The sequence below is a fragment of the Sorex araneus genome, chromosome X (genome assembly GCF_027595985.1).
Source record: "Sorex araneus isolate mSorAra2 chromosome X, mSorAra2.pri, whole genome shotgun sequence".
NCBI lineage: Eukaryota > Metazoa > Chordata > Mammalia > Eulipotyphla > Soricidae > Sorex > Sorex araneus.
In genome coordinates, this window is record NC_073313.1 from 117,720,976 (window position 1) to 118,223,564 (window position 502,589).

The 502,589-nt window shown below is 41.7% G+C and overlaps 3 protein-coding genes and 2 non-coding genes across 7 annotated transcripts; 4 read left to right on the forward strand and 1 right to left on the reverse strand.

The window, feature by feature from the left end:
* Positions 1–17,376: 17,376 nt before the first annotated feature.
* On the forward strand, positions 17,377–282,413 carry DOCK11 (dedicator of cytokinesis 11). 2 transcript variants are annotated; one of them, XM_055120824.1, is made up of 54 exons: positions 17,377–17,563; positions 84,664–84,780; positions 84,882–84,971; positions 85,346–85,428; positions 87,614–87,683; positions 89,356–89,451; positions 107,002–107,136; positions 111,817–111,994; positions 112,392–112,471; positions 114,720–114,803; positions 120,680–120,820; positions 122,014–122,226; positions 131,442–131,564; positions 132,731–132,813; positions 135,891–136,013; positions 136,604–136,680; positions 138,949–139,133; positions 139,228–139,293; positions 141,931–142,023; positions 147,867–147,990; positions 153,140–153,261; positions 154,710–154,796; positions 155,693–155,782; positions 160,798–160,916; positions 163,260–163,329; positions 163,417–163,542; positions 164,579–164,650; positions 166,882–167,028; positions 171,371–171,454; positions 172,819–172,930; positions 173,416–173,454; positions 174,937–175,115; positions 184,969–185,085; positions 189,291–189,366; positions 189,995–190,104; positions 195,108–195,219; positions 200,668–200,734; positions 202,141–202,188; positions 203,808–203,950; positions 208,645–208,760; positions 212,151–212,288; positions 221,520–221,702; positions 225,244–225,357; positions 228,097–228,312; positions 228,407–228,464; positions 242,455–242,561; positions 253,067–253,189; positions 260,591–260,704; positions 261,670–261,816; positions 271,930–272,140; positions 272,480–272,670; positions 273,110–273,210; positions 274,815–274,953; positions 280,671–282,413. In XM_055120824.1, the coding sequence occupies exons 1-54, from the start codon at positions 17,462–17,464 to the stop codon at positions 280,791–280,793; spliced, it is 6,264 nt and encodes a 2,087-aa protein (XP_054976799.1). In that variant the 5' UTR covers positions 17,377–17,461; the 3' UTR covers positions 280,794–282,413. The 2 variants fall into 2 exon arrangements, with proteins under 2 accessions (XP_054976799.1, XP_054976800.1); XM_055120825.1 differs by lacking the exon at positions 173,416–173,454.
* Positions 88,425–88,687, forward strand: LOC129400645 (small Cajal body-specific RNA 13). Its single transcript, XR_008627838.1, has one exon. It is a non-coding gene; the product is annotated as a small Cajal body-specific RNA 13 (non-coding RNA).
* Positions 282,414–344,559: 62,146 nt separating the features above from the next.
* Positions 344,560–454,461, forward strand: IL13RA1 (interleukin 13 receptor subunit alpha 1). The gene is made up of 11 exons (XM_012934045.2): positions 344,560–344,853; positions 353,173–353,312; positions 357,198–357,336; positions 363,718–363,838; positions 390,484–390,671; positions 398,722–398,873; positions 411,386–411,433; positions 411,663–411,795; positions 414,414–414,510; positions 417,215–417,299; positions 451,560–454,461. Exons 1-11 carry the CDS (start codon positions 344,781–344,783, stop codon positions 451,650–451,652), a joined length of 1,269 nt encoding a protein of 422 aa, XP_012789499.1. The 5' UTR covers positions 344,560–344,780; the 3' UTR covers positions 451,653–454,461.
* Positions 347,491–347,597, reverse strand: LOC129400417 (U6 spliceosomal RNA). Its single transcript, XR_008627660.1, has one exon. It is a non-coding gene; the product is annotated as a U6 spliceosomal RNA (small nuclear RNA).
* Positions 454,462–497,498: 43,037 nt separating the features above from the next.
* On the forward strand, positions 497,499–500,819 carry ZCCHC12 (zinc finger CCHC-type containing 12). 2 transcript variants are annotated; one of them, XM_004614493.2, is made up of 4 exons: positions 497,499–497,733; positions 498,089–498,140; positions 498,417–498,543; positions 498,990–500,819. In XM_004614493.2, the coding sequence occupies exon 4, from the start codon at positions 499,109–499,111 to the stop codon at positions 500,330–500,332; it is 1,224 nt and encodes a 407-aa protein (XP_004614550.2). In that variant the 5' UTR covers positions 497,499–497,733; positions 498,089–498,140; positions 498,417–498,543; positions 498,990–499,108; the 3' UTR covers positions 500,333–500,819. The 2 variants fall into 2 exon arrangements, with proteins under 2 accessions (XP_004614550.2, XP_054977350.1); XM_055121375.1 differs by having other exon boundaries at positions 498,437–498,543.
* Positions 500,820–502,589: the final 1,770 nt, after the last annotated feature.

The following is a 502,589-nucleotide window of genomic DNA, read 5'->3' on the forward strand; positions in this document are numbered from 1 at the left end:
CATCTTTTCATTCTTATGTGTCAGTTAAGGCCTGAGTGCCAGCATTCTCACAGGTATCTATACCTTTTGACCCTGAGTGCTATGTTTCCTTTCTTTAATGCTAGTGGTCCACTCATCGATTGCTACCAAAACCATAGCAACCTAGACAAACAACACTTTCTTTACTATCTTGCATCATTTTGGTGGGTCAGGACTTCAGAAAGAGGTCAGCTGGTTGTCTTTGGCTCAGAAATTGATTGACAGACACAGAATGATCTCACTCACATTTGGGTATAAAGAAACACAGGTGGGAAATAACTAAAACTCCCAAACAATGGAAACAAAGAGTAAGAGAACTGGTTCTTAGTAGGAAGCTTGTCATGGCTGGGGGGAGAGCTGGGAGATACACAAGTTAGGAACGTACCACTAAGACAATGACAGGGGGAAGTGGTCACTCTGGACTAGGGCTAGGTGTTGAAAGGAGGGAAAGTGACATGCATAATACCTTATCAAGAACAGCATTCTAAACAAAAGTGCCCAAAAAAGAAAAACAGAAGAAAAAGAAAATAGCTGCCAAGAGGCAGGCCAGCAGGTGGAAGGGAAACTCATGACATTGTTGGAGGGAAATGGACACTGGTGAAGGGATTGGTGTTGGAACATTGTATGCCTGAGTCTAAATCATGAATAAATCTGTACTCTGTAATTCATGGGGATTCAATTAAAAAATTAAGAAGAATGAGGGGGCTGGAGCACAGAGGGTAGGGTATTTGCCTTGCATGCAGCCAACCCGGGTTTGATTCCCAGCATCCTATATGGTCCCCTGAGCACCGCCAGGACTGATTCCTGTGTGCAAAGCCAGGAGTAACCCCTGAACATTGCTGGGTGTGACCCCAAAAGCAAAAAGAAAATTAAGAAGAATGAAAGAAGGGAAGGGAAGGGGAGCAGAGGGAAGGGGAGGGGAGAAAGAAAGAAAGAAAGAAAGAAAGAAAGAAAGAAAGAAAGAAAGAAAGAAAGAAAGAAAGAAAGAAAGAAAGAAAGAAGAGAGAGAAAGAGAGAGAGAAAGAAAGAGAGAGAAAGAGAAAAAAAGAGAGAAAGAAAGAAAGAGAGAGAAAGAAAGAAAGAAAAAAGAAAGAAAGAAAGGAAGAAAGAAAGAAAGAAAGAGAAGAAAGAGAGAGAGAAAAAGAAAGAAAGAAAGAAAGAAAGAAAGAAAGAGAGAAAGAAAGAAAGAAAGAGAGAAAGAGAGAAAGAAAGAAAGAAAGAGAGAACGAGAGAGAAAGAAAGAGAGATAGAAAGAAAGGAAGGAAGAAAGAGAGAAGGAAAGGAAGAAAGAAAGAGAGAGAAAGAAAGAAAGAGAGAGAAAGAAAGAGAGAGAGAAAGAAAGAAAGGAAGAAAGAGAAAGAGAGAAAGAAAGAGAGAGAAAGAAAGAAAGAAATAGAGAAAGAATGAAAGAGAGAGAAAAAGAAAGAAAGAAAGAGAGAAAGAGAGAGAAAGAAAGAAAGGAAGAAGGAAAGAAAGAGAGAGAAAGAGAGAAAGAAAGAGAGAAAGAACGAAAGAGAGAGAAAAAGAAAGAAAGAAAGAGAGAGAAAGAGAGAGAGAAAGAAAGAAATGAAGAAAGATATAAAGAATGAAAGAGAGAAAGAAAGAAAGAGAGAGAGAAAAAAAGAAAGAGAGAGAGAGAAAGGAAGAAAGAGAGAGAAAGAAAGAACGAAAGAAAGAATGAAAGATAAAGAGAGAGAGAAAGAAAGAAAGAAAGAGAGAGAGAGAGAAAGGAAGAAAGAAAGAAAGAAAGAAAGAAAGAAAGAAAGAGAAAGAAAGAAAGAAAGAAAGAAAGAAAGAAAGAAAGAAAGAAAGAAAGGAAGGAAGGAAGGAAGGAAGGAAGGAAGGAAGGAAAGAAAGAAAGAAAGAAAGAAAGAAAGAAAGAAAGAAAGAAAGAAAGAAAGAAAGAAAGAAAGAAGAAAGAAGAGAGAGAAAGAAGAGAGAGAAAGAAAGAGAAGAAAGAAAGAAAGAAAGAAAGAAAGAAAGAAAGAAAGAAAGAAAGAAAGAAAGAAAGAAAGAAAGAAAGAAAGAAAGAAAGGAAGGAAGGAAGGAAGGAAGAAAGAAAGAAAGAAAGAAAAGAAGAATATGTTTGACCAGGTGATTAGAGCTGTAATTGTATGCGTGCTGAGGTGGTGAAGTGTGTGTGGGGAGGGTGGCATGGGAAGGAGCTAGCTAGGATTTTGGTTGGGGTTGAATCATACCCAGTGGTGCCCAGGGGCTATTCATGGCTCTACTCTCAGGCATCACTCCTGGCAGTGTTCAGGACACCATATGTGGTGCCAGGAACCAAACCAGAGGCTGCAACTAAGATAAACATGCAAGGTGAGCGCCTTGACTCCTGTACTATCTCTCTACACCGTAGTCAGATTTTATTCCCCTTTCATAAAGACTTGGGAATCTTGCATGGCTCCTTTGGGTTTCCTCATTGCATAGGATCCTCAGGACATAGGTGCTTAGAGACCAGTTCAGGGCTGCAAACAGATATTCAAAGCTACCAGATAGAGGCCAGAAAGATTAGTAAAGGGACTACCTGTGTGCTTTGAATGCGGGAGGCCTGGCTTCCATCCTCAGCACCATATGGTTCCCAGAGCACCATTCTTTGTGATCCCTGCCCCCAATCCCCACACACAAACCCTCATAGATCCTAAACCCAAAAGAACAAGGTAGAAACTGCATGGCTTCTTATGCCTGCTGAAATTACATTTTGTTACTGAAACTCATCATAAGCCCTTCCAGATTTTAGGAGAGGCAATATAAAATCTTCACCTCATGAGCATGAAACTGGTCTGACCTCACAGATCTCTGCCTTTCAAGCCCCCGCCCCCCACCCCCACCCCATGTAGATTGGATGCTCTCCTGCTGATACGGCAGGAGCAGAAGAGTGGAGCGCCAGGTGAATTTAGTCTGTCACTTTAAATCTCGCCCTAGGAACAGGTAGCCAATCAGAATACATAATAGGATGACTGGGAGGTATGATATGGCTAGAGGTATGATATGGCAAGAAGGCCCCCAGCCACATCGCTCCTTCTTCTCACTCTCTCTCTCTTCATCCCACTCTCTTCCTGGACCAACATCTCCCTCTCTTCACAGATTACAGGAACAGGTAGAGCTGAGTGCCTGGACAGATGGCTGACCCGGTATAGGTAGACATCTTAGGCCCAAATAGGGGCAGAATTCAGGCAGGGCTCTGATGCCCACAAAAGCTCAGATTCAGGGCTAAGATGTCCAGGTAGTGACAAAGTGCTGAGCACAGGAGTCTCACCCACGTGCATGTGGCTGTAGCCGGAGAATAGAAAAGTGTACACGGGATAGAACAGCGATGCAAGAACAGAGCCTGGCACTCCTTCATGGGAGGTGAGTAGACTGTGTGGACAAGATAGGGAGTTCAGGGGCTGGAGCGATAGCACAGTGGGTAGGGCCTTGCATGCGGCCGACCCAGGTTCAATTCCCAGCATCCCATATGGTCCCCTGAGCACCACCAGGGGTAATTCCTGAGTGCAGAGCAGGAATAACCCCTGTGCATCACCGGGTGTGACCTAAAAAGCAAAAAAAAAAAAAAAAAGACAGGGACTTCATTCACCAGTCGGGGCAATGTCAGGAACAGGATTGGTGACGTTGTTCACGGGTAAAGGAAAGGCCTGGTCATCTGGAGAGGGACCTGGACCCATCTACTTTATTTTTTTAAAATTTATTTTATTGAATCACCATGTGGAAAGTTACAAATTTCTCAGGCTTATGTCTCAGTTATACAATGCTCAAACACCCATCCTTTCACCAGTGCCCATATTCCACCACCAAAAAACCCCAGTATACCTCCCACCCCCCACCCCCGCCTGCATAACTGATAAATTTCACTTCATTTTCTCTTTACCTTGATTACATTCCATATTTCAACACAAAACTCACTATTGTTGTTGGAGTTTCAACACACAACTCACTATTGTTGTTGGAGTTTACCCCCAAAAAATATGGCCCTACTGACAAGGAAGCATTTGATAATTAGTTCTCCATTGATGAGAATGAAGAGATATGAAGTCGGTTTAGGATTTCTGTATTTTAGTAATTAAGTCCAGGGAGATTTATGTTGGAAATTGCATCATTTCCCTTCCTGGGGCAGCATAGGGCAGAGATTTAGTTCACAGTCTAGAGACATGGCTGCAAGCACTTGCTGGGACCAGAATTAGTGTAGCTGACCTCTGGATCTTGGTCGTTCAGCAGCAAAGCGGCTGTGCAAAAGCATGGCCACCCAGGTGGAATCTCGACGGAGCGTGAGCTGGTATCGGCCCAGGCCCGAGACTGCCCAAGCGTCCCGCTGTTTCAAGTTCAAAACACATTATTTTTTCCCTCCTTCCCGCGCCACCTGCTTAAGAGTCCCATAATATGGCGGACGCCACACCTCTTCTTCTCACAAAGGGAAGAAAAACCGAGGAAGAAGGATATTTCCCCTCCTCAGCCAGTGTGAACCCATCTATTATTGTATTAATTATTGTATTAACTGTACAATAAACTCTAACTTTTAATCTTCCAAGGTGTGCATGCAAGTCTTTCATGGAATTATTAAGTACACACCAGTGCAGGAAAATCCACTTTTACACAACACTGCTATGTTTTTTTTTTTTTTTATTTGGGAGGCACATCTGGCTGTGCTCACAGTTGACTCCTGGCTCAAGGATAAGTACTGGTGGTGACTGGGGGGACCATATTGGGAGCCGGAGATTGAGCCCTGGTCAGGTACAGACATTGCAAACACCCTACCCACTGTACTATCTCTCCAGATCCTCCTACTATGGTTTTAAAATTACTTGGATGAGAGGAAAGCTACCTGTATTTGTGAGATTTTTAAAAATTATGTTTTTATTTACTTTTTATTGAGTCACCGTGAGATACACAGTTACAAAGCTGTTCATGATCAGGTTTTAGTCATACAATGTTCCACCATCCATCCCTCCACAAGTGTATATTTCCCACCACAAATGACCCCAGTGTGCCACCTGCCATGCCCCCCCGCAACCCCAGCCTGCCCTGCTTCTATGGCAGGGACTTTTCTCCCCCTCCCCACACACTCTCTCTCTGTGTCTCTCCTTTTGGGCATTATGGTTTGCAATACAGATATTGAGAGGTTAACATGTTTGTTCCTTTACCTACTTCCAGCACGCAGTTCCTTTATTTTTCTTTTTTTATTTACTTTTATTTACTTTTTTAATTGAATCACCATGAGATAAGAGTTACAAAGCTTTTATGTTTGAGTTTCAGTCATACAATGATCGAACACCCATTCCTCCATCAGTGCACTTTCTCCATCACCAATGTCCCCAGTATATCCCCCTTTCCAACCCTCCCCCTGCCTCTATGGCAATTTCCTCCATACTCTAGAACTGGAGCAATAGCACAGCGGGTAGGACGTTTGCCTTGCATGTGGCCGACCCGGGGTTCGATTCCTCCATCCCTCTCGGAGAACCTGGAAAGCTACGGAGAGTATCCCGCCCACACAACAAAGCCTGGCAAGCTACCCGTGGCGTATTCGATATGACAAAAACAGTAACAAGTCTCACAATGGAGACATTATTGCTGCCCGCTCAAGCAAATCGATGAACAACGGACGACAGTGCTACAGTGCTACTCTCTATTTTGGGGCATTATGGTTTGCAATATAGCTACTGAGAGACTATCACGTTTGGTCTTTTAAATACTTTGAGGACACATGTCCCATTCCAAACGATCCCTCCAACCATCATTGACTTAATGATCCTAGTGATCCCTTCTTTATTCCAGCTTCCTTCTCCCCCAGCTCATGAGGCAGGCTTCCAACTATGGAGCAATATTCCTGGCCCTTGTGTCCACTGTCCTTGGGTGTTAGTCTCATATTATGTGATTTTATATTCCACAAATGAGTGCAGTCATTCTATGTCTGTCCCTCTCTTTCTGACTTATTTCACTTAGCATGATACTCTCCATAACCATCCACTTACAAGCAAATTTCATGACTTCATCTTTCCTAACAGCTGTATAGTATTCCATTGTGTAGATGTATCAAAGTTTCTTTAACCAGTTGTCTATTGTCAGGCACTCGGGTTGTTTCCAGATTCTGGCTATTGTGAACAGTGCAACAATGAACGTACAGGTGCAGATGTCATTTGTACTGTGCTTTTTTGCATCTCCAGGATATATTCCCAGAAGTGGTATTGTGGGGTCATATTGTGGAAGCTCAATTTCTAGTTGTTCTTTTTTCTTTTTGGGTCACACCTGGTGATACACAGGGGTTACTTCTGGCTCTGCACTCAGGAATTACCCCTGGCGGTGCTCAGGGGACCATATGGGATGCTGGGAATCGAACTCTGATCGGCCGTGTGCAAGGCAAATGCCCTACCCGCTGTGCTATTGCTCCTGCCCTTCAATTTCTAGTTTTTGAAGGAATGCCCAAATTTTTTTTCCAAAAAAGGCTGGACCAGTCGTCATTCCAACCAACAGTGAAGGAGCATTCCTTTCTCCCCACATCCACGCCAACACTGGTTGCTTTTCTTCTTTTGAATGTGTGCCAGTCCCTGTGGTAGCACACAGTTCTTATCCAGAGTGATCATTTCCTACTATGTTTGTCATAGTTTGATTTTTTAAACCACTTCTTTGGACCAAAGGAATAGCACAAAGGCTTGCAATCCCGGTCTTGCAATCTTCTGGTCATGAGTTCGATCCCATTGTGGCCACATGTGCAGAAGAAAATCATAGCAGCGGGGCTGGAACAATAGCACAGCGGGTAGGGCCTTTGCCTTGCACGTGGCCGATCCGGGTTCGAATCCCAGCATCCCATATGGTCCCCCAAGCACTGCCAAAAGTAATTCCTGAGTGCATGAGTCAGGAGTAACCCCTGTGCATCGCCGGGTGTGACCCAAAAAGCAAAAAAAAAAAAAAAAGAAAAGAAAATCATAGCAGCTCTTTTCTCTGGTGCAGCAAGAGCTTTCCTGACGCACTGCAGCCAGACCTGTGTCAGCAGCACAAGATTGCTTTGGCTAAAAAGTGCAATCTCCACAAACATGGCTGCAAAAACTGTCTCTTCATAGTGGAAGGCAAATCTCAGTAAGCACCTTCACGAAGTGTTCCAGCATCACAACTGGATGAGCAATGCCCTTCTGCAGCCCCGACCACAGCCCTCCCCCCCAACAGCACTACCGCCAGGCATCATAGTAACAACAGCAATAACAAAGGAAAGGGAGAGGAGAGTGGAGGGAAAGGACACCTGCAATTTCCAGAGAAAATGCCAAAAAAGAAACAATGATTTTCAGATGCGTAAACAGTGCCAAATGGAAGCATTCCTAGTAACACTGTTACAGAAGCAGCAGGCCAACTCCCATCCGTGCTCCTTAATACAGTTTTCTTTTGCTCCCACTGGGACGTTTCCAGGTACAAGTCACAGCTCTTGCACCTATCTTCACCTCCACATATCTGCCGCACTCATTCCACTTCCTGCCTGCCTCTGAGTCCCACATGCTTCCCATCTTGAAATTTCATTTTGGGGTCATACCCACTGGTGTTGGGATCTGCTCCTTTTTAATGGTCACTCCCATCGTGTCGTGTCAAGATCAAACCAGGATCATGCATGAAGGTAAAGGTCCTTAACCCCTAACCTATCTCTCCAGCTCTCTCCTGCACAATAAAGCTACTTAAACTAGAATCTAGTCACTAGGTAACTGGTTTTCAATTCGGGGCCACATCTGGTGGCACTTAGGATTTATTCCTGGCCCTGTACTTTGGGATTACTTCAGATGGTGCCAAGGATCAAACCCAGGTTGGCAGTGTGCAAGCCAAGCACCTTACCTGCTGTAGTATTTCTCAGGCCCACTAGGTGATTTCTAAGATCTGCTTTAGTTCCGTGCCCACGGTCATGCTTTCTGTTTCTGCAATCTGGATACAACCTTTCCACTCCTAAAGGCTCCTAAGAATGATCCTTTGCTTTGGTCAGTCCTCTACAGTGCCTGGGATAGATCCCAAAAGCTCAGGACTTAACACATGTGCTCTGCTGAATCACATTCCCTAGGCACCCTTTGCTCTTTGAAAAACAAGCAAGAAAAATCTTTGCCCCAGAGATGGGCTTCCACTCCCCTTGCCCAACACTGAATTTTCAGCCATTCCGTCTCTCTCTGAGTTTCCCATTCAGGGATACACAGTTATAGCACAAAACAACACTAAATACTGCATACCAATCACCATAGACCTCCCATGTTTGCATTCTTGCTTTCTCTAGGGTCCAGCTTTTTAAACTGTGGGCCTTTGTGACCCCATATGAGTCTTATTAGTGAATGTGGGGTCATGAAAAAAATTGGCAACAATAAAAGCTTTCTGAATCTGCAATGTCCAAAAATTAATTTAAAAATCAGCCAAATAATGAATATGAAGTATTTCTGGCAGTGCTCAACAGTGTTGCATTTCTCAGATGCAAAAGTGTTGCAAGCAAGAAAGAAAAATTAAGAAACACTAATCTAGAGGAAAAGGTCATTTTTAAATCTAGTGAACACTTTACTCATTCAAATATTCTTAAATCAAATGAATAAACACTTTATGGGAAAAGAACCTTTTGGGGGAGAAGGCGTGTTGAGCCATATCTGGTAGTGTTTGGGGGCTACTACTATATGTGTGCTCAGGAGTGACTTTTAGCAGTGCTCAGGGTACCACGTGGTATCCTGGATGGAACTAGAATTGGCTGTATGCAAGGTGAGAAATTTAACCCTTGTGCTATCTCTCAAGACTGGGTAGAGTATTTTTATTACACACTTTGAAGGAGATAATTTTTTAAAAGATAAGGAGAAACATCAATGGTGAAGCTGGAGAGGAACAAACCTCCCAATGGGGCCTGAGTCTTAGTACAGCAGGTAGGTTTGCCTTGCACATGGTCTAATAGAGTTCAATTCCCAGCATACCACATGGTTCCCCGAGCACCATCAGGAGTGATTCCTGAATGCAGAGTCAAGAATGAGCCCTTGAATTGACTTGAGCATCACTGGGTATGGCCCAAAAACAGAAAGAAAGGAAGAAAGAAAGAAAGAAAGAAAGAAAGAAAGAAAGGAAGGAAGGAAGGAAGGAAGGAAGGAAGGAAGGAAGGAAGGAAGGAAGGAAGGAAGGAAGGAAGGAAGGAAGGAAGGAAGGAAGGAAGGGCTGGAGTCCAAAAACAGAAAGAAAGAAAGAAAGAAAGAAAGAAAGAAAGAAAGAAAGAAAGAAAGAAAGAAAGAAAGAAAGAAAGAAAGAAAGAAAGAAAGAAAGAAAGAAAGAAAGAAAGAATGAAAGGAAGGAAGGAAGGAAGGAAGGAAGGAAGGAAGGAAGGAAGGAAGGAAGGAAGGAAGGAAGGAAGGAAGGAAGGAAGGAAGGAAGGGCTGGAGCGATAGCACAGTGGGTAGGGTATTTGCCTTGCATGTGGGCGACCAGGGTTCGATTCCCAGCACCCCATATGGTCCCCCAAGCACCACCAGGAGTGATTCCTGAGTGCATGAGCCAGGAGTAACCCCTGTGCAACGCCGGGTGTGACCCAAAAAGCAAAAAAAATAAAGCAAGCAAGCAAGCAAGCAAGAAAGCAAGAAAGAAAGAAAGAAAGAAAGAACGAAGGAAAGAAAGCAAGCAAGCAAGCAAGCAAGAAAGAACCTGCCGATATTCTCTATGCTGCAATAGGATGTTAATGTATATTTAATTTAAAATATATTATGTTGGGGTTATGGTGCCGCCAGCAGATCAACCTGTACCGTAGGGCAGCTTGATGGTGCCTTCAGCCTTCCTGATACCCCCAAATTGCTACTGTGCCTTTGGCCAGACCCCAACAACTTGGGGCCAAGTTTACAAAGAAATTAAATGGACAAAAGTTAGGTATGTGGGAGACATACCTACAAATCACCTCCAGCTCAGTTATTTAAATAAATAAGCTCATTTATTGGTCTTATTTCAGAGACCCATAAATCTCAAAAGAGATCAGAAGACCTAGTTAGGGCCGGTAGCGCGGAGGTAAGTGGGAATCCGTGACTGAGATCTCCAAGCCCACTTGGCTTGAGACTGGGCTTCCTCCCTCCAGGTCCCCAGTTTTCCAGTAGCTCAGCAGTCACACCCACAAACTGACCCCGGCACCATGTAAACTTATCAACGGCCAAGACCCAGAGACTATAAACTAAAGCTCCAGGAAGAGAGTGATGCAGAATGTCCCGGACATTGTATTCTATCCATAACAAGCAATACAAAACAAATTGTCTAGCATTGCAATTTCAGCAGGTTTGAGTGGTGGTGGGACTGATGTCAAAATATCGAATGTAACCGAAGTAGAGAGAGAGGATGGGGTAAATTGTCTGCCACAGAGGCAGGGGAAAGGTTGGAACGGGGGTGGGGTGGGGGGAGTACTGGGGATTTTAGTGGTGGAAAATGTGCACTGGTGAAGGGATAAGTGTTTTATGATTGTATGAGCGATTATATGACCACATGTGGTGCCGGAAATTGAAGCATTGTTGTGGCATCAGCTGCATGCAAGGCAAGTGTTTTAACCTCTGTATGATCTCTCCTGCCCTCAATAGCATCTATACTGTTTAAAATGTCAGCACTAGGAAGGTAGTTCAAAGCGCTAGCATACATGCATTGCACGCAGAAACCTCATACTGCTAGGAGTGACCCTGGAGTGTTACTGAATGTGGCCTCCAAACAAAAAGAAGATTAAAAGATCTTGCAATGTCTTTTGATTTTTTTCAAACTCTCATTTATTATTGTTTTCCATCTGATACCACCACTATAAACTCATGGATGATGAAGTGTAATGAGTACAATGCGATGAAGTAGGATGATGTTTCTCTCAGAGCCATTAAAATATTTTACAGTATATGGTGGATCAAATTGGAAACCCAAAGATCTGGCTGCTATTTCTTAATCTATCAATGACTACATAAATCAATGAACGTTAGACAGAGCGGCATCTTGAACACTCGCAAAACCTCAACGACTATTTAATCATTTTTAAATTTTTTTGTAAAATGGAAAAATTGGGGCTAGAGGGTTAGTAAGGGGGTGAGTCACTTGCCTTGCACACAGCCAATCTTGGTTCAATACTTGGTACCATATGTGGCCCTCTAAGTACTGCCAGGAGTGATCCCTGAGCACAAAGTCAGGAGTAATCCTTGGGCACTGCAAGTGTGCCCAGCCCCAAAATAATTTTGTCTCTACCTCCTTCTCAGGGTTGTTGAATTAAAAATTTTGAGAGCAGGACACATATGCCCTGGGTGGTTTTCAGGAACTTCTCCTGGTTCTGTGCTTAGGACACTGCTTCTGGCTATGGGGTACCAGGGATAGAACCTGGGCTTCTTGCATGCAAGACCTGTGCTCAGCCATTTGACTCATCTCTCTGGTCTCTTGAGATCATTTTTCAGAATGAAAGATATAATGAATGTGAATGTGCTTGGGAGATGATAATGCATCCTCCAATTATAGTCCACTTTCAAAGGCCTCAATGACACAGAGAAGTGCATATTATGCTTGATTTTTGGGATATATATCTTACTCAAATAGTCAAATGTGTGTGTGCATACACACACACACACACACACACACATATATATATATATAAAATCATTAGAAAAGTCTCACAATAAATTCATCCATATTAACTAGTCATTGAGTGACTCTTATATGCCAAACATTACACTAGGTCTTCCCTGTCCAATGTAGAAACCGCTAGCTACATACATTGAGCACATAAAATGTGATTCATGTAACTGAGGAACTTAGTAGTTTTATTCATTAATATTTAAATATAAAAACAATATGCAGAAGCAGAGATATGGCTCAACTGCCTGGAGTGAATACTTTGCATATAGGAGATCTAGGTTCCACCCAGCAGATCAATGGTCCCGTGACCACTACCAGAAGTACCCCCTGAGCACTGAGTCTGGAGTAGTTCCTGAGTGTGCTGGGTATATTCTCTAAAACTAAAGCCCCTGCAATATAAAATACCGCTACTAAAAACATTATTTTTTTGTTTTGTTTTTGGGCCATACTCATCAGTGCCTTCCTTCCAGGATCAGGAACATGAAGTTCCAGAGAGTGAACTCAGGTCAGCAAGGCAAGCACCCTACCTGCTTGCTATACTGTCGCTTTGACCCCTTAAAAAACTTTCAAGTACGTTTGAAACCGGCAGGAGGTGGCTTATGGGTGACACTGCCAGATAATCTCCTCATCGGCCACCCTCCAGAACTAATGGCTGCCTCTCCCGGAAGGGAGCATAAAATGAGGCCCCCATAATCATGCCACTGGATTCCGCACCAGGAGAGCCCCAGAAGGGGGTGGGTGAGAGCCCTCCCCGCCCCAAGGGACCCAGTCCTGGCAGCCGACCTCCACTACCCAACCACTGCCATGCTCCAGGCCGATTTCCAAATGATTGGGCCAAGCCTCATGCATGAATGAATATATTCCTGGACCGCGCAGCCACAAAGCAGGAAAATCTGTGGCAAAGCGGCCGTGCCACACATCAACATAAAGGGATATATATATATATATATATATATATATATATATATATCTTGGAGAGCCCGGCAAGCTACAGAGAGTATCCCACCCATACAGAAGAAACTGGCAAGCTCCCCGTGGCATATTCTATATGCCAAATACAGTAACAATAACAGGATCATTACCCTGACCCTGAAAGAGTCTCCAATCATTGGTAAAGATGAGTAAGGAGAGGTTGCTAAAATCTCAGGGCTGAGAAGAATGGAGACGTTACTGGCGCCTGCTCGAGTAAATCAACGAAAAACGGAATAACAGTGATACAGTGATGTTCAAAACAACTTGGTTTGTTGTTTACTCTCCCAACTACAATTTTATAAAGTCATAGTACAGATTGCGGGTTTGTGTGAAAATTTAGCATCTAACCAGTGAATGGATGAAATATACTCTGGGTTTCAAAGACTTACAATTAAAGTAAAAAATGGGACAAGAGTGATATTAAAGAAGGTAGGGTATTTGCCTTGCATGTGGCTGACCCAGATTTGATCCCTGGCACCTCATTTGGTTCCCTGAGCCTGTCAGCAGTGATACCTGAGTGCAGAGTCAGGAGTAAGCCCTGAGCACTGCTGGGTGTGGCCCAACCTTGCCCCAGAAGTAAAAAGTTCTTAAAAAAAACTTTTTTTTGGCTTTTTTTTGAGTCACACCCAGCGATACTCAGGGGTTACTCCTGGCTCTGCACTCAGGAATCACTCCTAGCGGTGCTTGGGGGAGCATGTGGGATGCTGGGAATCGAACCCGGGTTGGTCACATGCAAGGCAAATGCCCTACCCACTGTGCTATCCCTCCAGCCCCCTTAAAAAACTTTTTTTGATTTTTTTGGGGGGTGACCAAACTATTGATGCTCAGGGGTAATACCTGGTGGTGCTCAGGAGTCCATGTGGTGCTGGGTCTCCAACAAGGGTGGGCCACATGAAGAGCTGGCACCTAACTCTTTGGCCCCTAGAGTAAAAATAAATTTACCTTTTTGTATGGGTTACATGTCAAAATGGTGCTATGTGGGATATATGGTTCAATGTGCTTTTGTAGTGAGAACTTTGAAGACATCTTAGCAACTTTCAAAATGCAATATAGCATATTGAACTATAGTCTGTACTTAGTGACATTTTTAATACTTGAACCTCAAGTTCAATGGGGGGGGACAGTATTAACATGGCAGATACATTTCTAATAAAGTCTAAGCTATTTTAAAAAATGAAATCATACTGTCAAATGCTCCATTGGAAGCTGTACATTTCCCTCCACCAATTTCCCTTTACTCTGTGAGTATAGTCATATCAAAACCCTAATCATCCTTGAGGTCCTGCTCAGAGACCGCACTCTTCCCCCGTCACAGCCTCCTTCAGAAAGCTTTCCATATCTTCGAATTGGCTCTGGTCTCACTTGCTTCTTAACCTCAAGTTAATCTGCTTTTTCTTATAAACATTCTCTACAAGGATTTCCTTTCTTTCTCCACGGGGAATGGACAGTGCCTTAAAACTCCTCCTGCATCCTCCCTCAGCGCATAGCAAGATGCTCAATGTTTATGTAATTGAACAGAAGCCCTGAAATGAAATCTACAATCTCAGGAATGAGCATAGAGCCTGCACAATGAGCAGCTGGTGTTTGCACACCATCAGTATGACATATGCTTCCGATGGCTCACAAGGCTCGTAAGAAACTGCCTACTTTCCTGACTCCATCTTATAGCGCTCCTTTGACTTCTATTCTTCAGCCACTCTGGATTTCTGGCTTTGAAGCTATTAAGGTGAATGCCTTCTCCAGATGCTTGTACCTGCCATCCCTGCTGTATGGAGTGATCTCATTCCTTCTCTTTCCTAACTTCTGCTGACTGCTTTATTTCCTTCAAGACTGTTCAATTTTCACCTCCTCAAAGAGGCCTCTCTGGACCATCTAGTCTAAGTTAGGTCACCAACTCTAGTTTCTATGATGAGACTATGATTCAATTCTCTGCCTACCATTTACCTCTTTTGAATTGAACACATTAATTTGCTCATGCTACAATGTCAGCTCCACCTTGCTTATCTTATTCTATCCTGTGTACTTGCAGGGGTTAAAATAGAATCCATACTAAGGATGTTTTTGACTGAATCTATCAGAAAGAAACCTAGTTGCATAAACCATAAAAGAGGGCTTATCTTTATCGGATAAAAGGTGTCTGAATTCTGGAATGATTCTTCTGTGAGTATATCACCTTCCACCTTTGCCTTTGGTTGCAAAATGGTTGTCAAGGACCAAAGCATCACAAGAAAACATCTCTTTCAACCAGAAAGATATAAAGAGCAGAGTTCTTCACCTACTTTTCCTTCTGTGTTGTGGAGGCAACAGTTGGGTTATACCTGGTGATGCTTGGGGGTTACCCCAAGTTCTGTGTTCAGGGGTTACCCCCTGTGATGCTCAGAGGACCTTGTGGTGTGGGGGTGATATTGGGCTCCCCCCATATGAAAAGCATGTACTCCAGCGCCCTGAGTCTTATGCCCCACCCTGCCTGCCTCTCCATTTCTGTTTTGCTTTTTCTTTTTGTTTGCTTTGGGGTCATATCTGGAGGTGCTCAGGAGCAACTCCAGGTTCTATGCTTGGGGTTGCTCCTGGTGGTACTGTGAATCAAACCCAGGCCTCCTACACACACGGCAGTGCTCAGCCCTGTGAGCAACCTCTCTGGTCTCATTCCCCATTTCTTTTTTGTCAAGGTGGAAAACCTTTTCCAGAAGGCTTCCTCCCACACTTTTCTTTTTATATTCCTTTGACCTAGTCTGAGTGGGTGTCAAGACCATCCCACTGGTAAAGGAGAAATATTATCATTTTTTTTTCAAACCAGTCATCACCTGGAGCTGAGCCTGCCGAAGTCCCATGGCTCAGCCCAATATATGAAGACATTTTTGGAATCTCTTGGGCAAGTACTGTATTTGTTGTGAAGGTGGCCAATAATGTGGGCATTCATGAAGTGCAAGGGAGGACTTCATGTTGATTCACTAACACTCTGCAAGGAACATGTTTTATGTACTCAAACACAGTGCAAACCAAGATTGGTGCTATAAGTGTCTACTTTAAATTATTTAAATTTGTTGTTTGGGCCACACCTGGCAGTGCCCAGGGCTTACTCCTGGCTCTGTATTCAGGGATCACTCCTGGTGGTGCTCAGGGACCATTTGGAGTGACAGAGATTGAACCCAGGTTGACTGCATACTAGGCAAAAGCCCTACCCTCTAAACTATCACTCTGGCCCCTAGGTGTCTACTTTTGAGGACTTTCAGACCCCAAACTTGTCTAGAACTTCCACATATGCTGTATCTGGATTTAAGGGATGGTTGCAATATAGATTTGCCCTATGAAATTTGGCCTTTTGGAAGGTTCCCAGAAACTGTCCACCACTTGTTTCCATAGCAAAGTCCATCTTTAGATGTGCGTGTTAGAATGCTTGGTCTTTAAAGTTAGGACAAGTGTGAAAGTGCCCTAGGGTGCTAGTAGAAAATTTACAGGGTTGCATGGTTTCCCACGGAAGTGCTCAATAAATGAAGTGCAGTTTGTTCCTATTTAGGAAGGGTCAGTGAAACATTTATTTATTTATTTTACTTTACGCTGGTGCAAAAGCTAGACAAGCTAGCCCCTATACTTCAAATCACTTTTTTAAAAATTGAGCTCCCAGGTAGTCCGCACTGATTGTAAAATAGGCTTTGTCTTAGATGATTTTGCTTAACTGCCAGAGAATGGACACATCGAGTTCTGAGCACTATTGGGAGGAAAGTCCGTTGCAACAGAAAATGGTTCTGTTGGTGGGCCCCCATTTTTCACTTGGCAAAGTTATGGGGCCAGGAGTTCTTCACAATTCATCCTTATTTCTGTCTCAAGCATGTTCGTTTTACATTAAGTTAGAAGACATGCTTTGCATTGGAAATTCATTTCTTGAAAGGTTAAAGGAAAAGGCCTAGAAAACGGAGAGGTGATAGAGCATGTGCCAAGGCCTTGCCAAGACCCCCTCCTCCCCTTGGCACCATCACTGAGAACTGTCCAACCCGCTGAGCTCTGGCGCGCCCCCACACCAGCTCCCTTCCAGGGGTGAAAGTAGGGGGTTCAGCCACCGCCAGTTCTCACTTCTCAAGCCTGCTCCCCGCCGCCAGGAAGGTGTCTGTCCTCCTCCCCGCCCAGGATAGAAAAAAAGCGTGGGCGAGGAAAGGACCCCTGGGAGCCGCTGGGGCTGGAAATCACTTCTCCCTCCCTGCACTGCCCCAAAGCCCTCCTGGGCGAGCACACAATAGGCGGCTGCCGAGGCGTTGCTCCCGAGCCCCTGGAGGAGGTGGAGGGGGGGGGTGGCTTGCAAGGTGGGGAACAGTGAAGAGTTCTCTAGCTCTCCAGAGGGCATCACAAGCTTCTGGGGTGGGAAAGGTGCGGTGTGGCCGCGCACGACCCACACCCCGGGCCATTTCGCCGCCCTCGTGCAAAGCACACACACGCGCGCGCGCGCACACACACACACACACACACACACACTGCACACGCACGAGAGAAACACGCAGCGGGCACATCTCCCCTCCCGGATGCGGCTGTAGCAGCAGCATCGGGCTGCGGGCGGAGCCCCAAAGCGGTAGCCACTTCCCCCCTCTTCCCTCGTGACCCCCACCCCCCTCCCCAGTGCTCCCTCCCCCTCCCCCCGCTCCCCGCCCCCCCCACCCGGCACACACCCTTCCTCGTGGACACACCCTCCGGGTCGGGCCCGCCTGGGGCTGAGCTCCGGCCCTGTCCGGGTGGGAGCGGCGGGCGGGGCCGCAGCGGGCGCCCGCGAAGGAGCGAAGGAGGAGGAGGAGGAGGAGGAGGAGCCGCGGGAGCGAGGGAGGAGCCGCGGAGTCGCGCCGCCGAGCGGCGAGGTGGCCCGCCGGCGTGTAAACAGAGGCTGCGGGGCCGCGGGGCGCGGGGCACGGGGCACGGTCGCCCGCGCGCTGCCATGGCCGAGGTGCGCAAATTCACCAAGCGGCTCAGCAAGCCGGGCACGGCGGCCGAGCTGCGGCAGAGCGTGTCGGAGGCCGTGCGGGGCTCGGTGGTGCTGGTGAGTGGGCGCGCGCCGGTCCCGGGACGGCCGGGGGCTGGGGGTGGGGGGCGCGCGCCGGGCGCCGGGGCCAGCGGGTGGCCGTCGGGGCGCGGCGACAGGCGAGGCCGGCCACGGGGACGGCGCTCGGGGCGGCTGCGGGGTGCGCCACGCGCGCGCTTTCTCCGCTTCAGTAAGTTTCTGTGCCCCGACTGCCGCGGCCGGGGGTCCGAACCGTTCCCCGCGCCCCCGCTGACAGCCCGGCGGGCCGCACCCGCTGCCGGGCGATCGGAGCGGGGGGGTGGGGGGTGGAGGGTCGCATCGTGGCTCCCGAGGCGGGGAATCGGGAGCCGGGCCAGGGGTGTGAGGCGGAGAGCGAACCCCGCGCGGGGCTAGACTCGGCACAAAGAGCCAGGGACCGGGCCGGTGCGAGACCCACATTCCCTCCTCTGGGCACCTGAGGCGGCCGAGGCGGAAGGATGCGAGAGCGTTTTTGCACATTACACACTGGCGCGCGCGCACACGCGCACACACACACACACACACGCCTCGAGTACACACAAAAAAAGAACCCCACCCAAAAAGCCCGGGGCGCCCAAGCTCCAGCGGGCGGTGAGAACAGAGGAAGCCGAGCGACTTCCTCCTGCTGCAGGGGAGAGGGTGCTGATGGGTGTTGGAGGGGTGCGGCGGCGGCGGCGACGGAGGGAGGGGGGGGAGACTGGAAACAACGGGGGTTCCGGGGCGTGTGTGCCAGGGGTCGTCCGCCACGGGGAGCGGGTGTCCCCGGGGACTTGACAGCTCTTCAGAGGGAAGGCGATTCTGGTGCCAGGAGCGTGGGGAGACGGGAGAGGTGGGGAGAGAGGGATGGGGGATTGGGGGTAGATCCGTATCAGGGACTGGGGAGGGGGTTATCTCGCAACCGGCTGGACTGGTTGTGGGGTGGGAATTTGAAAGAGCGTTGACCCCTTGGGAACCTTCCCTTCGTTCTCAGCCTCACCCGATTGACTCTGGAGGGAAGCCGACCGGTACTAATGGGCTCTTGCCGCTTAGACGGTTTTTGAGACACTCGTCGTCAATTTCGTGGACTCAGGAACTAACCCCTTTCTAAGCCTTCAGGATGTTTAATTAGTGTTTGGTTTACTGCTTTGGCGTTGACAAATTGTTTTCCTTTTTCTTGAGGGCGGGGGGGGGTCGTTTCTGACTCTCGCTTCTCTCGCTCAGAGCGTGTTGTCTGCTGTGTTTAAATTTCGCTGGCAAAGAGCAGGCTCTTTTTGTTAAAACAACTTATCATCAGAAGGGAACTTCACAGCTTTTCCTTGTAATTTTTCTGTTGATCTTGTAGATTGTCGGATCTCCGATAAAACCAACATTAAAGGCAGGCCAGAGCCCTGATCCCAACAGTGGAGAAAGTTGACATTAGTGGGAGTTCTGGAGGACGATCAAAGATGAAAGATGTACCTTTGAGATAAAGATCTGATCCCTAATAGCTACAACTGTGCAAAGCCGAGTGACTTGAAGGAAATCTCTCTATCATGACAGGACCCTTGAAAGTTTAATCCTGCTGTTTAGCTGAGCTAAACCGAGACCTTTAATGTTGTTCTAATGGACTTGGCTTATTGTGTATTTCACGGATTTTAGAATGAGGTCCTGTTGAGGTCAGATTGAAGCGGGATCGTCATCACAGCCAGTTAAGAGAGGCCAGCAAGCTGCGTGCAGGGCATTTATAGGAGAGCTGTCCTCTTCGGTGATTGTTAACAAGTGATTCAGTCTGCCCAGCATAGGAAAAGGTTACCAGAATTCTGGGAAAAAGAAAGCCCTACTGAAGCAGGGGTGACTGGCCTTCCACCACATCATGTAAAGTGGACAGATGGTCTCAGGAGAATAAATGGGACTTTGCAAACCTCCGCTGGGATTTGACCAGCATTTGACCTGCCACCCTCACCAGCAGAAAGTTTAACATTAGAATTCTTGGGGCCTGGAGAAGATAGCTCAGGGGTCGGGGCACATACTTTGCATGTACAAAGCTCCCAGTTTGAAACCCAGTACTGCATATCCCCCACCCCAGCACCATTGTGTGGTCCCACATGACTGCATGAGGGGCTCCTCCCCACAAAATGGACTCTTGCCCATATTTTAATATGTTCATTTTACTTTGGCTATATATATATATATACACACATATATATATACACACACATATATATATGTGTATATCACTGTATCACCATAGCTCCCGTTGCTCATCGATTTGCTCGAGCGGGCACCAGTAACGTCTCCATTGTGAGAATTGTTGTTACAGTGTTTGGCAAATCGAATACACCACGGGTAGCTTTCCAGGCTCTGCCATGCGGGCAGGATACTCTTGGTAGCTTTCTGGGCTCTCTGAGAGGGACAGAGGAATTGAACCTGGGTTGGCCACGTGTAAGGCAAATGCCCTACCCGATGTGCTATCGCTCCAGCCTATATATATATATATCCACACACATATAGGGATAAAACCTGGGGCTTTTTGCTTCTTTCTTTAGGGGGGGTCACACCCGGCGATGCACAGGGGTTACTCCTGACTCTGCACTCAGGAATTACTCTTGGCGGTGCTCAGGTGCTCAGTAGACCATATGGGATGCTGGGAATCGAACCCGGGTAGGCCACGTGCAAGGCAAACGCCCTACCCACTGTGCTATCGCTCCAGCCCCACTTTTTTGCTTCTTAAGCATGTTCTCTAGCCCTTAGAGAGCCAGTCTCTCCAGGATATTAGGTTTTCAGAGGGATTTTGTGTTTCTCAGGTGAGCTACTGGGCTGTAATCACTGACTCCATGGCCAACTAAAAAAAAAAACAACTCTGAGGGAACTCACCAAGGAAACTCTGCTAGGGGTAGTGCTTCTCTATTCAGCCTGGTTTACTTGGGTAGAAGGCATAGATGTTCTTTCGTTGTTTTGTAGTTCCAGGGTGGAACCTAGGGACTCACACATGGGAGGCATGTGCCCTACTGCTGAGCTTCATCCCTGGCCTTTGGATGCCTTTTTCTTCCTTTGTTTTCATTACTTTCAATCTAGAATGTGTCTCTGCGTATGTGTTTGTTAATAGGACATGCAGTCCCAGGATGCGGCTCAGCAATTGAGAGCACTTTTTCTTCATGTGTGTCCATGCAAAAAAAAAAAAAACACTTTCATATTACATACAGAAATCAATTTTAGAGGTTTTTTTTGGGGGGAGGGCACAGAGCTTACTTGCTGGTTCTCTGCCGAGGGATCACTTTTGGTGGGACTCTGGGATCTGACCAGGGTCAGCACGTGGAAGGCAAGAGCCTGAACACTGGTCCTAGCTCTCTGGTCTTCAGTTAGAGATTGTTCATGGCACCTCATGATGATGAGACAATTAAAAACCAAGGAAACCCATGTAGGAGATGGCTCAAAGCGCTGGAACAAATGCTTTGCATGCAGGAGTTTTGGTTCCTGACACTGCGTGGACGCCTGAGCACTGAACCAGGGTCAGTGTGGGCCCCCTCAAAAAAAATGGTGAAGAAGCAGTTTCAAGTGAATTATAGTCTCCTATAATGGCTCTCTGGACCCCTGCTTTTTCGGATACTAAGCTGTTAATCAAAGTTAACAAAACCTTCACGGAGGGGGAGGGGCGGGGGTGGTGGAGTGTGTGTGCAGGCCCCGGAGAGTGAGGGGACTGGATTGCAGCTGCCACGATAATTTCTGGTCCGCTCCTGATTGAAGCGCCCAATGTGCTGATTTGGAACAGCTGAGGGAGGATTTTCCCGTGCTCAAGGCACAGATCATGGCTCCAGTGTGGAGTGTCCACAGCACACGCTTTCCCTGCTGACCTCTCTAGACTTGGAAAACCCACCGAGTTAAACCAGTAGACAGTAGTTCCCGCTTAGGTGGTTATTTTTTTTTTTCGTTTTTATTTCATTTTTCAGTTAGCCCCTTGTTGGCATGTTGCTAACATCATGTTTGCTGTTTGAAAAATTCACAAGGCCTACCCTATATATAGCTTTTCGTGATAGTAGTCAAGCCTTCATTCAGTTTCCAGTACTTTCACAAAATCCATTAACTCCAAAACAAAGCAAAGAGACTGTTTTGCGGCTGTAATTTTCTGTATCTTGAGCATTTTTTTTTCTGTGGAAGTCAGTTTTAAAGCCAGGGAAAGGGATAATTTTAAAAAAATCAACCATAGGCAGATATTTCTCAAGAGGGACTTGGGGATGAATATCTTACCTGAGAGGGGAGTGAGGAGAGTGAGTAACGGCGTGCCAAGTGTTTACATGTATTCTTGTTTACCATGTGGAGTTTTGGACTACGATATGGCTCAGTGGGCTGGAGTCTAGTCTAGGGTTTGATCCCTGCCCCCAGCACCCCCAAAACAAACAAAAAGAAGAGTTTTAAGGCTGTTTTTGTTTGTATTCTGGATATAGCTCTTGGTGCCTGAGGGGGAACAAAGGTCTTTGCTAGACTTGCATTCTGGCTGCTCTTAAGAGCAATCATGTGGGCCTGGGAAGGTCTCCTGGTGGGGGTTTAAATACAGTATTTTAAATTATATTTTCTCCTGCTGCACTTATCCTCAGTATGCTCCAAAGTATCAAGTGTTTTCATGAAGCTGACTGACCCCCTATTCTTGGCAATGCTGAATGTGGCCCAACATCTCTCTATCTGGAAAAAAATTGTATCTAATTGGGAGAGTCTCTTTTCTGCACCAAATAGAATTTGTTTCTGAGACTAACATGTTGAATCCTTGGGATGAATTCTCCTTTCTACTCATGGGTAAGAATTGTCTTTAAGAACTTCTGTTATACCAAGTGTATATTTCTTGTTGAAAAAGTTAGAAAAACAAAATCATCAGCATCCCGTTAAACAGAAGGGCCTGTGTGTACATTCTAATGTCTATATGGTTCAACTCTTCCTTGTCTTGGTGTGTGTATCTACACAGATTTGTAAACATATTTAAAATAGATAATTTATTTGGGGGGCCTATCTAGTGGGGCTCAAGGCATGAAGCGGTGCTGGGGATTGAACACTGACCAGGTACATGGAAAATCTGTGCTCTAGCCCCGTGTATATAATTAAAACATACTTTCACTTATTGCAATCTTATAAACTTTATGGCAACAAATATAAGTCTTAATAATTATGCATTATCTATTATGGTTTTGGGGCTACACTCACCTGTGCTTACTCTTGGTCACTCCTGGAGGACTCAAGAGACAATACGAAGTGCTGGGGTCAGCCATGTGCAAGGCAAGCACCCTCCCTGCTGTACTATTGCTTCAGCCCCTACATAATATGTAATAATGCTCCAAAGTCTAATATGAGCTTACTGTCAGTAAGCATCCTTTATTCTTTGCCATACTGATAATTTCTAGTTTGGTAGTATTATCTGAGTAGTCTAGTCCAGTGGATGCTACCTGTGTGTGACTGCTTACATTTAAATTTAAAATAATTAAAAATTGGGGGGCGCTGGAGCGATAGTACAGCGGGTAGGGCATTTGCCTTGCACGCGGCCAACCCGGGTTCGATTCCCAGCATCCCATATGGTCCCCTGAGCAGGGCCAGGAGTGATTCCTAAGTGCAGAGCCAGGAGTAACCCCTGAGCATCGCTGGGTGTGACCCATAAAGCCCCCAAAAATAAATAAAATAATTAAAAATTGGGGGTAAGGAGATAGTTTGAGTGATAGAGCTCATACTAAAGATGTTTGAAGGCGTGTGTTTATGCATATCTGTGATTTGTGTTAGTTATATTCATTTGGCTCTCTGAGAGGGGCGGAGGAATCGAACCCGGGTCAGCCACGTGCAAGGCAAATGCCCTGCCGCTGTGCTATCGCTCCAGCCCGAGAAGTCATGTGTTGATCCCTGGCACCACATCGCCTCCTGTGCACTGTGGAGCTGGCCCCGGTGGTCCTGAATCTGAGTAGGAGTGGCCCCTATAAAAATGTACTATAAAAACAAGCTAAAAATAAGTCAGTTCCTAGTTGTGTTTACCACAGTCCCAGAGCTCAACCACCAGTGTGACTAGTGACTACCACACAGGGCAACACAGATGCAATATTCCCATCATGGCAAAAAGTGCCTTTAGACAGGGGCCGAAGCGATAGCACAGCGGGTAGGACATTCGCCTTGCACGCGGCCGACCTGGCTTCGATCCCCGGCATCCCATATGGTCCCTCAAGCACTGCCAGGAGTAATTCCTGAGTGCAAAGCCAGGAGTAACCCCTGAACATCGCTGGGTGTGACCCAAAAAGCGAAAAAAGTGCCTTTAGACAATATTGGTGGAAACATTAATTGGATTAATATCTTTAATATTTTGGGGGAGCATACCTGGCAGTGCTCAAAGGCCAAGCCTGGCTGTGCCCAGAGGACTATATATTATGTCAGGATTTGACCAGGGTAACAGCTGCAACTGCTTTGTTTCTTTTTCTTTTTTTGACATTTTTTATTGTTTGTTTTCTGGGCCACACAAGGTGATACTCAGGTGTTATTCCTGGCTCTGCACTCAGGAATTACCCCTGGCAGTGCTCAGGGGACCTTATAGGATGGCGGGATTGGCATAAAATAGGCTGTGTACTAGGATAGTACTAGCCACTGTATTATTGCTCTGTCCCCACAAGTGCCTTAACCTTTGTACTATCTCTCTCTAGCCTCTGAATCTTTGAGCGGCATTTTCAAACTGATCACATTGCCTCCTTATGATGCATTTCTACCAAAAGAATTGTTTACTCTAACATCATATGCATTTTTATCATTAACAGTTTATCTTGGGGGCCAGGAAGATGGCTAAAGGGGCAGAGTGCATGCTTTGCATGTGGGAGCTCTGGGTTTGATACCTAACACTGCATGATACTTTGAGCACTGATGGGTGTGGTCCACAAAACAAAAGTGCTCTCAAGCGCCCAACAGTGAGTAAGGCATGTGCCTTGCATGTGGCCAAGTCTGTTTTAATTCCCGGCACCCTATATGGTCCTCTGAGCCAAAAATGATCCCTGAGCACAGAACCAGGAATAAGCCCAGAGCACTGCTGGGTGTGGCCAAAAAAGAAAAAAAAATGCTCTCAAACATACAAATTGCTCAGAAAATTGCCATTTACTCATTGATCAGCAGACTGTCACAGTATTCATGACTTCTCCCCACCAACTTTGGTTATTAATATATTTTAATCTTTGCAATCTGGTAGGAGATAAATGGGTATATCACTGTTCAAATTTGCATTCTCTTGCTTAATCTTGAATTGGAACAGATTTTCATATGTCGTTAGCCATTTGTATTTCTTTTGAGGATTCAAGTGAACTTTCTTACAGATTGATTTCCTTGTTTGCAATTCTTGTGATAATGATATCCACCCCTAAGATTCTGTTTTGATAAGTCTGGGGTGGGGGTGGGAATCTATATATTGAAAAACTACCGGAGGTTCTTTAGATGTGCATATGCCCTAGACCTAGACTGCTTAGTCGCTTGCTCACTGAGGTAGGAATGTTCCTTCCACGTTGCCCTGAGAAATGATTCAGCTTCTTAAACCTGCCCTGCCTCTTAGAGGCTCTGTTAGAAAAGGGTCTTGAGCTGCAGCTTACTGTCATTCCCCCCACTGGCCAGACCTAAGTCTGCCTGGCTTACACTTCTGGAGCCACCCTGTGCATGGCTATTTTCCTCTTTGATTTGACAACCCTTCAAATATGTGGGCATTGCTACCCCGGAACTTTTTTCTTGTTTGTTTTTTTGGGTCACACCCGGCAAAGCTCAGGGTTTATTCCTGGCTCTGCATTCAGGAATCATTCCTGGTGGTGCTCAGTGGACCTTATGAGATGTCGGGATTGAACTTGGGTTTGATACCTACCCTCTGCTATTGCTCTGACCCCCTAGCCACCCCAGAACTTTTAAATTCACCCTTCTCAGAGCCAAAGGCCTTTCCTTTCTTGTTTTCATGCCTTCCATGATTTGCTTCCAAGATTCTTTACCATCTTGGTCATCCTGTTTGGGATCTTTTCCAATGTTTCAATGTCTCACTTAAATAAGGGAGCCAGAACACAGGCTCCAGAGTCAGATGGGCTTGATTCTGCCCTCTGTCACCCACTTGCCCTGTGAAAAGAGGCAGATGACCAGCTGCATATCTCCTCGTCTGTGAGAGGAGGGGATAAATAGGCTTACCTATCTGGTGGCATTCTTGTAAGAATATAATATCTAGAAAGTGTCTTTAAAAACTTTTTTGTTGGGGCTGGAGTGATGGCACAGCGGGTAGGGCATTTGCCTTGCACGCAGGCAACCCGGGTTCGGTATCCAGCATCCCATATGGTCTCCAAGCACCACCAGGAGTAATTCCTGAGGGCAGAGCCAGGAGTATCCCCTGTGCATTGTTGGGTGTGACCCAAAAAGACAAAAATGAAAAAAAAACATTTTTGTTTATGTAGGCCTCATTTTTTTTTCATTAACAGTAATGTTTCAGGTATATGAAGTTGCTATACTGCACCACCATCCAAGTGTCAGTGTCTCTTCATCACTATTTCTAGACTCCCTGTTGCCCACTTCTGTGCAAAGTCAGTTCTGGAAAGTATCTTGATGTACAAGTGATTCATAAACAGAGCCCTGGGGTGTGTGTATGTGTGTGGAGTGGGAAAGAATTCTAGAAGGGTTTATCAAAGAGTAGGAGGGGCAATATTGCTTCCAGGTCTGGCTATGAACCTTAAAGTTAGGGGCTGTGTATCTCGACTCCCACTGCCTCACAGAGCACCTGGGGCACAGCGGTTACATGGCAGGGAATACTCTGGCAACAGTATGGCCAATGGACAAGGTATTGGGTGATGAGAGACCAGGGCACTAGTTAAAATGCAGTGATTCCCGGAAGCAGTGAGAATGGAGTTAAGAGGGAGGATGTAAGAGATGGTTCAGTGATCAAATGAACATGATTTGGTGATTAAAAAAAACAGTGGTGATACTTAAAGGAGAGGGGATGAGAGGCAGAAGAAGTGGGAGGAAGAGAGAAATGAAGCGCCTCAAAATGACTGAGGGTTTTTAGCTGGGGTACTCAGGAGGGAACAAAACCTCATTTGTGGGGCTGGAGCGAAAGTAAAGGGGGTAAGGTGTTTGCCTTGCATAGGGTTCGATCCCTTACATCCTATATGGTCTCCCAAGCACCACCAGAAGGAATTCTTGAGTGGAGAGCTAGGAGTAGCCCCTCAGCATCTCCGGGCGTGGCCAAAATCCCAAAAAATAAATTATTGTGAATATTTGTGAAAAAATAAAATAAAATATTTGTGAATAGCGGAAAGGGGAAGAAAGCTAGTCCCCACCCACCAGAGAGTTGTCAGCATGAAGTCAGGTTTCAATTAAAGCAAGGCAAGGGAGAAAATATTCTAGGGAAACATTGAGTGTGCATGGTTCTGTTTTGGCAAAAGACAAAGAGATAGAGGAAAATGTTCCAAGTGGGATCAGGAAGGGAAGGAGCAGCCAGGGCTGAGCAGACAGGAGATTGGAGACTAGAGTAGCTAAGAAATAGGTTTGTACCTTTGGGGGTGATTAGGGGAATGGGAAAAAGTGGGGGAGAAGAAATGGTCTGGAGGCCAGCCCCAGACTTCCAATTAGAGGGTGACTGGAAGTTAGTGTACCTTGCCAAGGTTTGCATGTGAGGATGAAGAGCTGACAGGCCTTCCCCAAGAATTTGAAGAGGTCAACTGCTGCCCATAGGGCACTGTCAACTTAAATGACAGGGGGCTGGAGTGATAGCACAGCAGGTAGGGCGTTTACCTTGCACGCGGCCGACCTGGGTTTGATTCTCAGCATCCCATATGGTCCCCTGAGCACCGCCAGGGGTAATTCCTGAGTGCATGATCCAGGAGTAACCCCTGTGCATTGCCGGGTGTGACCCAAAAAGCAAAAAAAAAAAAGAAAAGAAAAGAAAAGAAAAAACCTGTAAATGACAGATTATCTGCATGTTTATAGTGGAAATAGAGAATATGGAAGCCAAGGGGCCCTGATTCTGTTTTGTATGGTTTTCATTTTTACCTGCACCGGGTCATGCTTGAAGGATCATGTGGTTTGGAGGACGAACCTGGGCTTCCTGCAGGCAAACTTTGTGCTGAACTCTTTGAGCCATTTCCTTGGTTATGATTCTGCTTTTCATCTCCTTCACTGCTTTCCCCCCACGCACTCTTTTGTGATCTTTAATATTGTTCAAGGAGTTGGTCCTTTCTGTGCTGAACAGTATACATAGGCCTTTGCTAATAAACAGTCTTCAATTCTATGGTATTTTCCACAATCGATCCCAGAAGTCACCCCCCATTTTTCCTGTAGTTCTGAGGATCGAACCTCAGGTCTCATTCATGTGAGCTGTGAGATCTACCCCTGAGCCATAGCTCTTGACCCAGAGACTTTTTAAAGAGTAAGACCAAGGATCCAGAGAGAAAGAACATGGTTTAAGCAGCTAGCCTTGCATGCAGCTGACTTTCATTCCATCCCTGTCACCTCATGGTCCCCCAGAAACTACTGGGAACTGCATCCCTCCACATAGGAGTAGCCCACAGCATCACTGGGTGGTGATTCCCTCAAAAGGGAAAGCACATGGTCACTTCTATCATGGAGAAATGTGTGGATAGTGTACATATGTAAGTCAGCAACTTGACATTTTCCTTTATTTCATAGATTGCAGAAAGTGTTTGCTACCTTCCCAAATCTCCAGTGTTCCACTTGTGAAAACACCTTTATTGAGAGACTCTTCAATGAAGTCTTTTGTCTACTTGATTGTCCTTTCTTCTGAGCTGTTGAAATCATTAGTAGGCATGTTGAAAATTATTTTTAAACGTAGAAGGGAAGACCAGAAACCCCAGGAGGGAAAAGGAGTAAAAGCTACTTCTCCTTTTCTGTAAATTATAACGGTAATTGTGTGTTACATATCTTGTTGGGGTATAAATCTCTTGGGTTCCTTTAGTTTTTGCCAGGAAGACAAAATTCATGGATACCACTGACTTGTCACTTTGATTCACTCAGAGCCGGGTGCCTTTCTGGTTCTTTTTTTTGTTTTGTTTTGGAGCCACACCTGGTCATGTTCAAGGTTTACTCCGGGCTCTCTGCTCATGGGTCACTTGTGGCAGTGTTTGTGGGACCATATGGGATGCTGCATATCATATCCAGGTTGGTTTTGTGCAAGGCAAGCACCTAACCTGCTGTACTATTTCCCTAGTCTTGCCTTTTTGGTTCTTGAAGGCGCCCATCCAAACATCTTCATGCCATCCCCATTACAAACCTCTTAATGGTCAATGGGCAAAGAACAGGACATTCTCATTTTGCACTGCAACTTAGAATTTGTGCTGGTTAGATGAGTGGAGCATTGCAACAACAAGAGCAGGGGTCTGGAAGCACAAGCCTGGGCTCAAAGTTCAGCTTAGTGACTTACTTGCTGGGTGACATTGGCCCAGTTATTTAACATCCTGTAACCTCCTATGTTGGACTGGAGCAATAGCACAGCGGGTAGGGCATTTGCCTTGCACACTGCTGACCCAGGTTCGATTCTTCTGCCCCTCTCGGAGAGCCCGGTAAGCTACTGAGAGTATCCTGCCCGCAAGGCAGAGCCTGGGCAGCTACCCGTGGCATATTTGATATGCCAAAAAAAGTAACAACAAGTCTCACAATGGAGACATTACTGGTGCCTGGTCGAGCAAATCGATGAACAACGGGACGACAGTGCTACAGTGCTACAACATTCTGTGCATTGATAGTCATCTTCTGGATTTCTTGAAATGCTTCAACAAGTTTGTTGCACGTGAAGCCTGCAGAACAGGGCTTGGCATTTAGACTCCCAGACATTCTCACGGGCAAAGCAGTCTAGTGTGTGTGTGTGTGTGTGTGTGTGTGTGTGTGTGTGTGTGTGTGTGTGTGCGCGCGTAAATGTGTGTATATGTGTGTGTGTATCTGTGTGTTGCAAGTGAACTGAGGGAAAATAGAAGAAGGAAATCTGGTACCCTTGCCTTTAAAATTGTATTCTTTTGGGGAATTTGTTTTGGGGCCATACCTGTAATTGCTGTTGGCTTTGTGCTCATGGATCACTCCTGTGGTGCTCAGGAGAACATATTCTTGCTGAGGTTCAAACTGGGGATCAATCAGGGTTGGCCACATGCAAGGCTAGTGCTTTAACCCCCCATACTATCTCTATGGACTCTTGTTTGTCTATGGTGTTGTTGGGAATCCAACCCAGGGCCTCACACATACAAGGCAAGTGCTCTCCTATTGAGCTAGATCCTCAGCCTTATTGCATTTCCGCCACCGTTCCCTTTATTGATGTTGTTGTTACAGTAGTTGTGGTGCTCAAAAGCTTGACTGTGATGCTTGCTTGTGGTTGACCAGCATCATAGCACTTGAACACTTGGCCACAGTGCTTCCCATGGTTGCAAACTTTCTTTTGTGCTTGTGTCTGTGATTGCTAGGGGATCACGCCCCTTTAGTGGTGTTGCTTGTGGGGGAATTGATGCAGTGCTCAAACACATGCTTATTGGCGATTGAATTCCTGACTGTGGTGCTCATATATATTTTAGTCATAGTGCTCACTGGGGATTGTACCTTTTTTGTTGTTGCTTTGTTTCCAGGCCATTATCTGGTGATCCTCGGGAGTTACTCCTGGCCATTATCTGGTGATCCTCGGGAGTTACTCCTGGCTCTGTGCTCAGCATTTACTCCTGGTGGTGTTTGAAGATGCTGAGGATTGAACCTGGGTTGGCAAGGCAAATGCCCTACCTGTTATACTAACTATCTGGCCCCTAGGGATCGTACCTTTTTCTTGTGGTGCGCATGCCTGGCTGGAGTGGACTTGAGTTTGCACACCGTTGTGGTGCTGGATATCCCAGATAGTAGTAGAATTGCCAAGGATGCACTCTCAATATATAGGCAGCACCACCAGGGATCCAACTCATGGCCTTGTGCTTGCCAGGCAAATGCTTTTGCCACTGAGCCATTCTTTGAGCACCCCCCTCTTTTTATTGATTTTTGGATCATGCCCAGTGTTGTGCAGGGGTTACTCCTGTCTCTGCACTCAGGAATTAACTCCTGATGGTGCTCAGGGACCCATATGGGATGCCAGATATCAAACCTGGGTTGGCTACTTGCAAGGCAGACACTCTACCTTCTGTACTATATTCTGGCCCTCTAAGCCCTTTTGCTTTCCTTTCTTGCCCCAAATCATGTCCCCAAAAGTTAAGCTATACAACTGGGCCAATGGTCAACTCGTTTCTGAAAGAATCAGCTGACAGACCACTAGGGTTTTGGTAATTTCCACATTAGTTGAATTTGACACTTGAAGAGCTGAATGGTTGTGAGGAGGGCTCTGGGTCTGGTGATTTTCACCTTCAGGGTAGCCTTATGAACGTCTAATCCTTTAGTGACAAGGTGTACCACATTCTATGCCCTATGCTTGGGAAGAAGGTGCTCCAGTCTGGAAATCTTGTATGTGTGGCTTTTGGCAATAGTAGTTCAGAGTGGTTTATATGGAGGGCTGGGGAGTGGAGGTTTGGACCCTGGATAAAGAGACAGTCTCAGTGTGTCTCTCTTTCCGTCTCAAAACTTTGGTGGTTGGAGCAATAGTACGGTGGGTAGGGCTCTTGCCTTCCACACAGGCCAACCTGGGTTCGATCCCTGGCAGCATAGATTGTCCACTGAGCCCGCCAGGAATGATCCATGAGTACAGAGCAAGGAGAAATCCCTGAGCAATGGTGAGTGTGGCTCCAAACCAAAAACCTAAAAAAAATCCCTTTATTCACATCCCTCTCACTAATCTTCGTCTACTGAAGTCAGATGAGGACCCACGAGATACCTCAAGGGACTGGAGTGGAAGCCCCGATTCCATTTGTGGCACCACGTGTTTTCCCCTCCCATCACTGCCAGGAGTGACCTCCCCCTCCAAAATCTAAAAATAAAGGTTAAATCAATGCTAAAATTCAAATGTCTTTTAAAGATAGAATTTGTAAATACCTATTTTAGTAGGAAAATTCAAAGCTTAAAGGTCTTCTGAGAAATGGACATTTGTGTGATTTTTTTAAAAAAATGTTGACTATTCTGGCTTAGTGGCAGCAGGAGAAAATGGCAGATAGATTTCCATCAGAGCCAGTACCATGGAAAACGTGCCAACTCTTTTGGTGACGCGTGGCTTACCTATTGTCTGTGCATAACGCGCACAGTCACGCCTAAACTTGCTGTTAATGATTTCCTGGCATTCTTCTCTATCTTCTTTTATTGCCCAGTGAATTTATTGTTCACAGGATGTTATATTTTTACCTTTCCTGAATGCCTAGGTTGGATTGTCTGTATTTCAGGCTGCTGAGAAATGTCTGCTACTTTAGTTTTCCCTTCATGTTGCTTTCCCAGAACAACTTAAATATTTTGCTGGGTGAGATTTCACTAACAAGTCAAATGTTCTTCCAAGATTTTGATATGGGACATCCTTATCTGCAGCATTTCTATGAAGTATGTCAGGAGTGTCTTTGTGTGGAATATTTTTGCTTCTCTTCTTTTTTTGGGGGGTTTGTGTTTGTTTCTTGGACCATACCCAACAGTATTCTGGTGACGCTGTGGTGCAGGGATGGAGCTCCAGACTCCTGCATTCAGAGCGTGCACTCAGCCCTTTGAGCCATCTCACTGTGTTTTTTTTCAGTTCTCACAAGACTTTGTCCTTTTTTAGAGCCTCAGTGTTATGACAAGTTCAAAATACTGTTATGTCCACTGTCTCACATGTTCCCATAGGCATATACCACATTGTGGTCATGTCTCCTGTTTGTCAGTGGGGAAACAGAGGCAGGGGTTCAAAGGGCTCCTTGTTACTAAATGAAAGAACAAGTAATGAGGGGCTGGTGTCTCATTCCTTTGACTTAGTCATGTAAAGAATCATTAGCTCTTACCCAGATTTCACCATAAATCAGGTGTAGAAAGCTCTTTCTGTGTGGTTTTGGTAATGATCTCCTTTTGGTTGGGAAACACTGTTTATTTCTGTCCAGGCTTAATTCTCTTTAGTGGGGAAGTAAGAGGTGAAGACAAAAAAAAGTAAAGGGGTGGGGTTGTTAATGAAAAATGTGGGCAAGAGTGGGATAGCTTTTTTCCCTGCCAAAGTCAGCCTGAAGATTGTGAGATCTGTTAGCAATTGGCCATTCTCCCTTTTGCTATTTGAATAACTCTATGGAAAAAAGAAATCTCCAGAACACTGGCTCTGTGGAGCTACCTGGGATCATTTTCAGGAAACTGTTTCAGAATTTTTTTTCCTAATGGAATAGTGCTGTTTAAAAGCTAAACATCATGGAGTCAGAACCATATTACAATAGGCGGGGCAAGTGGCTGAGTTGTGTTCAGTCCCCAGCACCCCATATGGTTCCTTGATCCCTGAAACAGAGCCAGGAGTAAGTCCTGAGCACTGCTGAGTATGACCTCCAAACCAAAATTAAATCAGTAAGTAAAAATAATATGTGTTTTTCACCATGATATTTTAGGTAGTAGTTGAGTATTCCCACATAAGATATGAACAACTTCAAGACAGGCCAGTCCTGTTGATAGTGTTTGTGGTGTGAATGCAAGAGCACTATTGGTCTTGGTGCACTCCGAGACCTTAAGAGGGCAGTGTTACCAGCTAAGGCCCCAAATTTATCACAAAGATAAATCAGTGTAGGAGGGCTCTGAGTCAACTGCTGCAAAAATGGAACTGGTTCATGAGAGACACTGGAAAGAAAGCTCCCAGAGGGCATGATCTCTCCTACTGGTCAGGAGAGTGTTTCCATCGTGCTCTGTTGTTTGGGTAGCAATGAAATTCCATGAGTTCAATGGTGGGTGGGATGGGAATTAGGCTTCCATATGACAACTGCCATGATGGTGTGGAGAGTCTTCTGTCTACACCTTCCAAATGGGGGAAGAACCTAAACAAAATCGTCTGGTGGAATTCTCATCAGGAGAGCCTGAAGAGAATTTCAGAAGGCATGTGGCTTCTCTTCTGTAACAGAAGCCCAGCTCCCGCTCCTGGTTCTCTCTCCGTTTCTGCATGATGCTTGCACTGCTCTGCTTGCCACTGTCACTTAGCAGCACCCTGAGCTCAGTGAGGTGGCCTGGGCTTAAGCAAGAGACATATTCTGAATTCAGTATCTGGATCATGAGTACTGGAGGCTGCTAGTTCTGCCTTGTTTTTATTTTTTAATTTTGTTATTGATTGAGATCCTGTGGTTTCCAATACCATCAATTACGTTTTATCCTGCACATAATTCCACCACCATAACCCAGTGTGATGTCTTTACATCATACTATATACATAGTGTATATATATCTATGTACACTAGTATATCTCCCTCCCTCGCCTGTGGATCCCTGCCTTTTTTTTTAACATGCATTTCCAGGGCCAGACAGGTAATACAGTAGGTAAGGCACTCACTGGCCTTGCACATTGGGCCAGCCGACCCTGGTTTGAATTTCAGCATCACGTGGTTCCCCGAGCACCGCCAGGAGTAAGTCTTGTGTACCACCAGCTGTGGCCCAACCTCACCCTTAGCCCAAATTCATTTCAAGTTCCTGAGTTGTATCATCTTTCTTGACCTTTTGTGTGTCATCATCTCAGTCACTGTCCTTGTGTTGATCCCTTATCCTGCATCTGATCCTTGCCTTGGTTTTCTGAGCATGGAATCCTCTCTTCAGCAGTGATCACGTAATAGAGTTCAGCCCCATGAAATTGTACACTGACCCAAGAAGGGCTGAGTATTTCCCTAGAGAATTCATAGGGGGTAAAACGTTTGAGATGAGAAGGCTCAGCCAGTGCCCTTGATAAGGTCTATTACTTTCCTATGGCTGTTACCATAAAGTGCCCCTAACTTAGTGTTTCAGAACAATACACATTGATTGTTTCACAGGTTTTGGAGGTCAGAAAGCTGAAATGGGTTTCAGTGAGCTAATGCCAAGCTGTTGGCAAGGCCGCACTCTCTCCAGAGACTGAAGGGGAAAATCCATTACCTTGTTCTTTTTAGCTTCTGGATGCTGCCTTCATTCCTTGGCTCTGGGCCCCTTCTTCCATCTTCAAGCCAGCAGTGGTGGCTTGAGTCTTTCTTATAGTGCATCACTCTGATACCTTTCCTGTCACATCTTCTCTGACTCCATTGCTTCCCTCCTCAACTAGAGGAATCCTTATGATGGAATTGGTCCCACGTGGATCATGGGGGACAGTCCCTCTTCTTAAGTGCCTCAGGCACATTTTCCACAAAAAGTAGCATAGTCACAGGTTCCAGGGATTGAGACACGGACATTTTGAGGAACAGTTTTCTGCCCATTGAACAGGCCTCGATGGGGGGGTGAGGGAGGGTGCGCTTCTGCGATCATATGGGTTTCCCACAGGGACACGGATCTGTGGTGGAGGAGGAACAGGAATCTGATAGACTAAGCAAATTAGCTCACCAGGTGCAGAAGTCTTCACAAAATCAGAAGAAGGATGCACAGCTCCTTTTTGAGAATTTTGGCTAAAAGAAAGCACTACAGGTTTGCCATCTGCGATTTCAGTTTGGATGTTTTCTTAAATTCTTCATAATTAAAAATTTTTCTCCCACACAAGACTCCCTCAGTCTGGAGTTCCAGTAAGTGGGCACTGCTTTCAGACTTGAGGTGATTCAGGATACAAGCTGGCCAGACACTTAGCAGGCACAAAGCCAGCTCAGGCCTATGGAATTTTCCACCCTCAGCTAAAGAAAAGAGTAGGGAGGTAAGGGTGTGTGTGGGGGAGTTTAAAAGAGAAAGGGGTGATTTCACCTCAGAGAGAAAAGCTCTTTGGCTTTCGCACCTTCAAGATTGCCCTCTCATGTATTTTGTGTGAGAGACAACCCATCCATCCTGAAGGTCAAGTTAGACTGGGCATAGAGCCCAACTGGCATCTTCAGAGTAACTCAGGACCACTTCTTCACAATGGCTTTCAAAACAACTGGAGCTGGGAGGAGAGCTGAGGAATCTCTATGGTTCCTTCTGGCTTACTGATTGTTTCAATGAAGAAATAAATGGAAACTTCCTCGTTTCCCCAAATCTTGCCACTGCCAGCTTAGACATACACACTGCCAGAGCATCCTGCCTAAGCACATTCACACCAGCATGGCTCATGCCGGCCAATATTCTGCTCATGAAGAGCTAAGGCAGAGAGCTTTGCTGCTCTGAGGAAGCGCTTATGGATAGATTGAGATGTATTTTTATTTTTGTTCATTTGGCTCTAGCTGTATTGTAGAGCCCGGCCTCTTTTCTCCTTTAGACCTTTCAATAACAGACCTGGCTGTGAAATGTTAAAAATCTGTAGACAAAAGCTGGTGAGATGGATGATACAGGGGTCATGGTGCTTGCCTTGCCATGTGACTGACTCTAGTTCAATCCAACACTACCAGGAGTGACCCATGAGTGCAGAGCCAAGAGTAGCCCCTGGACACTACACAGTGTGACCCCTCCCCACATAATTTATAGAGACAAAAGACATCTTTATTTCCCCCATCTGTTCTTTATTTTTCACCTCCATAGTTATGATTTTCCATATCTCAGTATTTTCAGTGCAATGATCTTAAATTTGTTTCTGATTTGTTTGCATTTTACTAATTGCTATTAATCTCGACAATATTGATCAGCAGCAACTATAGACTTACTGAGCTCTTCTTTAGAAAATTGTGTTTGTTTTTTTCCCACTTGTAGTCACTTTCGACCTGACTCATATGATTTCCTCTCAGTTTTAGTTTGCTGATTTACTTGCTACTTTCTGTTTGTTGCTTCTCCCTTTTCCCTGGCCCTCATTTGCATGTATAGCTTATGTGTAATATAGTGACCATTATGAGGTCAATGAGTATCATAAGAAATAATGCGTCAGAACTGTAGAATATGTGAGATTACAGGATAGACCTGAAGGGACTAAAAGGCATGTGTATTGTTGGAGAGTGAGCTAGAGAGAGTGAAAGCCAAGCCGGAGCAGAGGGAAAAGAGGTTTTACTTCTAGTGATGCAGAACTCTAAGGGAAATGCTTTTAGAACTATTGCTTGAATGGAAGGGAAGCAGAGAATCTTTCCACTGATTTCTTTTTAATGGAGTAAATCAATTTAGCGAGATGATTGGGGGGGGAGATCAATAAGGGGGAGTGGCCAGACAAGGACTTAATCTAAGGAAATTGAAGGATTAAAAAGCTAAGGAAGATTTAAAAATTATAATAGACAAAAAGAGAGAGATGAAAATATTAGCAATATTTAATGAGGACTGGAATTTATTTTTAGACTTACACAGGAAGAAATGAAATCTTTTAGAAATTATAGAAGACAAATGGAGCAATTTTTTCTGGGACCAAAGAGATTAGTCGACATTTATTCAGAGGATGGAGGCATGACTCCAAATCAGTTAGCTACAAAATTTAGAGAAAACAGTTCTGTTAAGTCCCCATCTGACTTTCTTCATAGGTTCTGTGAAACTTTCATTGTAAAGTGTATGAAGATATTAGTTTATTGTTATTCAGTATAATACAAGAGTGTCATTACTGGTGGGGGAGATGGCTCAAAGGGCTGGAGCAACATGATTTGTGCGTGGTCCTGGGTTTGCAGCCTGGTCCCCTATGGTTTCTTTTTTTTTCTTTTTGGGTCACACCCAGCGATGCTCGGGGGTTACTCCTGGCTTTGCACTCAGGAATTACTCCTGGCAGTGCTTGGGGGACCATATGGGATGCCGGGGATCGAACCCGGGTCGGCCGCGTGCAAGGCAAACGCCCTACCCGCTGTGCTATCGCTCTGGCCCCGGTTTCTTGAACACTATATGAACTCTGAACACTGCTGGGAGTGCCCCCTGAATGCTCCCCCAAAGAATAAAGTTACTATATTTGTTTATAAAACACCACCAAATTTCTTTTGAGGGGAGAGTTTGGGTCACACCCAGAAGTGCTCCATTTCTGACTGTGCTCAGGGATCACTCCTAGCAGTATTGGTAGTGAACTGGATTGCTCACACTCAAGGCAAGGACCTTAACCCCTAGACTCTTTCTCCAGGGCAAAGAGTATCAAGTTTCTAAACACCTTGAACCATTGGTAACTAATCAGTCCTGTATTTTTCCAACCTGCTAAATCCATTTCAAAGCCCAGGTTGGTAATTCAAAGCCCAGGATAGGAACTCATCCTCCACTGGCTGCCCATCTATTGCAGTGTGCACCAGCCACCTGGCCACACCCACTCGGCCTTGGGCAGTAAGACTTGCCAGTGGCTATCACATGCGCATCGGTCCGATGTGTGAGGACACTGGGTCACCCAGAGTTAACTCCCACAAAGGGGAATCCAAGCTGCACAATGACAGTGGCCCCACTGGGAATCGCTACAGTCTAGCATTGTTGGAACTGAATTCTCCAAATGAGGTAGGGGTGAAAGACCTAAGTGGCCACTAGATTCTGGGAAGGGGCCAGATATCTTTTAGTCAAGGGGGTGTGACCCTTTTGTCATGTAGCAGGTGGGTCTTCCCTCTTGCTCATAATGCGGTGCAGAAGAAGAGCAAAGGGGCCAGAGAGAGTACGGAGAGTAGAGCATTTGCCTTGATCTGGGTTAGATTCCCCGCATCCCATAGGGTTCCCCAAGTTCCTCCAGGAGTGATCCCTGAATGCAGAGGCAAGAGGAAGTACGGAGCATCATCAGCTGTGGCCCCCAAAGCAGACCAAAACACAAATTCAGGGGGCGTGACTGGAATTTTTTCACCAGCCCGGGTGGCGGTTCAACACAGAGGTCAGAGTATGTGAAGCTGCTTAGGCCTTGTGGTGCTGGACTTCCCTTATGGTGCTGGGTCCGCCAGGGCTCCACCCAGCTATGCTTGCAACACCATGTGGTATTGGCATTTGAATCTGGGTCTTCTGCGTGCTAGGCGTGTGCCCTAACTGCTGAGCTGTATCCTTGCCTCCAGACTGGACTTTTCAAAACAGCAACCCTTGCTGGACAGGAATGGTAGCAATAGAGGCTCCCTTCTGAGCCCTTGGGACTTTCTCCAGGAATACATCCCACTTCCTCTTCATGACTGCATCTTCTTAGTCTCTCTACCAGCTTGATTTCTTCATCCATCTACTGCTGCTAATTGCTCCGTTCATTCTGATGTTCTTTCACCATTGCTGCGGGAGGTCACCTCTCTGCACTTCTAGGAGTGTCTCTATCTGGCTCCCTCATCCAGCCCCACCAGCAGATCTCGCTCACAACCTTTGCTCCTTTGCTTCTCCCTTTCTCCCAGATTGTGGGGAGCTTTAACTGTGGGTATCCTTGCCCTGAACCCTGTCTCTGCCGCTGTGCCCTAGTATCCATCCCTTTTCCTTTCACAACGTGTCTTATCGCTTCCTTCCCACTTCCTCAGTGTTGGGTTTAAAACAAGAGGAAAAGTGTTCTTCATATGATGGAACATCACTGTTTTTTTTTGTTTTGTTTTGTAAAACCTTTTCTTTAGCCAGGGATGGAAAATTCCAGAGGCCTGAGCTAGTGATGGCCTAGTGCCTTTTCTGGAAATCCAGTGGTCCGGATGCCAAGAAAGTGTCCTGGTGTTACACATCTGGCAAGATTGGCAGTGAAGATGTCCTAACTTTTGGAGCTAGTTCCAAGTGAAAAAAGTAGAGGCCCTATCTGTGGAATTAAGGAATAAAGAGGAAGAATTTCAGAAATGATATCATCGCAATTACCAGAGCCCAGTTTACATCACTTTGTTTTGTTCTATGGGGCTTCATTGGGAAAGAGTGGCCTTTAGCTTAGTAGACCTTTCAAAACCTTCCCCATGAGAGACCAAGTTCCTGCAGTCAGTTTAATTGAGGATTTTGCTTTGTTGGGGTAAAATTTTGGCAGTGGTCACACATACTTTAGGACAATTAGCTCCATTTCAGAGCAGTTCTCCTAGGGAGCTGGCACAGCCGCTCACTTGACACCTGGCAGGATTAAGTCTACTCCACCTTCACATTTCTTGTCCCCCTCTGTTAAGAAATCATTTAGGCATAGTTTGGTTCATATCTTCTTAGGAGAGGAATGACAGAGTCAGAGTCGACCCTCAGAGTTTAAGGTACTAAGCTGCTGACCCTGGTTCCATTTTTTGGCATCAAATATCTTCTACGTACTGCCAGGAGTTGATCCCTGAGCACAGAATCAGGAGTAATCTCTGAGCACCATTAACTGCCTCACCCCCCCCCCAAAAGCAGAAATAGTCTTAAAAGAGCTCAAAGTTTACCACCATTCTACTCCCTATCAGGAGTGCATAAGAGAAACATAAAATTCCTGAGTCCAGGCCAAGGGTGCTTGCATGGTATGCAGCCAATTTGGGTTTCAATCCCTGGCACCGCATATGGTCCCCTGAGCTCAAGAGGACTGGTGCTTGAGTGCAGAGCAAGGAGTAAATCCTGAACACTGTGAGGTGTGTTCCCCACCCCCCCGCCAAAAAAAATAATAAATCACCCAAAACAAGAAAATTCCCAAATACATAAAAACACCACTTCTGTGTTTCAGTCCACATTACTATAGATGAGCACCCGAGCTCCCTAATTTGGTGTCTACCATGAAGACCCATCTCATGTTTGGATTTTCTTCTCCAACACATACTTTCCTGTGGTCTATACTTTGGCCATGCCAGGACCATTGCTGTTCCCCACATCCTCTGTACTTTCTTACTACCATGCCTCTGCGTGGACCAACTGTTTGAAATGCATTTCTATCTCCATCTATGCTAAAGTGAATCCTATCTGGCAGGTCTTCAATCAAACACCATTTTCCCTGCTCCATGTGGAATATATTGCTCCTGACAAAAACTTTAGCCTCCTCTGAGTAGTGCTTTCCTATGACAGCCATCACAAATGACCACTCACTGGGTGGCATAAAACAACTTTAGAACCAGAGTGAACTCAGCAGCAGACTGCTTACCTTGCATGTGGAAGACCCAAGCTTAATCTCTGGTACCGCAAAGAACCAAAACCAATAGTCAGTTTATTCTTCTGTAGTTCTGGAGACAAGGAATTGGAAATCAGTCCTACCAATCTAAGCTTGCACTGGAGAATTTAGAGAAGGATCTTTTCCTTTCCCACTGCTGGCAGCTAACAGCACTCCGGTTTGTGGGTGTATCCCTTGGCGTGCTCCCTGTTTGGTCACAGTGCTGTCTCTTCAGTGTGTCAGATTTGACATTTTTGTAGAAGGACATTTGTTATTGCACTCAGGAGCCCACCTTGATGATCCAGGACCATCTAGTCTCAAGACCCTGAACTCAATCCAAAAAAACCCTTTGCCCTGAGGTAACATTTTCGAGTTTCAGAGGATGGGTAGGGGATTGTATTTGGGGGATCTTTTATTTAGCTGACGACACTAGTTCTTGGGTTTTACTGAAGATTGATTTCAGTATGCAAATTCAATATACTTGTTAACAATTTCTCCAGACTTCACCTAGATGCTCAAAAGTAAAAGTATCGGGCAAATAGACATCAGTGCTGCCAATAAAATGACACCTCTACTTTTTAATTTTGCTTTTTGGGTCACACCCGGCAATGCACAGGGGTTACTCCTGGCTCTGCACTCAGGACTCACTCCTGGCAGTGCTCAGGGGACCATATGGGATGCTGGGATTCAAACCAGGGTTGGCCGCATTCAAGGCAAACGCCCTACCCGCTGTGATAATCACTCCAGCCCCCTGATACCTCTATTTATACTGACATGGGAAAAAAGTTTGAGCTGTGAGATAGCCTGCAATATCAGGTTGTCATTTTATTAAATAATGTGCTTCTAATATATGTGAATTGAGTTACTCTATTCCTCAGTTTCCTCACCTGTAAAATGGAGATAATGATAGTCCTGAGCTCACACAGTCATAAGATTGAGTGAAATAACATGGTAAAGCACTTATAATAATGCCAGGAAGCCAGGAAGCACTGAGTAAATGTTAATGACTTACTATCAATACTCCATGTAAGCATTCTCCAAAAGGTTGTGCAGGTATTTATAATGTGTGTGTGTGTGTGTGTGTGTGTGTGTGTGTGTGTGTGTGTGTGTAGTATTAAAGGTGCATATCTCTGGTTGGTGGGATTATGAGTAAATTTTATTCTTGCTTTATGTTCTCTTTTTATTTTCATTTTTTTGCTTTTTGGGTCACATCGGCGATGCACAGGGGTTACTCCCGGCTCTGCACTCAGGAATTACTCCTGGCGGTGCTCAGAGGACCATATGGGACACTGGGAATCGAACCCGGGTCGGCCACGTGCAAGGCAAACTACCTACCCGCTCCAGACCCTGTTCTCTATTTTAAATTGCTCATTTTGGACCTGGAGAGATAGCTCAGTGGACTGAGCACAGGCTTTGCATGCGGGGATCCAGGTTCGATCACTGATGTCATATGGTCCCCTGAGCACTGCTGGGAATAACCCACACCGAGCACAGAATAGCCAAAAATAGTCTCAAGCACTATTGGTGTGGCCCCCAAACACCTCCCTTGCAAAAAGACAAAAACCAAAGATAAATTCTATTACATTACATATTTTTTTTCTTTGGGCCACACTATTTTTTCCTTTTTTCATCTTTGGGATTACTCCCACCTCTGCCTCCTTGGAGTGCTTGAGGGAACCATGAAGTACAGCGAGCTTGCTGCAGCCTATTGAGCTGTCTCCTCAGCCCCATTGTGGATTACTTTATAATTAGAAAAAGAGTTGATAGAATTTATATATTTCAGGCTTTCTATGCTTCTATGGCATATATAAACATTTCTGTGACATTCTATCTGTGTAGTAAAAAAGCATGGTGCTCTTATATTTTGGGTGGGGCTACACTGGAATCACTGGATACTTAGGAGTCTCATTCTTGGCAGTGCTCATGGGACCCTATGGGGTACCAGGAATTGAACCCAGGGTGGCTGTATACAAGGCAAATGCCTTATCCACTGTACTATTTCTCTGGCTCCATAGAATAAGTCTTTTTTTAAAATTTTATTGAATCACTGTGAGAGAGTTAAGTCTTTCTTACTGACTTAAAAATGAGTAGATGGGAGATGAATTAGAAGTTTTGAAATTTAGGGCTTTGAGGCTTGACTTTTAAGCTTATTGTATTATGTACAGATCTCAGTGAGTGCTCTTTCCTTCGGTACTATTTGCCTTGTGGATTTTTTTCCACTTTTTGGGGGGGGCTTGGGGGGCACTCCTGGCTGTACTCAGAGCTTACTCCTGACTTGTGTTCAGCAATCACTCCTAGTGGGACAAAGGGGACCATATGTAGTGCCAGGGATTGAACCCAGGTAGGCCATGTGCAAGGCTAGTACCTTCCCCGCTGATCCCATCCCATCTCTCTGATCCCACTTTTTTTCTTGGCCACACCTTGTGGTGATCAAACGTGGGACCTCTCACATGCAAAACATGTGCGCCAACCCTTTGAAATGTCTCCCTAGCCCCAAATCCATATTTTTGTTGCTTCTGTCTGTTTCTTGCATTTCTCCTCCTCTTTTCAATCTTTATTGTAATCATACTATGGATTTGTCATATGTGAGCTTTGAATATTTTCTCTTCATAGTTTAAAAGGCAGGGGCGACACTCTCACCACTCCTCTTCAATATAGTACTGGAAGTACTTGCGATAGCTATTAGACAAGAAAAAGAGATTAAGGGCATCCAGATAGGAAGGGAAGAAATCAAACTCTCACTATTTGCAGACGACATGATACTATATCTAGAGAAGCCTAAAACCTCTACTAAGAAACTCTTAGAAACAATAGACTTATACAGTAAAGTTGCAGGCTACAAAATCAATACCCAAAAATCCATGGCCTTCATATATGCAAACAATGAGGCAGAGGAAAGGGACATGAAAAAAGCAATCCCATTCACAATCGTGCCCCAGAAAATCAGGTACCTCGGAATCAGCTTAACCAAGGAAGTAAAAGACCTTTACAAAGAAAACTACATAACGCTACTCCATGAACTCAAAGAGGACATGAGGAAATGGAAACATATACCCTGCTCGTGGATAGGGAGAATCAATGTTGTCAAAATGGCAATACTCCCTAAAGCATTATATAGATTCAATGCGATCCCTATAAATATACCCATGACATTCTTCAAAGAAATGGATCAAGCAATCCTAAAATTCATATGGAATAACAAACGTCCAAGGATAGCTAAAACAATTCTTGGGAAAAAGATGATGGGAGGCATCACCATCCCCAACCTCAAACTTTACTACAAAGCAGTAACAATTAAAACAGCATGGTACTGGAACAAAGGCAGAGCCATAGACCAATGGAACAGGGTGGAATATCCCTACACACAACCCCAAATGTATGACCATCTAATCTTTGATAAGGGAGCAAGAGAAGTGAAGTGGAGCAAGGAAAGCCTCTTTAACAAATGGTGCTGGCACAACTGGACAACCACATGCAAAAAAATGGGTTTAGACCTTGACCTGACACCATGCACAAAAGTCAGATCAAAATGGATTAAAGACCTCAACATTAGACCACAAACCATAAGGTACATTGAAGACAAGGTCGGCGAAACCCTCCACGATATTGAAGATAAGGGTATCTTCAAAGGTGACACGGAACTAAGCAATCTAGTAAAAACAGAGATCAACAAATGGGACTACATTAAACTAAAAAGCTTCTGCACCGCAAGAGATACAGTGACCAGAATACAAAGACTATCCACAGAATGGGAAAGGATATTTACACAATACCCATTAGATAAGGGGTTGATATCAATGGTATATAAAGCACTGGTTGAGCTCTACAAGAAGAAAACATCCAACCCCATCAAAAAATGGGGCAAAGAAATGAACAGAAACTTTACCAAGGAAGAAATACGAATGGCCAAAAGGCACATGAAAAAGTGTTCTACATCACTAATCATCAGAGAGATGCAGATCAAAACAACCATGAGATACCACCTCACACCACAGAGACTAGCACACATCCAAAAGAACAAAAGCAACCGCTGTTGGAGAGGATGTGGGGAGAAAGGGACCCTTCTTCACTGCTGGTGGGAATGCCGACTGGTTCAGCCCTTCTGGAAAACAATTTGGACGACTCTCAAAAAATTAGATATTGAATTCCCATTTGACCCAGCAATACCACTGCTGGGAATATATCCCAGAGAGGCAAAAAAGTACAATCGAAACAACATCTGCACATGTATGTTCATCGCAGCACTGTTTACAATAGCCAGAATCTGGAAAAAACCCGAATGCCCCAGAACGGATGACTGGTTGAGGAAACTTTGGTACATCTATACAATGGAATACTATGCAGCTGTTAGAAAAAAGGAGGTCAAGAATTTTGTAGTTAAGTGGATGGGCATGAAAAGTTTCATGCTGAGTGAAATGAGTCAGATAGAGAGAGACAGACATAGAAAGATTGCACTCATCTATGGTATATAGAATAACAGAGTGGGAGACTAACACCCAAGAACTGTAGAAATAAGTACCAGGAGGTTGACTCCATGGCTTCGAGGCTGGCCTCACGTTCCGGGGAAAGGTCAACTCAGAGAAGCGATTACCAACTACATTGTAGTCGAAGACCATGTGGGGGAAGAGAGTTGCGGGCTGAATGAGGGCTAGAGACTGAGCACAGCGGCCACTCAACACCTTTATTGCAAACCACAACAGCTAATTAGAGAGAGAAAACAGAAGGGAATGCCTTGCCACAGTGGCAGGGTGGGGTGGGGGGGAGATGGGATTGGGGAGGGTGGGAGGGACACTGGGTTTACGGGTGGTGGAAAATGGGCACTGGTGAAGGGATGGGTTCCCGAACTTTGTATGAGGGAAATATAAACACAAAAGTGTATAAATCTGTAACTGTACCCTCACGGTGATTCTCTAATTAAAAATAAATAAATTTAAAAAAAAAAAAAAAAGGCAGGGGTGAAGGAAACATGAGTTGGCAGAATGCAGAGAATTTTTAGGGCACCGAAATGACAGCTCAGGAGACTCTACTGACTGATGTACATCCTCATGCCTCTCCAACCTTATAGAAAGGGCCAACTGTAAGAGGGAATCCTTAGTTTGGGGCCACTCCTTGCAGTTCTTAGGGGACCATAAGCAGCTCTGGGCATTGAACCGGGATTGGCCACGTGCAAAGTGCCTTAGCCGTGTGTGAGCTCTCTAGCCCCAGGAAGGTAAATCCTAAAGGGGTGATTAGGATCTCTCACTTCTGCTCCTGTACTGTGTAGCATAGTCACACTCTGGTGGAAATGTTGGTACTGAGCTAGACTGGATGAGGCATCTGTAGAAGCAAACTCTGATCTTTCTACTCTAGTTTTGTTCTGAACTCAAAAATGCTAGAAGAAAAAACGGTGGTTTTTGGATTTTGATGACAGGGATTGAACTGAAAAATATTTTTTTGGCGTTTTGGGTCACATCTGGCGATGCTCAGGGCTGAATCCTGGCTCTAAACTCATGAATCACTCCTGGTGGTGCTCGGGGGACCATGTGGGATGCTGGGAATTGAACCCGGGTTGGCTGTGTGCAAGGCAAATGCCTACCCGCTGTACTATCGCTCCAGCCCCAAACTGAAATATATATATATATATATATATATATATATTTTGCTTTTGGGTCACACCCGGCAATGCACAGGGGTTACTCCTGGCTCTGCACTCAGGAATTACCCCTGGCAGTGCTCAGGGGACCATATGGGATGCTGGGAATCGAACCCGGCTCGGCCGCGTGCAAGGCAAATGCCTTACCCGCTGTGCTATAGCTCCAGCCCCTGAAAAATATTTTTAAATAAGTTGAAGAAGAGAAACAAAGCAAAGGACCAGACATGTCCAGTAAAAACAAACCCTTAAGAGTCTGACTACAATATTGAGGTTATGGCAGGGCTGGGGGAGTAGAAGGGAAGGATCCTTTGAACAGTGGCACTTTGACGGGTAATAATGGCATTGTACCCCCAAACAAACATTCGTACTCCTGTTGATGATTATTACCTCAATAATAATGAGGACATGTGATTCTTTTTCTTTTGGTAAAACAAAGCAAAACACTGATGCATAAGAACCAAATTACAACAAACACAATAAAAACATGCTTTCTGAAAGGGAACTGGAGTGATTGTACAGCAGGTGGGGTGTGTACCTTGCATATAGCTGACCCAGGTTTAATCCTTGGCATTCTGTATGGTCTCCCTGAGCACCTCTAGAATTGATTTCTGAGCACAGAGCTAGGAGTAACTCCTGAGCACTCCAAGTTGTACCCTCATACTCTCCGAAAAAATGTTCCTGTCAAGGAGGCAGCTGAAAGATGGGAAGGAACCTGGAGAAAACTCAGCTGTGTGCAACTTTGTAAATCACTGTGCATTAATAAAAAATTTTTTTAAAGCCCTTAGTTCTGGGCCAGAGAGAAAGTATAGAGATTAAACACTTGCCTTGCACGAGCCTCACCTTGGTTCTAACACTGATGCTGCATATTATCTCCCCAGCACTGCCGGGAGTGATCCCTGAACAAAGGTATCCCCTGAGCACAGCCAGTTGTGGCCCAAATAACCAATAAATATAGTTCTTTTGTGCTTGTGTGGCCCTGGTCCTTTGGAAGATTTCATTCCTAGCTCTCTCAGCATCCTCTTTGGAATAGTTCTGAAACCCAGCAAGTGTGGATTGAACACTTTGAAGACTTGGGTTGAAAAGAGCTGTAAAATGAATCTTTTGGTTAGAGTTGGACATTATGAATCAGCTGGGAGGTGGTGTATTAGGCCCACTGGATTGTGTGGGACTGGAAAGATAGTGCATGGGATAAAGATCTTGCCTTGCACATGATTGACCCTGGTTCAATTTCTGGCATCACACAGGTCCCCTGAGAAACATTAGGAGTAATCCCCGATCACAGAGCCAGGAGGAAGCACCAAACACAGTTGGGTGTGGCCTCCCCTAAAGCAACAGCAGCAAAAAAGAAGTATTAGTGAATTTAGAAATCTGACTGAGAGGTACCTGTTCATCAAATTCAGGCTTTGGCACATCTGCATTTGCTCCACAAACCCGTTTGCATATCCAGTAATTTAGCATGCTTAGGGGGAATCTGAGTTTTAAAGCAACTTTATTGAAATCTTTGGCTAAGCAAGGAATCCTTTTGTAATGCAAATGACCACCACTAATTTTTGTGTCTTTTATAAGGTAGGATTTGATGCTTTAAGCTTTTGTCACTTTGATGCCATTTAAAATCAAATTGTTCTGTGTCTGGGAGTGAAGAATCACAGTGTGAAGTGTCTTTAACCCCTTCAGCCCCAGGGAAGTCATTTAGTCAACTCTTGCTTCAGAGAACTAAATAATACCCTTGTCACCTGGAATTCCGATTTAAAACAGCCTTTGTAAGTGGCTCCTTGTTGCTGAAAGACCATGACTCATTCCCTCATGGTGATCTGAAAGAAATTCTGTCAGAAGACAACGGTGGGGATTGGACTTAAGTTGTACTTATAACTTGATACTAAAGGTTGTAAATATTAGCTGGTTAATACTAGATGCATGAAAGAATTGGCTGGAGGACCAGGGAGATGGCTCAAAGGGCTGGAGTGCATGCTTTGCACCCAAGAGCCTTGGGTTCCCTCCATAGCACTGCATGATCCCTTGAGCATCACTGGCTGTGGCCCTAAACCAAAAACTAAAACAAAAAGTTGATGTTGGAGCCACCATATTATGATGTGCCTGCAAAGACAAGTAGTGGATTGGCAGCTTCTTCTAGAATATTTGTTGGGGAGGATTCTTGCTGGTAGCATTATGGGTCTTGTGCTCTGGCTATCTCTTTTTGAGGATGGAGCACACTGTGTGATGCTTAGAGTCAAATCCGGGCTCTGTGCCCAATAGTCACCCCTGGCCATGCTCAGGGGGACCATATGTGGTGCTGCGAATTCAAACGAGGGCCACTTTGTCCTGTCTCTCCAGGCCAGGTTGTCTTTTTTTTTGTTCTAAAATAAAACCTTCCCCCATTGTCCACTGTCCCATATATGTACATGATGGCCCCACCATGTTTACTTATGATGGCATCTGACTCCAACAACTTTTTTTTTTTAATTGTAGGAGTACTGCTATTTATTCGGCCATTGACTAAGCTGATTGAATTGGGCATGAACTCCACATAACTTCCTTTTTAAATTTTTCAATTGAGTATCCATGAGATAGACCATTACAGAGGAGGACATAATTGGGTTTCAGTCATACAATGATCCAGCACCATCCCCTCCACCAGTGTACATTTCCTACCACCATTATACCCTGTATCCCTTCCACAATCCCCCAACACCTCACCCCAATCCCAGCCTACCTCTGTGGGAGGCACTTTCCTTCTTGCTTTCTCTCTCCTTTTCCTTTTGTGCATTACTCCAACAACTTTTGGGTCCATGTTCTGCCCATGTCAGTGTAAGGAAACTGTGTTAAAGCAAATGTACATTACTATTGGAAACAGACTGCATTCTTCTACCTCGTAAAACCCATGTTTTACAAAATATCTCATTGATCTTTGTGAGTACTTTATGTATCCTGGATATCAACCCTTTATCTGATGTGTTGGATGAGGATATATTTTCCCATTCAGTTCGCTGTCTTTTATTTTTAGCCCATGTTTCTTTAGCCAGGCAGAAACTTCATGACACCAATGATGTAGGAGAGTACTCTAGATATCAATCCAAAGCACAGACTCAACAACACTGAAAACATGAGATCTGAACTATAACCACAGAACTTGGAAATGTGCTGGTCAAGATGGCAGGTGAGAGTCACGGACTAGGAGGGAACATGGGGACACACATGGGTACATGGAGGGAATTTGACACTGATGTTGAAGTATTGTATGTCTAAAACCCAGCCATCAGTGCATTTGAAAAATCATGGTTATTTAAATTAACAAAAATATTATAGCTTAGCCACCATTGTTATAGTAGTGTTAACATTTATGGCATCCATGTAGAGAGTTATTGCAGGCTCCCTTAACAAAGCGCCCAAGACCCTCTACCATTGTCCCTATGCCACCTCCAGTCTGATCCTCATTCCCCTGTCCCCCAGTTAAAATCCATGTTCTTAGAATAGAAAATGGGGCCAAGGAGAGTGAGGCCTGAGTCTCTTGGTTGGCCTTTGCCTTTCTTTGACCTCAGTGGATGGCAATGGAAAACTATGATCAGGGTTCACCCTATGGAATCATTGCTTAATACTGTAGATGACTCATTGGAAATCAGTGTGTTAGAAAATCACTTCCAGATGTGCAAGCAGACACTTTTCCAAATGAGAAGAAATAAACTTTGGAAGACTGGGTTTTTTTTGTTTCTTTTTCTGAGCCGAGGGCCAGAAGCAACGAACATCGCTTCTATAGTTTATTGTTTTATGTTAGGAATTTTAAATACTCAGCTCTTGTCTCCTGTTGACTGGCACCTACATAAGTGGGTGGCTTTGCCTATAGCAACCTTAGCCTTCTCCATGTCTTCCATATTTTGTGGATGATGATGGATGGCCTGGAAGCCTTCCCAGTCATTGCACCACTGGCCTCATGCTTTGTCCTTATCTGTGTAGGTTGCTCCAGCAAGCATTCGTTTAGAGACAGTGCCGTGCTGGGCCCTGTGAAGGATGGCTGAAAGAGTGGGTGGGAGAGTAGAAGTGTAGGAGGCCACAGCCACGTGACTGAGAATGTGAGCTTTGCTGTTCCCAGCCAGGTAGAAAGACTGTCAGGCACTGGTGGCTTCGCAGGTCTGTAACCTTTCAAAGTCTCCTTTTTTCGTTTTTCAGCCACATTGGAAGTTTTTTGGACTTACTGCTGGCTATGTGCTCAGGAATCACTCCTGGCAGTACTCAAAGGATCATATGTGATGCTGGGGACCTATCCCTGGTTGGCCATCATCCGGGCCCTCAAAGTCTCAATTTGGAAGCTGGAGAGACAATATTGAGGGCAGGGCATTTCCCTTGCATGTGGCCAACCTGGGTTTGATCCTGACATTAGAAATAGTCCCTCGAGCCCTACCAAGAGTGATCCCTGAGCCCAGAGCCAGCAGTAAGCCCTGAACACTGCTGAGTGTGCCCCCCGAAACAGAAAGAAATCTCAATTTTTTTTTCTTTTTGGGTCACACCCGGCGATGCACAGGGCTCACTCCTGGGTCATGCACTTAGAAATCACCCCTGGCGGTGCTCAGGGAACCCTATGGGATGCTGGGATTCGAACCCGGGTCGGCCGCGTGCAAGGCAAACGCCCTACCCGCTGTGCTATCACTCCAGCTCCAAAAAATCTCAATTTTGATAAAGTGGGAGTGATGGTGATACAAATCCTCACTTAATAGGGCAAAGTGAGACTTGGATGTCACAGTCCAGCAGATTCCCTCAATATTGGCGAAGTGTTTGCTGTTATCATTCCTCTCATTTGTTTCTTACTTCCCTAAAAGTGTGTGTGCAAGGAAAAAAGGAGAGGCCAGATATTGACTGATTCTCTCTAAGATGTGACCTCTATGTTTCCTTTTTTTCTGCACAGGGGGATCCATTTTCACTGAAGTGAAAGAATTATTTCATTTGTTGATACAGTGCACGCCCACGCCTGAATCCAGTACCCCACATATGAGCACAAGTATATGCTCTGCCACTGAGATACATTCTGGGCCTGGGTGCTCCTTTTATTTAGGTTTGGATGGCATACCTGGCTGTGCCTGGGGGTGCTCCTGGCAATGCTCAAAAGACTATGTGGGGCCGGGGATTGAACCTGGGCCTCCTGCATGCAAAGTATGCCCTTTGAGCCATCCCTACTCCATCCTTTTAAATTGATTTCACTCCAGCAGAGAGTTCATTGGCTTCTCCTAGTTAGTGAATCCTTAGTGGGGCCCTGTTGAAAGAGGTAAAGTGTTGTCTTCTCCTTGGAGCTGCAGGCCTTAGCTATCATGCACTAAGTCACCAGGAAAGTATTTGTAGTTAGCACAGCCTGGAGCCTTTACAGTAGCCAAGCCTGTTGTACCAAGATGTCTCTGGTAAATAAAAATCGTAGGTTTTCTGCCTTGCTTATTTCTGTACACCTTACCCAGTATCATAACTGTGTGTGAGTGGCAGTTTTTTATTGACTGTGAGTCCTACCCCCAACCTGGTCGACATGTTTCTTGACACAAATGTGACATTTTCCCCCTAAGATATAACAACTGCTTCATCACTATCACTCGTCCATAGATATTTATGTCTCAGTTTGTTATTGTTTCATAGATACGTGTCTATTCTTTATGAAGATGTTAAAATGCTTAGAAGTTTGTGCAATGAAACAGAACCTGCTCCTGTGGTCACAAGCATGCTTGCCAGGGTTAGATCGCTCTGGCTTTTGACTGACTGTATTCCATTGTCTGTTGCTGCATTGCCAACGACCACACATTTGGCAACTTGAATTACGCACACTTCTTACTTCTCAGTTTCTCTGGGCCAGAAGTATGGGCAAGCTCAGCTGGAGTCTTACTAGGACTTCTCAGGTGTTGGCAGAACTGTACTTTCATCTCAAGGCTCATTCAAGTTATGTTGCTGAGTTTCTTTGCTTGTAGGGCTGACTAGCCCTGTTTTCTTGCTGTCTGTGGGGGGTGGCCATCAGCTTCTAAAGGACACTCTGAAATCATGTCTATGTGGCTCTCTTATAACATGGCTGTCTTCAGAGCCAGCAGGAGAAATTATCCAGGAAGAGCCCATTTTCTCTTCCACAAATCACCTGCTTAGTTAGGCCAGGCCCACCTCAACTGTCTCCCTTTTTTCAAATTTTTATTTTTAATGAATCATCATGAGGTACAGTTACAGACTTATAAACTTTTGTGCTCATGTTTCAGTCATACAATGACCAAGTACCTATCCCTCCACCAGTGCCCAGTGCCCATTCTCTACCACCAATGTTCCCTCCTATCACTCCAAACCCATCCCCCCTGCCTTTGTGGCAGACACAGTCCCTTTTACTCTCTCTCTTCTTCAGGGTGTTGTGGTTTGCAATGCAGGTATTAAGTGGCCATCATGTTCTGTCTATAGTCTACTTTCAGCATGCATCTCCCATCCCAAGTGGGCCCTCCAAGTATCCTTTACTTAACTGTCTACCTTTTGATGGCCTCTAAGTCAAATGGTTACTAACCTTGTCTTTCCCTTCATTTCATTCCTTTTTCTTGCTTTGTTTTGTTTTGGGACCACACCTTAAGGTGCGCTGGGGGTACTTACAGCTCTGTACTTAGGGGTCACTCTCAGCAGTGCTTGTGACCATATGATGCTGGAAGTGGAACCCAGGCTTCCTGAAAGCAAAGCATGTGCTCAGTCATTGAACTGCCTGGCCCTGATTCAAAATCTTAAATAGAGGGTTGACATCTTGTAATATTCATTGGTTGCACTTACATTCAAGGGGAGGCATTTCTACAGGACATGTAGACCAGTGGCAGGAATCTTTTGAGGGCTAATGAGATTTCTGAAGACCCTACCAGCAATATTACTCACTTAGGCAAGTGCCTAACCACTTGGCCTCAGCTTTCATGCTGATAAAAATGTGAGTGATGCTAATGTGATAGTATTTTCTACTTTCTAGGATTTATTATAGTATCTTATACTTCCTAGGCTTATTATAAGAATTTAATGAGATAGCAAATGGAATGCATTTAGCACATCACCTAATGTGTTGCAAGTTTTCAGTAAATGTTAGAATTATGGTGAAGACCTTCTTTCTCCCTTTCTTAGGTAATGCTTAGGATTTTTCCTAATGTTTTTCAACGCCCACCTCCTGAAAATGTCTCCCAGAATAAAGGTTATTTAGGCCAGGGAGGTAGCTCAAGGGATGCAGTGTATGCATATGCAAGGCCTCCAGTTTCAGCCCCTGATACAGCATGACTTCCTCCTCCAGCACCGAATATGGCCCAAATTCCTCCAGCAATTGAGGCCACAAACTCTGAAGCGCTGATCAGTCAAACCTACAAGGACAGGCTAAATATCTTTAGGAGTGAACCAGGGCCACCAAGCACTGCTAGGGATTGCTTAATCCCTGCTTGGAAGAATAATGATTATTTAACACTGACTATTTTAGAGGCGGGCAATCCAGGCAGTGCTCAGGGCATCCTCCTGGCTCTCTGCTCAGGAATCACTGCGGGAGGTGCATGCACCCATGCATGTGGGGTACCATATGGGGTACCAGAGATTGAATCCAGGTCAGCTGAGTGCAAGGCAAACATCCTACCTGCTGTACTATATCTCTGGTCTTCAGGGATCACTTGGTGATACTCAGGGGACCATATGAGGTGCCAGAAATAGAACCCAGGTCAGCCATGTGCATGGTAAGTATCTTACCTTTTGTGCTTTCTCTCCAGCCCTACACGTAAATTTCTAAGCCAGTTATTTTACAGTATCCAGGTGAAGATTTTCCACCAGATAGCCTTCTAATTTGATTCTCTGTTGAAAAAATGCATGTGTTGCATGTGTAGTAGTATTAATTTTATGTCCTCCTTTGCCCTGGGATTTGAGGTGTGTTTCTTAGTTTAAAAAAAAGTGTCAGATATTAGTCTAATCATGAAAAATTGCTTGGTTGAGCAGTGATCTATGTTTTGTAGGACAGGAAATACTGATCCAATCTACAAGAACATTCACATAAATTACTGAGGGGAAATTTGGGGGGTTAAATATGGTTCCTGGACCATCCCTAGAAGCAAGTGATTGTGCACAGTTGTTTCCTATTGTTTTTAAAATTTATAACACTTCAGTAGTACTTGGAAACGGTCACAGGGAAGAATGTTTGGGAAGAAAAGGGAGGGAAAATCGAAAGGACTGGGGCTGGAGAGGTGGTGCTTGCCTTGCATGCTTCAGATCAGGATTTGATCACTGGTACTGCAAAAGGTCCCTCGGGCCTTGTCAGTAGTGATTCCCTGAGCACAGAGCCAAAAATAAGCCTTTAGCAAGCCAGTCGTGACCCAAAGAATTGAAGAAAGAGAAAAGGAGGACAGAGGTTGGAGAGCTAGTTCAGGTGTTAAGGTCCTACCTTGCATGTAACCAACCGTGGTTTGATCCCTGGACCACATGATTCCCTAAGCACTGCTGGGACCAGCCCCCGGCACCTAGCACACAGCTGGTAGTGTCCTCCCCAGAATCCCTGGGTATGGTCCCTAGATCAAGACAGGGACACAGAGTAACTATTCCATTTTCAGCTTGCTCAGTGGCTTATGATTGAAAGATGCTCTACAAGTTGGTCTCTATCCCCACAACTAACTGATCTCCCTCCCTCCCTCCCTCCCTCCCTCCCTCCCTCCCTCCCTCCCTCCCTCCCTCCCTCCCTCCCTCCCTCCCTCCCTCCCTCTCTCTCTTCTTTCTTTCTCTCTTTCTTTCTTTCTTTCTTTCTTTCTTTCTTTCTTTCTTTCTTTCTTTCTTTCTTTCTTTCTTTCTTTCTTTCTTTCTTTCTTTCTTTCTTTCTTTCTTTCTTTCTTTCTTTCTTTCTTTCTTCCCTCCCCAGCTGTGCTCAGGACTTACTCCTGGCTCTGGACTTAGGGATCACCTTGAGGGGCTCCGTGAAACATATGGGATGCTGGAGATTGAACCCGGGTCAGCTGTGTACAAAGCAAGTGCCCTACCTACTTTACTATCACTCCAGCCCTCTCCAGAACTTCTCAGCTTCGCAGTGTCTAGAAAAAAAGACCATGCCTAAAGTTTATGAATAGAGGGAATCTCCTTTACAGCACATGATTCTTCCTGATAGAATATAATTTGGGTGTCACATGTCACAATAATGACCTCAACTTTCCACTCTACTCTGTCATAGCCAGTTGCATGTTTATCTTCCATGTGAGAAGTGGGGAAGTTTGAATGTGTGTAGCCAGACAAGCAGAGGAAATGTAGTTTATGAAATGTCTGCCTGGTGTTGCTAGGAAACCCAAATAGTCAACAGGATTTGGGTTGGAAGCAGGGTCAGTGGCTACTGCACCTGCCTTCTAACTGGGAAGTCACGAGTTTGAGCTCCTGCACTGCCTGGTGAGCGTGCACAGTCCTGGCAGCGCTGTTGACTGCGAGCCCGGGCACTGCAAGTCATTTCTGGCAGCACTGCAGTCGAGTGTGTGTGAGTGCTGCAACGAAAGGAGCGTGAGCCCAGCCTGGCAAGCTGCGGAGTTAACGTGTGGGCCACACGTGCGCGTGCACGTGACTCGGGCATCACAACACCACGGAGAGAGGCACAGAGAGGAAGGGGGAAGGTCTGTAGGACTCCATGTCCCAGGCACCCCGCCTGCCTTCACTTTTGCTCTCGGGCCGCACCCAGTCCGAGTTCCTCTCTGTGACTCTTGCTGGCACACAAACCTCCCATGGCCTTTATTGCCTAATTGGGAACCATGTTGGGGGAGGAGGCATGAATTTGTTGCCTCACTAAGCCTTCGGCCCTTGTTTCTTTATCTGAGGAAGTAAGTCCGAAAAGAGATGGAAGACTCCCTCCACCCGCCGTCCCAGGCAGCTGTGCTGTAGGCTGTCCGCCTCGTCCCGAGAAATGACCCAAATCTATGCCTTCTGTTTCGGTTTGCTTGGGAACCACACCCGAGTGGTGCTGAGGGGTGACTCCTGGGTCAGTTCCTCGGGGTCGCTCCCCTGGGGTGTTCGGGGGACCATGTGGTGCTGGGGCTCAAACAGCCTTCATGCTTGTAACGCAGGCACTCAGCCCTTGAGCGGTGACCTCTGCCTTGTTGATAAAATAACGTTGAGGGCCAGGGAGATGGCTCTGTTTCGTATGCAGGAGGCCCGGGTTTGATTCCCCCTTCCTCTCCTGGCACTGCAGACCTCCCCTCCAAGCACAGCCTGGTGTGACCCCCCAACAAAATGATGACCGTTACCCCTAAAGCATAGAAACATTTGTAAACCAGTGTGACCTCAATGCAAAACCAAACCGTTGGTTTTTTTTTTTTTTTTTTTTTTTTACTAGTGCCTAAAATGTTACGACTGGGACTGGAATACCTTTTCTACTCCAAGCTTTTATAAGGCAATAATCCACTAGAGTTGAAATATATAAAAGGGACACCTTATGATAACCATCTGTAAATCAGGAATTGTAGATAACAGTGCACTCTTAAACAGCCGTGGGGTAGAAAGGTAATTAAAAGCTCCCCTGGTCTGGAGAGATAGCACCGGGGTTAAAGCCCTTGCTTTGTACATGGCTGACCCTGGTTTGACCCCAGCACCACATAGGGTCCTCCAGGTACTATTCAGAGTGATTCCTGAGCACAGAGCCAGGAGTATGCCCTAAGCACCAACAGGTGTGGTCCACCTCACCCCCACTCAAAAAAAAATGACAAAGAAACTTAAAAAGGTGTGTATCTGAAGACCCAGTGAAGAGAATGAAAAGGCAACCCACAGAATGGCAGAACAGATCTACAAGGCCTGTATTTGATAAAAAGATTAAAATCTCGACAAGATGAGAATGACTACTCAGCAACACAAATACAGTCTTATTTTAACAGGGGCCATGGACTTGAACAGATATTTTTCTCAAGCAGGTACATGGCTGAGAGGTGCATGAAAAGATACTCCATGTAACTAGTCATTAGGAAAATGCAAATTACAAAGCCCAGTGTGATACCTCTTCACACCCACTAGGATTGATGTGTTTTATTTCCACAGGAAATGCTGGAGACCTTGTGGAATAACTGGAAGTTGCTGGTAAAGATATAAAATGGTGTAGTCATGTGGAATACAGATAGACAAGTTATGAAAAGCTAAATGGGGGCTGGAGAGACAGCTCAAGGGACTGGTGCATATGCTTGTATTCAGGAGGCCCAGATTTGATCCCTGACACCCATGGTCCCCTGAAAAGCCCCAGGAGTGATATGATCCCTGAACACTAAACCCTGAGTATTGCCTGTGCACTGCCGGGTGTGGCCTTCAAAATCAAAACCAAAAACAGATTAGTCATTGCCATATGGCATGGGGGATGTGGCTCTAGAGTGAGAGCTCTTGCCTTGTTTTGGAGACCCCAGGTTTCATCCCTTGCACTCACAGGCATATCCCCTCACCAGTATCTTGGGATGGCTTCCACAACAAGAGCAACCATAGCAGAAGAATTACCAAATGCTCAACCAGTTCCAACGCTAGATATGTACAGACAGGAACTGAAATCAGGACTCATACAGAGAGTTGCATTGTGGTGCTTGTATTGATATTATTCATCATAGCCCAAGGTGGACATGACTCAAATGGCTGTCAGAGCAACACCAAATATGGCCTGCATATGCAATGGAATATTACTTGACATTTCAAAGGAATGGAATCCTAATTCACATACTACAATCATGGATGAACCTTGAAAATATACTAAGTGACATGAAGCAAATAGAGTTGACTTCCAACAAAGCAATAGTTATTTCACTAGTAAATGGGGTTTTTCCTGTCAACAGTGACAATTTGGAAAGTGAGATCTAGTGGGGAATGGTGCATGCAATTCCTAGAACCAAAGGAACAGAATTCTTCTATAGCTCTTTCAGGGGCTATTGTAAAGGAGGAGTTCATTGGAAGAAACTGATTTATGAGTATGGGAGATTTTCACTTGCTGGGTCATGGCATTCTCTTGTAGATTAAGCTGTTGCTTGTAAGGAGGCTCCTTCCTCTTGCTGGGGCAACAAAGTTATATCAATTTTGGTTAGACTTCTCTCTTCTAGTTGGATTCTGTAGTGTATACTTGTGTGAGACCTCTTCTAGCTTCCAAAATCATTTAAGAAGGATTTTGTATAGGGCCAAAGTGATGCAGGAGGTAAGGCATTTGCTTTGCATAAGAGAGTGACCATGATGACCGTGGTTCAAGCACCTCTGGGGGGTCACTTCTGAGCACAGAGCTAGGAATAGCCCTTCAGCATCCCTGGGTATGACCCTCACCCAATATAAAAGTTTTAAAAAAGGGTTTTGTAAATGACTGTTCACAGCACAGTAGACAAATTTGTAGAATTTAGGTAGAGATTGACTAGAAGTTGGGATTAGTGGTTTTGTTTTGGATTAAAATATTGGAAATGGACAGTGATGATGGCTGTAGAACAGTGTAATGTGCTTACAGCTACTGAAGTGCAAACTTGAAAAAAAATTAAAACTAGGGATGAGGAAATTACTTTATGATTGAGCACATAACCTTGCGAATATAAGGCAAGTATAAGTTCAATTCCCGGTGACTACCAAAAAATTAAAAAGTGTTTAAAATGGTAAATTTTCTTTTTGATATGTGTTAGCATAGCAAAAGAAGTAAACTGGATTTTATGTTTATGGATTTTTATAGTTATCTACAACTTGTTTGTGCAAGAAAAATGGGGGAAGGAAAGTAAAAAGAAGTCGAGTCATTTCTCTTTACACCACTTAGTACATATATCTTTAATATTTTCATTTGGCCAGTACTTCTTTCTTTTTTTCATTAGTGAATCACCATGAGGTACAGTTACATACTTGCAGATTTTCGTGTTCGCGTTTCAGTCATACACTGATTGAGTACCCGTCCCTCCACCAGTGCCCATTCTCCACCACCCATGATCCCAGTATCCCTCCGGCCACCCCCGCCCCATCCCCCATGCCCCCACCTCACCTCTGTGACAGGGCATTCCCTTTTGTTCTCTCTCTCCTTTGAGGTGTTGTGGTTGGCAATAGAGGCATAGAGTGGCCGTTGTGTTCAATCTATAGATCTATAGACTACATTCAGCACAACCCAAGCACCCTTTACTTGGTGTTCCCTTCTCTATCTGAACTGTCTTTTCCCCTAGCTTGTGAGGCCGGCTTCCAAGCCAGGGGGCAATCCTCCTTGATCAGTACTTCTTTCAACTCCTTTCCTCTTGTCAGTCCAAATGAGGCTCATCCTCCACTACTTACAGTAGCCATGATAAAACTGTTTACTGTTCCCTGTTGAAATTTTGGTGTCTTAAATCTACGGAGAGACAGCAAGAAGATAGAAATGATGTTTTGCATAGTGCAAAATATGGCTGCCGGCATGAGCCACCTGTGGCTGTGCTTTTTCTCAGCAATGCAGTAGTTCTCAGGTCTTGAACATATTGTGGGAGCCCCTGCTGAGAAGAGCATGGGGTCCAAGGTCAGCAGGTCTGGCTTCCAGATACAGTTTAAAAAAGATAATTTCAATTGATTTTTATGTAGACACTTTGACTTACAAAGCTCTTAATACAGAGTTTTGTGGATTCCAATGTCAAACCCACCACCAATTTCAGCGTCCCTTCACCCAAGACCCAAGGTTTCCTCTCTCTCCCCAACCCTGCCTCCTTCACAAACTCATTAAAAAATTGTGCTTCTTATAGTTTTGGATACATGTTTATAATAGTGTTAATTTATATTCTACTAGCCTGCCTCCTCGTTCCTTTTCCCCATCATCCATGCGTCTGTCTTGTCACTCTGTAGATCACAGATAAGTGAGAACACCAAACCAGGGTTATTTTTTTGTGGAATACATATGAAAGGACTTTAAAGGCTTTTGATCATTTTCCTGGTGCTCACTGATCCCTGGCACAATGCACATTGGACTTTATATTCGAGTCTTAATTACACCAAATGCAGAGCATGATGTCTGACTCTTGCTTGAAGAGGTCTGTGTGTTCTTATTGCTTGCTTCCCTTCTCAATGGTTCTGGTCACTGACTGCCCCCAGGGTCTTCTGAAAGCCAGTCTGACCAGAAGTCCCGGACAGAGATGCAGGGGTTTGCAGATGGACTGCCTCTGCACGTTCGCATGCTCGTAGCCTGGAAGTGGCTCCTCTCAGGTTGTGAGTATGAGAAAGCAGGGCCAAACCTAGGAGCTGGCTCGAGGCCCTGGCTGCCACAGTCCAAATCAGTCAGTCCCTTCTGAGTTCCAGGAAACTCTTACTTGGCTGGGCCTGGATTGCTCCGTAGAGAAACCTCCCAGGGTGGGGAGGAAGGAGGAAAAGGCTCCATGGTTCAGCAAGGGATGTTATGACCGATACAGAAAACTCTTAAGCATTTCAGTGGGTGCTGTTATGAATTCTGGCAAGCGATTTATTTGCTTTCCTGTTTTGCCAGGGGGCAATTATTTAAATGTGAGGTCAAAATTGCATTGGAGAGGGCGGGCTTAAATGGGAAGAAAGCTTTCAGTTGACCCAACTTCTGCCTCTGTATATTTAAAGCAGCCGGGCATTAATCCTGTTGAGTCAGAATTTTCTCGATGGTGAAATTGTTAAGCAGTGGTGGTGAAATTATTCATACCCATCTTCCTCCTTCAGCAGAGTGGAATTTGACTTGATAATAAGTGCTGTCCTGTGAAGAGTCGCCACCACAGGAGGCCACTCAGTCACTCCCTACCATCACTCCAGGGAATGTTCCCTCAGAATTGAGTCATGTGACTTGGCCAGGCCGTTATGCTGCAGACCCATCTCCTAGGCCGTCTTCATTTTTGTCATCATATGAGAGTCACGTTTTGGTAATAAAGGAAAATTATCATGAGGAAAATGGGCTTCTAATGGTTTAATAATGTTTCTCAAAGGCTCTAATCATATTATTCTTGCTTTCTGCTTCCTTCTGCCCCATTGATAGAGGTCCAGTAGTTTTTTGTTTTGTTTTGGGGGCACACCTGGCAATGCTCAGGGGTTACTTCTAGTTTTGCCCTCAGGAATCATTCCTGGTAGTGCTGGGGGACGATATGGGATGCCTGAGATCAAGCATGGGTTAGCTGCCTGCAAGGCACGCACCCTACCTGCTTTACTGACTCCCTAGCACAGTTCAGAAGTTTTAAGCTGTAAGATTCTTCCTACTTAGGCAGGAACATGCCTAAAAATTTAAAAACCTTGTGTCAGGACTTGGATAAGGATTGGCTTTTGCAGTACTATGGTGTGCACATAAGTAGATGCTCCCTAAATATATTTTGGTGGATGTTGCTTGGAAATGAGAGATTTTTTTTTCTCAGTATTTCTAAGGTAGTCTTCATTTTTATTATGTTAAGTATCATAAATAATAAAACATCCAAGAGAATCTACATCTAAACATAAGCCTATCTCTTTTTATACCCATATAGTGCTCAGGGGTCAATCATGGCTCTACAATAAGAATCACTCCCAGCAGTGCCTGAGATACCACACGGATGCTGGGGATTGAACCTGCGTCAGCGTGTGCCAGGCAAGCCCCTACCCTTTGTGCTATCACTGCAGCCCTTAAACCTACATCTTATGTACAAATACAATATAGAAAATCCTTACTCCACCTTTTTCATGGTGTAAGCTTAAAATAATATGGTCACTACAATGATAGACTAAGAAAATATCTTGTCATCATAGTCAGCATTGCATGATCCCCTAAAGGTGTTGTTCAGAGAAACTGAACTTTTGCCCTTAGGGCTTAAAATCTATTTTCATAGATGAATAAAAGACAAAATTGACTACATTAAAAGTTGATTCTAAGCCAAATGAAAGGTTTGAGGGATATTTTTACAAATATTAGTTAATTCCTAATTTTGACAGCACTACAATATATTATCTTGGTATTTGGTTAGACTTAGGTTATAAGACACACTGAGGGATTTCTACTACCTAATTGCAAGATGAGTTATTTGTGACTCTCTACACGCAAAAGGGTCTCTAACTCTGGCACAGCTCTTTCCAACTTTGCTCTCCAGCTTTACAGACACAATGTTAATTATCTAGGTAGTGTCATCATTCACATATAAGTATGGGGGAAAGGTTTGTGGATTTACTGCAGCAGAGATAATAAGGCAAAGCGTTATGAATAAATTCTTGGATGTGGAAATGAGAGATTTTTGAATTCTTCTTCCAAAATTCTTTATATTCTCTAGTTTTTCTTGTATTGGAACCTGTGTGGATCAGAAAGTATATACACACCCAGTTTGGGAAGAGGGAAAAAACAGGTGATGGAGAGATATCAAAATGATGGATGGCAGAGAGTCTAAACGCCTTTAATTTTAGATTAAAATTCTACAGTGAATGTCTGTTGCAATTTTGTGGGTTTTTTTTGGGGGGGGGTTTACACCAACAGTGCTCAGGGCTTACTCCTGACTCTGTGCTCAGGTATCACTCCTGGTGTACTTCAAGGATCACATGGGGTAGTCCAGATTGGACCCCAATTGGATCCCTACCCACTGTATTCTTGTTCTGTCTCCCACGTTGCTTTCTCTATAATTACATAGCCAACACCAGCAAGTCTCATCTACAAATTACAAAATATTTTATACCAAGGCAGACAATATTTACTTTTCTGGGATTCTGGAAAACTTTGAATCCTTTTCTTGGACGGTCTACACACAGAATTTCGTATAGAATTTCAGTTGCACATCCCAAGTAGTCCATGCAAGGATCACTTAAAAAGCGGGTAGGGTGTTTGCCTTGCACGCGGCCAACCCGGGTTCTAATCCTAGCATCCCATATGGTCCCCTGAGCACTGCCAGGGGACTGAGTGCAGAGCCAGAAGTAACCCCTGTGCATCACTGGGTGTGACCCAAAAACCAAAAAAAAATTCCAGATTCGGAAGCACTTTCAAAAGGAAGAAATTGGCACCCCAAAAGGGGCTGGCTGCAAATGAAGGTATGGAAGGATCGATCATGAGTTTTGTGCATTGGCATCATGGTGGATCTAGCTATGGATTGAGTGGCACAGCCACTTGCACCAGACCGTGCAAATCAATCAGGATGCTGTTGTAAAAGGGGAGGTTTTTTTCATTGCTTATGAAATCCCCAGTGATCTGGTTTTCAACTGTCATATTCCTTTATAGACCAAGACCCAAGGCACAGAGAAACAGTGGGGATGGGGAGTGAGGAAAGCCATGAGGGAGAAACTGAGTCAGTAGAAAAGGAGTTTAGGTTTGTATCTGTGTAAATGAACCCCCCACAACCCCTAGTTTGTCAGCAACAAAGACAAACCAGCAGGAGGTTTGATCCAGGGCCTGGAAGCAGCTGGATATTGGTTCAGAATCACAAGAGATTAGTGAGAAAGCTATCGACCCAGGGGTTCAGCTTGAGTGGAAAATGTGCTTCCACATTGAGAGATTGGATTCTCTTAGTCTGAGCTGGATAATGTACTGGAGAGGAGATGTACTTTTTTTTTCCTCTAGAAAATGGGTTTTATTGTGGGGCTGGAGAGATAGTACAGCAGGTAAGGCATTTGCCTTGCACGCGGCCGCTCCAGGTTCCATCACCAGCCGTCCATATGGTTCCCTTAGCCCATCAGGAGTGATTCCTGAGTATGGAGCCCCAGAATAATCCTTGAGCATTGCTCGCTGTAGTCCCCAAACCAAAAAATATATAAATAAATCCACCAAAAAGCCCCAAATCCAAAACTCACACCATGTTTTATTGTATGATAGTGCTCTAGCTCTCCTGTGTGCAGTTTCTTCCAGAGGCATTTGCAGATGATGAGAGATAACATTGGAAAACGGGAATATTATATGAAGATTTGAGGGAGTCCTTGCTCACACTCATGGGGTGATGCACATGCACTTTGAATTGAGTACCTTTAGGGAGTTCTTGAGAAAATATCTGTGGACACATTTAGTGGGGAGATTAGTTGGGGCTCAAGGAAAGAAGGGATGGAGAGAGATTGCCTTGCTTTGGAGAAAGTCTGGAACAGGAAACAGTTGCCAGTGCCAGTGAATTTTGCTTGACTTAACTTTCTTGCAGGTTTAATTTGAATGCCCGAGCAACACAATTTTCTACTCCTACGCTTGACATTTCTTCATGTAGGTGTTTCTGGTCCTCCGAACATTTCATTATTTGTGTGAATTTCCCAGAAGATCCGTTAATGAATGATGATTCTTGTTATTAGAGTGAGTGTTCGTTCAATAGTAGGACTCCTACTGTGTGCATTTCAGCAAGCATTTTTCCACCTGTGGTCGTCTTGCACAATTGGAAGAGGCAAGAAATATCCATGCTGAGAATGAGAACTAGAAGGACAGTGGAGTTTTAGCTTGCTCATTTGATTGGGCTAAATATCATTGCAGGAGTTGAGGCCAAAGTAGTGTAAAAGACAGATTTCAGTTACCAGTCTTTTTTCCAGTGGGGTGGGGTGGAAAGAAGGAAATGGACTAGCAAAGGCCTTGGGTGGGTGGGTGGGTGGATTGGGTGCTAGGATGGGGAAGGAAGGACAAGTTCTGGGTTTGAGGGGAAAGGTAGCAACAGAGTAGGAGGGAGTGGCCATTTGTATTATATGGGCAGCTTGGTGAAGTCTGGGGTGGGGCTGGGGGAAGAACTAGCCAGAAGGTTTAGGATCAACAAGGTGGGATAATATGGCTCATTAGGACACCTGCCAAATGTGGTTGGAGGCCAGGGTCTGGAGAATGGAGGTGGAGACCAGATCATAAGGGGTTTTATAAGCCATGCAAAAACAGCTTGAGCTCCCTCCTCCCTGCAGACCAAAGAGAGGTAAACAAAGGAATACTGTGATCCAATTTATGTTTCATCAAAACGTAACCATTTGGGATCAAATTAACCATTGAAAAGGTGTCAGAACTAAATTAAGTGCAGATCGCCTGGCAGGGAAACATCCAGGCTAATTTAATCTTGGTCACACCAGGCTAGATTCAAGTATTTGCTTTCCCCCAGCCCTCTTTGAAAGAAAACCTCTCGGGCTAAACAAGAACTCTAAATTTATTTGCCTCAGTAGTTTTGTACGTAACTCTAATGAGTAGTTTTCCATAATTCATCCAGCATATTGCTTCTGGAAAATGTAGACAATGGGGCAAATTTTCAGCCTATGCTGTCATTTTATGGATTAATTTCCATTAGCACTGACCTTCTGGCTTGCAGCGCATAAATAGGAGTAAAACATCTGTTCGTGTCATTCCCCCTACTTAAAAACCTCTGCTTGTTTCTCTTCCCCTGCACTAGGAAACAGTCCAAACTCATTGCCTTGGCATATGGGACTCTCCATAAACATGCCTTTCCAGCTCATCCCAGCCTCTTCTACATATTCAGTATAGCCACACACCTGCTGAGCATGGACTTTGGTTCCTCCATGTCATTGCTGATACCTTCTTTCCCCGTAATGCCTTTATTGATGTCACCTGCAGTGTCACTTAATCCCTTAAAAGGACAGCTCAAATTCTACCTCCTTTCAGCATCTCCTTCAGTGGAATGAATCTCTCTCACTTCATCCCCATGTTCTTTCCCATGCTCTAATAGCTAGAAGTAGCTCTGTTTAGAGTCTTTCTTAACTCTTAGACCTGTGGGTTTGCAAAGAACTTTGTTCCTGGCACATGATTACATGCCCAATATTGTTAGCACTGATATTTGTGTTTGGATGTTTGTTTGTTTTTGGGAACCATACCTGGCCATTATCTGGGATTACTTGCTATGCTGAGGAATAGCTCCTGCAGAGCTTTGGGAACCCTGTGTGGCTCCTGGGATCAAACCCAGGTTGGCTGTGTACAAGGCATGCATCTTCTTTCTCCAGTCCTGTACTTTTGTTCCTAAGATCTCCAGAAGCATCCTTAGGAGATGACCAGGTAACAAACTTTACTTTTGCACAGGGCTGGTGTGTTGAAGCAATGAACACACAGTGAAGGATACTCAACCAGGGACTTCCAGAATTCCAGGAAAAATAGCAGGGTTTAGCATGGGAATTTGTCTCTTAGGAAGTATTGTAGGGGTTTTTTTTTGGATGAAATTGAAACTGGGTGAGGTTTCTTCTTCTCTAATTATCTTTGTTGAAATTGTAGAAATAGTTGTCTTTGTTTTTTTGGTTGAAACCATTGGTAGTATGCTCACATATATGTGCAGCTATCGCTACAATCAATTTTAGAGCATTTCAGCACATTTAAGTCAGTCAACCAACTTTTTATAAGAGTCAACAGCTAAGAGTATTCTTTCCAATATAATCCCTGGTGATTGCTCTCTTGACATAGGGAGGGAATTGACTTAAAGAAACACTATATAGGTGAGTGTTTTGGTGTCAGGTATTAACCTAGGAACTTACACATTGAATGAGCTCCTATGACTGAGCTATAGTCTCTGTTCCACCAAGTACTTTTTGTTTCAGAGGAAGATGTATAGATGAATGACTAGTGGATAACCCAAGGGAGACTGGTCTAATTAAACATCCTTCCCTAAGAGTAGAACTCCTCATTGGGTCCCACAAAGCCTGAGTGACATGGACAGGATATGGAGAGATGAATTTCTGAATGAATGGGAGATAATGAAATAATTCAAATATGAAGAGAAGAGTAGCTCCTGAACTTGACTACCTTGGACTAGAGCAACGTAAGGGTAATTAGACACTGCACAAGATGTACTAGGGTTAATAGGACAGTAAAATGCAAGCATGATCAAGAAGGGCTTTGGAAGCCATCTATAGGTTCCTACCATATCTCACTACAAAATTCTGAAATCTAACTAAAGACATACAGGTAGTTAACCATGAGTGGATACATAGGGTTAACAACCATAACTTCACTATCTACAGTTACAACAAGAGGTGGGGAATCTGACATTTAATTTTTTTAATATTATTATTTTTGTATTCAAATTTGCCATGTTTTCTTTATTTAAACATGATTGGTTACAAAGTTGTTCATAATACAGTTATTATGGGCATTCAGTGTTCCAACTCCAATCCTACCACCAGAGTGACCTTACCTCCATTGTCCCCCACTTTCCCAGCCACCCCCAAGCCTGCCCCTTTAGCAGGCACACAATAATTTATTTTACATTGTTTATTACAACTAAATGGCTCATGGAATTAGAAAAAATACTTCAGTAGAAAATGATTTGTGAAAATTGTCACATTTCACCACTGGGTCCTTAAGTTCTTGCCTGTGGATTTACTGAGCTGATTGTGGCTAGTTAAGCCTTCTTTGTTTTCCTTTGTTGAGTTTAGTTGGCTTCTATGTTACTTTCCCATCTAACTTGGTGGGCTCCTACTAGGCTGTAAGTATTGTAAGAATTGGAGGTGTTGAGTGACTTGAAGCCGCAGGATCTGTAGAACTGGGGCAGTGGGTGAGTCAACATGGTTGTGAGATATCGGCATGGCTGCTTGGATTTCTGGAGGTACAGGGGTATTCGGGGTAGGCTGTCCATCCCCACTCTGAGAAGACTCTACAGTTTTCAGCCTGAAAACCAATGTATCTGGAGTTTTCGCTCTTAGGTGTCTATAGTTGAGATTAAGTGTGAGGCAGTGGGATTGGGCCATTGGTGTGGTGGCAGCTGTGGGTGTGAGTGCAGTTGCCTGGCTTCAGCAGGGCAGAGAACCAGCCTGCCAAAGTCCCTAGGGTGCCCCAGAGCTTGCAGCAGGAGACTGTTTTATCCATGAAGTTCAGTAGCTTGTCTTACTGGTGGGTTAGTCAACATAGTGGCAGTGGTGGATTGTGGGCTGCATCTGACATTCTAAAGAGGTAAAATCAAGTAAAGGAAAGGGGCTATTTATTTACATTATTTGTGGCTTTACACCTATGAGACATGTGCTATACCTACCACTGAGCCACATTCCCCGTCCTGTTTACTTAAAAAGAATATATTATCCCCCAAAATGGTAGAGATGGAAAATTCTAGAAGGTTTAAAAAAGGCAGCATGGAAAGTAAACTAGAGACTAAACATGATGGCCACTCAATACCTGTATTGCAAACCACAACATCCAAAAGGAGAGAGAGAGAGAACAAATTGGAATGCCCTGCCACAGAGGTGGAGTGGGGTGGGGGGATGGGATGTGGGGTGGGAGAGATACTGGGTTCATAAGTGGTGGAGAATGGACACTGGTGGCGGGATGGGCTCTCGAACATTGCATGGGGGAAAAACAAGCATGAAAATGTGTGAATCTGTAACTGTACCCTCACTGTGACTCACTAATTAAAAAATAAATAAATTATTAAAAAAATAAAAAAGGCAGCATGACCAGTAATAGACCCTATATAACTGATGATGGAAAAGAAAAACATATGTAGAAAGGTATACTTTTGACCCCCTTGTGGTTGGTTTCTAAAATGAGCTCACCAGTTTTATTTCCTCTGTTATCAGGAGAAAATTGATGGGCTAGTAAGAGATGATTGAGTCCAGTATGGAAAGTAATGTGTGTAGATTTGAAGGTTAACACACTTCTGTACCTGAGTAGGCTTCTTTTGTTGTGTTCAAATGCTGTACAGAAACAAACTTTTATGTTTTCATGAAAAGTTAGTGATTTCACTTACTAAAGCCACATGCCTATATAGAATGTTCATGCACATTACATTTTTTTTAGGTTGGGGCTGGAGAGGTAGTACAGGGGTTAAGGCTCTTGCCTTGTATATGAATGACCCCAGTTCAATCCCTGATACCACATATGATCCCCAAGCACTGTAAGGAGTGATTCCTAAGTGCAGATCTAGAACTAAGCCCTAAGCACTGCTGACTTTGGCCCACAAACCACTCCCCCACCATGTAGGGTGAAGGAAGTGGCTCTGCAGTAGGGCACCTGCCTTGCAATTGTGAGTCCTTAGGTTCCATCCATGGGAGTGCCAAAAAAGCTGTGTATGTATGTAATGGTTATGTTATAGAACTCAAAAAATGTCAGAGATTTTTTACAGTGTTACAAGTGTACTGTGGACATCAAGATGCCGGTTATAAATTTGTTAATAGACAGAAAATGAGTTCAGTTTAATTTCTCCTTGCATGAATGAATGATCTACAAGAAGATTGGGTATCAATGTAACTTGTTAAATTTCTCTGATTTGTTAGAATGCCTTTATTATAACTAATGTGTATTTTTTGTCAATAATGAATAATGTGGTGAATAGAAAGTGTTCTTGTCGTGGTAGAAGGGTCCTTTTTGCCATTATCTCAATGTCTTCAAGCTTTTTCACCTTTACCTCACATTGTCTTACCTTTGAGTCATTTTAATGACTATCAGCACAAAGTGAACATGAAAAGGAAAACTTGAATGCAAACTAATTTTGCTATTTGTCAGCGAGCATATTAAGAAAAAAATAATTACTGACTGTTTAAAATGAAGTTTAGGTGTTGTAGAGTTTATTCAGTTCTATTCATTTGTAGATTATGTAGATCCGGAGGTTTGGAGCCCCACTCTTGGCTGTATCTTGGAGACTATGTGGTGTCAGGGATCAATCCTGGATTTCCCACATGCAGGGCATGTGCTCTAACCCATTGAGTGCTCTCACTAGCCCTTCACTGTCACTGTCACTGTCATCCCGTTGCTCATCGATTTGCTCGAGCTGGCATCAGTAACGTGACCCCAGGTGAGACCACAAATAGTGTGGTCTCTATTGTGAGACTTGTTATTGTTTTTGGCATATCGAATACGCCACAGGTAGCTTTCCAGGCTCTGCCGAGAGGGGCGAAGTAATGGATCCCTGGTTGGCCATGTGCAAGGCAAACGTCCTGCCTGCTGTGCTATCACTCCAGCCTCACCAGCCCTTATCTATCTAAATCAGTTAACTATAATGTTAAAAAAAACTCCTTTTAAAAAATTCTCCTTTCTCTCGCTCTGTCATTTTTCTTTTTGCTCTTTGGGCCACGTCCAGCAATCATCAGAGGTTACTCCTAGCTCTGCACACAGGAATCAGTCCTATTGGTGATCATGGGACCATATGGGATGCCGGGGATCAAACCCATGTATACAAACTCCAGTCACTGCAACGCAGCTGCATGCAAGGCAAATGTCCAACCACTGCTCTGGCCCCTCTTGTTTTTGTTGCTGCAGTGACAGGGGTTTGTACACACGTGGTTGTGGTGCTCACTAAAGGTCACACTATTTGTGGTCTCACCTGGGGTCACGTATTTCAGTTTGGATGCTCACACACATTTGGTTGCGGTGTGCCAGAATTAGCATACTTTTTTGTTGTGGACTTAGGGATCCTAAATGACAGTGCCATCAGGAGCATGATCTGTGTATGTGCAGAGGTACTGGGCATTCAACTCATAGTCTTAACACTTGTGAAGCAGCTGCTCTGCCAATGAGCTAATCCCATGCTCTGGTTGTTGGCCAATTTTGAGCTACCAGTAGGCTTAATTTTGTGATTAAACATGTAAATTCTCCGTGGGGCCTTTTTTGTGGGGCATACCTGGCAATGCTCAGAGAGAACCATGTGGCGCTAGGTGTCAAACCTGGGGCTCCTGTGTGCAAAGCATGTGCTCTATGCCTCTGAGCCGTCTACCCAGCTCTCTGAGGCATTCTAAAAATAGAATAAATATAATGTAAATTGATTTGATATAACTAGCTAAGTCAACTTGGTAAAGGGGCATCATTTGGCATTTAAAAATATTTGGGGATTGATGCAAACCTGGAACATTGGTGGAGGGAAGGTAACATTGACGGTGCGATTGGGGTTGGGTTATTGTATGCCTGAAACTGTTATGGGTAACATAACAAATAATTGTGCTTTAATTTAAAAACTATAGATAAAAACTGTATCACTGTATCACTGTCACTGTCATCCCATTGCTCATCTATTTGCTCGAGCAGGCACCAGTAATGTCTCCATTGTAAGACTCGTTGTTACTGTTTTTGACACATTGAATACGCCACAGGTAGCTTGCCAGGCTCTGCCGTGCGGGTGAGATACTCTCAGTAGCTTGCTGGGTTCTCTGAGAGGGACGACGTAATCGAACCCAGGTTGTCCGCTGCAAGGCAAACGCCCTATCCGCTGTTCTATTGATCCAGTCCACAAATGACATAAAGGAAAGAAAAAAGCAACATAGGATTATTAGTGCTTGATGGAATGGTGTGTGCCCCAGGGGTCCTGTTGTCTTGCATGTTTGTCGACCCGGGTTTGATCCCCAACATCTCATATGACCCCCGAAGTACTTCCTGAGTAATTCCTGAGTGCAGAGCCAGGAGTAACCCTGAGCATTACCGGGTATGGGCCCTCATCCTCCCCCCTCCCCCCCCAAAAAAAAGACTTTAAAATCTGTGTTGAGCCAGGGAGTTAAGTATAGGAGTTAATGTGCTTGCCTTAACATAGCAATCCCGGCTGGATTCTCTCCCCTGCACTACATGGAGAAACCCCCCAGTATAGAGCCAGGAATAGCTTCCAAGCACTGGCAGGTGTGACCCATTTCTCCCCCCAAAATCTGTGTCACAGGTACGGTAAAACTATAAAAATAATAAAAAATAAAAAGTATAAAAATAACTTAAAAACATGGGCATGTGGTACTGGGGATTTGAACCCATGCCTGCAGTCCTTGAAGCTTTCTACCCAGCCCTGAAAATTCATTCAGAAAACCATGTAATAACAAAGACCTGCCCATCCGTCTCCTGTGTGCTTCCATTTTAGCTTGGAAGGCACACCTAGGAGTCAGCCTGAGTGCTTTATCCCTCATGAAGCACAAGTTTCTGGCTGTATAGTTCTCACGGCTCTCTTCTAGGTTCTATGAAGAATCCTGAGATGAATTAGACACGGTCCTTTGACAATACCTTACTATTGTTTTTTTTGGTAATCTGATTCTTACCTTCTTGAAGCTGAATCTGCCAACTCCTTTTCCTAAAGTAAAAGGCCTAAGGTGCTTAGAAATGCAAAACTTCTTATCCAGTTACATTGCATACTCACTTAGCCTGTCATGCTCAGCATCATCCATCCCGGTGCACTGCAAAGGCTCTGACGTTGGTCAAAATGAAAATCAGGTGGCTGGGACAATAATACAGCAGGTAGGGCACTTGCTTTGTATATGACTGACCTGGGCTTGATCCCGGACACCTGATATGATCCCCTGAGTACTATCAGAAATGATCCCTGAGTACAGCACCAAACACTGTTGGTTAGTCCCCCCCAAAAAATATATTTAGGATTTGCTAAAACTTACTCAAAATTCACTCAGGGAAATCAAATATAGCCGGTTTGATGATGTAGAAACATTCTAAGTTACTTCAGTTTATGTGTATCATGCTTAAGAGAGTTGGCTCTGGAGTCAAGAGATATAGGCTTTAGTTGCAGCTTCAGGGACTGAGGAGAGCCTATAAATGACTGGTGCTCTTCCTTTATCTGTGGGACCCTAGATTCGATCCAGGATTCCATGTGCCCCTCCTAGCAATACCAGGAGCATCCCCTAAGCAACAAGTCAGAGTAACCTCGGCATGCGGCCAAAAAAAAAAAATGTGCAGCTCTACCAGTGTTTGACATAGAACCTACCTGCAGCTCGTCTGTACAATGGGTATAATAAAAACTCTTCCCTTGGGTTCTTGACGTCATTAAATGAGATCATAGGCACCAAATGATTAACTTGGCAGATAAGAATCCTCAAATGTAAGTGGTGGAGAAAGCAGAGTAGGTCCTCAGATAATACTGTTTTCATTTAACCTGAATGAGAAGTCATGCAATTCAACTAGGGTGGAATGAAAGATCTTCAAGACAAGAACAAATACCGGATGTTTTGTTTAATCTGTGGTTTATAGAATAACACGTCTAGGGAATGGAAGGTATGGGTGGGCAAAACATTGGCCCTAGATTACAGAAACAGAAAGGCCACGGAAGGAGAGAAATGGAGAGAAATGGAGGGCACAAGAAGAAGAGGCCTGGAAGTAACTTAGGGGCAAAGGCCAGGGACCTTGGACTGTGGTATAGAGGTGAGGGTTCTGTATAAAGCTAAACCACTAGAACCAGCAGGTAAAGAATGTGACCCAAATTACTAGGGTGAAGCTTAAAAATATATCTGCCAAGGAGTCAGGGTGGAAGGTGAGAGGGAATTGTTCCTTGTACAGAGAGGGTCACAGTATACCTGAAACTCGATTTTAAACAACATTGTAAATCATGGTGTCTAAATAAAAATGTTTCAAAGTACCTGAATGAGAGCAAAGACTGATTCTGGTCAGGGCCACGATAGGGGGCATCTCCCTAAGTGTATGGGGGTTTCCTCCAGCATTTCATTTATCGCCATGTCTCAGCGGTCCCCAGAGGCTTTTGTGTATGCTTGGTCTATGATGGAAGGGTGTCCTGTACCCTGGGCTGTGAACATGGCTTCAGCCATCTGAACTTGTTCTTCATGAACTGGAATAAGTGAGTTGGAAAGGGCATGAATGATCAGTTACACTTGGAACATTTGTGCCATTTTGAACCACCCTTACAGTCTGGATCTGGCTCTTCTTTTCCATCTGTGCTTGACCAGGCACTAGCATAGGTCCTGCACTTTATAGCAACTTGGGCTTTCAGAAAAATTTAGTCATGTTTTTGTGACTTGTAGCCTGTTGTAGAAACTTGACTTTTTGTAGGGGCAGGGGCAGGGTTGGGGGCCATTCCTGGTAATGCTCCTTGGCTACTCCAAGCTCTCTGTTCAGAGTTAATGCTGAGAGTGGGGGGCATGCAAGGTTGGGGATCACAGCAGAACCTCCCATAATTCCCCTCCACCACACACACAACTTTTGTTTATAGCAATTAGCATAGGGAAAAATTGGTTTTTTTAGACCATATCATTTTGCTTAAAGTCATGGTTTCCTGTTGGCAATGAGGACTTACTATGCAAGACACTGTTTCCTCTCGTTTTTTATGACCTGTCAAGGAGATTTAATATATAAGCCACCCATAAAGCAGTAAGGTGTTTGTACAAATAGATTCACGGTGATAGTAAAGACAATAAAAGCTGTAGCTGATAAAGTTTGCGGCTGTGAAAGGAGGAAGCAAATCCAAACAGGTCGTATATTGGGAATGATCACCAGCCAAGCAAGATCCAAGAGTCTTATGAAAAGTAAGCTTTACTCTTTTGGTTGTTTGCTTTCAGAAAGCCCATTGCCTTGAATGCGATTTGTAGGTAAATTCCTATCTCAAGATATTTTCCGAAATAGAACTTTGACTAAAATATGTGTATGACTCTCTTGCCAAGTTTGTTTGTCCTGAGAAGATGGCCTCCCCTTCCCCTAGAACGATCCTCAGATTATAGTAATTTGTCTCCAGTTTTTGAAATTCCTACTGAGAAAGAGAACACATAGGCTGGAATGATAGTATAGCAGGTACAATACTTGTCTTGCATGTGGCCGACCAGGTTTGGTCCTCTGAGCACTTCCAGAAGTAATTTCTGAGTGCAGAGCCAGGAATAACTCCTGAGCACCATTGGATGTGGCACAAAAACCAATAAAAATAGAGAACAAAATGAGTTAGTAAAGTAAGTAATCCTATGGTTTAGAGAATATAGGGCCATAATGGGGGCTGGAGCGATAGCACAACGGTTGAGTGTTTGCCTTTCACGTGGCCGACCCGAGTTCGATTCCTCCGCCCCTCTCAGAGAGCCCGGCAAGCTACCGAGAGTATCGAGCTCGTGCGGCGGAGCCTGGCAAGTTACCCGTGCGTATTGGATATGCCAAAAACAGTAACACTAAGTCTCTCAATGAGAGATGTTACTGGTGCCCGCTCGAGCAAATCTATGAGCTATGGGATAACAGTGACAGTGACCAGGGTCATAATAAAGTAATCTAATCATAAATATTCTCTTTCTGGTGGGGGTCTCCTGGTTGTGCTGAGGGCCTTGTGGTACTAGGGATGCAATCCAGGGCTCTGGTATGTAAAGCCTGTACTTCCTGCCTATTGAACCAGTCTCATCTTACAGTCTGGATATGACTATTTTTTTTTAATCTCTGAAGGACCAGGCACTAATGTAGGACCTGCACTTCAGTGGCAACTTGACAAATAATGCTATAAAGCCAATTTGCTTTATGTTCTATGCTGCGGGAAATTGCCTGCCCCCCGTGGCCACTTTGAGTGAAAAATATTATTTTAAGGTATGCTCTGGGGAGAAAGCACTCCGAACCCAGTTAGAAATCTCTGAAACAAAGGGGGAGCCAAATGTTTCCTCCCCACAGGGGGAGGCTTGGAGTAAATCCCCAAGGAACAGAGGTAGGGGAATGATGGGAAGGAGAGACTCATTGAGTCAACCCCTCTTTTAAATATGTTTCGGCTTTCTTGAGACTTGTTCTGTTCTTTTCCATAAGGAGATGTTCCAGAGGCCCCTAGGTCCAGTAACTGGCACCACATGGACCCCCCCAACCTGGGGGGCACTGAACTGAGAATAGCCTTCCACTAACAAAGCAGATAAAAGGTTTGGATGCCATAACAACTGTGGTTTGATTGGAGTGCTGTAAAACTGAACAGCTTACTCTGGAACTGAATCATTCTCTTGCTTCGGTTGCTGGCAACTGTCTCTGGCACTGAAATTTACTTGGGAGAAGGGCATAATTGTGGTGGGAGTGGAGGGAGATTTTTGAGTTGACCCTGTAACCCCTCTGCTAAGCTTTGCCTGCCTGGTTTCCCTCCATGTGATACAGGAGGGGTTCTGTGGAGCCAGGATTCCTTTTCAACTTGCTAAAGAGACATTCTTAGAATTCTTAAGGATAGCAGAGTTTCTAAAGTCAAAGATTTACCAGCGAACCAACGACCTTTGGTGTAGTATCTAAGATTGATACCAGCTTTTTTTGGGGGGGTTGTGGGTTACACCTGCTGGTGCTCAGGGATTCTGGCAGGGCTCAGGGGGATCATATGGGGTACTGAGGATTGAATCCAGATTAGCAGCATGCAAGACAATTGCATGTAATATTGTACACTTGCAGTACTATGTCTTAGGTCCCTATTAGTGTTCTTAAGTGAAATGGAAGTAAATAGGTTTCTAATAGCAGAAAGAGGTAGACTACTAAAATTGCACTTTAGTTTAAGGTATATAACAATAATGAGATATTTCTATACACAGGAGATAGAAGATTACAATAAGTCTAGTTGTCTTCCATCATTATACAAAAATGGTGTTTTTTGTTTTGGTGATGTTTAAGGGCTTTTCCCATCTAGTTGGTTTTGGAGTTGCTACCTGTGGTATTTGGGGGGACCCTGTGGTTTCGGGGGTGGAACCCAGGGATACTGCCTGCAAAGCACCTGTTCAGCCATTTGAGCCATTCCCCCAGCCCCCATACATTTTTTCCCTCTTCATTTTGCCACTGATGCTGCTGCTGTTGTTGAGATGATCAAGTATTTACACACACTTGGATGTGGTGCTCGCCACGGTCACACACTTAACTTGTCAAGTCCCCCTGATTTTTGCCTCATTAAAGTTCATGAGAACTTTTAATATTTACTCATTTGGCAGATTTAAAAATACACACTGCAGTATTATTATAATGTGTGCTTTTTTACATCAATGTTTAGGTGATTGAAAGATACATGCATGTACCTATTTACTATTTTAAGATTATATGCATGATACTGTATATTTTAGGTTTTTTGAGTCAGACCCATTGGTGCTCAGATTTTATTCCTGGCTCTCTGCTCAGGTATCACACCTGGAGGTGCTTGGGGTACCATATATGGTGTTGGCAATTGAATTGGGTCAGCTATATGCAAGGCAAGTATCTTAACCACAGTACTGTGTCTCTGGTCCATATATCTATTATTTAAGATAGCAATTTATATTGATACATAAGCTATATATGGAGTATATATATCACTGTATCACTGTATCACTGTCATTCCGTTGTCATCGATTTACTCGAGCTGGTGCCAGTAATGGCTCCATTCGTCCCAGCCCTGAGATTCTAGCAGCCTCTCCTTACTTGTCTTTGAATATAAATACATATATATATGTATATATATGTACTATGTAGAGAGTATATAGGAACCAAAACCATAAAATTTAAGTGTGTTTTTGTTTGGGGGCTATATCTAGTGGTGCTTGGGGGTTTATGCAATACGTGAGATCAAATCTGAGGCTCCCATATGCAAAACATTTGATCAGCTTTCTCTCAGACATCTCTTTGATCCTAAACCTAAGTTTTGGATGTAAGTTACTCCCAGTTAGAGTTCACTGTTTCTTCTCTTTGACCCTCTCAGCAGACTGTAATTGAATCTGTGCTGCTGAGTTTGCTCTTTTAACCACTGCCCTTTCTGATAGAAAGAAAAAGGTTATCTCAGTTTGAGGAATCCTGCATTTCTTCGCAGTTTTGAGCTTACAATATGGGGATTTCATTTAGATTCCTTCCTCAGTAATATGAGTAAGCCTGCAAGTGCCCCGAACTGAGCCACAAAGACCGACATTTTAATTTTATTTTACTAGGATTAGGGAATAACTGATTAGTTTTCCATGATAGAGATGATAGAAAGCTTACTGTCTTTGAATTGAATGTATTTTAATGAGGAAGAAATACAATTTGAAGAAAAGGGGGAATTAGATGATACTACAGAAGGCATGGGGAAGATCAGGAAGATTGTATGTGAACAGGATATGTTTGACAAACAGCTAAGAAAAAATAAAAGTATCAGGACTTGGAAGAGCTGGCTTTATCTGCTCTGTTCCCAAGTATAGACAGTTGCACTGAAACCTCTCACAACCTTTCTTTTTGTGTAAAGTTGAATGCCATAATTTCCTTCCTTGAACCAGTTTTGGTAAGAAACAGGTAAGAAATGTTTTTTGTTCATGCTGGTATTGATGGTGGTGGTGCTGGGAACTGAATCCAGGGCCTCATATGTGCAAGTCATGTCCTGTCATTGAGCCCTGTTCTTGGATAAGAAAGTATTGTGTTTTGGTTTATTTGGGGACCATACCCTGGACATGCTTAGTGACTTTTCCTGACTCTGTGCTCAAAAGTGACCCCTGGTGGGGCCTGAGGGACCATATATGATATCAGCAATGGAACTGAGGTCAGTTGCATGTATGTAAGACAAGTGCCTTATCACCTATGGTATTTCTCTAGTTCCAAAAAGTTATTTTGTTAAGATTGCTAATTGATGGCCTGAGCACATGCTTAGTATATGGGAGAGCCAGGTATAGACTCTGATACTACATATTCCCACAGGCCCTTTTGGGAGAAACCCCTGAATAGAGCCAGGAATAACCTTGGACCACCTGTGGGTGTGGCTCAGAAAAAAAAAGTCGGTAAAAACCCAAGTGATCTTCCAGTAAACAAGCACCAAAAAGCCAATAATATTGGCAAGTTATTTCAAGAGACTGTAGGCATCCATGAATGAGCATTTTCAAAGGCAAATTGTTTGTTTGTTCTTCACAGTGAAAACGGAGTTGATTCCAAATTTAGGTTGATGGTTTTCCTGTCACCGCTCAGGAAGAGTGAAACATATGCTTGCTTCTCCTAAGATAGTGTAAAAGCCATGTCTTTTACTTAACACTGCTACCAAGCTGTTTGGAAGCATATAGTGTGACCTTGCGATTATTTGCATAATGCTAAAGTACAGTTTATTGAACCCAGGTTTCTTGTTAGGAAAAATGCACAATTTCTGGCCAGTAAGTGTACAAATGGGTGTGACAGCTATACAATAACCCTGAAAGAGTCTCTTTTCCCCCCCTCTGTTTGACAGAAACTTACTTCAAGGCCATCTTGCAAATCTAATAACAAGATGATAAAGCTGAATGGGAAAGTTAAACTTGGGACTGTATTCTAGACCCAGGGCAGAGCCCCCCCCCAAATCATGATTATTCTAAAGAAAGTCAAAGGTTTTCCTTGTCCTTAAATGCCAACTGAGTGACCACAGAATTGCCTGAAAAGGAAATGGAGGGTGTGTTCTTTGGGGCAGTCCTGCTACTGCCTCTCTGTTCCACTTCCTGTTTGTTTTCTGCCGGGTAGAGAAGGGAGACTCAGACCTTGCTCTTTTTACCTTCTGACAGAAATGAAGCTTGATTACTAGAACTAGATCTTCTACTAGGGGAAGCTTTGTGGGATCTCTACCTTTTCCTGCCATCCAACCTCTCTTGAATGAAGTTGAAGGGAAGGTCTAAAGTGAAACCGCGTTCTGTAGAACACGAATGTATGGCATTCAAAACACGAGGGGCAAAGCTTAATGTTTAGAAGGCATGTGTTGTCCATTCAAAGAAGTAATGTGGGGGCAAATAAGGGAGTTGGGCCACATTCAGTGGTGCTCAGGGGCTATTCCTACCTCTGCGCTCAGAGATAACTCCTGATGGTGCTTGGGGGACCATGTGTGGTGTTTTTGACTGAGCTTAATTTTGTTGCATGTCAGGCAAGTGCCTTAACCCCTCACTATCTCTCACCTGCGAGAGAAGTGATTCATTTTGGCATGCACTTTGTCATAGGGAATGGGAAGCTGTAAGCAAGGTTTCGTTTTTTAAGTCACTTGAAGCAGGTGGTTGTGAAATGATTGTACAGAGAGATGAACAGATGCTAATTCAACAGGTTAAACATTGAAACTTGAGTGCTGTTTTTGCAATCTGTAGTGGGTGGAGAGTTGGCAGCAAAAAATGAGACTGACGTTACTTTCAGTGCACAAGGGCTGCCTTCCTAGATGGGGCCTTTGTTCATTTACTTTCTCTGAGACATTGCTAACAGGTTCCAAGTGGTAAATCCAGTCAGTTTCCTTTCATTTGGATACATAAAAACACAGTAAAATTTTCTATCAGAAAACCTGATTTTCCCAGATAGGAAGAAGAAATTCCTATTTGGGAAAATCAGGTTTTCTGATAGAATATTTTTATTCATTATTTATTCATGTGTTATTTAAAGGATTAGTCTTCTATTTCAGTTTATTTTGTACTAGTATTCACCATGGACTAGTGATAGCGCAGCGGGTAGGGCATTTGCCTTGCATGCGGCTGACCCGGGTTTGATTCCTTCGTCCCTTTCAGAGAGCCCAGCAAGCTACCGAGAGTATCTTGCCCACACGGCAGAGCCTGGCAAGCTACCCGTGGCATATTCGATATGCTAAAAACAGTAACAAGTCTCACAATGGAAACATTACTGGTGCCCACTCCAGCAAATCGATGAACAAAGGGATGACAGTGACAGTGACAGTAGTAGTCACCAATCTGATAGGGGGTGATCACCTTCATTTTATTTCATGAGTATAAAACCCCAAATTTTAGGGTTCTTTCTTTGGGGGCCACACCCTGCAGTGGTCAAGGGCTTATTCCTGGCTCTGTGCTCAGGGATCACTCTTGGCAGGCTTAGGGCACCGAATAGGATGTCAGGGATCAAATCAGGTTGGCTCTTGCAAGGCAAATGTCCTGTCTGCTGTACTATCTCTCCAACCCCTGTATCTAAATTTTTTCATTAAAAAAATTCCCCTTCCTTTTGTTGTTGATATTATTGACAGGATGGTGGGTGAGGACTGTCATGCCCATGCTTGGTTATTGTGTTTCCATGCTGCTTAACTATTTATCAAGTGATGGTGCTTTGTTACAATTAAAGGAGACCCCTGTGTGTTTCAGGGTTGAATTCTTTATTTCCTGTGCTTCTCATCCACATTATGGTTGTAGTCTCACTGGGGGTCATGGTGATGCTCACACATGGGCTTACTAGGAATCATGATTCCTGGCTGTGGTGTTCACACATCTTTTTAGTTGTATTATTCACATATAGCTAACTGCAGTGTGACTGAAAATAATTTACAGTGCCAAGGATCACAACAGAGCTTCCTGAATCACACACAGCTTATGTGGGGGAACTAGGACTTGAACTCATAACCTCATGCTTGCAAGACTAGGGTCTCTAAATCACAGCTAGTCCTCTAGGCTCTCAAAATACATTTTTAAACTTGAGAGCCAGGCATGTGCCTGAGAGATAGAATCCCATGCTTTGCATGTGTGGAACACTGTGTTCCATCACCTGGGACACCCCTTGAAGAAAACAAGTAAATTCCAGATGGAAAATGACCTATATCTTTTTCATACTATTGCCTCCTACCCAGCTTTATTTTAACTTCCTAAAAATGGTATATATTTAAAGTATAACATACGATGGGTAACTATATTTACATATTTTGAAATGATTACCAGAGTTACATTAATTAACACATCAATGTCTCACGTTCATTGTTTCTTTGGTGACAATGCTTAAACTCTAGCACTGGACTGTAGCACTGTTGTCCTATTGTTCATCGATTTGCTCGAGCGGGCACCAGTAACGTCTCCATTGTGAGACTTGTTGTTACTATTTTTGGCATATCGAATACACCATGGGGAGTTTGCCAGGCTCTGCTGTGCGGGTGGTATACTCTCGGGTGGTATACTCTTGGTAGCTTGCCGGGCTCTCTGAGAGGGACAGAGGAATCAAACCCGGGTCAGCAGCATGCAAGGCAAACGCCCTACCCACTGTACTATCGCTCCAGTCCAAATTTTATAAATTTTATTTTTATTTTATAATTTGGAGTCCATGCCCACTGGTGCTCAGGAACTAATAGTAGGGGTTCTTGGCATGCAGATGATGAAACATAGGACTCATGCATACAAAGCATACTCTGTGCAAACTCAAAATGTTTCCTCTCCTTTTCTTCCCTTTGTTTTTATTTTTATTACCCGCCGAATGTCTTTTTTTACAGTTATGAAGCTTTTATGTTTGAATTTCGGTCATACAGTGATCAAACACCCATCCTTTCACTAGTGCACATTTTCTGCCACCAAAATCCCCAGTATCTCTCTCCATCCCAGGCCTTCCCCTGCCTGTGTGGCAGACAATTTCCATAATACTCTCTACTTTGATTACATTCAATATTTTGACACCCGTACCACCATTATTATTTGGAATTTTCCCACCACCACTCAAACTTGCCGAAAAGGCCATGCTAGAAAATTTATTTTGTATTGCTTGTTGTGAATAGCATCTGGAATTCTAAAATTTTAGATAATTAGGACCTGGAGAGATCTCTGCAGCAAGCTGCTCAGTTCCAAGATTCTTTTGTGTGTCTCTAAAGCACAGCCATTAAAGAGCTTAAGTAGTAGGTGGAAGCAGTTCGTGGGAGGCATCTTAGGGTCCCATAGGGGTGGAGGGATGAGAGGGACCAGCTCCTCCCCTGTCCTGTGAGGCCTGGTGTTTGCTGCTACTGCTTCCCCATACCTGGGCTTCTCATTGGGTTCTGGAAGATGGCGGCCGCCGGGATTCCTAGGGCAGGTAGAGAGACAGCACCTGCTCCTCTCTGGAGTAGCCTGGTAAAATTGACGAAGTGCAAAATCCGGAGGCATCTCTTGCAGCGAGCTGCTCGGTTCTGAGATTCTTTTGTGTCTCTTTCTTTCCCTTTGTTGTCATTGCCATGCTTCGGGGTGGCACACACTTGTTATACTCATACACTTGGTTGTGGTACTTTAATATATATATGTCTTTAGTTGGGGAGCTTCCCAGAGGTTGCACATTTTAGTTGCAGTGCTCACTTGGCTGAGAGTTGGATACCATATGCTCTGTTGCCTTGCTGGGGAATCCCCAACAGCAGAGCCACAGGGAGCATACTTAACACAGGTGTGTGGCACTAGGGATTGAATTTGTGATTTCATGCTTGCACGTAGGCACTTTTGCTGCCGAGTCATATTTGGCTGAACGTCTATTGCCCAGAACATTTGGGGACCTCCCAGGCATTGCTTGGGTGCCTGGGAGCCACTGCTATCTTCACTCTGCCTGGGTACTCTGATGGTCTGCTGCTCTGGCCTGGTGGTGCTGTGGTGGGAGCAGGGCACGCTAGGGCTAGGGCTTTATCCAGCAGTGTCTGGCAGGACATGCAATGTCATGGAGCAAAGTCAGGGCCTCATGCAGGCAAGGAATGCATTCAGACCTTCGAGCCAGCTCCCTTGTCTCCTGCATTCCAGATTTTTTCAACTAATTTATTTAAAATTTATCTTTTTAAATTCTTGACACTTAAAATGTTTTAAGAAAAAGTATTTTATTGAATTTCAATAAGATAGGCTTGGAATCATGAACACATATGAATAGCGTTGCTTAAGAAAGCATATTGAGCCATGACTCCAATTGAACTTGGATACATCAGAGTCATCCATTAGAAGCTCACCATGTTCCAGGTAATGTTTGACTCACTGAGAATAACATCAAGTACAATCCCAGCTCTCAAATAAGCAGTGAGATCAATAGATAGTAGGTCAGTTGTGGTAAGTTCAGTGATGGAAAAGATGATAGGAGGAGACCAGGTAGAGTGCTTACTTACAAGTGTGAGGCCCTGAGTTTGATCCCCTGTGCCAGAAGAGGGTAGTAATGAGATCAAGTTTCAAGTTAATAACTTGCATGTTAGCATGTTTCCTTATGTCTGAGGAGAGGAGAGACTGCAGCAGGTAGAGAAAAGAGCCTTTGGAGATAAAGACCTGAATTTGAATTCCAGCACTGAAGGCTGACAAGTCCCTTACAAGTTGAGTGTAAGGGTTCCTCACCTGTAAAAATAGGGATACAGACTAAGCCTATCGTTATATGGTTGTTAGGAGTATGGGCAGGACAAATGCAGATAACGCATTTGGCATGGTCCAGGGCATATAGAAATGGTTCAGGATTTGGTATTATTAATAGATTATGGTTCAGGTAACTCAGATGCTTGTAACCTTAGACTAGGGACCTACCAAGGGCCAGCAGGGCTTTTATTGTCTCTGCTATCTGGAGTCTCATTCTTCAGTGCCCTGCTTAGTCGATCTAGCATGTACTATGGATCAAGTACTATGCTTGCCCCAGCTATCCTAGAACTTACTATATTCCTTGGACAGTGTACCTGGTACAGACTGGGTACATGAGCACAGATGCTTTCTTTCCCCTTGATACCCAGCTAGTAGCTCATAGTCAGTAAATAGAAATTATCAGTAGGACCAGAGAGAGTACAGGGATTAAGGAACTTGCCTTGCATGCAGCCAAATCTGGTTTTATCCCACCACTGCCTCTGGTTCCCCAACAACCAGTAGAAGTGACCCCTAAGCATAGAGTAAGGCTCTGAGTATCACCAGGTGCGTCCCCACCCTCCCTGCACAAAATAAACAGACCTGCAAATACCAGTTTTTGTTTTGTTTTGCGGGAGATTGAACCCAGGGCCTCACACATGCAAGGACCTTGCATTTCCAGCCCTATACCACATTATTTTTCATGGAATCGGTTTGTTTGTTCAATATTCTATTGACAATATTTGTGTTGAGACTTTTTGGTTTGAGGGTTTTTTTCAGTTTTGTTTTGGGGGTCAAGCCTCGTGGTCCTCAGGTTTTACTTCTGGCTTGGGGGTTTCTCCTGGTGGTGGTCAGGGGACTGTTTGGTGCCAAGGATGGAAGGTGGGTGCCCTGTATGCGAAGCTTTATTCTAACCCTTTGAGCCTTCTCCCTTTCCCAAACATTGGATTGTTTCTGATCTTTTGCTATTACCCAAATATTCTAATAAATTACCTAATATAGTTGTGGCTTGTATATAAAGGGATGTCTAGGGTATATTTCTTGAAAGGGGTATTGTGAATCAAAGAGAAATATTTGTGTACTTTTATTCCTACAAGATAGCTCTGTTGAGCTCTTGTCTTTAGCTGTGAGGGCTGAGTGTGTGTAGTGATGGAGAATATTTTTCCTCATAAATTGTCTCACTTAGGGGCTTCTGATCCATAATCCCCTCGCGAAATGTATCTATCTTTGACACAGGAATTTTTCTCTTGTGAGTTGACCATTTAACATTTTTGTTTCTGATTAAAGGAAAAAACCAAAGTCGTAGAGCCTTTGGATTATGAGAATGTCATCACACAAAGAAAGACTCAGATTTATAGCGACCCCCTCAGAGACCTGCTTATGTTTCCGATGGAAGACATATCTGTGAGTTCTTTAGCACTTCTTTAAAGCAAAAACATCCATCTGCCCTTATTTTCTTTAAATCCAGGCCAGTGGTTACAATCAGAATATTCTTTGTCTTCTAGATCTCAGTAATAAGTCGTCATCGTAGAACTGTGCCATCCACTGTACCAGAAGAGGGGGAGAAAAAGGCTCAAAGTTTGTTTGTCAAAGAGGTAAGAGGCTCAAAGTCCATCTAAAGGCATTCGCACACAGTCAACTGGAAAATGGAAAAATTTACCAGTAGATGTCTGTGTGATGTGATAGAGGATCCAGTTGATGTATTTTGACAAGTGGCATGTTCTGAGTTAATTTTGGGGGGGGCGGTTGACATAATATTGTTTTAAAGCTTCACATATTCAAAAGAACATACAAATTGAGATTTCTTGCCTTCAGTGTACTTTGGGAGACAGTTAATCCCCAGAGGAAACTTGATAGCACCAACATTTCCCAAATCAATTTTGAAAATCTGTCAGCTAAAATTTGCAATCTTTATATAAGTTATTGGTATGCTTTGCCTATATCAGTAAAGAGTTCTATTTTCTTGCAGTGCATTAAAACGTATAGCACCGATTGGCATGTGGTAAATTACAAATATGAAGACTTTTCTGGGGACTTCCGAATGTTGCCATGGTAAGTTTAAAATTCAAGGCAAAACATCCAAGGGAGAATTATTAAACATTTTGCCTCTTGAAAAACAATTTGTGAAACTTGTTGGTTATGCCTTCTAAGAAAGCAAAACCTCAAATCACCAGTCTGTTTGGTAAATACAGTATTTGTGGATCATTGAATATGCTTCAACCTTGCTCATTTGAAATTCTTTTCGACTGTGTACGTTCACTTTTTGGCTTGGGTACCACAGGCACCATAAGATCATTTTTATTTGATTCTGGATTCCCAAGTAAGCATTTTTTCAGTGGTGTCAATGAAAAAACTAAAAGATATTTGGCAGAATTTGATGAACCTAGACATCCCTTGACATAAGTACATTGCATTTTTTAAGATGAATCAGAAAAGATTAATTTGGGTTTTCTCAATGATCCTAAGAGTGCTGGGAGGTGTGGGGAGAGGCATGTGGTTCTGGGGATCAAACTCAGGACTTAGCATATGCTGAGTATATACACTTGAGCTATCTTTCTGGCTCCAGAGGACGTCTCTCTGAATTAAGCTGGAGCCAGATTTTAAAATTTTCTGCCAATTACTAGCTGGGTGACTTGTGCCAGTCATCGTCTACCAATCTCAGAGGATGTCATATGGGAAATATTTGAGGAAAGTCAGACATTGTGTAGCATTTTTGAGTTTTCTGAACACTCTTTAAGAGGAGAAAATAGGGCCAGAGTGATAGTACAGAGGGTAGGGCATTTGCCTTGCACGCGGCCAACCCTGGTTCGATCCCTGGCATCTCATATGGTCCCCCGAGCACTGCCAAGGAGTAATTTCTGAGTGCAGAGCCAGGGTGTGAGCATCACTGGATGTGACCCCCAAAAGAAAAAAATCTAAAAGAGTCGTGATTTGAAAGATTTTTAAATTATTTAAATTATTTAAAAGATTTTAAAATCTAAATTATTTAAATTATTAAATTATTATTTAATAATTATTAAATATAATAATTATTATTTAATAATTATTATATTTAATAATTATTAAATTGTTATTTAATAATTTAAATTATTTAAAAGATTTTTAAATCTAAAAATCTAAAATCTAAATAAAGTCGTAAAGATGTCCTTTAAAACTAAAACTGAGGGGCTGGAAAAATGATAGGGGAGAGGGTAAGACTCTTGCACATGATTGGCTAGGTTTAATCCTGGTACCACATCTCATCCCCCTGAGCACCACTAGGAATAAGCCCCGAGCACAGCGCTGTGAGTAAGCCCTGAACACTGCGAGTGTGGCCCCAAACTCAAAATAAATTCAAACTGAGGGTAGGACAGATAGGACAGGAAGTCAGGCCCTTGAATATTCTGACCCTGGTTCTAATCCTGAACACCACATACAACCCCTGAACACAGAGCAAGGAGTAGCCCCTAAGTATCATTGAGTGTGGCTAACTGCCTCCAGCCCCCCAAAAATCCCAAGCTTCAAATTGAATGCCTGAATGATACATCTCAAAAGGCTGGAATGCAAGTGCAGGGCCTGAGTTCAATCCCTGTCACTGCATAGTTCCCTGAGAACCACAAGGAGTGACCCACATGACTGAGTTGGGAATAGCTCCTAAGCACTGCTTGGTTCAGCTTCAAAATCCCAAATGAAAATGAGCCTAAAACTCATTCCTAAGACAATCCAATAGTATATAACAAACAGAAGAGACAGATTGATACTATGGATTGGTTTCTATCTTGGGCCACACGTAGAAGTGCTCAGGGACTTCTGGCTCTATTCTAGGATCATTCCCAGCGAAGGTTTGGGAGGGGGACCTGGATGGTGCTCAGGGGGCCGTGGGGGTCCTGGGTATCAAACCCTGACTTCCCACATGCACAACATTGGCTCAGCCCTTTGCGCCATCTCCCTTGCCATGTGGTTGCTTTTTGGTATGGGGAAAAGTCAGGTTCTCTAATCACTCATGGCTAAGGTATGTGTTCTATGGCAACTGTCATCTTCTGGAAATGTTTCCTCTTAGTTAAGTCTTTCTTGTTAGCTGAGTAAGATGAGTAAGCCCTGATAGACATTGGTTTAATCTGGGCAGGATCAGTATTTGGAAAGTCTGTTCTCTTGCTTGCATAGTCCTGGTTGTACACGAACAACCCCTACTTGTCCTGCTTTGGGTATTTTCGATCTCTTCTCTCCAGTGACTGAAACAGTTTTCTTGCATTTGCAGCAAATCTCTGAGACCAGAGAAGATTCCTAGTCATGTATTTGAGATTGATGAAGACTGTGAGAAAGATGAGGTAAGGAAGGGAACAACTGCAATCATCTATTTTTGGTGTGGGGGACACACTTGGTGATGCGCAGGGGTTACTCCTGACTCTACACTCAGAAATGGCTCCTAGCAGCCTTGGGGGACCATGTGGGTTGCTAGAGATTGAACCCAGGTCAGCTATTGTGCAAGGCAAGTGCCTTACCTGCTGTGCTGTCTCTCTGGCCCCTGCACTGGTTTCTTTATTGCCCACTTTGGCCGAGAGATTTCTTTAATTGGTAGCACTACAAAGAGGAGAGAAAGAAATGGGCACTTTGGTGGTGAGGCTTGGAGTGCAGTAACTTTGGACATTAATAGAGCACAAACTTTAACAATCTTGTAACCACATTACCTCAACTATAATAAATTGGGAAGAAGAGAAATAGTTCTGAGGGCCAGAGAAATGTTTCAAAGAGCCAAAGTTCATGCATTGCATATGGGAGCCCTTGGTTTGCTCCTCGGCACCTCCACCTGGGACAACTCAAGTGCATCTGGAAACAGCTCTCTGCTGAGCACCGTTGTGGTTGTCCCAAAACAAACAGAGAAAACAAAACAGTTTGCCAGTTTTCTGTGGCCAATTTTCAAATGAAGTGTTTGTTTTGTTTTGAATCCATACTCGGCCGAGCTCAGGGCTTACACAGACATGCATGCAAGGCAGTCAGCCTACCTGCTGTACTATTACTTCAGCCCCATCAAAACGAATGATTTTAAATGAAAATGAAAAGAGCTCTGTAACGTGCAAGCCACACAGAATTGGTGGTACCGTAGAGCATACCAGACTTGCGCAAAAGCATCCTTTGGAAGAAGCTGAGGCATGAGTGCCCGATCTCCAGCAATTTATGTGCAATTTTCTTCTGACAGTTTCTGGGCATAGTTGCCATGGCAATAATGACTCGGCAGTGTCATTATCGATCTCTAACAGTAAGAGATGCTCTGCAGTTGGGATATTGTTTAACAAACAGTGGTTTCTGTTGGACACTAAGTAGTGCTACAAATTAAAAAAAATTTTTTAAAGTAAATGAAAGGAAAGCTGCAGTTCCAAATGGGCTTAGGAAATGTCAAGTGAAATGGGCTGTGATTTTTTGGTAAGCGTGTTTTCCTGCCTGTGGCAATTTTTATGGGCTCTCCTGCTCACTACTCCTTCTGGAGATCAGATCCACTTGGTTGTGAGGTGGCATTTCACTGTTAACACAATGCAAAAGGCTTGCCCAAAGATAGCACCTATGATTGAGTAATAATTAGGGGGCTGTTGTGTGCGAAGTGTCAAAGTCTTCCCTTCTGTATTTGCTATTTTTTCTCTTTTCTTTATTTAAAAGTTTTTTTTCCCCAAAATTTTATTAAAGCACCCTCATTTACAAAGTTATTTATAGTTGGATTTTTGAATCAAGCCCCTTTGTGGGGAAAGGTAAAACTTTATGGGGGGAGTTCATTCTTGAAAGTGCTCAGAGCGTTGATGCCTAGAGGATCCTGTCGTGCCAGGGATCATACCGGTGCTCCTGCCTGCAAGGAATATGTATTAACCCTTTGAGCTTTCTCTCCCATCGGAAGAGGGGAACTTTATGCTTTCATTAGAAAATGGGGCAGAAGCTCCTATATACCCCCTAAATGTTTGGTTAGCTGTCTTTTAGGCTCCTGTTTCTCTCATGGTTTTTGCTCTGTTTCAGGATTCTTCCTCTTTATGTTCTCAGAAGGGAGGTGTGATAAAACAAGGCTGGTTGCATAAGGCCAATGTCAATAGCACCATCACAGTTACCATGAAGGTAAGCACTTAGATCACTTCATCATTTGGAATGTGATTATCCTAAGTAGCCTGTCTGAAGGAGTATTTTTTCACAGGCCCTGGCAAAAAAAATGATGAACAAGAGAATTCTTAGAGATGTGCAGAATTTAAAATGTGAAATCTCAGGATAAATTTAGAAATGTAACCTTTCCCCCTTTCTCATTGATTTCTCTTCGTGTTATAATATGAGGGAATTTCAGGAGTTTAGTTTAACTTCTCTTTGTGTGGTGTCACCACTTCTTCCATCAAAGTTCCAGGGTCATTCAATCTCCCCAAAGACCTTTCTACTCATGCTCCTATCCCCGTCCCCTTTCATCTGATAACCACCGATTTTCCCTAGTGTAAGTCTAGAAGTTCCTTGTCAGTCTATTTTCTTAAGGCATATACCACTAGTAGCTCACACTTGGATGTCACATTGAACTGACCAGACCACCAAATATGTACAATAGAGTGTTAAATTGATTTGGTAAATAGAAAAAAAAGTCATATAATTGAAAATTACCTATTGATATTTCAAGAAATTGTATTTCTTGAAAGAAAGCAAGATTTATGTAATGAAGCCACCAGGTGACGAAAAACACAGATTGCAATGGTGGGGCATCAATGTGTTCAATAATTTATATCCTATATTTGAATGAAAGTGTTCAATAATTTCCTCTTCCTTTCTTATTTCACTTAGCATACTCACTTCAAGTTCCAGCTATTGTTTTCCTTTCTTTGTTTTGGGGAGTCATACCTGGTAGAACTCAGAGATAACTTCTGGCTCTGAGCTGTGGGATCACTCCTGGCAGAGCCGGGGGCATCATATGTGGTACGATCATTGAACTGCGTGCAACGCAGGGATCTACCCACTGAACTATTGCTTCAGCCCCGAGTTCTAGCTACTTTTGTCCCAAAAGATTTCTTCTTTTTCAATGGCACAAAAGTTATTCTACTGTGAATATGCCACAACTTCTTTGCTTGGCCACACAGCATTTAAGTTGAATCCATGTTTTGGCTATTTTGTGTAATGATGCTATGAATATAGGGATGCAAATGTCATTTCAATTAGTGTTTCCATATCCTTTTAATAAATACTTAGGACTACTATCACTGGACATGCATGGTGATAGCACAGCGGCAGGGCGTTTGTCTTGCACGTGGCTGACCCGGGTTTGATTCCTCTGCCCCTCTCGGAGAGCCCGGCAAACTACCGAGAGTATCTCGCCCCCACGGCAGAGCCTGGAAGGCTACCCGTGGTGTATTCAATATTCCAAAAACAGTAACAACAAGTCTCAAAATGGGGATATTACTGGTGCCCGCTCGAGCAAATCGATGAGCAACAGGATGACAGTGACAGTAACAGTGACTATCACTGGATCATATGGTGAGAAATGCATCTTTTTGTAGGGTGGGTGGGTGTTTGGAGCCACACCAGACCAATTCCTGACTTTGCTCAGGCTTGACCTCTGGCAATACTTGAGTGACCATGCAGTGCTGGGAAGCCAATGGGGGTCAGCCACATATAAGACAAGTGTCTAACCCATGTATTAGCTCTCTAAACCCATATACTAAAAATAAATGTAATTTTTAGCTTGTGAATCACTAAGTTTTAAAAGGAGGCTGTTAGTTGAATGAAGATAATAGTCATGAAACAAAATGGTGTGAAAATTCATATGTGGAAGTAAATGTTTGGGTAGGCAGGTAGGATAACCCTTTTATTTAGCAATATTTGATTAGGTATTTATTACATGTGGGTCACTTGGCGAATATGTGGATATCTAAGATGGAGCCTCTGGCCTTTAATAAATAGCCTTGAGACTAAACAAGAAACTTCTCATTGGTCTGGAGAAAGAGTACAGAGGTTATGGCACTTGCCTTATATGGAGCAAGTCCCTGGTACTGCACAGGCCCCTAAAAACCACCAGGAGTGACTCCAGAACACAGAGCCAGAAATAGTCTTCAGTTGCCATGTGTGGCTCAAATCCTCACCAGCCCCCCCCCCCAAAAAAAGGAGACACGATATTAACTGATATTCAATGTAATATCTTAGGACAAAACGAGAAAATTTTATAATTTGGCCAGTTTGTGTGCACTAAATGTGTAAATAGAATAACGTTTTACAGGGCCTTCAAAACTGGTTCTTTTCAGAAACTTTGGTACATCTATACAATGGAATACTATGCAGTTGTTAGAAAAGATGAAGTCATGAACTTTGCATTAAGTGGATCAACATGGAAAGTATCATGCTAAGTGAAATGAGCCAGAAAGAGAGGGACAGACATAGAAAGATTGCACTCATCTGAGGAATATAAAATAACAGAGTAGGAGACTAATACCCAAGCATAGTAGTATTTTTATAATACCAGGATGTTGGTTTCCATAGGTTGGAGGCTGGCCTCACACGCTGGGGGAAAGTCATCCCAGATAGAGAAGGGAACACCAAGTAAAATGTGATTGGAGATCCCACGCGGGGAGGGAGATGCGTGCTGAAAGTAGACTAGAGACTGAACATGATGGCCACTCAATACCCCTACTGCAAACCACAACACCCAAAAGGAGAGAGAGAGAACAAACTGGAATGCCCTGCCACAGAGGCGGGGTGGGGTGGGGGGATGGGATTGGAGGGTGGGAGGGATACTAGATTCATTGGTGGTGGAGAATGGACACTGGTGGGGGGATGGACTCTCGAACACTGCATGAGGGAAAAACAAGCACGAAAATGTGTGAATCTGTAACTGTACCCTCACTGTGACTCACTAATTAAAAAAATAAAAAAATTAAAAAATGGTTCTTTTCAGGAGATTGTCAAGAACCATTCAAATCCAAATGAAGCAGCCAGAGAGATAGCTCAGCAGGCTGAAAACAGGCTTTACATGCAGGAGGCTTGGGTTTGATCCTCTCAGTACCACTTGGTCCCCTGAGTACTGTCAGAGTGACCATAAGCACAGAGCCAGGAGTGGCCCCTGAGCACTGCCAAGTGGGACCCCAAAACCAGAAAAAAATTATTTCAAAGGAAAATTAATTTGAAAATTGTGAACAGAATAAGAAATCTTTCTCTGATACCGAGCATAGCTATTCTTTTCGCTATTCAACATAAGGTCCTGTGGTTTGTTAAGGATGATTCACACTTGTATTAAGCAGTGAAGGTCATTCTATCTTCCACAGAGTCTGCAAGCAGAAACTCTGGGTGTCTACTCAGGGAAGAGTCAAATTTTATCTTAATTTAATATTGTGCCTGCTGCTTTCCATTTAGCGGTTGTGTTCTGTTCTCACTTTCATTTTCGAACTCTGAAAAGCCTGAATTCAAGTTGGAGAATGCCAGCATCCTAAAGGGCCCCCCCCCAAGCCGTAAAGAGAAAACTCTTGAGGGTCCAGGGCTGTGAGTCAGCTGCAGAGCAGTTGCCTTGCATGTAGGGTTGGTTCCGTCACTGAAGCATCTCAAAATCTGGGATCAGCCTCAACACAGAGAGAGAAAGAGGGAAAGAGGGGGAAGGAGAGGAAGAAGGAAAGGGAGAGAGGGAAGGGGGATGGGTGAGGGGTAGGAGGCAGGGGACGGAGGGGAAGGGAGGGAGGGAGGGGAGGAGAGAGTTAGTTAAGGTCCTTGCTTTGTATGTGGCCAATTTGGGTTTCATTCCCAGCACAAATAGGGTCCCTCAAGCTCAGAGCTGGGCTTCGGTCCCAGGTCCCAAGCACTGCCATGTGTGACCCATACCTGCCCCCTCTCCAAAAACAGAAAAAAAGCAGAATCTTTTTTTTCATTTTGCTTTTTGGGTCACACCCAGCTATGCACAGGGGTTACTCCTGGCTCTGCACTCAAGAATTACCTCTGGCGGTGCTTGGGAGACCATATGGGATGCTGGGAATTGAACCCAGGTTAGCCACGTGCAAGACAAATGCCCTCCCCGCTGTGCTATTGCTCTAGCCCCCTCCCCCCAAAAAAGCAGAATCTTTTTATTGAGGACTTAATATGCACTTGGCACTAAGCAGTGTATTCTCTTGATGCCTTGTTTAATCCTCAGGGTCACCGTAGGCTGTCAGACTCCCGAGGGTCCTTTAAGGCGGAAGAGGAGATTCATGTCAGAGAGACATGAGGACAGAAGCAGGGTCAGAGAGTAGCATGCTTTCTGGGTTGGCAGACGGTGAAAAGGGCCACAAGACAAGAAATTCTTGTAGTCTTGGGAAGGTGGGCAAAGTCGAGTAATGGGTTCCCACCAAGAATGTCTAGGAACAGCCACAGTGCTTCCTTGACTTTAGCCCAGTGAGAGCTACGTGAGGCCTCTCGCCATCAGACCTACGGGAGAGACTGGTCATACTGCTTTCAGCCACTAATCTAAGCACTTCATCCAAGCTTGGTGTTTCAGCTTGCATCCTTTTTTGCAGGGGGTCGGGGTTATTCCCAGGAATGCCCAAAGCTTACTCTGTCTCTGTAGTCAGAAATCACTCCTGGCGGTGCTCAGGGGTACATATGGGATGGCAGCGATCAAACCCAGATCGACCACACGGAGGCAAGTGCCCCCTCCCTGCTGTACTATCCCTCTGACCCTGATTCTTATATATATATATTTTTGCTTTTTGGGTCACACCTGGCTCTGCACAGGGGTTACTCCTGGCTCTGCACTCAGGAATCACTCCTGGCGGTGCTCAGGGGACCATATGGGATGCTGGGCATCGAACCCGGGTTCTGCCGCGTGCAAGGCAAACGCCCTACCCGCTGTGCTATCACTCCAGCCCCGATTCTTATTTTTTAAATGAGATACAACTCACAGATCATTAATTGTTTTTACTTTTTGAAATCTCTACCGAAGAGTGGAGCAAGGAAAGCAAAGAGGCTTGAACCCAGTGATCATCTCTATGAAGTGAATAGAGGCTGGACAACAAATAAGTGGAAATATAAAGGCCATGATGAGGTTAGAAATAGCCTGTGGTCATGGATCTTTATCCTTGGTATTACTCATCACAGATTATGTATCTGCATTTTGAATTTCTGGGAGCTGAAAAAAAGGTCTCTGTTCTTCTGGTTTCACCTTGTAAGCCAGAGTTGAAGGATTATGTTTCAGGATTTATCTGAGCAGGAGTGGACGTGTGAGGAAGCCTGAAGTCAGATTCAGTTAAAAGGATCTGAAGAATGTGATCAAGGATTTTTTTCACTGTTACAGCTCTTTATTTACAGCTCACAGGATGTCAACAGCAAACTGTCTAGGACAGGAGCCTTAGTTTTCAGTAGCAGCTTTTCTCCAGCTGTTTTACTGCAGTAACTCTTCTTTCCAGTATCACCTTTCTCTTCCCCGGAACACCTCAAGGACTTTTTTCCCCTACAGGAGTTGTGCTTGGGGCTGGAGTGATAGCACAGTGGGTAGGGCGTTTGCCTTGCATGCAGCCAATCCGGGTTCAATTTCCAGCATCCCATATGGTCCCCCGAGCACTGTCAGGAGTAATTCCTGAGTGCATGAGCCAGGAGTAACCCTTGTACAATGCCGGGTGTGACCCCAAAAAGCAAAAAAAAAAAAGAGTTGTGCTTGGGGCCAGAAATACAGTACAAGGAATAAGGTAATGCCCTATATGCCCCACCCTGTTGGACCCGACCTGTGAGTGAGGGTTATGCAGCCAACCACTATTCTATCCATTGAGCACCACCAAGAGTGGCCCCTGAGTTCAAAACCAGCAGTAGCTCTTAAGCACCACCAGGTGTGGCCCAAGACTCCCTCCCTGATTGTGTGTGTGAGAGAGCTCTTATATAGTTCAGCAGCGGTGAAATGGGGGAAGGTTGGGCTTGGGTTCGGTGTTGTAAACTGGACCAGAATTTGGAGGGAAGGCCAGAACCAAAAACCATAGGGCACCCAGGACCTATGGTTCCCTGAGGACTGAAGGCTTGGACCCACAGGTGCGCTATCACAATTGATGTATGGCAGGGGAGGTTATACAGCTGGCTCTTGCATCAGACCTGGACTGGCTCAAGTGTAGGCTAGACACTAGACTAAAAGGCAGAGGTAAAAGAAGAGAAACTAAGGGTTGACTTCCGAGAAATTCTGAAGAGAAAATGTCGATGAACTTGTTTTTCCTGTTTTCATTCTTTATTTTGTTTTTTTTTTTTTTGGAGCCACAATTGGTGGTGCTCAGGGCTTACTCCTATCTCTGTGCTCAGGGATCACTCCTGGAAGGACTCAGGGGAGCACCTGGGATGCCAGGGATTAAATTCAGGTTTGTAGAGTACAAGGCAAGCCCTCTGCTCACTGTACTCCAGCCCCGTGCTTTCACTCTTTAAGGAATATTGGTGAGTTTCATAAGCTAACAGGAAGATGATTCCATTAGGCCTTTTTCTGAGTCATAATTTTCCTATACTGCTGGTACTTGTGCACTTGGGGTATGTGGAGTCCTCTGCCTGCTAGGACCTCTGAACATGCTGGTGTCAAGCTCTGGGAGCTTGAACAACCAGAACTGCAGGGTGTCCCCACTCACAGAGTTGAGAGCAAAGAGCCTTTTTCATGATAAATCCCAAGTATTGCTAGCCCTCGCAGCGGCCCATGCTAGCCAGGAAGCTACAGCAGAGGCTCTAGGTATGTATCGTGACTCATTGGCAAATAATTACCTGCCGATGCCACGTCTCTTCCCTCTTATTTTATCTGCACCTCCCTGGTGTGCTGTAGCTTGACATTGACCTGCAGATTCCTCTGTAGTTGCCAGGAGTTAACTAAAACAGGGAAGCTCTGTGTCTTTTTGAATGTGGTATATGTTTAAGGGTCTGCATTTAAAACTGACTTAATATATATTTTTTGGAGGGGGGAAATGCCACACCTTGTGGTGCTCAGAGCTAACTCCTGGCTCTGAACTCAGGGATCACTCCTCACAGGGCTCAGGTGGCCATATGGGATGCTGGGGATCAAACCTGAGTTGCCTGCATGCAAGGCAAATGCCCTACCAGCTGTACTTATACTCTGGCCCCCAAACTGTCTGGCTTTAAAAATATCCTTGTAGAATCAGTCCTTTGAAAAGTTTGTGATTATGCACGAAAGTTCTTTGGGCAATAAATAATTTTTATCAAAGTAATGTTATGTAAGTTAGATATTATTATAAACCAACCTGTGTATATGCTGTGATGAATATCATTAAAAGCCCATCTCTGGGGCTGGAGTGATCGTATAGAATGTAGGGTGCTTGCCTTGCACACCACCGGTCCGGGTTTGCTCACTGGCATTCCATATGGTCCCTTGAGCAAAGCTAGGAGTAATTCCTAAGTACAGAGCAAAAATTAACCCCTAACCATAGCTGGGTGTGAGCTCCAACTATATATACATATATATATATATATATATATATATTTCTATCTTTTACCATACAACTGGCCCCTTTGATCTGATTTACCAATTCGTTCCTAGTAACTACTAATATGCAAGATTTTACCTTTTTTGGGTGGGACTCTTGGGCCACACCCAGCAGTTCTCTGGGACTGTTCCTGGCTCTGTGCTCAGGTGTGAGCCCTGTCAGTGCTCAGGGACCATACTCGATGCTGTGGATCAGATTAGAGTCAACCTCATGCAAAGCAAGTGCTTACCTCCTGTAGTATCACTCTGGCCTCTTGACTTTTTATAAACAATTTCTTTTACTAGACATTATGACTGTTACAAAATAAGGGACCCTGTGAGTCAGGAAGTGAAACATTGCAAAACCAGAGGAGTTGGGAAGTACAACATGAAGGAATAACACCGAGCAACTTCTGGTTGATAAAGGAAATTAGAAAGCCTCTACTTTATAAGTCTTCAGAAAGCAGCCACGTGACCTATAATGTAATTTGAATAAAGTTGCCAAGTAATTCATATGTGGGCTGTTTTACAAAGTTACCCTGCCATAGTCTGCTGCCAGAGAGTTTTGCAAGAGTTCTCATGTCCTTGGTATGATGGGTTCCAGGAGAAAAGGGTGGCTGCTGAAGGAAATAAATGAAGTTCTTTTGAATGGGGGAGGGTTGGGCCATACCTGGCAGTGTTCAGGGTCTACTCCTGGCTCTTGCTCAGGAGTGACTCTGATGGTGTCCAGGGTATGAGTTGTACAGGCTATCAAACTGGGGTCATATGCGATCAAGGCAAGAATCCTAACCCATGTACTCATTCTCTGACCTTTGAAGTCCATATCTATATACTGATAAAACATTTTCCTCAGAAAATGTTTTTTTTTTATCAGCTCTGGTCAATGTTTAAGGTATAGTGGCTGTTGTTGTAGGGATTTGGTTTTAATTTTCTGGAAGTGTCTTTCTGTTACTTGCTGAGAAAAATAGCCCCATGGGTCTCAGGTGAAGGGAGTCTCCCAAATTCCAGTTCTGGGCCGAGGAAGAGGCTGGAACTCTGCAGCTCTTGCAAAATCCCTGTTGGGTGTTTGGGCGCAGCAACCATTTCACCTCAAGCTTGTAATTTGCTTTGTTCTTGATGTTCATGTTAAAACAAGACAAGCCTTGTCATAGGTAATTAATTTCCTAAATTTGTATTTTCTACTTAATGAGACCGCATGTCTTTGCACTCTCCAGTTCTTGGAAAAGTTGCAGAAAAAAATGGCGGATTTAGAGAATAAATGGTTCCTTAGACAGAAACCGCCAATCCTACCAGAAACACATTTATTTACAGTCTCTCTCAAATAACAGCTAGAGACATCTGCTTTTTCCCACTCCTTTCCATGTCAGAGGAGGAATTAATACGAACAGGATAGTTATGATCTTGGCCGTGACCTTCCCCTGGTATTTAGAATGCTCTTTTCCTCAGGGAGAAGATGATATATAGACTAAGAAAGAATACGATCTTGAGGTGATTTTTCATTTAGAAAGCATCTAGAAGATTGATGGCCAACCCCTGGGACCCCTAAATGTATGCACCTCCTTGGCTCACTTAGATCTTATCTTTACAACTCCTTCCTTCTCATTTTCTGTAGCTTAATGTTGATGTGCTTTGGGTCATTATTAGGACTGTAAGTTTGTCTGCTTGATGTAATACTCATTTGCAGTTGTTCCTTCATTCTTTTCTTTCTTTCACTCATTCCTTTCCTCCCTTCTTCCCTCCCTTTCTTTCTTCTCTTTCCTTCTCTTACTCCCTCTCCCCTTCTCTCCTTTTCATTTCTTCCTTTCCTCTTCTCTCCCTCCCTCCCTCCCTCCCTCCCTCCCTCCCTCCCTCCCTCCCTCCCTCCCTCCCTCCCTCCCTCCCTCCCTCCCTCCCTCCCCTCTGTCTTCATTTTCCCCTACAAAACAGAACAGTTTGTTGTGTCCAGATCTAAGTCCTCATTGGGCAGGGGGCAAAACTGGGGATGCTCAGGAGTTACTGCTGGCTTTGCACTCAGTGATTAATCCTGACAGTGCTTGGGTGACCATATGGGATGCCAGGCATTGAACCCAGGTTGGCTGTGTGCAAGGCAAGTCCCCTACATACTGTACTACTGCCCAGTCCTCCAAATCATCATTTAACTCTTTAATTCCTTTTCTTCAGTGAGATAGTAGCAAATAAATATTGGTAGCAAAATAATATAAATAATTGGGACTGGAGACATAGCTAAATGGGCTGAGTGCAGGCTTCGCATCTAGGAGCCTTAAGGTTAGATCCCTAGCACCCATGTGGTCCCTGAGCACTGCCAAGGGTGGCCCCCAAATCCCAAAACAAACAAGAAAAAGGGAAAATAGTAGGTAAGATAGAGAAGAGACCGGTATGACAATAATAGCTGGGAATGATCATGCTGGATAAGATCTGCGGGTTAAAAGTAGGTAAGGGATATTCTTAATAACCTTTCAGTATCAATACTGCAACCACAATGCCCAAAAGGAAAGAGAGAGAGGGAGGGAGGGAGGGAAAGAGAGAAGAAGAGAGGGGGAGAGAGAGGGAGAGGGAGGAGAGAGAGGAAAAACATCTGCCATATAGGCAAGCAGGGGTGGGTTGTGACGGGAGAAAACCTGGGGACACTGGTGGTGGGAAATGTACACTGGTGGAGGGATGAATGTTGGAATATTGTAGCACTGTAGCACTGTCGTTCAGTGGTTTGCTCGAGCGGGCACCAGTAACGGCTCCATTGTGAGACTTGTTGTTACTGTTTTTGGCATATTGAATATACCACAGGTAGCTTGCTGGGCTCTGCCGTGTGGGTGGGATACTCTAGGTAGCTTGCCAGGCTCTCCGAGAGGGGCGGAGGAATCGAACCCAGGTTGGCCGCATGCAAGGCAAACGCTCTACCCGCTGTGCTATCGCTCTGCGTTGGAATATTATATGACTGAAATCCAATCATGAACAGCTTTGCAATGGTCCATCTCAGTGATTCAATAAGAAAAAGTTTAAAAAGGAAAATAGAGCTGCTGCTCATGTTTCATGTGTTTCATTTTCCTTCATCTATTACTATTTGAAGTGATTAACAAGGGACTTGGAATGTGCTAGACACTATTTGGGATGAATGAGTTCATCAATAAATATCTACTAAATACCTTAATACAAGATGTTAGCATTGTTCAGGATACAGGAATGTGTTATATGTAGACTTTAAAAACTGGGGAGCTTAGACACAATCAAAGAAATGATTGCTGCAAGGTGGACAGAGAATGAATGCTCTATGAGTATGTATCCCTGAGGGCTTGGGAGTTAGGGAGAGTTCCTGGAGAAAGCAGGGCCGCTCAGGACAAGAGCGCTACAAAGGAGGTGAGTGTGGCTGGCACTATGGAAGGGGATGGAAGGTGGAGGAGTCACTAGAGAGAAAGTAGGTCTGGTCCTTTGGTGTGTCTTATGCTTCCATATCTCTGCTCTAACATGATGATGATCATCACCAGCACTTTGGCAGAGAAGGTGAGTTTGGAAGCGCACAGATGTTAGCCAAGGTTATTCCCTAGCATCAGATGGATGCTGGGAGGGAACACATCAAATTGGCCATTCAGGCATCTGAATAATTGAGGACTGTTGACACTTTGAGTAAGGCTATGGTATACGAACACTGACATTAAGCCAAGAAAATGTTTTGTCATGAGAAGGGTGGATTAGAAACCCTTCCTCAACTTGAGTCTCAACTAGTTCATTCTCTAAGGCCCAGATGGGGGCAAGGCCTTCCAAAAGCAAAACTGTTGGACTGGTAACCAGTTTCCCAGAGGGAAAAACCTATGCCATATATTGAAACTTGGGGGGTGGGGGGGATGAGGGAAAATGATATGATGGACAGAGATGGTTGCTAACCTGCCAGTAGGGGTTCTTTGGCAGATTCAAATTCCTGGCATTCTAGGGCCAAAGAGATAGTACAGGGGTTTAGGTGCCTGCCATGCATGTGGTTTGTTCCCCAGGACCACTGCATAGAGTCCCCCAAGCACCACAGAGGGACTCCTGAGCATCGAGCCAGGATTAAGACCAGAGCACCACCACATGTGGGCCAACCCACTCAGAGTTCTTGACATTCTGTCCTAATTAACTGCCTTGATTTTCTAATGGGTAGTGGGGATACACTCCCTTTTTTTCTTTTTTAAATTTATTTTATTTTATTTATTTACTTTTTTTATTGGTGAATCACCATGAGTTACAGTTACAAACTTATGAGCTTTCATGTTTGCATTTTTGTTTACATCCCTCCACCAGTGCCCAGTCCCCTCCACCAGTGTTCTCAGTATCCCTCCCACCCTCTCACTCCATCCCCCCACCCCACCCCACCTCTGTGGCAGGGCATTCCCTTCTGATCTCTCTCTCCTTTTGGGTGCTGTGGTTTGCACCAGAGGCACTGGGTGGCCATCGTGTTTGGTCTATATTCTATTTTCAGAGTGCATCTCCTATCCCGTGCGGGTCCTCAAACCACACTTTACCTGGTGTTCCCTTCTCTATGCGAGCTGTCCCTTCCTCCAGCGTGTGGGGCCAGCTTCCAAGCCTTGGTCCCCTTGTTTCTTTCACCTTTGCTGAGAAGAGTTCAGAGACTCAAAATGTTCCGGACTGTGTAGCTTGCACCTTTCCCTCGCTGTCTCTGCTCTTAGGATCTGAGACCGCAGTAAGCTCATCCTGCCCCCTTGCTATGCAGCATCAGGCCCACTTTCTGGAGGCTTCTGGTTCATATAATTTAGCCATAAGTAATTACCCTCTAGGTAACACACAGAGGTAAACTCTCTTGAGATTTGTTGTATGCCATGATAAAAGACTCTCCTAATTTGAGGATCCTAGGTGCTCAACCTTTCCTGCCTGCCTGCTATCTTTGATTCATCAGAGTGACAAAAGGCCTTTGTTCCTGCTCCAGAAAGGGTCATGTGGTAACTGTTCAAAAGGTTGTCATCCAGACAGCTTGGGGCCTTCAGGGGGACTTGGCAGGACTGATTCCAGGGAATTATCTCCTTTGGCTTCCTCTTTGTTTTAGTCTTCTGGGTGGTCTGAATGGACCACTCGTCACAATCTGTGCCTTTCACAGTAGAAGGTGGGGGATTTTCAGCCACGTTTACCATCTAGGGAAAAGAATTACGGTGAAAAGAGGAGGAAGAATATGGACATTACAGAGAAGCATTAGTATTTTAATTTTTTGTTGTTATTGGGGGGTCCTCACTTGGCAGTTCTTAGGAGTTACTCTTGACTCAGTGCTTGGGGAAGGCAGGGTCACCCCAGGTGGTGCTCAGAGGACATGCAGTATAAGAGACTAAACCTGGCCCCTGCATTTTAGTAAAACCTACCCTCAGCCCAGTGAAGTGTCTCTGTGGACCAAGAAGCCCCATAGAACAGTTTGCACTAGTGAGTGAAGGATTTATTTCTCATGAATTTATGGAAGCTTTTTTTTAAAAAAATTTTTTATTAGTGAATCACCGTGAGGTACAGTTACAGACTTACAGACTTTCGTGTTTGCATTTCAGTTATACAGTAGTCGAGTGCCCATCCCTCCACCAGTACCCATTCTCCTCCACCAATGGTCCCAACATCCCTTCTACCACTCCCACCCCGTCCTCCTCCCACCCCACCCTGCACCTATATGTTCATTGCAGCACTTTGTGTTTTTGGAAGCTTGGTTTTTTTGGGAAGCTTTAATAGAACCCAGATGCTGTTCTGGGTACCGGAGGATACAACGCTAGATGAGCCGTGAACCCTAACAGTCTAGAAGAGAAAAATAGATAGATAGATGGTGAAGTTATGTTTGGCTAGTGACCATTCTAGGTAAAAGATAAAGCAGCATCCTCTGATGGTAGCCTGTGGTCCCAGAAGGTATCTCAGGGGAGGGGAGAATGAAGCAAAGACCTGGAAACAGAGAGTTTTCAGATCACTGTATAGCATCTGGTGGGTGAGGGGAGGATTTTAGGTCAAAGGAACAGAAAGGACAGGAGCCTGAAAGAACTTGCCTGTTGCCCTCTTTAAGAGCAGGTGAGCCAGGATAGCTGTCAAGAGCATAGTTGGAAATAAAGTTCAAGAAGTAATGCGAGGCCAGTTTCCCAGGCTATGATGGTAAGAATTTGGGGTTGTTGCAGGTGACTTTATATGAAGAAGAGGTAGTCGTCTTGAGGGACTAGTTTGCTGCCTTTCTCTACCCACCTCAGTCATCTCAGAAGTGCCTGGGAGGCTTAGGGCTGAAGATTTTCTACCACAAGCACACACTACAGCATGAACATTTGTGTCCCACTGACCCCACCAGGCAGTCATCAGACTGTGCCCGAATTCCATTTGATCTCCACAGCATGGGAATTCTCAACACTGTTTCTTGAGGAAGCTGAGGAACTCGGGCCGAAAGACGAATTTGCTTTTCACAGGATAGGAAAAGTCCGACCTGACCTCTACTGAGATCCTTTTCGGGCTTCTTGCCCTTGTAGACAAGAATTTAGAAGGAGACAGTGAAGCAGTGAAGTAAGTTCAATTTATTTGGGAAATATGAGGGGAGAGAGGAAGAGAGAGAGAGAGAGAGAGAGAGAGAGAGAGAGAGAGAGAGAGAGAGAGAGAGAACAGAGACAGAGAGACAGAGATACAGAGAGACAGAGAGAGAGAGGAACAACACATGTATGAGTGGCTCTCTCCATAGGACTGAGAGCTGAGTACACATCCAAGCTGAGATGCCTAAGCTGAGATGCAAATTTGTACATCCCCAAGATGGAGAATGTACTCCATAAAGTCAAAGAAATGTATCACATTTCAGTCAGAAGAGGGAGACAGTCCAGAATGATGAAATGCACACCTTTGTCTCTGACAAGTTGGTTTTTATTAGGTTTTTCCCCAGCTGGACCCCAAAGTCTATTGCTAGGCTGTTGCATGGGGGAGGGGCTATACTGTGGATGGTCTTTGATATTCTTATCCCGGCCTTTGTTCTCCCGTGGAGCCTCTCCTCTCAGGGGATCCAGCCTTAAGCCTGGCTCTTCTGCATCTTAGAGGGTTTATGGTCTTCCCAATGGGTATATCTCCATCAAAGGCCTCCATGCCTTTGGGCTGGTTTGGCTTGGACACGCAATGATGTTTTCTAACCCAAATTTCCAGGAACCCCCTGCTTGCCTGCCTGCAGTTCTTAGTTCTGTCCTTAGTGGGAAGCCAGTGAAAGGCAAGATTCTTTTTGCTACTGCCATTTGATTCTGATTCCAACTGTATTGTTGATTTCCTTGTTTTGTTTTTGAGCTCCTCTTGGTCTCTTAGTTGCCTGCTAGGTAAGATGTGGAAAATCTATTCACCTCCATATGACATTAGAAGAATTAGCTATTGATTACAAAGGGCTTGAGGCCTTCAAATGAAAAGTATGCTGTGGCGTAATTACCACTGTTCTCTATGCTCAGTGTTTTGACAGCTGTCTTCTTTTTGAAATGGAAAAAAATACTTAGACTGTTCCCTAAATGGCAACATCTTAGAAATTTAAATAATAGCAGGGAAGTCATGCCTCTGATTTTCCTTTTCATTCTGTTTAAGTGATTTAGGAAATCCCCTTTTGCTTTCAAAGGCAACTTCAAAGCTTCCTGGAAGTTGAATATTAGAATGCCAAGTGATCTTAGATAGCTTAGAGATCTGTTGTTGGGGCAGGCAGTTTGTTATATCTATAGAGATGACTTCAAAAAACATTTCTGGTGTCAGGTCTAGGTATGGGCTTTACATCCAGGAGACCAGGGTTAGATCCCTGATACTACACAGGTCCCCTGAGCACCACCAGGATCAACTCCTGAGTACCAAGTGGGAGTAGCCCCTGAGCACCACCTGTTGTGGCCTAACAAATGATGCCTTGTTGTGTAAACTGTGTGTTTCTTGCCCCATAGGAAATTGCTTGGGGAGGATAGATCCCCGAGATAGTCATAGGAAGGCTGCTATGGTACTTGTTCAGTGGGAATACAATTAGTTGTAGATTATGAATCAAATGATCTCATATCATCTGGTCTGATGTCACCATTTGACAAGTGAAGAAACTAAGAAGCAGCGTCGGGGATCAAGTTAGCGTGAGAGGTCAGATGAGTAGCAAGATCGTATGCCTTTCAGAACATCTGTTCTCTCCCCAGATTCATGAGCTCCCTACTTCACTGTCGCATTTAGACATGATGGCAATGTTATAGGAAGTGATTTACAGGGATTCCAGATCCCTTTCCTTCTCTATGCATGTAGCTAATATTGCAAGTGACAGCTGCCACAAAGCATCTTTGGTTGGTGAGACAGCTGTGTGTGAAAATATCTCACAGACTCTAATTTGACTCCATGCCATAAATGTCTTGCTTTGTGTTCTCCCTTCCTTGACCCCTGTCATTGCTGGCTGCAGCTCTGCAAGTGAATTCTACAGATATTTCACTTCATCATAATTCATATTCTAATCTGGTTTTAATTTTTTCATGACTTTGGGCCTCCCAAGCAGTGCTCATGAGGCTCGGGGGTGGGAGCCCTCCTGGAAATTCTTGGCCAACTGGAGGTTCAGTGTGAGGATGCAGAGTTGCTTGATCCCTGCGGTGCTGAAGACCACCAGGGCTACACATAGCAGGTTTTGGAGGCCTTGTGCTGGGGATCAAATCTGAGTTGGGCACAGACAAAGCATGTACCCTAACCATTGCATTATCTCCTGGCCTCTTCATGAATTTTTGGTTGGACAGTTTTTCAATTTTTCCCATAAAAAGTTATTCAATAATTTTAAAAAGTGATATTTTTCACAGTTAAAGAAAAAAGTAATATTTTTCAGTTATTTAATAACTTTAAAAAGTAATGTTTTCACAAATACACAAAGTATTCTGTAACTGTTTATTAAAAAGGGACTCAGTGTATGATTTTTAGAACAGATGTAGACCATGATGATAAATATAAACATATAATAACAGTTATGATGGATAATTTCCTTGTATATGCACCTAGATTTAATCAATTATAGCTTCAGTAAATTTAATTATGGGGAGTCAAATATGAGAATATATGCACATATATATGCACATATATGAGATTATGTGATTCTTACACACTTTCTTTTCCTTTGTGTCCTAGTAGAGTAAAAATTACTTGCCTGGCATTGGAAAAGAAACTGATGTTTTCTGCCTGGACTCCTTTGTGTTGGTTATATATAACCCACATGGCCACTCCTTGAAATAGAAGCTGTACCATTTACCAGTCTAACCTGTTAGGGTGTTCCTCAAGCTGGTATATTTTTGTCATTCATTCAAAATCAATGATATTTAAACACATCTAGAGTAACTGCAAGTGTTTAATGTCATTTTACTGTTTTTTTTTAAAAAAAGCTATTTGGCATGTTTTTGTATTTTGTTTGCTTGTTCTGTAGAGAAATAAATTAATGATATCCAGGTACTTTGTCAGAAGTGAAGTAGTTTTCAAGAATGATCTTGCAAAATAAGATTCTTTACATAATTAAAGTTATTCAGGTAGGCAGAGGGCAGGCTGGATAATCAGATGGGTAATCGTAGTATGGTGTATATATGTGATAGAGGTGCATGTTTATGTATGAATATTTTTATAGTTATAAGTCGGTCATTGCACAATGTGGGACTGGCGTCTATGGATGCAACCAACTGATATCCAAGAATTGGTTCAATCCATGTCTGTGAAATCTGACCATATGGAGGGCAAAATATTTGTTATAAAATGAATGAATGAATGAATAAACCAGTGTTGCTCAAGGTTCATTTTGAACCTTTCTGTTGCTATAAAAGAAACTAAGAACTCAGTCCTGCTTTGCAGTGAAATGGGAAATGGAAGGTATAGGTGAATGAACAGTGATTACAGTGTACAAATGCTTGGTAATCATTACAGAGTTAAAAATTCTTGACCTCCTCTAAATATTTGATTACCTGGGAGTAAATCACTTGACTTCAAACTTTACATGTCAGGGCTGGAAATATAGTTCCACAGGCTAACCACTTGGGATTCTATCTTGGAGTACCACCAGGTGTGTGACCCCTGAGCAGCAATTGAGGGAATATCCCCCAAGCATCATGGGGTGTGGTTCAACCCCTCCAAACCAAAAAAAGACCCCCCAAGTTTCCATTAAAAACCCTGAATCTAATTGTAATTCTCGTTGTTTCTTGAGATTGTTTGAAGATGACTCAAATACTGTGCCTATGACTGGCCCTTTAAGGTTTGTATGTAGTTCAAAGAAGCTGTTTACATAAGATGTATACGTAACCAATGCATCCTTATCCCCCCCATAGGTATTCAAGAGACGGTATTTTTACTTAACTCAGCTTCCTGATGGTTCCTATATTCTCAATTCCTATAAAGATGAGAAGAATTCAAAAGAATCTAAAGGTTGCATCTACTTGGACGCCTGCATTGATGTGGTTCAGGTAGGACTCTCGAGGTACTCTGCTCTCATTCTCAAAGAGGATCACTGAGAAGCTTACTAAAAACCTCCAGTCATTTCTGTCGCAGTTGATGGTATCTTCACCTGCCCAAATACTGAAAGGTAGACACCTCAAAATTCTCTTCACTGTTACCCTGCACTGCCAGCCCCCACCCCGTCTGTACCTGTGGTCAAGTATTTACAAAGATCATTTGAGGGCAACTTTGATACCTCATGTGAATCTCTCACTTTCCTCCCTGTCCCACTGCTTCGTCATTTCGTTCTTTGTAACCCGGAGTCTTGTCTGTGGGTGTGTTGTCCTGCTCTCATCCATCTTCCCAATAAAAAGACGGCACCCTTCAGATGGGACTCAAAGCCTTTTGACTTCTGATCAGTCTTATTTGTATCCTGGAAGCTCTTGCCATGACATTGCAGGCACATAGTGATGTGATCTTTCTCAGCTCATTGCCCTGCCTCCACTTATCCATGCCATGCTTGTGTCACACTTCCCAACGTGATACAAAATTGTCCCCATGGGTAACTTCCTTGTGTTTGCATCTTGTCATCTTTTCCCCCTTTCTGTTTGTGTTCACCATGTCATTTAAGACTTTTCTCAGGGGCTAGAGACATAGTAGAATGGGTAGGATACTTGCCTTGCATGCGGCTGACCCAGGTTTGATGTCCAGTATCCTGTATGGTTCCCCCAAGCACTGCAGGAGTAATTCCCGAGTACAGAGCTAGGAATGATCCCTGAGCATTGTTAGTTGTGGCCCCAACTCCCCCCTCCCCCAACAAAAGACTCAGCCCAAATGACACTTCCACTAGGAAATGTTTTCTTACTCTCGTGCCACTGAGTGGAATTAAGGGCCATCTCCCCTGTGCTACTACTTTGCTTTTATTCCTCTGTTGTATAACTGAATCATACTCTATTATGTGGCTAATTCCACATTACTGTTTTGGCATTTGTTTTGACTTGAGGGCCACACAAAGTGGTGCTCAGGGGCTGCTCTGTGCTCAGGGCATGCTTGGAAGACCACACATGCTGTCACGGTTCCAGATTGGGCTCTTCTGCATGCAGGGCATGCACTCAGTCCATGTAGCCATCTCTCCAGCTGCAATATTCCTTTTTTGGCTTGTTTTTGAGTCACACTAAGAGGTGCTTAGAGTTATTCCTGGCTATACACTCAGGGATCACTTATAGTGGTACTCGAGGGACCATGTGGGGTGCCACGTATCGGATCTGGGTTGGCAGCATGCAAGGCATACACCCTTTCACCCTTTCCTCTGTATTATCTCTCTGCCTTCCCACATTCTTTTTTATTTTTTACAAAAACGTTTGCTGGTTTTAGGAACTGGACTGAGGGCTTCATATATGTGTTTTTTGTACTGCTGAATCATAGTTTATTGCCTGACTTTCTTTTTTGCGGGGGGTACCCTCCCCAGTGGTGCTGGGAGCCACCACGACTATGCCTGGCATGCTAGCGGCAACATGGGGTGTCAGGGATCAGATGCTCTGGCGTTCTGCATGACAGGCAGGCATTCCAGTCCTTTGAGCTGATCTTTGGGCTAAGGCCTCTGATTGTACTTTTGCTGTTACAGGGAGGGAGCATGACTGTGTCTTCTTTATGTTCATGTTTCCTATGATAATGGTGTTGTGCACACAGGAGGGGCCGTTTTCTGATCTAAATTCCAGTGGGGGGCCATGGGCAAAAAGCAGGTGGGGAACACAGAGTAGAGGGTTTCCCTAAATAGGAAGTCAATTAATCAAGAGATAAAAACTGTTTCTAAGGAACTAGGATGGCAGGGTTATCTAGAAAGGACAGGAGATGGATTAGATTAGCACAACACACTTAGTCTAACTTAATCTTACTTTACTGAACTAGTTATTATGATTGACAGTGTCTGTTTACTCCATCAACAGAGATTCTCATTAGGATCAGTGGGGAAAAGAGAACATTTGTGAGGCTTCCTTAGCTCAGGGGCCCATCCTATTGATCCTCAGCATGAGGGTATAATCCAGTGTTTTGACCTGGGCATGCTGGAGTCCACCAGGGTTACACCCAGTGATTTGGTGTGTGGAGCATACTGGTGTCAGGGATCAAACTTTGGGCCTTGCTGAATGTGCTCATGTGCTTTGAATTCTCTCTCCAGTCCCCAAAGGAAAAAAAATGTTTCAGAGGTTTATTTGTTGTTGTCAGTTAATTTCTCAGTGTGATAATAGACATAACCCAGGGCTTCACCACCTTCATGACAAGTGTTCAACCACTCAGCTTCGTCCCCTAAAATGTTAGAATGAAATGTGTATTCCTAACTCCAGTGTAAACCCAGCACTCTTAGCACTAAGCAGCAGGGGCTAGGGAGAAGAGCTGAAAATACATTTAAAATATAGATCAAGGGGGGTGGGGTGAACAGAGTTGGGGGGTTGGAGGGATCCTGGGGCCATCGGTGGAGGAGAATGGGCACTGGTGGAGGGATGGGTACTTGAGTATTGTATGACTGTAACACAAGCACAAAACTCTGTAACTGTACCCTCCCGGTGACTCATTAAAATATATATATATATTAAGGGCTGGAGAGATAATGTGATGCGCTGAGTGCAGACTTTGCATACTGGTAGCCTGGGTTCTGTCCCTGGAACCACATGGTCTCCTAAGCACTTGCTGGTGACTCCCCACCTCCCCTCCTCAATTGCAGACTTGGGAGTAGACCCTTAGCCCCTCTGGTGGTAGTCCCTAAGCTAAAAACTACATGGTAAAATAAATATCTGTGTGAGTAGAGGATGACTGTTTTTATTGTTGGTTTAGGGGTCATAGCAAGGTATTTGGGAGACTAAGTGGTGCCAGGGCTTGAACCTGGGCCTCCTACACGCCAACCATGCACTCCAGCCCTTTGAGCCATCTCCTTGTTCCTGAAGATGACTTACCATTTTAATATATTTAGCAGCTGGCTTATCTTACTAGAAGAAGGTACACACAATTCCCCGATTTTCTTAGTTAGCTTTAGTCTGGACCTTTCTTGTTAGTACTCCCCGGGTTGGTTCCCTCCATCAATTTATGATCCCTCCTCCCAGTTATTTTCAAATACATAAATCTCGATAACTTTTTCCAGCAGTTTGGCTTCATCTGCAACTGTGCTTTGAAGTTGAGAAGGAGGAACTTTTTGGTTTCTTCTTGAAATATGACCATGCAGTATTGAATAGGATTGTTTCATGAGTGTCCTTGAGATGAATGTTGAGATTTGGGGAGAGGGGAGGAATAGGTCTCTTCTTTGGTGATGGCAGACAGAATGAATGGTAGGGGAAAAATGTGTCATTACATTTGAAAAAAGTAGGAGGCTCTTTATTTTAATTTGAGCAGGGGGCTCCCACATGGTGCTCTGAAGGCCTGGGGACCTCACTGATGTTCTTGGCCAGTCAGGCAGGTGCTTCCGTGCAAGGCCCTGAAGATTCCATTGTGCTTGGACACTGTGATACTGGGAATACCCTGGCCATGCCAGTGGTGTCAGAGGTCTACAAAGACATTGCTGCTGGTGTTCAAGGGCCTCTAGAACAACTCTTGCAATGTTCCACGGGGACCATGTGGTACCAAGAATTGAAGCAGGGTTGGGCACATGCTAGGCATGCACCATGACTGTTGTACACCTCCCAGCCCTCTCTTTTTCCCTTTGAGCTGGATTTTAGCCTAAGCAATCTCCATATTCGAGGTGGCAGTAATAATTTCATGGAAGCCAACTCTGTTTTTCTTTGATGTGACTATGATGCATTTCAGAGTATGCCTGGGAAGATGAATTAGATATCAGAATGACACTTCATGGTGTGATATAAAGCAAATAGCAATTGAACGCCTAAAGCATAAATGATAACACTATTATAAAGCATATTGCTTCATTTTTAGGAAAAGGAACACAAGTACCAGAATTAATCAGGTTACAATGAAATGTGTTTTTATTTGTTTTATTTTAATGTTTTTGGTGGGGGCAGTATACCTGATGGTGCTTAGGGTTTATTTCTGGCTCATTGCTCAGGGATCACTCCTGACAGTGCTCTAGGGACTGAATGTTGGGGATTGAACCCGTGTCAGCCACATGCAAGGCAAGCACCATACCCAATGAATTCTCTCTCAGGTTGTAGAAATTGATTTTAAAAATACATAAATATGCAAGAGAAACTTTAATCAGGTACTAGTAAAACATTAGCCTCTGGGAGGGAGAGGATTTGGGTCACATGGGGGTGTTCAGGGGTTATTCTGGCCTCTGTGCTCAGGAGTGACCCCTGATGGTTCACAGGGGGATCATATTTATGGTACTGTTCAAACTAGGTTGGTCAAGTAGAAGGCAAGCAAGCTCCTTACCCCCATGTTACCTTCTTTGGCCCATCATTTGCTTGTTTTCATGGTAGTAGTTTGAGTATATAAGTGTGAAGGCTGTTGAAAGGTCTTAAATGAGAATACACACCAAAGAGCATTTTGAAACTGCTTTGCTCCTCTACTACTGTGCTGAGTACATTTGACAGGGTCATTTGATGTCTTGGAGTTTCTCTTTCTTGTTGGAAGAAGCCATTCTTTGAGAAAAGTATTGGCGCCATATGTGCCATGCTGAAGTAAAAATAAATAAATGACATCTCATATTAAAGAGCCACTAAACTAACTGGATGCATTTCCACCCCTGATCTGTCTCTTTCCTTTAGTGCCCCAAGATGCGCCGTCATGCCTTTGAACTCAAGATGCTTGATAAGTATAGTCATTATCTGGCTGCTGAAAATGAGCAGGAAATGGAAGAATGGTTGATAACTTTGAAAAAGATTATTCAGATCAATACCGACAGTTTGGTGCAAGAGAAAAAGGAGACAGTAGAAACAGCACAAGGTCAGACTTTTAAAATGATGCAGTATTGAGGTAATACCCTTCATCCACAGTAATGTCCTTGGAGCAAAGTGAATATAGAACTCTTTATCTGGACAGTTGGCCTACCTTCTTCATTAAAAGGGAAGATGGAGGTTGATAGATTTTGAGGGGGGTGTGTTTTTAAAGAGTTGACGCTGTATGGGCTGACACATGAAATATAACCAGTCTAAAATACATGGGGACTTCATGGCAGATTTTCAAAAGTCCATTAAAATTTTCCCTTTGCTTTCATAATCAGAATTCTTTGCAGTAAATCTTGTAGGAGAGGCTGGGGTAGGAGAGTGAGTTAGGATCTTCCTCTTCGGTGATTAGTAATGGTCTTCATGCTTTGGAACATCTGCTTTTAATAAATTTACAGATGATGAAACTAGCAGCCAAGGAAAAAGTGAGAACATCATGGCCAGTTTGGAAAGGAGCATGCATCCGGAACTGATGAAGGTACATTTTTCTTATGGCAATTTGCCTTCAATGGAGACAATGCTGAATTCCATTTAGCAGTGCTGTTTCTAAGTTACAAACCACAGTAAATTTGTGAGCAGGTAGCAATGGCGAAAGATAAGTTAAATATTTCTAAAGTGGGGATTTGTCAGTCCCAGCTAACAGATTGGAAAGTCTTAATTATTTTCCTTGATTAATATTATCTGCTGTTTATTATTTGGTTTACATACTGTGTGTCATTCACAGAATATTCTTCATTCAAGGGGCTACTGATGGAGATTGAACATGATATTCAAGCTAATGATTTGAGTATATTAGTCTCAAATGAAGGTCATATCTTTGCTCCATATGTAAATACCTAGATGTAATGTATAGAACTAGTTTCATCAGTTAAAGTTTTTTTTTTCTTTTTGGGTCACACCCAGTGATGCTCAGGGGTTACTCCTGGCTCTGCACTCAGGAATTACTCCTGGCGGTGCTTGGGAGACCTTATGGGATGCTGAGGATTGAACCCAGGTTGGACACGTGCAATGCAAACGCCCTACCCACTGTACTATCACTCCAGCCCCGTCAGTTAAAGTTTTTGATAAACAGACATCATTTGTGCTAATTACTCTGCTCTTTGTAGTTTGAATTGAGCACTTTTGAAAGTATAGAGGTGATTAGCATGCTCGTACTATTATGGATAAGAAAATTATCTATTCATTTGTCAAATCTCTTTATATTGAGACTTTTCCCTGACTACCAAGTTAATGCAAATTTAGAAGTTTTTTCATTTTATCTGTATTTTATTTTTAAGCCATTTTTATTGAGGGACCAAGATTTACAATACCGTTAATTATACTTTTTTGTGTACATCATTCCAACATTGTACCCATCATGGGAGAGCCCGCTTCCCTCTACCATTTTCTGAATGTCCCAAAGAATCATCCCCACATTGCCTTCCATGTAAACTCAGTTCTATAGATGAAATCTCCTGTTCCAATAACTTTTGACCATTTGTTTTTTTCCTTAACATGTTCCTTTTTTTTGGTTTTGTCTTTGGGCTACTCCTGGTGGTACTCAGGGCTTATTCCTTCTTGGCTCTGTGTTCACAGATCACTCCTGGCAGACTGAAGGGACCATATGGGGTTCCTGGGATCAAACCCAGGTCAGCCACTTGCAAGGCAAACACCCTATCTGCTGTACTATCACTCCAGCCCCTATTTCTTTTTTAAATCCCATTTATGGTAGAGATCCTTTTATTATTATTATTACCATGTAGGTGGTGACACCTACACACATATAAATGAATAGACTAAACTTTTGAAATTCCGCAAAGTTGGTAATGATAAGTTGGTAATGTATTTTAAAGCTATATATCTTTCTTTTTTACAGATATATAATTACAATTTGTGAATAATTCTGTGCTAACGTATTTTAAAATTTACATGAGATATAAATCCTTCAAATGAAAAAATTTAGTGAGAATTAAGAAAACTCGACAATGGGAAAATCTGAGTAGGCCTATAAAAGTGTGTTTTATCCCAGGAAAGGGAATATTGGCTTATGTTAGAAAATACTATATTATAGATACTGCTTAAGTATCTGCATTCATAAGTAAAAGAGTGTAATGAAAACTTTCCATGTCTGTAAGGAATATAAAACCTGATCAGATATAGGACCTTCAGTATAAGTGAAACATTGGTTATTAAAAATGTATAAAAATTCCATTTAAAAGCACCCTTCAAAGCCTTTCTCCAGAATTGTGGGCTATACTGCTGATCCTCCAGTCTAGGGTTTCTGTAATTTAGTATAGTTCGATGTATATGTTTTCTGAGGCATTGTCAGTACAGACTATGCATTCCATTATGTATTTCTTAAAGTAATTAAAATTGTAATACTCCATAGTATTATAGTATTATATTGTAATACTCCATGGAATACGGTTTCTCTCTCATTGATGTTTTTCTTTTGCACCCAAAGTCTTTCGGATTACTTTGCTGTGTTGAAGTAGATTGATTAGTAGTCTTGATGTTATTGTTAGCAAGTATAAGAATGTGGTCCCTAGTTTAACATGGGTCACTGTTGACAGTCCACACTAGGGAGCTGTTCTTTGTCTGTGGTGTATAGGGGTGGAGAATAGTATGTTTTTAAAAGCTGTGTCAGATTGCTAGTTTCACATAAGTGAGGTTCTTGCATGCCATTTAATACTGTTTTTATAAAAGACATGTTTGCTATATGTCTCTATTTCTTTTTTAAATTGTAGTACGGAAGAGAAACCGAACAGTTAAACAAACTCAGCAGAGGAGATGGAAGACAGAATCTCTTTTCATTTGATTCAGAAGTTCAGGTATAAACGGTTGATGCCTTTAATTCTAGGATTGTTGCTCATTCAGATAATCAAGTTCTGTAAAATGTTGAAGTCACTGCTTCACTCCTCAAAGTGGATAAAGAACTTCTGAGATGGATTCGGTGCTCTTCTAACCAATTGCCATATTTCACTGAATAATCATCACCACCACATAATTCTCACACCGTTTTTAAGTAATAGCACAATTTTTTAATTAATGAATTACTGTGAGGGTACAGATACAGATTTACATATTCTCCTGCTTGTGTTTCAGTCATACACAGCTTGAGTACCCATCCCTCCACTAGTGCCCATTCTCCACTGATGATCCCATCATCCCTCCCACCCCCCCCCCCCCACCTCTGTGGCAGGGCATTCCCTTTTGTTCTCTCTCTTCTCCTGGGTGTTGTGGTAAGCAATGGAGTTATTGGGTGGCCATCATGTTCGGACTATACTCTGCTTTGAGCATGCCTCTTCCATCCCGAGCGGGTCCTCCCACCACATTTTACTTGGTGTTCCCTTCTCTATCTGAACTGCCTTTTCCCCCAGCATGTGAGGCCAGCTTCCAAGCCATGGAGCAAATCTGGTACTTATTTCTGCTATTCTTGGGTGTTAGTCTTCCATTCTGTTGTTTTATATTCCACAGATGAGTGCAATTCTTCTCCATCTGTCTCTCTCTGGGTCATTTCACTTAGCATGATACTTTCCATGTTGATCCATTTATATGCAAAATTCACGACTTCATCTTTTCTGACAGCTGCATAGTATTCCATTGTGTAGATGTACCAATGTTTCTTTAACCAGTCATCTGTTCTTGGTCACTCGGGTTTTTTCCAGATTTTGGCTATTGTAAACTGAATAGCACATTTTTTAAAAAAAGCATTATATAATGATCACACCTCACATTTCTGTAAAAAAATATTGGCATCAAATCTGTGATAATTTTGCAGTGAAATTCAGTAAACACAATTATGATTTAGTAGCCATGACTATCAGAGATAGAAAAACTCTCACATTTTCTGAACTGTGATTAATTTTCCAGTTTTGAGGTAGGCCTATAGCCTGGGTTTTTTTTTGACCGTGTATCAACATTATTATTACTTCATTTTTTCATTCCAGAGGTTTTGTGCCTTCCCCCAGCTCTATCTCATTGGCCAGAATCCTTTCTGTTCACTGTGGCTGGCTGTGCGGCCTTGAACATACCCCTCTGACATTCTCTGCTGGCGGGGGTGTGGCTGAAGCCTGGGTCCTTGGCTGGGCAGTTGCTTCTTCTGTGACCTTTTCTCCTAGCACAATCTTCTGTGGCTGCTCCTGTGATGGGAGGCCTGGGATATTTTACATGTCCAGCTTAATCCCACTTACATTAAATAGTGCTGCAGGGAACTTCAACTTTAGGCACTTTTGCTAAGATATATATATATATATAGATAGATAGATAGATAGATAGATATAGATATACACACATATGTATATCTATATCTATATCTATATATAGAGAGAGCTAATATTTTATTCTGTCATCCCGTTGCTCATCGATATTTTTCGAGCAGGCACCAGTAACATCTCCATTGTGAGACTTGTTGTTACTATTTTTGGCATATCGAATACGCCACGGGGAACTTGCCAGGCTCTGCCGTGCGGGCGAGATACTCTCGATAGCTTGCCAGGCTCTCCAAGAGGGGTGGAGGAATAGAACCCAGGGTGGCAAAAGCCCTACCTGCTGTGCTATTGCTCCAGCCCATTATTCCATGTATTTTAAGTTTTTTTTTTTTTAATATGAAGAGGCACAGCTAGCTATGCTTAGGGGACTATGTGGTGCCATGGATCAAACTCAGGACAGCTCCTGAGTGAAAAACATGTACTCCACCCCTTTGAGCTATCTTCCTGCCCATAATTCCGTGATTTTTTTTTCTTTTTGGGTCACACCTGGCGATGCACCAGGGTTACTCCTGGCTCTTCACTCAGGAATTACACCTGATGGTGCTCAGGGGACCATATGGGATGCTGGGAATCGAACCCAGGTCGGTCGAGTGCAAGGCTGGGTTATTGCTCCAGCCCCTATGATATTTTAATGAAATTAAATTTTTTTGGTGTGAAGGATTAGACTAGAACTTCACACATAAAAGGCTAGTTCTCTACAGAGCCACATCCTTGGCTCCACGTCCACCAATATTAAAATTTTTGAACTAAATTCTTCCATGATATTTGAAATGAAATTGCTGGTTTGTTTAAATGGAAACTTTTTGCGTATGAGAGTATCACAAATACTTTTAATAGTAGAAAATAAGTTAAAAGAAAATAAAATTATTAAATGGAATATAAATTTTTTTCTTTTTACTTTTTCTACGTGAGATTTCTTGTGATAGTCTCTGGGACTCCTGAAATAGAGAAGTATGCGTTATATAAGCATGCAGTTTTTTTTTTAAATCAATGAAAATATATCTTGAAAATACAAAATAATTTGAGAAAGACTGATTTTTCCCCCTTTTTTCTTTTTGCTTCATTTGATCTCTTGAGTTATTTTTTCAGTTTGAAATGAAAAAATATATATGTATTTGGTCTATAAACAATGTAAACATTTTTCCTTAATAAAAATATAACAAAATGAAATAGAGAAACTTTTGAAAATGTTTTCTTAATGTTATCCAGAGCAGTATTACACTGCTGGTATAAAATCGGTGACTTAAAAAAATAAGAATATAACAGGCCCTGGGAGTGCTCTAAGATATTTATTTAGAAATGTACTTGTTCTCAGCATCTCAGGGCTTAGGATTTCCTCACCCGCCACCCCCCCCCTCCTCCCAAATGATTAGGCTCTAATTGGACGTGTCAGGCTCTTTCATTGTATACAAAGAAGCCAATTGAATGTGGTTGAAACTAAGTCCAGTATCTTTAAAAACCTTGTGGTGTGGTGTTTTTGTGGTCATGGAACTGTACTGCCTTTATACTTGAGTTGCTTATTAGAGTGAGTTTGTCAAGAAATTGAAAGCACCCCCAGTTTTTCCTTGTCTAAGTAAAATGTTACAGTATCTACCTTTCATTTCAGTTTAGTGTCTTTATTTCTATTTATTTATTTATTTATTTATTTATTTATTTATTTTTTGGTTTTTGGTTCACACCCGGCAATGCACAGGGGTCATTCCTGGCTCACGCACTCAGGAATTACCCCTGGCGATGCTGGGATTCGAACCTGGGTCGGCCGAGTGCAAGGCAAACGCCCTACCCGCTGTGCTATCACTCCAGCCCCACAGTTTAGTGTTTTTAAAAAAATTCCGTTGGGTTGTCTTTGGGCCATACCTATCGGTGCTCGGGAGCTACTGCTCTTCAGCTTTGTGCGTGGGCATCACTCCTGGAGGTGACCTTGAGGCCAGGTGTTGCTGGGATAGGACCTCGGCCCCCTGTTTGCAAAGCCTGTGCTTAACTATTGAGCTTTCTGGCCTCCACAGTTCAGCATTTAGAAGCACGTTTTTTTTGGTTGTTTTCTGGCCACACCCGGTGATACTCTGGGGCTACTTCTGGCTATGCACTCAGGAATTGCTCCTGGTGGTGCTTGGGGAAACATATGGTGCCAGGGATAGGACCTGAGTTGGCTTTTGGCCCTGTGCAAGGCGAGTACCTTCCCCACTGTACTCATGCTCCAGTCTCTAAAGGCACATTTCCTACCCTTGACCTTAGAGAATAAAGAGACACTGGCTGGGGGAAAGGGACGACTCCAACTTTGAACTGCCAAGGCCATACATATGCACAGGTCTCAGAAAGCATTTGACCTTACAGGCCTCAGAAAGGAACGGATTTGGGGGCTGGAGTGGGTAGTTCAGTTTTCCTCCACATTCCACTGTCTGTGTAAGAAAGGAAAGCAGATAAATGGGCGGAAATTAGAATTGATCTCCATGGCAATGCCTTGCCTGCTTTGGCTCCACAGATAGATAAGTGTTCAAGAGGGAGCTGTCTAGTACCACACATTTGTATTTCCTTTGTAGATAAATAGACTCAGAGTGCGGAAAACCAGGATGCCAGGTACACATATGAAACTTCCAGCTACTCTGAGGAGGATTTATTAGGCCCGAACTTTCCAGGCCTAATACCTGTTTTGGCTGACCTTCTTAGGCAATTTTGCAAGCCTCCTTTCTTGGCTTGCCTTTCCCATTTTGGCAGTATGTTCTGCTCAGGTTCACACAGTCATTTCCTGTCTACCATTCCTCTGGGTTTAATGAAAGTATCGGAGATTGTCTTACTCCTCCTCCTGTAAATAGAATGTGAGTCTGGTCAGACAGGCCGAATGCACAGATAAACTTAGATCGCCTAAACTATGTGAGCTGAGGAGGAGCCTGGGTTTCTTTGAGGAAGAACAGATGCCTCCTTGCCAAGAGGAATTCCTTGACTCCCAACCCCTTTTTTTTTAAAAAAAACTTTTTTTAAACCTTTCGAATACCGATGATTTTTAAAAATAGATCTGCGGCAACCAGCGTACCACTCCCCCGGCTCTGTTAGGAGCTAAGCTCAGTGTTTATCAGTTTCCCAAGCAGACGCCTCTCCCTCTGTTCATCATCTAAACGTAGGTGGTCCCCAGGGCACTAGTCTTGTCCTCCTCCTCCTCACCCTAGATGCCAGTGACTCCTAAATCCAGATCTGCACCCGAGCTCTCTCCTGTTTTTTTTTCTCTCCTCTCCTCTCCTAGCAACATAGCATCAGGTTCTCCACGTGCTAAACTAAAATCTTTCTACTCACTATTCCCCCCAAAATCTACTATTCAAGTTTAGTAGATTAAGTTAGCAACATCACTCTCTACCAAGTCTTCCAATTAGTGCTGGTGGTATTCTTCTAGTTATTCTAGTTTTGTTTGATTTTTTTTTGAACCACACCCATCAGTGCTGGAGGAGGTGGATATTGCTGCTGGCAGCACTTATGGGACCATGCAGTGCCAGGGATCAAACTCATTTGTCCGACATACAAAGCGTGAGCCTTTGAGCTACCTGCAGGGCCCCTGGAGCTATTATGTCTCCAATACCCTTGCTTGCCATTTTGAGTCCTGAAGAGTTCATCAAGGAAATGAAACTCTTAGCATCCTGGAACAAACAATTTCGTGGGAAATAAAAAAAAAAACTCAATAGGGGGCAGGAGAGATAGCACAGCGAGTAGGGCGTTTGCCTTGCATGCGGCCGACCCAGGTTCAAATCCCAGCATCCCATATGGTCCCCTGAGCACAGCCAGGGGTAATTCCTGAGTGAAAAGCCAGGAGTAACCCCTGTGCATCGCCAGGTGTGACCCAAAAAGCAAAAAAAAAAAAAAACTCAATAAATATACAGAAATAATGAAAAACTAAATGAGGGAAAGTGAGACTATTAGTGTACAATTTTATATTGGGAACTAGGAAAGATTTCTGTGGAAACACCAATTGATTGGACGTTTGATTTAAGCGAGGGAGTAAGTAATGAATCTATCTGTGAGTGGAGTGATTGATAAGACAGCAAGTGCAAAGGCCCTGAGATGGATGTGTACTTGGTATAATGGAGAAATAGCTAAGGGGACTTGTGTGTCTGAAACAGGGTGGGAGTGGAAAGACAAGAATGGTTAAAAGATGAGGACTAAGGAGTTTGGGAGGGAGGTAGGGATTGATGACCTGGAGGGTTTTGTAGAACTTTCCCATTGCCAACTGGAATTTTTCTCTTATTGTAGGAGCTTGTAGATTTTTCTCTTATTATAAGGCTTGTAGATTGAAAAGGGAGAAAGGCATTTTCCTTAGTGTAAGGCTTGTAGATTGAAAAATGAGAAAGGGTTCAAATGAAAAATGGACAGAGAAGATTGGATTCTGTAACTTTTTTGTTTACATCTTACCACTTTTCTTTTAGAAATGACCTGTATTATCTGTTTTGTAGAGGTTGGACTTCTCAGGAATTGAACCTGATATAAAACCATTTGAAGAAAAATGTAATAAGCGATTCCTAGTCAGTTGCCATGATTTAACATTCAATATCTTGGGTCAAGTTGGAGACAATGCAAAAGGACCACCCACAAATGTATGTATGATTTTCCCTTCAATCAGAAAGAAAATGTATTTGAATGAAAAGTTTTTTGCTACATATTATGATTAATTTGATGTAGAAAAGTTTCATACCTATCTTCCTTTAGTCAAAATATGTTTTAATGTGAGAGGATTCATGGGTATCTTACCTATTCAAAACAGCAGATAGTATATATAGCCTCTTGACATTTAAGAGAAGAGCATGTGCCCAAAACCTAGAGTTTGTGTAATCTTCCAAATAATAATTTATTCTGTAACATTGGCTTATTTGCAGTCCATAAGGAATAGTCAAGCCAGGCAGAGATAGCTACAGACGCTTTTTTTCAGCCCGCCTTAATATTCTAGAGTTAATTTATTCTTTTCTGAACAGAAAATTCTAATATTAACTGTCATGGGTCACTTGAGTTGCTCTGTAATTCTTAAAACTATAAATGTAAAATTTCCAGAGACGGCATTTCCTGTTCAGATTTACTTTTCGATTGTAGTTTGGATGTTGAAAATAGCCACTGTGGTGATTTCTCTGCTTACAAAGTAACTGAAATGTACTAGCAGACTTCCTGTGTGCAACGGGTTAATCTTTATGCCATCTGGCATGAAATTTCTCTTTGTGACCAGCTTTCAAATGCCATCTGTAGGAATCATGTCTTCCAGAACCGCTGATAGGACAAAGCTTTTGTCAAGTAATTTGATGTTGACTGATATTAGCTCTTATGAAATGTATAATCTGGAAAGCTGTAACGTAGACACAGAGAAGATTTATTTTGACTCTATAACATTGGCATTATGTTTAAATAATTTACATAAAACCACAGAGAATAGAATTTTATTCATAGAGTAATTGACATATTTAAATGTGGCTTTTGATTTTTCTGCATCACTTAAAGAATGTTAAAGTTGTGAAATTATTTACCACTGACCATAGTGAAAATTTGATAGTCTATTATTTTAGAATGTGCTATTGTATGCAAATAAGCTACGATGTAACTTCAGCTAAATGTTGAAGTCAGGAATGCTGATTGGGGGTAAATGAGGAATGTAAAGACTTATTTTCTGATTTGTATACCTTTGCCACCGAGAATCTTTGTTGTACTTTTTAGCATGTGTGCTGCCAAAGTGAGCATAACATAATGTGAATCTTAGTTTTAATTATATATTAAGGTAGATAACTATAATTGTTTTCATTTGCAGGTTGAACCGTTCTTTATCAATCTTGCCTTATTTGATATCAAGAACAATTGTAAGATTTCAGCTGACTTCCATATAGACCTGAATCCTCCATCTGTTCGTGAAATGCTGTGGGGTGCTTCAACCCAACTGGCAAGTGATGGAAACCCTAGAAGCTCTTCACCTGAATCTTTGATTCATGGAATTGCTGAATCTCAGTTACGCTACATAAAGCAGGTAAAGAGTGATTGTCTAGACTTGATAGCACATTCAGAATAAGAAAATCAACAACCTGGGTTATTTATTAGTTTGAGGTCAGTGTTTTCATGGTGATGACCCCTCTCTTAAGGTCTGTATGAAGGTATTTTTGGAGATATTAAGTTGGAGAGGGAAAGTGGAAACTTGGGAACATGTTAGTAATAATTGGCAGGTAAAATTAGCAACATAACATTTTCAGTAGGACCTCAAGGTGAGTCTCAAAGTCTTGTGATCTGGAATGCAAAACATGTAGAGATGAGAAATAAAGTATAGAATAAGTGAGCAGTGGAGTGCAGAGTGAAGCTATCAGTGAGATGTCAGGTCATTCTTTGAGCTACCTGCATCTAGAAAGGAGCTAAACTAGAGCCATATTTGGTTGACTTCTATATCCCCAGTGTTTAGCACAGAGTTTTCCAAACATACTGGCCTACCTCCCTCTTTTTAGAAAAATAATGTACTCTGTGTTCCATCCTCCAATCTAGTTTACTTCATTGAACAAATAGAAAGTGTTTCTGGGTGGCACAGAGATTACTTCCACCTCCTGGATCAGTTCATTGACCTCCAGGGGTGGTATCACCCACTTTGGGAAGTAGGGGTAGAGCCCAATACTTTTCTTTTTCCCTTCCCTTCCCTTCCCTTCCCTTCCCTTCCCTTCCCTTCCCTTCCCTTCCCTCCCCTTCCCTTCCCTTCCCTCCCCTCCCCTCCCCTCCCCTCCCCTCCCCTCCCCTCCCCTCCCCTCCCCTCCCCTCCCCTCCCCTCCCCTCCCCTCCCCTCCCCTCCCCTCCCTTCCTTTTCCTTTCCTTTTCTTTCCTTCTATTTCTTTTCTTTTCTTTTCTTTTCTTTTCTTTTCTTTTCTTTTCTTTTCTTTTCTTTTCTTTTTTATTGAGTCACCATGAGTTAGTCACAAATCTTTCATATTTCAGTTTCAGTCATACAATGATCGAACACCCATCCCTCCATCAGTGCACATTCTCCACCACCGATGTTCCCAGTATCCTTCTCCCCCATCCCACCCTACCCCTGTCTCTATGGTAGACAATTTTCCTCATACTCTCTCTTTCTCTCTCCTTTTGGGCATTATGGTTTGCAATACAGATACCGAGAGGCCATCATGTTTGGTCCTTTATCTACTTTCAGCACAAATCTCCCATCCCGAGCGATCCTTCCAACCATCATTTTCTTAGTGATCCCTTCTCTATCCCAGCTTTCTTCTCCCCTAGCTCATGAGGCAGGCTTCTAACCGTGGAGCAATCTTCCTGGGCTTTGTCTCTACTGTGCTTGGGTGTTAGTCTCATATTATGTGTTTTTATATTCCACAAATGAGTGCAGTCATTCTATGTCTGTCCCTCTCTCTGACTTATTTCACTTAGCATGATACTCTCCATAACCATCCACTTACAAGCAAATTTCATGACTTCATCTTTCCTAACAGCTGCATAGTATTCCATTGTGTAGATGTACCAAAGTTTCTTTAACCAGTCATCTGTTCTCAGGCACTCGGGTTGTTTCCAGATTCTGGCTATTGCAAACAGTGCTGCAACAAACATACAGGTGCAGATGTCATTTCTACTGTGCTTTTTTGCACCCCTGGATATATTCCCAGATGTGGTATTGCTGGGTCTTATGGAAGCTTAATTTCTAGTTTTTTTTAAGGAATTCCCATATTGTTTTCCAGAATGACTGGACCAGTTGCATTCCCACCAACAATGAAAGAGAGTCTCTTTCTCTCCACATCCATGCTAGCAGTGGTTGTTCTTGTTCTTTTTGATGTTTGCCAGTTTCTGTGGTGTGAGATGATATCTCATTGTTATTTTGATTTTCATTTCCCTGATGATTAGTGATGTATAGCATTTTTTCATGTGCCTTTTGGCCATTTGTATTTCTTTTTTGAGGAAGTTTCTGTTCATTTCTTGGCCCTATTTTTTGATGGGGTTGGAGGTTTTTCTTCTTGTAAAGTTCTACTAATGTCTGGTATATCCTGGATGTTAATCCCTTATCTGTTGGGTATTAGGTGAATAATTTTTCCCATTCCATGGGTAGATCCTAATACTTGACACAAGACAACACCAGACACATGCATGGTAACATAAGGGCTTCTGTGTTTTGAGGGGAAAAATTGACCCTACTCTAACTTTCCCAGATCTCATTCCCATTTCCATTATGAGTAGGTAGTTTCACTGGAGCATAAAGACCCTTTATACAGGATTCTGATTGCAAAGCAAGGGGAGGGAACTGCTGTGTCATAGCTGTAATGCTGTTCTCTTCTGTCCTCTCTGGTGTAAAGAGGCCCCTTTAAAAAGAGTCTAACAAGTTTCCTGGCATTTTGACCTCTCACCAGATTGGGGGCCATTAGAGGTTAGGCAGAGCAGAATTGATGGTCTGTCTTTCGGGCTTTTGTTGCTGAGAGGACACAAGAACATGGCAGAGAATGAAAGTGGAAAGAGGCGTAAGACAAAGCAGCTCACATCATAAGGAGGTTTCCATCCCCTTGTTAAATGCATCATCCCTTTTTTGTATGATAAGGATAGGGACATTATTAAATAGAACACTCAAACATTGCAGAAGTATAAAAAGAAGAAAAAACTTCCACTCTTAGATGCTATTAACGTATTGTCCTTTTATTTCCAGACATCTCTGAAACACAAACATGTTTCATATGCTCTTTTAGTGGAGCAAGATAGTTTTTATTGAATGAAACTTAGAAAGATGTGAGGGCGAAAGAAATAAGGGAATGCATATTCATGAGACAATATGAGCTTGACAGAGCAAGCCAGCAAAAATGCAGAGGCATACCAGGGCTGGAGCGATAGCACAGCGGGTAGGGCATTTGCCTTGCACGCGGCTGACCCAGGTTTTATTCCCAGCATCCCATATGGTCCCCAAGCACCGCCAGGAGTAATTCCTGAATGCAGAGCCAGGAGTCAGCCCTGAGCATTGCCGGGTGTGACCCATAAAGCCAAAAAAAAAAATTAAAAATTGGGGGTAAGGAGATAGTTTGAGTGATAGAGCCTATACTTCAGATGTTTGAAGGCGTGTGTTTATGCATATCTATGATTTGTGTTAGGTATATTCATTTGGCTCTCCAAGAGGGGCGGAGGAATCAAACCCGGGTCAGCCACGTGCAAGGCAAATGCCCTGCCGCTGTGCTATCGCTCTTGAGCCAGGAGTAACCCCTGTGTATGGCCGGGTGTGACCCAAAAAGCCCCACAGAAAAATGCAGAGACATAGAAAGATATGTGTTTAAGAGAGAATATGGACTTTAAAGAGGAAGCTTATTCTGTATATTCTTGTACCACTGGTGTCCTAGTCATGCTGTTTCATACTCACTGCATTTATTTAACATTATGTTTATCATCCTATGTCAGTATCTATGAATTGGTCACACTAGGCAGTGCTCAGGGATTACTCTTGGCAGTGCTTAAGAGACCATATGAGGTGCTGGGCATCAAAACAGGGCTGGATGTGGCAAGACAAACATCTTTCCCACTGTATTTTCTGGCTTATCAGTCGCATTCTTTTTGTTTAAGGAGGTCTCCCCAGCAGTGCTCAAGAGGTCCAGGAACTCCATTGGAAATTCTTGGCCAACGTGGTCATTAGCTCGTGCAAGGGGCCAAGGATACGATGCTACTCAGACCCTGCGGTGCCAGGAATACCTAGGTCGTGCCGTGGCCTTCCAAGGCTCTAGCGGTGCTCAGGGAACCATGTTACCCGGGGAGTTAGACCTGGAATGGGTGCATGCTAGTCCTGTTCCCTAGCCACTGTACTATCTCCCAGTCCCCACATTTCGAATAAATGTTAATATCGAATTCCACTGATTAAGATTTAGCTGATTAAAATACTTCTTCACCTCCCTCCTTCTCTCCTTCCCTTCTTCCTTCTTTCCCTCCCTCCCTGTGCCCTCTCTCCATGCATAGCTTAGCGCAAGGGAGATAGCTCAAGTGATAGAGTACATGCTTAGCATATATGAGGCCCTGAGTTGGATCCCTGGTCACACAGGAACCCTGAGCATCACTGGATGTTGCCCTGCTGGCCCTGGTTCAAGAAGAAAAAGAACATCTCTGGGCCTTATCTTCCTTATCTGAAGTTGATGGTCATAGCAGCATCTAGAGGCTGTTGTGAGGCTCAAATCAGGTGTGCTAGGTCCTGGAAAACACTTAAGCGTTGTCTGGGTCCATCGTGTTTGCTCAGTACGTGTGGTTTCCAGGAGGAGCAGCAGTAAAACCGATCACAGATCAACAGGCAAGAGCAGCTTGAACTTACGATTATCAGAACCTTTGAAACAACTGGTGATGAGTGTGGTATTACGTGCTTGAGAAGCCATCATTAATAGTATTGTAAATAGCATAACCCATTCTATTAAAAAATAAACAGGAATGAGTGAGGCAGAAGAGAGACCCACAGTGGGTAGGGTGCTTGCCTTGCATGTAATCAACCCAGGTTTGATCCCCAGCACCACAGGGTCCCCCAAGCCCTGTCAGGAGTGATCCCTGAGTCCAGAACCAGGAGTAAGCAAACAAAATGAACCCCACTCCCCAAAACCCAGGCAATGGGAGCATTTGGGCAGTGTTTGAAACACTGTGATCTGACCCTGATGATGGGACAGACATGGATGTATCTCATGGACTTTCCACAGCCTGTCTACCTATATTGTGTCTGGCCCAGAAATGATGTAAATATCGAAATGGTTCTCGGAAGAAAGATGGTTACTCATCACTACTTTAAAATGACATTAATTGGGCTTCAGTTATACTGGTGATATGGATGAGTGGTATAGCCATGTATCCAAAACACGGACTCAACAGAACTGAAAACATGAGATCAAGACTGCAATCACTGAAACTTTATAATGTGCCTAATATGTTGGCAGGTGGGGATGGCATGGGTGTTGGGGTAGTGAGGGAATAGGGGAATACCGGTGGAGGGAAGTTGACACCAGTGGTGGAATTGGTGTTGAAATATGCATAAGATTCAACTATCAATAACTGTAAATCACAGTTCTTTAATAAGAATACCTCAGTCTTGCCAGGAATTGGCTATCTGAGCTTACAAGTTCAATCGAAAGAAGTTCTAGAATTTATGTAACTCCCAACTTTTGAGTTCGAGAATTAGAGTTCTCAGATTTCATTTGTTTTTAAAAAATGTGTTCACTTCTATTGAAGAAGGAAAATATTTCTGCTTCCCTAAAAACGACATTAGTTGGGCTGGAGAGATAATACAGAAGTTGAAGTGTTTTCTTGCATCCTGCTGACCCTGGTTTGAATCCCTGGTACTACATAGAGTCCTCTGAATATCGTGAAGAGTCACTCCTGAGCACGGAGCCAGGAATAGCCTCTGAGCACAGCTGGGTGTGTCCCCCGGACAAATAAAGACGCTAGTAGCTACTAGTGGCAGTGTGGGCAATGTCCAGAGCACTAAAAACAGGTCGCAGCACTCAATGAATGTTAGCTGTTGCAGTGGTCAGTAGTACTCTCTACACACAGCCTAGTAGGGGAGACGTTAGGGGCATGGACTTCAAGGTTCGAATGCAGTTAGGCTTTGCATTTTCTGGAAGTTCTCACTATAATATAAGCTTCTTTACCCATCAAGTTGGAGCAAAAACTGGTCTAAGCTAGTGCTTCTCAGTTGGGTACCAAGATATTCCAAGGGGGCCACAGGTGAAAATTGCCATTAGGCAATCCATGGTATAAGGCTAGGGGGAGCCACAGGACGAAAGGCCTGACAGTGCTACTCTAATCCTTTCTTTGGAGGGGGAGAGTGCTGTGCTTTGGGGGCCATCACGGCCACTCGCAGTAGTGCTAAGAGGGCTAAGCAATGTCAGGGATCGAACGAAGACATGCTTCTGCCACTTAAGCCACAACCTGGGCCCAAGCCTCTTGTGTCTTTTAATCTGTGGATATTGTGGTGCCTACACTTCCGGGTTTGTGTGCAGGCAGAGGGAGTCACAATGCAAAACTCTTGCGCAACTCTGTGGCTTGGGGCAAATGTGAGTTGGTGTCTAGGGTGTATCTCTCAGCCTCCATTCTGCAGGGTACCTGAGGTTCTTTGCCAGTCCCGTTGCCCAGCAGTTCCCAGCGCCACCCCTCTGCTCTCAAGATGCTTGGGGTCCACTTTAGTACTGACCAGATAGCTCACATGTGCTACTTTACTCAATCCCTATGTGTGGAGGAAACAGCTCTGCCTCTCATCTTGCCCACTTCATAGTTTAGAAACTGAGATGAGAGGACACAAATGGCCTGAACTCCAAAATGATGAAGCCTGAGTTAAAACCCAGACCATTTGACTACCTTAGTGCAAGCTTGATGCTTGGGGATTATAAGCAGTACCAGATAGTATCCAGATCCTTGTGACGTGGAGACAGTTACTTTGGATCTCCCACTCAGTTTACTCTTCCCTGTTCCCTATTGTAGAGGTATGTATCTAAAACAAATGATATGACATGTCTGAAATGCTTTGAAAACTGGAAAGTGCTATGTGAACACAGCTGGTGAGATTACTGTCACTGTCACTGTCATCCCATTGCTCATCGATTTGCTCGAGCTAGCACCAGAAACGTCTCCATTGTGAGACTTGTTGTTACTGTTTGGGTACATTGAATAAGCCACGGGTAGCTTGCCAGGCTCTGCTGTGTGGGCGAGATACTCTTGGTGCTTGCCGGGCTCTCCGAGAGGGGCAGAGGAATCGAACCCGGGTCGGCCACATGCAAGGAGAACGACCTACTGCTGTGCTCCACCCCAGTTGTTGGATAGCGAGTAAAACAAGAAAACTCAATAAGGTCCGAGCAGTGGGTCCTTTCATTTGAGTTCTTTGGTGTTCTTTTAAGCCAGCATTTTCTTTTTTAAAGCTGGGGGCGATATGGCCCTCTGTGGGTCTCCAGAATATTCCATGGGGGCCACTGGTAAAAATTGCTTCCCTGAGGCCAATGACCCAAGACTAGGGTGCCGACCTCCAGGTCATGGAGATCACTGGAAGGAAACCTGATTGGCAAGGGGCCATAGTCAGAAAAAGGTTGAGAAACACTGGTCTAAGAACAGGGTCAGGCAAACCACAGGCAAAGTCGAAGCTATTTTGTTTGGAAAGAGCTGAACCAAACAGGGCCAAGACAGTCGTTCCACAGACCTTCAGAAGGCGTCTTACATAATTTTGGTTTTGTCTGCATAAGTATCCTTCAAAAAAAGCATACAGGAGTAAAACCAGTTTCAGATCCCCTGATTTTTCCCTCCACCTTGAAAGCACCAAAGCTCTTTCACTTCAACAAAGGAATGAACAAAGGGGTGTTTTCTATAGGCAATTTGGATTCTTTTTGAAAAGTCCATTTTTGGGGCTGGAGCGATAGCACAGCGGGTAGGGCGTTTGCCTTGTACGCGGCCGACCCGGGTTCTAATCCCAGCATCCCATATGGTCCCCTGAGAACAACCAGGGGTAATTCCTGAGTGAAGAGGCAGGAGTAACCCCTGTGCATCGCCGGGTGTGACCCAAAAACCAAAAAAAAAAAGAAAGAAAAGTCCATTTTTATGAAGATAACACTGGCACATCCCCTTATGAAAGTTTCTCAGGTATGCATTGTTGTATTTCACTATCAACCCAGTGTCTTGAGCACTACCAAAAGTATGGCCTCCTTTCACCTCCATATAAAGGACCCCTTGACCTATTTCAAGCCCTCATCCTTTCTCCTAGCCACCGGTCTGTGCTTTGTGTCTAAGAGTGGGCTTTATTTTCTGCATTCATTGGGTTTATTTCTTTATGTTGCGTCTGTATTCCAATTTGCCTTCCTGACTCTGACTTGCTTCACTGAACATAATACCCTCAAGTTTTTTCTGTGTTGCAAATGAGAGAATTTGGTCTTTTATTTTATTTTCCTTTTTAAAAAATTGAATCACCGTGAGCTACAGTTACAAAACTTTGATGGCTGAGTTTCAGTCATGCAATGATCAAACACCCATCCCTCCACCAGTGTATATTTTCCACCACAATAGAATCTGGAAATAACCTGAGTGCCCGAGAACAGACTGGTTAAAGAAACTTTGGTACATCTGCACAATGGGATATTATGCAGCTGTTAGGAAAATGTTGTCTTTCTAATAGCTGAGTGGTCCATTGTGTATGCGAGCACCTCATCTTCTTTTTCCTTGGGAGTATTTCATTTTGAATAGGGGTCCCAACCAGTGGTGCTCTTGGAGCCCCTAGTGCATACTTGATGATGTTTAGTCTGGAGGTATAAGAATTATGGCACAGTGCTTGAGCCTGAAGGTGTGGTGTTCAGGCTGTGAGGCCATGTGGTACCAGGGATTGAACTAAGGATCTCACAAGATACTAAGCATTTGAGCTATCTTTCCAACCTCTGCTTTAGTTTGTATGTTACTGAGAGCAGTAAAATATTTTCTTCCTTTTATCATTAATTCAAGGTAAGCAAATTGTTCTGAAGTTACATGCAGCTACATTTAAAACTGTATATCTCATTCTACTTGGGAAAATGCACGCAATTTTAGCACATGTTAAGCCAAACAAACACTGTCTTAATTAGGTCTAAGAATGTGTATTACAGGGAACTGGAGAGATAGCACAGAGGGTAGGGCATGTTTGCCTTGCATGCGGCTGACCCAGGTTGGATTCCCAGCATCCCATATGGTACCCTGAGCAACGCCAGGAGTAATTCCTGAGTGCAAAGCCAGGAATAACCCCTGTGCATCGCCAGGTGTGACCCAAAAAGCTAAAAAAAAATGTGTATTACAGACATAGTCAAACACAGGAGTCTAAGCAGTAATGGTGACACCTACATGCCTTGGGGTGGGGGGGAAGGACTAACAACATATGTGAAGTTGGTGACAAATTATAAAATTCATTTTGAGGACCAGGGAGGTGTCTTAAGTGGCAGGCGGGCATGCATTCCATGTGGAAGGCCTGGGTTTGACCTGTAGCACTACAGAGTCCCCCGAGTAACGCCAAGAGTACCCCCCAGTTCCCTCCCCCCAATTTCATTTTGAAAAGCATATTAACTATTTTTAAAAATTTACAAAAGGGAACATTGTGTTTTTCCAGAGTCCTGGTTGTGATTCTTTGTTGAATATCAACATACTGAAGACAGTGCCATTAGGTCATGTAGCGTCTTGTGGAATTGGGCCAGGGGGATAGTTCAAAGGGCTGGAGCATGTGGTCCCCCAAACACTGCAAGTATCTAATGGAAGTATTTTCTCCAGGGAATTTTCTCAGTGACAAATCCACATCCTGAAATTTTCCTGGTTGCAAGAATTGAAAAGGTGTTGCAGGGAAACATCACACACTGCGCAGAACCCTACATCAAAAATTCAGACCCTGCAAAGGTATGCACAAAGTGTATTTATGAGCATTTCATCCTCATGTAGAATATGTCGTCTGCTTGTTTTCCATGGTGTTGTCACTGGCTCCTCTTGGAGATCAAGTACCCTGCTCAGTTCTCTCAGTATTCTGCACATTGTAAAATATTGTATACAATGATGGGTCTGCATGATAAAGCTTCTATTTGGCTTATTTAGTTTTGTTTTCATGGAAATCAGATTTCTGATCACTTATCAAAATAAGACTGAAACCATGGAGTGACATCTGTTTCTTGACACCTTATCCTTGATAATAGCCCCACTTTCTTTACTCCTTATCCTAAGTATAGTCCTTCAGCATCTTAGTTGTGAAACTCAAGATGGCTCCCACATGCTCTTCATACTTAGATTTACTCCTGTGATGAACTGAAAAATGAAAAGCTTTTCAGTCGTTCATGATACTAAGTGAATTTCATTTAGAGTGCTGAATTTTATTCTCAGATCTCACCCCTTCCTGCTTATATAAAATTGTATGCCTTTCTTGCATGAAATGCTGGCATATTAATACACGGTGGGGTGGTTTGTGTTGTTTAACATCTTTAAACGGAGACGTGACTAATTTGTGAAGTAGAGGAAAATCTCAGCAATTTAGATTGAAGCTTCTTCCATTCTCCCTGTAGGGATAAGCTTTCAACCAGATTTTCACAGCCTGAGACTTTGTAGGTTGTTAATCTCTTTTGTCTTCTCCCAGAGCCTCTACAAACAGCCACTCCTGCTTCCCCACTAAACTAATTGCCTTGACTCCTGGTCACCTAGCTCTTATCTGAGGGATTAAAAGGTCAGCTCTACCTAAAAGAAACTTTCTCCAAGAATGAGGAGTAGCTCATGTATGACGGAACATTTACTTGCAAATTGCTTAAGAATTTCCCAGTGGAGATCTTTGACACAAAATGTGGCTTACATCCATCTGTATTTTTTTTGTCCATCTCTATTTAATGAGAAAAAACAAAACCATAATACTTTGGTCTAGAAAAATGAATAGCTTATGTGCCTTGTGCATTATATTTTATATTTTTACGCTGTTTCCCCTAGATATTGATGCTTGATACCTATGAGGTGACGAAGTACTTTTCTAGGTGAGTCCCTGGTAGTTGGAACAGATTTTAGCCTCTCTCTCTTTTTTTTTACCGTAGACGGCCCAGAAGGTTCACAGGACAGCTAAGCAAGTGTGTAGCCGCCTTGGACAATACAGAATGCCCTTTGCTTGGGCTACCAGGTTTGTGCATGTAAAAATTTGTCTTTCTAATCACTTGCCTATGTGAGGTCCAGTGCTGTTGTCCTTGGTGGCAACATTCAGCAACTGTTTCTGACAGTCTGGGTGTTGTAACACTTCAGATGTGTATTCATCTGCACCTTCTATTTTAAAAATTGATCATAGACCATGCTTAACCATCATGGGTGCCTGAAACAGCAAAATTCTTTCTCTGCTGTCTGGAGGCTGGAAGACCAAGGTCAGGGTGCCAGCACGATGGGGTTCTGTTGAGAACTCTTTCAGGTCATAAGCAGCCAACGTCTTACGTTCTTACATGGTCTAAAAGAGGGTGGTCCAGCTCTCTGGCCTCTTTATAAAGGCTCCATCCTCATGAACTGACTGACCCCCAATGTCCCCACCTCCAGTGCTCACTTGAGCAGCACACATAGCCATGTCCCTGCCTCCAAATGCCATCACCACAGGTAATGCATTTGAAAATATGAAGTTTGGGGAGGGTTCACATTAAGTTCATGACAGGGATGTAAGTATTCTTTCTGTTAGAATTTCCTCTGTATCAGAGACCCATTGCGTCTCTTAACTTCAGAGAAATTTTCTTTGGCTTACATTACTGATCTAGCTGATGCCACTTAATTTTTTTTAACGAACTGATATTTGCTAAAGTGATGAATTCTTTTGGACAGAAAACCAGAAATAGTAGGGAAATATACACAGTGTGCCCACTACTTCAGAACTGGCTGGGTTCGTGCTTGGAAAGACAGTCATACATTTTGGTAATTAGAAGGTCAAGAACACAGTCGTTAAGTGTGAGTGGTGTGTAATGAGTAATCTGGTTTCCGGGTCACATGCTCAGCAAACTTCATGGGAAGTGTATTTGGAAGCACATCCACTTATACCACATTTCTTAAAGTAGGATGCATGATTTCCCCCAAATTTGCATATCCCAATTTGCATGTGAAAACTTAACACAGTTTTCTTGTAGAGCATCCATTTGAAGCACAGGTTCGATGACTTGCTGGTGGCATAGCTTGTACAGCTCACTGGAAATTCAGGAGAGAGGGCACTGTGTTCTAGATAATTTAATCAGTGGGTGGTGGGGTTAGGTAGGAGATTCTAATTTAATGAACTCTTTTATTTATAATCATTGCCTTTGTGGGGGAAAGTTCCAGAATACCTGGTATGCTGATAAATGGAAAGGCTTATTGTCCTTGCTCAGGGCACTGATAAAAAATGATCACCAAGGGTAGGTGACTGGGCAAAGGGGAGTGAAGGTTGGTCTACATAAACAATAGAGAAAGTAAAATGAGGCTTGCAAGTAAGTATAAATACTCTGTGTGGATGCTCCAGCCAAAAAAAAAATCTGCTGCTGTTATTTATTCTCTACAGTTACATAGTACTAGTGATTCAGTGCAAGTCAGTGTAGTCTAAGTGCTAACATGTACCATCTTAAAAGGTGGGTACTGCGATTCCATCTTGGAGACAGGAGATTGATACATGGGAGTAAAAACAAAGGCCTGAGCTGGAATGATAGTACAGCACGTAGACCATTTGCCTTATATGTGGCCGACTCAGTCTCGGTCCCTAGCATCCCATATGGTCCCTTCAGCTCTGTCAGAAGTCATTCCTGAGTGCAGAACCGGGAGTTAACCCCTGAGCATTGCTGGGTGTGACTCAGAAATAAAAAAATAAAGGGCCTTGCTAAAAGTCACACAGCATGGAATAGAGCAGGGGGCAGAAGGAACTCCTGGCGCCTGGCTACAGAGTGTAATCTCAACCAGTGTTTCTCAAGGGGCCATATGGACCCTTGTAGGCCCCCAGAATATTCTAGTGGGACCATGGGGGAAAATCGAATGAGCCATGGCATTGAGACTAGGGGGTCAAAGGGTAGGACAGGGGAGCTATAGGAAGAAAACAGGTGGGGAGGGGACCATGGTCAGCAGGAGGTTGAGAAACACTGTTTAGACCTCTGTGGCAGAACACCTCCCCTTTCAAGGCGTGACATAACGGCTTGATCCTTGACCCTGTTTGCCAGTAGAATAATGCATTTTCCAAGTTTCGTGTTAGAAGCTTTGATATCCAGTTCTGAGGGGGAATTACGCTTTTGTTTTTCTTTCTGAATTATGGTGATTGTCTGCAGTGGCAGGAACTTGCTCTTGAAGGCTTGGTTGGGATATTGAAAAGATGTGTGACAAAACCCTATTCTGAAAATAAGGGAGGTATGCATAGAAGTAAACCTTGTCCATAAAGACATCTTCAGAGACACTGTTGGACGGAAGTAGGGTTCGGACTAGGGCCACCTTTGGCGAGGAGGGTATTGTACATCTCATTTTTAGCAGTAAACTGGCTGCTTAAAATGCGAGACATATCGGGAGGGGAATAGTACAAATTCCTCTTGGAGACTACACATATATTGATCTTAAAGAGCTCATTTAATTTTATTGACTTGATTGAGATGGATTGTACTTTTGACTAAAGTGCATCCATTGTTTTTAGGAACAATTTGCTACATTTTTATACATGTCTAAGTCATGCAATTTCAGGACCAATGTAGAGAACATATCCATGACTCCAGAAGATTTCCTGCTGCCCTTACCCATTCAGCCATTCCACCCAGACAGTTATTGATTTGTTATTATCACCGAAATAACTTCGATCTGTTCTGGAATGTCTTATAACTTACATCTTGCTATATGTACTCTTGCATGTTGTATCTTATGTTCACTCTGTATTTGGAATGCAGCTATGTTGTTTTATATATCCGTTGCTCATTTTGAGTCGCATTTCATTGTAGAAATGGATAAACTTGTTTATCCATTCACTTCTTGAAGACTCTCTGGGTTGTTTCCAGCTTAGCCCTGTAACTAATACATCTGTTATGAATGTTCATGTACCACATGGAAATAGGCATAGGAGTGTAATTGTGGGGTCATGGAGGATGTATATGTGTAATTTCATGAGAAACTGCCAAACTCATTTCTAGAATATTTTTACCACATTATACTTCCATCAATACTAACAGTATCTTAGTTCATCAAATTTTAGTAAATCATAAACCCTCCTGTTAACTGTTTTAACTGTTTTAGACCCATTTTCAAAGATGTCCAAGGCTCTCTGGATCTGGATGGGAGATTTTCTCCTTTGTATAAACAAGACAGCAGTAAGCTTTCAAATGAAGACATTCTCAAGTTGCTCTCAGAATACAAGAAGTAAGTGTATAGAGTTGTGCAGTCAATAATAATGTTATAACTTAAAATAACATAAAACATAAAGAATATGGTATTATATCAACATAATGGATTGAGTAGAATATTTTAAATAATTAAGTCAGGTGGGAGGAACTGAATGCTTAAAATTTATGTTTGGCGTGGGCAAGAGATAGTACAGTGGGTAAGGTTCTTCTTGCCTTACATATGGCCAACTGGCATTCTATTCCCAGCACCACGTATGATCCACCAAGCCCTGCCAGGAGTATGTTATGAGCACCACAGGTTTGTATGAGATCAATACAAGAATAAAAGTTTTGTTTTTAAATGTATGTTTGGAAAAAGGGTGAGAGTATGTCCAGCAATTATTATTATTACTTTTTTTTTGCTTTTTGGGTCACACCTGGCGATGCACAGGGGTTACTCCTGGCTCTTTACTCAGGAGTTAGCCCCTGGCGGTGCTCAGGGGACCATATGGGATGCTGGGATTCGAACCCGGGTCGACCGCGTGCAAGGCAAATGCCCTACCCGCTGTGCTATCGCTCCAGCCCAGCAATTATTATTTTTAAGTAAAAAAAATTTTAACCCTCTAGGCCAGAGAAGACCAAATTGCAGATTATTCCTGGACAGCTCAACATCACAGTAGAATGCGTCCCTGTGGACTTATCAAGTAAGTACTCACATGTTGCAGATAAACCTTTGGGACTGTGTTTGAATCTCAAGTTTTTATCATATCAGTGTTTTCCTTCAGGCTTACATGGTGTATTAGTTCCCTAGGGCTGCTGTATAGAAGCATTACAGACAAGGTAGCTTAAGTCCACATAATGGTGTTCTCCTGTGCTACTTTAAGCTAAATACTAGAGTAAGGTGTGAGCTGGGCTGTAGCCCCCTCTGGATGCTCTAAGGGAGAATTGTTCCTTGCTTCTCAGTAGCACTGGTAGCTCCCAACTACCCTTGACCACCTTTGGCTTATTGACTTGTTTCTCCCGATGATATTCTATGGCCCTTTTCCTTTGTGTCCCCAAACAACCTTCTACAAATCCCAGTAATTGGAATTCAAGCCCATCCTAACCTTACATCTCCAAATACATTATTTTCAAGTGAGACCACTTAATGAGGTTCCAGTATGCATGAACTTGAATTTAAGAGAATATTGTTCAACTCAGTACTCAAGGTTAATAGTTACAAGTGAAGCAAATGAAGTTGCTTTTATCAGACATTTTTTCATGATAACCTCTGACCTGGTAAATGTGCCCTTATTGGGATTCTGTTATGTTTTGCTTTGAATAAGTTTTATCAACTAAGGGATCAAAAGGATAACTTCTTGTGGAAGGACGGAAATATAAGAGTCCAGGAGAAATATGAGCATAAGATACAAAAAGAGAAGTTGCAGGAAATAAAATGTAGTGGCTCTAGACATTTGAAAAGTGGCCTTTCTATAACAATGCCACAGAGACAGATGAGAACAAGCTGCCTGTGCTCATCTGTCAAATGTGCAAAGAATATTTAAAGTGAAACTATATTGCAGAATAGGTTCTGGCATGGGATCTTCATCCACCATGAGTGGAATTCAATTTGGAGTAGGTATCCAGAGAGCCATAGCTAAATCATTCAAAGTCTGATATTCTGGGGCCTTGGGTGGTGGGGAAGAGGGTTGGGACCATTCCTGGCTCTGCTCAGGGCTCTGGATGTGCTTAGGGATCACTCCTGGTGATACTTAGGGAACTGTATGTGGTGTCAGAAATCAAACCAGGGTTAGCCTCATGCAAGGCTAGCACCTGTCCCACTGTTCTGCCTCTCCTGCCTTGTGTTTTATAATTTTCAGCATCTAAGAGTGCAATGGGTCTTTGTTTCCTGAAGGAAAGTTTGTAGTAGATGGCATTCATGTTTGAAGTCGTTCTTTGTGGTGTTGTGTCTATTAAGGGCATATGGAAAATAAAGTGACACTCAATGATAGTACAGCAACACCATGAAACTTAATGCCACTATGACCTATAATTATATAGAGAGCATTCATCAGACAAAATACCTTCACCATGAAATATAGTTCTGCATATATGATAGGATTTTGTATAATATAAAATGTGCACAGAAAGAAGACAAGAAGAAAATATGCCCAAACTTTTAAAGTAGTTATCTCTGGGTAGTAAGTGATCACTTATTTCAGAGCATCTTGACTGTATACTTCAGGACTTTCTATTGTTACCATTGCCGAAATTAGCAGAGAAAACTAGCAAAATATGCCTTATTCTCAGATTCGACTTTCTCTGGGCCATCTTTCACTGTCATTTTCACTATGCAGCAGGGACAGGTTGTCTGAGAGAGCCCTTTAACTCTGTGAATAACCTTTTCTGCAGAGACTACTTCAACATTAGCCTGCTGTACTTTTCAGAGGCCTTGACATTTTCACATTTGGGAGTATCGAATTTATTATTGGTAGCACATCTTAAGATCTGTAGTTTCAAAGGCTGCCATTATTTCTTGGGTGAAAATGTGCACCTGTTCCAAGTTAACCTTTTGAAATTGACTAGCCATGAGCTAATTGACATCATACATTTACTGTTATATCCCTGATACCAATAAAAATATGCAGGGAAAGCTAAATTGCACCCACAGGAGAAGAATGTAATGGATTTCTTCACAAAGCTTAAATTTGTCAAAATTATGATGTGTTATATTTGGCAAATCACCTCCAATTGAGAACGAAAGAATAATTTACATCTGGTTTGAAGGGTTCTACTAAAATCAACATTAAGCTCTTGCATCTTGTCCTTTTTGGCTCTAAAAGTGGTTGTATGACTTTTTGTCAACAAACAAGAATTCTTTTTGTAAAAAAAATCACTCCTTGGGAACATAAGTGATGTGTATTTTTATAAACATAGGATTGTGTTAATGACTCTTAAATTATATTATTTTTGCCTATTTTTTTTCTCTGTAGACTGTATTACTTCTTCCTACGTGCCCCTGAAACCTTTTGAAAAGAACTGTCAAAATATTACTGTGGAAGTTGAAGAGTTTGTTCCAGAAATGATAAAATATTGTTATCCATTTACTGTTTACAAAAACCATCTGTATATATACCCCTTGCAATTAAAATATGATAGCCAGAAAACATTTGCCAAGGTAAATAGTGTAAACTATATTTTGGTGGGGGGGGTCTAAAGTGTTATTTTCTAATCTCACTTTGTGACTCATTTTGAATGATTAATGATTTTAGGCGCGGAACATTGCAATATGTGTGGAATTCCGGGACTCCGATGACAGTGAGGCCAGTGCGCTAAAGGTTTGTTTGTGCTGCTGATTACCATGTGTTTTTAGAGATGGAAATTTTGGTACCTGGTATCTAAATAAACTTATTATGTTCCAATATCAAAAAGAAAATGCACGAAAGTGCCAAAAGCCATATTGTCCTTTCTACTTTTACACATTTAATCACATTAGAGTTAAATAATGCTAATTAACAAAATGGATAGGAGCACAGAGCTTTGAAATGTTTGTGGGAGGGGCGTGGGGGGAGAGGTAACGCAGGGTACTTCCTTGCCTTGCATGTGGCTGACTTGGATTTGCTCCCTGCAACCACATAGGGTCCTTTGAGCATTGTTAGGAATAAGTCCTGAACACAGCTGAGTGAGACCCCCCACAAAATCTATATAAATAAAAGTTTGATAGTAGTGGGGCAATACTAGCTAAGGGCCTGGAGCATGTGCCTTGCATGTGTGAAGCCCTGATTTCAGTTTTCCAAGCATTATCTGCTTCCTTCTAAGTACCACCAGCTAGAGCCTTGCGGCCCTTGAGCACCCACTGGAATGACCTCTGTGAAAAGATAAATATATCAAAATGGGTGAGCATTATATATTTATTTGGATTTGGGGGACACATGCAATGAAACTCTGGGGCTACTCCTGCCCATTTTTGTTCAGCAGCGAACCCTGGAAGTGCTCAAGGGAACCATATGAGGTGCCAGGGATGGAACTGGGGTCAGCTGCAAGCAGGACAAGCACTTGAACCTACCCCTGTAATTATCTTTCTGGCCCCCAATAGCTGAGCTCTATATAGTAAATATTTTGCCTTGCCTCCACTTTGATTTTTCTGGGCACTCAACACCAGTCTCCAAGCCATTTTCTCTCATGACATGACTGTTTCTCAAGGGGATCACCTTGGACCATAACCGCTCCTTCCCCCTTGCAGCCTGAGCACATTGTGTGCCATCTGTTTTAATCTCAGGTGCTTCGCTGAGGGCCCAATCGGAGAGTCAAGACTTGGCTAAAGGAGCTCTGAACAGTGGGCTTTCAGAATTTCTCTGAGCCAGCCATCCTTCTGTACTAGTTTCTGCTCACTGCCTCTCTGGTTTTTCCTTTTTTGGCTCCTGAGCCCGTTAATCTGAGGACCTGAAAGGGAAGTCAGAACAGCTCAGCACCAAGTGACTGGTCTTCCCCTCCAAACACCTAGGGGAATGCCCTGCCCTCTTCAGCTAATTATTGAAGGTTTTGTAGTCGAATGCCTTGGAGACAAGTCTTTTTTCCCTACAGAGAAAAAGGAGTGTTTGATTTATTTCTTTGAAAAATATCACGGGTGTCCTAATATGGACTGCATTGAATCTATACAATGCTTTGGGGAGAGTATTGCCATTTTGATGATATTAATCCTCCCAATTCATGAGCAGGGGATATATTTCCATTTCTCTTTGTCCTATTTTATTTCTAAGCAACAGTACTGTAAATCACAGTGCAGAATTACACACACACACACACACACACACACCTAAAGGACCTCTTGTAGAAGCAGACTGGTGATGGGAGGCAAATGTGGTGTGAGTGGGGGGGACATTGGTGGTGGGAAGAGGACACTGGTGAAGGGATTGGTGTTGAACATTATATGCCTGAAACCCAATATGAATAATTTTATAATTCCAGGGTGACTAAATTTTAAAAAAACAGAAAACAATGGATTAGCTTGCTCAAATGAGGTCTGTTATGGATGGTTCTCCCCTTAGTGGACATGAGAATAGAATAACCTTTCCTTTCCCTCCTCGCCACTCCCTTTGTATACTTAAAAATTCTTCGGTTACCCCTCACCAGCTCCTGCAAATTGCCTTCATAACCATGTTTAAGGAGAGTTGGCTGTGTCTTCTCACACAGGGAATCTCAGTTTCATGGCTGAACTTCCCTGGAGGCTGGCTTGGAAATAACAGTGAGATGCTCAACTTGGCATATTGCGTCCATAATTCATCCCTGAGTTATACTTGTGCTAGTGGAAGTGAAAAACTCACCTGAGCAATGAAATCGGCTTTTTCCAAGGAACCAGCTTCCTATATTTCTTTCTGCTGTCCCAGAAAGCCACTGACTTGGAAAATGGACCTTATACAGTGAGACGAGCAGTCAGCTTATCTGAAGCTAACTGCCCATTTAAATTCGAATTCCTTTAGGCTAGGAATGCATTTGCTGTTTATTTATCTTTTGAACCCTTCTTGTCCACGGCCCAAACAGAGCTTCCAGCAGAGGCTACTGACGGACCAAGGAGGCGCCTCTCTTAGGAATGATTCCATGGGTTTGGCTTCTTGCTGCCACCGGCTTGGGAATTGGATTTCTTTGATGGCAGGAAATTCAAAAGCATCTGTGCAGCCAAGTTAGACCCTGGTGGGGCTGGTGTCTGGAGTGGCTAGAAATGTTTGCGAAGTGACAGGCTGCTGGTGAGAGCCGAGTGAGCTTAGCCAGGCCTCTGCTCGCAGATGCCTCTAGCTGTATGGGATTCTGTGGCATCATGTACAGAGACCTTCAGCAGGGGCCTGCACTGTGACTCAGTGGGAACACAGTTGACCTTGCATGTGTGAGGCCCCCTCTTTCATCCCTGGCACTATGGGGAGTGAAAAATGACTTACAACAAGAGCATGACTCTGTTTCCCTTTCTTTTTTTCTTGCAGTGCATTTATGGGAAACCTGCAGGGCCCGTGTTCACCACAAACGCTTACGCTGTTGTCTCGCACCACAATCAGAATCCAGAGTTTTATGATGAGGTAAGAGCCTGTTCTGTTTAGCACACGCAGTGGTTTCTGTTCAGTATCTCCTGTTGTGTCATTTTCAACGTTTTATCCGCACGCTCAATCCCTGAGTGTTTGGTTTCATGAAAACACAGAATGTCACCTTCCTCCCAAGGGCCACTGCCTGCTTGGTGCCCCTTGATGACCATGTAAAGGGGCCGTGGTGTGCGATAACCACAGAGGGAACAAACGCCCAGACTAGAGCTAGTGCCTTGGCTTTCCTCACAACTGGCTCTGTGACCTTGAGCGAGTCACTTTCCCTCGCAGAGTCTCCGTTTCCTCAACTTCAAACACCAGAATCCAGGGGAGATTTTCAGACCTTCTAGCTTTTTCCTCCTTCGGGTCCACATGGGAGAGCACGGTCAATAACAAAGGAAGTGAATTGCTTTGAGGAACATGGAAGTGCTCCCGGGGCCCCAGCGCCACAGCCTTGCTGCCGAGAGAGGACAGTTTCTGCTCCATCCTCAGGCTGCCTTTCTCACCCAAGTCTGTATCTCGCCTATTTGCCTCTGTCTCTCTGCATCTACATCCTCCCCAGCGTGGCTCTCTGCCTCTGTAATAGTCTCTTGTAGGAGCCAGAGCAATAGTACAGGGGCAGGGCATTTTCTTTGCACTCAGCCGACCTGGGTTCAATCTCCGGCATCCCATATGGTCCTCCAAGCACCACCAGTAGTAATTCCTGAGCACAGAGCCAGGAGTAACCCCTGAATATCATTGGGTGTGACTCAAAAAGAAAAAAAAACAGCCTTTTGTAGTCCCCTTCCAAAATTGCCTATTGCATTTGTTGCCCCATGTCCCCTTGGAACCTGCTGCACCTCCCCAGCCAGAAGCTCCGCTGTTTTGCCTTTTCAGGCCTGATGTCCTTATGACTGGCTTTGGCTAAGACAAAACCATTGCTGTCCTGGTGTCCATAGGCCCACCTACTGGTTGATAGAGGCTTCATACCCTGGCCTTAGGACCTTGCTCATTCCTTTTCAGTCTTCACTTCCTGCTTTCCCAGTGAACCAGAGGAGCGCAGTGGTACCTTAGCCTTTGACCTTCCAGGAAGGCAGTCTGCCCATATTTCTGTGCAGCAGTATATTAGAAATCCAGGTGGTCTGGTTGCTGTGAGTAGGCATGGTGTTCTGTGGTGAAATATACCTACAACAAAAATCTTCTAACTCCACAACCAGGCCTTGTACAGAAAAATAATTCAACCAGATGTCTGTCACTATGTTGGTTACTATTCCCTCTCTCTCACTAATGCCAACCACTCCAAAAAATGTGACCATACTAAATAGTCCTCATTAGAGTGCCAAAACATTTTTTCCAGACATCTGCTATTTATTGTAACTCTCTATTATGTTAAGGATAATTTATTATAAATATGACTGCATACAGGACTATATGTATATCAAACAGGTACTAAATATAGGGGTGTGCACCTGTGTGCTCCTGTGCAGGTACGTCTGTGTATGTTAAATCAGTTTTATCCATCCTTTGCCTTATATCCTTCAAGGACGCATTATTAATCTATATTTGCCTCTCGCATAGTCTGAGGAGGTATAATATTCAGTTGGGTTCTGCTTAAAAACTGAAGTGAGCGGCCTAGATTAAGGCCTTAGATTTAAGATGAACTTTATGGTCGTGGGTAACAGTTTTTTTCTTTATTCTAGAGGGCGTTTTGGATTTTTCCAAGTAAATCCACAGACGCAACAGTTTGTGGATTCCATACTGTAATGATTGTTGCACTACTTTAGAAAGCATTGGTTTCTTAAAATAAATTATTATTATTATTATTTTTTGCATTTTTTTGGTCACTCCCGGCGATGCAAGGGGGTTACTCATGGCTTTACACTCAGGAATTACTCCTGTCGGTTGTCAGGTGACCATATGGGATGCTGGGAATCGAACCCGGGTCGGCCGCGTGTAAGGCGAACTCCCTACCTGCTGTGCTATCGCTCTAGGCCCTCTTTCAAAAGAATTTTTAAGGGGCCATGATTTACAGAGGTACTGATAGTTGCACTTTAGGTATACAATAATTCAGCACCAATTTCTCCAACAGTGTCAACTTTCCTCCACCAATGTTCCCAAATTTCCTCCCCATGCCAACCCCCACTCCATCCTCCACTCCATCCCTGCCTGTCAACTTGACAGACACATTACAAAGTTTCAGTGGTTGCCAATTAGATCTTATGTTTTCCTCAGATCAGTTGAATCAGTGTTTTGGATATCTGGCTCTATCCCTCACTCATATCACTGGTATAACTGAAGCCTTGATACTTGTTAACCCATTACTACTTGTTCGTTTCTTCCACCTTGATTTCTTTCCTTCTGTCTCTGCCCTAAACACTGGGGTCCAGATTGATCCAAACATCCCCCCTTTACTACAATACATTTTCTCATATAGTATTCTATATTCCACAGATAAGTGAGATCATCTTTTGTTTACTTAACATACCATCCATCTCTTACCATGTTACAGCAAATTGCATGGTTTCATCATTGCTTGCAACTGCATAGTATTCCATTTTGTATATATACCACATCTTTATAATTCATTCATCTGTCATTGGACACCTTGGCTATTGTGCTGAATGGGACATGAATAATGGTGTGCACATGTCCTTTTAAAAGGATATTTTTATGTCCTGGGGATAGATGCCCCAAAGTGGAATTGCTGGGTCATATGGAAGTTCAATTCTAACTTTACTGAGAACTCTCCATACTGCTTTCCACTGGGGTTGTGGATGAGAGTTCCTTTTCACCACATCCCCGCTAACACAGATTAGCCCTACTATTGTTGACATGAGCATTTCTCGCTGGAGTGAGGTGTTATCTCATTGTCATCTTGATTTGGATTTTTCTGATGATGAATGATGCTGAGCATTTTTTCATATGCCTGCTGGCCATCCACTTGTCTTTCTCTGAGAAGTGTCTATTCATTTCCTCTTCCCATTTGTTGATAGGGTTCTAGAATTTCTTTTTGTTCATCTTTGTAAGTATTTTATATATTCTGAATATCAAGCCTTTATCTGATGTGTTAACTGCAAATATTTCTTCTCATTCAGTTAGCTGTCTTTTAGTTTATGCATTTTTTTCCATGTAGAAGTTCTTTATGTAGTCCCATTTGCTTATTTTTGATTTTGTTACACGGCAGAGCCTGGCAAGCTCCCCATGTTGTATTTGATATGACAAAAACAGTAACAACAAGTCTCACACTGTAGACATTATTGCTGCCTGCTTGAGGAAATTGATGAGCAATGGGATGACAGTGACAGTGACAGTTCAATGATATCAGATCACTGAAGGCACCTTTGAGGTCCAAATATTGAAGTGTTCTGCCTATATTTTCCTCAGTGTACTTTATAGTTTCTGGTCAGATTTCAAGGGCTTTCATCCACTTTGAATTGGATTTTGAGTGAAACGTAAGATATGGATCCACTTTTAGTTTCTTACATGTAGTAATCCAGTTTTCCCAGCACCATTTGTTGAAGAGGCTTTCTTTACTCCATTTCATGGTCTCAGCTCCTTTATTGAAAATTAACTGTCTCTATATATGGGGTTTTGTCATAGGGTATTTGATTCTAAGCCATTGATTAGATGGTCTGTTATTAATCCGGCACCATGTAGTTTTGATCACAATAACTTTCTAATACAGTTCCAAATTAGTTAATGAAATACCTCCCAATTTCTTATTTAGTATGTTGCTGGCTACTCATGGTCTTTTCTGTTACCATACAAACTTTATTATTCATTTTTCTAGACCCTGGAAGGATGTCATCTGAATTTGAATTGGGATTACGTTAAATCTATATAATAGCTTAGGTAGAATAGTCATTTTAATAATATTGATTCTTCCAGTCCATGAGCATGGGATATTTTCCACTTTCTAAGGTCTTCCTCTATCTCTTTCTTTTTAAAATTAAAAAATTTTATTTTCAGGGGCTGGAGCAATAGCACAGCGGGTAGGGCGTTTGCCTTGCATGCGGCCAACCCAGGTTCGATTCCCAGCATCCCATATGGTCCCCTGAGCACTGCCAGGAGTAACTCCTGAGTGCAAAGCCAGGAGGTAACCCTTGTGCATTGCGAAGTGTGACCCAAAAAGCAAAAAAAAATATATTTTCATAAAGTTGTTCACAGTAATTTAGTACATTCAATATTTTAACACCAGTGCTGTCACCATTACACCTTCTCACCACCATTATTTTGAAGATTTCCACCACCACTCAAGCCTGACACACAGACAGATGCTAGATAATTTATTCTCTATTGCTTATTAGGAATAGTATGTCTTTAAGGGTCTCTCTCACAGTAATTCAACAAAATAGTAAAATAAAAAAGTCTGAGTGTCTATTCCTGGCGTCATAAAAATTTAAATAATTGAGGTCTGGAGCCGTCCCTGCTGTGAGCTGCTAGGTTCCAAGAGTCATTTGTGAGTCTCCCTCTGTCTCTTTCTTAAGTGAATTTAAAGTTATCATAGCATAACTCTCCCATGTCTTTTGTTAAGCTGACTCCTAGATATTTGATGCTTTTGTGTACTAATTTAAATGGGTAGACTCCTTGATTGCTTTCTCCTCTGCTTCATTCTTTGTTTATAAGAATGCAACTGATTTTTGCCTATTGACTATGTAGCCACCCAATTTGCTGTATTGTTTTATTGTTTCTAGGAGCTTTTTTGTGGACTCTTTAGGGTCTTCTGTGTATATTATCATGTCATATACAAATAGTGATAGTTGAAGTCTTCTTTTCAATTTGGATCCTTTTGATGTTTTTGGTTGTTGTTTTGCCTGATTGCTATAGCCAGGAGTTCTTATACTATATTGAATATAAATAGAGAATGTAGAATTCTTTCAGTCTTTTAACCATTAACTATGATAATGGCTGTAGGCATATTATAGATGGCCATTATTTTCTTGGGGAAGGCTCCTTCCGCCCCTATTTTGTTAAAGATTTTTATCATGAATGGATGTTGGATCTTGTCAAAGGCTTTCTCTGAATCAGTTGATATGATCATATGAGTTTTATTTTTTATTAATGTTGTATGTTAATTGACTTGTGTGTGTTGTATCTTGAAGCATCCTTCCATCCCGGGGATGATTCCCACTTGATCAGGGGTTATGAATTTTTGTGATATGTTACTGGATTCAGTTAGTTAAGATTTTGTTAAGGATTTTTACATAGAAATTCATCAGGGAGATTAGTCTGAAACTTTCTTTTCTCGAAGTGTCTCAATCTGCTTTGGGTATTAATATAATGTTTGCTTCATAGAAGGGGTTAGGAAGAATTCCTATGTCTTTGATATTTTGTAAGAGCTTAAGGAGATACGCAGTAAATTTTCTTTGAAGGTTTGATAGAGCTCACCAGTGAACTCATCTGGACCAGGATTCTTGTTACTGGGGAGATTCTTAATTACTGTTTCAATTTAGAATTATTTTTTCAAATATGCAAGCCCAAAACTTAGATAATAAAAGCACAGTTTATCCAGACAGATTGCATTTCCTGACTCAGATTAAGTTACCAAGTACCCCTGTACTGTGAGGCCATGTTGTGTTCCAGTGTTTTGGAAAATCCTGTTGCAGAAATCCAGGAGAAATCACTGCAGTGTCCAGCAGAAGTCATTCATCTTCCCTCCCAGCTCAGGAGAATATTGTTGTCAGCCTGAACCTGACTAGAAAAACATTTGGAAGATAGATTGCTAAATGATATTATTTGAACACTTGGTCTACCATGTAAAAAAGTGCGTCACTGGGAAAGAATGACAGATCTGAACAAAGTGTCCAACCACCCAGATGGACAATGGAAACAAAATTTAATGCGTGATTCTGTTGTCATTCCAGATTAAAATTGAACTTCCTATTCACCTGCATCAGAAACATCACTTGCTTTTCACTTTTTACCACGTAAGCTGTGAAATTAACACAAAGGGAAGTACCAAAAAGCAAGACACAGTTGAAACTCCAGGTATGTGAACTCTTGAAGTATCTTTCTCCAAGTTGTTGAAATTGGTAAGGATCTAACTTTTTTCCATCTAACTCTGAATTCACATTTCCCCTCATCAGAAAAGTACATTTTTAGTTAAAATCTACCCCGGTAGAGAGAAATGAAATACTCCTTTTGTCATTTCTACCAAATGTTATCATCCAGTGCTTGCCAGTGTGCTTTGGCTATGGTAAGCAACATACAGTAATATTTCTCTTCTCATATTGCTGTTCAGAATTTGTGTACTTCCCCTTATCTCTGCCCCAGCAGTCAGGACCTTCACGTTCTGCTTCTGGAGGGCAAGGGCAATGTACCTGGAGTTTGGGGACATTTTTCAACCTGAAGGAACATGGGGGCCATTTGGTTCTGAGATGAGATGAGAACAGATAGAGAGAACTACAGTGAGCTTTAATAGTGACACCCCTGTCTTGGTCACATTAAGCAAGGCTATATAGGTCAACAGTGGGAAGTATCCTTGTAAGAGAACATGGGATATGGTCTTGCATTACACCCATGCTATGAAAGATGTGAACATACCTTGGGATTCTCATCCATCCTAGCCTAGATAAAACCTCTCTTTATTTGTTCAAATATTTTACATTTGTTATGTGCAAGAGACTTGTAGTGGGAACTATGGAAACAACAGTTGGAGATGCACAAAGAGCTCATGTGAAGCGAGCATGTAACTTATTAGTAGAAATCAGGCCTAAGCCAATGATTTTGATACAAGATAGAAAGTTGGAGTTCCCCAGAGAGTTATTCCTTTGGCTGGTGGAGAGGTAGGTCACTGGGAATCAGCAAAAACTTCCAGGAGCTAATGTTCTGATGAGACCTTACAGGTTGGCTATATATATATTTTTTGCATCACTCCTGGCAATGTTTGACCCCAATTGTGTTAAGGGGCATCTAGGGTTGTACCTCTGCATTCAGTGTTAGGGGTTGAATTTATGGTCTCACACATGAGAGGCATATGCTAGTTCCCCAATCCTTACTGCCTCCTTGACTGAGAGGGGCAGGCTAGTTTGTGATGATACAATGGTGGAAGAATGTTGAGGAGTCTAAGATAAAGGTGGAACTTGTAGAGAGGTGAGCTTGAGAGGTATGGCAAGAGACTCACCAGTAGTTTTAGAGGAGCAAGGAAGGTACCCATAGAATTTCAGGTGAAAACGGTGCTAGAATTGTGGAAAGCTTTGATGCCAGACTCTGGATTTGAGTGTATGCTCTCCCATAGTGAAAATACTGATGATTCTAAACAGTAAGAGGTGTTTTTCAGGAAATACAGTCAGGCAGCAGTCTGTTGAGGGAGGTGAATTAGATCAGGAAAAAGGAAAGAAGGAAGGAGGAAATTCCAGGTAGGGGGGCTTATATTCAAGGTCTATGAAAGCTAAGGTCACAGCATGGGCATAGCAGGGGGACAGAGAAAATGGGAAATGCAGAAAAATAATATATGGCGAAGAACTGACTCTTGGAGAGACGAATCCAAGTTAGCACTGATGTCTCAAAACTGTACAGCAGGTATTTCCAAGTGGCAGAATGTCAAAGGAGGTGAGGGGTGATTTGGGGTGGATGGTGCATTGGAAATGCTAGAGAGATGTTTTAGTGATGGATGGTAGGCAGAAGAACCAGATATTAGCAATTCCTTGTTTGGGGAGAGCAGTTCTATTCTGAATCCCATTGACATTGTGTACTTGATTCAGAGGAGGGTTTGAAGGGTGGAGGTGAAATCTAGCAGATCCGTGAGAACCCAGGACCAAGAACTTCCTGAACCTCAGAGGCCTCTTTCTATATTATCTGCCCCAGACAGAAGTGGACAAGCTGCTCAAGGGGAACCTGAAAGACTACTAGTTGTGGGAGCACAATCATTTCTTGGAATGCTGGTTCTTTAAGTGGCTTCTTACCTTTGAGCCAGATAGCGTGAACTTATATTGGCTTGTAAATAGGTCCAAGAGATAGTACATAGGTTAAATTCTTTGCCTTCCATGTGGCTGACTCTAGTTCTGTGTAGTACATGAGTCCCTGAGCACCACCGGGTTTGTCCAACCCCTCCTCCCACCTACCTCCACCTCTGAAACTTAGAGAGACCAAGGACTCTCTGAGAGTTTGGACTGAGGACCACCTTGACTGTAATCTGATAAATTTCCAGTGCAGTAATCTTGCTTAAGCAATTACATAGAGGCACAGTCGCTAAGTGGTTGCTGAGGAGTGAGGGAAGAGGGAAACAGTGATTTCTGAGGGGTATGGAATTTCTTTTTGGTGTGATAAAAGAGTTTTGTATGAATAGCAAATGATACATAGCTTTGTGAATCAAACAACAGTGATCTGATTGTGTGCTTTAAATAGATGGCTTATATGGTATCTGAGTTATATCTCAATACATATATATATGATGCAAAATTGTTACCTAAACACCAGAAATATATTTTCCTTTCATTTTTATTATTTTTCTGGGCTGAAAACTTTTGAATATTTGTCTCATTTTCAGTTCAACTATATTGGCAGAATCCTTTCAAGGAATTTTTCTGCTCATGTTACTTGTCTCTGCTTTTTGATGGGAGTAGAGCATTTGCTAAACTATTCCTGAAGTTGTGTTAATAAAGATGCCCTTCAGGTGTGTTTTAGAGTCTGAGAAAGCCATTTAGTCTTAGAAAAAGCAACAGATTCATTCCTTTTATTGTTGGTGGGTGTGTCTTCTGGTCAGCCTTTATGGAAAACAGTATGGGGGATTTTTCATTAAAACAATAATAGAACTAGCAGTTCCGCCTCTTCCCCCAATACCAAAATATTAATTTGAAATTATACTTGCACATGTGTGTTCATGGCAGCATTTATAATAGCCAAGACCTAGAAAGTATCCAGTTGCCCAATGACAGCTGAGTTGATGAAAAGGTTGTGGTGTGTATGTAAATAAATTGTAGTAGACATGCACATATAGAGAGTATTTCACTGTATAGACATAGCTACAAGAAAAGGTGAAATCCTGCCTTTTACAACAATGTGGATAGAACTAGAGAAAGTTATGTTGAGTGAAGTAAGATGAAAAAGGACAAATACCGAATCATCTGATATGTGGGATATAGAGAAACAAAGCAAAGGGTCCAATGGAAACAAATCTCTGACAGCAAAACTCTGGTTAACAAGGGACAGTAATGGAGATGGGGTGGATTGAAAGGAACCTAGAGAAGGTGATAAAAGATATTGACACTTTGGTGGCAGATATTGTGCAGTAGTCTTGTACACCAAAAGCATGGGATTGATAGTATGTAAAGCATATTATGTCAATAATATACAAAACATTTTTAAAAAAGGAAATGAAAGGAAAAAAATTCAACGGGGAGGCAACTCGATGGTAGAACACATGCTTACCATGTGTGAGACCCTGGATATGATCCCCAGCACCCAAACAAACAAGAATTACAGCATTTGCCAAATTAAATACAAATAAGAACATTGTAATCAGATTGTTGATTTTGGGATTTGCAGTATACATATGTGCATACACATATACCATCTCCCTCACTCACACACAAGAGAATTTTAATACATTAGAAAGCAGCAACTTTAAAAGGTGCTTTCCAGCCAGCTGCCCTCTCTCAGTGCCAAAACTCAGTCCAGAGCAATCTCTTTTTTATAGCTTAGTTATAAAACACTTGAACCCAGAATAATATCTCTCATGGAAATACTGACACCACTCCACTTGAGCAACACAGATGGCTCTGGCTTCTTTACCGAGAATATGATGAGCTTGCTAAAAGAAAGCCAAAAGACTCTTCAGGGGAGAAGTTTCAAGAAATACCAAGATTGAGGGAAATGTCTCAGTGGGTTTCAGTTGTAAACAAAAGGCCCTGGCTGCCTTTTCTGTCTACACCTCTTCTTTCTGCAATTAGGACAACTGACCCACTCCATGGTTTACTGCTTTGGACAAACAGGGAATGTAATCTTGTCTTGTGACCTCCTTGATTTTCTGTCTTCCCATAACACCTCAGATTGCCACAAGGAAATTGGAATATGATGGTCACTGTGTAAGGTAAAGACAGGAGACTTGACACTAGTAGTATAAGGATGAACTTCTTTCATAACAAGCATCAAAGCATTGCTCTCCTAAGTGACAATAATGGTACTGGTGCACTTGTAAGGTCTTAAAGTGATTGTATAAGGGCTGTAGTACAGGAGGCAAGGCTGTACTTCAGCTGACTCCAGTTTGATCCCTGACACTGCATATGGTCCTCTGAGCACCATCAGTGGACACTCTTGAGCAGAGCATGGAAATAGTCATCTTGCACTGCCAGGTGTGACCCAAACCTTTCCCCTCCCAAAGTGTGATTTCAATGATCATCTTATCTTGGTCTTCAAGAATAACTCTGTTAGAAAGAGAGAGACAGACATAGAAAGATTGAACTCATCTGTGGAATACAGAATAACAGAGTAGGAGACTAACACCCAAGAATTGTAGAAATAAGTACCAGGAGGTTGACTCCATGACTTGGAAGCTGGCCTCACATGCTGGGGAGAGGGCAACTCACATAGAGAAGGGACCATCAAGTCAAATGTGGTTGGAGGCCACGCGGGGGAAGGGTGATGCGGGCTGAATGTAGACTAGAGACTGAACACAATGGCCACTCAACACCTTTATTGCAAACCACAACACCTAATTAGAGAGAGAGAACAAAAGGGAATGCCCTGCCACAGTGGCAGGGTGGGGTGGGGGGAGATGGGATTGGACGGTTGGGAGGGATGCTGGGTTTATTTGTGGTGGAGAATGGGCACTGGTGAAGGGATGGGTTCTCGAACTTTTTATGAGGGAAACATGAGCACAAAAATGTATAAATCTGTAACTGTACCCTCACGGTGATTCACTAATTAAAAATAAATTAATTAAAAAATAAATGAAAAAAAAAGAATAACTCTGTTGGATGGAAGACTGTGTGTTGTTATTTCCATTTGGGTAGTCAAGAAACTAAAGGATGTCGCCCGTTAGTTGCCAGGCTGGGCTTAGGAGACGAGCCAAACTCATTCCCAGTACTCAGATGTCTAACACTGAACCCCTCATACACAGTTCCTCCAGCAGGAAGACATTGATGTAGCTAATGGTACGTGTGCACTCATTTCTCTTGGTGGATTCTTGTCTTGGCAGTCGGGTTTGCCTGGGTCCCTTTGCTGAAGGATGGCCGAATCATCACGTTTGAGCAACAACTGCCAGTGTCAGCCAATCTCCCACCGGGCTACTTGAATCTGAATGATGCTGAATCAAGAAGGGTAGGAAGAGACTTGAATTTGCTGAAGTCATCATGATGGATTTTTGAAGGCCGGTTCCTTTGGTTTGTGGGAACTGAGGCCTCTTTTCTTTTCTTTTTTTTTTTGGTTTTTGTTTTGTGGGCCACACCTGTTGGTGTTTAGGGACCACTCCCAATTGGGTGCTTTGGGGCCCATGAGGTGGCAGGAATCGAACGGGGTGGGGGGTCTCCCAAGCCAAGCATGTACACGAGCCCTTTGAGCTATCTCCCTGGCTCTGAAGAACCTTTTAAAAACAGTTTAATGAAGTAACCTCATGTATACTGATTCTAATAACAGTTTCAAAAACTGGGGCTTGGCTACCCTTGTCCCTTGCACAAACCCTGCCCCCAGTTATAAAACAGAAACTAGAGCTTGAGTTTTGTGCACCATTTAAAAGATCATTCATCTGTTTATTTTTTTTTGGTGGTTGGGTGACACCAAGCAGTGCTTGTGGGCTACTCCAGACTCTGGGCTGTGGGGTTGCACTTAGTTGTGCTTGGGGGATCATGTGGTGTTGGTGAATAAACCGGGGGTTAAGTGCATGCAAAGCAAAGTGCTTTACCTCCTCTACTGTCTCTCTGGCCCCACATTGATATGTTTTTATTTTTATGTGTATAGGGTGCTTATTTTGGGAGGGGAGTGGGGGGGGTAGAAGATTACAGCCAATAGTGTTCCAGATCTGCTTCCAGTTCAGTGCTCCGGAGTTTCTCCCAGCATTACTGGAGGGGGGCCAGTATTTGCAGTGCAAGAGATGTAATTTAGGGCTTCTGCAATGCAAAGCCTGTGCTTCCAGCCCTTTGATCCATCTCCCCAACCCCATTTTTATTATAATTTCTGAAAGTATCAGTCCACAAGGAATGAGAATTTCTAAACTATTGAGATATGCTCAGTCTGAAGACAGGTTCTCTTCACTGGTGTTGGGAAATGTACACTGGTGGAGGGATGGGTGTTGGAATACTGTCACTGTCACTGTCATCCCATTGCTCATTGGTTTGTTCGAGCGGGCACCAGTAACATCTCTCATTGAGAGACTTATTGTTACTGTTTTTGGCCTATCCAATACGCACGGGTAGCTTGCCAGGCTCTGCCGTGCGGGTAGCTTGCCGGGCTCTCCGAGAGGGGCAGAGGAATCGAACTCGGGTCAGCCACGTGAAAGGCAAACGCCCAACCGCTGTACTGTCGCTCCAGCCCGTTGGAATACTGTATGACTGAAATCCAATCATGAACAGCTTTGTAAGGGTCTATCTCACAGTGATTCGATAAAAAATTTAAAAACAATAAAGACAGGTTCTCTTCTTCAGTGGTTCCCTTTGTGAGAGTAACATTTTCTTCTTGAAAGCAAGTATTGCAATGCAGAAACGTTGCAAATGTTGCTTATCTAGCCCTTGCTTAGTTTAGAAAAAACTTAGGCCTTTCTTCTCTGTTCACAGCAACCTAATGTGGATATTAAGTGGGTAGATGGTGCAAAACCTTTGTTGAAGATTAAAAGCCACTTGGAGTCTACCATTTATACTCAAGTAAGTTATGCCATCTGAATTGTGTCAGTGTCAATGCTTGAACATATGAAAATGGACCATCTTGTTTCAGTCATGACATCGCTCACAATAATAGTTCGCATCTTCCACTCGTTTTCAAATGACAGTCATTTTATTTCTGTTCATTGAGTCCAACACCCCAGGATTCTGAAAGGAATGGGCAGGCTAGTATCACCATTTTTTAGATGAAAAACCAGGCTTGCTCAGTGAGGCTCTGTTAACTGCTATTGGTATGATGCAAGCAGTCCGTGTGTTAAACAGGCCTAAGTTTTTCTGGGATTGACAGGATGTTTCTATTGACCAGAACCAGTTCCTAGAACAATTGTCAACGCGCCCCCACCCCCCCCCAAAAAAGCACCACTGGCTCTGGCACAAGAAATTATAGCGGGTATGGCTTACTCAGGTTTGATCCCTAACAGCCCAAACAGAACAAAAAAATCCCACTACCACCACCAACAAATCCACTGGTTCTGGTGCCTCTCTGCTTCTCCCCTTTTCTTCACCTGTCACCTCAGACTGCCCTTTCTGCTTGTTTTATTAATATATAGAAGTCACCCCCCCCTCAGGTACTCTAGAAGTCTGAACAGGAATTACATGAATGTTTGGCAGGTTGGGCATGAATTGTGATTTCCCCACTGTGTTTAGCTAGGTGCTGAATTTACCTCACTTTGCTGTCTTCCTTACCTTTTTTTTTTTTCGCTGCTGGGTTTTGAGGAGGCTTCTGGTACATGCCAACACCGGGAGCTGCAGCTACCGGGGCTGGGCAATAGAATGCTACGATAAATAGGTTTGCAAGCTGTGGGAGGAGGGAAAGGGAGAGAGCCAGCATTTGAAGGAATGAATCAAATTTCACATGACCGTGCCCATCTGCTTTCCAGGATCTACACGTGCACAAATTCTTCCATCATTGCCAGCTGATTCAGTCAGGCTCAAAGGAAGTTCCGGGGGAGCTCATTAAATATTTAAAGGTAAATGAACAGCTGCACTCTGCCAAAGGTTTGTTTTTCATGTATTTCCGTTGCCACATTTTGATGGGGTGGGGAAGGGGGTGGGGGCAAACTGACTTTTAGGCTCCGCATCCTCGAGAGAACATTTTTTCGTTCAGTTCCTTTATAGCAAATGGCTGTTTCCAAGCAGAGAGTTAAGTTGCTATATTAGCCAGAAAATGTTCAGGTTGGAGTTCAGTGGTGCGGCTCGGAAAACCACATGGAAACCGAGATTTCACTTTCACACCTGGATTTTTCAGGTTTTTTATTTTCTTCCTGCTAAGTGGCCAGTAAAGGTGGGGACTCGGTTGGGGTGGGGGGAAACGGACAAGGAGAAATGAAGTCATGGCTGTTTGGAATAAGTTAATGAAATAATGTCTGTGTTCATGGCTCAGACTCAAAAGGGTCAGAGAAAGAGAGAACCAAATCTAGTTTCTGTATGGGGCCAAGGCGTGTCGTAAGAAGCACCATATTTGCTCAAGTGTCTCAAAACCCCAAGATTGCAAGTATTTCCTAAGTGTTAGGATTGATATGCATGCCTTAACCTTAGTTGAGGGTGATGCTAGCTCTGTGAGTGACCTTGGTCACATTTCTTAACCTCTCCCAGCCTTTGTTTCTTTGTCATGCAGGGCATCTTGTAGGGTGGTTGCAGTGAGACAGAGTCATTCATTCATGCTTACTCTTTGAGTGCTTCCTAAGGGCCAGCAAACCTTCTAAGCACTAGGACCACAGTGAAGCATACACTGTCCCTGTTGTCAAGAAGATGACTTTCTTGTGGAGACAGTTGGACACTGAACACATTTGCCTAGGAGACGTGACATCATGGCATATGAATTGTGGCAGGTGGTGTTAAGTGCTCTAAGGAAAATCAAAACATGACAGAAGGGAGTCAGCAGTGCTTAAGGGAGTTATTTTTAGATGCAAGTGGACAGAGGCGAACCTGCTGGCAAAGTGACATTTGACTGCGAATGAGGGTACTTGCTATGTGGCCTCATGAGGAGTGCTGGGGTAACAAGTCCAAAGACCCTGAGGAACTGAGACTTGTTTGTTCAAGAAGAAGCAGGGACGCCAATGTGGCTGCTTTGTGGAGCTGAAGGACATCATGTGGGGAAAAAGGGAGCTCTGGTACCGGCTGGGGCGGGCCTGGTGAGCCATGCCGTGGATTTGGACTAGATTCTGGGCCAGATGGGAAACCTTGCAGGACTTTGGACAGGGGGCTGATTTGTGATGACATTGGTTAGTAGCATTCAGCCTGTCATACTGCCAGTATGCTGTTGGAAAGGCAGAAGCAGCGAGATTGTCATACATGGTGACTATATGTTCATACGAATGATCATTAAACAGTAAAATAAGCCTCGACCTTTCAAATCTTCCTCTGGATAACGTTATCCTTCCGTTGGGTGTAGAACTCCAGCTGTGTACATGAATGCTTTGTTTGATAACGTCCTAGGCCACTTCTTCCAGTGGGCAGCTATGCTTTAACAGACTTCAGTGGGACAGAACACTTCCATGTGCTGGCATCCTAAAAGAGGGAGTGGGAGGAAGTACGCATTTGTGTCTTTAAAGGGGTGGATGCTGATATTTTCGCGACCTCTGCTCGCCATCTAGTGGCAGGAAGTGAAACGTCATCTAGTTACAGCAATGGCCACACTTTTGTGCTGAAAAGGATTCTAGAGATTTTTCTTCATAGTTGAGGAAACTGAAACCCCAGGAGAGCTCACTGGTCTGAGACCATTCAGTTGTTAGTAGCAGAGCTCAGCTGAGCCTGGGACATGTCTCTCAACCTCTAATCCCATGTTCTTTCTACCAAAACCTGCCATCTGTACACCTTTAACCTTGTAAATGATGTCAGTTTGCCAATTTGTTTCATGCCTTCTTGTTGAGCTCTCATTCTGCATATACTACTTTCCTAGAGAGTTGGGTTTGCAGAGAATAATAATGGAGGGTCATTTCTCAGCTAGGATCTTATAACCAGTTTGAGATATAGAACACATGTAAATCAAACCAATAGTCAATATTACAGAGATATCCCAGAGCCAAGCTGGATTAAATGTCAAGTGCAGGGTGCAGGTTCAAAGTAACAAAAGTCTAGTGAACCTAACAATTAGGGCTTCCATCTGTATCTTATCTCTTAGTTCCTTGTTCATTCATTTATTTCACCAGTCACCAAATTTTTATTAAACACCTATTATGAGTCAGAGATGATGCTTGGTACTGGGAATAGAATGGAAAAAGCTTCAACCAACATGCTTGTTGTGCTTGGGGTAGGGACATTATGACTAAATAGCATTTGGTAGAGAAGAGTACTGCTAGGCACATGGAACAGGCTAAGAGGATTAGCATGACCAGGAGTACATTCTAGATCTGTTGTGGAGGACATGTCTGAGGAGGTGGCATTTTAAGTCATAAACAAACAGATGAGAGGAAGGAAGATGGTCATGGAGGCAGATCCACAGAATAAGGGAACCTCTCACCTGCTCATGCCAGTGAGTTCACAAGGGGTGTGGCCCATTTAGGAGGGGGGAATAGAGCAACAAGCTTGGCCAGGGAAAGAAATGGGAGTTTAGCAGGATTTCCCTAAGGATGCATTCAAAACTGATCTCACACGGCCTAGTGCAGAGGGAGAAGGCTGTGTAACTGTGTCGCACTTGCCAGACCACCAGGATTTCCGGTTTTTAGGGAGATGAGTGATTAGGCAAGAAACATCCTTCTCTTGAGAACTTCTGCCTCTTCATTTCTCTCCATTAAAAAGAGCCAGCATGCCCTGGACACAGATGCCCAGGGCAGCACGGCTTTCACCCCGACTCCAAGGCTTTTAGCTAAAAGAGTAGCAGGTATCAGCACCTCAGGCTGACATGCTGGAACGCCTGGAAGGAAACAAAGCATGCATGGTGGAGTGGGGTGGGGGATTGCCGTAAGCAGCAGAATACACCAGGCCTGGAAAGCCCTTGACAGCTTTGTGCTCCTACTGGCATGTTTGTTTTTGTAATGAGGTAGAGGGAAATGGCATGATCTAATTTGCCTTTCCAGAGGAAGATTCTTGCTGCTGTGTTTTAGAAGAAATGAGAAGCTCTACTGGCATGGGGAATGCCTTTGCTCCCCACATTTCTTTCACCTTTCTCCTCTGAACCCTGAGCTGCCAGGCCATGCTCACTTGCAGACTCAGTTGCTTCTTGGTTTGTGCATATGGCGGATCCCATGCATACTAGTTGCCATTTGTATTGCAGTGATTGTATTCTCTTGCCTCTTCCAGACAGGAGAGTGCTGTGTGACAGGAGTGATAGTTTGATTTCTTTTGGTCTTTTGTTGATGTCCTTGGCACTGGAAAGTTCATTCCATGTACCTTTGTTGAATGGCTGAATTACTAGCTTCATTTAAGTTGACTTTTGAACTTGATGTGAAAGCAGGAATGGATTTGCCTAAACTATGAACAATGGCCTGAATGTATGCGATATAGTCAAGGAGCAGTGAAGACTTTTCCTTTAAGTTTGTGAAGAAGGGTGAGTGTTACAGCTAAAAATGTAGTTAGAGTCTTAAACCACTTGGATTTAACATCCTAGGTTATAGTTTCTTAATCTCAGCCCTATTGGCATTTGATGGGCAAGAACTTTCTTCGTTGTTAGGGCCTAACCTTTCCACAGAGGATATTTGCAGCATTCCTGGCCTCAACCAACTAGATGTCAGCAGCACCAACAACCCAGATGTCTCTAGACATGGACAAATGTACTCTGTGGCAAAGTGACCCCTGGCTGAGAAGCCTTGGATAATGGGCAGGCACTCACAAGATCTGGGGAGGCAATGGCCTGATGTGTGACCAGTACTGGTGGAAGATAAATTTGGAAATGAAACCTGGGCAAGTTGGGAGAAAGAGAAACTGTACAGAGGCCTAGTAGAAATGTGTCGAAGCATTTTGGCTATAGATTAGAGCATTCCGAGAGGGAGTAAAGGTATGGACAGAAGAGAACATAACTGAAGGGTGAAGACACCTGCAGGATAGACCAACATTGCATTCCTTGAGCTCAGTCTCTTCTGTAGCTGATTAAAGAGACATGGTCAGAACTGTAAGGGGCTGCTGTCGCCATATTTCAAGTAGAGAGGAGTCCTTAAAAGAGATGGTGAACGTAAGGATGAAAAAATGGAGCTCAAATAAGGGCAGTTGTGCTGGGTATGTGGCTCAGTGGTCAGGCTCAACACACCTAACTTGTTGTGACCTTGGGATCAAGCCCTGGCACCACGGGGTGTTAGGGTGAGGAAAAGGGAATCTCTGAAAGGTAAGTACTAAGATCCTAAACTTTCAAGTCTTGTTTTATCTGTGTCCCATAACGTTAAATATTCAATTCATGGCGAAGGTACTCAGTGGTGCTGTTTCTTATTTTGGTAGGCTCATTGATTCGATGAGTAAGTGAATGGAGATGAAAGCAGAGATGAGGAAAGTAAATAGAAAGAAATTTTTCTATGTATATCGTTCCTGTATCTATAGAGGAGCATATTACTTCTTTTACCTAACTAGAGATGGGGTGTTAGAACTTTGAAGAAATGTCTTATTGAGGATGTTAGAATGTAGAACCATTTTTGTTGTATAGACCATGCTGGTATAAGGCTGATCATATAGAGAAGCATGCTTTATTGACCTCCACTTAACTCTGGCCAGTTAGATTGATGGTCCCTATTCCCCTGCAGACCTTTCTCTGAGCTGGAGCCTAAAAGGCCAGTCTCAGACTTCAAAATACCAGTTAACCATTGGTCTGCCAAAAGTCAGTTGTCTTTATGCCAGAAGCTTTGTTAGCTTCAACACAGTATTTAATATGAAACTAGTAGGGTGCTCAGAGATGCAAATGAAGTTCTTAAGCAAGGCCCCTTTTCCATGCAACTCACCTTTAAGTGAGCAGATAATTCTAGTGGTGATTTTTCTCATTATTTGATTTTTTGGTTGTTTCACCTTTGCAAATTATATCATATTTCTGTTTGTTTTCATAACTAATATTGACTTATTTTAGTGTTTGCATGCCATGGAGATCCAAGTCATGATACAGTTTCTTCCTGTAATTCTTATGCAACTCTTCCGAGTTCTCACAAATATGACCCATGAAGATGATGTTCCTATCAACTGCACCATGTGAGTTTCGGTGTTATACTATAAAGAAGCAACTTTTTGTTTCCCTGTGCATTTCTTCATTTGAAATAGAAATTTCTCTTCCAAATGGAAATCCAGTCATCAAAAATCTAATATCAGTTTTCTCTAGTTTCATGATTCTCTGGAGACTTGTATCCCCAATGCTAGATGGCATGAGAAGCCATAGGATAAGCTTAACATCTTTTCCTCCACAAGAGATTCTGAGAAGCTGCTACATGTCAGAATTACCTGGGTAGCTTTGAAAATGGCTCTTCTAAGGGCCAGAGACATATTATAGTGGGTAGAGTGCTTGTTTGCACGTGGATAATTCTAGTTCTGTCCCCTGCACCATTTATGGTCCCTGAGCACCATCATGAGTAAGCCCTCAGCATGACTAGGTATGGCCTGAAGCTTCCCGAAATGTCTTTTCCAAGACCACAATTCATAGAGGTTAAATCCAAATCCCCAAGGGTGGAACTCAGCCTGATGATTTTAAAGTTTCTTGGGTATTTGTAAAGCAGTGTAGTTTGACAACTATTGTCCTAGAGCAGTGCTGTCCAACGGAGTCTGCAGTGATGTGCATGTTCTATACTTGTGCCAACCGATATGGTATCCCTTAGCCGTCTTTAGCTATGAAGTACTGGAATGTGGCTGGTGCAAATGAGAAATCCAGTCTCTTTCCATTTTTGTTTCGTGAGCACACCCAGAAATCCTCAGCTCCAACACCCAGCTCGGTGCTGGTGAACTATGTAGTTCTGGACCTTGAACCTGGGCTTCCCACATGCAAAGCATGAGCTCCAGCCATTGAGCTGAACTGTTCTTCAGCTTTTGGCCCTGGCACTGAAATATATTTGTAGTTGATTTTAATATAAATAAATAGAGTTATGGCCCTGAGCATCAGGTTTTTTTTTTTAAAAAAAAGTGCTTTTTTAAAACTTATTGAGGTTCTCTGAATTTCAGTACTGGTTTTTTGTTTGGGGACCACACCTGGCAGTGCTTAGGCCTTACTCCTGGCTTTGCCTCAGAGATCACTCCTGGTGGGTCTTGGAGGACACAAAAAGTGCTGGGGATTGAAACTGGGTCAACTGTGTGCAAAGTAAGCACCTTTCCCACTGTGCTGTTTCCGGTGCCCCCAGTACTGTTAGTGATGATTTCCCATGCAGTAAGCTGTTTTGACTGAGTCTTACTCTGATAGGAAAGCAAGAATAGATAGATAGTAGAGTAGCTGACAAAGAGGCCTGAATTTGGAAATTAAAGCAGCAGACGTCAGAAAATTGTGTGAACTCCATGCTGGTAGTTTCTGACTATACTGCTTCTGTTGGTGTGGAAATCTTTCCCTATCAGGGATCAAGGGACATGCACTACACATTTGCTGTCTCTGTTTTTGGGGAGAGTAACAGTTACAAAGTATTATTAGAATCTAGTAGTTCTCACATGGTGGATCCCAGACCAGCAGCATTAATACCGCCATAGTGCTCATCAAAAATACTAATCAGTGGGGCGTGGGAGATAGTGCAACGGTACTGGGTGCTTACCTTGCATGCAGATGACCCTTATTCTCCCCCCAGCACTGTAGCTGCCCCCACCCCAGCACTGCACTGCCCGGAGTGACCCCTGAGCACCAGTCAAGAGTTTCCCTTAAGCACTTGTGGGCATGGCCTCAAAGCCCTCTGAAATGCTAATCACTGACTGAGGTTCAGGTTGTGACTTAGCCTAACAGCACTTGTCCCGGGTTTGAAATCTGACACTGCCAAAAAGAAACTGCTGGTTGTGGAACTTCAACCCAGACCTAAAAGATCTGGGAGAAGGGTCCAGCAGCCAGCTCTCTAGTGAGCTGAAGTTAGGAAACCACTACCATCTCTCTACTTGAAAACCTGTCATGAAATTTACATTTCCTTCCAGTCTGAATTCCTTCATTAGACCTGTCTTGTCTCTGCCTTCCCTTTTCCCTATCTGTTCACATGCTTTTCATTTGCTCTTTGATTATTTTTTCTTTTATTCTCACTAAAGGGGATTTCAATATCAGCCTTTATCCCAGATCTTTTACTATGTTGTAGCTAATGGCCATATTTTAGATGTATCTAGAGATTCAGAAGGGAAATAAAATATCTGGGTTTCTTCCAGAAAATGTCCTGCTTTTGAAATGGGAGATTCTTTTTATGAGGCCCTGAACATGTTAGATACCGAAATCTTTGTTAGACCCAAACACCCAGGCCCTCTTATGCCACCCTCAGTTTTTAATTCAGGCAGTGTTGGAGACAGACCATAATGATGAGCCTGTTGGATAATCAAAGCATAATAATCCTTGCTAGCCTGACATGCTGTCTTCTGTGAATATTGTTTCAGGGTTCTTCTGCATATTGTGTCAAAGTGCCACGAAGAAGGCTTGGATAATTATTTAAGATCCTTCTTAAAGGTTTGTGAAATGTAACTTCTTTCTGGAGAGTGGATTTCATGGGAGGATTTTGTCTGACTTCACTTTTTACTTCTGATTGGTTTGTAGTATAGCTTCCATCCTGAAAAACCAAGCCCTCCTCAGGCGGCGCTGATCCATGAAACCCTGGCTACTACCATGATAGCAATATTGAAACAGTCAGCAGACTTCTTAGCAATCAACAAACTCCTAAAGGTAAGGATATGCAGGACCCACCCAGCAGGACCCCAAAGTAGCCAGACACATGCTGTTTGAGGCCCTCCCATGTCAGCTCTAGCTCCATGTGCCCTTTCCTTCAGTTCTCCATAGAACAGTCTTCCACTGTCCTTAGCCTCCCTTCCCATCTCCTGTCCTCAGTGGAATATGTAATAAAGAATTTGCATCAGGGACACCTGGATTTGCATCCTGTATCCACCCCATAATGCTTCAGTGGCTGGGTGCGACATCCTATACCAGATTCAGGCAGCAGTGACATTCATTGTCCAGAGAGAATTTTAAAGCAGTAATATGATAAAAAAATGCTCTTATCATCTCATGTGGGCAGTTGAGCAAATATCAGGGCTAAACTACCACTGCTCCCTGAGATTCACATTCCCACCAAACGTCCTTTTCAGCAACCTGTCAGTTCTGAGGATTTGGGCATATGGCATGACCTTTGTTTTTTTTTTTTTTTTTTTTTTATTGTGGAAAGTTACAAAGTTACAAAGTTTTCAGGTTTAAATCTCAGTTATACAATGCTCGAATACCCATCCCTTCACCAGTGCTCATATTCCACCACCAAGAATCCCAGTATAGCTCCACCCCGCCCCCTCACACCCCAAACACCCCCACGCCCCTAGCCCCCCCACCCTAAGCCCCCCCCGCCTGTGTAACTAATAAATTTCACTTTACTTTCACTTTGATTGCATACAATATTTCAACAAAACTCACTATTATTGTTTGGAGAGTCTCTCCCCTAAAGTCAGACCTGCTGAAAAGGAAGCATTAGGTAATTTGTTTTCCATTGCTGAGGATGAAGAAGTGTGAGGTCGAGTGACCACACTTAGCGGCCTCTCAGTTTTGGCATGACCTTTGTGCCAAGACATTTTGAAAGTTGTTTTAGCACTTTTGATGGTGAGTTGCTATCACTGAAAAATGTAAGCGATAGCATTCATATACATTTGTTACCCTATGCTAAGCTTCAAAGATTGGGGTCCCCATTAAGGATTGATTTTTTATTTATCTCTTTTAGTACTCATGGTTTTTCTTTGAAACTATTGCAAAGTCTATGGCCACATACTTGTTGGAAGAGAATAAAATTAAGGTAAGTAGAATCAAAACTACTATCTGATCCTGGGGCTGGGGAGATGGCTTAAAAGACTGGGGTGCATGTTTTGCTAAGGGAGCCTTTAGGCTGGAAAACATGCTTTGCATGGGGGAGCCCGAGGTTTGATCTCTGATACCACATGGTCCCTCAACCACCCCTTAGTTTGACCACAAATCAAAAAGAATAGTTAAGAAGGAAGATTAATCATTCAGATAGTCATGGCATATAATTCCTGTTATATTCTGCTTTTAAAAGTAGCAAAATGGGTGGGAGATATAACTTAGTAATAGAGCACATACTTTATTTTTTTATTTTAATGAATCACTACAAGATACATTTACATACTAACAAACTTTCATGATTGTGTTTCAGTCAAACAATGTTCAAGTACCCATCCCTCCATCAGTGCCCATTTTCTACCACCAATGTTACAGTATTCCTCCCCCACCCCACCCCTTCCCACCCCCTGCCTCTGTGGCAGGCACATTCTCTCTTACTCTCTCTGGCCTTTTGGGTGTTACGGTTTGAAATACAGGTATGAAGTGGACATCATGTTTGGTCTAGAGTCTACTTTCAGCATGCATCTACTATCCTGAGTGATCCCTCCAATCATCATTTACTTAGTGCTCCTCTCTCCATCCCAACTACTTTTTCCTCCAGCATATGAGATCGAATTTGAAGCCGTGGGGCAGTACTCCTGACCCTTATTTCAACTGTCCTTAGGTGTTAGTCTCCTATTATGTTACTTTATATTCTACAAATGAGTACAGTTTTACAGTTTGACTACCAACTATGACAATGGTAGTTGGAAATGACCACTCTGGACAAGAACTGAGTGCTGAAAGTAGGTAAAGGGATATGCATGATAACCTTTCAATACCTTTGTTACAAACCATAGTGCCCAAAGAATGGGGGAGAGGGACAGAGGGTGAGAGGGAGAGAGGGTGGCAGGTTTGCCATGCGGGAGACAAGAGGGTAACTGGGAACATTGGTGGTGGGAAAGGTACACTGGTGAAATGTACACTGGTTAAAGAATGGATGTTGGGACATTGTATGATCAGTGCATGTTCAACCCAGTCATGAACAACTTTGTAACTGAGTTTCCCATGTTGATTTAATTTAAAAAATAAACAAAAATTGTTTGAATGGCAACAGACTAGCATGTTAGAAGACAGTGAATTCATGTATTCTAAATATTCATCCTGTCCTCATTATTATTGCAAGAAGAGGTTTTTGTAGAAAAAGAGAATAGTGAAGTATATTCTTAGGAAGAATTGTGGGTCACCACCAGAGTGATTAAAATATTCTTAGTGGGCTGATTTTTTGAGGTATACCCCTAAAAATTTGTATGTCAAAACACTCCTTTTGGGGAATAAATACCAAACCAAAAGTGCCTTGCTCTTAGGAAGGCCTCAGGCAGGTGGCAAAGTTAAAATACTTTATGTAATAGATGTATTCCTGAAACATGGTGTATTCATTTAGGTGCGCTTTAAAACTGCTTTAAGAGTACAGAGAATTCTTTTTAGTTATGGGGATTGTAGAGACAAGTCTTGTAAAGTAAAAAAATGCTCACCTTATATTTATCATTTTTACCAAAAGTTTTACTGATCATCTGATTGAAATCGAGATGCATAAATGCATGTATGCTTTGTTTGTCCAAGAAAAAGGGAATAAAAACAAAGATATGTCTGAATTTCAGGAACATGAGTCTAAAGTTGGTTCAGAATGACCCAATGACCCACTCTTTTTCTCTTGTTCTCAAGATGGAGATGGATTCCAGGATCTCACATATGCAAGAAAGAGTGCTCTGCTACAGAGCTACATCCCCAACCCCAGAATGACCCACTCTTATTCATGATATTACTCAGTTCTATTACTAGAGACCCAGATAGCTTCTATAATGTTCCAACAGCACAAATTAATTTGCGAGAAAAGTTAGATTCCCATTAAAATGGCCTTGAATATAAAATCTGTTTAAAAGGGAAGATAGCTGATGGGAAAGATAGAATAGTGGTTAAAGTGCTGGTCTTCCAGGGCGCTGATAATGGTTTGGTCTCCATCACCATATATGATGTCCAGAGCACTGCTCGGAGTGACCTCTAAGTGCAGAGATAGGAGTAACCCCTAAATACTACCAGGTGTGACCCCCTCAAATGGGAAAAAAACAATGGCAATGGACTTATACACATTGTACCTGCTTTTTAAAAAACATGCCTATTTAATTTAAGCTTCCCAGAGGCCAGAGATTTCCTGAGGCATATCATCATGTATTGCATTCATTGCTCCTGGCAATCATTCCCCATGTGACTATTCGTTTTGGAGAGATTCCTGAAGAGTCCAGAAATGTCAATTACAGTTTGGCTAGCTTTCTTAAGGTAAGTTAAAAGCAACTGGGATGAGGTAAGGAACTTTTTTCCAACCAATGCAGTATTAAAAAAATCAAAGGAAAAATTATTTAACTCCTTGCAATTCCTGTAGGTCTCTATAAAGATGCTGGAGGAGTCCATCAGTGGAGTGAAGTTAGTCAAGTTTGAAGCCCCTCTACCCATAAAGTGCCTTATTAATTAAATTAAATCAGATGTTTCACACCTGTAGCATGTATGTTTGGCTTGTTTTGCATGATGTCATTTCAATTATATTAATTCTAATGTCTTTAGATGGCCATGTTCCTTCTAGGTTACCACAGTCCTCACCACACCTTAATCTATCCTCAGACCTTATACATTTAGATGCACTCTCTGACTCCTGTTGGTCTTAGAGTCTACAGCTCTTAAATGAAAGCAATATATTTGTGAATTGTCTTGACAACATGTGTAAGTGAAAAGTGTTAAGTTTATCCAAAAAGATTATTTTGTTGGAGACATACCAGAAACCCCTGTGTTTAGAAAAGAAACACATTATTGTGATATTTTGGTTTAAATATTTTTATGGGGCTAGAGAGATAGTACAGTGGGTAAAGTACTTGCCTTGCACATGGCTGACCTAGGTTCTATCCCTTCCCCCCCATATGGTACCCTGAACCCTACCAGGAGTGCAGAGTCAACAGTAAGCCATGAGCAAAGCAAAGTGAGTCCCCAAACCCCAAAACCATTATATTGCATTTTATTTTGTCACTGTTGTTGTGAGAGGGTCATACTTGGGACACTTGTATGGGGGAAGTATGGTGCCATGGGTTAAAGCCAGGCCTTGAACATGCAAGGCATGTGCTTTACCCAGCAAGCCACAACCCTAGACTTCCACTTTGTTTCTATCAGTATGTAAGTTATATAAGGAAGGTACAGTACTACAATGCAACCATTCTGTAAAGTAGGCAGCAAAAGTACTTGTGTGGTTATAGGTGACAGTCATGATCTTGTAATATACTTGGTAAAAACCATCCCTCCTCCTCTCTTGGTGCCTCATTACTTATCAATCATATAGTACAACCCTTGTTCAAACTTCAGTTCATTTCAGTGCTTAGTATAATAGCCAGGATATGGAAAAAACCGAAAATATCCAAATACAGATGAATGGAGTAAGAACAGCTGGCATATGTACATAATAAATACTGTGCTGCTATAAGAAAAGATGAAATCATGCAGTTTGCTGCAACATGAATGGAGTTAGAAGTTATCATGTTAAATGAAATAAGGCATAGGGAGAAGAACAAATGCTGGATAATTTCACTAATCTGTGGAATCAAAATAAGATCATAGACAGAACTAAACAATGACAAACCCTTGATATTGGAATGCAGATCAATTATAAACAATGGGAGTATCAGAGGACAGAAAGACAGATCAAATTAGAGGTTGTGGGCACTTTGAAGCAGGGGTGTGTAGTAAATTTGTATATCAATACCATAAATTTTAACACTATTATAACTTCTTAGTCTACAATAAGTAAGTCTTCTGCTCTATCCAACCAGTTTTAATGTCTAATATACTCTTTATTTGAAAATGAAATACAGCCAACTAATTTTTAAGTTTCAAGAGAATAATTTTCTGATACAAGGCCTCTCTTGCTTGTAGCAACTATATTTATACTTTACAACTGTGTTTTAAAACTTAATTACAGTTGTAACATTTTTTAAAAAGTCTTAGAACTTTTAATGTGTTAAAACCTCCACACCTCATTTTAAAGCAAAAAGAATGCCAGCAGTGTAAAATTGCAGCTACCTCTGGAATTTATGTTTGAAGTTTAAGAGGACTGAAACAGAACTGATTGAATAGCAGTACTAATTGACTGCAAAAACATTTATATTCTAATGTGAAGCTTCACAGAACTGAGAGGATAGAAATATTTTCACATTCAAATGCACACACCAGAGAAAGTGTGAGTGTTGTTAGCGTAAAAACAAAATACAGGAAACAGGAAAGGAAGTGACCAGGCAGTATGAACAGAGTCTAGAAGAATCACTGAGCCTGGGGATAGCTTCCTTGGTAGATTTGAATTCAACATGAGGCCATTAGAAATATGACACTACCCCCACATGTGTTATCATAGCAGAATCCCAGTACAAGTGTTTGATCCCCTCCTACCCCATCTCAGTCATCACAACATTAACAATAGTGAAGAGAGGGAAGAGATGGAAATAAATGAATGAATTCATACATACATATATGCATACATACATGCATCTGTACATAGCCTAAGGAAATGAAGTTCATCAAGACAAGGCTAAGGGTATTTTAAGTAAAACATCCATGAGTAAAGGGAAAAATATGACTCAGGAGTAGTTTAGAGATGAACACATCATTGTACAGGGTTCAGAATGTGTGGGAGTGGAGCTGGAAAGGCTATCCGGTGCCAGACAATGGAAGGTCTTGGATCACCTAAGGAATCACTGTATCACTATATCACTGTCATCCCATTGCTCATCAATTTGCTCGAGTGGGCACCAGCACCAAAATTTTTTTTTTGGTAAAGTTTATTAATTGAAGTAGCTGGTAGTTTCAGTTGTACATAGAGCATTACAAGTCAGCCTCTGTATACATGACTTTATGTTCAACACCTCAAAGCTCTGTTCCATCCTGCATTATCTATTTGATCCCTTTTCCCTGATTATTCCACTATCTTTGCCTAAATTTTGTTCTTAGAGCCTTGATTTTGGGTTCGTTTTATTCACTTTAGTTTTTTCTCTGTGTACCACAACTGAAGGAAATCATTTGGGAAAAATCCCAAAGCTTTTTTTGGGATGTGTGTGGAACTCACAAGCAATGCTCAGGATGCCAGCAGGGCCACCAGTGCCATGTTGTGCAGTTCCAGCATTCCGTGGACCTGCAGGGCTACCCCAGTGATGCTTGTGGGAATTTGCAGTGCAGGGGATCCAACTCAGAGCCCTGAACATGCAAGATACTAACTGCAACCTCTTAGGCTACCTGCCCAGCTTTAAAGACTTAAGATATTTGTGTTTGGTGCTAGAGTTCCAACCCAGATCCTGTCTCTGCAAGGCATATACCTTCCCACTGAGCCACATCCCCAGCCCCCAAACCCTGAACATTTATATTTAATTTTTTTGTTGTTCTTTTGGGGCCACACCTGGTTGTGCTCAGGACTTATTCCAGACTCTGAGCACAGGGATCACTCTTGGCAGGGCTTGCGGGCACTATATGTTGGGGATTGAACTTGGGTCAACCGTGTGCAAGGAAAGCTTCCTGTCCACTGTACATTCTCTCAAGTCCACAAAACCCTAAAAATTTTTAATGAAGACTCTAACTATAGAAGTAGAGTTATTAGGCCTATTATGGAGGAAGAAAGTTTTTATAGAACAGGATTTCATAGAACACACCAGAAATTCTTTCATTTTTTTCTGAAATGTTTACAGGGGCAAGGCACACTCAGAAACTATACTTTGAGATTTGAAAATAGTTGACTGAAATGAAGCAGTGCAACTGGCTATATTTTATATATTTATATGAATATATATATGAATTTATATATATGAATATGAGTATGCATATATCTATTAATGCTTATATATGTATATATATTTTTGGAAAATTATACAGCTGAGGAGTGGAGATAGTACAGAGGTTAAAACACTTGCTTTGCATGCAGCTGACACTGGTTCAATTCCTGGCACTACATGGTTCTTGGAGTACCTCTAGGAGTAGGAATAGCCCCTGAGCGCTTTTGGTGCCCACCCAAAGAAAATTAAAGTCACGCAGTTGAGTTTGAGTTACAGCAATAAGTCTCTTGTTCTTTATCTTTTGCTTCAAGATCACCCAAATTGGGACCAGAAAGGTAGTACGATGGGTTTTCCTTGCATGTGAATGATCTCTTCAGTTCACGTCATCACAGATGTCCCCAAATCACTTCCATAAATGATCCATGAGCACAGACTCAGGAGTAAGCCCTGAACACTGCTAGCTGTGATCCAAAACAAACAAAATAACCTAAGGGTCTGAAGGCCATTCTTATTATTATTATTTGGTTTTTTGTTTGAACCCCATCTGGTAACGGTTAGGGGTTATTCCTGGCTTTGCACTTAGGAATTATTCCTGGTGCTGCTCAGGGTATCATATGGGATGTTAAGGATAGAACCCAGGTTGGATGTGTGCAGGGCAAGCACCCTACCCACTGTACTATTGCTCCAGCCTCTGAAGGCTATTATTCTTCTATCTGTAAAAGTGACAATGTCATCCCCTGATTGTTGAACAAATTTTTAAAAAATATTTTAACTTGATAGACTTTTGGCACTAGGTAACTAATTGCTTTTTGATTCGGTTTCTATAGCGCTGTTTGACACTAATGGATAGAGGATTTGTTTTTAATCTGATAAATGACTACATATCGGGATTCAGTCCCAAAGATCCTAAGGTAAGTTCTCAAAGTATTCCTGTAGCAGGGGTGGGACTATCTGACCCACAGACTGGTTAAGGCCTGAAAAATCCTGGGGTCTGACTCTGGTGCATGAGGAGGCAGACATGAATGCTTCTCATTGGTTGCTGCTGCCTACCTGCCTTTATTGTAGTACCCAAGAATGATGTTACATTTATGCAGATTGGTGGCCAGGGAGATAATACAGGGGTTTAGGTCCTTGCCGTGCATGCAGTTGCCCCCTTGTCCCCACAGTTTGAATCTCTGGTTCACCAAGTTCTGCCAGGAGTCACTGCTGAGCACAAAGCCAAGAATATTTCCTGCACACTGTTGCATACCACCCAACACTCTTCCTCCCTCCCCCAATATCCAAATGGCTCTTGAAGAAATAAGGTTCCTTGCCCCTGTAAGTTCTAGGATAACATTACTTTCTCATGGGAAGATTTGGAACTGCTGTGTTCATCTAAGTATGCTGAGAAAGTAGAAAGAATTTGGCTATTATTTGGGGAGTCCTCCAGAGTACCCACATGTTAACAAGAATGACTCCAGCACTTAACATCCTGCTCAGGGATAATGTTAATTACAGCAGCCCAGGATAGATGCTCAACTGGATCAGTAAGGGAAGGAGACAGCAAAGGGGGTCCATGGTGACCCATCTGCAGGCTTCTTGGCAGCTTCCTCCATTTTGCGAAGAGTCACAGTGTACCCCTCCCTCTCTCCAGCAGTGAAGATGGAGCCACAGATGAAGAATATTTCTTTTTTTCAATACCCCTTAGATGTAGAGATTACGTAAGTCATTAGCTACCATGGATTGGTGGCTGGTAAGAATCCCAGTCTCAAAAAGACAAGCAAGGAGGCCGGACTCATAGTACAGCGGGCAGGGCACTTGACTTGCACGCCGCTAACCTGGGTTAAATTATAGCATCCCATATGGTTCCCTGAGCACCACAAGGAGTGATTCCTGAGCACAGAGCCAGGAGTAATTCCTGAGCAGCACTGGGTATGGCCCCAAAGCAGATAAACAATAAAAGACAAGCAAGTGTTTGGAGATAAATCAGTTTTTATGAATAGTCAGAGGAATTACAACTTGATTATATTTAGGGAATATTTTACAATCAAGTTTCCCAAGTGTCTATCAACAACCACCAACCCTTGCAAGCAGTTATTTTTATGGGTAGCAATCTGGGGTCTTCCGTGTTTTAAGTTTTTTCTGTACACAGACCCCCATCTCAAGCTAAGGCTTCAGAGCTTCGGCACTTCTGGCTCCCAACCCTTCCAGCATGAACATGAAGGTTGTGTATTTCATTATTCACAAAATTACTGCCTACAAAATATGAATGGATGTGTTATTTCTTTGCATTTAGGTTCTGGCGGAATACAAGTTTGAATTTCTGCAAACCATTTGCAACCATGAACATTATATTCCTCTGAACTTGCCAATGGCCTTTGCCAAACCTAAACTTCAGCGAGTTCAAGGTCTGTGTTTGTTTTCTTTTTCTTAGAATTTGAGCTAGTGCTAGTGTAGCAAGATGTTTTCTAGTTCATTAGGCAACTTAAAGCTCTGGTCAGACGTTATTCTTTGCGTAGAGACAATGGTTTTCTACATTTCCTGCAGAGTATCTTATCCTTGGTAATATTTGTAGTTAGGAGAAATTTCTCATTTAATAGATTACTGCTTAAATACAGATACCAGACTGTTTTCAAGTTGCTCTTTATAGTAGTGTTTGTATTGTGATGAGACTAAAGTAAGAAAGACACAAATGTATATTTTCTACCTGAACAAATAGACCATCACAAGAGAAATGTAAGGGCAGAGTAAGATAGAGTAATGTATGCATGCAATTAAGTCCATAAACTTAAGTTATCTCCAATGCAAGTTTTATTGAATGCTTTGCTGTGTAGCACTATTCTTATGTTACTATGTTTTTTATTTGTCCCTTTTCTTTTCATATATTAATTAGATTTTTTTTCATTTGCGGTGGACCGTTTGACTTCAGTAGGTAGGTTTAACTCGGTTCACTCTCAAGAAGTTTGCTTTGAAAACGATTGATTTGATGAATTGCTCAGAGGGATGGGGGCTTTGTTTGCTTTGCACTTCTTCCCTAACCCAAAGGGGACTGTGGTTAATGGACCCAGAAAACCTAGGAGCCGGTGTGTTTGTTTGGAAAATAAATCTGAGCATTGCTTGAGGAGCCAACTTCCAAACCCTGCCTGCAGAAAACAAGTTTCTGCTCAAGCCAGCCCCAGTGGTGGGAGGGGGGTGGGAGAGGGGAGAAGGAGGAGGACTCTGTTCTCCAAATGTACGTCATTTCTCCCACGTTTGTCACCCAGTGAAGCCTCGAAGGTTTAGTCAGGACCATCCCTTCTACATAGAAAGTGATAAGGATCCACAAGGAAGCTTGTCTCCTGGCAGAAAGAAACTTCACTGTGTTGACTTCTAGGGGGTGTAGGTAGTGGGCAGTGGTTTCAGTGATAGAATTAGAGCTGGTAAAAATGAGGGAGCATTTAAAAATTCAAGCACCCCTACCCACATTACCTCCCCCTCTGTATTATGTATTTATGTAATGTTTGCATTTATGTATCTCAAATGCTTACCCTCCTTTCAAAAACAGTGAGGAAGTTGGGGAAAGGGGTAGGCAGCTCATCAGGACTTTAGGACTAAATATGACTACTCATAGTATTTAAGTCCCAGCTGAATACTTCTGTTAAGCGCTAAAGAGACCATAGAAGTAGCAAACTTGTTCTTCAGGTTTCTTGCCCAAGTGAAAAGGTAGGCAAGAGGATTAGAGAGTAGAAATGTACTTTGGAAATTACTAAACTTGATTACAATCCCATCTGAGTAGTATCCCAACCAGGATATTGACTGCCAGGGTTTAAACAGGACTAGGGATTTAAAAGGGAATGAAAGGCATAGTTTGGAGCGGTAATTGTATGAAATGCACTGTATGTATTTATGCGATGCTAAATTGGCATAAAATGAAACTGTTTTTCCTATTCTTATATCCCCTTGTATTCTGGTCAGTAGGTAATATTTGCTAAGTAGTTCATAGTTAATACTATTAGAAGGATTCAGCTGTTTTTTCTTCCTTTACTTACTTGACAAATATAAAGAGATAAGTAATTCAACTATATAATTACAGCTAAATCTCTGTAGAAAGAAATGTGTTAGGCCATTGTCAAATATATAGATCTTTGATTGTTAAGTGGCATCTTTAGATTTCTAGGAGTTAAAAATTATCTAGGGGAAAACAATCTAGACAATGTTGCAAATGAAAATTGTCATTAAAGCTCTCTGCTATCCCCGAGTGGTCCTTTCTTGTAGATGGTTGCATGCTCATTCTAGATGATAAATGAATTGTTCAGCTCTATTAATACTTTAGCACCTGATGGCATGATCATATATTACTAATTAATGCTGACTTTTCATTCTAAATTAATGTTTGAATATTTTCTAAGTGGGCCTTAATTTCATTGTACTGCAGATTCAAACCTTGAATACAGTTTATCAGATGAGTATTGCAAACATCACTTCTTGGTTGGTCTACTTCTGAGGGAAACTTCCATTGCTCTTCAAGATAGTTATGAGATCAGATATACAGCTATCTCAGTCATCAAGAATCTCTTGATAAAGCATGCATTTGACACTAGATACCAGCACAAGGTAAGAATGCCAATACAATCATAATATTATTGTATTAATAAAAGTCTCCTCTGCTTGTCACTAAAGATAAAGTTTGTGGTAAGGAACACAATGCACATACATTAATGGAAATATATTTTCACAAATAGCATTTGCTTGTTTCAAATGATGACATTTCGAAAGTACTGTTTGTTTAATTGTTGAAGAAAATGCTGGTCTTTGAAAGAATGTCTAATGAACAATAACCATTCTGTAATTTATATATATATGTATATATATATATATGTATGACTTTTAGGGCCAAGAGATAGTACAGGGATTAAAATGCTTTCTTTGTACAGTGGACCATGGTTTGATCCTCAGCATAACTTCTGGTACTCCAAGCACTTCTAGGAGTGACCCTTATTAGGAGTGAATATCTAGCCTAGAGTCACTTAGACTACCACTGGGTATAACAAAAAATCCCCCCGAAATTAAAAAAGATCATATAGGGGCCTAGAGATGTTGTTCAGTGGAAGAGTACTTGGTTTACATGTTGGAGCCTGGGTTTGTTCCCTGGCAGTATTTGACCACCCAAGCACCAATCCAAGAGTAGATCTTTTGCACTGCTGGATATGACCCAAAACAAACCAAGAAAAAAGATCAGATAGGGTTGTAACCATGCAACTATCACACATATATTTTAGTATATTCCCTTAAATATGTACCCTTAAATTAATATACTAGTTTTGGTTCATTGGTTAATCAGATATCCTAAGTATAGATAGATATATGTGTAAGGTATTGAAAATATGTAATTGGAATTTTTTCTTAGAATAAAATGTAAGTGTGGCTGTAACCATTCAGACTTTTTACATTATCCATTGTGAAGGCCACAACTGTAGTTGCTGTTTGTTCTGCCTTTAATGTTTAGGGTCTTGATAGTTGGAAATAATCACTTTGGACAAGAACTGAGTGCTGAAAGTAGGTAAAGGGGCAAACATGATAAACTTTCAGTACCTCTATTGCAAACCATAATGCCTAAATGGAAAGAGAAACAGAAAAGAGAGAGAAAAAAGAAGGAAAGTGCCTGCCATAGAGGCAGGCTGGGAAGTGGGATAGCAGTAGGGAATCTGGGTACAATGATGAAGGGACAGGTGTTGGAACATTGTATAACTGAAACCCAATCATGAACTTTGTGATTGTGTTATCTCATGGTGATTCAGGTTTTTTTTTTCTTTGCTTTTGTTTGTTTTTTGCTTTTTGGGTCAAAACTGGCGATGCACAGGGGTTACTCCTGGCTCTGCACTCAGGAATTACTCCTGGCAGTGCTTGGGGGACCATATGGGATGCTGGGAATTGAATCTGGGTCAGCTATGTGCAAGGCAAAGGCCCTACCCACTGTACTATCACTCCAGCCCTTCATGGTGATTCAGTTTTAAAAAATAAAATAAAAAACAAAAAACAGCCCCTCCCTTGCAAAAAAATATAAGACCTATGGCCCATTAGATAGCTCAACAATCTGTCATGCATTCTTGTGTGCATGAACTCCAGTTTAATCCTTCGCACCACATAGTCCTCTGAGCACTGCCAGAGTGACCTTTGAGCAGTCGGGGGTCAAAAGACCCCAAAACTGGTAGTGTGACAGAAAAGCTCAGGTAGAGCATTTGCCTTACATGTGTGAGGTTCTAACTTCCATCTCTGTTATCACCAAAGAAATCAACCATATATGTACATATTCATATGCATATGTAGTCATATATTGTTAACATGAAATCCTCTGGCATTAAGAAATTAGACTAAAAACAATGAATAAAGAGTAACCTAAGTTCCTGCAATTGAAGGAGGAACCAGAGAGAGTACAGAGGTTAAGGTTCAAGCTGTGTATGTGGCCAACCCTAGTTGAATCTCTGGTACCACATTCCCCTAAGCACCATCTGATGTGACTGTGGACTAATGCCCCCCAATGCCTTATGAAACATCATTATCTCTCATAATGAATAATTCATCTCTTTGTTTTTAAATTCAAATATAAATAAAATTCTGGTCACATTTTTTTTCACTCTAACACCGTGATTTACCAAGTTGTTCACAATACACTTGTTTCCAACATTAAATATTTCAACACCAATCCCACACCTCTGTGACCTTCCCTCTACCAATGTGTCAGGTTTCTCACCCACCACCCCAGACTGCCCCCTTGCAGGCACAGACATAAATTTACTTCGTATTGTTTGGTACAACACAAAGCTAAATGGAATTATCACAAATTAGATCAGTAAAAGTTCATTTGTAGTAACTGTTATATCTCTTAATGGTGATACTAATGTATTACCTCAGTCATTGTCTGAGGACTGGGCTGATTGGTGCTACTTGAGCCTTCTGTGTTATTGTTAGGTTTATTGAGCTCAATGGTCTTCAATGCGACTTTTCCATCAGATTTGCTGTGTGATCCTGCTGGCCTGACATTACTAAGAATTGGAGGTGTCCAAATCTCATGGCTCCATCTAGGAGCTATGATGGCTTCGTAGTTTGATGAGGTTCAGTTGTCAAGTTGAGCCATTTCTGTGTTGGAGGGTATTTGCTGTGGCTTCTGGTTTCTATGCCTTCAGGCAGAAAGGGGAATCATCCCACCCCCAGTCAAGAATACCCCAGAGTTGGTAGCCCGGACCAGTCTACCTGGGAAGATTCAGTGGCACCATATTCTTTTCTCAATTAGTTGTGGAACTGGCCATTTTTTTTTTACCAGCAAGGTGGCTTGATCATACTTTTATCACATTTTTATTGTAATCACTTTCGAGAGTTGAATTGAAAATGGATTTTATTCATTTTCTGAACTAAATAGAAAATCTGGCAGCTTTATCCAGACATATTTCTTTTGTTACGAAGATATTTTTTTTAGAAATCTTGCTATTATTCTTAATATAATTCTATGATAAAATAGTTTTCAGTTCCTCAGTTTGTACATGTTATTTTTTCCTGCAGTTTGGGTGGTTTTGGTTCTAATATCACTGTAACAATCACCTCCACTTCAGGTAATTTGATCCATCATGTATTATTTTCTATTGAGTGAGTCAATGTTGTCACTGTCTTTGTACACGATACAATATGTGTAAATAATGGGACCAGAGATAAAGTACAGAAATAAGGTGCTTATCTGACATTCCACCAATCCTGGTTTGAATTCCTGGTACTACTGGCACCACATATGCTCCCCCAAGCAACGCCAGGAGTCACTCCTGAGGACAAAGCCAAGAATATTCTTGAACACCATTGAGTATGGAACACTGCCGGCTCCATCACCCACCCAATGCCAGTTACTGCTGGTTCCCATTAACACTGTTAGTGGTAGTGAGGTACAGGATCTCACACAATGTGGCTTACAAAGGCTTCAACTGCAATGTCAAAGGATTTACAGGAAAGGGACAAAGTGAATTTACCCTCCTTGAGGTAGGAAGTTATGTTTTCCCTTTCCATATCTTCATATGCAAATGAAGACAAGTGAGATTTCACTAGTGTCTTACCTAGAGGAGGAGCTTTAAATGTTTTATTCCCATATTAGTATGTTATTTACTTTTTCCCACAATTCCCAGAGCAGTGGGTGTACACATGCACAGGTGCGTGTACACAACACTCTGGTTCAATAACTTGAACACAGTGCCTATTTGGATGTTTAGACTGTGGAGAAGATTGAAATATCAAATCTTTCAAACTCATTGCCCTTTCTAAAGTGATTTCTGTTTTGTTCCAAAGCTTCAGCTGGATGTTCAATGAGTAGAGGAATCTTTTCAGTAGAACTTGGGGGTCTGTCACTATTCCAGCTTCCGGTCTGGCTTTTGGGACAAGAAAATAGTGTCCTTTCCTCTCTTTGGTGCAGAGAGGACATATGACATGAGGACTTAGTCATTCATCACATTTGAATGTTTTATGTCAAATGAAATATTCACTACTAATGATGATGCTAGTGGGATAATTGAGAAGAGTTTCAAGCCCCTATAAATTCTGCTGGGGCCTCTAAAATGGCCCTGGAGAAATCTACCATCATTGGGAAAAAAGAACTTCCTGTTAAAGGCTCCTTTGAGAGTAGATTCCCTCAGTGACTAGCCCTTCCTGTCATTCCAGTCACATTGCCTCTTTTCAGCCTCTTAATGAAATTCTAGAAATGCCCTTGGTCCCTTGCCTGTACTATTTACAAATTGTGTTTTGGGAAACGTCCCAAGTTGTTACAATTACCATGAGACAGCTTTTTCCTATTCAGCACAATATTCTTTTTGGTGTAAGGAGCGAGGTGGGGGACTGGGGCCACACCCACTGTTACTCAAGGCTTACTCCTGGCTCTGTGTTTAGGAATCATTCCTGGCAGTGCTCAGAGACCATATGCAATATTGGAAATCAGAAGCACTTTAGCCTCAGTACTCTTTGACCCCCATTCATCATAATAGTGTCCATTATCTGGATGATACTTGTCCTGGAGAGGTGTGTCTCAGTTCCTTTACCCACTTTCAATCTTGTTGATACTTAAGAGAATCTCACTTTCACATTAACTGAGAAAAAATCTTATTTCCTTACCCCTGGAGGGCACACACAGTGATGCTCAGTGGACTACTCCTGTGTCACTCATGATAGTGCTTGGGGGACATGTGGTGTTGGAGATAGGATTTGGGGCCCTGCCAGCCACGCCTATACTCTAACCTATCGAGATATCTCTCTGACCCCTCTTTTTTTTAAAAAAAAGTAGTTCCCACAAATGAGTGCAGTAATTCTAAGTCTGTCACTCTCCTTTTAACTCATTTCACTCAGCGTGATACTTTCCATGTCTTTCACTTATAAGCAGATTTGATGACTTCATGACATTCCTAATAGCTGCATAGTATTCCATTGTGTAGATGTACCAAAGATCACTCTGGGTAAGAATTGCATCCTGAAAGTGGGTAAAAGAACAGACATGATAACCTATCAGTATCTGTTGCAAACCATAATGGCTAAAAGGGGGGGTAAGAGAGAGAGAAAGAGAAAGGGGGAAGGGGGAGAGAGAAACTGGGGACATTGGTTATGGGAAATGTACACTGGTGGAGGGATGGTTGTTGGAATATTGTATGACTGAAATGTGATCATGTACATCTCATAGAGATTCAATAAAAAAAATTTAAAATGTAGTTCACATAAATGGTAAGGAAAAAACTAATATTAAAATTCTTACCCTGGAAGACTATCACCCAAGAACTGTAGAAATAAGTACCAGGAGGTTGACTCCATGGCTTCGAGGCTGGCCTCACGTTCCGGGGAAAGGTCAACTCAGAGAAGCGATCACCAACTACATTGTAGTCGAAGGCCACGTGGGGGAAGGGAGTTGCGGGCTGAATGAGGGCTAGAGACTGAGCACAGCGGCCACTCAACACCTTTATTGCAAACCACAACAGCTAATTAGAGAGAGAGAACAGAAGGGAATGCCTTGCCACAGTGGCAGGGTGGGGTGGGGGGGAGATGGGATTGGGGAGGGTGGGAGGGACGCTGGGTTTACGGGTGGTGGAGAATGGGCACTGGTGAAGGGATGGGTTCCCGAACTTTGTATGAGGGAAGTATAAGCACAAAAGTGTATAAATCTGTAACTGTACCCTCACAGTGATTCTCTAATTAAAAATAAATAAAATTTAAAAAAAAAAAAAGATCTCTAAAAAAAAAAAAAAATTCTTACCCTGGAGGGGCTGGAGCAATAGCACAGCAGGTAGGGCGTTTGCCTTTCATGCGGCGACCCGGGTTCGATTCCCAGCATCCCATATGGTCCCCTGAGCACCACCAGGAGTAATTCCTGAGTGCATGAGCCAGGAGTAACAACCCCTGTGCATTGCCGGGTGTGACCCAAAAAGCAAAAAATTTCTTGCCCTGGGGCTAGATATATAGTACAGCTGGTGAGATGTGTGCCTTGCACTGAGTCAACCTGGGCTCGATCCCCTACACCATATATGGTCCTCTGAGCCCTTCCAGGAGTGATCTATGAGCACAGAACCAGGAATAAGTCCTGAGTACAGCTGAGTATGGCTCCCCGAAAAAAAATTACTTATTTCCCATTTCTTATCTCTATTTTCTATGAAACCATGTGAATATTTTTACAGAATACATCCTGAATATTTCTTCTACTGCGTTAAAAAATCTGGGATACTGATGGTGGGAAATGTACACTGGTGGAGGGACAGGTTTTGGAACATTGTATAACTGAAACCCAGTCATGAACAGCTTTGTAACTGTGTATCTCATGGTGATTTAATATAAATTTTATAATAAAAAGAAATTTATTGAGAAGAAAAAAATCTACATTTCATCCCACCATATAGATATGCATTACTTACTTAACCACTTATCTATTATTAGACTCCTATGTGGCTTTTTTCAGGCGGCCAAACTTTTTTTGCTTTTTGTGTTTTAGGTTTTGGTTTTTGGATCACACCTGGCAATGCTCAGGGTTTACCCCAGGTTCTCTGCTCAGAGATCATTCCTGACAGTACTCGATGCGGGGGGACCATATGGGTTGCCAGAGATTGAATCTGGGTTGGCCAGGAGGGATGCAAGCCCCCTACCTGCTGTAATATCGCTTAAGTCCATGTGCATTCAAAACTCTTTTTTTTTAATTGTATCACCATGAAAAAAGTTACGAAGCTTTCAGGTTTAAGCCTCAGTCATACAATGATCAAACCCCCATCCATTCACCAGTGCACATGTTCCACCACCAAGAACCCCAGTATACCTCCCATCCCACCAACCCCACATCTGTGTGGATAATGATCTTCACTTTACTCTCTCTATACTTTGATTACATTCACTATTTCAACAGAAAACTCACTATTATTATTTGGAATTTTCCCCCAACAATCAAACCTGCTGAAAAGGCATCATTTGATAATTTGTTTTCCATTGCTGAGAATGAAGAGTATATGAGGTTTTGGATTTCTGGTATTTTAGTAATTAAGTCCAGAGAAATTTCTGCGAGAAGTTGCATCACTGCAAGCTTGTACCTCTGGTTAGTGGGCTCTATAAGATGGTGGTCACCACACAGCCACCGCCACCGCTGCTGCTGCCGCATCGCCACTGTGGAAAGGAAAGGCCCAAAGAGAAAAACCTTTCCCCTCCCAGGGCAGCATGGGGTCGTAGCTCAGTTCACAGTCTAGAGGCATTTCTGTAAGAAGCTGCTGGGTGCTGAAAATAGTGAGTAGGCCTCCGGGATCATGGTCTTTTAGGAGCAGAGGAGCTGTTTGTGTCCGGCCGCTCCGGGTCTCATCTGGGCAGAGAATGCCTGCATTCAAAACTCTTAATGAATTTTCTGTTGACTGTTTTCCTGTCCACCTGTGATAGAGTAGAAGAGTATCTCTTTCCTTAGTGGTTGTATCTATCAGAACTAAAATGTTCTCCCATCTGAAAGCTATAATAATAGTAGTAGCTAAAGTTTATTGAGCACTCTGTATATTCTAGACACCAAATTAAGCACATTTCATGAATTGATACCATTATTATTTACTCATTTTGCCAAAGAGAAAATTATGATAGAGATAATCAAAATCAAGTAGCTAATAATGGAAGAGCAATAATTTACGTATGTCCAAATTCCCAAATCTGTGATCTTGACCCACAGTACTATACAATCTCTTAAATCTTAATTGAGATATTGGGAAATTAGCTCTGCCTTCAGAAGAGTGCTAAGGATGGTGAAAAATTGTGAAATCAAAGAAGCGTGAAGAACAGAGGAGATTGGTGAGGGTTGTGAAGAGTGAATTAAGTTGATGATAACTGTCTCTAAATATTTAAAGGCCTGAGGTATAAAAATGGAATAGACTTACTCTTTTTGATTCCAAAGGGCAGAGCAATACTTAACAGGTAGGACTTACAGGGAGTCAATAAAGAACCTTGGTATCTAACAGAACTTGTGAAAGGCTGTGAAGAGTTTCAGAAATTTAAAAACGTAGCATATGTCAGAAATGCAGCTAAGAACTGTTCCTGCCTTGGATAGGAAATTGAACTAGTCCCTAGCATATTGTACTAGCTTTTCTCTTTGTACTATCTCTCTGGCCCTGTCAAGAATTATTCTTAAGGGGTCAGAGAGATAGGATAGCAGGGAGAGTGCTGGGCTTCCACACAACTGACCCAGGCTTGATCCCCAGCATCCCATAGGATCCCTCAAGCATGAGCAGGAGTGGTCCCTGAGCACTGAGCCAGGAGTAACACCTAGGCATCGCTGGGTGTGGCCCTCCCCCACAAAACAATAAGCAAAAAGAATGATTGTTAAAAAGAAGAAAAGTGTCTGCCATAGAGGCAGGCAGTGGGGCTGGAGGCAAACTGGGGACATTGGTGGTGGGAAACATACACTGGTGAAGGGATGCATGTTGGAACATTGACTGAAACTCAGTCATGAACAGCTTTGTAACTATGTATCTCATAGTGATTCAAAAAAAGAGAATAAAATAATTATTTTCAAAACTCACAAAAGACTTCGGAGAAACTATTGACTCACCCCAAGAATAAAGCACAAGTGAGCTACCATCCATCTTTCTTTATTGTGGGGACATGTTTGGGGTGTATCAGCTGTGTGTAGGGCTTATTGCTCGCTCTGTGCTTGGGGATCATTCCTGGCAGTGCTTAGGGGATCATAACTGGTGCCAGGGATCAAACTGTGGCTCACTGCATGCAAAGCCAGCACCGTAACCTCTGTACTGTGTCTCTGCACCCACCATTGATCCTCTGTGTATTCTATGGATTGACTGTTGTGACTTAAAGGTCTTATATAAGTCCCCAAACAAACTTTCCAAAATCCTAAACGTGGAAGACACCACCACTGCTGTTTTTGCTAACTTAAGTATCTGCACATACCTGGTGAGACACATCTGTAACTGAAAAAAGCAGCACATTTAGGTAAGCTATACTGCATTAACACTACTGCTGGCCAGTTTTGCTTACATATTTATAAACATATTTATATCTCTTATCTTAAAATTGATATAGATGGCCATGGTAACATTAGTCTCTTCTGTTTTTTTCCTTCTGTGCTGGGGATTGAACTCAAGGCCTCAAACAGTCAAAGCAGGTGCTTCCTCACAGGCCCAAGATCACATGGTTTTCATTGCAGCTTTAATCAAAGCCAAAACATGTTTCTTGAGTCACTGTCACTGTCACTGTCATCCCGTTGCTTATTGATTTGCTTGAGCGGGTACCAGTAACTTCTCCATTGTGAGACTTGTTACTGTTTTTGGCATATCAGATACACTAGGGGTAGCTTGCTAGGCTCTGCCATGCCAGCGGGATACTCTCGGTAACTTGCCGGGCTCTCTGAGAGGGGGTCTCTAGACCCACATAATTTTTTTTAAAGCCCCAGTTTTCCCTTTCAAAATGTCTTTTGGAAAGGGATGAAAGTATGTACAGTGCTAAAATTTCATCAGTCTTGAGTGAATAGGGTAATTCACTGGGGTTTTGCTTCTTTTATTCTTTCAGTAGCTGTGTATTGACCATCTGCTGTGTGCCCAGGCACTGGGGATGAAGCAGTTAAGACAGACGCAATTCCTGATCTTGTGAACATCAACCCAGACTGGAAGTTAAATAGGATGAATAGCATCTGCCTTATGGATCAGCTGCTATTTGTTAAAGCCATTTGTTGGTCTTTTGCTTCATTTCGCTCTGAGGGCTATGATTCCATTCTGTATCATCTAGAAATCCAAATGCCCACAAAATATTATGACATTTAGTTTTTAGAATATGCAATGACTCATGCCTCAAAAATTCATTGTAACTATTTGCCTGCTTTTAGTCTTTACACCAATGGAGGGGGATATTTTATTTGTTGTATATTTGTATTATGTATGAATATTTTATACACTACTCTAGAAAAGTTACAATTTTAATCATTATTTTTCAGAACCAACAAGCCAAAATAGCACAACTGTACCTCCCATTTGTTGGCCTGCTTTTGGAAAATATACAACGATTAGCCGGTCGAGATACCCTGTATTCTTGTGCAGCCATGCCTAATTCTGTAAGTAGTCACATGTTTCTTCTGGCGTCTTTATCTTGTTTTATCAAATACATTTCAGATTTGGAGTGGTCATATACTCTGTGGTCTCAATTTGATTAGCTCACTTTTGGGTCCATTTTTACATTTATACCTTTTCTGAGAGCAGTGATCACCTAGGAACTCGGTTAATCCACAGCTTATGATTCAGTGAGCCTTGGTTGGAATATAAGATTTGCTTTTCTTTTTTCTTTTTTGTTCCTTTAAAGTACTGGAGCGATAGCACAGCGGGTAGGGCATTTGCCTTGCACATGGCCGACCCGGTTCGTTTCCTCCATCCCTCTCAGAGCCCGGCAAGCTACCAAGAGTATCCCGCCCACATGGCAGAGCCTGGCAAGCTACCCATGGCATATTGGATATGCCGTAAACAGTAATAACAAGTCTCACAATGGAGATGTTACCGGTGCCCACTCGAGCAAATCTATGAACAATGGGACGACAGTGCTACAGTGCTACGGTTCCTTTAAAATTTTGTGTTTGGGGTCACATCCAGCAGTGCTGAGAGCTTAATCTTGGCTCTGTGCTCAGGGATGACTCCTGTTGGTAAGCACTGATCCCAGGTTGGCTGCGTGCAAGGCAGGCATGCTGCCTGGAGATTTTTTCTAGTAAGCTTTTGGTTGCTTGTTGTTCAGGGACCTCTTTGAGGATCAAGAGAACATCAAGAATCTCTTGTATACAGAGCTTTTAAAAGCTTTATTGTTGTTATGTGCCTTATTTGTTCTGTTTAAACACCAAAAGATTTTTAAGTTCCAAAATGTGAGGCATCAGAGATTAAGCTATTCTTTTGTTTCTCCTCAACAGCCTCCCATATGCACTTGGTGAGTCACTGTTTGCCCATCTCCATTGGCCACTGATTTATTTTCCCTTTAGAATCTTTGAGTTGAAAGGAACTTTAGAAACCAGCCGCTTCCTATTTGGCAAAAAAATAGTTTCTTTTGCCTTTATATTCATTAAGGGTTTCCCTTTGTGGGGGGGCATACCTATTGGTGCACAGGGCTTATTCCTGACTCTCTGCTCAGAGATCAGTCTTGGAGGGACTCTGGACTCTATGCCAGAGATTATACCTGCATTGGCTGCATGAAAGGCGAGCACCTTTCCCACTGACCTCTCTCTCCAGCCCTCCTTCTCACTTTTGCCCTAAAAGACATTCTGCCTACTTACCCTAGTTTCGCCTTTTAGAGATACATAGAGCACATTTCTTAAACACTGCCATGTAATACCCCTTCCATACATACCTTTTACATTTTTCTTTAGATTAAAAAATATCTCCACTTCATTATTTTGTCTTTCCAAAGCCTTTAGTTTCTTAGTTACACTTTTTTGGTTATACTCTGTGTTACCAATAACCCTAATAACATGTGGTACTATTCCTTAACAACTTGCTATGTCACACTATTAACATAAACTCATTATTACCTTGCATGGTAATCTGTCCTTCATAACTTTCTTTGGAGGGTCCCCCTATTAAATGATTGGTCAAGACTGTCCTATGTTCCCCAGAAATCTTTCTTTTAAACTTGATGTCTTGATTGCCTGTAGTTCCCCAAATGTAAGTCAGCTAAATGTGCCACCATTTCACCTGTGTGTCAGACTGGAGTTTTTCCCTACAAGCATACCAGCCTTGTGTTTATTGCCCCTCACATTTGATAGCGATACTTGGAAATATTTGACTTGTTCCTCTTTTGATGCTTAAGTTTCCCTTGAACTTCTTTTTTATTAAAAAATTATTATAGGGGGTATGGTGCTGGCAGCAGGTCAACCTATACCTGCAGAGCGAGTGCATCAGGAGCTTGATGGTGCCTTCAGACTTCCTTACATCCCAAAATTGATGCTGTGCTTTTGGCCAGACCCCAGCAACTTGGGGCCAAGTTTACCAAGAAATTAAGCGGCCTAAAGGTTTGTGGGAGCCACACCCACAAGCCACCTCCAGCTCAGTTATACAAGCTCATTTATTGGCTTTATTTCAGAGACCCATACATCTCAAAAGAGATCAAAAGCTGCAGTCAGTGGGGCTGGAGCGATAACACAGCGGGAAGGGCGTTTGCCTTGCACGCGGCCGACCTGGGTTCGATATTCAGCATCCCATATGGTCCCCTGAGCACCACCAGGTGTAATTCCTGAGTGAAGAGCCGGGAGTAAACCCTGTGCATCGCCGAGTGTGACCAAAAAGCAAAAATAAATAAATAAACAAACAAACAAACAAATAAATAAATAAATAAAAGCTGCAGTCAGGGCCAGTGGCATGCTACAGGCTACTGGGTATGCCCTGCAGCCTGTATGCCAATAGTTTATTTCTCTGGAAGATATGGAAACAAGGGTCATGATCCAGAGACACACAAAAGAATCTCAGAATTGACTTTAAGTTAGGGCGACTTCACCAGGGTGCCTCAGACAGGGTTAGGCGTCATTCTTCCAACTGCCCCCTAAAAGCCCCGGTGGCTGCCAGCTTCCAGAACCCAATGAGAAGTATAGATACATGGGTTTAGTGACAGCCAACTCCAAGCCTCAAGGGATAGGGCATGGGCCGGTCCTTTTCATCCCCTCAACCCCATCCCCATGGGACACTGGAAGTCACACCCATAAACTGCCCCAACTACTACTTAAGCTTCTTGATGGCCGTGATCCAGAGACACAGAAAAGAATCTCCAAACCAAGCAGCTTGCTGCAGAGATTTCTCTAGACCCTCCCTAATTACCTAAAATGTTAGAATTCCAGGAGCACGCACCCACTATTGCAGCCACATGACACCTTACACTACTCATAGTAAGCAATGCAAAAGAGAGTATGGGGGATTGCCTGCCATAGAGATAGGGGAAAGAGTGGGATGGCGGGAATAATGGAGACATTCGTGGTGAAAGATGTGCACTGTTGGAGGGTTGCGTGTTTGATCATTGTATGACTGAACCTCAAACAGAAAAGCTTTGTAATTATCTCATGGTATTTCAATAAGAAATTAAATAAAATAAAACTAACTTTCTGAATAAAAAATGTAATTTGGAGTTCATGCCCAACTCAATCAGCTTAATTAATGACTAAATATATAGCAGTACTCCTACATTAAAAATTTTTTAGGCACTGGTTTACAATACAACTAATGATAGGGTCTTATGCATAACACATTCCTGTATCACACCCACAGCCAATGCCCACTTCCCTCTACCATTGTCCCAGTGTTTTCTCTTCCCCATCTTCTATTTCCCATCTTCCCTTCCCTTTGGTAAGAGTCATGCTAAAGACTCTCTGTCTCCCTTATGAGAGAGATCATTCTGTGTCTGTTATCCTGTGTCTGTTATCATATCCTTCTAAGTTCACTGAACAGGATACTCTCCATATCCATACATGTTGGAGCAAATTTCATTATTTCATCTTTTCTTAATGCCATACATCAAATTTCTTTTTTTTTTTTTTTTTTTGCTTTTTGGGTCACACCCAGCGATGCTCAGGGGTTACTCCTGGCTTTGCACTCAGGAACTACTCCTGGCGGTGCTTGGGGGACCATATGGGATGCCGGGGATCGAACCCGGGTCGGCCGCGTGCAAGGCAAACGCCCTACCCGCTGTGCTATCGCTCCGGCCCGCCATACATCAAATTTCTAATTATACTCCTCCTAGCATCTCTCTGGCTCCATTGACAAAAGTGAACCCTGTTTGGGCTCCATTAGCTGTCTAGAATTATATCCTTTGGTCAGAGGTCATTTGTATAACAGTATGTGAATACTCCTTTTTTTTTTAAAAAAAAGAAATGTCACCTAAAAACCATTATTGATACTTGATTAAGAATTTTACCAACGTTAGTGAGAAATCCCCATAACTGGTAGGGATTATGTGATAGCGCTGGGACATTTATTGCCCCAAATCAAGAATAGAACCTATGTCATAGCTGGAACCTACATCTTGATCAAGGGAACTATAAAGATCTGTGGCTGGACCTTGCTTCTCAGGAATCAACGGCAGCTGTACTTTTGTAGGCTGAGCTCCTCCATTCAAATATTCCCTCTTAGCTGGGAAAATGAAGAGATCAGCAATCATGAGGGTTTCCTACCAACACTGTAAGCTTTGTTTAAAATTAGGGTACCTTTCCATTCCATTAACTCCATAACTTCTTTATATACTATCCTAGTATCGAAAATGTGTTTAAATAAATGACAGTGGTATCACTTTGTGTTACAGACATCCAGAGATGACTTTGCATGTGACTTTACTTCACCTACAAATAGAGGGAGTCTGAGCACTGACAAAGATGCTGGTAATTAATCCCTTTAAATTGCCTCTGTTGTGTAAAGGTTTATTTTTTATTTTTTATTTATTTTGTGGGTAGAGGTTTAGAAATGTACCCCATAACTCTCCGTAGTTTTGAAATACTTTATAATTAAATTGTACATAGCATGATATAATTAAAGTTTATTTAAGTTCTGACTCATAATTGGCAGCCTAATTTCTGTATAGGTGTCCTTGTTGAAGCCTATTCCAAATGTAGTGTGGCATACTGAGCAATAGAGGGTAATGTGAAACTAGTTTATAATCTTATCTATCTCCATCTTGAATAGGACATTTCCATTTTCCATTTTCTGAATCCAAATTCTCATCTCTCTAAAGTTATCTATCAGATTATGGGCCTTTATTTTGAGAGCTTAAAAAATGTCTTGTAGTTTCATGCATAGTACAGTGTTTTAAAAGGTAAGGAAAACTCATTTTACCTTTGCTTGGTTTCTTGTAGTATTTTGAAATAATATTTAAACTTCTAGCGTTAGATAACCAAGATCTATTCCGTAAAATGTATCTTTATATAAATCTACCAAGTACTTATTTTAAAAAATCCTTTTGCCTCTCTCCTGTTTCTAACAAGCATTTAGGTTTTCATTCTTTTTTTCCAGTTTATGGATCTTTTCAAAATGGACATGGAATTAAGAGGGAAGATTCAAGAGGTTCCCTCGTACCAGAAGGAGCAACAGGATTTTCAGATCAGGGTAGCACTGGTGAACATGTAAGAACTTAAATGTATAGAATTATCCAAGTGATGTGTTAAGCTACGAAAGTTGTTTTTATTACATAGACTCTACCTTCCTGTAGTTCATTCTGTATATGAAGATGCATTCCATAGTCGTGAATGTTTCAGCAGTTTCTTCATATTCTAACAACTGCATGTTGGATATCTTAAATCATTCATAGGGAATAAGCATTAACTTTTAAGAGTTCTAACTCTGAATATACAACTTAACCCTAGAATACTGTGAGCTGTCTTAGAGAGGAGGCTTGAGTTTAAAATATTCAGTACTTTTTTCATTTAGGAATCATTTATTGTTTATTTTTATATTTAATGAGGTTTCCTTGAAAAAAATAGGTACCCAAATTGATTCTATCATTGCTTAATCAGAGTATATTTTCCAACTGTTTCAATCAGATTGCTTTAAGCTTAATACCAAAGTTTGGAATATATCTTCTGGGGGAAGAGAAAACTCATTTGGGGCCAGTAATGTACGGTCATACTGCTGGTTTCATAAAAATAATGAGTTCCAACTTTCAATTTGCAAAGGAAAACTGAGACTATGATTTAGGATAACCGAACAACTAAAGCAGGACCAAGCCTGAACCCTGGTTTTCTAATTCTAGCACTTCATCTCCTGTATCATGGTACTTGTAAGTTAACATCAGTACCTGGGGGCTTTATAAAAAGATATGATTAGGCTTCCCTCAGGGTTTCTGATTTAGTTGGTCTGGAATGTGGTCTGCTAACTGAGTTTTTAAGTTTCCAAGCAATGCTAATGCTGCTGATTGGGAACTACCTGCCCCTTGAGAGCTACTGAGTTATATACTTTATTGAACCTTCAGATACAAAATCACTTATTTTAGAAAGTTTCTATTTCACACAGTTATGAATTAACACAGACAAACATAACATAAAATAATGAACCCAGGTAAAGCAAACAAGCCCATTTACCAGATTCAATGACTTGTTAGTCATGCAGCTAGCAACCATTTAAAATCTACATATTTGGCGTCAGAGAGATAGTACAATGAGTACTGTCTACATGGAGAGTACAATGCTGAGTGAAATGAGTCAGAGGAAGAGGGATAGACATAGACAGATTGCACTCATCTGTGGGATATAAAAACATATTATGGAATCAGTACCCCAGGACAGTATAAATGAGGGCCAGGAGGACTGGTCCATGGTTTGAAGCTTGTCACAAGTGGCTGGGGGTGGAGAAAGGCAGTTAGGAAAGAGAAGAGACCACCATAGCAATAATAGTTGGAAATTATCATTCTAGACAAGAACTGAGTACTGGAAAGTGGTAAAGGGAGATATATGATAACCTTTTGTTTCCTTTATTGCAAACTATAATGCCCAAAAGGAAAGAGAGCGCAATCAAGTGTCTATCATAGAGGGAGACTGGGGTGGTGGTGGCTGGAGGGAAATTGGGGACACTGATGATAGAAAATGTACAATAGTGAAGGCATGGGTGTTAGAACATTATATGACTGAAACCCACTCATGCACAACTTTGTAACTGTGTATCTCATGGCGATTCTAGAAAACATTTTCTTAAAAGGTAAGTAGAAAAAAATTTAAAATTTATTTCCTAAAAAATAGAATAAAATCTACATGTTTGGGATTGGAGAGATAATATAGTGGGTAAGGTGCTTTCTTTGTATGCGGCCACTCTGGTTTGATCTCTGGCACCAGGTATGTTCCCAAGTCCCACCTGGATTGACCCCAGAACACAAGGGTGCATAGGAGTCATAGGAATAAGCCCTGTGCACTTCCTGGTATGGTTCAGAACCCCTTAAACATCAAGTCAAATCTAATCAATAACAGCTACATGTTAATGGCATGGAGATGTGGATCAGTGGCCTTATAAGCATAGACTGCAAGTTTGAGCTTGCAGCTCAACACATGCATGTTGGCCTTGCACTAGTGATATGTAATACTCCATACATAGTATTATACCTAGGTATTTTACCAATTGATAGCTGGTGACACAGAACTGCAAGCTTGAGTGCTGATACTAGTCACTGCCAAGTGTTATTCTTGGCTCTGCTGGTGTGATCCTGGGCTCCATAACCAAGTGTATGAGCACCTCAACCAAATATGACTCTTAGTACACAATAACACCCACAAAAAACTGAAGGGTGGGGAAGAGAAAAACCCTACATGTTTTCTTCCAAGGCTAATTTCTTTTTTTAATTAATTTATTTTTTTATTGAATCACCATGAAAAAAGATACAAAGCTTTCAGGTTTAAGTCTCAGTCATATAATGATCAAACCCCCATCCCTTCACCAGTGCACATGTTCCACCACCAAGAACCCCAGTATACCTCCCATCCCACCCCTCCCACCTGTGTGGCTAATGATCTTCACTTTACTCTCTCTATACCTTGATTGCATTCACTATTTCAACAGAAAACTCACTATTATTATTTGGAATTTTCCCCCAACAATCAAACCTGCTGAAAAGGCATCATTTGATAATTTGTTTTCCATTGCTGAGAATGAAGAGTATATGAGGTTTTGGATTTCTGGTATTTTAGTAATTAAGTCCAGAGAAATTTCTGCGAGAAGTTGCATCACTGCAAGCTTGTACCTCTGGTTAGTGGGCTCTATAAGATGGCCGCCGCCACCAGGGAAAGGAAAGGCTGAGAGAGAAAAACCTTTCCCCTCCTGGGACGGTATGGGATTGCAGCTCAGTTCATAGTCTAGAGGCATTTCTGTAAGAAGCCTCTCGGTGCTGGAAGTAGTTAGTAGGCCTCCGGGATCATGGTCTTTTAGGAGCAGAGGAGCCATTCGTATGCGGCCACTCCGGGTCTTGTCTGGGCGGAGAGCCCCAAGTCTAATTTCTGAGTAAATATTTTTAAAACAGTATTCACTCACCAGAAGTGATACCTGAGCACAGAACCAGGAGTAAGCCCTGAGCACCACCAGGTGTGGCCCACACCACACCCAAGATATAAATAAAAAACAAAGCAGTATTATTTGTTCTTAGTTTGGGGGCCACACTTGGTGGTGCTTTAGAAACTATCTGGTGCCTGGAATTGGACCAAGCCCTCCCACATACAAAGTTTCTGTTCCAGTCCTTTGAGCCATATCCCTGACTTCTTTCATAACAAATCTTACTAGAGTAAGTATATATCCCCAGTTCAGTTAAACTCAATAGAAAATCTTTGCCTTCACGAGAGTAAATTATTTTTATAAGCCAATTTATCATTGGTTGACAATATTTAAGAATCTCAGGGGTACAACTTTATACTTCTATATGTGTATAGGACTCACTGCATCTACCATTAAAATTTCAGTATCATCCCACTCTCTCAAAGACTTCTTTAACTGTTCCTCTTTACTAGCCCCCATATACCCAGTATTCCTATGACAACTGGCCTATCAGAGGGTGGAATCTACTTGTTAGTTAACAAAGGTAAAATCTTTAGGATATGATTATTTATATAACCCCCTCAAGTCAGTCAGATTTTGTAATGGTTAATAACTGATATTTTCCCTCTGGGGTGCTGAGAATCAAACCTAGTGTCTCATATGTATAAAGTATCATTGTATCACTGTATCCTGTTGTTTGTCGATTTACTCGAGTGGGCACCAGTAACGTCTCTATTACACTCAGCCCTGAGATTTTAGTAGCCTCTCCTTACTTGTCTTTCCCAACGATTGGAAGTTCTATCAGGGTCAGGGGAATAAAACCTATCGTTACTGTTTTTGGCACATCAAATATGCCACGGGTAGCTTGCCAGGCTCTGCTCGTGCGGGCGGTAGCTTGGTAGCTCTTGGTAGCTTGCCAGGCTCTCTGAGAGGTATATATACATATATATATTACTCTCTATGATTTGTTGCCTACTGTCTGAACTCCATCAAATATGGTGTGGTAATTATGGAAAATGGATAGGGAGTGTCTTATAATGTTCACATGGTCCAGAAAGTGGCCTGGAGCATGGATGCGGTTAGGTAGTGGAGGGCTGGGTCCCTTGGGATGGGGAGGATTCTCACCCGCCCCCCTCTGGAGAGCCCCAAGTGAAAAGAGCCTGACGCGGAGTGTATAAAGTATATACTCTTAATATTTTTAAGCAGCTCTGGCCCTCAAAATTGATTTTTTAAGTCATTGAATAGAACATCAGTACTTTGTAAGACTCTACTTTTTAACTATTACGTATTGGATTTTCCTTAGTGTAATCATCTTATAATACCTTTAGTCCTTTCTTCAGCTCTGTGTTTTTTCCATTATTTTGGTCACTTCCAGTGGTGCTTAGTTCTGGGTCTCTGCCCAGGGATCAATCCTGGCAATGCTCAGGGACCTATATGCAGATATGCAGTATCAGCAGTCAAATCTGGGTTGGCCTCTTGCAGGGTAAACACCTTACCCCTGTAGTATTTCTCTTTTCCTCAGATGACCTATATTTAGAGACTTGATTTTAATGAACTAAAGAGAGTTTCAGATGAAAGGTTTAAAATGCTAAAAAGACATGCTTCCCCCACATCTTTATAAAGTTTCTCTTCCAAGTGAAAGCTATTTTTCCTTCACTGACCACATAGAATTAAAATGTTTTATTATTAAAACATAGACCAGTGGGACTGAAACATACAGTATTCATGACAGTTGTCTTGATGAACACCTCAAGGTAAATTACAGTGATGTTACTTGTTACCAACAGTAGCTTAAAAAGCTCTACACTGTACTTACATTCCAGCTGTAATATTAAATTTGAATTGTCACTGTATGCTTAGAAATTATGATAAAGAATGGTTAAAAGGATCTGGGAGCTGGAAAGATTGTACAAAGGGCATGCCACTTGCCTTGAACATAGCTGATCCAAATTCAATCCCTGGCACCCAATATGGCCTCCCAATTCTTCCAGGAGTTATCCCTGAGCAAAGCCAGGAGTAAGTTCTGAGCACCACCAGGTATGACCCAAAAACAAAAAAGGGAGATTAAGAAAACCGTAATATCAACTATTATTTCAGCAGTCCTTTCTTTATATTATAGACCCGACAGAGTTCAACAAGAAGTAGTATTTCCCAGTATAACAGATTGGATCAGTATGAAATTAGAAGCCTCTTGATGTGCTACCTGTATATAGTGAAAATGATTTCTGAAGGTGAGTTACCATTAAGCATGGAATCTACTAGATCTCTACACTCCTAAGTTCATGCCTAGGTTTGTGAAACAGATATTTGTCTATAACCTATGTATAGAATACTGGTGCATTAGAGGTAGACATTGTAAAGAGTTCTGACCTTCCAGTGGACTATATATGACTTAAAACAGGTTCCTTTTAGTTACACCACATTCAACAACTTTAAAAAAATAGTTTCTATAATGATACCAGATTGAGAAATGCTAAATATTTTTTTTCCACATGTATCACATATTATGCATTGAACAACCAATGTAAATAGAAAGGGATGTCAATATCAGGAGAAATATGTAACACTTTATTTTTTAGTTAACCCAGGATTTAGAAAAACAGAGGCAAACAAAATCAGAAGTATTGTGAGGGGAAACAATGCGTAGTTTTCCCAGCAGTGTCACTGTACAGGTGTCACATTTTCATGCTCTGGTTCTTTCCTTCATTGATAACGGTATCATTTGCTAGTGGTCCCACCAATTCCTCTTTACATTATGCGACAGAATATAACTAAAAGATTTTCATAAACTGCATGTCCTCTGAAAGTAAAACCACAAGGTTATCTTATTCTTAAATACACTTCTTCATACACAATTCCTTCCCTTTGCTTTGTTATGTCTTTACAGAAAAAATGAATTAGGTAGTAATTTACAACAGAAAAGTACCTGGGTTCTGAATGTAGTCATTACATTTTTCTCATTTTTATTTATTTTTTATTTTATTTTTTTTTTCTTTTTGGGTCACACCTGGCGATGCACAGGGGTTACTCCTGGCTTTGCACTCAGGAATTACCCCTGGCCGTGCTCAGGGGACCATATGGGATGCTGGGATTTGAACCCGGGTCGGCCGCGTGCAAGGCAAACGCCCTACCCGCTGTGCTATCTCTCCAGCCCCAGATTTTTCTCATTTTTATAGCTAATCAGCTAGCAAACATTAAAGTAACTCACTAGTGCTATATGCATAAATAGTTCTAAAGTATATTAGAGAAACCTTACAATAAATCAGTAGCTATATATAACTAGTACTGAAGTACATTACAGAAATCTTAAATCAGCAACTATATATGAATAAATTGTTCTAAAGTACATTAATAAAATATTTTAGGAATGTATTTATAACTCAATTAATCTAATTATACTTTATTCTTATTTGTAAACAAGTATAAATTTAGTTTATAATTATTTAAATAATTTGGTTATTAATTTAATAATTAAAATATTTAAGTTCTAATGGTATATGTTTTAGAATAAAAGCCAAAGATAGTATTACAATATGATAGTTTCATCTCCATGCTTGAGGGTGGGGGGAAACACCAGTAAATAAGGATCATTTTCAATCCTGCTGGTATTTCATTCCAGGGGATGATGAGTGAACAATTTTAGCTACAGCTCAAGATTTTTGTCTTACCACAAAATGAAAAGTGGGGCAACGTGTTAAGTGATTGCTAATGTGTATGGATTTCCTTTTTTAGAGTGATAAAACCTCTAAGCCTGTGGTGCTGGTTAGCTTATTACCAAATACATTTCTTCATACACAATTTGTTCCCTTAGCTTCGTTTTCTAAAAAAGAAAAAATGAGTTAGAAGGAAGACGAGAATTAATTGCTGAAGGATTACCCCTCCTCCATTCGGGTACTCACATTCACGCTTTCTATCATACTCACACATACCTACGCACATACCATATACTGTGATTACTCTTCAACAGTTTTTGTAATGTGATGAGGAAAGCTGTCTTGTTTCTTGCGAACTTCAGAATTCTTTCCTCCTCTTGTAAATGATGACTTCTTGCTTAATACTTAAGTCTTTGTTAGTTAGCTTTGCCTTTCTTCTGCTCTTGCCATTTGATCTTTGAAAGCACATTTTAAGTAACTAAAGTACAGTCTGAGTTGCATGTCCTATTTTTGTACATAGAAAGTCATGCTGTATGATTTTCAGTTTATTCAGAAGTGCTTGCTTCTGGATCTTAAGATGTCTGGAAGTAGAGGAGTTCTGAAGAACTTTTTCTATTTGTAGTAGCATATTATGTAGCAATAATTCAAAGTTTTAAGTCATTTTCCAAAGTAATTTTAAGTCTTTACTTATAACCTACTTTATACTTATAATCTACTTTACTTATAACCTACTTTATACTTATAATCTACTTTACTTATAACCTACTTTATACTTATAATCTACTTTACTAATATTCTACGAAATATAATTAGAGTCAAGAGTTGTAAGTCACACAGTGTAAAGCAACACACTGTCCTCTTGTAAAAATAGCATTTTTCCTTAAGTGAGAGGAGTACTCTTTCCCATTCCTTCCTTTTTGCATCTTTGCTTTTCTCTTGGCTGGAGACTAACAATAACCTGGGTGTCAGTCTTAAACTCTTCCTTTGTAGATTCAGTAGTAGTCTTCATCAAAATTGACTGATTGCAAAGTTTCTAGTTAGTATTTTGTCCGGCACAAACAACACCCATAGATCTTTTTCTTTTACATCTTGAAGTGTAGTCTAAAGGAAATACACGCATTCCAAGCCTTTGCCTTGTCTGTGAAAAGGAATATTGGCCTGAATTTGCATCGGACATATTCTCATCTGTAGTTTCCACTGCTCCTTGAGTTGGCTCATTTTCTCCTGTAGAAATATTAGGAAAGATCCAAGACAAGCCACTCTGAGATTCATACATTGGTGAGGAGACATTTTGTACGTTAAGGGTTCCCAGTTTTGGTTGGGGAGACTTGTCTTCAGGAGGCAGTGAAGCACCTTGCAACCCATGTCCCTTTTGAGAAGCAAGTGTAGATGTTGCTAGAAAATTTGAAGAAGGCTTCTTATTGCCTCTGCCTTCTTTAATAACATCACCAAAACTGAAGGAAGTCTTCACTGAGGAAGATCCTGACACTTCTGAGTTAGCCTTACTATGACATGAGGTTGGAGGTTTTGGCTGGAAAGCCTTTTTCCCTTCACCTTTTTTACGTCCAGAATAGGTCTTTAAATTTTCTCTAGGAAAATACCCATAAGAGCCCTGTGACCGCTCCCTCGCTGAACTCTGAGGAAAGATATTACTACACAAAACAGATGAGCTGAGCTGTTGTTGCTCTGACTTTAGATTTTCAAGAAGCCTTTTATTTTCTTCTCGTAATTGGTTCCTCTCTGCAACTATCTTAGACATATACTTAAGATTACGTTGTTGGATATCATAAAATTCTCGCTGAAGGTTTTCGTTCAAAGTCTCGTTAATTGAACAGCGTTGGCATGTTTTTGATCTTAACTGATGTTGTAACTCATGGATGGTGTCATTGAGGGCTTTCTTTTGGTTGATCAATTCTTTAATTTTGCGTAAGGAGCCAGGTTGCCTTCCATCTGACCGCCGTTTTTTCAACGTGGCGGTTAATCTCTCCTGTAAATGGCGGACCTGTTCGTCATGGTGCTCTTTCAGCATTAGCCAGGTTCTTTGAAAGCCACTCGATGACACATCACAGACATTAAGGGGCACTCTCTGTTCTCCCAAGGGTTTCATACCACGTCTTCCACCCACTCGCCTGCTCTCTGTCGTGCCAGCGGCTGCGGCTGCCATCAGTAAAATGGTGGATCGTCCCGCGGCAGTGATGTGCTCTTACACCCCTTTACAGACCTGATACGATGTCTCGGCACACACGGCAGGCACTGAAGTCCATGGACAGACAAAAGGGCTCTGGTTCAGGGATGAGGGAGAAGGCACCACTCTTAAAGTTGGAAGTGCCGGGAAGCAGGCGCCAGAGGAGCTCCTGAGGCACCGAGCTCCTGTGACGAAAGGCCGACAAAGCGATGCATGCTGGGAAATCCCGGTTTATAACCAGGAAGAAGCAGTGCATGATGGGAAATCCCAGCCCTGTCCAGGAAGAAGCGGTGCATGCTGGGAAATCCTGACCTCTGACCAGGAAAAAGCGGTGCATGCTGGGAAATTCCAGTCCCTAACCAAGAAAATGGTGTATGCTGGGAAATCCCAATCGCTGACCGAAAAAACTGGTGTATGCTGGGAAACCCCGATTTATAACCAGGAAAAATCAGTGCATGCTGGGAAGTCCCAGCCCCTGACTAGGAAATAGCAGTGCATACTGTGAAGTCCCAGCCCCTGATCAGAAAAAAACAGTGCATGCTGGGAAATTCCAACCTCTTATGAGGAAAAAGTGGTACATACTGGGAAATCCCAGTCACTGACCAGGATAAAGCAGTGCATGCTGCGAAATCCTACCCTCCGCCCTAGAAAAAGCAATGTATGCTGGGAAATCACAACCTTTGACCAGAAAGTACCAGAAGGTGTTTTAACAAAACTAGTTGAGCCCCATTGTGGCATTTTTAGTGTTGATCAGTATTTTCTCAATTATTAAAAACAGTACACACCGGCTGAGTAATAGTAGAAAGTAGTCAAATCAACCCCCGCCATACACACGTGTACACACACACACATGTACACACACCCACATTTTACAGTCATCCAGCGTCTTAACTGACTTCCTGGTCTGCTATTTTTCTACAGAGTCTTGCTTGGTTGGCAGTTTGGTGGTGTGGCCACTACTTTTGTCATACCTATAAGCATTATACATTGGTTGGATAACACCATTAATTATGGTCACATAGATTACAAAAGGTATAGAATGTTGGCGACACAATTTTTAAAAACTCTCATGTGGGGAAATAAAATATAGGTAAAAAGTGAGGTTTGTATGTATGCTAGCTTTGAGGAACTTATATATCAAATAGTTTTGTTTATGTTTGTGTACAAATTTATATCACAGATATGCAGGACATCTATAGAGAGGAAGTCAGCAAGCTAGAGAAGAACTTCACTTTACAACTCTCAGGGTTAGAGAGAAAGTAATGTGGGTTAGACACTTTTCTTGCATGCAGCTAGCCCAGGATCAAGCCCTCTAGGAGTGAGCCTTAGCACTGCCAGGTCACAACTCCTAAAAACCAAACCAAAAAAAAAACTGCAATAACAACAAGTTTATAATCCAAAGGCAAACTCGCAGCTGAAAAATTATTTCTTCAAAACGTTTAAACCAAAACGTTTTGGTTTACAAAGCTCTTTATTTAACAGACAGAGGTAAATTAACCCTCCTTGGGAAAGTAGACTTAAACACACTGTCTTGCAAAAAATTTTAGAGATCTCATTAGAACCCAGGTCTCCTCTTTTTGTATCTACAGTTATGATGTTAAGGTTGAAATAAGCCTTCCAAAGGAATATCTATAACATAAAAATAAATAATATGGAATAATACAGACAATGATATATAGGGAGCAAAGTTTAAAGAATTCAATGTGTATATTGAGCATTAGGCTGGGAGAAGAAAAAAGATGAAACAGTTGATCATAAGTTGATGGTTGTTGGCCTAGGATTTTGGAACTTTACTTGCTTTAATTTTTAAAGCTCTAACAATATTCATATTCCATTTTCAGATACTCTTTTAACTTACTGGAATAAAGTATCACCTCAGGAACTCATAAATGTTCTTATACTTCTCGAGTAAGTTACATTAAATTATTTTCATAAACTTTTACCTTACTTGAGGCATGCTTGATATTTATGAATAATGAAATCTTACATATTTTTGTTGAAGCAGCTTATAATTTCATGAACTATGATAATTAGCATTATTATCATGCTAATAATAATGCACAAAAAAGCTATTTTCATGTATAGAGACTGGCATAAGGTTCTTTACACATAGAAGAAAATCATGAATATATGTGCTAGTACCGTAAATTTTCACTAAAAACAGACCAACAACAGTATTTCTGTGATTGGGAGAGCTAGAAGTGGCATCAGTTGTCCCAAATCATTCATTTGGAGCAGATGGAATAGATGAAATGATTGGAGTGTGTCGTCTTTATAGAGATTAGTAATTCTATCCCTTTCAGAAAGTATGTGCTTACATATGGATACAGATATATTCATTCTAAGGCACATAGGAAAAACTAGTCTAGGTGAAGGTGGAAAGTTCTTCTATAGTGTATTCTGCATTACTCTTTCATCATTATTGAAAGGTGAATGGTTAACCAGAATGGAGTATTAAAAAAATTAAGTAGGGAGACAGAGAACATATCTCAACAGGTTGGAGCCCAGGCATGCAGGAGGCTTGAATTTGATCCCTGGCACCCCATGGTCAACCACAAATAGCTCCTGAGTGCCACTGTATATGGTTCCAGAATAAGAACAAAAAGGGTTTTTTGGGGGGAGTAAAAATTTATGATATTTTGTATATGTACTAAAACAAAATGGAATATCAATGCATAAATATATTTTCTTGATATCTTTAAAATTTTTCAGCAAACAAAACATCAGTTAGAATGAAAAAAACAAGCTACTCATTATATTGAGATATTTAGTAGCAAAAATCATATGATGTTGGGGATTTGCTTCAAAAACTAGGAGAGAGGGTGAGAGGGTAGAGCAAGGCAGCTGTGTAGGTAGAGGTAAACAAAAATATAATGGCCATGAATTGATCATTTTTGAAGCTTGTGGGAGTAGTATATGCTAGCCTCACTACTTCTGCATAGGTTTAAGATTTTTCAATTGGTAGTTTTTTAATGCCATTATGAAAAAATGGCAACTGCTTCATTTTTAAAGATTAAGGACTTTTAAAAAAGGTTTTAATGAGTATACTTCTAGAATTTTCTATGGTGCTCATAGCTTTATAGTATTCAAAGAATGATTTGCATTGATAGGGTTTTAAAATATGGCACTAGCATTATATATGAAGACATGAGGATTTTTCATGCTGAGTTGTCTCATGTAGAAAAATATTTCTACATACTTATATTATGGTTTAGATAGGATATACTTTGTAATGCATGGCTTTTCAGATTAGTACTTGTTAAATTGCATATTATGGTAATTTGTTGTTAACATGCTATTATTTTTCTTTCTAGAGTATGTTTGTTTCACTTTAGATATATGGGGAAAAGAAACATAGCAAGGTAATTCCCTAACTTTGCCATTTTTCCTTTTCTTCCAACAGAGGGCAGTCTTAATCTTCCTATGTAAAACAGATTATGAATTTTGAGTTGCCAATAAGAAAATCTTGATTTATTAAACATGTCTCGGCATTTAAATCATAATGTGAACTGATTCAAGTTTTCCAAAGGGTGATGAGATTGATGTGCATATTTTATGTACTAATTCTAAAACAGATGCTTGTCTTTTCTGAAAGATGTGAGGAAGAGTAGATCCAGGAGAAGGCAAAAATTATAAAGGAAAAATAACTAAGGCCTGCGCTTTCAGACAATCTGTTAGAATATTGATGCAATTGATTGACATGTGCCTCCATTACGAAGGTATATAGAAATTCCTAGCAACAGTTAGGAACCTACAATGTATATCAACTATTTCTTCTTTTTGCTTTTTAAGTCTCTGTGAGATGAGTACCTTAGGAAATGTTTGAGGAGGGTTTGGGATTGTGTCTCAAGTGGTAGAGCATCTACCTTGGTATGTGTGATCTTGGTTTGATCCCCATTATATCGCTGCTGAGCACTACAGACTATTTTTCCCTCATGACAACAGATCAAAAAATAGAAAATGAAAAGATTATTTATTGTATATATTTTATGGTCTTTAATATGGTTATAATAATGCTAACAAAATATACCATACCTTTACCAACACCAAATGCCATGACCCTTCACTATTGTCCTTATGTCACTTCTAGTTTATGCCTTCCTTATTTTAATAAAATAGACATTTAAATGAATTTCAATAGTTACTTTTTTTTTTTGGGCCCACACTCGGATGTGCCCAGGGATCTTTTTTGGTGCTGCTCAGGGAACCGTATGCTATGTCTTGAACTCAGGTCTGCTGCAAGCACCTTATCTCCTGTGCAATATCTCTGGCCTCATTTTTTTAAATTACATTCTAAGGCACAAGAGGTTGTTTTGATGGGTTTATTATTGAATCTCTGGAATATCATTATCATAATGATAGATAATTCAGGTGGTGATTTTCATTGTCTTTCCCTGACTTGGAGCTAGTATAATAACTGCTACCTTGAGCCTTTGTTCCTGGGTTCTTACTGTCCTCTGTTTACCAAACAGCAGGAAAATAGTGTTTCTTTTCTAGTTCTTTATACTCCTTAGTTAAAAGTTTTTAAGGGATCCTTAAACTGAATGGGAAACAAAGAAAAATATGAAAATCCTAACAGACCTGTTTGGAATAGAAATTTCTGACTCCAGTTTAATTTATGTCTAGAAATGAACTATATTGGCACTCATTCTTAAATACCTAGCTCCAGGACACTCTTCTCCCACTCCCTTTCAGCTCAACTTGGAGTATCCCTCTGTGTTATGATACCCTTCCTCAACTGCTGAGAGCACATGGGATGTTTTCAAGGAGAAAAAAAAGAATGTTTTTCTAAATTGCTTAGTTATATTCTTATAGTAGAATCTATTTTAAATGTACACGAAAATATCATACCATTTCCAGTGGTACATCATTTAAGACTAGAAACAATAAACTATTGATTGAGCATAAGTTATGTTCTGAAAATAGAACATTGATAGAGTTTATTAGAGTCCTCAAATTCTTAACCTTACATTTATTTTAGGGTGCATGATGCCTGGCTGTCAAAACACTTTGGTATTGACCGAAAATCGCAAACCATGCCAGCTCTAAGGAACAGATCAGGAGTAATGCAGGCCCGGCTTCAGCATCTTAGTAGTCTGGAAAGTTCATTTACACTTAATCACAGTAAGTAAAATGTGTGTAAGTTTCATCCCATTTCAAACAGGCATGCAATTCTTTTTGTTTGTTTGATTTTAGTTTGGGGACCACACGTGGTGGTGCTTAGGGCTTAGACATGGGGGATCATCTGAGGTGCCAGGGATCAAACCCAGGTTGGCTGCATGCAAGACAAGCACCCTCCTTGCTTTACTATCACTCTGGCCCAGGGACATGTTATTCTTTAACCTTAGAGGAGCCCTTGTCCTTTCTTGCAATGGGTTTAATGCCAGAACACAGGTGTCATGAAAACCACAGTCAAACTCAAACCAAAATGGGAAAGGGAAAGACTCAGTACCATTATCATCATTGTATGCATAGATTACAGCAAGACTACCAATATTGGCCTCCTGATCTGTAAATGTTGTAGGATTGACAAAAGAACCACTGAGAACTCAGAGGAGACTGCTGATAGGAAAAGACTTCCTCAAGTATGCCTGGGTCTTACATAAACTGAAAGCTGAATGTGAATGTGGTATCATTGTTGGTATCTTCCTATGGAAGTCTGAGCCCCTCAGATACTATGTGACCATCAATGATGCTCCAAGAGATAAAGACATCATAATATAATAATTTGATAATATTTTGATAATAAAATTACTTGATGATAATATCAAGTGATTTTATGATTTTATTATAATATAATCTCCAGCGACCCAGGGATCACGCTGGTGCCAGATAATCTCCTCATCGGCCACCATCCATAAATCACAGCTGCTTCTCCCGGAAGGCAGCATAAAATGAGACCCCCATAAGCATGCCACCTTACTTCGCGCCAGGCTGTTTTCACTCCGGGCGCCCCAGATGGGGCGGGGGGGATGAGAGCCCTCTCTGTTCTAAGAGACCCAGCCCTGGTAGCTGACTTCCACAACCCAACCCCTGACACACTCCAGGCCACTTCCCACACGCTTGGCCGTGCTTCACATATGAGTGAACATATTCCTGGACATCATAAGATGTCACATCATAAGACACTCTCTACTAATTTTTCATACCTCTCAGAGAGCCTGGCAAACTACCAAGGATGTCCCACCTGCACAGCAGAGCCTGGCAAGCTACATGTGACATATTCAATATGCCAAAAACAGTAACAATAATGTGCTCTTCATGTTCCTGAAACGAGTAGACACCGTTGGCTACACTAGCATGAAAAGGGATGAATGGAGACATTACCGGCGCCCGCTCGAGCAATTGATGAGCAACGGGATGACAGTGATACTATAATGTTAATAATATTACTACTATATTAATATCATTATTAATTTGGTTTTGGGGCCACACCTGGCAATTGATGCTCAGGAATGCATCTAGCTCTGCACTCTGAAATCACTCTTGGGTGTTCTCAGGGATGCTGGTGATCGAACCAGTTTGGCTGCTTGCAAGGCAAGTGCCTTACCTGCTGTTCTGTCTCTCCATCCCTGTCCAAATAATTATTACAGACACATCTCAGGCTAACTGCCCTGACCTGATTGTTGTTGTCATTATGGGTGAATTTTAAGCCAGTACCTCTAAGAATGGGCAGACCTGAAAGGAGGCACTGCTGACTTATGTACTGGGAGTAAAACAACTACTTATTGGTGTTAACAAAATGGATTCCATTGAGCCACCTTACAGCCAGAAGAGAAATGAGCAAATTATTAAGGAAGTCAGCACCTACATTAAGGAAACTGTCTATTATCCTGATACAATAGCATTTGTGCTAATTTCTAGTGAGAATGGCAACAATATGCTGGAGCCAAGTGCTAACAGGCCATGGTTCTAGGGATGGAAAGTCAGCCGTAAAGATGGGAGTACCAGCGCACCCATGCTGCCGGAAGCTCTGAATTGCATCCCTTTACCCACTTGTTCGACTGTACCTGTGTCTCCAAGATGCTCACAGAGTTGCAAGTCTTGGTACTATCTCTGGGGGCCAAGTTGAGACTGATATTTGCAAAACCTGCCATGGAGGTCACATTTCCTCCAGTCCTAGTTGCAACTGAGCTCTTTTTGGGCACAACATGGACTTCAGCGACAAGAATGTATCTGTCAAAGATGTTGGTCATGCAGTTGAACTGGTGAGAGCAAAAATACCCACCATAATGGAAGAAGCTGGCTTCACAGGTCAGGTGATTATTTCACTTTTCTGAATCATCCAGGTCAGATCAGTGCTGGATGTGCACCTTTGTGGACTGTCACACCATTCAGAATGCTTGCAAATTCACCGAGCTGAAGAAGATGAATTGTTCCAGGGAAAAGCTGAAATATGGCCCCACATTCTTGAAATCGGGGGATGCTCTCATTGTTGATAATGTTCCTGCCAAGCCCATGGGTGTCAACAGCTTCTCTGTCTACCCTCCTCTGGGTTATTTTGCTTATCATGGCATGAGGCAGACTATTGTGAGTGGCATCAAAGCAGTGGACAAGAAGGCAGCTGGAGCGGGCAAGGTTACCACATCTTCCCAGAGGGCTAATAAGTACCTGCCAGCCCAGCCTTAATCAGTAGAATGGTCTCATAACTGTTCTTCTTGACCATCTAAATATACAGTGAAAGACTGACTAATGATAACAACAGTTCAGTGTAAAACCATCAGAAGGAGAAGAAAATGTTTTGTGGACAGTGTACTGTGAGTATGGCAGTTTTAAGTTAGCAGTTTTTTAAATCATTACTTTTTTTTTAAGGCCTTGAATAGCTTTATTGAAATCTGTATAAATAAACATGCACATTTCAAATGTAAGCTCAAGTGAACTCAAGTGCAGACAAAATTTTAACCTCTGTCATGCGGGAGGTTAGTTTACATTTAAAAAAAAAGAGAGAGAAAAGAAAGAAAGGAAAAAAAAACCTCAAAGCAGCTTTTAAAATGCCAGGATGAAAAACCAGCTTTAATATCAAGGTATAAAGCAAAGCCATGATCAACATACCTCATTTATCCTGGTCAAATGCATATTTTTTAAACTTTTAAATGCTAACATAAATAAATATTTACCAAAATGTGCACTCACAGAGTGAACTTTTATTTACAATACACAATTTATAATCTATTGTATTTAATTAGTTCAAGTGAAGAACATTATACTTTTTGCTTTAATAACAGTGGGACACAAAACAATTTCTCAGGTAGTCAATATGTGAAATGTGTCCCAGTATTTATATTTTCTATTAAAGGCAGTACTGTATGCCAATTGACAATACATTCTTTTAACTAGATCAAAGAGAAAAAAGCAGCAAATGAAAAATGTTTCAAATGTTCACACATATTTTTGGCATCCTGGATCCTTGAACGTGGTGAACTAAAATCAAATTCCAGGTTTTTAAAATCATTACTTTTTTAATGGAAACAGATTCACCAAAAATCTGTCACAGAATTTTGAGACCCCTTAAATTTTAAGGAGAAAAAGTAAAAAGCCCTGGCTTCAGTCTAAAATATTTCACTGATACAAAGGTATTTACTTTAATATATTTAATCATGTATGAATATAGTTTACATGATTTTTTAAATTAATGTATTTTTTTCCTTATTTCAGTATTAAAGAAATTCATTTTTTTCTACTAAAACACTATTCTCATTGTACTATTTTTCTTTGGATAACCTTCTCTAACTTTAGGACAAATAATGTCATCTTAAGACAATATTTGTTCAGAGTTACTAGGCAGTGATTTTAAAGAGTTACACTGTCAGCTAAAGAACTTGTGAATACTATTTTGGCACAGGTATATTTCACACTGGTTTAAGTACTGACGAGTTGAATAGGATGAAGTGAGACATCTTGCCCATTTGGGGGAGCTCAAGAGTTATATAAACAGAAGCTGTCCTCTGAAAAGCAAATAATAACACAAAATGAGAAGATGTTCATTTCCATACAGCTGGATGAAGAAAAGGAAACCAGCAAAACTGGCCTTCTGCTATAGGAATTAAAAATGCCTGGAGTAGATGGGCACTGAGCTAATAAATTTAAGATTTCTTTTTAAAAAATGTAAGCCTCATATAGGTGCTTTGCTTTTTGTCACTTATAAAAAGTATAATAAACCTACTTGCTTGATATATCCCAGATGATTTGTTTTTCTTCTGCTCTAGAAACATATATCCTACCCTTGGCATCAGATCATTGAAACAATATCAGGCAGAAGGGTGTTACCATGTGTAATGTAGCTGAGTTGCTGCATGTTTCTCATCTTTGTACAGATAATCAGTGTCATATTCTAAAATGCCTCCCAAATTATTTTCTAGTTGTGAAATCAAATCTTGTCTTCAAAGAAATGCACTCATTGTTATGTGATGAGAAAATGTGGACACAGAGTTGGGGAACATATTAGTAGAATTGATTAACCAAGGCCATCTTGGAGAATAAATGCAGTGAAATTAATTTAGGCTTGCAGATATTAAGACCCCCCTTTTGGGAGGGTGCTTTTTGCCACACAAAGTGATGCTTAGAGCTCACACCTGACTGCATTCAAGGATCACTTCTGGTGGTGCTCCAGAGGATGCTCTGGTGTGTAGGGGATGGAACTTGGGTCAGTTGCATGCAAGTTTAGTGCCTTACCTATAGCATTATCTCTCTCCAGCCCAAGCACCTATTTCTTACTTGTCTCTCTGAGTCTTGGTTTAGGGCACAGGATGGATCCATAAAACCTTTCATGTGTATCTCTGTTGGATAGTGTTCATTTCCTTTTTTTTTTTAAATCCTAGGTTCTGCAACAACAGAAGCCGACATTTTTCATCAGGCACTTCTTGAAGGCAATACCGCTACTGAAGTTTCTTTAACAGTATTGGACACCATATCATTTTTCACCCAGTGCTTCAAGGTAAAAAAGGAAGAAAATGTTTTATCAAAATTAGAGGAATCGTTGCGTTAGTACAGTGGGTAGGGCATTTGCCTTGCACGTGACTGGCATGGATTTGATCCACAGCATCTAATATGATCCCCTGTATACCGCCAGGAGTCATTCCTAAGTGCAGAGCCAGGAATAATCTCTGAACATCACAGTGTGTTGCCCAAATACAGACAAACAAAAAGCCAAATAAACTAGTAAGAGGTCACATAATAGTATAACGTAAAGACAAAAACCAGTTGGACAATGAAAAACTTGGATGGCAGACCTAGTTTGATGACTGCATGATCTAGAATTGACCATGATGCACCTGCACATCCAAACAATGAGAAGAAGAGACTCATTTGCCTTTCAGTACCCTTCTTGACTCTTAAACCCTATTGTTTCATGTTTAATTTTTCTTTGTTTGTTTGTTTTTGGGCCATACCTAGTGGGCTCAGGGCTTACTCCTAACTCTGTGCTCAGTGATCACTCAAGTAGTGCTGAAGAAAACCATACGTGATACCAGATATTAAACGCAAGTCAGCTGCATGCGAGGCGAAGCACCTTACCTATTGTGTTGTCTCTCTTGCCACCAAAAAACGTTTCCTTTCATATTTTCATTAAAATACCCAGTGATTGTTTTGGGTGTGTTTTGGGGTCACTACTATCAGAGAAGGGGCTGTGCAGTTCCAGGGATCAAACCTGGGGTTCCTATAGCAAAGCATGTACTCCAGGCCTTGAGCCACCTCTCTCACTATTATCCAAGCATTTTTTACCTCAATTGTGATCAACTCAGTTTGCCAAAATACCCTTTGTGCTCAGAGGTACTGTATCAAACTAGATGTGCCCAAATAAACAAGCTGGCTTCTTTAGTAAGGCACTTTGTGTTTTTCTCAAATGCTTGCCTCTTAGTCCAGGTCACCAGTCTGGTAATTAAATGGAAAAAGGAGACAGAAAGTAAAAGCAATTATCTTGCAAGGTTGTTGAAGGAAAAAAATGAGTGTGTTGGGGGGGATAATGGATATCAGAGTGCTTTGGAAAGCAAACATTATATAACTACAGCGTAAGGTGACATTAGAAGAAAATCTCCAATATGAAAAATTTTGCTTTAATTTGACTTCAGGTCATTTTAAATGAAAAAACTCTGACTTCAAGCTCTCCAGATTTTACTATGGAAACCTGGCTTGTGCTTTTCAAAGAGGAAAAACCCAATTATATACTAATAAGTAATAGAGTGCAGAAACACTTCATGACATATTAACTTTGTTCTGATTAAAATGGAACAGAAATTCATTTTCCCCCAGTACCAATAAATCAGAAGGACATTTGGTCCCAGGCTTGTGTTGTACTCCGTCCTCTTATTCAGATATTTATTTAACGAGAATATCTCTTAGTACATGCCAGGCATCATCCTAAGTGCTTTACAAACATTAACTTGTTTATTCTGGGACTGGTAACAGGAACAAGGAGTGATTGCAGATGGGCATCAGAGATGTTTATGAGGTGATGGAAAGATTCTGAAATTGAATTTAAAATTGAATTTTGTTGGCTGCATAACTTTGTCAATTTTCTAGAATTAATTGAATCATCTGCTTAAAATCAGAAAATTGGATGGTATAAAAATTATACTTCAACAAACTTAAAAATACAAATATGAATGTACTTTTTATCTGCCAAGTAGCTCTATGCATATCATATTAATATATTTAATATCAATATATTAATAATCATAATATATCCATTATTAATATATTACTTGTTGTGACATATTATTCTGTTTAATATATAATTCCATTCTATCAATAGCTACTGCTATTATTGTCTTTGTAGAATGAGGATATTGAGGCTTCCAGGGAAGTTAATGTCACATGGCTGGTCAGTGGTAGAATCTGGATTCAGATCTAGAGCAGCTTTCTCAAGAGTTCTTCCTTCTAAGGCCAGCTAGACGACTTTTGGTCCCAGCAACTGCTTGCACCCATGTCTCTAGACTGTAAACTAAGCCATTGCTCCATGCTGCCCCAGGGAGGGAAATGATGCAATTTCTAACATAAATCTCCCTGGACTTAATTACTAAAATACTAAAATATAGAAATCCTAAACCACGTGGCCGCGATAGCTTCATATCTCATCATTCTCAGCAATGGAAAACTAATTATCAAATGCTTCCTTGTCAGTAGGGCTGTTTATTTTTGGGGGGGGAACTCCAACAACAATAGTGAGTTTTGTGTTGAAATATGGAATGTAATCAAGCTAAAGAGAAAATGAAGTGAAATTTATCAGCTACGCAGGTGGGGGTGGGGGGCTGGGGGGTGGGAGGTATACTGGGGTTTTTGGTGGTGGAATATGGGCACCAGTGAAGGGACGGGTGTTCGAGCATTGTATAACTGAGACATAAGTCTGAGAACTTTGTAACTTTCCACATGGTGATTCAATAAAATAAATAATTTTAAAAAAAGAGAGTTCTTTCTTCTAACCACTATATCATAGTTGGAGGTAGATGAGGAGAGTCTGTTTTGGGTTTCTGTCTGGTGATATTTATTAGCATTAGATCTGTTGTCACAACTTTGTATATTACTTTGTCTTTGTTGTAGTTTGGAATAAGTTGTAACCTGTTTGTTAGTTTCTTGAGGGATTGGTGAGTAGGGCTGTAGAAGGCATCCCCTCACTTTTTAAAAGTCACCCCCAGTGTTGCTCACTGACTCCTCTGCCCCAGGCTTGGTACTTGGGAATCCATGTGGTTGCCAAGGATCAATCCTTGGTCTCCTGCATGCAGAGCATATGCTTTATTTTGTTGAGCTCTTTTTCTGGCTCCCAAATTTTAAGAAGGTACTTGTAAACCAGAGCGTGTTTATCTGTAATTTGTTGTTTCTTTTATGTCTCTTTGCAAGGAAAACTTAGTATACATAGCTTTTTTAATTGTGATATCTGTTATTATCTCTGCTCATAGCAGACTTTATGTGTCACAGTGGATAACGATAAGATGTAAATTAAATAATGCAATTTAAAAATGAATGTTGCTCCCACAGAGAAACAAAAATGCCGGTATCCATTCTGAATTTACTGATATCTTAATTGACAAGCAGTATGACTAGATTAATAAAAATCTAGTCATAGATTTACATACTAGGTGTCTGTTGTGTTCCAGTGGAAAGTAATTTTATCTGTTAAAAATGATAGGATTGTGGTATCAGTTTCTGTGTTGCTTTGAGATTTCCTTGTAGAAAGATAGGTCAAGTGTTTTGAAATTATGTGAAAGATACTTTTCTCCCTGATGCTTTCAAGTAGTGATTTGCTAAGCAGGAATTGGTAACGTTTGTTCTCAAAATCTGGGCAAGACATGCCAACTGTGCCTGCAAACTTTCTCTTTTTCATATTTTATAGAGCCAGCTTTTAAATAATGATGGCCACAACCCACTGATGAAAAAAGTTTTTGATATTCACCTTGCCTTCCTTAAAAATGGCCAATCTGAAGTGTCACTGAAGCATGTATTTGCCTCCCTGCGAGCTTTCATTAGTAAGGTAAGGAGAAGAACTTCGCACTGCTTGTGGATAGAAAAGCCATCTGGAAATGTCAGCTGTTGAAACCATTAAGTACTGCTTTCATAAATAAAAATATAAAACAGAATGCACACCGAGGGCTTAACCAAGAATCACCTAAAATCAGAACATGCATTTTTGTTTTGGTTTGATTTGGGGAGCACATTTGATAGTGTTCAATGGCTGCTCTGTTTGGGAGATTGGGGGTTTCTTTTGGCAGTTCACCTAGAAGTGGTACAAGGGCCTCCTGTATGCAAAACAGGTTCTTAACCTACTGTGCCATTTCCCTGGTCACCAAAACATGCCTTTTAAGGGGGGTGTGACAATGGTTCACAACTGATATGAATAGGATTTTATATATACTCCTCATCATACCCTCTAGCCAGGTCTTTGCTTCCTTCCACCATTGTCCCTCACTCACCTTCGTACTCTCTGTGATAAGGTTCCCACTGAAAGTTCTCAGTTTTTGTTGCTTTGGGTATTTGTTGTTTCCCTGTTCTTTTTTTTCATGTCCCACATTTAAGAGAGATGATTATGGGGGCTAGACCATACAGTGGGTAGGGCTCTTGCTTGCACGTGGCTGACAAAGATTCTATCCCACATACTCTATATAGTCTCCTGAGCCAAGCAGGAGTGCTCCCTGAGCACAGAGCCAAGAGTAAGCCCTGAGCACAGAGCCAAGAGTAAGCCCTGAGCACCACGGGTGTGGCCACAAAACAAAGCAAAATAAGGATAATTCTATGTCTTTCCCTCTCCTTCTGACTAACTTCACTTAGTTTGATCATCTCCAGTTCCACCCACGTGGGAGCAAATTTCATGATTTCATTTTTTCTTGTAGCTGAATGTAATATACACATTGTGCATTTGTACCATCATTTCTTTATCCACTCATCTCATCTTGGACATTTGGGTTATTTCCAGATTTGAGCTATTGTAAATAGTGCTGTGATGAACCTAGGAATCCAGTGCCTTTTCTAAATTGAGCTTTGGGACCCTTGGGATAGGATGCCCAGAAATAGAATTGCTGGGTCATATGGAAGCTCAATACCTAACTTTAAAAAAATTTAATTTTATAAAGTTGTTCACAATAATTGATTACATTCAATATTTCCACACCAATCCCACCACCATTATTTCAAAATGTCCCACCACCACTCAAGCCTGACCCACTGGCAGATGCAAGATAATTTATTTTGTGTTGCTTGTTTTGAATAGTGCTGTATTAGAGGCTCTTTCAGGGTCAGGAGAATGAGACCCATCATTGTTACTGTATTTGTCATATGAATACACGGCACTATTGGGAAGGATGAGTAAAGAGAGGCTACTAAAATCTCAGGGCTATGACAAATGGAGACGTTACTGGGCCCGTTCGAGCAAATCGATGATCAATGGGATGATAGTGATAGTGATAGTTATGAATAGTATAAGATGTCTGTAAGGGTCTCTCTCACAAGATTTTTAAAAAAGCAAAAAAAAAAAGAATACTATGAGATACTGCACGGCTGCATTTGCGGCAGTGCATTCCTGGGATTCTAAAAATTAAAATAATTGGGGTCCAGAGCCACCTCTGCAGTAAGCTGCTCAGTTCTGAAATTCATTTGAGAGTCTCTGGATCATGGCCCTTAACGGCCTTAAGTGGCACCCAGAGGCAGTTCTGCACATGACAGCCAGGGCCCTAGAGGGGTGGGGAGAGGATGGCCCAGTCCTGACCCCTTGAGGCCTGGTGTTTTCAGTCACTGGTCCCACATACCTGGGTTTTTCAGCGGATTTATTCTCTTGTTGGGGGGTGGGGCAGGAGGGGCCTATGAAGATTGGCCATGAGGGTGGTGGTGATTGGTTTCTGGAGATTTGGAGCTGCCAGGGTTCATCTGGTGTAGGCAGAGAGAGAGACGACGCCTGCTCCCGTCCAAGGTGCCCCAATGAAATCATTCTGGTGCACAGTCTGGAGCCATACCTGCAGCGAGCTGCTCGGTTCCGAGATTCATTTGTGAGTCTCTCAATCCCTAACTTTTGAGAAGTTTCCATATTGTTTTCCAAAGTGTTTGAACCAGTCTGTGTTCTTACTAGCAGTGAGTGGGTGTCCCATTTTCCCCACATCCACGCCAACATTGATTTGTTTTGTTCTTTATGATGTGTGCCAGTCTCACTGGTGTGAGATGATATCTAATTGTTTTGATTTGCATTTCCCTGATAATCAGTGATGCAGAGATTATTTCATGTATCTTTTGGCCATCTATATGTCGTCTTTGTGCAGGTTTCTATTCATCTCTTCCCACATTTTTGGAGATTTTCTTGTTTTGTTTTGTTTGTCTTCAGTAGGTTTTCACTAATGCTTTATATATCTTGGATAGCAACCCTTTATCTTATATGTGGTGGGTAAATATCCTCTCCCAGTCTGTGGAGTGTCTTTTTATTTTGCCTGTGTTTTATTTGTGGTATATAAGCTTCTTAGTTTGATATAGCCCCATTTGTTGACCTTTTTTCCCTTTCAGTTTGCTTGGCCAATGGTTTTGGATCATTGCAGATACCTCCAAACATGCTTTGTAGTGGACCTTGTCATACTTCCATTTCCATTTTTCAAAAGATTCATGTGAAGAATGTCATTTGCAAATGACCTGTCTGACCAAATTTTGTTTTTCTGTAAGAGATGTAAAATCTCTTAAGTTCTTTCATTGAAAAGGCACTTTAAGAACAATGTGGTTCCTTCTCCCTCTCAGCACATTACTTTGTTTGATATTTATAGTTGGCCAAATGATTGAAAGCCTGGAATTTAAAGGCTAGATTCAACCTGAAAGAGAATGGTTACTTTTTTCTTCAAGGTAACTGATATCTCTCATTTTTCATATTTGATTGAAGCAATATTGGTTTTTATGTATGCATTGTCATATATTGACATTTATTATACTACATTCTGTTCACGACTGAAAATCTAAGACTTTATTTATCCTTTACTATACAATGAACCTCTTGTAACTATATTGACCACTTTCCTTCTCCTTTCCTGCTGATAACTATTATTTTTGTCTTATAGTCTGAAAGTTTATGTTTCCTTTAGCTTATCTCTTTGTTTTATCTATGATTCTTCATATGAGTGATATTAAGCGGTATTTGGCTTTCTCAGTCTGGCTAATTTCATTAAGCACAAAACCTTTGAGATATGCCTATGTTGCTACAAGTATTTAATCATTTTTAATAGCTGAACAACAATTCATTATGTGTGTATATACATTGTATTCCTTCATCCATCAGTGAGTATTTAAGTTGCTTCCAGTTCTTGGCTATTATAAATAATGCTGCAATAAACATGTAGGTACATTTATCTTTTGAATTAGTGGTTTACTTTTTTGTTAATGCTCAGAAGTAGGATAACTGGATTCTATGTCATTTACCTTATTAAATTTTTCAAGAATCCAAAAAAAAGAGAAAAGGCACTTTGAAAACAGAGGCCAAGTTTTTGTAACCCCAAGGTGATGTTTGATATTTAGCTAAAAGTAGGCACTCATTTCACACTCAAAAAATCCTTCCTTTCACTGCCCATTGTGTTTTGGTACCCTACATTTCCAGGCCACTTGCCTCATCTAAAAAATTCAACTAGGCTTTAGAAATAAATGAAAAGAGCAATGGTTTATTTATTTAATTTAATTTATTTTTATTTTGAAGGGGGTTTTCTAAGTGGTGCCCAGGAACCTGGCAGCCCATCCTGGTGATTCCCAGCTATCCAGGCCAGCTGTTTAATGCAAGGCCCTAAGTATCTGATGCTGCTTTGGCTCTGTAGTGCTGGAGGTTCCCCAGCTCACCCTGACAGAACGTGGGGACCTCAACCAGGCCCTGGGGTGTTGGGCAGCTCTAGTGCTCCAGCAGCGGATGCTCAGGGCACCTTGTGGTGCTGGGAATTTAACCATGGTCATCCATATGCAGAACATGCATCCTAATACTTGAATTTGCTCCCTGGCCATGAGTTATTTTTGCTTTGATTTTGGTAGCTTTTAAACTTATTTAATAGCATAAACTAAGATGGATTTAAAATTATGGAAAATTATGGAAAGGCACAGGCTGAGTGTGTGACTAAGTGTGTGACTCAGCACCAAGACAAATAACAATCAATTAACTTCGGTAATAGCTAACTAAGCATAGAAAACTTTTCTGTTATTCTCACACACATATACATATACATACATCATATATATGCATGTATACATATATATGAGTGTATTGTATTTAATAAGAGAAATTGGGTGATTTTGAAACTTACGGTTTACCTGCCCCTCCCCACATTGCTTTGTTTCTTTTGTTTTAAGTTTGGGGGTCACACCCAGTAGGTGTTCAGGAGCTATTCCTCTCTCTGTGCCTACAGGAGACCCCTGGCATAGTTGGAGGACGTATATGGAGCTAGGGATCCAAATGGCATTATTGGCTAAACTGTGAGACATGTGCTTTAACTCCTGTACTATCTCTTCAACCTTCTCCCCATTCTGTTTTTTCTTCTTTGGGTTTTTGGGCCACACCAGCCAAGGGCTTAATCCTAGCTCTGGATTATTCCTGGCAGGGTTTGAGGACCCTAGGTGTATAGTGCTGGGGATTGAACCAGGATTGGCCACATGCAAGGTGAGCACCCTGCCTATTATACTGCATCTCTCTCCCCCCCCCCCATTTTATGCAGTTTGTCTAGAAAGAGATACATTCTTTATTTAATTTTTAGTTAGGCACCATAACTTGCAAAGCCGACTATTGAGTTTCAGGCAGTGTTCCAACTTGAATCCTACCACCGCTGTCTACAATCCTCTACCAAAATTACCCCAGCTTTGTTTCAACTCAGTGGTAATCTCAAACATAGTCAAATGATACAGTGTTAACCTTAAAACGTTTTGAGAGAAAAGCATGGAAATTATCCAGAGGTAGCTCTTATCTCTCTGGAAAAGATCTCTGAGAAACCTCCTTTATATAAGCAAAGAACCTACATGGAACAGTCCTTTTCCCATGCTTCCAGAGAATAAAATCCTACCTATTAAAACAGAAGTATTTGGAAAACTGAGTTCCATATGAGCAGTTTCAAGAAACAGGAAGAGAGTCAAAAATCACTTAGCAGTTACTGGTTTGTGAAGCCCTTGGGCTGGAGCGATAGCACAGCAGGTAGGGTGTTTGCCTTGCACGCAGCCGACCCGGGTTCAATTCCTCCACCCCCTTGAAGAGCCTGGCAAGCTACCGAGAGTATCTCGCCCGCACGGCAGAGCCTGGCAAGCTCCCCGTGGCGTATTCAGTATGTCAAAAACGGTAACAAGTCTCTCAGTGGGGACGTTACTGATACCCGCTCAAGCAAATCCATGAGCAAGAGGATGATAGTGATAGTTTGTGAAGCCCTTACTGGTTTCCTGTACACAGTTTCCCTGAGAAAACACTAGAGGGCACTGTGCACACACTTAGACACACACAACCAGACAAAGATGGAAATTAAAAACACTAAATAGCAGTGGAGCCAGGATTTAGTATGGACTCGGCGAGAGATAAGACTAAAGAATTAAATGAGGACCAGATGATTTAGTAGTCAGGAGTCAGAATTCATATTTTAGGCATCCAGAAACATAGAAGTCAAACAATTATATAGTTTTAAATGTAATTTGTAGGTGCAGGGCTCTCCCAAGGAACCCCTAGGCTCAGAGGGCCTGGAGCCACTACTCTGGTCCTGAGATCATGAGGCACCAGAACCACCCTCACAGTGCCTAGGGCTATGCCCAGGCAATGCTTAAGCACATGAAGATGTATTTCCCTGACCCCTGAACGATCTCCACAGCCCCACAATTAGTTTTTTTTTTTTTAAAAATAAAAAGTGAATGGCAGTGTAGAAGGTGGGTTGGTGGTTACATTAAAGGCAATAAGATTTGTTATAATAGGCTAGATAAGTGATTAGGGCCTAATATAAGGTAATGACCATGGAGATGAGGAGTCAAAGCCAGGTGTGAGGGGCAGGAGAGATAGTAAAGAGGTTTTGGTACCTGCTTGGACACAGAGAATCCCTGTTCACTCCCATAGGGCCCCGAAGCATGGTCTGGAGTGATTCCTGAGCACAGAGCTAGGACTTGTCCCTAAGGACTGCCAGGTGTGGCCCAAACCGCCCTCCCCCACCCCTGCAAATATGAGACATGCTAAGACAGTAATGGGAAATACAGGGCACAGACTGTGTTTAAGGTGAAAATCAATGAGTTCTGTTTTGTGTATCTGTTGGCTTTGTGGTGCCTAAAGCACTTCCAGTTTAGAGCCATTAGGGGCAGTTGGATATAGAGATCTTTGTTATGAAAAGAGAACAAGGTTAGAGACCGAAACATGCAGTTATCTATCCATGATGCATTTATTAAATCCCATCTCTCTCCGAGTGCTTCTCTCTCAGCACTTTGCAGCATACAAAAGGAAGAATAAGCCTAATCTCTGGGCTGTATAGAAGAAGAAAGGAAATTAGCAATAATCAGTAACTCCATTAGGTTCTAGGAAGGAACTAAAGTGCAGAGATGGAGAATAACAGTTTGGGGGATATGATCTTTCTCCAGGTTGATTTTCCACTTTCACAGTGGGGCCCAAAGTATTTGAAAATTGTCTAGCTGTTGGTAAAGCTCAAGAGAGAATACTCTAGGCAGAAGGGCACACACAGACCAAGACCCTGAGCCGGGAAAGAGCTTAAAATTCTGGGAACACTGTGAGATTGGATAGCCTAATAAATTCCCTCCCAAAATAAATAAATAAATAAATAAAATTCTGGGAACACAAAGTCCCATTTTAGCAGGAGCATGGTGAAGTGGAGAGATCATCAGCATGTAAGTGATAATAGAGGGGATGGGATTGATTTCATTTCCCTTGGAGAGAACATAGAACAAAATGGTATGGAGAGCATGGGAGTACAGAGAATATGGAGAACAAAGGGAAGGTTGTGAGCACAGCAATGGAGAAAAATACTGGAGAGGGAAGAGGAATCTGTAGAGAGGAAGCAGTCATGCAAGTAGAAAGAAAGGAAAGAAAGAAAAATACCATGGAAACCAGAAGAGAAGAATTTCCAATTTTTTTCTGATGTATACAGAGCAGTTTAATAGAGTATCAGGGAAAGTCTATTGAAATCGGCAGTTTAGAGGTCATTGGAACTGAAGCAATATTTCAGAGGATAGGGTACCTCCTTGCAAGCAGGCTGACCCAGGTTCGATTTCTGGCACCAATATGGTCCAGTGAGCCCCTCCAGGAGTTGTCCCTGAGTACAGCTGGGTGTGGGTCCAAAACAAAAAATAACAAAGAGGGCATTGATGATTTTAGTTATTGTTGGCTCAGAGTAGTGATATAAGTAGACTTGGAAACAGTTAAACTTAGAATGAGCTAGACTTTAGCAGCGGTCTCCTTTAAGCCTTTGTTTTTTGTACCAGAGCATTTTGCCTAGGAAGAGTTGGTTTATCCAGTGGAATTATTAGTGAGGCTTCGCAGTGGCAATGAGAGAACATTTATTGGACATTCATTATCTGCATTTTTTACTTGGTATTAACTTGATAAAGAAGATAGATTCCTATGACCTGGGTTGAAATTCAAGATTCCCAAGAAATAAATTTGTATTTTTCAGTGAAGCAGGACAGTTGCTTTATTTTTCAGTTGCAGATTTTATTTTAATTTTTGTTTTATAATACTATTAATAATGGTTTCTCATGGGCACGAGAAATAATTTTGAAAACTTCATGTGCCCTGAAAACTTCATCTGCCCTGAACAGCATCCATTATTATGTATCCTGAAGCAGATTACTACTTGCTTTTTTAGAAGGGAAATATAGGAGGTTATAGCAGCTTTATATTAAATGTGTAGTTTATTGTCCACAAAGCAGACTGAGCGCATTCTCAAAATAAAAGCCACTTGGCTGTTTTTAATGTTAGTCACTTTGGTTCTACTCTTTATATGCCGCTACGTATTTTAATCAATGCTGTTTGTAAGTAGAAGATGCACATATGCAAGCTTCGTCTGTTCCCTATTTTGTTGAATGAGCAACTTGCAGAGTAGATTCCCGCTGTAATATTCTCGGCATCTATATATTCATAATAATAGTAAATAATGCTTTAAATAAAAATCAGAGAAGGGGCCAGAGAGATAGTGTAGGAGGTAAGGCACTTGCCTTGCATGCAGTCAGCCCAGTTTCTGTAGCTGGCACCATGTAATCGTTCCCCAAACACAAAGCTAAGAGTGAGCCCTGAGCTCTAAAGGGCAAAAAGTAAGTAAAGAAGATTATTCTTCCCATTTTAAAACCCAAATTAAGCTCATCAGTCATGCATTTCAGTTATTTTCTTTATTTTTGTGTGGGGCCTCCCACAATTGCCAACCAGCGATTCCATGCAAAGAGCCTAAGGATGCCATTCTGCTAAAGCCTCGCTGTGCAGGAGTTACCCAGGCCAGCCCAGTTGTGCTAGGTGGTGGCAGTGGTGGAGGGAGTTGTTCCAGGCTGCACTCAGCAATACTCAGGAAACCATGTGCCAGGGATTGAACCCACGTTGGGCATCACCCCTATATTATCTCACAGCATACCATTCATTTCATAATATATCCTTTTTTTCAGATCATCTTTCCACTTACCACCTTTTTCTGATTATCATCATCGTATGATCTGTATCATTCACTTCACATTTTGGGGAGTTGGTTGGGAGCTCAGGGGCTGTTCTCAGCAATATGGGTACTTGATAAGTTTAATGATCAGGTACTTGCGGTGCTGGGGGCCTCTAGGGCTACACCCAGAAACTCTTGGTGTTGTGGTGGTGCCAAAGTTTAAACCTGGTTCTGAGTCCATGCCATGCATGTACCCCTGACTGCTGAGCTATCTTCCTGGTCCTCCCATTTTGTTTTCAATACTTTTTGTTGTGGAGACCACGCCTGATGATGCTAGAGAGTGGAGGCATGTGGTGCCGGGGACAACACCCAGGACCTTGCACATGCAAGGCCTCCCCTGCATCACTTGAATCACTTCTCTGGCCCCCTCAGTTTTTGGAGTCATGTGTACCTTGATTGGAATTGTTCTATCACTGGCAGATGCTGGCCTTTACGTCATTAACTAGCTCAGATTCACTTGCAAGAGCCTTCCATTGATTTCATTTCTTCAAAGCACCCAGAAGGGTTCAGGTACAGATTCAGTAGGCACCTAAAACCAACTGTGTTGGTTGGTTTTACGATCGAGTCTTCCGATACTTATTTCTGTTTCTTGTCTTCAGTTTCCCTCCGCCTTTTTCAAAGGCAGGGTAAACATGTGTGCTGCCTTTTGTTATGAAGTTCTCAAGTGCTGTACCTCGAAGATCAGCTCAACCAGAAATGAAGCCTCTGCACTTTTGTATCTCCTGATGAGAAACAACTTCGAGTACACGAAAAGGAAAACCTTCCTGAGGACACATCTTCAGGTCAGTGTGAATCAAAGCTCCTCTTCTTTCCTGTCTTCATTCTTTATCTTGGTGATCAGTATTTCCCCAAATGGATAAGAATTGCCACAGGGCATTTGCAGGGAATGGTAGTAGACCTGGGTGCAGCAGCAGGAAGAAGTGGCTCTTCCTTTTTATTTGCCTAAAGGAAGTAGATTTATAGGACGTGGTTGTTTTTTGTTTCCTTTTATTTTTTTTCCTGAAAAGTGGGTGGTAGGTCAAATAAATTTGGAAACTGTTTGGTTTTGTACTGTACCCAGTGGACTGGAGCGGTAGCACAGCAGGTAGGGCGTTTGCCTTGCACGAGGCCGACCCGGGTTCAATTCCTCCATCCCTCTCAAAGAGCCTGGCAAGCTACCAAGAGTAGCTCGCCCACATGGCAGGATACTGGCAAGCTACCCGTGGCGTATTCGATAGGCCAAAAAACAGTAACAACAAGTCTCCCTGCATCACAGAGGGTTTCCTAAATCCCACCAGGATTGATTCCTAAGCACATAACCATAAGTAAATTCTGAGCCTCATTAGATGTGCCCCACTCTCCAAAAATGTGGTAAATACACCTATGTTCTTAGCTTCTGAGGCGTCAGTGGATGCTTGGCATGGAAATATTTGCTAGATACTCTGTAATAGGTAATGTAGTTTATGATTTTTATGGGTCAAGCATACCCAGTTAATTTAAAACATGAGAGAAGGCTCAAGGTTCAGTGGAAAGCATAGACTTTGGACATAGACCTACTGAGTCTTAATTTATAGCTCGATTTCTTATTTACTCCGTGTCCCTAGACAAATTACTCAGCCTGTCCTGACAATTTTCGTGCTTTGTGAAGTGAAGCCAATAATCATTTCATCTTGTAAGGATTATCATAAGGATTAAGATAATTTGTGTATAGAATGTAGCAGAGTTTATAGCAATTATGGATACTTAGTACATGATAACTGTTATTCAGCATCTCCATGATGATGTATTAATTTGAAGAACTAGCTCTGAACTAAACTACAGTTGGAACTTCTTGGCTGAGTAGGCCTCTTTGTAATATGGGAAATTCTTGGTCATATTTTTATTTTCTCTGCCATGGTCTGTCCCATTGGAGTTGGTCATTGGAGACTGGGTTATAAATGGGGAAATATCCATAAACAGTCATTTTTAAAAACATGTCATCAGGAATGTGAAAATCTGATAGAAAATATGCTTCCCATAATATTCTTCAGTGAAATAACTTTTGGATAAAAAGGCCAGCACTAAATGCATGTTAGGCACCAAGGACGATAGAAACAAGGGTCAGAGGGTTGGTCCATGGTTGGAAGCCTTCCTCAAGTGCTGGGGGAAAAGGCAGTTGGGATAGAGAAGGAAACACTATGACAATGATGGTTGGAGAGATTGCTCTGGATAGGAGATGTGTGCTAAAAGTGGATAAAGGACCAAACATGATAGCCTCTCAGTGTCTGTATTGCAAACCATAATGCCCCAATGTAGAGAGAGAAAGAAGAAAAGTGCAGGCTAGGCAGTGGGGTAGCACTAGGGAATCTGAGGACATTGGTGGTGGGAAATGTACGCTGTTGGAGAGATGGGTGTTGGGACATTGTATGACTGAAACCCAATTAGGAAAGCTTTGTAACTGTGTATCTCATGGTAATTCAATAAAAAAGTTAATTTAATTTGAAAAAAAATAAATGCATGTTAGGGCTTTTACCATTTCCATCCCATCAGTGCTCAGAAGGCTGCCAGCAATTCTTGTCCAACCTGGCTGGTGGTTCAGTACTCAGGCCTGAGGATGCATTGCTGCTTTGAGCCCTGCAGTGTGTGGGATTACTTGGGGCTACCTCTGTGGTGTTCATGAGCCTTCAGAGATGCATCGAGCGATACTCAGAGGATCATGTAGTGACAGTAATCGAACTGGTGTTGGGTACATGCAAGACATGTGCCTTAATCCCTGTTTCCCCAGCCCCTTACCATTTCCATTCAGGTGTCGCTGGAATACCTAACCTTCACCCCAAGAAGTATTTTGGGGTGTTCTAACATGTTAGTAATTCTCTATTGAAAATAAAAATATTAGAATCATTCTTCTGAGTCAAAGCTTCATTTCATTAATTTCATTTCATTCAAATCCTTTCTTCAGATATAAATGAATTAATAAACTTGAAGACTTAGAACCCTGTAAAACTTAGAATCCACATAGTAAGTGTTCAATAAAAGGCTATATAAATTTTTTTAAAATTTTATTGAATCACCGTGAGATAGTTATAAGCTTTCATGTTTGGGTTACAATCACACAGTGATAAAACACCCATCCCTCCACCAGTGCACATTCCCCACCACCAATATCTCCGTTGTACCCCCCCTTTCCCACCCTCCTCCTGCCTCCATAGCAAACAATTTTCCCCATACTCTCTCTCTACTTTTGGGCATTATGGCTTGCAACAGACACTGAGAAGTCATCATGTTTGGTCCATTATCTACTTTCAGCACACATCTCCCATCCTGACTGATTCCTCCAAGTTATTATAGCTATATTTCTTAAATTCCCATAATAGCTCTGTAAAGCTGGTATTGTTATCTTTACATATTGTAAACAAGGAAAGTGAGGCACAGAAGGGTTGCATAGATTTCTCAAAGGCCTCCAGTGAATCATTGATAAAGTGACTATTAGAATCTTAGAGTTTGCCTTTGGACCTCCTTGGTTATAGTTTCTACAGTACTCTGATTGGAAGAGTCGAGGTAAAGTGTGTAATCATTGGATTGTTTGTATTGAGTGGTTAACATATGAACCATCTGGACATTAAGACAAGGGTGAGATTACAAAGCACCATCAGAGATTATTACAGAAACTACTCTGTAATAATCAGAAACCAATACTGTGGAGCTGGGGGCAGACAGAGGGGAGGGCGTGCAGCCCAGCACACTGAAATAGACTAGTGTAAAGGAATGAGAAGCCATTAAATTTATTTGACTTTTGGTTTACACTTGGCACTTGGCAGTGCTCAGGGTTTACTCCTCACTCTGTGTTCACAGGTCACTCCTGTTCATGCCTGGGGATCCTGTGTGATTGTAGGGATTCACCTCAGTGAATTGCATTCATCCTAGTGTTGGCTGAATGCAAGATACCACTTTAACTCCTGTACTCTCTCCAGCTCCCAAGAAGCAATTTTTAAATATTGTCAGCCCCCAGTTTTCATGAGCCACTGCCTAGCAAGTATACTCAGAATGGAGACTACACCATTGTGCCATATTAGTAGTAGAAAAATCAGATTATATCTAGCTGTACCATGATTTTTTAAAAAAATTTATCTCACTTGTAGCCCAGAAAAGTCAGAACTACTTTTGAGACTGGAACCTTGGAAGTTGCTACTCTAGTAGAGGAATGAAAACTTTTGCCTCATGTCTGAAGAAAACCAGTTCTGATAAGATGGTGTAGATTCTTTAAAGGGAACCTTTAGTATGAATGCATACAGTCTTATACAATGATGAAAAGAAGCCACATTTGTTCAAAGGCATTTCTAAAACCATGTTTGCTTTTTCTTACAGATAATTATTGCTGTAAGCCAGCTGATAGCTGATGTAGCACTCAGCGGAGGATCAAGATTTCAGGAGTCTTTATTCATTATCAATAATTTTGCAAATAGTGACAGACCTATGAAGGTATGTTCTCACTTCACTGTTGGGGAGGCTTAGAAACTCCCTTCACTGTTGGGGAGGCTTAGACTCCTAAGTGAGACTAGCATTGGGTTTATAGCTCTTGATAGTGTGGAACATGTAGACTGTGAGCTTTTTGAGTTAAGATTTTGTCTTGTACCCCACTGTTATCCTAGCCCACGAGATACCGCCTATACATAGCAGACATTCAGGATCAGCTGGATGGATTAATGAATGACTAAACTGTGCAATACAATACTTAGACCAGTGGAATTTGACTTCTTTTCTGGACATAATTTCCAAATGTACTGAGGGAGTAAACATATCCTTCTGTCTGAACAGTTGTTGCCATTTATAATATTGGTTAGTTAAGCACTGAATTGGAAAGTTTACAAAAAACCTCACTTCTTTGAGTAGTTAATCGTTGTCTGATCTGTTTCCAAGAGATGAGGGATACCACAGAGGGGATTTATTATCTGATTATATTTGGTGTTTCACGAACCATCTGGGTGCTGGAGCGATAGTACAATAGGTGGGGCATTTGCCTTGCACGCGGCGGACCTGGGTTCGATACCCAACATCCCATATGGTCCCCTGAGCAACGCCAGCAGCAATTCCTGAGTGCAGAACCAGAAATAGCCCCTGAGCATCGGGGGGGGGGGGGTGTGACCCAAAAAGCCAAAAACAATCATCTCTGAAGTACTTATGATGTTCTATTAATACTGGAAAATCCAGGCCAAGACTATTGTTCTTAAGCATTAATTGACTGCAGCGAAGCCTAATCTCTTTACCACTCTTTCATTTTGTGCTTAAAACTGAAACGATTGTCAAAATATATTTGTGATGTTGTTGCCTGAGGAGCAAGTTGTCATCTTCAGCCTGTTGTGGACTTTTCCTCCCAGAGGAATTATCCCCATTCTTGGGAAAGGTCATCTTCTGGCATAAATTAACAATATTGTGTAAAATCTAGAAAAAGACAAAATACCTAAAAGCTTGCAGTCAGCATACTTGATGTTTGGGACGTGTAGAATCTATGTTCTAAAAAAGATTCCCATAGGAACTGTTCTGAGACTAAAGAAAACAGAATTGAATGAGCCATTCTCAGGCTGGGAAAGTGCTTTGCAGCCAGTTTGACTGGTTCCCTGGGGAACCAGTGTATGTGACCAACTAAACTCATGAGCACAGTAGCAAGTTATGTCATGTAGGACCTTCTAGTCAGGAAATTTCTTTTCCCAGTTATTAGCATTCTTAAGATCGTCACATATGAAAGTCAGATTAGCAATGCTTTTCCAAGTAAATGGGGTTAGTTTGGACTCTTTTGATTGGAAATCTTATGACTGACTCATTTATGAAATAACTTCGGATTCTATTCTGCTAGAGCAATGTTTGCCAATAAACCATTTTATAATAAGGTGTGTCGTGCCCCAGTAAATGAACTCTATTACGGTATAAGCAGGAACTTGCATACATTATTTTTTAAGGATCAAGAAATCATTTCCTCAACATTTGGTTATTTTCACATTAACTCTCTCTCCCCCAACACACACCTGACACCTATTCCTTAAACGCCATCTATAAATCTTAGATACTTATACTTATTCCAGAAGAGTTAAAAAAGTAATAGGATTTTTCCTTTCTTTGTTTTGTGTGACATTCACTGCTAGTGGTTCTTGGGAGCTGCTCCTGTTGAAGTGTTCAGGGGTCACTCCCAGTGGTGCTCAAGGATCTTTGTGGTGTCGAGATGTAATCCTGGGGGCTTCCACGTGCACAACATGCTCTCCAGGCCCTTGAGCCATCTCCTCAGACCTGTGGTTGGACTTTCTTAATAGTAGGCAAGATAGAGAAAAAACTCTTAACTTCTGTAACTTAATATTTTAGGGAGCAAACCAACACATTGAAAAAGTTTGAGGAGTTCCTTAAACTCGTTTAAATGTTCTGTGATTCATAACCTCTCATTTGTATTAAGTGAGAACTTTGCCAGTATGGTTTTCACTCAAGTGTCTGGTCTGACCTGTGAGTGGAAGGACTAGATATGCTTGTGAGTAGGGAAGAGTGGCTGGTAACATTAGCTCTGAAGCCAGACTGCCCACTGCAAAGTCCTGAATCTGCCACTTATCGAGGGCAAGACTTTCTCTGAGCTACTTGACTAATCCCCATCTCAGGTTTTTTGCTTGTAAAACAACAACTCATAATAGTACTTCAATTACAAATAGGGCTGGTGTAAAAATCAACACATCTGAAACACTAGTTCACTGTTCACTGCCTGGTACATTGTCAGCTGTCAATTTTTTTTAGTGACCATTGCAACTAAAAATCATCATTATGGTCAAATTCACAATGGAGGAGCAAGGGATCAAAGCCAGGTAGTCTGCCTTCAGAATCCAGTCTTTTTTTTTTTGTGTATGGAGGGGCTGCTCTCGTGGTTCTCAGGAGGTCACTCCTGATAATTCTGCTGGTTTAAATGCTTGGGCCTGGCAATATGGAGTTTCATATGTAGTCCTGGTGGTGTTATGAGCCATACTTACGTGTTTTATCAATATACTTCTCTCATGTCTTAAATGTAGGTAGTTGGATATAGTTTACAAGAATGAATTTGATATGTCAGATATGTTCCCACATCAGAAACCACAAGGCAAAAATTGTCACCAATAAAAACTGTATGTTGTTCTCAAGATTGGGTGACAAATGTTTGAAGGGCATTTACCATGTTGATCGACTTGTCTTTTCTGTTTGTTTTCAAATTAGGCAACTGCTTTTCCTACAGAAGTCAAAGATTTGACCAAGAGAATCCGCACTGTTCTTATGGCCACAGCTCAAATGAAGGAGCACGAGAAAGACCCGGAAATGCTAATTGACCTCCAGTATAGCTTAGCCAAATCCTATGCCAGCACTCCAGAGCTCAGAAAAACCTGGCTTGATAGCATGGCCAAGATTCATATCAAAAATGGAGATTTTTCAGAGGTGACTACTTAAGGTTTCATTGTAAGCATCCCCTGGCCAAGGAAGAAATGCTGAAGCTCACTGTAACCCTCTTGTTTTTATCATCCCTTTCCAGGCAGCCATGTGTTATGTCCATGTAGCAGCTTTGGTGGCAGAATTTCTTCATCGGAAAAGTAAGCCATTCCTTGTTTTCAATTCAGTTTCCACCATCTTTTTAAAAAATCTTTTCCACTTTCAATAATGAATGTGATTTAATTGAGCTCTGAAAAAATAGTCACTTTTCACTTCATGGTTTTTAACAGATGTCACTTAGAAAATAACCATGCAGTTGTTCATTTTGCCTTGTTTTCATTGAGAGTAAGTGTAAGAACAGGTTAACTAGTGTAGGTCCAGATCTGGTACCAAATGATTATTTTCTGTTTCCCTGAAAGACTGCCATAGATTAAATTCTTTGTAGAAATCATGAGAAACTCAAGATGATAAAAATCACTTACGTCTCCTCATTTGTCTCAACTGTCTAATCACCTGCCAACTGCCCCAAACTATGGCTTTGTAGCCACAAAAAGTGATGCCAATGTATTAGCAAGATGGCCCATGAGACACATCCCTTATTTGTGTACCCTCTTCAATCACAATTTTGCAGATGTCCATAGACATAAATGCCTTTCTGGGGAGCTCTGGGATCTAGCATCCTACGCTAGGAAACCTGGGAGGAATTTTACCCACCTCTATGTTAGGCAATGGGTATGCTGACCTCAGTCCTAGTTGTGGAGTATTCAGGGGCTCCTGCCTCTGTTGCTAGTGGCTCATGGGTAACCTGGAGAACTCTGTCTTAGACAGTCACCACGCACCAGAGATCTCTGGTGGAAGACCAGGAGTTCAGTGGAGAAGTTCTGGCCTGATGTTGGAACATAAAAGTTAAAATTTGGATAAGTGTTTAAGAGGGGAAGATCAATGCTTCCCTTTCTAGTCCAGCACTAAGAAAGTGTTTCACTTTGCTTATAAGTGGATCAACATGGAAAGTATCATGCTAAGTAAAATGAGTCAGAAAGAGAGAGACAGACATAGAAAGATTGCACTCATCTGTGGGATATAAAATAACAGAATATGAGACTAGCACCCAAGAATAATAGAAATAAGTACCATGAGGTTGGCTCTATGACTTGGATGCTGGCCTCACATGCTGGGGGAAAAGGCAGCTCAGACAGAGAAGGGAACACCAAGTAAAGTGTGGTTGGAGGACCCGCTTGGGATAGGGGTCATGCCAAAAGTAGACTATAGATTGAACTTGATGGCCACTCAATACCTCTATTGCAAACCACAATACCCAAAAGGAGAGAGAGAGAGAACCAAAGGGAATGCCCTGCCACAGAGGCGGGGTGGGGTGGGGGGATGGGATTGGGGGTGGGAGGGATACTGGGATCATCGTGGTGGAGAATGGGCACTGGTGGAGGGATGAGTTCTCGAGCATTGTATGATTGAAACACAAGCACAAAAATATGTAAATCTGTAACTGTACCTTCACAGTTATTCACTAATAAAAAATAAAAAAAGAAAGTGTTCCTTGGCCCAGGAGTTTCCTCCTTGGGAGGACTGCAAGTAAATGAGAATCTGACTTCCTTAGAGTTACAGGACTCCACAAAATCCCACTCCTTTCATAAACCATCCAGAATACTGAGTCCTGCGTTGCATGACCAGAGGGGCAAAGGCTGGGAAGCTTCAGATAGGACTCTTGGAGGCCAGTAGAGGAACAGATGTCCTCTTACCCATGTTGCATGTTCCATCAGGAAGCCTACATTAGGGCCAGAGAGATAGAAAAAGGGGTTAAGGAGCATGCCTTGCATGCAGTTAACCCTTGCTCTCTTCCCGGCATCACATTACCCCCATGCATCAGCTCCTGCAGCCCTGGAGACCCCAGCACTGATGGAGTGGTCTGAATATCCCTAGTACTGCAGGACTGGGCAGCACCGTCTCCTCAGAGCCTCACAGTGAACCACTGGTCTGGCTGCTTAAGAATCACCAGGATGCTCCTCTGAGCCTTTGAGAGCTCTCCAAATGAAGCCTCCCTGAAACTACTGGGAAGCATGTTGGTGTGCCCCACACAACTCTCAGCAGGTTCTACAACCAGATCAGAATGTGCTTGAGCACCACAATTTAAGGATGAACCCTGAGGAGTACATGTGCTAGCACCAAAATCAAGCATGTGTGTGCGATCCCCAAGTCAGTACGCTGACAAAAACAATGAAAGTGAGGGAAGGGATGAGAAAAGAGTCAAACAATTCTGGAGCTGAAGAATAAAAGCAAAAGCAAAACAAGTTAAGAATGCACCAGAATCATTACAAGCAGAATGGGATCTAGCAAAGGCAATAATCTGTGCATTAGAAGGCAGGACCACTGCAATTATCCAGTCATAAGAGAACGGAGAAATGAGAGGAGTGAAGAAAGCCTGCAAGACCTATGCAACACCATCAAAAGAAACAATCTGTAGGGGTTGGGGGGCAGGTTCTGGGAGATGGCTCAAAGAGCTAGAGCTCATAATCTGCGTGCAGGAGCCCTGGGCTGGATCCCCAGCACCTTGGTTAGAGGAGCATTATTGCGTATACACCCACACATACCAAAAAAATGGGAAAAGCAAATATCACTTGTATTATTGGAGTTGTGGGGGAGAGGAAGAGAGAAAAAGAAAGCATACTTTAAGAAATTGACTGAGATTTTCCCAAATCTGCAGGGAGAACAGAACGTACAAATTTATAAAACTTGTGGATCTCTAAATAGTGTATAAAGTTTTAATGACACATAGTTCAATGGTCAAAAATAAAAGACAGGAGAGATGGGAACTATATTGTGATCAATTTACCATTCGTACAAATACCAAATCACTGTAATATAAACCTGAAACCATTATCACTTCATAGGTCATTTTTTCCCAATTTTTAAAATCAATGGAGAATAACAATTTGAATTTCTTTGTCCTGTACATAAATTTTAAATGGAAAGAAGTGCTGAGCCAGAGTGACAGTACTATGGGTAGAGCACTTGCCTTGCATATGTCTAACCTGGGTTTAATCCTCAGCCTGGCAGGAGTAATCCCTGCGCACAGAATTGGGAGTAAGCCCTGAGCATTGCTGGGTGTGGCCCAACAACCAAAAGAAAAAAATAATGGAAAGAAAGGTTAAGAAAAGTCAGTCCTAGGGCTGGAGCAATAGCACAGCGGGTAGGGCATTTGCCTTGCACGTGGCCAACCCAGGTTCGATTTCCAGCATCCCATATGGTCCCCCGAGCACTGCCAGGGGTAATTCCTAAGTGCAGAGCCAGGGTGTGGCCCAAAAAGCAAAAAAAAAGGAAAAGTCGGTCTTGTTTGAGGTAGTTTTCTCTATATTTTTTGTCTGCCTGTGTAATAAGGATATAAATTAAAATTGAAGTTGCTCCCCTCCATTTCTGAATAAAGTAGCAAATAAAGGACCCTTACACATGGTGCTAATTAAATTTCCAGGTGTATCTCGCAAACAAAGGCATTTAATATTAACTCATCTTTTCAGTGAGTAGAATCAGAAAGTTTTGTATTCACCATGTGCAAAACTAGACTTAGGAGTGGTAAATGTATGTCCTGGGGGGCTGCTAAGGTCTGTGAGATTCTGTGATCTGCCACTGTTGGGTGACAGGACAGAATTAGGCTTTACATCAACTGTGCATGGCCTGTCTGCCTCTATTGTAAGGCCTGTGGGTGCTGTTATAAATGTCCAATGGCCCTTGACAGTAAAAGGTTCCCTTTCTGTACAGTTTAGATATTGAAAATGGTTAAATATACAAAATATTCTCTTGAATTGTTTTCACAAGTGCAAAGACATTAAGATACAGAAATCAAAATTCTTTATCTACACTATCTGAAGTTTCGAAAGCATAACTATAGGATTGGATATAAAAGCAACTAAAGTAGGACATAAGTTTTGTTGTGGGTTTGAGTCATTAGCATGAGGTAGCTGACCTGAACACCAAACAATGTGGCGTGTTTCAACAAGTGGAAATAATTCCTCTAATTAATCATTTTAGTATTATTTCATAGTACTCTTGGGGACTTACTTAGATTTTTTCCTTTATTGAAATAAAAAAAAACTCTGAGTAAGAAAAAAATAATGTTTTGCATTTGAAGAAAAAATGTTAAACTTAGATGTTTACATATTTATAGGTGCCATCTATTTCTATTTATATAGAAAATTGAACTTGCTTACACCTTAAAAACTTTAATCGAAAATTGTGGTGGTAGTAAAATCCTTGGGCTGGAGTGATGGCACAGCTGGTAGGGCATTTGCCTTGCACCCAGCCAATCCTGGTTCGATTCTTCCCCCCCTCTCGGAGAACTGGCAAGCTACCGAGAGTATCTCGCTCGCACGGTAAAGCCTGGCAAGCTCCCCTTGGCGTATTCGATATGCCAAAAACAGTAACAACAAGTCTCACAATGGAGACGTTACTGGTTCCTGCTTGAGCAAATTGATGAGCAACGGTATGACAGTGATACAGTGATACAGTAAAATGCTTGGGGTATTTTTCGACTGATCTTCAGCCACTCAGGTGATCCATATCACCTTCTTTTGTCAGTGATTCAACTATGATGACTATAGAAAGAAGACTGCTAATTTATTTATTTTTATTTTTTTGCTCTTTTTTGGGGGGTCACACCCAGCGATGCTTAGGGGTTACTCCTGGCTTTGCACTCAGGAATTGTTCCTGGCAGTGCTTGGGGGACCATATGGGATGCCGGGGATCGAACCCGGGTCAGCCGTGTGCTAGAAGACTGCTAATTTAAAATATACCTTACTCTGATCTGTTAACCTGTCATCAAACCAAATTATTTAGCTATACCTGCCAACTTAAGAGTAAATAAGAAAAAAAAAGAGTAAATAAGAATACATTGAAATGCATAACTGAGAACCATGATTTATTTCAACTGAAGAGGAACATAACAAAAATCATTAAACAATTCTAGAACCTGGGTATTCTATCAGTAATTATTGATTATGGAGTCTACCAGTATCTATTGATAATGACAACAAAAGGGAAAGTAAATTAAAATTTTGAGTTTCTGTTTTTTTTTTAAAGTTTGAATTTATGACATATCAATTGCCAGAATATTTCTTTTCTCCAAGTCCTGTGTCTTTTCTCTTGAAGTCCACTGTGAAACAGTTTTTAGAAGGTAAGAGGGAATGAAATACTTAACAATGGACATATTGGAGACAGATAGTCTCCTGTTTTAGGTGGAGGAAATGCTTTGTAAACAAAAAAAATTGTGTCATACTAGTGCATAAACTGAAATGACTAGAGACCACCAGTGAACAACCATCTCTAGATCCCTGACAGTAAGAGAAAGAGACCCTACCCTCTCCCTCAAACTTCTTTCACAACCTATCAAAGAGCAAAAGGATTGTTATTCTTTTCCCTTTACCTCTGTCAACTTTTAAGTGGTGATAATGGATGTTACTTGCTCCCCCGTCGTCCCCTCCAAAAAAGGTAAAATAAAATAGAAATTTCCTTTTTGGTTTTATCTGAGAACCCCACAGTCTTCAAGTATCATTCTCTGGAGGCTGAACATAATGTATCTCTCCCTCCTCCTGGGAGAGGGCACCACTGTTTTCCCCTAGGAAGGACATGAGTCCTGTCTGTACATTCTTCCACCATAATATATGTGGTTCAACAAAGCTTCAGGCCTTTAGGGATTATCCAGAAACCCAGAAAAAGGAATTTCCTTTCCTATAGTATCTGTTCTTTTCATTCCTTATAGGGTCATACTGCTTCCTTTCCCAAGCCTTTGCACCCAGGATCTGTTCGCTTAAATTAACTCCAGTTCTTGCTAATCCCTTAGATTTTCCCCTTTTGTCCTCCTCTCAGAATTCAGACCTCTTAGACTTCTTATAACAGTACTACTAATGGGGGTTGGAGCACAGTGGGTAGGGCATCTACCTTGCACGCAGCCAACCCAGGTTCAATTCCCAGCATCCCATATGGTCCCCCAAGCATCGCCAGGAGTAATTCCTGAGTGCAGAGCCAGGAGTAACCCCTGAGCACCGCTGGGTGTGACCCAAAAAGCAAAAATAAAATAAAATTTAACATTTTTTTATTTAAAAAATTTTTTTTTAATTTTTAAAGTATTGCCAAGGGTTGCATTGCTTCTTTGCCCTCCAAATCTCAGCCCCCTCTTTGTATGAGCTCATTTGTGCTCCAGGTTGTAGCATCTACTCGGATAGTTTGATTCTTGCTTTCTCTAGGACAGCAGTCAGTAGTACAGAAGCTACAACACTGAAGGGCAAGGCCTGGAATCAAGGCCCGTACCAGAAATATTGATATCAATGCTCTCCAGCACACCATCTACATGACTACTTAGGGCTGTGTGAGACCCCTCATCTACATCCCATGTTCTATTGCAATACATACACTAATAGATTTGGAAATTGTCTTTTGTCTGAAAATTATTCCAGGACGAGGAAGAATCAGAATTTTCCCCAAGAATTTTCTAAAGACCCTAACTAACAAAAGGGGTCCTCGTATCTTGTTGTAGTTTGGTGGGTATTGAGAACTTAAGTAACCAGGGTTGTATAATCTCTTCCAAGTTGAGAGTTCTTGGTCATAGGAATCAGGATGACTCAGCAAGCATAGTGGACCCTGAATCTAAAAGGCTGGAGTAGTGGTCTTGATGCAAGATGATGTAGACCACACCCTCCAAAAGTTGAGTTTGACCTGTTTATTTTTGCAATTAAATATGATTGTCATTCTTTTCATAAGATACATACCAGAAGACTTTCTTCCAAGATGTTTTCACCTCATCTGATATCAGACATAGGAGTATGCCTTTCTTTGTCTCCCCTAAATCATGGGATTCTAGAAACCCCCTAGAATTGGGAATCACTTTAGAAAGAATCATCGCTTTGGAGCAGATAGGAGTCACCAACTACCTACCCTGTCATGGACCTAGCTGTCTGAAGACGTCAAAATTGTCCCTCTTCTCTGTAAGGACTCTGTCTTCATTTCTTCAGCCCAGTTTGGGGATGGGGCTCTTGCTTAGAGCTAGCTCTTTACATCTTAGAAGTGATTTCCTGAAACATTTTTTCCTAAACTGTAAGAAGTTCTCGGACTGGAATACTACAAAAGTGTCCCATGGACTGGTTCCAGGTCTAAGAACTCTTGGTTACTGGCCCATGAGATAAGTAGTGTCATCTTGAGTGTAAATCAGTCTCTGCCACTGAACATGAGCTTTCATCCAGCCAACTTTAATATTCATAGAAATACTTTGTTGGGAGCAAAGCCATAGTACAACGGGTAGGGTGCTTGCCTGCATGCAACCACTCAGGCTTCAGAATCCCTCTCAGAGTCATGTGAGATATTTCTTAAATATCAGTCAGTAAATATGGTGATAGGTGGCTCCTGCTCTAAATGCAAGAACAGCAGTTCCACACCGTCAGAACAGGGGGAAAGGAAGTAACATGACACCACCAACAGATCAGTTACCTTCTAGTAGTCAACCTTATAGACATGGAAATATTGAGAGTATCTAATAATTCTAAAGAACTGGTGAGGGGTGTAGAAAGTACTCCCAGCTTGGTGCTCAGAGGTCCATGCTGGAGATCAAACCCAGTGCTCCTATATGCAAAACATGTGCATCTCCCTGGCCCCTGAAATGGCTGTTTCAAGGAAGTTCAATAAGCTTATTGCAGAGCCAGGACTTAAGTCACTGCCGGATGTGACCCAAACGCCAAGGAAAAAAAGAAAGGCTTTGTTGAAGAAGGAAATAATGCATTGGTTTACATTTTGCTGCCACTTCTTTATTATGTGGTGCAACACTCTGAATAGAACTTTTCTAGAGGTCTGTCAGACCATTTTAGGCCTTCATATTGTCAGAAGTGAAAGGTGAAAGGCCCCGTAAACAGTGTCTCTTATTGATTAATTGTTTGAAACAAAAGTGGTCTGGGCCCACAGGATTAAAGTAAATCTCATTTTCATTTTTGCCTCTCCTGTATCCTTTTTTTAAAAAAAAGATCACGATTTTTATTTATTTTATTTTACTTTGTTTGCTTTTTGGGTCACACCCAATGATGCTAAGGGGTTACTCCTGGCTTTGCACTCAGGAATTACTCCTGGCAGTGCTCGAGGGACCATATGGGATGCTGAGAATCCAACCCAGGTCGTCCACGAGCAAGGCAAATGTCCTGCCCACTGTGCTATCGCTCCAGCCCCTCTCCTGTATTCCTTTTTTTTTAAAAAATTATTTTTTAAATTTTTAAATTTTTTTTTATTTTTTACTTTATTTTTTATTGAATCACCATGTGGAAAGTTACAAAGCTTTCAGGCTTATGTCTCAGTTACACAATGCTCAAACTCACCAGTGCACATATTCCACCACCAAAAACCACAGTAAACCTCCCCCCCACCCCCCCACCCCTAGCCCCCCACCCCACCCGTGTAGCTGATAATTTTCACTTTACTTTCTCTTTACTTTGATTACATTCAATATTTCAACAAAAAACTCACTATTATTGTCTGAAGTTTCCCTCCCAAAGTCAGACCTGCTGGAAAGGAAGCATTTGATAATTTGTTTACCATCGCTGAGAATGAAGAGATATGAGGTTGTGTGGCCACACTAGCGGCCACGAGGTTTTGGATTTCTGTATTTTAGTAACTAAGTCCAGATAAATTTCTGCCAGAAGTTGCATCATTGCTAGCTCATACCTCTCTGCTACATTATATTCCACATATGAGTGCAATCTTTTTTATGTCTGTCTCTTTCTTTCTGACTCATTTCACTCAACATGATAGTTTCCATATTGAATCACTTATATGCAAATCTCATGACTTCATCTTTTCTAACAGCTGCATAGTATTTCATTGTGTAAATGTACCAAAGTTTCTTTAACCAGTCATCTGTTTTTGGGCACTCCAGTTTTTTCCAGATTGTGGCCATTGTAAACAGTGCTGCAATGAACATAGAGATGCAAATGTCATTTCTACTATACCTTTTTGCCTCTCCGGGATATATTCCCAGGAGTGGTATTGCTGGGTCAATTGGGAGCTCAATTTCTAATTTTTTGAGAATCGTCCATATTGTTTTCCAAAAGGGCTGAACAAGTCGGCATTCCCACCAGCAGTTAAGAAGAGTCCCTTACTCCCCACATCCGCGCCAACACTGGTTGCTTTTGGTTTTTTGGATGTGGGCCAGTCTCTGAGGTGTGAGATGGTACCTCATTATTGTTTTGATCTGCATCTCCCTGATAATTAGTGATTTCGAGCATTTCCTCATGTGCCTCTTAGCCATTCGGATTTCTTCTTTGGGGAAGTTTCTGTTCATTTCATCACCCCATTTTTTGATCGGTTCGGCAGTTTTCTTCTTCTAGAGTTCAACCAGTGCCTTGTATATCCTTGATATCAACCCTTTATCGGGTGGGTATTGAGTAAATATCCTTTCCCATTCTGTAGACTGTCTTTGTACTTTGGTCACTGTATATTTTGAGGTGCAGAATATTATTAGTTTAAGGTAGTCCCATTTATTTATCTATGTTTTCACTTGCTTGGCCAGTTCTCCTGTATTCTTAACATGTGACACTGGCACTGTAACTTGTCATTGAAGTCACACCCAAGTGTGAACCACTGTGGGCATGACTAAGGTGTTAAGAAAAGCCTCTGACACCGCTTTCTGTGTTTCTCCCCTTCTTGAAAACAAAAGTGCTTCAGATGAACCCAGTCTTGTTGGTGGGTGTGGTGTGGCTACATTGTATGCCTAAAATGTAAACACTTCTACTCTTGTAAACCATTGTTGCCGCAATTAAAAAGAGTGAGCACCCGGCCCCTCAGCCAGAGAGACAGAGAGACAGTACCGAGCGGTAAGGCATTTGCCTTGCACATGGATGACCCAAGTTTGATCTCCAACACACCATATGGTCTCACCATATGATCTCCCAAACCCACCAACAGTGATTCCCGAAAGCCTACCTCAAGTGCTGGGGGAGGAGGCAGTTGGGATAGAGAAGGGACCACTATGACAAAGATAGTTGGAAATGATCACACCGAATTAGGAAATAAGAACTGAGTGCTGAAAATAGATAACCTCTCAGTATCTGTTTGGTAAACTATAATGCCCTAAAGGGAGGAGAGAGACAGAGACAGAGATGGGGGGTGGGGGTGAGAAGAGAGAGGAGAGAAAGAGAGAGAGGAAAGAGAAAGAGAGAAGCAAAGTGCCTGCCATAGAGACAGTCTGGAGAGAGGGAAATGGGACACTGGTACTGGGAAATGTACACTGGCAGAGGGTTGAGTGTTGGAATACTGTATGACTGAAACCCATCCATGAACAGTTTTGTAACTTTGTATCTCATGGTGATTTAAAAGAAAAAAAAAGTAACTCCTGAATGCAGAGCCAGGAGTAACACTGAACATTGCTGGGTGTGGCCCCAAAACCAGAACAAAGGAGAAATCCCCCAAGTAAAACCCCACCCTCTGTTTTCTCACCAGACTGCCATCGCTACATCACCACAGTGCAGTGCTTCCTCTATAATACATACTCTCTCAAGCATCTTGTCACAGAATATTTTTTTTTGTCTGTTGAGCTTTCATTTCGACAAGAATGGGCAAATCTAATTAATCCATGATGCGTGACCTTTTCCTCTTAACAGAATTCTGAGAAATCTCCACATGAGGCCTGACTCTCAAACCTTCCTTCCCCAATTTCTAATTCCAGGAAGCTTGCCAGCAGATGTTTCATTGTGAGTAGGTTGTTTCTAAATGCCATTATTAGAGAGGTTACAGAACAGAAGCTATTGCAACAGCTATTTGTTCGTGGCCACCGCTTTTCAATGCCTAGTGGATTCTGTGATTCAGAGGCTCAGTTTGTCTTCAGTCAAAAATGATTAGCTGCTTTGATGCAGGTCAAGGTGACCCTGGCAGTAGTGTTTGGCTCTGCTTCCCCCACCCCCACCCCGTTCTGTCATGCCACTTTGTGACCTTCTGTACCTAGTCTCTTGCTTAACGATTTGTTCTAAAATTCTCCAGCAGCTGTTCTCAGCTTGTGCTGGCTCTCTGCTTCCCAGGGGTCCAGCTATAGCCACTGTACCAGCTGGTAGCAATTAGTGTTCTCTGTCTTGGGAATGCTAGTTTATTCTTTGGTAAGTTTCTTTGGTAATACTTGATTAACAGCATCATGTAGGTGCCGGTTCTGCTTATTCTAAATACTTTAAGTTTACTTCATTCTTAAAAAAATGACTCGAATTAGCTGCTATTTTACAGAGGAGGGAGCATTTCAGTTGTAGAAAGCTCAGTTTATCTCACATCACCCAGGGAAGGATAGAAGTGGCTGGGCCGGACTGCGAGAGCTCCAGCTCTTCCAGTGCCTCCTTTCGTTTCCCCCGTGGAGGCTTTGTCCCTGGCAATTGTTTTGTTTCCTGCCCCTCCTGAAAACGCTAGGCTAGTCCACACCTTCCAAGAGCCCGCCTCCTTTCCCTAGTGTCCAGTGAAATGAGGAACTGGGGGTGGTTCATAAAATCATAACGGCCCTTGTGTTTACGTGACAAACCAAACATACAAAGGATCACCACTTACTGACGTTTTTACTCCACAGTCAAAAAACATCAAATAACCATGGAATATGGTGCCTGGTATGAATGAGTCTTTGGGGTTTTTGTTTTGGAACACCCCAAGAGTACTCAGCACGTACTCCTGGCTCTGTGCTGAGGGACCACTCTTGACTCAGGGGACCATATGAGGTGTTCGGGGTTGAACCTGGGTCAGCTGTGTGCAACGCAAATGCTCTCCCCACTGTACTATCCTTCCAGCCTCTGAAGGAGTCTTATTTTTAATATTTTTAAATATTACTTGTAAATAAAATAATATTTATTTGTAAATTACCCAAGCTCAGTTTGAGAGTAAAAGACTGATCGAATGTGTAGTTGATTATAGCTAATTGATCAAATTGTCTTTTTTGCTCCCTTCCATTTCCCTTGTCAGTATTGCCATGACCAGGGGTTCTGCACAAACTTGGCTGCGGTGATCATTAAGTGTCATGCATATGATCACTGTCGGTGGAACTCCTTTAGCTGTGGTGCTCATGAGCATTCTGATGGTAGTGCTTACCAGGGCATGATTGTGGTGCTTACCAGGTACTCACCAGGGTTTGCATTCCTGGCTATAGAATTTACACATCTTTATTTTTTAATTTTTCACTTATTTATTTTATTTTTTTAATTAGCGAATCACCGTGAGGTACATTTACAGACTTACAAACTTCCGTGCTTGCATTTCAGTCATACAATGGTCGAGTACCCATCCCTCCACACCAGTGCCCATTTTCCACCACCAGTGGTCCCAGCATCCCTCCCACCACCCCCACCCCATCCCCCTAACCCCACCCTGCTTCTGTGGCAGGAAATTCCCTTTTGCTCTCTCTCTCCTTTTGGGTGTTGTGGTTTGCAATAGAGGTATTAAGTGGCCATAATGTTCAGTCTATAATATACTTTCAACATGCATCTCCCATCCTGAGTGGATGCTCCTAGCACCCTATACTTGGTGATCCCTTCTTTATATATATATATATATGTATGTATATATACATATAATTTTTTATATGAATACTTGGTGATCCCTTCTCTAACTGAACTGCCTTTTCCCCCAGTATGTGAGGCCGGCTTCTAAGCTGTGGAGTAATCCTCCTGGTACTTATCTCTACTATTCTTGGATGTTAGTCTCCCATTCTGTAACTTTATATTCCACAAATGAGTGCAATCTTTCTATGTATGTCCCTCTCTTTCTGACTCATTTCACTTAACATGACACTTTCCATGTTGATCTACCTATATGCAAATTTTGTGGTTTTATCTTTTCTAACAGCTGCATAGTACTCCATTGTGTAGATGTACCAAAGTTTCTTTAGCCAGTCCTCTGTTCTTGGGCACTCGGGTTTTTTCCAGATTCTGGCTATTGTAAACAGTGCTCCAATGAACATACAAGTGCAGATATCATTTCTACTATACTTTTTTGCATCTGTGGGATATTTTCCCAGGAGTGGATGGCTGCATCAAATGGGAACTCAATTTCTAATTTTTTGAGAATCATCCATATTGTTTTCCAAAAGGGCTGAACCAGTTGGCATTCTCACCAGCAGTGAAGAAGAGTCCCCTTCTCCCCACATCCACGCCAACACCGGTTGCTTTTGTTCTTGTGAATGTGGGCCAGTCTCTGTAGTGTGAGATGGTATCTCATTGTTGTTTTGATCTGCATCTCCCTAATTATTAGTGATGAAGAGCATTTTTACATGTGTCTTTTGGCCATTTGGATTTTTTCTTTAGGAAAGTTTCTGTTCATTTCATCACCCCATTTTTTGAAGGGGTTTGATGTTTTCTTTTTGTAGAGTTCAACCAGTGCCATATAAATCCTTAATATAAATTCCTTATCAGATGGGTATTGGGTGAATATCCTTTCCCATTCTGTAGATTGTCTTTGAATTCTGTTCATTGTGTCTTTTGAGGTGCAGAAGCTTCTCAGTTTAAGGTAGTCCCATCTGTTTATCTCTGTTTAGACTTGCTTGGCCAGTGGAGTGTCCTCTTTAAAGATACCTTTAGCTTCAATGCCATGGAGGGTTTTTCCCACCATGTCTTCAATGTACCTGATGGACTCTGGTCTGCTGTTGAGGTCTTTAACCCATTTTGACCTGACTTTTGTGCATGGTCTTATGTAGAGGTCTGAGCCCATTTTTTTGCATGTAGCTGTCCAGTTTTGCCAGTACCATTTGCTAAAGAGGCTTTCCTTGCTCCACTTCACATTTCTTGGTCCCTTTTCCAAAATATTTGAGGGTGAAAATTTACACATGTAGTGCTTACCAAGGGTGCCAGTGTTATAACTGATAGAGGCAGAGTTTACACACACCCTATGGAGGTTGCACACTGTTTAGGGTACCTGGAATCCCAAATGGTAGAGCTGTTGACACTGTGTTTTATGTATGTGGGTGGCACTAGGGATTTATCTCATGGCCTCATGCTTGAAAAGGCAAGTGCTTGGCTGCTGAGCCAGCCCCAAGTCCCTTAAAATGTTCTTCTTGTAACTGGAAGTGCTTTGGTCTGTATTTTAAAAGTAACCAATACCTACAGTGTTATTTACAAAACACTTTTTAAAGAGATCTCATACTTTTTATTTACGCAGAATTATTTCCCAATGGATGTTCAGCCTTCAAGAAAATTACACCCAATATCGATGAAGAAGGAGCAATGAAAGAAGATGCTGGAATGATGGATGTCCACTATAGTGAAGTAAGATCTCAGGGCCTGTGTTGTTGTATGATTTTAACTTCTTAAAATTTATTTTGATTAAAATTACTGTGGCTTACTTAATTTGAAATGTGATAAGCATTAAAACAGTTCAGGTAAGAGGTGTGCCATAGATGCAGGCCTGTCTCTGAACTGTTCATATCCTCTGGTTTTAGAAATGCAGCATTTATCTTCTTCAGATTACTGTACTTATAACAGCAGGGTTGGGAAAAATCACTGATACTTTAGAAAAACCACTCTTAAAATGCAATAGTTAAGGATACAGGGAGTTAATTCAAGGACTGGAACATGTGCCTGATGTGCATGTTGCCCTGGGTTTGGTCCCTGACATCACATGGTCACTTAAGCATTGCTGTGTATAGCATTAGTGGCTCCCAACACTACTTGGGAGACTCCCTTCAAGTAGAAGTAAATCCATGATAGTTAGCGACATAATCATGTATGCTTGGAAGGCGGAGAGAGGTTTTCCTTAATGGTATAGGCGATCCAGGACCACTGCCAGTGGATACTCAGCCTAACAGTGCAGACCTGACGGTTCAGTGCACTGGCCCAGTAATGTGGTGCTGCTTAGGGCATTCAGTACCGGGGACCACCAGGATCACACCCAGCAGTGCTCAGGGGTCATGTGATACTAGATATTGTACTTGGGACCTGTGTTCCACTCCCTTGATGTATTTCCCTGGCCACAGCAGAATATACTCAGTTTTTTAATGATTGAAATGCTGTGGTTTACTATCAATAATGGTTTCTCTTGCATGTAATTTCAACAACATACTCACCTCCTTCTCTCTCTCAAGTACTCCAACACCCCTCTCTCTCATTTTTCCCAGACTCAATTTTGTGGACCAGTTCTCCCATTATGTTGCCTTTGGCCCTTTGTTGTTGCTACCTTGCTTTGTGTCTTTAAGTTTGTTCCATAGATGTATATATACATATCTACATATGTGTGTATATACATATATATACATATATATGTATATATATATATATCACTGTCACTGTCATCTCATTGCTCATGGATTTGCTCAAGCTGGCACCAGTAACGTCTCCATTGTGAGACTTGTTACTGTTTTGGGCATATCGAATATGCCACAGATAACTTGCCAGGCTCTGCCATGTGGGTGACATACTCTCGGTAGCTCGCCGGGCTCTCCGAGAGGGACAGAGGAACCGAACCCAGGTCAGCTGTGTGTAAGGCAAATGCCTTACCCGCTGTGCTATTGCTCCAGCCCCTTAAAAATAAATATATCTTTTAAAAAGAGAAAGATGTGGGGGGAGAGGGAGACTGAGACTAAAGATACTGACAGGAACCTGATCCTTAAGGGCTTTGTCATCCTGAGACATTTGAGCTTTACCTCAGAAGGAGCCACAGAAAGCTAATGGAGAACTTTAAGGAAAGGAGAAAAAATAGGACTCACAAATGGGCAAGTAAAACTACAAAATGTCAAATGAGAATGATTTTTGTCAGAAAACAAATCCCTCCCAGAATGAAACACACAGTCTCAGTGGGGTCTGGTGTTACCTACTGTGCTCCCACAAGTACTCTTTCGAACAGGGGAAGAAAGTAAATGTGAAAAAATCCTGTGTAATTTGGGACATTTTTATTCAAACTTCACGGTGATGTTTGCTTTCCCATTTGTGCGACAGCTATGTTTGAATACCTCTGACCTATGTTTTAGCAAGGCATCAGGCAAGATGGACATTCTGTGGCTAAAACACCATGGCTATGTTAAAGGTTTGAGAGACCTGGACATAACCCTCCACACCCCATTCTCTCAGAAGCAATTTTAATGAACAGAAAAGCAGACAAGGCAATAGGGAAATCAAGCTGCCTTTGCTGGATCTCCTACATCCCCACCCTGAAATCTCACTGATAAAATATCCCCATTCCTCAGAACTCACTTCCCCAGAGGCCAGACTGAGATATCCACCCCCTAGCAGTAAAGGCACATCCTTGATAACAGGCTCCCCTGCCAGTACCCCAATCTCCACCCCAGCTTCTCAAGAAGAGTCCATCTCTATTTCTGCAGACCTTCCTCATCCTTAATTTTTGTGGAGAAGGGCACACCCAGAAGTTTTTAGGGCCGACTCCCAGTTCTGTATTTGGGGGTCACTCTGGGAAGTACTATAAAGCAAAGCACAAGAAACAAGGTACAGCTACATTTTTATACTGGCATACCTCATTTTAGGTACCTCACTCCATTGCATTTTGCAAATAGTGCCTCTTTTGTTTTAACATACTTTATTGATTGAAACCATCTTATTTACAATAGTGTCATTAGTGGGTTGGTATGCACATTATTGCAATATCCCATCCATTACCAGTGCAACCACCTCCTCGCACCAAAACTCTGATCAGTCCTTCTTTCAGCTCTCAAATCCACCACCAACTCAAATGTGTGGATATGTTCTTCCATTGTGTTAGTTTGGCCATTTGTCTCTATCTTACTGTATATCTTTAGGTCCAATATATGTGTAAGATAATTCTCTATCTGTATTGCAACTTGAATCAAGCAAATCTATTGACACCAACATCATGTGCTCAATTGGCGTCTTTGGGCCACATTTCTGCAGTATGTACACTTTGTTAAACATACATTATCTTGCATTTTATAGGCTACATTATAGTGTCGACCTCACTTTTAGATGTACTGGGCAACCAAACATTAATGCTACTCATCTTACTGCTATACTCTCTTCTTAAAATATGTTCTGCAAGCAAATTTACTATACTCCCATGGTAGGTCTGAATAGATAATTGTGCCAGTTACTGTTTTAAGCTTTAGGAATGAAGGAACTTGTTTCTTTTATGTTGTACATTCAGTACTTTCACATCAATTAGTGCTAAATAAAATTAATTTAATTTAACAGAGTAACCTGATCTCTCACTTTACTCTGCTGCTAATAATTCTAAACTCCAAAGGAAAGGGAATTATAAAGGAAAGATAAATTTTACAATTTAATAAATTTTTACTACATTGACACAAATATCAAATATGAGACAAAAAAATAATTGAAGATCCAGCAGAGGATGCTCCCAAAAGTTCAACAGCATCCAGGGATATCTACATTTCTCTTCATGGTAACATCTCACATAACTAGAGTGCAGTATCAGAACCAGAAATTTGGCATCAGAGTAGTCCACTAACTTTATTCACATTTCATTAGTGTTCTGTGCTGTTGTGTGTGTGCATGTGTGTTTGTCAGTAGGTAGGTAGAATAGATCGGTTACTTCAAGGATCCCTTGAATTACCCCTTTATAATCATACTCATCTCCCTCTTCCACCCTTACCCTGCTCTCTCTCTTCTAAGTTTCTAACTCTTGGTAGCCACAAATATATTCTCCATTATCTTTTTATAATTTTTGTAATGCTACTTGAAGTGTAACATATTGCATAGAATATAACTTTGAGGTAAACTAAACTACTGTTTATATTTTGGTATTTTGGAATTTTTTAATTGATCAAGGTTCTGTGGTTTGCAAGACTGTTAATGATGGTTTCTTGTGCACATTATTCGAACACCACACCCATCACTGGTGTACCCACCTACCTCTCACAAGGACCTCAGTGCCCTTTTCTTTGAATTCTCCCCACCAAGTCAATTATGGGGATCAGTTCTCTGAGGAAGATTTATTTTTGTTTCTTTTGTCCACACCCAGCAACCCAATAATGCTTAGTGGATACTCTATGCCCAGTGTTCAGGATTTGCTCTTGGCAGTGCTTGGGGAACCATGCTGTCTGGGCATGTAACTTGGGGCTCCTGTACATGTGCTCCAACCCATTGTGTGGTCTCTCCAGCCCTTAGTCAAGCTCTGCATAATACCCTTGAGATCTGTTCAAGTGTTTCAGTGTCGTGTGTATTACTATTTCATTAAATTTATTGCTAAGTAGTATTTTGTAATATGGATGCTTCAGTTGTTTTATGAGCTACTTACTGAATCATATCTTACTGGTTTTCAATTTTTTGCAATATTGGGTACCTAATCCAGAAGTTCAAACATGCAAGACAAGTGTTCTACTGCTAAACTATAGCCCTGGCCCATTTTTCAATTTATTAGTATTATGACCAAAGTTGATACAAAAATCCATGCTCAGGTTGCTTTATTTGGGGGTTGGGTTTCAGCTATACCAGATGATGCTCAGGGTGTACTCCCAACTCTGTGCTAAGAGAGTGATTGTTAGTGACTCTCCTAACAGTGATTGGACAGCCATATGCCAGCCATATGCCAGGGATTGCATTGGGTTTGGCTCCATATAAAGCAAGCACTCTACCCTCTGTACTATCTCTCAGGTCTATTCTCAGGTTATGTAAAGATTGCTTTTCATTTCTCTGGGATAAATAATCAAGCATAATTGCTGAGTCATATGTCCATTGCATATTATTTTTTTAATTCCAAACTATTTTGCAGAATGTCTGCATCATTTTGTATTCCCACCAGCAGTGTGTGAATATTTGGAGTCTACTTCTAAAAAGATTTAAAATGTCATTTAGTGATGAGGTTAGTATCCAAACAGCAAAAGCCTATAATAACTGTATTATGAACAACTTTGAAAGCCACATTGTTTAAATAAAGCATCTTATTTATAAGAAAATTGAAAAAAATTGGGGACTGGAGAGAAAGTACAAATGGTAAGGTGGTTGTGTTGCATGTGGCTGGCTCAGGTTTGATTCCTGGCGCCACATAAAATCCCCTGAGCACTGCCAGGAATAAGCCCCAGATAAAGGGCCTGGAGTAAGCCCTGAGCACTGCAGAGTGTGAACCACTGCCAATAAAAAACACAAAAAAGCGAAAAAGAGATTTTATTAAACTACTCATAAATATATATACGTATATATGAGATCATTTTGCATCTCTTCCTTCATTATGACTGACTTCACTCAGCACGATATCCTCAAGCTCCATCCATTTTGCTCTAAATTGCATGATTTTGTTATTTCTTAGAGCTGCATAGTATAACATTGTGTATATTTACCACAACTTCTTGATCCATTCATCTGTAGTTGGGTATTTTTGCTGTTTCCATATCTTGGTATGATGCCTGAGAATATACTTTTTTATTTGTTTTTGAAAATGAAAAATTTCTGAACCAGAGAGATAGTACAGGATTGTCTTGTGCAGGGTTAACTTGAATGCAGTTATCAGTTTGATCCCTGACGTCACATCAACACTGGTAGTGATCCTGAGCACAGAGCCTAAGAGCAGCTCCTTAAGCGTTGCTGAATGTGGCCCAAAATCCTCCAAAATAAGGAAAATAAAATATAAATGGAAAATTTCTGGGGCTGGGGATATAGTTCAATGGGCTACAGAGCATGCTTTGCAAGTAGAAGATCATGGTTCCACCCCTGACATTGCAGAGTTCCCTGAGCACCACATGGGGAATAGTCCCCAGGTACCTTCATTGTGTCCCCAAAACCAAGGTGAATGAAAAATTTCTACCCTGAACTTGATATAAAATACCTATAGTTGCCGATCAATGTATATTCATAGAGCATCGACTTATCAGATAAGACTCTGGACTTGGCGACATAGGAGCAAATAAAACAGACAGGACTGGTCCTTGATCTCTAGTGTCTACCTGAAAACCTACACAAAATAAAAAAGGTATTAAAACAAGACAAGCATTTAAAAATATAGACATTTCCTCCAAGTGTGTGAGTCACAGAAGTTAAAAGATACAGAGAGATCCTAGACAAATAAATTAATCCTAGACATACATCTCTGACTAGAGTATGTTCCCTGCAGAGTGAGAGGTGAGCAATGTCTTGAAGTTGAGGTATAGAACAGAGATGGTACTATTAGAGCCTATTGAGTAAGTATGCTATGAAAGTATTCTAACAGTGGAGAAGAGCAGGGACAAAGGCAAAACTTGGGGGAAGTGTAAGGTATGTTGAGTAGCTCCTTTTGACTAATGAATGTAGTGGTTTCACATAGAAAAGAGTAATTGTTGGGTTCAGATTTTGAGTTGCTTTGAACAGTGGGGCTTTATTCCTTAGAAAAGTTGCTATCAAAATATTTTGAGCATATTAGTGACAAAGTGAAGGCAAAAAGGAGAGATTCATTTGGTGGTAATGGGAGAAATATACTAGAAGCTGATGAGGGCGGACTGAAGAACAGGTTGTTCCCAGAATCCAGGCATGCATGAGGCATTCAGGTCGTAAAACTGGGGAGTGACAGATTCTGGGAATAGAGTGAAGAAGGGAGGAAGACTTAGTGATCTATGAAAGGTGAAGAGTCAGAGATAGGTACGAGGGTCAGGGAGATGGTGCAGTGGACTGAATTTCATGCTTTGTATGTGGGAGACCTGGATTTGATCTCCAGCATGACACTGGGGTTAGTAGCCCCTGCGTACCGCTGAATGTGTCCCAGTCATCCTCCCCCTCAATTTAAAGGAAGCTTTGATGTATTTGGGGTTTGGGTATTGCCGAAAATGATGGATGGATCAGATCACTTCATAGGGAGAATGATGAATATAATTATGATGTTTGTGGCATTTGATGTCTGTGGAATTTGAAGTTAAAGGTTATGGAAATAGAAATATCCAGCTAGCCACTGGAAAATTGGAACTGAAAAAGGATCGGGGTTGGAAATTCATATCTGGAAGTCATAACTGTGTGAGAACCATAGCAGAGTGTGGGTAAGATGGCAAGAATGGAGACATATGCACTGTACCATATCGGAGTTCACAAGTCAAAAATGGAAGAAAAAAATCATGGGGTAAGGAGCAGGAATAGGAAGAAAGGAGGAAGGTTTAGTTGTACCCACCTCCCTCCCCCAAGAAACTATCCCTCCCTTTCAAGTCTCCCCCTCCCACCAACTCAGTTGCATGGATCAGTTCTCCCATTGTGTTGCCTTTGGCCCTTTGCTGCTACCTTTCTGTGTATTTCAAGTCCCACATATGAGAGAGAGCATTCTATGTATATCCCTTTCATTCTGACTTCACTCAGCTTGATTTCCTCTAATTCCATCCATGTTGCAGTAAAGTACATGATTTTTTTTCCTGTCTTAGAGTTGCATAGTTTTGCATTGTGTATCGTAACTTCTTGATCTGTAGTTGAGCATTTGGGTTGTTTCCATATTGTAGTTATTGTACTTCATGCAGCAATGGACAGAGGTGTACATATAACATTTCAAATTAATGATTTTGTATTTTGGGGAGAATAGATGCCAAGAAGTGGTATTGCTGGGTTGTATGGGGTTCTATTCCTATTTTTTGACCAATATACATACTGCTTTCCATAAGGGCTAAACCAAACAGCATTCCTAACAACAGTGTGTGAGGGTTCCTTTCTATCCACAACCTCATCAACACTGGCTCTCCCGTTGTGTGGACATATGTGTGTGTTTATGTGTGCAAACGCACTTTAATTTTCTTGGGTAAATACCTAGGAAAAATGCTGGATTCAACAGAAATTACAGATTTCAATTAATGGAAAATTGCCTGCTGGCAATAAATGTGCTTGTATAGCTGAGCAGAGGTGGTTTGTGGGCATGGCTCCCACATACATAACTTTTGGCTGTTTAATTTCTTGATAAACTTGGTCCCAAGTTGTTGGGGTCTGGTCAAAGGCACAGTGGCAATTTGGGGGTGTCAGGAAGCCTGAAGACACCATCATCCTGCTGATGCACTTGCCCTACAGGTACAAGTTGACCTGTTTGCGATACCATAAACTCATGTCTTACTATTCTTGATCAGAATTATTCTGGAAGATACCTGAACTGTTTTATAGGAGTTAACCAAGTGAAAAAGTTAAAGGGCAAAGGATACAGCATAAACAAAGGCACAGATGAAGCAACAGTATGGGTACTTCAGGAGAACTACTAGTAGTTCATTGTTACTGAAACATAAAATACAGGACTGAGCATGATGAGCCATGATAGATACATAGGCCAGATCATCTCATAGCTTTCATTATGTGCTAAGTGAAACAGCTTGTCCTCTGCTCTGTGATTAATGGGGAGCAGTCACGGATTTTATTTTTATAAAAGCTACTCCCAGTGGTGCTTGGGAAGCCTGGAGTCATTTCAGGCAGTCGACTGCTATAAGACAGTTTGTGCCCAACGGTTCAGCATTCAGGTCCAGCAGTGCTTGGGGACTATCAGGGCTAAATCTGCTTGTGCTCAGGAATCATATGGTGGCCAGGATCAGTCCCAGGGCCTCGCACAAGGTAGACAAATACTCCACCAACTGAACTATCTCCTCAGCCTCCTCGTGAGATTTTAAGAAGAGGAGCACATAGGGTCTTGTTTCTGTTTTAGTCACAACCTATGCCAGATTCATGGGCATTATATTTGAGGTTATATTTGAGCATGCCAACGATGGAGACAGGAATGTAAGTTAGGGAATAAAAAGAAGAGCTCTTGAGCTGGATAGATAGTATGGGGATAAGGTGTTTACCTTGCATCCTTCAGATTCTCATTCAAATATTCAACACAATTTATGGTCCGCTGAGTGCTACCAGGGTTCACTCCTCAGTAGAGTATGGAATAGCCCCTGAATACTGCTGGATATATCCAGCTGTTCTCCATTCCCTAAAAATAATTTTTTCAAAAAGCTCTTGAACCTTTGCATGAGAATAACAATAGAGAGGAAGAGTCTGACTTGAGGAAAAACCTAGGATGTAAAACTAGTAAAACTTGGTTACATACTTGGTAATGGAAGAGTCAGGATGGATGCTGCGTTTATTTTTTAGATCTGTCACAACTTACTAGAGCAAATTTATGCACTGGTTGGCATGAATGGTTTGTTCTCTCACAGTTGTAGAGTCTAGGAATCTGAAATCAAGGGGCCATTGAGGCTGTGCTCCCTCTGGCATGCCCTCGCCTCTTCTAGCTCCTGATGGTGGCCATCTCTTCCTGGTATTCCATGGCTTGTAGCTGCTTTACCTCAGTCTCTGGTCTATAGCCACCATGTTCTCCAGAATTTTCTTTCTTCTTATGTGGACACCAATTGTATTGAATGAAAGGGCCAGCCTCATCCAGTATTATATCTTGGAGTGACCCTATTTGCCACTAAGTCCCATTCTGAGTTACTTGGAGTTGGGACTTCAACTTGTCTTTTGAGGGAACCAGTTCAGCCCATAACAAAGGAAAAAGTTAAAACTTCCCTTAGTTTTCTAGTAGAGAGTTTAAGGTTTTTGTCACTGAATAGAGATAGGAAACATTAAATAAAGAGCTAACTGGGCTGGAGAGGGCGTACAGCAGTAAGATGCTTGCCTTGCGTGCCACCAACCTTGGTTTGAATTCCCAGCACAGTACAGTGTCCTCTTAGTTCCACCTGCACTAATACCTCAGAACAGAGCTAGGAATAATCTTTGAGCATCACTAAGAATGGCCCCAACGCCAAAAATAGAATAATATTTAAAAAGTGTTAACAGGCTGGAGAACCCAAAATTTTCTTAAAGACATACTGGAAGAGCCATTTCATCAGTGAATGGTTCTGTAAGTCTGAATGCATCTCTAAATCATGGAGGAATTCATGATGGATTTTATCTTTTTATTGTTGAGAACATGAGAGGGTGGTTGATAAAATGATTTTTTAGTTTGGTTTTCGGCCATACCTGGCAATGCTCAGGGGTTCCTTCTGGCCACGCATTACTTCTGGTGGTGCTTGGTGGACTGTATGGTGGTGCCAGGGATCGAACTCAGATTGGCTGCATGCAAGGCAAATGCCATATATGCTGTACTATGGCTATAGCCCCTAAAATAATTCTTTTGGTAGCAACTGGCAGCGTTCTGACAAGGTAGAGAGATTTGAGTAATGAGTCTGTCATTCTCACTAGTTGGTGGGTGCTTTTTGGGTTACACAGGGTGATGCTCAGGAGTTACTCCTGACTCTACATCCGGGAACTACTTACTCCTGACGGTGCTCAGGGCATATTTGATGCCAAGGCTCGACCCTGGGTCAGCCGCATGCAAGGCAAATACCATACCCACTGTACTTTCACTCTGGCACTCATTAATTTTTTAATCAACAGTCAAGAAGGGAGTGTTCTTGGCCAAATTCACATCATTTCAATAAAATACCTACACACAAACACAACAGTTCAAAGCTGTCAGATTTACCTAAGATGTAGTTGTATATAATATCATTTCAATGAAAGTGAAAAAAATGGCTAACTCGGATTTACTATGTTATGTTTTTATTCAGATAATCTGTGTTGGGGACAGGAAATATATCCTTTTTAAAGATATTCCTATTCATTGTGTTACTACTTGCAAATACAGTTAATGTCTTCATTTTGTGATAGACAAAATGTTTATATTGGTACAATCAGTAATTTTGTATTTTTAAGAATGATTGCAATTTCAAATACTTCAAGTATTTTATTTGCAAAATATATCTGTGCAAATCTATTCCTTGAGTGTATTTAATGAAATTTATTGCATTCTTTTTGTACTTCATTAGCTTGAAATGTTTCATTTTTGTTTTCTCAGATCTCTGTGGTTATTTCTAACCCCTGTCAACATTTCTATCTTAATGCAGGAAATTTTGCTGGAATTGCTAGAACAGTGTGTGGATGGCTTATGGAAGGCAGAACGTTATGAAGTTATTTCTGAGATTTCCAAGTTGATCATTCCAATTTATGAGAAACGTCGTGAATTTGAGGTACTTGATTTAGCTATTTATACATTGGTCGATATATTTTATTTCTGTCTTGGATAAACAATAGTATAGTTTATTCTTACTATAACTCTGTGTGCTCTACAGAGCAGAAGATTAATGATAACATTTGAAGTTTGTCATTGAATAAGGATTTTTAGTGCTTCATTTTGAAATATTTGCACAATTAGAAGGTTACAGTTCTTCATGCTGTAAAATCTCAAAATTAGAATTCCACCACTTTATATTTATTTAAAATTTCCAAGTGAGGTGCCAGAGCTTTAATACAGCAAGTAAGGAGCTTGCCTTGCATGTGGCTGTCCTGGGTTCAATTTCCAGTATCCCAATGGTCCCCTGAGAATCACCAGGAGTGACCCCTCAGCATTGCCAGATGTGGCCCTAAAAAACAATAAATAAAATTTCCAAATGAAAATAAGAACAAAATGCCTAAAATATAAATTGAAATTTAGATGGTCACCAGCGGTTCTCTCTTTTTTTAAATTTATGTCTCTGTACTTCTTCTCAGGGAATGGAACAAGTCTGAGGTAAACAAGGCAGAAATGTCTTTATTACACTTTCAGTTAAAAATGCTATTGACGAGAGAAGACTGTGTTCTCTCTTGAACACATATCTCTCTCTTCACCACCCCACACTTTTAATTTCTTTGAATAAATAAAACTGTCTTGCTAAACTAAAAACTACTGTTGACTTTCCATGTTGTCTCAGAAGAGGCAATTTCTATCCTTTGTTATTGGATTGGAAAATTAGACTTAGTGGCAGATGAGAATAGGGAGAGTAATAAGAAATTGGTGATAGCCCTATCATGAGTTTCTAAAGTTTAGTCTGCCAGCTAACACTGTTGATAAAGGTTAGCTAATAAAGAATAGTAGTATAAGGAATTTTTTAATACTAGGATCTCCAAATCTGTATCATTATTTCTGTCCCCCTAATTGCTGATTGAGGATTCACGGCAATTTTCTTAAAAAGCAAATTGATTTTACTCTTTTTTAAAAAAGTAATTCTTAAATATAACATATATTTATACAAAAATAGAGCATTGTTGATGAAATTGAGTAGTATTTCAGCCTCTGCTCCAAATTGACCAAACTCACTATTTCTTTTTGCTTGTTTGTTTTCGGGTTACATCCACCTATGCTCAGAGCTTATGCCTTGCTCTACACTCAGGGATCACTCCTGGCAGGCTCAGGAGACCATTTGGGGTGCCAGGGATTGAACTCAGGTTTGCCATAGAGTTAAAGAAAATTTCTCTCAAACTGGACTCCAGGAAATACTGAAGAGAGAACGTGTGTGCAAGAGGCTCTTCTCTGCTTTCTGTTTTTTTTTATTGAGGTGAAATTCACATAACATCCAGTTAACCGGTTTGAAATCTACAGTGGCATTTACAGCATCCCTGATACTGTCCACCTGCTGCCTTTCTGTTCCTATATGTTTTTATCATCTCAGAAAAACATCCAGGCCCATTAAGTAATAATTTCCCACCTCACTCACCAATTCCTGGTAACCACTAACCTGCTCTCTGTTTGATGAAGTTGCCTATTTGGGATATATCATAAACAAAAATGCAAGATATAATCTTTACTTTCACTTTGCATACTATTTCATGGCGTGTTCATGTTGTAGCAAAGTAGCCAAACTTATGTTCATTTTTATGGCTAAATGGTTATGCTACAGGTTGTTTCATCCATTTATCCGTTGATAGACATTCAGGTTGTTTCTATCTTTGGGCTGATATGAATAGTGCTGTTACCGTCTGATTTGGGGGAAATAACGTGTTTTCATTTATCTTTGGAATATTGCTGAGATTTGTGGCAATTATACTTTTAGCATTTTTGCATCATTAGTAGGTTTTCCTTCTGACTGTCAATACAGAGCAGTAGAGACACATTCCGTATCATGGCCAACAATTTTCTTTGCTTATTTGTGAGGCAGAGTATGGAATCCAGGGCCTTACACATGCGAGGCAGGCAATATGCCACTAACCCATGTTCCTATACCTTCAGTTTTTTACTAAATTCAGCCAGCCAAGAGATTTGAAATTGAATCACATTGTGCTTGTGTATTAAAAAAATAAAATACTAAAGGCTTGGCAGCTCTCTCTCGCCACCTGCATTCGGTTGTCTTGTGCCGTTTCCCCCACTCCATGGAGGCTGATGGCATTGGGCAGATGAAGGAGGGAACAAGGGCCAGGCTGGTTGGTGTCAGTTTCAGTTTATTCCATTCTCATCTCCATTCTTTTCCTCGTCCCGATCCCCCTTCCTCAGTTCCCCTCATCCTCCTCTTGGATCCTGCTCCTTCATACTTCTTCCTGCTTCTGCCTCCCCCTGCCCCCTCTTAACAGCCTTAGTATATCCCAAAGCATCAGGGGTTTGGGTAATAATTACATGTAGGTGTGGTATACAATCAACAGAGGTAAAGTCCTTCCCTTAGGGCATGCTTCTTCTAGGACAAATTCTCATTCAGCAGGATGACCCACCCAAGAGTGGAATTCCATCTATGGGTGTGTTTCCCCTTTCCTTAGTCCAACAAACATATAAACATTCATAGATTAGTCATATTGTATGGACACAGTAAGAGATACATTAAGCTTATAGAATTGCTTTCCTGGGGGGCATCTGGCTATAGATCTCAGACTACAGTGCTCAGGCCAGATTAGTCTTTCCTAACCCTAGCAGGATCCTAGTCAGTCGTTACTTTTTGGATCATGACAGAATTTGTCCATGATCATTCTCTTAACTTATAGTTAAGTATTGTGGCACTTTGGCCTGACCCATTTCGATGCCAGGGTAGCTCACAGCTTGCCCTGGGTCCATACATCCAGTCCCTCGTCGGGACCCTGCTTTTGGGGTGCAAGGAACTAAGGGCAAATGAGGCTTAAGTCAAGAAAGCAGATGCCTAGGAGTGAATATTATTTGGAGTCAATTAACTCCCAAGTTACAAAAGCATAATATTAACTGTCTTCCTGGGTCTATACAAAAAGGACATTGCTTTAAAGTAAACTATGCAAAAGGACATAAGAGAAGGAGAAAATCAATATTTCACTTATGAATACAAGTTCAATGTCCTTAGAAGGATCTTACCTTACAAGATAACAGAAGTCTAATTAGGGGGAGAGGTGGTAGACTGGTTGGAGAAGCAGAGCACAAAGAAAGATAAGCAAAGGAATTGGAGAGACTCGGGAGCACTATAATCAATGTAACCCGATAAACCTAAGCTCTCTGTGGCAAGGGAGAAAAGACAAACCAGTGTTATCCTACAGTGCTTTTGCTTTCATTTTTGATCTTTTACTTACTGGGAATTCTGAGGTCATTGGGGGATTCTTGGGACATACTATGGTACCAGGAATTAAGCTCTTAGCCTCACAATTACTCTGAGCATTTTATTTCAGGAATCTCAATGTGCAGAACTATAAGGGTGATCTCAGTGCACTTAAAAGGCACTGGGTTTTAAGCTTATGGTCTTATATTTGCCAGGCCAACATTTTAAGCCACCTTTCCATCTTTTGACTCCCCTTCTACACACAAAAACACAATATGTTTTTTCTTATTGTATCACTATGTGATAGTTACAAAACTTTCATGTTTGAGTTTCAGTCATACAATGATCAAATACCCATCCCTCCACCAGTGTGCGTTTTCCACCACCAATGTCCCCAGTATACCTCTCCCCATCCTACCCCTCCCCCTGCCTCTATGGCAGATAATTTTCTTCTTACTTTCTCTCTACTTATGGACATTATAGTTTGTAATACAGATAATGAGAGTCCATCATTTTTGGTCCTTTATCTAACTTCAGAACACATCTCCCATCCTGAGAAATCCCTCCAACCATCATAGATTTAGTGATCCCTTCTCTATCCCACCTGCCTTCACCCCAGCTCATGAGGCAGGCTTTCAACCATGGTGCAATATTCCTGGCTCTTGTTTCTACTGTCCTTAGGTATTAGTCTTATGTTATTTTATATTCCACAAATGAGTGCACTGGTGGAGGGATGGGTGTTTGATCATTGTGTGATTATAACCCAAACATGAAAGCTTGTAACTATCTCACAGTGATTCAATAAAATTTTTAAAAAATAAGTGCAGTTATTCTGTGTCTGTCCTTCTCTTTCTGACTCATTTCACTTAGCATGATAGTCTCATGTCCATCCACTTATAAGCAAATTTCATGACTTCATCTTTCCTAACTGCTGCATAGCACTCCATTGTGTTGGCCATGTGCTTATCTTCTTTGGAAAAATACCTATTGAAGTCTTTTGCCTATTTGGGGATTTTTTATGTGTGTTTTGTTTTTCTGGGTGACATCCAGAAGTGCTGAGGGGTGACTTTCATCTTCAAGGACCCCTCCTAGTAGTGCTTGGAAGGAAATGCATTTCTAGCCTTCAACACAGGCCTTCCAATACAAAGAATGCTCTTCAGTTCCTTGAATAGTGTCTCCAGCCCCTTTGGCCATTTTTTTTAAATTGTAGATTTATTTATTTTAATTGTATTTATTTATTTTTATTGAATCACCATGAGATACAGAGTTACAAAGCTGTTCATGATTGGATTTCAGTCAGAGTTCCAACACCCAACTCACTACCAGTGTACATTTCCCACCCCTAATGTCCTCAGTTTCCGTTCTGTCACCTTCCCCCAAGCTTGTCTCAATGGAAGCATCTTCTCTCTCTCTCTCTCTCTCTTTCTCTCTTCTCCTTTTGGGTATTATGGTTTGTAATACAGATACTGAGAGGTTATTATGTTTGTTCATTTACCTATTTTCAGCACACAGTTCTTATTTTCTTATCCAGAGTGATCATTTCCAGCTATCTTTGTTATAGTGATCCCATCTCTATCACAACTAACTTCTCTCTCAACACATGAGTCAGACTTGCAACCATGAACCAATCCTCCTGGCCCTTGTTTCTACTGTTCTTGGGTATTAGTCTCATATTCACTGTCACTGTCACTGTCATCCCGTTGCTCATTGATTTGTTTGAGCAGGCACCAGTGTGTGTGTATATATATATATATATATATATATATATATCCCACAAAAGAGTGCAATCTTTCTATGTCTGTCCCTCTCCTCCTGACTCATTTCATTCAGCGTGATACTCTCCATATCCATCCATTTATAAGCAAATTTCATAACCTCATTTCCATAACAGCTGCATAGTATTCCATTGTGTAGATTATCATAGTTTCTTTAACCAGATATCTGCTCTCGGGCACTCAGGTTGTTTCCAGATCCTCCCTATTGTTAATAATGAAGCAATGAACATAGAAGTGTAGATAGGATTTCTGCTGTGTGTTTTTGGGGTCCTGTGGTATATTCCCAGAAGTAGTATTGCTGGATCATATTGAGGCTCAATTTCTAGCTTTTGGAGGAATGCCCATATTGTTTTCCAAAATCGCTGTACCAGTCAACATTCCCACCAGCAATGAAGAAGAGTCCCTTTCTCCCTGCATCCAAGCCAGCACTCGTTTCTCTTGTTCTTTTTGACATGTGCCAGTCTCTGTGGTGTGTGATGATATCTCATTGTTGTTTTGATTTGCATCTCCCTGATGGTTAGCCATGTAGAGCAATTCTTTCCTGTATCTATTGGATATTTGCATTTCTTCTATGAGGAAGTTTCTGTTCAGTTCTTCACCCCATTTTTGTTGGGGTTGGAGTTTTTCTTTCTTATAAAGTTCTACCAGTGCCTTATATATCTTGGATACTAACCCTTCCTTTATTCAACAGGTATTGCATAAATAATTTTTCCCTATCTACGGACTGTGTTTGTATCTTGGTCACCCTTTCTTTTGAGGTCCAGAAGCTTCTTAGTTTGATGTAGCGCCGTTTATTTTTGTTTCTACTTGCTTGGTCAGTTGTGTTTCATCCTTGAAGATTTCTTTAGCATCAATATCATGGAGTTCTTCCAACATTTTTCTCTATGTATCTTAAGGGTTTGTGTCTGATATTGAGGTCTTTAATCCATTTTGATATGACTTTCATGCCTGGCGTTAGAAAGAGATCATCATCATCATCATGCCATTGATCATCGATTTTCTCTTTTTTCTGCTTTGTAGTATAGTTTGATATTGTGATGCCATCCATCTTCTTTTTCCCAAGAATTGCTTTAGCTAATCGTGGTGGTTTATTGTCCCATATAAATTCAAGAGTGTTTGATCTATTTCTTAGAAAAATGTCATAGGTATCTTCATAGGGACCTGTATAGTGCTTTGGGGAGTATTGCCATTTTGACAATGCTAATCTTCCCAACCCATGAGCAGGGCATGTGTTTCCATTTCTTAGTGTCCTCTTTTATTTCTTGAAGTAGTATTTTGTGGTTTTCTTTGTATAGGTCCTTCATGTCTTAAGCTAAACTAATTCTGAGGTACTTGATTTTCTGAGGCATGATTCTGAACAGGATTGTTTTTCTACTGTCTTTCTTCTCTTTCATTATTTGTATATAGAAAGCCATGGAATTTTTGGTATCGATTTTTGTAAGCTGCTGCTTTAATATACAAATCTATTTTTTCCAGAAGTTGTTTTGTAGATTCTTTAGAATTTTCTAAGATAGTATATAAATGAAATTCTTTTTGTTATTGAATCATAAAGTTCTTTTTTATATGAAATTTATTATCTAGCCTGTGATTTGTAAATATTTTACCCATTGTGTAGGTTGTCATTTAACATTCTTGATATTTTTTTTGCAGAATGTACCCCCTTCTTATTGGTGTGAAGAGGTTATATTCTTGAAAACACCTATGAACTTGTATAAAAGCAGTTTTCACTGTGGATACCAACAGTTATTTTTATATCTGCATTTTCTAATTGCACTGAATGTTTTTGCAGACATTGTTTATTTTCATCTCTACCTAAAGGCACAAGCAAAGCTTTTGTACTTTCACTTCAAAGAATGAATACTTATTGAAAATGGCTGATAATACACTATTTGGGAATATACATATATATATACACTCATATGTAAGATAATTAAGAGATGAATGAAATGAAGCATCATATTTAGAATTATTTGACTATTTTAAGCTCATTTCGCAGGCTTAAACTTGTTGAGGACTTCTGTCTAGTTATTACAGTGAGAGATGGGAGTGTGAATGAAACCAGTGAACCTCTTTGGTTTTTTTGTTGGTTTGTTTTTGGTGGGGAGCCATACCTTGTGGCCCTAAGATCAGTGCTGGAATATTAACTCCTAGTGATGATTGAAGGTACATAAGGGGCCAGGGATCAAATTTGGGGCTCCCACATGAGAATCCTAAAATTGGGCCCTCTAAGCTCTCTCTCAGCCTCCATCACCAAATTATTTTTAATAGGAAATAATGTTGCTTTTTTCCCTGGGCACTACCCTTAAACATTGAGTATCCCAAATCCAAAACTAATTTACATGTTCTCGCTTTTCAGAAACTGACTCAAGTTTACAGAACTCTTCATGGAGCATACACAAAAATTCTAGAGGTTATGCACACAAAGAAAAGGCTGCTAGGCACTTTCTTCAGAGTTGCCTTTTATGGCCAAGTAAGTATGCTATAGTCCATAAAATTGTGCCTTTGAAACACTCACTTTGAATTATAAGGCTACCATAGCAGAAATCACTGGTTCCCCAAGTTGATTGTTAGTGTTCTGATAGCATAGCAGAAAAGCACTCTCTTCCCTAGTAAGGTCGCAACAGGTAAAGGAAGGTGGGTAAAGGTCCCCTGGTGCCCAGATCTAAATCCATTAGTTCACAGTGCAGCACAGATGATTTGAATATCCTCTTGAGTTTCCTTTTCTGTGGAGTTTCTTCAGGTGTCTATTTAATCTCTGGCTCTCAAAGCTTTTGAGTGAGAAACTAGTTAAGTCCACATGGAATGAGAAAAATCCACCATGGAAATCTTTAGGCCAGCAAAATGTTGGCCTGACCAAATTTCTTATAAGATCAAAATGAAAAGGGGGAATGACTGCACATGGCTCATAGTACTATTATTTCAAATGTATTTCAACACCCAGCACCAACCAGCATGGCTGAGGTATTCCTGGCACTGCAAGTCCCAAGCAGCATCACATCCTCAGTCCCTTGCATCGAACCAATGTCCTGTTTAGCCAAGAATCACCCATGGAGTCCCAGTGCTTCCTGAGCCCCCACATGTATTTCAAGTATATTACTGCTTATTATTTAGATTTCAATTTTTTTAATTGAATCACCATGAAATAGATCATTGCAAAGCTGTTCATCATTGGATTTTAGTCATACTTCCAACACCCATCCCTCCACCAGCATTCCAACACCCATCCCTCCACCAGCATACATCGCCCAGCACCAATGTCCCCAGTTTTCCTCCCCGCCCAGTCAGCCTCTATGGCAGGCACTTCCCCATGCTTTTGGGCATTGTGGTTCGCAAATACAGAAACTGAAAGTTTATCATGTATTTAGATTTTTTAATGATGTGCTTCTTTCAATGCTTTAATAGTGATATTGATTATTATCTTTGCCTTTATAACAGTCCTTTTTTGAAGAAGAAGATGGCAAGGAGTACATCTATAAGGAGCCGAAGCTTACTGGCCTCTCAGAGATCTCCCTGAGACTTGTTAAACTTTATGGTGAAAAATTTGGTACAGACAATGTCAAAATAATTCAGGATTCAGACAAGGTAATATACCCTATGCACTTTGACCTCTGAATTTGTGAGTTCCAAACAAGGTACATAACTCTTGAATTCCCCCACCGCTTCACCACCCTTTTTAGCCAGTAGAGGAGAATCATGGAAATTGATCCTCTCCAGAAAAAGAAAGCAGGACAAAGGCTTTGGAATCAGATTCAGCAGGAATCATATCACCATTCTCTGCCACTTGCTAGCTGTGTGAGCATGGGAGAATTACTTAGCCTCTCTGTGCCCCATTTCTTCACATTATTAAAATGGAGATAAGAGCAGTGTCCTCCGCATGGAGTTTTTATATGAATTAATTTAGTTAATATATGGAAAGTGACTAGTTGCTCACATATTTAAAGGACTCACGATGATAGTGGATATTTATATAACATCTGTTGTTGATATGTTTTCTTGTTGTTTTGGGGTTACACTTGGAAATGCTCAGGTCTTACTCCTGGCACTGTGCACAGGGATAACTCCTGGGGGTGCTCAGGGGACCATATGGGGTGCTGGGGATCAAACCTGTGTCAGCTGCATGCAAGGCCAAGTGCCTTACCCACTACTATCTCTCCAGATTCATTTTTGGTTTATTTTTAGCTCTTTATTTTTCTGGCGCATTTAGCTATGCACAGTGGATGACTGCTGAATCAGTGCCCAGGGGTTACTCTTGTTGGGGCTCAAGGGACCATGCAGTATTGGGATCAAACATGGATTTCCCACATGCAAAGGCTGTGCTCAGCCCTTTGAGCCATCTCTCTGGCTTCTGGTTGTTGTTGAGAATGCTATTGTGCACCAGGATTCTCCTTTCTAATATGTGGTTAAGACCGCGTGGGGGACACAAGTTTGTTCCGCAGGGCCCTTGGCTCAGAGACTCCATTACTGCAAGATGGGTCTTGGGCCTTGCTTTGCAGGTGCTGTGTCCCTCCAGGACCTGTAACACAAGAGTAATAAAGGTCCCAGCAAGAGATGCTCTTTCCAGTTAGTACCTGGTTCTCTATATATAGATTTTCAGGAAAGCACCATAGGAATGGAATGCCTGACAGACAACCTTAGTCCCCATGGTAGAGCCAGGATGAAAATGGTTTTTTTAATGAAGATTACATCTGCAGTGCTCAGAAACTACCAGGACTACACCCAGTGATGCTCAGGGTAGACATTGCCAGGGATCAAGTTCAGGGTTTTGCACTGCTAAGCACATGCTCTTCCAGCTATTCCTGGTAGTGGCTAGGGACCATGTGGTGCCAGGGATTAAACCATACTCTCCCATAGGCTAGTCATATGCTCCGGCCTTCAGAGCTTATTTCTAAGGTAGGCAGGACAGACTCAGCTTAGGATCTATAGGCCCATGGCAATATGGGCCCATGGCAATATTTCAGGAGTGACTGGTTGTGATGTGCATGGCAGTATACGAAGCATCCAGCAGCTAGTAGAGCACACGAGGGGGTGCAAAGCCCTTGGCAATGGAGGATTCTTCAGGACTTGTCATGAAATTCTTTCCTTTTTCACTTTGTAGGCTTCCCTGTATCTCTGGGAGATGGTTTATATTTTGAACATGCATCTTAAACATTATAGTATAGATGGGCTGGTGGATTCAAAATGCATTCATACTTGGCAAAACCACTATCCTCCTTTTGCGTCAGTTTTACTGCCTTTTTCTTTTGTGAAATTGAAAGAACAGAAGACGCTTTCATCTTTTCCAATCCATCTGTCGTTAGATGTCTGGGTTGTTTCCGTGTCCTTGCTGTTGTACTTCAGTACTGCAGAGAGCATAGGTATAAGGAGATCTTTTGAAATGAATGTTTTCATGTTTGGGGGGATCTTCCCATGAAGTGGTGGGGTGAGAGTGGGGGAAGGTGAGAATGTGGGAGGTGATTTGGGATGGGGGCTGCTGACACTGGTGGTGAGAGGGGGGTTGGAACATTGAATGCGTGAAACTCTCTTAGTCACAGTATTGTAAATCATGGTGCCTCAGTAAAACTCAAGAAAAAAGAGAAGAAGACACACAATGTTGTTGGCTGACACTCACATAGATGGTCTTAGCTTTGCTGCCTCACTCACTGTTGACGTATGTGGGAAGTTAAAGGGAGTGCCAGCTTTGTCAAACAATGGACAATTCCCTGATCTCTTCTAACCTGTGGAGTTTGACAGTTCCTATGCACAGTGTAGCCTACGGGAAATAGCCATTCCCCGTAGGCAGCAGGCAGCAGAGGCAGTGGCTACTTTTCAAGCACTTATTTCTTTCCTAATGTGTGATAGTGAAAATTAAAAACACCCTTTACCTTGCCAGGGAACAAGATGTGCTTTAGGGCGCAGTCTGAAGAGGGGTTTGGCAATAATTTTCAATATTAATCTTTTGTGTTTGGGATGAGGATTTCAGATGGAATAGTTTTATCTTGTAGATGTGCACACACGGAAACATATGTGTAAAGATAATTTGGTGAGGGGGCCAAAAGGTACTTTGGTGAGGGGCCAGAGAGGTAGCTCATGTAGTAGAATATATTTTGTGTGTGAGGCCCTGAGCTGGCTCCCCTGTACCACATGACTTATCTGAACACCACTGGGTGTGGTCACGGTGGCCTGAACACTGTCTGTCCCACATTGCCAGGCCAGGCATTGCTGGTAGTGCCCCTGCCCTGCACCACTGGTGGTCACTGTCACTGTCATCCTGTTGCTCATCAATTTGTTCGAGCAGGCACCAGTAATGTCTCTCATTGTGAGACTTGTTTTTACTGTTTTTGGCATATCGAATACGCCACAGGTAGCTTGCCAGGCTCTGCTGCGCGGGCGCGATACTCTCTGTAGGTTGCCGGGCTCCCCGAGAGGGGCGGAGGAATCGAACACAGGTCGGCTGCATGAAAGGCGAATGCCCTACCGCTGTGCTATCGCTCCAGCCCACCACTGGTGATAACCCCTAAGAAACGCAAGTGCTTTGGGCAAGGATGTAGATTGGTTTCCCACACAGGGATATATTTATATTCATGCCTCACATGTAAAAGACTCTGGGCTCAACATTTGGCACCAAGAATAAAAGGTGCAAAGTTAATATAACATAAATTGGAGAACATCATTTCCTCTGTGGCTGCAGAAATGGTGGGATTATTCACATAACAGAGAACAGTAACCACAGTACTGAAAAGAGAGAGAGAGAGAAAGAGATTGGTAACAGTTTATCTGAGCATAACCAGATAGGTTTTTCTTTTGCTTTTTGGCTACACCCTGAGATGCTTGCAGGGTGACTTCTGGCTCTGTATTCAGGAATCATTCCCACCATTGCTCAGGGGACCATAGACATACCAGGGATCAATCCTGGGTTGGCTGTATGCAAGGCAAGTGCCCAAAATATATTACCAACCCAAGATTGATTGGTGAAAGAAAAGGTGAGATCTACCAAAGTATGGACGATATGATTACGTTTCTACAAACATTGATATTCATATAAGTAAGAATATCAGAAGTAGGGGCTGGAGTGATAGCACAGCAGGTAGGGCGTTTGCCTTCCACGCGGCCGACCCGGGTTCGAATTCCAGCATCCCATATGGTCACCTGAGCACCGCCAGGGGTGATTCCTGAGTGCATGAGCCAGGAGTGACCCCTGTGCATCGCCGGGCATGACCCAAAAAGAAAAAAGAAAAAAAAAGAATATCAGAAGTATAAGCATTGATGTGTGCTTAAGCACTTCCTGGAATCACATGTATAACATTGTTAAACATGGGGCTGGAGTGACAGCACAGTGGGTAGGGCGTTTGCCTTGCACACAGTTGACCCGGGTTCGAATTCCAGCACCCATATGGTCCCCCGAGCACCGCCAGGAGTAATTCCTGAGTGCATGAGCCAGGACTGACCCCTGTGCATCGCCGGGTGTGACCCAAAAAGCAAAAAAAAAAAAAATTGTTAAACATGGTTATCCCCAAGTGGAAAAACTAAAGTCTTAACACAGGGACACTTTGTTTCACTTTTCGTATCTACTTTATATATTGTTTGAGTGATTTACTATATGCATGATTAACTTTTGTAAATTAGATAACAAACTTGATCCCTCCACTTTTTTAAATTTTTGGCCTACACCTGCTGGTGCTCAGTGGCTACTCCTTGCTTGGTTCTAACGCCTTGTCCTGGCAGTGCTTGGGGGAACCATGTGGTGGCAGGGATCAAACCCAGAGCTCTTGAGTACAAAGCCTGCATTTAGTGCAGCAAACTATCTCTCCAGTCTTTTAACTTCATCTCTTTATTTTTTTCTAGATCTTAACCTCACCTTTCTCCTGGATTCTCTCTGGAGAAATCTAGCTTATGATTATTGTTATATTTGGTTTAATTTTTACTGCTCCTTTCCTCTCACTGTTGTTTAATTGTTATGATTACTGGGGGCCTCACACTGACCTGCCTGTGGGGCTTTTACGTTTTTAGCCATGTTGCTTGCTGGATATTACACATCAGACTGTGGTGTTTGCACACTGGTTATGTCATTAAAAGTTGTACACCTCTAGTTGTGATGCTTGTACACATGTTCGTCAGGGGTTGTACTCCTTTGCTTTTTTGCTTTTTGGGTCACACCTGGCAATGCACAGGGGTTACTCCTGGCTCTGCACTCAGGAATTACTCCTGGCAGTGTTCAGGGGACCATATGGGATGCTGGGAATCAAACCCAGGTCAGCCGCGTGCAAGGCAAAGGCCCTACCTGCTGTGCTATCGCTCCAGCTCCAGGGGTTGTACTCCTTTAATTGTGGCTCTCATGATGCTCACCATGGGGTCACTTTGGTGTTTGTCATGGATTGTACCCTTCGTTTGTGCTCAGACACCTGGCTGTGATGCAGCTGGAAATTGCTTGTGGCACCAGGGATCACAGACAGCAGAATGGCCAAAATTATGGTTGACACATGTGGTAGCACCTGGGATTCAACTCTAAACCATATCTTTTGAGGCAAATATTCTTCAAATATTCTTCTTCTGACCCAGAAGCCTACCATTTTATTGAGAGGGGAAAGAAAGCGAAGGTGTCTCCAGATGTATTTTTAGATTTTTCACTTTTTATTAAAGTGGAATAGATTTGGAGAATTAAAAGATGCTAAGGACAGGGAAGTGACTCGGTGATAGAGCACATGCTTTGGATGTATCAGGCCCTGGATTTAATTTCTAGACCCCCCATCCACACTCACATGCTAAGAAATATTCTTGCCCCTGTGTGACCTCATATACAGGAACTATTTCTTGGATTTATTTGTTTCTCTACATTAAGTACAAAGAAGGATTACCTATCATGAATTGCAAAGGTACATTTTTGTTTGGGGGCCACTCCCAGCAGTACTCAGGTCTTACTTTGGTTCTTGACTCAGGCATCACTCCTGAGTTCACAGGACCATATGGAGTGTCAGGGCTCGAACCTGGTATTATACACACTCCAGGTACAAGTCAAATTATATTGATTAACGAAGCTACCAACACTTTGGGTGCAAATGAAATTTAGTTGGATGACTATTGAAAGGGGACACTGGATTTTGTTTGGAGTTCATATGACTGCTGTAGGAAAGAGGAGAAGAGCCGCAAAGATGGAGTTTCCAAAAGGGACAGCTCTGAAGTTTGAGTTCTGTAGTTTAACTTCTTTTTAAAATTTTTTTTTGTTTTATAAAGTAGTTCACTATATTTTATTACATTTAATATTGGAATGCCAATCCCACCACCATTACACCTTCCCACCACCATATTTTTAGATGTTTCTATCCTGAACCACAACCCCTGCCTCAAGACGGAACCAAAATAATTTATTTTGTATTGTTTGTTATGAAAAACTGCTTCAAATGTTGCAAAAAAGTTTCCTTAGAGGAAAGAGTGTGAAAATTATTGTATTTCACCCAGGGATAATTAAGCCCTTCTATAAGAGATCACTATCATGTTGTTAAAGGTTGAAACTTGTGTGCATATATATATCCACATACATATGTATGTATATATATATATGTATATATCTGTAAAAATATTTCCCTCTAAGATTGGTTGCCTCTTACTTTAAACCCCATCATATGTGGTGCGGTACTCTTGGAGTATGGGTGGTGTGAGGTATGAGATGTCATGGCCATGCAGTCCAGAAATAGGTTCACTCGTGGGTGAGGTTCAGCCCGAGCATGTGGAGAGTGGCCATGAGCATGGTGGAGGTTGAGTTCTGGAGGTTTTAGGCTGCCAGCGCTGGGTCCCTTGGGGCAGGGAGGGGTCTCACCTGCATCCCTCTGGGGTGCCTCAAATGAAACAGCCTGGCATGTGGTCCTGTGGCATGGTTATGGCATGTGTCGTGTTATGCTCCCTTCTGGGAGAGAAGGGTGTGCAGCTCTGGATGGTGGCCAATGACAAGATTATCTGGAGCCAGCCAGAGGTGGCCTATGGGCGTGACTGCTGAGTTGCCAGAAGCACAGGGACATGGATGGAGAATCCCTGGTTCCGTTGAACCCAGAATTCTCTGTCACAAATTCCCGCATACCTGGATTTTCTGTAGATTCACTCATAGGCGGGGCTCTGCCTGAGCATGTGGAGAGTGGCCGTGAGCATGATGGAGTTTGAGTTCTGGAGCTTTTCAGCTGCCAGGGCTGGGTCCCTTGGGGAGGGGAGGGGTCTCACTCATGCCCCTCCGGGGTGTAATTTAACTTCTTAACATGGAATTTAGACTTTTCAGGACTTATTTCATGACTATTATGATTTTATATCTCTGGAATAGAAGATTTGTGCTTTCGGGGCTGGAGCGATAGCACAGCAGGTAGGGTGTTTGCCTTGCACGTGGCCGACCCGGGTTTGATTCCCAGCATTCCATATGGTCCCCTGAGCACCGCCAGGGGTAATTCCTGAGTGCAGAGCCAAGATTAACCCCTGTGCATCGCCAGGTGTGACCCAAAAAGCAAAAAAAAAAAAGAAGAAGAAGAAGATTTGTGCTTTCCCATGATCCATTTTTCCATACAAGATTAATGAAGTCATTAATTAACCCATTAATTAATGGGCTGGAGAAAACAGCTCAGAGTTGAGCAAGTGCTTTGCATTCAAGACTCCAGGTTCAATTCCAACTGCTAATGTTTCCTCCAAACACTGCCACAAATGACCCCTGAGCACAGTACTGAGAGTAGCTCTTAAACGCTGTCAGGTATGTCGACCCCAAAATATGGAAAAAAGAAAACCCACCATTACAGTGTCAAATACTGCAAGTGGAAATGCAAGTAGGGTAGTTTGGTAAAATACATCAAAACCCTTTAAAACCATGTAAATATTTTGAGTGAGCTCTCTTCTAGGACTCTATTATAAAGAATACATTGGAATAACTTCATATGATTTTACTGAGTTATTTTTTAGTTTTTAAATTGAATCACTATGAGATAGTTACAAAGTTATTCGTGATTGGTTTTCAGTCATAAAATGTTCCAACACCGATCCCTCCACCAGTGTATATTTCCAATGACCAATGCCTCCGTTTTGCTTCCTTCCACCCTGTCACCTGCCTCTGTGGCTGCCACTTTCCTTCTTTCTCTCTCTCTTTCCTTTTGGGCATTAAGTTTTGCAATACAGGTACTGAAAGGTTATCACATATATCTTTTTACCTAATTTCAGCACTCGGTTCTTGTCCAGAGTGATCATTTCCAACTATTATTGTCATAGTTGCCCCTTCTCTATCCTAACTGCCCCCCCACACTTGTGACAAGCTTCCAACTGTGGAAAAATTCTTCTGGACCTTGGTTTACTGTTCTTGTGTATTAATCTCTTAGTAAGTTTTTCTATATCCCAAAAATGAGTGCAGTCATTCTATGTGGATAACTTTATATGGTTTTAAGTATAAGCATGGTCCTCTGAGCTTTATTTGCAATGGCTAAATTGTTGGGCACCAGCCTGAAAGTCTATTAATGAGGGATTGGACAAAGACATCATACCATGTTTCATCCATTGAAAGCCAACTTAATGATGATAATTTAGAGCGATAGTTTTTAATTGTGGTATAGAACACATAAAATTTATTGGTTACCTACTTTCAGGTGCGTGGTTCAGTGGTATTGGATTCATATTACACTCCTCTCCCCAAGTCCATATTCAGACCTCTTTTCCTTCCTTTCCTGTCTTTTTCTTTGTTGGTTTTGTTGTTACAATGACTAGTGTCACACATGCTTGGTTGTGCTCACTTGCTTGCTCTCTAGGGATCTCACTCATTGGGTTGCTGTGTTTTCCAGGAGTTGCATTCCTACCTACAGTTCTCACCTATCTTTTTAGTTTTAAGGGTCACACACCTTTAATTAGTGATGCTTACACATAAACCTGACTGTGTGCCAAAGATAGCATGTTCTTTTGGGGTGCTAGGGGTCCCAGAAAGTCAAGCCACCAGGATCCCATTCAGTGCATGTGGGCTGCGCCAGGGATGGCACCCATGGCTTCATGTTTGCAAGGCAGGCACTCTTACTAATGATCCACCCTTTTAAATCATAAACTATGATGCCTCAACTTAAAAAATTCAAAGATAAACTGGCTGTTTTAACATAATAATGTAGTCACTCAGGAAATCAGTTTCTCCCCCTTTCCTAGGACTTTCTGGGGCTGAGGATTGGTTTTTTATCTGTTATTGGGATTTTGTGGTTCTGTTTTTTTGACATTGTCATATATTGTTTCTGTGTCAAGGATAAGCTGAAGGCTTAAACTTAAGGTTGTATCTGGTCTCTTCTAAGACTGTCTTTCCCTGGGAATACAGGGTATTTTCCTAAGTCCTTTCATGTATACAGTTACTCTTAAATATTCTGTTATTTTCTCTCTAGCTTCTAAGAAGAGAAAGAAAGAGAAAAGGATATGTAGAAAGGTACCAATCCTTTAAATACAGTGGAAGTCTCTTCAGCCAGAGGATTATATATCTGCAATCATGGGTGTGTTGGGATGGTGCTCATATGCCACAACAAGGACCACGGCTCCCTTGTCTGCACCTTTCTGATTAGAAATAGTGGTCTCTAATTTTTTAATTTGATGAGTCAATCTACCTTGACCTAATCTGATGTCCTCTGGTTCAAACTATTTTAGTGATCAGGAATATTTTCAATCATTTATAGACTAGGGCTCCAGTCTAAGGTCCTAAAAGGAAACCACAAGATTCTGGACTCATTTGGTTCCCTGTTTTACAAAATATTCATCTTGCTGTAGTTCTTCTCGCCTCAATTTCCCATGTGTCTTGATTAACTCTATTAAAGAGACCTATGTGTGTTTTGGCTTTATGCAGTTATTTCACAGTAATGGTGGAAAATGCCCCACCTTGTTATGGAATAATATTTTAACCAATACATTCTTTACCTCTGTATCTTTTCTCTGTGCTTTATCTGTACACACTTTATTCCTAGATCTCCTTCCACTTGTGTTCTGGCAGTCAGTTGCATACCATCTATAGGATTGTGGGGCAGTATTCCTCTACATTGAATGTTTGTCTCCCTTTCTCCATATTCTTTGTGGGACAGAAGAATTATTACTATTTTTAATATTTGAGCCACACCCTGTGATGCTCAGGAGTTACTCCTGGCTCTACACTCAGGAATCACTTCTATTGGTGCTTAGGGGACCAGATGGGATGCCAGGGATCAAACCTGGGTTGGCTGCATGCAAGGCAAGCCCCCTACCCACTGTACTATCACTCCACTCCCAAGAATGAACCTTTCTGATATATGTATTATTAAGGGGTAATTTCATAAAAGATCACTGGATCCTGAGGCATGCAGGAAACTCAGATTTGAACCCTACAACCACCTGGTCTCCTTACCCCCATGTTAATATATTTTTAATGAATCAGATTATAAAACTGTTGATTGTGACCTCCACTGAGTCATTTTTTGTGCAAATAACATACGTAAAACTGTGAATAATGATCATGCTGAGTGGTGTCCTACTGCTTTTATGTTTCTCCTATTTAAGATCTCTAAATAGGTCTCTAAGTAGCTTATTTATAATCAGAAAAAAATTGTCCTTGAAAATAGAGTTGGGTACAGATATTTTCCAGGTATTTATTCAATTGGAAACACTACCAAAATGGTGGTCTTCCACAGCTGATCTCAAAGGAGTCCATAGCATATCTGTATCCTCTTTACCTCTTGATTAAATCATTCACAAGACTTCCATCTTTCACAGGTAAATGCCAAAGAGCTTGACCCCAAATATGCTCATATCCAAGTGACATATGTGAAGCCCTACTTTGATGATAAAGAACTTACAGAAAGAAAAACCGAGTTTGAAAGAAACCACAATATCAACAGATTCGTGTTTGAGGCTCCTTATACATTATCAGGCAAAAAGCAAGGCTGCATAGAAGAGCAGTGCAAACGTCGTACAATCTTGACTAGTAAGTAGTACTCTGAATAAGTTGTTTGGCATGGCTCTTTGAGATACACACAAGTAGCAGCTGGCCAGCAGTAGAGTGTAACTGAAATTGCAATCATTTATTCATTCTGCTGCTCAGCCATTGGTTTGCACAAATATGGTTCTGTTATCAACCACATTTCTCCCATATGTAACTCATGACTGCTCAGAGGTGTCCCAGCAATAGTTTTTCCCTCAATCCTGAAGCAAGAAGGTGCCATATGGTACCTAAAGACAGCCTGCAGAGGATTAAATACAAAGGATTTAAAGGACTCAATAAATGGTTTTTAAAGACAGTAAATTAATCTTAATATTTCCCTAGCTTCAAATTCCTTTCCTTATGTGAAGAAGAGGATCCCTATAAGCTATGAACAGCAGATTAATTTGAAGCCAATTGATGTTGCTACTGATGAAATCAAAGACCGAACAGCAGAACTGCAAAAGCTTTGCTCTTCAGCTGACGTGGACATGATTCAGCTCCAACTGAAATTGCAGGGCTGTGTTTCAGTACAGGTACAATAGCTGCCAAACATGTATTAAATTATTGTTGATGTTCCTCTTGCTTTCACATGGGGTACAAAGCAGGACACATTGTCCTATGCTCTATGCTTACTACATACAAAACCCTCTGCTTTATTTTTTTATTAAATAAAGAAATGATGTTCCATTTCTGTAAAGTTTGCGTTTTGTCAGAGGACCTCAGCAAAAACCCTGCTATCTGTAGCCAAGCCCTCTATTTACATACCAGAAATCATTAACGAATATACTAGAATATCACCTTGATTATTTGCCTTTAGTTAATCATTTTCATGTTGAGCTTTGCGTAAGAATCATAAATATGTTCCTCAGATAAGATTTTTTATGTATTTGTAGTTTTTAGAAAAAGAGAGAAATGCAAGCATTGCTTTTTTATTACATCCTGATAGCTCCATTTTCCTTCTCTTCATTTAAGGTCAATGCTGGACCATTGGCATATGCGAGGGCTTTTTTAAATGATAGTCAAGCCAGCAAGTATCCACCTAAAAAAGTAAATGAGTTGAAAGACATGTTCAGGTAAGTGTTTTTCAGTTTTCACAGCAGAGCGCCACTGTCTTCTTCCATTTTCACCTTAAAATAAATCAAAATATCCACCAAATAGTATCCCTCAAAAAAGTATCTTCTCTGTTCTCTTTTATAGCATTTAAATTATTATTTACATAATAACCATTTGTTCCCCTTCGTGATAGATATCAACAATATCCTAGTAACCCATGAAATACAACATAACAACTTTCTTTGGATATTATTATACAAACACAAGCCTACATTCATCATGTCATTTCCTCCTGTGCCCGATTGACCCTGTGTTTATAGCATTTCAGACCAATTAGGGAAGGAATAAAAGTGGAGCTGGAAGGGTTAGCTAGAATTGCTCCTATTCTGTGTCCTTCCACTTGGATTTTTCTTATCTAGAACATACCGTACCTGGTGTATAGTGGGCATCCCTGTATACTAAGGTATGTCTGAATGGTTTTGTGTTAGGAATAATCTGTTTAGTAGATACAAAGAGTTTCCAACAAGGGGCTGGAGAGATAGTAGATGGCTAAGGCACTTGCCTTGCACACAGCAAACTGGGTTTAATCCCCAGAACCCCATATGATCCCCCCCATCCACCAGAAGTGATCCCTGACCAAGAGTAAACCCTGAGCACAATTGGGTGTGGCCCTAAAACAAAAAAGTAAGAATTTTCATTTAAAACCAGAGAGATAGCTGTGTAAAATCAACTCAGGAGAAAGGTGGTAACTTATATACTGCATCGTTTCCTGTTTATTTTCTTTCATTTTCCTGTTTGCATGCTATCAGTTGTTCCAGGTTACAGACCAGCCAGGAGTCATTCATTTGGCAGCATGTATTAATTCTGAAATGCACTAAAGAACCTGTTGCTATAACAAGTTTATAGCACAAATGAGCAGTGAGGTACTTTGTCTCCTGAGACTCTAATTATAGATTTTAAATCTAAACCCATGAGAGGGCGGAACAATGCTGTTATCAACTCGAATAGCTCATCAGCTCTTCCCCCACTATTACCCTGCAAAAAACATGCCCAGGACCCAGTACTATTCTAAATACATAATAAGACCCTAATCAATTACTTTTAATAAATGACTATTTACAGATGTAAGTTAATATTAGCACAACTTTAGTCACTAATCTCAAGTAACTGTGAAAATGGGTTTTTGAAATGGTGTATGTTTGGGGACTAGGGGGGCTTTATTTTTTTTTTTTTTTGCTTTTGGGGACACACATGTTGGTGCTCAGAGGATACTCCCAGCTTGGTGCTCAGGAGACCATGTGGTGCCAGGGATTCAACCAGGCCTCCTGCATGCAGAGCATGCGTTCAGCTCAATAAGCTCTCTCCCTTTAGTGCCACCCCCCTCCGCCCACACCAATATGGTATATGTTTTGAGCCAGGTTTTGAAGGGAAGGGACTGGAGGGGAAAGACGGAAAAGGAAGGCATACCTATTTCAGATTTCAAAGGTGGCATAAGCAAAGGCTCACTAAGAAAATAGAGGACTTTAACCTTTCTTCTTCTTGGCAAGCCAGACTTCATGTAAATATCAAATCGCTAGCAAAACCTCTGGCAACTTAGTAACAAACCTTTGCTCTTCATCCACAGAAAGTTCATACAAGCATGTAGTATTGCCCTGGAACTAAATGAGCGGTTAATCAAAGAGGATCAAATTGAGTATCATGAAGGACTGAAGTCAAATTTCAGAGATATGGTGAAAGAATTATCTGACATTATCCATGAGCAGGTAAGTAGGTTGAAAGGGAGTTGAAAAGGAAAACATGATCTCAGGTCCTTATATTAGCAAACTGTATACATTGGAAATAACAGTACTTTACAATTACTGTCGGTATTTGAAAGTTTGCTTATATTATCTTTAGTCTTTTAAATGACTTAATGCAAATTGAATTTGAAGCAATTATCCAAAGCAATTGCCAAAGCAGTTATTGGTATGAAGCCATTTTGTTATTTTGGCCATAGTGCTGTTATAAGTGATTAGAAAGTGTCAAAGACCTGCTGTAAACATGGGTAGAGTCTCTCCAAAAGGCTTCTAGAGAAATCAGTAGTTGACCCTAGTAGTAGTCAGGCCCCTAAATCAATCTCCCTAGCTTAACTATAAGAACCTGGAAACAGTCTTTCAGGTGAATTTCCAAAGTATAGGAATTATCTTAATATCCAGACAACCCACAAAACTATTCTCACAAAACTGCTTAGTGTTTTTATCTGCCATCTAATATTTCTGACAATTACAACTAATTTAGTATAACGTAGACAGAGAAATAAAATGACCAAGGGCCTGTTCACCACTTACATATCAGATTATGGAATAATGAAAGAGTTTGGACTATTATATACCTACTTACCTTTAGAAAATGAGATTAGCACTATAGCACTGTTGTCCCTGTTGTTCATCGATTTGCTCAAGCAGGCACCAGTAACGTCTCCATTGTGCGACTCGTTGTTACTGTTTTTGGCATATCAAATACCCCACGGATAGCTTGCCAGGCTCTGCCATGCAGGCAGGATACTCTTGTAGCTTGCCGGGCTCTCCGAGAGGGGCGGAAGAATCGAACCCAGGTCAGCCACGTACAAGGCAATCTCCCTACCCGCTGTACTATCACTCCAGTTCAGAAAAGATTACTCCTGGATTATCCTGGTAAACTCCATTCCTCTGTTGGGGATTCTGTAATATGGATTTATAACTACATGCCTCAACTACATGCTTGTCAAGCTTGTCACTTAGGTATTTTAACATCTTAATCCCTTTGTGAAAGGAGAGGAGGAGATTCTTGAACATAGGCCAAACTGGTCTGAGCTGTGGAGCAATAAAAGAATTTACCAAGAGAGAGACACTGTAAGCAAGAAAAGAGCAAGTTTATTAAAGGGAAATAGTACACTGTTCAAAATGAAACGGTGAAGGCCTCCAAAGAAAGAGCATTTTTAAAAGTTGGCTTTTAGGCCACACTTGGCTGTGCTCAGGGCTTTCTTCGGGCTCTGCACTCAGGATCAGTTCTAGCAGGACTCAAGGGACAATATATAGGGTCCCAGGGATCAAACCTGGGGGTCCCAGGGATGTAAGGCAAGCACCCTGCCTGCTGTACAATCTCTCCTGCCCCTATCTAGCATTAATAAGGTTTGCTTTAATCAGAAAGCTTCTGCTTTCTAGGAGGGGGAGAGCAGAGAGATATAGTCAATTCTGGGGAGAGAGTAAATTATATATTAAGTATTGTAAGCCAATCACAAAAGATTAGAAATATACAAAATAATTTAGATAAATCAAATTTTAAGCCAATCATGTAATGGTTTTAAAAGGTACATATAATAAATTAAATTTATCCCAGGAAGGGAGTAAGGGGGCCAATTGGTGAGGCAGAGGTGTCTAGGCCAGTTCTAGAACTGAGGGGCAGAAGGGCTTTTGAAATGGGAATTTAGATGAGGCATCTTTTCAAGGGGCTTCTACTAGAGCCTTTCACATTGGGAAAAGTGAAAAGTTACAGCATGAAGGCCTGGTTCCTCATGTGACTGGATTTGTTAAGTTTATTGTAAAAGTATCCTTCATTTTCTTACTGATGAAAATACCCGAGGAAAAAAATATTTGCTTCAGAAACTCTTCAAATTCCCAGTCGATAAGAAATTAAAATTCTTGAAAAGAAACATAGAAAACCTGCATGCCTTTAGAGAATACATTCTTCATACAGGTTCTAGACAGAGAACCTCATTTCTCCTAATCTCAGCATTTCTGGGAATGCTCAAAGGCACAGGCTGGTCAGACCGACATACAAAGGGTGTACTTACAAATAAGTCAATCACAATTCGGATAGAAAAGGAACCAGTATAACAATAATAGTTGGAAATTATCATTCTGGACAAGAACTGAGTGCTGAAAGGAGGTAACGGGATATGCAGGTTAACCTTTTAGTATCCGAATTGCAAACCATAATGCACCAAAGGAAGGCAAGAGAAAAGAAAGAGAAAGAGAAAAGGAAAGTGCCTGTCTTAGAGTCAGGCTGAGTGGGGCAGTGGCAGGGGAGGAAACTGGGGACATTGGTGGTGGGAAATGTATAGTGGTGTTGGAACATTGTAGGACTGAAACCTAATCATGAACTTGTAACTTCATATTGTGTATTTCATGGTGGTTCAATTTAAAAAATAGGCCAACCATAATTACACATAATGATGGAAAGAAGAAAATAATCTTAGAAAAACAGACACTCATTGATAATAAATGAGTCCTGCCTCCCTCTGGATTGATTTTGTATGCTAAAAAGAACTATGAAAATAAACATACATTTAGCTCACTTTTCCATTGAGTGAGCAAGAGTCTAATTTTCCCACTATTTGTCATCTTCTCAATATGAAGACTTCTTGGTTAGCCAGAATTCAATCATCTGTTCGCTCTCTTTTTTTTTTTCACTTTTTGGGTCACACCTGGCGATGTACAGGGGTTACTCCTGGCTCATACACTCAGGAATTACTCCTGGCGGTGCTCAGGGGACCATATGGGATTCTGGGAATCGAACCCGGGTCGGCCGCGTGCAAGGCAAACGCCCTACCTGCTGTTCTATCGCTCCAGCCCCCTCCCCCCCCCCCCCCCGTTCACTCTCTTTACATAGCCGATCTCCAATTCAAGGTTGTTGGGTTGAAATGCCTGGAGCCAGGCTTTTTTCTTTTTAGCCATCTTTACTCAAGTTAGCCCTCTGAGAAGTGAGTGCCAACAATTCTGAGACATCCCTTCTTCATGTCTCTACGTCCAGAGGCCCTTTTTTGGGTCTCCTTCCCTGAGCAGCAGGATGATTAGGAACCGGGAGGTAGAGAACCATCCCATATCTATTCATGCCTGTATTTCACATTCACCCCATGAGTACAGGAGAGAGCAGGGCACCTTTTTTCCCCCACTCGGCTAAGGTCAACTTGTTTCCCAAATGGTGTGCACAGTTTGTTACTAGACTGCCTGGTTTATGGATTTCTGTTCCTCATGAACTGTTAAAAAGAAAACAAACCCAGGGGGAAGAAAAAGTCTTCCTTCCTAAGAGACATAAAACAATTATACACATTGTTTTAAGCCAATGTTTACAATATTACAGTTATTTAATTTGCATGACCTAGCCTTGAACTCTTAAATTATTCAAATAGAAAGCAAATTATTCAATGTACTGCTATTGCTATGATCAGGATGTTGAGAGAAGTCATTGTATAAGACTCTTGTTCTCCCTGAAACATGAATTTTATAAGTCAGCTGTCCTGCTTCCCATAGGTCTCTCTATTAAACTGCCCTGAATGGTGGCTATTGTGTTTACTTGTAGAGACCCATATTTTAGACCCTTATTTTTGCATATCCATAGCTAACCATGTTATCTCAAGTTGTTTTACATCTCAGTGCACCTTCCTTAAGGCAACTGTCAACCTTATAGGGAGTTTTTATTAACTGATACTTCCTATTAGACTCACAGAACCACTATTTTTTAGTAATAACACTTTGAGATCCTTCATTTTCCCAAGCAGAATAGAAAAATACAAAAGATAACAAAATGGGCTGGAGAGATAGTACAGTAAGTAAAGCACTTGCCTTGCACACAGCCAAGGTTCTATTCCCAGAATTCCACATGGTCACCTGAGCCTGCCAGGAGTGAATCCTCAGCACAGAGCAAGGAGGATGCTCTGAGCACTGCCAGGTGTGCCCTTCCCACTCCCCCCCAAAAAAAAGATGGCATGTAACTTCATGCTGAAGTAGGAATTATTATGTGGGGTATATTAAATGATTACTTGACAAAAAAAGCTGTGGTCTTGATATCTGTCAGTCCTTTGCAGTGTTCTCTGTTACAGTATGTCAAAATATGCAGTCCCTCTGTAAAAGTTTGGTTTTTACCTTCTGAGTTTATTTTACTATATTTGGATTTGGAAGAGGCAATACTCCCAGTGGTACTTCGGGATACCAGAGCTATGTGCAGATGTGCAAGGGTGCAGGATGTGGGATCGGAGATGGAACTTAGGGTCTTGCATATGCTTGGCACACGCTCTATTACTAAGGCCCTGTTCCTGGTACCAAGCATTTGACTTTTGAGAAGGATATTTTTAGTATCTTCAATCTATTCATTGCAGATGTTTTTGTTAGAACGAGTTGATGGTGGCCATGGGACCATCTGTCTTTTTCACAATGATAACCTGGTCATGTGTCCTTTTTATTCTTCTTTTTATTTTTTCTTGTGAACCATCAAGTGATTCACAAGGGTTATTCCTGGCTCTATGCTCAAGAACAACTCCCAGCTGTGCTCAAGGGAACCATAGTGATGCTGGAGATTCAAAGTGGGGGTAACTACATGCAAGGCAAGCACCATAGAGGTATCCGTGTACTATTTCTTCAGCCCACAATGAGTCATCTCTTAAACTTCAACTTTGTTTTCAGATTAGTAACATGATATTGATTTATGTAAGAGGAAATCTGTCCTTTGGAATTTATGTAGGATTTTTTATAGCAACATCAATGATACAACTGTTAGTGCCACACTAGACCAATCTGCAGGCTTACTATATAAGTTGGATGCTTTGAGGACTAAATCGGAACTTGTAGTAGTGTTTGGTGTACGAAAGTTTACATCCCATCCTATGTAAACATAAGGTCTCCTTTCCTGGAGCTAGAGAGATTGATAGTACATTGCATAGGGTGCTTGCCTTGCTTTGCATGTGGAAAACCAGGTTCGATCACCAGCACCACAGATGGTCCCCTGAACCCTGCCAGGAGTGATTCCTTGACTGCCGAGCTAGGCGTAAGCCCTGAGCATTGCAAGGTATGGCCCAAAATCCAAAAAAGAAGAAAGAAAATATCTTGTTTTAAATCATACAAAATGGATAGTAAAAGTTTTGTACAGAATAAATATGTACATTTATATACTTCTGGGATATAAAATTATATTTATATTTTACATTTATACAATTCTTTATTTCCAGGGAGTTCTATAGGATCAGCTACTTATGCAATTATAAATTACAGGATAGCTTTCAAAAATCCAGTCATAAAGACATTTAACTTTGTGTAGTATTAGTTCCCAGTGTCTCAAGGGAAAGGAGAGTGGGCACTACATGTTTGAAAAAACCCGTGAGTGATCCTGAAAATCACTGTTGAAGATGATCCATAAACATATAACCAGAGGCCTTTTGAGAGCGCTTATTATATATTTTAAAATGCTTCATTACCTCTCACTTTTTGCTGAACTGTGCATTTTACAATCTTTTCTTTATCTTCATGAGTAACCCGATCTTTTTTGCTTTTTTGCTATGCCGCCCTTGTAACACAGCTTTGAAGACTTAAGTAGGTAATGTTTATCTTTGCTCTTTCTGCTTTGTGTCATTTTTGAATAGCTAAATGTCAGTGATAAATTGAAAAGTGCCTGTGATTCATATACACATACTTTGGGGGGCAATGGTACTTTAACTTCATGGTAAATATGCATATTTCTCTCTTTTTAGATATTGCAGGAAGATACAATGCATTCCCCCTGGACAAGCAACACATTACATGTATTTTGTGCAATTAGTGGCACATCAAGTGACAGAGGATATGGTTCCCCAAGATATGCGACTGAAGTATGAGGATGTGCAGGTGTGAAGGGATGCCAAGACTGACCTTTCTCAGGAATATCCAGAGACGTGTAAATGCTGCGATTTGGAGACTTGCTATACATAGAGTGTTTCTTCCTGACACCAAAATGTTCATGCTTTCAAACAGGGTGCTTATGTTTGTGTAAATATTTAAGCAACTTGAAAGTGCCTGGAAAATAGCACCACTGTGCTTGGTTTATACTTTTTAAGGTAAATCTACAATACTGAGAAGTAGAGATCAAATCATTGATTCCACTTGCTTTGTTATTGCTTAAAATAACCATGGTACTCTGTGAAATTGTATAATGGAATACAATAAAGGGTAAAAGTTATTTGCAATTATGAGTGAAGGAAATAATACTTTGAACTAAGCCTTTTTATTGATGAGTAGCTCAGTATGTTATCCTACTAAACCTTGGAGACTGAGATTTGATGGCACTTCCATTGGACCAGAGAAACTTCAAATGGGGGGCAATAACGTCAAATCTGGCCTACCAGTCATTAAGGCTAGGCTAGCAGAAACAAAAGCATTATTTTACAAGAAAAATTTCACAAGGAAATAATAGACATGGAAATCAATACCAGGCTTACTATTCTTTCAAGCTTTGATCTGCTGATCCTACTTGGTTTCTCTCTGACACATAAGATGAGTGATTCATTGTGGTGTGGGTTTCATTAGCTAGCAACTTTGGTTGCCAGAGTTCAAATCACTTAGGTGTTCTCTCTGTAATTCTTAACAAATCCTTTTCTGAGAATTTTTAGTCAGTACATCCCATGCTGCTTCAGCATTTGCGCCTCAAACTCAGAGGTAGGCATTCTATGAAGATAATTTTCTTCAGGTTGAAAGAAAGGTGTACAAGCATTTTGATCTAATTTGATGGTCGCAGCATTTCTGGGGTCAATAGACATACTCACCATGGCTAGCTGAGGATTATATATCTAATGCTAAGGAAATCTAGGACTATATAAATAATTGTGAAAGAAAACAAAATGTGAAGAACTCTTTAAACTTGAATTATATGTATCATTTTGGCTGCCTTTCATGTACATTTTATGTTCTAGATTTTCTTAGGAAGTTAAGCCTATTTTATAGACCAAAACAAATAAACACACACTGAAATATAAGTGAGTTACTTGGCTTAACTTTTACTCATACTTGGTGATTGAAGTAAACTTTATAGAGCTTCTAGTTCTTGGGCATTTTTCTTTACATGTACTTTTTAAGTTCTCAGGAGAGAATGAAATGATTCACTGAAGGTGACTTTTATATTCTAATAAGGAATATGGAAGGAATAACCTTTAGAGCTATTTTCATCTTCAAAGTGATGACTTGTAATCAGTATGTCTAAGGAGCCTTTGCCAGAGCGAGTGTTGCCATTTGAGAATAAGACCTCTTGGGAAATTGTTCTGTTGTCAAGAATGAATCCCTCTCATACCCACAGCACAATGTCAGGCACACTGTAGATCTTTTTAGGGTTTTTTAGAGGGTTTTTTTTTTATTCACTATGACATAAAGTTACAAAGCTTTTGTGATCAGGTTTCTGTCATACAATGTTGCAACACCCATCCTTCCACCTGTGTATATTTCTCATTACCAGTATCTCTTATATCCTCCAACCTCTCCACCTCCAGCCTGCATCTGTGGCAGGCAACTTTTCTTCTCTCAGTCTCGCTCTCTCTCTCTCTCCCCCTCTCCCTCTCTTCCTTCCTCCTCCCTCTCTCCCTCTCCCTCCCTCTCTCCCTCTCTCTCCCTCTTTCCCTCTATCTCCCTCTCTCCTCCCCCCACGCTTTTGAGCATTATGATTTGCAATACAGATACTGAGAGGCCATCATGTATTGTCCTTTGCCCACCTTCAACATACATCTCCCATCCAGAGTGATCCCTTCCAGCCATCATCATCATAACAGTCCCTTCTCTACCCCAGCTGCCTTTTCCCCAGAACCTTGAGGCAGATTTCCAACCATGGACTATTCATCCTGGCCCTTGTTTCTGCTGTATTTGGGTGTTAGTCTCATACATGTTTCTTTTATATCCCCATAAATGAGTGCAGTCATTCTACATATGTCCTTCTTCTCACTTCACTCAGCATGATATTCTCCATGTCCCACCATTTATAAACGCATTTCATGAATTCATTTTTAATAACAGGTGTATAGTATTCCATTTTGTAGGCGTATCATAGTTTCTTTAACCAGTTCTTTTCTTCTGTGCACTTGGGTTGTTTCCAATTCTGGCTATTGTGAACAGTGCTGCAATGAACATACAAGTGCAGATGTTATTTCTGCTGTGTGTTTTTGCACCCTGGGGGTATATTCCCAGAAGTGGTATTGCTAGATCATGTGGAAGCTTAATTTCTCGTTTTTTAAGGAATGCCCATATTGTTTTCCAAGAAGGCTGGACCAGTCAGCATTCCCACAAACAATGGAGAGTCCTTTTCTCCCCCAGCATCAACGCTAGCATTGGTCTTATTCTTGTTGATGTGTGCCAGTGTCTGTGGTGTGAGATGGTATCTCATTGTTGTTTTGATTTGCATCTCCCCGATGATTGGCAGTGTAGAGCATTTTCATGTGCCTTTTGGCCATTTGTATTTCTTTGAGGAAGTTTCTATTTCTTCTTCCTATTTTTTGATGGGTTTGGAGGGTTTTTCTCATAAATTTCTACCAGTGCCTTATATGTCTTTGATATTAACCCCTTTTCTGATGGGTATTGGTTAAATAATTTTCCCATTCCATGGGCTGTCTCTGTGAATTAATGGTTCCCACCCTCAACAAGCTTCCAGTCACATTGGGGATTCAATATATAGACAAGATTAAAAGTAGACCGGAAGAGTTGAATATTACGATTGACAAATGAATGGCACACTTCACTGCACTAACTAAAGTCAGGATAGGAAACATCACTGTCAGTTGTCACGTGCAAGAATGCTTTCAAGAGCAAAATTTAACCCTGAAGATATTTTTCAAGATGAGAAGATGTTCTAGCAGGAGGAACGTTATTATCAAAGATGCAGAAGAATTACCAAAAGTATGATGAGGAAACCAGTTTTATTCAGAGGGTGGTAAATAAGTCTAGAAAGAACATTTGGACCTAAGTTTTGGAAGACTTTGAATGCCTGGCTTGTAGTATTTGTACTTCACTCAGCAAACATGGGGGAACTAGTTAAGATTTTTAAAGAGACATTACTTGATTAGAGTTTTTTTAAAAAAAGAAATTTAGTCCTTCCTGCTGCTGTTAGGTATGTTTGAGGCACAAAGTGATGGAAGTATGGCAGATACTCAGCCATTGCAGTAATCTAGGCTTAAGTTCATAAGAGCCTACATATGAACCAGAAGAGACTATTATAAGAGATATCATGTGGAAAGACTCAGCATGACTTATTGATAGCCAAGTTAAAGAAAATGTTATAAGATATATTTTGTGTTCTGTGATCTGTGAGTTCTCCAGGTCATGGCACAATTTCACTAGATTGATTCCACCATTTCTGGGCTAAAGGCAGTAAGGTGGAGAACAAGGTAGATCAGACTGGTGAGATTTAGTTACATGTGCTTTTTAAATCTTGTGTTATAATTTATATAATTATTTAGGTATTAGCTACTGTTTATATAGTTTTTTTGTTTCTTAAAATAATTTGGCCTCTACAGATTAAGCCACATCAAAACAACTTCTGTTTTGGTAGGTTTTGAACACATTGTGTAAAATGTCAATCACATTTACTGTTTATTTCTCGCTACAGTGATAATCCATAGAGAAAATAAGTAGTTCTATGCAAATGTCCAGCCACCAGTAGCATCATATCTATAGATGAGACTTTTGATGTTATCAAATTTATATAATTTCATTCCTCTTATAAATATTGTAAATGTCTTTTTATAAAAAGTGAAATTGAAAGCAGCTATGGTAGTAACAGCCTTGGAACTTTGACCAACACATAATCTTAAAACTAGAATTGACTCATTGGTTAATGAATAAACTGAAGTGTTTATCATAATTACAATCCAAGCTGTGTGTGTGTATGTGTGTGTAAGTGTACATGTGGTACTGAGAATGGAACACAGGTTCTCACATAAGTGAGGTATGCCCCTCTTACCACTGTAGGCTACATTCCCAGCTGGCCCAAACTTTCTTTTACAAATACTAATTTTATTTGAAGTGCAAAACCTATGAAATTTATTATAATTCTATAAATTCCCAAATACCTAATCAGTTACAGTGCAGGCTTCTGGTTCTACAAAATGTTGAGCTACTGTAAATCTCAGTCTCTTTTTACTACACCAGTACTACTCCAACAACTGAAGGACAATGGGAAATTAATAGAATAAAAGTTGGTTGGGGGTGGGAATGGGTTTAAGAGGATGTTCCCCTATCTTGGGAGTTTGCCAGTAATAGTTATTTTTTTTCTGACTCCCATTACAATAAATGATTTTTTCTAGTCCATGACTAAATAATGGTCATAATCTAACAAAAAGTATGTCTGTGTTTCTTTGACTCTAGATTGAAGTTGTGACTAAATTCTTGAGAGTTTTGTTTCTGTGTATGGAATTTAAGTTTTTTCCTGGGGCCATGGATATAGCTAGCAGTAAAATCATTTGGCTTGCATTTGCGAGGGTCTGCAAGAAAAGCTTCTAGCATACATTTTTCTCTTCAGTGACCTTTGTTCTTTTCAGTGATACACATACCAAATAATTCACCCATGTAAAATGCATGATTCAGTGGTTTCTTTGTACAATTCATTGTAACATTTGTGTCACTCCTAGTCCAACATTGTGTCACTACTAGTCCAAGATAACCAATCCAAGTCCAAGATAACTTTACATCTCTATGAATTTTCCTGCTATGGACATTCCATATAAACAGAATCTTATAACACATGCCATTTTGTTGCAAAGCAAATATGAAATGTCTATTCAGATTCTTGATTTAAAAATTTGGTTGTCTTTATTATTACAAAAGTTCATTATATATTCTGGATATAAGTCCATTTTTCAAGTAGGTGATTTCCTTATGTTTTTTTCTGTTCGTTGGATTGCCTTTTCATTCTAGTGATACCATTCTTTGAAGCACGATCATGATCACGAAATCCCATTAATCACCAATTTCTCAGGCGGGCTCAGTAACCTCTCATTTAGTCCTTTCCCTGAGTCTTAGAAGTCTATCCCAACGATGTCGCACTGGGGGCTCTTTCAGAGTCGGGAATGAGATCCAGTTTGTTACTGGCTTTAGCATATGAATACACCATGGGAATCTTGCAAGGCTGTCCCATGTGGGCAGGAAACTCTCAGAAAATTGCCAGTTTCTCCCATAGGGAGAAGTAGGCTACAAGATATCTTCTGAGAGCTTGCTTTTAAGTGGTCTCCCTGGATGTTGGCCATTGATGGGATTACACACACCTGGGTTCCTCTGCCGGTACCTTCATGCGTGAGGCCTGTCCAAACATGTGGAGAGGGGCCTCGAGCATGGCTGTAGCTAGGTTCCGGTGGTCTTTGGCTGCCGGGAGGTCTGCTCGGGGTGGGGAGGGAAGCTGGAGCCCATCCCCTCCGAGGGGCCACGGGGAAGACAGCCAGGTGTACGGGCAAGAGACTCTCTGCACATTTTTTTTATTTTGATGAAGCCCAGATTATATTTTCTTTTGTAATTCACACTTTGATGTTGTCTTTAAGAAGACTTTGCCTCACCTAAGTTTATGGAGCTCTGCACTTACATTGTCTTTATTTGAGTTTTATAGTTTTAACTCTTTTAGATATCTGATTCATCCATGCTTATTTTAGTATGTGGTGTAAGGTAGCACTGTAGCACTGTTGTCCTGATGTTCATCGATTTGCTTGAGTGGTATAAAGTAGGAGTTAAAATTTCTGTTTTTGTGTGTGGCTATCCTGTCCCATTTGTTGAAAAGCTATTTTTTTCTCCCATGGAATTATCTTGGCACCCTTATAAAAATTAATTGACCATAAATATTTTAGTTTATAATAGAATCTTAGTTATATTCCAGTGATCCTTATGTCTGTCCTTTAATCACTACCACATAGTCTTGTTTACTGTGGTTTTGTGATAAGCTTTTCCTTTAGGAAGTGCAGATTCTACAAGTTAGTTCTTTTTCAAGATTGGATATTCTGGATTCCCTGCATTTCCACAGGAACTTTAGAATCAGCTTTTGAATTTCTGCAAACCAAAAAAATAGCTGTAATTTTAGTAAGATTTGCTCAATTGAGAAAATATTGCCAGTTTAAGTGTTCTAATCCATAAACAAGGTGTTTTTTTCATCAATTTGGGTCTTCTTTTTCTTTGAACAATGTTTTGTAATTTTTGTTGTAAAGACATGCACATTTGTTAAATTTATTGTCCTGTATTTTATTATTTTTAATATAGTTTTTTTAATTTAACTTTTAGAGTGTTCATTGATAGTTTATAGAGATTCACATGGTTTTGTACCTAGTTAGAACTGCTAATAGAATAATGAATAGAATCACATAAGCAGACATCCTTGTGTTGCTATTGATCTTTGGGAGAAAGTCTTCAGTATGACACCTTTAAATATGGAAGTGTGTGTTTTTCATAGATATTTTTATTAGATTGAAAGTCCGTCTAACATGATTTTGATCTGTTTTCTGATTCTCCCAGTAGCTATAAACCTTCTATGGCACATAGGGAAATAGATGACACCAAATCAAAGGAAAAACTATCCGGATTCAGTCTTCAGGGGTTTCATTTCTTTTATGCTATTCTATTACAACTGGTCTGCTGCAAAGTCTGAAACTTTCTGAGAAACTAAAAAAGGGCCATCTGGCACATTTGTACTAAAAAGTTAAGCTCCGTGAGAATAGTTTGATTTCCCACCTGTTTCTCCAGAACCAAAAAGTTCCTGGCACAGAATCAATGATCAGTGTCAAGGTAAAAAAAAAAGCCAGTTTAGACAAGCAGCTATTTCTAGAGCCTTTATTTGTGCAAGGCAATGTGGACAGATGTATCATCCCTAGAGGAACAGTGGTTGAAGGGGATAAGACAGAGTCACACCAAAAAAAATCATCTGAAGATTTGTACTAATAGCAAGTCAGAGGGAATGAAATTTGCTTTTATACAAACAAAACCTTACCAGTCTGGAATAGAACTTTTGTGAAGGACATGATGTGAAGAGTCATGGACGGTGGGTAGGAACTAGCAATTGTGTGTTAAGGAAGTCTATTGGTTGCATTTTAAACAGGAGTTTTCAAAACTGATATTGTCAGGGCCAGAAAGAGCGTATGGCAGGAGAAGCACATGCCTTCATGTGCCTGACCTGGGTTCAGTCCCCAGTTCCATATATGTTCCCCTGAGCCCTGCCAGGAGTGAACAGAGTGGTGTGAACAGAGCCAGGAATAAACCCTGAGCACTGACAGATGTGGCCCCAACAGAAACAAAAAATTATCATCTTCATTTCAATCAGTATATGAACTTCAACCATTATAGTCAATCACTACATATAGATAAAGTTAAAACATACAAAGTCAGGCTAACATTCTTGTTTTTAAATTAACATTCTGTGGTTTACAATACTAAAAATAATGGTTACTTGTATACATAATTCCAACCCAGAACCAATTGACCTACTTCCCCTCTCAAGACCACCCTCCTCCAGCTCAATTGTATGAATCAGTTCTCCTATTATGTTGCTTTTGGACCTTTGTTAACACCTTGTGTGTGTCTCTTAGTGCCGCATATATGAGTGAGATCTTTTGTATAGCTTGATTCATACTCTCTTATCCTTTTGTGTTAGACTCAGAATGAATTTATTTTTGGCTTAAAGGCCACACCCAGTAGTGTTTGGGTGCTGTTCCTAGTGTCATGCTTGGGGGTTACTCATGGTGTCGCTTGGATGATCCTGAATCGCAGGGGATAAAACCTGGGCCTCCTGCTTGTGAAGCATGTGCTCACCTGTTGAGCTATCTCCCCAGCTCCTCAAATGGACTTCTTTGGTCCAGAAAACTTTTGCTCAGGATCCTTCATTCTCCTTATAGTAAACACTTCCAGCCAAGTTTCCCTGTCAGCTGTTTTATTTTTTTTAATTCTTCTTTGATCCTACCCCCCATTCACTGTCTGTTGTTTCTTGTTGCTCTAATGACTGGCTGTGATACTGGATGGCATTAGCACATCATGTTCCAGTGCAGACACTTTCAGCCGCAGTGCTCAACAAATGTTTGCATTCTCATTAAATACACCAAGAGGTTGTGGTGTGGTTATGGTTGAGGTGCTCACCTGAGGTTGTACCTCCCCCTGTACTGTTTACACAGACCTGATAATGGTGTGGCCAGAGCATGCCTTTAGCACTGGGGATCTCAGCAGAACTGCCAGAATTGCACTTGGCACTGGGGATTTGAACTCACTACAATATGCTTGTGATACATGCTCTAAGTCACTGCAGAGACACAAATCCTGACCCTGAGCCGATTTCTGACTACATGGCTCATTCCATGTCCAGTGTTGAGTGAAAGAAAATAGAATGATGGCCTAATATATATATATATATATATATATATATATATATACAAAGAGGGGTTGTTTATTTCTCACTATTGAATCTTTTGACTTCTGTGTTTGCTTTAGGGGTCACACTAAACAGAGATATAGGAGCTACTTTTGGTGCAGTGCTTCAAGGTTGTTCCCCAGCATTACTTGGGATCATGTGGTGCTAAGGATGGAACCCGGGTCTCCCACATGCAAAACATATGCTCCAGCCCTTTAAGCCATTCCCTGATTCCTCAAGTGTGTATCTGTGAAGAGATACAGGGACCTGAGAAGGAGTACACAGAGTTGGGAGCTTGCCTTGCATGCAGCCAACCCCAGTTCAATCCCTGGCACCACATATGGCCCCCTGAACCCAGTCAGGAGTGATCCCTGAGCACTATAAGATGAGTCCCCCAAACAAAAAAGAAACATTTATGTTTCTATCATCCTTAATGGTGAAAAGAATAAAAGCATTTATTCTGAGATCAGGTATGAGTCAAGGATATCCACTCTTCCCCAGTTTTATTCAACATAGTATTAGAAGTTCTGAGTACAACAATCAGGCAAGAAAAACAAATCAAAGGGATTAATATTGGAAAAGAAAAACGCAAATTATCACTGTTTGCAGATGACATGATGATATACATAGAAGACATTAAAGACTCCACAAAAAGGTTCTTGAAATAATAAATCAATACAGTAAAGTGGCTGGCTACAAAATCAGTATACAAAAATCAAAAGTATTCTTATATACAAAGAATGAATCAGAGGAGAATATGATCAGGAAGTCTATCTCATTTTAAATAGTGTCCAAAATCATGAAGGGATCAGCTTAACAAAAGATGGGGGGATCTATACCATGATAACTTTCTTTTTTTATTTTTTTATTGAATCACCGTGAGATAGTTACAAGCTTTCATGTTTGGGTTACAATCACACAATGATCAAACACCCATTCCTCCACCAGTGCACATTCCCCACCACCAATATCCCTAGAATACCCCCCTCTTTCCCACCCTCACACTGCCTCCATGGCAGACAATATTCCCCATACTCTCTCTGCTTTGGGGCAATATGGTTTGCAATACAGATACTGAGAGTTTACCATGATAAATTTAAATTAAGAGAGAGATATAAGCAAACCTTAAATGAAAAAATATCCCATGCTTGTGGATTGAACAAATCAGAATTAAAATGGCTTTACTACCTATGCTACTATACAAGTTCAATGCAATCTCTATCCAAATTCAGACAACATTCTTCCAGAATCTGGAAGATTCAATAATAGAAAATAGAAAAGAAAGGAAATAGAAAAGACCATGAATAACCAAGGCCATACTGAAAAATAAAAAATAGGCATTTCATTACCTAATTTGTAACTATTATAAAGCAACAGTGATCAAAACTGCATGATTCTGGAATAAAGTAAGGTCCTCTGATCAATGGTCAGAATCGAATACCCAATGACAAACCCCCATATGTAGGAACAGTTAATTTTCTATAAGGGAGGTGAGAACATGAAATGGACTGAAGATAGCATGTTCAGCATGTTCAACAAATAATGCTGGGAAAACTGTATAACAACATGTGAGAAATTAAAGTTTGACCCATACCTTCCACCTTATAAAAATGTGAATGCAAAGTGGATCAAAGACCTTGGCATCCAACCAAACACTATAAAGTACATTGAGGAAAACATAGGAACAGTGCTTGGAGATTTTCATCTCAAAGGCATCTTACTGATACCACTGGCAAAAGCAACAAAATAAAAAATAAACAAATGGGACTACATAAAACTAAAGAGCTGCTGCATGGCAAAAGAAACAGGATAAAACTAAAAGCTAACTGAATGGGATAATATTTGCATTCAACACATCAGATAAAGGTTTGCTATCCAGGATATATAGAGTACTCACAAAGATCAACAAAAAAATTCAAAAACCTTGTCAAAAAATGGGAAGAGGAAATGAATAGACACTTCTCAGAGGAAGACAGGCAGGTGGCCAGTAAGCACATGGAAAAATGCTCAGCATCACTACCATCAGATAAATCCAAATCAAGACATCAATAAGATACCATGTCACACAAGTGAGAATGGCACATAACAAAAATAATAGCAACCATCTGTGTTGCCGGGGATGTGGTGAAAAAGAACGCTCATCCACTGCTGATGGGGATGTTATCTGGTAAAATCCCTGTGGGAAACAGTATGGAGAGTCCTCAGTAATGTTAGAATTGAACTGCAATATTACCCTACAATTCCACTTTGTTGTGTTTTTTTGTTTTTTTAATTTTATTGGATCACTGTGAGATAGTTACAAGCTTTCATGTTTGGGTTACAATTACACAATGATCAAACACCCATCCCTCTACCAGTGCACATTCCCCACCACCAATATCCCGGGTATACCCCCCTTTTCCCACTCTCCCCCTGCCTCCATGGCAGACAATATTCCCCATACTCTTTCTCTCTACTGTTGGGCATTATGGCTTGCACTTTGGGGCATCTACCTCCAGGACATGAAAACACTTTCTCAAAAGGACCTATTCACACCAATATTCACTATTCCATTCATTACTATAGCTAATATATGGACTCAAAGACAGATGAACAGATTATTAAAATATGTTACCTATAAACCATGGATAATATGCCACTCCAAAGAACAATGAAATCATGTGATTTGCTGCAATATGGTTGGAAGTAGAAGATAACATGTTGAGTGAAGTAAGCCAGAAGAAGAAAAACACAAGATGAGCTCACTTATCTGTGGTATATAGAATACTGGGTCATAAAATGTAGTTAAGGGGGAATGCCTAGATCACCTTAATTCCAGTGTTTAGAGAGGACAGAGAAGGGAAGAAATTAAGGGAGATTAATAGAACAGGATGTAATGGGTGAACAGGCATCAGGGCTTCAGATATACTGGTGATATGAATGAGTGTTATAGCCATATATCCAAAACACAACTCTACAAAACTGAAAACATGATATCTAAGCTGCAACCACTGGAACATTTTAATGTGCCTGTCAAGTTCACAAGTGGTGATGGGGTGGGGGTTGGAATAGGGAGAGTTATATGGGAACAAGTTGATAATGGTGGTGGGATTAGTGTTGAAATATTCTATGCCTAAAACTCAACTATCAAATTATTTTGTAAATCACAGTTTTTTAGATAAAAATGGAATGTAAAACCATCCAAAACACCCCCTACACACATACACACTGACACACACTGACACACACAATTGAAATGACAGTGGGGAAGGGAGGAGTAAGAGATGGGAGAAGAAGCACAGAAAGATAAAGGGGGGGCTGGAGCGATAGCACAGCGGGTAGGGCGTTTGCCTTGCACGCGGCCAACCCGGGTTCGATCCCCAGCATCTCATATGGTCCCCTGAGCACCGCCAGGAGTAATTCCTGAGTACAGAGCCAGGAGTAACCCCTGTGCATCGCCGGGTGTGACCCAAAAAGAAAAAATAAAAAGAAAGATAAAGGGGTGAGAGTCTTTGTATATTATATATATTAACACTTATTAATAGTACTATAAATCATGGTGCCCAAATTAAATACAGAAATAAATATGGCTGGAGAGATAGTAAAGCATATAAGGTGCCTTTCTCATGGCCTATCTGGTTGTTAAATCCCTTGTACTCCATATGGTTCCCTGAGCCGTGCTAGGAGTGGTCCCTGAGCACAGACCCATGAGTACTGCTAGATATGACCCCCAAACCAAAAAATAAAAGCATCAGCCATTAAAGGGAAATTATTTTTGTTTGCTTATTTTGTTTAGGGGTCACACCTGGCAGTGCTCAAGTCTTACTCCTGGCTCTGTGTTCAGGGATCACTCTTTATAAGACTCATGGCACCTGACAGTTAGTGATTGAACCTGGGTTGACCACATGCAAGTCAAGCACTCTATCTACTCTACTATCTTCTGCATTGAAAGTTGGGTCTTCATTAGAAGAAAATCCTAATGTTGTCCACAGTGGTTGTTGCTTTTTTATTGAATCACCTAAACGACAAAATTATAAATTTATTCATGAATAAGTTTAAGGCATACAGTGTTCCAACATCAATCCTTTCACCAGTGTCCACTGCTCTAAAAATCATCATTCTTTATATCCTTCCCTCTTTTTTTAATTTTTAAAATTTGTTTTAAATTTTTAAGATTTCATTAAATCACCGTGAGATAGTTACAAGCTTTCATGTTTGAGTTACAATCTCGCAATGATCAAACACCCATCCCTCCACCAGTGCACATTTCCCACCACCAATATCCCCAGTATACCCTCCTTTCCCACCCTCCTCCTGCCTCTATGGCAGACAATATTCCCCATACTCTCTCTCTACTTTTGGGCATTATGGCTTGCAACAGACACTCAGAGGTCATCTTGTTTGGTCCATTATCTACTTTCGGCATACATCTCCCTTCCCAACTGGTTCCTCCAGCCATCATTTTCTTAGTGATCCCTTCTCTATTCCATCTACCTTCTCCCCTTTGCTCATGAAGCGGTCTTCCAGCTATGAGGCAATCCCTCTGGCCCTTGTATATACTGTCCTTCGGTGCCAGCCTCATGTGATGTTATTTTATACTCCACAAATGAGTGCAGTCCTTCTATGTCTGTCCCTCTCTTTCTGACTCATTTCAGTTAGCATGATACCCTCCATGTTTATCCATTTATAAGCAAATTTCATGACTTCATCTCTCCTAAGAACTGCATAGTATTCCACTGTGTAGATGTACCAAAGTTTCTTTAACCAGTCATCTGTTTTAGGGTACTCAGGTTGTTTCCATATTTTGGCTACTGTGAACAGTGCTGCAATGAATATATCGGTACAGATGTCATTTCGACTGTGCTTTTTTGCATCCTCTGGATATATTCCCAGAAGTGGAATTGCGGGGTCATATGGAAGCTCAATTTCTAATTTTTGAAGGACTATCCATATTGTTTTCCAGAAAGGCTGGACCAGTCAGCATTCCCACCAACAGTGAAAAAGCATCCCATTTTCCCCACGTCCACGCCAGCACTGGTTGCTTTTGTTCTTTTGTATATCCCTCCCTCTTTTATTCATTACTAGTGTGGTTGTGTTGTTCAGGGAGTTCCATGCACACCTGTCTGTGGTGGTTACACATTTTCAGCTGTGGTAATCCCCAGGGGTCACGCATTAGGTTGTTATGTTTGAGCACTCATAGTCATAGTGCTCACTGATGTTTGCACTCCTCTGGTTGCAATGGTATACCTGCTTTCTCTGGGTTGCACTCTTGGTAGAGGCACACACGTTATAGTCTTTATGCTCAAAAGGGGTCACTGTAGTATTCACTCACGTGCTTACTGATAATCACACTTACTGATCATGATGTTCACATCTTTTAAGGGTATTTGATCAAGATTGAACCCCTTTAGTTGTAGTTCTCACGCACACCTGACTGAGGTTCAGCTATAAATCCCATGCAGCACCAGAAATCACAGCAGAACCACTAAAGTTAAATAGCTGAGCTGTCAGAAGTATGCTTAGTACATTTGAAGCAGCAGGGATTTAAAACTGTGACCATACACTTATTTGCAAGGCACGCAGGTTCTAAGGCCATGTGCTGTGCTATCCTCCTCCCACTGATTTGGTCATGTTGTGTTTTTCCTTCTTTCTCATATTTTTTCACACTGCGACCACTAAGACCACTATGATGACACCACAGGTGTTCATGAAAACAATGCTTCTAGATGAGTCTTCGTGGGCACGGTTGGGGTGGTCTTGTTAGTGGTTAGGTATAAAACTCTGAAACCTGACTGGCTGCATGAGAATCCCCATTCTGTCATTTCCCAAGCACATAACTCTGTGCCTTCATTTTCTCTCTGTAAAGTGGATGTGGCAGTGAGTTTCCAAGAGAAAAACCGTCAGAACATGTGGGACTCAAGCGTTCGGTGGCCGAGAGCCGCCTCCCCAGGCTAGATAACGGACAAATGATGGACAAAGCACTGGGTGAACAGAGAAACTTGGTCCGCGCTCCAGGCTGGTCCATAAACAGTTTATTTCTCTCTTTCCTAGTATACTCTAATTTTTCCCCTAAAGGCGCAGTCGTGGTCATAGTTTTGGTCATAGACCCATCATCGTAGTTTCATCATTCTAGTCTCCTCATAGACTTCAAAGTCCTCTACTTCATTCTATTCTTCCTCGTCTAATAACAGTTTCATAGTCCCCTCTTACCCCTAACAACATAGTTATATAGAAATCATGAAGGCTGGGGGATACACAAAGATGAGGTTGAACATTATTATAACAACAAACAGATGCAAAGCCACTCCTTCAGGAGATTAACTCAAGGACAAAAATCTCGTCTGAGGGGTCAGCACTCCAGATTACTAGGAGATCTGATCAAGGGTGGGATTCCATTTAGAATGTATTGCTTTATCCTTTCCTCAGCTAGTAATCCATTTAAACAATTGTAGTAAATTTCACTGTATCACTGTATTACTGTCATCCAGTTGCTCATCAGATTTTTTCGAGCGTGCACCAGTAACATCTCTCATTGAGAGACTTATTGTTACTGTTTTTGGCATATCCAATACACACAGGTAGCTTGCCAGGCTCTGCCACGCGGGCTCAATACTCTCGGTAGCTTGCCAGGCTCTCCGAGAGGGGTGGAGGAATCGAACTCGGGTCAGCCTCGTGAAAGGTGAACGCCCAACCGCTGTGCTATCACTCCAGCCTTATTTCTAGTCATTTTCTATGAAGAAATTAAAAGATATATTAAGTTTAAGCTTGGCTCTTCCTGGGGACATCTCGCCATATAATCCAGACCACAGTCCTTATGTCAGGTTAGTCTTTCCTAACCCTAGTAGGTTCCTTATTCAGTTACTTCTTTTGGGGTCATGACAGAATTTGTCCATGACCATTTTCTTAACTTACAGTTAAGTATTATGGCACTTGGTCTGGCCCATTTCAGTGCAAGGGTAGCTCACAGCTTGCCCTGTGTCCATCCACTCCCTCATCGGGACCCTGCTTTTGGGGTGCTAGGAACTAAGGACAACTGAGGCTTAAGTCAAGTAAATATGGATGCCCAGGAGTAAATATTATTTTGGAGTCAATTAACTCCTATGTTACAAAACATAGCATGCAAGAGAAGAGAACAGTTTTAGTCTGAAAGTCCTACCTAATACAGTTACACATTAGTCTTGAGCCATGAACAGACTATATCTCCATTTGGGGAGGGTCAAATTTGATGAAATTTAGTGAATTAAACGTGTTGTATTTTCATAACATAGTGAAAAAGAAATAACAGCTATAATTTAATTGTACCAGATGTACTGATCTGCCACAATCAATTGATAGTTCAAGGTCAGAGTTTCCCTTCTTGGCTCAGTAAAATGATAATGGAGATTTCTTCCAGGGCAGTTAAGGCATCAGCGGTTTTTAACCCAAATATGTTGCTGCTCTCAGTAGATGTTAACTATCAGTAAACAAGTGTAGCCCTCTTTTTCCTCCTCGAGTCTAGGTTAACATGGGTGGAGAGAATTCATACCTAACACAGCAAATATATGCACGCACGTGCACGTGTGTGTGCAATTCAATTCACATAATACAATACCTTGGGATCTCACCTTGTATCTGCACATACCACATACAAAGTGAAAATGCTGTATTATGAGTAAAATGCTAAAAAGCAAAAAAAAAAAACATAGCATGAACTGACTTCCTGTGTCTATACAAAAAGGACATTGCTAAATAAAACATACAAATGACATAAACAAAAGAGAAAAGCAATATAGGATTATTAGTGCTTGATGCAATTGAGTGTGCCTCAGGGGCACTGTTGTGGGAGTGGCTCAATAAACCTTAATCTCCCTAGGGTCGGAGGAAGGACAACCCAGATGTTTGGAAACTACTAGCCTGGCATATATGAGACATGGGTTTGATCTCTGGCACCATAAAAATTACATTAAAAAAGTATTTTTAGTACCTACTTACTGACATTATTGTGAAATTCAGTGAGGATTGTAAAGCATAGAGAATAATGTTTGACACATATTTTTAAACATTTTTTTTTGCATTTTGGGTTACACCTGGTGATGCACAGGGGTTACTCCTGGCTCTGCACTCAGGAATTACTCCTGGCAGTGCTCAAGGGACCACATGGGATGCTGGGAATCAGCTATGCTATTGCTCCAGCTCCCAACATTTTGTTTTTAATTAAAGAACATTAATGAACCAGGCTAGAGTGATAGCACAGTGGGTAGGGCGTTTGCCTTGCACGTGGCCAACCCGGGTTTGATTACTTTGTTCCTCTCGGAGAGCCCGGAAAGCTACTGAGAGTATCGCGCCCCCATGGCAGAGCCTAGTAAGGTCCCTGTGGCGTATTCAATATGCCAAAAACAGTAACAACAAGTCTCACAATAGAGACGTTACTGGTGCCTGCTGGAGCAAATCAATGAGCAATGGGATGACAGTGATACAGTGATACAGTAGATTAAAGAACCATGATTTACAAAGTCTTAGGCATGTAATATTCTAATATTATAATATTCCGATATCAATCCCACCACCAGTTTCTACTTATCTCCACCAGTGTTCCCATGCTCCTCCCCACCCAACCACCCACCCCCGACCCCACACCAGTATGCCACCTTGCCAGGCACATTTCAAAGTTTGGTGCTTGTAGTTTAGATTTTATTTTTTCCATGTTGTTGAGTCTGTACTTCAGTATATAGCTTTACCACTATTCCACATCGCCAGTATAACCAGAGCCCTGACCCTTGTTTCCCCATTACTTCCCTTTAACATGTTCGTTTCTCCTTGATTTCTTTCCTTCTCTGTTCTTCTCCTTGCCAGACTCTTGAATCAAGTGTTATCTAGGCATCTCCCCTTTCTTACAGAACATTTTCTTATCTGGTTATTATATACCATAGATAAGTGAGATTATCCTGTGCTTGTCTTTATTCTTCTGGCTTATTTTGTTCAACATATCTTCTAGTTCCAACCAGGTCACAGCAAATTGCATGATTTCATCATTTCTTGCAGGTGCATACTATTCCATCGTGTACAGATACCACATCTTCGTAATCCATTCGTCTGTCTACGGACATCTAGGCTGATTCCATATCTTAGCCATTTTACCCAGTGCTTCAAGGAATAATGGTGTGCATAATAATGGCCTCTCTGAATGAATATTTTGGGTGTTTTTTTTTGTCTTGGGGTAGATGTTCAAGAGTGGAATTGCTGCATCATATGACAGCTCAATTCTAGGTTGACTGAGAACTCTTCATACTGTTTTGCACAAGAATTGAACCAGAAATCACTCCCACTAGTAGTAGAGGAGAGTTCCTTTTTACCTCATGCCCAACAACACAGATTATTCCCACTATTTTTGTTGTGCCATCCTCACAGGTATGAGATGATAACTCATTGTCATCTTGATTTGGATTTCCCTAATTATAAGTGATGCTGAGTACATTTTTCATATTGGTACATCTTTGTAAGACCATTATTAAGCATGGCTGTAATTAATCTAACTTTTTCAATTTTTAAAATTTATTTTATTTTTATTGAGATTCTGTGTTTATCAATATTGTTAATGATGGTTCCTCACGCATGTAATTCCAAATCCCTTCATTGCTGTGATGTCATGCACATTTGGCTGTGGTGCTGAATAGATTCACAAATATTGACACTTTAATCGTTTGAATTACATAGATGTTAGCTATAACTACAATATGTGTGCATGTATGCATGTATATAGACCAGCTCTGTGATCATACAATCATGTACATGGGCATAGAAACTAAGGTCTCACACCTGCAAGGCAAGTAGTCCCCAAATGCAAACCAGAATCTTGCCAACCATCATTCCTGTGTCTCCGAACCCAGCCCTCTATTCCAGATGGAAGTGGTGCAAGGTAAGTAGAAGACCAAAAAAAGGTCCAAATTTTCCTCTAGCCTTATTAACTCTGACCCTGTAATGGGGATCTGTTCCCCCAGGCAGACACGTCACTTCCTGTGTGGCATGGAACACCTACAGACATGCACAGATGCTGGCTGTTAACCATTTGGTACAGCCATACTAATGCCTACTGACTGAATCTCAGTTTCCCAAAACTGAATCTGTTTTCCTGAAAACAAACTGTTTTAAGATTGAGTTGCAGGGAAAAAAAGATTTGGGCTGGACAATAGCACAGTGGGTAGGGCATTTGCCTTGCACGCGGCTGGCCTGGGTTCGAGTCCCAGCATGCCATATGGTCCCCCGAGCACCGCCAGAAGTAATTTCTAAGTGCATTAGCCAGGAGTAACCCCTTACATTGCTGGGTGTGACCCAAAAAGCAAAAAAAAAAAAAAAAAAGATTCAGTTGCCTATGCCTCAACTTTCACAGCCGATTAACCTTACCTTTTTTTTTTTTTTTTGCCTCTTCAGTTGCTCATGGTCCCTTAGATCTTACAACAGGTCAATGTTTCCTGATCAGGAATAGTTTTATTTCCATGCATGTAACATTGGCCAAATATCTGGAAACAAATTCTGGTTATCCCAACTGGGAAATGGAGCAGCTACTGGGATCTAGGGGGTAGAGACAAAGGATTTTGCTAAATAACCTACTAGACACAAGCAAAATCCCATAACAACTATCTCCCCTGCCCTTCATATTGGTAGTTCAGAGACTGAAAAATGCGAAGAAGGATGACAAGTCTCACTGGAATCTCCCATGGCAACTTCACCCTCTGGTTTATCCTCAAATCCATGAATGATGCCATGGGGGAAATCATTCTTTGCTATTCATGGATGATTTCAACCTCCACTGCAACTCTGTCTCCCTGCATGGCTGGACAGTGGTGTGCTGCCAGACCTTCATGTCCAAGTCTCACTTATTTTGCAGTTTGATCATCCTCAATTTCTAGGCCACAGGTCTACACTTGCTGTATGGCATTGCATAACTGCAGCTTTCCGGTTTGGAAATAAGACCTATGGTAATGATTCATGGGAGTTTACACCAAGGCAGTCACCATGACTTTTTTGTGAAGGGGTTTCTATTTTCTTTTTTGTTTTGAGGGGCCATTCCCAACTTTGTTCAGGGCTTACTCCTAGCTCTGTACTCAGTGATAAATGCTGGTAGGGTCAAGGGGACCCTATGGAGTCCAGGAACCAGGGTTTGCCATGTGCAAGGCAAGTACTTAAACTCGTGTACTATCTCTCAAGCTTCTGATAAGGTGGTCTCTTAAGCAGTGCACTTGATGGCCCTGGGACCACTTGGAATAGTACTGCTTGGGTCCAGCAGATCTGGGAGCTATCTGTGCTATGTTCATGGTACTTGGAGTATCATGAAGTGTCAGAAATCAAAGTTGGGACCTCTGTATGTCAAGCAAGCACTCTAGCCTTTTGAAACATTTTGCCAGTCCTGGTGACCAAGTTTTTTGGGGGCAAGAGACCTTAGGGAATCAGTTTTTGCTGTCACTTCTCCAATGAAAATAAAGGGGAAAGCTGATCTAGATATATCCAGATATATACTGTTTGTTTGCCTTGGGTTTGTGCTCATGTGCTCAGGGCTTAATTCTGGTTTTGCATTCAGGGATCACTCGTGGTCAAGCTATGTGGTGCTAGGGATGGAACCCAGATGAGCTGTGTGCAACACACTTTACCTATTGTGCTATATCTGAAGATTGAAGTGCTATAATATATACCATATATGTATATATACATATATAATATATATACACATATTGGCCACAACCAGCAATTCTGCAGATCCCACCAGGGCCACAGCCACTTGTGCTGGGGATTTAACTCAGGGTGTCACATATGCCAGTCCACCACTTGAACCATATCTCTGCTCCCACATTTTTTTATGGTTTCTTTTCTCTATTTTGTCTTTAATTCTCTGTGTTTTTTGGGGGGTGCTCCCAGTGATACCTGGCCAGCTGAGCTGGCTGGTTGAATGCTCGTGCCAGTTATGTGATACTGCTCGAGCTTTATGGTGCCCAGACTCACCAGGGCGACCTTTCACAGTGCTCTGCTGGAGGCCCATGGAGTGCTAGGATCAAACTCAGGACCTGAAACAGGACAGGCATGTGCTCCAACCCTTTGAGCTATTTTCCTGACTTCTTAATCAGTTTCTTAGTAAAGCATCTTTTTGTTTAATTTAGATGCCACGATTGTAAGTATCTACATATATTTTCATTAAAAACAACCTTTCCAATGGAATACTGCTCAATCTTTTTTTTTTTTGGCTTTTTGGGTCACACCTGACAATGCACAGGGGTTACTCCTGGTTCTGCACTCAGGAATTACCCCTGGTGGTGCTCAGGGGACCATATGGGATGCTGGGAATTGAACCCCGGGTCGACCGTGTGCAAGGCAAACGCCCTACCCGCTGTGCTATCGCTCCAGCCCCAATACTGCTCAATCTTAAGAAAAGATAGTCATACAATTTACTGCAATATGGATGGATCTACAGAGTATCATGTTGATTAAAATCAGCCAGAGAGGAACAGACTCAGAATGATTTCACTCATTTGTGGGATATAATGAAACATCATGGGGCTGGAGCGATAGCACAGCGGGTAGGGCGTTCGCCTTGCACGTGGCTGACCCAGGTTCGATTCCTCTGCCCCTTTTGGAGAGCCCGGCAAGCTACCGAGTGTATGCTGCCCGCATGGCAGAGTCTGGCATGCTACCCGTGGTGTATTCAATATGCAAAAAACAGTAACAACAAGTCTCACAATGGAGACATTACTGGTGCCCACTCGAGCAAATCAATGAGCAACGGGATGACAGTGACAGTGACAATGAACCATCATAGGGTAATATCACATGCCCAGTGGGAATAGAAATGAAGCACAGGAGAACTGGTCTTCAGTAGGAAGCCTGCTACTGGGGTAGAGATGAGCAGGATAAATTAGGCAAGGGAACACTGGATAATGGGTGAAGGAAAAGTGCTTGCCACAGAGGCAGACTGGGGGGTAGAGACAGGAGAGAAACTGGAGGCATTGGTGGAGGTAGTGGGAACTGGTGAAGGGATTTGTTTTGGTACAATATACGCCTAAAATCATAAATATCTCAGTAACTTTGTAATTCACGATGATTCAATTTTAAAAAGGCAAAAGACGACTTTTCTAGGCTGGAGAGACAATACATAGATAGATAGGTGTGTCTTGTATGCAGCTTACCTGGATTCAATACCCAGCAGCTTATATGTTTCCCTGAACATCACCAGGAATGATCCCTGAACACAGAGATAGGTGTAATCCCTGATCACAGCTGAGAATGGCCACAAAACAAGAAAAAACGAACTTTTTCATTATGAAAGTGACCGGAAGGGCCAGAGAGATAGCACAGGGGCACTCTCCATGTGTTTGATCCCCAGCACCATACATACGGTCTCCCAAGCCCTACCAGAAGTGACCTCTGAGGACAGAGCCAAGTGGAAGCCCTGAGCACCAATAGGTGTGTCCCAAAGCTAAAAAGATAAAACTTAAACATTTTACCATCACATTTCTCCCATGCCCTCACCCCCACATTTCTGCTCAATTGTATACTGTCCTCTTCCCTTGCAGATCTCAAATTAAGCCTGGTCAAAATAGGAGTCGTGATGTTCTTCCTGCAAATATGTTCTTCCACTTTGCAGTAAATGCCATTACCAGTCAATGAGGTACTCGGGCCAGAAACTAAGTTGGCAATCAATTTCTTCTTTTTCTCTCATACTTTCCACCTAATAATTCAACAAACACTTGTTTTTTTTCCCTTCAAAATATGCCTCCTTTCTTACTCTTTCTGTTACTACTATGATGGTCAAAATATTTATCCTCTCAGTCTACTGGGGAGACAGCACAAAGGGATGGAGTACATGCCTTGTGTGTGTGAGGTCCTCAGTCTGATTCCCAGAACTGTATGGACATACGCCAGAACCTCCTGATTGGGGATTGTTCCTCCGAACAAATCTCAGCTACAACCTGGCCAACTGTTCTTGCCTCTTGATTGATTTCCTCCCTGATTCTATCCTTTATGAACTTGGCATGTATTCTCTGGCCAGTAGCCAGAATGCTCCTTTCAAGGCCGAGCCTGGAGGACCAGCACAGTGGCTAAAGACATCGTCTGTAAAGTTTCAAGTTCAATTTCTGGTGCTATCACACATACGATCTGCGATCTGGGAAGCAATACTGTCTCTAATCCTTGATACCATAAGCAGTTTTTGGTTGCACCCAAACCCTAGTGTCTGAGGACCATAAAAAGAGGTGTTACCCCTCATGGAGCAGACCAAATAGAAGATGTGTGAGCACTGTGGCCAGAAAGCTTGTTCCCTGGAAGGCACCTGTGTGAACATTGCAACAATATTCCCCCCCCAAAAAAAGAGTACTACAACCATAACTTGTGTACCTCATCTCAACCATGTGACCCTGGGGAGCATGTGTGCATGCAACACAACTAAAGGATTTTACACAAACACCAATTTTTCAGCAAGGACCAAGTCCATCTGTGCAAGCACCTCATTACTTCAACCACAATACTTTTGATATACTTATATCACTTTACTGTGATCCTTTCTTTCTATCTCCATGACTATCCTTTTAGCTCACATAACCTTCATTTCTACAGGCCAGGGGGTAGGTCAGTGGGACTAAAGGAGCACATGTCGTGCATGCTTGGGGTCCTGATTTCTATGCATGGCATGGCATGACCTCCACAATACTTCTACACTGCTGGAGATGTTCCCTCAAAATAATATTCATCTCTTGTGTGATTTACCCTTCCACATTAATATGATCTTAGAGAGTCTATTCTCAGCACAATAGCTAGATTATTCCTATAAAACATAAGGTAAATTATACCATCCTTATTCATTCATACCCTTTTGCAGCAGCTTATCTTCTCACTCTAATGAAACTGGAAACCTTTGAAGTTCCGACTGCTCTGGTGCTTGACCCCAGCTGGAGCACCACTGCAATCCCTCTCCATATCTCCACTCAGCTCCAGTCAAACAGGTCTCCATGCTGTCACACCTTGTCCACCACAGGGCATTTGCACATACTCGTACCTCTGCCTGGAATTCTCTTGTCTATAATAATGCCATGGTTTCTTCTTGCGTCTAAATAGGATAGCTTCTTAAATGTCACCTTACCACAGAGGTCTTTCCTAAAATGACTACTCACTTTACTCCCAGCACTCCCTGTACCTGGAAGGTAAGCTTCATGAGAGAAATACCTTTGTCTTGTTCACTTCTGTATGCCCAACTTCTATCCCTTACTTAATAATATGTTCAATATGTATTGATTTAGTGGCTGAAAAATCACAGTAGGGAATACAAGAAAATACAATGCTAAAAAGGATGAGAGAATCATAAACTACTGGGGCTGGAGTAATAGCACAGCGGGTAGGGCGTTTGCCTTGCACGCGGCCAACCCGGGTTCGAATCCCAGCATCCCATATGGTCCCCTGAGCACCGCCAGGGGTAATTCCTGAGTGCAGAGCCAGGGGTAACCCCTGTGCATCGCCAGGTGTGACCCAAAAAGCAAAAAAAAAAAAAGAATCATAAACTACTACTGAGTATCAGGTAACTTTGGTCTAGTGACAGTAGTTGACTGCTAGGGTCAATAAAGTTATTCTTTAATATACAGACTTCTCTACGGTGAAAGTAACAGAACTAACATTTATCCAGACACATGGCCGTGCAAAAAAAAGTTTACTGTAACTAAATTTTGACCCATAAGGTATAAAAGTATATGTCATATGAAAACTACTGAGAATCTTAAAACACTTCCGATGATTCATAGGCCTCTCTTTCCTGTGGGCTGGACTATAATGTTTTGAAATAGAGCTGCTCTCTTGGACTATGAGGTGACTTGAGAGTTGGAAGCCACAAAGACAGGAAAAAATAGAGTCTGGAGACAACTCCTTCATACCAACAGAGATGCCCTTTCTATGCACTTTTAGGTGATACAATCTTTTTCTCCCATTTATCAAACTATCATTCTGGAACTCCGCTGAAGCTGACACTTGACACTATACAATGCAAATACAGAGAATGAAAACATGCTCTAAGTCTTGAACCTCTCTTTAGCTAATTTCCCATTAAAAAGGCAAATTGGGAAAAATCCTGTCCACTGCTAAAGGAAATTAAATGAATGGTTGCCTAGCTAGATCTGGGTTCTGAGTAGAAAAATAGAATTCTTTCTGAGAATTTATAAACATTAATAGAGAAGCATTTCAAAGAAGAGGTTTGGGCCACACCTAGCAGGGTCAGGGACTTCCTGGAACTGTGTTCCAGAATGACCTCCACAGTGTTCAGGTGATCATATGTGTTGTCAGAATTGAACCAGAGTAGGAGCAGTTTGACAACTGGAGCAGCTACATACAAGGTGAGTGCCTTATCTCCTAAGCTATCTCTCCTGCCCCAAGGAAAGATTATTTTTTAATTTTATTGAATCACTGTGAGATAGTTACAAGTTTTCATGTTTGGGTTACGATCTCATAATGATCAAACACCCATCCCTCCACCAGTGCACATTCCCCACCACCAATATCCCCAGTATACCCCCCTATTCCATCCTCCTCCTGCCTCCATGGCAGACAATATTCCCTATAATCTTCCTCTACTTTTGAGCATATGGCTTGCAACACAGGAGGGATTTTATAAAATTAATTTTTAAAGAGCATAATTCAGACTGTGAAGGTACTCAACGGCTTGGAGCACCTGTTTTGCATACTGGAACTCCAGATTTGATCTCCAGCACAGCATGGTTACCCCCAAGCACTGGGCAAGAAGTGGTCCCCAAGCCCCAAGTACTACTGGACCTAGTTCCCAAACTAAATAAAATCAATTAAATTAGAAAGCAACACACAAAAGAAATGATAAATCAGTAATTTACAAATTCTCTCTCATAGGTGGAATATAAAGAAACACCAAGCAATGACAAATCATCAAAGGCAATAAAAACAAAGAGCATGAGAACCAGTTTCCAGTAGAAAGCTTGTGGGGGGAGGGACAGATAGGTCAGATGGGGGAAGGGTATATGACATTATGACATTAGTGATGGTGGTCACTCTGGAGAAGAATGAAGTGCTGAAATGAGGTAAACAATGCCTGCCATAGAGGCAGGCTGGGAGGAAGGAGAAAGAGAGAAGTTGGGGATATTCCTGGAGGGAGGTGGACACTGGTGAAGGGACATTGTATACTGGAAACTCAATCATGAATAACTTTGTAATTCTGTTATGACAATGACAATCTAATAAAAAAGGGAAAAATAAAAATAAATGAAAAGTTTTGGAAGACTAGAGATACCATAAATGAAGTTAAAGTCATACAACACACTATATACACATTACATGAACAACAAAGGATAAGTGCAAGGAAGTGTAAACAATCCAATACAGCCAATAAGAAGAAGATGAGGGATAGCACAGAGAGATAGCACTGTAGATGATTCTTTAGAGGATGAGAAGCCATGGAAATAGTACAGGACTTAAGGTCTTGCATGTGGATGGTCCATCTTTGATCCCCAGCACTGCCTAGGAGTCCCTCCAGAACCTCTAGGAGTGATCTTTATGCACAGAGCCAGGAGTAAAACCTGAGGACTTCTTTTTATGGTCTAAATATCAAAAAGAAAAGGAAAAATGGTGTAGTAAATAGCAATGTGGAAAAGACATGGGGATGGTCTCGCAGACTAGGAAACTGCAAGGACCAGCTAGCAAATAAAGTGTTCAACAGGCATATTAATGAACAAAATGTTAACTAAAATAATAACTCTGAGCCAGGGAGCTAGCTCAAAGTGCTGGAGTGTGTGAAGGTATGTGAAGGCCCTGTTGCTATTCCTGGCTCCACATGGTCCATGAAATACCTCCACGGTGGCCCTAGCAGCACTCCGCACCACTTAGAACAAGCACCACTGGGTAACACCATGAGTGCCCCCCTGTTTCACTGAGCTTGGGAGACCTCTCCTAAATAGTAACTCATCTTCATTGAGACTTTATTGTATAGTAGGTAACATGCTAATTGCTTTACATAAGATACTGCTTCACACCCAGTCAGTTGGCAAACCTTTCAGAAGCGCAACACTTAACAAGTTTGAACATGGATATGAAGCAATGGAAACTTCCAGGCACTCTGGTGAGAGTGTAGTCACTATTCAGGGCAATTCTGCAACACCTGGTACAGCTGAAGCTGCAAATATCACTTCTAGACAGACACTTAGAGAAATTTGTACATGTGTGCCCAACAATGTTTTTTTTTCTTTTACACATAGCAGCCTTATGTGTAAGAGCAAAACCGTGGAAGCATATAAATGACTTTCGTGAGGATATATTTAAGTCAACGTATGTACTCTGGAATACTATACAAGAAAAAATGAATAACTAATAGCAGTGTTTCTCAGCTGGGCGTTCTGTACCCCGACTGTGGTCTCCCTGGATATTCCAAGGTAAAAATTACATCAGTGGGGTGTGGAGTGGGGGTGCAGCACAGCACAAAACTAGGAAGTCAACCAGAAGGATGGGCCAGGAGTGTCTTGGAAGGAAATGATTTAAAATAGTGCCATGGTCAGAAAAAGTTTTAAAAACACTTTTTTAAAAGCCCATAGGTCAACATGAGTGAATTTTACAAACAAAACTTAATTAAAAATATACAGGTTTGAGGATGAATCATACACATTGCCTGTTTAGTATTGTCTATGTACTAGTAAACTATGTTTTAAAGATATACAAACAACTTTATGTTTTTATAGATTCCCTCACTCTAGTACTAGTAGGATAAAAATATGAAGATAATGGCACCTCTAGAAGATATGGTTATCTCTTCTAGAGATGTCTAGGAAAGATACTGGGAAAGATGTATATGGGGCATTAATTCTGTCAAAAGTATTTTAATTCTATATTTGGAGATGCCTCCCAAGCAGTGTTTGGGGCTTTCCAGGGTAACTACCAGTGACATATGACCTGGTATAACTCAGGCCCAATAGTGCTGTGGGCCACCAGAACCACCCACGTGGTAGTCAGGGGATCATACAATGTAGGAATGGAGCCTGAGATCTCTGCATGCCAGGCATGTGATGTCGCCCTTTGAGATAGCTCCTGATTCTTTTCTGTTTTTAAAACTTGGGTTTGGGGAACACACCCAGGAGTTCTCATGTCTTGCTCTTGTTTCTGTGATCAGGGATCACTCTTGGTAGAACTGGGGGTAACTTATGAGGCGCTGGGGATTGAACCAAGGTCTGCTGCATGCAAGGCAAGTGCCTTACCTGCTGCACTCTCTAACCTAGTGTTTAATTTCTTAAAAATAAAAAAAATTGAAAAAGAAAAAAATTTCAATCTGATAGTGTTAACGGAACCAGAATTTTGGTGGTGGGTGCAGTGAGGATTACACACATATACACAGGTGTAAGGCAGTAATACTGAAATTAGTATATATTATGAATCCGAGGAGAGAAGAGGATATGGAAAGCAGAGGAGGAGAGATGAGGGGAAGGAGGGAGGAGAGGAGAAGGGAGGGAAGGATAGGAAAGAGGAGGAAAGGAGGGAAGGAGAGGACAAGAGCGGATAGGAGGGGAGGGGCAGAGAGGAGAAGGGAGGGAAGGAGAAGGGAGAGGACGAGGGGAGTGGAGGAGTGAAGGGGAGACACAGTAGTATAGTTTCCTAAAACTAAGTGGGTATATATATGTTTATTCTGTTGGTCTCATGCATGTGTGTGTGGCTAAAATAGAAACAATAAAATATTTTAAATTCTAATAAAAATGGTCTACAGTCATTTGATAAAAAAAAAGAAAGTAGTAAAAAATATTGCACAATCTAATCACTGAAAAGAAATAGCTCAATACATGTCGGGGGCCCAAGTTTGATTAGGGGTACTTTGATTGAGCACCACCAAGAGGTGCCCCTGAGCACAATGTAAGGACTAGACCTACAGTACTGCTGGTGGGCTCCTCACACACACAAAAAGCACAATCGAAACACCCACAAATGTTAATATTTTGATACTTTTAAAATTTACTTCTATTAAGGACTGCACTCATTTGTGGAGTATAGAATAACATCACATGAGGCTGACACCCAAGGACAGTAGATACAAGGGCCAGGAGGATTGCCCCATAGCTGGAAGCCTCCTTCCTGAGCAGAGGGGAGAAGGCAGATGAAATAGAGAAGGGATCACTAAGAAAATGATGGCTGGAGGAATCAGTCGGAATGGGAGATGTGTGCCGAAAGTAGATAATGGACCAAACATGATGACCTCTCAGTGTCTGTGTTGCAAGCCATAATGCCCAAAAGTAGAGAGAGAGTATGGGGAATATTGTCTGCCATGGAGGCAGGGGGAGGGTGGGAAAAGGGGGGTATACCCGGGATATTGGTGGGGAGGAATGTGCACTGGAGGAGGGATGGGTGTTTGATCATTGTGTGATTGTAACCCAAACATGAAAGCTTGTAACTATCTCACAGTGATTCAATAAAATTTGAAAAAATATTAAAAGAAAAATTAAAATACTTCTATTAATGAACTCCTACTTTGTGCCTAATCAGGATACTTAGCTACCTAAATGCCTTCAGTCATGTGCAACTGGAATCTGACTGCAGGTCACAGTTTTGTTATAAGGTATCTTTGAGCATTGGTGGAAGAAAGTCGACACTGATGGGATTGTTGTTGAAATATATGCTTAAAACTCCACTAACAATAATTTTTTTAATTCTTTAATAAAAGAAAATAATTATTGTGTTATTAGGGCCAGCTGTAAGGTGCTTTTTTGCCTTGCCACAGTTGACTACAGTTCTAACCCCCCAAATAAATAAAATGTATATTAAGGTTTTCAGACTGGAGCGATAGCACAGCGGGTAGGGCGTTTGCCTTGCACGTGGCTGACCCGGGTTCAATTCCTCCATCCCTCTCAGAGAACCCGGCAAACTACTGAGAGTATCCCGCCCACACGGCAGAGCCTGGCAAGCTACCCATGGCGTATTCGATATGCCAAAAACAGTAACAACAAGTCTCACAATGGAGATGTTACTGGTACCTGCTCAAGCAAATCGATGAACAATGGGACAACAGTGCTACAGTGCTTGTCTGCTGCTGCTTGATTAAGGTTTTCACTGGACAAATAGTCACTATTCATCTAATTAATCACCCATTACTTGGGGGGTGGATAAGAGTAATTATTCCTTGTACTGAGCATTTGCTATGTTCCAGGAAGTGTTGTAAGTAGTGTACATGTACTATAGCACTGTCATCTCATCGTTCATCAATTTGTTCGAGCAGGCATCAGTAACGTCTCCATTGTGAGACTTTCTATTACTGTTTTTGGCATATCGAATACGCCACGCCACGGGTAGCTTACTAGGCTCTGCCATGCAGGCAAGATACTCTCGGTAGCTTGCCAGGCTCTCCAAGAGAGACAGAGGAATTGAACCCGGGTCGGCCGTGTGCAAGGCAAACACCCTACCCACTGTGCTATTGCTCCAGTGCATGTACTAATATAGCTACTTCTCACAAGTGCCATCCAAAGTAGGTGCCCTTGTTAACATAACCATCACCACTTTCAAAAGGAAAAAGCAGAAGTATAGAAAAGTTCACAAACTTGCAAATGGCCACACAGCTAGAAAGACAGAGCCAGGACTCATACCAGGCAATCCAGTTCAGACCCTAGCTATTATATACTATGAAACCTTACTTTCAGTATCACTGATTTTCAGGTAGAATACTCACAGTTGTTTGTATGTAATAAATGGGATTATTAACAGGAGTTGCTTATTAAATGTCAATGTGACATTGCCTTAATTGCATTTTATGTGTGCCTGGTTTGTCTCCTTAATTATCTTTTTTGTTTGTTTGATTTTGGGGTCATACACAGCTGTGTTCAGGGCTTACTCTTAACTCTGTGCTCAGGAATTTCTCCTGGCAGGACTCAGGGATCACATGGGGTACTGAGGATCAAACCCAGGTCAGCAGTGTACAAGGCAAGCACCCTACCCATTGTACTATCCTTCTAGTCCCTTAATTACAGAATTTCTGATGGACAGACACCATGCTTTAAGTTACTTGTAAATTCACAAAGTAATCCTCAGGGGCCACTGCTGCTGCTGGACACCTGTGTGCGTTCCGTGACCCTCAGCCACATCCCCACCTCCCCACCTCCCCAGGGCCCCCCAAAGGAGACACAGAGAGATGGGAATATGGGGAGGATGGGGAACACTGTCTGATGATGAAAATGGTCCACTTAATGCAGAGTTGCTAGCATACTTAAAGAACATCTGAAGGGGGGTTGAGGTAAGGACAGGTATGATTGGTTATATAAACATTTGGCAGAGGAAATTCTTTTAGGAAGATCAGCTCAAGAAGACATTCTGTCTCCCAGGGACAACTACATTGCTTTTATGTTTCCCCCTATTTATATAAGTTATCAATACTTGCAGTTGTTTGGATAAACACAATAAGAGACAAAGATCCCAGCACTTAGTTCTATTGGCTGAGAGCAAGAAGGCTTTTATTTATTTATTTTTTAAATTTTATTGAATCAGCGTGAGATAGTTACAATCTTTCATGTTTGTGTTACAATCTCACAATGATCAAACGCCCATCCCTCCACCAGTGCACGGGTGGGCAAGCAAGGCTTTTAACACTTAGTTGTCTGGGCTCTGAGAGCAAACAAGGCTTTTACCGTAAATCCCAGACTAAGTCCTCAGGCCGGTTCAGCTAGTCCTTCCCCATGGGGGTCCTGTCTCTTAGGTTGTAACAGTTTTGCATCAAGACCATGCTATCTAGAATGTTCCATTTAGATGCCAGGTAGTTTTGCCACTCGCCCCGGGTCCAACCCAGTCCCATGGCAGGACCTCCCTTTTGGGGTGTTAGGAACTGAAGCCTGAGTCTAGTAGTTATGATCAAGTAATTATGCCCATGAGTAGATACATTTCATTGTCAATCAACTCCCAAATATTAGGAGCATAGCATTAATGGTCTTTCTCTGTTTAACCAAAGAACATTGCTCTGTAGTAAAATGTAAAAACGATATAGGGGAAATAGAAAAGCAGGTACAAACATACAAAACTTCAAATACAAAGCAGTACAAATACAATTTCAGAATTACCAGAAAGTTTTGGCTTACAAGTAATCAAGACTGAATTGGGGAACTGTGACAATGAGAGGTAAAATACAAAGGAAAGGTTAAAGATAAACTTTAACTAAGTTAGGGATGCTAGCAAGGGCATGTTAAACTTCTCAGGGAGGAAGAAAGGGGGCAATTCACTGATGAAGCCTAAAGCACTTAGGGTCAATATCCAACACAAAGGTTGAAGATAGACTTTAACCAAATTAGGGATGTTACCAAGGGCATGGTAAGCTTCTCTGGGAGGAGAAAAGGGGCAATTCACCCGTGAAGCCTAAGACACTTAGGGTTGATATCCAACACTCACGAATGGTGTTTTGTTGGTTTATTTGTAGGTTTCTATGTACTTTTAATAGCGGGTTTTGTTCCCCACAGAAAGTTCTCAATACATACTTAATGAATGATTCAAGGGAAATTCAAGAAGACCCAAAGAAAGACCTTTCTACACTCAAGAATGACGGCGCAGGGGCTGGAGCAAAAGCAGGTAGGGCGTTTGCCTTGCACGCGGCCGACCTGGGTTCAATCCCAGCATCCCATATGGTCTCCTGAGCACCGCCAGGAGTGATTCCTGAGGGAAGAGCCAGGAGTAACCCCAGTGCATCGCCAGGTGTGACCCAAAAAGGAAAAAAATGATGGCTCAATTCCTTATCAGTCACAAAAGATAGTTTTAGTTGACCTGCTTGCTACTCTACCATCCAAGGTGAGACTTGCCTTCAGCTGACATCACTGGGGCTGTTCCGGAATAGGAGGCAGAGTCCCTCCCTACTGGATGGGCCCCAGTAGTCTCTACACCTGACCTTGAACATATTAGAGCCCACAGCACAGCTAATAAAGGGTACGGCTGCACAACAGATTCTCAAGAAATTCATCTTGCTAAATTATTCTCCCTGTTATTCTGTGAGGATGGGTAGAGAAGGCAGAGAGCAACCTCTAGCTGAATCCCTCAAGTTAACTACAAACTCTCACCCTCAGCCCCGTTCAAATACTAGAAAAACAATGGGGAAGACACGTGGGAGCCCACCAAACTCAATGAGCAAAAACAACTAACTGATGACATAAACAACACTAGGAAATCCTCACAGCACAGTATCTTTAGTGACACTATGAAAAGCATATTGAACGCATTCAAATTAATGATAGCACCAGGTAATCAGCAATGCACAAGAAAGAATGAGAGTTAAAATGAAAAAAATACTACAATCAAAATGACAGAAATGAAAAAAATGGCAGGTGATATAAAAATGTCAATAGAAGCTCTGAATAGCAGAATAACAGAAGCTGAACAAAAGATCAAGTTGCTCCAAGATGAGGAGGACAAAACTACTAGGAAACAGCAGAAGGTGGAAAATGTCTGAAAATAAATGAACAGCAAACCAGAGAACAGATGAATTCAATAGGAATGATATAAAAATATGGAAGGCAAATGTGATGAATAAAAAATAGTTAAACAAATCATTGACAAGAACTTCCTAGAGTTGAGGATCATAAGCACCAAGAGCCAAGAAGCCTGAAGGGTCCCTGTGAAAATAGAGCCAATTAGGAAAACTTCAAGACAAATTATAGTAAAAAATGATAAAATTCAAAGAGACAGAATATTGAAAGCAGCAAGATAAAATATGGAACTTACATACAGAGGAAAGCCCATAAGATGTACAGTAGGTCTATCAAGTGAGACTCCGAAATACAGAAAAATATGGAAGAATATACTACAAAAACTCAGTGAAATGAACACGTCACCAAAAATACTCTATCCAGGTAAATTATTATTCAAATTTGAAAGACCTATGCAGAGCTTCATGGGCAGGCGACACCTTAGAGAATTAATAGCCTTGAAACCAGTTTTGCAAGAAACTTTAAAAGAGCTCCTTTAGAGATACGAATGGCCAAAAGGCACATGAAAAAGTGTTCTACATCACTAATCGTCAGAGAGATGCAGATCAAAACAACCATGAGATACCACCTCACACCACAGAGACTAGCACACATCCAAAAGAACAAAAGCAACCGCTGTTGGAGAGGATGTGGGGAGAAAGGGACCCTTCTACACTGCTGGTGGGAATGCAGGCTAGTTCAGCCCTTTTGGAAAACAGTATGGACGATTCTCAAAAAACTAGAGGTTGAGCTCCCATTTGACCCAGCAATACCACTGCTGGGAATATATCCCAGAAAAGCCAAAAAGTATAGTCGAAGTGACATATGCACTTATATGTTCACCGCAGCACTGTTTACAATAGCCAGAATCTGGAAAAAACCCGAGTGCCCTAGAACAGATGACTGGTTGAAGAAACTCTGGTACATCTATACAATGGAATACTATGCAGCTGTTAGAAAAAATGAGGTCATGACGTTTGCATATAAGTGGATCAACATGGAAAGTATCATGCTAAGTGAAATGAGTCAGAAAGAGAGAGACAGACATAGAAAGATTGCACTCATCTGTGGAATATAGAATAATAGACTATAAGACTAACACCCAAGAATAGTAGAAATAAGTACCAGGAGATTGTTTCCATGGCTTGGAGGCTGGTCTCTCATTCTGGGTAACTCAGGGAAGGGACCACCAAGTAAAATGTGGTTGGAGGTCATGTTTGTATGGGGGAAACATGAGCACAAAGATGTATGGATCTGTAACTATACCCTCACGATGACTCTCTAATTAAAAATAAACTAATAAAAAAATAAAAAAAAGAGCTCCTTTATTTTATTTTTATTTATTTTTTATTGAATCACCATGTGGAAAGTTACAAAGCTTTCAGGCTTCAGTCTCAGTTACACAATGCTCAAATACCCATTCCTTCACGAGTGCACATATTCCACCACCAAGAACCACAGTAACCCCCCCCCCACCTCCCCAGCTCCTTTAAAGGACAGGAGAACCTTCCCATTGTGTGGCATTTAGTAAGACACTCACTAATGGTGCATGTGGTTGTCTGTTAGTGTATTAAGAAAGGTTAAAAACATGAGACTGGAAGAAACTTTGGTACATCTATACAATGGAATACTATGCAGCTGTTAGAAAAAATGAGGTCATGAACTTTGCGTATAAGTGTATCGGCATGGAAAGTATCATGCTAAGTGAAATGAGTCAGAAAGAGAGACAGACATAGAAAGATTGCACTCATCTGTGGAATATAGAATAGCAGAGTAGGAGACTAACACCCAAGAATAGTAAAAATAAGTGCCAGGAGGTTGACTCCATGGCTCGGAAGCTGTCTCACATTCTGGGAAAAAGGCAGCTCAGATAGAGAAGGGACCACCAAGTAAAATGTGATTGGAGGCCACGTGGGAGAAGGGTGAAGCATGCTGAATGTAGACTAGAGACTGAACACAATGGCCACTCAACACCTTTATTGCAAACCACAACACCTAATTAGAGAGAGAGTACAAAAGGGAATACCCTGCCACAGTGGCGGGGGTGGGGGGTGGGGAGATGGGATTGGGGGGGTGGGAGGGATGCTGGGTTTATTGGTGGTGGAGAATGGGCACTGGTGAAGGGATGGGCTCTCGAACTTTGTATGAGGGAAATATGAGCACGAAAATGTATAAATCTGTAACTGTACCCTCACTGTGACTCACTAATAAATAAATTTAAAATAAAATAAAATAAAAAATAAAGTAGGAAAAATACATGAGACTGGAGCAACAGTACAATGGTATAGCACTTATTGCACAGGGCCAAACCAGTTTTGATCCACAGCATCCAATACGGTCTCCTGAGCACCACCAGGAGTAATTTCTGAGTACAGATCCTGGACTAACCCCTGAATAGCACCAGATGCAGCCCCAAAACAAAAAGGTTAAAAACATACAGTAATTAATCTTCACAAATAAACTTTTGTTGATTTATTTTCTGATAATTCTATTTGTCATTTCTCTAGGTTTTATTGGACCAAGTAATATGAATTAAATTTGCTATGCCTGCCAAGGGAGCAGGTGGGCAGCGGGAAATAAGCTTGGAGTATTGGTAGAGAGAAGAGGACATTGGTGGTGTGATTCGTGTTGGAACACTGTATGCTTGAAACAACTCTATTGTGAACAACTTTTCAAATCATGATGTTTTAATAAGCATTCCTTTTAAAAGGGGAAAAAAGATATTTCTCAAGGGAGTCCAGTAATTTTGTTTCTCACTAAACTTTTTTAAAGAGGGGCTAATCCTGGCACAGAGTTATAGTGCTTAGGTTGGGTAGCATGTGGGGGACCACCAGAGTCACACTTGTTGGTGCTGGGGTATGGTGGGAGAATGAACTGCCAGGGATAAAACGCAGGGTCTCATACTTTCTAGGCACATGTTATGCACTTAAGGATTTTTTGATGCATTAAGTTTTTAAATTAAGAGATTTAATTGAGGTATTTCAGTCCCTTAAAGTGAATTTAGAGTTGGAGACAGCACTCCATTTATTGAGCACAGAGGAAAACTGGACAAAAAATGACATGTAAAAAATGAACTCAGACATTTTTCTAACTCCACCACAAAAGTCAGATCAAAATGGATTAATGACCTCAATAGCAGACCTGAATCCATAAGACACATAGAGGAAAACGTGGGCAGAACCCTCCTTGACATTGGAGCTAAAGTCATCTTCAAAGACAAAACACCACTGACCAACAAGTGGAAGCAAAGATAAAGAAATAGGACCACATTAAACTAAGAAGCACCTCAAAATAATAGTGACCAGATACAAAGATAGCCCACAGATTGGGAAAATATTTACCGAGCATATATCTGATAAGGGGTTAATATCCAAGATATACAAGGCATTGGTAGAACTTTATAATAAAAAACATGCAACCCCATCAAAGAATGGGGAGAAGGGATGAATAGAAATGTCCTCAAAGAAGAAATATAAATGGCCAAAAGGTACATGAAAATATGCTCTACATCACTAATCATCAGGGAGACACAAATCAAAACAACAATGAGCTATCATATCATACCCAGAGACTGGCACACGTCAAAAAGAACAAGAAAGAACAAGCAGTATTGGTGCAGATGCAGAAATAAAGGGATTCTCCTTCATCGTTGGCAGAAACGCTGACTGGTCCAGCGTTTTTGAAAAATATGGACATTCCTCTAAACACTAGAAATTTGACCCAGCAATACCACTTCTGGGAATATACCGCAGGTACTCCAAAATACTCTACGGAAATGCCATCTGCACTAAGTTTATTGCACTAAGTTTATTTATTCTAAGTTTATTTATTTTTTTAAATTTATTTATTTTTAATTAGAGAATCACCGTGAGGGTACAGTTACAGATTTATACACTTTTGTGCTTATACTTCCCTCATACAAAGTTTGGGAACCCATCCCTTCACCAGTGCCCATTCTCCACCACCCGTAAACCCAGTGTCCCTCCCACCCTCCCCAATCCCATCTCCCCCCCACCCCACCCTGCCACTGTGGCAAGGCATTCCTTTCTGTTTTCTCTCTCTAATTAGCTGTTGTGGTTTGCAATAAAGGTGTTGAGTGGCCGCTGTGCTCAGTCTCTAGCCCTCATTCAGCCCGCAACTCCCTTCCCCCACATGGCCTTCGACTGCAATGTAGTTGGTGATCGCTTCTCTGAGTTGACCTTTCCCCGGAACGTGAGGCCAGCCTCGAAGCCATGGAGTCAACCTCCTGGTACTTATTTCTACAGTTCTTGGGTGTTAGTCTCCCACTCTGTTATTCTATATACCATAGATGAGTGCAATCTTTCTATGTCTGTCTCTCTCTTTCTGACTCATTTCACTCAGCATGAAACTTTTCATGCCCATCCACTTAACTACAAAATTCTTGACCTCCTTTTTTCTAACAGCTGCATAGTATTCCATTGTATAGATGTACCAAAGTTTCCTCAACCAGTCATCCGTTCTGGGGCATTCGGGTTTTTTCCAGATTCTGGCTATTGTAAACAGTGCTGCGATGAACATACATGTGCAGATGTTGTTTCGATTGTACTTTTTTGCCTCTCTGGGATATATTCCCAGCAGTGGTATTGCTGGGTCAAATGGGAATTCAATATCTAATTTTTTGAGAGTCGTCCAATATTATAAGTTTATTGCAGCACTGTTCAGAATAGCCAGAATCTGGAAATATCCCATGTGTCCAAGAACAGATGACTGGCTAAAGATACTGTGGTACATCTACACAATGAAATACTATGCAGCTATTAGGAAAAATTAAGTCATTAAATTCACTTATAAACGAATAGAAATGGAGAGTATCATGTTGAGTGAAATGAGTCAGAAAAAGAGGGACAGACATAGAATGATTGCACTCATTTGTAAGTAAATAGTGTAAATAAACATTACATGTAAATAAACATAATATGACACTAACAACCAACTACAGTAGAAACAAGGGCGGAGGATTGATCCACAGTTGGAAGCCTGCTTCAAGTGCTCGGGAAACGGGCAGTTGGGATAGAGAAGGGACCACTGCTACAAAGATAGTTAGAAATGATCATTCTGCATAAGAAATAATGCTGAAAATAGGTAAAGGAACAAACGTGATAACCCCCTCAGTATCTGTATGCAAACCATAATGCCCAGTAGGGGAGACAAAGAGAGAAGAATAGAGGCAGCCTGGGGTGGGGGTGGTGTTGGGGAAAACTGGGGTCATTGTTGGTGGGAAATGTACACTTGTGGAGAGATAGGTGTTGGGACATTTATGACTCAAACCTTTTCATGAACAGCTTTGTAATTGCATATCACAGTGACTCAGTAAAACTAAATAAAAAAGAAGAGAAAAAAATTACTGAGCACAGGTTTTGCATATAGCAGTCCAGATTTGATACTGGCACCACATTGTCTCCTAAGAACTAGGCCAGGGTAGCTCCTGAGTTCCCCAATATGTGACTTCCAAACAAAACTAAAGTGGGCTCAGTGATGTTATTAGCTGCATCAAATTGGATGACCATCACAAATTTCGGATATGTCCATCACCACCTAAAATTCCTGTGCACACTTTTTCAATGAACCCTAGGTCACCATCCAACTAGTTTCTATCTATCCGTCTGTTTATTACAGATATCTCTGGATGTGGAATCAGATTAATGTAATTTCCCTGACTAACTTCTTCCAGTTAATGTGCTTTTATGGTAGTATATTCATGCAGTGAACTCTTATTTGGTCATGAAAAGGAATGTTTCGTGAACCTTTCCACACACTCCGTTTACTTCTACATTACGGGACTGCAGGGGCAGTCTTATTTGATTTAAAAATGTTGTACGATATTTTTTTTTTTTTTGCTTTTTGGGTCACACCCAGCGATGCTCAGGGATTACTCCTGGCTTTGCACTCAGGAATTGCTCCTGGCAGTGCTTGGGAGACCATATGGGATGCCGGGGATCGAACCCAGGTCGGCCGTGTGCAAGGCAAACGTCCTACCCGCTGTGCTATGGCTCCGGCCCCCTGTACGATATTTTTAATCTGGTAAAATATGCAAAACTCAGAGCCATTGGATTAAACCTCTTCCAGGCTACATCTCAATGGCATTAAGTAATTCACATTGTGCAAACACCAACACAGTGCTCTCCAGAATGTTGACACTATCCCAATGTGAAATATTGTATGCATTAAGCAATAATTCCTATTTCCCCTTCTCTCCAGCCTCAGGCTACCACCCTTTTACTCTTTATCTCTAAAAATCTGCGTATTTTAGAGTCCTTATATAATACAAGTCAGGCATTATTTGTCTTTGGGGGATGGCATATTTTCTCAGCATAATGTCTGCAGCGTCAATTTACATTGTAGCATGGGATCTTATTTCTTTCCTTTTTCAGACAATAATATTCCATTGTGTGCTACAACCATTGTTTGCATGGGTCTATTCTAGTGGGCTATTCACCGATGAATGGCTTTTAGACTTACTTCCCTGCTTTAACTAGTGTGAATAATGTGGATAAATAAAACTGATGGACAGAGCCTGAAGAGACAATACAGTAGGTTGGTAATTTACTTTGCTTGTGACTGACCTGAGTTTGATAACGAGCACTGTTGGGGCTGGACTGAGCTCAGGGTGGGCTCATGTAGACTGTACCATAAACGGGCCCATGAAAATGGACAAGATTTCTCGTGTGTCCTGACTGGTTTGGGTGAGGCTGAACATCTCTTTTCTTTAAGCTGTCTTCAGTAAATAATTTCATAAATTTCAGTTTATTGAAAGAGTCAGTTTTTCCTTTTCTCACAGAAGCCCAGCCTGATCTTTGACATGTAGATTCCGGGCTCTGGACCAGCCTAGTCTTTGGGATGAATATTTCAGATTCCAGCCGAAGTTTGTCTTTGGAATGTAGATTTCAGATGGTGGCCCAGCCTTATCTTTGGGATGCAAATCCAAGTGCTTGTAGCCCAAGAAAGGTTTCAGTTTTGTTTTTGTGTCTACTTTCCAGAGGCCAAAATTACTGGCCTGCAGATGCAAGGAAACAATACATGCCATGCCTGCCTCAACGTTCTTTCTGTAACTTCTTTAATGACGGCACTGTATTGCGCCCTTTAAAGGTACCATGATTGATAAAAGGAGATTTCAGGACTCTCTACCTTTGTCACAGCGTCTGAGAGAACCTGGACCCTCCATGACATAAATTTCTTTCGCATTCCTTGTCTCAGCACCTCTGACTTAACGAATGTTCACGAAACACAGCACTTCATATAGTCCCAAGTCCTGCCAGAGGTGACCTCATAGCAGGAAAGAATTATATGATCTAGTGATTTTCCTATGTGTGCATAGATCCAAAAGAATGGAAATTAGTGACCTGAACTAATAGTTGTACTCCCTCCCTCTCCTCCTTTCTTTCCTCCCTCCCTTCCTCTACTTCCTCCCTCCCTCCTACCCTCCCTCCCTCCCTCCCTCCCTCCCTCCCTCCCTCCCTCCCTCCCTTCCTTCCTTCCTTCCTTCCTTCCTTCCTTCCTTCCTTCCTTCCTTCCTTCCTTCCTTCCTTCCTTCCTTCCTTCCTTCCTTCCATCCTCTCTGTTTCTCTTTTGGCTGTATCAGGGCTAATTATTGTTGAATCATCTTTCTGTTCCTGTTTTTCATATTGGCTGCACCACTTCATATTCCCACCAGAGATGCACAATGCTCCCACTTCAAATCTGCAGCAAGTTTTGTTATTTTCATATGTTTTTAGTATTACACTTTGGTTTTTATTTTCTGCTTTTGAGGATCAAACACAAGACCTCATACAATCAAAGAAATGTTTGCTCTACTACTGAGCCACATCCCTACTCTCTCTCTCCCTCTCTCTCTCTAATCACTTGTATCACTTGTCATCCTGTTGATCCTCGATTTGCTCGAGCGGGTGCCAGTAATGTCTCCATTTGTCCCCGTCACGTGCTAGTGTAGCCCAATGATATCTGTTCGCTCCACGAATAGGAAGAGCCTTAAATTATTCATTCAGGGTTTTAACGAAGAAGTCTGACCATCTCTTTGGTGGGCGGCCACACGGTCTTTTGATGTCCCATGGAATCCAATTGGTAACAGCTCTAGTCCAGTGGTCATCTCTGAATCATATTACATGTCTGGCTCATCTGATTTTCGACACCTTGGCAAACGAGACAGCGTCCCTGATTCTTGACCACTAATAGCCATTCTAATGGGAGTAGGGTGGTTATTTCCATAAATTCTTGACCCTATTTTTTGGCCATTATGCATGATTTTCTTTTATTCTGGGGCCACATATGTCAGTGCTTAAAGCTCCTGACTCCTGACTGCTTCTATTCTCAGGGATCACTTCTGGCAGTGCTTGGGGGACCATCTACAATGCTTGAAGTATCAAACTGGGATTACCTATGTGCAAGGTAAAAGCCTTATGCTATCTCTCTGACCCCTGTAACCTATTTTCAATAAATCCTATTATATGTTTATACCTTACAAGTTGTAAAGAGTCCACTAACAAAATGAATACTTACTGTATGTGTGTAGAAGTTACTGATTTGTTTATTCAATGTCAAATCTACTGGGGCTAGGGCACCTCAGAGGTCGAGTGCAGGCATGAAGTATTTTAATCCCTAGAACCACTCCACAAAAAAATTGTGGTCCTAGTAGCATCCACACAGTCCCAACTGAGTGTGCATCTCCAGGGCATAGCAAAAAAGTATGTAAGCATCAATCATTGCAGCAACAATAAGATGTGAACTGAAGTGAGGTAGAGTCAAATATACCTACAACAGGAAAATGAATTGCATAATGTGGCAGACACTGTGTTAGACATTCCTCAAAGGTCAGGTTCCTTGGGAAATGAGTGTTTAGAGTTTTATGTGCAGACTGCTAAGCAAGGAGGACCCTGGGGATGACAGAAAACGCAGTAAAGTAGCACCTAAGGCCTGAGAGGTAGTACAGTGTGAAAGGTACTTGCTCTGCATGAGGTTGATCCCAGTTTTATTTCTTGCACCACCTCGGGTCCCTCAAGCACCTCCAGAATTGACCCATGTGCACAGAATCAGGAGTGAGCCCTGAGCACTGCAATGTGTGGTTCCCAACTTTCCCCCTTCAAATAAGTGAAGCAAGATCCATAATACAAGATACAAGACACAAGTACACTCTTGTGTCTCCATCTCCAGCTTGTGCTTATCTCACCTCCTACTCCTTTCCATGAACTTCACAAGCTAATTTTCTCCTGGTCCAAAGCTGCCAGTTAACATTCTCTTTGACAAAGACGAACACAGTACATTATATCAAGTTTTTTTTTTTAATTTCTAGATCAGAGAGAAAGCATTTTGTGACTGTATATGGAAGTAGTCAGGAATGCCATGCACTTCCTCACTGACTATAAGTTGAAGTTACAGCTGAGAAATTTCGAGAACAACAGCATCTCTTTAAAATTTATGCTATCAATAACTTTGTAAGTCACAGTTCTTTAATTAAAAATGAAAAATAGGGAAATAATTTAGCATAATTACAACCAAATAAACAGGATGTGAAAATTGTACTTCTATATAGGTAATATCTCAATATACCAAAAAAGTATTGAAAAGAATGAAAATATACACTTAATTGCTGCCCAAAGACTAGATTCTGATATTCAAGTGAAACCACTTGAAATATGAAAGTTTAGCACCTTTGTTTATTATAATCCACGTACGGAAAGCCCTGAGAACTGATAAACACCCAAAACTCCACCAAGTGCCAATGCATCTCCAGTGACATAATCTATCTTAAATGAAAGTCAGGTACAAAGGGCACAGAAAAAAAACAGAGTTGAGAGTAAAAAATTTCCTTGGACAATTAGAAGAGGGCTTCTTATTTTGGTATTTTGGCTTCTTATTTTGGTTTTAGTAGTTTGGTTCTTTTGTAGATATACTGTTTCTTGAGTGGCTGCTCACGAACGGCCCCTCTGGCTACTGATTTAGCTGCTTAATGGCCATGATCCCAGAGACACAAGAATGAATGATGGAACCCAGCGGCTTTTGGCAGAAATCCCTCCAGATTTAATTACTAAAATTTCAGAATTCCAATAGAGGCTGTGCAACATCATAAGCTATTCATAATCAGCAATAGAAAACAAATGGTCTAATGTTGCCTTTTCAGCAGGTCTGAGAGTTGGGAGAAAATCCCAAATAATAATGGTGGGTCTGGCATCGAAATATTGAATGTAATCAAAGTAGAGAGAGAGTAATGTGGAAATCATCTGCCACACAGGTAGGGGGAGGGTGTGGGATGGGGGATATACTGGGGCTTTTTGGTGGTGGAAAATGTACACTGGTGAAGGGACAGGTGTTTCATGATTGTATGACCGAGACTTAAACCTGAAAGCTTTGTAACTGTTCTCACGGTTATTCAATAAATAAATTTATAAAAAATATTTAATATGTTGCTTTACCTAAGCATCCTTCTGTCTCTTTGTTGCTCTTTCTCTCTCTTACACACACAAACAGCTAGCTAAATTTAACTACAAATTTTCCACAACAATGATGAAAAATTTTTCCCTCTGACCACAAATGCATTTGAGCATGAAAGGTTCCTCTTTTCAGGCACTAGCTTGTACATATACAAATTCCTGGCATAATAACATACAGTCTCCCATAGTGAGAATCCTTCGGTGTACCTTGAGCTATTGTTTCATGCACAAACACACAGGAACCGAACTGGATCTGAGTTGGCAAATTGCTAAGGCACAGCACCATTTCAGAAACCTATGATACCACTGACTATGTTCTCACCAGGATGGGCCAAGGTGACAGTTTGAGTTTCTTGTGTGTGTTGAGTTGTTCCTTCGTTACCTTGTGGACCCAAATTCAATGCAAAAGGCACCTTGAAGTTTCCTCCTGCATATTTTGTGCCACTAAGTCCCTCCATCCTCTGCTCCCCACCAGGTTTCACCACTGCCTCATGGACAGATGTGCCTCGCTTGGAGATGCAAAAGTGAGGGGAAACAGGAAATTTAATGGCAGGAAAGGAGAAATGAAAAAAGGACTAGAAGAAATGAGATCACATCAGCAGAAAGGAGAACAACAGAAGAGGAACCACAAGAGACAAAGGAATCCTAAACATGAAAGAGGACTAGAGCTTCTAAGAAGGCACAATTTAAGAGCACTTCCTAAAAAAGGAAACCTGACACAGACCCTCAAATATCTGGATATTTAATATTTGATAAGGGAGCAAGAAGTATGAAGTACAGCAAGGAAAGCCTCTTCAACAAGTGGTCGGGGCTGGAGCAATAGCACAGTGGGTAGGGCGTTTGCCTTGCATGCGGCCAACCTGGGTTCGATTCCCAACATCCCATATGGTCCCCTGAGCATCGCCAGGGGTAATTCCTGAGTTCAGAGCCGGAGTAACCCCTGTGTATCGCCGGGTGTGACTCAAAAAGAAAAAAATAGTGGTGATAAAAAATGGGAAACTACATGTAAAAAATTAACTCAGACCTTTTTCTAACACGTTGCACAAAAGGGAGAGCAATATGGATTAAAGACCTCAGTATCAGCCCTGAATTTATAAAGTATATGAAAAAATGTAGGCAAAACCCTCTGTGATATTGAAGCTCAAGACATCTTCAAACCAAGCTAAGTGGAAGCAAAGATAAATAAATGGGATTACATGAAATCAAGAAGCTTCTGCACCTCAACATAAATGGTGTTTAAGGTACAAAGACAGCCCAAAAATAAAAATTATTTACCCAATATTCATATAACAAAGAGTTAATATCAAAGTTACATAGGACACTGGTAGAACTTCATGAGAAAAAAATCCAACTCCATCAAAAATGGGGAGAGGAATTGAACAGAAACTTCCTCAAAGAAGAAATTCGAATGGCCAAAAGGTACATGAAAAAATGTTCTACACCGCTAATCATCAGGGAGATGCAAATCAAAACAATGAGATCTCATCTTACACTACAAAGACTGGCACACATCCAAAAGAACAAAAGCAACTAGTGCTGGCAAGGATGCAGGGAAAAAGGGATTATTCTTCATTGTTGGTGGGAACACTGACTTGTCCAGGAAAACAATATGGACATTGCTCAAAAAACTAGAAATTGAGCTCCCATTCAACCCAGCAATACCACTTCTGAGAATGTAGCCTGGGGGCCCAAAAACACACACCAGAAAAATCATCTGCACTTCGCTGTTTATCCCAGCATTATTCACCATAGCCAGAATCTGGAAATAAGCTAGAACAGATGATTGGATAAATAAACTATGGTACATCCTCACAATGGAATACTACGCAGCTGTTAGGAAGAATGAAGTCATGAAATTTCCTTATAAATGGATTGACATAGAGAGTATCATGCTGAGTGAAGTGAGTCAAAAGGACAGGTATAGAGTGACTGCATTCATTTGTGGGATACACATATATACATATGATATGTCACTGTCACTGTCATCCCATTGCCCATCGATTTGTTCGAGCGTACACCAGTAACGTCTCTCATTGTGAGACTTATTGTTACTGTTTTTAGCATATCCAATATGCCACGGGTAGCTTGCCAGGCTCTGCTGTGCAGGTAGGATACTCTCGGTAGCTTGCCGGGCTCTCCGAAAGGGGCGGAGGAATTGAACACGGGTTGGCCGCTTGAAAGGCGAACGCCCTACCGCTGTGCTATCGCTCCAACCCATATAATGTTATATATATATATATATACATATATATATATACATTATAAGATCAATATCCAGGGTGAGGGTAAACAGGGACCAGGAGTACATTTCAATGTTTGGAAGCTTGCCAGGAGAATGTGCGGTGGTGAAGGGTACAGGTAAATGGATATATTGATTATCTGTATTGCAAACCATAAGTCCCATAAGGAAAGAGAGAGAGAGAGGAACAATGAGAGAGGGAGAGAGATAAAGAGAGAGAGCAAAAGTGACTGTGGCAGACAGTGGGACACGGTGGGGGAGGCAGCGGGCGGGAAACTGGTGGTGGAAAAACTACACTGCTGAAGAGACAGGATTTTAGAACATTATATGAGTGAAATCCAATGACAAACAACTTTGTAAATGTGTATATTTCTGTGATTCAATTATAAAAATGAATCACTGTCACTGTCACTGTCATCCCACTGCTGATCCATTTGCTCGGGGGGATACCAGTAATGTGTCCATTGTGAGACTTGTTACTGTTTTTGGCATATCGAATATGCCACAGGTAGCTTACCAGGCTTTGCCGTGTAGGCAAGATGCTCTTGGTAGATTGCCAGGCTCTCCGAGAGGGATGGAGAAATCAAACCCGGGTCGGCCCCATGCAAGGCAAAGATGCCTGCTGTGCTATCGCTCTAGCCCAAGATCCAATAAGCACTGGAAAAATATGTCACTAGGTTCCATCTTGTTCACTGATAATCTCTCTCTCTCTGTCTTACCTTTGGTTCCTCTTCCGCCTCCCAATCTTCAGAGGTGGTTTTCGTGCTTTGTGTGCTTGATGATGGTTATGTGTAAAGTGAAGACAGAAAAAAACTGGATCCTCTGTGAACTCTCCTTGGGTTTATCCTACCCAAGGACTCCTTGCTGCCATGAAAAGAGTCAACACAGGCCCTCTCATAGAACTCTTTGAGGTTACCATGCAGACCCTGGGAAAGAATGGTTGTCTAACCATATCATCTACAACAGACTCTTTGCCCCAAAGATCAATGAACCACCATTACCTGCACAAATGGCCTAAAGACAGAATGCCCCTGATGGTTTGGTTTTGTTTTCTTCAGGGGCCACACCCAGTGGTACTCAGGGTTGATTCCTGACCCCCATGATCAAGGATCACTCCAGGCAATGCTCGAGAAACCATATGGTGTGTCTGAGATTAAACCAGAGTTGATCACAGACAAGTGTCCTAATTGTTGCACTATCTCTCTGCCCCCCAACCCCTGCTTTAACATTTCCTGTAGCATCATCTGAGGGTAATGTAGGTTTCTCGGGGGACATGAGTCTGTCATCTTCTGAGGTTACTACCCCCTGAATAAACCATTAGAATTTCACATCAACTCTCCTTTCTTGACTATTGGTCTTCAATCAGTGAGCACCTGAACTTGGGTTCTGTAACAAGCACATATAAAATACCAGAATACTGAAGGGAATGGAAGGAATCCAGAAGAATCGCACAGGGGTTAAGGCACTTGATTATCATACAGCCAATCCCAGTTTGATCCCCAGCACCACATATTGTTCCCTGAGCACCACCAGGAGTAATCTCTGAGCACAGCATGAGAAGCAGCCCCCAAGTACTTCCGAGTGTGGTCTATACACCCAAGCCAAGCAAGCAATCAAAGTTATAATACAATTGGTTAAGATTGACTCTGAGTACAAACGCACTGCTAAATGAATGAAAGTGACATTACAATGATAAGTGGCTTGGTTCACTATGAAGCTGTGACAAATCCAAATGTCTATCCATCTGATCAAGTAACCTCAAAAGTATATATTAAAAGCAAGGGACTGGAGAGATAATGCAGAAGCTAAGGCACTTGCCCGGCACCCCATTTGGTCCCATGAGCACTCCACGTGGTTGCCTGAACATTGACAGGAGTGATTCCTAAGGACAGAGCCAAGAGTAAGCCCTGAGTGCCACTGGGGCATTACCCAAAAGTATATATAGAGAAAATCATCGTATTCATGAGGTGAATCTGATGATAAATCTGCCTTCATAATTTTATTTTATTTTATTTTTTATTTTACTGAATCACCATGAGCTAGTTACAAGCTTTCATGTTTGGTTACAATCAAACAGTGATCAAACACCCATCCCTCCACCAGTGCACATTCCCCACCACCGATATCCCCAGTATGCCCCCCTTTCCCACCCTCCCTGGATTAGTATTCTTGGTCATCTTTGAATAAGACTTTCGGATTCTTCTGTTGGATACTGACATATGTGAGGTTCTACAAATCACATTTGTTTTTTATTTTCTGCCAAGTGTTTCCTGTAGCATCTCTTTGCCCACCATTAGCATCCTGGGAACTGGAGAACATCTAAGCAATCACTGTTGCCATCATAATTTTATAGTGGGAGCTTTTCTTCCTTTTTTAAATGTGAAAAAAAGATGAAAAGCATCAGGGGCTAGGTCAGGTATAAAGGTGGTGTTAAGGAATGATAGAGTCAAATATCCAAACCTCAGTGTCAACAACACTGAAATCAAGAGCCTCAAACATTAACAACTGAACTTAGAAAGGTTCCTCTCAAGAGGGCATGGGTGCTGGGAGGAAGCTGGGAACACTGGTGGAGGGAAGTTCACACTACTGGAGGGATCAGTGGTGCAGGATCTTATGTCTAAAACTCAACTATGAATAACTTTTAAAATCAGGTTGCATAAATAAAGTTCAAAAAATTTCATTACCCTCCCGTTCATGTTGTTGCAATGACTGTGGATTGGACTTATTTGGTTGTGATGCTCACATATTCTAGCTGTGTGTTTCCATACGGTCTGGTGCACCAAGCATTACACACTTTTTTGTGGCACCAGTGATTGCTGGACTGTACTTGGCATATGGGTTGGTGCTGGGGCTCAAATTCTCAGCCTCATTTCTGCAAGGCAGATGCTTTACCACTTGAGCTATCCCCAGTCTTCTGAATCTTAACATTTATTTTTATTGAAAACACCAGTCTAAAAAAGTGTAAGTAGCATACTTTTATCATACTACCCCTTTCACCAAAGTGCCAATATTCTGCTACTTGTACTGGCAGGTTTTAATATCTCTCTCTGATCGGTTCAAAAGACAAAAATAAAATCAGAGTGCAGAGTGATAGCTAATCAGGTAGGGTGTGTGCCTTGCACATAGCCAATCCAAGATTTCATCCCCGGCACACTATATGGTCTCCCAAGTCCCACCATGAGTGATCCCTGAACACAAAACCAATATTTTATTTTTTGAATAAGGCTAGGGAGATAATTCAAGCAATATGTAGATAGTTCAAGTCTACCATCTTCTTGGTCTTGGTCTCTAGTTTGGATTCAGCACAGCATGGTCCCTTGACAGGTCCTACAAGCACCACTGTGGGTAACATCTATTAAAACTAATAGAATGTGTGCCAGAGAGATAGTATAGTGGATAGGGTACTTGCCTTGCATATGGCCAACCTGAGTTTAGTCCCTAGCACCCCATATGGTCCCCAATGCCCCGCCAGGAGCTATCCCTTAGTGCAGAGCTAGGAGTAAGCCCTGAAAACATGCTGGGTGGGCCCAAAAGCCAAAACAATACTAATATTTAGGAACAGGGAGATGCTTAATGCACTGGAGCATATACTTTGCATGCAAGTGTCCGGGTTCAAACCCTCGCACTGCTAGAAGCAACCCATGAGCACTGAGTCAGAAGTAACTCCTGAGCCAGTCTGATGTGGCCTCAAAATTGAAAAATAGCATCAGTGAGTAGAATTTTTTCCTAGGGACTGTAGTACCCTGGGAAGTGAGTGAGCAGAGGAGTGGAATGATGGGCTATGTCTTCTGAGGCTTAGAAGCCCCTAAGCTGGCCCTGCTTCTTAGTCCCAGCACAACCACAGCACCAGCTCAGGAATGAGACCAGTCAGCAGTGGGCTGGGCGCAGACATCTTGATGCTTATTACCCAGAGTCATGAAAGGCGATCTAGGGGAATGGTGAAGGGGGAGGTGAGGGTGATTCAGAGTCTGCATCAGGATGGGTTTTGCTGCTTCCCCAAATTGCCTAAGCTACTGGCTCTTTTCCAAGTGAAAGTGATTCCTCCGTTCCTTGTTTGCACTGGGCAATATCCAACAGGCAGATAAGCAAAGTGACCTTTGGGGATGCAAATGAAACTGCTGATTCTCCCTGGGCATAGTCATCACTATGCAAAGAGGGCAGCCATCGCATGTGGGGGCGGGGAGCTTTGTTGATTTGAGGGAACAAATAAGAGGCCAGAGGTTTTATTGGTTTCTAGGTTCTAATGTAAATAAAGTCAAAGACAAACAATGAGAAATTTTCAAGCAAATAATGCACCAGAATCTTTGAAAGGAGGATGAAAAAAAGGAGATGGGGGAAAGGGATGAGGGAGGAGGAGTAAGAAGGAGGGGAGAGAAGAGGGGAAAGGGAGGAGGGCGATCTTATAATACTAAGGATTTGAGACAGAGCAATAATATAGCAGGTAGGGCACTTGCATTGCGTGCGACTGCCCCACATTTGTTCTCCAGCACCCCATATGGTCTTCTGAGACCACCAGGAGTGATCCCTGAATGCAAAGCCAGGTGTAAACCCTGAGCACCATTTGGTGTGGCCAAAAAATCCCTAAGGATTTGAGCATTAAAGGCCCTGCTATTAACAATGTGCAAAGATGCAGTACTCCTACATTTAAAAAAATTCAATGTGCAAAGATGGGGCCAGAGAGATAGTGGAGGGGTTAAGGCTCTTGCGTTGCATGCAGCTGACCCTTGTTTGATCCCCAGCATGACATAGTGTCCTGTGAAAATGTCCAGGAGTAATCCCTGAGCACAGAGCCAGGAGTAAGCCTTGAGCATCATCCAGGGTAACCCAACCTCCCCACCACAAACAATAACAACAACAAAGTGGACAAAGGTCATACCCATCCTACCTGGGGCTTGGGGTAGGATCTTGGGCCTGTAATGGGTATTTTGTTTTTCTTTTGTTTTTTTCTGGTGCTGAAGATCAAGAAGGCCTCTCATACACAAGGCAAGTGCTCGATCACTGAGCTAACATTATTTTTATTGGGCAGGGGCATACTGAATGTTTTTCAGGAGACCAATTGGAAGGAACTCAGTTGTATGATATGTAAATCATGTGCTGCAGCCCTCTGAACAATCTCCTACACCTTTGAAGAAGATCTTTTTGACCCAGTGGGAAGAGAGTACAGTGAGAAGGATGCTAGTGATCCTGGCTTTCAGGCTGCGGGTGTTCTAGCCACAGGAGCCACACAGTTAGAAGCCAAAGGAAGGATCCTGGAGCTGCCGCCCAAGGTCCTTCCTCTTTCAGAAACCAAAACATTGGCAAGCAAAACAGGACCCATTCTAGAGGTGTTTGCAGACTAAAAAGTATGAAACTAGGAAGCAGCTAACGCTTTCAAAAAAGGGTAGGGGCTTCATAGAAGTGTCCGACGTTAAATGCACGCTCTTTCCTAGAGCAACATTCCAAGTCATGCAGCCCAGGGAAGACTGGTGAGCCGACAGTTTGCAGGAAGTCTTGCTATTTCTTCTAAGAAAGTCAGATCTCCCAGCAGTCCTTTTTCTCATGACTCTGTGTTTGAAGTTCACTCCCAGAGGTGCTCAGGGACCGTGCAATGCCTAGAATAGAACTCGTTGCTACTGCATGGAAGCATGTTCTGCAGTCTGTCGAGCTTACTCTCCAGCCCCAAATAACCTTTTTAATGTTGTTGTTGTTTTTATTTTGAAGCCTCATCCAGGGTTTGCATCTGACTCTGTGCTCAGCAATTAGTCCAGGCAGTGCTCAGGGGACTCTCTGTTGCTGGGGATGAAATCTAGGTCAGCTGCTTTGCAAGGCAAGCAAGCGCCTTACCCAAACAACTATTAGTTTGCTGTGTAAACATATTCTTCTCGGCTTCTTATTGCTTAGAAGATGGAACCATGAGTGGAATGCTGCTTACTGATCTCACTGATTCCCTTTTCCCTCTCCTCTTCTCACTCTCTCTGCCCGGGCTGTCTCTGTCTCTGTCTCTGTCTTTCTCTGACACTGTCCCTGCCTGTCTCTCAGCAGTTCATCAGCCTTTGAGGTCTAATTAATTTCTCTTCCATTTCTGCCAAGAAATCTCCAGAAGAAATTCCAGCCCCAGTTCTGGCTCCCTATCTCTGAAACCCATGCCATGAATTTCTGCTGCTTTATTTTTGTCGGCGTAATTATTAGTATTTCTTTTGCTGGGGCTTATGCTAAGGAAATTCTGCTTGATGTTTTTCTTTGTTGCACTTTCTTTCATTGTTCTGTAGACCTCTGCACAACTGAGTTTTCAGGTTTCTCAAGAATAACAAAAGCCTTAATCTTCTGTTGGTTGAGCGGTATCTCTTACGGCACCTGGAAGAGTACAGTTTATTTTTTTAAAGCATATTTCTTCTTTTTTTACAGCGGGTCTCCCAAGCAGCAGTCATGCAACCTATGGGTAATTTCTGGGTGATTATTGACTAACCAGCCTGTTATTCCAGAACAAGGGACTGAAAATGTGATGCTGCTCAGGTCCTGCAGTGCCAGGGATGACTGGGGCCAGCCTGGTAGTGCTTGGATTCCTCCAGGGCTGCATGCAGCAACGTTCATGTAATCAAACCTGGGTGGTACACATGAAAGACAAGGACCTTAATGCCTGTACTATCACTCTGGTCTCTAATTTTCCTTACTTTTCCTTCCCTCCCCCACCCCTTCCTTTCTTCTTTCATTTTCTTTGTTTTGTCTTGGGGTCACATCTCTCCAGTGCCCAGGGATTACTTCTGACTCTGTGCTCAGGGACTATTCCTAGCACTTCTCAAGGGGGACCATCTGGAGTGCTGGATATCAAATCCAGGTCGACTGAATGCAAGACAAGAGCCCTAACCCCTGTACTATCACTCCAATCCATAAATGTATTTCTTCAGGATATCCTAATAGTTTGGTACAGTTTGAATTATTGGGGATACAACTAGGAATAAATCAGAACAGACTCAGTATTAGGCATGTGCTGAGAGCTCTGATGCAAAAGACCATAAAGAATCCTCTCAATTTGTGTAGCACACATTCTAGTTAAGAAAAAGAAGGACTCAGTGAGAGGAAACAAAGATTTTGTTAGGGCAACTTTTGCTGGTGTGCCAACGGCAGGCCTCATTGAGCAATGAGAAAGAGATGGGGGATTGAGACTCACAGTTGAGTCAGGAGTTGGAGGTGAAAAGCAAAGCAAAAGGGGGCATAGTGCCACCCAGCAGGTCAACCTGTACCTGTGGGGTGAGTGCATCAGCAGTCTGATGGTGCCTTTAGTCTTCCTGATACCCCAAAATTTCCACTCTGCCTCTGGGACCAACTTGGGACCCAACAATTGGGACAAATTTTCCTGAGAAAGTAAACAGCCAAAAGTCAGGTATGTGGGAATCACACCCACAAACCACCTCCGGCTCAGCTACACAAGCTCATTTATCAACTCTGCTTGAGGGACCCATAAATAAAGCTTAAAGGAGATCAAAGAAGGCCATTTCAGAACATTAATGGCTATGATTCAGAGACTCACAAATGAATCTCAGAGGAGAGCAACACACTGCAGAGGTATCTCCCCACCCCACGCCAGGATGATTTCACCAGGGTACTTTGGACTATAGTGATAGCACAGCGGGTAGGGCATTTACCTTGCATGTGGTGGACCCCGATACCATTCCTCTGTCCCTTTCGGAGAGCCTGCAAGCTACCAAGAGTATCCCGCCTTCACAGAAGAGCCTGACAAGCTACCTGTGGTGTATTCGATATGCCAAAAATTAATAACAGGGGCTGGGGCAATAGCACAGTGGGTAGGGCATTTGTCTTGCACTCGGCCAACCCAGGTTCGAATCCCAGCATCCCATATGGTCCCCTGAGCACTGCCGGGGTAATTCCTGAGTGCGGAGCCAGGAGTAATCCCTGTGCACTGCCGGGTGTGACCCAAAAAACAAAACAAAAAAATCTCACAGTGGAGACGTTACTGGTGCCCGCTTGAGCAAATCGATGAACAATGGGATGACAGTGCTATGACAGTGCTACAGTTCTACCTTGGAGGGGGAAGGTGTGTCCTTCTGCTTTCCCCAAATAAACCCAAGCAGCTATAAACTTCTAAAATCCAATCACCATCACACTCACAGCAGATGTTCTCAGGCTCATCCTAAGTCTTCCACCCATGAGAATGAATCAAATGAAAAACCCAGTATGAGGGATCAGTGACTGAGAACTCCAGGCTTCACAAAATCGGCGATGAGCAACCTTTACCCATCTCCTTGCCCTTCCAGTTTCCTGGAAGTCACAACGAAGAACTGCCTCTGGGTGCCACTTAAGCGCATTAATGGCCATGATTATGGGAGACTCACAAATGAATCTCGGAAGAGAGCAGCATGCCACAAAGATGCCTCTGGACCCCAGATATTAAAAAATTTTAGAATTCCAGGAGCTCACGGCTGCTTTCACAGCATGTGACACCTCATACTATTCAAGGCAAGCAATACAAAATAAATAATTTAGCATCTGCCTACGGGGCAGCCTGAGGTGGTGGTGGAAAGATTCAAAGTCATGGTGGTGGGAAGGAGCAATGATGGTGGGTTTGGTGCTGAAATACTGAATGTAAACAATTATTGTGAACAACTTTATGAAAAATAGAAAATTTTAAAAAATTTAAGTAATGCGGAGTTCATGCCTGCTTCAATCAGCCAATCAGTGGCTGAATAAATAGCAGCACTCTTACATTAAAGTAAAGAAAAGAAAAGCAGAGCAAAGAGCAGGGCAAGGTATTGAGTCTGGAGGGAAGAATAGTAGGAGAGCTATGTGGCTGGGGGAAGGTGCTCAGGGAGCAGCAGGGCAGTTAGTGTGAGAGGCATCTTCGGGATGTGTTTTGGGAATGTGACAGGTGCTGCCTGGTAGACTGGTCTGGAGTAACCGGGAAAAAGGGCCAAGGGTCATGGGCTTGTGTTTGGTAAAGAGGTGAGGTATCTGTGCATAACTACGCCACTAGAGTAAACACAACTGAAAGCCTGAGACACAAACTACAATTATCAAAATTTTTAAATGTGTCTGTCAGGGGGCTGGAGTGATAGCACAGCGGGTAGGGTGTTTGCCTTGCACGCGGCTGACCCGGATTTGATTCCCAGCATCCCATATGGTCCCCTGAGCACCGCCAGGAGTAATTCCTGAGTGCATGAGCCAGGAGTAACCCCTGTGGATCGCTGGGTGTAAGCCAAAAAATGTGTTTGTCAAAGAGATTAAGGGTGGGAGGGAATCGAGGGTCACTGGTCCAGGGATGGGGTAAGGGGTGGTGGAGTTAGATGTGGGAACAATACATGCCTGAAACCTATTATCAACTTTTTTTTTTTGCTTTTTGGGTCATACCCAGCGATGCTCAGGGGTTACTTGTGGATTTGCACTCAGGAATTACTCCTGGCAGTGCTTGGGGGACCATATGGGATGCTGGGGATCGAACCCAGGTTGGCCGCGTCCAAGGCAAATGTCCTACCTGCTATGCTATCGCTCCAGCCCCTATTATCAACATTTTTAACATATCGTTGTTTCTTTATAATTTATTTTTATTTATGTAAATCACTATAAATCACTGTAATCCTGTTGCTTATCGATTTGCTCAAGTGGGCACCAGTAACGTCTTCATTGTGAGACTTGTTACTGTTTTTGGCATATCAAATACGCCATGGGTAGCTTGCAGCGCTCTGCCGTGTGGCTGGATACTCTTGGTAGCTTGCTGGTCTCTCTGAGAGGGGCCGAGGAATCAAACCAAGGTCGGTCAGCGTGCAAGGCAAATGCCCTACTCGCTGTGCTAGTGCTCCAGTCCCATCTTTATTTATATATTTTTAATTAAATCATCAAGAGGTACACAGTTACAAGGTTTTTCATGATTGGGTTTCAGTCATACAATGTCCCAACATCCATCCCTTTATCAGTGTATATTTCCCACCACCAATGTCCCCAGTTTCTCTACCACCACACTCCCCACTTGCCCTCCCTCCTTTGCTGCCTCCTCTATTGCAGGCACTTTCTCCTCTCTCTCTCTTTCTCTCTCTTACTAGTTTGCTCTCTCTCTTTCCTTTTGAACATTATGATTTATAATACAGGTACTGAGAGTTGATCATGTATATCCCTTTACTGGAGAGCTGAGTGACCATAGGACCCTCAGTGAAGAAAAAACTGAGAAGTATGGAGAGATTGGAAGGTGCCAGTCAGCAGGTGAAAATCTGGGGGACTTGATTTTGTGGCCTTGGAAGAGGGTAGGTGCCACCTCAGAAGTTTACACTGGGAGGCAAAGTACCAGAATTGCTCACTGGGAAACTCTGAGGGGGGGCGGGAATCTTCCTGTGGAGAATTAAAACAGGCCAGCAGGATGTAGAGAGACAGGCGAATATGAAAAGGGAGAGATATGAGAGCTACTTGATAATAGAAGAAATGATTAGATGGCAGCCGGCATGGTCTCCAGAGCATCACTTGCAGTGTCCAACAGCACTGTGGTAGGAGTGTTTGGGTGGCATCCTGCACAAGACCCCAAACCAAAACAAATGAACAAAAGTTATCTCATGACTAGACTCGAGGAAACTACCAACACAGGAAAAGGTTCAGGGAATGAAAATCCAGAAGCTCCATCAGTGATTCTCTGCCAAACAGTACAAGGGAAGAGCTGGAGGGTATGGAACTGGCAGCCCTTGCATGCAATTGAGGGATGATCAGGTCATCATGCCAATGTGTGTGTGTGTGTGTGTGTGTGTGTGTGTGTGTGTGTGTGTGAGTGGAGGGAGGCTGCAGGGCCATTCCCAGTGATGATTGAGTTCTGAGAGGTAAGGGAGAGGGAAGGGGGAGGTCCCAATGTCACTTTCACTGCTGTAGTATCTCCCAGCCTCAAGGCTATATTGTATTTTAATGAGACAATGCATGGGAAGGAGAGAAGTATCCACAAGTACTAGGTCAAGATCTCTCAATTGGGGCACTGTTGGCACTTGAGCCTGATCATTCTTTATTGTAGGGGCTTGTCCTATACATGGCAGAATCTCTACAGCCGGCTGCCCTCTCTGCCTTGTCAAGGCCAAGAGCATACCCACCCCTCAGTAGGGAAAATTCCCCAGATATCCCCAGTCTAAGCCCTCTCTCTCTAGGAGAGGCCAGATTGCCTCAATTTGAGAACCATTGAGTCAGAAGGAGGGAAATTCCTTGTTTCCTTTTTTATTTCCCTTTTCTTTCTTTTTTATTTGCTTTAGCATTTTGGGGTTGAGGGCTATATCTGGCAGTGCTTAAGGATTACTCCTGGAGTAGCTTGGGAACTATATGCATTCCTGGAGATTGAACCTCCATCAGCTGGGTGCAAAACAAGCACATTACCTTTAGACTATCTGGGCCTTACTTCTCTTTTCTCTTTCCATTGCAGCTGTGTTGAGGACCGGTTCCATTTTTCTCCCAATAAAAAATAGTGCAAACCGCAGTGCCTAAAAGTAAAATAAGAGCCATAGAGAAAGAAGAAAAGTGTCTGCCATAGAGACGGGCTGCATGGGGCAGGGAAGAGGGTGGGTAGGAAGTAAACTGGAGACATTGGTGGCTGGAAATATGCACTGGTGAAGAGATGGGTGCTGGAATATTGTATAACTGAAACTCAATCATGTACAACTTCGTAACATATATCTCACAGTGATTCAATAAAAATTAAATTAAAAAGTAGAAAATCCTTTATGAGATTTTTGCCAGAAAACAGAATTCCTAGACTTGATATCTGCTAGTGTCATTGATCTTTATGAAACTGGAAGGTATCTTATTAATTTAAAAAATTTAATTTTGGTTCCATACTTTTTATTATTGGTGTTATGATTTCAGTTTACAATACACGTTTACAGTAGCATTACGGTTTATGGCTTGATGTACAGTTACCCTACCTCATGACCACCAATGACCATCAATGCCCAGGACATGCCATGTAGTCCACTCCTTCCTTTCCCCCATTCCCCTCCTTCTTGGTCATCTCATTTTTGTAATGCAATGTCAAGGGTTTGTCAATGTCAGCACTGCCTAGGTCACTGTTTCTAGGTCACTGTCATCCCGTTGCTCATCGATTTGTTCGAGCGGGCACCAGTAACGTCTCTCATTGAGAGACTTGTTGTTACTGTTTTTGGCATATCCAATATGCACGGGTAGCTTGCCAGGCTCTGCCGCGCGGGCTCAATACTCTCGGTAGCTTGCCGGGCTCTCTGAGAGGGGCAGAGGAATCGAACTTGGGTAGGCCGCGTGAAAGGCGGAAGCCCAACCGCTCTTGCTCTTTATACCACAGATGAGTGAGGTGATCTGGTATTTGTCCTTCTTCTTTTGACTTATTTCACCCAGGAGTAATTTTAAATTGACTTTTAAATTGACTGGAAGGACACCTGAATTTGGATATATCTTTTTCTCCAGATACGTACATATATTTATTGATCTATTTTGGTTTGGGGGCCACACCAATCAGTACTCAGGACTTACTTCTGGCTCTATGCTCATTGATCAGTCCTGGCAGTGCTCAGGAACTCATATGCAGTGCTGGAAACCAAATGTGGTGCAGGGGATAGGATCATTGTCAGCTGTGAGCAAGGCAAGTGTCTTAACCCCTGTACTACTTGTCATATATATATATATATATATATGTATACATATTTAAATTGTATAGCTTGTCTGGCAACTGAAGTGTTAAGGTATACCCATTAGCATGACACTCCCATCACCAATTGGAATACAAGAGAAAGGCAATTGATTGGCTGTCTGACACTCAAGCATTAGGCTAAGTGAATTAAGGATTAAAGATAAACTTGATTTGGACTCACGACTTTGATCACAGAAAGACAAAAGGAGAGATCTTTGCTCATTGTAGTGATTAGAACACCTTCGATCCATCTTCATATCCCTGCAGACTAGAGCAGTGGCCTAATTTAAGATGTTCTTTGTACACAGAGATTACAAATAAAAGTTTGACGTTGAAGAGATAACATAAGTGACCCTCCACATTCCTTTCCTTCAACAAACATTCCAAAAGTATGTTGTTTGATGTTTTGGGGTTGAGAGGAAGTGATGCATTCTCTGATAGCTTTTTGCCTTTTTCTGCTTCAAGCGCAGATTCTCAGAGCCATTGCTGAAGGCTAATGACCAGTCCTGACCCTTATTTTTCTAACCATTTGCTATCATTACTGATCATTAAGCATCGTTCATGCCAGACAGTGCAGACAGTGCTAGCAATGGCATTCAGCCAGTCCATGAAGGCTCCTGCTCCAACTAGAGACGCCATAAAAGGCAGATAACATAATCACTTTGGAAGCATTATTATAAACTTATTCTGTAATGTTTATAGCTAATGTCAACAAGTGTGTATGTGTGTGATGATGCAGGGAGGCATTAGGTTAGAGGCTGGAGTATTTGCAGGTTTTTTTTTAAAGAAATTGTTTTTGTTTTATTTTTGGGGTCACAACCAGCAATGGCCAGGAGTTACTCCTGGATCTGCACTCAGGAATTTCTCCTGGTGGTGCTTGAGTGACCATATGGGAAGCTGGAGATTGAACTTAGGTCAGCTATGTGCAAGTCAAGCACCCTACCCATTGCACAATCTCTCCAGCCCCAGGTGGGGGATTTGAAAACAATGATGAGTATCTCTCGGTTCTACAGACTTTGAGAGTTTATAGTGCTTCATAAATATTTTATAGAGGGATATATGCCGACATTATTCTGAACATTTTTTTCCTTTTGGTTGGGGGCCACATCTTGCAGTACTCAGGGCTTATTTCCAGCTCCTTGCTCAGAGATTACTGCTGGTGGGGCTCAATGGATTGAAAATTTTCAGTACTGGGAATTAAATCTGGGTCAACTGTGTGCAAGGCAAGCACCTTTCCTGCTCCAACCCCAGAATTTTTTTTCTCTTTTCTTTTCTTTCCTTTACTTTTTTGATTTATGTGCCATATCTGCTGTTGCTCAGGAGCTACCTTTGATTCAGTGAATGAGAGTTGTTCTTGGCACTGCTTGTGGGACCATGTGGTGTCAGGATCAAACCCAAGCTTCCTGCAAGGAAAGCATATACTAAACCCATTGAGTTCTCTCTGTGTCTTCTTTTCTGAACTTGCATCTCTAAGATTCACTAGTTCCACATTCAGTACAGACAAACCAGCCTTCCAGAAATTTCTTTTCCACCTCTTCCCATAAGGTACTCATTCTTTGAATCCCACAAGTCTCTCATGGTGGCCTCTCACATGAACCACATCCATTTATCGGCAGGATCTGATTTATTTTCTAAATTTTATTAAGTAATTGTTATTTTCAAAGTTATTTATAGTTATATTTTAGATATATAATGGTCTAGCACCAATCCCATAACCAGTTTCCCCAAAATAAGAAAATGGGAGGTATCTCATTACTTAGTTACTTGAAACTCTATTATAAAGCAACAGTGCTCAAAACAGCACGAAATAAAGATAGATTCTCTGAAAAACACATAAGAATTGAATATTAAAGGAGAGATTCCCAGATCAATGGAGAGCTAATTTTGGACAAAGGAGATGAGAACATGAAATAGAGTAAGGATAGCCTCTTCACCAAATGGTGCTGAGAAAACTGGATAAGCACATGTAAAACATAAAGCTGGGTCCATAGCTCGCACTACACAGAAGTCAATTCAAAGTTCATCAGAGACTTTGAGACCTGACTGGATACTTTAAAGTACACTGCAGAAAATAAAGGCAGAACCCTCCAATATTTTGACCTCAAAGGGGTCTTCAATTATATGATGCCACTGGCAAAGGCAATAGGATAAAAACTAAGGACTACATCAATTTAAAGAGTTTCTATGTGGTCAAAGAAACACAGGCCAAAACGAAAAGACAGCTAACTAAGGCCATTCTTAGTGATAATCTGTCCAGCAGTGTGGTTCTGATGGCTCAGTGCTTGGAGGAACACCAGGGACACACTCTGTAGTGCTGGGGGTGCAAATGATATGATGCTGTTTGGAAATTAGGGTCATCATCATGCTAGGCCTGTGCTCTATCACTAGACCTGTTTCCTATCCCCGGACCTGCTTTAAATGAGTGTCTTCCACAGTTCCTGGAAAGACAACAAATAGTTATTGAATGTAACAGCCTTATTTCCAAATGTAGAGTCTTTGTTTTGAATGGTTAAACATCCCCATGCCCTTGACTCTAGATAAGGGTATAATCAACATTCTAATAGCTCTGTTTTTTGCATCTGATTTTAATTGTGTAGCATGTTGGCTTACTTGAATCAAAATACACTGGGCAAAAAAACCCCTACACTTCAGTGAGTAGGTATTCTCATCCATCCAAACAGGACTATTTTTGAGTTATGACAGGGTCGTGTCCTCTTTCAATGATGTTCATGACCTAATTCTAGACATCTGTTATCACTGTATTACTGTATCACCATCATCTCGTTGCTCATCTATTTGCTCGAGCAGGCACCAGGAACGTCTCCATTGGGACACTTATTGCTACTGTTTTGGGCATATCAAACATGCCATGGGTACCTTGCCAGGCTCTGCCGTGTGGGTGAGATACTCTCAGTAGCTTGCCGGGTTCTGCAAGAGGGGCGGAGGAATCGAACCCTGGTTGGCCATGTGCAAGGCAAATGCCCTACCCGCTGTGCTATTGCTCCAGCCCATATCTGTTATATGTGACATTATTTAGCAAAAAGGCCTTTAAAGAAAACAAGAGATGGCTCAAAGTGCTAGTGAACAGGTTTTGATTGTGGGAGACCTTTGATCCCTGAACCTTATGGCTCCCTGAGTATTGCTGAGAGCTACCCCACAAGTCCCCTAGTCACAAGGAGTCCCTGAACATGAAGAAACAAATTGAAAATGTGACTTTGCAGATATGAGAAAATAAAAATGTTGAGCTTGCGAGATTGTCATGGTTTATCTATTAAGTCCAATTTCATCCCAAGGGTCTTTACAAGTTAAAAAAGGGAGACACGAGGGGACAAAGTCACAGAAGGTGATGTGACAAAGAAAGCAGAGATCTAAGTGGTGCACTCACAAACCAAGGCATATAAGCAGGTTCTAGAAGCTGGAAAAAGCAAGGAAATCTGCAGGGACACAGCTCTGCCCACTTCCCAATTTTAGGTCAGTGAGACTTTGGACCTGTTTAAACGTAATAAAATCCTTGTTCTTTTTAGTTACTAGATTTATAAGAATTGTTTCCAGCAGCCAAAACAATAGGTTCCCTTTATTCCCCACTTCCAGCCTTATTGTTCCTCAGAGTAATCCACTTTTCTGGATCCAGTGTGTCCCCTTTAGACTCATCCTCTGTCCTCTCTACAAAGAAAATGGACAGTGAGCTCCCATTTGACCCAGCAATACCACTTTGGGGAATATACCCTGGGGGCCCCGAAACACAGTATAAATACCATCTGCACTCATATGTTCATTACAGCACTATTCACAATAGCCATAATCTGGAAATAACCTGAATGTCCGAGAACAGATGCATGGATAAAGAAGCTATGGCACATCTACACAATGGAATAATGTACAACTGTTAGGAAAAATGAAGTCATGAAATTTGTCTATAAATGGATGGGTATGGGAGAGTACCATTCTGAGTGAAATGAGTCAGAGAGGTACAGATACAGAATGACTGCATTCAGTTTTGGTATATATATATATTTTTTGGTATATATATCCATATATATATAGCATTTGAGGCTGAGGTCGCGCAACCTCTTATAGCCTAGTTCTCCCTTTCAGAGAATTTGGCAAGGTACCGAGAGCATCCTGCCCACAGCACAGCAGAGCCTGGCAAGCTCTCTGTGGCGTATTCGATATGCCAAATAGAGTAACGATGATGGGTCTCATTCCCTTTACCCTGAAAGAGCCTCTAATGCGGCACCACTGGACTATTGGGAAGAACGAGTAAAGAGAGGCTGCTAAAAACTCAGTGCTAGGACGAATGGAGACGTTACTGGTGCCCGCTAGAGAAAATTGATGATCAATGGGATGACAGTGACAGTGATACAGTGATATATATATATATATATATAGATATATATATATATATATGAAGACAATCCATGGCCAGGAAAAACAAGGCCTAGGAGGACTGCTCAATGATTGGAACTAACCACAAGTGTGTGTCGGGCAGAGGGTAGGTAAGAGAAGGGACCAGGATGACAATAATGGCTAGAAATGATCATGCTGGACAAGAACTGAGTGTTAAAAGTAGGTAAATGGATATATCTGACAACCTTTCAGTATCTGTATGGCAAATCACAATGGCCAAAAGGAGATTGAGAGAGAGAGAGAGAGAGAGAGAGAGAGAGAGGGAGAGAGAGGAGAGAGAGAAGAAAAGTACCTGCCAGAGAGGCAGGCTGGGGGGTGTTAGGAGGGAAACTGGGGACACTGGTGCTGGGAAATGTACACTGGTGGAGAGATGGGTGTTGGAAAACTGTATGACTGAAACCTAATCAAATATGAACAGTTTTGTAATTTCACAGTCATTCAATAACAAAATCTTTTTTAAAAAAAGAAATAGAAAATTAAATATATAGGAAATCGGTCATCTATGTTTGGGGTATTGCTGCGGTTTTCGGCGGTGTTGGGAGTCAAACCCAGGTCTCATGCAAGTCATGCCCTTGCTTCTGAGTGATGCCCCACCCTGCACGTGTGCTTTTGAAAACTCAAGTATGTTGTATGGAACTTTCCCTCTTCATTTTGGAGGTGCGGTGCCGCTCAAATGTGAGGTTCAGGGTTTAACCCTGGCATGAGAAAAAAAATGTCCTCCACTTGCTGCTTAATCCCAGGCTCAACATTACCTCCTCGCTCTCACAGTTATGTGTACACAAAAGCGAATCCCTTCAAGCCCGCTGCCTTTCCAAGTCTCCCCAGCGAGTTAGGGTTGGAATTTCTAAGCCTGTAGTCAGAGTTTCGGAAACAAGGACTCATAGGAAGTCGCGGTTCCAGATCCCAGGCCAAGGTTCTTTCCGCTGATGGCCCTGTCCCGATGCCCAGTAGGGCACAGCCCTTGGCACTTTCGAGGCCCCTCAACTCAGGGCCCAGCTGCGTCGCGGACCAGGCGGGCAGCACCGTGCCAAGCAAGGGCGGGCAGCAGGCGGCTGGCGATAGGGCAGGGCAAGGAAGTTCGGTTTGGCAGGAGCCTTGGCTGGGGAGGGGCCGGGATGGCACAGTGGCTAGGGCAGGTGTCGCGGGGCGGGCGCAGGGAGGCGGCGGGGCAGGGGAGAGCCGCGGGCTCCCCGCCCGTTGGCCCGAGCGCGGCAGCCGGCTAGGGTTACCTGCGGCCGGTGGGCGGGGCGCGGGGCCCTTCCCGTCTGCGCCGGCCCCCGGCCTCCAGGGCGGCGGAGCCGGGAAGTGGGAGTCGGAGTTGGAGGAGGCGGAGACTGCCGAGGCTCGAGCCCGGCCAGCCTCCGCGGCGAGGGGCTGCATGGAGCGGCCTGGGCAACTTTGCGGGCTGTGGGCGCTGCTGCTCTGCGCTGCTGCTGCTGCCGCGCACCCCGGTGAGTACGACCCCTCGGGCGCAACGGGACGGTACATCGAGGGGTCGCGGAGGGCGCGGTCGGGAGGCCAGCCCTGGCGCCGCTGAGTCTCGGGCCGGCCGCCGCGGGGATGGGTGCTGGGAGCGCTTCTTCTCACGGACTCCCCGGACTCCCCCGCCCTGGCCATCTCAAGTCCCCTGGCGGGTTCGAGGTGGAGGGAACCTGGGAGTGGCGGGACTTTCCTGGATCCCGGACGGCGGGGGCGACGGCAGACCAGCGGGACGATGACTAGCTGCCTCACTTCCTTTGCGCCGTCGGGAAGAGTCCAGGACTAGGGAACAAACGTACCCGCGGCGGCGGCGTCGGAGGGTGGAGGGTGTGGATCCCAGTGCCGCCTGGGAATCCAGGAAAAGCCAGAGGATTAGAGACAAGTGAGGATAGCCACAGAAGTCCGGGCGAGTACGCAATGAGCGAGGACTCTGCTTGGAACAGTACTTAGTTATGTGGGGAGGGGTGTTGTGCAAATATGAAGGGAAACTAAAGATTGAAGCAAAAGGACGCGATGGTCAAGGCCTGAGGCCATCTGGAAACCCATGGGGAACCCCGGAACACCTGATGGGGTTTTATATATATATATATATACATATATGTATATATGTGTGTATATATAAGTATATATAATCCCTCAGCAGCAGTGGTAGGGGTTTGCCTTGCACGCGGCCGACCTGGGTTCGATTCCGCCATCCCTCTCCGAGAGCCCGGCAAGCTACCAAGGGTATCCCTATGGCTCGGCAGAGCCTGGCAAACAAGTCTCACAATAGAGATGTTACTGGTGCCCGCTCGAGCAAATCTATGAAGAGCCAGTCGACAGTGCTACAGTTCACCTTTAGAGTTCCACCTCATTTTTTGATTTGCAAAAAAAAAAAGTGGGCAAAATATTGGAAAGAGCTAGAATTTGTCTTCATGTAGGGTAGTGGGAACTTAGAATTAGTCAGCTAGAGTCACAATGAATAGTTTAGGGTTTCCTCACTGACAGCGCCCACCCTGCACAGCTTTCTGGATATTTCAGAGTGTGGTGGGGGTAGGGGGGAAGATAGTGGCACCAGAGATTTTGGGTTTGGGGGGTCACCTTGACACAAACACCGAAGTTTTGCTTGAAGGCCCCAAATACTGTGCTTCAAACCCCATCTTGAAATGTGGACTGGGGAACCTTGACTGCCTCTCGCTATTGATTCAGTCAGTGTCTACTATGGGCCAGACTGAGGATGCAGCGCTGATTGAGGATGCAGCGCTGAGCAAAACAGATGTGTCCCTCCTTGTGGCACTTTCATGCCAGTCGCTGTGTGTGCTGGAGAGCAGTAACATATATGTCGGATGGCACTGAGTACCATTGCGAATCAGGAAGGCAGGGAAGGGGATAAATACTGTGGCGTGGGAAAAGGTGGCATTTGAATTGATCTGCGTGAGGTTGGACGTTTTCCATCAGTGATTTCTCAAGTGCCTGCCGTTTTTAGTACTTGCTTCCACCCTCAGCCTGTACATCATCTGTCTCCACGGTAAGGTGCCTGCTATTCTCTGGGGAAGAGCCTCTGGGGAAATAGCCGTCCAGAGAAGGGACTTGTGTCTTGTGTCTTCAGCTGTGGGTCACGACCCCATGTGGAGTTGCATAACTGGTCGTAGGGGCGAGGAGGGGGGGTTGAAATGAGGGAGTTCCAAAAAAATTCGCAACAGTAACAGGCTTCTGCAGGAAACAACCCAAAACATTTCAAAATCCACTCCAAAATGAATCTGAGATGTTTCTGGCAATGCTTGCCCGTGTTTCGTGTTCCATTTTCACATAAAGAAGTTCCGAGTAGAAAAAAAAAGATTAAGAATCCTGCTTCTAGGGTCACACACTCGTCCATGGCTTCTGATTGACATCTGGTACTCTAGCCCCCTCTCCCCTACACACGCTTTCCCCCTGCCCCGAGTCCCTCACGTACCTGAACCAACCTTGCAGACAGTAAAGACGACCCTGAGTGAATCATATTTGTCACAGCAGTTCTTGGTAGCTTAGTTACTTGTTTACTTACCCACCCATCCATGGCTTCTGATTGGCAGATGGCACTCCAGCCCCCTCTCTCCCACGTAGCCTCTCCCCCCTACCGTCCTGCACCTGAACCAACAGCTACCTTGCAGACAGTAACAACAACCCTGGGTGAATCATTTTTGTCACAGTGGTTCTCAGTAGCTCAGTTACTTGCTTATTTAGACTACAGGAACATTTTCCCCCTCCACCCTATCCCCCCTTAGAAATATCGATAGAGAAATGGAGAGATAATACAGTCTTGCATGCCACTAACCCGGGTTCGATTCTCGGCACTCATGGGGTTCCCTGAGCATTGAGGAGTAATTTTTGAGCACAGAACCAGTAGTAAGCCATCTGTTAGGTGTGGCCGTAAAATCAAGGAAAAACAGAGAGAGCAATATTAGTAGAAATGCACTGGTGTATGGTTAAGGGTAAAAGAAAAAGTTAAGGCACTGGAGTTTTAGGGGTCCCACCCTTTCCAACTGTGGGAAATCCGGACCCTGTGATGTTTCCCTCTTGTGTGTGGCGGTTTCCTCACCTGTCAAAAGAGGAGGTTAGACTCACACCCTTTAGTTCTTAGGGTTTTTTTTTTTAATATGGAACGCTTCACAAATTTGCCTGTCATCCTTGTGCAGGGGCCATGCTAATCTTCTCTGTATCGTTCCAATTTTAGTATATGTGCTGCCAAAGCGAGCACTAGTTCTTAGTTTTTGATAACCACCATAGCCTAGTCTATGTAGGTTGCTAACCACACAGTGGCATGTCTTAATAACAATCTACATGTTTACCCATTGCCGGCAGTATCCAAATGCTTATTTATGGCAGTGCGCCAAGTGTGTACTTGTGTGTGTGGGGAGAGGTTGCTCTCAGCCCTGCACTGGGAGGGAGGTTGCTCCCAGAAGTGTCTGGGGAGTCAGCCAATGCTGGGATCCAGCCCAGGGCTCCTGCGTATGCATTGTAGCCCTCTGAGCCATTTCTCCAGCTCCTCTTTTTTCACATGTGCTATTTTATTTAATCTTTATATACCCTTTACCCTGTAGATATTGTTATTACTTCACAGGTAATGATCTTATTTTGTGGAAACAAATCTTTATGTTCTTGTTGATTCAGGTCCAGGACAATGGATTGAAATAAGGGTCTGCTTTTGTTTTTAGGTTATTTTTTCTGTGTTTGTTTTGGGGGTGACACCTGGCTCTGTACTCAGGGGTTGCCTCCTGGCAGTGCTTGGGAGACCATATGTGGTGCTGGGATTTGAATCCCAGACTGGCAACAGACACATGCTAGCCAAGTGCCTTAACCTTTGTACTATCTAGCTGGTACAGGACCCTTTTTACACAGAGATTACCTGGGCGTTCCAGGGCAATGAATTGAAGCAAATATCACCAATAAAAAAATGTCACATGAAATTTTTGCTTTCCCAGTGTAAGAAGTTTGGTTTCACTTGTAGAAGTTACATTTACATTAGGCTGTAATCTATTATGTGCAATCACATTATATCTGAAAAAAGCAATGCAGAGGCTAGAGAGATAGCACAGAATTTAAGGCATTTGTCTTGCATGCAGCTGACTCTGGTTTGAACCTTTGGTACAAAATAGGGTCTCCCATACACTACCAAGGATCACTTCTGTGCACAGAGCCAAAAGTAACCCAAGATCGCTATTGGGCGTGGCCCAACCAGTGCCTTCCACACCCCTGCAAATCAAACAACAATGTATAGCTCTTAATTAAAGGCAACACAGAGACACCAAATAAGTGCCTTCTGTTGCAAAAACGCTTCTGGGGCCGATGAGATGTACAGCAGGTTAGGTGCTTGACTTGCACGTGTCAAACCTGGATTTGATCCCAGAGCACCTCATATAGCCCTGCAAGTTTCCCCTCTCCCAAGGAGTGATCCCTAAGTGCAGAACCAGGAGTAAGCTCTGAACACACACACACACACACACACACACACACACACACACACACACACACACTTCTACCAAAAACTGAAACAGTGATTCTGTTGGGATTGCTCAACTCCAGGTTGCCACAAGCATGAAATTTGCAAAGTCATAATATTTGCAGAGCGAAGCCAAGTGAAGTGCACTCAAAGGAGGCATGCACATACGAGGAAGCAGAGGTACAGGAAGGCTAAGAGCCCTGTGGTAGTCTCATGGCTGGTAGAGTAGAAAATCCAGGCTTTGACTGGAGAAGGAGATGGGCATTTCACGGGGAAGGTCCAGCTGGAGTATGTGAAAGCATGTATAGACCATTTGTTAGACAAGGGAAGATAATGTGGTGGACTGTGTGGTCGAAATGATAGCTACTGTAGGTGTGTGGGCAAGAGGAGAATATCAGGGGTTGGTAGCATGGTGGAAAAGGTCAAACTCATCAATTTGCATAGGTAAAGGAGTACTTTCTAGTAGTTTGTGTGTGTATGAGAGAGAGAGAATTGCAGTAGTAGACACCCAGGCTTGAGCATGAGACTGCTCCTCTGTCGTCAGTAAGGAGCCCCGCTTGGTGGCAGGGTGCTCTTGGCAAAGTTAGTTGGGGTAGAAATATTTCACTTGCTCTTGAAGGAACTGAGGGGGCTTCATGAGGCGGTAAATTGACCCAGAGGAGAAAGAAGCTGGGTGACTTAAGCCATCACCAGTGGGAGGAAGGCAGAATGTGAACATTACAGAAATCTAGGCATGATGCTCTTAAGTGGGAACTCTGGTGGGATAGCTGTGTTGTGAACCCTTCTTTATCCAGATCCATAGTTTACCAGGTCTCAATCTGCTCTGTGGACCACACAGAGTATCTGAGTGTAGTGGGGGTGATGATGAGGATGTTGTAAATCAAAATGGAGACGAAAGTGAATGGCTGATGAAGAGATGGAAGGAAAGCAGATGGCTGACTCATCTATGACTCTTGCGGTTTCCTTAACTTTTCCAAAAATCTCTGTGTGTCTGCCAGATCCTGTGGTTGAAGGGGAGCGATGCAAGACTATTACCTAAGCTAAGCAAAATGCCTTATTTTTAGCAGAGCACTGATGCTGTTAATTAGAAGAGGATGTGGTGCTAGATCAGGTCTTTTTTTCCAGTTGCCACTCCTTTTTTCCTGAAATTTTAATGTCACTCTCTCGATATATAAAATAGACAAATCCAACATGTGCTGATAATAAACCATGAAGAAATTTATTGTGAAACAAGTTTTCTTGTTTGGGTTTTTGGGCCATACCCAACAGAGCTCAGGGGCTGTTGCCAGCTTGATGCTCATGGGTCATTCCTGGTGATACCTAGGGGACCATGTAGTTCTAGGGTTAGAAGCTGAGGCTCCCAAGTACTAATCAAGAAAACAAACCTGTTGTGCTATCTCCTCTGCCCTTAAAACAAATTGTAAGAAATTTATATGACCCCCCCACATAGGGTAACAACTCACAATTTAAGAAGCTAGCTGCTAGGCTTATTCAAGGTGGATTAAAAAAAATTTTTTTATTAGTGAATCACCGTGAGGTACAGTTACAAACTTATGAACTTTCGTGTTTGCATTTCAGTCATACAGTAATCGTTTATCCATCCCTCCACCAGTGCCCATTCTCCTCCACCAATGTTCCCAGTATTCCTACCACCACCACCACCCCATCCCCCACCACTCCACCTTGCCTCTGTGGCAGGGCATTCCATTTTGTTCTCTCTCTCTCAAGGTGGATTTTTTTCTGTTTTTTTTCTTTGTTATTTGAGCCGCACCTAGCTATGCTCAGAGCTTACACCTGGCTCTGTGCTCAGGAATCAGTCATGATATACATTGTGGAACTGTATGGGGTGCTAGGGATCCAGCCAGGTGTGCTGCATGCAAAGCAAGAATCTATACCAGCTGTCTGGTCCCTTATTCACTGTTTTAAGTCTAGTTAGGGGAATTACTGAGCATTTTTCCCCTTTCTGAAATGAGATAGTGTTTATATTTGGGGAACAAATGGAATGCATTTTGTTTGTGGGCCATATATGGAGATATTCAGGAGCTACTTCTGACTAGGTGCTTGGAGTTGTCTGGGCATTGGTGGGGGGTCCTGTGGTGTCAGGGATTGAACCAAGGAGTCAAACCAGGAGCTTCCATTTCCAAAACATGCGCTCATCCTGTGCAGCTACCATTCCAAGCGGAATTTGTGGGCTCAGTTAAAAAAGACTGGTGGGTAGGGTGGCAGGAGGGAAACTGGGGACATTGGTGGTGTGAAATATACACTGGTGGAGGAAACCAGTTGGAACATTGTATGACTGAAACTCAACCACGAACAGCTTTGTAACTGTATATCTCACAATGATTCAACAAAAATAAACAAAATTTTAAAAAGGAAAATAAAATTAAAATGAAAAGGATAATTTCACATATATATTATATATATAGCAGATTATGTAAGAGGTCTGGTACATTCCAAATTATTGGTAGAGAATATAAAATAAAACTCAATCTAACTGTGGTATTTGAAGTAATGAATAATAATTAAGTTAATAAACCACTTAATAAAATTTGAGGGACTTGGCTTTAAAAATTCTCTTAATAACGTTCTCTTATTTGTTTTGGGGGCCACACCTATTGAATATTGGGGGATACTCTCAGCTCAGTGTTCTGGGATCACTCCTGGCAGTGTTTGGGGACCATGGCTGAGGGGGTCAAACATGTTATTCCAGAATGCAAAGAATAAGCTCCAGCCCCTTAAACTATCTTATTGCCCTCTTAGAATTATTTTGAAGTACATAAACATATTATACATATACATGTATAATATGTAATATATATTTTTGAGAGGCCTCCCAGGTAGTCTTTAAGGGACTTGGGGTCCACTTCCAGTGATACTCAGCTAACTGGACTAATCAATGCTCAGGCCCAGTGATGTGGTACTGCTCATGTGCTGCCACACCAGGTGGTACTTGGGGGTCTCTAGGGAATTCAACTGGTAGTTATTGGGGGTTCATGTGATGCCAGGAGTTGAACTGAGCTTCTTGTGTGTATAAGCCATGCTTTCTCGACCTTGAAGCAATCTCTGCATATTCACATTTTTTAATGCAATACTGAGGGTTGAACCCAGAACCTCACACATGCAAGGTATGAGTTCTACCACTAAGTCACATGGAAAATATGTTAATGCATATACAAGTTGCAAGGATAGGCTATATTAGGGTTTCTTCAGCCTTTTCTACTTTCATCATCTTTTTTCCCAAGAAATAAAAACTAATTTCTTGGGTGAAATTAAAATGGGTGGATGCTGCCAGAAACAACTCATATCTATTATGAGGTTGATTTTGGAGTAATTTTTCACCTTTCAGAAACGTTTTATGGTGGCCACTTATTTCTGGAGCCCCACAATCAGTTATACAACTGATGTGGGGTCATGACCACAATTTAAGAAGCTAAGGGCTGGATGATTCTTACATAGCCCTTACCATTGTTTCTGGGTTATGGTTTTCTTAGCTCTGTCTTCAGTAGTTCTCCATACAGTTTGAAATGAGGGTTTCTCCCTGCACACATTTATGTATTTCTCTGTATTTGGCAGAAATACAACTCTTTTCCCTGATCTTAGAAATGGGTCCAAAATAATAGTCAGTACATATTTGGCAGAGAATGGTGGGGTTTCTTCAGATGAAACACATTTTTAAGACACTGGTTCACTGGTTTCTCATCTTTTTCTTTTCCTTCTGATTAGTCAGAGCTACAGTTCCAGCCGTTTAGTGTAAGGCCTCAAGGGAACCTCAGGGCTGTCGAATCTGTCTCCATACTTCTTTGGAAAAGTTATAAAGACAATGCCTTGGTTTTATTACGAAGCCCAATTAAAGATGAGCTGATACAACTCACTCAGAGAATTGCTCAGACAGAAGTGTTCATTGTATTGAGGGAGAGGTATATTACAAGTGTAAGAACCCCAGATTCCTTCATGAAGAAAACATAGGTATTGAAGATTCCACTCCTCTCTAGGTTCCTAGTGGAGGAAGGAGTTAAGAGTGTGGCTGTGGAGTTTGGGAATAAGAGTTCAAAACACTGGAGGGCATGTTTTGTATGTTGGAGGTTGGGTTCCATCCCTAGCATTGCATGGTTTCATCAAGCCAGAAACAATACCCCAAAGAAAGGAATGTGATTGTGGAGCCACTCTTTCTGGGTTTGTAGCCAGCTCTGTGTTTTCCCAGCTACGGGCTATGGAGCAAGTGACTCAGCATCCCCAGACCTCATCAATAAATTAATAAATTATTGGCAGATGAAATGAGCTATGAAACACTGGATGATGCTGGTAAAATTATTTCTTTGCTTGATTGGAACAGAAACTCAGCCCCCTGTGACAAATTTGAGTGTTTCTGTGGAAAATCTCTGCACAGTCATTTGGACATGGAATCCTCCGGAGGGAGCCAGCCCGAATTGTAGTCTGCGATATATTACTCATTTTAGCAACAAACAGGATAAGGTAAGTTTCTCGAAGATACTGGTTTGATGGGGTCAGGGTACCACAAGGAGTTGGAAACAAGAATAACTCTCATCTAACTTTAAAGTGGGACTGGTATGGGTTGTGCCACCATTGAGTTGGGAAAATTGCGGAGGTACAGTAAAAAAAATAGAATTTTTGAAAAAAATTGCTGGTTTTTTGAGACACAAATGCAATTGAGATAGATGGGGAATAACTGACCATATTTATTATTAAAATTAGTTCCTGTGTTCTTGCTTATCATCTTGTACCTCTATGATGCTTTCAGTTTCTCAGGGAATTTTCATTTACCATGTTGCTAACAATGGAAAAGCCATATGATGACAAAGTAAGTGGCTAGTTGGAAAATGAAGAGTAAATTGCTGGTGGCACATGACAGGTGGGGTTGACTAGAAAGCTTTCTAATGCCTGGGAAAAAATAAGGGGACTTCTCAACCTCTCCATTCAGATCTCGTCTCTCTCTCTCTCTTCAATGAAACAATTGATGGAAGACAAAATTTTGCTAGTAGAATTGGGTACTTTGTGGTTTCTTTTATAATAATACTACTCAAAAGTATTTTCTCTTGGGTCTTCATGGTTTGTGACCCCTCCTAATCGGCAAGATCTTCAAAACCTCTGGCAAACAATTTATATCTTAATATAAAAATATTTAGTATATATCTATGTATAATATAGATATATATACTGGATATATTATACTAGATATATATCTAGTGTATATATCTATCTATAATATATATTTATATATAAGTGTGTATATGGGATGGGGCAATGTTTGTGATTCACTTTATGTAGGATTTGAGGAGACAGAATGAGAAGTAGTTATCAGTGATAATCCTGGGAACAGTGAATTGTGAAACAAACATGTTGAAGCTACTTCGATGTCAGGGAGAGTCTCAGGAATTAGATTCTAGTTGATAAGTAACTCTTTGTGTTATTTATTTTGTTAATGTTTGGGGACTGCTGAGTTACATCACTGGCTCTTGGCAACCCAGTTTCTTTACTGTAGAAGGAAGCTTTCTAATATAACTACCTACCTAGCTATTTTCCTACAGAGGTTTCTTATTTATTTAGGTGTTACTTGATAAGGAGCTGAGGCTTAGAACAGAGGATTCTAAATGCAGAAGCTTTCTATACCTCTAGCCATGAAGCCAGTTCCTCTTTTCATAGGGTTGGCTTCCTCTCTTCCTAAGGAGGGGCCTTACGCATTTGGAGTCTTAGTGGTTGCTTTTCTGAATTCACTCTGTCTTGAAATTCCGGGAAGTATTTTGATTAAATATGTCTAGCCTGCATAGTCATAGTTCCTTCTGGAAGTTTCTGTCAAGATGTAAAGTGTACTTACAGGTGGTCTCAGCAGGTGATGCCATATAAAATCTAAGTATGCAGCAAGCCTTTGGGGTTTGTGAGATTACACTATGATGTTGACATAGCAGTGAATTTCTTAACACATATCTTTGTTTGTTAAGCAACCCAAAACTTGTCTCTTATTGAAACCCTGAGAACATGTCACCTTTTTTTCTATTAAGTCCCATTCCATTTGTTTGTCAACCACATTCAAGGATGAGGCTGGTAGACATGTCAGTATTCAAGATGTGGGGCTAATTCCTCAGTTCCTTTCCCATGGGAACTCGTAATGGTGGAACATTCTAGAAAATCCACAGTCAGCACAACTGATGTGTTGTATCAGTGGTAACTTTATGGAAAGCCCAAGCTTGTGGGGGTGGCTTGGCAAGGAGTCAGGGATAGCTGAGGAAACTGCTCAATTGAAACAGGCCTGCAGCCTCTCTGCAGGTCAGCCCAGCTTATGTTCATTGTCTGGGAAGTGAAATCACCTCTTTCTTTCATCCCACTAGAATTTTACTCCTCTTACTTCTAATTTGCTTCCAGGAATGACTTTTACTTTTCAGAATGCTGTCTTGCCTGGTTGTACTCTCTTGAAAAAAGATGTTTTTCTGTGATGTCATGCTATGGCCCATTAATTGCTGCTTGGTTAGCTACCCTTAATGGGGCAATCTTAGATACAGCAATCTGTTCTGGTTTGGGCTGTATCTCCCAGTGGACCCTCATGTTCAGCTGGCAGTAGACATGTGAAATGATGAAATAGTCTCTTAGCATAGAAGACAGAGGGGACCAGTGCAAGTACTTCCTTTGTGGCCATTGACACGTATTTAAAAGGAAGTGCTCTATTCAACTTGAGACAGGAACTATTTATTACAAAACAGAAAACTTGGATCTCTGAAGATTTTTTTCCTATTTACATATATATATATTTAAAATTTTATTGAATCACTGTGAGGTAGTTACAAGGTTTCATGCTTGGGTTACAGTCACACAATGATCAAACACCCATCCCTCCACTAGTGCACATTCCCCACCTCCAATATCCCCAGTATAACCCCCCTCCCATCCTCCCCCTGCCTCTATGGCAGACAATATTCCCCATACTCTCTCTGTACTTTGGGACATTATGGCTTGCAACACAGACACTGAGAGGTCATCATGTTTGGTCCATTATCTACTTTTGGCACACATCTCCCATTCCGACTGATTCCTCCAGCCATCATTTTCTTAGTGATCCCTTCTCTATTCCATCTGCCTTCTCCCCTCCGCTCATGAAACAGTCTTCCAGCTATGGGGCAATCCTCCTGGCCCTTGTATCTACTGTCCTTGAGTGTCAGCTTCATGAGATGTTATTCTATACTCTACAAATGAGTTCAGTCCTTCTATATCTGTCTCTCTCTTTCTGACTCATTTCACTTAGCATGATTCTCTCCATGTCTATCTATTTATAAGCAAATTTCATGACTTCATCTCTCATAACAGCTGCGTAGTATTCCATTGTGTAGATGTACCAAAGTTTCTTTAACCAGTGATCTGTTTTAGGGCACTCGGGTTATTTCCAGATTTTGGCTATTGTGAAAAGTGCTGCGATGAATGGAACTGAATTTTCATAATATTGTTTTGCTTAAAATTGCTATTCGAGGAACTGAAATGATGGTATGGGGTAAGGAACTTGCTTTGCATGTAAACAATCTTGGGTCCATTCCTGTTATCACATGTGGTTCCCCCGAGTGCTATTAGGAGTGACCCCCGAACAAAGAGCCAGGAGTAATCCCTGAACACTGCTTTATACCTCAAAACCCCCCAACTGCTTCCAAACAGCTTTTGGAAGGCTGAGAAGATGGCCCATGGCTTGATTCCCAGCACCGCATAGTCCCCCAAGCACTGTGCCAGGAGTAGCTCTGAGCCCCATTGGGTGTGCCCCTATACAAGAGAGCCTTTTGAAAGTTGATGTGCTAGTACGATAGGTTTTTAGGAAAATGCCATGATTTTTTTTCTTCCAGGGAACATGGTCTCAGTGCTCTAGGCCTACTCTCAGTGTGGTGCCAGGGGACACTCCCTGTACAATGTTTGGGGACCATGTAGTACTGGAATGGAACTAGGGCTCTTGCATGCAAACCAGGCACTCCAACCCTTTTAGCCATCTTCCATATATACTTCAAGTACAGGAATGGTCTTTTACCTATACCAGGGTGCCTCACCAGTGGCACTACTGAAATCTGATGTACAATTCCTTGTGGTAGGAAGGAAAGTCTGTCTAGTGCATCACTGGACATTTAACAGCAGTATCCATGGCCTCTACCAGTTTGATTCCATTAGCAGCCCTTATCACACTATGACAGTTGAAATTACCCAGTGTGCTTGGAGGTGATGCAGAAGGATCACCTCAAGGTGAGAATTACCAATCTGCATCAGCAAAGAACTTGCCTTTCTTTTTTATATGTTTAGGTCTCCTCCTGACTTATTACTTAAATGTGTATCTGTGTGTTTGCTATAGCCTTGGCTTTTCCCATTTCTTAACCTTAGAAAATTGCTCCTGAAACTCATCGTTCAATGGAAGTACCCCTGAATGAGAAAATATGTCTGCAGGTGGGATCACAGTGTGATAGCAATGAAAGTGAAAAACCAAGCATTTTAGTGGAAAAGTGCACCTTACCCCCTAGAGGTAAGTTACTCCTGAAATTTCTGTCTCTTGGTATATGGAATCTATGCCTTAATTGTTTGTGTGCTTTTATGATAAGTGCGTATTCAATTCTCAAACATGCCTTGCCTTGAGTTGAATAAGTTTCAGACTCTTGAAGAAAGTTCTGGCCACATGCTGACATGTGGCAAGCACCTAAGGGGTACTCAGATGTCTTGAGTAACAATGCTAATAGTCACAGGGTCATGTGTTACATAGTAATGGCAGATGTTGCTGAGAAATGCATCATTTTGCAGTTAGGTTCTCTCAGGGCTGGAGATACAGTACCACAGGAGTAAGGTGCTTGCCTTGCATGTGGCCCACCTAAACTTGTTTTCTGGCACTCTGTAGGATATGCTGAGTACTATTAGGAGTGACACCTGAGCACAGAGCCAGGATTAAGCCCTTAATACTGCTGGATATTACACAAAACCAAAAACCAAAAATCCTCCGCCCCCAACATATAACCAAAAACCAAAGCCAAATAATGACTCAAAAATACAGCTAAAGTGTGAGGTGTGGACCTCACAGAGTGAAATGACAGCAACCTAGATGATCTCACTGCTATAAACTCAGGTTATATGGTGTAGCTCATTGGGTCTGCCATTGATCACAGGGTCCATTTTCTACCCAGATGTCATGAAGTGACATGTGACTATATAGCACCTAATAATTCAGAAAATGATATGTGCACATACTCTTTCCCCAGGTGAAGCCTCACAAACTTATCCTGTGCTGTCAAGAAGCCTTGTCTTTTCATCCTGATTAATTTGATGGGCAAGAGGGGAACTGAATGAGCTGCATAAGTCTTAAGAGTTTAGGTCCAGTGTCTTGAAAACGTTAAAGTAAGGGGCAGAGTGATAGCAAAACATGTAGGGTACTTACTTTGTTTATAGCCCACCTAAGTTTGATTCCTGGTACCATATAGTGTCCGCTAAACCCTGCCAGGAGAGATACCTGACAGAAGATGCAGTAGTAAGCTCTGAGTGCTTCCAGGTGTCACCCCCCCCCAAAGCAAAAATGGCACTAAAATATCTTGGACACTGGATTACAGATTTAAGAGTGCTAGATTGAAGTGGAGCGAGTAAGCTGACTTGAAGTAATACTGGAACATAGGTGGAGCATCTGGATCACATAGGAGGTCACTAAGGGAGGTAATAGTATGCACTGGACCATAACTGTCAATTAACAAATTTTAGGGAGATGAGTGTCAGGGCAGGAATGTCAGACCAGAGGTGACGGGGACAGAGTTGGGAGGTGATGGGCACTTTGGTGATTGGGAGTTGCAGTAACTTTGTGCATCATTACATAAACTTAAGCACTGTTGTAATCCTATTAGATAAACTATAATAAAAATAAAAAGATTCGTTTAAAATGCTAAAATATTGTGAACTTTGGGTACCAAGGCTGCAAGTGTTTACATTGAATTTTGCCTTTTTACCTGAAAGCCAGTGGTTATTGCACCTTTTTTCTATTTATGGGAAGTATGGGTCTGAGCTGGAGAGATAGCACAGCGGGTAGGGCTATCTCTCCAGCACGCGGCCGACCCGGGTTCGATTCCTCCATCCTCTCGGAGAGCTCGGCAAGCTACCGAGAGTATCCCACCTGCACGGAGAGCCTGGCAAGCTACCCATGGTGTATTTGATATGCCAAAAACAGTAACAACAAGTCTCACTATGAGACATTACTGGTGCCCGCTTGATCAAATCGATGAACAACAGGATGACTGTGCTATTCCTCTAGAGAGATTAGTTTGAGATATAAAATCTATTTAGTAGAGATGCTAAGAATGTGGACCTGCTGGTATAGCTCCAATTCAAGACTAGATCAATAAACAACTGCCCTTGGGTCAATTTATTTTGGTATCAAATCCTTCCCTACCCATTCCTCAGTGTACTTCTTTTTTTGTCAAGTGTTCTTCTGGCTTTAATGTTATAGTTAGGGAGGAGAATGTGCTGAAAAAGAGGAAGGCTACTGGAGCCCAGGTATCCAAGTTTTGACCTCAGCATTGCAAGATGTGTGGCCATAGACTCTTTTCTTTTCAGTTTTCTCATCTTTAAAATGAGGATGAGGGCCAGGGATTAAGGCACTGGCCTTACATGCGGCCAGTCACAGTTCCATTCTCAACACTGTTTAAGGTCTCCCAAACACTACACTACTATTGAATATGTAAATTGGAGTATCCCTCAACCATCATAGGGTATGGTAGAACTCCCCCTCAAAAAGTCACTGAGGATCAGAAAGATAGCTCAATGGACTTAGCACATGTAGAAGGCCCAGGTTCATTCCCTGATACCATGTGATTCCCTGAGCATTGCTTAGTCCCGAGCCCAGAGCCAGAAGTAATCATCTAACACTGCTTGGTGTTACCCCTCCCCAACACACATATAATGAACCTTCCTTCCAGATAGGGATGATAATAACTTCTTTCTTTGTGTGAGGAGTGACCATACCTGGCAGTACTCAGACTTACTCCTGGCTCTGTACTGAGGGATCACCCCTACTGGGGTTTGAGGGAGAATATGGAGTGCCAGGGATAGAAGCCAGGCAAGCTCCATGCAAGGCAATAGCCCTACTTGTTGTACTATTGCTGCAGACTGATAATTTTCTTTCCAGGAGTGTTGAATGGTTATTTTAGTCAGTGTATGAAAGGTACTTAGAATGATGTATGGCGAAGAGGAAATGTAGGAATTGTATTCTTTGTTAGTATTCTTTTTTTGCTTTCATTTGGTCAGTGCATATTGAGACCCTGTTGGCCAGGCAGTGAGCAAACTAGAACACCCCTCTTGTAGAGCTGGTTTTGGTTTTGTTTTTTTCTGCTTTTTGGGTCACACCTGGTGATGCACAGGAGATGCTCCAGGCTTTGCACTAAGGATTTAACTCCTGGCGGTGCTCAGGGGACCATATGGGATGCTGGAATCAAACCCGGGTTGGCCGCATGCAAGGCAAATGCCCTACCCGCTGTACTATCGCCCCAGTCCTGTGGAGCTGGTTTTGGCTATTTTCTATGTATTTCCTTTTCCTTTTTACCCAAAGGGTAAAAATGAGGCCCCCATAACCATGCCACTGGACTCTGCACCAGGGGTGCCCCAGAGGGGGGTGGGTGAGAGTCCTCCCCACCCCAAAGGACCCAACCCCGGCAGCCGACCTCCACTACACCACCGCTGCCACGCTCCAAGCTGCTCGTGCCGAGCCTCACGCATGAGCAGACATATTCCTGGACCGCGTGGCTGCTTCATCATAATAAAGGGAAATATATATATCTATACATATATATGTATATACATGCATATGTATATGTATGTATAATCATATGTATATGTATATACATATGTATGTGTATATACATATACATATGTATATATGTATATGTATGTATGTACATATGTATATGTATGTATACATACATATGTATATGTATATACATATACACACATACACACATACACATATATATGTATGTATATATACATATATACATGTATATATATGTATATGTGTATATATGTATATACATATATATGTATATATATATATGCGCTACTAAGAATATCCTGCCTGCATGGAAGAGCCTGTCAAGCTCCCCGTGGCATATTCAGTATGACAAATACAGTAACAATAACAGGCCTCATTTCCCTGACCCTGAAAAGAGCCTCCAATCGTTGGGAAAAACGAGTAAGGAGAGGCTACTAAAATCTCAGGGCCGGGACAAATGGAGACGTTACTGGTGCCCGCTCGAGTAAATCAATGAACAACGGGATGACAATGATGACAGTGATTCTGCTGCTCATCTCCTACCTCTAAATCTTAGTACTGTATGATTGGTTTTTCCAGACTGTTTTCTCTTGCACTGAACAAATTGTTAAAAGTCATATTTGTACAGTTGGGGAAGTTGTACACAGAGGAGGTGCTTGCTTTGCATACAGCAAAGTTGGGGGTCAATTCCCATACCACATAAAGTCCCTTAAGCCCCACCAGCAGTGTTCCCTAGTGCAGAGCCAGGAGTAAACCCTGAACACAGCTAGATATGGCCTAAAAACAAAACAAAAATCCTATCTCCTCTGTCCTCATGTCTTAAGGGGGTTAATAATTAATGTGGAAAAACCCCAAATTGAATTATGTCAATGAATGGTTCATAAGGGCTCAGTCCTACCCTTTTGATGCTGCCAAGGGATTTTGGGTTTGCATTTTATTTAAGTTTTCCATTTCCAGTTTGAAATCTCAGTGCTAACTAGTCACTACTTTTTTAAAAAACTTATTGAATCACTGTGAGACAGACTTACAACCTTCCACCCCCAGCCTGCCTCTATGGCAGATGCTTTTCCTCCTCCTCCTCCTCCTCCTTTCTGTTCCTCCTCCTCCTCTTCCTCCTCCTCCTCTTCCTCCTCCTCCTCCTCCTTCTTCCTCTTCCTCCTCCTCCTCCTCCTCCTCCTCCTCCTCCTCCTCCTTCTTCTTCTTCTTCTTCTTCTTCTTCTTCTTCTTCTTCTTCTTCTTCTTCTTCTTCTTCTTCTTCTTCTTCTCCTTCTCCTTCTCCTTCTCCTTCTCCTTCTCCTTCTCCTTCTCCTTCTCCTTCTCCTTCTCCTTCTCCTTCTCCTTCTTCTTCTTCTTCTTCTCCTTCTCCTTCTTCTTCTTCTCCTCCTCCTCCTTCTTTATTGTCATTATCTTCTTCTTTCTTCCTCATCCTCCTCTTCCTCTTCCTCTTCTCCTTCTCCTTTTCCTCCTCCTCCTCCTCCTCCTTCTTCTTCTTTGTTGTCTTTGTCTTCTTCTTTCTTCCTCCTCCTCCTCTTCCTCTTCCTCTTCTTCTTCTCCTTCTCCTTTTCCTCCTCCTCCTCCTCCTCCTCCTCCTCCTCCTCCTCCTTCTCCTCCTCCTCCTCCTTCTTCTCACTCTCTCCTCCCCTCTCTTGGGCATTGTGGTTTGCAATACAGATACTGAAAGGTGATTACATATATACTTTTACCTACATTTAACACTAAGTTCTTGTCCAATGTGATCATCTCTAGCTATTATCATCATGCTGGTCCCTTCTCTCCCTTCCCTATTTTACCTACTCTCTGCTCCCCACACACCTGTGGTTGATTGCAAAGGTTTGCGTTTTAAACAGAGGTAGATCATTTAGAAAGATTGACTTAACGCCAAGGGCGAGAGAAATAGTACAATGGGTTGGGTGTTTGTTTCGCATGCTGCCGACTCAAGTTCGATTCCCAGCACCTTAGCCCACATATCGTCCCCTGAGCACTGCTAGGAGTGTTTCCTGAGCACAGAGTCAGGAATAATCCCTGCGCACCACCAGTTGTACTGCCCTCCACAAAAGGAAGACATTGGGTCACAACACGTAGTAGACAACTCAATGAGAGTGAAGCCACACTTAACTTCCTAGGGATGGATGTTGGCTTAATTTAGGAAATGCTTGTCAGTATTGATTGATCAAAAAGCAGGAACATGGAGGTAAATTATAATTTAGTAATCTTATACGAGGAGGGAAGGAGGTCCACACCCAACAGTTCCAAGGGATTACTCCTGGTTTTGTGCACACTACTGGAAGTACCAGAAGTCAAAACCTGGGTCACTTGAATGAAAGACACGTGCCTCAACCCCTTATCTATCTCTTAGATACCTAACATCTTTTTAAACACACTTATATACAGGACTGTCAGTATTTTTACATCTATTTAAGAAATTTGGGACCAGAGTTATAGCACTGGTCTTAAGATTTTGTCTGACATGTAGCTGATATTGGTTTGATCCTGGCTCTACATATGGGTACTTGGAACACTGACAAAGGTCAATCCTGAGCAACAGAGTAATACCTGAGAACCTCCCCAAAACTATAAACAGTGGGGTCAGAGCAATAATATAGTGAGTAGGGTGTGTTCCTTGCACGTGACCGACCTGGCTTTGAACCCTAGCACCCCATATGGTCTCCTGAGCACCAACAGGAATGATTTCTGAGCACAGAGCCAGGAATAAGCTCTGAGAACTACCAGAATTAGAACCAGAAGTGAGTCCTGAGCATTGAGTGTGGCCCCAACAACAACAACAACAACAAAACAATTCCCCACAAGATAGAAAATGAATTCTGTAGTCATTGCCTCCTATGGAATATTATTTGACCTTTGACATCTCTTTCCAGTTTTGGAGATGAGAGTTTGCAATCTCTAGGTGAGAGTATATCTGTTTTTTTAGTTTTAAGAGGAGGGATGGTTGGAAATAAATGACATTCAAACTTTTGCCATGTAAAGTGCCTTCTGGGTGAAGGGGGGTGAGAGGGGACAGGATAGCAGGTGGAACATTCTAGATACTAGATTGATAGCTTGCTTTGCCTTGCAAGGTAGAAAGAATCCTGAACTTTGCACTGGCTGTTCCAGGTGATCCTGAGTCGGCTGTGACTGAAATAGAATGCATTTGGCACAATTTGAACTATGTGAAGTGTACTTGGCTGCCAGGAAGAAACACAAGTTCTGATACAAACTATACTCTCTACTATTGGTGAGTATCACACAGAGCCTTCTAGGAAAAGGACTGATTGCGACTGAGTTGTTACCCTTTGTATCAAACACAGTTTAAAGAAAACAGAACCAGAAAAAAATGGTTTCTTCTTTTTCTGTAAACCCAAAAGATGGGCAGTTTGCTTCGGTGGCAAATAAATCTGCTTTTGCTGACTGTTTTTTTCTTTTTGGCTATACCTGGCTGTGCTCAGTGCTTCCTCCTGACTCTATGCTCAGAAATCAGTCTTGGAAATACCTGGAGGACCCAGTGGGGTGTCTGGGATCTACCTCAGGTCTGCCATATGCAAGACAAGTTCTCTATCTGCTGTACCATCTCTCCAGCTCCTACTTTTTATTTTATGATCTGTTTTGTTGGGTAAAGTGGCTCCCATGTAGTGTTCAGGAGGTTAGGGGACTCCACTGATGATTATCACTGGCCACTTGGGCCACAGTACAAGGGCCCCAGGATGCTATCCTGCTTTGTAAAAAACACGCCGAGGGGCGCGTGCACACCCGGGCTCTCCAGGCGGCTCTGAGTCACCTCCCGCATTCAGTGCTCTGGAACCTCTGTGTATGGGCTGGATCGGGACGGCCGTTGACCAAGGACAGGCAAAGGAAGAACGAGGACCAAGCTGGTTGCTGATTAGTTACCGTTTATTCAATCTTCCATCTTTCTCATCTCCCGCACTCCCAGCTCCGGCCTCTCTGCATCAACTCCAGCGTCCCTCACTTCTCTCTCCTCCATTTTTCCTTGCTCGCTCGCCCTTGCCCCTAGGTTACACACTGCCAGGTAGCAAAATCAACATAATAAAGCCCTTCCTGAGGGCTGTCAGGTTTAAAGGGAGCATAACCTAGGGGCATTTCAAAGCCCTTCCTGACTGCCAGTAGGCAGAATACCTCTTAAGGGTTTTTTCTCCTCTCCCCATTCCAAACACTCATTAACATCTTAATACTAGTTATTTTTGCATGGACATAGCAAGAGATACATTGAGGCTTGCAAGGCAGCACTCCTGGCAACATCTTGCCACAGGCTCAGACCACAGCACTCAGGCCAGATTAATCACTCTGAACCCTAGCAGGGTCCAAATCTAGTTATCACTGTTTGGATCATGACAGCATTTGTCCATGATCAAGCTCTTAACTTACAGTTAAGCATTAGGCACTTTGGCCAGGCCCATCTCGATGCCAGGGTAGCACACAACTCACCGCTTGCCCTGGGTCTGTCTCATCCCTCATCGGGACCCTGCTTTTGGGGGTGCTAGGAAGTAAGGGCAGCTGAGGCTTAGGTCAAGAGAACAGATGCCCAGGAGGAAAATATGATGTAAAGTCAAATGACTCCCAGGTTACAAAAGCATAACATATGCTAAGTCTTCCTGTGTCCATACAAAAAGGACATTGGTCTGAATAAACTATGCAAAGAACTCAAGGAGAAGAGAAAAACATTATTTACAAGTCACCAGAACACTAAGAAAGAAACTACAAATAAACAAAGAGGAATAGGAGCACTGTGACGGGAGTAACCCAATAAACCTAAACTACCGGAGACTATGTTATCCTACACTGCTTGGGCCTTGCAGTTTGGGGATATTGGAACCACCCTGGTGGTTTTGGGGCGCCTCCAAGACCACACTCAATGATCCTGGGGATTTGGTACTGGGAATTGGAGTTGGTCAAGCACCCTATCTCCTGACTGCACTACTTAAAAAGTTATTTTAGGGGCTGGAGTGATAACCTAGCAGGTAGGGAGTTTGCCTTGGACGCAGCTGACCCAGGTTCAATTCCCAGCATCCCATATGGTCCCCTGAGCACCACCAGGAGTAATTCCTGAGTGCAGAGCCAGGAGAAACCCCTGTGTATCGCCAAGTGTGACCGAAAAAGCAAAAAAAAATTTAATTTAGTAAAGAGCTATGATTTACAGTGTTCATATTTGGGTTTTATACATACTATGTTCTGGCACGAATCCCACCACCAGGAAATATTCTCCCAATTAAGGTTCCCAGATTCCCTCTTATCCCAACTTCATCCCCAGAATGCCACCTTGACAGACACATTTTTTTTGCCTCACACCCAGTGATGCTCAGGGGTTACTCCTGGCTTTGCACTCAGGAATTACTTCTGGTGGTGCTTGGGGGACCACATGGGATGCTGGGAATCGAACCCGGGACGACTGTGTACAAGGCAAACACCCTACCCACTGTGCTATTACTCCAGCTTCAACAGACACACTTTTCTGGTGTATTTTTTATTTGTTTAAATTTTTTTCCAAAAATTTATTTTATTAAAGCACCATGAATCACAAAGTTATTCATAGTTGGGTTTTTGACATATAGTGTTCCATCACCAATCCTGCCATCAGTGTCAACTTCCCTTCACCAGTGACAGGTACATTTTTATGTTTGGCTGTTGATGTTTGGATCTCGTGCTTTCAGTGTTGTGGACTCTGTGGTTTGAATATTTAGCTTTATCAATCCTCAATATCACCCATGCACTCAGATCGCCTTGACCCCTATTCCTCATTGTTTTCCATCTATTTCTTCCTTCCCCCACCTTGATATTTTTCCTTCTCTACCCTTCTACTCCTTATACTCTGGGGTTAAGGTGATTTAGGTATCTACCCTTTTAAACATTGTATTCCCTCATTCAATTATTCTAAATGCCATATATAAGTGAGATCATCCTGTGTTTCTTTTCTCTTCTGTTTTACTTCATTTAACATGATATCTTCCAGTTCCATCCACATTGCTGAAAATTGAATGATTTTATCATTTCTTATAGTGTAGTATAGTGTAGTATTCCATTGTATATATATACCACATCTTCATGATCCACTTATCTGTGGTTGGACATCTTGGTTAATTCCATATCTTAGCTATTTTACTAAGTGATGCAATGAATAGTAGCACGCGTATGTCTTTTTGAATGCATGTTTTTGTGTTCTGGGGGATAGACAAATACTGACTGTTTTTTAGAAAAAATTCTTAATTCTATTAAGAAATAGGGAGATATATCAAAGGGCTGGAACATATGATTTGCATGCAGGAACCCCAGGTTCCATCCCCAGCACCACATGGTACCATGACTATGCCAGGAGTGACCCCTCATGAAAATTGAACTAGATGCATCCCTTTAGCACCATAAGCTATGATCCCCAAAGCAAAATAAATTATGGAAGGCTGAGGAGTTAAAGAGCTGGAGCACATTCCTGTCATATGCAAGTCTTCAAGTTTAATCCCCAGCAATGCATGCTTCCTACTGGCACTGTTATGCCTATGTACCACAGCGTGGCCAGGCCTGAACACCGAATACTGTATCTTGGGGTCAGGTGTGGCTGGAAGTAGTCTAAGCACTCTTGAACACCAGAAGGAAGGCTCAGAAAAAAAGTAGGGACAGAGAGATAGCTCAAAGGGATGGGGCACAGACTTTACATGTAGGAGGCCTGAGTTTGAATCCAGCCACTGCATTGCCCTTTCATGACCACTCAACAAAAAGCCTGAAGTAGCTCCCAAGCATCACTGGGTATGATCTCCAAACTCACCCCCCAAAAGAATAATTGAAGATCCACCAGAGGATGCTCTCAAAAGTTCAACAGCATCCAGGGATATCTACATTTCTCTTGATGGTAACATCTCACATAACCGGAGTACTGATACTTCAGAACCAGAAATTTGGCATCAGAATAGTTCACTAACCTCATTCACATTTCATTAGTGTTCTGTGCTCTTGGGGGTGTGTGTATGTGTGTTTGTTGGTAGATAGGTAGAATAGATCAGTTATACAAGGATCTCTTGAATTACCCCCTTTACAATCATACTCATCTCCCTCTTCCACCCTTACCCTGCTCTCTCTCTTCTAAGTTTCTAACTCTTGGTAGCCACAAATATATTCTCCATTTCTCTTTTTGTAATTTTTGTAATGCTACTTAAAGAGAAATATATTCCATAGTATATAGCTCTGAAGTAAAATAAACTGCTGTTTATTTTGGTATTTTGGAAGTTTTAATTGATCAAGGTTCTGTAGTTTACAAGACTGTTAACGATGGTTTCTCATGCACACTATTCTAACACCACACCCATCACCGGTGTACCCACCTACCTCTCACAAGGACCTCAGTGCCCTTTTCTTTGAATTCTCCCCACCAAGTCAATTATGGGGATCAGTTCTCTGAGGAAGATTTATTTTTGTTTCTTTTGTCCACACTCAGCAACCCAATAATGCTTAGTGGATACTCTATGCCCAGTGTTCAGGGTTTACTCTTGGCAGTGCTTGGGGAACCATGCTGTCTGGGCATGTAACTTGGGGCTCCTGCATATAGAACATGTGCTCCAACCCATTGTGTGGTCTCTCCAGCCCTTAGTCAAGCTCTGCATAATCTTGAGATCTGTCCAAGTGTTTCAGTGTCGTGTGTATTACTATTTCATTTAATAATTTATTGCTAAGTAGTATTTTGTAATATGGATGCTTCAGTTGTTTTATGAGCTACTTACTGAATCATATCTTACTGGTTTTCAAGTTTTTGCAATATTGGGTACCTAATCCAGAAGTTCAAACATGCAAGACAAGTGTTCTACTGCTAAACTATAGCCCTGGCCCATTTTTCAATTTATTAGTATTATGAACAAAGTTGATACAAAAATCCATGCTCAGGTTGCTTTATTTGGGGGTGGGGGTGGGTTTGAGCTATACCAGGTGATGCTTAGGCTGTACTCCTGACTCTGTGCTAAGAGGTCTCTCCTAACAGTGATTGGACAACCATATGCCAGGGATTGAATTGGGTTTGGCTCCATATAAAGCAAGCACCCTTGCTTACTATCTTTAGTAGACCCTCCGTACTATCTTTCAGGTCAGGTCCATTCTCAGGTTATGTAAAGATTGCTTTTCATTTCTCTGGGATGAATAATCAAGCATAATTGCTGAATCATATGTCCATTGCATATTATTTTTTTAATTCCAAACTATTTTGCAGAAATTCTGCATCATTTTGTATTCCCACCAGCAGTGTGTGAATATTTGGGGTCTACTTCTAAAAAGATTTAAAATGTCATTTAGTGATGAGGTTAGTATCCAAACATCAAAAGCCTATAATAACTGTATTATGAACAACTTTGAAAACCACATTGTTTAAATAAAGCATCTTATTTACAAGAAAATTGAAAAAAATTGGGGGCCTGGAAAGAAAGTACAAATGGTAAGGTGGTTGTGTTGCATGTGGCTGACTCAGGTTTGATTCTTGGCACCACATAAAATTCCCTGAGCACTGCCAGGAATAAGCCCCAGGTAAAGAGCCAGGAGTAAGCCCTGAGCACTGCAGAGTGTGAACCACCTCCCCCCAATAAAAAAACACAAAAAAGCGAAAAATAGAGATTAAATTAAACTACCCATAAAATGTCTCATATTTCACATTTGTGTCAATGTAGCCAAAATTTATTAAATTGTGAATTTTATCTTTAATTATTTCTTTTCCTTGGAGTTTAGAATTATTAGCAGCAGAGTAATGTGAGAGGATCAGGTTACTCTGTTTAATTAAATTATTTTATTTAGCACTAATTGATGTGAAAATACTGAATGTACAACGTAAAAGAAACAAGTTCTTTCATTCCTAAAGCTTAAAACAGTAACTGGAAAAATTATCTATTCAGACCTACCATGGAGTGTAGTGAATTTGCTTGCAGACCATATTTTAAGGAAGGAGTATAGCAGTAAGATGAGTAGCATTAATGTTTGGTTGCCCAGTACATCTAAGAGTAAGTTGACACTATAATGTAGTGTATAAAATGTACAAATAACATACGTTTAACAAAGTGTACATACAGCAGTAATGTGGCCCAAAGATGCCAATTGAGCACATGATGTTGGTGTCAATAGATTTGCTTGATTCAAGTTGCAATACAGATAGAGAATTATCTTACACATATATTGGACCTAAAGATATACAGTAAGATAGTGACAAAGGGCCAACCACAACACAATGGAAGAATATATGCACACACTTGAGTTGGTGGTGGATTTGAGAGTTAAAAGGAGGACTGTTGGGGCTCTTGGTGAGAGGAGGTGGTTGCACTGGTAATGGATAGGATATTGCAATAATGTGCATACCAACCCACTAATGACACTATTGTAAATAACATGGTTTCAATCAATAAAGCATGTTAAAACAAAAGAGGCACTATTTGCAAAATGCAATAGAGTGAGGTACCTAAAATGAGGTATGCCAGTATAAAAATGTAGCTGTACCTTGTTTCTTGTGCTTTGCTTTATAGTACTTCCCAGAGTGACCCCAAATACAGAACTGGGAGTCGGCCCTCAGCACTTCTGGGTGTGCCCTTCTCCACAAAAATTAAGGATGAGGAAGGTCTGCAGAAATAGAGATGGACTCTTCTTGAGAAGCTGGGGTGGAGATTGGGGTACTGGCAGGGGAGCCTGTTATCAAGGATGTGCCTTTACTGCTAGGGGGTGGATATCTCAGTCTGGCCTCTGGGGAAGTGAGTTCTGAGGAATGGGGATATTTTATCAGTGAGATTTCAGGGTGGGGATGTAGGAGATCCAGCAAAGGCAGCTTGATTTCCCTATTGCCTTGTCTGCTTTTCTGTTCATTAAAATTGCTTCTGAGAGAATGGGGTGTGGAGGGTTATGTCCAGGTCTCTCAAACCTTTAACATAGCCATGGTGTTTTAGCCACAGAATGTCCATCTTGCCTGATGCCTTGCTAAAACATAGGTCAGAGGTATTCAAACATAGCTGTCGCACAAATGGGAAGGTAAACATCACCGTCAAGTTTGAATAAAAATGTCCCAAGTTACACAGGATTTTTTCACATTTACTTCTTTCCCCTGTTCGAAAGAGTACTTGTGGGAGCACAGTAGGTGACACCAGACACCACTGAGACTGTGTGTTTCATTCTGGGAGGGATTTGTTTTCTGACAAAAATCATTCTCATTTGACATTTTGTAGTTTTACTTGCCCATTTGTGAGTCCTATTTTTTCTCCTTTCCTTAAAGTTCTCCATTAGCTTTCTGTGGCTCCTTCTGGGGTAAAGCTCAAATGTCTCAGGATGACAAAGCCCTTAAGGATCAGGTTCCTGTCAGTATCTTTGGTCTCATTCTCCCTCTCTCCCTATATCTTTGTCTTTTTAAAAGATATATACTTTAAGGGGCTGGATTGATAGCACAGCGGGTAGGGCTGAGTGCCTTACACTCAGCCAACCCAGGTTTGATTCCTCCGTCCCTCTCGGAGAGCCCGGCAAGCTACCGAGAGTATATCGACCACATGGCAGAGCCTGGCAACCTACCTGTTGCATATTCGATATGGCGAAAACAGTAACAACAAGTCTCACAATGGATACGTTACTGGTGCCTGCTTGAGCCAATCGATGAGCAACGAGATGACAATGACAGTGATTCAGTGATAATTTTTAAGAACTGTCATTCACAAAGTTATTAATAGTTCAGTTTCAGTCATACAATATTTCAACAGTAATCACACCACCAGTGTCAACTTCCTTCCACCAGTGTTCCCATATTCCCTCTCACCTCAACCCCCACGCCATCCCTGCCAGTCAACTTGACAGGCACATTACAAAGTTTCAGTGGTTGCTGCATAATCTCATGTTTTCAGTTTTGTTGAGTCTGAGTTTTGGATATGTGGCTATTCTCCTCACCCATATCACCACTATAACTTAAGCCTGGGTGCTCGTTAATCCATGACTTCCCATTCTCTTTTCCCACCTTAATTTTTTCCTTCTGTCACTCTCCTCTCTAAACAATGGGATCAAGGGCTATCTAGGCATCCACCTTTTACTGTAGTATATTTCTTCACTCAGTATTCTATATACCAAAGAGAAATGAGATCATCCTGTGTTTGTCTTTTTTCTGAATTTTAAAAATCAACATAGTATATTCTAGTTCCAATCAGGTTGCAGGAAATCACATGATTTCATCATTCATTGCAGCTGTGTAGTATTTCATTGTGTTCAGATCTTCAAAATCCATTAATCTGTCTTTGGATATCTAAGTTGATTACATCTTAGTTATTGTCCTGAGTGTAACAATGAATAATGGTGTGCATATGTCCTCTAAAGAGTGTTTAATGTCTTGGGGGTAAATGCCCATAAGTGGAATTGTTGGGTTATGTCACTGTCACTGTCACTGTCATCTCATTTCTCATCGAGTTGTTCGAGTAAGTACCAGTAACATCTCTCATTGTGAGACTTATTGTTACTGTTTTTGGCATATCAAATACGGCACGGGTAGCTTGCCTGGCTCTCTAAGAGGGGTGGAGAAATCAAACATGGGTCGGCCGCGTGAAAGGCGAACGCCTTACTGTTGTGCTACCTGTCCAGCCCTATTGGGTCATATGGCAGATATATTCTAAATTTACTAAGGACTCTCCATACTGTTTTCCACAGAAGTTGTACCAGACAACATTCCTACCAGCAGTCAATGAGAGTTCATTTTTCAACACATGCCTGCCAATACAGGTTGCTCCTGCTACTTTTTATATGTGCTATTCTCACTGGTGTGAGATGGTATCTCATTGTCCTCTTGATTTGGATTTATTTGATGATAAGTGATGTTGATCATTTTTTTATGTGCCTACTGACCATCTGCCTTTTTTCCACTGAGAACTGTGTATTAGTTAACTCTCCCTCTTTTTGATAGGGTTTTTTAAATTATTTTTATATTCATGAATACTTTAAATATCCTGGATATCAAACCTGTATCTGAAATATTGAATGCAGATATTTTTCTCATTCAGTTAGCTGGCTTTTAGTTTCAATCTGTGTTTCTTTTAAAATACAGAAGCCCTTTAACTTTATTAAGTTCCTTTTGTTTATTTTATTTTATCTTAAAAAAAATTTATTTATTTAAGTATATTTCGTGCTGGAGCGATAGCACAGTGGTTGGGTGTTTGCCTTTCACGCGGCCGACCCGAGTTCGATTCCTCCGCCCCTTTTGGAGAGCCCAGCAAGCTACCAAGAATATCGAGCCCGCACAGCAGAATATGGCAAGCTACCCGTGCATATTGGATATGCCAAAAACAGTAACAATAAGTCTCTCAATGAGAGATGTTACTGGTGCCCACTCGAACAAATCGATGAGCAACGGAATGACAGTGACTGACAGTATATTTCGTATTGTCTGTTATTAAGAACTGCTGAAATGCTTACAAAAATGTGTTCATATAAGAAACAGTCTGAAGATTTTTCTATTTTGGCAGGAGTCATTAAGACATCCTATAGAATATCACTACCATGTTTCTAAAGTTTGGGTAATGTGAGCTTTGGTATATATATCTGAAAATATGTATGTATGCATATATATATGTACCTCCCTCTATGATTTGTTGCCTAGTATCTGAACCCCATCAAATGTGGTGTGGTAATTATGGAGAATGGGTAGGGAGTGTTTTACGATGTGTCGTGTGGCTGCAAAAGCAGCCATGTGGTCCAGGAAAATGTTAACTCATATGTGAGACTCAGCCCAAGCACATGGGGAGCGGCCTTAAGTGTGGCAGTGATTGGGTTGTGGGGGTTTTTGGCTGCCGGGGCTGGGCCCTTGGGGCTGGGAGGGCTCGCATCCACCCCCCTCTAGGGTGCCTCATATGAAACAGCCTGGTACGGAGTTTGGTGGCATGGTTATGGGGGCCTCATGTTATGCTCCCTTTCGGGAGAAGCAGCCATGTGATTTGTATGGTGGCCGATGATGAGATTATCTGTTTCCAGCAGGCAGTGGCTTATGGGCGTGACCCCTGGTCACGGAGACTGGGGAAAGCAGGCAGTCCTGCCTCTGGTCCCTTTGAGCCCAGAGTCCAAGGTCACAAAGTTCTGCATTACCTGGGTTCCGTAGGACTAATATTCTTGATATTAACATGGATGAAAGGATCCTCAATAAAATTATAGTGAATTGAATGCTAAAAAAATATATATATATATTTATATATATATATATATATATATATATATATATATATATATATATATTTTGCTTTTTGGTTCACGCCCGGTGATGCATAGGGGTTACTCCTGGCTCATGCACTCAGGAATTACTCCTGGCGGTGGTCAGGGTACCATATGAGATTCTGGGAATCAAACCCATGTTGGCTGAGTGCAAGGCAAATGCTCTACCCGCTGTTATCGCTCCAGCCCCCATTTGTTTATTTTTTATTTTGTTGCCTTTGCTAGTGGAATCAGATCATTAAAGGCACTTTTGTGATCCAAATCTTGAAGTGTTCTGCCGATACTTTACTGAATATACTTTACAGTTTCTGGTCAGATCTCAAAGTCTTTCATCCACCTTGAATTGACTTTTGTGTGAGGTGTAAGATATGGATCCAACTTTGATTTCTTATAGTTATCCAATTTCCTCAGTACCATTTGTTGAAGAGGCTATTTGTTCTCAGTTCCTTTATAGAAAATTAGCTGCCCATATATATGGGGTTTTGTCATAGGGTACTGGATTCTGAAGATAGATCAGAGGGTCTATCTTTATTCCAGTACAATGCCATTTAGATCACTATAGGTTTATAATACAGTTCCAAATTAGGTAGTGAAACCCTCCAAACTTCTTATTTTTAGGTATGGTTTTGGCTATTTACAGTCATTTCTGATTCCATACACACGTTATTACTGACTTTTCTAGATCCTGGAAGAATGTTGTATGAATTTGGATGGGGATTACATTGAGTTTATATAATAGTTTAGGTATGATAGTCATTTTAACAATATTGGCTTATCCAGTCCATGAATATGGAGCATTTTTCCATGATCTATAGTCTTCTTTTTGTTAAGCGATTTAAAGTTATCATGGTATAGACTCCCACATCTTTTGTTATGCTGATTCATAGATATTTGATGTTTTTGGATACTTTTAAATGGAATGTACACCTTTATCACTTTCTCCTATGATTCATTCGTTGTATATAATGATGTGACCGATTTTGGATTTTGTGTATTGATTTTGTGTGCAGCCATTTTGCTATTTTGGTTTATTATTTCTAGAATTTTTTGCAGACTCGTTAGGCTCTTCTATGTATATCATCATGTCATGTGCAGATAGTGATAATTTGAGTTCTTCTTTTCCAATTTGGATTCATTTGATTTGTTTTTCTTGCCTGATTGTTGTAGCTAGGACTTCTACTACTATGTTGAATAGTAGTAGAGAAATTGGAAAACCTTTACTTGTACCCAATCTCGCACAAAAATATTTCAGTTTTTCACCATTAAGGATGATATTGGCTCTGGGCTTGTTATAGATGTCCAGTATTATCTTCTTTTTTTTTGGTTTTTGGGTCACACCTGGCAATGCACAGAGGTTAACTCCTAGCTCATGCACTCAGGAATTACTCCTGGAGGTGCTCTGGGGACCAAATGAGATGCTGGGAATCGAACCCGGGTCAGCCAAGTGCAAGGCAAATGCCCTACCCGCTATGCCATCGCTCTAGCCCCAGGCCAGTATTATCTTGAAGAAGGTTCCTTCCACCCTTATTTTATTGAGGGATTTTTCTCATTAATATATGTTGGATCTTGTCAAAGGTTTACTCTGAATCAATTAATATGATAGTATGATTTTTATCTTTCTTTTTATTAATGTGGTGTATTTTGTTAATTGATTTGTATATTTTGAGACATACTTGTATCCGTGGGATGAATCCCACTTTATCAGGCTGTATTCTTTTTCTAATGAATTATTTAATTCAGTTAGATAAGATTCTGTTAATGATATTTGCATTGATATATAACAGGAAGATTGGTCTGAAATTTATTTTCTGGAAGTGTCTCTGTCTGTTATGGGTATTAGTGTAATGTTAGCTTCTGAAAAGGTATTAGTAAGGATTCCTCTGTCCTAGATATTTTGGAATTGATTAAGGAGTATAGGCAGTAAATCTTCTTTGAAGGTTTGATAGAACTCATAGAGGAACCCATCTGGATGGGAACTTTTATTCTTGGGGAGATTCTTAATTACTGTTTCAATTTCCGTACTTGTAATTGGCCTGTTTAGGCTTTTTATTTTCTCCTCGTTCAGCTTTGGGAGATCACATGACTCTAGGAATTTATCAATTTCTTCACCAGCATAAGAACATAAGTTTGTTCAAAGTAACATCTCATATTTTGAATTTCTGAAGAATATGTTGTAATTTCTCCCTTTAATCTCTGATTCTATTTATTTGAACATTTAAAATTTTTTTCTTAGTCTAGCTGATGGGTTTTCTTCCTTTTATTTTGAAGAACGAGGTTCTGGTTTCATCAATTCTTTGATTTGTTTTTATTTTGTTTATGCTATGGTTTTTATTATTTCCCCCCACTACTATTTTTTTATTTCTTTGTTGTTCCTTGTCTGTATTTTATAAATGTGTGTTTAAGTTGTTAATTTGGGCTTTTTCTTCTTTCTTAATGTAGACCTGCATTGCTCCGAATTTCCCCCTTAGTACAGCATTTGCTGTATCCCATAGATTCTGATAGCTCGTGTTTTCATTCTCTTCATTTTCATGGAAGTTTTTACATTTCTTTTTTGGTCCAACTATTGTTTAGCAGTTAGTTCAGATTCTGAATGTTGGAATTTACCCCTATCTTCTTTCTGTGGTAATTTTCTACTGTCATGACATTGTGGTCTGTGAAGCTATTTAATACAATTTATATATTTCTAAATTTATGTATGCATGAGGTGTGCCCTAATTTGTGATTTATCCTGGATAATGTTGCGTGTGCATTAAAGGACAATGTGTATTTTTATTTGAGGGGACGTAGAGCCCTATGTATGTCCGATAATCCCAGTTCTTTCAGCTCCTCACTTAGGGCTCTTGTCTCTTTACATATACTCCTCTCTGTTTGATCTGTCTAGTGGGGAAAGTGGTGTGCTGAATTCTCCCACTACCGTTATGTTTCCGTCAATGTGTTTCTTTAGCTTTTTGAGGAGAAGCTTTATGAACTTTGCTGAGCCTTCATTTGGTGCATAGATGTTTATAGTATTTCTTGATCTATTGTTCTCTTGAACCAAAAGGTAGTGTCCATCACGGTCCCTAATTACTTTCTTTTTTTAAATTTATTTTATTGAATCACCATGTGGAAAGTTACAAAGTTCTCAGGCTTATGACTCAGTTATACAATGCTCAAACACCCATCCTTTCACCAGCACCCATATTCCACCACCAAAAAACCCCAGTATACCTCCCACCCCCCCACCCCCGGCTGCATAACTGAAAAATTTCACTTCATTTTCTCTTTACCTTGATTACATTCCATATTTCAACACAAAGCTCACTATTATTGTTGGAGTTTCAACACACAACTCACTATTGTTGTTGGAGTTTAACCCCCCAAAATACGGCCCTACTGACAAGGAAGCATTTGAGAATTAGTTTTCCATTGATGAGAATGAAGAGGTATGAAGTCGCGTGGCCGCACTGTCGCACTGCACTGTCATCCCATTGTTCATCCATTTTCTCGAGCAGGCACCAGTAACATCTCCATTATAAGACTTCTTGTTACTGTTTTTGGCATAACAAATATGCCATGGGTAACTTGCCAGGTTCTGCTGTGTGGGTGGGATACTCTTGGCAGCTTGCCGGCTCTCCGAGAGGGATGGAGGAATCGAACCTGGATCAGGTGCATGCAAGACAAACGCCCTACCCACTGTGCTATCGCTAAAGACCACTTTCTTTATACTGAATGGAATTTAGTCTGCGGTAAGTATGGTTGTCCCAGCTTTTTTCTTTTTCCATTGGCTTGTATGATTGTTTTCCATCATTTCACTCTAAGACTTTATTTATCCTGAGAGTTGAGGTGTGTTTCCTGTAGGCAGCAAATGGATAAATTTTCTTTCCTGATTCATTTAGCTATTCTGTGCCTTTTTAATAGGGGAGTTTGTTCCATTGACATCCAGAGAAATGATTGGCACGTTTGTGTTCCTCTGTTTTCCTTAAGACTATTTACAATAGTTAAAATCTGGGTACAACCTGAGTGTGCAAGAATAGATAAAAGATACAACCCCAATTATTTAAAGCATTCTACTTATGGGTTGAAGTTTTTCTCTTCCTTTCTGATGTATCCTCTTGCTGAGGCTTATAGCAAATAGTACTCGAGTTTGTTTCAATTTATTTTGATGATTTTGTGCCCAGGAAAGACTAGAGACTTTTAAGATAGGTCAAGAATCTACAAGGAGACTGATGAGTTTGTGGATATCCAAGGGTGTGGTAATAATCAGGGCTACCACTTCTTGTCATAAATATTTTATGAGGTGGTTCCTCCTGAAGCATAGATCTGTGTTGTCCCATTTTCCCATTACTAACCATGTGTGCTATTGCCTTCTTAATATAAAATAATTAAAATTAAATCAAATTAGGGCCAAATATAGAATGAGGTTCAGCCATATGCAAGGCACATATGTTATTCACTACTTTCTCTCTGACTCCAGCTTTATGTTATTTTTGTATTGATTCCCACTGTCTTGCAAATGTAGTTAGTGTGCATGGTTGGCCTCTGCCCACACCTTTCAGAATTAGCATCTAGTTCATGCCTCCTCTTCCCTGTTCTCCCCTAGTTCCTTGCCAATCAAAACCAGAGGAAATGGAAGCACTGCCAAGCTAGTGTGTTGATTGGGAGCTCATACTTGCTAGAAGTACCCATTTCAGTCATGGCAAGCACACTGAAACTCCAATCAGAAAACAGTCATTTTATAGCCAAACAACAGTGACTTGGGGTCCTGCAGTCGTAGCCTTTTATCAATGAGAGCCTGCCCTTTATTACAGACTATTCATGCCAATGATCTTTCAGGAATTTCTTGCCACATGAATCACTTTCAGAAGTGAGGGCAAGACTAATTTTTTTTCATTCTCTCCCCATGCTTATACTGTGATTTGGTGGAAGAATTCAGTATGCGGATTAATTTTTAAATATTTTTATCAGGAAAAGGGTTGGGGCTATACCTGGGGTTGCTTGAAGGTTATTTCTGGCTCTATGCTCAGGAATGACCCTTATCCCTCTAAGGGAGCTCATGGAAGTGTATATGGTTTTGGGATTCAAACCAGGGTCACAGACAATGTGGCTGCATCAAAGGCAAGTATTATACAGTTTCTCCAGTATCAGTGTCTGAATTTTAATTATTTTTATATTTTAAAATTTTGATTCAAGAACTGTGATTTACAAAGTTGTTGATAGTAGAGCTTTAGGCATATAATATTTCAACACCAATCCTACAACCAGTGTCAACTCCCTGCCATCAGTGTTTCCATACTCCATCCCAATCCCCACCCTCACTCCCACCCACTGCCCTACCCCACACACCTGCAACCTTGACAGTCACATTACAAAGTTACAGTGGTTGCAGCTTAGATCTCATGTCATCCAAAACATAGACTGTTAGTGTTGTTGAGTCTGTGTTTTGGGTATATAGCTATCCCACTCTCCCACATCATCAGTATAACTGAAGCCCTGACCCCTGCTTGTCCATTACTTCCCTTTCTCTTCTTCTTTCCTTCTATATCCTTCTCCTCCCTATATTCTGGGGTCAAGTGTGATCTAGGGATCCCCTTTACTACATTACATTTCCTCCTCCAGTTAGTCTATAAGCAACAGATAAGGGAGATTATCCTCTCTCTTTCCTCTTCTTACTTTACTCAACATGGTATCTTCCAGTTCCAAACCAGGTTGCATCAAATTTCATAATTTCATCATTCATTGCAGCTGAATAATATTCCATTGTGTATAGATATCACATCTTCATAATCTATTTTTCTGTCATTGGACATCTAGGTTGATTCCATGTCTTGGCTATGGTACTAAGAGCAGCAATGAATAATGCTGTGCACGTGTTCTTTTTAAAGCACTCCTTATGAGATAAGGTACAAAGTAAGGGCATCCATTGTCTCCACTTTTATTCAATCTAGTGTTAGAATTCCTGGCTACAGTAATCAGGCAAGAAAAAAAATCAAAGAGATCCAAACTGGATAAAAAGAATTCAAGTTGTCACTATTTGCAGTTGACATGATAATATACAGAGGCCCCTAAAGAGTTCCTAAAAAGCTTCTTGGAGCAATAAACCCAAACAGCAAAGAAGCAGGATACAAAGTCAATACACAAACATTGATCACATTCTTGTGTAAAAAGAATGAATCAACATGCTAACCTTTCAGTACATGTATTGCAAACCGTAATGCCCCAAAGGAGGTGGGGAGGAAGAGAGAGAGACTGAGGGAAACAGAGACAGAGAAAAAGAGGAGAAAGAGTAAGAAGGAGAGTGCCTGCTATGGAGACAGGTGGGAGCAGGGTGGTATGAGGGAAACTGGGGACATTGTTGGTGGAAACGTACACTAGTGGAGGGATGGGTGTGGAAACACTGTATGACCGAAACCCGACTGATCAGCTTTGTAATACCATACCTCATGATGACTCAAAAAAATCAAAAAGAAGAAGAAAAAAACGATCAGTGGAAAAAGAGTCAATTCCATTTAAAATAGTATCCAAAAACATCAAGTATCTAGGAATCAGTGTTTGAATTTTAACAGCAATACCTGAATATTTTTGTGTTCTCACTCTAGTCTTTTAGTAGAAGTAAAAAAAAATTGTCTATTAAAACTCCTTATTTTCTCTGTGTAATTTTTTTTCTAAATTGCAGTGAAACTTTAAAAAGTCCTTTGGGGCCATGGGAATATTGAAATATTCGTAGTACAAAATATCAAAAGGATAAAAAATATTGCTCATTAGAAGAGTTAGTTTCATTATTTCATTAAATATAATTTGCTGCATAGTTTTGTTATGTGGCAAGAATTTCTTTTTTAATATTTTAAAATTTAAAGAACCCCGATTTACAAAGTTATTGATAGTAGAGTTTTAGGCATACAATATTTCAACACCAGTCCCACCAACAATGTCAGCTTCCCTCCACCAATGTTCCCATACTCTATTGCCTCCACCCCTTGCCCCACCCCTAATCTGCCATCTTGACGGGGACATTTTAAAATTTGGTGGTTGAAACTCAGAGCTCATGCTTTCAGTGTTGTTGAGTCTGTGTTTGGATATATAGCTATACCATTCTCCCATATCACCAGTATAACTGAAGCCCCAGCCCCAGTTCCCCCATTCCTTCCCTTTCTCATCTTTTTCTTGTCCCCCCCACCTTGTAGTAACAATTTCTTAAGTTTCTGTTTCTTCTTTTTTTGCCTTTTTGAGTCACACCTGACGAGGCTCAGGGGTTACTCCTGGCTCTGCACTGAGGAATTACTGCTGGCAGTGCTCAAGGAACCATATGGGATGCTGGGGATCAAACTTGGCTTAGCCACATGCAAGGCAAATGCCCTAGCTGCTGTACTGTCACTCCCTGCCCACCAATCTAAAAATCTTACTATGGCCATAGCTTTGTTTTCAAAAGACCATTTTCATTCACAAATCACATGAATGATTGGAGAAAAACCTTAAGACTATGTTTTATGGGCCTACATGTATACATATATATGTATAACATGTAGGCCCATATATACCATATAAAGCATTTAAAAGAGCAGTTTTAGGCTCACGACAAGATTGAAAGAAAGATTAGACTATCCCATGTCTCCACTGTCCACACAATATGAAATCTCCCCATTACTACCATCCCATATCACTTGGGTACAATTGGTACAGTTGGCGACGCTGCACTGACACATCATTATCACCTCAAATCCACTGTTTACTATAAACTCACTCTTGGTGTTGTATTATGGGTTTGGACAAATTCCTAATGACACATACCCATCCTCATTCTATATTATGGTAGTTTTACTGTTGTGAAACCTTCTGTTCTTTGCCTAGTCCTCTCCTTCAGAAACCCAGCATCCACTGATTGTTGTACTGTCTCCATAGTTTTGCCTTTTCCAGAATGGCATTCATTTGGAATCACATGGGCTTTTCAGATGCGCTTCTTCATTCATATACATTTAAAGTTTCTCTGTATCTTTTCATGGCTTGAGATTTGATTTCTTTTTAGCTCGGAATAACTTTCTGTATGGAGATTCACAGTTTATTAAATCACATACTGAAGGACATTTTGGTTACTTTCAAGTTTTGGCAATTCTGAATGAAGCTACTCTAAATATTTATGAGCAGATTTTTCTGTGATAATGTAAACACATGTCCTTTAGGTAAACATCAAGGGTCATGATTGCTGGATCAAGTAAATTTCTCTTTTCAGAGTTACTGTACCGAGACTGGAGAGATATTAGGGCCAGTAGGGTGTTTACTTTGCACATGGCTGACCCGGGTTCGATCCCCAGCAACTCATTTGTTGCCCTGAGCAACACCAGAAGTGATGCCTGACCGCTGAGTCAGGAATAAGTCCTGAGCACTGCTGCGTAGTGCCCTCAACCCTCAAAAGTTGTCATACCATTTTGTTTCCTGTCAGCAGTGAGTGAAGTTCCTGTTGCTCCACATCCTTGTAGGCTTTTGGTGATGTCTGTACTGGATTTTAGTGATACTAATAGCTGTGCTGTAGTCCCTCGTTGTTGTTTTCTTTTACATTTCTTCATGACTTATGATGCAGAGTATCATTTCATATTGCTTATTTTCTATTTGTGCATCTTTTTTGCTAAGTTGTCTGTTAAGCTCATTCATTGCTTACTTTTTAGTTGGGTCATTTGTTTTCTTATTGTTGAGTTTTAAGAGTTCCATGTATATTAGACCAGCATACCTTTGTGAGATATGTATTCTGGAAAACTTTTTTACTATTATGTGGCTTGTTGTTTTATTCTCTTAACATTTTTCACGGGCTGGAGTGATAGTGCAGCAGGGAGGGTGTTTGCCTTGCATGTGGCTGACCCAGGTTTGATTCCTCCGTCCCTCTCGGGGAGCTTGGCAAGCTACCGAGAGTATCTTGCCCACATGGCAGAGCCTGCCAAGCTCCCTGTGACATATTCGATATGCCCAAAACAGTAACAAGTCTCACAATGGAGGCGTTACTGGTGCCCACTTGAGCAAATCGATGAGCAACGGGATGACAGTGATACAGTGAACATCTTAGCTGACTTGCATGCATATTTAGATGGGGTGCTTGCCAAGGATCCACATATTAGTTTGTGGTGTTTACATTATCAACTGAGGTGCTTGTTGAGTGTTTACTTTCTTTATTTGTTGTGATTGCATATGTGTTTGTCAATTTCTTAATTGAAGCATACACATTTTGGTGGTAGTGCACACTAAGGTCACTGATGTATTCACATATGTGCTCACAAGCAGTTCATACTTAACTGCTATGGTGCTCACACATCTATTTTGTTGCAAGTCTTGTCCCAGGGTGAGGAATTACACCCTTTTAGTTGCAGTACTCAAACACACCTGCTTGTGGTTTGCATGAAAATCACTTGTGGTGTCAGGGATCACAGGCAGCAGAGCATCCAGAATGATATTAGGGGCATGTGGTTACAGGAGTCAAATTTTTAGAGGTCTTGTAAGGTACTGAAATTATAAATTGTAATGAATTATAAATTATTAAATTATTTTGGGGGCTTTAGAGCCGTATCTGTCGTTGTTCATGGGACTAGTCCTGGCTCTGTGCTCAATTGAGGATTATTCCTGTCATGCTCAGGGAACAGTTTATGGTGCTGAAGATTGAACTTTTGTTGGCCATGTGCAAGGCAAAAATTTTGCCTTCCGTATTAACTTGAAACCTGTTGTTTATTTTATACTTCGTGTTCTTGGTGTTATATTTTAGAAGTAATTGCCAGATACAAGTTGATCTAGGTTTTCTCCTATGTTATCTCTAGGAGTTTATAGTTTTGCATTTTTTCCTAGGTCCATTATCCACTTTGAATTTCATTTTATAAAGAATATGAGTTATGTGACTAGCTTTATTTTCCATGTGGATGCCCAGTTTTTCCTGTATCATTGTTAAAAGACTATCTTTGCTCTATTTTTGCCTTTGCTCCTTTGTCAAAGCATTAGTTGACTAATGTATGGGATTAGATCTAAATTTTAGAAGACCTGATTTGCAGCAGTATTCTCCTTAGCATTGCTATCAAAATAGTGATTCCCACACCTAAGACAAATCTAGAAAATCTAGGTCATATTCTGTAGTGGCTGTTCTAAGGAATCCATTCTTTTAAAGAACTGTGGAAAGGGTTAGGAGGTTGCTCAAATGGTAGAGCACATACTTTGCATGAATGAGGCTCTGAGTTCCTTCCTTGAGACTATATGATAGCACCACTACATATTTCTATAGCCCTAGGTCACTGAAAACACTGGCCCCCCAACAATAAATGACTATAGACAATCCTGAGGTTAAGAGTTTACAAGTTTTTAATTTGTTCCTTTAAAACATGAAGATCATGTTTTAAATGAAGATCATGTGGGAAAGTGGGATTATTTCAGAATGAACACAAGAGGAAAAAACAGAATGATTGCACTCACTTGTGGGATATAAGAAAACATAGTATGAAGCTAATACTCAAAGACAGTAGAAACAAGGGCCAGGAAGACTCGTTCATGGTTGAAGCTTATCACAAGTGGTGGTGGAGGGGGAGGGCAGTTAGGCTAGAGAAGAGACCATTGTGACAATGATAGTTGGAAATCAGCACTCTGTAACTGAGTGCTGAATGTAGGTAAAGGGAACAAAATGATAACCATTCAGTACAGTATTACAAACCATAATTCCCAAATAGAAAGAGAGAAAGGGAGAGAAATAAAGAAAGATAGGCACAGAGAGAGATAGAAAGAGAAAAGAGAGTGAGAGAAGAAAAGTGCCTGCCATAGAGGCTGACTCACTGGGGGGGGGACTGGAGACATTGTTGGTGGGAAATATACATAGTTATGACTGAAACACAATTATGAAAAGCTTTGTAACTGTGTATCTCATGTGATTTAATTAAGAAAAAACATGATCTTCCTTTATTTGATGTGTTGACTGCAAATATTTTATTCCATTCAGTTAGCTAATTTTTTTAGTTTTGGCCCATGTTTCTTTTGCCATAAAGAAACTTTAATTTCTGAGTCATAAAGAGAGGGACAGACATAAAATGACTGCACTCATTTGTGGAATATAAAATAACATACTATGAGACTAACACCCAAGCACAGTAAAGACAAGGTCCAGGAAGATTGCTCCACGGTTGGAAGCCTGCCTTATGTGCTGGGGGGAAAGGCAGCTGGGATAGAGAAGGGATCACTAAGTGAATGATGGTTGGAGGGATCGTTTGGTATGGAATATGTGTGCTGAAAGTAGATGAAGGACCAAACATGATGGCCTCTCAGTATCTGTATTGCAAATCATAATGCCCAAAAGTAGAGAGAGAGAGAGTAAGAGGGAAATAGGCTGTCATAGAGGCACGGGGAGGGGTAGGATGGGGGGAGGGATACTGGGGACATTGGTGGTGGAAAAGGTACATTGGCAGAAAGATGGGTGTTCGATCATTTTATGACTGAAACTCAATTATGAAAGCTTTGTAACTGTATCTCACAGTGATTCAATAAAAAAGAAACTCTACTCTTTAATTTGTAGTCCATTTGTTTATTTTTGATTCTGTTCCCTTTGCCAATAACACTGTATCATTTAAGGGCACCTTTGAGGTCCAGAAACCTGAAGTGTTCTGCCTGCATTTTCCTAGATATATGTTATATATTCTGTCTTTGATTCACTTTGAATTGATTTTTGTATAAGATGTGAGATATGGATCAAGTTTTTATTTCACATGGTTATCCAGTTTTTCCAACACTATTTGTTGAAGAAGCTGTCTTTACTTCATTTCATGCTTTCAGCACCTTTGTCAAAAATCAGCTGAACATATATGTGGGGATTTGTTCTTGGATATTCTATTCTGACCCACTTGTCTGAGAGTTGGTCTTATTCCAATGTCATGCTGTTTTGATCACTATGGCTTTATAGTGTAGTTTCAATTTGTATAATTATATCCCCACCATTTTCTTATTTTTCAGTATGGTTTTGGCTATTTGGGATCTTTCATGATACCATACAAACTTTATTATGGGCTGTTCTAAGTCCTTGAAGAATGTCGTCTAATTTGGAGAAGTATTGCATCGAATTTATATAGTAGTTTATGTAAGATGGCTACCTTGACAATAATGATTCTTCTAATCCAAGAGCATGGAATATTTTTCTATTTTCTAAAGTCTTCTATTTCTTTTTTAGTGTTTTGAAGTTTTCATAGTATAGATCTTCTGCCTGTTTTGTAGATTCCTAGGTACTTGATATTTTTTGACACAATTTTAAATGTGTAGATTCTATGATAGCTTTCTCCTCTGATTCATTATTTGTATATAAAAACGTGACCAATTTTTATGTATGACTTTTTAGCCAGCCAGTTTGCTGTATTCATTGATATTCTGGATCTATAAAATACTCATAAAGATCTACAACAAAAAATTTCCCAAACTCACAAAAATGGAAAGAAAAAATGAACAGGGAATTCTATGTGTAAGAAAAACAGAGGGACAACAGGCCCATAAAAATGCTCACCATAAATTATTATTAGGGAAATCCAACTCAACATGACCATGAAATATCATCACATGCCAATGAGAATGAACATACCGAAAATAGTGGGAACAATCTGTGTTGGCTGGGATGTGGTGACAAAGGAGCTCTCATCCATTGCTGGTGGGAATGTTATTTGATTCAATCCTTATGGAAAAGAGTATGGAGAGTTCTCTGTAGATTTTAAATTGAGCTACTTTACAACTCAGCAGTTCCACTTTTGGGTATCTACCCCCAGGACAGTAAAACATCCATTTAAAAGGATGTATGCACACCATTATTCATTGCAATACTCAGTGCAATAGCTAATATAAGCAATCAACCTAGATGTCCAATAAAAGATCAGTGGATCATAAAGATGTGGTATATATCCACAGTGGAATACTACACAGCTGTAGACAAAATTTATAAAGTGCCTGTCGAGATGGCAGCCAGGACTGGGGCGAGCAGGTAGGAGAGAGAACCTGGGAATACTGGTGGAGGGAAGTTGACACTGGTGGTGGTACTGATGATAGAACATTGTATGTCAAACACCCAATTGTGTATCATTATCATCCTGTTGCTCATTGATTTGCTCAAGCAGGCACCAGTAACAACTCCATTGTGAGGCTTGTTGTTACTATTTTTAGCATATCGAATATGCCACGGGTAGCTTGCCAGGCTTTGCCATATGGGTGGGTTACTCTCGGTAGTTTGCCAGGCTCTCTGAGAGGGACGGAGGAATAGAACCTGGGTCAGCCACATGCAAGGCAAACACTCTACTCACTGTGCTATTACAAAAAACCATAATCTTCCTTTTCTACAAAACTTTTACACAACTTTTATCTCTCTTGATGTAAGCAATGACTCCTCTGTCCTTTGCCAGTTATTACAGCCTAGAAAACAATGTGTAATGAACCAATTCTGTCTGGTGATACTTCTCTAGGTGCTTATGGACATTGTGATATATGTAAAGATTTATGAAATGAGAACTCTGATACCAGCAGTACTGGTTCTAGCAGGCATTTAAAGTCACATAGTGGAGTAAGATATAGAGAAAGTCATGCTTTGGAACAATCATCTGTTTCTATTTGAAAGGCATTCATACTGAAGGTCAATGAGTTTTAATATGGAAAGCCCACCAAACTAGACGTGATTAAGGCATGAAACAGAATGAAGGTCATGGGAAGGAATATCATGGGAATGAGTCAAATTAGGTTTGCAAAGGAAGAAAAAATAATTTCTGATGAATATAGGAAAAGGAGTCAAGAGCATAGGGAAATGTGTAAATGATCGATTGAGGAGTCTAGGAAAAATAAACACCAATTGATGGAATTGGGTAAGTTAGAAGGTAAGCCATCTTGGCAAGGAATATGGTACATGTGTTTTGGTCACTGAATTTGAGACAAGAGTGATATTGTCAAGTGAGCCAGTTAGAAATCTGGTGAAAGGTCAGGATTAGGTATTCCAAGACTGAAAATTCTAATCAAGGAATGGATGTGATAAACTGAAGGTGAATGAGTGAATGAGTAAGAAATAGGAGAACATCAGAGACAGCTGAAGACAGGGTGTTAAAAACTCTATGGGGGGCCGGAGCGATAGCACAGCGGGTAGGGCGTTTGCCTTGCATGCGGCCGACCCGGGTTCGATCCCCGGCATCCCATATGGTCCCCCAAGCACCGCCAGGAGTAGTTCCTGAGTGCAAAGCCAGGAGTAACCCCTGAGCATCGCTGGGTGTGACCCAAAAGGCAAAAAAAAAAAAGTAAAAACTCTATGGGTGGAGAAAGGAGAGAAACGTGAAAACAAGGAAGGGGAAGCTAGATAAGCCAGAATCAGTAGATGAAGCATTTTGTGTGTGTGGTTGTGAGGACGGGGCAGAACCAGCAGTGCTCAGGGCTTACTCCTAACTAACTCTGCACTTAGAAATTACTCCTAGTGGGCTCAGTGCAATGTATGGGATGCTGGCATACTGGCTTCACTCTTAAACATGAGATCTCATTGTGGCTTCATAACCTGTTCTCTTTTGGGAAAGAGGAAAAAGAGGCAGGATTTCTCTCATTTCCATAACTATTGAAAATACCAGTGATCATCAAAGGGGAACATTCTTTACTTTCTAGAGTATGAAATGGAGCCACATAATAAACGAGTTTTAGGAAAGCTATCTTTTTTTAAAAAAATTATTTTATTCTTTAATTAGTGAATCACCATGAGGGTACAGATACAGATTCACACATTTTCGAGCTTGTTTTTCCCTCATACAATGTTCCCAAACACATCCCTCCACCAGTGCCCATTCTCCACCACCAATAAGCCCAGTATCCCCCCCAATATCCAATCTCCCCCCACCTCACTCTGCTCCTTTTGTTCTCTCTCTTCAATTGGGTGTTGTGGTTTGCAATAGAAGTATTGAGTGGCCATTATGTTCAGTCTCTAGTCTACTTTCAGCACGGATCTCCCTTCCCAGGCAGGATCTCGTACCACATTTTACTTGGTGTTCCCTTCTCTATTTGAGCTGCCTTTTTCCCCAGCATGTGAGACAAGCTTCCAAGCCATGAAGCCAGCCTACTGGTACTTATTTCTACTATTCTTGGATATTAGTCTCCTACTCTGTTATTTTATATTCCACAGATGAGTGCAATCTTTCTATGTCTGTCTCTCTCTTTCTGACTCTTTTCACTTAGCATGATACTTTCCATGCTGATCCAATTATATGCAAAGTTCATGACCTCATTTTTTTCTAGCAGCTGCATAGTATTCCATTGTATAGATGTACAAAAGTTTCTTCAACCAGCCATCTGTTCTAGGGCACTCAGGTTTTTTCCAGATTCTGGCTATTGTAAACAGTGCTGCAATCAACATTCAAGTGCAGATGTCATTTTGACTATACTTTTTTGCTTCTTCGGGGTATATTCCCAGTAGTGATATTACTGGGTCAAATGGGAGCTCAATTTCTAATTGTTTGAGAAGCGTCCATATTGTTTTCCAGAAGGGCTGAACAAGTCGGCATTCCCACCAGCAGTGTAGAAGGGTCCCTTTCTCCCCACATCCTCTCCAACAGCGGTTGCTTTTATTCTTTTGGATATGTGCCAGTCTCTGTGGTGTGAGGTGGTACCTCATGGTTGTTTTGATCTGCATCTCCCTGATAATTAGTGATGTAGAGCACTTTTTCATGTGCCTTTTGGCCATCCATATCTCTTCCTTGGGAAAGTTTCTGTTCATTTAAGAAAGCCATCTTTTCTTGTTACTAATATTTTTTCTTTTGTTGGATTTAATTTTCATTCTTTTATTCTGTCTCTTTCTCCTCTTTCCCTTCAAAGGGAAACATACTTTTCTCCCTAGAGTATGAAATGCGACCACATGAAAAATAGTGTTTTAAGGAAAGCTATGCTTCCTTATTGCAAATATTGCTTATTTTACATTGGTTTTAGTTTTTCTGTCCCTGCTAATCCTTCCCCTAATCATTATTGATTTTTATATTGTTGCAGTGACAGGAATTGAACATTCACTCTTTGCACAGTTTTAGCTGTGGCACTTGCTGGGGAATGGCACGTCAGGTTGCAGTGTTCACTGAGGAGTATGCTCCTTTAGTTGCAGTGCTTACACATGTGCTTGTCAGGGTCGCATTCTCAGTTGAGGCACTTACATTAATGGTTGTTAATTTTCGCCAGGTATCACTATGGTGCTCACACATGTGCCTACCAGCCACACTTTTTGGCTGTACCATTTGCATACCTTTTTAGTTGTGGTATTTGCCAGGGGTTCTACCCCTTTCTGAGATGCTCACATATACCCAACTGTAGTGTGACCAATAATTGCCTGTGGTCCTGGGGATTGAAGGGAGCAGAGCTTCCAGGATCACCAATGATACATGTGGGACTTTGGGAATTTAAGCCCATGACCATATATTTCCACGGCAGGTGTTTTAAGTCACTTTCAATCACAGATTCATGAGCTGGTGCTGGTGTACAGATGTAGGAAGGTTAAAAAACACTGGTGTAGTACCTTTGTTATAACTGCATGTCTGTGGACCCATCTGCAGACAGGTGCCAATCCACAGATGTGAAAAGCTTGATGACAGCTGCTCTAAAACCTTACACTATTCTACTGGGTCCTGCAACTGTTGCTTTATATGGACATCTTCAGTCATTAAAAATAAATTCTGCCCTTGTTTCTTGAATATTTGTTTTATATAGTACAAACAGTTGTCTCATTGTCTCTTATAGGCACAGCAGCCTCGGAAAAATACTGAAGTGTGAAAACTTCTCTAAAGAAGGTGAACACATTGGTTGTTCCTTTGCTCTGACTATGCTGGAAGATTTCAGTTTTGAACAATATAATGTCCAAATAATGGTCACGGATAAGGAGGAAAAAATTAGGCCGTTCTTCCATATAGTGCATTTAGCGTCTCATGGTAAGTTCTAGAAGTCAAGTTTTCTGTGACGTGTGAATGTAATTGTTCTTTGAATAGTCAATATGAATAATAAAGGATGATGACTGGACTGTGAAGATTTCCTCAGGGGGAAATGACTGTTTTTCATGGACCTCATTGATAGACCCTTTTAAAAGAGGAAACTTTTGGAACACTAATATTTATTGAGCACTTTTTCCACATACTTTATCTTTGTGCCACATACTTTTTCTTTGCTCACTTGTGAGTAGGCTAAGACTATAGCAAGCATAGCAAGAAGCTAGTTCTATAATCAAGATTGGAGTGTGAGATCTCTGACTCTGAATGTGTATATCTTCTTTTACTTCTGATAGTTGAGAGGATTAGCCTGCAGAATAGATAGGATAGAATATAGATTCTAAAATAATAGATCACTTAGAAAAGGCTTATGCTGGTGGTGATATAATCAGGATTGTTATTCAGACACTCTTGAGTGGCACCAATACTTATTATTCAAGACAACAGTCACAGTCCCCTTACTTGGTAAGTAGCACTGTAGCACTGTCCTCCAGCAAATCAATTTGTTCGAGCGGGCACCAGTAATGTCTCCATTGTGAGACTTGTTACTGTTTTTGGCATATCTGGTACGCCACGGGTAGCTTGCCAGGCTCTTCTGTGTGGGCAGGATACTCTCGGTAGCTTGCCGGGCTCTCTGAGAGGGATGGAGGAATCAAACCCGGGTCGGCCGTGTGCAAGGCTGTGTGCAATAAATAGCCCTACCCGCTGTGCTATCGCTCAAGCCCCACTTGGTAAGTAGGGAAAGTATTTATAGGAGCACGTGCTTTGCATGTGGTAGCCCTGAGTTTGATCATAAGCACCATATGGTCTAGCAATCATCATGCCAGGAATACTCCTTGAGCACCACCACGACTGGAACAAGCATTTGGAAATAAAATATATTCTGGAAGGTCTAGCTAGTTTCTTCATCTAGCACAGGAATATAAACTCATGGTTTTTAAAAAATGGTTCGCTTGGGCTGGGGAGATAACTCTAAGGAGTGTGTGTCTAGCAGGTGTAAGGTCCCAAATTCCATCCCCAGCGTCATATAACCTTCCCTAACACCACTGGTTAATTGTTCTGGTAGTCCTTGAGTACATTGTGCCCTAGCACCAGTAGATTGAGCACATTGGATTTTGCCACACTGCTGAGCCAAGCACTGAACCATCTGGCTGCATTATTGGCCCAGCATCTCTAAAGTATCTCTCAGGGCCCTTTCGCACTATTGGAGGCGTCCCTAGGAACTGAGAAAACATGCTGTTGGCTCCTAAAATAAGGCCCAGAATCCTCTTTATATTTTTGCTTTAGGGCTCACACCGAGGGGTGCTCAGTGCTTAATCCTGTCTCTGTTCAGGGCTCACTTTTGGCAGTGCTTGGGAGTCACTGTGCTGCCAGGTATCAAAGCAGGGCCAATCACATGCAAGGCAAAAGCCATACATCCTGTACTATCTCTCTAGCTGCCTGGAAGGATTCTATTAAAGTTCAAATGCTGTATATAAGTATGTTGTGAATCTCTAACTCAGACGAGTGTAGCACTAGGCTTATTTCTTTGTTGTAAAACCTCAGAAAGGGAGCCCAGATTCCGAAGATTTATAGGGAAATAATCATAACCTGACAAAAATGAGCAGAAATTGTTTTAAAATTTTACTTGTCTTATTAACTCACTGTGAGATTGCAAAGTTATATGTGATTGGGTTTCAGGCTTATGCTGTTTTAATATCTATCCCTTCATCAGTGCCTACTTTCCTCCACCAGTGCCCTTCCCATTTGTTTCCCACCCTGCTTTTTTTTCTTTTTTATATTTTAGGCTTTTTGGGGGTCACACCCAATGATGCACAGGGTTTACTCCTGGCTCATGCACTCAGGAATTACTCCTGGCGGTGCTCAGGGGACTATATGGGATGCTGGGAATAAAACCCGGGTCGGCAGCATGCAAGGCAAATGTCCTACCCACTGTGCTATCATTCCAGACCTCCTATCCTGCTTTTATGAGAGGCATTATAAAACACATTCTTGCACTGTGGTTTACAGAACTGTTGCTTATAGAGTTTCATGCCTAACACTTTACCACCTTTTAGCACCACCTCTTTTTCCTGGTTGAACTCTCCCCTCCACTATAGACATTGTCCCCTTTCTGTCCTATGCCCCAGGCCTTTCAAGTGGCATGTTACCTACTGAAGACCAGTTTTCATGTTCTTTGTTTCCATTACCTTAGGGTATTCATTATTCCACTATTATGTTATTTATATCCTGCATATGAGAGAGATCACTCTGTGTAGGCTGGAGTCTCTTTTTCTAACTTCACTCAGCATAATGCTCTCTAGGTCACTCCATATAGCAGCCAATTTCATGACTATCTTTTCTTATGACTAAGTAATAGTCTATTGTTATATATGTACCATAATTTCTTTATGCAGTCATCTATTCTTGGACATTTGGGTTGTTTCCAGATTTTGGCTATTGTAGAAAAGGCTACAAGGAACTTAGGGGTGCCAGTGTCCTTTCTCCAATTTGTTTTTGGGTTCTTGGAGTACGTTCCAAGAAGTGGAGCTGCAGGGTCGAGTGGAAATCATTTCTTACATATTTTAGGGATGCCCATACTATTTTCCAAAAAAGGCTGGACCAGTTGACATTCCCACATGCAGTGGGGAATCCACAGCAGCACTGATTGTCCTTATTCTTTTTGATATGTGCAAGCCACTGTGGCAGAAGTTGCTATCTTGTTTTGAAATCCATCACTCTGATGAATAGTGATGCAGAGCATTTTCATGTGCCATTGTTCCATTTGTATTTCTTCTTTGATATAGTTTCTGTTTATTTCTTCACCCTATTTTTAATGGTGTTGGATTTTTTTGTATTGTCCCACTAGTACCTGATGTATCTTTGATATCGATGTGTTATCACATGAATGTTGATTAAATAATTTATCTCATTCCGTGGCTTCTATTAGCAGAAGTTTATTCATCACCCATTTCATTCTGTTTATTTTTAACGATGGATTTGCGGGTTTGGGGGGGGGGCAGTGGTCATTCCCAGTGGTTCTTGGAAGACAATGCATTGTTGGGGATCAAACCTGGCTCTCCTAAATGCCAATAAGTTCCTGGTCCTTTGAGCTATTTATCACCCTCACTGTTAGTAATGGGTACATTTGGGGTGGAGAGATAGAACAGAGGTTAATGTGCTTGCTTTGCAATGATACCTATTCTCTTCTGTTAGCCTTAAGATAGCATGCTCACTGTTCACAATAGCTAAAATATGGAAACAACCTGAGTGCCCTAAAACAGATGACTGGTTAAAGAAACTTTGGTACATCTACACAATGGAATACTATGCAGCTGTTAGCAGACATGAAGTCATGAAATTTGCTTATAAATGGATAAACATGGAGAGTATCATGCTAAGTAAAATGAGTCAGAAAGAGAGGGACAGACATAGAGGGACTGCACTCATTTGTGGAGTGTAGGGTAGCATCACATGAGGCTGATACCCAAGGACAGTAGATATAAGGGCCAGGGGATTGCCCCATAGCTGGAAGACTGCTTCATGAGCAGAGGGGAGAAGGCAGATGGAATAGAGAAGGGATCACTAAGAAAATGATGGCTGGAGGAACCAGTTGGGATGGGAGATACAGGCCAAAAGTAGATAATGGACCAAACATGATGACCTCTCAGTGTCTGTGTTGCAAGCTATAATGCCTAAAAGTAGAGAGAGAGAGTATGGGGAATATTGTCTGCCATGGAGGCAGGGGGAGGGTGGGAAAGGGGAGTTATCCCCGGGATATTGGTGGTGGGGAATGTGCACTGGTCGAGGGATGGGTGTTTGATCATTGTGAGATTGCAACCCAAACATGAAAGCTTGTAACTATCTCATGGTGATTCAATAAAATTTAAAAAAAAAAGATAGCATGTTCATGAAAAACTAACTTGACTGCTTTAACGATTTTGCTTAATTAACCAGTTATATCTAAAATAACTATTATTTTTTGTTTGGGCCTACATCCAGCAGTACTCAGGATACCATGCAGTGCTGGGAGTTGAACCTGGGACTCTGGCTCTCTGCTCAGGGATCACTCCTAATGGGGTCTAAGGGACCATTTGGGGTGAAGGGTTTAGAACCTGGGTTGGTCATATGGAAGATGCACATCATACCCACTATACTATCTCTCTGGCCATTCATTTAATTAATTTATTCATTTGTTTTTAGGCCATACCAAATGGTGCTCAGGAACTACTCCCAGATCTGTGCTTTATTTGTGTTTGGGCCATGCCAGGTGGTGCCCTGGATTGTGGAAAATATGAGCTCCAGGTTTTGTTATTTATTTTTTTGCTATTTGGGTCACACCCAGCAATGCACAGGGTATACTCCTGGCTCTGCACTCAGGAATTACTCCTGATGGTGCTCAGGGGACCATATGGGATGCTGGGAATCAAACTCGGGTTGGCCACATGCAAGGCAAACGCCCGACCTGCTGTGCTATCGCTCCAGCCCCCTGAGCTCCAAGTTTTAAAAAATAAGTTTGGGGTGGGGTTGAGACCACAGCCAGTGGTACTCAAGGTTAATTCTTGGCTCTGTGCTCAGGAATCACTCCTGGCTGGGCACAGAGCAACACATGCCGTACTGGGGATTGGACCTGGATTAGGTGTATGCAAGATAAGCACCTTACTTGCGTTCTATCTCTCTGCCCGCACCCCGCCCCCATATTTAAGCTTTAAACTGTAGTAATATATTCACAAACCATTAACTTGACCATATTCATCTTTAAGTTGGTGGCCCATTGAGTAGTGTTGTGTAACAAAACTGTTTCATCAAACTGAAGCTCTGTGATGGGGCTGGAGTGATAGTACAGTGGGTCGGGCTCTTGTCTTGCACATGGCCAATCGAGAATTTGATCCCCAGCACCCCAGATAGTCACCCAAACCCGGCCAGCACAGATCCCTGAGTGCAGAGTCAGGAGTAAGCCCTGAGCACAGCAGGGTGTGGCTCCAAAGCAAAAACAAACAAATGAAGCTTCATGAAAAATCCATTGCCACTCTTCCATTCTCACAAGCCCTTGAACCACCTTTCTAAGTTCTGTTTCTAGTATTTTTCACTATGTTGCATATCGCATAGGAGTAGAATCATATAGTACTTGTGCTTTGGTGGCAGCCTTATTTCATTCATCACAGTGTCTTTGAGGTTCATTCACTTTTGTAAGATGTGACCAAAACGGGGCTAATGTTTTCTTTTTAAGAAGAGGCCATACCCAGTGATGCGTAGGGGTCATGCTTGTTTTTTGCATCTAACTTTTCAATTGTAGTTTTTATTTTGTAAATGAATTACTGTGAGATACAGTTACAAAATTATTCATGATTGAGTTTCAGTCACACAATGTTGCAATACCCAACCCCTCGCCAGCATACATTTCCCACCACCAGTATCCCAAGTTTCCCTCCCTCCCCCCTCCAACCTACCTGCTCTATGGCACTTTTCTTCATTCTCTCTTTCTCTCTCCATTTAGGCACTGTTGTTTGCAATAGTGTTACTGAAAGCTTACCATGTATACCACTTTACCTCTTTTCAGCATTCAGTTCTTGTCTAGAGTGATCATTTCCAACTATCATTGTCATTGTGGTCCCTTCTCTGTCCCACAACTTGTGGCAAGCTTCCTACCATGGACCAGTCCTTCTGGCTTTCATTCCTACTGTCTTTGTGTATTATTCTCATACTATTATTATTCTCACACCATTATTATTTTTAATATCCTGCAAATGACTGTGATCATTCTATGTTTGTCTGAGGGGTCACTCGATAGTTTTTGAAGGACTGTGGGGTCCTGGGAATTGAACCTGGGGCTCCTTCATGCAATGCATATACTGCAGCCTTTCGAGCCATTTCGCTGACTCTAGGCTAATGTTATGCTTCTGTTCTATGACTGACATAAGTGAGTGACAGCTGGAGAACCCCATTGTACCAGGTGTCCCTTGATACCCATTGTCACCTGGACGGAGGCACATCATGGACAAAAGCACTTTTCTTTATTCTCTGTAATACAGCTGAGTGTCCTAACTACCCATTATTCATATTCTACCGGGTGCAAATCTGAGTTTATCTACCAAACACCTCTCTCATGTTATTCACAGGCTTACTAAATATTTAAAAATAAATTTCTGGTGCTAGAGAGATGTACAACGGAGAAGTCACTTGCCTTCCACATGGCGAACCCAAGCTCATATGTTGCTGCCCTAGAAGCCCCCAAGGATGCCTGGGTGGCCCTAGTGGTACGAGGCACCATTACATCACTTAATTAAATTATAATTGAATTATCCTTAATTAAAATAATAATTAAAATGAAAATTTATTGTATACTCCTAAGCCCACCAGGACTGATTCCGTGAGCACCGGACCAGGAGTAAGCTCTGAGCACCACCTGGTGTGGTCCCAAAACCAAATAAAATAAAATAATTTTCTGACATTTATTGTAGGTACTCAGAAATTGTTGGGTTCAGGAGATGTCTTAGTAGCTAAAGTGTCTGCTTTATAAGCATGAGGTTGTATGTTCGATCTCCTGTGCTGGCACGTGTACCTGTGGTAATCTTAACTGCTCAGCTGTCTGTGATCACTGTTGTTGCAAGTGATTTCTTGGTACACCCCACCGAGGAATGTGATCCTGAGTGAGCATATGCATGAGCACTATAGCAACCCAAATGAGTGTAAAAAACTAAAGCTCGCCAAGGGGCGTGTGCACTCACGGGCTCTCTGAGCGGCTGTCTCACCGCCCACGTTCGGTGAACTGGAACCGCTGTGTGTGGCTGTCAGTCAAGGGCAGGCGAGGGAAGGAAGAAGGCCAAACTGATTGCTCGATCAGTTTATTTCATTCTCTCTCTCTGCTTCTCTCCTGGTTCTGGCTCTCTCTCTGGATCCGTGGATCTGGCCCCCCAACCCACTCTTACAGCCTAGTTAAACCTCCCCGCGTGAGGGGGTTGGGGCTTACACATAGGTGTGGTCACCATCAATAGGAGTAAAGTTCTTTTCCCTCAGGGGATGCTTCTCCTAGGACTGATTCTCTTTCAGCAGGAGGATCCACCCAAGGGCAGAGTCCCATGAGTGTGTTTCTCCTCTCCTCCAGCAAACATATAAGCATTCATAATATTAATCATTTTGTATGCACACAATAAGAAATGCATTAAAGCTTATAGAATTGCTCTCCTGGGGCCATCTCGATCTCAGACTACAGCGCTCAGGCCAGATCAGTCTTTCCTATCCCTAGCAGGGTCCTAGTCTCGTCATTACTTTTGGATCATGACAGCATTTGTCCATGATCAAGCTCTTAACTTATAGTTAAGAATTAGGCACTTTGTCCAGGCCCATCTCGATGCCAGGGTAGCACATAACTCACCGCTTGCCCTGGATCCGTCCTGTCCCTCGTCGGGACCCTGCTTTTGGGGTACTAGGAACTGAGGGCAACTGAGGCTTAAGTGGAGAAAGCAGATGGCCGGGAATGAATATTATTTAAAGCCAATTAAGTCCCAAGTTACAAAAGCATAATATTTTCTTCTTGTGTCTATACAAAAAGGACATTGCTCTGAATAAACTATACAAAGGACTCAAGGAGAAGAGAAAAACAATATTTACAAGTCAACAGAACACTAAGAAAGAAGCTACAAATAAACACAGAGGAATGGGAGCACTGTAATGGGAGTAACCCAATAAACCTAAACTATCGGAAGCTATGTTATCCTACAAATGTGTACTCCAACCAGAGTGTGTGCATGCCACAAGTAAAGAAGACCCACACCCGTGAACATCACAAAGAGTGTGTGTGGCTTACACATCATAGTAACAATGTCAACAGAGGGAGGGAAAGAGAAAACAATAATAATATAAAATTAAAAATTAAAAAATGTAGAATTTTCGGTCTGATGAGGTAGCATAGCCCTATTTTAATTTTGCTTTGTGATCTTCATTATCTTTTTGTGTATATGTATAAATCACATAAACTCTGGGAGCTAACTGGTATTCTCGGATTTCTGATTTTCAGTGAAACCTGATCCTCCACGAATTAAAAGTCTTTTCTTCCACAATGGCAACTTGCATGTGCAATGGGAGAACCCACCAAAATTTTTGAGCAGATGCTTATCTTATCAAGTCGAAGTCAACAGCAGCCATCCTGATGGACACAAGATTTTATCTGTAAGTTTTTTTTTCCAGTTGTTTTTATTTGGGCATTTGCTTTTCACTGAAATTTCTTGCAACATGAAAAAAAATAGAAATGCAGTAAAGTATTCTACCAGGTGCAAATCTGAGTTTATCTACCATATACCTCTCTTATGTTATTCACAGTTTTACTAAATATTTAAATATAAACTTCTGGGACTAGAGTAGCTTTGTCAATCATGAAGAAACTTCTTGTCTAAAATCTGGCATGATGGAAAGCTTGAGGATTCCTCATAAGACTGTAGTGTCTGAAGTGCCGAGAACAGATGAATGGATAAAGAAACTATGGTACATCTACACAATGGAACGTAATTGTGTTAGTTAGTATGTTAGTTAATAATTGAATTAGAACATAATTCTAACATAATTGTTAGAAAAAATGAGGTCATGAAATTTGCTATAAATGGATACCTGAAGAGTGTCATGCTGAGTGAAATGAGTCAGTAGGATAGGAACAGATATAGAATGACTGCTTTTATTTGTGGGATATATATATAACAGTATCAGTATGAAAATAATATCTAAGGCCAGGTAAAATGGGACAGGAGGACTGATCAGTGGTTGGAAATTTACTACAAAAGTGTGGGGAGTGAAGGGTAGTTAATATAGAGGAGGGCCCATTATGACAAAGTTAGTTCGAAATGATCAATCACTCTGGACAAGAACTGGGTGTTGAAAGTAGGTAAAGGAATATATATAAAAATTTGCATCTCTATTGCAAACCATAATGCCTAAAATGAGAGAGAAGAGGTGCCTTCCATAGAGGCAGGCAGGGATGGTGGGTGTCTTGGAGGGGTGGAAGGGAAACTGGGGACACTGGTGCTGGGAAATTACACTGGTGCTGGGAAATTATGGATGTTGGGAATATTATTTGATGGAAACCCAGTCATGGACAGCTTTGTTATGCTCTACCTCACAGTGATTAAAAAAATAGAATGAAGTCGTTTATTATCTCGCCTGCATGGCAGAGCCTGGGAAGCTACCCGTGGAGTATTCAATATGCCAAAAACAGTAACAACAAGTCCCACAATGGAGACGGTTACTGGTGCCTGCTCGAGTAAATCAATGAACAATGGGATGACAGTGACAGTGACAGTGCTCAAAAATGTTTACTATTGGTTTATCATGTGCTATAAACCCTGTCTGGGCCCATGACACCTGATGAACAATACTTTTCCGTTTAACTGATATACTAGAACTTGAGGCAAAAGAATAAATGGCTTTCAGAAGATGACTGCTATAAAGAAAATTAGGGGTTATGGGAGGGGAGGACCTGAGTGATTACGGAGGGTAGGTCATCCAAAGAGGTGGTATTGAAGATGAGAAGAGAAAGATGAGTAGAAGTTTCATGAAGATTTGTGAGTGGAGGAGCAGTGAGTACAAAGACTGATGAAGCAGGAATGGACTTGGTATGTGGCATCGGCAAAAAGTGAAATGGTGTTTGCAAATTTAAGTAGGAGAGGATGTGATCAGGTTGGAGGTTGTGATATGGTCATTCACTTTTCTTGAGATTGGCGGCTACTAAAGTAGTCTAATAGGACTAGTCAAAACATGCCCTATTTTTATATGGTATGCTCTTTGGAATCAAATGAAAAACATGCAGTGAGGGGCTAGGGATGTGGCTTGAGTGGTAAAACACATGCCTGGAATATGGATGTCTTGGGTCTGATCCCTGGAATGCGCACACATACCTGCTCTGCCCCCAGCATCACCTGGTGTGGCAACACATCCCCAAAGAAAAATACACAGTTAAGGTGGTATAACATGATCAGAAAATGGTCTAACGTTAGGGTCCGAGGCCAGTTGTTACACGTACAGGTAGAGGTCACAAGCATTTTTTGTTTTGACCTTAAGCAAAGTGAAGTTTTGTTTATTAGATTTGAATTTTGGAGGTGGGTTCCCAAAGAGGGCCCTGGGGTCACTTCCAGTGATTCTCAGCCAATCTGGCCCAAAGACCCAATGATGCAATGGTGCCAGAGACCACCAGGGCTATATCTGACAGTGCTTAGGAGCTTCCAGAGTGACACCAGTCAATTCTGTGGTGCTGAAGATCAAATCAGGTTCCCACACATGCAACACATATGCCTCTGATCCTGGTGCTATCTCCCCGACCTCAGGTTTAATTTTTTTTATGCAAATTGACAACTGTAGCACTGCATAGTGTAGTATCCATAGGTGGCACCCAGAAAACGAGGAGATGGTGCCACTTCCTCACTGGGTCACCTGTCATTTGCATTTTAAAGTTACAGAGCAAATGTTTTATATTGGGTTGTAAAGGAATGACAAAGGATGATGGGCAAATTCCATGGTCCAGTTGTTTCAACTCATCACAGAAACTCCAAAATCCTCACTAAAATAAGCCAGTGTTGACAGGCCATAACTCCAGAGGGAGCATCTAGGGCACAGATGACCAGAGCTCTTCTGCTCCTTTTCAGATGAGTCCCTTTTCTGAAATAGAATAATCATCCCTTTCAGAAACCAGTATCCCTGTGCAGTGTGGCAGAAGGAAAAAAAAAACCAAATAGTTCTAATCGGTGAGGTGGTGAGGCTTGGAAGTGCCACTAAGTGAAATGTACTTGAGTGTCAGAAAGCTGAAATATACTTGACTTCTCCTGCCTTCACTGCTCTCAGTCTCTTTGAAACCCTAAAATATGCTACTTGCATTATTTTTTTAGTACTGAGTTTTGTTCGCTATTTATGCTGATCACATGTGTAACCTTTTCTCCACATTATAAATATGAGCTCCGTTGAGTGTTTACTTTGTGCTCTTCCTGTCACTGACATGAGGTGAGCAACTATTATGTACTAGGCCTTTCATGAGCAATTTATTGGAATCATCTCATTATGTCTTTGCCGTAAATCCAAGGAACTATGTACTGTTATTTTTTTGTTGTTTTCATGTTTTTTTTAAATTTTAATTTATTTATTTATTTATTTTTTGTTCAACATTTTTTTTAATTTATTTATTTTTAATTAGAGAATCACCGTGAGGGTACAGTTACAGATTTATACACTTTTGTGCTTATACTTCCCTCATACAAAGTTTGGGAACCCATCCCTTCACCAGTGCCCATTCTCCACCACCCGTAAACCCAGTGTCCCTCCCACCCTCCCCAATCCCATCTCCCCCCCACCCCACCCTGCCACTGTGGCAAGGCATTCCCTTCTGTTTTCTCTCTCTAATTAGCTGTTGTGGTTTGCAATAAAGGTGTTGAGTGGCCGCTGTGCTCAGTCTCTAGCCCTCATTCAGCCCGCAACTCCCTTCCCCCACATGGCCTTCGACTACAATGTAGTTGGTGATCGCTTCTCTGAGTTGACCTTTCCCCGGAACGTGAGGCCAGCCTCGAAGCCATGGAGTCAACCTCCTGGTACTTATTTCTACAGTTCTTGGGTGTTAGTCTCCTACTCTGTTATTCTATATACCATAGATGAGTGGTATATAATTTAATTTATTAAAGCGCCATTATTTACAAAGTTTTCATAGTTGGGTTTAGACATGCAGTGTTGCAGCACTGATCCAACTTCCAGTGTCAACTTCCCTCCACCTATGTTCCAACGTTCCCTCGACACCCCCAGCCTGCCTTCTTGACAGGTACCATTTTCAGTTCAGTTGTTAAAGTTTGATCTCATAATTTCAGTTTTGCTGCCTCTTTGGTTTGTTTATTTAGCTCTGTCAATCCTTAACACCACCTGAATGCCCTTGACTCTTGATCCCTGTTGCTTTTCACATATCTCTTCTCCCCTCACGGACCACAGCTAATTCCTTTCTTTCCCTTCCCTGTACTTGGGGCCAAGGGTGATCTAGGCATTTAAACTGTTGCATTCTGTCATCCAGTTATTCTAACTACCACATATAAGTGATACTGTCCTGTATTTATCCTTTTTCTGGCATACCTTATTTAATATAATACCTTCCAGTTATATTAATATTTTGTGCTGTTATTTAAAAAATAGTGCTTTAAAATTTTCGTGGAGCTTGTGTATCACATCCAGCTGCACTTAGGGTTTACTTCTGGCTTTGTGCTTAGGGATAACTACTGATGATGCTCGGGGGACTATGTATGATGCCCGGAGATCTAACCAGAGTTGGCTGCATGCAAGGCAAATACTGTATCCACTATACTATCTCTCCAGCCCATGCTGTCATTTTCCTCTCATTTGACGGATTGTAAAACTCAGTCTCAGACACTAAGATCACATTTGTTATGAGAGTTAAGATTTTAGCAAAAGTTTAAAGTCAAAGAGTTAAACCACATTGTCACAGAGTTCCAGTGTCAACATGGTGCTGAGGATTCAACCTGGGGTCCCTGCTTACAAAGTATGCACTCTAACTTCTTTGATCTATCTCCTTGATCCCCAAATCTTGTATTCTTTAATGGGGATGACCTCAGTACTTCTGCCTAATAGTAGTAGCCTTCATTAAGTGCTTAGGATATGCTACAAAAAGAAGTCCATACTCTTCTATGGACTTATTATATAGTATTTCATAACAATCTTCAAAATAGGTTTTATTTTAACTTTGAAAAATATTGAGAAGTTAAATGACTTGTTATAGTGCACACAACTAGTAAGTAGGAGTACTAAAGTTGGCATCTATGTCCTAAACTTTGACCAAGAAACTTTGTGTAAACCCATGTGCACAGTCATTGAGGAATGAGTTTTTGTTAAATCGAGCTACCTTCTTTTAAAACTGAAGAAAACACGCATACCCTGGAATTTGCCTGTGCATATGAGAACTCTGATTTTCAGAATGCACTCTGTTGATTCACTTGAGTTTCATATTCTCTTTCCGAACAGATGTTCACCAGCTGCTTTCTCCCTGGGAATGGCATCTGTTTGTTTTGTGTTCTCACTGATTTTGCATTCTGCTGGTTATACTGATTTGCTTTCTTGTTGCAAACCTTTTTGAAGAATACTTCTTTGTGCTGTTCCAATGAAGGGGGGCGAGAGAGAACTGAGACCTGAACTGGGGCCAATGTATGAGGACTGTATCCAGAATTTGGTCATGAAAAAGTAAGAAATGGCTGTTTTTGACAATCCCTTTAGGTCTCCACAAAAAAAAACCTCCTGCCAGCTTTGTGTTCTTATTCTTTGTGTTCGTGTATTCACATTGAAGGTATCTGAGTAGTTGGTAAATCACACAAGGGGATTTACATATGAGTAAGGGCCCAGAACTTTTCTCTGAAACAATGATTTCACTTTGTTGTGTATATATATGCGTATATATGTATATATTATATGCATGTATATTATATGTGTATATTCGTATATATATATGTGTGTGTGAATTTATGTGAGCGATGGTTCCAAAGGGGGGAGACATTAGTGTACATATTGAATCCTCCAGTGGCTTGTTTATACGTGTGGTTCCCCAGAGAGCTTCTGATTTTAATTGGTAGAAATAGGGTACTGTATTCCCTAAGTGGCTTTTCCCATGTGAACTCTTGATAGGATAGCCCGTCAACCCTTTCCAAGTACTGGTAGACGGCACTAAGTCAATAACATGGAATGCCAGAACTCATAACTGTGTGTTCTGGTTTTGTTCCAGATTTAAACATTTTGAAAGAAGTTGACATGTTTTTCCAAGTAAACATTGTACCTGTTTAGGTTGTAAAATGCGTTGTTTATTTCTTCGCTTATTTTTGCAATACCAGGGATTGAACTCAGAGCCTTTTATATGCAGAGAATGACCTCTACTGCTGAACTACATGATAGCCCCTACTATATGACTTTTTTGTTCAGATTTTGTTTGGGGGCTACACCCATTGATGGTGAGGGGTTACACCTGGTTCTCCATTCAGAGATCACTCCTGGCAGTGATTGGGAAACCATATGGGATGATTCCTGGTTAACTGCATGCAAGGCAAGTGCCCTGCCCAATGCACTATCTTTCTGGCCCCAAATATGACTGTTTTTAAAGTGCACAATGTGCTGTTTTCTCGTTTATTTTGGAGGGGGGTTAGTCTCTACTCAGCTGTGCTCAGGGCTTATTCCTGGCTCTGTGCTCAGGGATCATTTCTGGCCATGTTAGTAACCCTCCGTGGTGCTGGGGATTGAACCTGGGTTGGCCATGTATGTACAAGGCAAGCACCTTACCTGCTATACTATCTTTCTGACCCCCAATTTGCTAATTTAATATACATAAATATCATGAAATGATTACTATAATGAAATTAATGAATCTACCCCTCCCCTTGCAAGCTATCTTTATGGGAGAGGTTGGGTCACAGTTGGCAGTGCTCAGGGGCTGTCTCTTGCTCTGTGCTCAGGAATGACCCTGGGCAGGAGCATATGTGGACCGTATGGCCTACTGGGGCAACCATATGTAGTGAAGAGAACGAAACTGGGCTCAGCAGCCTGCACAACAAGCGTCTTAATCCCTGTACTTTCTCTCTGGCCCCACAACTTCCTTTTTTTTAAGATGGTGGGAACTATTGAAATATTTGTATTTGTATATGGTGGGAACTTTTGAACTATTGAGATATATGCTCAATAAATTTCAAGTATATAATAACAGAATTTTTTTTCATTTTAGATTGGAATTTATTTTGGTCACATGCGTACAATAGTGGGCTGGAGCCATAGCACAGTGGATAGGGCGTTTCCCTTGCATGCACCTGACCTGGGTTCAATTCCTCCATCCCTCTTGGAGAGCCCAACAAGCTTTACCGAGAGTATCCCACCCAGATGGCAGAGCCTGGCAAGCTACCCGTGGCGTGCTTGATATGCCGAAAACAGTAACAAGTCTTACAATGGAAATGTTACTGGTGTCCGCTCGAGCAAATCGATGAACAACGGGATGACAATGCTACGGTGCTACAGTGTTACAGTGCTTACAGTAGTGTTAGCTAGCATTTATGGTTTTGATGTACGCAGTTACCATATATCTTAATAGTACAGAATTATAAACTATAATCATCATGCTATTATCTCCCCAGATCTTTTTTTTTTAATTTTATTTTATTGAATCACCATGAGATAGTTACAAGCTTTCATGTTTGGGTTACAATTTCACAATGATCAAACACCCATCCCTCCACCAGTGCACATTCCCCACCACCGATATCCCAGGTATACACCCCCTTTCCCACCCTCCCCCTGTCTCCGTGGCAGACAATATCCTCATAATCTCTCTCTACTTTTATCTCTCCAGATCTCATAACTGGAAATTTCTATCCTTTGACCAACATCTTCACATTTTCCTACCCTGCAGCCTCTGCCAACCTCCATCCTAGTTTGGGTTTCTACAAATTCAACTTTTTTAGATCCCACATAAAAGCAAGATCATATACTATTGGCCTTTACCTTTCACTCATTTCACTTCATCTAGTATCTTTCAAGCATGCATTTTACCAAAGATGGCAGAATTGACCTTTCTTTCTCTTTAAATTTTTAATTAGAATATTTTTATTGAGGTACTGTGATGTACCATGTGATTTAATCACATTTACTGTGATTTAATGATGGCTTCATACATCTCATCAGCAACACACCCACCACTAGAGTACCCATTTCACTCCTCCAAGGTCCCAAAGATCCTTCCTATTCAATCCCTCTCCCTTTTAACCTCAATTCTGTAGTCCATCTCTCCAGTTCTGTTGACTTCAGCATTTGTCTCTCCCTTACTGCATATCTTTAAATCCCACATCTACCCACATGTCTTTCTTTCTTTAGTTTGATCAATTGCTGGTTTTCTTGTACCAGCTATTATGAAATTTGCTTTAGTTAACATGGGAGGGCAGGTATCAATTTGAGATCCTGATGTCATTATCTTTGGATAAATACCCACAAGTGACATTTCTATGTCGTAGAATTCTTATAGTATTTTTTTCTCCCCCCCAGAATTGTTATAGTTTTAATTAAAAACTTTTGTTGGACCTCCCAGGAAGTTCAGAACACATTCCAGCAATTCTTGGCCAACTGGTACAGTATGTCAGTAATAGGAACTGAGGATGTGGTATTGCTGATGCTGAAGGTTCTGTAGTGCTGGTGATACTTGGAACATACCCAGTGGTTTCTGGGGGCCTCCAAGGATGCACATTGCTATACTCAGGGGACCATACGCATTGTTGGGGATTGAACTAGTGTTGTCAGTATGCAAAGCAAGCAAGCAAGGATCTTAACCCTTCTAGATCTCTCTGGTCCCCTTTTTAAAAAAAATTTTTTTGAGGCAACTGCATACTTTTTCCAAAAGTTCCCAAAGCAAAGCAGCACACAGAGGTTACCTTTTCACCACAGTCCTTTGGCATTTGTATTTTCCACTATTTTTAGTGAGTGTTAGGTGATATAGCTCATTGGAGTTTTGACATTCACCATTTTCTTTGATTAGAATATTGAGCATCTTTATGCACCTGTTTGCCAGAAGTACTTAAGCAAAAAAGTCTGCATCTTGATTTTTTTTCAGTTCTTTAGTCTAGACAGCTATTTAATTGTGCCTAAAGAGTCTAGAACTTTCAAAAGATTGAAACTCAGAAGAAAGTGCTGAGAGATAAAGTTAATTGTTTTGGCCATAGGAAAAAAATTTTATATTTTATTGTTATATTTTTTAATTAAATTTATTTTTAGTTAGTGAGTCACCGTGAGGGTATAGTTACAGATTTACACATTTTCGTCCTTGTGTTTCCCTCATACAATGTTCAAGCACCCATCCCTCCACCAGTGTCCATTCTCCACCACCAATGAATCCAGTATCCCTCCCACCACCCAATCCCATTACCCCCTCCCTGCCCCACCCCGCCTCTGTGGCAGGGCATTCCCTTTTGTTCTCTCTCTCCTTTTGGGTGTTGTGGTTTGCAATAGGGGTACTGAATGGCCATCGTGTTCAATCTATAGTCTACTTTCAGCACAAATCTCCCTTCCCGAGTGGGTCCTCTAACCACATTTTACTTGGTGTTTCTTTCTCTATCTGAACTGCCTTTTCCCCCAGCATGTGAGGCCGGATTCCAAGCCATGGAGCCAACCTCCTGGTACTTATTTCTACTATTCTTAGGTGTTAGTCTCCTACTCTGTTATTTTATATTCCACAGATGAGCACAATCTTTCTATGTCTATCTCTCTCTTTCTGACTCATTTCACTTAGCATGATACTTTCCACGTTGATCCACTTATATGCAAAGTTCATGACTTCATCTTTTCTAACAGCTGCATAGTATTCCATTGTATAGATGTACCAAAGTTTTTTTAACCAGTCATCTGTTCTCGGGCACTCGGGTTTTTTTCCAGATTCTGTTTATTGTAAACTCTTCTACACTGTTGGTGGGAATGCCGACTGCTTCATTCCTTTTGGAAAACGATATGGACGCTTCTCAAAAAATTAGAAATTGAGCTCCCATTTGACCCAGCAATACCACTTCTGGGAATATATCCTGGAGAAGCAAAAGTATATAGTAGAAATGACATCTGCACTTATATGTTCATCGCAGCACTGCATCTTGATTTTTAAAACTCCAAGTATGAGACATTTTCTTCATAGGAACTGATTATTATATTCACATTAGGCAGCAAATGACTTAACTTACATGGTGGGGAATTTTGCATAAGATTTTCATTTCTCTAACTTAGTTGTTTTAGCTACTTCATATTCTCATTAAGAGATTCTGGTACCTCCTTTTTTGCTTTTGATTCAAATCCAGTGGTGCTGGATGGGGGGTTACTCCTATAGGTACTCTGGGATCATGAAGAACTGGGGATTGAACCAAGACCTCCTGCATACAAAGCATGTGTTCAGTCCATTGAGCTGTCTGGCCCTTTTATTGAGCTTAAAAATCTTTCTTTTTTTAAAATTTAATTTAATTTTGTAATTGTGAAGTTACAAAGCCTTCGGGCTTACGAGGTTTCAAAACTTATCTCTTCACCAGTGTCCACTTCCCTCCACTAATGCTCCCCCCACCTCCCGTTTTTCTCCCACCTACCAGTCTGCCTCTGTGAGTACAATTTTAACTAAGTTTTTGCACTGTGGTTTATAGTAATTTGACTCATCGGGTTTAATTCATAGCACTTTACTACCCTTCAGCATCCCCTTCTCCTTGTCAAAACTTTTTGTCTACCAAGTTGTAACCCCCTCTCTCTCTTGTTCCCCAAGCTACCATGTGGCATATTTCCTACTGAAGACCAGTTCTCATGTTCTTTGTTTCCATTATCTTTGGGCATTCATTGTAAACTTTCTTTTTATGTAAAATAATGCTCTAGATAAAATGTTCAAGTCATAATTTATAGTGTAATGATTTTTCACAAACATCTTTCATATACACCCTTTGACTTATGTGATCCCCCCCAAGTCCCTCATAACCCCTGTTGCTCACTGCTTTCCCAAAGAGTAACTCCTACCCTGAATTCTAATCCTGAGATTTTTTTTTTTTTCTTTTTGGGTCACACCTGGCAATGCACAGAGGTTACTACTGGCTCTGCACTCAGGAATCACCCCTGGCAGTGCTCAGGGGACCATATGGGATGCTGGGAATCGAACCCGGGTTGGCCGCATGCAAGGCAAACGCCCTACCCGCTGTGCTATTGCTCCAGCCCCAAATCCTGAGATTATTTTTAATGCTTGTTTTCAAACTTCAGAAAAATGAAATTGTACTGAACTACTTCTTGGAGTATGTCTTTTTCTTCCTTAATGTTGGGTTGTCCAGAGTAACTTACACTGTTGTTTGTATTTGTAGATGGTTCATTTCCTTTGCCTTTATTGTATAGTACCAGTATACAACATTGGATTGAGCCTTCCTCCCATTGACGGATATTTGGAAAGTTTCCAGCTTGGAGTTTTATGAATAGAGTTTTAATGAGCGCTTGCAGACTACGTCTTGGTGCACATATATGAACGCTTCTGTTAGGCATATGTGAGTCATAGGGTTGCAAGTAATTCTTTCTAGTAACACAGTAGTTCTTGCAATTGGTTGTTCCAGTTTTCCTCTTTGAGAGCAGAAGTGGAGAGTACTAAATACCTCATAGCTTTTCTAACACTTGGGATTGTCTGGTATGTATGTATAGTGTTAGCTTGTGTATGTAATTTGTGTTTCCCTGATGACTAATGAATTAGAGCATTTTTGGGTGGGTGTTCCCAAGAAGTGCTGGAATGAGACAGGGTGATACTCAATTAGCTTGATGGGTTAATGTTTGGGCCTAGTGGTACGAACACAGTGGAACTGTGGACTTCCAGCACCATGGTCAGTGATACTCCATGAAGGGATGGGAATTGAACTCAGGAACTCATGCATATAAGCATGCACTCGAGTCCTTTAAGTCATCATCCTGATCCGTGAAGTTGAACACTTTTTAATATATTTGCAAGCAATTGGAATATCCTTTATTGAAATGTCTGTTCAAGTTTTCTGTGAGTTTTCTATTTGGGGAGTCTGCTCTGCTTACTAATTGTGTATATGTATGTGTATAATTTGTGAATATATGTGTATATTAAATGTATTATATATACATTAATAAGTCTTTTATCAGAAATTGGAAATATCTACTTCCCTGTGCATTGCCTTTTTATTTCCATCAATAGGCTATTACTCAGTGAACAAAACAATTTTAAAATTTTATTGTAGGTAGTTTTATAAACTGTTTCCTGTATGTTTAATATTTAGTCCTGCCTAAAAATATTTTCTTCTTTAAGATTGTGACAATGTTCCCTGATATTTTATTTAGAAATATTTCTGTATGTACAGTTTACTTATTTATATTAAATTTAACATGTAAATATGCAATCCATCTGAAATTGATTTTGTAAAATGTATGAAGTAGAGGGTCAATATTATATTTTTCTGTATATGGTTTTGTAATTGACCCAGAACCAATTTTTATTTTTATTTTTTAAATTTTTATATTGAATCACCGTGAGAACAGTTACAAAGCTTTCAGGTTTAAGTCTCAGTCATACAATGATCAAACACCCATCCCTTCACCGGTGCACATGTTCCACCGCCAAGAATCCCAGTATATTTGGAATTTTTCCCCAACAATCAGACCTGCTGAAAAGGCATCATTAGATAATTTGTTTTCTATTGCTGATAATGAAGAGCATATGATGTCACACAGCCACAATAGTGGCCGCACGGTTTTGGAATTCTGGTATTTTAGTTATTAAGTCTAGAGGTATTTCTACCACCAGCCACTGCGTTCCAAGATTGGTTTGTGTGCCTCTGGGATCAAGGCTGTTCAGGAGTGGAGGAGACATTCATGGGCGACCGCTTGGGGTCTCGTTTGGATGGGGAGCAGGGCTGAATCCGCCCCCACATTGTGAGATTTCCTGCATTCCCCATCACTGCAAGCTCCTACCTCTCTGTCCATTTGGCTCTGAAAGGTGGTGGTCGCCTTGCTACCGCAAAGGGGACAGAACCAATTTTTTAAAGCCCACTTTTTCCACTTACAGTGATTAAAAAGGTGTTCTTGTAATGAGAACAAAGGGAATCTTGTTATACATGGTTAACTGATGTAAATACATGGTTATTTACACATTTTAACTGATTCTTTTTAATATATGTTTTAAGGTTGAAGAGGCCAAATGTCAGAATTCAGAATTTGGGGAAAACATGGAGGTCAGTAAATTCAACTTTGGGCTTCAACTCATTGAGTACTTGAGGGTGGGGGAGAGATTAATAGATTCTTAATTGCTTGAAAAAATCCTTTGTTTTGTAGGTTATTGCCAATTTTTCTTTTAGAAGTTGGTAGGTTCACTTGGATTACAGTCCGTAATCATATGCACAATTTACAGAAACAGAGAATAAAGTGTTAATATTCCTTGTGTATTTTTATTTTATGTCTAAGGGTACAATTTGTTTCATGATCCCCGCCATTTTTCCTGATACTTTGAACACAGTGAGAGTAAGAGCTAAAACAAGTAAGTTATGCTATGAAGATGACAAGCTCTGGAGTAATTGGAGCCAAGCAATGCATATAGGTAAGAGAGCAGGATTTCATTAAAATTTAAATCCCTGATTCTTAGAAACAAAACTGATGCTGAAAATAGATGGAGAGAAAGAACCTTTAGATTTACATTCTTGATATCAGCCAGAGAATACTTGGAATTCAGATACTTTTTCTGTTTGATTACTGTAAAATTACTCCAGATTCATTTCCTTTATACAGCTCTTTGCAAACCTGCAATCAAATCGTGTTACCGTCTTTTTTGTTCTATCTTCTTTATTAATAGTAAACAAAAATATAGAAGGCAAGTTTGATGAAATCTGCTGATTGTATCATGCTGGAGAACTGTCCTATGTGATAGTGACAGAACTAAGAGTAGAACCATGATCTGGATGACAGTTAACAGAGATAAACCTGTATCTCTCAGTTTGAAAGAAAGCACAGAAACAGTTTTATTTGTTGAGGAAGAGACTGATCAAGGTGTCTGCCTGTCTCTAGCAGAAGTTTGGAAAATCCTGTGCTTTGAGGATATGATGTGTTTTATTTAATTATATGCAAGCCAAATGTGACTCTGTGTTCAAATTCTTCATATTTTTCCAAGGCATATGCAGTTTTGAGCAACAATGATAATGCAGTGCTCATAACAAATGAGTGATTTAGGCTGATGTACAGTGATCTGTTCAGATCAGAAGTCTATAGTGTTTCATTATGGGCAATGCATTGCAGGAAGTGCATTGTAAGACTGGAATATAGTTTTGAAAGATTATTCACACTGTTGAGGAATCTCAAAATCCAGGGAGAAGCCTTTACTGAAGCAAGTCAATCATTATGGAATTTGAATATGTGATGAATTGGCACATAGGATAAGGAACAGGCTACCATTTGTGTGTGTGTCTCCCCATGGCACAAATTTGATACACCTAATAACTTTCTAACAGCTCTCTAGCAGAGGGAAAGACTGTTAACAGAATTAATTCCCTGAATAAAAAGTAAAAACAAGCAAAAAGAAAGAGAGATTACACAAGAGAGGTAAAACATGCCTGGTTGTATTAATTCTTTACTGTTAAACAAGCAGTTACCAAAAAGTTTAGTGGCCTAAAAACACATTTATGTGTTTGGGAATGTGGCTTCATTAGTAGAGCACAGGTCTTGCAATTGTGAGGCCTTGAGGTCCATCTTGGCCCCACATGCTCCCCCCGTAACCCCCTGTAACACACAACATTTAACACTGCCAAGTGTGGCCCTATTTATTGATCTTTGTAAAGCATAATGCCTGAACACTGCTGGGTGTGGCCTCCCTTCTGAAAAAAAGAAGAGAAATCCCACAACTATCATTTAGCTTTTTTTGTGGCTTAGGAATCTGGGCACAGCTTAGGTACCATTGGCAAAAGTTCCTTCACGTGGTGACAGTCAGGTTGTTTACTGCTAATGTATTCTCATCTGAAGTTTTGACTGGAGTTAAAGAATTCACGGGCAAACTTATTCATGTGGTTATTGAAAAGCCTTAATTTCTCCTCAGCTGTGGGGTGGAGTCTATCTGTAGGTCAGATAGTATCTCCCACAAAACATTTGTTGTATGTCTCAACTCCTCAGGATGCATGAATGTGACCTTATTGGAAAAGATAGATTTTGCATTTGTAATTAAGATGAAGTCATCCTAGTTCAGGTTAGTCATTAGTTTCAATGGTTGAAACTCTTAAAAGAATAGAAGCTGGAGGGCTGAAAGATAGGGGTAAAGGTGCTTGCCTTGCGTATGGCTGACCCCAGTCTGATCCCTGACACCCATATGGTTCCCCAACACCACCAGGAATAACCCCTGAGGACAGAGCCAGGGGGAAACCCTGAGATTCACTGGGTATGTTCCTTCCAAAATATAAAATAGCAGAGATTACAGAAATTGTGGTGATGGAGTCTTAAACCATGGAGTATTAAAGATTTTGGGGAGCCATTGAGACCATGAGAGAGGTAACCAGACACTTGGTGGAGGATGGGGTGTTAGAATATCATATGCATGAAGCCCTATCATGAAAAGTATTACAAATCAGGATGTCTAAAGTTTAAAAAAAAAAAAGAGTACTAGGCCGGAGCGATAGCACAGCGGGTAGGGCATTTGTCTTGTACTCGGCCGACCCGGGTTCGATCCCCGGCATCCCATATGGTCCCCCAAGCACTGCCAGGAGTAATTCCTGAGTGCAAAGCCAGGAGTAGCCCCTGAGCATCGCTGGGTGTGACCCAAAAAGCAAAAAAAAAAATTAAAAAAAAATGAAAGAGTACTGATGGTGGTTGGTATTTTAGGTATTCTAATATTGCAAGTGACCAATAAAAGAGTCATTCTTCATGAGTGGATGTATTTAACAGGTATTATGTCTTAGTTAATAGCATCTGAAACCTGTTAAGATTACCTGGATTCAGGTCATCCATTAAGTGTTTATTCATCCTTTGGATGTTAGCTACCCAAGCAGGGATTTTGATTCTTTTTCTATTAAGGTGACAGACTATAAGATCCTTAAAGAGTTTTAGAAAATAGGTTGGGGCAGAGAGCAGAAATGCCTGCCATTTTAGTAGTGTGATAAAACAATTGCTTCATTTAGTTCTAAAAGGATTTTATTTCTTATGTTTCTCATGCTTTTCGGTGTGCTTCCCATTTTTCAGGTGAGAATGCCAAGACCACTCTGTACATAGCCATGTTACTCATCATTCCTGTCATCGTTGCAGCTACAATCATAATCCTCCTACTCTATCTTAAAAGGTAAAACAGCTGCCCAAGCAGATCTCTTCATTTCTGCTAGCCATTGCTATGGTTATTAAACTTTCTGCATGTTGGAAGTTTTCTTGGTGTACTAGAGGTATTATTCACAACTTACCCCTGCCCACTTTATTTAAACATCATGCTTTACAAACTTGTTTATGATGCATTTGTTACAGGCATGAAATAATCTAACCCAAATCCCGCCACTCATGTGACTTTCCCTCCACCATTGTCTATATTTCCCCAACCACCCCTAAAGCCTCCCCCCAAAGCAGGACCAAAACAATTTATTTTTTATTGCCTATTACTAAATGGCTAATGAAGTTTTCGAAGAATACTTAAGTCAAAGAAAATTTGTGAAAATTGTTGTATCTCACCATGGAGACATTAATTCTACGTGTGAGAATTTACTACGATGTTGTTGCCAGTTGAGCCTTCTCATTTCATTAAAAAGTGTTAATGATTTTGTTAATCGAGCTTCTTAGGCTTCCTAATGTATATAATGTAATAATATACATTACATTCCCATACAATCCGTTGTACTGTTGTACTCTTACTGGGATGTTAGTATTGTAGAGTTTGGGGATGTCACATGGCCGCAAATGCAGCCTTGTGCTCCAGAAAATCCAGAATATTTAACTGGGCAGTGAGCTTACATGGAAGTGCTAATGAAATGTGGGTCTGGCTGCTGGGGCTTTAGGAAGTACAGGGGTGGTGCTGGGGGGAGGTCACTCACCACCACTCTGAAAAGGTTCGTAGTTCTCAGGAAAAGCCACTCCCATGCTCTACCCACGGTGTATCTAAAATTTTATGCACTTGGGTGTCTCTGCAGAGCTCAGTTATGAGGCCATAGGTTCTGGCCATAGGAATGGTAGCAGCTGTTGGGGTGTGAGTGTGGTTTCCAGGGCTCTAGCAAGGTGGGAACTTGGCCTGCCCCTTAGAGGGGGTTTTAAAATATTTTATTTTATTATTTATTTCTATTTGGGGACCATAACCGGGATGCTGAGGACTTTATCCTGGCTCTGTGCACAAGGATCACTCATGGCAGAGCTCAGGAGACCATATGGGGTGCCAGGGATTGAACTCAGGTCAGCCTTGTACAAGGCAAGCACTCTGCCCACTGTACTATATATTTCCTTGTTAGAGATATTCTTTCAAGGACTTTGGGTATGTGACATGGCAAAGAGTACTACTATGTTTATTTTGTTTTTGTTTTGGGGTCACACCATGGTGTTTACTGGTTACTCTTGGCCAGTGTTCAGGGATCACACCTGGCTGGCTCCGGAAACCATGTTTGGTGCTAGGGATTGAACCTTGTTAGGCTGCGTGCAAGGCAAGTGCCCTACCCACTGTACTATCTCTCCGGCCCTTACTGAGTCCATTTTTATGAAGAGGAAACTTGGATTATTTTCTCAGGGCTCTGCGCAACCATTATTCTCTTGCCACATGTGTAGAATTGCCAATAGGCTTTAGGTTCACTCTACTTTTTCCAATGCCTAATTTATCAACAATATCTGGTAGCGCTTGGAATGAAGTATTAGAAATGGGGACCATTGCTCATTAGGTGGCTTGTCTAGTATAATGCTAAGGATATTGCTACTTAAAATGGTAGGAAAGAGTGGATGGGAATACGATTCAAAAGGCTGGAGACTGTGTTCTGTATGTGAGAAACCTGGGTTCATTTCAACACGCAGTCCTCTGAGCACTACCCCATTCCCCCCACCCCCAAAAAAGCTGTAGAGAAGAGAATGCTACCAAGTTGTCTATAATACGTGGGACCCATTCCTTTAGACTGTTTTACTTTCTTTAGCTCACCATGAGGATTTATCTCATGTGTTATTTGCTGTTCAATAAGTACCCAAATTGAAATGTGACTGTGAAGCTGCGTCCAGAGCCAATATTTTATCAGTGCTTCCATATCCATTCAAAACTAAAGGCACAGAAGTGGATTATATGTCTTTTGAAGTACCAGGCATTGCCTTAATTGCTGATTTCACCACCAGGACCAGGGCAAAAGTCAACCTTACCCAAGAGGATATATACATTCATACCTGCATACATTCAATATGTTGTATATGTAAAGATCACTATAGTTTTGTATAAGGAAGTAGTTAAATTAATAAGTTGAGATAGGTGGAGAGTTAGGTGAGAAAGTGATAGGCTTATTCTCCATAGTTTGCCCTCTAAGAAAGTGACATTTGAGGAGAGATTCAAAGTAAAGGAGTGAGCCCTTTGAAACAAGAGCATTATAGATTAGGAAAGCAGCATATGCAAGGCCTGAGACTGGGTGAACTTAGTGAGTCTTGTGGAATACAGTGTGCAAGGGGGAGAACAATAGCAAATGAGGTTGTAGAGGTTAGTGAGGCCACATCCTGTTGGCAAGGAATTGATATTTATTAATGTACTTATTTTTGTGTCAGGGCCTGGGACCAGGACCACTCTGGTGTTACTTGACCCCGGGGTGCAAGGCTAGTTATATTGTGCTGCTGTGACAAAGAGCCACTAGGGCTACAACTGGTGGTTCTGGGAAGGAGTTGGGATGGTCGTATAACTTGAGGAGTCTCAGTGAGAAGCATGTGCTTCACTTGCTTTGTGCTATCTTTCCAGAAACCCCCTACCACCTGGCTAGCTTTAAATATGGATGTACTTAAGGAGAATGTGGCCAGGCTGGGAGTTTCCCTCACACATGTCTCTTTTTTTTAAGGCTCAAGATCTTCATATTCCCTCCAATTCCTGACCCTGGGAAGATTTTTAAAGAGATGTTTGGAGACCAGAATGATGATACCCTGGTAAGTGCTGACTTCATGATATTCAGAATTGCTTATGGTATTTTTAAAATTTAGGGTAGGTCAGAAAAGTAGCTATTTTTTATGTGCAGTTCAATGGCATTACATGTATTTACCATGTCGTGCAACTCTCATCACTATTTCCAGAACATTTTTTGTCATCTCAAATAAAAATTATGTCCATAAAATAGTAATTTATTTTTATTAATATTAAAGCACTATGATTTGCTTTGTTATTCATAGCAGACTTTCCGATGTACAATGTCCTAACACCAGTCCTACCGCCAGTGTCAACTTCCCTCTACCAGTGTTCCAAAGTTCCCCGTGACCACCAGCCAGGCTCCATGAGAGGCATATTGTTTAGTAAAACAATTAGTTCTTATGTCCCTCTTCTACTTTCTGTCTCCATGAATTTGGCCATTTAGGTATCTCACCTGACTAGGAACCTAAATTTTACCAAATATTACCCCTGGGTATCTGGCTTTCACTCAGTATGGTTTTTAAGGTTCACCCATGACATAGTATATGCCATTCTCATTGCAAAATGGGTTCTTTTAAGCCACAGTTTATCTAACGGGGTCAGGAAGAGCTGATTTTAAATGTCATATCATGAAACAAGGGGATAGGAGGCATTGAACGATGACAAACCCTTGGCCTTGGATCACAGAACTCAAATTAGCAAGTAGATAGGGGAAGGTGTGTGAGCAGGGGTTTGGGTGAAGTGAACTGGAGGTGACAAGAGGGACTATGGTGGAAGGTCGTAGGCACTTTGGTTGTGGTGAGATACAGTAACCATACCTCAAAGCCATAAAAGTTAATATTACTGTAACCATAACCTGAAGTATAAAAGTCATAAAAATAATGAAATGTCTCAGGCCAGGAAGGAAGTCCCAAGGATGTTTGCTCATTTCCTATCACTTGGCTTTGTAAATCTCTCCTGGGCAGGGAACATATTTAATTTGAACATGCAAAGTAGTCTGATTCTTTCACACTTCAAGGAGAAGATAAACAGTTGAAATTGGCCTTGTGCCAGCGGTTGCGTGGAAGGTGAGTGGCCAAAGACATGGAAGTAGGAGCCAAACAGCACTGAGATAGCATAGTTTGTAAGCAGACTCTCAGGCTAGAATCTGTCTGTGGAAAACCTGTGACCTGGTGGGAGCAACAGAGACAAATACATTTCACTCAAGTAAGATGAGGAAGACACTGTGGCACTGTAGCACTGTCGTCCCATTGTTCATCGATTTGCTCGAGCGGGCACCAGTAATGTCTCCATTGTGAGACTTGTTACTGTTTTTGGCATATCAAATACGCCGCGAGTAGCTTGCCAGGCTCTGCTGTGTGGGCGGGATACTCTCGGTAGCTTGCCAGGCTCTTCGAGAGGGGCGGAGGAATCGAACCCAGGTTGGCCGCGTGCAAGGCTTATGTCCTACCCGCTATGCTATCGAGGGAGATACTAAATGACATAAATAGCAATATTATTGGATGTGTTTTAAATGAATAAAAATTGGCTGAGGAAAGGATACAGCTCAGTGACCAGTGGCCTGGGCTCTTGAGGCAGGTTGTCTGGATTTGAATCTCTGCTGGGTCTCTTAGCACCATTTTTTTGTTTTGGGGCCACACCCCATTAGGGCTCAGGGATTATTCCTGGCTATGTGCTCAGGGATCACTCCTGGAGCTGCTCAGAAGACCACATAGGGTGCTAGGGATCAAACACAGAATGGTTATCTGCCAGGCAAGTGCCCTGCTTGGCATAATATCTCTTTGGCCCTCAGCACCTTTTTTGGCTGAAAAAAACTTCTGGAATCTTTCTGTGCCTCAGATTTCCCCCTTCATAAAGTAAAAGTTATGGTCACCCCTGTCCCAGTGGATTTTTCTATGGGTGAAATTCATTGAATAAATCAAAACTTCAGCCTATGCCTGCCACATTAGAAGTGCTTAATAAGTGTTAGTGATCAGTGATACTGTTGCTAATACTTGACATTTATCTTTACTCTCGAAAAGGTTCTTGTAATCACAAAAGGCTCACAGTGGTCGTGATGATTCGTGGCTAGGACAGGAAGGCAAGACAGGAGGCTGACATGTTTCTCTGAGAATTCATCTGGACTCAGGTCCTGAGATTTAGAGCACCAGTAAGCAGGGTGGACAAGAAAGCAGCTGCCTGATGAGAGATCAGACCCTCCAGGCCCATCAGACCCATTAACACAACGAGTACTTGTATGAGTAGATTTCTGGGCCCTTTCTCCAGAAATTCTGATCTTACAGAATTGGGATTGGTTTCAGAACTTTCCATGTTTAAGAATCTCATGGGTGATTCCTAGCCCAGCATGAGAGTCTGTGAACCACACTCTGTAAATCACTGCTATAGAATATTGTCCTTCAGGAATGCCCTGCCACAGTGGCAGGGTGGGGTGGGGGAGACGGGACTGGGGAGGGTGGGAGGGATGCTGGGTTTACTGGTGGTGGAGAATGGGCACTGGTGAAGGGATGGGTTCCCGAACTTTGTATGAGGGAAGCATAAGCACAAAAGTGTATAAATCTGTAACTGTACCCTCACGGTGATTCACTAATTAAAAATAAATAAATTAAAAAAAAGAATATTGTCCTTCAGGTTAGTTCTGTCATTTGCTTTCTTCCACTTGTCCTGTCAGTTGCTGCTGCAGGTTGAAAATTGTGTAACTGCTCCCCCTGCTACTCAGACTTCTTAATGGAAGTTTGCTCTGTGCCAGAAAGGGTGGAAAGTGCTTTTTGTATGTTCTTTATTGAATCTTTATAACCTCCTTGAAGTGTAGCTGCTGTTTGGACCACTTTATAAGGGAGGTTCAGTCACCACTACATTCACAACATCCGTGGACAGAAAGGTGATATTGGACACAGGACTTACTCTTGAGTTCTCACTTTAAGGACAAGGCTGCGTATCATCAGAAGCCTTATCAGCCTCTAAGAGCTTTTGTGTTAGAAATAGCAGGCTGGGGAGTGGGAGTTCTGGGGGAAAAGTTGAGAGTCATTTTGTAGCTATGCTTATATGGAAAGGTATTGAGATGGTAAATTTTTGGTGTTCTGTGTGCCATACCAGTGGTGCTCAGAGGGTTCTCCTGCCTCTTTCTCAGGGGTCACCCCTGGCAGTACTACAGGGAGCTGTAAAGCAAATAACCTTCGGAACAGGGCTTGACTGATAGTACAGTGGTTAGGGCTCTTGCCTTGCTCACAGTTGACCCTGGGTTGAACCCTGGTATCCCATATGGTCCCCCAGCCCCGCTAGCAGTGATTCCTGAGCAAAGAGACAGGAATCATTCCCAAGCACCTCTGGGTGAGCCTAAAAACAAAACTAATCAAAGCTGTTTTAATGTCCAGAGTAAACAAGTGGATAGGGAAACTGGAATTCTGTATACCCAGCTGGTGAGTCAGTATAATGGCATATATATTTTTCTGGAAGGCAGTTCAGTAAAGCGGAAGAAGAATCTCTCACCCCATAATTAAAATTTCAGGATTCTGTTGTAATTACATAATCCAATTGTGGCACAAGGATGGTCAATGTAGCATTTGTTGCAACATTAACAATTAGAAACCAATTAATTCCATACTGGTTCAGAATTTGTTTCTAAGAAGTTATCTTCTTGGATTTGGGACTAAGTATGTACCTAAGTGATAGAGTTCAAGTCTAAAATCCAAATTTTGATCCTTAACTCCCCCCTCCAAAAAAACTAAGAGGGAAGAAGGGATGGAAGGAAAGTAATTTCAGGTTATTAAAGAATTTATTGTCATAGCTAAATGCTCAGGACATGAAAGTAAAAGACATATAGCTGTGTAGTCTATTATAATCCTAGTTTTCAAAAAAGTAGTAGCCTGAAACTAGAACAATGAGTGGAAGAAAATTATTCTCTCTGGGCAGAGTGATTGCATATAATTGATACGCTCTACCTTTCTGAAAATTTTCCAAATTGCCTCTAATAAGCCCATATTACTCTTATAATAAAAAAGAAACCCTGTACAGTCATTAAGGGAAAAAAGAATACTGTTGTCATGAAGGTCTGAGAGGCAATAGGGATTTGATCTTAGGTGGTATGAGGAGATTGATGCAAGAGACGTTATTAAAGGAAACTCATTAGGAGTTGGTGACTCAGTGTGGGTGGTAAAAGAGGGGAGTGGGTCCAGAGGAAAATAACCTCAAGGTTTTCAGCCTGGGTCATAACGTAAAAGACGGTAACATCGACAGCAAAATCAGATCAATTATCTTTCCCAGAGATGGGGAAATTGCTTTTTTCCAATTTGCTGTCTAGAGGATAATAGGTTGTCCCGATGAATCAGATAATTCTCTAATTTAGTGAGGGGGCGACAATGACATGACAGGCGACTAAAAGCATAAAATGTTTTTGTTTGTGGTGGTTGCAGACCATTAAATAAAATCAGGTTTTAAAACGAAAAGTATAATAAAGTACCAGCCAGGGGCAAGGGTAATAGAACAAATATTCATCTCTGCTTTTAAACCAAAGAATCTTTTTCTATGTGACAGCAATCCTCCCAAATTGAACTATATAGGCCACAGAAAACCTAACCTTTAACTTATTGAAGCAATGCATTGGAGAATGAATATGGCCCCAGAGGTTATCCAGTGAGGTGGATGTTTATATGTTTAAGTATTTAATTTAAAATGTTCAAAAATCTAGATTTCCATATTTTCCCATGAACACATATCGTAGTTACTTGTCTCTATGCTACTTTGCTTGCTTATTTCCACTCTGGAGAAGCCTGTGTTCTTCTTTGAACATATACTTCTCTTTTTCACTCCTCTTACATTTTTCTAAATAAGTTTCAATCAAAACTATCTTGTTTCACCAGAAAAACAAGCAACCCCCCCCCCCACACACACAAAGCCAAAATAAAACAAAAAGTCCCAAAAATAAAAGTCTAGATTCTCATCCTACCTCCTCACTTTCAAGTTGGGGACACTGAGGAACCAGAGAGAAACTTCTCCAGGACTAGCCCAAAGGAAGGTCACTGCAGGAACAAAATTAGAAGCCACTGAATCTCTAAGTGACTGAGTCTCAGTCTAAGGGGGAAATTCCTCATTGCTTTTAGATGATGGTTGCTGGTATGGCTAACAGTGTATCCCTAAACATAAAACATATTTACAGGTTTCTAATTCAGTATTACTGAAAATAAATTTTCTCTTTTATTTAAAATAAAAATAAGTTTATAATTTAAAAAGAAAAGTAAGGACTGGAGGCTAAATATATGCATTACTTGCAAGAGGCCCATGTTCATTCCCCAGAATCTGCATGGTCCCCTGATCACAGTTAGGGGCAGCTTCCAAAGCATAGAATCAGGTAGCCCTGAGCACTACCTGGTATGACTCCAAAATCAAAAGAAAGTAAATATTAAAAAGGGAAAAACACTTACCTTTTTAAGCACTTCCTTCTTCCATAACATAATATCAATAGTAGTTCTTAAAATATTTAGAAGCCAGAGAGCTAGATCAAAGGACCGAAGTGTATGATTTACATGCAAAAGATATGGGTTTGATCCCCAGGATCATGTGGTCCCCAGAAACACACAAGAATGGACCCCTGAATAATATAGAGCCAGGAGTAATCCCTCAGCACTGCTGAGTGTGTCCCCAAACCCAAACCAAACCAAGTAAAAAAGCTTACTTATGTGTGGCCACAATTAAATTAATTCTGTATAGTTCTGCTTAAGGTTTCTAGTGTTTTGACAATGTTTTGTGCATCACTGTATTAACATAACTGTAGTCACATTACTGTAATAACGTCATGACTGACAATATTTCTTCCTTTTGCTTTGACGTTTGCCTTTATTTTGTGACTAATTGCGTTATTGGCCGTACACATGTGTTTGTGTGTGTGTTGCGTGAACGTTCGTGCGGTCGGAGGCGCTGAGATACGGCACGCAGAAGAAATGTATTGATTGGAGAACTAAGGCTCTCTCTGGCTCTTAGCAAAGGCAGAGGGCCTCGTGGACCTCCTTTTATTGATCATGGTAGCTCTAAAGGGCGCAATATAGTGACGTCACCAAAGGCATCAAAAGATGTTACAGGAAGAACATTGAGGCAACATTATTCTCTTGTATCTGTAGACCAGTAATTTAGGCCTCAGGAAAGAAGATACAAAACCAAAACCTAAACCTTCCTTGGGCTGAAAGCACTCGGATTTACATCCCAAAGACCAGGCTGGGCTGCCACAGGAAATCTACATGTCAATTACAAACTAGGCAGCACCTGAAATCTACATCCCAAAGACTAGGCTGGGCCAGAGCCTGGAATCTACAATGTCAAAAGTCAAGCCTGACTCGCTGGCAGCGCCTGGGCCTGGGCCAGAAGCTCCGAGCACACAGTTTGGAGGCATTTTGGGGGCGCCGCTCGTGTCCAAAGTGGTTCAGTTGCCTCCGGGGTCGATCTCGCGCGGGGCCAGAAAGGAGCGTCCCCACATGGCTCTGTGCTTAAATGTCGGCCGGCACAGGGCGGATCGGGAAGTCCCGCCCCATCGGCTTTCCCGGGCTTCCTGCATAGTCTAAAAACCGGCTATTGCCTCGCTGCGTTCAAAAAGAAAGAGTTGAGAGAGAAAAGACCATACCCCGCCGGCAGCGCCTGGGCCAGAAGCTCCGAGCACACAGTTTGGAGGCATTTTGGGGGCGCCGCTTGAAATCCAAATATCTCCTGATTGTCAGCAACTTGTAAATGTTCCTTTTTGGCAGGGCTTACCATGGGGGGAACCTCCAAACAATAGTACTGAGTTTTTTGTTGAAGGGTAAAAGATTGTAGCGATAGAATTTTAGGCAGAATTTTCCCTGGACTTTATATAGAAACCCAAAACCGCGCGGCCATGGCAGCCTAATGTCATCTAATCATCAGCAATCTGAAATGGTTCCTTTGTAATGGGTTGGACTTTGGGGGGACCATAATAGGGTTAAAGTTTGTAGCGACGTGTAATTTCTGGCTGTACTTTCCCTGGACTTTATACAGAAATTCAAAGCCGGGAGGCCGCTGCCATGGCCGCGCAACCTGTTGTCATTTAATCATCACCAATATGAAATGGTTCCTCTTTAATGGGTCGGACTTTGGTGGGAAATCCTAACAAGAATAGTAAGTCTTTTGCTGAAATATTGAAGGCTACCAAAGTGGTAGCCATCTCTATAGACTGAACTTAGCCATATCCCCACGCCGGCTGAGAAGAAATATCCTTCTTTCTCGGGAAGAAACGCGGCGTGGCGTTAACCATAGTATGATGTCCATTAAGCTGACACGGACCTGGTGGCGTGGGAATGGGATACAAGGGAATAAATTATTATGTACTTGGAACAGCGGGACGCTGGTGGAATCTCGAGCCGGGGCCGATACCAGCGTATTACTTTTGGTTCCAGAAACTGCTTGCAGACATTCTACCAGACTATCAACTAAGCCAGTGCCCCACACCGGCTGATGACGGGAAATAACCATCTTTTTTTGTTTGTTTTCCCTTTGTCAGGCAGCGTGGTGATTACTAAATAGACGTGATCTCGGTGGCGCGGGACGAGGGGGGAAAAAATAGAAAAGTTATGTAACAAACAGCGGGACTTAATATCTCTACATTCTCAGCAATGGAGAGCCATCAAATGCTTCCTTGACAGTGGGACTGTCTTTTCTTTTTTGGGCGGAAACCCTAGCAACAATAGTGAGTTATGTGTTGAAACATGGACTGTAACCAAGATAAAGCGTAAATGAAGTGAAACTTATCACTTACAAGGGTGGGGACTGGGGGGGCGGGAGGGGGCGGGAGGTATAATGGGGTGGTTGGTGATGGAATATGGGCACGGGTGAAGGGAAGGGTGTTTGAGTATTGTATAACTGACATAATCCTGAGAACTATGTAACCCTCCACATGGTGATTCAATAAAATTTAAATTTAAAAAAAATTAAAAAAATAAAAAAAAACAAAAGTCAGGCCTGGCTAGCAATTAAGATCTGCATGTCAAAGACCAGCCAGGCTTCTGTGAGGAAAGGAAAACTGCCTCTGAAATTATTTTCTGAAGGCAGCTGAAAAGGGGAAAATATTCCTGTCTGCAGTACAGTGTCCCCAATATCTCCCCATTTTTGTTTAGGACAGATTTTAACCATCATAACAATTCAAGCTTAAAATAAAATGCTAGGCACAAAAGGTTCAATAACATTAGCAGAACACCTATTCTCTAGGATAGATTCTCTTTCAGCAGGACCCATGCAATGGTGAAATCCCATGATTGTGTTTCTCCTCTTCTTGTCCAACAAACATATAAGCATTCATAATATTAATCGTTTTGTATGGGCATAAGCAAGAGATGCATTAAGCTTTTAGAATTGCTCTCCTGCGGCCATCTCGATCTCAGACTACAGTGCTCAGGCCAGATTAGTCTTTCTTATCCCTAGCAGGGTCCTAGTCTCATCGTTACTTTAGGATCATGACAACACTTGTCCATGATCAAGCTCTTAACTTATAGTTAAGAATTAGGCACTTTGGCCAGGCCCATCTCGTGGCCAGGCCCATCTCGATGCCAGGGTAGCACATAATTTACTGCTTGCCCTGGGTCCGTCCCGTCCCTCGTCAGGACCCTGCTTTTTAGGTGGCTAGGAACTGAGGGCAACCAAGGCTACAGTCAAGAAAGCAGATGCCCGGGAATTAATAATATTCAAAGCCAATTAAATCCCAATTGCAAAGGCATAATATTAAATGTCTTCCTCTGTCCATACAAAAGGACATGGCTTTAAACTAAACTATTCAAAAGACATAAAGAGAGGAGAAAGACAATATCTCACTCATACATATAAAATCATAGATTTAACTCATCAAAAATACTTTGCCATATATCTGAAAACCCAATACCAGAAGGATAGTTATTACAGGAACCATGAATTTACAAATCCATTATCCTAACTGTTCCTATATATATTATACACTAACAAATAATCTTTAACATTATCCCATGAAAATTCAGTCATATTATACAGCACAAGTGTTATACAGAATAAAGCAATATTCCAATCACATTTTATAGTGGTGACTCGCTGACTATTCATCAAGCAAAGTAACAGTTCAAGGAGCATCAGCCGATTCAGACTGCAGTTGAGTCCATTTGTTTTTGAACAGTCCAGAATTTCTGAGAGTTCTCATGCCATTTCTGGACAAATACCACAGTCTATATTCCTTGCTTCAGAGCTATATCTGCCACGGCCATTGTAGCTCTCACTGTGATGTTCCCCCTGATAGCAGCAATGAGCAGGCTAAGAAATCTCTTGATCCATCAGAGAAGATAGATGATCAGTTGACAACGCACTTCAGTCGTTGGATGGATTCTTCTCCCATGGTCAATGAAAAGTCGCCAGCATTCAAACACCTATTAAGGCTCTGAAAAATAAAAACTTACTTCCTCGAGGAATCTCATAGATTGGTTAATACAAGTATACATGGAACACTGTCTACAGGAAATCATTCCTTCACATCACATAAAGAAAGGGTGCACAAGCTAAAACAGGAAGAGTTAAATTTCTGTTAAAATACATCAGGTTAATAGTATCATTCTTAGTTTGGCTTCCCTGCCATAAGGCATACTCATACAGAGCAAGGCCAGTTTTACATCAGTAAATTTACCTTAAAAATCCAAATTAAAATGATGCAGTAAGAAAAAATCCCTCATTCTCTCAATAAGTGGAGACATATGACATTGCATCCACATACTGATTATCTTTAAATTGCCATACCACGCTTATTTCTACTCTTTTGTCTGTATGAATAACATAACTTTTAGGGCTCTAATCAATAATTTTAACAGAATCACAATATAAATTTTTGCAACTAATCCTCTACAATTTTCCCCAAAAATCCAATAACATAAATTTTTCTATACTTTCCAGTTAGATATATTTGCAGCCAAAATATTTCCTTATTTAAATAGTTAACACTTCGTCTTATCAAGACACACCCCTCAAAAGTTAAACTAGGAAGGCAAACCCAATAGGTTAGATTTTGAGTAGAGGCACTTACTTATTATTTCATTAGAGATATGATAGGTAACAAGAAATCTTCAGGAGTTTTCTTTGTGTTAGTGTCATACAATACCTTCTCAGCATTGTCAGGGCCTTAATGTCTTCCCATGTTGGAATCCCCTCTTGCTGTGTTGTTGGAAGGCCTCTTAAGTTGAGTGAGTGCATTCCGATCCAGACTCAGATCACTGATCCGGAGTTTTTTTTATCATTTTTCATAGCCAATTCATCTGTTTCTTCTTGATCAGATTCATGGACAAAGTTAAGCCTTTTGGTGAAACACCAGAAACGTTCTTTTTCTGTGGAAATAAAAGCGAAACCTCGCCCCCATCTTTCTGCCCGGCCTAGGATCCAATTTTCAGAGACTGGGTCCCTATAAAGAATTTTACATTTCTGAATAGTTTTATCAGAGTTATTTCTGTTTGCATTAAAACTTGCTTCTTTCGAGCTATTTTGAACTTCCCTATGTTTTTTTGCAGGTGTTATGCTATCAGAGCAATTAAAAAAATTAAAGAAAACTGTGCTCTGGATAACTGCTGTCTGGGAGAATCCATATATATTCCCCCTTTTTGTTTAAGCAACATTTCTTTCTTTAAGTGAGTGATTTGCTCTGTCAATAATAGCATGTCCTGTACTATTATAAGGAATTTATCATTTTGCATCAGTATAAGTAGACTTTCCTTCTTCCCTAGCATCTGAAAAACATAACCACTGATTCAATAGGTTCAGCTTTTATAATGCTAAGCCAAATCCAATCAGTAAATTTTAGAAATTGAAACATCTTTTGATTTGGAAGGCTGTTATGAATTTTTGCCCAAATCATCAGTGCAGGCAATTTGCTAATCCTGATCAAGTTCCCGTAGTGCTTGGATATGTTCATTGGTCAGTGACATAATTTCAGCAGATCACTCCCTATTGTCTAGTTATTTTTTTTCAAGAATTATATGAAATATTTTATACAAATAAGTGGCCAATTTTTTAGTAGGCTTATTATGTTTAAAAAAAGACTGCACTCCACAATATTAGTTCCTTGTACCAGAATCCCAGTGGGAGAATGTGAAGTGGGCAACACTATCACATTTAAATTTTCTAAAGAATCAATTCTATCTAGTTGGGCCTTATTTACAATTTCCTCAATTAATTCCAACTCATATTCAGCTGCAAGGCTGAGTTGCCTCGGACTCTTAAAAGAATCATCTTCCAATTTATGGAACAAGTTTTGTAAGGCATAGTTTGGGATGCCAAAAGAAGGATGTAACCAATTTATATTTCCCAATAGTTTCTGAAAATCATTTAAAGTTTTTAACTCATCTCTCTGAATTTGGACCTTTTGAGGTGTAATTTTGCTTTCCCATATTATTTGTCCTAAAAATTCCCAAGGAACCTGGAGTTATATTTTATCCTGTGCAATTTTTAAACCCATGACTCTAATTCATAAATTACAGTTTCATAAACCTTCTGCAAATTTGTCTGAGGTGCAGCAATAATTAGAATATCATTTATATAATGGGTAATCTTAATCTCAGTGTACTGTATCCATATTATATCCAATGGTTGATTAACAAAATATTGGTACATTGTCAGTCTGTTCATCACCCTTTGCGGCAAAACAATCCACTAATATCTTTTAGTAGTATGCTCATTATTTAAAGAAGGCAGGGCAAAAGCAAATTTCTTTCTGTCCTCTTCCCTTAAAGGGATGTTATAGAAACAATCTTTTAAATCATTTATAGTATTCCACTTCTTTGGAATTATGGCTAAATTAGGCAGGCCAGTCTGTAAAGGGTCTATTAATTCCATACGGACATTGACTTTTCTTAAACCAGTTAACATTCTCTATTTACCAGTCCTTTTCTTTTTTTCTTTTTTTTTTTTTTTGCTTTTTGGGTCACACCCGGTGATGCACAGGGGTCATTCCTGGCTCATGCACTCAGGAATCACCCCTGGCGGTGCTCAGGGGACCATATGGGATGCTGGGATTCGAACCCGGGTCGGCCGCGTGCAAGGCAAACGCCCTACCCGCTGTGCTATCACTCCAGCCCCACCAGTCCTTTTCTTAATAGCAAATACAGGTAAATTCCAAGGACTAGAGCTAGTAATAATATGTCCCAAATCAAGCTGCTCTGTTACCAATTCATGCAAATTTTTCTTTTGTCAAGGGCCACTGCTTGACCCAAACAGGCTGAAGCTGTTTCCAGACTATTGGGAGGGCTATTTTTCCAGCAGCAAACCCTTTTGAAAACGCAACCAATACCCGTTTAGTCACATCAACAGAAGCATTAAGTTCTGTAGAGATAGAATAGTTTAACATTATGTCTAATTAAACCTTGATTTTTAATTATCTGGGCGCACTTTAATAGGAGTCCAGATACTAAAACAATTCTGTAGATATAATTTAGAGTTCTTAAGATTGCTAATCATTCTCATTCTCAATCATGACTAAGTTGTACTCTTCAGTACTCTTTCAGAAGCATTATGTTTATCCTATATCTTCAAAAGATTACAATACTCATAATCAAAGATCATATGATATAGAATTCCAGACTGTAGGAGAACAGATAAGAGAGTTAAAATGCTCACAAGATTATTATAGTTCATCCATCTACATGCTCCTTCAATCTTTGCCCACTTCACTTCCAGTGGACTGCATTTTATGTTTTATTAAGTCAAATGATTTTAGCCTCAATTTTTTCTTCTCTCCCAATAGAGTGCAAATGGTCATTTATGCACTTTAGGCTTGTATTTTAAACAATCCTTGAAAAAAATCACGTAATATAGAAAAAGGGAGCAAAGTTTTAGATAGTTTATATCTATCTTAGTACGAAAGCCAAATATTCCTTCCAATTTCCTGTTTGATTTCCTATTTCTTTTCATAATTTGAGATGAACCTTTTAAAACTTAAATACTCTTTTACCACAAATGCATATTTTCTTTTCTGGATATACCAAATTTGAAAGGCATTCAAAGCTTTTTAACACTTTAGATATTAACTTCCTAACTTCAAAACTGAAATCAGAAGGCTGAGAAAGGGCAGGAGGACATAAGAAAAAAAGGAGGTGGGAGGAGGCAACTTCCTCTCTTCCCCTGCAAGATCACAAAAGCACAAAAAGGGAGATTCTCAGCAGATTCAGGCTATCAGGCTGATATCTGAGATTAATCCAATTTAACTCTTTGCTAATTAGCTCTAGAAATTTTAGCTACCAAAAACCTCAGATCAAATAAAACACTGGTAGAATAATTTTTGCAACCAGTTTTAAAACTTTAGGAACTCATGTTTTGAACCAAATCAGTAACCTTTGAACCTGTTCATATAACACAATAATTTCAAGTCATTTTAATAATCTAATGCAATGCAGATGCAAACAAATAGACAAAAAATACATATATAGACATAGCAGAATAACTTGGAACCAATTTATACGAAGCATGAGGAAAAACTCTTTTGGCTTAATTTCAATAGTTCTTATACCTTAGTTATTTCAAATCATGAGCTTTGTAAAACAGATACTTTAAAAATCCTACAATACAAACATGCAGAAAACACTTGAACTGCCAGTGTTTATGGAAACATAAAACCTTTTTTGGTTTATTGATGGTTTCTGTGTCTCTATTATATGTAAAACAGCCTAAATTCTTTACTAAAGTTGGCTGAGGCTTGTAAGATAAAGCCGTAATTCCCTGAACTCTTATTTCACTTAAGTTAAAAAAATTTCAACTATTAATAACCATTAATGTTTCTCCAATAAGATTTTAGATTGAGAATTTCAATTTCTCTGAAGGCGCCACATTCCGATTATTAATCTTTGTTTAAAACTTTGCCTAACAAGTTCCAAAAACACCTAAACTTTTTAAATTGTTGGATGGTTTAAGGATTTCTACTTCTGATTTTAGCCTGACTCTAACACTTGAGTACTCAACACAGACAGACAGAAAGACAACAAACATCACACATACATGTGCACAAATATATACTTGATCGATCAATCTGACCCTTCAAGAATGGCAGGGAAAAAAACCTGATAGACTGAGAAAGGAAGGGCAGACCCCAGGGCAAAGTAAGCCCCGTCGGCCGATTGGGAACATCGCTCCTCGTTTCCCTGGCTGACTAGCCAGTTTCCTGCTTGTTAAAAATGGGTCAAAGAAGCGCTTTTGTTACTATAAAGCCGGCAAAATAAATTATGAGTTATTGTAAACTTAAGGTGGCAAAATGTTGGCCAATTCTTTTACTTTGACTTCAAAAAGTTCTCAATTACCTTAAATCATAAAATCTTCACACCAGACCTGGACACTAACATTTTCACACTACAAACACACTTTCAGACACATACACACAAGTCACTGGCACTCACTAAAGTTTTAAACAGCAGCATAAGAAAACAACCGAACTAATTTTATCTCTGCACTGTTTTACAAAAGCTCTTGTTTTAAACTAGGCCAGTTAAAAACTAGGAGTTCAGCTAACTCCTGCCAGGCCACGATGTCCTACCAAACAGTGCCCCGTTCCTGGAGTTTCGGGGGGCAGTGGGGAAGTCTCCCACACTCCCCGACCAGCTACCCTCCAGCGGGCCGTGCATTTTGCATTCACACTCACCATCCACTCAGGGAACAAAGGATCAGGCTCACTCTGAGAAGCCTCTTCCGACTTGGTGTCGGACTGGAAAGAAATCAGGGCCGTGGTGATTACACCGTAGGCGTCCAATTCCTCTGCGGGGATCAAGTCCCCTTTCTGATGGGCATGAGACATTTCTTTTCCTCCTCTTTTCCACAGTTCTAAATACTTATGTACCCTCTCAAGGAGGCGTCGCACTACTTGCTCCTTCAAAGGCAGACCGGCTGCTTTTGTCAGAGTTCAAGATAAAAAATAAACCTCCCTCTGCGACAAAACAGAACTGCCCATTGCCCATCACCCCTTTTCTCCAATCTCCGAGAGGCTACGCAAGCTCGGTGCAACATGATCCCTCTCGGTTTCTCCCGTACAGGTCCTTTACCTTCTGCCCCGCACTTGGGTGCCAGATGTTGCGTGTCGGAGGCGCTGAGATAAGGCACGCGGAAGAAATGTCTTGATTGGAGGACTAAGGCTCGCTCTGGCTCTTAGCAAAGGCAGAGGGCCTCGTGGACCTCCTTTTATTGATCATGCTAGCTCTAAAGGGTGCAATATAGTGACTCACCAAAGGCATCAAAAGATGTTACAGGAAGAACATTGAGGCAACATTATTCTCTTGTATCTGCCACAGGAAATCTACTTGTCAATTACAAACTAGGCAGCACCTGAAATCTACATCCCAAAGACTAGGCTGGGCCAGAGCCTGGAATCTACAATGTCAAAAGTCAGGCCTGGCTAGCAATTAAGATCTGCATGTCAAAGACCAGCCAGGCTTCTGTGAGGAAAGGAAAACTGCCTCTGAAATTATTTTCTGAAGGCAGCTAAAAAGGGGAAAATATTCCTGTCTGCAGTACAGTGTCCCCAACATGTGTGTATGTGTGTGCATCTGTGTGGGACTGTGTGTGTATCTGTGTGTTGGGGAGAGGGATGATATGCATAGGGAGTTGCTTCTCCATAAAAGTAGTCTCTTCTTTGCCCAATTCTTGGAAACACTATTTTCAGTACTTGTGCCAGTTTTGCATTCCTGATTGGAAAGCAACACTCTTTAACTTGAACCTGACTTCCAAATACTGATGCTGTTGTTTTCTTAAACTTCAATGTTGTCAAACACCAATAATAATTTCCTTCATAGCCAAATCACCTGACTGAACTTTAAAAATTAGTATTTCCTTTAATAAGCATCTAACAGTCAAGATGTAAATTGTTCTGCTATCCCACTTGTCAGTCTTTAAATAGTATCCAGTTCTCTTACCTTGTTGTGAGGCTCAAATTGATTACTGCATTTAAGGTTACAACTACCATTTATGCTTATTTCCTCCTTTGGCACCTGAAGATAATATGGATGGCATTATATAGGCATCTGATAAACTTATTAGTTAATGTTTTTGTGCTAGTTGTTATCCTTCTATGAATTAGTCATTTTTGGGGGGGTTGTGAAAAGACATTTCGTATTTAATGTAAATTTTTCTATTGTAGGAGTTGTGACACATAGAGATGTTCGGGGACTACTCCTAGTTTGGTGCTCAGGAATCACATGTGGCAGTTCTCAGGGGATCATGGGGTGCCAGGGAATGAATTTGAGCCTTCCACAATAAAGTTAAATGCTCTACTACTGAGCCATATCCCTGATCCTATATTACATACTATAAAGTGCTACATTTAGTTATCAGCTAAGCTGTTTGGTTGGCCTAAAATTCATTTCGTTTAGAAAGACAGAATAGTGCTTAATTTTTCCCTTGGGTGATTAGGCTTTTGTAATTTCTTTTTGGGGGCCAAGCCCAGAAATGCTCAGGGCTTACTTCTGGCTCTGTGCTCAGGTAACCCTCCTGATGGTACTCAGGAGACCAGATGCAGTGTTGGAAATATTAGCCTGAGCCTCCTGCATGAAAAACGTGTGCTCCTGTCTGTTGACCTCATCTCTCTGGCCCCTGAATGATCATTTTAAAACACGAGCCATTGTTTAATTCGGGGCACACTGAAGAGGGACTGATGAGGCCCCTTCCCACCCCAAGGGACCCAGCCCCAGCAGCTGAAAACCTCCAGAACTCAACCATTGCCATGCTCATGACCACTCTCCACACTCAGCTTGGGCTGAGCCTCACCCGTGAGTTAATCTGTAGAAAACCCAGGTATGCGGGACTTGTGACTGAAAACTCTGGGTTCAACAGAACTGGGAATGGGTGACCTTCTCCCATGTCCCCCATGTTTCTGACAACTTGGCAGTCACACCCAGAAGCCACCCCTGGCTGGTGCCAGGTAATCTCATCAATGGCCATGATCCAGAGACTCATTGTCCTTCTCTCTGGGAAGAGAGCATAAAACAACATATCATAGCCATGCCACCGGACTCCTTGCCAGATTGTTTTATTAGGGGCACCCCGGAGGGAGGCGGGTGAAGCCCCTCCCCGCCCAAAGGGACTCAATCCCGGCAGCCAAAAACCTCCAGAACTCAACCTCCACCATGCTCACGGCCACTCTCTACACACTTGGACCGAGCCTCACCTGTGAGTAAAAGTATCCCTGGACTGCGTGGCTGCAAATCTCACCTCACACCACTCATACTCCGAGAGTAGTGCCCCACATTTGATGGAGTTTAAAGTAGACGGAAACCAATCTTAGAGGGAAATATATTTTTACATATATATGTATATGTACATATATATTACACACATATATGTATAAATGTGTACATATATATGTAAAGTATATATGTATACATGTATATATATTATATATATGCACACAAGATTCAACCCTTAACAACATATTAGTAATCTCTTAGAGAAGGGCTTAATGGCTCCGGGGTGAAATACTACAATCTTCACACACTCCTCTAAGGAAAGTTTTTTAGAGCATTTTCAGCAATTTATTCATAAGAAACAATACAAAATAAATTATTTCAGTTCTGCTGTGGGGCAGGGATTGAGGTTTGGGATGGAAACATCCAAAATATGGTGATGGGAAGGTTTAATGCTGGTGGGATTGGTGCTTGAATATTAAATGGAATCAAATATTGTGAACTACTTTATAATAATAAAATTCATCATCATCCCGTTGATCATCAAATTTCTCGAGCGGTCTCAGTAATGTCTCCATCCGTCTTAGCCCTGAGATTTAGAAGCCTACTCTACTCGTCCTTCCCAACAATGCCGCTTTCAGGGTCAGGGGAATGAGACCCAGCTTGTTACTGGTTTTGGCATGAATATGCCATGGGGAGTTTTAGAGGCACTCCCATGTGGGCAGGAAACTCTCGGTAGCTTGCCAGTTTCTCCCAGAGGGAGAAGTAGGCTATAAGATGTCATGTTTCCGGGAGCTTGATTTTAAGTCTCTGGATGTTGATGGGAACACACGGCGCAGGGGCAGTCCCTGGGTGTGACCGCCTAGCTACTGGAAAATGGAAATCTGAGTGGAAGAGGCCCAGTCCCGATCCGAGCAGGCTTGGAGGTCTCAGCCCTGGCTCCCACATGCCTGGGTTCCTCTGCCAGTACCTTCATGTGTGAAGCTCGTCCAAAGGTGTGGAGAGGGGCCTTGAGCATGGCTGTGGCTAGGCTCTGGAGGGTTTCGGCCACCTGGAGCTCTGCTTGGGGTGGGGAGAGAAGATGGAGCTCATCCCCTCTGAGGGGCCCCGGGGAAGACAACCAGGCATGTGAGCAAGAGACTCTGCAATAATAAAATTAAATTTTAAAAAAATTAGTAATAAAATAAAATAAATAAAAAGTGAGCCATTAAAAAATAATAGTCACATCAAATGATACTAGGTTTGCCTTCTCCATACTGTGGTGAACTAGTTCTCTTTAAAGGTGCAGTGTACAGTATTTCCTCCACCCTACTATTGACCTAAAAAGGTGGCTCAATGGACTGAGCACATGCTTTGGATGCAGAAGGACTGAGTTTGAATTCCAGCATCACATATGGTTCCCCAGCATCAGTTGGAACGACTCCTGAGCGCAGAACTGTGAGATCCACCAGGTGTGGTCTCAACCTCAGCCCCCAAAGATTTTTTTCTTATTCTGTTTTGGTATTGCACCTGATATGATGTTTGAAGGTTACACACTCGATTGCCTGGCTCACTCAATAAGTTACGATGCTCATACACTTGGTATACCCGGATGTCATATACTTTTTTGTGTCCCCAAGGCTTTTGCCAGGCAGTGCTGGGGATGAAGCTCATAGCCTCACAGGCATTCTGCCTTTGGCCACACTCTCAGGCCCCTATGCTGTTGCACTGATTTGGTTTTTTCTTTAACTTTTTATTGAATCATTGTGAGATAGACCTTTACTAAGCTGTTCATGATTAGATTTCAGTTATACAGTATTCCGACACCCATCCCTCCACTAGTGTATATTTCCCAGCACCGATTTCCCCAGGTTCCCTCCCATCACCCCCAACCCTCCACCCCTGCCTGCCTCTATGGCAGGCGCTTTTTTCTCCCCCTCTCTTTCGCTCTCTCTGCTTTTGGGAAGTGTGGTTTGCAGTATTGATACTGAAAGGTTATCAAGAAGATCCCTTTACCTACTTTCAACTCTCAGATCTTGTCCAGTGTGATCATTCCCAGGTATTATTGTCATACTAGTCTCTTCTCTATCTTTCCTAACCTCAGCCCCACACACATTTGTGGTTATTTTTGGGGCGAGCCACACTCAGTGATGCTAAGGGGTTATTCATAACTCTGCACACAGGCATCACTCCTGGTGGCCTCAGGGGACTGACCGTATGGAGTGCCGGAGATTAAAGTACATGCAGGGAAAGCACTGTACCTACTGTATTATCACTCTGTTCCCTGCACTGATTTGTATTTTTTGAGGGGTAGTGGTTTGGGGCCACACCCAAAGATGCTCAGAGCTTACTCCTGGCGGTGCTTGGGGGAACCTATACAGTGTTGGGGATCAAAGCAAGATTGCTGAACACTTTAAAGCATGAGGATAGGTGGTTCACAAGATGTGACTCCCCGTTGTGAGTCTGAAGACAATGTGATGAATGTGATCTGAAGACAATAGGACTTTAAAGGGGCTGGGGCCTTGTATATAAAAGGTTGGTTGTTTTGTAAGATGCTTACAGGCTTGAGGCCCTCTTTAATTCTGGAAAATTCACTGTAGGAAAGAGTTGGATCCTGAAGAAACTCGCTTAAATTGAGACTTGATGTTCCATGCTGTTTCAAATTTTGTTTATTGCTTGAAAATAGAAAAGCATGCAGAACACACTGTTTCTCAAATTAGGTGACTAACAATGAAAAGCAGTTGAGCTGGACTCTTCCTATTTTTTTCATCTTTCATGTTTTTTACCATTGGCCATCATTCTGTGGTTGATTACCTTTGATAAAAATTGACAGTGTTTGAATTGAATTATGGATTGGTAATTTTGTGGGCATCTAATTTTACATACTTTGTTCCTTTTTTCTTATATGGACATATTTATAGGAGGCTCAGAGAAAGGCCAGGATGCTGACGGATGGTGAAGATGAGAATTATCTATATTTTAAGAATGAATAATGCTATTTCTCCAATTAATATATTCCTGGAAGCTGTCTCTCCTGCAGTGTCTACTGTGTTAAAACAGATTGATTTTCTTCCTGTCCATCACAGCTTGGCATTGAGTCTGAGGATCAGAAACCAATGAAAGTGTAATGTTCATGGTGCGTTTAAAAATTAAGATAGCTTTCTTTGAAACATACTATATATATTTATTGTAGAGAAGTGAGAAATATACATGACCAAAAGAGTAAGAGAAAATCACTATAACCTGACAACCCACACATCACTAACATTGTTATCTGAAGAGTGGAGAGAAATGCAAACAGTTTTTTATTGATAAATGGAATGCTAGCAAAAATATATAGTTCATACTTAAAGGACTTTTTTCTTTATGACAGACATTTTTCTAAGCTTTCCCCTCTTCAGTCTGTCCCTATATTTTGGGAGGAGAAGGAAAGAAATAGAGGAGTCAAGAATAAGATGAGAAAGTGAAATAATGGGGGAACAGGGGACAGGAGTCTAGAGTATATCAGTAATGCAGGAGAATGGTATGACTGTATATCCAAAGCACAGACTCAACAACGCTGAAAACATGAGACCTAAACTACAAGCACCAAATTTTGAAATGTGCGTGTCAAGGTGGAGGGCAGGAGGTGGGGGTGGGAACACGGGGAACACTGGTGGAGGGACATTGACACTGTTGGTGGAAATTGGTGTTGAAATATTACATGCCTAAATGCAACTGTCAATAATTTTGTTAATCACAGTTCTCTAATTAAAAGCTTTCTAAAAGCTCAGCTATCAACTTTCAATAACTGGTACACTGGTGATGGCTGTAGTGTTAAAATTATGCACAGTGAAACCATTATTAATAGTATTGTAAATCACAGCACCTCCATCAATAAAAATGAAAAGTAAATAAGAATTAAAAGGCTATTTTACAAAAGGCCATTTAAAGGGAAAGTATTAGTGTTCTTTTATTCTTTTTTTTAATTAGAGAACCACTGTGATGTACGGTAACAAACTTATGAACTTTTAAAAAATATGTTTAGTGTTCTTTTATTCTTGGGAAAGATACCTGGAGTAGAATTTCTGAATTGTATGGTAGTTGTATTTTTATTTTAGAAATTTAATATTTTTTTAAATTTAGTTTTTGTAATGGGTCCCCATGAGGTGCAGTTACAGACTTACAAACTTTCGTGGTTACGTTTCAGTCATACAATGCTCAGTACCCATCCCTCCACAGTGCCCATTCTCCACCACCAATGATCCCAGTGTGCCGCCCCCCCCACCCCCACCACATACCCCCCACCTTGCCCTGCTTCTGTGGCAGGGCATACCCTTTTGCTCTCTCTCTCTTATTTTGGGTGTTGTGGTTTGCAGTAGAGGTGTTGAGTGGGCATCGTGTTCAGTCTGTAGTCTATTTTCAGCCCACATCTCCCATCCCGAGTGGGCCCTCTAAGCACCTTTTACTTGGTGGTCCCTTATCTATCTGAACTGCTTTTCCCCCAGCGTGTGCGACCAGCTTACAAGCCATGGAGCAGTCCTCCTGGTGCTTATCTCTACTATTGTTGGGTGTTAGTCTCCCATTCTGTACTTTATATTCCACCGATGAGTGCAATCTTTCTATGTCTGTCCCTCTCTTTCTGACTCATTTCACTTAACATTATACTTTTCATGTTGACCCAATTATACACAAATTTCATGACTTCATCTTTTCTGACAGATGCATAGTATTCCATTGTGTAGATGTACCAAAGTTTCTTTAACCAGTTATCTGTTCTCAGGCACTTGGGTTTTTTCCAGATTCTGGCTACTGTAAACAGTGCTGCAATAAACACAGAAGTGCAGATGTCATTTCGACTATGCTTTTTTGCCTCTCCAGGATATATTCCCAGGAGTGGTATTGTTGGGTCAAATGAGAGCTCAATTTCTAATTTTTTGAGAAGTGTCTATACTGTTTTCCAAAAGGGCTGAAATAGTCGACATTCCCACCAGTAGTGAAGGAGAGTCCCTTTCTCCGTACATCCGCGCCAACACCAGTTGCTTTTGTTCTTTTAGATGTGGGCCAGTCTCTGTGGTGTGAAGTGATATCTCATTGTTGTTTTGATCTGCATCTTTCTGATGCTTAGTGATGAAGAGCATTTTTTATGTGCCTTTTGGCCATTCAGATTTCTTCTTTGAGGAAGTTTCTGTTCAGAAATTTGATATTGTTTTAATAAAAATCTTCCTATTTGATTTTATTTCTACTACTCGTATTTCTACTACTCGTATTTTCTACTATGAGTAGAGAGAGGCTTTTAAAATGTCAGGGCTTGGACGAATGGAGACGTTACTGAGACCACTCGAGAAATTCGACAATCAGGGGGATGATGATGATGATGATGATTGATTTTATTTAAAATAAATAGAATCTTGTGAATCTCGTGAAACTAAAAGCATTTCTGAAATTTTGACACATTATATAATTATTTTTGTTATTAATGAAAAAACAGTTTTTCCATATTTTGCCACATTTCTTCTCCATGTTTATTTATTTTAATCATATTTATTTATATTTAATCAGCAGTTCTCAGAGACTACTCCATGCTGAGTGTTCAGGGGTTCCCTCCTAGCTGTACTCAGGGGACAATGTGGTATCAGGGATTGAACAAAGAGCTCTTCCATGCAAAGGATGAGTTACTGTCCCTTAAGCTCTTTTTCCAGCTCCTTATTTTTTTGAAAAAAAAAAACTTTTATTTTATTTTTGTTATTGTTACAGGGCTGAAGGCTCACACTTATTGCATTGTTGAGGATCATGTATGCATATATTGGCATGGAATCCAGGGTTTCACACATACATGCCATGCACCTTACCAATGAGCCACATCCATCAGCCTGTCTCCCAATTTATATGCTTTTGGGGGTCTCCAAGCAGTGCTCAGGGAGCCAGGTGGCCACCCCCAGTAATTCTCAATGTGAGACTGGAAATGAGGAGCTGCTTGATCCCTGTGGTGTGAGGGATCTCCAGGAGCGCACTGGCAGTGCTTGGAGGCCTCCAGTGCCATACCCAGCAGTGCTGGGGGGGTCTACAAAACCCCAAGTGACAGTGCTTGGAGGTTCATGTAATGCCCTTGATCAAATCAGGGTTGGCTGCATGTGCTTTAAGCTCTGTAGTACCCTAACCCTTAGCTGTACACAGGGGACCATGAGTACAAGGGGGACCGTCTCCCCCTTCCCCTAGTTCTCAGAATTCTATGTGGTTTTAATTTTATGCTCAGCACTAGACTTGCACATCGATGTCCTTGCAGTCAAATTGGTGGCTTAAAGCTCTAAAATTTATCCCAGGAAAAAAGAGTACTGGGACCAACATTTATCCAATTTACACCTGGATGTGGATTGCTGCATTAACAATTAACAAGGTCTGGATGTAAAATCTGAGACACAAGTTCTTGCTTTGGGTGACTTTAATCATGTCACCGTTTTCTCTTGGTCTAAAATGCTGTCAAAGTCAGTTGGCAGTGAAGTTTTTTTTTAAATTGTATTAAATCACTGTGAGATAGTTGCAAGCTTTCATGTTTGGCTTACAGTCACACAATGATCAAACACCCGTCACTCCACCATTGTACATTCTCCCCCCCCAATACGCCCGGTATACCCCCCCTTTACCACCCTCCCCCTGCCTCTATGGCAGACAATATTCCCCATACTCTCTCTCTACTTTTGGGCATTATGGCTTGCAACACAGACACCGGTCATCATGTTTGGTCCATTATCTACTTTCGGCATCCATCTCCCATCCCGGCTGATTCCTTTAGCCATCATTTCTTTTTGATTTGAAGCACTTGATATTTTTGGTATGGCTGTTGCAAAATCATTTGGGTTCGTTTCATTCATTTCAGTAGAATGTCTTGGTATGGTGGTTCAGTCTAGGTTGATTTGCCAGGTGTGTGCTGTGTCCTTTAACATGTAGTTTCTTATTTTATTTTACTTTCTGTAAAATTTCTTTTTACAGAAAAAAAGAAAGCCTTATAGACTTTTTATTCCCTTGTTCTCCTTGCTTTTCTCTGACGTTTTCAAATATTTTTAGAATTAGTTTTATCTAGCTTCATTTTTTGAAGATTAATAAAGATCCTCCCTTTCATCTTCTGTTTTTCTAAAAATATATCTGGTGTTTTGTGTTTTGTGGGGCTTTCTGGACTCAGTAGGTTTCAGAAGCAGCAGCTGGTCAGCTAGAGAGGAGGTTTAGTGCAAGGGCCTGTGGAAGCAATTTGGCCAGTGCCAGGGTTCGAACTAGGGTCAGCTACATACTAAATAAGTGCCTTATCCCCTGTACTATACCTCCAGTCCCATAACTTGTCTATTTGCCTGTTGTCACCCTAGTTTAGCCCTAATTTCTAAAATAATAATTTTATTTTTTTTTTCCTGAGTCATTTCTGAAGTATACTGAGTAAGAATTATATTCTCTTTCCTGTCATGTATATTTTTCCATATTGTATACCACTGTAATTGAACTGCACTGTAGCACTGTCATCCCGTTGTTCATCGATTTGCTCGAGCGGGCACCAGCAACGTCTCCATTGTGAGACTTGTTGTTACTGTTTTTGGCATATTGAATACTCAACGGGTAGCTTGCCAGGTTCTGCTGTGCGGGCGGGATACTCTCGGTAGCTTGCCGGGCTCTCCGAGAGGGACGAAGAAATTGAACCCAGGTCGGCCGCGTGCAAGGCAAATACCCTACCCATTGTGCTATTGCTCCAGTCCGTAATTAAACTAAAGATGACATTTTTAGATAACTTTCATCTGTTTTGAGGACACCTCTTTATGGCTTGCTTAAATTCTGTGAAAGTATTATTCTGGTGCTTGCTAATACATGTAATTAGTTTCTCTGAGGTTTTGTTTTTATATTTGCTTGGGAGCCACACGCAGTGGTGCTCAAAGGCTGCTCCTGAATCAGTGTTCAGGGATCACTCTTATCTATACTAGGAGGAACAAGTGTTTTTGGGCATGGAACCTGGCCTGCAAAGCTTGTGCACAGTTTGATATAACTTATCTCTGCATCCTGTCAGGAATTTCAAATGAAGGTTTGATGTAGCCCGGGTTCCTTCCTCTTAATTTCATGGTTACAGTTTGATTTGCAATTATTTTGAGAATTTTCAAAATTGGGGTAAATTCCTTTATGAGGCCACCTGGCTCTATGTACCTACCATGACTAATTGTATTTGGGTTTCTGCTTGTTTTGTCTTGCCTGTGTCCTGGCGAGTGTGAAGTCTATTTGTCGATTCCCACCACTTGGTCCTCATAGAGCATAAATGCCCTGGAAAGAAGCTTTATTTTTAGAGGATTTCTTATTTTGGTGGACTGGAGCAATAGCACAGTGGGTAGGGCATTTGCCTTGCACGTGGCCAACCCAGCTTTGATTCCTCCATCCCTCTTGAAGAGCCTGGCAAGCTACCGAGAGTATCCCACCCTCATGGCAGAGCCTGGCAAGCTACCTGTGGCATATTCAATATGCCAAACACAGTAACAAGTCTCACAATGGAGACGTTACTGGTGCCCACTCAAGCAAATTGATGAACAACAGGATGACAGTGCTGCAGTACAGTGCTTATTTTGGTGGTGGTGGAGGGATATTTCTTAGCAGTATGGTGCTGAGGAGGCCATGTGGTATACCAGGCAGGGGTCATACTAAGGACCATTGGTATGCAGAGCTCTAGTCCTTTGAGTTCTTTCCCTACCTCCTGAAAGAGGCTTTGAATGTTTAGAGAGTTCCTGGGGCCAGATGGTTTCCAGGCAGTTCCGTGGAGCTTTTGCCTTGAGTTACCTTTGGAGGTACATCTCCTGCTAGTTTCATTTGTTCATAACTAGCTAGCTGAAGATTATATGAATTTATAATATTTTTTAATAATTAGAATAATTGTTGTGAGCCCCATATCTTCCAATGATCAAGGGGCCATATGGTGCTGGGAATGGGACCAAGGGCTGCACACATTCAAGGCATGTGCTTTATCACTTGAGTCAATACCGCTCCCCTGAGTGAATCATTTTAGCATTCTCAGAAATATGAGATTCACCCACTAAATTGCTCTCCATAAAGTGCATTGGCTGATACCACTGCACTCTTGTTGCAATTTCTGTTTGTTGCCATCCATTCATATTCTGGGGATCATGGGGAAATCATTTGTATATGGGTTTCATAAAGATGATCTTTGTGCATTTAAAAGTTTTATTGGGGCTGGAGTGATAGCACAGCGGGTAGGGCGTTTGCCTTGCACGCGGCTGACCCGGGTTTGATTCCCAGCATCCCATATGGTCCCCTGACCACCGCCAGGAGTAATTCCTGAGTGCAGAGCCAGGAGTAACCCCTCTGCACCGCCAGGTGTGACCCAACAAGCAAGAAAGAAAAAAAAGTTTTTATTAAATTTTTTCTGTTTGAAAAATTGTTGCAGGTTTAAATACTTTGTGTTATTTGAAGTACTGTGATTTACAGTATTGTTCAAGAGAGGATTTTGTGCATTCTCTGTTCCAGAACTACAGGTTCCACCATTTTCTTCCCTTCACCATTGTCTCAGAGTCCCCTCACATCCACCCTCCATCCCCTGCCCTTACTAAGCTAAGTTGTGTAAACCAATTATCTGGTTCTGTTGTCTTTGACTATTTGTTATCCCCTTACTATGTTTCTTACAAAGCTGTTAATAACTGAGTCTTGAGGACATTCACTCCTCAAACCCCACAGCCAACGTCAGTGTTCAGTGACCCAAGGCTCCTTCCCTTTCTCTACTTGACCTCCCTCGGAAACCATGTGTGTGTAATTTTTCCTTAGAATTCCTACTAAAATTTCTTACTTTCTTATTATAGCATTTGGATAGATTTAAAAAACCCTATATTTCCAATCCCTAACTTTCTCCCAAGATTTCTGTATAAGCTAGAGGCCGCATCTTGCTTGCTGTTTGTAAATAGCCTACAAACTGAATTTTTTACTTTTAAATAGTTGAAAATAAGGGCTGGAAAGGTAGTATACCAGATATGGTGCTTGCCTTGCATGTGACCAACCTGGGTTGAATCCCTGGCATCCCATATGGTTCTCTGAGCAGAGTCAGGAGTAATCCCTGATCATCATTGATGTGACCCCCAAACCAATAAATAAATCATTGAAAAAATATAAATTTATTATCATTGATTGGTTGATATTTTCTGTACCCTTGATTTGTCTATCTATAAACCACAGATGAGTGAGATCATCCTTTATTTGTCCTTTTGTGTCTGGCTTATTTCACTCAACATGATACCCACCATTCTATCAAAGTTGCCATGAACTTTATATATTTCTAGTGACTGCATAACAGTCCATTGTGTGTGAATATATATATATATATATATAAAATCACTGTATCACTGTCATTCCGTTGATCATTGATTTACTCCAGTGGGCGCAAGTAACGCCTCCATTCGTCCCTGAGATTTTAGCAGCCTCTCTTTACTCGTTCCTCCCAGTGTTGCTGCATTGGAAGCTCTTTCAGGGTAAGGGGAATAAGACCTATCATTATTACTGTATTTGGTATATCGAATATGCCATAGAGAGCTTGCCAGGCTTTGCCATGTGGGCAGGATGCTCTCAGTAGCTTGCCAGGTTCTCTGAGAGGGAGAACTAGGCTATAAGAGGTCACTCAGACGCAAATGCGGCACGAGCTTCCGGGAATGTCATTTTATAGTCTCTGGATCTTGGTTGTTGATGGAATTACACGGCACCAGGGGCAGTTTGTGAGTGTAGCTGCCAAGCTACTGGAAAATGAGGGGTCTGGGTTGAGGAGGCCCAGTCCCAATCCGAGCAGGCTTGGAGATCTCAGCCCCAGGTCCCGCACACCTGGGTTCCTTTGTGCGTGAGGCTCATCGGAAAACGTGGAGAGTGGCCTTAAGCATGGCTGTGGCTGGGTTTCAGAGGTCCTTGGCTGCCGGGGCTCTGCTCGGGGGAGGGAGGGAAACTCAACCCACTTCACTAAGAGGGGCCCTGGTGAAGACAGCCAGGCACGGGGGCAAGAGAATTTATTACTTCATTACTTCTTTATTCATTCATCTGTTGTTGCGCATTTGAGTTGTTTCCATATTATGACTATTGTCATGTCACATGTCATATCAGTAGTCATAATATGTGCTGGTGACATGATGATAATGGGCAGTATCTTTACATCAATACCAGAAACCTGAACTGTATTATAACCCTTAACACCTAAACTGTCACTGTCACTGTCATCCCGTTGCTCATCGATTTGCTCGAGCGGGCACAAGTAACTTGTTTGTTACTGTTTTTAGCATGTGGAATATGCCATGGGTAACTTTCCAGGCTCTGCCATGCGGGCAAGATACTCTCGGTAGCTTTGCTGTGCTCTCCAAGAGGGGCGGAGGAATTGAACCTGGGTCGACCGCGTGCAAGGCGAACACCCTACCGCTGTGCTATCACTCCAGCCCAACACCTAAACTGTAATAAAAATAATTTAAATACCTGAAGATAATTCCTATGTCTTGGCACATGAAAATGGCGCAAAATTCAAATTTTGGTGTTCTTGAATAAGTTTTGTTGGAGCATAACCGTGCCTGTCTATTTATATCTCTTCTATGGCATTGTCATGTTGCAAGCGTTGAGTTCTTATGACAGAACTATGTGACCTTCAAAGCTGAAAATATTTGACCCTTTACATAAAAGGTTTGCTAAAGATCGCCCTGTAATACACTCTTTCATGACAAATAGTGTTCTATATTTTAAGTATATCAAAATGTACTTAACAAAGATTTTTTTCTGTCATTGGACATTTAGATGAATTCTTAATTTTCTCACTCTAGTGAGAAACATCACTCTCTAGTAATGAAACGTGCTGACCTACGTGAAATATGTCTCTCATATTTCATGTAGATCAGCATATATTTCATTACTCTTTTTTTTGCTTTTTGGGTCACACCTAGCGATGCACAGGGGTCACTCCTGCCTCTGCACTCAGGAATTACCCCTGCCAGTGCTCAGGGGAATCATATGGGATGTTAGAAATTGAACTCGGGTAGGCCACATGCAAGGCAAACAACCTACCTGCTGTGCTACCACTCTAGCCCTGTTTTATTACTCTTTTGGGAAAGTATTATAAGTGGTATTTAGAGCATATATACTCTTCATACCAGCAAATTGGTGTCAAGAAATAATCCAGATGGGATATACAAGTTAAATATTAAGTAAAAAATATTGGTTAAATATGTTGCAGTATATTCATGCAGTGAAATATGTGGATGTAAAAAGAAAATGCAGTGCAGTCCATCCTTTTTACGGATTCCAAAACTATATAATATGTGTTGTTAAATTAATGTGGAGTCTATTAGCACACGCAATGTCTGATTTCTTCATATTAAGATAGCTGGGGTTTAGAATACACATTTAAATTTTTTCAAGAAGTATAGAATACAACTTGGTTATACCACCTTCCCTACATACCAATAGTATGTCTGAATGGTTTTACTCAGACTGCCAAATTCATGAGTCTAAAAAAATTCTTGATAATTTGATAGGTGAGAAAAAGGGAATATTGCTTTAACTTTATCAGCTTATATATATATATATATATATATATATATATATATATGGGGTGGAGCATCTTCCAAGCAGTGTTCAGAAGGTTCAGGGTTCCTCCAAATAATTATTGGCCAGCTACACTGTTGATTCGATGCAAAGTCCTGAAGATGGGGTACTCATTGGTCCTTTCAGTACCCAGGATTATCCAGGGCATCCTGTCAGTGGCTGTAATCAGAGGCATGTAGAGACACTCCTGGTGATGCTTGAGGACCACTAGGTTTACACCTAGAGGTTTTAGGGGACCATGCAGTGCTTGAGATTGAACTTGGATCAGTCATATATAAGCATATACCTTAGCTCCTGTGTGATCTTTCTGGTTTCCAGATTTCATACTTTTTCAAAGGTTTATTGAACAGAGTCAGTTATTTTGTGAAGTTATTGTTCATTATCTGTCCCCCAAACCTCCATCATTTCCTTGGTGGTTTGTTAAGACTTTTTCAACTATGAATACTTCAGCTTATGATCCGTATTTGCCTTAATATTGTACAAAGGGTGACTAATGATGGACAAAAGTGTTTTATTATTTAAAATATTTTATTACAATACCATAACTTACCAAGTTGTTTCAGGCATTAAATGTTCCAGTATCAAACTCACCACCAGTGTGACCTTCACTCTACCAATTCCCTAGTTTTCTACCTACCACCTTGGCCTGCCTCCCTGCAGGTCCAAACAAATTTGCTTCAATATTGTTTATAAAATAGAATTATCAAGACTTAGATTGATAAGAAAAAGTTTGTGATAAATGTTCTATCTCACAATGATTTTACTAAAGTCATCATCTAAGGATCTACTGTGTTGTTTAATGCTAGTTCAACTTTCTGTGTTATTGTTTAGGATTGTTGTACTTCGTGGTTTTCTATACAACTTTTCCATCAGATTTGTTGTGATCCTACCTGGCTGACAGTACTATGAAATTTGGAGGTGTCCAGGAGATTTGGAATCACTTAGTGGCTTGGCAGTTTGATGAGGTTCAGTTGGGGAGCTAGGCCTTTTCTATGTCAGAAGATGCTGGCTTCAGGCTTCGGTACCTTCAGTCAGAAAGGAGACTCTGCCTGCCCCCATTCTGACAAGGCCCCAGTTCTCAGCCTAGACCAGTCTACCTGAGAAGATTTGGCAGTATCATGTTCTCTTGGAGATATGGTGCTGGGCCATTTTTCAAGCTTGCAAGACGATGGATGTGGGTGAGGACTGCTGGGTTTTCCAGCGACGGGGTAAGGGGCATGAGGGTGATTCAGCTTTCTTCTGAGAATACCCCAGAGTTTTAAGCCCATTGACGGGTCCCATCTGGTAAGATTTAGCTGCTCATAGTTCTTTCTGAGATTAGATGTTGAGCTGGGTAGTTTCCATGTCAAGTTTGTCCCATGTGGCTGTGGGCTAATGTGCCTTCAGACAGAAAGTGAAATCTTCCTATCCCCATTCTGAGAATGCCTCAGAGTTCTCAGCCTGGACAAGTCTATCTGGGAATATTTGGCAGTATCATATTCATAAATATTTTGGGAGGGTGAGAAAGTTGGGACCACACTTGAAGGTGCATGGGGCTATTCCCAGCTATATACTCGAGTCACTCCTGTCAGTGATTAAGGTAACATTGCAGGGTCAGTTGTAAACCAGGAAAGCACCTGTACTATTTCTTCAACTCCTTTGTTATTTATTGAAAGACCTTTTTGTCTCAGATTTATATAATTGGTGCCTGATATATTTTCCTGATATATACAAACATGTATATCTTTGAGTCTGATTTTTTTATAATTAGGTCTTTAATCTACATAGGCTGTAAGGTATGGATTAATATAATTTGGATATGTTTTTCAAATTCTTAGCTAGTTTTCTTAGAGTCATTTATTGAATGAGTTATTATTCAGTATTATATAATTTTGGTGATTGTTTTTGTTAGAAGTCTGTTTATCAACATGAAAAAATAAGATTGGTAGATTTCCGTACAATAAAATTTGTTCTTTCTAAGTGTACAGTTAGAATTGTTTCAGCAACCTATGTAGTTTTATACCCACCTCTTTATCCGAGAGAAAGAACATTTGCCTCATGGCCCCTAACTCAAATTTTCATGGACCTGTTTGCAGATAGTCTTTGCACTGACCCTACACCTTTATAACCAGTAATTTGTTTTATGCCCTAAAAGTGTCACCTTCATTAGAAGATTATATAAATGGAACCTTACAACACATAGATTTTGAGTCCAGCATCTTTCATTCAGAATAATACTTTTAGTTGTTGTGTATCTTTGGGGTCGGAGAGATAGTAAGTACAGTGGGTCAGGCAGCTGACCCAAATTTGATCCCAAGTACCACATATGGGCCCTTAAGCTCTGCCAGGAATAATCCTTGAGCACAGAGCCAGGATTAAGCCCAGTTCACAACGGGGCATGCGTCCCTTAACAAAAGTTATCCATTTGTTGCACATTCCAGTAGTTCATTTATTTTTATTGATGGACAGTATTCCATGATATGGATGATACTCCATGGGTTATTTAATAATTCACTTGTTTACAGGCATTACATTTGTCTTTAGATAGATTTAGGCCTTTATGAGTAATGCTAGAGGACTTTGTGGGCTGTATATATTCACTCCTTTTTGGGTAAATTCCTGTGAGTGGGATTTCTGGGTCATGGATAAGTGTTTGTTTTATTCAATAAGAAACTCCAAGACAGATTTACATAGTGGGTGTGCTGTTGTATGTTTCCACCAAGAACATATAAACGATTGGACTACTTTGCATTCTTACCAACACTTGGAATTGCCGGTAAATATTTTTAATTTCTGGAAGTTACATGGGTAAATAATTTATTTAAATAATTTGGGGACTGGAGAGATAGGACAGCAGGTAAGGTGCTTGCCTTGCATGCAACTGACCCAGTTTCCATTCCTAGTGGAGCATGTGTTCCCCTGAGAAAAAAACTAATTGTGATTCTTTGAGCACAGAGTCAGGAGTAAGCTCTGAGCACGACCAGGTATGGCCCCCAGACAAACAAAAATCTGGTCTCTAAGGTTGGATCCTCAGGGCTTGGAAGATGGCTTAAAGATCTGCTTAATGCATGCAGAGGCTCATATGCAGAGCCTCTAGGTCCAGTTCCTAGTACTGCTTCTTCCCAGGCACTTCCAAGATGTATTTGGTGGCCCAAAGCACTGCAGAACACAATCATCAACAGATTCTATATGGCCAAGAGTGGCTTGAAGCCTACTCTGGACGTCTTAGGAGAACGCCCCACCCTATATCCCCTCCCCAGAAGATGAGATGCTCAGTCCAACTTCAAGGCAACTGAATAATCATTGTTTTTTTATTTTGTTTTTGTGCCACACCTGGTAGTGCTCCTGGCTCAAAAATCACACTTGGCAGGCTCAGGGGATCAAATGCAGTGCTTAGGATTGAACCCTGGTCAACTGCATGCAAGGCGAAAGCCCTTTTCGTTGTACGATTGCTCTGGTCCTGAACAGTCATTGTTGATAGTTTCTGTCGCTCTTATCTCCTTCCACCAAACTTAAGGAGTTTAGAAATGATATAGTCTAGGGGTTGGAAATCTGCTTCTACAAAGGGCCAATTTGTTACTATTTTTGACTTAGTGAGCTATTTGGTCTCTGCCATAACAATTCAGCTCTGCAGTGATTGCAAGAAAATAGCCCCAAACAATACAGAAAAAAGTAGGTATGGCTCAATGCCAATAAACTTTAGTTACAAAAACAGGTGTCATGCTGAATTTGGCCCTTAAACAATATTAGTCTGACCTTTGGTTTAGTCTAACAGTTGTAATTTATAGATGAAGGGCCTGAGCTCGTTTTACCCTTTCTTTCTGTTTTTAACTGGAATAGGGAAGAACCAGGGCATTGGGTTTTATCTTCAGAAACACACAAATTCAGTTCAGAAGGAGCTTGCCATATGCATAATTCACCATTTTCACAAATAACATTGTATGAAACTATTATTAATAGGCTTTTGAAAAGGTTTAGCTGCACTAAGACTTTGGGAGATATTTCATATATTGCTGTTCTCCTAGATACTAGTTTAGTTTTGAACTTGTTATATCTCAACAATGATCAAATCTAAGAGGTAAGAAAATATAGAACCAGCCGAAGGAAAACAAGCCACTGTCATAGACATCTTAAATAAACGTTGATTCCAATTTTAGTAATGTTTTAGCTTATTTCTCTCAGGTATTTAAACACTGTGTAACAATCTTGTGCTTCTCCTCTCCCCTACAGTGTTAATTCCTGATTGTTTTGTTTCAGTAAATGTTCAGTTATATGAAGAGCCTTTTGGTCAAAAAATAACAGGAAAGGGACTTGAGAAATAGAGCGGTGGGTAGGGCATTTTCCTTGCACGGACTGACCCAGATTCAATCCCCAGCACCCCAGAAGTTATCCTGAGCAACAGCAAGAGTGATTCCTGAGTGCAGAGGCAAGGGTAAGCCCTTAGCAACCCCAGATGCGACCTAAAAACAATAAACAAATAAATAGTAGGAACACAGGTACTTATTGTTCCATGCAAGCAATCTAAAAATTAGCACTGACCATGACTACCCGAAGACAGGACTTTGTTTAGAAAAATCATCATGTTTGTTTTTCCCTTCTTTCTAGCACTGGAAGAGATATGACATCTATGAGAAGCAAACAAAAGAAGAAACTGACGTAGTAGTGCTGATAGAAAACCTGAAGAGAGCCGCTCAGTGATGGGGATAATTTATTTGAACCTTCAAATGTGACCTTGTGAAGACTTCTCCCATTCTTCATTCGTTATCTGGGAACTTGGGAAATGGGAATGGAAACTACTGGACCTTTAAAAAACAGGCAGCTCTTAAGAGTCACAGGTTTCTTTATGTTGAGTGGGAAGGTCCCTTTGGAGGAAAGAGTGGTGCCGTTCTTGCTGAATCAGAAAAGCTGGCATTCTTTGCAAGGGCATCAAACTAGGTAACAGAAAAAAATGAGGGTGCACTAAAATTAATCTCATAAGAGTTGTGACAACTTCCTGCGTGCATTATGCTTGCTTTGTATTCTTTGTGTCAAACAATACCAACAAAAATGTATTTGTGGAGGAACTAATTTTGGGTGCAAAAGCTAATGCCAGACTTGAGTCATAGAGAATTTCTAGACAACAAAAGAGCGACTATATATCTTATCTGTTGCGTGGGATCCTACTGAGTAGTGGTTGTGACTACTAGAAAAACTTGTAATAGTTCAGAATCATCATCCGCATCAGCAACAATTCTACTGCTTTGAAAGGTCCAGGCCTCAGTGCTAGCTCCCCTTGTGTTAACTACGGAAAAGGAGGGGCAACTTATTACCAAACAAGAGCTTACAAAGTCATGGGAGACTTTGAAGGACAGTGGTGGCAGAATGAATTATTGGGTGATTGAGTTTGAATCATGTGGTCTCTTCAACTGATTTTTTCCCTTCACCACAGCTACTCAAATCATGTGCTAAGTATCCATATTGTGCTAAGTAAGCCCCCAGGTATGAGGTAGTTATCTAATTAAAACTCCTGAATTCTTATATAAATGTCACCAGTCATTTGTTCATCTTTTTCTTCCTCAATTCCTACACTCATTCTCCCCACACTCTATTTACTGCAGTCTTTCATCATTTAGAATTTGAATAGGAATCTGCTTAGAACACCTAAAAGAGCAGGGACTCACATGCACCTCAATAAAGAGCAAGGAGACTGAAACCCCATATCTAGTGCTTGAATATTTTGTCTCTTCTGTTGAATCTGCATTTACTTGAACATTTAAGCATTACATATTTCTCCCTGCCTTTTCGAAATGGGAGTTATTAGCTTCAGTTACAAGTTTTCTTTGCTTAAAATTGTGCTGTTTCCTCTCTCTTTATAGCCTGAACTTAGGATTTCTCTTGTTTCCTTACTCTATCAGTGGGAACAAAGTAGGTTTTCTGTCTTTCATTGATAGCTGACATTTAAAGCATCATAGTTGGTTTCACTTCTTCTTTTTAACCTATATGAGGTTTCATTTTTACCCCTCCCTTCATGTCCATATATATATGTACCCTCTACCCTGGTACTTCCTTTAAATTTAAGGAAGTATGGAAATGATTTTCTTTGGGTCAAAAAAATCATCGATGGGCTGGAGTGATAGGACAGCAGGTAGGGCGTTTGCCTTGCACGCGGCTGACCCAGGTTCGATTCCTCCGCCCCTCTCGGAGAGCCAGGCAAGCTACCGAGAGTATCTTGCCTGCATGGCAGAGCCTGGAAAGCTACCCGTGGCATATTTGACATGCCCAAAACAGTAACAAGTCTCACAATGGAGACGTTACTGGTGCCCGCTCGAGCAAATTGAAGAGCAATGGGATAACAGTGATACAGTGATGACAGTGATACTGTGATGGAAATGATAAGTCCCACCTAGTTTTCTTTTTTTCCCCTCATAAATAGACTCAGATTACCCATAGGAATGTAAGGATTTTCTATGCAAGTTCTCCAGACACTCAACCATTAATATTAATATGATGATGATGCATGCAATTCTTTCTTAGTAGAAGGGAGATCAGAGATATCTGTTCACCTCACATTTAGGGAAAAAGTGGTAACCTTTTTGTACCACAGTGGAGGATAACCAGGCCTGGGCTTTCCTGAGGAAATTAGGGATGAGAAACTTAGAGGAGTTTCTTACGTTAAGAAAACTTAAGGAAACTTAGGTGGGAACCCTCGATGTAGGGCAATCAAAGACAATAAATGTTGCTTCTCTTTATTTTTGAGTCAGACAGAGGCTGGAAAATAAGCATAGTGGAGGATCTGCTTTATTCTACTGTTCTCTAGAAAGATTGGTTTCCCATGTAGGCATAAGATTGTTTCCTAGCCAGGTGTTTCTAATGCTGGGAAATGAAACACCAAAATGCCTCATATTAACCAATTTTATGGTTATCCAATGTATATTTAGCACTTGATGGTGCTCTGTAATCAAAAGACCTCCCTGGCCTGAATCTCAGTGCTGTGCTCAGAAGTGACACCTGGCAGTGCTCACAGCACCATAAGTGGTGAAAGGGATAGAATCAGGCTTGGCTGCAGTGAGCAAGGAAAGTGCCTTAGCCCCTATGATATCACTACTATCTCTCTAGCTCTTTCATCTTCCTCTCTTAGTAATGAAATTGTTGAGGGAAAATGGGTCATTGAATCATGGGAGTTCCTCTGTCTGTTTTATAATTGTTGGGAGGAGATCCACAAGTCTTGGGAGATAGTGAAAATTTTAATACATCAGTGAAATACCCCTCCATCTATAGGAAACTAGTCGGTTCATTTACTACTTTATGTCTAACTTGGTATGGATTTTTTCCCTCTGGATAACTCAGTAAACCCACTGTAAAGATGCTCATGCTTATTTATCACTCAGAGACTCACGGGGGGTACAGAAGGGATATGTGAAACAATGTTAATATTCTTTTTTGGTAATGTTTTAAACTAGGGATCATTTTGTTTAACCACTTATAGGAAAGCTTGAGTAAATAAACATGAATTGTCTTTTGTATGTCACCCACATGTTTTCCTTTGTTCATTTTTTCAATGCACAATATTATGAGGCATGGTTGGCAGGAAAAGTTGGATTTAAAAAATTAATGTTGCAAAACTATTCCAGGATAGCAGTTTATCTTGTTATTAATCATAAGATTCCTGGCTATGATTCATAAACCTGTTTTCTGATCAGGGCATGCAGACAGATTAGTTTATTTTCAGTACAACTTTTGTGTGCAGCACTTAAAGTAATATAAACTTTTGCTAAATTCTAGTGGTAATAATAAACAGAAAGAAACTTTCTGATATTAAGCTTAGTTTAGAGTGTAATAATTAGGAAATCTGTCATGGCATACATGTGGTGAGACAGTTAATCATATTCACAGATTAGATTAGAAACTAAGTTTACAAAATCCAACCTTTTTAGGGATGGTTATATGGTTTCTTATTTTCTATAAATGAAACAAAATTGGTTCAATGTCATGAGGATTGTTTATCATTTGGGGGAGGAGGGTTGGGACACATCTGCATGTGCTCAGGGGTTACCACTGATTCTGTGCTAAAAGGTGCTACTCAAGGTAGACTATATGTGGTGCTGGGATTGAACCAGGGTCGACCACATGCACAGTAAGTACCTTAACCCCTGTGTTATCACTCTGGCCCTGTTTCTCATTTTTGTTTCACTCCAGATTATGTTTGGGAATTATGTTTGGGAATTATCATGAACATTTACAGAACCCAAACCAAACCCAAAGGTGGTGTTTATCATGGTCAGCTTACTTACTTACTTTGTAACTATCTGTAGTGATCCATGAAGATTCTGGAAATCCATATTCAGGTTGGTATATATTTATTTTTGTTTTCAATAAGAAACCTTGTATTGGAGAGATATATCATACAATGGTAGGGTACTTCCCTTGCATGCAACCAGCTCTGGTCCAATCCCTGTCACTTCATATGATCCCCTAGGTCACTCAAGGAATGACCTCTGGGCACAGACCCAGGAGTAAGGGGTTTTGGCATTTAACGCTATTTCCTAATAGTCACATTTTCAGTTTATCGCTGGCAAGTGGAAAATATTTTCCTGCTTGTTTTTTTCACCTTTATTATATCTTTATAAGAGAAAATTCATCATTATTGAGGCATGTTTATGCCAATTGATGTGTGTTATGTAACTAAGTCCCATGTGAGTCCTCTGAGAGAGTTGTATTATTATTTTTCACTTTACATATGAATATAGAGACATAAATGATTGACACTTTTGCAAGATCACACAGCTGATAAGTGACTGAGACAGAATTGTGACTGAGGTCAGCCTGACTTTCAAATCTGTGATGTATTCATTTTAAAGAGGAAAAGAAGAAAGGGCTTGTTTCAAATTATTGCCAGATTGCTTCTCAACTGGAAGACTAGGTTTTGTTTTGTTTAGGGGGCCATGCTCAATAGGGCTCAAGGATTGCTTCTAGTGGTGCTTATAGGACTGTTTGTGCTAAGAATTGAACTCTGGCTTCTTTCTTACAAAGCATAAGCTCAGCCTGTTAAGACATCTCTTCAGTACTAAAAGATTTGTAACTTAAATAATTTTGTTGCAAAGTGAGTTTTAATTTTTTGGAGATATTTGGGTGGGGGAGAATGCCCATACCTACCTGTTCTCAGGATTAACTCCTGGATCAATGCTTAGTTATCATCTCTAGCAGGGGTCTGGGAACCATAAGTGGTGCTGGGAATCGAATCCAGGTTTACTGTATTCACGGCACATGCCTTACCAACAGTACTATCTCTCTAGGCCAGCAAAGTAAGTTTTTTTTACAGTGTGTATGTATAGGTATGTATATTTGGTGGAACATAAATGAAAGGTAGCTCTTCATCTTTTATTTTATTCTATTTATGGAATAATTTCTAAGCCTAAATAGTACAGAAATATCTCTGACTAGAAGCACATGAGGACAAATCCAAAGCACAGAAAGGAGAGGGGATGAGGCTCAGTGGCTAAACCCTGGATTTGATTCATGGGACAAAAAATGTTAGCCAAAGCACAGAAAGACTCAAAGGTGTTTCTGGTGTGAGGAGAGAAGAAGCCTTGTAGAAAGCGCTAGAAGGTAATAGATACTGTAATTTTACTGCCAACAGCTTGAGTGAGTCTGGGAGTTTCTTCCCCAGAGTTTCCAGCGAAAAGTCTGGGCCAGTTAACCATGAAATCTTGTGAGACACGAGCAGAAAATGTTTTCCAAAAGTGTGGTATAATACCAATACCCATCTGATAAGGGGATGATATCAAGGGTATATAAGGTACTGGTTGAACTCTACAAGAAGAAAAAATCCAGCCCCATCCGAAAATGGGGTGAAGAAATGAACAGAAACTTTCTCAAAGAAAAACTATGAATGGCTAAAAGGCACATGAAAAAATGCTCATCATCACTAATCATCAGGGAGATGCAGATCAAAACAACTGAGATACCATCTCACACCACGGAGACTGGCACACATCCAAAAGAACAGAAGCAACCGCTGTTGGCGTAGATGTGGGGAGAAAGGGACCCTCCTACACTGCTGGTGGGAATGCCGATTGGTTCAGCCCTTTTGGAAAACAGTATGAACGCTTCTCAAAAATTATAAATTGAGCTCCCATTTGACCCAGCAATACCACTTCTGGGAAGAGGCAAAAGATATAGTTGAAATGACATCTGCACATGTATGTTCATCGCAGCACTGTTTATGATAGCCAAAATCTGGAAAAAACCCGAGTGCCCAAGAACAGATGACTGGCTAAAGAAACTTTGGTACGTCTACACAATGGAATACTATGCATCTGTCAGAAAAGACAAAGTCATGAACTTTGCATAGGAGTGGATCAACATGGAAAGTATCATGATAAGTGAAATGAGTTAGGAAGAGAGAGACAGACATAGAAGAATTGCACTCATCTGCGGAATATAAAACAGAATGGAAGACTAACACTCAAGAATAGCAGAAATAAGTACCAGATTTGCTCCATGGCTTGGAAGCCGGCCTCACATGCTGGGGGAAAAGGCAGCTCAGATAAAGAAGGGAATACCAAGCAAAAATGTGGTGGGAGGACCCGCTCGGGATGGGAGAGGCGTGCTCAGAGCAGACTATAGACCAAACACATTGGCCACCCAAGACCTCCATTGCTAACCACAACACCCAAAGGGAGAGAGGGAACAGAGGGGAATGACCTTCCAAAGAGGCGGGGTGAGGAGGGGGATGGGGTAGGAGTGGGTGGGAGGGATGATGGGGTCATCAGCGGAGGACAGGCACTGGTGGAGGGATAGATACTCAAGCTGTATATGACTGAAACACAAGCATGAGAATATGTAAACCTGCATGTGTACCCCCACGGTGATTCATTAATAAAAAATTTAAAAAATTTAAAAAAGTGTGGTATAATAAGTTTTTGTTGTTTAAGACCACTTTAATGTTTTAAATTTTCTTTTGGTATGTAACTCTACTTTTGAATAATATCCTAAGACATCTTGATAATGTTTTTCTTTAGGCTTAGACATTATTTCACAAATTTATGCTGTGGGAGATCTAAAACTATTGTCCATTTATGCAGTTCCACACACACACACACAACACATGTGCTCATACTACTCTTCCACAAATAGTACAAAATTTTGGTTAAAAAAATTCAGCGTTTACATTAGACCATATGATTGTTGTTCCCAGTGGATTCTTGTCAAGTACTGTTAATTATACTTAATTTGTTTCGTCTTTCTCCTCACAGTGTCTTTTTCTTTAGTTTGATTTGTTCTCTATATACCTGTCTTGACTTGAGCCCTCAAATTTCTCACAGAACTGTGAAATTTCATTCTGTTTGGTCAAACATATTAGGTAATCTGTGAGTTTTATTTCTTTTTTAAGGAAACAATCATGTAATGTTGGCATCCATTCTGGAATGATTGTTCACCTGGCCACCAAGAAGACATTCTGGAATGCCTTTGATTCTCTTCTGTAGTAGATTCTGCTTGTTAAGATTTCAGTTTACCTTCTTTATTGCTTTATGCCCTAGATTTTATGGATCACACACTTCACTAATTTTCGTAGATTATATAAAAGGTAATCTTTACAGCCTTCTAGTCTATTTTCACAACCCTATCCACCCCATCAATGCTGGTATGGGAGGTGATTCCAAGAGCTGCTTGGGCCATACCCTCAGGGCTAGACAGGACATATGATGCTGAAGATTGAATTCAAGGCCTCACACATGTTAGGCATGTGCTCTACAACTTGAGTTCTCCTCCTGCCCACCCCTGCAATCTGAGTTAATTTTGATCAAATTCTTATGTGTCTAAATTTATCATCATACAAAATTTTCACTAGGGAAAAGTCCCTGACTAGAAATAATTTCCTATTGGAATTTTGATAGCATCATTTTAAATCTTTCTTGCTTCTACTAGTTATTTTGGAAAAGGTTGATTCCCTATTACTATTCAATTTTCTGTGCCTAACTTGCTTTTCTCTGCAAATATTAAAGTTTTTTTCTTTGGGTTTCTAGTGTGTTAAAAGTTAACAGTGGGGGCTGGAGTACAAAGGGCTGGAATTTGCCATGCACATGGCCTACCTTGGTTCTATTCTCAGCAACCCATATGGTTTCCTGAGCCCACTCAGAGTAAATCCTGAGTGCAGAGCCAGGACTAAGACCTGCACATCATCGGGTGTGCCCCAGCCCTCCCCTCCACACAAAAAACCAAACTTAACAATGATGTTCCTTCTAGTTTATTTTCTTTTATATTGTGGACTGGATTTTCCAAGTTCTTTCAATCTAAAATCTCTTCACTTTTGACAAATTATGTTATTTCTCAGATATCTTTTCCTCTCTATTTTATCAATATCTCAGATTTCTCTTAGCTGGATATGGGATTCCTGAGCTGTTCTGTAATTTTCATGTCTTTTCTTCATGTTCTCTTTGTATTTTTTCATTCCTTTTTCATTGATGCAAGTCTCAGTTCTCAGAGGGTTTTGTGAGGTGTTGATGAAATAGGCCATGTAGAATGAATTTCAGTAAATGGTAGCTGGAATTGCACAAACTGTTATTCTGCCACCAATTTCTTCTCACTTATGTGAAAATAACAATTTTGGTGACAGAAATACAGCTTGCTTTTACAATAATATATTGTTTGTCTTCTTAGCACAAAATGCATAATGTCATGACATTTTCTAATTGCACTGTTTTTTTCCCCAGAAAACCAGTTTATGGAATAAAACTAGTTAGCAATATTGATATTAGAAGCTTACTCATGCATTTTTTAAAATCTTTAGAATTGAAAGTAGTTCTCATTTTCTCTGTTGATTTTTTCCTTCTCCTTTTCTTTATTTCTCCCTTTCTTTCTCCCCTTCCTTTCTTTCTCTTTCTCTTTCTTTTGTTCTTTCGTTGCTTTCTGTTATATTTCTTTTTAAATTTAAATTTATTTTTTATTGAGTCAGTGGGCTGGAGCGATAGCACAGCAGATAGGGCATTTGCCTTGCATGCAGCCAACCTGGGTTTGATTCCTCCATCCCTCTCGGAGAGCCCTGCAAGCTACCGAGAGTATCCCGCCCGCAAGGCAGAGCCTGGCAAGCTACCCGTGGCATATTCAATATGCCAAAAACAGTAACAACAAGTCTCACAATGGAGACGTTACTAGTGCCCACTTGAGCAAATGGATGAACAACAGGACACAGTGCTACAGTTCTACAGTTGAATCACAGTTACAAAGTTGTTTGTGATTGGGATACAGTCATACAATTTTCCAACACTTGTCCCTCACCAGTGTGTATTTCCTACTACCAATGTCCCCAGTTTCTCTCCAACCACACTATCTCTGCGTTCATGGCAGCAGGCACTTTTCTTCTCTCTCTCTCTCTCTCTCTCTCTCTCTCTCTCTCTCACTCTCCTTTTGGGCATTATGGTATGCAATATAGATACTGAAAGGTTATCAGTCCTTCTTTTCTAACTTTATCTTTCTCATTATTTCTCTTTGTCTTTCTTTGTTCATTCTTTTATTATTGTTCTTTAGTCTTCTTTCTTTCTCTCCCTTTCTCTTACTCTCTTGCTCTCTCTCATTCTTTTTTTTTTATTTTTTTTTATTGTGGAAAGTTACAAAGTTACAAAGTTTTCAGGTTTAAATCTCAGTTATACAATGCTCAAATGCCCATCCCTTCACCAGTGCTCATATTCCACCAAGAATCCCAGTATAGCTCCACCCTGCCCCCTCACACCCAAACCCCCCCCACGCCCCTAGCCCCCCCACCCTAAGCCCCCCCCGCCTGTGTAACTAATAAATTTCACTTTACTTTCACTTTGATTGCATACAATATGTCAACAAAACTCACTCTCTCTCATTCTTTACTATTTCTTTTCCTTCTTTATTTTACTTTTTTTGTCTTGGGGCCACACCCAGTGGTTCTCAGGGTTCACTCTTAGCTCTCAGTCCTACTGGGGTTCGAGGGATTTTATATAGTACTGGGTATAGAACCTGGTTTAGTTGAGTGCGGTAATGTCCTTAAGTCCTCTTTCTCTCACTTTTTAAAAAAAAATTATTTATTTATTCATTTTTGCTTTTTTGGTCACACCTGGCTATATACAGGGGTTACTCCTGGCTCTGCACTCAGGAATCACCCCTGGCGGTGCTCAGGGGGCCATATGGGATCCTGGGAATCGAACCCGGGTCTGCCGCGTGCAAGGCAAATGCCCTACCCGCTGTGCTATTGCTCCAGCCCCCTTTCTCTCACTTTTTAAATTGCCTGGGAAATGTCCCTCAAGTCCTCTTTATCTCACTTTTTAAGTTGCCTGGGGGAAAAAAAAACAAGTCTGTTCTGTTCCTTTATTGCCGGAGTAGATGAAAACTGAGAAAACCATCCTTGTAGCTGCTTCTTGAGAAACAGGTAGTGTGCTGCTCATCTGTCCAGTTTTTCCAGATGGAGATCAATGCACGCCTTTGACATGAGGATTGATTTCCATTATACTGTGCAATCCTAAGTAAGGCTGCCAGTATCTTGGATTACCCAGGAAGCAAAAATACAAGTACATCCATTAACCGAGAGGCCAGGACTAATTTCATTCCACAGCCAAGAACTTCCCTGCCTGCTGGTAGGATCCCATTGGAGAACAGAACTAAAATTACAAAGAAACACTAATAACTATGTAATAATTTTGCTTTGCCTTATTTTTCTTCTCACCTAAGAGTGATGTTGAAGTTACAATGGCAGGGGCCTGGAGAGATAGTACAAGGGATAAGGCACTTGACTTGCACACAGCCAACCCAGTTTCTAGTTCTGGCATCCCAAATAGTCCGCTGATTCTACGAGGAGTGATTCCTGTGTGCAGAGCCAGGAGTTATCCCTTAGCACTCCCAGATGTGACCCCAAAACATAAATAGATAAAATTATATGGCATGGGCACCAGTGACATAATATGTTATGTATAATTGTTTGGTAAGGTCATATTACTATGTGCCAGTCCTGGATTCAAACACATCCTTTTTAAATTCCTACTATGTGTACAGACTACTGATCATTGTGTGATGGAGAGTGGTCTTTGCTCTGAGCTTCAGTTTTCTCAATTGTGTAAGAAACTGTTGATCTACAAGGACCCCTTTCGGTTAACTCAGAGTAAGTAAAGTGATAACTTTTGGCCACTTTATGGAGGAAAGTAGAAGTAGATTTAGAAAAACAGCAGCTTACCCAAACTTAGATATTTGAAAATGGGGACAAGAACCAGAAAATGATTCTGTGAGCTATTGTCTGACTTGAGAACTGGACTAAGGGTAAATTACATCTATTTTCGGTTTAGGGGCCATACATGTAGATACTCAAGGATTTCTTCTATGACTCAGGAATAACTCCTGGAGGTGCTTGGGGGACCATAAGGGACGCTTGTTGGGTCTTTCGCATGTAAGGAAAGTGCCTTATCAGGTGTAATATCTCTGGCCCAAATTCTAAAGGTCTTATTTCCATGATTTTTTTAAAAGTCTCAGGGAGAACAGAGATCTCCCCAAAAGTGCATTTAATTTTCAGTCATGATATTCAAACTGCATTACACCAGCTTCCACCAACAAAGATACACACCTTGTCCCTTCCAAGCCCATTCCTCATTGTTTTTTTGCTTTTTGGGTCACATCTTGTGATGCACAAGGATTACTCCTGGCTCTACACTCAGGAATTACCCCTGGTGGTGCTCAGGGGACCATATGGGATGCTGGGAATTGACCCAGGATCTGCTGTGTGCAAGGCAAACGCCCTACTCACTGTGCTGTCGCTCCAGCCCCAAGCCCATTACTTTTTTGGATCATTTTTCCTCAAGTTACTACTACCATATTAAAATTTTAATGGGAAAGCTGATAAACAAAAGGATAGCATTACATAAATTATCATGAAGCTTCAACATTTATCTACATGTCAATTTGTTTTCATCTTTACTTTCATCCACCATCCGATCCCGACACAATGAATTCTTTTGAGGCAAATCCCAGACTTGCTGAAATCTGCATAGGAGATTTACAAAGATTTATATTTGTGTAAATTTATGTCTTAATAGTCCAGAGCTTCCCTGCCTGCAGATAAGGTTTCAACAGAAACCAGAACTGAAGTTACAGACTCACGGCATGAAATCCCGTGACTCTTCCAATTATTCTGTATTCCACAGATAAGTGAGGTTAATTCTGTGTTTTTCCTTCTTCTCGCCTCTTCACTCAACATCATATCTTCTAGTTCCTTACACACATAGGCTTACAAAATTATTGATAGTTGAGTGTTAGGCATATAAATAAACATCCATTTATCTAGGGATGTTTAATAAATCTCCAAAATTTAAAGACCCCTTTATATTACAGAAATCATAAAAGGAGTCCAAAGTGTGGCTCAGTAGCTAAAAACACCTGACTTGCAAATATGAGGCTGTGAGTTTGATCCCTTATACTGCAAGGAAGTGTAACATCTCCGGTGCACACCCAAGTTTTTGCATGAGCAGCAGAACTAAAGTGACCTGGGCAAGTGCACAATTAAAGATGTGAAAGCACCGAGCCCTGCAGAACACTCCAACAAAAACGTGCATAAGTACCACAACCGAAGGAATGTAACTTCAGCGAGCATGTACACAAGCATTAAAACTAAAAGTATGCACCTTTTAGTGAGCACCACAACAAAGTATGTTTGTCCTCCCAGTTGTTACAACAATAGCAACAAAAGGAAATAGGAAAACCAGAACATCTACACCATAATAATTGCTTCATAATATTAAATATACAGAGAGTGTTCCCATTTATCCTTGTGTCATAAATGTTACTTCCTCTTTGTAATTTGAATCAGGGTCTTAAAAGACTCGTGTGAATTTTGATATTTTTTGATATATAATGTACGATGTAATTTGGGAACAAATTATTGTTTTGCTCTCCAAACCATATCCAGTTTCCTTTCAGTAATGAAGATGGGTTGGTTCTTACCACACACCTTTTTATCCCTTTCCATATTTCAGTTACTAAATATTTGTTAAGAATTGCACTGAACTCTGGAAATGGTTTATAAGCATTGTAAGACATCTGCGAAATAATAGAAACTCAAGTTTGGTCTCAAAATTTGTAAATTCTGTGTGTTGGTTGTTTTTACTCTTTTCTTAAAAAGAACAACAGACCTACAAACACACAATCAATATCAACTTTAATGTCTAGGGAATGCTTTTGTGTTGCATAATCTCCCCCACAAGGATAAGGGTGCATATATAAACACACTGAGACTATGATAGTGAAAGAACACATGAGCATGGATTAATTAGGACTAAAATTGCAGTATCCCGTTGGTATTTTTTTTTTTGCTTTTTTTTGGGGGGGGTCACACCTGGCAATGCACAGGGGTTATTCCTGGCTCTGCACTCAGGAATTACCCCTGACTGTGCTCAGGGGACCATATGGGATGCTGGGATTTGAACCCGGGTCGGCGGCGTGCAAGGCAAACACCCTACCCGCTGTGCCATCTCTCCAGCCCCTCGTTGGTATTTTTAAATGAGATAAAAAATTGAAGGCTGCGGGAGGACAAGTTTATGAGTTTGAATGTTGGATTGAGAAAAGAAATTTGTTATTGAGTGCTTGTTGTTGTGATCTTTGACCCTGCTGAGCGTACACTTAGTTATGCAGTTCTCAGTAAGTTGCTGCCTTAGATACGACTGAGAATATGAATCACGTGACTAGCCTCAGTAGGATGCATTACAAGTGAAAAGGGTGATTAAATTGAAGTGTGGAGTGTGGAAGGAGCAATTCTGGTACCAGAGTTTACTTTTTTCCCTTAACTTTTTCATGCATTTTTTTCAAGAACCTTTAAATGACTATTGTTTCTGTGAAAGCGGCTGTAGAGGATTGGATTCAAAGAAGAATAGGGCAGGCTTTTGTCCTATAATTCAAGAAAGAGTTGGAAGACTTCATCTTGTGGATCAGTTCTGTCTAGAGTATTATTTCAAAACTTTTAGATTGAATGCAGGATTAATAAGAAGAATATTCTAATCTATCAGTGATATATTGATGCTGGAAACGTGGGGATATGGATTGAAATATTGTGTCCTTTAGTTGCCATCCTGGGTTAAAAACTGTAGTGAGTTTTGCTTTGCTTTTTTTGGAATCACATCCAATGGTGCTCAAAGGTCACTCCTGACTCTGCACTCAGGAGTTACTCCTTGCGGTACTTGGGGGACCATGTGGAATGCTGGGAATCAAACCCTGGTCAGCTGAGTGCAAGGCAAATGCCTTATCCACTGTACTACTGCTCTAGATCAGAACTGGAGAAAGTTTCTCATGTAAATGAGCCATGGATCATCTACCAGGCAGAATGTTAAAAATTTTGAAGTATGAACAGAAACTTTATCAAAGAAGATATAGAGGTGGCTAGTAGGTATATGAAAAAAAGCTCTGTATCACTGATTATCACTGAAATTCAAGTCAAAAGAATGAGATTCCATTTTCCACGAGCGATACTTGCATATATATAAAAAAAGCAATGAGTGTTGACATGAATGTGGGGAGAAAGGAACCCTCACACACTACTGGTGCGAATGTCAGCTGGTTCAACACTTTTGGAAAATAGTTTGAATACTTCTAAAAAAAACTAAGACTTGATCTTCCATATGACCAAACAGTTACACTTTTTGGAATCTACTTCTAGCTGGGGCCCAAAATGTCTACTCAGAAAAGACATTTGCATCCTATGTTTATTTAGTACTATTCACAATAGTGAAAATCTGGAAATAGTCCATGTATCTAAGAATGGATGCCTAGATAAAGATATACAATACATATTCACAATGATATTACTTGGCTATAAGAAAAGACTAAATAATGCAATTTGTTGCAATGCGAATGGAGCTGGAAAGTATATCAGGTTGAGTGAAGTCAGAAGAAGGAAGAATATGGAAAGATTTCTCTCATGTGAGATATAAAGGAACATAGTAAGGGAATAACAAATTGTCAAAAGCAACAGAACCTGAAAACTTGTCTGTAGAACTGAGATTTCCATGGTGTGGAGATGAATGGATATTGTATATTTTTTTAAATTTTTAAATTTTTTAATAATAGAGTCACCATTAGGGTACAGTTACAAATTTACCCATCTTCGTCCTTGTCTTTCCCTCATACAATATTCGCAAACACATCCCTCCATCAGTGCCCATTTTCCACCACCAATGAACCCAGTATCCCCCCCACCCTCCACTCCAGTCCCCCACCCCACCCCACCCTGCATCTGTGGCAGGGCATTCCATTTTGTTCTCTCTCCTTTTGGGTGTTGTGGTTTGTTATAGGGGTATTGAGCGTCCATCGTGTTCAGTCTCTAGTCTACTTTCAGAACACTTATCTCTTCTCGTGCGGGGACCCCAACCACATTTTACTTGGTGTTCCCTACTCTATCGGGGCTGCCTTTCCCCAGCATGTGAGGCCAGCTTCCAAGCTATGGACCCAAACTCCTGGTATTATATACTGCTATTCTTGGGTGGTAGTCTCCTACTCTGTTATTTTATATTCTACAGATGAGTGCAATCTTTCTATGGTCTGTCCCTCTCTTTCTGACTCATTTCACTTAGCATGATACTTTCCATGTTGATCCACTTATATGCAAAGTTCATGACTTCATCTTTTCTTACAGCTGCATAGTATTCCATTGTATAGATGTACCAAAGTTTCTTTAACCAGTCATCTGTTCTCGGGCACTCGGGTTTTTTCCAGATGCTGGCTAATTGTAAACAGTGCCTGGATGAACATATAAGTGCAGATGTCATTTTGACTATAACGTTTTGTTTCTCCGGAATATATTCCCAGAAGTGGTATTGCTAGATCATATGGAAGCTCAATTTCTAATTTTTTGAGAAGCGTCCATATTGTTTTCCAAAAGGGCTGAACCAGTCGGCATTCCCACCAGCAGTGTAGAAGGGTCCCTTTCTCCCCACATCCTCTCCAACAGCAGTTGCTTTTCTTCTTTTAGATATGTGCCATTCTCTGTGGTGTGAGGTGGTATCTTACAGTTGTTTTGATCTGCATCTGATGAAGGGATATTGTGGGGAGACCTTGAGACAGTGGTGGAGGGAAACATGCACTGGTGGGGAGTGTGCTGTTCCAACATTGTATTCATGAAATCGTTTCACTGACAATATTAAGTCATGGTGACTAACAATTTTTAAAATTTCAATGCAAAAAAGTCATATATCCTCATATTTCTACACATCAAGAGCATTTCTGCAGGGAGAGAGAGAAAAAAGAAAAGTGCCTTATATAGAGGCAGGCTTGGGGGAGGGGCTAGGGGCAGGGATACTGGAGACACTGTTGGTGGGAAATGTACACTAGTGGAGAAATAAGTGATGGAAAATTGGATGACTAAAACCCAATCATGAACAGCTTTTTTGATTAGTGATTCAATTAAAAAGAAACTCCTTTTTATATATTTTTTAAAATTGTATTGAATCGGGGCCGGAGAGATAGCACAGCGGGTAGGGCGTTTGCCTTGCACGCGGTCGACCCGGGTTCGATCCCCGGCATCCCATATGGTCCCCCAAGCACGCCAGGAGTAATTCCTGAGTGCAAATCCTGGAGTGACCCCTGAGCATAGCTGGGTGTGACCCCAAAAAAGCAAAAAAAAATTTATTGAATCATCGTGAGATAGTTACAGGCTTTCATGCTTGGGTTACAATCTCACAATGATCAAACACCCATCCCTCCACCAGTGCACATTCCCCACCACAATATGCCAGGTATACCCCCGCTTTCCCACCCTCCCCCTGCCTCTAAGGCAGACAATATTTCCCATACTCTCTCTTTACTTTGGGTCATTATGGCTTGCAACACAGACACTGAGAGGTCATCATGTTTGGTCCATTATCTACTTCCGGCATGCATCTCCCATCCCTACTGGTTCCTCCAGCTATCATTTTCTTAGTGATCCCTTCTCTTTTCCATCTGTCTTCTCCCCTCCGCTCGTGAAGCAGTTTTCCAGCTATGGGGCAATCCTCCTGGCCCTTGTCTCTACTGTCCTTGGGTGTTAGCCTCATGTGATGTTATTCTATACTCCACAAATGAGTTCAGTCCTTCTATGTTGTCCCTCTCTTTCTGACTCATTTCAGTTAGCATGATACCCTCCATGTTTATCCATTTATAAGCAAATTTCATGACTTCATCTCTCCTAACAGCTGCATAGTATTACATTGTGTAGATGTACCAAAGTTTCTTTAACCAGTCATCTGTTTTAGGGCACTGGGGTTGTTTCCATATTTTGGCTATGTGAACAGTGCTTCGATGAATATATAGGTACAGATGTCATTTCTACTGTGCTTTTTTGCATCCTCAGGATATATTCCCAGAAGTGGTATTGCGGGGTCATATGGAAGTTCAATTTCTAGTTTTTGAAGGACTGTCCATATTGTTTTCCAGAAAGGCTGGACCGGTCAGCATTCCCACCAACAGTGAAAGAGCATCCCTTTTTTCCCACATCCACGCCAGCACTGGTGGCTTTTGTTCTTTTGAATGTGTGCCAGTCTCTGTGGTGTGAGATTATATCTCATTGTTTTTATTTGCATCTCCCAGATGACTCGCGATGTGAAGCATTTTTTCGTGTGCCTTTTGGCCATTTTGTATTTCTTTTTTGAGGAAATTTCTGTTCATTTCTTCTCCCCTTTTTGATGGGGTTGGAGGTTTTCTTTTGTACAATTCTACTAATGTCTTGTATATCCTGGATTTTAATCCCTTATCAGATGGATATTGGGTAAATATTCTTTCCCATTCTGTGGGCTCTTCCTGTATTTTGGTCACTGTTTCTTTTGAAGTGCAGAAGCTTCTTAGTTTGATGTAGTCCCATTTGTTTATGTTTGCTCAGTGCTGTTTAATCCTTCAAGATTCTTTTAGCTTCAATGTCTTGGAGAGTTCTGCTTACATTTTCTTCTATGTACCTTATGTCAGATTCCTTGTCTGATATTGAGGTCTTTAATCCACTTTGATGTGACTTTTGTGCCTGGCAGTAGACAGAGGTCAGAGTTCATTTTTTTGCAGGTAGCTATCCAGTTTTCCCAGCACCACTTGTTGAAGAGGCTTTTCTTGTTCCACCTCGCATTTCTTGCTCCTTTGTCAAAGATTAAGTGGCCATATATTTAGGGGTCTATGACAGGATATTCAACTCTGTTCCATTGGTCTGCAGGTCTGTTTCTAGCGCAATACCATGCTGTTTTAATTACTACTGTTTTGTAGTATAGTTAGAAGTTGGAGAAGGTGACATCTTCTTTTTTCCAAGAATTGCTTTAGTATTTCGTGGGGGTTTATTGTTCCATATGAATTTCAGGAGTGGTTTGTCTATTTCTTTGAAAAATGTCATGGGTATCCTGATAGGGACCGCATTAAATTTTTATAGTGCTTTGGGCAGTATTGCCATTTTGATAATGTTAATTCTCCCTATCTATGAGATGTGTCTCCATTTCCTAGTGTCCTTTTTTATTTCTTGAAGTAGTGTTTTGTAGTTTTCCTTGTATAGGTCCTTCACCTCTTTGGTTTAGCTGATTCCAAGGTACTTGATTTTATAAAGAAACCCCTTTTAAAAATCACATCCACTAGTGCTCAGATGTGGGTGTTGCAGGATCACTCTGCACATTGCAAGCCTGATATTTCAGTGCTCAGAATCTATCAGACCCACAGGTTGCAGTGCCAGAGTTTCAGATCTGGTCCTTGAACATAATAGACATGTGGTTTACCATATTTCTAGTTATCCCTCTGCCCAAAAAACTATTTACAGGTTTTTTTTTGTTTGTTTTGTTTTAGGGCCATATCCAGCTGTGTTCAGGGCTTACTCCTGGCTAACCAGGGATCATTTCTGGTAAGGCGGGTATCATTCCTGGTGGACAGGGCGTGGTGCTTGAGGAATCATAGGTGATGTCAGGATTTCACTAGGGTTGGTCACGTACAAGGCAAGTGCCTTAACCCTGGTACTATCTGTCATTTAAAGGAAAGTTGAATTTTCCTTTTACCTTTCTCCTACTTTCTTTCCACCCCTGCTGCTTTGGTCGTATACAATTCATTCGGAATTATTTTAATATATAGAATCAACAGCCTAATTCAGTCCAACATTTTCCGTGTGTGTATGTGTGTGTGTGTGTGAGTGTGTGTGTGTGTGCGTGTGTGTGTGTGTGTGCGCGCGCGCTTCCCCAGCAGTGATCAGGAGGCCCCAGGGTCATTCAATTTTTAAAGTAATATCTTCTTTTTGAGGCACAGTGATTTTCTGGTGTTCATGATAGTGTTCTCACATACAACATTCCAGCATCATACCCCCCACCTGAGTGCCCATGCTCACCCTACCTCCTTTCATCTTCCAAAGTAAACTAAGTTCTGTAGATCAGTTCTACGGTTTTAGATTTTGTTTCATTGTTTTATTTTTTCATTATTTTGTTATTATATAAATTTTTAAATTAATATCTGTGAGATAGATCATTACAAACCTGTTCATAATTGGGTTTCAGTCATACAATGATCCAGCACCAATTCCTCCACCAATGTACATCTCCCACCACCAATGTCCCCTGTTTCACTACAACCATCCCCCAACACCTCACTTCCCATCCACAGCCTCCCTCTATGGGACGTACTTTCCTCCTTGTTCTCTACTTTTCCTTTTGTGCATTATGGCTTGCAATACAGGTGCTAAGAAGTCATGGTGTTTAAAGGGAATGCCCTGCCACAGAGGCAGGGTGGGGTGGGGGGGAGATAGGATTGGGGGGTGGGAGGAATGCTGGGCTTATTGGTGGTGGAGAATGGGCACTGGTGGAGGGATGTGTTTGTGAACATTGTATGAGGGAAAAACAAGCTCGAAAGTGTGCGAATCTGTATCTGTACCCTCATGGTTATTCACTAATTGAAGAATAAAATAAATTAAAAAAATAAAAGAAGTCATGGTGTTTGTTGAGTGCATTCAGTATTTTTATTGGGATAGTAAGGCTGGAATAGCTTTTCAAGTTGTGGCCTCTTTGGGATGTGTATGTGCCTGCTGAGGCTTCCAGAAATACAGGGAGGTGGGGGGAGACAGCCCATCCCAACTTCAAGAAAGCCTGGAGATTTCAGTCACAAAACCGACATACCCAAATTTTCAGCAGATTATATCTTGCAGAGATTTCTGTCCTGAGACAATGGGGTCAGTCTGGGAGCATGGCAGTGATTTTGGATTGTGAAAGCAAGTGGCTGCCAGGGGCTCTGCTTGTGCAGGTCCCAGAACAACCGGCCCCCTCTGATTTACCAGGTCTATTCAGCCATGTGCGGGTCTGAAATTAACTGAAGCTTTTGTTCTCTTTTGAGATTTATTTATGGGTCTCTGAAGCAGGGCTGGTAGTAGGGCTTACATGGTGTTGCTGGAGTTGTTTCATGGAGGTGACTGCCAGTGCTTCCAGGAGTATTGGGAAATGGAAGGAGGTAGCCCAGACTGACCCCAAGAAAGCCTTGATATTTCAGTCACAAAACCCACATACCCGAATTTTCAGCAGATCATATCTTGCAGAGATCCATCCTAAGACGGTGAAGTCAGACTGAGGGTATGGCAGTGATTTGGGATTGTGGAAGCAAGTGGTTGCCAGAGGCTCTGTTTGGGTGGGCACCAGGCTAACCTGCCCCCATTCTATTTACCTTGGTCTGTTCAGCCGTACGTGGGTCTGAAATTAACCACAGCTTTTAATTAATTAATTAATTTTTAATTCATGGTGAGCGATTCAATTTATTTTAAAAATCAAGTATGTGAACAAATGAAGTGCAAGACAAAGTAAAATGTTTCAAAAGCAAAAATGAAGAAAATATCATGCGTATGTTAAAATAAAATAAATTTTTGTTTTAAACTTTTATTTATTTTCTTTCTATGACTATTTAAAAATTTTTTTTTAGTGAATCACTGTGAGGTACAGTTACAGACTTACAAACATTATAACACTTGTGTTTCAGTCATATAATGATCTAGTACCCATCCCTCCACCAGTGCCCATTCTCCTCCATCAATGTTCCCCGTATCCCTCCCCCCATCCTCCCACCTCTGTGGCAGGCACATTCCCTTTTACTCTCTCTGTCCTTTTGGGTATTGTGGTTTGTCTACAGCCATACCACCCTGAACACGCCCGATCTCTTCTAATCTGAGAAGCTAAGCCAGGTCAGGCCTCATTAGTACTTGGATGGGAAACCACAGCTTTTAATCTCTTTCAAGATTTATTCATGGGTCACTGAAATAAGGCCAACAAATGAGCTTGTATAGCTGAGCTGGAGGCGGTTTGTGGGTGTGGCTACCACATACCTAGCTTTTGGTCGTTTGTTGGCCCCAAGTTGTTGGGGTGGCAATTTTGAAGTATCAGGAAACCTGACGGCACTATCTGGCTGCTGATGAACTTGCCCCACAGGAACAGGTTGACCTGCTGGTGGCAACATACCTCAATTATATATTTTTTAAGATTTCACCGGGTAATTTTTATTTGAGCACAGCCATCTTTCCTTGCCTTGTGGGTTGCCTTGTGCCTTTTAGTTTCTCATCTCTTAAAAAAAACTAAAAAATGTATTCAGGTTCTGTGATTTACAATATTGTTAATGATGGTTTTCCATCTACATAGTTCCAATAACACAGTCATCAAGAGTGTTCTCTCCTCCTTCCACCAGCAACCCTAATGCCCCTCCATTTCAACTTCACCCCACCAACTAAGTTGCATGAATCCATTAATCGATTGTGTTACCTTTGGCCTTTGTTGCTAAATTATTCTGTATTTTTAAGTCCCATATATATGAGAGATCATTTTGTATCTATTATTTTCTTTTTGATGGGCTGCAGTCAATATGATTTCCTCTAGTTTCATTCATGCTGCAGCAAGTTGCATGCTTTTATTCTTTCTTAGAGGTGAATAGTATTACACTGTGTATATATACCACAACTTTTTGTTTTGCTTTTTGGGTCACACCCGGCGATGCACAGGGGTCACTCCTGGCTCTGCACTCAGGAATTAATCCTGGCGGTGCTCAGGGGACCATATGAGATGCTGGGAATCGAACCTGGGTCGGCTGTGTGCAAGGCAAACGCCCTACCCTCTGTGCTATCACTCCAGCCCCTATACCACAACCTCTTGATCCATTTACTATAGTTAGGAAATTGGGTTGTTTCCATAGCTTGGCTATTATTATACGAAGTGTGGTGATAAACATAGATGTGCACATGTCCTTTGAATTAATGCTTTTATATTATAGATAAGAAGTGGTGTCACTGGGTTCCTATTTTTCTTTTTTAATTTTTATTTTATTGAATCACCATGAGATATAGTTACAAGCTTTCATGTTTGAGTTACAATCACACAATGATCAAACACCCATCCCTCTTCCAGTGCACATTCCCCACCACCAATACCCCCAGTATACGCCCCCCTTTATCACCCTCCCACTGCCTCCATGACAGACAATATTCCCCATACTAAGAAAATGATGGTTGGGGGAATCAGTTGAGATGGTTTCCTATTTTTCATGAGATCTCCATATTTCTTTTCATAGAGACAGAATCAGGTGACATTCCCATCTCTAGTGGATAAGGGTTCTTTCTCAACACAGCCCCACTAACAGTGACTTTTAGTTTCTCATGTACGTAACTCTAAAACTACAACTCTCATCAGTGTTCCCACCTCCCTCCCCCAAGTACTAATGACCAGTCATATACAGTATTTAGATATATGTAATTCTTACAGGCATCAGACACCTCCATGTTGTTTGATTTGCATATTTTAAGTCATGAATGACAGTGAGAGCTTTTTTTATATGCCTTTTGGCCATCGGTATGTCTTTGTGGGGAAAGTGTTCTGTTCATCTCCTTACTTCATTTGTGAATGGGGTTACTGGATTTTTTTTGTTTTTGAGTTTTATGAATGCTTTACCCCAGAGCCATATCCTGTGATCCAGTGCTGCTATGTCCAAGCAGTAGTGGAGGCCATCAGAGATATCTCACAGTTTCATGGCACCAGCATCCCCACAGAGACTAAAACCCATGCCTCTACATTCCAGGCATGTGCCCCAGCCCCTTGAGCTTTCTCCCTGCTCCCTCAGTCCAGCATTTTAGCAATCTGCTATTCGCCACATAAATTCATGTGAATGAATTTAATTTGATCATTTTAATGAAAATGCATGTTTAAAAATGTGAATGAATTGTTTATGTGCATTTTAGCAATGAGCTATAAACACCCATGAAACCTGTGAAGATAAGAGCAAGAACACTAGGGTGTCAGAGGTGCTTTCTATACCTATATTTTCTACCCAAAATGCATGCTTCATATCCAAGTTAGCATAGCTCAGTGGTGCTAGTTTTTTTTTGTTTTTTTCACTATTTTTGTCTTTGTATATACATCTAAGCAAAATAGACTCACTAATGTTTCCTGAGTATTCACTTTGCAAAAAATATATTTATAGTCATTCAGTGAAAATTCATAAAATGTTTCCTTTTAAGGTTTACAATTTATTATTTTTAAAATGATATTTGCTTTTGGATGAGGAAATGCAATGTTTTAAATGGGGAATGCTCAGATCAACCTTGCCCCAGAATAAAGAGTGTATAAAAAAGAAAGAGTGGATGTGATGGTTAGAAAAGACAGATGAGAAGCAATTGGGAACAGGTTAGGGGATTAAGGTACAAAGGTGGTGCTAACGAATGACAAAGCCAAATAACCAAATAATACTGAGATCATGAAACACAAACTTTAACAATGGAAGTTAGAGAAGTACCTGTCAAGAGAGCATGCTGGAGGTAATGGGATATGGGAGGGAGCCTGGGAACTTGGGAACATTGGTGGAGGGAAGTTGACTCTCGTGGTGGGATCAGTCCTGCAAAACTGTATGTCTAAAACTCAACCATGAATATCTTTGTGAATCAGAGTGCATTAATAATAAAACATGTGTATGGCAATCCAAAGCAATTCTAAGTAGAGAAGATGAAAGGCATTGTACTCCCTGATTTTAAACTATAATATAAAGTTAGAGTAATAAAACGTGTGTGGTGTAAAAAATATATTCAATTTTATTATCATCATCACAATCCATTTTATGATATTTTGACACATCAACAAGCAGCATTGTGGCTCTCCGCCAAGATGTGACCCGAGTGGCCACATGTGTGCGGCCTCTCCGTTGCTGAATGACCATGATCCCAAAGGCCACCTATCTACTTTTGGCACCAGCAGCTTCTTGCAGAAATGTCTCTAGACTGTGAACTAAGCCACAGCCCCATGCCTTCCCAGGAGGGGAAAAGTTTTTCTTTCTGGCAGAAATTTCCATGGACTTAGTTACTAAAATATTAAAATACAGAAATCCAAAACCAATAGCGGCCGCACGACCTCATATCTCTTCATTCTCAGCAATGGAAAACAAATTATCAAATGCTTCCTTTTCAGCAGGTCTGATGGGGGGGGGAACTCCAAACAATAATAGTGAGTTTTTTGTTGAAATATTGAATGTAATCAAAGTAAAGAGAAAATAAAGTGAAAATTATCAGCTACATAGGCGGGGGGGTGGAGGTGGGACGGGAGGTATTATGGGGTTCTTTGTGTTGCAACATGTGCACTGGTGAAGGGATGGGTGTTCGATCATTGTATAACTGAGACTGAAGCCTGAAAGCTTTGTAACTTTACTCATGGTGATTTAATTAAAAAAAAAGCGGCATTGTATGAGGGAAAAACAAGTTCTAAAATGTGTGAATCTGTATCTGTACCCTCATGGTGATTCACTAATTAAAGAATAAAATAAAAAAAAGCGGCATTGTGCCTATTATCAGGCACCATTTTCCATCCTCACCCCCACCCTTAGCCCTAGCAGCTGTTTACTTTCTATCTCTTTGACTTTTTTTATGCAGAATTTTCATAGAAATAGCATCCTTCAATATGTAATCTCTATGACTGGTTTCTTTGACTTAACTCTCTGTTTCCAAGGGTCATTAATGTCGTGGCTTGAATAAGTATTCCATTCATTTGAGCTCTCCATCAGCTGCTATGTTCGTGTACAAGGGTTTTGTATGGATATAAGGTTTATTTCTTTTTCTTTCTTTCTGAATTTTGGATTACTCTTGAAAATGCTTGGGGGACCATGTGGCACAGGTTATTGAACCTGGGCTTTACCCATGCAAAGCATGTGCTGATAACCATGTCAGGAAATACAAGGCTGTTTTCCAAATCAGCTGTACCATTTTACATTCCCGCAAGCAAAGCTTGAAGATTTTAATTTTTCATATTCTTGCTAACACTTGCTACTATATTTATTTATAGGGTAGATCAATGAGTAGGTGCTTCGGATGTCCTTTAAGGGCATTACTGGTGATTCCAGGAGTACAACTTGTGTTGCTTTGAGGACCATGTAGTGCTGGAGTATGAATCCGTGTCAGGCATGTGTATCGCATACACCTTAGCTCCTTCCTTCCTCCATCCCTGTCTCCCTCCCTCCTTTCTTCCATGTATTTAGTTGTGGGACTTGCCAAGGATGCACATTAGGTTGTGGTGCTTGCACACATGCTCAGCAGGATCAGATGCTTTAGTTATGGTGCTCACACACATCCTGATTGTAGCAGAGGTCACTGCAGTGTAGTAGGGGTCAGTAAGTGATTGACAAGGGTGGCATTTCCTGGCCATTGCACTTACACCACTTTTAGTTGTAGTGCTCTCCAATTTTCCACCCTATTTTGGTTTCTGTGATTACAGAAAAACTATGTTAATGTGGGCAGAAATTACTCATAGAACTGGGAACCACAGAAAGCAGTGCTGTCAGGATCATGCTTAGCACATGTGCACTGGTAATTGAATGTTTTACTGTGGAGTGATAGCACAACGGGTAGGGCGTTTGCCTTGCACGTGGGTGACCTGGGTTTGATTCCTCTGCCCCTCTCGGAGCCCGGCAAGCTACCGAGAGTATCTTGCCCACACGTCAGAGCTTGGCAAGCTACCCATAGAGTATTCAATATGCCAAAAACAGTAACAACAAGTCTCACAATGGAGACATTACTGGTGTCCCCTCAAGCAAATCAATGAGTAACGGAATGACAGTGACAGTGACAGTAGGCTTGCAAGGCACATTTTCTAAGGCATTGACCTATTCCTAGTCACATATCTGGTTTCAGTGCTTTCATATTCAGTCACATATTTCAGTCGTGCTACTTGCACACATCTGGCTGTGCACTGATAATCACATAGTGATGAAGCACTGGCAGTGCCAGTTAGCTGAAAAGACATGAAAGGTACGGGGGATCAAACTCACAAACTGAAGTTTACAAGGCAGGCACCTGTTGAGTTTTCTTGTCTCAGCATTCAACTCAACATGCAATATGATATATAAAAAGTGAGAAAAGGTGGGCTGTGGCGAAGGCAGGCCTGTGCGCAGGCTGGGCTCAGGCAGGACTCGGAGATGGATTTTGGAGGACCGGGAGCTGCCTCCCGAGGCTCTTCCGGGACACCGGGCATAGGATGGGCTATGGACGGACTCCCCAGTGTTGTCCAATATCTTCCTTCATGGCACAGCCATAGTCGTTATGGCTGTAGTCTCGGTTACCAGAGTTTCATCATCCTACTCTCCTCACGGACCTCAAAGTCTCCAAAGTCTGTTTTCCTCCTCATCTTCTTGTTGTCTTCTCTTGGTTGCTGTGCTCTCTTTCTATCTTCATCCTTTGTGCTCTTGTGCTCTTTTCTGCTGCTGTCTTCTGTCCATGCTGACCTTGTAATCTTCTGACCTCTCTCAGTCTTTGTTTCTCTCTCTCTCTTTCTCATGGTCTCTAGTCTTCTTTCTTCTTCCGACCTCTTCTAAAGCTGTGACCATATAACTTTCTGAGGATGACCTTCTGACCATCTGATCTCTCTCACCTTCTGACCACCCCAGCCCCTTACATGATAGTTTATATAGAAATCATGTAGGGTGGGGATACAAAGGTGGGGTTGAACATTAACAAATCAACAAAGAGAGGTAAGGCCACTCCTCCAGATTAACTCAAGGACAAAAATCCCATCTACAGAGATTTTTCCATATTACTAGGATATCCACTCAAGGGTGGGATTCCATCCAGGGTGTGTTGTTTTCTTCTTTCCTCAGATAGCAATCCACTTAAATAGTGACAATAAATTTAATTTTAATAATATTTCTAGCAATGTCATTTTGTATAAGCACAGTGAGATATATCAAGCTTAAAGTTTGGTTCTTCCTGAGGACATATCACTATATATTCTAGACCACAGTCCTCAGGCCAGGTTAGTCTTCCTAATCCCAGCAGGGTCCTTATTCAGTTACCTCTTTTGGGTCATGACAGAGTTTGTCCATGACTGTGCTCTTAATTTATAGTTAAGTATTATGGCGCTTGACCTGGCCCATTTCGATGCCAGGGTAGCTCACAGTTTGCCGTGGGGTCCATCAGTACCTCATCAGGACCCTGCTCTTAGAGTTCTAGGAACTAAGGGCAACTGAGACGTAAATCAACTAACTACGGATGCCCAGGAGTAAATATAATTTTGGAGTCAATGAATTCCCCTGTTACATAGCATAGCATCAGTTGTCTTCCTGTGTCTACACAAAAAGGACATTACTAAATAAACTACAAATTACATAAAGGAAAGAGAAAAGGCAGTATAGGATTATTAGTTGTGCCTCAGCTGCTCTGTTGTAGGAGTAGCTCAATAGACCTTAAGCTCCCTGCCGGAGCAGCAAAGTGTTATCCAACAGGCACCGTTAGTTACTGAGCCATTCCTCCACTCCTTGGGACCCCTCAGTGTGATTTTGATTTGCACTTCCTGGGTGGCTAATGAGGTTAATACTTTTTTGTGTGTTTATTGGACATTTTTATGTCTCCCCTAAAGAAATGTCTGTTCAGATCCTTGGTTATTTTCTAAATTGGCCATTAATTTTTGTTAATTTATTATTGCACTGTAAAGTGTTTTATATATTCTAGATATAAAATCCTTATCAAATATATGATTTGCACACCTTTTCTTTCACTCTGTGGATTGTCTTCATTTTATGCAAGTGTCCTTTGAAGCACACATTCTATACTCTTCGTGTGTTTGTGTGTGTTGCCAGGGACTGAACCCAGAACCTCACACATGAGGCATGTGCTCCATCATTTAGCTTCATCCCTAGCTAAAACGTTTAAATTTTTATGAAGCTAACTTATCTGTTTTAAGTTGTGTCTTGTGTTTGGTGTCAGAGAAAATTTATTAAACTGTAGCTCATAAATATTTAGTTCTATGATTCCTTTTTAAGCATTTTATAATTTGAATTCTTGATTTTCTGTCTATAATTCATTTTTTGTGTTTTTAGAGCCCAACCCCCAGAAGTTCTGGGAGCCATCAGGTATTAAAACAGAGTAACCATCGGGTAACACCGATCCGTAACAGAGAGGCAATGTGGTGCAAGGATTAAACTTGGGAATCTCTGTGAGCCAGGCATATGCTTTAGCCTTTGAACTTACATTTATTTATTTATTTATTTATTTATTTGGCAACGCAATTTTTCCTGGAGCGACCTCTTATACTCTAGCCCACTGATATACCTAAAATAGCACACATGTGTTTGGTTTTAACATACTTGCTTTTATTCTCTTATATACGTGCTTAAAGAGCCCCAGGATATTCTGCCCGCACGGTAGAGCCTGGCAAACTACCCATGACGTATTTGATATGCCAAAAACAGTAACAGTAATAATAATGTGCTCTTCGTGTTCCTGGAGCAAGAAGACACCATTGGGCTACTATTAGCATGTGACAGGGATGAATGAAAACGTTACTTGTTCCCGCTTGAGTAATCCCTAAACAATGAGATGACAGTGGTTCAGTGATACAGTGATAATTTTAGGCACTCTGGTTTACAATACTGTACTGTTTTTAATTAATGGATTTCATACATAATACAATCCCTCACCAAACCCTCCCCAAGATTGTCCACTTCCTTCCAATGTTGTACTAGTGTCTCCCCTCACCTCAATCCCCTCTTCCTTTCCCTGTGGTAGCTTCCTACTAAGACCAGTTCTCAGGTTCTGTTGCCTTTGTGTATTTGTTATACCACTACTCTGCTTCTTCATTCCCAGCATATGAGAGAGAGATCATTCTTCTGTCTGCATTCTTCTGAATAACTCCACTCAGTATGATACCCTTCAGATCCTTCCACATAGCAGTAAATTTCATGATTTAATCTGTTCTTATATCTGAGTAGTATTCCATTATGTTCATGTACCATAGTTTATTTTTATTTAAATTAAAAATGGTTATTTTAATGTACACAAAACATGATTGTTGATATAATTATAGAGTTTAAATTGATTAGATAAGGAAGCTCCAATATTAAAACCAATTTATGTGAAAATTATTATTTCTGATCATGGGTTAAGTTCTTGTCTAAGGACTTACTAAGCTGTTTGTTGCTAGCTGCTCTTTCTGTGTTATTGTTGTTTGTGGAGTTTAGTTCACTTCTATGTTACTGTCCCATCTAACTTTGTGTGCTCCTACTGGAATTTCAGTATTGAGGAATAAAGATCTGTCAGGTCAGAGATCTCAGGATTTATGATCTAGGTCAATGAGTTGACATGGCAATGACTGTTGAAGATGGCCATCGCTGCTAAGACTTCTAGAAGTACAGTGAGTTGGAGTAATTTTGCTCACTCAGGATCCAAGAAGATACCAGAGTTCTCAGCCTGGGCATTGGAGTATCTGAATTTATTTGCAGTTTGGCATCTCTGTAAAGAATATTCATGAGGGGCTGGAGTGATAGCACAGCGGGTAGGGTGTTTGCCTTGCACGCAGCCGACCCAGGTTTGAATCCCAGCATCCCATATGGTTCCCTGAGCACCACCAGGAGTAATTCCTGAGTGTAGAGCCAGGAGTAACCCCTGTGCATTGCCGGGTGTGACCCAAAACACAAAAACAAAAGAATATTCATGAAGTGGTAAAGATGAGTCCTCGGCATATTTGCCGCGCTGGGGTGTGGGTATGACTGAAGAGGTTTTGGCAAGGAAGGTACTTCTCCTTCCCACCTCCCAAGGGCACCCCAGAGTTTTCAGCAATGGTGACCAATATTTACATGAATTTTAGCTGCTTAGCATGCATCTCTTCCTGTACCATAGTTTCTTTATCCAGTCACATGTCCTTGTACACTTAGGTTATTTCCAGATTTTGGATTTTGGCGACTGTGAACAATACCTCAATAGATATAGGAGTGAAAATATATTTTCTGAGTTTATTTTTTGTTCTAGGATAAAATGCCAAGAAGTAGAGTTGCTAGTTCATATGGGACCTTGATTTCTAATTTTTGAGGTATATCCATAGTCCTTGAACTATGTTTTTGGCACCAATAATCCACTTTTTTATTGTTTTGGGGACACACCCACAATACTGGCCCTAGGCTTGGGGTCACACCTAGTGGTACTTAGAGGACAACCTATTGTCCAGTTTTGAACTAGGGTTGACATAATTGAAAACAAGTGTCTTGATCTCTCCAACACCCTTAATCCATTTTGTCTTAATTTTTTTTAAATTTTTTTACATGGTATGAGGTGGGGAGGTGACCAACTTCCTTATTTTTATTGGTCTTCCAGTTATCCCTTAACTATTTTTTGAGCAGACTATCTTTCCACAAATTGAAAGGTCATGTCACTTTTGTAAAACATAAATTTGCAGTAAATGTATGGGTTTATATCTGACTTTTAATTCTATGATTCTGAAGTATGTAACTATTCACATGTTAGTGCCACATTGTCTAACTTGCTGTAACATTTTATTAGTTTGAAATTTAGAGGTATGAATCCTCAAGGCTTTTCTTTTTAAGGTTGTTTTAGATATTCTATCCTATTTATTTATTTATTTATTTTATTACTTTTTATTTTATTTTATTTTTGCTTTTTGGGTCACACCCAGCAATGCTCAGGGGTTACTCCTGGCAGTGCTGGGAGACTGCCAGCACTGGGATGTCGGGGATTGAACCCGGGTTGGCAGCATGCAAGGCAAATGCCCTACATGCTGTACTATCGCCCCGGCCCCTGTTTTAGATATTCTAAATCCTCCTGAGTTTTCTTATTAATTTTAGAATCAGTTTATCAATTTCTGCCAAGAAGTCTACTAGGACTATGAGAGATTGCATTAATTTCACAGATCTGAAAAGTATTATTTTAGTAATAATAAGTCTTCCTATTCATGAACATGAGACAACTTTCTATTTATTTATATCTTTAATTTATTTCAATAACATTTTGTATGTGGGACCTGTGGCTGAGAACTCCAAGCCTGCTTGGATCAGGACTGTGCCTTCTCTACCCAGATCCCCAGTTTTCCAGTAGCTTGGCAGTCACATCCACAAGCTGCCGCCCCTCCCGGCCCCCACCCCCCATGTAATCTCATCAATGGCCAAGATCCAGAGGCTATAAATCTAAGCTCCTGGAAGAGAGCAATATAGAATCTCATACGGCAGAGCCTGGCAAGCTACTTGATATGCCAAAAACAGTGTATTCAATATGCCAAAAACAGTAACAATAATGGGCCTCATTCCCCTGACTCTGAAGGAGACAAGGACGAATGGTGATGGTACTGGTGCCCACTTGAGCAAATCGATGACGGGATGACAGTGATACAGTGAACATTTTTTAGTTTTCACTATAGGAGCCTTCAACACTTGAATTTATTCATAAATATTTTGATACTACTGTAAATGAAATATTTCCTTTAATTTTAGCATTGTCCATTACTAGAGTATAAAAATGCAGTTAACTTTGGTATAATAGATTGCTTTTTTTAAGCATGCTGAACTAATTTATATTTTCTAGCAACATTTACATCTCCCTTAGAATTTTCTGTATAGAAAGAAGGCCGTGCATCTATAAACAGTTTCTTCCTAACCCAGAGACTGTTCATTTCTTGTCTAATTGCCTTGGAAAAACCCTTAGTATAATATTGAATAGAAGTCTAAAGAGAGGAGATACTTGACTTGTTTTATTGATTTGTGTTTAGTTTAATTCTGTTCTTTTTCATTTCATGTCTTCTGATTTTCTTGATTCTATCTCATTGTTTTCTCTCTTAAATCTTGAGAGAAGCACTTAACTCAATTTCATTTAGTCTTTAATAATGATACTTCTTTTGAACATTGCTTTAGCTGCATTCCACTAGTTTGGGGATATTTTTTGGGGGGAGTGGGACGTTGCTGGAGGCCACACCTGTTATTTTAAAATAACATTGAGAATGGCCTGTTAGTTTAGTATATGGTTAAATTTTATTAATATATTGCTTCTTTATTCTATAATTGCTGTTTAATACACTGGCTGACACAGAACTAACTGAAATCATATTAATCAAAATTTTTATATCTTTAGAGACTTTTTGTGTGTGTCCTTTGTGATCAACTACTGAGAGAGAAGTGATAAGTCTTCCACCCTTTTTGGTGATGTACTTATGTATTTATTTAATTCTCCTTTTAGTAACTTAAATTTAAATTTATATGTATTTGAGTTTTTACAAGTGCTTTTATCTATTGGTGAATTTAATATCTTATTATAAAATAGTTTCCTATTCCTTGCCCCAATAATGTTTTCTTGCTCTTCCAATTACTTTGTCTGATATGAACATAGCTAAACAAAATGTCTTTCTTTCATATATTATTGACACCAACAATATGCATCCTTAAATTTTGAATTTTTCTGTATTAAAAAGCACATAGAGGGGGATGGGAGGGTGGGCTAGGGAGAAAAAAAGCACATAGATATATTAATTACTCCCATTTGACAATATTTATACTTGAGTACTTAGATTACATCTTATTAAAATTATTTATACATTTGAGAGCTTGTTTGGAGATTCTAGCAGGGGAGCATAGATACTCATATATACTTGACCAAAGAACTTTCCAGGAAGGCACAGAGTCAGTGGGGCACACATGGGGAGGTGAGAGAGAAAGAGGACACTGGCAGAGCCGGTCATATCTTCTGAATCAACCCTGGCAATCAATGGCCTGATAGATGTCACAGCCAGATCACCCTCACATCCATAAAATTATTGACACATTTGAATTTTAATGCATCATTCTATTTGTGTTTGAATTGATTTTTAACTGTTTTGTTTTTCCCTATTCTCTCGTTTTAAAAATAGATCAAGAATTAAAAAAAACTTATTCTTTTCTCTCTCTACTAGTAAGGAAGTTCATATTTTGTTGGTATTATTTTTCAATCGCTACCTCATATTGATTCCTACATACCCAATTTCCTTACAAAGATGTACTTTTAATAAACACCAAAATAACTTCTGAGAAGACACAAATAACTTAGGAAAGTTGAAATCCATTTTCTTGTTTCCTGATATCTTCTCTTATTGTGTGGTGCTTTTAAGTTATTTTTATAAAAATGATGCAGGTTTTTTTTATGATTTTTTCTATCAATGCTCACATCACTCATATGCTATAACATTTTGTGCTCTTCACTCCTTCCTGTGTTTTGTTCTTTTGAGATCATTTTCCCCCCTGAAGTACATCTTTTTGAATTTCCATTAGTGCAGTCAGCTTGTGACACACTCTCTTAGTTTTTTTTTATTTGTTTAAAAATATCTTTGCTTCTCCTTTGGGTTGAATATTTTCTATTTCACCCAGGATGAATGATGCCTACCTCAGGCTCCCAACTTACGGGCAGGGTCTTCTAAAAGCATCCACAAGTGTGTTTTGATTTATTTTTTATTGAATAACCATGAGAAGCACAAATACAAAGTTATTTGTGATTGGGTTTTAGTCATACAATGTTCCAACACCTGTCCATTCACCACTGTACATTTCCCACCAATAATATCCATAGTTTCCCTTCCGCCACACCTTTCTCAGACTGCTTCAATGGGAGACACTTACCTCCTCCTCCTCCTTCTCCTCCTCCTCTTCCTTCTCCTCCTCTTCCGTCCTCCTCCTCCTTCTCCTCCTCCTCCTCTTTCTTCTTCTCCTTCTCCTCCTCCTTCTTCTTCTTCTTCTTCTTCTTCTTCTTCTTCTTCTTCTTCTTCTTCTTCTTCTTCTTCTTCTTCTTCTTCTTCTTCTTCTTCTTCTTCTTCTTCTCCTCCTCCTCCCCCTCCTCCTTCTTCATCATCATAATTATATTCTTCTTCTTCTTCTTCTTCTTCTTCTTCTTCTTCTTCTTCTTCTTCTTCTTCTTCTTCTTCCTCTCTCTCTTTCCTTTTTGGCACTATGGTTTGCAATACAGGTGTGGAGAGTTTATTATGTTTGTTCATTTACCTACTTTTAGCACGCAGTTTTTATCCACAGTGATCATTTACAACTACTATTATCATAGTGGTCTCTTCTCTATCCTTACTGTCTTTTCCCCCCCAGCACTTGGAGAAAGCTTCCAACAATAGACCAAGTCTTTTGGCCCTGTTTCTACTGCCCTTTAGTATTAGTCTCATACTATTTTTTCTTATGTCCCATTAGCTGAGTGCAATCATTCTGTCTGTCCCTACTTTTCTGGCTCAGTTCACTCAGCATGATACTCTCCATGTCCATTCATTTATAACCAAATTTCATTACTTCATTTTTCCTGGTGACTGTGTTCCATTGTACTCCATTGTAGATGTATCCTAGTTTCTTTAGCCAGTCATCTGTTTTTGAGCAATCAGGCTTTTTCCATATTCTGGCTATTGTGAATAGTGCTACAATGAACACTGAAGTGCAGATTTTTTTTCTGCAGGGTGTTTGGGGGCCCCTGCGTCATATTACCAGAAGTGGTATTGCTTGTTCACATGAAAGCTCAATTTTTAGGATTCTTTTGAGAAAGCCTACATTGTTTTCCAAAAATGATGGACCAATCGGCATTCCCACGAACAGTGAATGAGATTCCTTTTATTCCTTCATCTGTGCAGTATTCTTTCTTTTTCTATTTGATGTGTGCCAGTCTCTGTGCTGTGAGATGATATCTCATTGTGTTCTGATTTGCATCTCCCTGACGATTAGCCATGCAGAGCATTTTTATGTGCCTTTTGTCAGTTTGTATTTCTTTTTTTTATTGAATCACCGTGAGAACAGTTACAGGGCTTTCAGGATCAAGTCTCACTCATACAATGATCAAACACCCATCCCTTCACCAGTGCACATGTTCCACCACCAAGAACCACAGCATATACCCCCCCTGCCTACTCCTCCCTGTCTGCGTGGCAGATGATTTTCACTTTAATCTCTCTTTACTTTGATTACATTCAATTTTCTACAGAAAACCCACTATTATTATTTGGAGTTTTTCCCCAAAAAATCAGACCTGTCAAAACGGCATCATTAGAACATATGTTTTCTACTGCTGATAACAAAGAGTATATGATATTGCATGGTCACGAAAGTGGCCACCCAGTTTGGGGATTCTGGTATTTTAGTAATTAAGTCCAGAGGTATTTCTGCTCACAGCCGCTGCACTCTGAGATTGTTTTTTGTGCCTCTGGGATCATGGCTGTTCAGGAGCAGAGGAGCTGCTAGTGGGTGGCCGCTCGGGGTCTCATTTGGGCGGGGAGCAGGACCAGTTCTGCCGCTCACATCATGAGATTCCCCATGCATTCCATCACTGCAAGCTCCTACTTCTATGTCCAATTGGCTCTGAAAAGCGGCGGTCGCCATGCTGCCACAAAGAGGAAAAGGCCGAGGGACAAAACCTTTCCCCTCCCAGGACTGCACAGGGCCATAGCTTGGTTCACAGTCGAGGAGTATACTTGCCAGAAGCCACTGCATTTTGAGGTTGGTTTCTGTGCTTCTGGGATAATGGCCACTCAGGGGTGGGAGAGTCGTTCCTGAGCGGCTTTTTGTATATCAAGAAAGGTCATATGGCCACTTATGTGGCCGCGTGGTTTAGAGAAATAGTCCCAGCCCCACATACCGGAGCCATGTTAGTAGAAACTCAGTAGAAATCAGGACTCCATATGGAGAAGTCAGGGTGGCTGCACCTTATCTGTCAGGCACCCCAGTGTTGTTGGCCCGGTCTGGGGTCCGGAGCATTCTCCAGTCTGCGATGCCTGCCGGTCTGGAATCTTCACTGCTGGCTGCGGCAAGATGGTGCCAGGGATGGGTTGAGGGAGTGACTTCCAGGTGCAGGGGCGGGCTGCAAGCTGGGATGGAGCCTCCCAGTTCCAGTGGCCCCACGCAGTTTGGAGAAATAGTCCCAGCATTTCTTTTTTGAGGAAGTTTCTGTTCTTTTCTTCTTACCATTTTAGTGATGTTAATCCTTTCATTCCATGAACAGGGCATGTTGTCTCCATGTTTTCATGTCATCTTTTATTTCTCGTAGTTGTGTTTTGAATTTTTCTTTTTAGAAATATGTCTGCTGTAAATCTAAGGAACACTCCTTTATATGTAATTTTCTTCTTTGATCTTGTTGCTTTCAGTATTGTTTCTCTATGTTTTTCATCATTTTTATTAGGATATTTCTGGAAGTCATTTTATTAGGGTCTCTGTTAGCTCTTTTATTCTTTTATTAGGGTCTTTATTTTCTTAGGTCTTCTTGGATCTGTATGCCTGAATATTCCAGCTCCAGGAACTTTTCAGCAATGAGTCTTTGTCTCTTAGTTCATTGCTGCTGTTGCCTTCCTATCCCTTTGAAACTCCAACATTTTTTTGTTGTTCCCCTGAATTCATCCTGTAGCTCTCTTTTTGTTCTTGAGTTATTTTGAGGTCCTTTTCCATCTTCTCTTGCTGCTTGTAGGTTTTCGACATCTTCTTAAAGCTCATTGATTCTGTCTTCAGGTGTTGTTACTCTACTGTTGAGGGTATCCACTGAGATTTTTATTTCATCTACAGAATTTTTTATTAATGACATTTCATTTGTAGTTTTCTTATTCCTGATCTCATATCCTCCTCTATTTTATTGTGTCTTCTTTCCACTGTTTTTGTCATATACTCCTTGTATTTTATTGGAGTATATGCCTGCTCAACAGAATCGAAGGCCTTCTTTAAGTCCATAAAAGTTAGACAGAGCGGCATCTTGAACTCTTGCAAAACTTCAATGTGTTTGGTCACTGTGTGGATATGGTCTATCATGCTGAATCCCCTTCGGAACCCGCTTGCTCCCATGGTTGTCCTTCGTCTAGTGTTCTGCCTATTCTATTCAGGATGACACGAGTGAACAACTTGTAGACGACAGACAGCAGGCAGATTGAGCGATAGTTGCCAATGTTGTGGATGTATCCCTTCTTGTACAACAGAACGGTCCTACTGGTTTTCCACTAAGACGGAACCTTGCATTCAGACAGGTAATGTGTGAAGAGTTGGGCCAGTGTATTGATGAGTACTGGCAGCAGATTCTTTAAGTGTTCGGGTCTGACTTTGTCCGGACCAGGTGCTGTTCGCGCCTTTACCAACGAAATGGTGTGTCGGATTTCAGAAGGGAGAATGTTGGGAATGACATATCCATCTTGCAGAATTTGGTATGTGGGCAGGTGGACATGGCTGAGGCAGTGACTGAAGCCCTGGTCAAACAGGGCGTCCAAACTCAGTATATCAAAATCCTCCACGAGCTGTATTGTGGATTCACCACCAGGATCTCACCATTCTACAAGGAAGTGATCATTGATGTAAAGAGAGGGGTGCGGCAGGGTGATACCATTTCACTGAAATTCTTCAGTGCCACCCTCCAGAACATCATGCGATGACTGGAATGGGAAGGAATGGGAGTGAAGATAGACGGTCGGCAATTACACCACCTCCGCTTCACTGATGGCATCGTTCTCATAACACCAAACATTAGCCAAGCAGCACAAATGCTGGCCGACTTCGACCATGAGTGTGGAAAGGTCGGATTGCAGCTGAATCTCAACAAGACGATGTTCATAAAAAATGAACTGGTCCCTGAATCTCCATTTGCTCTCAATGGAACGAACATCTCCGAATGCAGCAGCTATGTGTACCTGCGTCGAGAAATCAACATATGGAATGACTTGGTGCCAGAACTGCGCAGGAGGAAGAGAGCAGAGTGGAATACATTCAAGAGCGTCGAAGAAGTGGTTAAGAGAATGAAGAACCTCCGACTCTGGGCACGTCTTTTCGATTCCACCGTTCTTCCTGCACTAACATATGCCTCAGAGACCTGGGCCCTACGCAAACAGGATGAGAACGCTATTAGGGTATCCCAAAGAGGAATCGAAAGAGCTATGCTGGTAATATCATGTCTCACTCAAGTGAGAGAAGGAATCCGGAATTCTGACCTCCGTCGATGCTCAAAAATCAGGGATGCTGTCTCGTTTGCCAAGGCATCAAAAATTAGATGGGCCAGTTATGTAATGAGATTCAGAGAGGACCGCTGGACTAGAGCTGTTACCGACTGGATTCCATGGGATGCCAGAAGACCTCATGGCCGCCCACCAACTAGGTGGTCATATTTCTTCGTCAAATCCCTGAATGAAAGATTTGAGGCTCTTTCTGTTCCTGGAGCAAGCAGATATCTATGGGCTGCACTAGCACACGACAGGGACAAATGGAGACATTACTGGCGCCCACTTGAGTAAATTGAAGATCAAAGGGACTACAAATGACACAGGTGATATGCCTGCTCAGATCGGGACTGGGCCTCTTCCGCCCAGATTCCCTATTTTCTAGTAGCTAGGTGGTCCCTCCCAGGGACTGCCCCCAGTGCCATTTAATCCCACAGAGGGCGAACATTCAGAGACTATAAAACCAACCTCCCGTAAGCGACACAGCCTGGCTGTCTTCTCCAGGGCCTCTCGGAGAGGGTGGGCTTCAGTTTCCCTCCCTGCCTCGAGCAGAGCTCCCATGACCGAAGACCTCGGGAGCCTAGCCACAGCCATACTCATGGCCCCTCTCCACACATTTGGATGAGCCTCACGCATGAAGGAACCAGCAGAGTAACCCAGGTATGTGGAACCCGGGGATGAGACCTCCAAGCCTGCTCGGATTGGCATGTGGGCCTCTTCCACCCAGATTCCTCATTTTCAAGTAGCAAGGTGGTCACACCCAGAGACTGTCCCAGGCGTCCTGTAATCCCACCAAGGACCAACATCCAGAGAATATAAGACCAAGCTCCCGGAAGACATCTTATAGCTTTGTTTTCCCTCTGGAATAACCTGGCAAATTGTGGAGAGTTTCCTGCCCACATGGGAGAGCCTCGCAAATTCCCATGGCATTTTCATATGCCAAAACCAGTAACAATGATGGGTCTCATTCCCCTGACCCTGAAAGAGTCTCCAATGCAGCACCATTGGAAAGAATGAGTAGAGAGGCTTCTAAAATCTCAGGGCTAGGACAAATGGAGACGTTACTGAGACCGCTTGAGAAATTCAACGATCAATGGGATGATGATGACGACAACGATAATGATTTTATTGGATGTTCATTCTATTGTTTTTTTGAGGTTATTAAAGATCCTTACCATCTCATTTCTGAATTCTTTATCACAGAGACTATGTATGTGAGTCTTTCTTGTTGAAAATTCTGGGATCTTGCTTTCGCCACTCCTAATCAATATAGTACTGGAAGTCCTGGCCATAGCAGTTAGACAAGAAAAAGATATCAAGGACATACAAATAGGAAAGGAAGAGGTCAAGTTATCACTATTTGCAGATGATATGGTACTATAGTTAGAAAACCCTAAAGACTCTACAGAAAAGCTCCTAGAAACAATAGGTAAATATAGTAAAGTGGCAGGCTAAAAAATCAACACCCAAAAGTCCCTGGCTTCTTTTTTTTGCTTTTTTGGGTCACACCCAGCAATGCTCAGGGTTCACTCCTAGCTCTGCACTCAGGAATTACTCCTGGTAGTACTCAAGGGACCATATTGGATGCTGGGAATTAAACCTGGGTCACCTGCGTGCAAGGCAAATACCCTACCCACTGTGCTCAGGCCCCCATGGCTTTCTTATATACAAATAATGAAAGAGAAAAAAGAGAAATTAAAAAACAATCCCGTTCACAATAGTACCTCAGAAAATCAAGTACCTTAGAATCAGCTTAACCAAAGAGGTGAAGGACCTATACAAGGAAAATTACAAAACACTGCTATAAGAAATAAAAGAGGACACTAGGAAATGGAGACATATCCCCTGCTCATGGATAGGGAGAATTAACATTATCAAAATGGCAATACTGCCCAAAGCACTATACACATTTAATACGGTCCCTATCAGGAAACCCATGACATTTTTCAAGAAATAGATAAAACACTCGTGAAATTCATATGGAACAATAAACATCCACTGTAAAAAATTACTAAGACACTCGCGCGTGGGAGGGGGTGATGATGTGATGTTTCATGTTTTTGTTGTTCGAGGGCTCTCAGGGTAGTTCTCTCACACATGCACCACTCTCGTTTGTTGTTCTTGAGCCGCTGTGTATGTACCAGATCGAGATGGCTCCTCCTTGTGCTCTGCTTCTGTGTGTGCTGCTGTGCTCTCTTCTGTCTGTCTCTCTATCTCCGTCTTTTTTCTCTGTAGTCTCTCCTCTGGTCTCATCCGATCTCTCTGTCTCTGCTTCTGTGTCTTCTCTCTCACTTCTGTCTTCTCTGCTGTTTCTTCTCCTTCTCCTGTGTCTTCTACCCACTTCTGTGTCTTATCCTTGCTTCTGTCTTGCCTCTATCCCCTCCTTGCTGTGTCTTCTTCTGTCTGTGTCCTGCTGCCTCTTCTGTCTCTGCTGTCACCGTCTCTTCCCCCACAGTCTTAGTTTATATAGCAATTACATAGGGAAGGAACACAAAGGTGGGTTGAATACATTAACAAATCAACAAAGAGGAGTAAGACCACTCTTCCAGGAGATTAACAAAAATCTCATCTAAGGAAATTACTCCAGATTACTAGGAGATCTGCTCAAGGGTGGAGTCCAAACAAGGGTGTGTCCGGGTGTGTCGATATCTTCCTTCCTCAGCTAGTTATCCACTTAAATAGTTGTAGTAAATCTACTTCAAATATTTCTAGCAGTGTCATTCTGTATGAGCACAGTAAGAGATGTATCAAACTTAGAGTTTGGTTCTTTCTGAGGGCATCTCACTATATTTTCTAGACCACAATCCTCAGGCCAGGTTAGTCTTTCTAATCCCAGCAGGGTCCTAGTCTTGTCATTACTTTTGGATCATGACAGCATTTGTCTATGACCATGTTCTCAACTTATCGTTGAATATTGTGGCACTTTGGCCTTGCCCATTTCGATGTCAGGGTAGCTCACAGCTTGCCCTGGGTCCATTCTGTCCCTCGTTGGGACCCTGCTTTTGGGGTGCTAGGAACTAAGGGCAACTGAGTTGAGAAAGCATATTCCCGGGAGTAAATATTATTGGAGTCAATCAGCTCCGAAGTTATAAAGCATAATATTAACTGTCTTCCTGTGTCCATACAGAAAGGACATTGATTTAAGGTAAACTAAGGTCCCTGTGGCAAGGCTGAAAGGACAAATCCAATGTTATCCTACACTTCTCCCCCTGCTCATGAGGCAGGCTTCCAACTATGGAGCAATCTTCCTGGCCCTTGTGTCTATTGTCCTTGGTTGTCATTCTCATGTTATGTTATCTTATACTCCACAAATGAGTGCAGTCCTTCTATGTCTGTTCCTCTCTTTCTGGTTCATTTCACTTAGCATGATACTCTCTATTTCTAGTCACTTATAAGCAAATTTCATGACTTCATCTCTCCGAAAAGCTGCATAGTGTTCCATTGTGTAGATGTATCAAAGTTTCTTTAACCAGTCGTCTGTTCTCGGGGCACTTGGGTTGTTTCCAGATTCTGGCTATTGTGAACAGTGCTGCAATGTACATACAGGTGCAGATGTTACTTCTACTGTGCTTTTTTACACCCTCGGGGTATTTTCCCAGAAGTGGTATTGCAGGGTCATATGGGAGCTCAATTTGAAGGACAGTCCATATTGTTTTCCAGAAAGGCTGGACCAGTGGGCACTCCCACCAATAGTGAGTGTCCCTTTCTTCCCACATTCACACCAACACCGGTTGCTTTTGGTTTTTTGGGATGTGGGCCAGTCTCTGTGGTGTGAGATGATATTTCATTGTTGTTTTGGTTTTCAACTCCCAGATAATTAGCAATGTGGAGCATTTTTTCATGTGGCTTTTTCTCATTTGTATTTCTTTTGTGAGGAAGCTTCTGTTCATTTCTTCTCCCCATTTTTGATGGAGTTGGAAGATTTTTTTTCATGTACAATTCTACTAGTTTCTTCTATATTGTGAATGTTAATCCCTTATCATATGGGTTTGGGTAAATATGTTTTCCCATTCTGTAAGCTCTCTCTGTGTTTCGGTCATTATTTCTTTTGAAGTGCAGAAGCATCTTAGTTTGATGTAGTCCCATTTGTTTATGTTTGTTTACACTTGCTTGGTCAGTGGTGTTTCATCCTTAAAAATGATTTTAGCTTCAACATCATGAACAGTTCTGCTACATTTTACTCCATGTACCTCATGAATTCATGTCTGATATTGAGGTCTTTAATCCACTTTGATCTGACTTCTGTGACTGGCATTAGACACAGGTCAGACTTCATTTTTTGCAGGTAGCTTCCAGTTTTCCCAGCACCACTTGTTGTAGAGGCTTTCCTTGTTCCACTTCACATTTCTTGCTCTTTTGTCAAAGATTAAGTGGATATATATTTGAGAGTCTCTGACAGAATATTCAACTCTGTTCCACTGGTCTGTGGGTCTATTTCTATTCCAATACCATCCTGTTTTAATTACTACTTTTTTGTACTACAGTTTGAAATTGGGGAAGGTGATGCCACATATCTTCTTTATCCCAAGATTTGCTTTAGCTATTCGTGAGCGTTTATTGTTCCATATGATTTTCAGGAGTGTTTTGTCTATTTCTGTTTTGTCTATTTGAAAAAATGTCATGGGTATCCTGATAGGGACTACATTAAATCTGTACAGTGCTTTGGGAAATCTTGCCATTTTGATAATGTTAATTCTCCCTATCTATGAGCCAGGGATGTGTCTCCATTTCCTAGTGTCCTCTTTTAATTTTTAAGTATTGTTTTTTTAATTTTCCTTTTGTCTGTCCTTCACCTCTTTAGTTAAGCTGAGTCTGAAGTACTTGATTTTCCAAGGTACTATTGAGAAAGGATTGTTTTTTAATGTCTCTTTCTTCTCTTTCATTATTTGTATATAGGAAATCCCTAGAGTTTTGGGTGTTGATTTTGTAGCCTGCCACTGTAATATACAGATCTATTGTTTCTAGAAACGTTTCTGTAGAGTCTTTAGGATTTTCTTAGTATCATATCATCTGCAAATAGTATTAGGTTGACCTCTTCCTTTCCTATCTGTATGTACTTGATATCTTTTTCTTGCCTAGTAAGTTGTTTTATTGATCTTAATGCTTTGAATATTCTGTCTTTTTCTAGAATTTTAAGATTTTGAATGCAATGTGACTTGGAGTTTTCTTAGTTGGGTCTATTTTCACTGGGAACCTTTAGACCTCTAGGATCCTGGTGCCTTTAATTTCCAAGTCTAAAAAATTCCTCTCCATGATTTCTTTAAATGTTGCTTCTTTGTCAAATTTGCCTTCCCATTCTTCAGGGATTCCAATTACTCTTTTATTGTTGCCTTTTAGCTCATTCCGTAGTTCTTAAATATGCTCTTCATTTCTTTCCAGACTGTTTTCTACCTTCTGTTATTTTCAAAAGGTTTTCTCCATCTCATATTGGAATTTCTTGATCTTTTTGCTTAGTTGCTGTTAATCTGTTGTTCAAAGATTTTATTGAAGTTTTTAAATAAACTACAATGCTCTCATTTCTTCTACATTGCTTGCTTAGATGACTACCTGTAGTATTGTTTCTTTGATCTCATTAAAAATACTCACAATAGTGTCACTAAAGTCATTGTCTGAGAAGTCACTGAGGAGTTTGGTCCTTTTTGAGCCCTGTATTGGTATTTTTGCTCAATGGGCTTCCACATCTCTTCCCCATTTGATATGCGGTGCTTCTACCATGCTGTGATTTGTATGAAATTAAAAGATGTTGTCTGTGGCTGCATATGCTTCAGAAATTATCACGGTGAACTCATTGCTATGGTGAATTTAAAGTGTCAAGGTTGTCAGACCTAGCCAGATGGGAAGGGGATCTGCCGTCCCCATTCTGAAAAGGTCACGGATTTGTCAGCCAGGTGACCCATTCACTTGGAATGGTGCCGCAGCATGGTCAGGAGCTGGTAGAGCTGGTCTCTTTTTTATGAAGGAGTCCAGCTGTACATTTAATGTTTTTGCAGTGAGAAAGTATAAAACTGACCTCCTTAGAGGTGGAATATTTGGTCATAAGGAGAGCACTGTTCCTGTCACCTGACATAATATACCTTACAACATTAAGCCAGATATGAGATTCTCAGTAAACAGTTTCAGTCTGCTTAGCAAATACTCCTCCCAGCCCAGCATGGAGATATCCTCTCTTAGTTCTAATAACCCAACTCAGGCACCCGTTGAGCCGCTCATTCTCTTTCCACCTTTTAAAAAGAGATCTAGTCCTTTTCTTTTTTGAGGTTCTCAGGATGGATCTGCAGATCACTTGATCAGGTGTGAAGATCATTTAATTTGGTGATGAAACCAATTAGATTCTTTAAAAGATTGCTTAAAAGTCAGGCAAGATTTCACAGCACAAGGGATCTGAAGGAAGATTCTGAACGTTACCCAGAAATTACCACCAGAGTCAGCACAACTATGCAAATTGGCCAACCCTTCACTCTGTCTACCTCCACCTTCCCTTTCAGAACTCTGCCTCTTCCATCAATATGAGAAAGGCGACAAAATTGTGATATAGAGTGTGTTTTCTCCAAACAGAGATGTCTACTCCAATAAATTCTAAGTTCTGAGGTTAAAAATAAGTGAGAAGAAATTACCTCATCGTTTTAGAGACTACAAGTTCAATCCTTGACGCTGTCACAGGTGCTGAATGTGAACCAGGCAGCTCTGCTGTCTACAATATCTGGTACCACACATTATTTCTGACTGCCCCACAACCAGTTGTGTGTAAGAACCACAAAATAAGACGTGATTAACAGAGAGAAACACAATTAACTTCTATGAAAGTACCAGAGCCAGGAAACGACTCCTGGTGAGCATGTGTATGAGTTCCAGGCAGACCCTCCCCAGCAAGCACAACAAACAGAATGTTCATGAACACCAAGAGTAAGGAGTGAAAACCCCAGGGAACATGTATTCAATCACTGTAACTAAAGGAGTGAGGCCTTTTGTAATCACTGTACTCAAGTGTATGAGCACCACAACTTGCTGTGTGACTAAAAATGCGTGAACACCACAACCAGGAACGTGAGTAACTACTTGACTAACTTGACTGTAACAACTACAACCATAAAATGAAAGGTATGTGGGGGAAATAACACCAAGAGAAAGAAAGCAGAAAAGAGCAGGTAAAGAACCTTGGTCTCCTAAAGACAAACTCATCAGTTATGCCAGAGCATCAGATTGTTTTATTGTTTTCAAGCATCAGCACCCACGTGCAAGTAATAGCACTAAATCCACACTTGGATTGTCCACTTGCGCAGTTCATGGCACTACTACTCTGACTGTCCTCCCCCAAAATACTCAATGGATACCTTTTAACTTTACTTTGCATGAGGGGAAAAAGAAACACAATATACCAGACTTGGAGCAACATAGAAAGGTGATGGCCCAACTGTCCCCATTCTCAAATCCAGCCAACTTTGTTGTTGAAATCATTCAATCTATGATATTTAGTTATGATGGGTCTGTTTAACTAATTCTTTGAGCCATTGATTGTGTGGTAGAGCATTTGAGTTGCATATATTCCCCACCGCAGGGCCTGGCAAGCGACCCATGGTGTATTCAATATGCCAAAAACAGTAACAAGTCTCACAATGGAGACATTACTGGTGCCTGCTTAAACAAATCAATGAGCAACGGGATGACAGTGCTGATGACAGTGATATATGCAAGACCCAGGCTTCCAACCCCATTACTGCAAATGAAATGAAATGAAATAAAATAAAATAAAATAAAAATAAGACCACTTAGTCCTAGAAAACCAAAACCTCCAAGACATGGGGATTTGCATTTTTCTTCCTTCTTTTGAGGGGAAGCAACATTCAGTGGTGCTCTGGGGTTACTCCCAACTTGGGTATCCCTCCCTGATGTTTGCTAGTGGGAACTGGGGCCATGTGGTTTGGGAGATGGAGCCCACGTTCCTCCAATGTAAAGAAGTGTTCCAGCTCCGTTCAGCTTTCTCTCCCACTTGAAATCTTCATTTCAAGTACTTCCTCTAAATTATTCTGATACCACTAGCCTTGCGCCCATTTTCAGTGAGTATGTTGGTTAAGAACCTGGGTGTCTCATTCTCACTGTTAAAGGGACATACCTTTCCAGTAAGAGACCTGTGTACCCCAAATCTATTTGTACACGGCAAGCTCTAATATCCCTTGTTGATTTAATTGCCAGGTCACCTCATTTTTAATGCAGGTGCAGTGCTAAACCCAAGAAGAGAAAAGGGGAGACAGGAAGAGGGACAGACTTGCAAGCTGGACCTCTAAGACCTGCTGCTCACCTGCCTCCCCCTCCACTCTCAGCCCCTTTGTATTTGCATCCGGCTAGAGAATGAACCAGGGACCCGCCCACGCTCCTTGCTCATTGGCTGGGTCGGCGCGTTCGTCACGCTCTTTTGTCTCAGTGGGCAGAGGATAAAAGCAGCCCTGGAGGCCGTGGGAACCGCGCTGCCCCGACTCGGCTACCCCTTGCTGGGCGGCCGTGCGGAGCAGCTCTGCCTGGCGTCTCCGGGTCGCTTAGCGGCCGAGGAGACGCCATCCCTTTGCCCTTTTGTAGGATCGCCGAAACCCGGAGGGCGACATCCATTGCTGTCACCACTGGAAAGCCCGCTGCCCAGCAGCAAAACGCAGGTAAAGCAAAGGGGCGCGATCGGCTAGCGACGAGAGACTGGCGTGAAGCTCCCATCACTACTGGGCGGCTCCCTGCTTGGGCAGTAGAGAACCGCGAGGTCGGGGAACGAACATTCCTGTGGCCCGGTGGGCCGCGCAAAGGGAGAAGGTAGACTCCGAGTGATGCTGCGGAACGGTAGCCTTTGCTGGCATCGAGAGGGGGGTACTTCCGGGGTGGGCGGTGGGCAAGGAGCCACTAAGGGGAAGGACATCAAGCCTGAAATCTTCTTTATCTCTCTTTATAGCTTCCCAGGGGAGGAATAGTGTGTGTGTGGGGGGGTGCTCGTACAACTCCTGTTCTCTTTCCCGGTAACAGGCCATTGAAACCAAATCTGAAACTGAATTCTGTGAGACTGATTGCAGAGCTGGTAGGCCAGCGATTTTCCGGGGGTGGGGGGGGCGAAATGCAATGATGGGAGGGGGGTTGTCACATTGGCTTGAATTCTGAAGGTGGGAGAGGAAATTTTCCTCCTGGGTATCTTGGAGGCAGTGGGAAGGAAGGACAGAAGCGGTTTGGGTGGAAGGGGTGGGGACGTGGAGTGAGGTGGAGGAAGTGTGTGTGTGGGGGGGAGCAGCATGAGGGATGAAGCTGCTTTTGACCATTCTTTGCTCTATCCTGCTTCCCCCCATCTCCTTGACGACAGCCCAGTCTTGGTGCCTTTAGGTTCCCCGGATCAGCGACCCAATCCCCAGGGTGGACGAAGATTGAATATATCCCGGAGGTGAGCTTTGTCTGAAGCCACCGGTTGCAGACCTGGAAGTCAAATAAAGGTGTGCACTCGTTCCTGAGCTCCTGTAAGAATCTGAGAAATAACCTGGTGGGATGTAAGGTGGGGTACACTTTGAAAAGGGGATGACATAAGCTCTGACACCGTGCAAATAGTGACATCTGACTTATACTCACTGACCTGTGACCCCTGTGCTCTATTTTGAGAGCCCACTATTTGCTCCCAACATGATGACACTTACAATTAGAAGCAACAGTTGCTATCCCTCTTGAACGACTGGCAGGAGGGGCATGTGACTGCAGAATGCACCCTGCTGACACCGAGCTTCTGCTAATTCTGGGAGGAGGAAATCACTAGTCTCCTGGAGGGTAATTTTAGGGCTGTGGGCAACTAGGCATGGCCTGCAGAGGATTCCGAAAGGGAGAAGACACTGTGACAGCCGGCCCTTTATTAACCCCTCCTTCCTCTTTTCTCTCTTTTTCTTTACAGCCTTCCCACTAAAATCAGACGAAGACGGAGTCTGCGAGCGTGCCAGCAGATTAGGTTTTCCTGAAAAGCCCTAGCTGCTTGTGATCCTTGGAGCCTCCAACCTCCAATCGGCACCGATCATGGCTAGCATCCTGGCCCGGATGGCGAGTAGCCGTAGGCAGAATTCCTCCTTGCCGCCTTGGGCTTATTCCATGCTGAGGTCCTTGAGGTCTAGTCTTCGTCCTTTGATAGCTAACATGGCAGAGAGAAACATGAAGCTGTTTTCTGGGCAGGTGGTGCCAGCTCAGGGGGAGGAAACCTTTGAAAACTGGCTGACCCAAGTCATTGGGGTCCTGCCAGATTGGAATATGTCTGAGGAGGAAAAACTTAAGCGTTTGATGAAAACTCTTCGGGGCCCTGCCAGGGAAGTCATGCGTTTGCTGCAGGCCTCGAACCCTAACCTCAGTGTGGCCGATTTCTTGCGAGGGATGAAATTGGTGTTTGGGGAGTCTGAAAGCAGTGTGACTACCCATGGGAGGTTTTTCAACACCCTGCAGGCCCAAGGGGAGAAGACCTCCCTGTATGTGATACGGTTAGAGGTGCAGCTCCAGAACGCAATTCAGGCAGGGATTATAGCTGAGAAAGATGCAAATCAAATTCGCCTGCAGCAGCTCCTTTTAGGGGCTGACTTGAGTAGGGACATGCGCTTCCGGCTGAAGCATTTTCTCAGGGTGTATGAGAATGAGCAGGAGGGCATTCCTGATTTCCTGGAATTAATCAGAATGATCAAAGAGGAAGAGGACTTGGATGATACTTTTGTGAGAAGCAAGCGTGCCAGAAGAGATGAGTCAACGGCGGGGAGGGAAGCCAGCCCAGAGGCAACTGAGGCCTCTTCCCCCATGGCGATCAGCAATGCTGACTCTGAAGTGATAGAGATAGATGACAGCCTTGATGAGGACTCAGATGAGGATGTGATACTGGTGGAGTCTCAGGATCCCCCGCTTTCATTCTCAGGTTCTCTTCCCCCCAGACGCAGTCCCACACCCGAAGATGAAGTGCTTATCATTGATTCTCCTAACAGTTCCCCACCTCAGTCTCCTTCCACAAGTGGGGTTTCTCAGTTTAATAATAGTACTGGGGAGATGCGCCGAGCCAGGAAACGCAAATACACTCTCCACTGTTCTTACTGTGGGGAGGAGGGTCACTCTAAGGAGAACTGTGAACTTGACAGGGCCCACACATTTGAGAATCTGATCGTCACTCTGCAGGATTTAACACATATGGAGGAGGAAGGGGCCAGAGAGGTCCCTGGGTATCTGAATAACCCCTATGAGCTGTATGAGATCCTTAACCCTCTGCTTTAGATGAGCACGAGCTTATGCTCATTCCAGTCATGGGAAAACAGGGAGGGAGGCTTCTAATTGCATGAATTAATCTATAAAGGGGTTTGGTTTGGGGGTGTCAGAGAAAACATCTTGGCACCAGCCCAGTGACCTCTGTTCTTCCTCCCTCACCGCCGCACTCACCCCTGTTGCCCTAGTATCTGTTTTCTTTGTGTGCCTGTTTCTTTGACAACTTTATTCTCTTCACGAAAGTGGTTTCATTCATTGTTAAGTCATCAAAAATAAAGAGTATAAACAGTGCAGGAAAATGCACTCTACCTATGTATAATCTTTGTCAACCCTTTGATGAATGTTTATCTAGATATTTCCCTCTATTTGTGTATCCAGATAGATCTTTGTCAAGATACAACTAATCAAATATAAGTGCTGCTCTATAGTCTGTATTTTTTCACCAAACTATCTATGTTGTAAACTTCTTTCTATGTGAATAAAGATAGTCATAACTATTTTAATGTTTTTGTGCTGTTAATATCAGAAAAATGAAATAATAAGAGAAAGAGAGTAAAAAGCTTTAAAGGTGGATGGCAGGGGAGATAACAAGGTATATGTGGGGCCTTCATTTGATCCCTGGCACCACATGGACCCTAAAGTATTGCTGGATATAGCCCTGGTGTCCCTTAAGTACTACAGGTACAGTCTTAGGTGACCCCCCCCACCCCAGCACCACTAAGGTGTCTCTGGTTTCCCCTGACACCACAGGGCCCAAGGACCACTGCATCTTGGGTCCCAAGCATTGAGCCATCTGGTGTAGTTGGCTGAGTATTGCTGTGAGTGGTCCCTGCTCCCCCCAGCACTGCTTGGGGCCTCCTGCCTCCCACAAAGCATTGCATTGCACTCTCATTGTGGGTTCTTTTAATTAATCCCACTCTGTATATGGAATAAAGGGAGGGGGAGTCGGAAAATATTCCCCACAGGTAAATGGACAGAGCCCTTTTTTATTATTATTTTTAATATTTTTTTGCTTTGGGGTCACAACCACTGATGCCCTGGGGTTAGTCCTGGCTCATGTACCCAAGAATTACTCCTGATGGTGCTCAGGGGACCCTATGGGATGCTGAGAATCAAACCCGGGTTGGCCACGTGCAAGGCAAACCCACTGTGCTATCGCTCCAGGCCCAGACAGAGATCTTTATATCATACCTGTTCCTTAGGCCTTAGAGCCCAGTTCTATCCCTGACCAATTGAAAGTACCCCAATGCTTTCATCTCTAATGTGTCAATAGCTGCCCTATGACTAGGAAGTCTGGTTCTCAGATAATAGGGACAAAGGGAGAGTCCCAGCACTCCATTCCTGGTCACTTTTGTGGGAGGGGGCACTTCCTCCTTTTGAGGATTGCTTCTTTATATGGCTGCTACCACCATTTCTGGGCAGTACACTGGTGGCAACAAGTTATCTTTCCTGAGTAGTGGGTGAGATCTGTTTTACCACTCTGTTAAGAAAAGGAGATAATGTGCCACAGATTAGTACAGAAGACAAGGCACTGGTCCTGTATGCAGCAAACCCTACCCTATATGGTACTCTGCTCTATATGGTCCCTCAGGGGGCCCCATATGGCCCCACCAGGTGTGATCCCTAAGCCAGAGTTAGGAGAAAGCCCTGAACATAGACATAAGCCCAGAGTAAGGCCAGAAAAATTAAGAAAGAAAGAAAGAAAGAAAAGAAAAGAAAGAAAGAAAGAAAGAAAGAAAGAAAGAAAGAAAGAAAGAAAGAAAGAAAGAAAGAAAGAAAGAAAGAGAGAGAAAGGAAGGAAGGAAGGAAGGAAGGAAGGAAGGAAGGAAAGGAAGGAAGGAAGGAAGGAAGGAAGGAAGGAAGGAAGGAAGGAAGGAAGGGAAGGAAGGAAGGGAATGAAGGAAGTGAAGGAAGAAAGGGAAAGAAGGAAGGAAGGGAAGGAAGGAAGGAAGGAAGGAAGAAAGGGAAGGAAGGAAGGAAGGAAGGAAGGAAGGAAGGAAGGAAGGAAAGGAAGGAAAGTAAGTAAGGAAGGAAGGGAAGGAAGGAAGAAAAGGATGGAAGGGAAGGAAGGAAGGAAGGAAGGAAGGAAGGAAGGAAGGAAGGGGAAGAAGGAAAGGAGGAAGGAAGGAAGAAAGAAAGGAAGAAATGGAAGGAAGGAAGGAAGGAAGGAAGGAAGGAAGGAAGGAAGGAAGGAAAGAAGGAAGGAAGGAAGGAAGGAAAGGAAGGAAGGTAAGTAAGGAAGGAAGGGAAGGAAGGAAGAAAAGGAAGG

Coding starts and splice junctions, on each gene's coding strand:
- DOCK11 (XM_055120824.1), top strand. CDS start 17,462: ATGGCCGAGGTGCGCAAATTCACCAAGCGGCTCAGCAAGCCGGGCACG. Junction 160,917..163,259: donor GTTCCTATCAACTGCACCAT/GTGAGTTTCGGT, acceptor ATATTGTTTCAG/GGTTCTTCTGCATATTGTGT. Junction 189,367..189,994: donor GAGCACTGACAAAGATGCTG/GTAATTAATCCC, acceptor CTTTTTTTCCAG/TTTATGGATCTTTTCAAAAT.
- ZCCHC12 (XM_004614493.2), top strand. CDS start 499,109: ATGGCTAGCATCCTGGCCCGGATGGCGAGTAGCCGTAGGCAGAATTCC.
- IL13RA1 (XM_012934045.2), top strand. CDS start 344,781: ATGGAGCGGCCTGGGCAACTTTGCGGGCTGTGGGCGCTGCTGCTCTGC. Junction 353,313..357,197: donor TTAGCAACAAACAGGATAAG/GTAAGTTTCTCG, acceptor TCTTAACCTTAG/AAAATTGCTCCTGAAACTCA. Junction 417,300..451,559: donor ACCAGAATGATGATACCCTG/GTAAGTGCTGAC, acceptor CCTTCTTTCTAG/CACTGGAAGAGATATGACAT.